The sequence below is a fragment of the Falco biarmicus genome, chromosome 2 (genome assembly GCF_023638135.1).
Source record: "Falco biarmicus isolate bFalBia1 chromosome 2, bFalBia1.pri, whole genome shotgun sequence".
Taxonomy (NCBI): domain Eukaryota; kingdom Metazoa; phylum Chordata; class Aves; order Falconiformes; family Falconidae; genus Falco; species Falco biarmicus.
In genome coordinates, this window is record NC_079289.1 from 121,690,502 (window position 1) to 122,267,217 (window position 576,716).

The 576,716-nt window shown below is 41.0% G+C and overlaps 9 protein-coding genes and 1 long non-coding RNA gene across 16 annotated transcripts; 4 read left to right on the top strand and 6 right to left on the bottom strand.

The window, feature by feature from the left end:
- Positions 1 to 1,627: 1,627 nt before the first annotated feature.
- Positions 1,628 to 12,427, bottom strand: LNP1 (leukemia NUP98 fusion partner 1). The gene is made up of 3 exons (XM_056326945.1): positions 12,013 to 12,427; positions 5,447 to 5,692; positions 1,628 to 3,365 (listed from the first exon to the last, which is right to left on the bottom strand). Exons 1-3 carry the CDS (start codon positions 12,160 to 12,162, stop codon positions 3,162 to 3,164), a joined length of 600 nt encoding a protein of 199 aa, XP_056182920.1. The 5' UTR covers positions 12,163 to 12,427; the 3' UTR covers positions 1,628 to 3,161.
- Positions 12,428 to 15,079: 2,652 nt separating this feature from the next.
- TOMM70 (translocase of outer mitochondrial membrane 70) lies at positions 15,080 to 39,072 on the top strand. The gene is made up of 12 exons (XM_056327554.1): positions 15,080 to 15,384; positions 23,655 to 23,828; positions 25,088 to 25,214; positions 28,001 to 28,110; positions 30,016 to 30,164; positions 31,318 to 31,525; positions 32,111 to 32,245; positions 33,409 to 33,516; positions 34,240 to 34,356; positions 35,227 to 35,324; positions 35,841 to 35,963; positions 36,952 to 39,072. The coding sequence occupies exons 1-12, from the start codon at positions 15,130 to 15,132 to the stop codon at positions 37,103 to 37,105; spliced, it is 1,758 nt and encodes a 585-aa protein (XP_056183529.1). The 5' UTR covers positions 15,080 to 15,129; the 3' UTR covers positions 37,106 to 39,072.
- A 2,432-nt stretch (positions 39,073 to 41,504) lies between these two features.
- Positions 41,505 to 53,098, bottom strand: NIT2 (nitrilase family member 2). Of its 2 annotated transcripts, none has more exons than XM_056327556.1 (10): positions 53,040 to 53,098; positions 50,772 to 50,890; positions 47,925 to 48,045; positions 47,716 to 47,804; positions 46,063 to 46,156; positions 45,006 to 45,080; positions 44,500 to 44,578; positions 43,758 to 43,856; positions 42,685 to 42,740; positions 41,505 to 42,303 (listed from the first exon to the last, which is right to left on the bottom strand). In XM_056327556.1, exons 1-10 carry the CDS (start codon positions 53,056 to 53,058, stop codon positions 42,215 to 42,217), a joined length of 840 nt encoding a protein of 279 aa, XP_056183531.1. In that variant the 5' UTR covers positions 53,059 to 53,098; the 3' UTR covers positions 41,505 to 42,214. The 2 variants fall into 2 exon arrangements, with proteins under 2 accessions (XP_056183531.1, XP_056183530.1); XM_056327555.1 differs by lacking the exon at positions 53,040 to 53,098 and adding an exon at positions 51,799 to 51,919.
- Positions 53,099 to 53,206: 108 nt separating this feature from the next.
- On the top strand, positions 53,207 to 55,667 carry LOC130144211 (uncharacterized). The gene is made up of 2 exons (XR_008820055.1): positions 53,207 to 53,347; positions 55,334 to 55,667. It is a non-coding gene; the product is annotated as an uncharacterized LOC130144211 (long non-coding RNA).
- Positions 55,668 to 62,516: 6,849 nt separating this feature from the next.
- On the bottom strand, positions 62,517 to 98,277 carry TBC1D23 (TBC1 domain family member 23). 6 transcript variants are annotated; one of them, XR_008820085.1, is made up of 20 exons: positions 98,140 to 98,277; positions 90,144 to 90,255; positions 89,801 to 89,906; positions 86,924 to 87,128; positions 83,762 to 83,885; positions 82,019 to 82,143; positions 81,871 to 81,914; positions 80,833 to 80,936; positions 79,951 to 80,073; positions 78,855 to 78,947; positions 76,919 to 77,089; positions 76,659 to 76,701; positions 75,861 to 75,970; positions 75,049 to 75,191; positions 73,660 to 73,704; positions 70,533 to 70,621; positions 67,569 to 67,704; positions 66,213 to 66,407; positions 64,878 to 65,012; positions 62,517 to 62,751 (listed from the first exon to the last, which is right to left on the bottom strand). XR_008820085.1 is itself a non-coding variant. In XM_056327814.1 (19 exons), the coding sequence occupies exons 1-19, from the start codon at positions 98,175 to 98,177 to the stop codon at positions 64,931 to 64,933; spliced, it is 2,088 nt and encodes a 695-aa protein (XP_056183789.1). In that variant the 5' UTR covers positions 98,178 to 98,277; the 3' UTR covers positions 63,256 to 64,930. The 6 variants fall into 6 exon arrangements, 2 of the variants coding, with proteins under 2 accessions (XP_056183789.1, XP_056183790.1); XR_008820083.1 differs by having other exon boundaries at positions 64,779 to 65,012; XR_008820084.1 differs by lacking the exon at positions 62,517 to 62,751 and adding an exon at positions 63,256 to 63,513.
- A 1,233-nt stretch (positions 98,278 to 99,510) lies between these two features.
- CMSS1 (cms1 ribosomal small subunit homolog) lies at positions 99,511 to 336,230 on the top strand. The gene is made up of 10 exons (XM_056327843.1): positions 99,511 to 99,616; positions 316,250 to 316,350; positions 321,100 to 321,171; positions 324,134 to 324,263; positions 327,175 to 327,234; positions 327,928 to 328,030; positions 329,328 to 329,388; positions 330,232 to 330,319; positions 332,120 to 332,208; positions 335,522 to 336,230. The coding sequence occupies exons 1-10, from the start codon at positions 99,556 to 99,558 to the stop codon at positions 335,603 to 335,605; spliced, it is 849 nt and encodes a 282-aa protein (XP_056183818.1). The 5' UTR covers positions 99,511 to 99,555; the 3' UTR covers positions 335,606 to 336,230.
- On the bottom strand, positions 115,560 to 135,666 carry FILIP1L (filamin A interacting protein 1 like). The gene is made up of 2 exons (XM_056327812.1): positions 135,525 to 135,666; positions 115,560 to 118,674 (listed from the first exon to the last, which is right to left on the bottom strand). Exon 2 carries the CDS (start codon positions 118,557 to 118,559, stop codon positions 115,899 to 115,901), a length of 2,661 nt encoding a protein of 886 aa, XP_056183787.1. The 5' UTR covers positions 118,560 to 118,674; positions 135,525 to 135,666; the 3' UTR covers positions 115,560 to 115,898.
- On the bottom strand, positions 171,651 to 183,264 carry LOC130144339 (filamin A-interacting protein 1-like). Its single transcript, XM_056327844.1, has 3 exons — positions 182,448 to 183,264; positions 179,091 to 179,264; positions 171,651 to 172,025 (listed from the first exon to the last, which is right to left on the bottom strand). The coding sequence occupies exons 1-3, from the start codon at positions 182,712 to 182,714 to the stop codon at positions 171,843 to 171,845; spliced, it is 624 nt and encodes a 207-aa protein (XP_056183819.1). The 5' UTR covers positions 182,715 to 183,264; the 3' UTR covers positions 171,651 to 171,842.
- Positions 336,231 to 336,367: 137 nt separating the features above from the next.
- On the top strand, positions 336,368 to 352,812 carry LOC130144341 (cell cycle control protein 50C-like). Its single transcript, XM_056327845.1, is given in 11 exon segments — positions 336,368 to 337,171; positions 337,982 to 338,092; positions 339,385 to 339,486; positions 340,889 to 340,979; positions 343,162 to 343,299; positions 344,291 to 344,444; positions 344,446 to 344,495; positions 345,547 to 345,767; positions 346,935 to 347,100; positions 349,123 to 349,258; positions 352,604 to 352,812. Coding segments are annotated over 8 exon segments (1,047 nt in total). The 5' UTR covers positions 336,368 to 336,958; the 3' UTR covers positions 345,735 to 345,767; positions 346,935 to 347,100; positions 349,123 to 349,258; positions 352,604 to 352,812.
- Positions 352,813 to 362,932: 10,120 nt separating this feature from the next.
- DCBLD2 (discoidin, CUB and LCCL domain containing 2) lies at positions 362,933 to 409,422 on the bottom strand. Its single transcript, XM_056327813.1, has 15 exons — positions 409,065 to 409,422; positions 391,228 to 391,455; positions 386,859 to 386,996; positions 385,587 to 385,638; positions 384,164 to 384,236; positions 380,498 to 380,631; positions 379,788 to 379,828; positions 376,945 to 377,160; positions 375,232 to 375,356; positions 371,131 to 371,278; positions 370,589 to 370,756; positions 369,531 to 369,624; positions 369,099 to 369,148; positions 367,248 to 367,385; positions 362,933 to 366,195 (listed from the first exon to the last, which is right to left on the bottom strand). Exons 1-15 carry the CDS (start codon positions 409,405 to 409,407, stop codon positions 365,753 to 365,755), a joined length of 2,391 nt encoding a protein of 796 aa, XP_056183788.1. The 5' UTR covers positions 409,408 to 409,422; the 3' UTR covers positions 362,933 to 365,752.
- Between the last annotated feature and the right edge of the window lie 167,294 nt (positions 409,423 to 576,716).

A 576,716-nucleotide genomic window follows, 5' to 3' on the forward strand; every position in this document is an offset into this window, starting at 1 on the left:
CTTTGGAAATGCCTACCTAAAAGATGAGGTAACCACACTTGACGGTCTCTTCTCAGCCCTCTCAGAAAACACTGGGGCATCACTGGATCATGGTCTCAAAACGCTTGTAGGTACCCGTGCCCTGAGGTCCCTCAGGAGCACCTTCTGGTCAGCCTGAAGCACTGGGAAGGATCGCAGACACCAGTGTTTTACCAGAGTGTGGGCTCCCACCTGTGAGATGCAGCAAGTTTAACATGTCCTTTATGGGCTTCTGAGTCACAGCAGCTTCTGACAGCTGGCCCGCAGTGGGAGTGCCAGCCTGCTGGTGGTGGTGGTGGTGGTGGTACTGGTGGTGGTGATTCCCCTCTCTTGTAAATCTGTCTCAAGTTTTCAACACTACCTGTTAATGTGCATTTAGGAAAAGATGGGATTTGGTCCCTTCCTCTTTGCTTCCCACTAACTGACCTCCTTCATGTCCAATTTTGACTCTGATGCAATTTGTAGCCATCCCACTCTTGAAAAAAGCAGAAAAAGCAGAGTGCTCGCCTAGGAAGGAGGGTGTGCACAGAAAATGCCCACAGCCGGCCGCACCGCTCCGGGAACTGGGGTGGGAATCATGGCAGTGACTACTTGCTGTGTCAGTCACCACCGAACTGACGATCTGCTGTGGAAATGAAATCCCTCTGGAATCTTTCTGACTGCTTGTGTGCCCCAAATCTACTTTCTGTGGAAACAGGAATATCAGCCATGCCATTGCAATCAGATTCCTCTTCAGATGATTACCTTCCTTCCGCAATCCCCAATAATAATTGCAAATTTCTGTGGAGAGTTACTTCATTCTGTCATGCAGGTTTCAGTCTCTCTAAGGAACTATTGCACCTGACTACGTGGGGCTAAATGGGAAAGGGCCATTGCTCCAATCGGGCATGACATGAAGCAAGAGAAAACCCTTTGGAGTGGACATTTGTTAGCGATTTAAGGAGGACAGTGTTGAGGACATTATTTGAATGCTTCTGTTTCCGGAGCAGGGAGCTGGCAGGCAAGTCCAGCAATGCCACGAATGGCTGCCAGCCCTGCCACTGGAGTGTGGCAGCTCTCGGCTGCACGGGGGCTGCCTGCAGGGAGACCCCTTGGGCTGGTGGCTGCCCACAGGGAGACCCCCTGGGCTGGTGGGGTAAGGCTGGCTGGCACTTTGGTGGGGTTGGTAAACAGCAAGTGAGAGCCAGGCACACGGGGTTTTCTATTTTAGCTCTTTTCAGTGTTTTCATCCCATCAGGTGTGGTGTGCAACCAGCACGTTATCACAAATACAAGCTTTTTGCAAATTCTGCCAGGATACAGCTGGGCCTGCTGAGCTGGAAAACAGGAGGAGAAGGCTCATGCTCTGAGATCCAGGCAAACCTGGTGCAGCCACGGCACTCATGAGGGCAGGCTGCCACGTGAAAGGATGTACGTGAGAGGTTTTATCTGAGGAACTCGGCACAGCTGGCCATGTTCCTTTCCACCCAGGTCTCTTGTAATGCAGTGTTCAAATTCAGGCTATAAAAGGAAAGCTGCCTGCATGGAAGTGTTAGCCGACAGAAGAACTTTGTGAAAATTCAATCTGGTTGGAGCGGGACAGGGACTATGCATAGGAACAACATTTTTCAGTCAGATTTATTAATTTAATGTATAAAGCAAGAAGCAATTTACAAGCACCAGCAAGGGTTCAGTTGCTTTCTTACATATCCCCTAAAGCCCTACTTAAAAAGAAAAACAATCCTTTAATGGAGATAAGTGTTATAAACTTTTAAGGATGCACTAAGCTTTGTAACAGGTTGAACATTCAAAATTAATGCTCTAAAATAAAACAATAAAATCTTCGTTAATTACAGAAAATCACAGGAAGAAAAATCCAGCAGACTTTGACTTTTGCTCATGACTTCATTGGTCTTTACTTGTCTCTAACTGCATTACACAAAGCAGGCTTTCTCTACGCTAGGCTTGGGGAGGTGGTTCCCAAAGAGGGCAGGGTTCTTCTCTGCAGGGAAGACTTACGTGTTGCAGAAGGGGGTGTTGTGGGGGGATGTATGTGCTTATGAGCCTCTGGAAGTGAATTTCCTCTGCAGAGAATGAAATCTTACTTACAGTTGATGAGATTTACACCTGAGTTCAGGAGATGTTCAGCCAGAGGAAACAGAGTTTTCCAAAGTTCTGCTTACCATAGACAGAGCCAGTTCCCATTCCCTTGGTTTAGCCCTAGTTCTAGAAAAAGGAAAAGGGAGAAGCATTGCGATGCCTCACGCTGAATGTGTGGCAACCCCTTGAGGAGGTTATATGGAAGATGAGAGGCAGAACATCTCAGGCTTTACTGGAGAGCTTTTGGTAAAGCTCAAATTTTGATGAGGCAAAACTGGAGGTGTAGCAAAAGAAGCTGGTAGCTATGAGGCAGGCAGGGCAATAAAGTAGTAAGAGGAGAGGGCGGGAGGCCACAAAAGAAGCAAGATGATGAGGTTAAAGTTGGGAGAAAGAACTAGTTGTGTGACTGGGGAAATGGGATGGAGGACATGGGAGAGGGCTGGGGGATGTCAGGGAAACAAGGCTAATATTTTGCAGTGACATGGCAAGGAAAGTGAAATGAGACATCAGGGAGGTGTAGAAGAGAACATGTGGGCTTCTCTTCTATTACTTCTGCAAATTTGGAGTCGGGAGATTGTCAAAGCAAAAGGACACTGGTTTCCAAGACAAATCTAAGCGACTGTCAGGGACAGGAAGCATGTGGCCCTTTATGTGTACCTTTCCTTTCCCAAACCTGCCAACAAGCCTGTTTTCAATCAAAACAGAAACGTAAGGCTTTGCATAACTTTGCACGGCTCTGTAATACATACGTGCTCTCCTCTTAAATGAATGCATCCACTACTGTCCTGCCACAATGCTAAACTTGCCTGAAACCCTCTTACAGTGGTTAATTGCTAACTGGGATCTTGCAACAGATACACTCCTCCTATGACAAGGGTCATGTTCCTAATAGCAAAAGTAAAGACAGGAAGGTAATAACATGGTGTCAACGATGCAGTTGAATTTTACTTTTATTTTACAGATTAGGGTTTATTCTAGCTAACAGGCCTCTTCTAGTCAGAACAAAACAAGAATGATCCCTCTGCTTTTCAGGGGGAGTGTTAAAACTCATTATCTCAATGCATTCTAGCTGCCTGTGCATAAATATCCTTTCTCAATGCTTGTTTGTGATGGAAACTGTTCGTTGTGTTTTGCTGGTACAGATTCTGAACCTTCATCTTCTTCCTGCTCTCTCCTTGGCTCTGATTTCTCTCCCATTCTCTTACGAGACTTGTTTTTTCCCAAATGCAATCTTTCCCTTTCTCTTCTCTCCTTCACACCTTCAGGTTGCTAAAAAGCAGGGAAAAAAATTGCAGGAGATTAAAAATTATTCCCAGGTGAACAAAAAAAAATCATTAATTTATTTCACTAGCAATGAACAATTAAATATTACAGTCACCTACCTCAGCAAGATGAGATTTAATATGATGGGCTCATATTCAAGGCCCCAGCCAGTCACCCTAAAACTCAGCAAGAGTCAGCATGCATTTGATCCCACTCTGTGTATGGCAGGAGGGTCACCCGCCCAGAGGACTTGAGGGGGAGAACAGATGGAAGAGGAAAAGGGAGGGGGTCTGAGGTCTCAGCCCAGAGTCCATCTTTCTGGGCTTTCACATGATCCCTCTTTGTGCACCTGAAGGATGTTCAGTGCTAGCTGCAAAGAGCTCACTGAAAACAAGTGCTAAAGGTCATGAAGTGTCCTTAAAGCCACGTTTATAAGAGAAAAGTAGTATGTAGGGAAGGAGAGGAAATGGGATTACCTTTCCTCCACTTTTAACCTGTGTGTTCACGGTGGTTTGAATTGCATCCACAGAGCTCTGCAAAAAACCTGCTCCATTTGGAGATACAAGCTTAAGCCCACTCCCAAATTCCCTTTCAGATCTCTAACACCTATCACTCAGTTCTCTGAGATTCTCAAATCCTTCACATCTCCCAGACTTCAGTGGTGACAACAGGAATGACAACAATTTGGTCTACTTGAAAGGTAGATTAAAATACAGCCCAGCACACCTCACACACATGGATTACAGAAGGGTACTAGGATCCACATTTTTAACTGGAACTGAAGCCGTATTTAGTGCATTATGCTCACTATACCTATCCTGCAATTATCACATGCTCACAGACTTTCTAGCCATAGGCATTTTGGAGAAATGATAAATGATACACCAGACAACCACTGGTGAGGGTTGGCACATAAGGCAGTGTGAATTTCCAAATTCTGAGTAGTTCCTAAAGGGGAAAAAGAAAATTAGAGAATGCACTTAAAACCTTAACAAAGGCATAACGGACTTGTCATCACTGTAATTCTGCATATTCTTAGAGGACTGCTCATGCAAGGACTATAATTGTGGGACTGATCATGTAATGGTGCTGCTTATTTAAAAGAGATTTTTTTTCCTTTCTTGTTGCTGCACAGAAGTTCTGCAAAGACAGCTGAAAATTACTTCTCCATACAAACTGTCAGTGTCAACAAACTAAAGAACAAAAGATACTTCCTTCTGTTGTTATTTGGTACCAATGTCAAGCATTATTCAAGCACAGCTTTTTCAATAGGGTGACTGAATTTGATAGTGTTCTGATACTTAAAGGCGAGTTAGGGTTTATTACTCTTCCTTCTGTTGTATGTTACACCAGCTATTATGTATCATAATAACAAAAATGTGCTAAAGTGTGTCACAGACAAAAGTCTGTTACTGGCTACTTCATCAACACAAACCATACAGAAAATGCTCATGCCTCAGGAAAGAATGATGGGGAGAAGAGAAGGATGAAATGGGGGAGAATCCCCTGCTGGCTGCAAGCCCTTACAGTGAAAGTATATTCAGCCACCTACAGCAATGGCTGCTGCCACAGCTGCGTGGTGACACTGAAGAAAGCAGATGGATGGAGTCCCAAGGCTAAAAGAGAAGCCTCTCAAACACCACTGTGTCTGGCAGTCTTACAGGTAACACCATATACGATTAAATATAGATAACCATACGTGGTTAAACCAGGTCAGCAGCAGTGAGAAAGCAAGCTGGGTCTTATGGAAAAAGCAAAGCAAACCTGGGTTTATATTGTTATTTTTTGTTGGCACAGCTGTAGAAACCTCTGAAAACATTGTCACAGCCAGCACAGTGCCTCATTTTGAAGATACACACCTTTTAATAAGTCTAGATGGTAACACTACATCAAGAATTCCCATGCTAATGCTACCGTGTTAACCGTGTTACTGTAAAGACCACATAATGTGAGACACTCTAATTCAAGCTTATTCCTTCTCCTCCCCCAGCAAAGCCACAGCAATTACACCAGGGATAAAGCTGGCCTGCTCATCAGTTGGTTGGGTTTTCTTCTTCTCACATGATCTTAAGTTTGTCATTACCTACCAAAGAAACTGAGCGTTTGCTTTTGAGATGCAATTGCTTTTCAAAGGACTCTGCAAATTCCTGGATGGAGTTTGATCTTGACTCTGGGCACGAGCTGTCTGCCGAAGGTGTTCTGCTTGCCTTCCTGTGGCAGTGGCATTTGACATCCTGGTCTTCTTGAAACTCCTTGGAGCCCCTGAGATGGCCTGAAGAGCAGCCTTTGGTAGAAGCATGAAGTCGTGTTGTATGGAGGGAGGAAAGCCTCGCCTGAAAAACAAGAGGTCTTTTTTGAGTACTGAATATTAAAGCAGAGCACACAGGGGAGATTTTTTCTGCCACAGAGCGCTCTCTGAACAATGGTGCAGAATGAAGGACCTTGCCCAGACTCCTGTATCTTCCCTTTCATGTGCAAGAGAATCACACTGCCAAGAGCATGCTTTCCAGAGGCAGCAGAATTTGCTTTTATTCCTGTTTTTGAGCATCTAAGTTTTGGCACCCAAATGAGTAGTTCAAAGTGTGCTGGGTCCTCTTAGAGCCTCCTGGCACTAAAAGGAACCAGAACCCTTCATAACCTCAAAAAATCATGCCTCGCATCAGGCGGCAGGTTCTAGACAGGACTCTCAAAATGCAACGACACAGCCTTCTATGGCCAGATAAGCCAGATACAGGGATTGACCCACAGGTGCTCCAGGTCTTATCAGATGTTTGAGATCATTTCAGTGTTTCAGCAACAATTTCTAGCCCATCAGTGTCAAATTTTCAGCATGGCCTACATGCAGGCAAGATGCCTTATTGTTCAGGTCTGAATTTTCTGATGGTTTTATTTGTCCTGAACCAATGAGGGAAGCACTTTCAGGGCACTAAGGGATACATTCCTACCAGAGAAATGGTAGGTAACAGGCTTCCTACAATTCCATTTGTAGGGCTGAGGCGGGGAGGGAGTAGGTAGGTGTTTAGTTCCTGTGTGGTTCAATTTTCCCAGGCCTGACATGCAGATAAAGGCTATTGATCTGCATCAGCTGTGTTTAATTGAATGCCTGTAAAGGAGATTAAACTGATAAAGGATGGCTGTGTCCTGTGGAGTCATGTGCTGGTGGGTTTAGGAATAGGCAGACCTGCAGAGGAGATGGGTGAGAAGGCACTATGTAAAGCCAGGCATGCCCAAGCCCTACCAGCTGTTGATGCTTTTCCAGGGTGAGCAGCTGAACACTGGTGAGATGCTGGCAGTGTGAGAGGGAGATGGGAGGTGCCGAGAATGAGACTTTCGCAGGTATCCAGTTAGGGCACTGCAGGCACCCAGCTGCTACACACCTGTTTGGACCTGTATATGTTTTGTGTAAGCCTGGTGCTAAGCCTTCAGCTACTGAGTAACTCTGAGGAGCTCTGCTGGCTTCAGGGGAGCTGTGATTGTAACAACTGAAGGTCTATCCCACAGATCCTGAAATGCTTTCTAAGAAAATTCAGGAGACAGCCTTACACTGAGAGTAGGGTTTATTGGGGGGTGGGGGGTGCAGTGGTGGTGTGTTTTTTGGTTGTTTTTTTTTTTTTTTTTTTTTAACAAACAGCAGTGGAAAGCTAAACCGACTTGGTGTAGTGGCCACATGAATCTACAAATCTTGGACTGGAAGAGACTTGAAATACCTCCTTTATATGTTTCCATTTACTCTTGCTCAGATGCTATTCTAAATGTATCAGCACAACAGGGACCTGTGCAGCCTTTCTCTGAATAGTGAGGCTGTGCATCCATGTGGTTATGGCTACGTCACATTAGGCAGGCTTGATGAGAGGTGCTAAAAATAACAAATCTTACACCTGACAGAAGCACCTAATACTAAAGAATTTTCAGATCATAGTGCAGTTTGGTTTCTTTTCCAGATATAAGCTTATTTTAGTAACTAGTATTATGGACTGCCTCTGAGAGTAGTGGTAATGATTTCTGCCATACTATTTTTACTTTGGTTTGAAACCAATCAATACAGCTGTAATTTCTGTAAGGTCATATTGTATTGTTACTTTGAAAAGCATCAAAGCAATCAGATTGTGCTTGAGGGACAGGAGTAAGCATGCTATGCCAAGCTCAACAAGCTAAATGCCTTCTGTGTCATTTTAATGGCATCAACATACGTTGTTTCCTAGAAATAAAAATTGCCTCACACTGAAAATCACTGGTATTCATTCTTAGAGGGTTTGGGCAAAAAAACAGGAGGACAGCTGAAATGAGGGATGGTATTCTAACAATCCTGTTTTGCAATATTTGTAAATGTTTTCTTTTACTGAAACATTGCTTTTTAATTTCCTTTCACAGATAGATTTATAGTTAAGCCCTCAACAAAAAGACTGCAGTTCACATACTGACATGGCAGCAATGGTTCAGAAAAGGGACAGGCCTTCCCCTGAAGTGCATGTCTGCCTCAGTGGACTAAGGGTAAAGCTACGCATACATACCTATGCAACCACATTACTGTGGTCATGCCTCTTTTCACAGTGCCTCGGTGCAATACCATAGCTAGGACAGCATGCTCGTGTGTGTCAGCATGTTGCTGTCTTAAGGACACAACCCTGCAGAGGACAAGAGCCTCAGCACAACTGCTCAAGCTTGAACATAGCATGGCTTATAACTACGAGAGTAAATTGGTGGTCTTTTATTTAAGATTGACTCTGTGGAGAACTGAGTCATAAAACAAAGCTCAGCGATGAAGCAGATCTAGCACTGACTTTAGATAAAATCCATGTAGCTTTCTTTCTATATCTTAGATTTAATACATGCATTTAGTATACACATTTGGTGCCAAACTGATTCCTTGGTAACATTGTAGATAAGAATGGCTGAAGGCTGCTTTAATCTATGCTTTCCCTCCTGAAGTCTCAGCAGCTGCTGGCAACAGAGATTATCTCTATACCCGCACCCTGGTGTCTGCCTGCCACTGCTGTCATCCCTTGCCAAAGGTCTCTGAGCACAGCTCCAGTATCTGTGCCCGTCCTTGCCCCAGCAGCTGCCTTGTGCCTACTTCTGGTGCCTCTTTAGCAAAGTGTCCTTGGTCTCCAGCTCCTAGGATCTGACCTTGGGTAGTTTTCAAACTGGAAAAGTGGGGAGGAGGCGAAAAAAGGGAAAAAGCATGGGAGGAAGAATGATAAATGCTCCCCCATATCAAAATGAGGAATTCTTGCCAGAACTGGAAAAGCCAGAAGCACCAAGCATGTACTCAGGGGTTGATTCTCACTCCCTTGAGTACTACTCCCTTTTTTCTGCTTGAGCATTTGTGTAAAGGATGGTCATGCTCAGTGTATCTATTTACAAAGCAGCTAATCTTTTGCTAATTGCCCATCTAAACCACACAAAAAGTACACAAACAAAGATACTTCATGAAATTGATTTGTATGTAATTTGCCTATTCTCCTTCTCACTTTCTGTTGGAGACAAATAATTGCTTCCATCTTTTGGGGTTGCACAGCTGTCACTAAGAAAACTAATCTTCAGTGCATCAGCCCCAGTGTTAGTTGTTTCCTGAAGTTTATACCATGACCCCACTGCTTTAGGGATGTTTTGGAACATTTGACATTCAGATGCTGTCCCACAGCTTCCTTTCCTTCCGAGAAACTTAAAGCCAAGTATATATTCCTTGAAAATGTTTTGGCCTAGGCTTCAACTGATCTGTAGTAACAACATTGTTGTAGATGTTCAGTCTGACTTTAGTCTAAATTAATGTTAGCAACTTCAACATCAGTCAGTTGTTCTGCTCCCACTCTCAGCTGTTTCTTAACATATTTCCTCCTGTGAGCAGCAATGTCTACTCGATACATTTCTAGAGTTGTAAAGCTCTTACCAGTTCTCCTTTGCCCCCTACCTTTTCCCCACAACAAAATGTCTGGGAGGTAAGAAACTATCCTGAACCAAAATGATGAAGAATAACTAGAATGTGTCAAGGGAAACTGTAGCTGGAGGCTGCAAAAAGGGTATCACAGCTAATGTGTCTAAAGTTTGCCAGGGGAGCAAGCTAAATAAAGGAGGTGGAAACAGATGACATAGTTCTCTCCGGGCAGTTTTCACATTCAGTGTTGGCCCACAGCAACATATACAGCTCTGAGACTTTTCAAGGGAGTGGAGTTGCCCAGTGACCCCATGAAGGATGAATAAAATTTTGTGTTCCCCTCTGTAAAATGGGAATGACAATAGCAAAAGCATTTTTGTGAAACTCATTTTGTTAATCTCTGTGAGGCATGCTAAGATATTGGGAAAAAAATAATGAAAATTGCTGCAAGTCTGGGAGTTATTCTACAAAGCTTTATCCATATTTTATGGGGCTCTACCGTGAGAGGATGCCACAGGAGCTCACCATTGTGTTTGAGGTGAGAGCAGTGGCTTGAATGTCTTTTTACAGCACTGGAAAAACTACAAAGACCAGCATACTGATTTGGAGCTGAAAGAAATTTCCAGTGTGATGCAGAACCACCTTTTGTGTCATACTGCTAGTATTTTGCTATGTAATACCAAAATGCCCCTGGTGCAGATACAGCTCACGTGGGGAGGATTGTACTACTGCTAATGCACCGCATACCAGCCCTGGGTACAGACAAAGTGTGCTGGCAGTGCTGGTTTGGCAGCACCATTGCATCTACACAAGGAACTTTTGCAAACCACTGTGTCAGTTAGGACATGCTGACTTGATTTTCACCTGGACAGCGAAGTTACCTCCATGTACGATGCTGAGACAGAGGAAAGGGTACACCGCAGTCTGCTGTGGAGGCACTAACTTGCAGAAAAGACGCAGTCTAATCTCAGTTATTATTCCTTCTGATTAATAGCACTGTTCTGATAAAATGAAGACTATTTAACTAACCTTATAAGTGTTTTGAATCTTAGAGTAGTTATAATTCATAATAATGAATCTTACAGTCATTATAATGTGTAATAACTGGGTAAAGAACACACATCCAGGTGCAATACCATGTTGTTGCTGTCAACAAGGAGATGCTCTTTCTGAAGGTATTTCTAGGGAATTATTAGTGACCATTTGTTTAACTTCTAGACTTGGTTTAAGACAACATGTTTCAGTGCTCTTTACTACCAACTAATTAGAGATTTCCAGATAGAAAGGTTTCATCTCAAAATTTATCCCCAAATCACAAAATCCCCACAAAAATCTTCCCTTTTCTCATTCTTCCAGTCAATTTCTGGCACTGAGAAATAAAGAAATTAAAATTTATATCTCTTGTATAATAGTACTGGAGCAATATAAATGGGTGTGGAGCATTAATGTAAAGGCCAGACATAATTAAGTGTACAGGGTAACTTTAACGTGTTGAACAGTAGTGTCAGAAGTCACATTCTTCCCTTTCTGTCAGCTAATTTAATCCACATTCTAGGTATGGATTCAGGGATGCAACTCCAGCAAAGTATTTGAATAGCTCCTAGCTAAGTATTTAAATACATTTTGAACAAATCTAATATAAGAACATACTTCAAATGAAAGGTATGTGTATGCACACAGATACACACAAAGATGTGTTCAGTAGCTTGCTGGATGGAAAGTGATTTAACGTACATCCTTACACTTCAGTCTATACTGGGACCTAAAGAACAGTAGCTCCAGTGGAGGAGAATTTGCAAGATGAAAACATAGCATGGCAGAAAAAAAAAGTTTGAAAAAGATTAACTATTTCTCCCCAGTATAATAGTATTTGCTTTGTTGCATCCATAATGATGTAAGGGTACAAGTGAAAAATTATCTGTAAGGAAACAGGATCTTTGGTAAGCCAACTGATGCAGTTGGCAAAAACGAGACAGGTTTGGACCACCTAAACATTTTTCTAAAGCTGAAATAAAAGCAACAGTCTTCAAGTGAACAGCTGTTCTCAGTTTAACTTCCTTTTGATAATTGGTCACACAGTTGTGAGTTTTCTTAAAAACCTGCTTCTATGTGTGAACCCTGCCCCTTTCCCAACTATTTTTTTTAAGAATGAAGAATGCACTTCTACCTTAAAATCTTACTTTACGGTATAATAAGCTTTGTTCTATGTTGCATCCTTATTTTAAGTCAGGTGTTTTAAAAAAGGAGGGTCCACATCCTCTAGCTTAAATTAGAAGTTACAGCTGCAAACAGCTGGATACCTGAGAGTAAAGCATACAACCTCCTGGAGACAGCCTAATTGCAGAATTAGGTCCAAACCCTGTGAATACATACCGGGGGGTATATCGTTTGACAGATGAGGACAGACTCATTAAGGACAATGTTTATGTATGCCAGCTGCCAAAATGTTTTGATCTCTGTCAGGTCATGCTGAGCAGACAGAACACCACTGTAATACACAGTTATGCAGTTATTACACCCTTCTCCTTACATTTCTGGTCCTACAGTGGCTCACCTTGGAGTTTGATGGGTTTCTTGTATTCCAAAAGCACCGGAGGCCTGGCCCTGGCAGGTTGCTAAGTTCAAAAAGCAACTCACTGCTGCCAGTAGGAACTGAGCTTACTTGGCAAGGTGCACTATACTCATCCTCGTACATCTCTAGGGCCATGCCCCTGGGGAGGGCACTTGTGTTTATGCATAAACCGCACACACAGAGAGAAAACTGCGCACAGGTCTTACCGGAAGGGAAGCTCTCCTTTCGCTAAAGGGTCGTGCCTGACGTTTCTTGTGGCCTCTACCCTCTTTTTCATTCTCATCGATCAAGCTGTGGCCCCAGAAGCTGCTCATCCATTTTGCAAAGGAAATATCATCATCCTCTTCATATTCCATGTACGGATGTTCCAAACTTGGGGGGGGTCTCCCAACCAGATGAGGAAAAGCAAGGTCAAATGCCGCCACCACCACCACGCCAATAGCCTCACGCGGTTCTGCCAATGAAAGGAAGCAGAGATGCAGTTTCAACCACTTTTTCTGCACTCCATCCCCCAAAACACGTCCCACTGCAGCCCTGAGCACTGTCTAAACATAAAGTCAATTCTTCCTCATCTCTTTTCAGCAAGGTTTCTTTTAACTTTTCCGTTACAGTGATGTCCAATATGACACTGCTGCAGGGGGCTGGTGGGAAGGGAAATGTGTTGGCTGCTCCCCATGTGTTGCTGTTGACTGCACCAGCTGTCAATACCAATGGAGAATTGCCCACATTTACATGCCCGGGAGGTGCGTGCTCAAACCTAAAGTAGGCTTGTGATTTAGGGAAGCGGAATTGACTTATTGATGGTGGTCAGACTCTGGAACAGCCACTTGCAGAAGCTTAACTGGCTCTGTGGGAGGTAGGACAAATGGCCCACTCTTCCCATGCTGCCCTCCCTCCTGACTTCTGTCGTCTCTGCTCTTCCTTCGGTATTCAGGAAACATGGTCTGTCTGGGTAGAGGAAATCCCCCTCATTTTCAGGTTATGACAGCCAGCATGAACTTGCATCAGCTGCTTCTCACCAGTCATTTCATCTGCCACAGCAGATTTATGGGAGGGCCTGCATCACTTGAAGGCACGCAGAGCAAAAATGCGTCTGACTCCTCCTCACCAGCCCTGGGCGTAAGCCATATAAGCTCTGTCTATAGCACAAAACAGAACAGGGCTGGGCACTGCTTTCTGGCCAGTGGCTAGATGGGTCACATCTACCTTATATGGTGCTTGTGCTGTGGGTCTCCTCAAGTCTGTACATACTGTGCTGTGGTTGTAATACCTTAGTATTGTTGTAAATTTTGTGTCTTTTTTTATTTCAAAATATCTGATATAACATGAAAACTCTGTTGTGACACATGAAACTGTTGTTTGTATGGTATGAAACTGGAAGATGTGTCACACGCTTTGGGATGGCAAAAGGATGAGGAGGAAGGAGGGCTTTGAGGATGTAGAGCCTGTTCGTTAGTGTTGGAAGACTTCACAGGAGGAAGAAACCGAAATCTTATCTTAACAATAATATAAATATTTATAATGATCATAATTTATTTATATATCTTATTGGAAGCAGCCCTTAATGCGTGCTAGGTAGCTAGGTGTTCTGGTGCCTAGGCATTGCTGCGGAGATTCTAGCTGGCCTTGGCCAGAAGTACGCTAAAAAGCCGGCCAGCAGTTTAGCATTATGGAGAATCAGTGCTCCAGCATTAAACCTTGCTCCTTGTCCCTAGCCTATTTAGCAACAGAGATGTACTAACAAAACTCCAGTTTCATTCACAGGTGTGAGGTCTAAGTACAACACTCTGACGTAGGACTTTTCATTCTGAATAATAGGGGTGAAGGGGCCAACTGGTCATGGACGCCTGTGTGCCTGTTTCACCTCGTCCAGGGCAGACAAGACATGGTTAGCACAAGGACCTGGAGTACCTGGGTGTGCCGATGGCATGGCCTAGCTGTTGCCTGTCAGAGCTTGGAGATGCAGCCAGACTGCAGCAGGCTGCTTTCTTGGCAGAGGCACGGACGGACATGAGTGAGAGGAATACCTGCAAAACTGTACAGTAAAAAGACACCTGGAGCAACAAAAAGGATGTGTAGGCTGATTCTCCAGGTGGACAAGAACACTCCTGGCCATATTCTGACAGCCTAAATTTGACTTATGTCCTTGAGGCTACCTATCTGTATAGGCAAGGCACATCTGAAGGCCTACGCTAGCTCCTAGGAAGCAGCACACGGGTGGAATTTGGGCTGTCCCAGTAGGAAGCTACTGGCCTCTTGATAATGTATTTTCTATTGTGTGGTTCATAGAATCACAGAATCAGAGAATGGTTTGGGTTGGAAGGGACCTTAATGATCATCTAGTCCCAAGCCACCTGCCAGGGACAAGGACCCCTTCCCCCAGCCCCGGCTGCTCCCAGCCCTGTCCAGCCTGGCCTTGAGCCCTGCCAGGGATGGGGCACCCACAGCTGCTCTGGGCAGCCTGGGCCAGCGCCTCATCACCCTCACAGTGGAGAATTTCTTCCTCATACCTAATCTAAAGCTACCCTCTTTCCGTCTAAAGCTGCTCCCCTTGGTCCTGTCGCTACATCTCTTAAAGGCTGTCCCCATTTTTCTTATAAGCGCTCCTTGAGCACCGAAAGGAGATTTTCTTGTTTCTCGCCTTGTGCGCCGGCCCGAGGGCCTCGGCCCGCCCCGGGCGCTGGCAATAGCGCGGTAGCCCCGTGTGAAGCCGCTCGCTGCGGGCACCGGGGGCGGCGGCTCCCGGGGCATTCGCGCTGCGCCCCGGCTGCCGCTCCCGCCCGCAGCGCCACACAGCCCCGGCGCTGCCCCGCGGCCACCGCCGAGCCCGGGCAGCGCCCGCCTCGTCACACACAGCTCATCAGGTGTAGGTACAACGTATGCGGTACTGGCACTGTAGGCATTACTTTATTTTTATGACGGATTTAATTAATAAGGAAAAGACAAAAAAGAAGGGCGTTTCTAACCAGGACAGTCCTGCTCTGAACGCTGCGGCCCCCGGCAGCCCCGCAGCGCCTCAGCAGCCCCCAGCGGCCCCGCAGCGCCACAGCGCCACTGCAGCCCCCAGCGCCCCAGCAGCCCCCAGCGGCCCTGCAGCCGCGCCGAGCGGGCCAAGCCGCCCCGCCAGCCGGAGGTACGCGGGCCCGAGGGCCGCCCCGCCCCTGCACCCGTGGCGGCGCTGCACCGCCGCTCCGGCAGGGGGTGCCGCCGCGCCGGGCCGTGCGGCGGGAGGAAGTGCTTGCGCGCCCCGCGGCCTCCCGGCGTGCCCCGGGTGTCCGGTGACCCCCTGCTTCCCCTCCCGCGGGCGGCGGTGTGAGCGCGTCATGGCCGCCTCGAAGCCCGTGGAAGCGGCGGGCGGCGGCGGCGGCGGTGCGGGGCTGTCCCGCTGGCAGCTGGCGCTGGTGCTGGGCGCGCCCATCCTGCTGGGCGCCGGCGCGCTGTACCTGTGGGGGCGGCGGGCGGCCCGCCGCGGTGGCAAGGGCGCGAGCGAGCGGAAGACCCCCGAGGGTCGGGCGAGCCCCGGGCCCTGCGGCGGCGGCAGCGGCGGGCAGCCCGATGGGCCCGGCCATGAGGACATGGTGAGCGCCCTGCGCTGGGCCCCGCCGCTGTGGCAGCGCGGGGGGGAGGGCAGGGCCGGACGGGGGGCGGTGCGGAGCCGCGCCGTGGGGGCGCCTCGGGCGGCGGCGGTACCGGGGGGGCGGCCCCTCTGGCACAGCGCTCGGGGCCGGCCCTTGGTCCTCCCCGGTTTTCCCTCATGCTTGGCCTGGTGCCGGTGCTCGGAAGCGCTCGTTACCGAAGGCGTGTCGCGGTGAGGTAGCGCTGGGCCGGCCGGGCCAGCGTGGAGGCATGCTCTGCCCCTGCGGCGCGGTGAGCCGGGTGAGCCACCTCCAGGAGCCGTGCTCTGGAAGGGGCACCCGGTGATGCTGTGCGCTGGGCGAGGTGCGGGGTACCCTGAGCAGAAGGCGAGCACAATCCAAAACTTTGATCCAGAATCCAAAAAATGTGAATAGATGTGCTTTCAAACCTTACGTTCATCTTGTTGTGAATTACGATTCTGAGAATTTTCAGTTGAAACGGTCTGTACCAAAATTGAAGGGCAACATGGAAGATCAGACTCCAGATCAGATCCATGATTCCTTGTATATCCGTAGGTGGAAAAATGCTTCATAAGATGCACTTTCTGCACATCTGCTGTCACAGATGTACTGTGACAGTGATGTTGGATGACTGATGTGAGGTTAAAGCTGACAAGCGAAAGTGGTGGATTTGACAAACTGATTGGCTTTGACAAGAAAATGTCATTAAGATATTCCTGAATTTTCTTCTTCCATTCTGCTGTACCACCCAAAATGCTGTGAACTGTCAGACCACGGTTTAAATTCCTGTCTGAAATGAGCAGGAGAGAAGGAATCAACTTTGGGAGATTGGAAGAGGTTGGCTTTAACCTTGATAGAGTCAGTGATGAAGATCAGTGTTACATGAGTGGGCAGGCAGTGGCAGGAACATATGGGAGTGGTGAGGAGGGTGGCAGCTTCCATAGCTAGTGAATCACAGGTACCCTCGGGCGTTCCCAGAAGCCTAGTGAACTGTAACAGGGATGTTGGACCTGGAGGCAGTTACTTGAATGCAGTGATTTGTTTCTTCATGGGCAACAGTACTGAGCAAGTAGTGTGTGGAGGACAAACTCAGACTTGGTTTACAGTGGTAACTTTGGCTTGTGGCTGCAAACAGCATATGGCATATTTAAGGCGGTGTGCTTGTGATGTGTGAGCTCTGGTTTGCATGTTAGTCATGACCTTTGTGTAGCTGCAGTGACTTTGCTGTTACCGTGTCAACTTTCTTGATTGTGTTGCTGAATTGCAGCGTGTACTGTCAAGTGGTTTGTAGACATTCTGTAGTTGTCCTTGAAGCAAGTACTTAAAACATTTAATACATAGCACTTGATGTAAAATACTGTGTGTCTAGCTTTGTCGGGTTGCTCCACAGATTATATTACTGGAAGACTATACATCTAAGAATAAGTACGTGATTGAGAGGTGTGATCCACAGTTCCTTGAAGAGTGTCATTGCTTATTCTGTAAGGAAATGAGAGCTATTACTTAGGAAAGCCTGTAGAAGAAGGTCTCAGATTTACCTGATTACATGAGATAATTGTCTAGCTGGTCAAAATACGGCTGCAGCAGGAAAATTAATGTGACTGCAGTTTCCATTGACAGCTTTATGTCTGGGGGGACAATTGCCTTCCTGTTCCTCATATCCACAGCGGTGATGCCATGTAGATTTCATGTTTCCACACATATTTGATTAGTTACTGATATTCTTGATAAGACCCTCGATTGAGAATAAAACCATTATGGATGCTTTACTTGTTAATTACCTGCATTGTGTTGGTCAGCCTTTCTAAAGTGGTGGTTGTTTTGTTTTTTTTTAACTCAGATTTCAAACACAAATCTGTATAGTAATAGGAGCCAGTAATTCATTTCACAGTCTAAACACAAGAGGGAAGTGTTTTAGAAAACACCTAGGTCAGTAACGAGTGGGCTGCTGACAGGTGCTTGCATGTGTGTGTCAGGTAACTGTTCTTTTACTCATGAATGTAACTTAGGACTTGGCCTTCATTGTGCATTTCATTAAGTCAGCTTTTGTACCTGTTTGATGCACTGTTCACTGTTTCTGAAGATCTTGAATTTTTTTGCTGATTCTTTGAAAATATATAGGATCTAAAATCTTCATTGTTTGGTATTCAGACTTCTTACTATTTTGCATGCAGTTCAAGCTTTTTTACCTGCTGCAGAGGCCTTACATTTTTTTTCCCCAGGCTGCATCTGCACTAGAGGATTCTCCTGGCGTAGAAGCACTGGCTGAGCGTATGATCTGTGACTGACATTGTATTGGCAGAAGCCCTTAGCATAGGTGCTATATCAGGAAAAGCTGAACTACTTTTGAGTTGCCTTCTGCTGTGAGCGTAGCTCCTCAACAATACAGTAAACTGGTGTTACTGGACTGGTTAAGTGCCATCTATGGATGACTCAAAGGTCAGGAAGTCAAATTGCATCTGTTAATTACAGAAAGTGTCATTGTTTCTTATAGCTAAGATGGAATGTGTTTTAGTTACTCAGTAACAGTGGTTGCTTTTTTACATGCTCTCTTAGTTTATACTGAATGTTGCATAACTTAAACATGTTGAGAAGTAAACTGCTCTGCAATTATTGTGTTGATTGATACCCAGTTGATTTGTGGTTTTTTTTACTTATTCCATCATAACTTCTTGGCAAGTTTATACCCTTCTTGTCTGACAGGAGCGAGCACTGGTTAGTCAGTGAGGTAATGTGTTGGTTTCTTCAGTATTTTTTCCTCCTTAAGTTGAAATCACTTCCTTTTGCAAGGCTGTGATGGTCCAAATCTCACCCGTGAACTCTTTCAGCAAGTTCATAGGTAACCTTGTGCTTTTGATACATGAGGAAGCATCGAACAGAGATTCTTGAATTGTTCAGTCAGCCGTATGACATTGTGTATTGCAGACAAAGCTGTTTGGGTCCACAGCAGTTCACTGTCTTTGCATATTTTTCTCTGAGCTGGATATAGTCCTTGAGTACAGTGGTGGGTGAACGTGACCAAACTCCTTGGCTTGTGCGGTGCCACATATTGGGATCAACAGTCGACTAGTATGGCTGCTTCTTTTCCGTATCTTGTTTTACTAGCAAGTGCTGAATGTTGCCTGTCTCACTGCTGTGCCATTAGATCAGAATACAAATGAATTAAACCCCTTTATCTAGCTATGCTTCTGTTGATACTTCTGAATTGATCTAAGCAAGATATGTGAAAAGTCATTTCTGTTGTACTGTGCACCTGTTGCCTAATAAATCTCACTGTCAACCTACCGTAAGTCTTATGTGTTTCACACCAGCTGTAGCGGACAGGTGTAGAAAACTTAAATATGTGTACAATAGCAGTAGAATAATTGTTAGACTCTTGGCAGCTCATGTGCAGTTTGCTTATTTGTGATAGGCATGAATGGCAAACTCATTTGAAAGGAAGGTGTCTGATGGAGAGCATTGCCAAATTGTACTGTAAACTTGAGCTTAATTATTTCTACACTATGCTCATGTGGACATAATTTTTCTCATAGTGTTTTTAGTGCTAAGGAGACTCTTAAAACCATTTATACTCAGTTAATACCTTTCAGTATAGGTCTGAGACAAGACTCGAGATGAACATTAGTAAAAAAAAAAATGTTATAAAAGAAGTAGTCAGAAAACAATTATTATTTTTTTTTTGGTACCTAATCTCATTAAGAGGGTCTAGACATTGGCTGCTTTTTTTTTTTTTCTTAAAGTTCTTGAGTTGAAGATGGCTGAAATAGTAGTCCCCTTCCATGTCATCTTTTCAACCAAAAGAAAATGCTGAAACTCTGCTCATTCTTCTGTTGTGAATCACTGTCACTGGCTGCCAGCAAATTTCTTGTTCTGCTTTAAAAAACAATCTTCCTCAAATAAATAAAGGTCTGAACTGCTAGTTTAACCATGTTGGCATTGCTGGGTGTTACTAAGCTTTGTTATTCTTGCAGCTGGCAGTCTGTTGCTGTTAAGTTGCTGTTTGCACACAGTTTGTGAGGAAGCACATTTGCTGAGTTTAAAGTGACAGTTAGAGATTTTTGTCAGTGCTGTCTAGTCTTTAGAGAGTTAGCAGTCTTAGCTAACAGTTAGCTTGTTTACTTGGATAGCTGAGTGCTTCTCAAATACACAAATGTCCTTTGGCTTAATATGTTTTAAGACTTGTTAGTGAACAGTTGCTGAAGGTGCTCCTAAGTACAGAGATGTTATTTTTTACGTAACTGCAGATAACTTCAGAGATATTTGTTTATACTGCCTTGGCAGATAATTCATTATGAACTTCTGTTACTTTTGTTGAGACGGTTTGCTTGTTGCACAGATTCTTTGACCAGAAGATGACAGAGTTCTTCTTGCTCTATATGGACCTTTAGGAACAAAAGATGTCCAGCACGATATAGAATGGCAATGGGTGGGGTGAGGAGAAGCACTGAAATTGGAAAATAATGTCTTAGAATTACTACATTTGCAAGAAAATGGAAGGAGGTGTGAGGGTTTTTGATTACTTGTGCATGAGGTACGTTAAGTTTGCTTCCATGTCAGTTTCTTATTTGTGTACATCTTTAGCGTAGCAATTGAGAAGGGCTGGAGACCTGAGAGCTTAAAAATTTCATCGGGGTTAAACTTGAGGTTTGACAAACTCTTTGAAAAACTGATCTTATGTTAAGAATTAATTTCTGTATTCTTACTTGTGCTGTTATGAAAAGGTATTGTAGCATGTAATGTCATGAGTTCTTTAATATCTTTGAAAAAAACCCCAAACACCCCAACAACCACAAAAAAAACCCACCCCAACCAACAACTGCAATAAACCCCCAACAACAAAAACCTACCAAAGCAGAAGAGGAGACTGATGAGATTTAGCTTTTTGGTGGGTTTGGTTTAATCGGGTTATACTGCAGTTAGTTTAGTTGAATATGTAACTTAAACAGAAATTAATTATCTTTGGTATGGAAAAAAAATTGTTATGAGTATTCTTTAAAAATTCACAAAATTAAAATAAAAGCTGCATATTTTTTTTGTTTTGTTCTCTAAATTGATCAGTTGTATACTAAAGCTGTAAATTAATCCACTAGTTTTTGCTATGTTTTCTATAGTACAAGTTTCACGATTGCTAAGAAAATAAATCTCATCCGCATAATCATTTTTTAAAAACAGTTGAGTTTAAAATTTGGCATTGTGTTTTGTCACCATTTGAGCATTGAGACATAAATACAGGGTTTTGCTATTTTTAATGCACAATTTCTATACAGTCTGTGTGGGATCCATTTTTCACAGATATGAGATGCTAAGCAACTCTGCTTTTTCATCTCAGTCCTTATGAGAATGGACTAACTGATACAGAGCTGTATCAGCCTTTGCATTTAAAATGTTGCCCATTCAACAGTGTATTGACCAGAGCAGAACAGTGTGACTAAGGTTGCAGATAAACCATCTAAGAGCTAGGAGCCTAGTTTAAAAGGCAGCATAAACAAAATAAAAAAGTTGATTTCTTTCTTGCCATGGGCATTATTGCTGACTGTATCACATGATAGTATCTTGTGCTCTAACTCTTTATACCTACCCTCACTCAAATTTCTTGCACCATGTAATGTATGAGGCAGAGTAAGCACAGAGTCAGCATCTATCTGATGATTAATTTCTGTATAGTTGGTTGTGTGGTCTGTGATCCTACTATTGTTATTCAAAGCTTACTCTGATTAACAAAGTTAGTAATTCTAATGAGTTTTCCTGTGGCACCATGCCCTTACTCTCTGAGGTTTTCGGTCCCTGTTGCACGCACTCAGGCTTCTCGGAAGACTTCATGCATCCCAGGAATGAGCAGAGCACCAGCGACTGCCCCAGAACTACAGATTTCTTGCTTCCAGTTACAATTCCTGTTGCACACCTGACACTGGAGCAGCTATTGCGTTTGAATATTATCTGGTACACCTCACCTGTAGTGCGTGTCTTCATGCAGGGGCTGCACTCCAGGGCTGCCAGAGTGGGTAGGATGGAGCGTAGACGGACTGGTCAGCCTGAGGCACATACTGGGGTAGTAGATCCCTGGGCTAAAGAAATTGGTGGTGATCATAAAGGAGTAATCTAGTTGTAGTGTAGGCTAAATCTCTGCAGTTTTAAGTAATTTCTATGCTGGGAACACGCATGTGGATGTTACAACATGGACCACATCTTGCACTTTTTTTTTTTTTTTTTTGTACCAAGTAAATTGGAACAGCACTGAATTTTGTAGATTATTTTCCAAAGACTTTTCTAGTGTGGTTTGCTGTGGAAATGCGGAAGGAAAAATTCAAGCTGACCTTCAAGCATTTAAGTTTGTCTGCTGCATATGTATAACCCTGATCTTAGTTAAAAGAGGTGTGTTGTTGTATTGGGAGCTAAATTTAGGCCATAACTTGAAGTAAATGTAACATTTTCAGACTTGGGATTAAGTTTTGAAGTTTTAACTTATCAAATACACAGTTACTTAGCTCTCAGTAAAAATATTTGCACTCTAATTCTGGTTTGTGTACCCATAGAGTTACAGTGTACAAAAAGGGGTGAAATTAATAATCTTGTATCAATTTTAATTTAAATCATTAAACCCCAAAAATTTAAAAGCCATGCAGATTATCTTGTTCTGTGAACAATGGAGATGGTGCAGACTGATTTCCTATAAGCCCAGTGCCTGGTGACCCATGAGAGAAGAGCTTTTCTGGCAGTAAGGGTATTTAAGGAATTCCCTCCCTTATATAGTTTCCCTCGTAAGTCTCTCCTCAGGAGACTGCCTGTAGGATACTTCTGTTGTACTTGGATGCCTATTTTTATGTAGGAACTAAGACTGGTACCCATTATCTGATTCTTTCATGCCATGACTGGAAACCAGGCCTTAAAAGAGAGGGTTGTACAGCAACCCCTGGGATCCCTGCAGGTTGTCAGTTTTAAAAGTAATTTAGATACTAAAAATGATCAGACTGGCATGAAATGAGCAGACATTAAGGGAAACAGGTGGATGAAACACAAAGATGCCTTCAAGTTTGTGTTACAGCAGTCTGGGTGTAGTTTGGCGCTGGCAGTAGGTCAGGGGAGAGGGGGCGGAATTGTGGTCCAAAGAGAAGCCCTGACAATTGCCAGCAAAGCCCAGCTGATCTTTTCTCAGTGCTTGTGGTTCGACAGGTGAGATGTAGTGAATCCTGCAGTATTGTGTAAGGCATGACTGTCCCCAGTTTGTACCCGTCCCATCCTCAGAGAGTTTGGTAGGATGGCATGTATGGTCATACCTCTGTTCGTTTGGGTCTGGCAGGTTAGCCTGAACTGTCCCACAGTGGTGGTCCTTGAAGCTAGGCTTCAAGTGAAAGAGGAGCTGAAATCCAGGTGATGAATGTTAGGGGTCTTTTGCAGCTCTGTATGTCTTGAACGTGGGTCATACCCCTTTGATAAAGAGAGGCTTTTTAACATTGATTCCTTATAAACCACAGCATTTGATAACTGATCTGTAAATCTAGGGGCTACAGGTAGCAACGCTGGTTTCGGCAGAAATGCAGACGGTCAGCAGGCAGGTGGTGCAGAATGTAAAGGTTCATTTAGCAGGGTCGCAGGCCAGTTAGCCAAGTTTTCCATCCTCTGCCAAGAATGGCAGATTGCGATGGTCCAGCGCTTTGTGTTAGCGGTTGGATGAGCAGGGTCTTTGAAGCTGTGGAGGAGTTGGCTGTCAAGTTAGTTAATTTGTCTAATGTATGGAAGGCAAAACAGCTTTGTTTTCTCTACATGTTTTATTAGTCTTGCTCAATAGGTCTTTCCACAACAAAATGTTTTCTGTATTTAATTCATAGTCTGATGAGTCAGATCTGGTCTAATAGGCTATATGTACTTCAGTAGGAAACTTTACCGGTTTGAATTGCTTTGAGGGCTTTTGTTATCCTTGCATTTTTAGTCTTTGGAGAAATAACTTATCTCATTGGTTCTTCTGATCACCAGTCATGTAAGATTAAAACCTGTTTAGCTTTCCAAAGAGAAATCACTGCATTGTTTAATACCATTGTAGTGAATCTTTTGAGAAGTTTGTCTCCTATCTGATACACTTTCAAAAGGAAACGATATGTTTTCCCAGGAAGTAGAAGGAGTGAGATTTTCAGAAGTCTAAGCCAGAGTTTACCACTCAGATCCCTTTTCTGTCTTTGAAGATCAGCCCTTAAGTGCATAGCTTGCATGCAGTGATACATTTCTTACTTGACCTGACCTATCACTTTCTTTTTCAGAGCCCTCTTGATAGAGCCCAAGCAGCCAAGAACAAAGGAAACAAATATTTTAAAGCAGGAAAATACGAGCAAGCTATTCAGTGTTATACTGAGGCTATCAGCCTGTGCCCTCCTGAGAAAAACCTTGATCTTTCTACCTTCTATCAAAATAGAGCTGCTGCCTATGAACAACTGGTAAGAAATTAAAGATAATTGTGTGGTTATTCTAAAAAGTTGTATTATAAATTGTGTATTTTGTCACCTTTGTCCCCTGAAAGATCCCAGGTGGTGCTGTCTGCTGTCTTCACAAAAAATGCCATTGCTGCTATTTTTCACTAGCTCATCATACTTCTCTCCACATATAAAAAAAATTATTTGCTGTCAACTATTCTCAGCCTATTTTATGTAATTTTTATATGTCCCTTTCTTGTAAGACAAGGTTTTAATGTCTTATCTTCTGGGACAATTGTCTTGTATCTAGGTTAATTTTGCTTCAGAGTTTCTTTAACTGTTACACCAAATATTTTGGAATGATGCTACTTCAAAGAATCAACAAAAAAAAAGAAATTCCAACAAAAAATTCCACAGAAATCCTACTAAAGCCCAAGACCTAAATTTTGCATATGTGGAAGTAATATTTACTTGATAGTTGAGTATATTAATACTAGTTTCAGAAGTCAACCAGTGTTGCTTATTATGGTATCAGTAGATTTGCCTGTGAGGTCAAGTTGGTGAACTGTATAAAGGAGTGGAAAAATTTACTTTGTACAGTCTGAAGTATCAAGTGAGAGACTGTGATTAGAGAAGTCTAGTCTTAAAAGTTAGAGGAGAGATAAAACAGTTCTTGTCTAGTCAAATACTACTAATAACACTAATTCATGTGTTGGATCCCACATGTATGTGATTCCTCTTTTTCAGTTATTAGAAAAGCCTGTTTTGGTAATCAATTTGGCAAATAAATGGATTTTTAGTTCTTAATAGCTCTGACTAGCTCTACTCCTACATATTCATTTATCATACCTTTGTAGTAAATTGAAATAACAATTTTTTTTTTAAAAAAAGCACTTTCTTAAACTTGTTTGTTGGTTTTCATTATGTTTTCATCTTTTTTCTTCTATTTGTTTAGTACCAGTCTTTCAGTTCCAGTGTTACCTCCTGCAAGCATCTTCACATCAACTCATTATCTTTTCCTGTATGCTTTGTACAACTGTCCGGTTTCATTTTTCTATAGGAATTCCTTTTCTGTTTTGTGGCTCTTCTGGTGCAGGTGGCTTGCAGTGGTGCCTGGCAGTTTCTTACTGAGAAACTTGCAGAAATAGGAGCAAGCAGGTACAACCAGAGCCCGGGGAACTGCAGCTACTGTTAGGTGGGCATGACCCTGGAGTTGGTAGTGGAAAGCTAATATAATGCAGCTGACTAGAGCCTGTCTCATTCTGCTGTTTTTCTGCCCACAGCAAAAGTGGACAGAAGTGGCACAAGACTGCACAAAGGCTGTTGAGCTTAATCCTAAATATGTAAAAGCTCTCTTCAGACGTGCAAAGGCTCATGAGAAGCTAGACAACAAGAAGGAATGTTTAGAAGGTGAGTGTCTCATGATATGTATATTTAAAATTGGAATTAGCTCAGGAGCCTGGGAGACGGTAACTTCTGGGATGGTTTTGTTTCTACTACTGTAACTACAGTAATACAGAATTAATTATTTAAAACCATTCATAGCTACTGCAAATACATTTTCTTCTCTTTGTCAGAAGAAACCTTTTTCCATTTTTCAAGCTCCCATTCACTTATGTCTGAAATAGTTGCTGAGAAATTGATGCTACTGTAGCCGCTGAAGGTATTCTTTTTTTCCAGGAAACTCCCTAAATTTTAAGAGTAGAAATCATTTAACACACCAAGTGGATAACCCAGATAACAGTTGTTCTGCTTCCATACAGCATACAAACCTTCTTCCCTGTTTGTTTTAGAGAAATGGTACTACTACAGAAACCAAGGTGTGTTTGCAGGTGGGGATACATGGTCAGAAACAAGAGTATTGCAGTCATTTAAATGCATTTGGCAGGTATTAAAGGGAAAACAGCTTGAGTAGAATTTCGTTCTGATGTATAACTGTTAAGAAAATTGGAACAGATTTAACCTTTTCTTTAAATATTAACACTAGAAATTTGGCAGAAACTAGTGTCAAATCCTTCCAAATACTATTCCTAACAGAATACATCTTAAACTGTTAGGAAGATGTGACTGAGAAGGCATGAAAATTGAAGAGAACCACAAGTCAGGTGTATTTTCTGAGGGCCTTTTTGAACTAAGGGGTACTGTTTGAAAGGACCCATTTAAATTTCGTCAAGTGAAATCATTCCTGCTGATGTAAGGTTAAAAGGCAAATGAAAAATATCAGCTGTGCTCATTATCAAGGAAGGACAGAAAAAAAGAAAATCAGAGCTCTGACTGGCAAATATAAGGGATAAATTAGATTAGTTTCATTATGTGTAACAGCTAAGAGTTAGGCCTGCTAAATTAGAAAATAAGTGGAAGTTTTATTTATCTATTTATTTGTCTGCTGGCAGAATGCCTGCCTCTCTGCTTCATAAGGCTGTAGTGACTGGAAGAGGACTTCTTGGGTCACTCACTGTAGTCCTTTGCAATCACTAATCGACTAACAGCTGCACTTCCAGAGTGCTGTAATAAAATCTAAACCCTGTGTGCTTGTGATAAACTGACAGATGATAAAAGCCCCAAGAAAGATCAAGTGTCCCTGCCACAGTAGGATAGCTTTTAAATGTAACTGCTTTTCAGTGTTAGTAGCAACAGTGTTTGTAGCAATTATTTTCAACCTTGATTTGTGTTTGAGCTTTAGCTTGCAGTTTTTTCAGATCTGAAAATTACTTGCCTTTTCTGAACTGCACCGGTTTTCTAATATAATACTGCTTTTACCTGCCAACCATGTGTGGCCAGTAAAATTCCAGGATGCAGGGTATGTCCATGTAGTGGAGGAAAGCAAAACCAAACTAACTCACAGAAAACCCACCACCAGCAGCAGCAAAAACCCTCTCTGATGATCCCTGGCAGTATAATTTGGCAAGATGTTGCCAATTCACCCAAGTCTGGGTACTACTTTACAGCTGCCTGCTTTGGGCAGTGTGGCTGCTGAGGTCGTATGGCACAGTATTACTGCACACTGTCTTTTCATGCTCTTTCTGGGTGTTGTATGTTTTCTCGGGGCCTGCGATGTGCTTCTTGACCATGCCAGAGTTGCAGGGAGTTTCTGTATAAATAATGGCATAGTAGTACCTTTAGCAGGGTAGAATTACAGAAAACTGTAGTAAAACTCCAGGGTAAGATACTTGCTTTTCAAGTGTATTCGAGCAATATACTGTTTGAATTTCAAGTCCAAACTCTATTCATCTTCACTGATGTTCCAAGTGAAAATGAAATAGGAAAAATCAGTGGTAGTATTGCATTAACTACAGGATCCAGAGGAATAATGTTCATGTACTGTAAGAGTGCATTTCACACTGCAAAGTGCAGTTCAGGCAGCCATGGGCTAACATTTGCAGAGGCTTCTGTGTGTGAATACAAGTGTTGTGATATGGGCTAGCACTTTTAAGTAGGACAGCAAGGTGTCTCTTAAACTTGCTCTGTTCCAAAGTCATGGAGGTGAGCAGCAAAATTTGAGGTGTAGTAAGGGAAGATGTCTTAAACTGAAGAAGCAGCGAGATGTGATGAGTCTGAATGTGAATTTTAAAAGCAGAAAATTAGGACCAGTCCCAGAAGGGAAGCTGTGTTAGCGCTTTTAATGCAAATGTAATATGAACATAATTACTGTCCTCAAAGTTTCAAAATGGTGAAAGCCCCTGTTGGAGGTATGCATTTTCACTGTTCATCTAGGTGTGTTTGTCTCTAGATAAAAACATGAAGATAAAAGTAAATGTAATTTCTTTCATTCAGTGCCATGAAGTCCTTTAATCTCAAGGAGATCGTTTTGGATACAAATTTGTATTAAATAGCTTTACATATAGGTTGAAGACACTGAGTGATATACAACCAAGTGGAAACAGATATTCTACCCTCTAACACAGGGGTCCTCAAACTTTTTAAACAGGGGGCTGGCACGCGGATGAAGTGGCAGGACGTCATCTGCGGCTGCTTGGTTTCCCCCCCCAACCCCCAGCGGGGGCGGGGCAGGGGGTGTCTGTAAATACCGGGGGGCCAGATTGGGGACCCTGGGGGGCTGTATCCGGCCTGCGGGCCGTAGTTTGAGGACCCCTGCTCTAACAGGGGTTTTGTTCGTTTTAACAGTGGCAAGTTTAGTGTACTCCAGTGGCTATCAGAATTTGTCTTTAATCTCACTTTTGTATATTGTCTCCTAGATGTCACTGCAGTCTGCATTTTAGAAGCCTTCCAAAACCAGCAAAGTATGTTACTAGCTGATAAAGTTCTTAAACTCCTTGGAAAAGAAAAGGCCAAAGAGAAATACAAGGTAGGACTTGTGATATTGCTGACAAATTCTGATTTCACCTGACTGGGTGTTGAAATGTTGATTGCTGGCATTCTGTCAGTTGTAAGCAAGTCACTGTCTTCATCTGCTGAAGTGTAACAATCCACACAAGTGGTTTTGGTACAGAGCTATGATTGTACCGGTGTTGTGTTCCTTTGGGACCTGTCCAGAGTTTTTGAAACATCAGTAGGGAGAAGAGGTTTATTTCTAACAATTGTTTCCCTTTAATAATCAAATTTATTATGACATTCAGGAGGCATGCTAAGCCGGTGTGCTGCCTTACATGGGGCTTTTCTGGACTTGCAGGCCAATGGGAGCAGGCTGTGTGGGGATAGCAGTAGCCAAATGTTCAGTTCCACATCAGGTGGTTGAGTTAGGCGTGTGTGTTGAGGTAGGAAGGTTTCTACATAGTAACTGAAAATGCATTAAAATGTTGGTTCCATATGTAATTAATAGCTTAAAATGAGAAGAATGCTGATTGAGGACTTTTTTCCCCAGGTTATTCTTGGTTGTATAAATAGAAATTTCATGTAGGAAAGGTTAAGTTGACAGTAGAATTCCTACATTTTAGAAAGTGACAAAAGAATACTGTTCTGTGGTTAGTTTGGGTTTGGGGTTTTTTGGGGGTTTTTTTTGTTTTGTTTCTGTTTTGTTTTGCTTTTAAAGAGTAAGAAAAGCAGAAAAGCATTGCTTAAGAAAAAATGATGCAGTGTGAAGTCACACCTTTTTATTAGTGGTCAGACTTCCTGTTTCTGTGTTGAAAAATACGCCTTCGTCTCCTAACTACCACAGATTACTTGGGACATTCAGCCACAGGCTTCTTTCTGTTCCATCTCTGTAAATAGGCGCTCATACTTTTACATTCCTGTTTTGGCACTTGGATGTCTTTGCGTTTAATGTGTGGAAACTGCAGAAAAGAGAATTATGAAGTAGAGGGGTAGCCGGGAGAAGTCATTCTAAGTGGTAGTAGGTTTACAGAAAAGTTGGGACAAGTGTTAAGACTTGCTTGCTTTTTGTGACAGTGGTTGAAGTACTGAAGTCCATGTTGGTTTTGAGGTGCTCAGTTTCCTTCCTGTAGAAACTCACATAAATGTGTGATGTCAAGGTAACAAAAAATGAATTGTGCTGTTAGTGTGGTGATGGTGGTAGCATCATAAAATAGGTGTGCTTCAAATGGGCAGTATTATGGTAGGACTTAATAGAGAAATTCAGAAGAGTGCATTCAGACTTTTCTTGCAGGAAAGATTGAACTGTAATTCTTGTGTGCAGTATTCATTTTGAGAAAGAATATTTTTCAGGTATAGAAAGGGTTTTGTACCTACCCAAGTGGGTTACTTCTGGGACTTACCACCCATTTTACTTGCCATCTGGGCCAAGCTCCATGTAGAATTAGCATATTGCCTCATTAGTCTTCATTGTAATGATAGACAGCAGCTTCTCTTGAGCAAGTTGAGGAAAAGGGCAAATTGCCATTCAGAATCTACTTGAGTTTAGGCTCATGCTTAAACTGTCAGCTTGCATTTTGCACCCAATTTATGTGCACACATACTGCCTTAGCCCATCTACCCAATGTCTTACGATAACCTAGGAGTCCTTGTTTCTAGGCACACATGCAGAAAGATACTATCTCCCTCTTCTCTTAAGTATCTAACTTTATTTCTACTGGTGATGGGTATTGTGTTGTGATCTGAAGCTTAAATAATCCCTAAATGTCAAATTGTCAAATCAAAAATAGCAAACTATCAAATGAGATAGTGGAAAGTCATACACTGGTTCTTTCATGAATGTTTTTGGTTTTTTTTTTATAATCACAGTTGTTTATCCATTTCCATATTTACCATCTGATCCTACCATCCAATGACTTTAAATTACGTTTCTCTGTTTCAGAATCGTGAGCCTCTGATGCCCTCACCACAGTTCATTAAATCCTACTTCAGTTCTTTCACAGATGATATAATCTCCCAACCTTTGCTTAAGGGTGAGAAATCAGATGAAGATAAGGATAAGGAGGGAGAGGCTTCTGAAGTAAAAGAAAAGTGAGTGTACAGTACAGTTGGGAATTATTTGGTATTGGAATTGAGTTTTCAGTGATTTTGACATTCTGCTCAGTGTACCTGTCTGTTGTTTTTGTACTACTTGGCATGGGAAGTCCTGTGGTAATGAAGTGAGCCTGTGAAATAAGATCAGTATTGAAAATGAAACTTCTCTGCAAGCTGACTGGCTAGTTCTAAAGAATGTCCACTGAACAGAGGAAGGACAGTGTGAGATTGGGAAGATATGCTGAATATTTACTACAGTATTATAGTAAATCTTAGGCAATGGGAGGACTGGAGAGTATGCTTCTGGAGAAGGGAATGTTTTGTACTGAAGGAGAGTTTCCAAGGAAGAGAGTAAGTTTGTCTTTGGATGTGAAGGGATAAGACAAGCTAGGAAAAGGGTGTTTGTTAATGAAAACTATGAATTTACGGCAACTGACATTGAAAGGTTGTTTTATTTTTATGGAATCAAGCTGCATGTAAATGAGAGGTTTGTTCTGACAAAGAGAAGCTTGAGCTTTTTCTTGAGCGGAGCTTGAGCACCACATGAATGGTGCTTTAACTTACTGTGCTGTTTTCCAGTTTATTTTTGGAGCATATCACTGCTGTCAGTACGGAAACCACTGCAAACAGTGTTACAATTTTTTATTTTTTAAAGTAAGATAGAATTGTCCTGATGTACAGGCAGATTCACTGAATCCAGGACACTTAGCTGAGGACAAGGCAGTGCTTACTGTAATTTTTGCTGTGAAATTCTTTCTTCCAGTTATAAAATGCACATTGCTAGGCTTAATATTTCACTTTTCTGACCTGGAATTCCATCCCAGCCCTCTTTGTTTTAAGGCAGAGCTTACTGCTGTACTTAATGTGAAAAAAAAAAATAATTCCAAGGGACAAATGAAGCTTAATTTCGGGAGCTTTCAAACATTCTTTCTTCTTTATTTTCAATGTAATTTGGCCATTCTTTGTCTAAATTGTTTTCAGTCTGTGATGGCTCTGTCCAGGAGTATTTGTAACTTTACTGATAATGCTGGTGCTGCAACTGAGTCTAGCAAAAGTTATTATTTGTTATGATTTAATGAAAAATCTGAATTGAAAAGGCAGTGTTTGGTGAATGCTTGTATGTATATAACTGTTCTTACATCATTTACAGCTCTGGCTATTTAAGAGCAAAACAATATATGGAAGAAGAGAACTATGACAAAATTATCAGTGAAAGCACAAAAGAAATTGAAGCAAAGGGAAAATACCTGGCAGAAGCTTTGCTTCTGCGAGCTACGTTCTACTTGCTTATTGGCAATGCAAATGCTGCCAAACCAGACCTAGATCAGGTCATCAGCATGGAAGGTGCAAATGTGAAGGTAAGAATCTGTCACAGCTGAATTGTAGCTTGGGTTGAGAAAAAATCTAAACTTGCTGTATAGTTCAGGAAGTTGTTTTTCCAAGTTTTCAGATACTTTAATGGGTGTGTTCTGGTTTATTTACTGTTTAGTCTTTTTATTCTTGACAAACTTTTTTCAAGGGTTTGTTGATTTTTTGAGACAGCTGTACTAAGTAGTACAAACTAAGGAAGAGGAGAAGTTGAATGAATTGGAGGCTTATCCAGTCCAAAAGAATCCATTTAATAGATAAGAGAAACCCGTTAATTGTACCTGCATATTGAACTGCTGCAAAAAATGTTGAATGTATTTGTAAGCATAGGGAACCTGTCTTATAAAGGATTTTGGCGGGGGGGTTGAGAATCCACTGAGATGGAAGCATGTGCTGACATATCTGAAATTAAGCGAAGGAGCTGATTCGTTTAGAGTCAGCATGAAATTCGTTCCTGCTTAGATCTACTGAGTGAAATGTAAGTGGGAGAAACAAGTCAAATGAAAAATTTGCTGCAATTGTAAGAAGGCCTTAAATCTGGAGGAATGTTGGAGTGGCTAATGCTTTTTTTACAGCTCCGAGCTAATGCTCTGATCAAACGAGGAAGTATGTACATGCAGCAGCAGCAACCTGTGCTGTCCACTCAAGACTTCAACATGGCTGCTGATATTGATCCTCAGAATGCAGATGTTTACCACCATCGAGGACAGGTAAGAATCATTAGAGGTTTTGTCCCAATACTCTAATATTTCAGTAGATACTAAAAGAAAAATGAAGATCAGTACATCATCAGAGACACTTTATACTGTCTGGCAGAAAAAACATGAATTCCAGATTTGGAGCTGTTGCAGAATAAACACACAGTCTAATTTGCAGGTTCAGGTCAGGCAGAAGCAGTTTATTTCTGTAGCTATAGGAAAGAACACAGAGCAACAGAGGTTCAGCCCTCTTTATCAATACAAACTGACTTAAAAGTACTAGGGCTTGCATATGTTGACAGCAGATATAAGCTGCTCTGTGAAGGGGCCCGCTATAGCAGAGCAACATCTGTGTAGAAGGAAGCTTTTGTTCAGCGGAGGTTCCTGATAACCCACCATCTGCAGCGCTGTGGCCTAGGCTTGCTTCTGCTCAGCTCATCCCTCTGGCTCATGACTCTGCTGTGTCCTTGACTAATTTCTAGCCCTAGAGAGGCCTGCTTCCACAGAGCTGTAATATAAAGGGTGCTGGAAGCAAAAAGGAAACGCTACCATATACAGATATGCTAAGTCGTATCCGTAGGAAGACTTCCATGGATGAAGTGCCTCTCTCCATGAGATCGTTAGATCTCTTTAATGCTCAGAAATAAGAATGGTGTTATGTGTTGATGGAAGGGAATGAAAGTTTTCTACAGTTTGAAAATTAGTGTTTTACAGTAGAATCACTGTAAAATAAGAGAATGATGAAGTGAGCTCCACTCTTGTGGAGGGATGAGAATGTCAAAAAAAAAAAAAAGTGCTTGAAGTGCAAGCTGGGAAAGCCAAATGTTTCAACGTCCAGATAAATGATTCACAAGCATTAACTACAGCGAGGCAAAGCGACTTGAGAAAATACGGCATAGTTTTGGAGACTGGACATAATGCGGAAGCGGTAATGGCAGCAGTCTAAATGGAAGCGTTCTCAGTCAGGGACATTGCCTTTTTCGTATGAAGGCAGAGTTTCACTGGTGGCTCTGTTGTTTGTGGCAGTGATTTTTAGTTGTGGGTTTTGTAGGTTTCTAGGCAGTTCCAGAACTGAACTGGAGATAATACGAGTAACTGACACTGATTGAATTATCACTTAAGTGTCTGAAACACAGATTAAATACAGAAATAGGATTTTCTTTCATTCTGGCTAGCTGAAAATCCTGCTTGACCAAATTGAAGAGGCTGTGGAAGACTTTGATGAATGCATCCGATTGCGACCCGATTCTGCCTTGGCTCAAGCACAGAAATGTTTCGCTTTGGTAAGTAACATGCTGGTGTTTATCTGGGTGCTCTTTCTTTTTAGCGAGTTCTGGAAAACATATTGTGTTTCTCTGTTTCATTGCAATGTAATGGAAAAGTAAGGCAATGAACATCCCAGTGTTTTTTAATAATAAGGTAAAGAAATGACACAACAGTTTCTTCAGTTGGAGTAAGGGTTTGCTGCTTTCATTTTGTTGTTCAAACAGTAGGTCATCGTTTCTGTTTTGTGGTAGAGGAAGACAAATCTTCATTCTAATTGTATCATGTAAAATTGATTTAAATAAAGCTTTAATGTTGTGGGAATGGTCATCTTCAAAAAATTGGAAACAAACTATTTCAAGCTAGTACGGTGCCTCTGTGTGCAGGGTTTTTCTGAGGACAGCTTTGCATGGTGTGAACAGGGAGGAATTCTAGGCTTGGAATTTCTAGGGTTTTGAAATAGAGGGAGACTATTAGCCACTATCAGGCCTTATGGCTTCCTTCTTTCACCCTTTCTCCTCTCCAAGTTCACTCTACCAGAGACATGGACTTATGGCAGATTCCTAAAACCAGATTTGGTAGGATCTAGAGGCACATCACCTTCTGGAACTTGCAACTGTTGTGGTGCGCGTATCTCTTGGGGAAGTGGGTAGAGGTCTGATGAGCTTTTTGTGTGTGTGTGTGGTGGGATTTCATCTTTTTCCTTTCCCCTCCCCTCCCCTCCTTTTTTCTTTCTTGAATAGTATCGCCAGGCTTATACAGGAAGTAATGCTTTGCCTGTGCAGGTAGCCATGAAAGGCTTTGAAGATGTTATAAAAAAATTTCCAAAGTGTGCTGAAGGCTATGCACTCTATGCTCAGGTACGTTTTTCTCTTCTTAAAGAAAAAGCTGCATTCTCTTGCACCTTGTGGCTTGGATAATACACATTTCTTGAAATAATGTATGATGGTTTTTTAGCATTAAGTTCTGAGATAACACATGCTGTCTTTAGTAAGCTACCTGAACTTACGGGTATGCGTATTCTGGAATGGAGGAAGTAGAGGGGAAATTGGCAGAGCTGGATATAAGCGATGAGAGTCAAGGGTGGCTTTTAGGAGACGGAGGTCTGGCATACACTTCCCCTTGAATTCCTGCATGTGTGTGGCATCTCGTTTGATGGGTGTCAGGGATTCTGTAGGCAATTCAGGAGTTAAATGTGCAGAGCGAGAGTAACAGTTTCATTCTGCTACAAACCACATGTAGTGGTCAGGCCTGGCAGAGTTCAGTAGGAAGATTCAGAGTACACTTGCAAGAGGGACTGTTATTTCTTCTCTTAAGAAAACGTACTGTTGGTTCTAGGACGCAGCATGAGATGTTCTGATTTTAAGTAGGTAGGCAACATGGATGCTTTTCCTTTTGAAAGCGGTATATTTGAAAAAGGAAGGAGTTGAGACTTGCAGGTACAGACTTGTAGAATGGCTTTTACTTGCAGTATGATACTGTGTTGCTTGTGGATCTCCCTTGGCAGGTGGTACTGTGATCAGTAATCTGTGCACTTAAAGCCTGACAGCTTTCTTCTAAAATGCCTCGGTTTTGAAACTTAACTCTGGTAACTGATGTGCCTGGCCTGCTGTACGATAGGAGAGCTATATCCAATCTCACATTGCCAGTATGGTTTTAATTAGAATTAGCCTAGCACAGAGTGAGTGCTTTGGTTGCTTATTGACATATAAGTTTCTCTTCTGATGCAGGCACTAACTGATCAACAGCAGTTTGGCAAGGCTGATGAAATGTATGATAAATGCATTGACCTTGAGCCAGACAATGCCACTACATATGTTCATAAAGGGTACGTATTGCATTGGCGATCCTTTTGGTCAACAGCAGTTGGCATATTTACATGAATCAACTGGAATTGAACATTTGTTCAGATGTTTAGCCAGGAGAAATCACTCTGCAAAAACATCTTAGTGCTGTTAAATATATTTCTACAGTTTCTTTTGACTAAACTCTAAATTAGTTGCAGGAAGGTTTCATTAGTGTTCATTCCTAATGGAGTAGCTCTTTGAAGTATCCGATTTTTACTTTAGCCGTCTTACTTTCAGCTTTGTGCTGAAGTTTTCTCTTTCACAAAACAACTTGTAACAAGTCTTCTTGGGAGGAATTTACCTGTCTTTAGAGTCATTAAACTGGTAACATGGCTTATTGGAAGTGACTTTAACATACATGTTTTTACAAGCCACTGAAGTTACTGTCTACCCTGCATTAGGAACTAAATACATTTGGGATTATTTTTTTTTCCTTGCACGATCAGGGTTTTGGGAGGGGTATGTGAAGTTTGTTCTAAACTTTATTTCTTTTTTAGTTTACTTCAGCTCCAGTGGAAGCAAGATTTAGACAAAGGGTTAGAACTCATAAGCAAGGCCATTGAAATTGATAACAAATGTGATTTTGCATATGAAACCATGGGAACGATTGAAGTGCAAAGGTAATGTTGAATTGTAGCATTAAAAGTTCTTAGTTACTTTTGAAATTACAGTGGTCCTTTAGATTTCCTTATGGATCTTTGGTCTTAAGATTTTCTCCCAGTGCTGTGCAAGGCCAGGTCTTAGCTGAAGTCCTGATGTCTGTTCTGTAACTCTTGGGTAAAGCATTCCTTTCTTTATGGCATAATTGTGCTTTATGATCTGCAAGTTCCTATGTTGACCAATTTCATACTTACTGGACAACATGCTGATGAGTCTGTGTATGTTTAAATACACCCTTCTGCATTTAAAGTGACTTCCTTAACCATTACTAGGCTTCCTGCGTATCTGATATAGTCCTTAAACATATCTTAGTGGACCATTTGTACTGAGGATCCTGAGGTATACTTTCAAGGCTGACAGTTTAATTCCAACAGGACTGCAGTTTGTAAAGGGTAAAGAGGAAAGACTTAACACACTGTTCTGTAGCAGTGCAGTGTATTACAGTTGTGCAAAAATTTGGGGTGTAGCTGAGAGTACAGTTGAGTCTTTTGTTTTTTGCATGTCTAGTCATCAAAAGGACAGTCAAGCTGTTGCTAGGAGAAATTTTGCAAGCATTTCCTATTTAAATAATGTGAGCTCTTGTCTATGCTAGTTTTCCTCTTTAAGTATACAAACTCTTTTCAAGGGAGATGAGAGTTCACTTAGTTGTCCCAGTACTATCTTTGCAGTAAACTTGGTGCCCTGTGGAGAACATTTTATCCCCCGCTGCCACCTGTGGGGGCTCTCAAGAGGAAGGCTGTTCTAACAGCTGTCCTAATTGCTTAGGCTTGGTAGCAACTGCTTTCAGTTTGCTCATTATCATCAGAAGTTCTCATGGTGGTTCCTCCTGAAGTCCTTTTAAGCTGTTAGTAGTGGAGAGTGTGAGCCCTGAAGGAAAAAAGATGCTGTAGAGATGAAAAAATTGCTTTGCTGGTCTTAATTGGAGGACTACATTTTGGTTTATTTCAGAGGTAATCTGGATAAAGCCATTGAAATGTTCAACAAAGCTATCAACCTGGCCAAATCTGAAATGGAGATGGCCCACCTCTACTCACTCTGTGATGCTGCCTATGCCCAGACAGAAGTTGCAAAGAAGTATGGATTGAAACCACCGACACTGTAAAGAAACGAGGAGGAAATGACCTTCTAAAGTGAAGTTGCCCACTTCAACCAGCCCTAAAGACACTGTTGCAGACCATGTTGAATGGTGGAACTTAGTTTTTTCCCGTTCGTGGTGTTGTCATTTGCTACATCTGTTAAATGTTTAGGTGTTGTGGGAGCGGTTGTTCAAGGAAGTATGCAGTGTTGCATCTTGTTCCTTCTGTGGCAAAAACCTTAACAAGCTGCAGCGGAACAAAAGACAGATACTTTGGCCATGCAAATAAAAACTTCACGCTGGTTCATTTTGGGTGATGATGTTGTGGGCGATTTTTGCTTTATCAAACAATATTACAGCATGTGGGTTTTTTTCTGTTGACTTTAAAAGTAATACTAGTTCGTGCTGTAAAATAGGTTTCTTTTTTATATGCAATTAATCCTCGAGGGTTGATTTCAATTTTGCAAAAAGGAAAAAAATTATTTTCAAACTGTTTAATAATAGAGGTTTTTTTAAGTCACTAGATGTGGAGCGAATCCCTGTAAATATATGCAAGCATGCACAATCTTCCCTTAAAGCCCCTCCCACCCTCTGCATAACTTACTTAGGAATAGTCCTGTGGCAGCTATTAGGGAATTAATTTGATAGCCCTTATCCTCACCCCAGAAAGCCCTCGTGTACTGTCTAGGGGAGCTAGTCAGAAGGCTGGGTGGAGAAGGAGGCTGGGTGACCCTGCTTCAGTGCAGGTTTCACTGGAAGAATGGCTGCGTTCCTGTGCAGCAGTCCATGCTCGAATGTCATGGGAAATGGGTCTGGAGAATTCAGAGGGGTGCTAAAGAATGGAAAGTACTGCTGGGAGTAGAGCTGCTAAGGTAAGGTCATGCTTGCATATAATCTTTGTAATCTCTGAGGCTTAAATGTAACAGCTGAATCAACAGTCTACATTCTCTTCAGCCTCCTAAGAGACTGCTGGGTTCTGATCTGCTCCTTGTAGCAACCCCTTTGCAGGACTACTTGAGACAAGGAACAAAGCACAGGCTAAAATTTCAAATAATGGATTTAGAGTCTGTACTGGTTTCCTTGTTCTTTGGACCCGGTCTTGTCCCAGATTACAAATACTGTAAAAAGGAAGCAACTGTTCTGCAAATAGCAGATTGTCAAATTATTAAATAGCAGTATAAACTCTCTTCCCCTAGCTAGGAACTCCAAGGGCTCTTTTGCTTTAGGTTGATCTTTCCAGTATGGAAGTCAGTCCACCTTGCCTCTCCCTGCATTGATGTGGCTGGATATATCTCATGCAAATACTTAACTGATGTAGCTTAATTTATCATATACTAATTTGGGCTTCTTTCCATCCTGAAATCATAGATTTGCTTGCGTCTAATGTATTTCCTCTTTTAAAGAAGTGAATCATGCCGTGGTCAAACTGTCTTGCTTCCTAGTTGTGCCACCACACAGCAGCAGCTTGTATTTTCAACTTGACCTTCCTTTTTCCCAGCAGCTCCAGTGGAGAATTCCAATGATGGAAAACAGATACAAAGATTTAATCATTCTATTTTAGCTAGCTCCGTAGGTGATCCGCAGGCGTAGTGTTGGTGTAGCATTGAAGGCATCGGAAGGTGCTCGCAGCCTGTGAGGGCACCGCACGTGCCAAGTTCAGATGTCTTCTGGAACTTCCGATCTCTGCATTACCTGAGAACAAAACCACGCCAGACCCATGTGTCCTGTTCTCCTGGGGAGTTTTTATTTGCATGGCCTTACTTACATTGGCATTTTCTCCTCTTCACCCTACCCGTACCCCACTCCTTACCCCACCCAAGTCAATTAAGGGAAAAAAGCATGTGCTGTCAGATACTAGCATTCCAAACCATCACAGACTTTTGCCTGTTCTTGAACTAGTTTGAAACTGCACTGAAAGGATGCATTGTCTGTAATTTTTTTTTGTAAATGATGTATCACCTGTAAACTGAAAAAATAAATATTACCTTCAAGTATCTCTCTCTGACCTGTGTAAGGACAGGCTTTGATGAAAGTGTTCTCTGCAGTGGTTGCTCTGAATCTAGGAAGAACTAAGAATGACTGACTGTCATCTTCTCTCACTTCAATCTTTAAGAAAAAATGAGGAAGAGACATAGAATTAACGAGTCTTAACTCTGATTGTTTCCATCACCCACAGGGGTTTGATCTTGAGAGCTGAAGATTACAAGGGAAAGGAAATCCAGCCAGGAAAGCTGGGAGTCTGAGTAGCTGACACCCTGTTAACGGTGGATCCCACTAGTGAAAGGTATTTCTTTTTTCTTATTTAAGTGGCTGATGTAGTGGCAGTTTTGCTTTAAGCCAGGTCTGCATGTGATCTTTGAGAAAAGCTTGCTTTAGTAGGGATTGAGAACTGAAGTAAAACAAGTGTAACTGCTATTTAAAAACCAACTCTGTTGAAATAATGTAGGAAGCCAGTACTGAAGACTTGGATAAACCTGGTGTATCTTGGAGATCTGGGAAGTTGCTTCTACACGTGGTTGTCTTTGCATCTTAATTCTGATCATGTGAAATCCCTGTTGCTCGTGTTAGAGGCAGGTTTGCCAGAGTGGGGATGAGCAGCTGTGACTTGAATTCCTGGGATCTGATGGCAGTCAGAAGGTGAGAGGGAGCTAACACTTCCTGAGGAGCTGTACCGTAACTTACTCTGGAACGATGAAGACCAGCCTAGATGTGGCTTTATCCTGGCTTCCCAGCTGTGGGGGCAATAATGCTGCCTGATAGAACAGACGTTGCTGTGTTTTCTGCCATCTCTTTAAAAAGAATTTAAAGTCTTGCAGGCTGAAATTCTGGAGCTGTTTCAGGGTTGTTACTGGCTGTTTTTTTATACTTACAGAATACTGGTGCATATGTATAATATAGATACTTAAAAGTGCCTGTTTTCTACCAATGCAGAGACCGAGTATTGACTGCTTGAAGCATTACCTAGCTGAGAACCAATTGTGTACTTTTCTCATTGAAACCCCCCAAAATTCATGGTCCCATTTAAATGTATTGCATCCGAGTGAATCACACCGGACACCCCTAAAACGTCCTGCTAAAACCAGGTGCTCGGGAGTTGTCCTGGCAGGCTGAAGAGGACTGAGCTCGTGTCACCTCCTCAGCTGAGTTCACCAAAGTAGCCCACGGCAGATTTGCGCCTGATCTCTCTCCACGTGGGTGCCGGGGGAGGGTCCGGCCGCAGATGTGGTTCTCTCTTGCAGGCTGCAGTTGGCATTTTTAAGTCAAGTGGTCAGCCTGTGAGAATCCTGCACTACTATAATTCCTCCAAAGGTGGTAGGTAGTTCTGCTCTGCTGCATGTGAAACGAGTATAGAGAGGGGAGGGAGCGCAGGGAGGAATAGTTCAGGAGAATGGATGTGCAGTAGTTGCTGTGATTTAAGCTGGAGCCCCGTGGTGGCCATCACGGATTGCTGAGTGTGCAGGAGGCACTAACCTAATGCAGGAGACTTGACTCAAATGGTAAATTGTTAATTCTTTTATATTTATTTTTCAACAAATAAATCTCATTTCACCTCATGCTCTGTGGCTTGTTTCTTAAGAGTTCCAGTACACAATGTACACCAAAATGCAGTGAAAAGTAGAGACCACAAAATGCCAGCTAAATAGATAATGCCACTGAGTGGAGTGGTGTGACCTGTCATTTCAGGGATTTGGTTTAATTTAACCATTAATTTTGCTCTGTAAAACACACACCTAGCTCATTCCAGAGAAGCCAAAAGAACAGTGGTGGTTTTTTTTTTTTTAAAAGGAGAGCATCTGTGAGAAGAGGATGACTGAACATGAATAAAAAGGTATGGTGGTTTTGAGGGAGACCAGTGGTTAGCCAGAACAGTGCAAAACCTTGCCCACCTCAGGTGTTTGTATTTTGAAACCTCCCTTTAACCCCACTGCTTTCTCTTTGCTGCAGGAAAACCAAAAGCTTAGTGGTAAAGGCTGGATAATTGCAGTTGCTTCTTTTTTTCATTCCAAGGAGGGAAAAAAAAAAGCATTTTGCAAATTCTTTTTACATTAGAAGTACCAAGGTGTCTTCTTTCCATGAAAAGAAAAGAAAAAACAAACCCAAAACTATACAGAATGCTAGGCTGCTTTTGCAAGTATTTTAAAGCTGTCTTTAATAATGAGTTTGTTAGTCTTCTCAGCAAGAGCAATAGAAATAAGGAGTGTTTCCCATGCAGCTGATGGGAGTTTGCCTTTGGCAGCAATAATGCATTTAAAAATGCAGCAATTCTAGCACCTGTCTTCTGGAAGAATGTGGGCAGGAAGACTTCATCAGTGTAACTGGTTTTCTAACTCCTTTTGCCTGACTCCCTTCAGCCTTTCCCGGTGAAACCCAGAATTCAAGCCCATTCAGATGTTGGGTTAAGGATGCAGTATATATAGAGCAAAGGTGTGGTGACATGCAATTGCTTTAATAAAACAGTAACCTGCATCACTTCAGCAATAAACAAGAATTGCAGTAAGGATAACTTTATATATTATATTTTAGGCACGACACATGAGCCAAAACCTGTTACAGATTCTTCTACAGTAGTAGTCCTGTCTGGCAGCTTCTTGCATTGTCCCAAGTCGTGCAGAGCAGAATTTGCCTTGTTTTGCTTAGTGTGTTACATTTTAAGCTTTCCACGTTAGAACTTGGGTATTCAAGGAACTCTGTTAAGGCGCACACAACTAAGGATGGAGCTGGAAGAATCATGCCTCTAGATTATTCGGTAATTCACAGGAAAACTCATAATACCAAAGCTGAATTTGCAGGATTTCCAGAGAAAACAAGGTTTGCATTTCTATGTTCTACAAAAAAGCCCCCAGAAGGTAACTAAACATTAGCATTGATTTTTATGCATCACAATTACTGTTGTGTTGAACTGATTTCACCTCCATCTTTACCCTAGCTGTAAAATGCTACAAAATACTGAAGGAGATGCAACTTCTGTATTTGAATCAATTTTATAATTACACCACCAAGGTGGTTTGGTTTCTGATTTTGTTCTTTTTAACTGGCACATTTAGCAGTAGATTGTGGAACAACTACTAAGGGAATTCTTCCGAAGACAAAAGCAGGAGCCATTATGCCAACTGAGCCTTCCCTATTCACGCAGCTTCACTTTTTCATCTCTATGCCATAGAGATCACAGCGCTTCTGGCTTAAAATAGGAATTTGCTCACGTATTTCTGCAAGTTTCTTCAGATCTGCAGGGGGTGGGGAAGAAACAGCTATTAGAAAAGCAGTCAAAAACAAAAGCTGCTGACTTGCTCTGATGTCAGGCAGGGTAGCAAGGGGCTTTCGTGGAGAAGGGGGTTTGTAGGGCACCACGACTGGCAGCCAGGGCTGAAGGAAGCTGCAGCTTTGCTCTTCCCTAAGGCGGCAGCTTCCTCAGGAGTAAGGAAACTGGAAGAGTACAGTCAAGTGCTGCTTGTTCTTGCTTTAGTCTAGCAAAGCTGAAGGTATGCGAACACTGCATCATCTGTAACTGCAGGTGCGAGCCCACACACTTAAAACTGTCTCTTCTTCATCTCATGACCTGTACTTCAGAAAGAAAGTGGGGGGGGAGGGGAATCTTTTACTCTTACCTATATCTGTGTATATAACGGTTTCCTCAGCCCCAGCTTTGGCTATGACTTCACCCCTGCAGAATTGAGCACATTTGTTCACAGCATTAACACCGAGGTCTCAAGGCATCAGTCCAGTTGCTGCTGTTTGTACAAAGGGGAGTTCCTACCCTTGATGTCTACAGCTGAAGAAACAGGACTGTCCTAAAAATAACATCATAATTTGTAACTCTGGCATGATAGACATGGCTTCCAGGCTTCATCTATGGCACGTTTTGTGGGTGACATACACATACTTAACATGTTTCTGAAGATCAAGAATGGTGGTAAGAGATACTATGAGCACCAGTACGTGAGCAATGCCTCAAGGGGAAAGAACTTCCCCAGGGAGAACCATGTTTGGCAAGGACTAACACCTTCTCGTTTCAGATCCTGCTGGCTTTTAACAGGAGCACTTTCAACACTTATACCCTGCGTCATCTACTGAACGTTATTTACTGTGTCTCCCACTAGGTGTTCTGTCACTGTTTTATTCATATAACGTTAAAAGCTGAAGACATAGATAAAGCTTTTCGTTCTTTGCCATCATCTGGAAGAGAACAATCAGTAAGTTCCTTTGAAAGAAAAGTAACTGTCTGAAGATTTGGTCACTTTTACCTCCTGTGCACCTGTGTGACTTCTGCTTAAGTCAGACTAGCCAAGATGATGTTCTTGTTCTTTCTTATGTCAAAACAGTGTTGTTCCTTAAGGAAATGAAACAGTTTTGTGTAAGCTGTTCAAGGTGATTCAGTTCTGCACACAGAATTACCACAATGCACAGGATGTACAGACCAAACTTCAGGGGCAAGCTGAAAAGATCAGTAATGCTAAATAATACATACTGTTGAACTATTCTTAGTTTCTTTCTTGTTTTTCAGTCAGTTTTAAAGGATGATTTTGAGAATGTCAACTTAAGTCTCAGGTGCTTTATACCAAGCACTTGCAACGTTTTTAAGAGTAGATGGAAATATAAAGTAAATATTTTTATAAAATAAAAAAAACATTTTTTAATCAAGAAAGCGGTCTGTGTTGGGGGTGTGTGTTTCTGAACTCACCATGGATTTACTACAGTGCTGTGTCCCCAGGCAACATAGGATGCTTTTTCATCTCTAGCAGGAGATACGGTAGCTACGTAGACTTGATTATCAACAGCTCTGTTCACAAAAAGACAAGGGAAGCAGAGGGAAAAGTGAGTACAATTTTTTTTTATACCACCAATTAACAAAGCAGAAGAGAAAGAATTCACTCAGATGGCAAGATGCATCTCCTTCTAGGGAGGAGCCAAAACTGCAAGTGGTAGCGAGGTGAGAGAAAGCAGAGCCTGGAAAGAGAAGGCTCTAGCGCCTGCTCCAGAGTCAGGGGGTAGAATGAATTACATGTTCATTCAGTATGTAGCAAAGGTGATCGGTGCTGACCAAATGAATAAATAATACTGCATTCATGAAGCTCAGGGTCTATTTCTATCTGTAATTAAAGCAGTTCTCAAATGGTTATTGGCTCTTCCCCCAAGAATTTGTGTGAAGGCTGTTTAGAGCCATGGGGAAGAGGCCCTTGAAAGGGCGTGACTGCAGAGGGGCTGGCAGGAGGGAAGGATGAGCCTTTCCTGATTTTCCCCTTGGCAGCCAAGTCACGTTGGTGTCCCATGCAAGGCCTGGGGGGAGTGGTGTGGCTCCAGTGGCAGAGGGGCCCTGCAGCACCGCTTCTGATGCACAGCATCAGCTGGATCACAAGAAGGGTTCAGTTCCGCCTGCCAGAGCTCCCTCTGAACAGGAGGGTAAGCTCTTGCTGCCTTCTTACCGTCCCCTCTGTAGCAGCTCCCAGTGAGCTGGTCCTGTTGTCAGGTTAAAAGCTCCGGGATATATCAGCAGCTGGCAACCTTTGTTAAAGGAACGTTGGGTTAGGACATCGTTAAGGGAAAGGAAAGATGGTTTACCCTAGAGCGCCCGAGGTGAGGTTTCTTTCAGCACCTCCTGACCTCTGCCCAAAATGGAACCAGATGAAGTCTGTCCATGCACAGCAACTACTTAAGTCAGCCAAGCCCTGGGGCGCGTTACCAAACGTGGGGATACACCTGTCGCATCACTCCACCTGCAGATGTGTACCGGGGAGCGACTGTGGCGTTACTCAGGGGGGACAGACACTCACTGAACACCAAAGTCACGGGCACAAGATGGGTTTAGTGTAACCGGGCAAGGACTAGCGTGCCTGATGGCACAGACTGCCCAGCATGTACTGCCCTGAAACGGCCTGGCATAGCTCAGGCCTTAGGGCTAGCCGTGCTCCGTTAGGTGACCCAGCCTCACCTTGCTGTCCGTAGATTTGAGCCATTTCAGCAAATCTGATATCATAGCAGATGCCCAGGCCCACTTTACAGTATGCTGTTCTCAAAACACAAGAGACAACAGTCATTGCTATCACAAAAGCAATCACAAGACTCCCTGTAGCCATCCTGCCATCTGCTATTTTATGTGTCTCACAGTAACAAGCAGCTATAGCTAAATGTGTACCCTTTATCTGGAACAAGCACTGGCCATCTGTGGCAGAGAATTCATGCTTCATGATGAGAGGAAGACTATGAGAAGCAGTCTTACCTGCACTTTTAAATCAGCCATTTCCACAAAAATCATGTAATATCAGGTCTTTGTGTAATGTATTCCCCTCTGAGTTAGCTGTATGGTTTTCAGTTATTTTCTTTTCAAGGAAAGAAAGCACTCACTGCTCTTCATGGACTAAAGCTACCGTCACGTACTTTCTTACAGCATGCACGCTGCAAGGAGGAAAAACTGACCATGGGAGGCGAGACCCTTCGGAGCTCAGCAAACAGCAGGTGTTAGTTTTTCAGTGCTAGGTGGGGTGGGGGGAATAGGTGTCTTGCTTTTTTATCAGATGTGGTTGATACAAGAACATTGGAATTGGATTTGCACTTAATGTCTCCATGATTATATCATCCTCACATGAAACAATGTGCTGGTGTAGCTGCTTGCTGCATATATTCTTTTCCAAGCCGTGTTTTGTAAGAACCATTTTAAAGAGGTAACTGCTATAAAAAAAAATACAGTAACTTCTCTTTAACAAATCAATAGGACCGTTATTTATTAAGGGAAGTTCTATGATGCATCTTCAACTCTTTTTACTCCTCTGTCCTCTTGCAATCACATTGCTTTTTAAAAGTTTCAGAAGTGACCCATGCACTTAGAACAAACTTAAACTACATTTGCCATGGCTGTCAAATACCTAATGTAAACCTGATCATTGTCTAAAAATCCACTGCTGGGGAGGAGGAGGGGGAAGGGAACTCCAGAATGACTGTACTGTTATTGTGGTAGAGCTCCTTAAAGAGAGGGCTTGTCTTGTACTCACGAGTATCGAATGTGGACAAACTATTCCCTGGACTCAGTGTTTCAGACTCTTTGAACTGTATCTTCCCAGGAACGTTAATGTCAAACAAATGAACCTGTAATTATAATATGATTAATAACAATTTCTCTGCTTGCTATTTGTGCCTCCTATTAGGCACGTGTTTTCTAGTTAGCGTTACTTAGATTACGCTTTTGTCAGGATCCTAACTAAACGTTGCTTAAGATTGTGAGATCATCTAAAGATAATTTAAAGCAGTTTTCTTCTTTACAGAAATATACATGTCTAAAGTTATTTGGTAAAAAAAACCCCAAAGGCCATTTTAAACATAGAAACCCTGTGACCCAAGTGATGCACATATCAAAAGCTTATGTTGCTTACCAAACAGGATGCTCTGTCCTTCTCCCATGCAGTAATAAAAAGTAATTAAGAATAGCTAAGAATATAACAATTAATTTGTAGTACAGCTCTGTATCTTCTTCTTGGAAAGAATCCCTGCAGAATTGCTAGATATCATCTAATGAGTAATTTTGCAAAAGAAAGGATACATACAAAGGGTCTTGAATTATTCAGGATGATTTTAGTGTATTAAAGCAGGTGATATTTTCCTCTCTAAGATTTGAGTCCCATTCCTGCAAAACTTCAAGCAAATACCTTCGCCAAGTCATAAAGTTCCCATGACTTCAGCTATGCAGATGCCTCTTAGCCCCTGCAGACAGTCTTTATCTCTCCCTGGCAATGGAAGATTCTGTTCCTGACCGGAGCTTCCTAATAATGCAGCAGATTTTATATTTTTCATTCCTGTTTACACAGTACAAGCCTGCACTCATTCTACAAACAACTAGTGTGCTTGCAGACTGGTGTGCTGTGATGGAAGGAAGGCAACACAGTACTTCAGAAAGTGATATAATAGTATAGCTAAGTGTAGAGTCAGTTAACAAAATAAATTAATACCCACACCCCACAGGTATTCTGCATCAACTCGCTTATTCCCAGTAACCTTGTGTTTTCTTTTTTGTTGTGGTTTTTTTTTCCCCACCATGAAAGAAATAAGCTGTTGTTCACCTAAGGAATGATACCTGTATGCACAGTCAGATGAACAGAAACTACACCTTGCAGTTATGAACAGGCAGTAGTGCCTCAGAAGGCACAGAGCAATATCTGGGTGGAAGACAACAGTGAGCAAGTGTCAGACACAGCTTAACTCTGGAACTTGGACTTGGGTTGTCTGCACTAACCATACATACAGCACACAAAGTATGTAAAGAACAGTATTTATGACAACAGAAGGGCTAAATCCCTTGGGAACCTGAGGGAAAATCCTGATCCCACTTAACTAGCACTATGTTTTAGACCTAGACCAAGGTACACAGATAAGTTGGATCAGGATTTACTCCTTACCACAGTTTTTGCAGCATCTGGGAAAAGCCAATTATATCTTCTGCATTTTATCATCCTTACCCAGAACAAATTTATGACCACCTTTGGAAGGGGTGTTTACATGTCCCAAATAAAAGTTACATGCAATTTTACTGACAGTACACAGCTTACTAGTAAAGCAAGATTGTACTAATTCACATCACCTTTAGGCACAGATTAAACCATTTGCGCACCACTGCTGAGAAGCCTTTTAATAACAATGTTCTGCCCTCTTACCTTCCTATGCTTTGCCAACATAGCACCGTCAGGCCCAAAGACAGTACACGTGTTATACAGCTTTCCACCATCCTCTTCTGGAATGGATCCTTTGTAAAGGTGAGAACAAAGATTTTGCCCACTGTTATTACATGGAATTTTGATCCGATGGCACTAAAAGACATAGCCTGTTTTTCCCTTCAATGAGACTGTCACTAAGAGTAAACTACCTCCAACAAGATATATGCTGCACTCCTTTGCAACTTCTGAGAGCTTTTGTGTTGACTCCCCAGGGATCTTCTCTGCATAATCCTTAAAGTACTGGGTTCCATATGGAGAATTAAAACATTCCTAGAATTAGAAAATAAAATTACATTAAAATCTAGCAACACCACTGCAAGGAGATGTACTTGACATTTCAAAATCCTCTCTATCAATGTTCTCATACAATCTTCAGTTACACGAGTTTAGTTTACAGGAACTCAATAAGCAAATCTGAAAATATCAAGCGGCCATAACAATTAGATAAAATGCAGCGGGTGTGTCAGTGTGAACACATGCCAAACAGAACAAGAGCTAGGAGTGCCATACAAGCTGCAAGTAACAAGGCTAGCACATTTATCAGTCTAGACTTAGCAAGATCACAAGGGATGTTCTCATTGGAACAATGAGCCAACTTCTACCCAGCTCATTTGACTAGTTACAAGCTAAATAGATCCTCTCAAAACTGAAATGTGCTCATGCTCGTCCACAGCCTATGATTTCTTCAGTTTTAAGAGGACCTTTGCAAAAGCATGCATTTTTCAAAATTGCTTTTATGCTTTTGCTAAAACAATCCTTTAAACACCATTTCCACACAACTGAACAATGTCTTCTGTCCTAGGCTCTAGTTACAGATTTGCTATCCCTCAGAACCAGGCATGTGATCGTTACACAGTAAGATTAATGGAGCAGTTTAGATGCCTGAACTAGGTGGCTAGTGCTATTTGAGATGCTCAGGATATCCAGAACTTCGACTCTGCATTATATTTGCCAGCTCTGTGAAAAGGTGAGACATGCCCCCCATACACACACACTTTTTTGTCCCCTAAAGGAATGCAGCTGAAGGTCACAAACAGGCTATCAAACTCCTCAAACTCAAGTACCAGCTCCTACTCTTCGGCAAGTGATTCCCAGCTCAAGCACCTGCCTTGACTGTTACCTTTGCTCACTGCAAGTTGTAACAAGACACCCCTCCAAAAAAAAGGAAAGAAAAAAAAATCAAGCTGTAAACAGCACAATAAACATTTATGCCTTACCTGCTCAAGCATACTTTTTAACAACTGTAGCAGATTCTGCCGAACTGGAATAACTGAATGGGTATGTTTTGCCCCACATACAGACTCTGGGCCAACAGGTGCTAGCTAACCCACAGCAGCATTTGTAGATGGAAAAAGCAGGAAGGGAAGTGTCTGCAGCCTGTCAAATGAGCTTCCTGGCCTTTGAAAGTTGGACTGAACTTCAAGGAAATGAAAACAATGCCAGCTGCCTCCACCTTCTTCTTGCCACTTGCAGTGGCAATGCAGGTGGTACTAAACCCATGGGTTCAAGAGAACAGGCAGAGCTCTGTGCGAGCTGGCAGTGGCAGTGCATGGGCCTGTTCATAAATTGATGCTGATACAAAACTACAAACCGTCTGCACAAGATCACCTAGCCCTATGCTCTCCAAAGTGGTAAGAATACAGGGACAGATCTTTGAATTGCATTCTATCGATTTCTAGATCCAAATGGAGTATGTTTTTATTCCTTTATCCATAAACATTATGAACTGTTTTGCTCACGCAAATTTTTCCTGGTTCAGAAATTAAAAAACTTTAAGACACCAGGGCTAACATGTCACAGGAAAACTGCCATATGTCTCTGCAGAGGTGTAGATCATATAGTCAGTACAAGTTCTGTTCTTTATGTAGTGCGAGTTTAAAAAAAAAAAAAAAGTGGAGGGATGAGAATATTTCATGCCCAACATCTTAAAGCCAGAACAAAATCTACCTCCCAGAAGTCTGTGAAAAAACTTGTCCTTGTTTGACAAGTTTTACTCTAAAAGCATAAATTATCATTGGCAAAGTGAGTATCTCATCTAAATAGGTCTGGAAAACCAGTGTTTGTACACATGATGAAACTAGCAAATAATAGATAATCTCAAAGTAGGCGGCCCAGCCAGAACAATCAAAGGTCACATTTGCAACCCACGAGCTGCGCTAGCACAGAGGAGCTGGGAAGGTTGCTTAATGCTCCGCCTGTGATGGTAGGAAGGAAAACATTCTGTGTGTAAAACATCCAGACCAAAAATTCACCCAGAGAAGAACTCTGCGCTCCTGAGTCAGATGCTGCAGGGCACAGGGGCAACAGATGTAACCCCAGGAAGAGGAAAAAAGCTCAAAGCTGCACTGGGAAGGTCACCACGCTGCCAGCACACTCATCCATGTGAAAATTCAGCTGAAGTCCAAAAGGAAATCAGAAATGTTCAGTAGTTTTAAGTGGCTATTTACGTTCCCACACAAGGCAGTCACCACAAAAATCCACAAAAATGTGTTTTAATCATAATCCAGCATCAAAATGACCTGCTGGGAACATCTTAAGTCTATTTTGTCTCTCATGTACTATCTAATCTTGAATGATTATAGCAAAGACAGTCACCGTATACCTGTTCTCTTTCCTCTTCATATCAATATTCTTTAGTTGAAAATCACCTTTCCCTACATTTCTAGCATAGAAGGCTCCTAGCAAAGGTTCAAACTGCAGTGTCACTTCTGTGAATTCAGAACCTAGTAGTGATGGAATGGCCTGGGACTTAAACCAGCAAAAACTTAACCAGAATCCTACACCACAAAAAAAGACAACCTGCTGCTTCTTTTTTTGCCTTTTTTTTTTTTTCCTTCTTAAGTGTGCTGCTAGATAGAATCCCTGGGTTTTTTTCTTGTCTGGAGCCTCACACAGCACCTAAGCTATCCTGAGAGAAACAACAATGTATAATACGTTAGTGACACTAAAAAGAGGTTTCCAAGAGAGGTGCTAAGTAGACCATGATCTTTACTCACAGGTAGAGCCACAACTTTTGCTCCTTTAGCTGATGCTTCTCTCACCAGTCCACAGGCTCGTTGAAGGTTATCTGATTTAACAGCAGATACATGAAGCTGAATAAGAGCCAGGCGGAAGTCTAATGCCAGAAACGAAAAAATTGGTCAGCAGAATTCCCCCAGGAAAAACTCTCCAAAATGTGAATTCACTGATAAGCATTTAACAAAATAAATATATTAACACATACACAAACTACTTCTGACTCACTTTGCAGTTTGTCTATGACTCTGGAAACAGTTTCTTAACAGAGTGAGGACATTCAAACCTAGGCTCACTGGTGGGAACCACACACCACCATCCCCCTGCCCAGGCTGAAGCTCAGAGCTCATGTGTGAGCAGCACCCAGCCCCGGCAGCACCCACCCAAGTTCTAATGTCAGGAGTTACTGCGTGACAGAAAGGCAGACCACCAGCCACCCAGGCCTGCTTCTCCCCTCCCCACTTGCCACAGGCTTTGTGAGCCTGCCTTTTGCTGCAGCCATCACCCCATGAGCACCGCACACCCTCAAACACCACTAGCAAACTCGAGCGTTGGATAATCCCCAAAGCACCACATACAGCAATAGTGTGCTTGTGTCCCTCAAATCATACCTAGCCTAAGAAACGGCTATAAACCCCAATAACGGTAACATCCTTCCTGATCATTTCTTCACAATTTGGTTTCTAGCTGAGAGCCAGTTGCAAGTGTTGCCAACACGCCTCCAGCGTGGCTGAGCAGGGTTTGTGTCTGCAGGCTCCTGGAGTACGCAAGTAGAAGGGATCAAACCAAGTTTTGTGTGGACCCCTCAGACTGCCTCCCATGAATCCCCTGCTGCCTTGGGACTAGGAAAACACATCTGCTCAGGCACAACTGTCTCCCTCTTTTTTTTTTTAATAAAAAAAATAATGATTTAAAAAAAAAAAAAAAATTAAAAAAAAAGTGCTCTAGCTTCGTAAAGAAAAGTATCCCTGCTTCAAAGCCCCTCTCTTCTCTAGGAAACTTCCGTACCGCACAGTCGAAGACCACTACAGGGTACAGAAAAAACTGCAGCACCGCCGCGGCGCTGGGGCAAAGGGAAGAGGGCTGCAGGCGAGCTCAAGGCAGGACCGAGCATCCCTCTCCTGCTGCTGCAGCGCCCGCCCCAGCGCCCCGGCACCAGCCCCCGGGGGTCGGCACACCATCAGCCCCCACCCCGGCACCAGCCCCGCGGGTCGGCACACCATGAGCCGCCCTCGCCCGCGGCTGTCCCCGCCGTCCCCAGGGGCCGGGGCCCTCAAAGAGGTCGGACACGTACAGATTTATACTCAGCATAAATTCACTGTTCAATAAACCAAACAAAACCCGGAAGACCAACTGCCTGGGCAAAGTTTAATCAACCCTCCCGCGCGCCCGCAGCCAGGAGGCCGTTAATCGCGCTTCCCCGGGCCGCAGGGCTGGAGCCGAAGGGGAACGTCACGCTCGGCCGCAGCGAACGCGCCCGCAGCTCGGTTCGGTACCGGCCCCCGCGGGGACACGGGGTGGCGCGTCACCCCCGCCCCCCCCTCCTCCGACGGCCACGGAGCGCGCGCCGGACGCCCCCGGGAGCCCAGCATGGCTGGCACGTGTCCCCGCCGCAGGCCGCCGAGGGGACCGGGGCCGCCGCAGGCCGCCGAGGGGACCGGGGCCGCCGCAGGCCGCCGAGGGGACCGGGGCCGCCGCAGGCCGCCGAGGGGACCGGGGCCGCCGCAGGCCGCCGAGGGGACCGGGGCCGCCGCAGGCCGCCGAGGGGACCGGGGCCGCCGCAGGCCGCCGAGGGGACCGGGGCCGCCGCAGGCCGCCGAGGGGACCGGGGCCGCCGCAGGCCGCCGAGGGGACCGGGGCCGCCGCAGGCCGCCGAGGGGACCGGGGCCGCCGCAGGCCGCCGAGGGGACCGGGGCCGCCGCAGGCCGAGCGCCCGGGCGGCCGCCGCAGGCACCGGCCTTATCCCGCACGCCCAGGGCTCCGGGCCGCACCCGGGCTCGGGCTTCCCCTGCGGGCCCCCCCTGAGGCCGCCTCAGAGGAGCGGGCGAGGGCCCGGCGGGGACAAGCAGGCGCACGCAGCGCCTCAGGAGGAGGCGGCAGCCCCCAGCTGCACGCAGCGGCCAAGGCCCGGGGCCCCGCCAGAGCAGCGGGCCCAGCCCCGTGCGGCGCCCTTCCCCACGCCTGCGGCCGGGGAGGGGGGGAGGGGTCCGGGAGGAAGCAGCCGCTACCCCGCGCCCGCCGGCACTCACTGCCCATGGCCGCCCGCATCTCGGCGGCTCCCGCCGGCCCGGCGCGTGCGCGGGGCGGAGCAGGGGGCGGGGCAGCCCGCGAGGCGGCGCGGTGTCGGCAGCGCACCCGAGGCCCCTCCCGCACTGGCCCGGCCCCCCAGCTCCTCAGGCCGCGCCGCTCCCGCCAGCGGGCCGCTGCCCGCGCGCCTTCCACAGCCTCGGGCCTGCCAAGAGCGTCTTTTATGGAACTTTGTGGAATTTCGGTTCCTGTTGCGTACACGGAGGAGCCTCCCCCAGGCTGACAGCGCACGGCAGCAGCGGGGGCCCAGGTAACCCGGAGGTGGCTCAAGCTAGTGGCCCGGGCTGCCCCGCCTGCCGCCCGCGGCCGGGGAGGCGCCGCTGCTGCGGTGGCCCCGCTCCCTCACGCCGCCCCAGCGCGGGCAGCGGCGGAGCAGCAGCGCTCCAGCAGCGCCCCTGCCCGGGGTGCAGGCCCTGCCCTACCCTCGGCTCGGCGCGGGAGGGACAGCGCGGTGCCGGTTTCAAACCACAGGTACCCGAAAGCGCTAAATACGCCTAGAAGGGCGAGTTACGCACGGCCGCTCCCCCCGCCCCGCCCGAAGGCGAAGCCCCTCAGCCGCTCCGCAGCCTCTGCGTGCCCTGGAAAGGTTATTTGACAGGATCAAAAGCTTTGGAGCTGCCCCCAGGATGCAGCTGGAGGCGCTACGGTGGCGGCCGCGACCTGGGCTGAGGTGTAACGGGAGCTGCACGGGGAGGCCGGGTAACCCCGACTGTGCACCCTAAGCACAACCCCACGGCGCCAGCCCGAGAGGCCCGGGGGTAAGGGGCACGGTTCCGTACACGGCCTCACACGGGGCAGCAGCCACCCCGGCACCACCGGCGAGGGTACGGCCCTGCTCAGGCTGTGGAGCACACAGGGAAGCACTTCCACGTGGCAGGAAAGGCCACCGCCAGGAAAGGCTGGCTGTCCCGCTGCCACAGACCTTCCTTCTGTCAACAAAATAAATAAAAATTAAAACCCCAGCAACACAGCAGCTGCCACCTTACATTCAACAATACAGAGGGCAGCGCATGCAAAGTAGAACAAGTGCCCGCAAACCTCTGGCAGGCAGTGCTGGAAGTCCCTGAACGAGGAGGCCAGGAAGCAGCATACTTACTGTTTCGATTTTTCCTTTCAAAAACTAGCACTCCAGTATTGTAACTGGAATTTCTGCTCAGCAACACAAGTTTTGTGATGATTTAAAGAACAAAGTCAAAATTTCTTAGTGACTAAGTATCCTTTATTGGCAGCGCTGGATGCATGGGGGATCCTTCCGCCTAACATGCATGTCTAAAGTAACTATCTTATATTTATACCATAAAACAATGAATATTTCATTAATGCCTATACATATTCATTACCTAACCCCACCTACTCTCGCTTCGTATGTTAATTAGCTTATCAGTCCTTCATGCTTGGGCAAATTCCTCCAAGAATTGTGGGCAGGGGTCTTTGAGACATGGGCAGTGGTCTCTGGGAGGAAGGCCGTAGGTCTTCCTCATGGTGTACTTTTCACCTTTTGCTAGAAAATGCTGAGCTGGCTGAGTTGGCCAGTTTCAACCAGTTCTAGCTTTATCTGTCTTTCCCCCACTGGGGTGTTTTGGCTCAAGTTTCAACATAACAGAAGGACAACAGATAACAGGATGTTAGCTTAGGTTTCAACAAAAGGTAGACGGACAACAGGATGTTGACAGGCACAGAAGGTCGACAGATAACAGGATAGCATTACAAGATGTTGACAAACACAATGCACATGAGGATGTCATATATCTTATATTCATTACATTTTAACTACAAGATTTATTCTGTCCTAAAGTGAATTCATACAATATCAGTGAGAAACGCTAACTACAGCTACATACACTATGATGCAAAAGTAGTCTTTAAATTGGGGGTGGAGATGCATAAATTGAAATTATTCAGTCTTGACTGAGCTTTATAAGATAGAGTCTGTTGATAACATGCACATTGCTTTAAAAATTACAAATAATTAGCATCTTAATGGCTTGGATTATACATTTCTACACAGAATGATTTAAGAACTGACTTACTATAACTTTACTTACGGTTGACCTAAAAGGTCTGTATTTGTTGTATTTGTTGTTGAGAATGTGGAAAACATAGGCATGATTCATGTCAAAATAGCATATGGTATGATAAGTATAATTGTTGTACCTTGTGTGAATTTAAAATAATTTGTGACCACTGTAACCTGTATCACAATTGTAATGAACAGGCGAATGTGCTTCTCCTTTAGAACAATGTAACCACTTCTTAGAAAACTCTGCCTGGAGCAGAGGCAATCGCTACTTAGGAAAGCGCGCCAAAGACCCTGAGACTCTCAAAAGCGCGCCAAAGAGCAGCCAAGAGGAGGAGGAGGTGTACCCTAGTAACACAGATGACCCAATGGAGGAAGAGCAGGACGAACATCCGGCGAGAAGAGATTGGTCAAGATGCTGCTACAAAAGACACTGTTTTCAGAACTCTGTGTGCGTGTGGTGGAGCTAAGGGAGCTCTCCGCACACCCAGCACTGTTTTGCTTATTGTTTCTCAGCCTAAATTGATTGAACCCAAATAAAATTGATTTCGTTTATAACAATTTGGTGACCCCAACGTGATCTCACTGTGCTTTCCTGGACTGTGACTTTTTGAGGGGCACCCCACAGATTGTGGCTCAAGAGTAGCAGTCTAGGTCAGTCTCCAGAGATCAATGAACAAAAGAGAAACAATAACCAAAAGGGATTGGAGCTCCTAGGGAAAAAACTGCAGTATAAAGGACCTGTAATTCTGGTGCATGAAGATTCGAACGAAGACAACGAAGTCGTGAGTATAAGGGAAACCGTTCGGTTGGGTGGGATCGGTTACTTGTATGTAAGAGTGTGACTGAGACAGAACCTAATTCTGGAAACGGACTCTAGGTTCGGAGCCAGGATTTGAGTTCCGAAGCAAGTGTGGAGGTCTTCTAACCGCGGTTCCAAACTCCCACGAGGGACTTGGCCGGTGAAGGACTGAAGCGGTTTCTATAGGATTCATGGGTGGGATCTAAATTCCTATAGGGTATGTGGGTGGGTGAAGGGTTCAACCCCCTGCAGGACACTCCTGGTAACTAAGGGCGATAGGAAGCCACTGTAAAAGTCCTAGGATTCGCGGGTGGGTGGTAGGTCCAAAACCCCCTGTAGACATTGGTATTGGCAACCAAGGGTGTAATACTCCGGAAATCGTAGGTGGGTGCAGACCCCCTACATAACACTTATTGGTTGCTAAGGGCGATAGGAATTGCCACAAAATTCCTAAAAATGGCCAACATGAGTCAAGATTTGAAGAGGAAACAAAGGAAGAAAAGGAATACCCAAAGATTATTCCCCTGGATAGTGCCTTAGGAATAATGCTCAGGCATTGGGGTCACTGGCCATCTCAAGAGGGAAGAACTAAAACAAAAATGGTCCATTACTGTATGAATGTGTGGACGAGAGAGGAAATTCTATCCAATTATGTATATTGGCCGATATTTGGATGTTTTGATGATTGGATGTGTAAGACATTGAATTTATATGTGAATAAAAAGTGAATATGCTGCACTGTGGAGAGGGTCAGAGACGAGAAGATTGGTTTCATTATTTCCTTTGAGAGAAAAGAAAGAAAGGAGGGCATGGGAGAAAGAAACTAAAACAACCACGTCATTATGGGAGCCATTAGACAATTCACCCCCGCCTTATTTAAGGCAGGACGTGGAAGGCCGTCAGGAGAGGATACAACCCCCACTGCCTCCTGACCCCTTTTCCATCGGCTCCCCCACTGCCTCCTGACCCTGTTCCTTCAACTTCCCTACTCTCTCCTCCTAGTCACACAAGGAGTAAAACAGTACAGAAAGAGAGAGATGAAATTTATGAAAAAGAAGGAGCAGTGGCTCTGGCTCCCCTCTGAGAGGTACCGATAGGAAGAGATATAGGAGGAATTGGATTTGTATCGGTACCTTTGAATACAGGAGTTGTGAGATCCTTTAAAAAGGAAATGGGTTGTCTACTAGATGATCCTTTGGGAGTCTCTGAACGATTAGACCAGTTCCTAGGTCCTAATATCTATACCTGGGAAGAAATACAGCCTATCTTAGGAATATTATTTACAGCCGAAGAAATATCTATAGTTAGACAGGCAGGAATACGGATGTGGGAAAGAAGGCACCAACAAGGTCCTCCTGGAGAACAGAAATGGCCTAACCAGAACTCGAACTGGAATAACCAAAATGCCCACGATAGACAAAATATGTCAGATTTGAGAGAATTGATTATCCAAGGTATCAGGGAGGCAGTCCCAAGGGGGCAGAATATTATTAATCAGGGAAAGGACGAGTCCCCTATGGACTGGTTAGAGAGACTGAGGAAAAATTTACAAATGTATTTTGGGGTGGACCCAGCCTCTCGAGTTGGAGAAGCATTACTAAAACCCCAATTTGTGGCCAGATCATGGGGGGATATAAGAAGGAAGCTGGAAAAGTTGGATGAGTGGCAGGATCGAGGATTACAGAAATTGTTGAGGGAAGCTCAGAAAGTGTATGTGTGGAGGGATGAGGAGAAACAAAAAGCGAAAGCAAAAATACTTGTAGCAGCATTCCGGGAAACTCAGCAAAGGGGACAGCCGAAAATGATCTCAAAAACTCCCAGATCAGAAGGTGAAAAAAGACAGCTGATGATTCCAGGGAAGAGGAACAAGGATTCCCTTGCGAAAACACCCCAATGTTATTGTGGGCAGAAGGGACATTTCAAAAAGCACTGTCGGAAGCGAATGAAGGACAGACAGATGTTTAAAGAAGAGGAATAGGGGTGTCAGGGGCTCTACAGTCTGGGGACAAAAACAACATCTGAGCCCTTGATAAATTTTAAGATTGGTCCCCAAGGGGTGGAAGTAATGTTTTTAGTTGATACAGGAGCCGAACGATCTACAGTTCGGCACATCCCTTTGGGATGTCGAGCAAGCAGAGATACAGCTTTAGTAGTAAGAGCAAAAGGGGAACCTTTCAGGGTTCATATTATTAAAAATGTAAAGATTGAATCTAAACCCAAAATTTGTGTAGGAGATTTCTAATTAGTGGGAGAAGCAGAAAATAATTTATTAGGATGAGATTTGATTATACAATTAGGAATAAAATTGGAAGTGGAAAAGGGAACAATCATGGTAAACATATCAATTAACAGTAAAAGATGAAGAATGCATAAACTCGAAGGTCTGGTATAACCAAGAAGAAATAGGAAAATTGAATATTGAACTGGTGGAAGTGCAAATAATGGATCCAAGAGAACCAATTAGAATTAGGCAATATCCTATCTCGTTAGAAGGGAGAAAAGGATTAAAACCAATAATTGAAGACTTACTCCAAAAAGGAGCTTTAGAGCCTTTTATGTCCCCACATAATACACCCATCCTTCCAGTTAGGAAAGCAGACGGTAGTTACAGACTAGTTCAGGACTTGAGAGCTGTTAACTGAAGAACCGTTATTACTAGGTTCCCGGTAGTGGCAAATCCATGCACTTTATTGAATCAGGTATCCCCTGAACATACCTGGTACAGTGTAATAGATTTAAAGGATGCCTTCTGGGCCTGCCCACTATCGGAAGCTAGTAGGGATTATTTCTCATTCGAGTGGGAGGATCTGGACAGAGACAGAAAACAACTAAGTTGGACGGTATTACCTCAAGGCTTCACTGAATCTCCAAATCTGTTTGGACAGGCACTAGAAAAATTACCCACATCCTTTAAAACTAAAGGTGAAGTGAAGCTCCTACAGTATGTAGATGATCTATTAATAGCGGGGAAATTGGAAAAAGAGGTTTGGGAAAACACAATAGGTTTATTGAATTTTCTAGGAGAAAGGGGGCTAAAAGTGTCACGGACTAAGTTGCAACTTACTGAGCCGGAGGTAAAATACTTAGGACATTGGATCACTAAAGGAAGAAAGAAATTAGACCCAGACAGGATAGCAGGGATAGTTGCCTTGCCAGCTCCAAAACCAAAAAGAGAAATACGACAACTATTAGGATTGTTGGGATACTGCCGACAATGGATAGAGGGATTCAGTGAGAAGGTAAAGTTTTTATATGAAAAACTTACCTTGGACGTGATAAAGTGGTCATCACAGGATGATGAAAAATTCCAATGCCTTAAAGATAACCTGGTAACAGCTCCTGTATTGAGCCTCCCAAATCTAAATAGACAATTTCAACTCTTTGTAAACACCAGTAATTACACTGATTATGGAGTACTCACTCAGGATTGGGCTGGAAGCAAAAAGCCCGTTGGATATTTTTTGGAACTATTAGATCCAGTAAGCAAAGGATGGCCAACATGTTTGCAAGCAGTGGTGGCTGTGGCCTTGTTAGTCGAGGAAGCTAGGAAGGTTACATCTGGGGGATCTTTGGTAGTATATGTTCCTCATGACATTAGATGAATCCTCCAACAGAATGCAGATAAATGGCTTACCGACAATATATTATTAAAATATGAAGCTATTTTAATTCATTCCTCTGATTTGGATTTAAGGACTACTACGGCACAAAACCCAGCAGTTTTTGTTTGGGGAATGGGGGAAGACTAAACATAACTGTATAGATTCAGTAGAGTTACAAACAAAAATTAGACCAGATCTAGAGGAAAAGAGTTGGAGGAAGGGGAGAAATTGTTTATATATGGATCTTCTCGGGTGATTGAAGGAAACAGAACATCAGGATATGCCATCATAGATGGGAGTAATTGGGAAATAATAGAATCTAGGCCACTGAGTGCTAGTTGGTCTGCATAAGCATGTGAATTATATGCCCTTTTAAGAGCACTGAAAAGATTACAAAACAAAAAAGGGACAATATTTACAGATTCAAAACATGCCTTTGGAATAGTTCACACATTTGGAAAAATATGGGAAGAAAGGGGTTTAGTAAATACCCAGGGAAAGGGATTAATCCATGAGGAATTAATAAAACAAATATTACAGGCTATACAAGAACCTGAGGCGATATCTATAACTCATGTCAGAGGACACCAAAAAGGGCTACAATTTAGGACTCAGGGAAATAATTTAGCAGATGAAGAAGCCAAGCAAGTGGCTCTCTTAACCTTAACAACCACCCAACAACTAAGACTGAGAGATGAACAAATGCATGAACAAAAGGCTTATTCTGAATGTGAAATACTGGAATATGAAAAACTGGGAGCTAAACAAAAAGACAACAAATGGATTTTGCCAGACGGCAGGGAAATGTTACCAAAAGGATATGCCAAAAGGATATTACAAAGGTTACATCAACAAACACATTGGGGAACTAGAGCCCTTGTGGATAAATTCCTAAAATTCTACAGGTGTATAGGAGTTTTTGAAATGGCAAAACAAGTAGTACAGGGTTGTTTTATTTGTCAGAAAATTAATAAAAAACAAATAAGACAGACACCAGAAGGAGGGAGACCTTCGGCTCACCGACCTTTTGAAAGGATACAGGTGGATTTTACTGAATTACCAACGGTGGGCCAATATAAGTATCTTTTGGTGATCATTGACCAACTAACTCACTGGGTTGAGGCATTTCCTACTACAGGGGCCACAGTTCAGACAGTAGCGAAACAATTACTTGAAAATATTATTCCCCGATACGGGATGATGAGAGTAACAGATCAGGGATCTCATTTCACATCTAAAGTTCTTAAAAATATTATATTAGCCTTGGGAATCCAGTGGGACTATCACACTCCTTAGCATCCCCAAAGTTCTGGAAGGGTGGAGAGAGTAAATCAGACCCTAAAACAACAATTATCAAAGCTCATGATTGAAACAAAAATGTCATGGATAAAGTGTCTTCCCTCGGCCCTGTTAAATACCAGAACTATGCCAAACTCAGTAACTGGAATCTCACCTTTTGAAATGTTGTATGGGATGCCTTATACCCAAGGGTTACCAATAGGTCATCCAAAATTGGAGGATGTGACCATTCAACATTATATCATAAATTGAATAAAAATATGAAGGAACTCAGGGCTAAAGGTCTATTAGCTCAGAGCACGCCTTTAGATTTCACAATACACAAAATTCAACCAGGAGATAGTGTGTTGATAAAAACCTGGAGAGAAGATAACCTTAACCTTCGAAGGGAAGGGCCATTTCTTGTTCTTTTAACTACAGAAACAGCAATAAGGGTAGCTGGAAAGGGGTGGACACATGCATCAAGGGTAAAGGGACCAATAAAGGAATGGAGAGTCGTAAATGAACCTGGGGACACCAAACTTACGTTTAAAAGGACTTGATGTAACGGCTGGGGAAATTCATAGTGACTTCTGTAAAAGGGCAAACTCTAATTGAATTTACAAAAATTCAAAGTACAAGAGAACCAATGTTATCTTTAGTAGCTGATGGAACCCACTTTCCCCCAATTTTCCCAACCTCTGTTTGCGTTGGAAGTCCTAAAAAGAAAGGCACACCTTGGTAAAAACTGGAGAGGGCAAGACCGGAGGGAATCAGTGCTGCAGCTGACAAGGTCTGCCAAGGGCTGCAACCCCTGGGGCGGTGACCGCTGAGCATTATGATCCTGACCAACCTCTCTTGATATGGGTCCTGATTGGAACCCTGTGGGAAGATGTAGACACCCTTTATACTTCCAACTTTATATTGGATAGAATTGAAAACAGGGATGGATAAAGAAAGGAAAAGATAAAGAACATCGTTATTTAACTTGTTTTATCATGAGATGGAAATAGGAGTCAAATATGAAGTTCCCACAGTTGCTAAAAATCTGTTTGTAAAACTTGTCAAAAATATAACAAAGAGTAACTAATTGTTATGTGTGTGGGGAGACACACTTGGAATTGTGGAAAATTAGCATTTGCACCTTTGCCAAAGAACTGCGTTGGCTCATGTATAGTAGGTACAATTATAAACCTAGCTTCTTCCTGTTGCCAATAAGTAGGGGAGAGTGATTGGGGTTCCAGTATAACATCAGACTACCTGTTGGCACAGGAGGGGGGAGTTTGTTGGAAATTTAATCTTATCAGTTGCTGTATACAAAACAGTATTGTAGTCCTGGGAATATTTTGGGGGGGTTGTTACTTATCCCTTGTTTAATACCATCTTTTATTTGTTTAATACTATCAGTGGTACTAAGCATGCAACTAGAAATAATGACTACAGCATGAAAAGCTGTTATCGAATTAGAAACTAAGACATGAATCAATGAGATAAAAACAAAGGGGGGAATTGTGGAAAACATAGGCATGATTCATGTCAAAATAGCATATGGTATGATAAGTATAATTGTTGTACCTTGTGTGAATTTAAAATAATTTGTGACCACTGTAACCTGTATCACAATTGTAATGAACAGGCGAATGTGCTTCTCCTTTAGAACAATGTAACCACTTCTTAGAAAACTCTGCCTGGAGCAGAGGCAATCGCTACTTAGGAAAGCGCGCCAAAGACCCTGAGACTCTCAAAAGCGCGCCAAAGAGCAGCCAAGAGGAGGAGGAGGTGTACCCTAGTAACACAGATGACCCAATGGAGGAAGAGCAGGACGAACATCCGGCGAGAAGAGATTGGTCAAGATGCTGCTACAAAAGACACTGTTTTCAGAACTCTGTGTGCGTGTGGTGGAGCTAAGGGAGCTCTCCGCACACCCAGCACTGTTTTGCTTATTGTTTCTCAGCCTAAATTGATTGAACCCAAAATAGAATTGTTTTAATTGTTATAATTTATAACAATAAGTATACACATTACCCACTTTCCCCATTTAATACCCAGATACACCTGTTCAACAACTCAACGTACTTTTCACAGTCCCCTCTCCCCCCATCAATGACTAGGAGAAATGTGCTGTCATTTTGTCAATGCTTTCATAACATGACACTGAGAAATCTGGAATTTATGTGGAGACCCTTTCTATAATGTGACCACTTGCTAGCTTGTTTTGACCTTTCTATGAATGCTCACTAAGGCTCACCCAAAAGTACTTTAATAAAATCAGTCTAAGTCTGAATTCCAAAATACGCACATTAAGATGATACTGACAGTAGCTACCTATGATCCATAATCAGCTTCTTTCACTCCAAAAATCAAATTCACTTCCATTTATAAAATATCTTTATGAAAAACTATTAATAGAATCAGAGAATTCACACAGTATGCAACTACATGCTTTCTAATAGAACAAGTTATGTTCAAATTGTACTGGTTTATTTACAGCTGTAGTTTATAAACAGTAACACAAACATCTTTACATGAAAAAAATCTCATTGCCGAAGTAGGCACAGAGTCAGAGACTCTTCAGGATATTTTCAGAAGGGAGTAGGAAGGGGAAAATGTAATACAACAGCTGCTGGGCAAAACTATAAATACATGACCATTGGCCCAGGTGCAATTTCATGCAAATATCTTCAACAGTTCAAGTTCTATTGGTGTTTACTCAGATACTAAGAAGAAAAAAAAAAAAGAAAAAGAAAAAAAAAGGAATTAGTTCCAGAATTAAGGTGCCCTAGCTTGATTCCTAGTAAAATAACTTAGAATAACTGTTTTTTATAAAGGTCAGTTTAATGTATTTTAGCTCCTGATGATGTACTAATTCACAGGTTTCTATTCAAATACTCAGAAGCCTTCAACACAGCAAAGCTAATCCCCATTATCTTTATTTCACAGTTTTTGGCAATTTCCACATCAGTCTACAAAGATGCTATGCCTCAGCCATAAGGACATTCCTGTACTGAGCTTTTTTAACAAGAGAACGATTCTTGGAACAAGTGGCAGCTGCTGATAAACAATCCAGATAGATAAACAATCCCTCAAATGTTAATTTAAAAGATGTTAATTAAAAGAATACAAAGAAATGCTTGAATTAGTGAAGGTAAAAGGTAATGAATACATTTATCACACGTACATAGGACTTGAATCTCTTCACTTTGTGTGCATTAATTGTCTTGCTGAACACATCTTCGATCAGCACATACTTTGGTGCTGAACTGAAGGTTTTTAAAGGTCTAATTATTATCTTAGACATTTTGTTTCTGAGGAGCAAGGTAACTAGCGTTCAACTGTCCTATTCTGTCATGAAGCTTTAACTTCAATTTCAATGCACACACTCAACTTCACAAGAGAAACAGCCTCAACCTATGAAATGCATAATTTTGCATAATTTTAAAAAAATCACATCCCTCAAGTAAAAGCTTATTGTGCACAGTTCATTTTGATATTTAAAAATACCCTTACCACCAATTCCAATGATTTAGCCTAGGAGTGGATAAGACTTAAAAAAGCTAATTTTACAAATTGCTTGTATTACTCCATTATCTGCAGCCCAAGCTGGACTTAACTCTTTTTAATGAGAAGGAACCAGTATTTCTAAGATTTTTACCTGCTCTGCTTATAAACCTAAACTTTTAATCAGGCCTTGATGCTACCCCAGTAGGCCAAGTCAAATTTATAGACTGTAGGCAATGGAGACATTTTATTTTCAAGGACAGTAATTTAAAAACTGTCTGGTTTCAACTGCTTTTCTGTATCTGGCAGTGCTTTATTCCTTTAACATGCTTAATGCAAACCCAGCTGCATCTTCACTTGCAAAGATGCAGATCACTCGCATTAAGATTGCACTAAAAATGAAACCAACTGGCCTTTATAATAAACATTTCTTCAAAACAAAAACAAAATTAAAAATTCTTTCCAGAAATTGGTAATAATTTACCCTATCTTAAGCCTGCTACTCAGGCACTCCCATCAGCAGACAGAAAAATTCTTTAAAGTTAGTATTCAATTGGGAAACAGTCAGCTTGTGTCCACATACAGTATCTTGGTTGCTTCTTCTTTATAAACTGTTGTCTAAAAAGTCTTTAGTTATTAACTCTCCAAGGCATCCAATACTTTCATGATCTGTTGTTTTATAGCTTTGGTAGCATCACCTGCATTTGGAATCAAATACCTAAAGAAAAAAAAATGTTTAGAAAAAGTCATCATTAGTTCACTAAAATTTTTTAGTATTAATTCTGTAGTTCTTGTTTTGATTTTTCCTCTGGCACACACTAGGAGGAAGGAGGAGAGGAATACATAAAAATGAAAAACTATTGAGAAAATAACATTTAATTCCTGGTTATACTATGAAACTCTTCCTGTCTGTGAATTTAGAACTGTTAAGGAGGACTTCACAGGCTATCTTGGAAAGGAAAAGTTCATCATTAATTAACAATGGTATGGATCAGGCAATTCAAGATCTCTGCAGCCTGCACTATCCAACTAAGCCATGGCAGTCTTTGTGGGTTTTGTTTTTTGTTTTGTTTTAATTCCTATAGACAGCTCTAGATCATTTATTTGCAATCCTTTCTCTTCTGGATTTGCTCCAGTCAACAAGGTGGTGGTGAAGTAACTCAACAAGCGGCAAAGGTCTCTGCAACATTTTCTTTGTCTGACCTACCACCAAACTAGTTTCATGCAAAGCAGCCAACAGGCATAGAACAACTTCCCCAGTTACCTAGAAAAATCATCTCCCATTTCTTGTGAAAACAGAGCACCCACTGCACACTGTTCTCCCCAAGGATGAGGACAGCAAGATGTCCAACTGATGGCAGCAACTTTGTCAAAACAGTGTCAAGAAACAACAGGCTAAGCTAGTGGAAGAAAGCTCAACAGATCCATCTCTCTTGACTTGCCCCCAAAGTCTTAACCACTCAAATGCTGAGCATGACAATAACTAACTTTCAAGAATCAGGTTTCAGGGGTTCAGAGTTTTGAGGTTAGGCTTCTGGACTCCTTGCAGAATGCACAGGAAGAGTCAGAAGGTTAGAAATTGGAAGAGATAGGAAGGTTAGAAGAAAGGCCACTCTCAAATCCCGCTCTTCACAAATCTGTACTTTAGGCTACAGATAGTAGTCCACTTCATTTTCATTTAAGACCCTACAAAAAGAAAATGCTTGCAAACATCCCATGCCCAACAACTGTTGATGCAGACCACAGAGTTCCTCTCTGCTGGCAGATCTTTCTTCTAGTTCACATCTGAATTATGTATTCCTAAATAAAAAATACTACTTTTGAATTCAATTCTGGGAATTGCAGCATGCCCCTGATTTCCTGCTGACAGCGTTCTGTATATCATTACTACTTATATCTATGCTACTAGATGGCTTACCTTTCAACTGCCAAAATTTCTATGCCTGAAGTATTGCTATTTCCATATTTAAAGGTGATCAGTTCCGGGTGTTTCTTCTTGGATGTGATCTTGACTACAGAGTTGAGTGCCTGTCGAGACTGTATGTAAGCCAGTCCCTTTCGTGACGGAATCTCTCTCAAACAGTACATATGAGTTGCTGTTACTAGGAGATGACTTGAGGGAAAAATACAAATTAGGTTTGCTCATGAGCTAAATATCAGCTATTTAGAAAGCTGAATTCTACAAATAAGCTATATAGAGAGCAGTAGATAAAACTTCCCAAATCTAAGAAACAGTTTTAATACTTATCAAATCTGTAATTTAGAAGGGTCTACAAAATACTTCAGATTTTCGAGTACTGTATCATAGCCATTTTTGAAAACAAGCACGGCATCCTCAACAGCATACAAAACACAGTGAGCAGTTAACATCATCACCTTATGACAACAGCCGTGAGTGCTATCAACAAAGATCACAACCACCAGTAGTGCTGGGCCACGCACGGAGCAAGGAAAATGCCTCCAGCTTCAATTTCACCCTTCAATCATGCCCCCAACCCCATCCCTCCACCTACAGAGCGGGAGCGCTACATGTGGAGCCTCAGACCCAAGTTAAAAGGACATGCTGGCACTCCACGACTGTCAGTCACTGTACAAGCTCTAACGTGGAGACGCTGACCTGCCAGCTCAGTTTGAGTCCCACTTTTGCCTTCTTCATGGGAGGAATGCATGCTCAACTAGTGGTGGGGACACACTAGCTGGAATCATACTATGATATATTAGTAATCACACACCATATAAAATAAATCTAATGGCAAAATAAACTTAATAAAAGACAAGAACAGACCATGATGCAAAAAGAAAGCCCATCATCATTTTCTGTTTTCCAGATTTAACAGGACTCGTACTTTTTGGGGAAGCCAAAATATAGCAAGTATCATGTTCTGCTCTTCAGGATTAATAAGGTCACTGTATCCTGGGGGCAAGATTGGTGTGTAGTACAAGGCACAGAGACAAGCAGAGAAGAAAAAGTGAGGCCACAAGTACTCAGGTCTACCTGGTCTTGAAAAATAAACCTATGTACACCGAGAATATTTTTCTTACTATCTTGTTTTCAAAGCAAAACTTCATGCTAGGTTTTTGTAGGTAATTACTATTCTATAATATTGCAAATAAAAGAATGCAAATATAGTGGTAACATTTTGTTCTAGGATGTTTCGCACTTTCATTTCCTAGTTTAATACAAAGAATAACTTAATTGCCCAATATTATTTTATTTTTTTTCAATGTGTATCAAGACAGACATTTTCATTAAACTTAACACTAATTCCTGTACCTGGGAAACATATGCCCATTTTCCTTCACTTCATTACAGGGGAAGTTATATTTCACATCAGGTTTATTTATCCATGTTTGGATGTTGACAACCTCTTTTCGATCATCATCTGACATTGAGGAGCTATCAATTTCATCTATTTTGAAGGGAGGAGATAAAAAAATAAAAAAAAGCACAACACATCAGACAACTTTTCAACTTACTTAAAACTATGGTTCAAACCAAAGTCAACCTAACCGTAAACAATCGTTCAGAGGGAAGAACAAAAAATGCATATCTGATACTGCTCTTTTAATTCTCTTTCAGCAGACAACTATTTTCAGCTCAGGGTATTTCTTAGGCTAGTCTAATTTGTCCATCATTAAGTATGATAGATCTTTTACATGGACTTGTTCAGACTTTCCTTGAAGTCGTGCAAATGTTTTGCATCTACAGCACCAACATCTGTTGGCAAGCAGTACCAAAAAGATGTCAACTACATTTCAGTAAAGTCTCCTCTTGTGGCTTCTAGTTTCTTGTACAAGAAATAAACATCTGTTGATCCCTTTCCAGGCCAGGCATTATTTTTGTGGGCCACTTTTCCTCCCTTAAATTGCCTATTTCATATAACAAAAGTTCTAATATTCAGTTATGCCTGTTGTGAAAGCCATTTCACATCTTTCCTCACCTTCTTATTCCTCTCTGAACTTTCTCCTGTTCAAACATATTTCTGAGGTACAGGATCAAGACACACAGTATTCAATGTCTGGGTGAACCACAGGTTTATACAGCAACATCATGACCTCTGTTTTATTCTCTGTTGCTTTCCTTATAATTCCTAGTGTTTGATTTGCTTTTCTGACTGCCAATGAGCACTCACTTACTTATAAACCTGTGGCTCCTGGGCACAGCCAAATCAATGTACCATTTTGTATCTGAAACTAGATTTCCCCCCCCCCCCCCCATGTCTCTCACCTCACACTAATTCATACTGAATTTCATGTGCTATTTTATCACCCAGTCACTCAAACTGGCAAAAGACTCATTCAATTCTTCAGTTTGTCCTTACTACCTCAAATAATCTTGGATCATTAGCAAGGATTGTCTTTGTGTTCACCTCCTTTTCCAAGGACTTTTAAGAACATACTCAAAACCAAAATTTTCAGCACAGACCTCTGTGAAACACCCAAAACTCCTGCGTTATCACTTAGTTGCAAAATATTTTTTACGTCTAAATATGGTGATTATGTTTACATAGTAATTTGGTGCTACATTAGATGAGTTTAAGCAATCTAGTTATCTGCAGTGAACTATATATATTAAATCCACCAAAAATTACTCCCAGAAAGGAGTAAATCCCGAAAGATACCCGTTTAAAGCATCTTTTTCAAAGCCAGTTTTCTACACTTTGTTCAACTATTTATTTCAAAACAATTCAGAATTATAGCCATACTTTTGAAAAGGCTTTCGCTGAAAAAAAAAGGCACGATGAAAGGAGTAGAACAAAATCCATCCTCATTTCACAGAATGGCTGAGGATGGAAGGGACCTCTGGAGGTCATCTGGTCCAACCCTCCTACTCAAGCAGAGCCATCTAGAGCAGACTGCAATTATTATAGCTGATCACAATTTTTTAATACAAAAAAACTCACTAAAATTTCACAAAGACTACCATACAGAAACAGGTCGATTTTTTGCATTCTTCTATACTGAACTAGGTATTTTATCTCCTGTGTGCTGGTTTTGCTTATTCAAATCATTGCAGTAATTCTGGTTACTTACAAAGTCTAATAGTGCTTTTAAAAGCAAATGTAAATAGAAATTACAGAACAACCATTACTGAAAAAAACGTTCCAGACAATCTGTCTTTGAGGACCTGGTTTTCTGAAACCACATAGACTTTGCCAAGCACTATTATGGATGTTCAAAGAACTGTGCAAAATTAATTAAGTGGCATTTTGAGGAGTATCTTATTAGTATTAAAGCTTCTGCCCAATAGTTTCATTTTGCTCCTTCCCAATTCTTATAGCACACAAGCAACGTTTGTTGTCAATCTTGTTTACACAACTCAAGATCCATGAATCTCCCTTATTAATCTTCTTAAATTATTTCTTTTGCAGGTCAAAATTCTTGTTCTAGTTATTTGTTTCTCACATGGAAGCAGAGTACGCCCTTTGGTCACAGAATGGTTGCTTGTGAGCTGATGATGGTTGGGAGTAAGCTAGCACTACTGTAACAAAACCAGGACAGCAGTAGTTCCGCACCATTCTAATGTTAGCACTGGTCTGGAAAAAAACAATCTAAACAACAAAAAAGCCAAACCAAAATAGCCCCACACCTTTGTGAAAAATGCGGTGTTCCAGTTTTGGCTGTAACTTCTTCAACTAGATTAATAATTGAATCATCTCTGGATAAGTACGCATAATGCTGTATAAAAAATGTGCAAATTTAATTTTTAACAGATTCAATGCTAAAGAGCAAAGTCCAAAACACTGGAGACTGTGCACACATCAACCACCTTAGTGTAGCTCCAGTTATATTTTCAGAAAATCAGATTGTTATACTAAGTGCCAACACTAGAGATTTAACCTGAGATCTGTCAGCCAAAAAACAGGTCCATTACATTTTGCTTACTGTTGTAACAGAGGTTACAATTGCAGGTTTACATGTACAAGACCAGCACAGAAAAACCGATTTTTACTACAAACAACAAGTGAACATGAACGATCCACTAAACCCATCTATTCCCACTTACTCCTGTTGGCTGTTTCATGCCTACCACAATCTTTTTTTATTTAGTCTGCCACTACGTATTTGAAGAGGGTGTTTCCTGGTTGGTCCTAGGCACCACAATAACAAACACAATCAATGATAATAGAAAAATGTCACATTGTAAGACAGATGTAAAATACACTCTTATGATTTAGCCAAACTTAATAATTTTATCTAAATAAGCTAATGTAGGTAAGAGGAAGATCTACTGTACCAGTATCATACTCTTCTTCATCTCCGATGCTGAATACTGGTTTCACACCACGGTAGGGTTTTCCTACTCTGTCACTGCTGCTGACATGTCTGTTGGCAATGAAAAGGACAGGAGAGGACATGGGATGTGAGAAGAAAAGTAACTTTCAAACTGATGGTACAACTCCTACAATAACCTATTAGCAAAACGCGAACATAACTGCACAACTGAGAAGGACAAGAGAATTTCATGAAGCTGCCTGTAAGGAAGCTGTGACTGACCCATCAAGCAATTTGGTTAGTGAAAGCATGTAATTCAGCTACTTGGCAAGGCTGACTGTTGTAACAAGTAAAGTGAAAAGAAATACCTTTTTGTTTTAAAAAGGACTTCTGGTCACCTCCTCAAGTGAAAAAATACATTAGAGACCTGAAAACTGACAGCATGCTATGAAGTTTCTAGCATGAAACTGAAAAATTTCTGGACAGTCAGGGCAGCTTTACAAGGATGCCAAACCAGGATGGAGGAAAAAACGAAGACTACTAACCAATATGTCTGGAAGGTAGTTTTTCTGGTTAATTCCTCAAAAGATAAAGTACCTTAAGCACTTCCAGGTGGGGCTAATAAACCACCCACTGCAGTGTGAACTCTGACTTCCTGCCTGTCACTTACTTTCTCCAGCATAAGCCAGACCCTGAAAACTTTGGTCAAGCTACTCCCACTGCTAAAGTCCCAGCATTACTGGGATTTCTGCATAGATACTGACTTAAAAAAAAAAATAATATCACATTTAAGTCTATTTCTACAGATTATACTAAATGACACAAACACACACAACTGAGTCTTGATGTCTGACACTAACAGTGGCAAATCCTGAGGTATTTTAAAGCTCCAGCTCAGAGTGCTGTGATTACATGGTCACAGCTGTCATGTTAACTGTTCTGGCCCTTAACTGCTGAGAATACCTGAAAAATGAGAAAACCTAAAAGGTTCAGAGAGCCACAAAACACACAAATGCTGAAAAAAAATTAAACAGCTCATTTAGCTTTTAGAACTGGCAACATGTAGTAGTTAAAAACCAAACAAACCAAAACACGCCTGTCCCTTTCCCCCATTTCAATTTCTATAACCTCCATCCCCATAACAGGTATTTGTATTTCCTATAAACTATAAGCCCTGATTCCTGTTTTAAGTATATTCATATATCCAGTTTACATGCTACTGTAGAAGCAAGCTGGAGCGGCAACTTCTTTAGTAATATACGAATGAATGCTTGTACTTATGCATACCTGAAAGCGCATTTGAAAGTTAAAAGAGAAACCTACATTTTCTATGGCTAAAATTTACTAATGTAGACAAAACAAGGAAGTGTTTAATAGGAAAAAAACAGAAATGCATTCTACAATGAAACTAAACATACAAAAACATGCTCATTAGTGTTTAAGACAATAAGCATCAATGACACTGACAATTCAAGAGGGCAGTGCTTCTATATGGAGGCTTTTGCAAATATGCTTTAGTAATACATAACCAATCGAGCAAGAAGCAGCGCATTTAAATAGTGTCAAATTAAATTATACAGAGAGCATTTAAGAGAAGATCCCATTAGTGTTTATAGATGGAAGTTAGTCAAGACAAAAGAAAGTAAAAAGCTGCTTTATAAAAACCTAGTAACATCTTAATCTAGAAATGGATCTCCTTTAACCTATTGGCACAGAAGGTCATCATTACATTGTTACAAATTTAATGCAATTCTCTTTAGAGGCAAACCTGCAACTGAAATGTATTTGTGATGAACACAGAAGTGGACCTAACTAAATGGATGGGAAAAGAATGCCATTCCAGGTTTTTAAGAGCTGCCATTTTAAAAGAATAGTTTTAGTGATCCACAGTGTGACCAAATTTATTATTGCATCTTCCCAATGAAAGAAGATGAGCAACAGGAGTGAAAACAGCAAGTAAAATAACGGACATAAAAATCTCAGTGTATCAAAACTTCCTGGTGACAAATTCAAGTATCTTTCAGTTATCAAACACAGTCACCACATGTTTTAAGTTGGAATTTTAACACTTTCTAACCATATTCTAAAAACTGATAAAATGTGGGGAGAAATCCCCATGATCTTTAGGATTTCTAAATTAACAAATCATTACGTGCTATTGAGATATTCCCACTTTTTTTTTTTTTTTAAGAATACTGGTTAACATTACTGTTGGTTTTGCTCACACAACACCCTTCTGTAATGCTTATGGGTAAATCTTATCTCAAATTATGTGCAAACTACTTGAAAGAAGAACTTGTCAACCCAAACAGCATTTTATATCTTCATTAATTCTTCCAGAGCCAATCTTCATGCTTTTCAGTCTGAGGGTCGAAAGTTGTAACACATGAGTTCCTAAAGTATAACCAAAGTAAGCTGTCCTTCATTTGTCACAAGTAATTTAATATAACCTCAATTCACAATTTTTATTTCTGAAATAAGGCAATAAATCCAAGACAAATGTGAAGGGTCTCCACATTTCTGTGAAACTCAATAGTTACGGGAACAAGATGAGGGGGAGTTGCAAAGCATATTTACTTACTAACTCAGCATTTTTCTTTTCCCAGTAATGAGCACCTCTGTTTCTATCAGCATGTTCTATCACCATGTGATAAGAAGCATAAAAAAAATCCAGATTGCCAGACAGAATTTCCATATAGGTTCCCTCTCATATCTAAGCTTTGACGATGCTTTATAAACAGTTTATAACAAGCCCTTTTCAGAGGTGTAGTCTCTCTTGTTAAAACCTTAAACCATAATTTGTTCAGTAATTGCTCCTAGAGTCTTTCACTAGCACAAGTCACTAATAAAATGTATATAGGAAATGACAAGTTAAAAAAAAAAAAGAATACATAAAAAAGCAATAGTAAGGGAGGGATCAGAAATGATGACGCAGAAATTAAGAAAGCACTGCCAATACATTCCTTTTCTTCCTCTAGTCCCCTGACCACTACTTGTAAAAACCAATAGCTATAATATTCCAAAGAAACCTAAATTAATACAAAAATGAGAGCAATTTTGTCAGTGTAACCAATGCTTACAAATATCATGATGCCATGCTAAATACAACAAAAGTGGTTTTAGTCAGACTGCTTAATTATCAAGCTTACCGCTCCAGGCTTGCTCTGTCTGGCCAGGGAATAGTGAAAGGTATTCTACAGTACATTGGGGCAGAGGACAGAACAAAAGAATTAAAAATAAAAGTTTAAAGGAAAAATCTAGATAAATAAATGAAATGCTGTATATTGGCAATGTGTCTTCAAGGAGGATGCTTATAAATAAAAGCTATGACAGCTAGCCACAAGGTAGAGAAGTATTTGTAAAAATTCTACTGGAAGATTAATTTTTCATGCTATGTATGGCTTACATATAAGCCTTAATACAACAAAAGATACTACTAGGTGCTCTTAAAGAGTATGTTGCCTCTAATTGTGAAATAACGACAACTTAAAAAATAATTTTCCAACACAAGAAGAAGCAACAATCTGTACCTTTTGATTACCTACAAACTACTAAAGACTACTTTTTTGGCACGTATTTTAAATCCTGCTATGAAACAAACACCAGCTCTGTTAAGATTATTGAATACCAATATTTTAGCAACATACAGCTCCAAAGGTTACATAGTTTAAAGAATTCTAAACCAGGCTATTCAATGAAAACTTTGACAGATGAAGGCTGTTATTCTGTTGGAACAGGCTGCCCTGGTAAGTGGTTTAGTCACCATCCCTGGAGGTTTTTAAAAGACATGTAGATGTGGCACTTAGAGACACGGTTTAGTGGTGGGCTTGGCAGTCCTGGCTTAACAGTTAAGACTTGACGATCTTAAAAGTCTTTTCAAAACTAAATGATTCTATAATTCTATGATCTAGTTCAGCATTTGGAATAATGACTTCCAACTTTGAAAGTGTCTTAACATGTTTGCACATTCTCGTTCCAAGCTCTACTTGAAGATGAACAAGAAAAATGAACAAGAGTGGATTCTGGGTTTGAAAAACAGCATTACATCAGGACTTGGGGAAAAAAAATATAAACCCAAGATCTTCAAAACAGTTAACCTCAACTTCACAAGATGGGGTAGTTAAAAAAACAAAACAGAAAACCAAACAAACAAAAAACCTCATCCAGAATCCTCTGTCATTCATCCATTCCATTAGAGTCAGGATGGTGGGGAACTCAATTGTACTAATTCTTGACTTTTAGACCGAATAGAGAACTGACACATTATAAGAAGTCAAACTAACCATGCAGTAACAAATTCTACATAAATATTCAAGGTAAAAGGCTGCTCACACTGGCTTTGCAATACTAAGGCAACACAGCAGGCTTACTGTGTCATGATGAAATTGTGAGGAGCGCAGGGGTAGGAAATCTAAAAGCTGAAACTGGAAGATAACATCCTTTTCCTAATTAGCACAGTCTTCACATTTACAAAATAGCCACATGAAATGGGAAGTCATTCCTCACTGCTAATTCCCAGTGAGGTATAATTGACGTACCTGTCCACTGGAGTAGATGTATTTTCAATAAAACTAATAACTTTTTCTTTTACATTCACAGATTTTGTCTTCAAAGCAACTGTCATTTTATTCACCAGAGACTTTACTCCTTTTCCATCACTTGAACCATTAGGAGAATCACCCTGTAAAAGTAACTCCTCTCAGGATTAATCATATAAAAATAATGTTGTTTCATCTCTAGTTTGTTAAGAAAGGAAACAGACTACGAAACAGTAATCTACTTTCTGGTACTCAGTAGAAGATTAATTACAGCATTAAGTACTCTTCTAGAGTTCTATCAAATTACAGCAACAATATGCATCTGAGGTAAAGATGACCCAATAAAGAAAGCTTAACAAACCTTACTACTGAGCATGATGCTATGAAAATAGGGAGGGGAAGGAATTCTGTTAAAGATAAATTGTATCCAAATTAAAAGTCAAATTCAATGTACAACATATCATCTGTAGAAAAGATACAATTTTGAGCTTTCCCATGAAACTATATAACAGTTTCATAGTAACTTATTCCCAAAGTGAAGAAGAGCCAGGAAAAGAATTGTCCATTATATATATTCTGCTGGAGAACGACTACAGCAAGTTCTCTACAAGCTCTTCCTTTCAAGAGGATAAAAACGTTTAGGATGCCTCTGATTGGACAGTAAACATAGTTTGAAATTAAACACACAACTGAAAACAATCATGACCTGCAGTAATGCATTTTATAGAACAGAATGAGGAATATGAAGAAAAAAATTCAGTACACCTGGGGCTCCCATCCCACTATACAACTTCAGCTTAAAATTCACTTACATCAACAGAAGAGTTTATGTTACTTCTTGAGCCCGAGGTACTAGCAATCCAGTGACCATATCCATTTTCTGGTCCTTCCACATTGATATCTGCTAAATGCTGCTGGAGGGCTGTTAAAAGGCCATTTAAAAACATTGGAATTAGTCTGTTGATGAAAATACCGTATATCCAAGGCTAATCAGTAACAATTCTTATTCCAAATGGTTTAATAAGACAGATAAATTCAGATACCGCTAAAATCATCCCAGGCTTTTCTTTCAGTGGTACAAAGGCATTATTAGGATAATCTTTATTTTAGTATTTTCAGTTAAAATACAGCAGCAACTAAAAATAAATCAATGCTTTGATTCTAAAGCTAGCTGTTATGACACTACACATTGACTAGAAATGCCTCTAGGCTCATACTGTGGTACAGCCTCATTGATTCCAGCAACATAAACTGCAGAATTATGAACCGATAACCTAAGAAAACACAACAACAATTAACAGTAATTATGAAGTAGCATGTTCATATGGATCTGCAATTTACAGAGGCTAAACATCAAGAATGATACATTAGAAGAAAGAGGGAATTTCCCCACTTCCTGTATTAATTTTTCACCATTCAGAAATGTGGGTAAGCCATGACAGTTAAACACAAACATGCAAGTGCAGTGTTGACTTACACAAAACAAAAACCTAGCAAATGAGACCTATTTGTTGTTCATTTAGCTAATTTCTAGCCAAACCTAATAAAAATATCAACGCCATTAAAATATCAAGTTTTCTCAAGCCAAAGATCATTATTAACAAGCTTACCCATAAATCCTCCTTTGGCAATGCTTACATACTCCTTATTTTTCTGCAACAGAAAATACATTTTTGGTTGAAGCAACAATTTGTGGAATGAGTTTTGCAAGCATTGTAATGAAACATGGGTTAATTTCATAACAACTGTAAACATGAGTAATGTAAAAGAACAGCTGTGATTTTAAGGGAAAATTTTACCATTTGGTATCAGTGATATGCGCAGATACGCTTTATTTCAGATATTAAAAACCACAACAATTTAGCTGTACCTGTAAGAAGTGTGCTAGCACCATGTTCATATACATATCTTCCTCTTCCCTGCCACTTCCCATGAAGCAGAGATGTTCCCCACCAGCTATGGAGCCAGACTCAATCGACTGTTTTTGTGCTTCTAATAGGGATTTTACAGACTGTGCAAATTCTGATGGGTTTTGAAGCATCTGTGGAATGAACAAACAAAAACACCTATTTGACACCAACATACTGTAACACAACTTGTGAAAAGATACAAACTTTGAAAATGGTTATAATTTGTTAAACGCAAACAAAGCAATATCAGCACTGTGCAAGACACACCAAAAAAATGACAACCTGACCCAGACCTCATGTTACATAAGAGAACACTGAGAACGGTCCTTTTCTCCCTCACTCCATCCTGCTCTCCCCAGGAAAGAAATGCAGCTAACGTATGTTAGTTTATTTCTGCAGACACCAAATAATGGTGGAAAAAAGTGTCTTTGCAACATTCATGTTGCATTGTTGGCAATATGGCAGAGGGACCGATTTCCACATTTATACATGCCTGAGCACAACAAATTCAAACTTTACAGCTCTGAAGTCCTTTTAAATACCTAGAATTTTTAGGTGCCAGTAAGGTCCTCCTATTTGATGATTTATAATGGTTATTTCTATTTTATTGAATATGGTGTTCGATTAAGGCTAGCAGGACACTGACATACCACAGGGGAAGTTTTTTCCTAAATAACTTTTGATCTAGGTTAAAACCCAGAACATTATATTACAGAATCATAGAATCATTTAGGTTGGAAAAGACTTTTAGATTGAGTCCAACCATAAACCTAACACTGCCAACTCTCCACCACTAAGCCACGTCCTTAAGTGCTTCATCTACAAATCTTTTGAATACCTCCAGGGATGGTGACTCAACCACTTCCCTGGGCAGCCTGTTCCAGTGCTTGATAAGTGAATAAGTTTTTCCTAATATCCAATGTAAACCTCCCTTGGTGCAACTTGAGGCCATTTCCTCTTGTCCTATTGCTTGTGACTTGGGAGGAGCGACTGACACCTACCTCTGTTCAGGTAGTCATAAAGAGTGGTAAGGTCTCCCCTTGGCCTCCTTTTCTCTCCTATATAATTATACTTGTGCAAATACTACCAAATGAATGAATACATCATTTTAATTAGAGAGGTAAAGATAATAGATGCAGGACTGAGCTTCTTAACTTTAGAAAGGTAAAAAAAAAGCTTTTAATGGTGTATATACATAGAAATCATTCCATACAGCATCCAGAGACTGGAAATGAAATAGTAGAGGGTTAATCTAGAAGTGAAGAATACACTGTAATCCAACTAAAGCCTAAGTGATTTGGGGGAAAAGTAAGATTGGCTATTCAGTTAGCAATTCATAATCAAATGGAAACTGCAGCAAAATCTTTAATAAAGTAATTAGGCTGTCGTACATCTCAGTCCCAAAATTAACGCACTTCCTCTCTCATATTGTAGTGCAAAAATTTTCAAGAAGTTATCAAATCCTTTTAATGACATAAGCCCCTTAGAAGCAGACTGCAGTAAGACTGGCTAGGGAATAAAAGAAAAATAACACTACTTGTTAAATTAATGACACCTTTCACTCGAAATGATAATACTACAAAGAGATTTCTTTCTCCAAGCCATGTCTAGTCTTTAGCCTGTATGAGTTTCCAGTTCTAACCAAAGAACAGGAAATATGGAATGCCAAAATCTAACATCATTAAGGACTAAACTTCTCAGTAAAATAATGGTTCTACCAACCTCCTTCAGAAAAGCTAACTTTTGAAACTTCATCACATAGCTAGACACTGCAGTCCACAGACTGGAGTCTAAAATAAGGATAACTTATTTTTCAAGACAGACATTTCTGTCTCCTCCTATTTAACTTAGCATTAAAAAAAAAAAAATCAGTAAAGAAACAAAAAGCATACAAACCAAATCTGAGTCTAAATGAAATGCTGTTGATAAATGCCCAGCATTGTATTGCTCTGCAGGACGACAATCCACTACAAAGAATCTTACACCTTCCTGAAAGAGAAAGATTTTGCCTGTTAGACAATTTTGAAATTGTGTAATTGTTGGTGGAAAAGTACATAATTCAATTATATTTTTATACTAATTCAAATACTATAGGAACCCCTCAAGGGAGCTAACAGCTATTGAAAAAAATCTTATTTCATTTGATTAACCCAACTTTTACAGTTAACAGACCACCAACAATATTCTAATAGTGACTTCCCATTAACATATCAGCTTGTGCATCAGAAAGGATCACCCAAGTGCAATACACACAATGTAATTGTTTCACCTCTACTGAGACACATATGGTGGGTATGAGGGCACGCATCACCAAGACATCAGAAAGGACAACTCTGAAGTCCCAACCCAACAGTCAATTACTACTCAGCACAGCACATACGGATAACAGGACCTAAACAGATGCTTAACTTTACCTGCAGTAGGGAAAAAAAGTATGCATGATGAACCTGGGGCCTGGAAACTGCTACGAAAAGCCAATAGATTACAGTTTTTCTTATTGACTATCTACACTGTTATCCATATATTTGTCTTAAATGCTCTAAGTGAAGTCCAGGCACGTAAGTATGTTTGCAATTAACTACCGAAATAGCTTTAACCAATTTTTTTTGGTTTTTTAAACCTTTCATTGACATAAGGAGATATTTCATAATGGAATTCTTCTTAAAGGTGCCAAGTAGCAAGTTTTAAATTTTCCTTTACAATAGTTACATTTGGAAAGGTATTCAAATTAGTGAGCTATTCCTTTAAGCTCCCACTCCTCAGATTCAAATCAGCTGTATTAAGCTCCCCTGGGCTGTAGATCTAGTTGTTATGCACAAATGCATTGCATCAGCAGATGATTTATAAGGGAGACAACTTCAAAACAAGAATACTTTTTCCTGAGATAGAAAATATTCATCTGCATTGTTAGCACTTAAATATATGTGATACACAAAGCAAAGCAATTCTTTTCTGTAAAATTGAGGGTGGGGAGAGTAATTCAGATACCAACTCCTTGTTGCTGATTTGCTTGAAGAATCTCAGACACAGAAACTGCTAGACAGAGAGCCTGGCTCAAATCTGTATCATCATCTTTGAGTCCCAGCAAGCTACTGCCAAAAAGACTGTGGTTGTCCTAATAAGGCAAGGAAAAGAAAAGTTAACTGAAGCCATTGTCTTTAGATGTGAAGGCTTTAAGTAAAACTATATCCATGTCACAACATTAAGCCTGATACACGCACATCTTTGTCCACATAGTCAAAATTTTGATTAATGGAAATTCTTTCTGCAAATCATGGCAAGGCCTGAACTTCCATTAGAAACATGCTTGTTTACCACTCTGAGCATGCCAACATTTTGTTTTGGCTTTTTTTTCTTCCCAAAAAATCTCACATGCCTCTCACATACCTGTCTACACACATCAGACAAAGTACACACAAGCCAAAGGCAATAACCATCAATCACACTTATTTCATGGATTCACTGAAGTCAGTTATCTTGAGTAAGGAAGAACTGCAAGAACAGTGGAGGTGATGACAACTTTATCTCTAGAAAGTGACTTTTTCCTGTTTGCTGTCACAAGTACAGCTAGGACTGCTGTGCAGTCTACTACAAAGCAATTGTGTCAGTATAGCATTTTTGCTTCATCAGTTTTTACAAGAACCTGGTTTGCAAAACAAGGTCATCAGTCATGAAATAAGAATATTGAAGGGAAGCTTCTCTCTAACATGTTTCAGTTAATCTTCTTATCTTTCAAAGATCCTAACAGTAAATACCACCAGAGTAACAACATGAAAAAAATGTTTTAAAACACATCACAATGAAATATTCAGTTACTGTCACAAGGAGCTTAAACAGTACCAAAAGTGAGAGAATATCAAGATTACTTTATTACCTTCCTGAAGGAAGCTGGAGTCTTGCTACAGTAATATTGTGCCAAAGAGAAGAGATCTTCTATATCCTCTAAATCAAGATTGGCTGGCGAAGCTTCTAAGAATTCTGAGATATACAGAAAACATGAGTGCACCATTATTTCAGACACAGAAAAGAAGGACCATACATCTTTTCACACAACAAAATATCTTATTTTTAAATAAGGCACAACACAATTGAGTTTATTAAACAAACATGAAAGTTGATTCACTCACCAGGTGGGAAAAGAAGATACAGGAAATATTCCTCATCCACAGGAAACCTATGCTATCTGCTAGAGTTCAAACTTCCCATGCTGATTCTTTTTTACCACACTTTTACCTCTGTATACTTTTAGCTTTCAGTTGTAGTACTAAGTCAGCTGCCTTTTCTAAAGAGGGCTGACCAAGAGAATCCTCTAAAACAGAGTATTTAATCAGTAGTTCTGTTATGTCCAGAATGGTACAAGGGTACAGTTCTGCAGTATATAGCAAAGACAAAATTCCAAGGACCCACCCTCATTTTTAACTACTAGAAGATTATTAATTATATTGTATTATGCCATGTAAAAAAATAGAGGCAGGTGAAATAGGCTCACAAGAAATTTAGTGTAATTTCTTTAAAAACAGAAGAGGGTAAGACAAGAACAATGAACTGGGGTCAAATCAAGTGCATACAAAGATAATAATCTGGAAAAATGCAACAAATGCAGAAGATTTGAGGAATGATTTGAAAGCTGCTGCTCTGGGTTTAGAAACATGGTGATTTGACTCCAAACTGAAATATAAACCCAAGTGTGGGCATGCTAAAAGGAAACAGAAGAAAAGAATGTTAAGGACAGAGGAAACGTGATGCAACAGAAGAGCAGTGAGAAAGTAGTTAGTAAATGAGGGAATTTATTAATGAAAAAAATCACAGGGAAATAAAGAATTCAGTTATTTAGTAATGAAAAATAATAATCAATAGGGATTACACTATATGGCAAATATTTCACTAGCAGCTATGTATGAGAAGTACTTACTTATCATTTCTTCTTTATCCGATTCTTGTGCTAAGATAACGTCTCTGAAAACAGTGAAGTTACAGGCATAGATAAAGTTAGTAAACCCAAAACAAAAGTGAATTAAAACTGTCAGCAAGGAACATCTCCAAGAATTAACTATACTTACTTTGCATTGACGAGGATGATTAACATTAAGAAATAAATGAAGAATGGATCTGCTTGTTGTAGATATCCATCCCATATTGCCTGAGTGACTTCAGCTGAACAGTAATATGAGAAGAGGCTTCCAAGCTATAAATTTGGAAAATGGTGTGAGAAAGGAATAACCAGAAACAATCTCATTGGGGTAACATGTTTAGCAGAGATATCCAAAACAAAATCAACAAAATTATGTTAAAACATACATTTGCACCATGTATTGAAGGATGGTTCTACCCTCAAAAACAATTTTTATGGAAACAGAGCAGTAATGGTACAGATTATTTGTGAATAAATACACCTACTGTGAAAGCAAACTCAGCTGTACACTGTCAGCCTTGCAAATTCAACCAGAGAGAACACAATTGGGCTGGAATACTGTTTAGCTCATAGCCACTCCTAAATACCGATTATACCAACAAGACAATAATAAGAGAATGTATTTACTCAACAAGCTTAGCAAACAGGACTTTGAAAGGATCCTGTAAACAACAATGTCTGTTTTCCACAGCTGAACAGAGCTAATTGAACATGGTTGCACATTAATTTGACTTAATGTTCCATTATGGTGCTTTATAGCTAAGTAATTAAACATTTGCAAGCACAGAAAATTTTCATTACCATTTAACAAACTGTGCCTGTTCCCATGTTCTCATTTAAAAATATATCCTCTCTGACGCGCAAAGTTCAAAGTGGATAAAAGAAAAGGTAAGAACTTGTTTTCATACATGCCAGGTAATATTTGCAGTCACATCTAACTGAAATGCATACCAGCTGGATTCACTGGGGTCCTACTGACTCGCTGATGCAAACAAATTCTTTATGAACAGAGCTATGGCTTTTGAAAGCTCACTTATCTTTTTATAAACACTATCATGGAATATTTCAACACTTCCTAGTATACTTCTGTAACAAGTGGTAAGAAGAGCTATCCAACTCTGAACCAAACACAACTGAAGACAAAATGTCCCTGAATAACAAGGCAATGACAGGTCTCTGAATGAAAGAGCCTAGAAGAGTTCATGGGTCAAAGTCTTCTTTATTAATTTACAGACTGCCTCTGCAACCACTGTATTGCATTGCATATACTAAGTAGCATTGAAACATGAGAATTCTGCTGGTTTATTTTGTAGTCTTGCTGCACAAACTCTATAAAAAAAACAGTGACAGAGGTAAGTGCCTTTATAACTACCCCCAACCTGAAGCAGTTTTGAAGTTAAGGTCAGGAGGAAGTGACCAGTTCTTGAGGAACTGTAAAATATATGCACCTATATCTCAAAGGCACAACACCACAGGAGGCAGTCCAATATATTAGCATGGAGGTTTTTAAAACTATTAGTAATTTGACTTTAAAAGACTCGTTAGGCTGATGCTTATCCGTATCTATAACCATATAGCTGCCCACTACAAAAACTAACATCACAGCTTCTTATTTTTTGAGTACATCAGTTGCTGTAATTCTTACTTATTTCAATAGTTCCTAATATAAGTGGCTCAATTAATATCCAGTACAATAAAAATGTGATGTTAACAAGATCTCATACCTTCTGTTCAACTGAAGAGAAAAAGCCCACACTACACTAAAACATGCAATTTATTTCAATACATGCAGTTCTAATCTCTTGTACTACTCTTCCATAAACTGGCAACACATACTTAAATTTTAACAGAATTTATTTTTCATGATGTTTCCCTACTTTCACTTTATTACCCAGTTGAGTGCATACGAGTCTGGAGTCATCTTCTTAGTATCAAGAAAGGAGCAGAGTTCAGGCTCATGGTACTGAAGAAGCAGTCTGAACAGATGAAATGGTCTTCCCTTCATAAAACAATCCCTAAAAAGTAGCAGTGAAAATCATAAATCCCCCCAGTACTATCCAGCTATCAGACTTACAGCAATTCTTTATTAGTTGTGATTATGCAATTTCCTATATTGTTTTTTTAATTCACAGGGACTGACCACGAAGTCAACTTACCTCAAGAGTTAAAAAAGCCCCACAAAACAACAAAAAGCCCACAAACACTGAACGCCCCACTATATTAATAAGGCAGGAGAAAGAACAAAATACTGCCAATACTTTGAGTATATAGTACAGAAGTATTTAAAAGAGATTTAAATATCTAAACAGGGCTAGCATGGCATTAGTATTGTTAACTAAAAACCGAATTAATAACATATAAATCATTCCTTCAGCCAAAGTGAAGTTAAAAGATGCTTAATTCATACATGAATAACTACAAAATGTCAATTAATCAAGCAGGAAATAAAGGAATATTTAAAATAAAGAAATAGTTGTTTAAAGACATCAGGAACAAATCTCAAGTGCTTAAAAACTTAAGTAAACTTATGTGAAACTTGACACACAGATCTCCAAACACAAATATCAGCCTAACTTTCTTAAAAAAGGGTAAGTCTATGTGGGTGAAATGTAAACATTCAGAGCAAATTATACATGGGGATTCTTTTTTGAAATTATCGCAAGAACTCTGACTTCCCATTAAGTTACCAGGACAAAAAGTGTGAAAAGAAAAGTATTAATTAATTTAGCATAAGAAGCTAGATTTGCAAATTACTCTGTTTCAATGGTTAATATGGTCAATTACTCCAGTCAGTCAAGTCATTCTTTACCACCTTTTAACATTAAGAATGGGTATATACCCAAAAATAACTTCAAAAAGAATCTTTCCACATTTCTACTGGCAATGGAACAACCTCGTTTAGATATTTTTCTTGACTGTTTTGCTCAATTTTTTTTACTTCTGGTACCTATACTAATAATCAATCCTTAACAAATACCCCGTTTAAATAAAACAAAACAAAACCCCACCCAACCATGCAAGAACAATCCCCCCCCCAAACCAACAACCCCCCCAGTTATCAGGAATTGTGAATTCCTGTGCCTATCTGTTACTTCCTAGCCAGAAGCCCCATGGAAGCAGCGGATGCAGCCACTGGAAGAACTAGTAAAAAAAAAAACAAAAAAGCAAAGCAAAAAAAATTAAAAATGTAGCTAAACAAAAGTAAATTGCCCTGGAAACCAACCTACATTTTAGTTTAGGAGAGGGTGGTTTGTCGTTGTTGTTGTCAGTATTTTTTTTTCCTGGGTAGGGTGTTTGGGTTTTGTTTGCTGTTGTTTTTGTAAAACAAAAAAAAGGAAGCTATTTTCCACCCTCCATTAGAGGTAACACTGATGTAATGTAAGCATCATCCTCAAGTAGGCCCTGCGATGAGACACACTTCCATTACCCACTTGCCACATTTTAACTAGTTTACTACCTTACAAGCTCTCACAAAAATCATCTACTCAACTGCATATCTGATTTCTTCTGCTTATGGCCCAAACAAAGAATACTGACAACCAAGGACTTCCATATCAGCTGTTTATTAGTTCACAAAACTTACCATTCTAGAGGAAGGGCAGGAGGAAAAGAAAGACAGGTATGCACAGGGCACTTTATACCAAAAGCCTTAAGAGTAACTGTTTTTCCAAGAGAAAAACAGCAAAACCTCCCTCATCTAAAATAGCTTATTATGTTGGGGGTTTCGCCCTCATTCTTCCTTTGGCTTGCTAGAGATGCTCTTTAAAAAAAAAAAAAAATTAAAAATTGAAGAAATGTGGTCCAACAGATCATGCTGTACAATTTGCTCACCTGTTGACAATATTCTGTTAGAATAAATTCCCAATAAATATTTAATGATAGTTACAAAATGTGAGAAAATGTGACCAAAAAGCATATGACTTAAAAAACAAAAATAGCAAAAAATTAAAAATGAAACTTTTATTAAATAGTAATGATGGTCCAGCACTCAAATATCAAATCAAGACCAAACTGATCTAAGCAAAGATTTGCAAGTCTACTACAAATTGTCTTTCTGTGCCTTTGCAGGGGAGGGGGGTGGGGAAGAGAAAACCGTCTACATCTCACTGAACCACCACCTAGGTTCTTACAGAGAAACTCAAATACTAGACACTCTGAAAGGCTTCTGTGGCTGAAAGTACGTGAGTTACATGACCATAATGCCACTATCCCCAAGCAGTTCAGAGCCCAACAGTATTTTAAATCAGAAACAGACACAAGCTGAGTCAAGTGACAGGATGGATAAGTATTTCCTGCCACGACACCAAATGTGCACTTTTCGTATTATGGACACACATCCAGCAGCTGGACTGCAATCTCCTCACCAGGGAATCTGACTAAGATCTTTAATTACAGACTATCCATACGTTATTTCACAAGGTCTTAATCAGAAGACCCTGTAGCCTCACTGGACTGTCATGGTGCTACTCCAATATAAATAAAAAATTGTTTTAGTAAGAGCACCTATAAAACAGCATGAAAAGCTCACCACCCCTCACCCTCTCCCAAAACCTAACAACTTAAAAAAATTATTTCAGTCCCAGCTCAGTAGAATAAACAGTGAAAATATCAATCACTTCTTTTAAAGAGATTTTGAGACTTAATTAATGCTTCCAAAGTACTTTGAAGTGACAAGGATAGAAGCATTTTAGGTACCAAAAATGCTAGGAAAGGGAAGAAAAAATGCTTTCATATAACATATGTGAATTAGATAGTTCCTAAACAATTTTTCATATAGCATGAAATTCCAGTTGTTCTTTAAAAGGCATATCAAGTCTATGTCTAACTAGTGACATGCTAACTCTTTATTAGATCTTAAACCAACTCAACCATCTCCTGGACTTCAAACCAACGCATAGTGAAAGATGATTCAATTTATTATCATACAAAGGAATCTGACAAGTTTCTGACAACAAACATTGCTACTCTACTTGAAACCAACATGCACATCATTTCAGAGAATACTTTTAATGCCGATAAAAATATCACCCAGGCAAAAGAAAGAGAGTTTTACCTTGGAATGAATTTATTCATGATAGCATAAAAGCAGTTGTACAAATCACTGCGTGGCAAACGAAGGTGCACCAGAGGTTTGAGTAGATGTATCCAGCCAAGGCAAGAACTGTACTTAACATTGCGTGATTTACAATAAAAAGTAATAACAGACTCGATATCCAAAAGTAATACTGACTTCTCCTCTTCTGGCACTGACAACTGGTCTGAAACAGGCACAGCAATATAAACTGTATTAACAGCCTTTCAAAGAAACTGACTGAGATCATTTCATAGCACAATTGCACCTATAGGGACTGCTTGGGGGAAAAAAAAAAAACCAACAAAACCAGACAAACAGAAAACTAGCAGCTTGGACTAAATGCTTACAAAAAGGCAACAAAATACAGGTGATTTTATAACCTCAGTAGGATAAGGCATTTAAATATCATATAAATATTGCAACAACAGGATGAAAGAAATCTGAGTTTTCTAGGGTCTCTATGAAACAAAGCAGATTCTTTTAATGAACAGAATGCCCCTCTTCTATTCCTATTTGATGCGTTCAGCACATAACTTATGCTGAACACATCAAAAAATTCATCTGAATTTCAACACAGAACAACCTACAACGCATACCTCCCATTCCTCAAAAAACCACTGACATGCCAATTCATGAAAATCAGTAGTTTGATATCAGCTTGGCTTACAGACTTAAGTTTTATTATTAACATATAAACCATTTTTATATAAATAAAAATCTCTACTTCGAAGTAATTTTCCTAACAGTAGTTTAAATTTGAGGTTGTTAGGGTAACTATAAAGAGAGACACTAAACTATACAACTACACCTGGCTTTTAAATTTGATTTGGTATTGTTGCTAATCAGAAGATACATTAATCAAGAACATATATAATCTTTTATATAGATGTAGTATATTGTTTCAGATTCTTACAAATGTAAGGCAATAAAAAGATTATATGTCCCCTATTTATCCTGCTGCATCCGGATGATGCACCAAAAAACCCCGTACAAAACCAGTTCTGTAATTAAGGTGGTAAGCTAAACACCTCTTAAATACCGTCCTTACTGAGTTGGATACATACAGGAAGTCTAAGTTTTCATTAGTTCCAAAGCATCTTCCTGCACAAAGAAGTACTGGCATCCACCTCACCTGAGACGACCAATCTAAGACATACTATGTCAGTACCACACCCCAAATTATGCCTTCCTCCATGTGACGAAATAACAACTTACAGTTAAATATACCAGTATTTATTATAGATTGTAGTGAAACCAGACTTTTGTGTAAGTTCATAAAATTTTCAGTTTAATATTAAGTACACCATGAATTATGTATTTTCAAAATACATTTGGTTTAATCCAATCAGATCCAATTGGTTCTATTCCACACAAATTCATTTTAATCCATACCTAAATTCTGTCCATTTTACTATAGCTAAAGTGACTTACAGTAAGAGAAGTAATAACCATGTTATGTCCAGGACAGAGGGAAGAGATGACTACACACTACATTAATGCAGTGGCATTAAATTTCTAGTGAACATTTTCCCCCTTCAATTTTAAGATCATGAGTCTCATTACTGTTAATAAATTTTTTATTACATAAGTCTCTAATACTTCCCCAAAGCCAGTCAATATTTGGCATTGCCTTTCCTCCATCTCTTGGGAAAATAAAAGAGTACATAAAATCCAAATGCCATCTGAAGATTTACTTCAAATTTGGAGACTACTTGCTTTGCTAAAGCATTGAAATGAAGAGATTTAATCCAACCCAAACCTGACATCTCTATATAGCCTTCATTCTGAACTAATATTACATGTATTGCTTTAATCAGTTTAATATTGTTTTCTGTTACAAAATATTTGCCAATAAAGACGACAGGAAAACTAACGGATATTGAAATGCTTCATTTCGTATGTTATGAAGGGATGTTTTGCCATCTTCCTGAAAAGACACTGTTATTAAATAACACAAGAGAAATTTCCTCCCAGCTTCCCCCTACAGTACAGAAATAGAAGGAAAATAAGCCCTACTAGATTCTAGAGCTAGAAAACGCAGAACTGCATTTTAAAAGTGGTAGGTTATATACCTATGCTGTAACTCCACTCTCTGCCTTAACTTTCAATTGTGCAAGAATAAATTAAAGCATGACAGGTAGCCTAACAGAAGATTCTCTTATCAATGCCATTAAGAACTACCCTAATTTACCAGTCAGCATTGACTCCATCATCTGATCACTGATACTAATGCTACTGCATGGTGTTAGTGATTTAGCCATTTTTGTGATGAGCTGCCAACCAGATCCTGTGGCAGCTCCTTACAGACATACTGGAATATTATTTCCAATGTCCTGGCAGCTTCTTGCTTTCACAAACACAACCTTTCACTTTTGCTGAAAACACTATTCAAAAAATATATTTCTTAAACATAGTCCTTTAACGTCTAAAATGTTTAACATATTTCTTCCCTTAAAGTTTGATATGCATTTTGGTGCTATATCAGCTTTCCAGATTAAGAACCAGTCAGACAAAAACCTGAAGGACACTACAGAAAGAGCGTCTCATTTAAAAGATGGAACATGAAAAAAAATGTAATTTTTTTCCAACTCCTGAAACTTTATGACCATGCAAACTATCATTTACAAGCTAAAACTTTAAAATTCCGTGATGTCACCCATCCCAGAGTTACAGTGCAGATAAAGTACTGTTTTCTTATGATTTCTTAGTGATTTTCTCTGCTCTCTCATTTTACTCCTCAAAGCTTCCTCCAAAATGTAATAATAATTTAAATTATTTAATTCAAATAACAAAGCCCTAAGACAACTGGGAATACAGTAGTTTTCACATAGGTGATCTACATGCAACTTAACTTACCAATTAGCTCTTGGCAATCCTTATGAATTATACCCTGGTCAGGTAGGTCTAAAGAGCCATCCCAGGATGCTAGGCTGTCCCCCTTTCCTACAACATTAAGTGCAATCTGAAAACAAAAACAGAAAACCCTCTAAACATTTTGGTGTCCTTTTGTAGTTACCCAATTACTGAACTCAGTAATTTAACTCAATAAAGAAGAATATTCTAAAACTAAATGAACACACATGCGCATTAAAATTCTAGTACTACATATCTTTTGTAGAGATGCCTGGTAATTAAATCATTTACCTCAAAGCAAACAGCTCCAAGTATTTCCTGCTTCTTGATTTATGCTTATACTTACCTTCCAGACTTTGGCCCTCAGATCAGCAGGCAATTGCCTTCCTTGAATGATGTTTCTCACAGTTTCAAGATCACAGCCTCCTTCTTCTAGAGCATCCGCAAGATCTTTTTCCCTACAATAATGTGTTTATTAAAAATGAATTGTAAAATATTTTCCAATGTTTATCTATTAAATAGAAGTAGACTGGAGGCTACTATCAGGCAAAACCCACACATATGTAAATGTATAATATAGACAATTTGCCAATTACTAAAAATAAATATTTGCAAAATGTTACTTATTCCTTTATTGTAAAGGCTACTTGTCCAACCTTCTAATGCCATTCAATTTACATACAAGAACAAATATGTTCAGGGCATTTTTGTTTTGTTTTCAGGAAGTGGCAATGTTGCAAAATGTATCACAAAAATGCAAATTTAGTTATAGTTTATGACTGGAGGTACACAGCAAGTTTTCACATAAAACACAATGCATTAAAAGAAAACATTACACCTAAATTAGATGGCAGAGTTCTTTGAAATAAAATTAGATGACCTAGAAAACAGAAAACTTCTTTCAAAGGTTTAGAACAGTCAGCTTTTAACCCCATCTTTCCCTGAAATGGGAAAGGACCTTTTAGTCAAACTCAGATTTACTTAACTTTAAAGTTCTAGTACTGTAAGTGCGGACATGTGCACAAGGCTAAATTAAAACATACAAAACCAGTAACAATAGTGTAGAATAGCAAAATACACAAATTTGCAAGACAGTCAAACAGTAACGACATTTAAGTTGCCATAATAAGACAATAAAAGTTCATAAGCATTATAGGTAAGAAGGTATGCATTCAGAAACTATTACTTTACAATCTCTCTGATTGCTTCTGCAGACTTTCTACAGTTTCATGCTGTCAATAGTGAGAGAAATACATCTGATGATTTCAGAAATTTCAGTATCATATAGCAGAGCAGGGGCAGAACACCAGGTTCACTGGAAAAACAGCAATGGCAGCGGTACACAGGTCCCGTAGGCAAAACTTCTCCCTTACTGTATCCTCTTAACTGTTCTCTACTAGTTCTGACATATGCCTTAAGAACGGCTTTGTTCCATGTACGCGAGGAGTTAAACACACATCCAGGAAAGGTTTATAGCCAGAGCAAAACACAGAACATGACTGTTCATACGGGACAGGTATTTAAGTATGAAGATGCATTCCTTGTGAATAACACATCTATTTATACACACGGAGTAACAGATGTTAAAGTGTTATCGGTATAATTGCTCTGTGTTACATACTACGTAGTCAATTCCAAAATGCCCATGGAAAAAGAATGTCAGCTGTTGAGTTCTTGTCTACTACTTTGATTTCCATATACCCACAATTAACTCCCTGATATAAAGGTTCTCAAGTTTGGTCTTCTGAAAGCTTAAGACACACATTTCTGAGTTTCTAAATATCATGCTTTTTAATAAATAGATTAAAATCTCAATCCTGTGAGAACATATGCATATACGTAATAAGCAACAAGCCAGCCTTACTTAAGACTTCTCAAAGTATTTACAAGTAGAAGTATCATCCTTGCATTGCATCAGTCAGTTTCTTTGCCAATACACTTTTGTAGCACTTTAAATCATTTCAAATATACAGCAGGGCACAACTAACAGCTGGTTTTCTTCAAGTAATTTCGCCGATTTGGATGAAAGCAAGCACAGTTTACAAAGAGACCGAGTTGCCATATTTTCTCAGCTTTTTAGTATTAAAAAAAGAATAAAAATCCCAAAGCCCACTTAAAGAACTACAGGATGCAGGAGTGACTATGCCTTTCCCGAGACAGAAACGGGGAGGGAAACACCCAAGTCCACTTGCACTTCCATCCCCTATCCTGTTGCTCTGCATACACAACAATCAACACTGGAAAAATTAAACCACCAAATTAGTTTACCCTGATAAAAATCAGCTCTTTCCAGAACATTTGCATAAAGAGACCCAGCACTCAGCAGAACTGCATGAACTCTGGTATGATCTAACTTCAACGGAAGCCAACCCTAAAGATCAGCTGAAGAGCTGGATGCTCTTAGATATACTGCAGGTTTCCACACACACCACATACGACAAGCAGACTAGAAAGCAACCATGGGGCCTTGAATTATAGCACACAAAACATGATTAGTTGTATTAAATTGGCACATGGAAATGAATGTTAGCAGCTGCATGCATGTTGTATTTCAGGTGGAAAGGTCTTACATTCCAATACTTAAATTTTGTTTCTAAGTCCTCCAAAGAAAGTTATTTGGAGGAAAAAAAAAAACTAATCTGTTAATCAACACTTAAAACCACATCTACACAAATTACAAGACACAGCTGGCAAAGAATGTTTCACAGACCCATGAGTACTAACTACACCAGTTACTAGTGTCTAATACAGCTTAAAAAGCTGTGCATGGGTTAACATCATGATCAATTTCAACACTGTCATCCACATCTTGTTTGGTGTAAAGATGACAGGCAAATACTAGCTTTACTACTTCACCTTAAAAAACAAGAAACTGATACGCCGATCTCCCTCATGAAGACATGTAATGCACTACTAACATTCAGTTAAATGAAATAACAGCAGGGAAAAAACTGTGTTATTTATTACAATTCAATTAGCTGCTCTTTTCCTCCATCAACTCCCAAGACTGCTCACAGGCTATTAGTAAGGACTTTTCAAAGATGAAGAAAATTATTTTCTAATAAATACTCTATTCAGGCAAACTTGCAAAGTACAAAGTATGAGAGTGATTTTGATGCTTCAACACACGTCTGCTGGCTGTGTTTTACCTTATTTCAGTTGGTGTTGTGCTGCAAATATTCCAGTAAAGTGCTAGCAATCTGGATCCTTGTCTTTCATGAGCGAAAATCAGTTAGGAAGTCTTCTGCTCATATGAATAATTATTATACTTACTGTGGAAAGAATGTGCAAATTGCTCCAGACATAAACACCCTTATTTTCTGCTCTGCCATGGCTCCACTGCCTATTCCTAGATGCTATTCAAAATTTTGGTTAGATGTGTAGAATTCCAGCCTATATGCAAGCCATGGCCTGAAAGGTTAATTCCCACCAGACATACAGTTTTAAATGTCATAATGTACGATGTTGCTATTAGTGTGTCTGAAGTAAATTTCCATACTTACAGAAGCATCTCTGAAATTCATGCCAGTCTGGTGACATACTATAATCAATAGTTAACTACCTTCACGGATAATCCACATGACTTTTTTTAAGCTAAAACACTTAAGATGTGAAAGAAAGCTGCACGCAATACAAATTTTCAACTGCTGGGAATTCTGTTTCAGCCACTTTTTTTTTTAAATGTTATTTATTTTGTTCAAATATGACTCTGAGGTACTTGGTAATAATCACTTACAAATACTAATGAAGGGATTAAAAAAAATCGCAGGTATGTGAACAGCAGAGAAAAGATGGTAGGAATTGTTTCAATAAACTACAAATACAGGGAAAAGACATACAATATTAAGGAAACTATAATCAATCAAGTAGACTACCATGCCTGGAATGTACCTGCTAAAGTCCCTTACACCTGCTCATTTCTTATTAAGACAGACAAATCCATCTGAGCTGCTTCCTCCAAGTCCAAGTGCATTTTTTGGGAAAAATGCTTCAGAAGTTTACAGCTTTGATTTCTGATGGGCACACCTCTAATACCGATTTATTATTTTCACAGCCCAACAGGTATCTTCTACATGTACCAAATCCATTAACCAAAACACACTTATCAGTCCAAAACAAGATGATCACTCTTTATCCATATACACTGAAACTACCACTGCACACCTGCCTGTTAAAGGCGAACAAATCCTCCCACTTAGATTATACAGCTCGAACTGCTTGATGGTGTAACGTTTGAAAAGCTTCTTTGGTTATTTTCTTCCACACTCCTCAAGCAACACACTCATAGGTGCTCACAATACGCTCCAGTGGGCCACCACCAGTTCCAGCGTAAGTCATCTTATTTCTTAAACATCTTCACACTTCACTCCTGTCCTCCCCATCAGGAGCCAGGCTGCTGCCAGCTGACCCCTTAGCCAAGAGCATCACCAGTCTTAGTTTCCACAAAGCTGTTGTCTCCTAGGACAAACAGTCTGCAAATTTCCATAGATTTCTGATAATTGTAGCATGCAAAGAGAAAGACAGGCACACATATAACAATTATGAAGGCTGACTGTACGTATCCACATTAGTGCCAGACTGGACTAATATAGGCTAATATATTTTTTAATTTTTTATTACTAATGTTGGCCTAAACTCCAGTTTAAGCAAAGTATTTGAAAAAGCTCACAGTAGCGTACACGTTTATAACACGCAGTAATCACAAGAAAGCTTTACTTAAAAGTGGGCAAGTGAATAGGGTTCATGAGAATTTCTGAAGTCAACAGCTAGTATCAATTTATTTTTATAATCGTCATTCTACATTCCCACAACAAAGAACACAGCTTACCACCACAGAAAATTATCTATATAAAAGCTTCTTTTTTCTCCTCCCAAAGTATGCTTTTATATAATCTAGTTACTCCAATTCCTACTTTTAATGTAGGATTCTCCTGACTAAAGGAAAAAAGCCTAAACAAGAGCTATATTAAATCACGGGTAACGAGTGTTTGTTCTCTATTGAAAAACAAACAAACAAACATCAATCCCTTACATGTACTTCAAAATATCCATTGGTTTCAGAACACCACTGAATACTTTTCTTCCCCCCATGGAATTTCAGAGAAAAACATTAATTTCCTGTTATTTTTACCTCTATTTTTCCCTCAAGTGTGTTAATTTTACACTTGACTGCAAAGCATTATTTTGTTTGTGTGCCTTCAGAAGAAATATCATGGCTCCAAATACTAAGTAGTCAGATTTTGAGCATGGGAAAAAAAAAAAAAAGTATTATTTTCTCACCCTGTTGTCTGAAGCAGTTGGGAATGTATTTTGGGACCATAAGATGAATGACTACAATGCAAAGTTAAATGTACAGGAACAACTCCATCTGTGGTTACAGTTATATTTAGTTAGTTCAGGTGTTAACTTTCGAAGTATAGAGCTTAAAAAAGCGCTACTTGATCAAGTTCCCCGAAGCTTGAGTATTAAACAAACATCTACAAAAAAGTTTTAGGAATTAATTCATAACTGTTTATATCTTTATCTGTTTGAGAACCTGAACAGGAAAAATTAAGTTCAAATCATTCATTTACTTGACAAATGAGGAGAAAATACTCTATGACTTCTAACTGCAAACACTTTAACTAATAACAGTTCATCTTGTTTGTGTCTATACATCCTATTGACTAGAAGTGTTGCATTGACTAAAATTATGGCTAAAATCAAATCAAATAAGCAGAAAAAAATGAAGGAATTAAGCTTTTACAGCACAGCTTGAAAGCAGCCTGCCTTCCTTGTGTTTCACAGCATTCTTAGCTTTGGACGCAGATATGTCTTCCAGCATCAAATACTGCCAGCAATTTCTCAAACTAATTTTTGAGAATATGCCAAAATGCTAAAAGTAAGTATTTAATAAAAAAGGTCCGACAGATTTTTCTCATTTTTGTATCAAAACTGTTGATAAACTTCCTGTATGTACTGAAGAAAAAGCTGGCAATCTCATCCTTCAATAACTCCACTCAATAACAACCTTCAATAACTCAGTAACAAGGCATTTTTTTCAGTTGTGGTTTGGTTTTAGTAGGTTTTTTTAAATTTAAGTTGTATCATACAATGCCAAATTCCCCTGCTATTTTGTTAAACAAAACAAGCAGTCAGTATGGACAATGAGGGGTTTAACTCACCATTTGTTTGTGCCATCCACCCCACCCTAAATGACTTACACCAGCACAAGTGTCAAGTTCCCAGAGGAAACATAAAAAGGGCACATTATGTTACTAAGCATGTCTAGATTCTACATATTCAAGGTGCTGTCACAGTCTCTGACCATAGAATTACATTTGCCTTTGAATCTCCCTAAGGAACTGAACAGAGGACAAGAAATCAGTGCTGCTGGTTTTGTTGCCGGCAGAGTTCAGGTGTATATACACACCATTTTATATTTTGGCTGTTTTTTTATAAATGGGAAATTTTATTGCTCAATCCTATATATGTCAAAACCATGATAATGTAGTAATTTGCAGCAAACAGCTCATTCAAAAAATAAGTTATACTTAGAAAAACAAGAACTGTTCAACAGTATTCAGGTAAGTATATAGGACAGCATTTTAAATCAATGCATGAAAAAGAAAATATTTCATTGAAACTGGCTTTAAAAAACCCCCACAACAACAAAGCCAAAAAGCCACATGAAGTTTCTAAACAAGCAGTAAAGAATACAACTTTGTTATTTGCAGGGTACAGCCCTATTCTGGCATATTAATGTAGTGTTTAAGCATAAGCCTCTTGGACTGTTTCCATAAAGATGTACAAAGTCTCTTTTTACAAATACCTTCAAGTTTGCCTTTCCTAGCAGTACCAGCTATCAAATTTACTATAGTTACATTCCGAAGCTGCCAGTCAGAACAGCACACTCTAGGCTGAGCCTTTAAATGTCTAGAAACCACATTTGTGCCTCGTTCTTCACAGAAATTTCAGCAGTTTATTGTGATCTGGGAGATTGTAATACTCTTTCAGCATTAGTCATGAAAGGGGTTTGGAGTATTTTCTTGAGATATTTCAACAGCGTTCTTATTCAATGCCCAGGGCTATACTTCAAAGCATCAAGACCGCACTGTCAATGAATCTGTCCTTACCTTTGCAATTATACATCCCAACAGTCAAGCCTGTATTTAGAAATAACACTTACTGTACCTGTAGAAAGTGCTTCATAAGTTTTGAAACTGTAACTAAAAGAAAAAAAAAACCAACTAAAACCAACATTGATTCACTTTCATTAGTTAGTAAACGATACTTAGTTGTTTTATCCAAGAGCTGTATTCATAGAACCAACCTAGACAAAGAACAGATACCGGCTACACCTGCACATCTGTCAAGTCCGGTTTCCCTACAGTGAGATAACTAAACACAAAGAAGGGTGAGCACAGTTAAGAAGAAACTTTGGATCCACCACATAAAAAAAAGCCTAGATGCAAAAACATCAGATTGGAAGTGATCATAAAAAGTGGGTCTGTGTAATTGTTTGAAAAGTGCGTACATGGGAAGGACAAAGAGCAATGCAGTGGCACAGAACAACAGGAAGGAAAGAAATTACATGCAATGCAGAGGCGCAAAGAGGAAAACAAAGTGCAGATGCACAGGAATAGAGATGTGGGGTGCAGTAAGAATAGCTTCAGTGTTTAAACACAACGTTTATTTAAGCCTCAGCAGTCTTAAGTGAATACGCATGCAACAGATACTAACGTCACTGTCACCACCAAAACGATCCTGTACACGCTCCAGAAATAGTCTCTATTCTTGTCCTACAGGTTCAATGTAAAATCCATTCTAAGTAACAGATGCACTCGAGGACAGTGGCGAACAAAACCAACCCGAAAACAAGGCAGGACCCACCGCTGCCAACTGCGCTCGGACAGGTGTGCAGGAGAAGGGGAAGCTGAACGGAACAAAGCCACCGCGCTGCAGGCAGGGGGACGTGGGCACGGCGCGGGCAGCCGCCCCGCCCCACCCCGGGCCCAGCGCGGCCGCGGGCCGCCCCGGCTCTGGCGGCGGCCCTTTCCCTCCCGGGGCCGGGGAGCCGCCGAGCGCCAGAGCCCTTTGCCCCGGGCTCGCCCCAAGCCGCCCCCGTGTCGGGGCCTGCCCGGCGGGGGGCTGGGGCCGCCGCCGCCCCGGGGACCCTCCCTGCCGCCCTCTCCCCGCCGAGCGCTCAGCGCGGCAGGACCACGGGCGGCCCACGCCCCGATCGCGGCGCGGCGGGGGGAGGGGCCTTCTCGCCTGCCTGCCCACCCCTGCCCTCCCCCAGCCCCGCTGCGGAGGGGACGGTAGGCAGCGGGAGGAAGAGCACCGACAGCGCCGTAACTCACCAGCTGCTCGGCGGCAGCGCCTCTTCCCCTTCCGCCATAGCTGTTGACGTGCCACCTCGCTCGGCCGTAAAGCGCAGTCGGGTGGTGGCTTCTCCCCTCCTTCCCACGCGCCGGCTCCCGTCGCCACCTCCCCCATGCTGCCGCGAAGTGAGGGCGCCGGCCGTAAAGCACGGACGGCTGACAGGGGGCTGGGCCGTGCCTGCGTGAGGAGAGTAGGCGTGGCCCGGGGCGGAGCGCTGAGGGCGCTCACCTGGGCGAGGCGGCGGGCGGGCCGTCGCTGGCGGCTCGGGAGACATAGCCGTCACGGGCTCCCTGCGCCGGGCCGTGCTGACAGACACAGCCTCAGGCAGCAGGGAGGCCCCAGCGCCCCGAGGGACGGCGGGGGGCGCTGAGGGGCGCGGGCAGCAGGCCTGCTGGAGCGGGGAGGCTCTGCCGTCGGCTCCCGCCCCGGCAGCTGCCTGCCTCGGCAGCGCTCAGGAATCGGTTTCTCCGGCGGGAAAGCTATTCCGTGAAACATTGAATATTTTCGGTTTTCATAAAGGTGAACCGCTTCGCTGTGTATGGGTTCGATCGTTAAAGGACTCTCCCGGTAGTCAGTGTTGTGCTAGGCTGTGCTCCGCGAGCCGGAGGAAATGGGGTTTTACGGAGCGTCCTGTGTCCGAGGGCTGGGTGTCACCGCGCCGTGTTCGTTAGCAGCCTTGGGCAAAACAACGCTAAGCTCTCGATCACCCGCGTTCCTAACTCATCTACACCCTCCAAGGAAAAATAAACGAATAAATAAATAATACAGCCGCTTGTGAAAGTTCAGAAAGAGTCAAGTAATTTCATGCATGGAATCATAGCGCCACCTCGTGATGGAGTCGTGTCCTTATGCTTGTCTGCCTGCCCCGCAGCTTGCCTCGGGACGTGCTCGGCGGCAGAGCCCAGCCTCGGGGCGGGGGAGACGCGCCTCGCCGAGCCTGCGCGGCCCCGTCCCGCCGCGGCAGGGGCGGCCCTGCCAAGGTACGGCGCAGTGCTTCCGCGTCTGTATTTGCTGCTTAGAAAAGATGGAACGAAGAGCGTTAATCAAGAAAAGTATTTTACAGTGCAGATTCGGATCCAGGCAATTAAAAAAAAATACTGTGAAGGAGAGGGCAATATTTTTAATTCCTTTCTCTTTTTCCCGCTTAATCTGTATTTTTTCACTGAAAAACAAGCCGACATCAAAACACCATGCATTTTAAACGCCTACTTTTATTGCTTAGGGGGGAAAAAATCAGTCATGCGCTCCCGAGGCGCGGTTTCCCGCCGGACAGCGATAACAGCGCGGCCCCCCGCGGCCCCGCCTCGCCGCCGGGCGGCGCCAGTGCGCAAGCGCGTCGGGGGGGCGGGGCAGGGCAGGAACGGCTCGCGCGTGGCGGCGGCGGCGGCGGCGGCATGGGGGACATGCTGGAGGAGCCGTGGTGGGAGGCTGTGTCTGCGGCAGGCAGCAGTCCAGGTACTGGTCTCCTGCAGCTCGCCCCGAAACAGCCATCCCGAGGGCCGGTCCCCTCCCCTCCTCCCCGGCCCTTCTTCCTTTTCGTGTTGTGGGTTTTTTTCCTCCCACTTGCCCCCTTCTTCCATCCCTCCACCTTTCTCTTCTCCTCCGCTCTTTTAATTTACATCTTCTGTTTTTCCTTTCTCACTTGCTTTTTCTTCCTGTGCCATCTTTTCGCTGCTTGCTACCGGTGGCGGTTTTGTTTGTAGGCAAAATCTCCTCAGACAGGCGAGATCTAATATCTAACCCTTCAGACTCGGGATAGATAGAGGATGAAACGCAGGCGAAAATACCGGTACTTAAGTAACAACAGGGGCCCACTGAGCAAAAATACATTTTAAACGAGTTCTAAAAAGCGGTGTGTCTGTGTGAGAAAACCGCCTTGAGTTCAAGCTCAGATGTCCCCTGCATTCATTTAGTTTCTACGCTGTGTTTGCTTCCAAACTTGAGTTTCTGTGATGGAAGGATATTGCATAATGTGTGTTCAATTGCCATTACGTGTGGTACTTGAGAAGCATCACCCATGTGCTCACTGGGGTGTTGCACATCACGCTTGACGTGTGTTTTGTAGAAGGGCAGGAGTTAAACTGCTTTTCTACAGCCATTGCTCTTTGGTGTGTGGTACTATGGCTGATTTGTCTCTTTTCCTGACTGTAATATCTGGCTCCTATACTTGGCCTTTGTCAATGTGTCTTAAAGCTCTTTACAGCCTGTGGTTGCATCTGTAATGCTGAGGTTTAGTGTAGAAATTTGGGTAGATATAGGTAATTAAAATGACTTTAACACTTTGTAGTGTCCTATTTTATTGATTTTGTTTTTTTCAAATTTATTTTTTTAAATATTGTATTGGTAAGATTTGGGAGTTATTGGGAGTTATCTGCACCTCTTGGAAGACTCCAGATCTTCCAGTGTCTTGACAATGGTTGCTTATTTCGTGTGAAAAGGCTCTTGGAGAATAGTTTGAGGGGGAGCAATATAAAAGTGGTAAGTATGTAATAAAGAGGGATCACAAGCCCTAATAAGGCTCCTGAGCATTCTGTTTTTATTTTTAGTTGCGTATAGGGTCCATGAGCCGTTCCAGTTTCCATGGTAAATGCTCTTCATTGGGAATTTTTCATTCAGGAGTTCTAGATGTGTTAAGAGCCTACCTGCATATTTTGCCAAGCAGAGGTTTCATCTGGGTGGGTGGTAAGCTGATTTTTATGATGTTGGCAGCTTTCCTTTAGAAACTGGATACAAAGCAGGACTTGGATGATAAACTTTTGGCATTATGGGTAAACCATTTGACTTAGAGATGAGACTGTGAATCACAACTCTTCCAGTTATGTAAAACTCATTGTGATTTTTGCAATTGCATTGTTGAACTACTACAGTCATTCAAGTGGGAAGTAACCTCTGGAGGTGTCTAATCCAGCTCTGTGCTAATAACATGATATGCACTTCACTTCAAGAACATTATTTGAATGTGTTATGTACAGTTGAGTGTTGTGCAAACCAGGTACCTGCTGTCAGTATCCCAGCATTGTAAACTTGTCGGCAGGTTCTTTATGTGGAGCCTGTTGTATTAAGTTGACATAAGCCATCAGTAAAGAACAACATCTGTTACTTTTATTTTGTGTAGCTATTTTTCGCTTACAACAGACGTAAAATCAAAGGTTAATTTGTATTGCATCTTATGGATATGGTACAATGCTTTAAAATTAGATGGCATGAAATATGAAATCAGAGTTTACGATGTACAATGTAAGCAGCAATACAAGAAAATAATTGCTTATTAGTGAGCACTTTTGACAGACTTGATCAAGTTCTTCTGTGAAACATCGTTTTGTTAAAAAAAAGGCTTATTATTCAACTTCATTTGCCGACCTATTTTAGAAAAGCATCTCTACCGCGACTGTAGTGCAAACCAGAATTAAAAACGTAATCTTTAAATATTGATCTTTTGCTAAGTCCTTTAAGTCTAGTCCTAGAATAAGTCTGACCAATGGAATACTCTCGTAATAACTCAGCCTTCAAAAGTGTCCTAGATCTTAACAACTTGTAGTTGGAAGAGGCTGGTTGTAAGATGAAGTGTGTGAAGGGTGTTTGGACTCACTTAAAGGGTATGAAATCACAAAATATGTATCCTAGTATATGGGTATATAAATAATTCTTAATTTGCCTTTGGCCACATAATTGGAAATCATTATTTTATAATCCATATTAAAGATTAAAGGTAGTTACTCTCCCTTTGAGACATGTTTACCCTGCTGCAGATTGTTTATAGATGTAAAAAAACCCCAAACCAACAAAAACCAAGAAAAAAAAAACTTGAAAGGGTTATCCATCTATTTACCTTGTCACGTGACACAAACTAAAGAAACTTGCCCAATAACTTCTTCAGCACACCTTTAACTTTGAGAATCTTGTGGAGAGTGTGGTTAGGGATCATTGTCTGTTTGTCAGTGTTATGCGTGTCCCAAGTCATTTAACTGCAGAGCTTCCTTCCCTCCCTTTGTCCAGTCTTGATTTGGTTTTTGTATTGCCTTTAGAACCCTAAGGGAGAGGGTAAGGAATACTAAGTAGTTTGTTTAGGCACCAACTTTTTCCTCTTCTCTCCCTGAACAGAAAGAGCACTGCTCACAACACTGTAAATGTCCGTATCTTGCTTGTAGCCAGCATGCCACATCTCCCAAACAGTTTGAGGGAGAGGGATGAACTTTTATTTTTCAGAATTTCTTCCAGTTTCCTCCTTTTATGTTACCACTCTTTGTCTTTCTCTGTGCTTAATTTGTCTCCCTTAATCCCATAAGAGTATCCCCATTTGTCAGTTTGCTTAGATCCTTAAGTAAGAGCCTATGTGGGCCATGTACCTCATAGGTAGAAATTAATTGTGTCATCCCAAGACAGGAGTAAAAGACGGGAAACTTTTCTATGTCAGCAGTACAAACAGGTGAGAAGCATAATATGGTACCATGGACAATGGTTTGACAGTACTTGTGGGGTCCTTTGTGAGCTCTAAAGCAAAGGATGCTATTGTGGGAATTAATTTCTTTTGCTAGAGGTTTTCTTGTCTTGCTGTAGACTGGCAATAAAGAGTGCCAAATAGCGTCAATTTGTAATACGTGGTTTGCAGTTGCCAAGAACTGGACTGTTGTAGCACATTCAGTGGGAAATTTGTTGCTTGATTGGAGCCGAGATCTGTTGGTGGACCTGTGTGTAAGAAGAGGTTTGTATCTTCCTTTTTTTTTTTTTTTTTTTTTTTTTTTTTGGCTCATCCATGAGTTGCTGTCCCTTCTGATGAAACTTGTTCTTGTACTGAAGATTTATCTGATAAGCATGCCATGTTGACAACTGCTTTTTGAAATTTGTTTCTTCACGTTTACATACATTCATTGTGCAAGTTGAAGAACATGTATTGGTATGCTTCTGTGAATGTGAACTTTATTTGGATCTGAGCATACATGACATGGAGCCTCAGAACTTTACAGTTACCTGCAGATTTAGTGAATAAAATTTGAAGGCTTTTATTTTTGATATGGAAGAGTCATTCTTTAATTTCTGTGTTTTGACACAACTGTGCCTTGTAAGATACAAGCTGAAATAATTTTTCAGTAGACTGATCTTTTTAAACTTCTTTTTTTAAATACTCCTGGAGAATTTCTTGTGGAGCTGTTGTGAGAGACATAGGTTTCTGTTGTGGATTTGTAAAAATAGTCACGCAGCAGTGCTAATGTGTTGTACTGTCTCAGTGGTTAAGTTAAACTTTTAGCTGTGAAATAAAAGGGGAAAAAATCGGGTAACTGAATGTATCAAACTCCTTGCTTCAACAAAAGGATCGCAATTCTGGCTATGGCACTGTGATCACCACCAGCTTTTGCTTTATTTAGGAATTAGGATTTGGCAGTTCTTAAAGAAAGACCTATGTGAAAGGAGTTTTTCCACACATTATCAGTTGAGCCGTTTAGACTGTTGGAATGCACTCTGTTAGGGGAAGAAGAATGAGGGAAACGTTAATATCAGGGAAATAAATTAATGTTTATATTCTACAACAGTAACTCTTATTAGTTGGTATTACAGGATTCCTGGGGTGTGTGTGGTGTGCACATTTCTTGCAATAATGGTATCTTGTTAGTTTAAACTTTCTAAAGTGGAACAGTGAGAAATTTTGGGGGTTTTTTTAGAGCAATGATTGCTATTTCACAGAAAAGTGAAAGCAACAAACCTGGAGTCTCTTCTAATGTTCTGATATTTTTGGTTTGTTTGGGGTTTTTTTTTGGTATGCCTTGGTTGAAAGGAAACTTTGAGTGACTTGTAAATCTTTTAAAGAAGGTATGTGTCAAGAAAAGCAAAAAATTCTTTCATGGGTGAACTAGAAGTACTTGTGCAAAGAGTTAGTTTGGTTAAAAAAAAGTTATGAACACGGTTATCTGTTTTACTTGAATGTCGAGCAGTTGAAGGGCAAAATTGTGGAGGAATGCAAGAACAAAATTGCACTTCTATGTAAGTTAAAACTTACTGTTAAGCTTCATGCAAATTTTGATCAGTTCCAGAATACTGATTAAGTGAACTGAAATCTAAACATTGTAGTACAAATAAAATGGTGAAAGTTCATTCAGCTAATACAAACAATATCCATCTCACTTCTTGCATCTATTTTCCTAAGATAACATCTCCACAAATGCGATAGAGGATAATCACACTACTTAACTCATTGAGACGCGAGTTGTTTATCTTCAGATCATGTTTTTAAAGTGATGCTTGGCACAAGGAGCTCTGCATGTCTAAGTTCTATGCATTATAAAATTTCTCCATACCTCTCTTCATTCTGTTTTTACTTACTACTTCATACAAACGTCTTAATCTTCATATGTATTTCTCCATACTTCTCTTCATTCTGTTTTTACTATTGAACATAAGGTATCCTGAAGCACCTCTTGACTAGCTCAACTTTGAAAACAAAACAGCACCTTCTTCAAGCTCTCTTCATTTGACTGACCATATGTTTTTATAAATCTACTAAGACAACATTAGTATAGTTATTTGTGTAACATGTCAAAACTGAATTTATAGTAAGAGCTTATTTGTGTCTCATGTACTTCTCTACTGTGAGGGCCAAATTCTGAAATTTCACCAGAGAAATGGGAACACCGCTTTATCCCTGCAGACATGCAGTTACCTTTGGCTCCTAAGAATCTGACTGTCTCTTGCTGTCCTGTGATTGGTGACCATTGAGGGTGCTGACCATGTGGATGGTTTAGACTTCTCCCCAATGGAAACAATTGCTGTTTAGATTCAGATTGCTCAATCCATTTTAATGGCATAGATCACAGAAAATTACTTACTTTCTCTCTCCGCTTTGAAGGCAGGTTTTGGACACAGTTCTTACAATGCATAGCTTTCCAGAACTGCTGTCTTGGAGTGGTTTGTTGAGATGCCCACCAGGAATTTTGACAGGTACTTTGGTTGTGCTTGTAGGCTTTAGTTTGGGAATCCGAGTTGGAATTGAACGATGGAACGCATCAGTAATCTTGAAATAAATGAGAAAATAAGTTATGCATTAGAGAGGAAAGATGCACTGTGTGTTTAGCTCGTCAGTGTCTTTTCCACTTTGTAAAACTAAACACATTGCTCTTAGAACTGTTGGTCTGAACTTCCTTTCTCTCCTTGGTAATGAGAGTGTAGATTTGTATTTATCTTACCTATTTGATTCATGAATATTGAAAAATCTGAACGGATCAAAATCCAGAGTATGAAGAGAGGCTTCCTGTCAGCCCTCTGATTAGGGCAGCAGCCCTAGGGGCTGAGCGAGCGATGCAGTGCAAATGAACTGTGTGACTTCTCTGGGTGAATAATCAGAGAACTTCCGCATGCAGAAGAAAGTCAATTTAGTCCTGAGTAGCAGGCAGTACTTAGATCATACTTTACTGTGAGGGATCATTCTTTGAAAGTGACCACAGTGTATACAAAATTAATGTATTTGTAAGAGGGAAGTCTCCTTCTGGAATCCATCATAGTCATATTTAATTTCAAAGAAGTAACTAGAAAAAAATAAAGTTAAAGTGATCACTGAAAATGAGTGAAGACTGTAAAGGCAAGGAGACTGTTTGAAATGTACCATATCTGAAACAAGGGTTAAACGTACACTACCCATCAGAAAGGCTTTTTACATCACAAGCCTTGTTATATCCCTTTTGTAGTTGAGCAACAGAGTAAAAGTTAATTGAGCTTTTTTTTTAAAAGCCATAAAATGGAAATGGTGTTCAGATGAGGACAATAGTTTGAGAACAGGGATAGAAAGAATAGTAATGATCTCACAGAACAATGGGACATTTCTTTCAAGAGTTCTGAAGGAGATTATTGTAAAAATTGCTGCATCCTTATTGGTGATGTGTGATCTGCCAGTGCAATTGCTAGTGGTGCTAGAGGGATATGATGCTACTTTTTAAGGTAAAGCTTCAGAGAAGATTCTTAAGTATAATGGCTGAACTGATCAAACTGTAGAAATTACAATAAGAAATAGCATGTTTGCTCACACGGTTACTAGTTTTGCACTGGGAAAACATTGACACTTCTTCTTGAGGATACTGTTCAATAGTCAGATAAGGTTACATAAGTATATGGTATCAGATTGTTTAGTAATGAACTAGGCAGTGTCAGTGTCCCAGGCACTGGAACTGTGAAATTGTCAATAGTGTTGAACTGTTTGAATGGTCTGTGACCTGGACCTAACCCTGGAATGATCCTGGAGCATAGCTTGGGAGTTAGCCCAGAGGAAGGTTTGTTTTGAGCATGTAGTTTGTATCTGTCAAGGCTGTTTTGGAGGCTTGGGAAGTTTCTTGTAGTTTGGGTTGACTTGTGTCTGAGGGACAGAGGCAGGTGCCTTTTAACTTACTATTATAGATGTGACCATGCTATATTATGATTAAAAAAAAAAGTCATAGTGGTCTCTAACAAAAGAATTTTGGAAGATTAAAGTTTTGTGGAAAAAGAAGAATTGTCATGGTTCAAAAGTGGCAAGTGGAGGAAGCAGAGCATGTAGCCAGTTTTTGTAATATAGTGGAGATATCATCTGAGCCTCACAGACACCTGTGATATTCAACATAGTCATAAACTGTATGGGAAGAGAGTACTGAAATAATTACCTTTGCATATGGTACACAAGGAAGGGTAATACAGAAGCAAGAGCTGGCAGTAATTCATAGTGTTGAGTAACAAGGTGATAAAAACATGTCAGTTCTGTGTTAACAAGTGAAAAAAATATATGTAGGGAAAACTAGTTCACCTACAGTAGTAAATATGACATCTGTTGCCACTGCGATACAGATCCTGGAGTCACTGTAAGGGGTCCTCATTGTTCAGCAGCTGGCAATTTTCAAACAGGTAATAGGTGGATTAGGAATTACTATGAAAAGAGTAGAAGAAAACAGACCCCATTATTTTTTAATAAGAGTGTAAATCCAAACCATGCCTACATAGTCAGTATTTTGCAGAGTTTTGTCTAAACAGCTCAGGAAAGGGTATTGCAAAATGCAGAAAAACGTGGCAAAGACAATCAGTTATGGAATGGCTTCTGCAGAAAGATTAAACAACATACAAAAAACCTTTTTCAGATTGGAAAATAGATTGTGGAGAAGAAAAAACCCAACAGACGAAATCTAGCATTATGGTGAATAGGGGAATTCTCTCTAATAACATGCTTGAGAGGGCATAAAGGTTGGGTAAAGGATAAGTAAAAAGTATTTTCCCTTGCCAGTGAGCTATGAAACTCACTGGGACAGCAGTTTTTGAGGTGATGATATAAATTGGTTTGGAGAGAGTTTAGACTGATTCATAGTATCCATCAAGGACTGCTGAACAAAAAGACATGATGTAGATTTCAGCTGTGGACAGCAGATAGCCCTAAGTTGTAGACTGCTAGAGATTGGGTTTATTACTCTCCTTGCTGGGTACTTAGTGTTTTTTTAATAAACATTTTCTGCTGGTCACTACCAAAGATGCGATACATAGATCCTGGGTCTCAATGTGTATAACTCATTTTGTGATTTTATTTTCAAAATCAGAAAGCTTCAATTTGTACCTTTTTTTTTTTTAATATTTTGAGAAATGAAAGACTTTGGCTTTGGAAGTTGAGGAAAAAGGAGATGCATTTTTCTTTGCCCTGTGTTTCTTAAAGATTTTATCTCTAGGTGGCAGCAAAGTTTTTCTTTTGTACTGCGTCACAGTTTTTCCGCTAAAACAAAAAAATTAACATGTTTTTTCATGGTAGTCTTGAATTGTAGCACTCATATTGTTAGTATGCAAGGGGAAAAAACTGCCCAAACAAAAAAACCCAAAACCCAAACCACCGCCACCAACCCACAAGCCAAAAAGCATTTTGATTCAATTAGCAAAGGCACTGTGTTAAGAAAGAGAGGGTTGGTGGTGGAGGGGGTAATTGTGTTAACGCTATATGGGTACTGAGTTGAAACAGGTTGCCTTCTGACTGTGTGGTGTGGCCTGGTAGACGAGGCACAATATTAAGAACAAAAAGTTTGGGTGGGCTGTTCCTAGCAGTGCTACTGGCTGGTGTCAATGTGGAGATGATATAAAATTTGCCTCAGTTTCCTAACTATAAAAAGAATTGGATAATCATTTGGTGAGCATATTGAGATGAATAGGTAAAAATATCTATGTAAAGTCTTGCATGCCAAAGTGTGATTGCATCTCTAAGAAAAAGTGGTGGTGGTGGTGGTTTGGTTTTGTTGGTGTGTTGGGGTTTTTTTGAGAAGTGTTCCAGTTCAGGGATTCCATAGGGTACAAAGTGGTTGGAGGATTCTGTCTGTGGTTAACTAAACAGCAGAATGAGTGCTTTAAGAAGGTATTTGTAGGCTCAGATTTCTACAGGTTTTGTGGGTCTTAGGTTCTATTTAGGTTCTAAAGTCTTATTAAATCAGTGGGAAGTTCAGTGTGAAAATACCCCGGTGCTTTGGCCTATAGTTTGTGCCACTGTCCAGCTCATTAAAATCGCTGTTTACAATATGGCCTTCTGAGCCATCAGATTTCATTTCAAGTCATCAAAAAATTCTTCCTTGAAATTATGTTCTGTTTTGCAGTTCTGAATGACAGTATTGAATACGTCTAAATTATTACCACTTAGTGCTGAGAGTTGCATTATCACTGATGACTTTGTCAAGGTTTGGTCTGATTACAGTGTTTGTATTGCACCCTCTTGTGTGTATGTTTGCTTATAGCCACGGTAACTGAATTGGTGCAACTCCTGGCATAGGCTCAAACTTGAGGATAAAAGCTGTATTATAGGGTTTTTTTCCTATGCAAATAAACTATACCAAGTTTCTGTTAAGTGAGGGAGCAGCTGTGCTTGTTTCATCTGGAGAAAACAAAACTGAGGCAAGTCATGATAACTGTCTTCTAATATGTGGGAGTCTGCTGCAGAAAAAGCAGTTTTTGAAGTCCAGTGGAGGGGTAGGATTACTGGATTACAGTGTCCAAAAAGGAGATTTAGCTTAGAAATTACCAAGATTCTTAATGGCAAGGATATTTCGGCTGTGTTATATAGATTCCTGAGGTAACTGAAATTGTCATGGCAGAAGTTTTTTAGAACAGGAGGAACCAGGCTTTTGTTTGGAAGGATTTTAAGTCAATTTCTAGTAAGGGGAAACAGGCTGGGAAACGTCCCTTCTAAGCTCTGTTTTCTGCAGTTTCTACTCTTCTGCTGATATTTGGCCTGTTACAGGACTCTTGATGTCAATAATATGACCTATTTGGCAGAAAAATCTATATTAATGCTAGAAATAATTTCTATGTATGTGTCACAATTTGCAGTCATGTAGCCAAGTGTGTCACTGTGGTCTTACTTCCTGAACACCAAGTTTAAGTTTGCTTTCTGGTGGTGGGGAAAAAAAGTATGGTTGGACAGAGCTGGAGGCAGAAGTTGTATTCCTAACTACTAAAAATATGTGCCTTTGCTTTTCTTGGGACATGTCTTCCCAAGCTGGGAAGTGTGATCATCTTTTAAACACAAGGTAGTTCTAAAGCTCATTTTTTTGTATCTATTATATCATAATAGATAAGTGACAAGACGTACCGATAAGTAAGGCTAGGTTGTGGGTCAGCTCCCCTAGGGCAAGGATTTAGCTGGGACTGGTTGATCAGCACTGCCATGCAGCTGGCTGTTCTCTGACATGAACAGTTGCTTGCTGTTAGTTCTCTTCGCTTGGCCCCTTGAAACAAGGAGGGATGGATCTCTGGCACCTTGTTAGGGCACCTAGTATGGTCCCTAGGAACAGCAGTATCATGGCCTTTAAGGAATATAAACACTCTGCAATGTTAGTTCTGTCCAGGGGAGGGTAGTGCCGGCACGTAAATGCTTCTGTTGGCGCTTAACAGAATACATTATTTTACAAATCTGTGTGAGATCATCAATTCACTTGGTTCAAAGCTGCGCTGCCATTTGTTGAATAAGGTTCTTGGTAGCAGATATTAGTCTGCACAGCTTGTGGGCAGGTAGGGATATATGTGTTAGGATATTTCCAAGTATGCGGTTTTTAAAGATATTTGGAGCTGTGCTCATACCTACACACACCTTTTAACGTGAAAACATCTCAAGTGTCTGTTCAAAAGCTTTGAATATGTTTCCCATATTAGCTTATATGTATGTTGAGGAAGTATACAGGGGTAACCAGGTTGGGCCCAAATTTGTTCTGCATGGAGAAGGAAAAAGAACCCTCGCTTTTACCACCATGGCTTTTTTTCTGTCTGGGAGCAGGCTGTTTTCCTCTGTGAAGGCCACATTTAAAGGTGTGTTAATCAGTCCTGGGTTTTTTCTTACTATGGAGATACATATCTATATATCAAAATTACATTTAAGAAAAAATCCTCTACCTTTTGTCCATCCAAGACTGGTGTTTCTGTGGGATAAAGCATGACCTATCATGGCTTGAGACAATCAAGGGTAAGAAGTTCTAGATTCTAATCACAGCTGAAGCTGCCTTGCTGTGATTTTGCACAAAGAGGAATAATTTGTTCTTACTACTGCAGAAGGATGTGAATAGGACTGGTGAATATTTGTTGTATATTTGGAGTGTTAGGTGATGTATTTGCTTGCTAGATTGTATCTGTTCAGACAACAATGCTAGCATGTAAGGTGAGGGCTTTGACAGTGATTCCAGTATAAAGTGCTCATCTTTTTTGCCTGACCCATCAGTTATGCTAATATAGCTTTTTTGTAGAGCTGTACTGTGAAGAAATGGATCCTGGGTTTTTTCTGTGGTGGTGGGTTTTTTTTGTTGTTTTTGTTGGTGTTTTTTTTGTTTGTTTTGTTTTGCGCTTTTAAAAAATATTTTTAAATAAAGATATGTGGAATATGGGGGGGGTGGGTTGGTTGGTTGGTTTGTGTGTTTTGTTTGGGTTTTGTTTGTTTTGGGTTTGGTGTTTCTTGGGTGTTTTTTTTTTAATCCAGGTTAGTTTCTTGACCTGGTTCACAGTGCTGCCTTCCTGGACAGTGATGACAGCATAACTGAAAGGGCAGTGTTGTGTGATGAGGGATGTGGTAGGGGTAAGAAAGGGAAGGAGCTTCTTTTACCCATCCCTTTATGAAGACTCTGTGATGTCAGGCCACTGCTTGACCGATGGAGAGTCATTGATTAAAACCAATTTAAATTAACTTAAATTTAAAAAACAAATGGAATTCCTTTTGTGTTCAAAATATGTTGCTACATTTTGGGGCCACTGACTGCAGATTTGTGAAAACACTTCATGCTTCATAAATTTTTAAGGTTTGTCTTTTTTTTGAGCAATTTCCCACTTACAGTACTTGGTGTTAATTTTAAAATGTCTTTATACACCCATTCGTGCTGTACTTGAACCATAAGGTCTTTTTCTGTTTCTTGGTAACATAATGTTTTGGTTGTCTTTGCTTTAGCCTGGAGATGAGGCAGTTGTCAGTTTTTGTTTTGCCTGTCTCAATATCTGTTTCCTAGGGACAAAGTCATCCCGCAGATGGTTACTCCATTTCCATCACCTAACCCTGCAGCATCCATTCAGTCTAAATCAGAAAGCAGTGCTGTACAGCTCTGTTTCTGATTATTTTTTCCCCACTGTGGGGAGCATGCCTTCTTAAGTCTTGCATACATACTTACATACAGATCTTTTTTCTTATTACAGCCTTGCATTCTGTCCCCAGACACCATATTATCTACTGTGCTTTGGATCAGGAAGAATAGCTGGCTGCTCCTGTAATTTTTTGTCAATTCTATATCTTAATTAGCTACTTGAGGGAGGTTTTTACATAACCTGAAATACTACCTCTTAGTTCATGGATGGGCACTTTGCTCTCAGAATACCATTATTGCTTCTTATTCTCTTTTTTTTTTCTTTTCCTCCTTTTCCCTCCCACCCCTCATCCATCCTCCCTGTAAGGACAAAAATTAAATATTTCAGAAGAAATAATTTGTAATCACATAAAAAGAGTTACTTAAAAATGCTGAGCACTGAACTGTTTGTATTGCCCTTGCTTGTGTTCCTTTGCTCACTCACCAAAATAAAACTGAAAAGGTGAAGGAAAGTAGGCTGGTGACTTCTGCTATTTTTTATCAGTTGATTCTCCCTTTATTTTCCCGGGGACTTAACATCCAGGGGAAAGGGTAGATTTTTAGACTTCAGAGGAGATGCTTGCTAAGGGTTTTGGAAAAGAGAAGCGTTAATATTATGGTCTGCTGAAAACTGCTTTCATGGTTTCTTTCACAGTTTATTCCCTCTGATATATGCACTTACTTTGTGACTGTATCTCCCTTTAACATTTAATTGAATCATTGCATACCTGTCAAGATTTTAGGCTTTTGGGTAAATGCTGAAAACAAAAGTCTCAGCCTCCAAACTGACAGCTATACTTACCATTTATGGAATGCTTGAAATTTCTAGAAAAGCTGCCTTACTTGGTTGAATTGAAATATGATTATGCTTGATGGGTTTTGTTCACTGTTTAAATCAATTTGCAGGCAACTCGTTTAATTTTCTCCTTGCTCTACTGTTTTCTCTTTGTCTGCCAAGGAAGTAGGTGAATACTCCCACTCAGCGAAATGGAAATAATCTGAAATGCAGAGTGATGATCTGAACAACTTGATGTTTATTTGTAAATTGGTAATTTGAGTCCTTAAGCTATGCTTCCTATTTGTTATTTTATGATAAAATTACAGCTAACTTACTTAACTGTTTGAACAGAACTAAGTTGCAGTGCTCAACAAATACATCCAGGTGTTTATTTTCTCTGCTGCGTGCTTTGAAATAGATCTTGGGAATCTGAACAGGGCAAACCTGTTTTATTCTGCAAATCTTATTTTCAGGCAAAATAATTATTTGATTTTTCATCCGTTGAAATGAATGACCAAAAATCCACTGTGCAGTCAGTTAAGATCTATGCATAGATTATTTCATTAGCAGGGGAATGTAAGCCTCCTTTAATCAAGGTGTGTTTTTTAGGAAACCTAGCAAGTTCGTTTACATGCAGTGGTGGTGCTTCTTAGGTAGGAGTTAATGGTCATGAGTAGCTCCTTCCTTTGTCTTTTGCTAATTGGGCAGTTACTGGTAAACCATCATGAGTGTAAGGATAAAGACAGGAACAGAAGTATTGTCCTGTTTAATTATTAAACGTATAAGTGGTGTGAACTCTCACATAGGTTTTGTGTTCAAAACTTCACTTTAAACTCTGAGTGTTCTTCTTCATAATAGCTTGGTAATTGTCCAAAGGACTAAGTGTCCTTATTGCTATGTCCTGATTTGTGCTTTTCTTTTATAAAATGTTTTAATAGATAGCCAGGTGGTTAATGAGCAACATGTTTCTGTGTATTTTGGAACACAGGTATGAAATACAGTGGGTTTTTCCTACGAAGTTTTTAAGTCTAACTGAAGAAAATATTAGTGCTTCTGGAGGACAACTGTTAATAGTTTAATTGCTTGGACAATCTGGTGTCTGTCAGTACACTGGCAAGTGCATACTTCAGACGGAGTTACTCAGTACCATGCTTGTAATGTGTCCCTGCAGAGATCTTGGGTAGGTATCAGCAGGATATGCAGTAACTCAAATCCTAGAAGTGCAGAGAACGTATTTTGAATGGACTGCTTTTTGATGTTGAATGAGCCCTGCAGTTAAGAATGTGTAACCTGAATGCAGTTAAGTAACTTGTTTGTATAATTAACATACTCTAAAGTTGTTATAATCTTGACTTGCCTGAGTGTTGGCTGCTCTCTTAATCAGTAAGTTTTGATGAAGCTGGTGTGAGCCAGTTTGCTTTGCAGGATAGGACTGTAATTCTTCTGACTCAGACCTTAACTTTTGCAGTCATTGAAGATAAACTGAGACAAAATAAGTAAGAAGGAGCTCTTACAAAGCCCGGTAACTTCAGGAGTTGCTGTATCAGGTTTTTTTTTTAAGCTAGGCTTGTGTAGGTCCACGTTTTTTCTTTTTAAAATTTGCCACTGCTCAACTGTAATACATTTGTTATTTCCATTTCTATCTCATATCTTATAATTTAATATCTTTTTTTCCCATTGTTAATTTTACTGAGAAAAAGTGTGTATGGGTGGTGGGCTTTGCTTTTCAATAGAATCTGTTTCTTCTAAAATCAGTTACTACCTACAGTTGTAACCATTTAGATTCCTGTCCATCAAAAGGACTTAAAATTATAAAAGTTCCCTTGTTTTGTGAAAGCATGTGCCGAAGTCCTTTGCTGAATCAGTTGCTCAGCTATAGCACAGAAATTATATTTTCTTCTCTAGATAATGTAAGCTGAATAAAGATAAGTGTTTAGTGAATAGGGACTTTCTGATTTCTTGCAAACTTCCTTGTTGATAAGGAGGGTGAATTATATAAAAAATAATCCACACACACAGACACCCCCCTGCCCCCCCCCCGAAAAAAGCGGGGGGAAAAAAAAAGCTTAAGACACATAGGCATTTAACTTTTTGGAATTCGGAACAACAGTTCCGATCTACATTTGCAGTTTAGTTTTTGAGAAAAAGAGACATTTGAAAGTGCAGTCCAGGCCTTTTGGGCTGATTCACGTTCAGCGTGAAGTTGGTCCGTTACTAGCATTATTCTCTGAGAGGTTAGGATTGACTACTTGGTACATGTAAAGGACAGAATTGCTTACATTTCTGTCCTTTTCTTAGGCACTGATACTGTATTCATTGAAATAGCTTAACCTGTTTGTCTACTCTGTATGGTACTCCTATGTATCCTAGTGCTAGAGGCTACATGTTTGGAGAGTTGGTCTAGTACTATGCTCTTAATGCTTCTGTCAGGCTTTCTCTGCCTGTTATGTGAAAACATGAAGGTATGCCACAGTTTGCTAGCCTTGTTTCTTCTTCAGTGTACCTGTGTGATGTATATTATATGTTGAACTGATGGCTAGGAGCTTAGATGAAATTTCAATATTGTGTGAATTCATTCTGAGTTATTCTTTAGGAATGTTAAGTGTTGCTGTTTATTGTTTGACAGTGTGCCTAAATGAAAGCAGTTTTTCTGTTGTATTGGGAAAAAATGGTTTCTTTGGGGAGAGTAATTTTGTGGTACAAGCTTCTGAACTCACTTAACAAGGAAGGTTTACAGAAGGGGTGTAAAAAGATTTTTAACCAAACAGTGTAAAAAAGATGGTAAGGAAAAGTGGAGATTGTGCTCTGGAACATATCATGTAAGCATCATAAACTTATAATAAGATACGCTACATAATATTTTGAGTGTTTGTGTGTGTCGTACTGGTAATTATCTGAAATGAAAGGGCTAGGAGGAGTTGGGAAATAGCAGGGAAGATAATGAATCAAGTCTTATCTGAAGTTAGCAGGCAATATTATGGCTTAATTCAAATTCTACCGTACATGCAAAAAAATACAAAATACACACAGCAAACAACTATTCTGCAAGCAATGATAAAAATAATCAATTATTTACTGTTTTTGTAATGTTAAAATATTTTACCAAGGCAAGTTGCAGTCAAAAGTAGTGTGAGTTATTTTGAAAATGGAAATACATAAAGATGCATTTATACAAGTGCAAGACTAAACATTTTACATAACTGTATTCAATGAGAAGATATACAGTAAGTGCACACTTGATAACACTAAGCAGGCAAAACTTAACGTTAGTTCCATATACTGTTGTATAGTTCATGCACAGATCTCTCCCAAAGTAAAGAGGCTGTTCCAAATAATTCTTGCTGGGATGAAAAACAGGATGGGTTGCTGGTAGGGATGTCAGCACGGATGAGGGTCAGTTATAGACATTACTTACTGTAATTTGTGATTGCCGTGGGAGAGGAGTGGCTGTTGGTGTGATAGTAATACTGCTGGTGATTTTATTGGTGGGCTTACTGGGTAGGCCATTAGCTAGTGTTGGAGTTCTGTTGTCTTGCACCTGATTACAAGGGCTGATGGGCTTGGAATTGGTGAGAGCTTGGACGTAAGGACTTCCTAAGTGGATGTGGATTTTGTTATCCTCAGTAGTTATTACACTTGATCCCGTACTGTTAGATCTCTGAAAGTGCCATGATGACTGCCTGTCTGGGGATACTCTAAAAACAGCATGCTTGGCTCCCGTTTCCAAAGGCTCTGAGGAGAGTATTTGTTCCTGAGAACTTGAGCCTGGTAAAGCCAAAGGGGACATTGTTCTTTCAGGAGTTAAAGAACCACATGATTCAGGAGTTTGAGACCTTGTAAAAGTAGCCATAGTAATAGGAGAAATTACTTGTTCTGGGCTCATATAACCTTCTGCTGCTTTTGATTTTACAGGTGTTAAGGAGGCATTTTGAATAATGGTTATTCTTTGCTTGGGAGTGCCACAGTTGGGTATAACTGCTGTGCTTGTGTAGGAGTGAGGACTTTCAGTGGTAGGACTAGTTATTTCAAGCGTTGCTGTGTTCTGTCCATGGTCTGGAGTTACTTTTATGTGAAGAGGTTGGCCAGGTGTATGGCTTAGCACTAGGTCTCCGGTCTGTGTGCAGTTACCATTTTGCTTTGTATGAATCTTTCCATTTTGAGGATGGCTGTCTTTGGACTTCATCCAAGGGATCCATAATTTTTTGTTCACGACATTTGCAATGGATGGGTTGCTTTTGAAAGACACCTTTAATTCTTCCTCGTTGTTGCCTTTGTCCTCATTATCACTGTCTTCGTACAGTTGCCCATTTATGACTGTTTGCTCTAAAGGCATGAGGGTTTTATAATCAGGTGGTTCATTGTCTGCTGGATCTGTCTGGACTTCTTTAGAAAAAACTTGCAAGTCAGAAATTCTCCTTCCATTGAGACCAGGCCTGAAGTTCTTGCTTAAGCGTCTGTATCTCTCCAGTTCTTTTGTGAGGCTTTCCATTTCTCTTGTTAACTCCCTGTTCTTGTTTTCTTGCTGGAGAAGTTTTTTCTGTAAGACACTCTGATCGCCTCGGAGGTGAGAGATCAGGTCTTCTGTTGCCATGTATTCATGAATTTTCTCTTTCAGTGCATCTACTTCTCTGGAAAGGTGACTTGATTTAGCTTCCTCTTCTCTGAGCTTCTTAAAAAGGCGCTGCTCTTCACTGTGCTCTGCCTTTTCTGTTGATTTATACCTCGCCACTTCCATTTTCACAGCTTCCAGTTCCTCTGATAGGAGCTTGGCTCTGTCCCGTTCGTTGGCATATCTTCGTTCTAAAGACTCAAATTCATCTTCAGTTTTCATAAGATCATCTTCTATGGCCTTCATTTCTTTCAGCTTCTGCTTAAGTCTCTCAACTTCTTGAGAAAGCTCTTTGATTTTGTTGTTTTCCTGCTGCAAGGAGGTGCTGGATTTAGTACTCTCCTTGATTTTATTTTTCAGAAACTCTTTTTCAACAGCTTCCAGTGACTGAAGTCTCTTTCTTAAAATATTCACTTTGGAAACAAGATCACTTCCTTTCTCCTCTTCTGCTTTGAGTTTGTTTTTCAGTTCATCTCTTTCTTTTGTAACACTGGACATTTTTTCCTCTGCATCAGATTTTGATTTCAGTGCCTTTTTACTTTCCTCAATTAGTTTTTCTGTAACGGACATCACTTTATTTTGTTCCACCTGAAGCTGAGAAGTTGCAGCTTGCAGCTTTTCTTCTGTTTGCTTTATTTTTTCACCCATAGTTTTTCTGTCATCCACAAGCATCACGGTTAGACTCTTCAGCTTTGTTAAATCTTCCTTAAGTGTAAACTCAGTTTTTTCTAACTTGCTTTCAATTGCTTCAAGCTCACCAACTCTAGCTTTTAAGCCATCCAGCTCATGGGACAACTGCTTTGTTAACATTTTTTCTCTTTCTAGGTTGCACTTCATGGAGTAACATTCCTGTTTGCTCTTGTTGAAAGCATCTTCTAATTTCTCCAGCTCCATAATTCTTTTGTTAAGTTTGTCAACTTCCCCTTTAAGGTTCGTGCTCTGTGATGCTTCTTTTTCTAACTTTCTATTAAGTTCTGTGCACTGATCTTCCATTTTTATGAGCTCTTCATCTTTTCCTTCCATCTCTAGCAGTCGTTTCCGTAGTTCTTCTACTTCGGTCATAAGCATGGTGTTCCCACACTCTCCCTTATTTATCTTATCCCTTAGGTCTTGCAGTTCTTCTTCTGCTCTTCGTAAAGACTTATTGGTCTCTTCCAGCTCATCGATTTGTCGGCTGAGAGCAGTTAATTTTAACCGAAGCTGACGATTCTGACAGTCTTCATTAGTTAGTTTGGCCATCATTGCCTCTTGGTCTTGGGAAATCTTACTGCTTTGGGCTTGAAGTTCAGCCTCCAGCCTGCTGGCTCTCTGCTTCTCTTCTTGAACTTTGGCTTCAGCGAAAGCCAGCTTCTCATGTGCTTGTTCTGCAGAAATGGTTAATTCTTGAATTTTTTGACTTTGTTGGTTCAACTGTTCAGTGAGTCTTTGCTGTTCATCCACCACCATTAAAGCAAAGGATTTCAGTTTAGTCAGTTCTTCTTTCAGTTTAGCTATTTTCTTGCTGCTTTCCTTTTCTTTTTTTGCCTGATGTGCTGTTTCTTGTTCAAGAAGCTTTTTCAGTCTGTGGGAGGAAATAATACTGTATTTTGTAGTCATTTTAATGGGCATTTAAAAACACATTTGAAATACTGTGACATCTCTACCAGGTATGCATAAACACCCACTTGTAACTATAAGCAGATCTGTCCTTGTGGCATCATGAGGAAGTGCTCACAGGCCTTACTTTCTACTCAGAAGTTCTTTTGTAATGGGCACTTAAGTATGATCATTTAGACTGAGTAACTTCCGTAATTACATATCTTAGGTTACATTTTCAGCTTTTGACAGGTATTAGTGCAATACAACTTCTTGGTATTCTGTGCTAGAACAACACTGATCTTGGCTGTTTGCTGAGGCTAGGTATGTGCATGCAAGGCTTTGGTATTTTTCTTTTTAAGAGATGTGATTATCATAGTGGTTGATAAATTAAATCAGTGCAACCCTCAAGGGCAGGTATAATTTACAGCATCGTAAACCTCCTAATAAATTTAAGTTACTTATAAAGCATCCTGATGTTTTACGATATTTTGTGATTAAACCTTGTGGATGTTAAAGTATGTGAAGGAAATGTAGCCACGCTAGGCAGTTAGTCAGGCTGCCTAATGTGAATTTCTAAGCAGCACATTAGAGCAAAATTAAACATTGTAGGTAAGTCTGTCCTCAGTGAAAATGCAGGCCTTGTGACCTTGTATGGTATGCACACAAAAAAAATGCAGTCAGCAGATAAACAGGTGTTCAGGTTGTGTCTTTTGAACTTAAGAGAGCCCAACCATCTTGCTGTCTGTTAGGCTTGGATTTGGTCTTATATCCAAAACTTGCAGGTACACCTAAGTGCAACCGTGCTTTTACATGATTCCTTGAAGGTATTCATAATGGTTTTCCAAAATTAGTATTACAAATTTATGTTAGTACTCACATTACTGAGATGCAACATACTTAATTTGATATAGACTTGGGATAAGGTTGTGCATTTGTTTATGTAAGATCCTAAAAAATCACCGAATACCTCCGATAATTGGATTTTTCTGTAGGCTTTTCTTTGTCAGGGAGAGATTTGTAGAGTTGGTCTGAGGTATGACTAGGTTTGGCCAGCACATTTTCCTCCTTTCAGTTAAATTTTTTCCCACAGCCAACCTTTAAGTATATTCTGGTATTAAATAAAAATCTGTAAAGCCTAGGTTGAAGCAATAAAGTATTAGAATTTGTATGTTTTTGCTGTTGCTGATATGTATGGTACGTATCCAGTTGTGTAAATCACGAAAAGGGTTGTGTATCAGGACTGTACTTACACAAAATGACTGCTTTAGGGCTCAGTAGCTGAGGCCCCTTGCTTTCTTTTTGTTTGTCTAGAGGGTTTTTTTTGTTTAGTTTGTTTTTTCCCCCTCTGAAATGTGACGATGACCCTCTTGAAGTTGCTGCTGAAACTTAAGATTTCTGTCCTACATTTGTCTCTGGTCACTACTGTGATGCCCTTGTCCAAGTGGTGAGTCTTTACAGCTTTCTGTGGACAAGTTCCTGTTGCAACCGTCCTTTAGTTCAGGAAGAGCTTAGATAGTGGCCTCCTTTGCACAGCTCTTTATTAGCTGTTGACTGACTGGAGACATAGATTTCTGGGCATTTAATAGGCTGCCTCAGCAGCATCCCTCTTGGCAGCATTGTAGTTTTCCTGCACAGAGAGAAGTCATCCCTGCCATTCTACAGCTATCCGTTAGACTTATCTCATTTAATGGTGATGTTATATAGAAGTCTGCGACTGAAATTTCTTGCAAAATTTCTTCACCATCCTCACTGTTTTTATTTTAGTGCGCAAGTTGCGCTATATTGAATGTAATGAAATGCTTTATATGAAGAATTGACAGAACGGGAAGTAGCAATAAACGAAGTTGATATCAAAGACTTAAAGCAGCCCCAGATTCTTTACAACAATCGATTAACATAATGGGGAAAAAAGATGAAAAGTAGGAGTAGAGAGGGAAAGGTTTGTGAAATGAGCTTGAAGGAGTGCTGCTGGTTGACAGAACAATAAATGCGGAGAAAGAAGACGGCACCATCTTCAAAGGCAGCTTTTTACTGTCGTCTTGGTGTATAAACTTTTGTCCACTTTCAGTGCTACTTTGAGATTTTTAGTGTAAAAATCTCTCTTCTTTCCCCACCCTTGTCTCTAAATGCTTTAGCAGTGAAGTTCAATTGATGATTTACTGTTGCCATAGATATAAAACCATAACAGAAGCATAACTAACAATTTCATTTGGAATGAACTCAGTTTTTGTGTGTGCATGAAGTTAAGACATCTTATATTAATACTGTTAAAATAGACTTGGGCTTACTAGCATTTGAGTAGTTTTAGCTTGCTTCACGGTAATCCATTTTTGTAAGGCAAATTTAGCTGAGGTTCTTAATACCAAAATCAATCAGTGTTTTACCCAACACTTCTGTATTAACTAGTTGATACCTGTCTGGCCAAATGAAAGTGTAATGCTACAATGAGCGATGTCCCTTAAATTGCTTTAGAAAGAAAAGTTTTACATGAAATATTAACAAACATTTGTAATTTTCACAGGGACACTATAATTTTTACAATGCAGGTAAGATAATTGTGTATAAATAGTAAATAAAATAGGTTAACAAATGTTTGAGTGAACAATCCCAGCAGTTCTTCCAGTGGTTATCATTGTATGCACTATTTGTATTTTTTCTGTCTTCTCTCTTTTTTTTTTTTTTCTTTTCCTTTTATAACTTCCTTTCTCAAGCTATCTGGAATGCTAAAGATCTGCTTCAGCAAAGCACTTGAGGTTCCAGCCTAAACTGAGTGCTTGAGTGAGGCAGTCTAACCCAATCTCTGATCAAGTTTGTGTTGCAAGGCTTATTTGAATGAAATTGCCTTAATTGCTGGCATCAGACCTGGATAATTGTATAAACTGAGAAGGATTTTCAAGAGATTCCATTTCTTTGGTTATGCCAAAAGACTTTAGGCTATTTAAAATTGTTTCCTTCATTCAAAAGATAAAATACAGTTTTAAAATCCAAACAGGAATACAAGTAAATATTTCTAACCCCTGAGATATATATCTTTTTTAAAAAATACTTCTATAAAATCATTCCATTGAACTTTAGTTACAGAGCATAGTGTAGAAGCAGTGAGTTAAAGGATTTTAATGTTTCTGAAAAGATAAAAAGGGATGTATTAGGCATGGGATCTTTATTTAATATTGTGTAGTTAAATAAGTTTTTGCACTTGTTTTTCATAACTGTATGCTTATTCATGTATTCCTATACAGAAAATGCCCTCAACAGTACTGAATAGATAATAATTTCTTGGACAGAGTTGAGATTGATATTGTAAGAAGTCAGCTGAGAGTCCATTAGTATTTGCAAAAGAATTTTTCCTTGGCTGCTGAATTCCCGTTTCATGCTTCAGTACATCACAGCAATTGTGTCTGCACACGTGCACTTTGGAATGAGAGAGGACCCAAAAATATTTGAGTTTTTTGATGTTGGTTTTTTTTTGTTTCTTTGGGTTTTTTGAAAAAAATCATTGCTTGGTTTTGGTCAGCTTTTCTTGGGGAACCTGGCTTCTGCAGGTCAGGGCTTGATTATGTATATAATTTGAATTAAGGTGAATCACACGTTCAATTGCAGAAGTGCTGTAACTGCTAAAAGCACTTTGTGATATTTTGCATACTTTTAAGTCAGAGTATCCAGAGTATTTGAGAGAGTAATTTTACCAAAAATATGCAAAGGTCAAAAAAAAGTTGGCATACTTTTTTTTTTTTTTAAATCCTGAACAGGCAGTTCCCTAGCCAATAAAATATTTTTATTGTTTTCATTTCCAGTTGAATTTCATGATCATGTAATTTCATATTAGGCAAAGGTAGGTATATCATTTAGTCAAAGCTTTCACAGATAATTCCAAGCAGTTGACTTCATAGGACTACAAGAACCCATTCTGAATCCAGGCCAGCAAAAACAGGCATTGGAAACTGTTTTAATGAACATGAATGTTAGGTAATTAAGCAGAATCAGGGCAGTGTCTTACTACTTTTTCTTCAGAGCTTCTGTTATTTATAACTGCTTAATTGTGGCTTACTATCTTAGTTGTTTGCAATACCAGTTGCCTGCTTTTTTATTTCCTTAAAGAGATAGTTTTGTGTCTGCTCTCCTCTGCTCATTGTAATCAATTTCCTCTGTATGCATACTAAAGCTTCTTGGTGTCAATACCATGCATTCAATGGGATTGTCTTGTTTTCCAGGTATTTTTTTTAATATGTATAGCTTCGGCTACACTACATTATATTAAGCAACATGATGACTATGTTTTCCCTGCTAGATGTGGGGACTCCTAAAGCAGTTCATTGTCTTGGTGTCATGTGATACCATTTTGTCCTTAAGTGGGGTTTTCTGGTGTCATGGGGGGACCTTTATGGTATAGACTTTGTTTAACTTCTATTTTTAGGATTCTAAGGGAGTGGCTTTTCCTTTGAGTTTCAGGGAAAACAAAGAAAGCATGGGACACTGAGATTGCAAGACACTTATTTTTAAAATTTTTTAGTTTATTCTGGAATGAATCATTATTCTTAAAATCATAAGAATAAAAAATATTATTTTGTTGTTGTTGTTTAAGCAATCTTGTAATGACAGCTTTAGAAAAGGCTGCATTCTGTATGGATGCAAGTGAAATAGGTGTTGGTTTGTAAAGCTGTACTTTTATCATTCCTTCCACCAAAGTATTCAGGAGATTTTAATATACACCTTAGCAATATCTTTATTTTTATCAGATCATTCTGCAGAAATGACAGAGACTTTGAATGTCTGACTTTTCTTTTTTTTTTTTTTTTTTTGTAAACTATAACATTATATATTTTAATCTAGCTCATGTTCTTTCACGATTCCCTCTGTAAAAGATGTGGCTTTCTAGAGATTCTGCAGGTTATAACATGAGGGAGACTTTCTTTGAAAGTTTTTGGACATGTGCTTGAATTTTCCCCTGTACAATGCAAATAAAAACACTAAGCTTGAAAGCTTTTAAATGTAGATGAAGTCATGCCTCTTTAGTCTCAGGCATTCTTCCCAGTTAGTAATAAGCCATGGTCTGGCCTTTAATAAGAGAAGAAACATGCTTCATCATTTCTGCTAAGTCTTACAAGTTGTTGTAATTTTTGACACCAATGCAGTTAAATACTTATTTTCAGAAGAAAGCCAGTCTGTCTGTGCCTTCCACAGTTTATTGCAAAATTTTGGATTTATTAAAATGAGTTTCTGATCTTAGGGTGGCTATGCATTTTTTTTTTTCTTTGCTTACAATTCTACTTATTGATGTGCAGTTTTTATGAAGACATATGTTATAGCTACTTTTATGGTGCTCTGTTATCTTTATTAATGTTTCTTTTTTCCCCCTGTCATAAAGTCAAAAGCCTTTGAAATTACAGCAGCAACAACATACCATAGCTGTTGTGTAATCTGTTGGCATTATCTGAATCAGTCAGCACTTCCCAACAGAATGCGAACACTTATTTTAAAATTTGTTTTCCAGTATATTATTTACATATGTATACTTTGAATCATTAATTTATAGTGGGAATGCAAACTTCCACAAATGGTGTCTCTGAACTACAAGTTATTGTGTGTAAGGCAAATTTCCTGAGAAGGAAATATATTTTATAAAATGAGGATTTTTAATGAGAGGGTGTGTGAGTTCAGCTTATTACTCCACAGACTACCACACAGTAATTATTGTTTTATCTGATGCTTAAAATGCTGACTTGCTTTACAGGTCTTAATAAAAGTTGTATGTGATGAATGGTGTTGCCAATTATGGGTTAACAGGCAAAATTTCTGATGGATAATGAAATGCGTTTAGCTTCGATGCTGAGTAAACATACACAGATAATATATTCTTTTAAAAAATAATTCATCTGGAACAGTAATATTGCTTGTGACCATGATTTCACAACTACTCTGTTGCTGAAAATTCTTCCTGGTGATACAGGGATACTGACACTTATAAATGTTACAAAATCCTGTGCAAATCTGGTGACAGTAAATGGTATGAGAAATTTTTAACGAATTTATTTTGGTTAATTTAAGATTTAAGACTGAATTAACATTCATTTCTAGTTGGACTAATTTTAATTCAGGGCTAAAATTCAGTATTTTCTCATGAAATCTCAGTTTAAGGAAATAATTTTCTGTCTTGAATTATATAGTCTTTCTGTATCTAGATGTTCTTAGAAATCACCTATCAAAACAACAGTCCTGTGTAAAAAGTATTAATGCTTTCTGGGCAGTAACTGTTCAAATGTTCAAGGTGATAGTTATTAATTGTCTGTTCACTTATAATCTTGTAATGGTAGCCATCCACAATGTCTGGGATTGATAGGAAAGTGCAGGATTTTTAGGTGGCAATGAAGAAGCTGCTATCCTGTTAAATTGTTGGCATGGTTTTGTTTTGTTTTCATTTTTTTTGTCCTTGACTGCATATCCTGAAAAACAGTTGTAAATGAGCGCTAACCTGACAAGACCACAATATGCATGTGCATTACTTTCATTTAGCCTTAAAAACTCTGGGTCCCAGAGTTCAGCTACTAGAAAACATGGCGCAATGAATTGTGAGCTGGGCTTAGTGTCACTGTTTTTGAGATGCACTCTTCTTTTTTCTTCCCTCTTTCTAGATTTAACAGCTATTTCAGGTATTCTTTAAAATCAGTATCTATTACTGTTTGTGTTTCAGTGGCATATAATTGTGCATGTAGCATGACTGTTAATCCTCTGTGTTCTGAATCGAAATGCATCAATAACTTCACTGGCTCATGGGAATAAGACTTGGGGTTTGTTAGTTGAGATTTTTTTGTATTACCACAGTGCAGATTAATTCCTTAGCCTTCTCTCTGTCTCTCTCACCCTCTCTCCACACTGCCTGTAAAGTCAGAAATAAAGCAAGTAATTTCAGATGCAACACCAGAATTTGGAACTCTTCAAATTTACGTCAGCCAGGAAATTATAGTTTTACAGATGGAAAGGTTTCAGAAGGAAATGGAAAGATGAAACACAAGAGATCTGGTATAGGGGTCAAAGCAACAAGGCTGAGGCATAACTTCTCAGTTACTAATCCAGGCCCTGCTTTTGTATTTTCTTCATCTTTAACAAGTAAAATTTTGTGCCTACACTTCAGATTTATTAAAACGGAAAAGCATTGCTGACTTGCTGTAACAGATTATTTTGAGAATTAGTATTAACCCAAAGGGGTGTTAATAGTATGGTAGCTATGCAAAATAAACCAAGACAACTACTGCTTTTTATAATTTATGATTTTTATATGACTGTGTCATTGAAATTATGGCATTTGATGATTTGATACTTGACATCACATCACAAGAAGTTAAATTGATGGGAGAAATCCTTTGTCTTTATTATGAACCTGGGTTTTGTCTTAAATGTATACTTTAAGAATTCCTGCTAGAACATTATTGCTTGACCGCAGTTATTGAGCTGTTTTTAAAATCACAGGTGTTATAAAACACTCTGTACTACGGAGGTAAACAGGACAGTGATTTTCCATTTTTTTTTTTTCCCCTCCATGGGCAGGTGGATGTGTTTGCCTTGCCCGTTCAAAGTGTTAATATTGGTAATCCTTACCATTGCAGCCTACTGCTAGGATTTAGCAAGTGAAAAATTGTAGCAGGAGTTAACTGAGCTCCTGGAAAGTGTTTTTTAGAGCCCTGGCTGCCTTCCCCCCTCATTCCTTGTGGGAAGATTAGGCAAAAACGAGGGAATGCAGCTTGGCCAAGTTCTGGAAATCTCTGGTCAGGCTGTTACTAGCACTGATTACCCCAGCCATGTCTGTTTGGTTTGTATGAGGCAAATACTACTTAGTTTCCACTGCCATGCTGTGTTTACTGTTGATGGAATAGTTGGAGGGCTGAGTTTTTGTCTTGGGTATTTAATCTGCATCCTTCAAATGACTGAGGTGTTTGCAGAAGTTCTGATTCCCTGAATGTGTCAGTTGCTTCAGTTCTGTGTAATTTTGTAACCCTTAAATCATCTTAGTTTAATAATACTTGGTTTAGATTAAGAGAACAGTCCTGAGTTTTCTATTTCTTTAAGCCATTCCCGTAGATAAATCCTGTATGTATTCTGATTGTGCTTTTTTTTTATTATTCTGTATATAACATCATAGTGTGTAGGTTCAAAGTGGATGTCTTTTATGGATGCTTTTTTTTCTGGGGGGGCATTTGGGAAAATAGGTGCTTTTCTAGTACCTGATTTACCTGGGGCAGTGCTAGTGCTGCTGTCTTGACCAGAACTGGGCATAACTGTGCAAGGATCAGATTCATACAACCTTTTTTTAACTTCATTTAGTTAATATTTTTGGTATGACAGAAAATGGCACTCAGCCAACAAAAACACATCATGTTACTCAGAGGAGACTGGTTAGTCATAAATGTCATTTTCCCATAACATTTACAGGAACTAGATGTTCTCTAAAACAATTTTAACACGCATTTTATATATAAATAAATGTCTGGGGCCACACTTTCATCCATGGGCAGAAAGGTGCTATGCCTATCTCTTATGCTAACCACGACCTTATTTGTATATTCATCACCAGCAGTGGTAAAATTTAGAACTTTCCATAATGCCACGTGCACTTCCTCTGTTGAACTGGTGGCATCCTTGTTGCTGCCAGTCCTGGATAAGCTGCTCAGGCATACAGTGTCCACTTGCTTTTAGAGGTGGAAGTTGGCTGCAAACTTCAGTGTGTTCTCCACAAGCTCAATGCACATGACAACAATTTGTGATGAAATTGTGATTAGAACCACACAGATTAAACATTTTAAGTTAAATAAAGGTACTATAGTACTGAATGGGACTATCTGGGAAGACTTGAGTTTGCCATCATTTGGAGGAATGGGGCTACTTAAAAACAATTAGACAAACATTTCTCAGGTATCATGTGGGTGGGGTCACTCCTGTGCAGAAGGATGAAGTTCTGTGGCTACGTGAGGGTCCTGTTCATACCCATAAAATCCTTACCATATATGTATATCCTAAGACAAAAAGTAAGCCCTTTTTCTGGTGTGCATACTTCCAGAAGTAGCTCTGTGTATGTGTATAATAAGGAGTGTTTGAAGACTGGGCTTGGGCAGCACCCTGTTCCTTTTTTTTGACAGAAAACATGACCCTTAATTGTTACTGCAAATTTAGCTGAGATAACTTAAATTTTCTTTGTTGCAAGGTTGTATGAAGCAGTATAGTTGGGGATTTCCAAATGGGCAAAAGACTTTAATTAGGTCTGCTGATACAGTTGCACCTTTTTCCAGTAGCCAAGACTGGAAGTAATAACAGCAGTAATAACAGTAATGTCAAACAGAGATTTCACTTTGAAGCTAAATACGCATCTTCTTCCTGTAGACCTGATAATGTGAGAGTGTCCATTTTCTCTAAGACTGACTTGGCCAGCACTTCATCTTGGAGGATGCAGGTGAGAGGCAATGCACTGCAGCATGGTTAACTAGCTAAAGATGGCTTTGAAGCGACAAATGATGAAGAATGGCGCTAGTTTCCTGTTTTGCAGTATGTGACCTTCAGAAATTGTATTAAAACTTACTTCCAGTGGTTTACAAATTGCTTCTGGGTATTGAAGCCCTGTAGTTCTGGGGACTTGCTCCCTGGGAGATAATTCACTTTCTTGCTGTCTGTCCTAATCTTGCTAAATGTCTTCTTGCAGTATGTCTCCTATATCTGAATGTGTTGAGATTTGGGGGAAGTGTGGGATGTTGGGAAGTTGCATTTTCTCTTGTCTCAGTAGGACCTGGGGCCACATCAGCCTGGGAGCACTTGGTGAATTATCTAAAGGTGCAAAGTCAATGCATGTTTGTTTAAAGTGTGTTAATCCTTAGCATAGGTGCTCTTGTTAAGGATTTAAGTTTACATGGTTTCTCCAAACTGATCCTCTTCAAAGAGGACTCACATGCTGTTTTAGACTACAGGGTATGAAGCTACAGCAGAGAGCTAAAGATCATAGTCTGAGAATGTTTTTAAAGGTTATAGTTCTAACCAAGGTTTACTTCATATATTTAATTCACATATTTAAATAATAAATAGTAATTTAAGTAGCCTCTTGATCTGTGATGAATTGTCTAACAAAAGAACATCTTTTACTCTCAGATCTGTTGATTATGATGTGCTGAAGTGAGATTTTCCTTTCTTTGCAGCCTTTGTAGTTCACTGTGTTAAAGATCAAATACCCTGCTTAAACATTAAAGAAAATTAGGTCCTTTAGTCGCATGTCCACTCAAAGTGCCATTTACAGTTTGTATCTAGAAGCATTTTATCTGGAAGGAGCTTGCTTTTTTTTTTTTTTTTTTTCTGGTAGCTTCTTGCCGTGTGCATCCAGCAGCTGGAGTAACTGTTGCTTGCTTTGGGAAATAGATGCTTCTCTATTTCTTAGGAAAAACTCCTAAACTGTCAGGATGACAAAGTGGTTTTAACTAGTTCTAGCTATTCTGTGACCAATGGTTTCTTAAACTCTTCTAAAATTGGTCTGAACAGTCTTCCTAAAGCCAAGAGAGATACTTGCTTTTTCCATCTTTAGTTGTTTTCCAGTTTCTTTCTCTGCCTTACAGAAACTGTCATAGAAAAAAGGCTTTTTTAGGAAAGAGGAGGGCTATGTGCATGTATGCTTCCCTTGCCCCTTCGTATGAAGACTTTCAGACTCCAAGAGTTCCCTGTTCTTCAAACAACTGTTAATTCAGTCAAACTTCTCTGCCTCATTATTCTACCCCAAATTGATTTATAACTCAGTATCGTTATGTGCCTGAGGGGCATTTGGCTACACACCCTATTTGATTCTCTTTTCTTGGCTGATGGTCTGTGATGTTTAGGTTATATTTTCCTATTTTCTGAGCCACTCTGGAAATGAAGGAGCTGTAGCATGCTTTCATGCCCAGTATGTTTCTGATGTAATACATCTTAGCTTTTATAATTAATTTATAACGTGGTTTCAAATGGTGAAAATAAAGACACAATTATCTCTAGACAGAACTTGCTAGTTGTTTGGTTAACTGTGGTTAGCCTAAGTATGAGAGGGTCGTTTACAGATTATAAACTGTTGCCTTGTCAAATTCTAATCGCCCCCCCCCCCCCCCCCCCCCCCCCCCCCCCCGGGGAATCCTGATTGAACAAAACCAGGGCAACCAGACAGTTTCCAAAGTGGCTGCTCATTTGTATACTATGTTACATTTTCTTCCCTCCTTTGTAGGGGTTAGCAAAATATGTAAACTTGAAGATTCTTGTCAGCTGTTGTCTGCTGCTTTCCCAAAAGGGAATCAGTATGTACACCTTCTAGCACAACCCTGAACATTGTCCTCTGGCTGGTGTCATCCCTGCAGCAACCTCATAGGCAGTCTATTTTGTCTGTCTTGAATTGACCTGTATTGAAGCTGTACTTGCTGACTTCAGAGGCTTTTTATCCTCCTGCTCTGCTTACCCATATGCAAGCAAATGCACATACCCATTTATATATTAGATAGGTTTTTTGAAATGTGTATTTTGGAAGTTTTAAGCCTGCCAAGGTTCATGGTGGCCTTTTCATTGAAGCCAATTCAGTATTTAACCTGGGAATGATACTGGCTGCTAGTGAAAAGACGTTTCTCTTTACATCAAAGAGTCTATCATACTATTTTGCAAATTATGAAAATTATTCAGCTTTGAAGTTGCATTCCCCCCCCCCCCCCCCCCCACCTTCCTACATCTAAGTTAATATGTTCAGCATTAGATTTCAGATATTTAGGACAGGAGTTGGCTACTGCAGATGTGGAGCTGTTGTAGCCCCCCGTGTTCAAGTGAGCAAAATTTGAGAAAGAAATTAGGCTCATGTAATTCACTTTCCTCTTTTCTAGGTAGCAATCTGAAACAGAATAGCTCTGCTGAGGTTGAGAACATCTTTGACTGGGGGAGCATTTTGAAGCTGAAAACAAAACTAACTGTGGTATTAGGCTACTTCTGAGAAACCTCTGTGTAGCTATGTAGAATAGAATCATGTTTGTGAATGTGATGGGTACACATTAGCTTTGGGTCAGCCAAGCTTAATGGTTGATAAAATTCCCTAAATTTCTTGATAATTTGACTTAATTACTGAGTTAAGCACATTTTACCAGAATATTGATTAAATCCTTAAAAAGCTGACAGAATTCAGTCAGCTTACACTTTCTCTAAGGTGGCTTGTTCATGTGCTGAAATCCAATATGTAGTTAAAATGCAAGTTTTATGAGTGCGTTACTATCCATTTTTAAACAGCCAGTCTTGTGTGTGTTTTTCATGGTAGCAGCAACATGCTGCTTCATTTCAGGTTTTACATTTTTTCCTCTTTCTCTTATGCTCTCATTGCAGTAGTTGCTATGCAAACACTATGTAAGCTTTGTCTCTCCAATAAAAAAGACCAAAGTTATTTAAATCCACTCTCTGAAATGAATTTGAAAGAAATTGCTTTGATGATTAGGTTTAAGTCAGATGTTTAAGAACTTTAACCTGTCTTTTAACTGCAATTGTTGTGTTGCTTCCCAGGCCTTTGAAAGCCTAGAAGGGACGATGGAAACTGGTTGGTGCAGTGATTCATATCCCTGAAATGTATTCAAGATTAATGTTTTTCTTTTCAGATGTATTTTGTTTTTTTCCATCCACGTTTTCAGTCATTCACTGGACCTTTGTGTACCCTACCTGAAGTATGCCTGTAAAGGTTTTTGAAGCTTGAGCATGAGCAGCTAGGTGGTTGTGGGCTCTGGTTGCTCAGCTGCTATGAGCATGCAGTGTGAAACAAAATGGCTCAAGTTCTGCTTGTTTACCTCAGCAGCCACTCTCTGGTGGTCGTTCATAGGTCCCATTCCCAGCTCAAGGCTAAAGTCACGCAGTTGTGTTACATCATCATGATATGCACAATGAACTGTAGCAGAAGGGGTGACTTCTGCAACAGACAGAGAATACGTGCATTTATCAACTTGAGTGACCGAGGTTGTAGGACATTGAGTTATGTTGAAATACTGCCTAGCAAGGTTGGTTTGAACTTTCACCCCCAAGCTTTCCATTATTAAATGAGGGTTATACAATGATATTGCTGGGTGTTCACTCAGCTAGCCTTCATTCATTGCGTAAACATTCACCTCTTCCTTGTCACTCAGTTCTGTTGTTCTGGTGAGGAGGCAGTGGTTTGAGAGGTGGTGGTTTTGTACTGTTTTTAACTGGAGGTTACAGACTGCCACAGAAGATCTTCAAATATATTTTTGTTGAATTTGTGAAGATGTGAGGAAAGTGAGCTGTGAATGCCTGAGCGTGCTCCATTGGTCCATCAGCATGACTGCTGTTACTGACCTTCTGAAAGTAACATGGTGCCTTGACATGCAGTCAAAGTGATTTTTTTGACTCGCTGATAGGAAACACAGCAAACTTCAACATCAGCATGACATACTGAGAGGTGTTATGACTCAAAATCTACATTACTTCACTTAAATCCCAAGACTGGGCACTAAACTTAAAAAGAGTTTTTCAAGCAATGCCTCTTACCCTCTTGGAGCTGAGTAATACAGTTTAGTGAATGGCTGAACTAACCAAGCTTTCAACCACTTCAAAAAAGCTCAACATAAACCTCAAGGATGCCATGGCAGGATCAATTCAATATGAGAAAAAAAAGCCTAAGCAATTAAAAATAATTTATTTTTATTGGTACAGCATAGTTTCTAAGTTCAAATCATCTTGATGACAGGCTAAAGTATTAAGGGTAACTAGTAATGAGTCACAACTAAGATTTTATAGGATGGTTTTAAAGGAATGCCTCCTACATTGTAAACTCCTTAGGATTCTCTGACTTAGATATTTTAATTGCTTCTTTAATGAACTGTATTCAGGTAATGTCACACCCAGGATTTGAGAGAAGCTGTTTGCAGGAGAGATTCAGAGGAGCAGTGGCTGCTCACTTGCCCATGCCAAGGGGAAAGTTGCTGAGAGTAAAACCAGGCTGGTTTTTTCTCCCATGACAATGGCACATGTGATAATTCATCACAGTATTAGGTAAATAATATGAAAGTGCTGTTACTCAGCAAAAATCAAGCAATAAATTGATTTTACTAGTACTGATGGGGAAAATAAAACAAGTGTAAGTTATATCCTGTGGTCTTCTGGATCAAATCTCTAAAAATTCTGCTGTCAGTAGTTACATGACGTTTGTCACTGGAGGGAAGGGAAATGGCGGGGAAGGAACAAAGGGTCAATGCAGTTTGATAGGAAGTTGTCTTTCATTTCTGGAGGATATATTTGTTTCTAAAATGCTTTCTTTTTACATTGGATTGTTGTAAAAAAATTACTATAAAAAATTTAAGTGAAGAAGTACAGCTGTTGAAGACTGAATTATGTGATAATTCTTTTCCTTTACTGCCTCCTTTTATTGTTAAGTGATGCAAGCTAACATTTTTATTGCTTAAAATTAGATATTCTCAATTCCCTATTAAGAAATCTGATAAAACTAAGGACTGTAATACTGGGGGGATGGGGGGAAATGACAGTGAGACATTTTAATCATTATACCCCAGTCTAGTTATTTTTTACTCTTACCAGTATAAATGAGAGCAAAATTGGTCCTGTAAGTATTAAGCAAAGAATTTTTTTCCCTTTTGATCTAAGGAAGACTGATTATGGGAAATAGCGTTCTTCTGGCTTTTGATAGATGTTATCATTCGTATTAGCCTAGCACCATTCACAGTACAGATGGTACTTTAGATATTGCTAAAGCAGTAATTAATGGTAGATGTTACCTCCCTTCTCCGCTGGATTTGGAGGAGCCGAAATAGTCTCTTACCTATGGGTAGGCTTTTTCTAGTTACTGCCTTTATCAAAAATATGTTTATTGCATGTGTAGCATTTCTACATTTTCTACATACAGAAAAAAAGAGTATTTTTTCTTCATCATACTGTAGTCCTTTGACTTCAGTTTATCCTTTCTATTCCTGCACATTTTTTGAGGTCTGTTACTTAACTTTGGTTCATAACACATCTTTTCATACTGTAGCTATTTTCCACATTATAATTTGACAATGTATTTATTAAGTGTTAAATCCACTGGATACAGCATGCATAGGAAACCAAGTTATTGTTTATCAGCGAAGAGATCTTAAAATACTAGGACACAGGTTGCGAGGCTCAAGATATGGCAGAAAAAGCAAACAGAAGGGATGGTAAAGGGCTTAGGATACTGATCTGGGGTATTGGTTTTCTACAATGAATTTAGGTATGTTCTGGTTGTTAGGATTCTTTTCATTCTATATATACACTGTACAGTGCCCTCTTCCCTGATTCTATAGCTAGGCAGACTCAAGGCATCAACAGAGGTGTAAACTTTGCTTGTTACAAGGAAGTTAGGAAGTTTATCTTGGAAACGTGGATGTGACCTTTATCTAAAATGCCAAGGTTAATAATACACAAATACCTGAATTATCTTTGGAACGAAATGTCTCTCTCTATATTTACATTTTTTAAAGCATGTGGAAAATTACTAGTTATTTTTTTTCTTATTGTTTAAAGCAAAAAAATAAAAAGTCATGAAAACGTTGACACATGGTATTTTGACTTGGTCCCTAAATCCACATATGCTTGACAGTACAGCAATGCATATGATTGTATCAGCTGTGATTTTTCTTGAAGATATACTTGAACAAGGATTTTGCGGAATTTAAAGCCTCAAATGAAGGGGACACCCCCCACCCCCCCCCACCCCTTGTCCAAAGTTTAATGCTGATTTTATTTCTTATTGAGGAAAATGAAAACATACAACAAAAAGTTTTAACTTTTAGAAAGAGTTATAGTTTGAAGGTCTTGAGCCTTACTGTTGTAACATGTTAAATTACACGTAAGACTCTTGAGAGCAAGCTTAGTAGTTCAGATTCACAAGTAGGATAGTACAATTGACTTAATTGCAGTTGTTCCTACAAACAAGGATTTGACAGGGTTTGGTCCTTAATCAAAGGAGAGGACAGTGTAATTTTGTATGCTACGCAGATGTGAACTACAAGCACACTAATCTTCCAAGGTGCTTAGCGCCTCATCAGAGCTGTTTGCCATTCTTTGTTTTTTTGAAGTTAATAATCACAATACTGTTCAGTATCTTGTGGAGTTAAGCCTCGAAGACACCCGTGGATATTCTGATTTTGAAAGCTTCATCATTTGGTGACCAGGATTTAAAGTTTTTTCATCAAAATCTGACAGTTCTATCCTCCTGTGATTTGACAGTTGCACGCAAGACACAGAAGAGGGAAGCAGTGTGTAGGAGTTGAAAAGTTTGTTAGTAAGTAAACTAGTTACAATTGTTTCTTTCAGACATAGCATAATCTTATTGCAAAGTAATGTTTGCGGCAATTTATACATCCCTCTGTAAACTACAGTAAAAGTTGTTCAAAAGTATAGTAAACGCTTAGAAACATATGTGCACACATGTCTACTAATATATAGCACATGCATATAAATGCAGCATAAAGAGAGGCAGTAGCTCTACCTAATATATTACAATACTGTTGGAGTCTTTCCACAGCTTTAAATACAGTCATGATTTTATCCGATCATTTGGAAAGTGTGTGTCATTCATAACTACCTCCGTCTTTAACATTACATTAATTCCTCATCTGTTGGCTCTGTAGGAATTGTTTAAAATACAGTTTTTAACGCTTGAAATAAGTCAGCCCGCTTCCGAGTAATCGGGCATCTTCTAGGTCTCCTGGTGCTGTTCTGGGGGGTTGAATTGTTTCTCAGCCCTCACCCCTGGATGTTGGAAGCGACTTTCCGTGGAGAAAGCCCGGAGCGCCAGTGCTTGCCCGCGGATTCCCCGCCCGCCCTTACCTGCCCGGCTGCCTGCGGCGTCCGGCTCCGCTGCCGCTCCGTGTGCGGGCGCCGAGCTGCGCGCGCGGTGCGGGATCCCGCGGCCCCGGCGGGGCGGGACCGGCCCCCGCCCGCCCCCGCCCGCCCCGCCGCGGCGTGACGTCACCGCCCCGCCACGTGAGGCGCTGCGCGGCGGCCGCCGGCACCCGGAGAGCCCGGTGACGCGCGGCGGCCCCGGCTGGCGGCAGCGTGCAGGGGTTGGGGCTGGGGCAGCTCCTTTCCCTCGCTAGTGATGAAGTCGTTAGAAGCTGCTAGCTGATTAGTTACAATGCTTTCTACTTAGCTCTCAGTCTAGAATTTGAGAAAGGAAAAATTAAATTCCAAGTCATCTTCGTTAATCAGTTCTTCTAAGGGAGCTTTTTCTTTTTTGCATTTTTTTTTTAATATGACAAAATATGTGAGTTTTGCTGAACCCCTCTGAGGGTGATATGAACTACAACCCTTCCTTTTTTTCCCTTCTGTAAAGAGTCGGGGTCCTCAGAGGATAGTGTTTTATTTCCTGATGATGTAACTACAAAACAATTCTCTAAGTGATGATGGGAAGGCCAGAAGAAATCTGATTTCTTTTTTCTCTTCGATGTTTTTCCTACAAAAACCTTTCCTTTCCATATGTTTGTGTTTCAGCTAACACAATTAAGCAGTCCAACCAACTCTTTTTAAATGTAAAAAGGTCTTAAAGAAATGAGTTGTTTGTTTTAATATTTAGGAAAGGCAGGAAGTCAAAAAGTAGGATTTAGACTGAAGAGCTTAAAATGTATCTCTTGTACTCCCTGTCCTTCTGTGTACACCCAGAATAAACACTGAGAACACATGGGAGAAATACTGGTAATAGGCACAAAACTTGTTGAAATTCCACCAAGGGTTATCAGGAGTTAATGGAATACACACACTCCTTTTGTGTTGATGGGTAAATGAGACCATCGAAAGGGGTTCTACATTATTTTGTGCAGCTCTGTTAAGGTAGGTGCATCCACAATGCAGTCATTTGAATTTTAGTTTTCAGATAGATTTTGGTGTAGCTTAAGCCGTCCTACTGTCTGCTTTTTGTGTGTTTTATTGTACTTGAGTGCAATGAATTTACTTATTTGGGGGTAACGTCTGTAGGTATGAAGATGAATGGTGATTAAAATGTTTGCATTTCATTAAAAAGACAGGCATCTCTTAGCTGCATTGCACATATTTACTCCTGAGTGTAGCCTGAAAAAGATATTTATGCTTTAGTGGGAAAATTCCAGCCAGTCCTTTTCACTGTGACTGGGTAGACTTACTCAGAGCATGGTACTTGTGTGTATGGATGATCCTGCTGTGTCCCCCTTGTAAGTTTCTGAGGAAGTTCAGATTTGGGTTCTTATTCAGAAAACTTCCAAATCTGTTTAATAGCGCAATACCTACATACCGCCCTTCCAAAATGGTTTCAGAGATAATGAGGTGTCTTGTTTGAATATACCAATGGACAGACCAGGATAATACTTTATTAAAGTTCCCTAGAATAGGAAATAATCAAATCCACACAAAAAAAATAACCTGTGCTTTAGCTAAAATCAGACTGTTCAGTTGCTTGGCCAATGCTTTTGGGAACTAAGATTTTGTATCATTTTTCTCAAAAGTGTTGTGCCAATGTGGATAATTTGAATTACATAAAAGCTCATCCAGGTGACCTTGATATGCAGAAGATGGAGTTGACTTCATCTTCAGCTACAAACTCACCATTTCTGCTGGGAGTCTTTAAAAAGACAGGACAACTGCAGGTGCAAGGTATTGTCTTAGAGCAGGCTGTGGAGGATGTTGTATCCAGGTAAGATTTGTGGGGGGGAGTCAAGGAAGTAGATCTGTGAAAGGTAGCTAGGACTTGAAATGTGCACACATTCTTTTTTACATATATGTGTGTGCGTACAAGCATACAGATGCTTAGAGTGGAACCTACTGTTTCTGTGTTTAACTTGGTTAATTTTTTTTCTCTCCTTCCCTTTGCAATTGGTTTGGGTTTTTGGGGTTTTTTTGTGGGTTTTTCCTCCTCGCACATCTTCCCCTTCACCTGCACACACCTTATTTCTCTGTTCTATCTCTGTGAAAACTGCCTGCATTTTTGTCCTCCCACATGAAACACTTGCTGTAGACTATAAACAGCAAAGGGTTTCTCAAAAGCTGGTAATCAAAAATTCATTCTTATGGTCCAGTTCTGTTCTGGAGTTGCTAGGCACACAGCTTTAGATAGTGTTGGTGCTAAGTTTATTGGCAGTCTGGGGGCAGGCTAGAGCAGTGAGTAGGGAATGCAAATCTTCCTGTTTATGTCTGTGTTTACATCTGTGGATGGCCAAAGCATGTACTTTTAGTTCCTTAATTAATTCTCTGTTATACAAAAGTGCATATCTGTGACCTTCTGCAAAACAGCTTTATCAAAGAGCATCAGCTGAGTGTGTAATGACCTGACTTCCTTCTCTTGTATTGTTACAATTTAGTGAAGGACAGGGTACAGTACTGTTCCAAGCCCTGTTAAGGAACTATATCATTAAAAATCCACGTTTTGGATTACTATACCATGAAAAGCTTCTTTATATCTGGGACAATGAATAGAGTTGCTGAGAAGCCTTCCTTTACTGTGTTTTTTACAGTGTATTTCAGTATCTGTAGGTGGAATCCTGGCACTGGTGAACTTCACTGAAGGAGGGGGGGGAAAAAAAGAAAAAGCCTTTGGGTAGGCACATATGCCTGTCTCATTCTCCATTGCTCCCTGAAAATTAATTTGGTTTCCTTAGTTACTAGACATAGTTGTTCAGAATTGGTGCATTTGCAAGTATTGTGACGGCAAAAGAAACTGTGGATTTGTAGAAATTAGAGACCAGTTGAGAACCTTATTTAGATTGTTTGATGCATCCCCTGACAATGTGGGGCTGCTCCCTGCAGCCTGCTTGCAGTGGCTTTCATCTGCTCCCTCTGCTTATATTTTTGTATTGTGATTTGTGCCCACGTTCTCTTAGGATTTTACTTGCAAAAAATAGAAGCTGGAAAGATGGAATATTGTAGCAGGCAGGGAAAAGACAGGACAAATAAGCTAAAAGACTTTGAGGCTGTTGGTTAGACTTAAACTATGTAATTCTGTCCATGACTTCCGTTGTTAAACTACTTCTCTTTCCTTTTTCTTCGGTGGCAATTCATAGCAGCAGTTCCAGTGTCCTTAAACCCATAGCCTATCCATTGCACCATTTGAACCCTTCCTTTAGCCATTTTGTATCTAAGATAAATAAAGGAAATAAGAACTTGGGCCTCAGTTCAGCAAAGCACTTTAAAACATTGTCCTGTGTATTTGTGTTGAAAAAGGAAAGTACTTCAACGTAAGCGTGATTTTAATGATATATTGAAATGCTTGCCTGAATCAGGCTCTTGGTCACATTTACTTCATTTAGGTATTGTTGAAGCTCAGGCTTTTGAAATTCTCCCTGGTGTCTAAATCTTTAGGTTACTTTAATATTCCAAAAATAGCCATCTACAGAAGTACAAATACTGTTAAAGCTTTTATTAGCATTTTACATTACTTAAAACTGTTTGGATTTTTTGGAGGTGGTCTGCTTAAGCTTTGCAAATGATACTGGAGAACTGAAACACATGCAAGATGGATAATTTGAATTTTAATGGCTTGCATGAATGTGATCTGATGTTTAATGTTTTAATAACTCATGTGACTTCAAGGATTTTTCTCCAACGTATGCTCCGCCTTGTCTCTGAAGGCTATGGGAGTTCTGACATTAACTCAGTAGAAGGCGGCTCACTGTAATTATTTCTTGGATTGATAGAATCCTTCAAAAATTTTTGGTCCAGTTTGTCTTGATTGATGTTCTCTTAGATTTCATCAGTAAAGAGTGTTTTAGTGTTTTATATCCTAATGCATAGATTAATTTCTGAATATTACAAAGAGAAATATGGAGGCTATTACTGCTAAGTGACAGTTGAAATGCACTGACAACTGATAAATTGCATGTGGAAGGCAGGGGGGAGAAGCAGAGAAAAGTTCTAAAGGAAACATTCTTTAGATTCATGTGTCTTTTACTATGTACCATGAACAGAAAGAGATTAATATCTTCATTACTGTGTTTTTTAAATTTTTTTGGCAGCAGGAAGAAATATTTTCCCAAACACTCCTATTGTTTGCAGATTCCATTATTCTTTCTTTTTTGGCAAATACAAATAAAATTCCTAGCCAAATATTAGAGATAATTAGATCCCTTTTTGTTGGGCGCCGCCTTGAGAAGTTGATGACTACATCTCTTAACTACTAATGACTTCTCTCCTAAGGAGAACTGGCAAGTGCTCCATATCAGCTTGTGAGATGGTTTCCTCTTGTATAAGAGGAATAATAAGATAATGTTTTATGAAAAAGACATTTTTCGCATGGTAGAGCTTACTATGAACAAAGGTTAATAAAATCTAATATGTATGCCTTCCCCTAGTCTATATAAACCATATATAGCCAAGTAATCTTGTCTCCATAATGAAATGAGATAATGTACTTTAGTCTATGAAAACTCTGCACAATATACTGTATTTTAAGAAGCAGGTTGGGCTTGGAGGTTTGTTTTGGTTGTGGTATTCTGCACTGAGTTTTTTTTAATTATATATACTACCACCACCAGCCCCAGTCCACCCCCAAGTATGCCTGTCTAGTTGGGCTGTTTATTTCTGGAAGCATGACAGTCATTTCAGTATTATTGGAATAGCACAAGTGAGTTGTAATCATGTGGAGACTGTTGCGGTGAGGTTCCTTGGGAGGTACTAAGTTCTGTGTCTGTGAACAGGCTTGGAAGTAGAACATATTTTAAATGTCTGTCTTTAGTCATTAGACCTCAGGAAAAAATATGTGACACTCTGATTAGTTTCCTACTTTCCTTCATCCCTCTCCTTTGAAATTCAGTAAAAGCAAGATTCTTCTTGTAGAACCTCAGTGAAATGGTGTGACTGACGCATTTTGAGCTTCAGGTCTGACTCCACATGAATCCCTCCCTATCTTAGATCTTTTGTACATGTTAACCTCAGCCATGAATCCATTTTGTTCGAAGTGATCAGACCTCTTTCTGCGCAGTTTAAGTCTTGTTTGAATAATAAACACACAGGTTTGAGTGAAGTTAACTTTTTGCATAGACGTGGATTGAACATGGTGTCAGTGGAGGATGCTCCTTTCAAAGTTTTGATGTGCATGAGGTGAAGAAGTAGATGAAGTTGTTGCTGACCGTATCACTGACCATATCTTCCCTTCTGCTTTTCCGTTCGCATCTGTTGTCTCTTCACTTGTTGCTGGGTGGTGCTGTTCCACCAATGCCTTGGAGTGCAAAGCCCAGCACGCAGGAGGAGGGATTTGATATTCGGCGCATTTCTTAGTAGGTTGCAAATTTTACAGGAGTCACTTGAGGCTATGGTGTTCTTTAGGAACGCAAGCTTGTGGCGCACACACTTAGGTGAATTCAGACTTGTATGCAGCTAAGGAACTGTTAGGAGGCTTGTTGGAGCTGTTTATACCATATGTAGAATAGTGCAAAGTTGTCATACTCTTTTTAGTGATTAAGTAGAGAGAGTCCAGGATCAAAATGTATTGTGAGTCTTACATTTCATTGTTACCACTCTCCCGAGTAGGCTTCTCTTGTTTCCTACTGCTTGACCCAGTGAAAATACAGCTGTTAAAGAGGGCTTGTCTGAAAGGTTGTAAAAGAATGACTATGGATGCTGAGGAAGGCAAACTTTGCAAGGAGAGAAAATATTTTTTTGTTGGCCTGCGTGCAGTAGCTGAGTAAAACACAAACATCCTCTTGGGCCCACAGGCCTCTAGATGCTGGCATTTATGTTATGAAACCTACATAACAAGAGACATTTTTTTCTGCATTGATAAATTTTTCCCTCTTAGGATTCCTGCTAAACCCCACATTTTTAAAAGGCTTTCCTTATTCTCTGTGATGGCAGTAGCCATACACTAGTCCCTGTTTAAAGCACAGTACTTCAGGTTATTGGTGATTTTGATACCTGTTGAAGGAATCTGTATTGAAATAATGCAGAGGCAAGTGTGTCCTATACGGGCGGGTTTATATTGTGGATTCCTAGCAATGTAATATTACTTGTAAAACTTTGATTCCTTTGGGATTCAGAATTGTTGAGCTATCTGATGGATTCATAGTTCAGAAATGTGACTGGGTTGTGTGGTTCAATTCTGTAGTCTGGAAAAGTGTTTACAGAATTTCTTGATCTCCTAATGTGTAGTCATATGTAGTTCTTTGTGTTAGTCTTGCCCACAGCAGGTACTGTTCAAGGAGTCTCTTGGGCTTGGGGAAATGTATTTAGCAGACTCGGATTCTCTGTAGCTCTAGTCTGCAACAAAAATTTCACAAAACCCTTGAGTGAGAAAGGAGAACAAATACAAAAGGGTATTAATTTGACTTTTTTATGGCAGCCTGCATGACACATGTCTGCATTAAAAACTGTTACCTTAAACTCAGCAATACTAAAGTTGTGTCGTTATCTGGGAATACTTTTATTGATCTCAGGTCTCTGGATGTTATGTCAACAGGATTTACTAAGAAAGTCTTTCAGGAGATGAATTAAATGCTCAAATAACCTACAGATTGGTTTATGCTTGAAAATTGTACTCAAGCACAAAGAAGTGATTTAAGGAAATTTTCTTGCAGCACCTAAAGGAAAGACAAAATTTCCTTTTTAGTCCCTAAAATCCTATGTTCTTCAGTCTTCCCTGCAACCTTCCCCAGTGCTCTATGGTCTGCTTTATTTTGTGGGATTTTTTTAGTTGAGTACTTTTATTTTTAATCTGTTTTGTTCAGCTACCTATTTTTAGCTGTAAGGATGAAGTTTCTGTGCCTTTTAATGTTGTTTCCCCTTGGTAACTTAGTTGAAAGCATTCTGACAGAGCATTGTTTCTGGCTTCTGTTTGCTCTGGCTAGTGAACTCAGAAGCCGATAATATGAAGATTAATATTAATTAGATGACAGTTTACAGTCCATGAAAAAAATTGTGTGTGATCATGATGAACTGTGTAGACTTCATTAAATGTGGAGATGTGGATTCTTTCTTTTAGTGATGCAATTTCGTGTAAGAGAACTCTGAAGTGGCTTCTTTTGCTACGAAATCTCATGGGATGTTTGATAAATGTTAATGATTTACCTTATAAGCAGACTGTGTTATTATTCAATAAAAAATTAAACAAGCTGATTTCTTAAATGGGGTTATAATTTCAAGTTGTTCCCTTGCATATCTTTTTAACATAGCTGTTTTTTCCTAGCAAGGATAGTACAATAAAATACAGACCTTGGTACTCTTGGGTGACTCTACAGAGTTTAAGCATGGTAAGTTTGTTAATCTTCGGGTTGCTCCCCATGTGTCCCCTCTATCCCATCCCCAATAAATATGTAACTGTATGTATAAGTAAATATTTGTGCATAACTCTAGCCAGTAGCAAGGGCAAAGGGAGAAAAGCAATTCTAGTTATTGTAATATAGTACTTGGGATGCTCCTTGCAGCCTTTTTGTGAAAAATGGCAATGCTTGTTATTGACTTTAACTTTTTAAGTGATACATAAAGAAGTGTGGCAAACGTGATGAAGTATAACAGAGTCCTAGAACTAGAAGTTGCAAAATAGTATTTTCTGAATTGCTAAGGTATGTTGTGTTGGTTAACCAAGACCCAGTTGTGTGTGACCTCTTAGAACTTGATTCAAGTTGGCTTTTCCTATTCCAAGATGTCTGTGTTTTAGGATATGTGAAGTTTTTTTTTTTGTTCTTTGATGGATTTTTGGTTTACCCTCTCTTTCTGGTTTTATTTGTTTTTATTTCAGAATCTCTATAGTAGACAAGCAGAGGCTATTCTCACATAAAACCAATCAGTCCTCCTTGATACTGCTGCTGAGTAAAGAGGAGCATACATGGATCCAACTCTACCAAAATAGGAATCATTTTGCTAGAAGCCTAAGGTGTGTCCAGAGTGACATAAGGTTGTACAGAGCTTGACAAGAATAAACACTCTGTTTGAGAGTTATAACATGTCTTTGACCTTGTGGCTTGGGAACGTAGGTGGAGCCTGAACTTGTAGCTATCTGTGTATTATCTAAATCAATGGAAGTAGAGCTCAAAAGATGTTGCTATGTATAGTTTGCTCAGTGGTCAGTGTGATTGGTGGTTACTTGGAGCATTCCTGATGGGGATAGGTATCCCTGGAGCAGAAACACTCACAGCTGAGAGGCCTGTGGAAACACATACCAGGTGATTTGCTGGAGGAGAGCAGGGTATGAGTGGGAGTGAATTCTGAAATGCCTCCAGACCTTTTGGGAATTGCTCTGAAAAGTTTGCATATGCAAATGTACACGAAGGAGTTGTGGATACTTCTGAGCTTTTTCAGATGATGGTTCCAAAGGATCTTCTCTGTTTTAGGTATTTCTCAAAAGCGGGAAAGCTGCCCATTTTGGGTAGTGAATTCCTTTCTACAGGCTTCAGGGAGTAGCATTAGTATCTGAAGCAGGCAAAAGGGAGATGGGAAATCATGTTTAGCAAGTATAGTAATTTGTTTCTTTTCAGAACCGCAGGGGAACAGGTGAAGGTGTTTTTGTTTTTTTTTTCTTGAACTACTTCACAAGGTAATTAACAAATCTTTTCTGTTCTCTTGTGTTAGTCTGTGCTAGTCTCTTGATTTTTAAGTTCATCCAGGAGCCAAAAGCAGTAACAGAGGCTAACGTTTGTCAGGTGAGGTTCCAGTTTGCCTTTGCCATGTTGAAAGAAGAAAACTTGGATTACTAAACGGTGGAGGGAGGACTGTGTGAAGATGCCAATGTCCAGTTGCCAGTGGAGTGACTGGAAAGGAATGATTAAAGTGCCATTTTTAGCATTTGTACTGGAATGCAGGGAGGCTTATGATTGCACTTCTGTTCCCTGAGGGAGGTCAATGGGAAAGGGAGGAGGTCCAGAATCAGGCAGTAGTCCACACAGTTTTGAATGCATACTTTTTACTTTGGCATTAATTTGAGTTTAGAAAGGGAAACGTCTGTGTCTTGCATTTCTGCATGGAGTTATCTTAGGACTCTTCAAATAGGGCCAATTTATTGCTGTCAGTTTCATGGCATTGAGGATGGTGAAAATGGTCACATCTTTCACAATGAAGAAAAATGCCCACTTTGTTTTCCAGTAGAGCTTTGGGCTTGATTTGTTTGTCTGTCTTAATTCTTCTGACCCTGACATTGTTCTGTCTCTCAAATATTCATAGTAACCTCTTCAGTGAGAGTGATTTTGCTGAGATGATAATCAAATTTTGTTGTTCTGTGGTGTGATTCTTCTGGTGACTATTTGAACATTTTACTTTCAGAAAGGTTTTTTTTCCTCTTTTAAAAAACACTTGGTCATTGACCTGGAATAATGCTGTATTTAAAGCCCCATGAAGTCACAGTCCTTTTAAAAACTGTGTGTGTGTGCACGTGGTCTTTGGACATTTATAGGCTATTAATGTTTCTACTTTGAACAGAATGTACTGGGTATTGTGTTCAGTTGCAGCATTTGAATGTGAATCCCCAGTTAAACATGTTCATAACTCTTAAGCTACAGGTGTATTGCTACAGGTTGGATTTCCACATACAAATTCTCTTAAGAATTGCACATATCTTGCATGTGTTGACTGCTGCCTGTTGGGTATATGCATTGCTTGAAGTTTTCTAGAATACATTTTTCATGTTGTTAGTCATAAATACAAGTTGGGAGAGGGTTTTTATTCTGTTTTTTGAGAACCTGTTAACTTCAGAAAAAGGTGGGTTGTTCTGGGTGTGTTTTTGTGTGACTAGTTTTGAAGACAGTTGGGATTCTGTTTTTCATGTCAGAAAGTTTGTAAGAGCTACAGAGCAAACAAACCAGAAAGGGGGAGACAGCTCTCCAGCAGCTGAATGGTTCAGACTGAAATGTGCTCAGGCTTTTGAATTGTGGGCATGCTCAGGTGTTTTGTTACTTCCAAAGTAACATTACATCATCTTATTTGCAAAGTCAGTACTACAGTTGTCTTTACATCTAAAAGAGCTCTCAAGTGGGATATCAAATACACACATTACATAACCAGAACAAAGTATTTATTGGTTGATTATACCCTTAGGGTGGGATGCTGAATGGTAGTTGCATATGGAAGGTGTAATCTTGCAAAATTAACCATTTCCTAACCTTCCTGTCAACAACTGCAAAGTGAAATAATAGACTGGGGATAGGATTCACTTGGGAAGGGTGTGGCCGAAGAAAATAAGATTTTAAATTGGTTAAGAGTTCACCTTCTTTCTGTAAATGTACTTGAATGCATTGAAACAAACAAAAAGAACTAGAAGAGTTTTACAGATATGTTTGTAGACTGATTTGCTAAAATTTCATGTGGTGTAATTCCTGTTAATGAATTCAAAGGAGGCAGACCAATTTCCACTAAGTCTGTGGTTTTAATTTATTGGAAAGTGATCCACTTATAAATACTGGAAAGAAACTTTTTTTGGTTATGGAATATTAAATTTGTCTTTCTAAGCTAATTTAAGCACTTACTAGAGTTATTCACTTGTTAAGGACCATATGTGCAATATTATCGTTATGTATCTGGCAACTTCAATTGTCCCAGTTCAGAACCAGTCTGATTTTAACTAAGACAAGTTTTTTTGTGAGAAATGTGATATGGGTTTTGTAGTTCTCAGGCTATATGGAAGTGATACCAAAGTATGGTCTTCTATTGATTGTCATGGTATTTTGTATGATCTCAGTCTAGTTTTAATGAATCTGGACTTCATAAACCTCACCTTAAATAAGATAAATAGGTAAGTCCCTACTTTGTGGGAAATGAGACCACATTAGAAAAAGAAAAAAAAAACCAAAGCCCACCAAAATAAAAAAACCCCAACATTTAAAAGCTAGAGCTTTATGTTATGATAATCTCAGGCAATTTACTGTGTTGTCTTAACATAGTGTTTATGTGTGGCTTCAGGGTAAAATGACACCAAACTTTCAAATTAAAACCAGTAGTCAGCCTTTGGGTTTGTGTACTTTTTTTGGACTGGAAGGTGTTTTTCAGTCAAAAGACTGACTGAACCCAAATACATGGATTTTGCTTCTCTTTTCCCTCTTGCCCTGCTCCCAGAGTTAATTAGGCACCAGTGTGTCTCATCCATCAGTATTGACTTTGCTTTAGAGATATATTTGCAGAGGAGTGGTAACTTGTTGGCAACTTTTTTGTTAATGTGCCTATCTCAGTGTATCCTCAGAAATAATAAATTTCATGTGGTCATTTCATAGAATCCCCCAGTTCTTTTCCATATTAGTTCCAGATGGTCAGTGCTCCCATCAAATCTTGAAACAAGATACTGTGGACAACTGGGGCATAAGTGCATGTAATACTGAAGATCTTCAAATGGAAAGGAAGGCAAGCACTGCAAAGACTTACTTAAAACTTCATTATATATTTATCTGTCCACAGCAGGCAGTGTGGTTCTTAGGCTTTTTTTTTTCACCTTTTTTTCCCCGCTTTCATCCACAGGACAGAGCATGGATGAGTACTCATTAGGCTTAATTAATATAGTTAGTATTAAATTTTTTGATGAAATAAAATGAATGCAAGTTCCAGCTTTTATCCATTGGATGAGCAATAGGTGGTGTTTAGTATCCTACCAACTTGCTTTACTTATCAGCAGTTCTGTTTAGAAAGGTTTGGGGTGCGTATGTGTGCCATTTTCTCCCTGACAGTTACTCATGTAGGCATCTTTCTATTTCAGTTTCCAGGTGATGTTTGCACCAGTTGTGGAGCAGGCATTGGGACAAAAAGATTATTTGTTAATTTGGAGAGCTAAATATACATGTTACTGATGTATGTTTAAGCAAATGAGATTAGGGAAATGAGATTGATTCCTCCACTCCCCCGATACTGGTAGAAGAACATCAGCTGGTGGGATTTCTGTCCTTTGGCAGTGGAGCTTGCCATGTGACTTTCCTGCCTTTTGGCCTCTCTGACTTAAGCCTGAATATTCCTTTTTCAGCAAAAGGACCAAATAACTTTTGCATCCCCTCACTAACAGTGAGTCATTTGAAACTTTATGGGACCCAGTACTTTCTGCTTTACTCTGCTGACTGTTCCTTTTCTTCATATGCTTTCTGAAGAAAGTTGCAATTGAAAAACAGCTTCGTGTGTTGTGAGGCCCTTTTTGTTCGTATTAATGATGGAAGTAAGTGGTGGAGGATTTCTACCATTTTCACTTCTGAATCAGCATAAATATGAGAGTTTGAGCTATGTTCTAATTGTTTCTGTTTATCAAGAAATGTGATAACTTCTTGTTAACTTGCAGAAAAGATGAGGTTGGTATCAGTAAGGGCGGAAATTTTTAGCACTGAAGAAGAATAAGAACAACATAGCATCACTTCACTTCGGGGCCACTACTCTGAGAATTGAGGAAAAGCATTATTCTACATGAATTTCTTGGTTTCGTAGCATACCTTGGAAGTAACAAACGTAAGACCCTAGGATGACAGTCATGTTTAAAAAACATGTAAAATTAACCAAGCATGTCCAGGAAGAGTGTCACTCAATAACAAAACACAGGGTAAAAGTAAGATGTGTTGGATAGTTTCTATTCTTAGTGTGAACCCATGCCTTTAGGTAATTAACAACATCCTTACAAAATAAAAAAAAGTAATACCAGGCTTCAGGCTGTGCATCTTTATTGGTTTTATTGTGGTATTGAGAATTTAAATGGAGGCAAAAGGTGTTTCTTTGACCTCTGATTATGCAATTTAAGTAATTTTCTGGCATTGAATATATGGTGGTTTGTGGGTTTTTTTGGCTTTGAAAGCTTCTATCTGTATGTCCTCACATTAAAAAAAACACAAACTCCACACAAACTGCCTCCCCCCCCCCCCCCGAAAAAAAAAAAAGTGGTACCCCATGGCAATTTTGATGCTGATAATCAGTGCAAGAGTGTCAGTGAAGAAAACGCTGATGGTATTAGTTTTATTTGAGTTCATTTGAGTTTAATAACACTTTTTATTTAATGAAAAATACATGTTTTGGTAATTTTTCTTGTTTTTCTTGTAACTATCCAACACATCTACTTTTGCACTGTATTTGTCATTGAGTGACTCCTGGAAATACTTGGTTATTTTTAACTTGTTTTAAGAAAATAATTCTTGATGGACTACCTTCCTGTTACCCCTGTTTAATGTTAGCAAGGTTGAAAGGTAGCTGCTGGCATCCATTTAGTTGGATAGCTTTTTTCCTACTCGGTTGTTAAGAGTAATGAAGGTATTGTATCCTAATGGACTATTACTCAGCTGGATTTTCAGGGGGCCAGAGGAACTGCCCTCAGGAGCATGGGTGCCTTGGCACCGTGGGAATTTAAGTCACCAAACTGAATTGCGTTTTGTTTGTTTGTGCATCCTGTTTTTTCCCTCCATTCACAATTTACTGATTTTTTTTTTTTTAAACATCCCCCCCCTCCCCATACACACACACACACCGTTTGAAGAATTGTATGCAGGACTTTATCTTTTCTTGGTCTTCTCTTGAGCAGCAGAAGAAGAAGAGCAAGGGTAGTGTTATAGATGTTTTTTGAGGCCCACTGCTATGGAACTGTGAAGTGTGCACCCAGGCTGACCCTGGGAAGCAGGAGTTGCAGGGAGAGAGGATGCAAACCACTGGTAAACTGATCAGTGAGTTTACAAGAAAAGAATGTTGGATCACCAGTGTTGATGCTTGGGTAAGCGATTCACAAAAGAATCCTCCATCTGGAAACTGAAAGGAGAAAAAGTTTATTTAAGGTGGCCGTTAAAAAAAAAATTTAAAAATGCTTCTTTAGTACATGGTTGCAGCTATATATTTTGCAGCATGAGTCATGGATGGCTTTATAGTTCTACATGCCCTTGCATAGGAGGAATAAACTTCGGAGAAGAGGAAGTTAAGAGAAAACAGAAGTGTGAATAACTGCTAATGGTGCTCTCTCTGGCTCCATTCAGTCTGCCATTTCATCATACATGAAGGGGGTAATTCAGAGATTCCTTTCTTGGCACATAAGTGGCAACATATGTTTGAAACAGTGAGTGGAAACTGTAGGGAAAAAAAATGACAGGCATATGGCAATAGGAAGGCAAGGGAAAATTTGTTGCCCTAACGTTAGCCACATAATTGGTACACTTAACTTCTGAGGGACTGATTTATTTAAAGACAAAAATGTATGTTCCATTTATTCAGCTTTTCTTTATGTAGCTCGTATCTTGTAGTTCCTTCTTAATGTCTGTCCAAAGAGCTCTCTGAGGGAGTGGAAGGTGATGTGCGAGGTTCAGACCCTCTCTGCCAAGGAATAGAGGGAAAAATCTGGATGCAAAAACACAGATCTGCCTTCATTCATATTCTCATTTTAAAAGAGGAAAAATTGAAAGCCTACTGTATTTTAATATTCAGTTTCGTGGATTTTTTTTTGCCCTATTAAGTTAGCAAGAATGTTTATGGCTTAATGCAACTTAAGATTTACTGCTTAATGAAAAGACTAGCTGTCCTGGAAGCAGGCATCATCCAAAATCACGTTTCCAGTGTGAAATACATGCTGAAATAACCTGCTAACTCTAGTCAAAGAAGCATTTCTACCCTGCACACACATCTGTGCATAATTGTAAGCAAAATGCAGTCTCTCAAACTGTGATGTGGAGAAAACATGGGTAGCTTTTTCTATTTCCTTGGTTTATTTTGTGCCTTGACTTAAATAATCAATTTCAAGTGAGAGTGTAGTTGGAAGGTAAAAATCAAACCTGGTCCTATTAAGTCTTCTGTTGAGATAGAAAATGTGTGTTTAGGAACTTTGGCCTGCATCCGAAAACTCCTCAGTCCAGAGGATGTGGTCTCAAAAAATGTTTAGGAGGAAACCAGTCTGTATTCCTTCTGTTGGAACATGGAGGACGTCTCCTACCATGCTTGCCTTCAGAAGTGCGGCCTGTCTTCAGAAGAGTGCTGGGCCCTTCGAGAACTGTAACTCAGCGGCTGGTGGGCCATGGTGTAGCCTGGACTTGGTGGGGATCTCAGTCCTTGCTTGGAGAAGGAAAACTGACTATACGATGTTTGAATTTTGTTTGCTTTTCTCTCTGACCTCTTCTGGCTCTGGGATTTTAGGGTCTAGTGATTTAATACTTAGGTGGTAAGTCCTATGTGAGATTATAAAGAAATACTCGTTTACAAGTTGATTGCATTATGCCAGCAAATGTAGCCTGTTTTAGGGAGAAGGAGGGCAGATGCTTTACCAATCTTACTTAAATTCAGAAAGTATGCAGTGTTATTAAACTTCTAAAAATAAATAAAAAGCCACCTTTAGGGTGTTTTTTTTTTAATACCCTCAATAATTAGTGTTCTGTGTTAACAACTAATGCTCTGAAAACTTGAGAAATCTGAGGTGGTTTCTTTACCAGAGTAAATGATATCACAAATATTGTCAGCAAAAGGAATGAAAACAAATGTTATGAAAGGAAACCTATTTATGTTATTTTGGTTGTCACCTGTGTGAGTAAAAAGCCAGGAAAATGCATCTGGAATTTGTAGGAATCTGTGAAGCTGGTTAGGGTTGTTTGGGTTTTTTCCTTCTTATAAATATGGGGTGGGGGACCTGTTTTTTTCCTTTTTGTTTTTAAAGAACATAATGTACTACTTGTTTTGGAGGAAAAAAGACATTTCAGGAAAATTATTACATATACTCTATTTGGTAGCTTCTGTGTGTCTTATTTTACTGAAGTGTAAATGCATTCATTTGTCCCATAGGTTTTTTTTATAGTAAGTTGACTGTGGTGGAATCACTTCCATGTGCACAGAATCCTGTAACTAATTATGTGTGATCTAGAGTGATGCAGGTCAGAAGGGACAAGGACTTGTATCCTTGTTGTGGGGCCCAGCCTCCTAATTATGAATCAATTTTATAGAGTGCATTTAAAGAAATTTGGTCCATCTGCTGTTCTGTTTGAGTTTCAGAGTGAGTAATCAATGAGGAGTGACTACATTTTGTATTATAAAGCTTTCTTTCAGCCAATATGATTTTTTCCTTGAATTGGCCATCACACCAGCATAAAATGCTGTGTGTTTGATTTGACAAATGTTTGTCCTGTCTGAAATAGAGCTTTTTGCTTCAGTATGTTGGTTAAAACTTAGCAACTAGTATCCACTGTCAGGTGGCAGAAGAGACTTGGTGCACCCCTCTTACACCAATGTATTCCAGCACCAGGAACCTGTAGTTACAAGATGCAACATTTTTATAGCATGAGAAACTGCAAGTGGTTTGTACAGCCTTTGTAAGCAACAGGGTTGCAGCAAGTCTGTGTGTCATGATTGGCGGGCTTCCTGCTGGGTAGGGAGCGAAGGCAGTCATTTCTTGTGTAGTGCCAACAAACTTTTCAGCACACGTAAACTACTCCTCCCCCCCCCCCCCCCCCCCCCCCCCCGTTTCTTTTGTGTCCAGCTGTAACTCTTGCTGGTCTGTGTTATTTCAATCCCCATATAGTGAAAGCTGGGTGAGGGCCAGCTGCTGCTGCTCCCTGACTGAAGGCTGAAGGCTGTGCTTTTATGCCACCAGGAATCTTACGTGTTCCTAATAAAGTGACAAATCCTTCACTAGATCAGCAGAGCTTCAGGAACTTGTTCTCACCAGGAGATCTGCCAGTTGGTTGCCCTATGAACAGTTGCTCTTTTGTGTGACCTATTGGCTGCTTAAAACATGTCTTTGGAGCTTTTAAAGAAGCTTCATGCAGGTGTGTAGCTCTGACTTCTGAAAACATGCCCAATTTCTGCCTACTTTGTAGAGAATTCAGATAGACAGTCTGTTCAAGTATCAGTGGAGTGATGCTCGTGTTCAAGTTTGTGAATACGTTGTTTTGGAGAAAATTTTGGCCAAGTGTGTCCTTAGAATGAATTCAGGAGCTGGTTTGGGTATTTGTTGCAAGAGTTGTATGTTGGGGTGGGGGAAAGAGGCTTGCTGTTTTCCGAGGCTTTCTGAATGCTGTTTTCAGCAGACTGCTTTATTTGTAAACTGAGCTAGTGGTGCTGACAAAATTGGTATCTTCTTCCTGGATTTAACTTGTATTGTCTGTTTTGCCATCAGGACATTGGGAGATCTTGGTTTACCTTTGACTTCTCAGCACTAAAATTGTGGGGCGTTGATCAGAGGTGTAGCTGTCTGCTTCACTTACAGACCTGCGGATCTGAAATCCCATTAAATTTGCTGCCCAGAATTTGAAAGGGAGCAATATCTTTATGCATCTCTCCCAACCTTCATTAACAAAACCTTAGTTTTGTTCTTAGTTCACTTGATGCATCTTTCTGCAAGACACAGGAAAATGTCTAAAGATCTAACATATTGTAAGGATGACCATCAACGATGCAGCTGGTTCTAAAAACCGTGGCATGAGTAATCAGTGTTGACCTTCCTGCTGTCTGTCATACCTGGGCTGTTACACAGCAGTGGGTATGAACCATTTTGAGGACAGTTATAAAGTGACATTGGTTTGAATATCACAGTCATGTTTGGGTTCAACCTACCTTTTCTAATGCTGAGAAGATGAGATGTTCTCTCAGCTGAGACTTCTAACAGGGGTAGATATCAAGTTCTTAACAATGTAGAATTCTTTAAATCCCATCAGCCAGAGTAATTGTAGTTGTTTTTTCAGGATTTAATATAGGTTGTGTTGATTTGCTGTACTAGGATGAATTTCTTCCCTGGGTCATGAGGATCAGTTTTCTTGTTTACTTCCCCATCCTGCCCGGATTGCTGCTGCTGTTTTAGATGCTTTTCTATGTTGAAATTTTGCCTAGACATGATTAAGAACTGCACAGTCTGAAGGGCTGTCTGGATAAACTAGAGAGACAACAAATCTAATGCTTTTGGGGCTTTACTGCAAATCATAATTTGCAGTTTGTAAATATTCTAAGAGGAGGATGCAACATGATTAGAGTAAAGGTCCTATATAAATATTAGGTTTTTAAGGTCTAGAGTGTCTTCAAATGCTAATTTATGCAGTTTCCTTTTTAGGAGAATGCTTGCATGTTTTTAAAAGATGTAAACGCCTAGGATGCTAGCTAGTTAGTGTGGAGAAATTAAAGTGCATAGAAATAGCTTTACTTGTAGACTAATGAATTAACTGTTTCAACGATGTAAATGGATGACAGTAACTGAAACCTAAACTCACCTTTCGATATTATGGTCACCAGATCAGGAATTTTACATTTCTGGTTGATTCTTTCCCCTGCCCAGGAATAGGCATTGCAAACTCCATTCCCTTTGCTCCCTTCCCGTTCCAGGAATCCAAAACATTCTAATTTCACTTTTTTATATTTGTTTATGTGTATTTAGGGCATGAATAACAGCCACTGCCATTTCATAGTGACTTGGCAGTAGAGAATAAGAAGATGGCCTAAACTAAGTTTAGTAAAGTTCACTTTAATATTTCCTAGTTTATTGCAGATAGAGATTTTTCTGGCCTTTTCAGAATGTTACTAAAGAAAATGAAGAAGGGGCTGCAAAATGTACTTTTGTTTTTGAGAGAAATTCAACACATTGCTGTGTGCAACTCATTTTATGAGGCTGCAGCTTTTCTTATTTGACAGATATCCTTGGAGGTGAATTTTTTTTTGGTTGTGCTTGAGTAAGATCTCCTGTTTATCAAACAGCCAAAGTGTAAAGGTTTCAAGTTGTGCCATTTTTTACTCACTTCAGTAACCTGCAGCAGTTCAAGGTGTTGCAGCAGGAAAAACCCCACAAACCAGTGGTGGGAAGTGTAGCATAAACTTTTCTATGTGTAATCCTTTGTGGTTTTTTGTTGATGCTGCCAAACAGAAGACAATCTATGAGCATAAAGCTTAGCCAAATCTAATCTAGTTTGCTTGGAAAAGAAGAAAAATGGCAAAATCACAGAACAGATTCTTAAAAGATATTTTTGATGAGAAACAACAGGTCAAACTTTCTTGTATTCTTTGCAAGGGATAAGCAGTTTTAGGTTTAGTGTTACTGTGTTTTTATGTTAATAGAGGCTGTCTTTCTTGATAGTGGGAGATAAACTAAAGAGCAGCTCCTGAAGAGCCTTCAGTCTCCACTTGTGATGCATTGTGCATGATGCATTTGATTGTGTCCTCTCTTAATGTATGAAACAAGAAATCCTGCAGAGAGTAGATGAGTGAATGTATAAATGTGTACAGAAATTTTACTGAATACAAACAGTTCAGTTCAAAGATGGAATGCAATAAAGAACATCAGATGTGCAAAACTTATCAAATAAAATGTATCTTAACATACATAGGTGCAAAAATATGAGCATGTATATGTGTATATATATGGACCTATGTACATCTAATACATTCATGTCAAAATCCCAAAAATATGGTGAAGAGAGAAGATCATTTTAGCTCAGGTCAAAACAATGTGCTTTAGTAATTTCTCCATCCCTGGAGAGCTTATTAAATGCTAAACAAAATGTCTCAGAATGTAACTGATGGAGTGCTTTAAATTACTCACTTTCATTTGGCTCTTGGCCAGCCGCTCATTGCAGAGGGCTATGGCAAACGAAACCTGTGATTTACACTGGCACTGATAATACAGTTTATTCTGCTAGCTTCTCAACTCGGAGTTTTTATATAGTAAACATTCAAACAAAGCTCAGTTTCTTAATGTAAACACATTTTGTAACTGTAAACATAGCCAAACAGTTAGAAATCAAATAATGATTGTATTTTCTCCCACTTCTCATGAAAATGTCGTTATATATTTTTTACCTTTCCTTTGCTGATATATAGAGGTCTCCTAACTTGAATAATAAGAAAAGACAGCAGTAATCTAAGAACTTTTCTTCTTTCTCACATTTTTTTTAACCATGTGAGTTTTGCACCAATTTTCTAACCATTTTATGTTTTACTACCAAGCATATCATTCTAAGAACTGACAAAACTTCCACCGTACATTGCCTATCTGTTCGTCATGTTCCACTTGCTCTAAACTCAAAGTGCAGAATGAAAGTTTGTGGGCTTCTATAAAATTTGTAATTTCCACCTATTTCTGGGGGTTTACTGTATGCTTCTTTGGGGGGAGAGGTGTCCATCTGCTGAATTAATTTTCTTCCAAAAGGGTGTTTCCTCAAGAACTGAAATGTAAAGTCTGATTGTGTAAACAAGTAGAATGGTGAGAAATCTCAATGGGCAGATGCAGTAGATGTGAAACAGTTAAGCTGGGTCAGAGTCATCAGCCAACAGGGGCACATGATGGAGAAGTACAAGAACCCATGCTGCAAATGGTTGTGCTGTAAGTGGTGTAAACAGCCCTGTAAAAATTTGTCTTTCAAATTGCTTATTCAAAGAGAGCTTACAGAAAGGAGCAGTGACTGTAGCTGAGTTATCTACAAGTTATCACCTTTGGAGTGGGATTTTAGTCCATGTGGAGACACCTATCTTTAGTCACTTGAGTGGAGTTGTCACGAGTCCGTTGCCACGGACAGCACTGGGAGCTTAGGTGCATGCCTCACCGTGGAGGCATCTGAGCAGTCACTTCTAATGTCTTAATCTATAAACTGAATCACACCTTCTATGTCAAACATGGAAGAAAGTTTTACCTTTTGTTTCTGAACATAACTTTACACCTACAGTTGAAAGAGAGGGGAACATGAGTGCTAGGAGGGCAAAATTTGCTCCATGTTAAGTAAGCTTACTAAAAGATTGAGGCAACATAGCTATTATAAGGTAGTTTGGATACCTTCTTTAACAATGGGGAAACAGAAACATTATCTGAAGAGAAAATGAAGGTTAGGATTCTTTTCGGCCTGCAACCAAAAGAATACATGTTTTGCCGTAATTACTGCAAAATTAAGTACTCTTTATAAAGCTAATGACGAGAACCAAAAATGTAAATGAAATTGAATTATTTTAATAACAAGGACTGAAGTATCTGAGGACAGATGGAGCAAATAGAATGAACTTCCTTTTAAAAAAAAGAAGCTAATGCATGGTGCTTTCGTAGGAATGTGTGCTTAGTATATGCTTTATGAACTGCAGCGCATAGTTGTATGTACTCGTCTTGTGTATTTGTCCTGAATGCAATGAGAGTGAGTAAGACTTGGCACCACTAATGACTTACGTTGTTTTGTCATCATTCCATTTTATGCTCGAGGTAAGTGAGGAGTTTGTGTTAAATAAGGAACTACATTCTTCAATGTTATACAGAAAATCATGAGCTTTTCACTTATCTGCTGTCATTGTAACAGCTGAACAAACAAGATAATATGAGAAGTTTCTTAAGGAGCTAAGGTAGAGGTCTGGATGCTTACAAGACAGTGGAGTGGTGTTCAAATGGTTCAGGGTGTTGGGTTTTTTTCTGCGTCTGTAGTCTCAGGGTCATCTTGTATTGGCATCTAAGTACTCCTGTGTCCTAATTCTTGAATATATTTCAGTGTCTTAAACATTAACCATATATATGTTTTGCCTTCTCTCATTTTTTTGTGGATTCAACTGAAGAGGACTTGTGATATATTCTCTCCAGCTTTTCAAAAAATAAATGTAACTGAAGATATCTTTAGTATTTTTCTTACATATAAAAAAAACCCAAAAGGCAGTCTCTCCCTCTCTTCTTGGAGGTGGGAGAGCTCTGCTTTATGAGGAATACTTTTTAAAAGCCTAACTGTTCCAGTGAGCTCAGCATCTTCATTCCTATCCCCGTTCCTGTTATGAACTGCTACATGCCTGAATGCATTGGGAACTCTGGCTGCAGTTCTCTAAGAGAGTGAAGGCTGCATGTTGAGCTCTTTTGAAACTTTGACCCCACATACTAGTACTTATTTCTTGAAAATTTGACTAAGTATTTCTTTATAGATATTTTCAGGAGACTTATGCATGGGCTCCTATAATGTCATTCTTTGATTTTTAGAAAGAAAAGAAGGAAAAAGTGAAGATTGTGATGTTCTACAACTATCCAGCTATTCAGCTTTTGCAATAGCAAATCAAGATTCTGATTTTACTTCTTCATTTGAGTGCAGTAAGGACAGGTAGCTGTTTCCGTAAGGTTTGTAAAAACAGTATTAATTGCTAAGGCAAAAAGCTGTTTTAGTGAAACAAGTTGAATTATGGATGTTTGTTTCATGTCTGGATTTTTTTTTAGTGTCTGGTGATGTGCCTGTTACTAGCCTTTCCCATTTGTTAGGATGAACACAAAGGTTTTCTGCTATGTACTTTTATTGCAGTGAAACTGGAGTCTTGCTTATTATCCTGGACACTAAAAGATACCAGTTCTCAAGAACCCTGTAGGCATTTCATGGTTTAGACATCTTTCCTACTTTCTTGCATTTCATTAGAAATTAGCTGAGGATGAGAAAATGGGATGGTGATGGATAGGCGCACAGCGATAAGAAACTCAATTAAAACTTGGCCTTTGTAAACATCTGTTTCAAACAAATGTAAGTAACTAGTTAGACCCTTGGCTTTTGTTTTTGTGCATGTCAAAGTGCATGAAAAACGTACTTATGCTGGGAAAAAGGTAAATGAACTGCTGCGAGCTCAGTTAGTCTGGCTTCAGTGCAGATACCAGGATTAACAGGAGGATAGAAGGGCAAAGCATTACTCAGTTTAAGGACAGATGGGGAAGGAGAGCAGTCTTGGCACGTGATTCTGCTTTTCTCTTAACTGTCTGGAGTATTTAGTGTTTGCCTGATATCTGCCAGTTCTTTACTATAGTTTCTTCTAATTAGTTAGTGAATCAAAATGAATTGGTCTTGAGTTCAGCTTGAGTTATTCATAGAATCTCTTGATAAAAACTAGTGCTGCCTCCCATTTCTCTGGCTTTTTTTAAGGGAAGAATTAACCACTGGCTAATAGTTAATCACCTTCTCATGCAAGTTCTTTTAGAGCACCTGAACACCATTTAGTTCTGGTAAGGTGCTAGTAAGCTTGTTGCTTTGTGTTGTACAAATTTGACTTAAAGCTTTTTCTATTATCAGTTCAACTTCAGGTGGCTTCTCAGACTCATTTTCCGTAAAGAGTGTGCAATGTGAAAACTTCCTTGACTTCTCAAACAGTGGAATCCAGTGCTGTCAGGGAAAAATACCAATGAAAAAAACCCCAAGGTTCTTGCAAATGAACTAAATTAATTTTATGCCTCAGTGTTCAGAGGAGAAGGACATCCAGAGCAATTACGTGTTCTCCACTTCGAGTAGGATGAAGGCTTCCCAATTTTGATGGGTGGATTTTAACATACTAGCATTTCTGTTTCTTGTATGTTATCTTTGCATGTTTCCCTTTTAAGATGTCTTTATACTTAATTTATTTTAATCTATTGTTAAATCCCTTAGTTGGCTTTGGGGAGAGGATTTTGGTTGCTTTCAATTTGCTGGTACACATTTACATGGAATCTGCTTTGTTGGTGGTGTTAAATCGTTTGTGGTGCCTTCAAGGGGTATACTCTTATAGATGCTCCGTTTAATTAAGTTTCCATTGCCTTTCTGTGTTTATCTCACTGAAAGCTAGATAGAATAGTTGGGTTTTGTTTTCTTCCCTCTTACCTTAAACAGGCTGAATTTGAGAACTTGCTCATCTCTGGCTTTTCAGTATTTACAGTGTGGACTAGTTCATGACTTTAGTAGGAACAAAACCAATAACTTGCTCCTACTATTGAAATTTATGTTTAGATGCTTTACAGAAAGTTGAGTATTTAAATAGCTATTCTCTGTTACACTTCAGTGTGATGTTTATTTAGCATGTAAAAATAACTGCAGATCCCCCTTTCTACCTCTCGTTGCTATGTGGGAAGTGTCATTATTTTGGATTGATGGTCATACTCTAGCATGTACATGATTATCTCTTTATGTATGAGCCTCAGCTCACAGAAAGTCTGGATATGCTTTCCAGACTGAAATACACTTCTCTTATTTCACACTCCCCACTTTCCTGCTTTCCTTCTTTTGTTACAGCTGTACAGCTCCTACATCAGCATAATTAGTTCTCTCATTCTGATTTAAATACTTTATCAATAGTGTAAGCATATTACTCTGAATGTTTTCTTCTCACACACTTTGAGAAACACATTCTGCCCATGTCCATATTTAAAACTAGACAGTCTGGTTTTTGTGCTGGATTCTTGGACTTGCATTTGTAGAGGAGCCCTTGCACCCTTGTTCTCTGGCTGTCTTTTGAAAGGCTATTTGGTTAGACAGAGCTTTGCTATTTCCTGTCAAACTTCATTAACTGCTTTAATGCTTTATTTCCAAATATACAGAATTTTAATGATTGCATCCCTAATTGACGTGTCATCCTGAACTGTGCATGCCTTTGCACCTGCCAACTTTCTGCAAAGTTAAAACAGTTTTCATCTTCATTTTAAGCTTAAGTACCAGCAGCCTGTTTTTGTTTTATTTTAGGTAGAGTCTGTGCATCCTATTCCAAAAGTCTTTCCACAGTATAATAGAACTGAACCCTTTCTTCCTGCATAGTTTTCTCAACTACTTACTGGAATGCTACTTCACTGCCTGAACCTGGGCTTTGGTACTAGGACCGTTTCAAAGATGTAGCCATGGAGAGTCTTGTAGTCAGATGGCTAAAAAACCTAATTTTGTTTCCAAGGACTTTACAGATTACTTTGTATGTTGTTGTGTTTTTGTGAACCTCTTGGTCTCAGTTTTCTCCAAGAAATGCTGTGGGTGCCTCCTGGGTATCATAAACCCAACTACCTTTGCATTTAATAATCAGGATACCCAAGGGCGAGGTTGTGTATACTGAGACTCAGATCTTTGCATACGTAAGCGTTAATGAAATGCTGGCAGTGAAATCTGAAATTACATGAAATCAGCTCCATTTTAAGATAAGTTATAGCCAAGAAATGTAGACTAGAGTAATCTTAAAATTTGAAGATGCTTATAAGCATGTATGGAAAACAGTCTGATATATAAATCATGTAAAATAAATGTTTTATTTTATGCAACTAGTAAAAGCTCTGTTTGGAATGCCTGCTTCTCTTTCTTTGCATTGGAATGCCTTCTTTTCTTTCTTTGCATCTGAAGTTAATACAGAGCTAAGGAAGATGGGGATTCATAGAGGTCAGGATCTTGAATCTGTAACGTACATTCCTTTAATAAAACTCTGTTGAGTTACACATTGTGCTGTTGGATGTTCACTGTTGCAAAAAATGATGCTTTCCAAAATGGTATTTTAAACCTCCTTACCCTTTGGTAAACTGAGGGCCTAGGAAGCTAAATCAGCTTAGTATTCGTGCCCTTCTATAGGTTCAGTACTGTATGTTTCAATCATACTTTACTGCTAGGCCAAATACTACACTCAGGGAGACCTAAAGTATGCACAGATGATAATAGTCCTCACTGTCTTTTCAAGAGAGTTGAACTGTATAAACTGGGTTTATTCATTGCTTCTTCAGTCAGAGCTACAGTGTTGGCTGTTGCATTGTGTTCAGAGACCATGAGAAAACTGGTTTTGAACCAAAGATGATCTGTATAGGGCTGATACTTCAATAAGAGTTGGGGATGATTAGCAATTAATAACGTGGATTTATGGATATGGTGCTATTACAATGGTGAAGCTTTGATGAGCATGTTTACAAGGTCCTTTGAGTTTTAATGTGGTGGTTTTCATTAAGTTTATTTATAATCTGTAGTTTTTATTGGCTATACTTAAATCTAGTCTATAAGGATTTTAAAGGTTTATAGCAAACTTAGAGATATAAAAAGTTAAGCAACTTTATCCAGTGAGTGTGTTTATCCAAATATGTCATCAAACTTCTCAGTTTCCTTTTTAGAAGGCCAGTTAGGGACAGACTGACTCATTCTCCTGTCTGACAGAACACAAAGACATCCAGAGTTTAGCTGGCAAGACCATTGAAAAAAAGGGAGAATTCTAGGATTTCAGGGAGTGTGTCCTGGTTCTCAGCTCCCCAGTTGGATGCAAGATAAAATTTTCAAATGAGAAACATGTGAAATCTTGCCTAAACATTTGAATAAACGATGTCCCAATTTCCTGATGACTTAAATGCAAATTGCAGGATCTGGGCTTTCCTAAAAGTCATTTTAGTAGTCATAATTTTGTACATCATAATAAGGTTTACAGTGCTAAAAAAATTCGATAATCCTAAAATTCTTAGCATACAAATCAAATTGAAGGGAGAGGAGGGTGCATGATCTCCATTTCTGCTAGGTTTTATTTCCTTTTCCACAGGATTGTCTGGTTTTGCTCAGGTTTTTTTCCAGATTATGAGCAGGAAGGAGGCTAGCATAGCATGTAAGGAAGTACAAGTAATGGTAAATTATAAAATAAAATTTTATAAAATATTTTATATTTTATAAAATAAAATAAAATAAAGGTAAAATTAAAGAAATGGTAACAATTATGACTGACTGGAATGGAAGGATAGTTCAAGAAAAACAGTTTTGTTACCTGTACCCTGATAATGTCTGTGGGGCATGTCTCATTCCCCAGTGACTTGAAGATACTGTGAATCAAAGTATGGAGACTAATGAATTTCCCACTACTGTGTAAGAGACAAGACTCTGGTTTTAAAACTGAAGTGCTGTGTTCAAGTTGCACATTTTTAATGAGCTTTCATAATTTCAAGCAAAATGTGTAACTCAAAAGGTATTGGCAAGTGAGGCATTGTTCCACTGAGCAGTTGTAGTCATTTTCTTTCGCAGTGCCATAACCTGCTGCTGTCTCTGCTGAAGCTGCTAAGAGGGTCTTGGGCAGAGAATTAGAGCAGACCTGTGCAAGGTGTATCTTGTCAAGCTCATATGCATATTTGAAGACAAAACCGTGTTTCTGGATTCAGTAAGTTTCACCACTTCTCCAGCACTCTTGGCAAAGGTAGAGTCTGGGAGAGGGTAACTGATGCCAGGCCAGATTTGGCAGACATAAATCAGTTAGCTGTCTGGGTATTTTCAGTGTTATTGTCTCTTTGGCACTTTTAATTTCTGGTTTTGGGGGGAATAAAACTTTTCTATGGCAAAATACTTCTCTCCCCTTTCAGTAGCCTGATTACAATGACCCCATCACAACTGTTTGAGGGTTTTTTCTGCTTGAAAATTAAGCTTTTGGTGATGAAGTGACAGTTTGAGAGCCTTTAGTGCTGTTGTCAGTATGTCTGTACAAACTCTAGCTTTTACCAGTTTGTTCCCCGGCACAAACTTTTCAGTGGGAGAGTGAGAGGACTGGTTAAGTCTGCCTGCCTGCTCAGTCTTCGGAGTTCCTTCAGATTGCATGTTGCAGGGGCTGCTGTCGGGTTTTTATAGCAAGGAGTGCACAGTGGAGACCTGCCATGGAAGGGGAGCGGGCAGTTCTCCGTTCAGAATCGTCCTTAAACAGCACACCTTGCTGCAGCCCACTCATACTTTCGTCTTAGGGTTTTATATGCTACGCATCTCAGCTGGGCCTGAGTCTGTGACCAAAGTGGGTGCCTTAGGGTTCTTTTTCAGTGTTAGCACAGTATCTAGATACTTTTCAGTAGAGTAAATATCCTATCAGGAAGGGCTATATTGAGTTTTTAAGGAGAATTAACTATTGAAAGACTAGAAAGGTATAATTTTATTTATGACAATGCAACTTTTATAGACTGGTTCTACAGGGGTTGAGACCTTTCTGTATTTTGGACATTCAAAATGGGAAGTAAAATTGGCGACAGTATGTTTGGAGAACAACCCTCTGTTGCCAGGGGTGAGAGTAGAGCATCTAATGTTTTTTTCTTCTACTTCCTATTATTCCCATTTACTACTCTGAGCCATCCATCTGTCTGGCTGCCCTCCGCCCCGAGTTGGAAACAGAAATTTATAAATGAAAGTTCACATGTCCCTTCTGACTTCTTAGTTTATGTCTGAATTTATACATATTTTGTGGCTTTTTCCCAATCTTCTTAGCAGAAAGGTTCAAATATTGAAACATTTTTTCAATGCGTTCACACTTTGGTCTTCAGACACTCAATAATGGTGTGTGTTACCTTGTCCGAGTATGTAGTGTTTTCCTGAAAGGTTATACAGTATGCTTTTCAGGATAAAGAAACAAAAACCCAATGTACTTGCATGAAAATAAGAATTATCATGCAGGAAGATTTTGGTATTTATTTTAAACATTTTTTCCATTAATCTCTGTTCTGAACAGATTTAGTGCTACTGATTTTCTTGTTTATTCTCTGTTTAAAATTACTCTCTTAGGACAGAGACTAAGGCTGTGACATTTTTCTTAAACTGCTTCAGTCTCCCATGCATCCTTCTTTCATGTGTTCTATATAATGCTGAGAGACTTTGTACCTGGGCGTAAATGCCCTGAAGCTCACAGTATGCCATGGGAAACCTGGTTGTGAGTTCAGACTGTAGGCCTTGGGAGCTGATGTATGACCTGCATGCTCAATTCTCATGGCCATTTTTTCTCTTGCCTGTTCTTAAGACATGAAACTAATTATAGCTTATATAAGTCACTTAAATTTTTATGCCATGAGAAAAATAGAGATTTCTTCTCCTCCACATGCAAACAGGAGTGTTAACTTTTCCCATAGCAATGGTTTGTTTTGGAAAATTATGGTAGTGTCAAACTTTGTATCTCAGAGAATGATTTATAGATTTGTCTGTCTGTCTGATATTTTGTGTTTTCTTTTAAAACTCCAGTTACAAAACTCTGTGCCAGTTTCTTCCTCTCTCACAGCCCCACCCTGAAACGAATCAAAGTGCACTGTGTCTTTTTTTGGTCACAGGTCTTGGTGCAGTCATCCACTTCTATTGTTGCGTATGATTAGATTAGTTATGCTGTGCTGCGCTGCTCGTTGAGTGGTGCACTCAAGTCTTATTTGGAAATGCAAATCGTTGACTAGAGTGTGTGCCCCATTACTGAGGGCAGCGCCTCACCATGAGCATATTTGGCCAGTGCTTCATCATCCGTGCTGGGCACTGGTTAGGTTCCAGGCCTAGTATATGGAGTTGGTGTTGATTTACAAGTGCCGTAAATATTCAGGGACTTGCCATCTTAGAAAGATCATCTTTCCCTTTGAGCCCTGACACTACGGTTGAAAGTGCTGGCCAAAGCTACTACCAGGGCAGTTTTCCATGATCATCTCTTTCAGCAGAATTGCTGCCCTTTTGCAAGGAGGCCGTATGGCAATGACCATCGCTTTCCCCACTCACGAGGCAAGAGAGGATAGCAGTGTAGGAGAACATCAATTGACTCTCATGGTGTCCTCCCCAGCCTCAAAATATGCAATGGTAGTATTGGTTGGTGAACATGACAGTGAGCCTAAAGCAGTGAACAGACATCTTATGTGCTCAGAACTTAAAAAAATTAAATGTGACCCTCAGTTCTGTCTTGTCGTTCCACCAACGTCAGTGGAGTTGCATGAGAAATGGTATCACCTAGATCTTGCATCTGCTTGCTGATTACAGCAGGAGGAATAGTTTAGAATTGTACCATGCGTGTAGAGAATTTCTTATTTGGATTAACACTGAGGTGAAACCCCTGTTTCTGATTTGTATTTATTCTTAATCTTATGAATGAACATAATGTGATGTTATTTAACAGGTTTAGTTTTTTTTTAATCCCTTTGTTAGCTCAGATTCTATTAATTTATTTGCTTTAAGATAAAGTATTTTAACCTTCCATCATGCACAGAAACTGTTGTGGAAACCTTTGAATCCTTGAATTTTGACAAGGGTTTGATTTTGCAACATCTGTTGAAAGTTATGTAGTGCGATGGTACATAGTTTTTCATGTATAAGCATGAGGTAACTAATCTGTGTACATCACTTCCTTGAGTCTGTCTTCGTGCCTCAGTGGTGTTATTAGTGGGACTGTTCCATCGGGCTGTAGCATAGAATAGCAATGCTGATGTTTTGCTTGTGGTGGGTCTCTCTTATTCACCTACAGAATACTAGATACCAATGAAAAAGGTCAAATGTACAGAGATCTGGTATCCATTTCACAACTTGCAAGACATAGTCTCAGGCATATATAATATATATAACTCATTGCCAGAAAGCTAAAAGGAAATGATTGCATTTGAGTACAATGCAATCTACAACAATAGTTCAGTGTGCATGAAATTAAAAACTGCTGGTAACACATGTAGAATAAAGAAGTTGACTGTTTATTTTTACTGTAGCTTTCTGTAGAGATAAGATCCTGCTTCTTATAATATTTAAATGGCTTCATTAAGAAAAACAGCAAATACTAATTATACTCACTGTTACAGAATATTGAATTTTCCAGAGCTGGGCGCGCAACTTATTGTTATTCCAATGTGTGAATGTGTCAGAATTAAAGTACAGCAATGTGAAAGCTGACAACGTTCTAGCCCAATTCACCTTTTAGTTGAGATGGTTCCTTCTCTTCTTGACTCTCTGTCCCAGTGTTGAAGCATTGCTCACTTGACCTATTGTGTAGCACTTACTTTCATCTGAAGCTTTTAAAAAAACCCTGAGAAACCGCTTAACCTGGAGTGCTCAGTTTTGTGAAATCACACTTCTTACCTACTCAATACCTGAGCAATACTATAACATAGTTTGATTTAATTCTCATACATTTTTAGTGTGGCATTTAGTTCATGTAATAACATTGCATGAGAAGGTAGGAGTGTACTATAAAGGTACACAAGAGGAAATACATAGCCCTAATGCAGTACTAAGAGCGCATCCAGTGAGGAGACGTAGAGGGGTGAAATATTAAATGTGGAAATTATAAAAAAATATGTTTTTAAGCGAGGGCCTGCAAAATTTAGTTATTTGGATGGACAAAAAATTGTTTGGTTTGTTTGTGGAGTTTTTGTTTAGTTGGTTGTTTTAATTTTTTATTTTCTTGGAGGTGCTATGAAGAAGAACTTGTGAAACTGAAATGTAGAAAGGCTCAGGTAGAAAATGGGTCTCGTTATGACAGGCTGAGTGACAAGCAGTATGACTTTGGTACCCCAGTGTTAAAAATTGAGGTCTTCGAGAACCTTAAGGATGAAGCCACAGACAGGGGGATAAAAGACTTAAGTTCCCTTCTGGTCTCATGGATTGGGGGATGATAGGAGGTTGCTTACAAATGGTGAGCTTGGCAGTGGTGGTGGTTGGAGTGACTTGAGTTATCATCATAGAGGTGATGGCTGGCTTTGAGTTTCTGTGAGGAGAAGCACAGAGAGTGAATGGATGAGGAAAAGACTATAAGAATAAGACCTGTGGGGTCTATGGATGGAGTTTGCAACTCTGAGTACACTCTGGAAACACTTAGAGAAATGAGTCCAGCTGGAGTTGCAGAAACTCTTGTGTAGGTAAGACAGCGAGGAAGCACTGAAAGCTCATGTGTGTCCAAGGCAGCCAAAAGATCAGAGACAGTGAAGATGCATTAAGTTCCGAGGTTTGCCAGAAGTGAAGTTATGGAGCCTTTAATGAGAGCAGTTTCAGCTGAGCATGCAGCAGAAGCCAGACCAGAATGATGCCTACAGTGAAACTGAGGGGAAGGGTCCCCCGTTGAGGATGGCAAAGATGGCATCAGGAGTCAGGCAGCCAGCAGAATCACTGTCCCTTGGGGATCTTGGGTAGTCATTTGGACAAGGGTCTGGGCAACCTGATCCGATGTGAAGTTAGCCCTGTACTCAGCAGATGGTGCTGAATACCTCTGGAGATCCCTTCTAACCCGTATCACTCAGCAGGTTGTCGTATTAACTGACTGATCTTGAGGGGGGCAGCAGCTGGAGCAACAGGCACGGTGTTTTGTGGTGTTCTGTTAGAAGAGAAAGACTCCAGCTGTGAGACATTTGCAGCTTCGTTTCCATTTTTTTTTTATGCTTGGTGAATGCTGTCTCCTCAGATGGGTATAATAATAACAACTTCTAGATCTTAACACTGAAAATGCCTTTTACATGGTGTTGTAAGAAGAAGTGTCTGATACTGTGGGATAGAGTTTGGTTGTCTGGCTTAGTTTATTTCACTTGCTTAAGAGCGTAAGGATTAAGTACCTTTTAGGAAATGTTAGGATTACTTTACATGTAAACAGTTGTGTTTTCTTCTTTGGACTAGGTTCTCTGTATCACCTTTGTGAGTGTGATTTCAGTGCTAAACGAAAAACTTACGATGGCCTTTCCTCCCTGTAGAAAAACACCTTGTCTTAGTAGATGATCCTTAAACTAAGATTTTATTAATTGTTGCAATACCAACATGCAAAGTTTTGTGCTAACATTTGAATTCCTGTGACCAACATTTATCATGTCTACATTTTAAAAAAATCTATTTACATTGCTTATATAAATAGCAAACTGCTATTTTTTCCTGTCCTGTTGAACACCATTCACTTATTTAACTGGTGTATCTTCATAGTAAAGCTTTATCCTTTCTATATAGTTGAGAGTCTGTATAGTATATAGAAAGTTTGAAGATGAGGACACATCTATACATTGAGAGATTTCTTCCTTTCCTCCAATTTAACTCTCATGTACCTGTGGCTGGTTTCTTCCGCTCATACCTTTATTTCCTTTCAGTATTCAGAAAATGGGGAATAACTGTGTTTACATCATATTTAAAACTCCTTGAGATTTGCAGAGGAAAAGGGCTTTGTAAATGCTAATAATTTTGCTATTTTTCTTTTTTTGGCGTGGTGGAGAGTAATGTGTAAATACTTGCATGCATATGGCATGTGTTTTCAAACTGGGATTGTGCATATCTGGAAAACCTAGTTGAATTTTTTAACTTTGTAAGATGTCTTCTAAAATAGCAGCTTTTATTATTTGTGTGGCAAAAATACAGAATGTGGATAAATATATTTGGACAAATAGGTACATCCTCTGGGAAGATACAGTGGAATCTGTATTTGAATCTAAAGTAAGTATTCTTCCTAGTCCTGCCTTCCATCCCCCAACCCTGTGAAATGCAAGAGCTTCTAAACAAGCTCCGTGTTTTTTATGCTATGCTTCTTCATCCGCACCTGGTAGTCTGTATCTAGCTTCTGAAGTTTTTTTACATTCCTCTGGGTTTGTGTGCTGCTATTTCTTTAGGCTCCAGCAGTACAATAAAATTTTCCCTTCTGGCCTCTAGCAGACTTAGTTTAGTACGCAGTCATGCACATGTAGTTTGTCTTTCATGTTTGTGTCTGACTGCATACACACAGGACACAATTCATGCTGAAGTGCAGGAAAGACGTATCCAGTCACCGCCCATGGGCCGCCTTTTCTCCACAGAACTGTTTCTTATCTGATAGGGGTTTGTCAGTGGCTCCATGCTTTAAAAGTACATATGACTAAAGATGAATAAATACCATGACAGTATCATGACTTTATCAAACTTGGACTGGTAAGTGAGTGTTGCAAAGTACTGAGACTCTTTTCAGTTCGGACAACTAATCTGTCTCTTACCTACATCAGGACTGTGGGGGATTAGTTTTGACTGGCAACAAGAAAAATACTTTAAAATGCCTAAAGGGTTAAAATTAAATGCTAATTCAGTTCTCACATCTAAAAGCTGTCACTAGTCCTGTCATAAGCTTAAACTCCTAGATCTGACAGTGTAACTGCTGAGGCCATACTTAGTCTTGTTGCCTCACTATGAAGTCAAAAGGATTCTTGATTGATTAAAGTGAGGAGTTTTCACTGAGTCAGTGAAGACTGCTAAGAATTTGAATGCTCCAAACATGTTTTTTAACTCTTCTAATGAGAAGTATCATGTATGGAGGGAGTAAGGCAGCAGAAGGGCCCTAGAGATGCGGAGAGATGCCTATTTTTTGTAGTACATGATCATCTCATTAATTAGTTCATCACTGTAATTTTCATGTAAGTATTCTTCAGCTCTGTTCTTCCTGAGTACATATGTAAGAAAGAGGAAATGCTTTTCTCTGCCTTACTTGAAATTATATTTAGTCATATGTTGTATCTGACTGATAGTTCCTTTATTCTTGCTATCAAGAGTAGTTTTCAGTGCTTCACTGTCCCATAACATCTAAGGTTTTTCATTGTGATCACATAATCATGCATTATTCATGTACCTTGGCTTGTGTGTAGTCTGTACTCTTCAAAGATATCTTTAGCATATACTGTAGCCTTGCTTTTTAATAAAAGCAAGATACTTTTTGACTAATTGCATGGAATTTCGGGATTTTGCTTTGGAAGTGAAATACTGTTAGGAATGCTATATAACCTTCCACAGTCAGAAGAGAATGCTGCTTCTGGCTGAAAAAAACGAGAAAGTTCACTGATGAATAGTTACTGTTTCTCTGAGTATTTTTTTTAATTGCATTGGAGGGGGAGGAAGCAAAAATTCATTTGCCATTGCTTTATGTATGCAAATTTCAGAGTTCTGTTTGTTCTTAATCCAAATGCAAAACTCGCATCCTGGGAGGATTTAAATTGGACTAAAGTTTTTAAAATGGAAGAAAAGGTCACTTTGCTGCATATGGGCCTGTGTTCTCAATGTCTAGTCTGGCAGGCAAATGTGGAAGGAGCTGTGCCTTAACTTGCTGAGAGGTTTGGGTTTTTTGTTGTGTGGGGTTTTGGGTTGGTTTGTGTTGTGGGTTTTGGTTTTCTTTTGGTTTTGGTTTTTTTCTTTTTTCCTTTTTTTTTTTTTTTTTTTTTTTTGTTATGGCAGGCAATTGCATGGAGATCTTGATGGCGACATTACTTGGCAAACATTTTGGCATCAGCTCAACATGTGACATCACCCCCCCTTAAGGTTTTCCACATAAAATACATCCTCCAAAGAAAATACAAAAATTGAGACTTAATCTGAAATCTATTATTACATCCTCTAAGGTCTCATTAGGCACCTCAGCATTCCCCTCCCCACCTTTTTCCAGGCAGATGGACTAAATGTTGCAGATAATAGGAGTGAGTGCTTTACAGTCTTCTTGGGGGGAATATGGAGGTGGGGCAGGGAAGAGAGTTTTAATCCCATGTCTACCCTGCTTTCATAAGAAAAAAAAAAAAAAGGTGCTTAGTCTTTCCTTCTGTGCAGCTTTTCACACTGTGTGAGCACATGTGTCTGATGTAGCACTTTTCCACATTGAGCAACTTGTAGTTGTTTAGCTCTGTCTCTGAGAGATGAGTGTCTCTTTAGTTTTTGAGAAAAAGACAGCAGAGATGAAAACTTCCCTTCATCTTAGGTTTTGGTTCCTGATATGATGGTGTTTCACAAAAACAGTTCTTAGAGGAGAAAAAAGTCAGTTCTGTGCCTTGTGGGGGGCACATCATGTGTGCTTTTCTGTGTGTGCCTGTGCTGGCCTGCATCTGTGTACGTTTTTCTGAGAAGAGGTTTCTTTTTTTCCCCACCCTCTTTAATTGCAAACCATAAATATAGCTGTGTACTTGGTGGGAAGCATATGTGCTATCTCTGATAGACCTGCAGGAGAGAGGTGAGAGGTGTAGTGCAAAGGGTGAACACTGCCAAAAATGTGGAACATGATGTTACACAGGCAAAGCAGAGGAATAATTATCTATGCATAATGTGAGTTTAGAATAGGCTTGATGTTCTCACACCCAAACATTTCCATCTGTTCCTAAGCAAAAGGAAACAGAGACAATATTCTCCTATCTTCTGGAGTAGCTATTGAGGGAATAGGAAATGTTCTTTGATATTTTCTTTTTTTTTTTTTCCCTTCCCTTAGGCTGCGTTCGGTTTTACTGCAGTTTCAGAGAAGCCACAGTTTAAACTGACTTTTTAAAAGACAGTAAATGACATCAAATTCTTCTTAATCCTTCATCTGAAAATTAGTATTGAAACCCTCACACTGTGCTTAAACAAGCTGTGGTGCTTTCAGGTTACACTTAAAAATAATGTTGGAATTATGTTTTTTATGCCAATCCTGATACATGAGCTTTATGGTGTTCTTATTTTCAAAGCTTTCTGTAAATTATCATCTGCCTTTGCTGCTTCTCTCTGTATTTCTGTGGTCTGTCCAAACACCACCTACTTTTCGTTGTGTCTTTTTCTTTGGCCATCAAAGGCTGCATGCCTGATTTCACATTGTTGCTTACATACTATAGTGTACACTGAGCACCTTAAACATGCTGAAAGGTTCACCTGTTTCATGTTGGTTGTAACTTTACATATTTCCTTGTATTCTCTGTCGTGTAACATACCTGTCATCCTGCAACAGTGATGAAGCATCTGTCAAGCATTTGTCCTACCTCACCTGCTGATGGAGTAGACACTAGTGTTATTGAGGAGTAATTACTCATGTTTTCTCAGCTGAACTCTCAAAAAACAGCTCTACAAAAATTTCTGATTTTTAGTGAATTCAGAATAGAAAGCGGACAGATCCTTAGACACAATGTTAAATTGTAAGCATTTCTTAGTACTATGGCAAGAGGTAACCTTACCTTTCACGTTCTTGTTCCAGTAAGTGTGTAAACTCATCACTTTTTTCCATGTATTTGCTGTGCTTCCTCTTCTCTTCCTCTAGTTCATGCAGTGTCTGTCTGTGTGATTTTTCTACCATTAGAAGTTGCTCCAGCATTCGTCTGTGAGTTTCTTTCTGTTTCTCTACAACTTTATCAAGCTACAAAAAGAAAGGCAAAATCTCCTGAAGTCTTTTGAAACTCTTATTTGCTCAGGCTTTCATTAATGAGAGATTTGGAGAGGCTTAATAATGTAAAATGCATTTAATAGCCTAATGGCCAGGTCTTTTATCTCTTTGGAAAAGATTATTTAGTTCTGTCAGTCTAATTACGACAAATTAGAAAAATGCAAGCTAAGGTACTGTTTTGCAAGACCCTTGGTCACCTTCTGTTCCCCCTCCTGCTATGACTGATCCTCAACAGCTACTAATTAACAGTTATGTTCACAGGCCTGTGCTTTTCTTGATCATTGATTGTTGTGGTAGAGAACCAGATGTCTTGGCAGAAGAAGCCTCTTCTTCACACCGTAGATGACAGACTTGTGGTTGAATGGAAGTAGCTGCCTTGTTAGTAGCAGCCTAGGAAATGACAACATTGAGTTATCTTTGTAAGGTAGACAGGTAGATCAAAAAGCAGTTTCCGTCTGGTTTCACAGTAAATGCATGTTAGAACCAAGAGTGGAAACCAATCCTGTCTTGTGCTTACACTGAGCATGGCTCTGGGTTTCTGGAATAAGTGTGTGCTAAATTTTGAAATAGTTGGAAGTATTTTTATTTAAAGGTGGCATTTCCTGTTTTGTCTGAAATTTCACACATTGTAAAGGGGTTTGCCTTTCAGATCGCACCTTTATAGCACACTTTGAGCACCAAATTCCCTTCCCTTCCCTGAGGATTTCTGCTGAGCTTCTAAATATTACTATATAGTCATATTTTAATTTAAATAATCTATTTTAGATTGTGGTAATAACTTCCAGTTTTTCTAACCCACAGAGGTACTGGCAAAACTGTTCACTGGAGTTACGCTGTTAAATTAAATGATTTCCATAAACTGAGAGAAAACTATAATTCTGAGGATTCTCAATTTTGAATTCAATATGTGACACAATTATGCAACTGCGTGTATGAAACCAGAAGGGGTTTTCGTGCTTAGGTATTACAGATCTAGCTGGAGGTTCAGGAAGGGATCACAGGAGGCCATCTAAAGACCTGGGAAGAGTCTGTATTTGTGAGAATCTTTGTTCCTTACTTATTCCCCTTCCTATGTGGAGACAGCCTCCCTCACCAGGTCAAGACAGGAATCCTCATGTCCTTTTTGGAAAAGAGAAATTTTGAGCTCAAAGCCCAGTGCTTCCTTTTAACCACAGTCTATTCTAGTAGGTCAAGCTGCTTTGCAGTGCTTCATTCTACTAATAGGAAAGAATTCACAAATGGGCAGTGTGGGAAGCAAGGCTGCTTCTGGTTCTCTGATGTTTCCCCCACAAGGAATTCTGTGTGCCACCAGAAACACTAGGGCTTCAGATTCTTAGGGCCACTGCTTATTTTGGACAATTTATTTCCAAGGAGTTTGATTGATTATCTTTTCCTCATGTTTATTCACATTTTGGCCAGTAGAAGCAATGACAGAAAAAGCTGGAATGCCTAAATGTGAGTTTCTTTAATGTGAGAGAGTATCATCAATTTCTACATGGGCTTCCGAGTCTCCCCCTGCTTACCTCAGCTTCTTTTTAAGCTTTATATATTCTGTTATGTTTCCTCTAAATAATTCTTAACATTTTGGTGGCACTGCTACTATAAGTAAGGAAAAAGGAACTATTGACAAGACTTTGAAGATGATTTAAGTCCAAAATCTTCCAACAGAAACGTGGACGCTCTTGAAAGTGGCCTGTTCTTCCTGCTTGTGATGTTAGTGAGCATCTTTTCTGTTGCGGCACAGCTGAGCTCATTTCATGATCAAAAAATGTAAAGAAACCTATGACTGTCCTTTTTGGCGTTGTTTTTTTTGTTGGGTTTTTTGTTTGTTTTTTTTTTTAGTGCTCTCACAGCACATTGTTAAGGTCAGTGCTTTCTGGAGTCACAACCCTGAAGTAGGACCTCTCTTGGGAAAACATTTCTTACCTAAACCCTTGCATATGCAAGCTTTCTCAGTAAGCAAATGCCGCCTTATACAGTAATCTCTTGGCTGTGTTTTCTGTATCTTTTACAGAGGTTGAAAACTGAATTGCCTTAAAAGGTAAGGTTGAAGAAAACTGGCCATTTTTAATTTCTCCAGTGTCTCCTTTCTTCCACTATAAGTGGAAATTTCAAAATTTGAAATCTTTTGTGCAGCTGCTAGCTGACCCCAGAGAGAGAGAAGTTTCAGTGTGTTGTATCAGCCTTCCTCCCCCACCAAGATTTTGGAGGCTTTTTTGGAACAGCTATTGCACAGATGCATGAAGCACCATCATCCGAGTTTCTGATCCTTGCCTTTTTAAAGGTCATGCTGTAAGGTGAATATATGCTGTTCTCAGAGAGCAACCTGCCTCCTGTTTTTTGATAAAGTTCTAATGCAGTGCTGCCTATACATATGGCCCTGTCTTGCTTGAACTGGTATGAACTTGGCATCAGCTTTGCGTGATAGTTCGCGCTGGTCTGAGCCCTCAGTGCAAGGTTGGGTGGGGAAGAAGGCAGAGGTGTGGAACTTCTGATTCTTTTGGCAGGCAGTCTGCATGGATGGGGTTGAGAAAGTAAAGTGATGCCTATGTATGGATTGGGACCACCACTGCAAAAGTATATGTAAGAATCTGAGGGGATGTGTAAATTGCTGTCATAAGAAAACACTGAGATTTCTAGCTATAAGCTGATCATAAATCAAATTACTCCTGTTTCCAAACATATACATGCCTGATGGAGGTGAGGGTTAGTCATCAACACAAACATTAACCACGTAGCAAATAGTCTTGCTTCTGCGCTGTTGGGTGTGAAGGATGTGGGGGCCTACTAGCAGTGTTCTATGGGTTCAGTATATTTTGTTTGCTCTAGAGTATTTGTTGAATGCCTACAAGAGGTGAATTCAAGCAGTTATCCAAGTAGCATGTGTGCAAGAACGGGAGTAACTCCAGGTTTTTGTTTTGCAGTTCTCAATGAGCAATGCCAGTGCCTTTCACTTCACAGTTGTGCTTTTGTCCGTGCTGAGTTTAGCAGTTTGAATTACAGACTGGCGTTTGGGATGGGTGAGGTGTGCATTCAAGGGAGAGAGGCAGGGTGGGGAATTTTAAAGTGGGTAAAAGAACAGTAGGGTCCTGGGGAGACCTGCTTGCATGAAAGGGCAAGAGAGACAAGTAAATAAGCTGCTGTGTTAAAGCTATTTTCATGTTGCAGTTTTCTCCTGTTGCTCAGATTGGAAGATGCATTTAGGTGTTCTTTTCAAGAATGCTGCATTATTGGTTCTACTATGAGCGTTTGCAGCTGGTGTATGGCTGGGGAGCAAGAGCTTGGGATTCCACTCAGGAAAGAAGGGAAGAGGTGCTGGGCCTGTCGCCTGGTACGGGTGGGTGGTGGAAAAGAGAACTGGAGAGGCAGCAGATCCTACATCACAAGTAATGCAGACACTTGGGATCTGCATGTATGCTGCTGACAGCTACGGGCATTTGGCCTTGTGACATCTGTGTCTGTTACTGTGCGGCATGCCTTTCCTTCCCTGCAGGGCCAAGCAGGGCAGAGTCTGGTACTGGGTTGTGGCACTTGTGTAGTTTGTTTGGAAGCTTTCTTGTGTCCCTTTGCAAGATAAGGGCACTTCCCTGGGGAGCAGATTTGGCTCTTGCATTTTTCCCTGTGAGATCTTGTGGCTGACTCCCACGTATCCAGCAGAGAAAAGAGAAGTGTGAACCCCTGCCAGTGGGAGATCCTTGCACAGGAGTGGTCTCCAGCAGCCCCTGGTTCCTCAAATTACTCTGTCCAAATGCTAAGTCCATGCCTGCAGAAATACCCATTTATATGTATGCATACGGGTTTACTCAGCATCTATAGTTCATAGCTAAAAACCACAGAAGACTAATAAGCAGCAGTGTAAATGTCTTCTGTTGAAAATTAAAGTGATAAAATCTTAATTAAGTGGTTTGTTGTTTTGTTCTTGCTAACCATATGGGCTTTTTGCTAGAATTAATACTTGAACGCACTATACAATACAATGGAAAGTAAGAGGCATGGTCTGAAGTTAACTGTGAATAGTTAAGCAAGCTAAAATTTCACGGAAATTTAACTGTTTAAATACATTTTGCCACCAACTCATGTCTGAAGTCAAACTAGGATGGTGTGTCTCATATCCATTACATTGGAACTGAACTTGGCATCTTCCTCTTTTTAGATTGTTTTGTGTTTGGTGCTGTGCCAGAATAAAATCCAGGTTGGTTACATTTCTTTGTCCAAAGTTCAGTGCAATATCATTCCTGTTAATCGTATCTTCATGAACACTGTATAATCCCAAGTTTAGGATTACTGTAGATTATGGGAGCAATTCCTCCCTTGTTTTTTTCAACCCTTGCTGAGCCAAATTTCTGTGGGGATATGTTTGTCTGCTTTTCTGGAATGCCACGGTGTCAGTGTTACTGTTTCAGTCTCTTCATATGACACTTAACTTATTGGTGCTCTACAGCTGTCATCGTTGGAAAGTTGTGATGAACAATTGTAAGATGTTGTGAGGATGCAATCAGATGTACTTCGTTAAAAGGCTGATGAGGATGCATCTTTCCCTGAGTTGATTGGCACTGGAATTTAAAAAATCAATTCACTTTTGATTTATCCTTGATGGATACAGAATATAGACTTCCCTCTAGTTTTCCTGCTTTTAGAGGAGTTCTCAAAGTGGTAGGCAGTATTTTTCATCACATTTCAAACAGTAAGCACCAGATTTTTTTATCTTTGACTGTGTTACTGGAAGCTGGGGAGAGTTAGAAACCAGTTGGCTTTCTAATTCCATGAAGGTTTGAAAAATGAGAAAAAGTCACCATAAATTCTGCAGTATCCTCCTCTTTATCTCTCTTTTCCTACATCACCGACTCTGATGTTTTCTTGATTCTTTTAAAAAAAGTTTGTTTATTTTTGTATCTGGGAAAATGGTTCTTATGCTATTATTCTGTATTTATTTGAATGTTGAATACCGTTTGTTTTCTATTCAAGAGAAGTGGCAATTGATCTGGAGCCAGATTTTTTCATAAATAAGTGACTCAATCTAAATTTATAAACCATGCAAAGATGGAAAACTTTTTCAGGCCTTTCTGTCAGACAGAAGCAAAACCAAAATAAAAGTCTTATTTTCTTTTCCTTTATGCCCCTTACATTTACAACAACTTACTGTATCCTGAAGTGTAAGCAATAGGAGTAAGCTTATCTGGCATTTGTTAGGTTGCAGCAAGAAATAGCTGTAGTGCAAATTTGGCTGAAAAAAACCCTCTGCTTTCAAAAAAACCCCAAATCTTCATGGCCAAGGAAGACACAGTTTTGGTGTCACACTCCTCATATGTTTTGCAAAGGAAGGTGTATTACTACTATTTTGTATTTTGCTACATTTCTTTACCGCTGAATCCTGTTCCTAGTGTGTAAAGCTGTCCAGTCACCAGATCTTCCCACTACATTCTTAACCAGATTTGCCAAGAAACTTCATAAAGTTTAGGCTAGATGAGTGAGTTGTGAGAGAACATTAAAGGATGGGTAACCTTAGAGATGCCTTCTGAAATTCACTGTATTTTCAATTGAGTTTTGGGAAGATCTTCTGTGTTCAAGGCTACAAGGCTAAATTGTCAAGGGTGAGACACACATGCTCTAGAGGAACTGGATCAGCAGAGATTTTGTAGGCAGATAACAGAAGTACATTGTCTTGGTGGCAAAGGGGGAATTTAAATGGTCCATTTCCCATACTCTGTGCCTGATTCCACCCCTTCCTTGGTTTTTGTAAATGTGGAAAAAATCTAAACAAAAACTAAATGGATCTCTGACTTAAGTTGGGGGGACTTTGAAACTGAAATTGTGGAATGCCTGATGATTACGGCATCTTTGGTTTACCAAGACATACGAAGTGCCAGGGGTCCTTCTAGCCTTTCAGTTGCTCTCAGGATGTTTACCTTTGCCTTTTGGAACTGCAAAATTCAGTGGTGTTAGAAATCCTTTCTTTGCCATTAAGAAGGAAAAAGCGTGTATAAACTTATGTAAAGTAATAGACTGAACTTATGTTTTCAAACTTTTTTGGACTTTTCTTCAAATAATTTCCATTTGTGCTCCAAGTTTCTGTGACATAATGCCACAGTGTTCTAAAACAAATTAACCTCCAGAGTTGAACTTTATCTGTTTCACATTATAGCCAGAGATTTTAACCTTTGAGCCTTTGAAATGAGTGTTGACCTTTTTGCCTGACACAATTTTCTCTGACATGAACTCTGTATCCTTAAGTACATTTATGTTCAGAAAGCTTGGAAAATGCTTTATAGAATAATTTTATTAATAATTTCTGCTTCTGTTTTTATGATGATTATCTCTACTGAGCAGCGTATTAAAAAATATTTGTCTAAATTCAAGAGGAGGCACTTGGGGAAGAAGCCCTGATATGAAGGGATTTTATTATCCAGTGATTTGCATGGCAGGGCAGACATAAAATTCAGGTAGGATTGTTGAGAAAGAAAGGCTGCTGATGCAATGACATTAAACTAAAGGTTACTTAGGTATAATGTGAGAATATTAGATTTCTACCTGGATGAAGTTTGTAGTGACAGCTCATTACAGGAACTACTTGGAGCAAGCATGTATACCTGTGACTCCCCCAGAATTAGTGGGAGATGGGCTATGTAAAGGTAGACAGCTGCGCCATTGCTGCTGCATGGGCCCTTGCCAGCCGTTGGTAAGATTGTCTCAATGAGACAAATGGGGAGGCATCTCATTGTATGGGTTGTGAATTTGGATAACAAAGGAAAATAAAAAAAGACAACAGTGTCAAAAATAGCAGGCTGATTATCAGAGTTTGAGTTTGACAAAATCATGTCTGTCGATGTTTAAAGCCCTCAGTGCGCAGTATAAATGAGCATCGTTAAATACCTGTTTTTATTAGGGACTCCACTGGACCCTGGACTTTGTTCTGCTGTCACTTTACTCGTGTTAGATTATAGATTTACAGCTCATTTGCTTTCTTCCTCTGAAGTCAGAGAGATAGTTTCTATTGAATTTGATGGGAATTACGGTTAAATATCAATTACATGTTCATACCTCTCCCATAGGCTTTTCGTAGATATCTTCTTGCCATTGCTCAGCCTTTGTTTGAATAGCATCTCGCTGGAGGGCCTCTAACACCTTCTTGGGAGTAACAAAGCCGTATTGTGCTTCAAGCAAAGCCAAGTCAATTTTTTCAGCCTTAAGTACTCCTATAACTTCATCTTGAGCCTGCAGAAACACAAAGTAAGGCTTTATTTTGTTAAACCGTGTATATGTATTTACAGGTTAGCTTTCTACTTTTGATTTTAAGAAAACCAAAAACTTTTTAAAGACTGCTATTATGTATGCAAAGCACTCCAAAATAGTCCGCAACATGAAGGCAGTATTGATCTTTGTGTTCTATTAGTTCTGCATAATCTCCAACATCCTCAGAACCCTCATCAATGCCCAAGTATTTTGTTAACAATTAGATGGTATTGTTGTTTCTGGACCAGTGTGGTGCATTCACAATACAAAATTTCAGGGCACAGTGTGACTTGTGATGGAAGCTGGTTTTAAATTGTTAGTGGAAGGTGTTAGGATGGTTCTTTAATCCTTGGAAGTGTTGTACGTTCTGTATATTCTCGATGCAAAGGTACCTTCTGTAGTTCAAACCAACCTGGGGTCACCTGCTTCTGTTGTTGCACTGAGCTTGTTTGAGCAGTGAATGTAGCGAGGTGTGCAGTGACCCTTCACAGCATACATTCCGAAGCAATGCAATAATGGCAGTTCTTTAAAACAAGATTTAATGCCTTCAAAGCTGGCAGTGGTGTCCTGTGTGCACATATATGCGTGTGTGCATGCATGTGTGAGGCCATGCTTTATCTATGTATAGACATGTAGATGTGCACACGTTTGTGTATGTGCCTTCAAATAATAAGCAGTCTTGGCAGTATGAAGTTTTTTGGAAATAACTGCTGTAAGACTATTCTCAGTTTGTTAGTGCATGCTAAAAAAAGGCATTTTAAAAGGTAATGATTAAGAGAAGGTGGTGTTTTCTGGTTTCCAAAAATCATGTAGTTTCAAGAAGTATAGTCTAAAAATGTATATTGTACTTTTCCTTTATTAATGTCACTACATTTGTTGCCTTAATCTTATGGAATATCTGATGACATCCTGTTATCAAAGAGTAGATAAAATATGTTCTCAGGTGTGTTTTCACCACGTTCTTCTATGTATGTATTTCAGAAATTCTTGCACAAGTTTGCAGGTGCATATACCTTCTTCCTATCATACAGCTTTGCTCTTTAAGTCCATGCTTCATGCTGGAGAAAGATACTGTATGTATCTGCAGTATTTGAAGTGATTTATAGATTCTCCTTGCTCTTTTAAAAAACAAAACAAAAACCCCACCAACCAAACATCCACCACACCAAACAAGAATGCTTCCTTGCTATAAAGTTACTAGCTCTTAGGCATTAAGTTGGAAGGGGCAGAATAGTTGCTGCAGATATTGTGCCAACTCTCCTGAAGTTCCGCTTCTAATGATAATGCTTTTTCATGAGAGTATCTGATTACGTGACTCTTTCCACTGCGAGGTAAACTCGTTTAGGTCATCACCTCCCCCTAGGACTGTGTCCATCTCTTCCTCCCCCAAGCCCCTGCATCCTCTGGTGGTGGAGGTTGTCCCCTGCCTCCATTACAGTGACATAACTGTTTCAAACTCCATTACAGTGACATGAACTGTTTCAGACATCTAATATCTGCAGTGATCTCGGTTAAAAAGAAACAAAGTACACGCTAAACCTAGAAGGGATGAAATCAGAAAGAGTGTATCTGGAGAGGGTCTTACTTTCAGTCTGACTGCTCTTAGCTGGACCCCTGTTTGTCACCATGCTTGGAAAAAATATAAAATAATCTATTTCTAATCCTTATCACTGTGGAAAAACCCTAGAGGAGTGGTCTTTGTGCATCTTAAACTTTCTGGAATAGGAGAGTAATGACATCTAACTTAGAAACTGAATTATGGTTGGATTGACAGCTGATCTTCAGAGATTTGACTTGGATTACAGGAGGTGGAAAATTAGGAATATGAAATGACTTCCCGCTTTTTTCATTCATAATGCTTCCTTTGGAATGTGGGACATGATTTAAAGTGTTCACGTCAGGCTCGTTGTTTTCCAGTTTCTCATTTATTCCATTCCAGTTTTAAGTCTTAAGAATTGAAATGTGTGGTTTATTTGTTTTTATATTTATATAAAATTTATATTACACAAGTGTAATGAAGTGTGTGTGTAATGTGTATGTATATAAAAATATATATACACAAACACTGTTTTTTGAGAGGAAGAGAGAAGTGTTTTGGAGGAATATGTGACACCTGAATTTTAATCTAAATTAAGAAAAGGCAAAGGAGCTGGGGAGAAATGTTTTGCAAACATGGAAATCATTCTGTTTGTATAATAAAATGTTCTGTAGCAGTTTGCCTTGGATTTACCCTCAGAGATTGGTACATCTGTCAAACATTGCATGTATGTTCTGTTAAGCATGTATGTATTGCTATGTAAGTATATATGCATATGTCAAGAATGGAACTACCCAGGTTCTGTCTAGGTAATGAGCACCGAAACCATGTGATACGCACGTTTATTCCACTTTGGCCAGTTTGCTCTTCCCTCTGCCTGTGAGCAGTTTTAAGTGGCCATCACTACTTCATAGCAATCAGTCTGCCACAGAAATATTCTCCCTGCTCACTGGAAGTCTGGTTCCCACTTCCTGAACTTACATTTGACCGGGTTAGGCATCAGTTACGACTTGGCAGCTGGCTCCTGTTCCAGATAGAAAAATGTTAGCTTTTCAAAATCCAATATCTAGTGGGCTAAGCGGCACGCAACACTTATGCTTCCTATTATGGGAAATAAAATTGCTCTTTTGGTTTTTCTAGCAAAAGGTATGAGAATACTGTTTGAGTTACTTGTGATCTGGCACATACTAATTCGTGGGGAGTAATGCTCCTGACTTCATAGGACAGGGAGGTAAGAAATAATTAACAGGTACGTTTTATGGTGACAAAACCTATGTATTCAGAGTACTTAGAATGGGGTAGCCCAACAGGAAAGTTTTGTAAGCTCTCTGCTTTGAGAGTTACGTGATCCTTCACAGTGGACCGTGGGTGGTTTTAGTGTGATAGAGGTGCATTGTGAATAAATTGTAGTTGCATTTAGGGGTGGTGTAAAGGTCACCTTTTCTGACTGATAGCTATAATAGTTATAATCTGTGTTTTTATGTACTTTGCAGTTTATGTTTGTCCTTCTGTATCAAATTATGTAGGGTGTTTCCTTAACATGAAAGCAGCATGTGTTTGCAGTAAATTGGGGGGTGGCGGGGAGGAGTGTGTTTTAATCTGGAATATAAAATAAGACAGTAAGTCACCTGTAGTTCGCCTTCGAGGACACTAAGAAGAAATAGCAAGTCATCACGAGAGAGATCCTCTCTTTTCTTGGAAGAACTTCTTTGTTTTTTCTCTGCCTTAGGGCTTCTTAGGATGGTACTGGCTTGAACTACATCATCCTCCTTCTGCCTTCTTTGCCCATTTCCTCTCCCATTGCAACCAGCCTCTTCTTTATGGTGGTCTTTTGGCCTTTGCTGGCTCAGTTTTGGTCTGGTTGGGCTTTCTGTGCTGTTACTTCTGGAACGCATGGTTTGTATTTCTGAAGCTGAAGGAAGGTGGGGAGAAAAGTAATTGTTTTAACTAATAGACACTATAAAACTATTACCATAATTTATGGTGGATATTATTCCCTCCAGACTGGTAGTTTTCCCTCCCACATAAGGCTGTTCGTCATCTGACGAAAGCTGACAACCTCATGTAAGCCAACAGGACGGGGCTGCGGTCCTTCCTGGGTGTCTGTAGCGAGGTGAGCCTTAGCTGCTCTCATGCAGTATTAACTGTTCCCTCCTCAGTATTCCCAAAGGCAGCACCTTCAGCAGCAGTGCTGTGCACATCGCCACAGACTGCTTTCCCCATTTGAGAGACAGCACCAACCTCAGGTAGATATTCATTGTGATGAAGCAAATTTAGGTTTAGAATGATTTCACTAGGAGGAACTCTCTGTTCTTTCTGTCCGAGCCCTTACTGTATAGCCGTGTTTTGTTTTTCTTTCTCTTTCCAAGGGAGAGCACAAAAGTGGTCCTCCGGTACTACAGGTTAAGCAGTTGCTGTTCCCCATGTTTGGTGAAATTAAGGGGTTAGTTAGCAGATCCAGACTGCAAGGGGTGTGCCTTGTAAACACCCCTTTTCCAGCTTCCCCCCCCCCCCAAAAAAAACCAACCAACAAACCAAAACAAACCAACCAAGAAAACAAAACCCCAAAAAACCCAAACCCAAAAAACCCCAAACCCCCAACCAAACTACCTTAGGCCCATGTGAAGTGCCACTCTTAAGTAAATGTACTCTAATGCTTTTGCAGATAAATGGCTAAGACTGTCTAAATATTGATTGACCTCAGGAACTCTGTTTTGCTTATTGCCACTCAGATTAAGGTATAAAAGGACTATAGTCCACCTCTACAGGAAAACTGTGGTCATGGATACCGTCTAGCAGACAAAAGGCCGATCACGTTATTCAAAGGTGAAATTAAACATGCTCCAAATACAAATAAGCCATAATTCTTGCTAAACTGCAAAGCTAATTGCTGAAAGGTCCAGAAAATTGTTATGGCCTACCGTAGGCTGGAGACGATTGCGCTACTGCCTTTTGATCTCACAGATCTGTGGCTGATACAGTTCTTCAAGAGCTCCCCCTTCCGCGGGGTTCTGACTCTAAACCCTAATCTTTGTGACTGTACTCCTTAACTGTGGTAGTTTTCCACTGAACACTACAAAGACTCCCTTTTCTTGTTTTCCTCCAAGAATGGAGATTTGGAAGCTTTTGGTTTGTAATGGGTGATGGCTAAGAGTGGGGAGAATTTATCAAAAACATTACAGGAAAAGCAAGTGACATTTTCTATAATGCTTAAATCTCTTCTAGTCTCACTTAAAGCACTCATAATAGCTTGTGTTTCAGAAGAAGAACTTGTTTCTCCAGGTCTCCAAAAACCAAGGTGTGTCAGATTTGCGTGGCAGTGTGCACAGGAACCTGTTTTGTGAAGTTGTGCCTCGATAGTGTTGGGTTAGGGTGGGAGCTTGTCATGCTGCATGTAGGAGTTGTTCACAGCAGGCCAGCAGTGATATTAGCTGATGATGATTATTTTAAATTGGTGCTCATACTGTCCTTTTAGTTGAACAGGGTTTCTTTTTGTTCTCTGTGGTCTGCATATTAGGTTTACTCACCTTTTGTATCTTGCTTACAAGTACTACTATTTTGGAAGAAGACTGTTGGTTTCCTCTGAACATAAAATGCTGAATGCCTGCTTGGCTTTTGTGTACAGCTAATGACTAGTGTTTATAAGATCAAATGCAGGAGCTGTGAGTTAAATCAGGTAACCTGAATGCACTCTAATCTTGTCCATATGCTTTGAACCTCTAATCACAGGATGCTATGAAATGCATAAATAGTCCAAGAAGTCCTTACATTTTTCCCCTCATGCATGCCAGGTGCAGCAGCAGTCTTGACTGGACATCAGACCACTGTCAGTCTTGTTGTCAACAAGTGGCAATGTACTATTCTTGGTGGAAGGGAAGAGGAACTAGTGCATAAGGTGTCTGTATCTTTTCAAGCTTTTTGAGTTGGCCGCACGTGGAAACAGGGTTATGAACTTGAAAGGGCAGTAGTCTCAGTGGTCCTGCCAAGAGGGACACCCTCCCTCATGTTTTCTCTTACACTGTACTAATGCTGTTGGCTTCAAGGCTGCCTGCCAGGCATAGTTCTCACAGCTGCAGGCGGCTAGCTGTTACTCCCTTTTAAGGTTGTTGTGCCTACTTCTTAATCAGGTAGATCAGTCCTTACTTTGTTTTGGCAAAAGGCACTTGGTCCCTGAGAAGGCCAGCTGACCTGCCAGATGTGTTACCCTCCCATGGAGGTGGCACCTTTGCAGCATCCCAGAGTGGATTTTTCTTTTTTTCTTGTTGAGCAGAGTTGTTACATAGACTATACATGCATTCTGTTCTGGCATTACTGAACACCAGTGCCTGCTATTGAATCTGCTAATGCAGATATTTATCAGATTTAGCAACTAACATGAATGTTTAGATGTTGAAGTTGCATCCTAAATGTATGCTTTAAGCACTTTTTTTGCTGGCACTTGAATGTAGGTGACAAGAGAGGCACAAACTACTTTGCTATTAGTATTATTAAAGTATTCTTTCTCTCTTGATTTAAGCCTTCTTATTACCTGTACATTGACTGGCATTCTTATTACTTGTCGTGTTGTCTGTTTACATTAGTGCTGATGTGGTCTTCAAAGGATGTAGGTATGAGTAAACAGAAGGGCAATTCAAAGATGAAATTACTGGAGACAGCGTACCTGCTGGTGCAGCAAGCAAAGCAGGACCTCAGAAACAGACAAAAATAAACATCTCATCCACCTACGTTGAAACTCCTCACCACCTTCAAATTGTCAGGTGACATGGATGTGGCACCATCTAAGCGACTAACGCTCGAAGTGCATCTGATGTTTTCGACAGAATATCAGCTACCGTGTCATGCCCTTATACCATGGCAGAAAGATGATGCGTTCTAGTCCAGAGGATGCTGTTTTTTCTGCAATGTTTTTAAGCCCTTGAATGGCCCTAGTATAACAGTCAAGATAGAAGCAGTGTAATTTGAAATTTGCCAACTATGTGTTTTGGTTATTTTCTACTCTGAACAACTCCTGTATTCTTGAAGGTTAATGAAGAGCTGTGCACACACACATCCCACCCCCTATCAAAGTGTTAATAGACTAATAAAATTTGTGGATATCAGTTCTCTCATGCCACCCTAAAAGGTGTCTCTCTCATCCCTCCTGAGTTCAGGCTCTCAAGATTAATGGGTGGAAAATTTGTCTTTTTACATATCTGTGTCTCCGTTGAATTTCACTTTAAATTACATGTTGATGCGGTTTGTGTACAAGAAAGCTGTTGTGCAAGAAAAGAGGTAAGGAAGAACTATTCCTTCTTGTAACAGCAACTGTAGTTCACAGAGTCTCTGTGGTTTCTCCTGGGGGACTGACTTGTGCATCTTGTGGCAAACTTCCGTATAGAAGCTAATTAAAGTCCTGTTTCTCTGTACCACCAGGAAGGACGACAAAATAAGGTAACCTTAGAAAAGAGTAAATAACTGCTAAGAAAGAAGAAAGGAGGTGAGAAGATTCAGTTGGGCGTGTGCGCCTTGTGCTTGTGATCCTTCATCTGTTTTGGATCAATTACTATACAGCAGGGATTGTAGCTATGTGAGCAGAAGAGACAACGACACTTGTCAGCATTCTCATAGGATGCTTTACATACCATCTAGGCAGTATCTGCTGGTATCAAAAATAAAAGAAGATTAAAAGGGAGCATCCAGATCATGAAGTCACAGCCCACCATGCAGTGGGTGTTTGATAGAGATTACTGTATGTTTACTCTTAAGTGTCCTAGTTAAAGAGCATAAGGCCCGAGTTCTGCACTATAGTGCCTTCCTTCATGTTATGAGTTGTCTGTTTTACTAAAGATTTTGCAGTGGTATCTTGCTTGAAGTCACAAAGTGATGGGTACCCAGGCTCATCGGATTCAGTGCAGCTTGGTAGACTTGTTCCAGATACAAAATAGAGTTAAGGGTAGGTTACACTGAAACGTTCTGGTAAATTATTGCATGTAACATACTCAGCAAAGTTTGAGTCTATTCTCAGTGTTCATGTTCTTGTTCTTTTTATAGTTTTCTGTTCTGTTTTTTAAAGAGCTTGCTCATCTCTGAACATGTATGCTGTGCTTCGCATATAAAGGAGAAAATTTTCCTCTCCTTGGTGATGAGCAAGTAATCTGAGGGATCAAAATATACTTTCCTGAAGACCCAGATGAATTAATTACCAAATGTTTCTATGATGTTAACTTGGTCTCCACCCTCTCAATCATATTCCGAAGGAGATGAAGCTGCATTCATCTCTTTGGCAGCAGTGAACAAGCAGGTGGTTCAGAAATCCCTGTGCTTTTGTGGGAAACACTGAAATATCCTTCAGAGATGACTTCACCGCACACACGATAGGGTTTTAAGAGACATACATTTTTGGTTTTCCATCTATTCTTCCCCTTAGTGTTTTCTCTGTAGTCAGTGATTGACTTATGAGCTAGCAAAATCCCTCACAGGACCAAATCTTTCCTTAATCCCCAGGGTATGGATCCTGAATAGTTGAGAATTAGCCGTATCTTCCAAAAATCCGTGACTAAGCAAGGAATTATGTCTTTCTGGTTTTTAACATACCTTAAAGAGATATGGCCATGCTTTTGATTTGCTGAAATCAGTAAGACTTCTACCAACAGACTTCTTTTAAAAGGAGTTGAGATGTGATTGCTCAGCATGCCAATGTAATGGGAGAGTGCAAAGCATATGATCTCTTTTGGAAAGAGGTCTGCAACCCTCTGCCCATCATGACATATGTGGTGTGGGGCAAGAAAAGAGGTGGCCTCACCTTTAGTTATTACAGGGCTACAGGAGATTTCTTCCTGTCCTGTGTAGCAAAAGCTACTTTGAAGCATCATGTTCAGCTTAGTGCCACACAGGCATACCATACGTTAATCTCCTGTCCCTGTTGTTCTGCTTTCTTGTGTGGCAGTGTGCCAAGTAGTGCCCAGACATGGGAAAGGGCTCTTGGCTAGGCCATGTGAAGTCTTCCACCAGAGAATGCAGCAGGTTTGTCTTGTTCTTCTGTAGCCCTGTGGGCCAGCAATTGAGCTATGCTGAACCATGGGAGAAGATGACAAAATCTCCTTAGTAGTTGGAATCCCAGGATCTGGCGGTTTCACAGTCTTTTTCTGGAACTGCTGCCTTCTAACAGTATGTGTTTTGGACTGTCATCCTTCCCCTGAGTAGGAATACATTGCTGTGTGGTAGATTTGCAATACTTCCAAAGATACAGCCCTTCCTTTTGGGTATACCGCTTTAGTGTTTTCCTGAAAACTTTGCGGTGGCTTCTGTCTATGAGGCTGTTCTGTCATACCACAGCTGACTCTCTCATTCAGGCTGTGCTGTTATTCACAGGAGACTCTTGTGCTGTTTCAATGCATAGGCTGGGCAGTAAGTGAGAAGAGACTTCTTTGCTTTAATGAATTCTTCACCCAGGGACTCTGGGATAAGTAAATGTTTCTATCCTGGCATGCAAATGGCAAGATTAAGCTGTTTATCTGGGAAAATGGGTGCAGGAGTGCATACCTGTGTAGCCTGATGCATCTGTTGGCATGTGGAGCTGCAGGAGGTCAAGCAGGAGAAAGAAAATAATTAGCAGTCTGTTTCCCCTCTCATGGGATCTTGTCAAATTTTGCTCTTTGAAGCGCTTGGGGATCCTGCAAGAATAGCAATTATGCAAACAGGAAGAAAATCTGGATTCAACAGAGGATGTAAACACTCCCAGACATGGAGTGCATGGTTGAGAACTGGATGTCATTTTTGTGCTGGTTGTGGTTTATGGTCATCTGACCACAAATCTGATTTCTCATCCCTTGGAGACAGGGAGCCTCTTCTGAGACAGTAAGATGCCTTTTGGACTGTGTTAGAGAGTTGTCATGGTACTCTGCTGGTGGTAGAGGTGCTGGAAAATTTCCACCATCTGTTGTTTCCTCTTCTTTTTTCCAATCCTGTAGTGTTTTGCACATATGCCATGATTGTGGTTGTGTAAGATCTCCCCAAGTCCATTTTGCGTATGATGCCTGTGCAGACTTAGAGTAATCTTTAGAAGGCTGTGTGCGTCTGTGTGGGAGGTTTTCATCAGGTCCCTCTGAAGGATGTCTCTGTCAGTTGTCTGTCACTTCAGTATTGATACGTGAACTTGTGATCTGGTCTTCACTCTTGTAATGTCTCTAACTACAAAAATATATGTACCGCTGGATTTTGGGCCTGGAAGTAGAGAAAAGAGCTTGTACCATGTGGTCAATTGCTGGATTTGTGGTTCTGAGCTTGTGAGGCCCCTCCTGAGATGAACTGATCTCAGGCCAGCTCCTCCTGAGGCTCAGGTGTTTGCCAGCCTGTCTGAGTTCATACTGTGCCAGTCTGAAGCACACCCATTCGCAGTGCTCTGCATGGAAGCATGAGGTGCTCACTTGGAACATACTTAAAATTTTCATATTAGGAAAATACAATTAGGAATATATACTCCTATTAAGAGATGCCAAACAAACCTCGTTCTAAGCGGAGTTCTTCAGATGTCCGTAAAACCAAGTGGTCTGGGTACTAGACCTCTTTGTGGTGATGGACGAGAAAATCATGAGTTTGGGCTCCCTGCTGTAGTGCATAACACTGCTTTGGCAAAAGTGGGTAGCTAGTGTGAAATCTGAAATGAAGACCTGGATTCCACAGAGGTTCCAGTTCAGAAATCAGTACTTGGAGAGTTTGCTGACATGGGCTGATTTTTCCCTTGTGTCTGGTCATACCTGAGAACAACTTCTGATGGCACCTAACAGTCAAAGGTACCTGCATCACTTTTTCCTCATGCTAAGCCCTTCTTTTCTCTCCTCCACAGGAATTCAGCTCTTCTAGTTTGTGGTCCAGCATTTTGCTACATTGATGGTGGTCTTAGGAAATTATACCCTATTTATTACATTATGTGTATACAGTTTATATAGCGAATAGGTTAAACACATTAGATTTGTTTGAGGTGATTTGTCTTCTCAGTGAGGAACTACACATGCCGCAAGGTTGTAGTACCTTGTACCTTGTAGTTAGTACAGGCACATGTGTAGAGCTGAGGTTTTAGTTGTAGTTGGGGAATGACTCTGAAGGTGTATGTGCACCATAGCTTTGATGTGCTGCTGCAGGGCACCAACACTAGTATAATCCCATGTTGCCATGGGTTCAAAAGGTTGAGGAGGAATCAAAATTGAAAATGTAGAATTTCTTTAACTTTCTACTTCTGGGAATTGAGAGTCATGAGGAATTTTATGCAATTACACTGAATTGCTTCTGAGAGATTAATCTGGGGAACTTTTTCTCTGCTTCCTCAGGTTTAGGGCTTTTTTCTTTTCAAAGAATGTTTCACACTTGTTTTCTCATTAGACATTAAAGAGGTTTGTTCATAAGTATTAATGCAAGGGAGAGTTTTGGGTGCATGTGAAAAAATGTTATTGTAACATCAGGTAGATCTAAGTGTTTGAAAAGGTAAACTCTGCAATGCTGTTATCTGTTTCTCTAAACAAAAAAGTGAATCTTGCAGTTGTCAGATTTTTATTGGTGAAGCACACTGAAAATTCAGCTGCTCCAATTTCAATTATATGAATTTGCTTTTCAGGTATAGAATTTTTTCTTTTCATGAGCATGAGTAACAGTTAATGTTATTTAATACAGTGGTTGTGTCTTAATACTTATTATTCAGCTGCTGTAATTTTGTCCCCAAGGTATAATTACTCTGTAATTAGGGCATCATCCAAAGCAAAACCAGGAAATAATGGTACATGTAAAGAAAATGTTCCCATCTTAAAAACTGTGTCTCTAAACACATCCTTTTTCCTGAATATCTTGAAATTAAATGGGCTGTAGACATTTACATAGCAGGATAATTCAGCTCCAGTCAACTACAGGTTAAATACTGTAGCATATACGACCAAATATATATTTATTTATTTTAAATGTAAAAATTAATATTTTTTTAATTTAAAAATTAAAAAAAGGGGGGGAGTAGCTGCCTAGAGACGAGTACTAACGTAGCCTGGTTTTCTGTAGGGCTATGTCTATAGAAAGGCAAAGGCAGCCACTACTGTGGCTGAGTTTGAATCCCACATTTTAGTTGTTTCTCAGTGTGGCTATCTCAACTTTTTGCAGGCACCAATTTCCCTGAAATCTGTAAAAAAGTCAGTGTCTTACCCCCTCTCTGACTTGTTTGAAATTGGCAGTGGTTCGGGATAGAACTGCTGGATAGATAAAGTACGCAGCCTCGTTGCCACAGAGAAACAGACTATCTTTAGGAAGAATACCCTGGAAGCTTTGGTTGGCCTTTTCCCAGAATTGTCTGTCATGGGGTTATTCATAAAGCTGAAGGGTGGCATATTGAGACTTGTGAAACAAACAGATTTTTTCATGGTGTGTACTGTGTTTCAGTAAGTCCCACAGGCAATAGCTAAAGTAGGGTATTTGAGGACCTGAGAAGGGGCTAGCTATCTGTTTGTAAAATAACAACATGAAAGATTGAAAACAGAAAGAAAAAAACCCAAGCCAAAAGTTCTTAGGTTTTGGGTTCCGGGATAGGCCAAAAATTTCTATATGGTAAGTCACATACCTTCTGTCTACTTAATGGTGCGGTTTTTTTGCAACTTTACTAAGGGTTTTACTGGCTTTTATGTTTTGCAGGTTAGTGCTCTGATCTAGTTTGTACATTCATATCTTGTTTCTGATTCTTTCACGTGAGACCTTTCCATGCACCTCTCGGGTCAATACCTATGTTTCCGGCTTCTGCTTTCCCTGTTCCTGTTAGACACTTATTAAATGAAATCTTATAGAGAGGCCCTGATCAAGTTTAGCATCTCCTCATGCCAAGACACTGTGTAAGTGTACCTGAAGGTATTGTCTTAGCAGTGGAATTGATTTTGTGCAAGTACCTGACAGTTTTAGCAGAGTTTAAAAATCCAAGGAAAGTTTCTTAGTGCACAAAGCTCTCGAAATGGTCCATGTGCTTGCTTGTCTCCCAGCTGGCAGGTACATGCCCTTCCTTCCCCAGGTTGAACATGCTTTTCGTAAATGGGGGACCTTCAAAAGCAGTTATTTTGGACTTTCTGACAATCCAGGTTATCATCCACATTTCTTCTGCTGTCCCTAGCAGACCTGATGTAGCCAAAATGCCATCACTGTGTGGAAATCTTACAAATATTTCAAAGTGAGTTTTGTGATACCAGTGGGGTTTTTATCCCATTGTGTTCCCTCCCACTTCCAAAATTTCCTCGTCACCCTCAAAATGGAAACACTTAATATTCCATTTTAACCATTTAGGCAGAATTAAAATACTGTCATGTCAATATTTTTCCTCCAATATTTTTAGTAGCTTGACAGATCTCTTCATTTTAAAACTATTTTTCAAAGTAATAAGCAAAACACAAATACAATGAAGAAAAGTCTGTAAGAATAAAAAGTTCACCCAGTCTTGTGCAACTTTTGCATCTCTGACTTCAGTGAATAACTTTCCCTACCCATACGCACGTGTGCATGCAAACACCACTTCAGTGCCCAGTGTGTCTACTATAACATGGTCCTTTCCTGATGGAAGGTAAATTTTCTCTGTCAAAGAAGTGCTTGTGACAAACAGTCTTCTTGTGTGCCGTTAAACATGCTGGTAATGTGATTTAAGGTCATTTTGAAAAGCAGCCTATAATCACGATTCCCTAAAGAGAATCTAATTGAAGGAATACAATGTTATGCTATTATTAGCTATAATAGCTGTGGAAAAAAGAGAAAGACTAAACCAATGGTATTGTATTTCAGTGTGTGTGTATAGGCATGCACACATATAACAGTTTAAATAATGTATTTGTGTATCGAGGGTGTGTCTATGTAATTCTCCTGTGCTTGGTTCTCGTGGCAGATGGAGAAGTGGTGGTCCTCTATAAGCTTTCATCAAAAGAGCAGTAGCACACAGAGTTGAAGTATCTTGCTTTTGTTTCCGATGAAAAAATGTATGATTAGTAAGCAAGGATTATCTAGTGTAAATTAATTTGTTACCCCACAGTAATTGGTCTGGGTATCCAAGAGCCAAACTTCTTAAACATTGTAGCCATCTCCCATTTCAATTTTACTGATTTTTTTTTTTTTTTTTTTTTTTTTTTTAATCTGCTTGGTGTTTGCGTGGAGTGCCATACATCCATGAGTCATGAAATCGGCAGCAGAGATCACAGTGAGGACTACAGAATAAAAATGTACACCTTCAAAGTGAATATATATTAATTTTCTTCAAGGGTATTTTTGACAAGTGTAGCTTTGTTGAGACATTTCTTTGTGTGGGAGTTTTTGCCTCTGTTGCTCTTCCCCACACATGAAAATAAACCACAGACTTTTAAATATCCTGAGAAAAGTTTCTTCAAAGAAAGATCAAAAGTCTTTACCAACATCTGAGGAAGCTGCATGGCTGCCTCTCTTGTGAACTCATGTCTTGGAGAGCTGGCTGAAACAATCAAGATCATTATTCCACCGATCTGATCATTTGCAACCTACTCTGAGAGGAGATGCCTCGTTTTGAGGTGGAGAAGTGGGGGAATCCACAGATGCTCCCTAATTTTACCAAGACAGACATGAATAAAACAACTTTTCAAAACCAGCTCTGTTGTTTTTCCCACCATGTTGTGTGGGATGCTCTACTTCAAACGATTGTCTTTAGCTGTGCATGTTCAGGAGTTCTGTGTAAGAGTGAGTTGATCGACACTTTTAAGTATGCAATTTTATCTGCTTTTGTGGCTATTGAAGTTACATGAAATGTCCAGATAGAGCTTTCAGGGCTTCACAGAAATTGTGGATTTGATTTATATTTTTGTTGTTGTTTGCTTGGTCGGCTTTGTTTTGATATGCCCCAAAATCTCTTTTCATCTGTTTTTGCATCAAAGCAACAGAGAACACATATTAGCCACGCTTTGAATGTTTGTGAGCTTCTTCCTAATCTGGAATTCCCCATCTTTAGAAGATTGCTTTCAGGAAAACAGTAGTTTTTGTTCTTCCTAAGCCCTGGGTTTCCTTTCTTATGTTTTTCTTACTGCCTGTTTGCCTTCATGAACTGCATCTTTTATACTTTAGACCAATTCTTTGTGCTGCTGATAGCAGAGAGTACTGAACTCATAGAAGCTGTTGAGAATAGACTTTCACTTGTGAAGGATTTTACTGGTTTTGTCATACTGGCACAAAGCATCTGTGAACAGTGCTAGCTTGTGTCTAAACCTAGGATTTCAGAGTTGTTGGTTTGGGGGTTTTTTTTGTTTGTTTGGGGGTTTCTGTTTGTTGTTTTAAGCCAAACTTTTTCATAGTCTCCATCAATTACTGTATTATTCTGCTGCTACCTAGAAATCAGACAGTAATCTTTCTTTGATTTATTTGATCAGAAACAAAATCACTCAAACTTACTTTTTCCTAGATCTTAGGGTTTTCACTTAGCTGTGGACTGGATTTTCCTCATATATCCTAAAGTTCAGATTTTTGTTATATTCTGTTATTATTTACTTCGTATTCCTATAGTTGGAGAAATACTGAGCTTTTCTTTTGTATTCTGTAATGCAAAACCAGTGTGATTTCATGTTATTTTCTCCTTGCTTTCTTTTCACATTAATGACAATGCTCAAGTATGTAACAACAGGCTAACATTTTTTCAGACTGTGATAATCTTTAGTTGTGTAAGAAATCTGCGGTTGCAATTTCCTCTTTCAATTGCAACTACAAAATAGCAACATGCAGACGGATGTGAAAGATTCCTTGCTCCCCACACTGACTTTCTCCATATGTAATATTAAAGAGAAAAATTCAGATTAGATAAATACCCTAAATAATTATTTCTCAGGAGTTCAATGGAAACAAAATCTCTCTCAGGTCTCCAGTTTTCTCACTGTAACCTTTCTGTGCAGATTAGACCTTGCTTCCTATGGAACAGAGGTTTTAGGTTTGGGGTTTTAGTGAAGGAAGGGATGCTGCCATCGGGGCGAATGGCATGACTTCCCTCCTCACCTTTGAGCCAGGAGTACTGACTGGCAGTCCCTGTAGCCCCCTCACCCAGCTCCACATATGCTGCCAGTGGGCTCTTGCCATGAGTCATGGTGACAAGTTGGATGATTTTGACGAGTGCCCCTAGGATACAAGATGCTGTCAAGAAATTTTGAAAACTGCAATATCTACGCCTTGGTGGAAGTGGAAGTCAGTGTTGTGTTGGTGTTCCAAGTCAAAACTTCTTGTGACAAGAATGTGGACTTCTGCATTTTTTTGTTTTGGAAGCTTTTCTTCTGTTTGCTTTGGCTTTTATAATTCTTTTGTTTTGTTCTTACTTATCTGGGTTCTACCTGTTGACTTTGTGGCAGTAGTATTTTTTTAATTATATGGTGCATGTTCACCTCCACGCAAATGAACACATTTCATTTGTGCTCACATTTCAATGTGAGCTTCCAGGCAGATTCTCAAGTTAGCTTTGTAGATCATTTTTAGGTTTTGTAGAATTTTTGTCTTTAAGATTGATTATTGCCTTAAATAAGCCATAGTAAAATGACGACTTTGAGTGGTGGCTTGTATTATTTATATTGTTCATATTAATTGGTGACTGTGGCTGTGTCTGCCAGGAAAATGTGAAATGTACAGAGTTTAAAAGTAATTGTACACGGTGAAATTAATTTTTGTATGTGTTCAGGTTACAGGTTTTACTAGCCACGACATTCATTATTTATTAAAACAGCTTACAGTTTTGGCTCTTCAGCTCCCGTAGGAATACCCTGCTCTGATGACGCAACTTTGGAAAATGCAATAAAAATGCACTGGAAACTGCAGCTTTCTAATAGGAAGTTTCTTAAAAGCAGTGAAGTTAAATTGCCTTCTCACAGAAAAAAGGAAGTGTAATGGAGGGTGGTGAGCCAGGTAGATGTACTTCCTCTGTGTCCCTTGCAGTGCTTGCTTCTTTTTTTTTTTTTTTTTTTTTCTTTTCTTCTTGCTTTCTCCCCACCCCCACCCCCCCCACCCCATATTTGAAGTTTGGTCTTGAGGCCATCATCTGTGCTTTGGCATAAGGCAGATGGAGAAAATGCATATATTCCTTTCATTGCTACATAAGGACCCTCAAGTTTTGCTACATGAGGTTCATATGCAAAGGAAAATGTTGATTTGTGGCTGCAGCTGTGACTTCACCCTGGTTTAAATTATACTGTAGCTGAGTCCTCAGTAGGGAGAGCAAGTCATGCTCAAGAGGTGGCTTAGAGCACATACAGTTGTTGGTTTCTGTCTTTGTTGTTCTGTGTTCAAGTAAAATACAGCAGTGGCCAGTTGCTAGCCCAGTAGCTAGTGGGAGTTGAGGGAAAGGGATTTTGCAGGTGTAAATGGACGCATCTATATGAATATTTCACAAGGATCTGCTGTTCATAGAGGTCCTAAGGGAACACTACAGCCCGTATGCCTTCTTCCCCATCCCCAGCCTTCTAAAGGCCTCTCTGAAAAGCCCAGTTTAAACACCTGTTTATCTTTTTGGAAGAATGGTAATTAAAATTAAAGCAGAATCTTTGTATTACCCAGCTTAGCTGCTTGGCACCAGTTGTCCTATATTTTTCTGGAGCGCTGTTAGATGTGTTGGTGCTGGAGAGACTCGCAGAAGGCTCTTCTGTCTGCCAGTGGTGGCCAGTGTCAGACAGTGAGGCAAGGTGGGACCTGAGGGATGTGGCAGGGACCTTTCTGCTGCCTGTGTTCAGCCCTGCAATTACCATGGGAAGATCTGGGAAGGAGCCACTCCCTGAGCAGCAGGTATCATAAAATGGGTTGATCTTCCAGGAGAGTCCTGTTGGAGATGCTTTTTCTTCTTTGGGCTCGGTGGTGATTATATTACATTCCTGTTGGTGCTCTCCTGGCAGCTGAGGGCAGGTCTGCAGTTTTCTAGGTGTGTTAGGGAGGGGGTGCACAGGTGACTATAAATGTTTGCATTTAACATGCAAGTCCTTCCTAGTGAAGCAATGAGTCACTTCCTGCAGGCTCAGGTCTCCTTAGAGCTGCTGCTCTGGTAAGACTTCACTGAAATTATTTTATCTGAAGCTAATACTTAGCTCCTGAGAGCACTGTGCCTCTTCTGCACATAAATAGTGCTAATTTGTATGCATTAGGTCAGTGGGTTAACACCACTTCTGAAAGTACCTGTACACCTCATCATCTGAATACATCCTCCTTATTCTGTGTTACATCGGCACAGACATCTCTCCTAGACATATCTGAAAAAGACACTTCTTTGTCAAACTTCTGACATGTAAGTTTGCTTGTGAACATTTGCTTAGCGTTAGAAAAACCAATTAATTCCAAAGTAGCCACCTGTTTGATTTCTGAGTGGTTGTGAAGGAGTCAGTTTAACACAGCAGGTATGGGTGTAGTGATTATATGTTCCCATGCGTTAGTAGTATTTACATTCTTTCTCCAAGAGAATAATTTTTCTTAATACTCTGTTCCAAACAATTCTGTTTTGAGTGAGTCAATAAGTATTTTAAAAGTGTTAACAGTACAGGGGATTTACCGTGAATAAGACTATGCACAGCCCTGAATATCTAGTTGCTCCTATATGTGCAAGCGATTCTATTTGAGGAACGATCACAGATTCTAACACTCCTCAGACCCCAAAATGTTAAATTTGCTACTCAAATAAATTTCTGGAGATAAAAGAAAAGAAAGGCTTTTAAATGAGAGGCTAGAGTATCTGTCCTGCATCATTTTATACCAAGTACCCAGTAAACATCAGAGTGCATGCAGTGGGATTCTGCAGGTAGGCCCAGTAAAGTCTTTGGGGCCATGTGTTTAAGATTGGGTTACAGGGTCGGGGACTGTATTTTTTGACTCTTATTGCTAGTATAACTCTTTGAGTACATGTATTTTCCTTTAAATACAGTCTGGCCAGTCTCAAAATGTAGCATTTTTAAAAGTCTGTTGTTAACACAAACATAATCATTAATTCAGGAATTGAAGCTAGAGACACTAAGATGTTTTCTCCTTACTGTAAAGTTTAGTCGTTTTCTTGCCCTATAGCCTTAAAAAAGAAGAAAAAGAGGACCACCACCACCCCCAACCAAAACATCAAGTTCACTGGTGTAGGAGAGGGGAAGGTATAAGTAAAGGGGAAGGTAGAAGTAAAACTGACTGTCCAGTTTGAATTCTAAGTTAGAACTGAAGGAAAAACAAGAAATGTGTATGTATTGTGCTCATAACACTGGTATTAATCATGACAGCAATGCCATCGTATCATACACGTTCATTGTTATTTTCTTACCTTGTGTGAGCCTAAGTCAAACTGTGTAGGTTTATTCTCAGAGCTTTACATAGTGAGATTGTTTTTGTCATAATTTCAACTTCAAGCAAATTAAATCTGCAGAGCTGAAACTTACCCATCACTTAAGTTTAGTTAGTGATCTCTTTAAAATGTATATGGTTCCGGGCAAATGCTTCAACAGAAAATACTAGTGCTTCTTGTTTCAGGAAGTTGAATTAAACTGGAATAGTTTTAAGTTGACCTTCTACAAACAAGTCAAAAGACTTTTTTGCTGCCCATCAGAAGAGTTAAGTAAAATCTTCAGTCTTTTTTGGATAAAATGAAAGTAGCCTTTTGCAAATGTATGCTTTAGTTTGTGTTGCTTTATTTGAAGAATAATGTGTGCAACTTCTTAATGTCCTGTTAGGTCCTAGACAGGGTTCTTAAATGCCACTGAAAAAACTGACAAATGTGATTATTCAGAAACCCGATCGTCTTTACCTTACCGTGTCTGCATTGCGCACTTCAAAATGAAGTTCTTGCTAAGAAGGTATTACAATGCACTGCATTTCTTTGGGGTCTGGAAGATGAAAAAGCTTTATGGCAAATTCTTGTTCTTGTGGTGTTCTTCATATATCTCTTAAACCAACATTATCACAATTTATGTCCCTTATGTTCTGTGATCAACAGGATTTGTCAGAGAAGTGGGGTTTTAAGGATCTGGACTAGATACAGTTCAGTTTAGCAAGTTGAACTTGATCCTAAATGATGGCTGTTGTTCAGGGCCCATAAAAATAGTTTGGAGGCTTAGTCAGAACTACAGTAATAAATGTAGTGAGCGAGCTTTGAAAAAAATATTAAGAACAGGATCTTGTGAAGTTATACAGGCCACCTGTGCAAGACGTAACCCTGTGGAGATTTAAGGCCGCCTTCCCAAAGGGCTTGTACAGTACTTGTAAGAAATAGCTTTGTCGAATTTGCAGCTGCATTGTTAAGCGTGGACACTGGTCATCTGCTCCCTGGACTGGCAGGCACAACAAAGGCAGGATTTCGGCCGTCTAACTGCCAGACTGGTGGTGCTTGCCAGCACCGCTCCTGGGGTACCATGGGCCCTTGCCGTGCCCCCCCACCCTGGGGCGGGCGGCCCTGCCTGGCTCTCAGGTTGCTGCTGTGTGCCGGAGCGCAGAGCACCTCTGCACCTGCTGACCAGTGGCCCTGGGGACAGCAGGGTGGCCTGGGACGATGAAGGGACAGGAGAAACTGCCACGAAGGAGGAAGGAAGCCCTTAGCAAAATGCATATGACAGTTTTGGGGAAGTGGCCACCAATGTTGGCATTTGATCTTTGTTTTACAGAGGCTGTGCATGCAGGGTGAACTGGAACAAGCATCTGGAAGCCTGTGAATAACACTGTGTCCTATGGTGGGACAAAAATAAGGCTCCTGTGTATTTACCTATATTAAAAATACATATATATTAAAACTTATAAGTATATCCATATGCAAACTTACTCCACTGTGGGGAAAATTGTAAGGGCTGAGACCATGTAAAAAAGGATGATTCTTTGTCCAAAATCATGTATCTTAATATAAGTGTTTGCTTTCAGCCATGCAGAGGAGTGCGTGGGAAGGTTTCCATACTAGGTGTGCATAGAAGCTTAGCCTAGCTGGCTGTAGGCGGTGAAGAGGGATGGAGCTATCAGAGGGTACTTCCATAAATCCAAGGCTCAGGAGAAGTCCTGCATTCTCCATGAGGTGTAGCAGAGGGCTGAAGAGACTGGTTGGTTAAGTGCCTAAGTGCTGAGGTGTGAAAACTCCTTCCTTCCCTGTTTTGCAGCCTTACTTCCCAAAACACTCTGTGTTGCTTCTCAGAGATGCCAAACTGCTTATTCAGTGCAACATAGGAGGATTTGTTTTGCTGAAGCCCTGCAGAATTGATGTCAGAGTTTTAGCAGAAAAATTATTAAAATAGATGACTTATCAGCCTATTTAATTAGGTGCTTCTGATGATATCTCTAAGAAGTCCAGAGGTTGTTATTAGCAACTGCTACTCAGCAAAGAGAGCTTTGTTAGGGGATCCCTCTTTGCTGTTCTGGGAGTAATTCAGCTCGGTCTCTAGCACTGGTCAGAAAACAGAGGGCTTTAGCAATGCAAATAAGCTAAACCAGAAAGCCTCATTATGCCTTCATGCAAATGTATTTTGGGTATTAGATGCAGTTGATTTCTTAATCTCCATAAAATGTAAGGTAGCACCAGATTACCTGTGCTCTATTTTCTGGGAATACTAGACCATGACAGTTCAAATGAGAAGGAAAATGTGTAAGAGGCATCTGATTTAGGACTCTGATATCCTGAGCAGCACACATGAAGTAAATGGAAATAATTATTTTCTCATTGCGTTATAACTGGGGTTTAGTCAGTGAATCAGTTTGCCTGCAAAATTGGAATAAAGTGCAGTACTTCCTCACACAGCACACAGTCAAACTGTGACTGTTAGTGCCACAGGCTGGCATCGGGGCAGAGGTGTTAGTGCATTCAGTAAGGAGAGTCATGGCTAGCCTTAGCATGGTAGTTGTGGAGGAAGAAGGCTTGCTTTTATGGAAAAGGTACACTTCAGCCTACCCTCTTGAAGGTGGCTTGGTCCTAGTCAAGAAAACCAGCTTTGTGTGCTAGGAGAGTCTCGAGGAGATGTCAGTCTTTTTCTCCGTGCTATAACTGCTGCTGGTGATGCGATTCCAATCAGTGTTTTAACTGACGAATGCACTTCTGCTGTGTTCCTTTGTCTGGTAGAAATTTGCCTTGCTTTTCTCTGATCGCTTGTGAGCGTGGTCTGTTAGAGATGCTACTTATATTGGGAAGGCTCTAGGGCAAGAGCTAACCACGCCAGCTCTGCCTTCTGTGTTACTGTAACTACATATGAAATTCTGGAAAGAAAAATCATTTGAAGAAGACTTCAGGATCTATAAATCCAACATATCACAAGTTACTTTGCACTTTGTTGTGTCTTTGTGTGAATTTTTTGGGTTTGTTTTTTTTTGCTTTAGTTGTCTTTTTAATGCTCAGTATACGAACTCAGTAGGGGAGTTGGAATGGAATTTGGAAAAATCTGAAGTCCAAATGTCACAGTTTTATGAAGAGAATAAATATGTTAATGAACATCATCTGTATAAACTTGGGGTAACATTGTGCATATTTTCAAGTATTGTATTTCTAGTGAAGAGGTGTCTTTTATAAGAATGACACTATAGAGGTTGAATCAGAGGACAGCGTTTTGAAAGGGCCTTGAAACTGCGTACTGTGACAGGATGCAAGACCTTTGCTTTACAAACTTAATTTTGGTGCTGTGTTTGTCCCAGATTCTAGTCTTCAGGAGCCAGGATGTTGACATGCTTAAAATGATTTTCACAACATAAGCCTGGTTGCTGGAGAACCTCTTTTCCTAGTGCAAAGTCCTTAGCTTTGTGCAACCACAGAAGCGATGACAGTCAGAGGAGCGCTGTGAGAATGGTTTCAATTGCCTTTATCTTTTGGTGTTTCCTGCCGCACACTATGGCTAAGGCAATAGTTGTGGTAAGAGGCAATTAAATTGATGTAAAGACCAAGTTGATTTGACATGTTTTTTTAACCAAGTGTTTATTAGTTGAAATAATCTTGGGCGTTTTTTTGGCATAATTTATGTTTGAGTGGGAACTTGACTCATTGTCAGAAGTCCGCGTGTATTTCAGCATGTTAAGCTGACGTTACCAAATGGAACCGTGGGAGGCTTTTGGCTTGTGTTTATGGAGTATAAACCAAAGCTCCTACCTTGCTGCCTCAAGAGCCACAAAAATGTTAATAGAAGTCAGAGATGCAAGAAAAGATGTATTCCGTATAGCCTGTCAACTTGCCAGTACTAGCTCTTTCCTTTGGTTACTTTCCACTGTTTTGTTCCTTCTAGTTTTAGGCATTGTGAGGATTGAGACTTTCTCTGCGTTCCTTTGGAAATTATTTTGCAGTTCTCACAAGACTTTGTGAAGCTTTTCCCTTGTCCTTAGATTTCCAGAGCAGAACCTGCACCCAAACCGTCAGGGGCTGCCTTCCTGTTAGCTTTGGCAAAATAACTCGGGCTTCCTTCTCGCTGCTGCCTGCTTTTGTTCAACTGAGTGAACCAGTGAACTCGGTTGTCTCAAACTGCAAGTGTTCTAGGGTAGGTGTTGTGATACTGTCTGCTGGAGGGTGCTGTGAACATCTGAAATCAACCCTCGTGTATTGGGTGAAGTAGCTGTAGCTGTCAGTGGTTCTGTTATTGTATTTTCTTCTGTTTCTCTCAGACTGGATTTTCTGCACAAAAAGTGTGGGTGTCTCTTAAATCTTCCTAACCAGTTTCCCTTGTTCTCCTCTCCCTGACCCCTTTCCCCTTTAACACTGAGCTACTTGTGCATAAGCCTTACAATAGTCATATGAAAAGGGCAATTACAGGCACTTAAAGCTAGATTAAGATGAAGTCAATGTTTCCTCAATAAGTAAAAGCTAAAACTAATCATTTAAACTGCTTGTAGGATTGGACAATTTTTTCCCCACTTCATTGGAGATAATTTGTCCCTAAAGAACGTGTTGCTTGTACCTCAACAGTTAGGTGCCAGTGTGTACAGAACACAAGATAAACTAATTTGAGTTGTTTGAGCCTGCAGGAATGCGGTAGCTTTTGCAATTGTTTCAAAACCCAAAATATTTCTGGTCTGCTATCATTTGATTAGTTTTCTTTTTTTTCCCTTCCTTTTTTATTTTAATAATGTGTATATATAAAACATTAAATATATATGAAATCATCATAGCTATGGAAACAGAAGGGAATTGAGGGCAACTGAAACCCAAATGTAAATGATAGTATACATGTTTTAATTTTTGGCTTTGGGAAATATTTTCTTGGTTCCTAAGATTTAGTAAGTCTTTTTTGCCCTCTAAAGTGGGGGATGTAAGCTAATACAAACTGCAAGGCATTGACTTTGTGGGTATACCCTTATGCTAAAACAACAAAGATAGAATTACTGGTAGATGTATCATTCTTAAAAGTTGGTTCTTATTTAGGTTTCTAGAGCTGGGAAGGCAGGAAGGTTTGAGCCTTGCACAGTGTTTCTGAAACAGTTTCTTCCTAAATGAATTTTTAATACCTGTTCAGAAATTCAGGCTAGAAGGTGGCATCTGACAGCTTGCAAATGCTAGGTAGAAGCTCTGGGAGCCTTGTACTGTACATTCCCTGTTAGCTGTGTGCTCTGCCAGCTTGCCAGTAGATCTTTCTCCTTCATCATCTAGTTTGCAGAAATTTATTGCCTTCAGCTTAGAACAGAAGTGGTGGTGGTGGAAAGTCTGTGAAAATGGACAATTTTGCCCATTTTTAGCTAGAGGTAATGTTTTTTGCCATGTTCTTAGTCGAGCTTTGTCAACTCAGGTACCTTCTTTTGGCAGATTGTTGTCAGATGCCAGAAACAGCTGAAGAGAGTTTTACTCCTTACTTTCTCTTTTGCTTTCCACACAACTTACCTGATTTTTGGCACAAAATTGTTCTATCTGTTAAAATATTGACTTAAAAAGTATGCAACGATTAATTAATTTGAAAATTCTTTGTTGGAAACAGCAGTTTTTCATTACTCGAGTCCATCTGTCTCTTGCCTGTGCTAAATTATGTATTTTAAAATCTAGCCAAAAATAAACAAAATAAAACCCCAGTCCTATTAATGTGATGCTACATAATGATATCAGCCTAAATGAAGCATGCCCTAACCATCTTGCTAGTTATCTGTGGCCCCTTAGGCCTTCAAATATAGTATCCTAACATGCTACATGTGCTTGATGGGTTTCTTTATGGCTTTGGGAAAAAAACCCAACTTGTTTCATCTCACCTCTGTTACACCAATTTCAGCTTTCGTGCCTTTTCCTTTAGTTGTCCATAACTACAGAATCCTGGGATTTTACAAAGGCTCTACTTGTTGTTCAGTATCGCTGGTTGTCAGGCTTCAACCCATCCAAAGAGCCAGGCTGTCCTTTGCCAGGTTCAAACAGAACTTTGAGGCACTGAGACCTGGCTAGTATAAAAGAAGGGGCAGAAGGAGATACTCTACTGACAGTGATGATGCCAGGTTGGTGTTAACAATTTCTTTAGTTTAGAGCAGCGTAATATTTATTGCGGCAGATTTTGGTACAGTGTTTTGAGGCTATAATTTGATTTTTGATTCAGGTTGGAAATTGCTTACTTTTGTGTTTGTCTTTGCGTTTTGCTTGGTTTTTACTGTAGGCAAAATTGAACTAATTTCTTATGTGTTGACTGGCGTCTGAGCTTTTAGCTTGAGTTATTGTACACAATAAGGTATACAGTGGCAGCTGCTTTTTGAAAAGTTGCCATTTGGAAAGAAACACAGAAGGCTGTTCCTCAGACCTGCACGCACATGTATAATGCATTACGTGTGGATACACCCTGCCTCAGGTGGGAACAGAAGCAGCCAAAGGCGTATGGATTTTTTGCAAGACAGAATCAGTTTTGTGAAAGATTTTTTTTCTATTCCTTTTTTTCCCAAGTTGAGTTTGTAAATGCTTTCTTAGATCTGGTGTACACTCTGAAGTGTTACTGTATGATAACAGATGAGCTAAGTTGCTTGCTGCCAAAACCCTGCAAAGTGTGAGTGGTACGCAGCCTAAGGAGGAATGCTGCTCTTTTAAAACTGTGCCAACCTTAATATTGTAACTAAATCATGGCTTAAATCACCAAATCATCACAGTATCCTTGAAACAAGATGTAAACTAGGTTCACTGTACATAAAGGGGGAGGATGTGCATGACGCTTGTGAACATATGGCAAAAAAGGCAAGTAAGGAGCCGTGGAAATCACGTCTTAACGGGGCACTCATGCCGCATGATCACAGGCTCTTCGTCTCATCAGTCTCATAACTGAGCCTTTTTAGAACATGCTCTGCACTCCCAGTTGCTATTTTCTTGCAGCCTTTTCTGGTGCCTGACTTGGAGAGATTGTGGTGTTGCGCAGAGCTGTTCTCCTTGTCCCCTCAACAACTCTTACCCAGTGTGCCAAAAACCAACAAGAAAACTGGTTTGGCGATGCAGTAAGCCTTGTATCATCTTTAAGCTTCCCAAATGGAAATGACCGTGGTCACCATGCAGTTCAGTGAACTGCTTGGGAGTGTATTTACACCAGGAGTGGAACTTTATAAAAAAAGCAAAAAATCTAACACATTAACTTTTATACAAGTAAGGCTTGTATGCCTGATATCATCAGTCTGCATCATGATGGCTCGTTCTGTCCTCCCACAGCCAGTGTAACATGGGTGCAAATTTTGGCTGGTTTAGTGGAAACATGGGCATGATTGATACAGATCAAATTTTTGCTATTGAAAGATTCATTCATACACAGATCTTGTGGTAATGATTGTGTGAATACAGCTTCATAAATGAATTGAAAAGGTTTCTGACAGTTTGCCTCACCTGAGACAGCTAGTTTTAAACTATCAGGAAGTTTTGTGAGGCTGTCAGGGATGGAAGTTTGGGTTGCGTCATGACCAGGTTCTGTGCAAATGCAGAGTAGTCTTTGCTGCTTATGCAGTTTTAGTTCTGCTTTATTGGTCCTGCTGAGCAACTGGACAGTTTTATTTGCTGAGAACCAGCCAAGTGTGTCTCTGTGGGAGCATGCTGATAAACCTTACTATTTTAAACCTGTCTGTCTCTGCTGTTTTTCAAGCACAATGTCTCTCTTTCTTCTGCATAAATGATGTTGCCTTGCCTCCCCAGCTCTCTTTGGGCCTGGCTGCTGCCAGGGTGGTAACACTGCTCAGTTCTGCATCACGGGGCCTGTTCATCATCTCTCTTACCTGAGAGAGCATCATCTTTTATTTCCCTCAGTTAAGCACTTTGAGACTGCTCAGAGGACGGCATCCTGTGCACCCTGAAAAGTCATTATCCTTCCAGTGTTCCTGCAAGGCTAGAATGTCTCTTTTGGTGAGGCAGTTAAGGAGTTAAAGGCTTGCTGAGTTTCAAAGAAATACCTGACAGCTGCAGTAAAGTATCCCTACAATCCTAGCTGACCTCATTCTTGTCAGACAAAAGTGATAATATCCAAAAAACGGGTGCAAGGCAGGAAGCGTTTCAGGAAGGTATGTGTTTCATGCAAAGACATCAGAAATGTGCTGTCTCCCAGGGTCACTTACCATAAGATCCATATTAATTTAAATGGAACACTGAAATTCCAGAATGTGTTTACAGAAACGGTCTTTCAGTCCAAAAAAACCATTACTTGTTGTTCTAGTGTGCAAATGGCAAAAGCAGGTGAGTTAACCACTGTATGTATTTAATATAATAACATTGCTGGCTATATGAACCTTCTTTTTAAACGTCTGGAGGATTCACATACTTTTTTGATAGCTTTGTTTACTATTTTTAAGGACGAGGCTTTGACTTGAGAAAGTGGTACAGGAGAAATACAAGTCTAATTACAATACATTTTCACATTTACTTTACATTCAGAGTAATCTTGATATCTGACAAGCTTTTAATTAATTTAATCAACTAAGAGAGTTCCTTAGTAAGCAGAACAAAATCCCCCTTTTTTTACCACCCACTGCATTCTATGACTTAGAATTTAAAAGAATTGGATAAATGGAGCAATGCCCGCTATATGTAGGCAGTGGGAGAAAGTCTTCCAATTTTTTTTTCAAGGAAATAGGAATTACTCTTTTTGAAAGATTTAACATTTTTTACTAGTCAGTCTCCCAAGTTATCTGCAAAAAGTGTCCTTTATATACAGGTTCCTATTATTTTAATCTCACTGAAAAATTCATAGGTGAGAAATGAGCTTATATTTTATCTATGTTTTTAGGTAGCACCCACTTAAAACCATGCAAATAAAAATAATACCTACCAGTTCAGAGCTCTTCTGCTGATAGTTAGGGATATTTTCCTTAACTTTCTACTTGATTGTGTCCAGAATTGTCTCTCTTGTAGTATGAATCTGCAGAAAAATTCAAAATTCAGATTTTTTTTTTGTAACAAGTGTAAATAAACACTGAGAGATTTCTTTTGACATCAAAGGTCCTTATTTAAGCATTAATTTGAAAAAAAATGTATAAAATAATTTATTAAGGGTTAGACTAGATCCAGTAAAGGTTCTACTATTGAAAAAGTTGCCCATGAATAATACGCTTTTCTGATTAACTGTTGCAAAGTCTAGCAGATGCCTTTAAGAATACTAAAATAAAGCACTGCTCTTTAAACTCAGGTTTTTGTTTCATTTAAAGACATGTTTCTTCTGTGCTTTTTTTCTGTATTCTCCAATAGTTTCAAAAATATTTGTTTGTATTGGTGGAGAGTGAGCAAATTCTAGCCGCTAGAAGTTACATAGAGTATTTCATCTTTGGGAATTCACTGGTCCATGAAGCTAGGTCACCTGTCTCGAAGGTTCAAAAGTGTAGCCCACGGCAGCTGCGGGACAGGGAAAGAAGGGCACAGGTTGGTGTTGGTGTTGGATGGGATACTAGCAATGGTTTGTCTGTTTGAATGAGATGTGACCAGGAGCTCAGGTGAGGTGCAAGAACAGGTGAAGGCAGGCTACTGGGAGGAAGACCTGAGTGAAACTGAACTCAGCCCTGCCACGTGCTGAGGAATGAAACTCGTTTTTGGAAGATAATCCAAGGATGTAACAGAAGAGAAAGGGAAGGAAAATGGGATTGTTTGGACACTGGAAGGCATTTTTTTTTTTTTTGTTATTTGCTGGTAGCGACTCATTAATATACACACACATAGTTGTTCCAAACTGAATTGTATTTTATATTTGCCTGCTGTTTCTGGAAGTTACTGCCAAGAGTGCAAACCACATAATGTATTTCTGGTATTAAACCATCTATTACTGATGGATAATGATAGAGTAGAGGGAAGAAGGCACCAGTTAGTCTGAGTTAGCTCGTGTTCTGGATAACTCTTTCTTGAACTCTTAGCTTCTTTTACCAGGCTATGTTGATTTCCCACTGCTTTTTGGACATGATGAATTGTCTCCTCTTCCATATCAGTGTCAGGTAATCTCAAGTACTCCCATGATAGTCTTCCTCATACTCTTTCAGGTAATGTGCCATTGGATCGCTTTTCTATTAGCTATCATTACAAGATAAGAAATATCATAATGGCTGTAATAACATCTCTTAACAAAAGAAGCATTCTGTCATTTTTTTAAAACTACAGTTGCCCTGTGTTCTCACTGAGATTTTATGTATTTTTGCTTTTTAACATTACAGGTGCTAGAGTTTGGATCTGTAGAGGCTTTCTGATTTAAGCTGCCAATTTTTGATAATGAAGCATGGGATTTATAAGATCAGAAAGGGCTAATCTGTTGAGAAACTTGCTGTAATTACTGAGCAGTTACTGATGAAGCCATGGGAGAGCAATAACACCACAATCCTGTTTTACTAATTGTTGGTTAAAACAATATGACTCTACTAGGAAAGCCTCTGTGAAGTGCTGCGTATACATACGCACCTTACAAAATCATCTAGTGATGTAATATATGGGAAAGGATGTTGATTGATGGATCAACAAAAAAAATCTTTTCCTGATTTTCGGTATAGTACTATTAGATGCTTTATGGTCCTTTTTTGTCTTCAGTCAGAGGAGTCATTTCAGCCTGTTTTTTGACCCATTAATAAAGCCATGTAACATTACTGCTATTGGCTTTTTTCATAGTCATTACACTCCTCTGAAGTCTCTGTAGCCATTGTCTGCTTTGTTTCTTTGTTTTGGGGTTTTCTCACTAGGGATAGGTTTTTAAGTTGGCAGAAGGTATCAGATACAGTTCCCACCACCAGAGAGCTATGTGCGTTTGCATGGGGCATATGTCAGCGGTGCAAGGTCTGCTGCGTGCTTGCCTGGGGAAGGCGCAGCTTCCTGGGGGAGGTGTTCATACTGCGTGTTCCTGTCCGAGGAACCTGGCTACAGTAGGTGTGCAGCATAAGTGGGTTGTGACCGTTCCTCCTCCTTGCCTTTCCGCAGCCTGTGCTGGCACACTGCACGTGCATGTTACTTACAAGGTGCGAGTAAATTTTTGAGACCCTTTTCACATGTGGTCATGGAAGGAAGCAGTGCCACAGAGCAAGGAACAGGGCAAGGCCTCTACGGACCCGGTGGGTGCTGTGGGGGGCTCCAGGACTGCAGAAAGCTCCTTTCACCCTTCTGTGTGCGTGTAGAGGTGCACGCGGTCTTGCCCCATGGGACAGATACATTATGTATTTGAAAGAATTTCTGGGAGCTTTGGTGCTCTCCTGAGTGTGCGTGGGTCATTGGGAACAGGCTTACTGGCTTTCTTGGAAGGGACAAAGGTCAGTTTAACATTCTTAGGTGTACTATGTAATGCAAGCTGTTGGCAGATTTGGAAGATATCCTCGAAGTTTTTGTCAAGGAAGAAGGCCTTTTTTCAAAAGAAAGCTTTGGATGCAGACTGGGAAGTAGAGTATTTGCCTAGAAATGTCTGAAATGTGTTTGTTTTGAAAGCAACCATTAGATTAGGTGTAAACTGTGATCCTGATTTATACTCCTTGGGGCAGGGGAAGATGGAATGTGTCACTTGATTATCAGAGTGCAGGTTTTCCCCAGGCTGCTCACATACACTATCAAGCTGATGGCATTGTATCTCTGAATCTTTTCATTGGCTTCAAAAGGTCTCAAATTAGAAAAGAACAAACCAGACACCCCCACTCCTCCCAAAATAAACCACAGTTATGAAACTGTCCTTAACACCTTTGCTGAGTGAAGCACAAACAGGTCACACTTACCAACCTACTGTTTTCGGCAAAACCCTGTTTGTCTGTGTATGGACTCTTCTGAGAGATTTTTCACCATTGCCCACGTAATCTTTAGCTGACCTTCAAAGAACTGATGAGACTGGGAATAGTAAATCAGATTACTGCCTGTTTCAAATTTGGGATTACTTGTGTTTGTGCATATGACATTGAACAACTATCAGGGACAAAACAGTTTTTTGCTTTTCTCAGGTCAGTGCTGGGTTTACAGCAAGAAGTCAGGAAAGGGGCGCGACTGTTTCATAAGTTGAGAAAATCTTCAGAGCACCTTCATTTAAATGTCAGTGAGAGATTTAGGCCTACTGTCAGGGAACGATAGAAAAACTTTCCGTATCAGTGTCAGAAGATAAATGGCATATTTTCTTTGTTATTTTGCATTCCACTGGTTTTGCTGTATTGTCTTAACATTTTAGCTATAAAATTGGTAATATTTTTATGTTACTTTTGATACTGATAAAGGCATGCCATGAATAATGAGTAAGAACAAAATTATTAGCTGTCTTTTAAGTCGGGTAACACATTTAGGTGTCAGTCACTCAGGTGCAGCCGTTGTAGTGGGCCAAAGACAAAGGAGAAAAGGAGGAGATTAAGCAGTTTTTTCTGACTTTCTTTTCAATTTCTAGAGTTTTGCTTTATGATGGAAAGTAGACTTGCAACCCTGTGGTTTAAAGCCATGAAGCTAAGAAATCAATTTGGCAGTTCACAGTATTGACGCTACGATAAAATGAAAGTGAGGGAAGAGGGAGTGTTCTTTGGAAGGAAACATAAAAAGAAAATAGGCAGCCTACTTAGGAAAACTTAGAAGCAGATGAAGTAATGAGAATCTGAACAAACCCGTAAGCGGTGGGGCTTCTGTACACCTAGAGAGACTTCAGCACACATTTGCTGTGGATGCTCTTCTGAGAATTGCTATGGTGAAATGGCTCTTGTGGACTTCTTTTAATGCAGCTACTGCTGCTACCTGCACTCGTTGCATGCTTTGGGCAGTAATTTTCTTTGCTTTGAGAAACATATGGATAATTTCGTTCTGGTTTTAAAGTAAATACAGGGTGGGTTATTTGCTTCAGAGGGAATGGAAGTGATATGCCTTTCCTTCAAATGACCATGACTTTTTTGAGGTGCTTAAGGTGAATTAGCCATATACAGTGTCTTGAAAGATAGCCGCATTTATTAAAGTGGCTGCTATCAATCCAGAGTGAGTAATAATCTAAAAAAGAAAGTCTGAAGTTTCATGTTTTTCTCTTACCCTAGTGTTTCCCCTTGTCCTTCTTAATTCAGTGGAGTAACCAAGATACCTGTCTGGGACGTCAATCTTTCTTAACAGTACACTTTGTATTCACTGTAGAATTGATTCACAACTATATGCTATAAAAGATGTTTATAAACCTCGAGACTAATGTGGAAATTACATAACTGTGGTGAAAACTTCAAAAGAAAGCTTGGGTGGTGGTGGTGGTGTCCCTCTCTGCTGTGTTTAGGTACGTGTTTGGGCTGGTTCTTTATCCATGTGTTCTTGCATATCCTTCATAATTGTACTCTCAGTAACTTGTTCATCAGGAACTTCTAAAAAAGTATGCAATCTCACGGTGGGAGCATATCTTTTTTGGGGGTTGTTTTTCCTAGTTTTCTTGTTGTTCTGGGGTGTGGTTCGAGCTAAAATGAAATTTAGGTTGGTCTTTCCTTTTTTGACTTGCCAAAGTGTTTGTTCTGTTAGCGTTGCTCTGCTCCCTGTAAATCAGACATTCTTCTTGGGCTGCGTCAGGTTACTAATGACATGATTAATGCAGGAAGGGTAGAGAAGGGTGACGTAGTGGCTCATGCAAAGTTTACCTGAGAATTATCTGTAGCTTTCTACTGTTTAGTGTCTGTATGAGTCATGGCCTGAAGCCTTGCCATTCCCTGTTCCTCAGCTGGGCAAGATCACACTTACCTCATTCTATGTATGCATTTCTCCCTTTCCTGCCAGATCTGATTAGAAACACTTTTGTTTTAAACTCTTATGTTTATGAAACATTAAATAGGCTTTTTACAGATAGCTGACCCTAATGCTAAGTGAAAAGTGCCATTAGATATCTGTGGTCCAGGCAGCTTTAGAGACTTTTGCTGTCCTTATGTGAATTCTGATTTTTATCAACTAAAGTCTGTTTCACATTCATAGGTTTAGCAATGATAGTGTTACAACATCAGTAAGCTTTGCAACAGGACGGTGAGTCAGTAGCTGTCTGTCAGTAAAGCCTCTGGTTTCTTCTGTTGTATATGCACAGAGATAAGCTTGTGAAGTACAAATGGCGAGTTTGCAATGCTGTCTTCAGCTTTTGAAACTTCTTGGGGCTGCAGGTACAACTGTTCCCATCAAATTTGGTCCACATATTGATTCCTTAATGGAATAGCTGGCGAGTTGATCTTGCTGTTCAAGAAAACATGAGCATGTTCGCCAATATACTTTGAAGCCTTGGTCATTCCCTTATTGTGGGCTGGCTGACTGGACCTCTTCTGTATCTGAAGACCAGTATTTGTTCTACTATTTGTGTATGTATGTCCTTCACCTACAAGTTCCTCGTAGAGTGTCTATTGATGTTCCACTGAACTTGCTAGGAAGCGTGCTGTCAAATGCTCTCAAGTCTCTCTTAGGAGACTGGAGTGAAGACAATGTAGAATTTGCGAGAAACGGTGATTATTTTTTCAGGATTCCTTTGTTTTCTCTGTAAAACTGTCACAAAGTCTCTGGCATCCTTCAGATCTTCAGCTTTCCTCAACTAAAACTTCAGCTTTCCTTCTGTTCTGTGTGTGTGTTGCTCAGTCTGAATTATCTTGTGCAAAAGGTGCTTAATGTTTTACAGTAGAAGGCTATGCTGAAAACAAGCTATCATTTTCCAACCAGCTCATATCTCTCAACCTGCCAAAGTCTATATTGGGAACACTATGTGTGGGAAAAACTCCTAAAATGATAGACAGAAAAATGTCTTGTGGGAAACCTAAAATGCCATGAGACTCATTGTGTTAATAAAGAACGTTTTTATGAGTACAGCATCACCCCCCTTTACTTTTTGACATTTTCAAAAATGAAAGCTTGAGAGCATAACATTTGTATAGAATGCAAACAGCCTTGTTACTTAGATTAAGTGACATTTCTTGGAAATAACATTCCCTTAAGTAAAAAGAATGGTCAAAGTGAATAATTAGCCAGGAAAAACCAAAGCAAAACACCCCAGGTTATTTCAGTAAGGCCATACCTCTTGCCTACTTCTAATACAGGTCATATTGATGCCTGAGAAAAATATTTATATGCACTTTCTGATTACATTTTTCAAATGTATCTTAAAAGAAAACAAACTCATCCTATGACCTTCTAGTCTCAAAAGGTGCACCAAATGAGTAAATCCTTAATGTAAACATACCATTAAAAAAAAATCTTAGGGGATAAAAAAAGTTCTCTAATGCAACATGCAGCACATTTTGCGTACATTGCAGTATATGCTAATGAAGTTAATGATTATAATTGCACAAATGCCTGAATGGGGGTGGCAAAAGTTCATGTCCAGCTTAATGTTGTCTTTCACTATGCTGCTTTTAAAAGAACTGCTTACGTTACAGTAATGTAGATTTTATTCAGTGAGTCAGTGTTTAAGCAAAAATCAGGCATGTTGTTTGACACGTGCCTTTATGTAAGCTGTTTATCTTGAAGCTGTCTTTCAGCTTGAGCAGTGAAATGGTATTTCTGGCTAAATAGCCAGCACTTTGGCTGTAGAACTGGTTTTTTGCTTTTTGTCTAAACCTTTCTTCTTTAGTGCATTCAATTAGGAAATGAATCAAACGAAGTTTAAAGGTTTCTTTTTCAAAACTGAAAAGGCACTGAATGAAGTAGAAAAAAGAAACTGGCTTTCAACAGCTTCTATAAATCCTGTACCTTTGCTTCTCCTCAGGTTTGTGAGGCAGGATATTGCCTGCCCTCTAGTTCATGTCAAGTCGTAGCTGCTTCTCATTGCTGAAAGCAGCAAAGAGTCTGCGGAGAGTGTGAGGGCTCCGTCCGGCTCCTCGGCTCCATCAGGCTCCGGAGTCCAGGGGCAGCTCAGGAAGGGCCCAGGAGGCAGGACAGAGGTGTCAGCAGCAGTGTCAGGGCTCAGATGGCTCTGTAACAAGTGTACAGAGCCAGAACAGCTGAGTTAAATGGCCAGAACTCCAGTTCAGAGTCTTGCTTATCAGGCTACCCAAGTCTAGATTTACCTAAGGATTAATGCGACTTTTGTGCGTGCTTTTCTTTGGTTGGTGTTTGTGGTGTGTTGTCAGTCCTCAGGCAGCTTCTTCAATAGCGCTGCAGGTTACCGTTGGTGTCTGTGTGCAGCTACCTAGTGCTTTATGTAGTCATCTGAGTATTTCAGTAGGTTTTATCTTGTATTTGGCCAAAGATCACCATGCATACGGGAATGCAAAAGGCTAATGTTAGTCCTACACGTTCAGAAAAAGCCCTGCAAAATCTCCAAAACAGTGAAGGTTTAGTATTTTATTTTTGCTGTGTATGCCTTTCTTCCTGTGACCTTTTCTGGTATAAAAGACACCTAGGTACATTAGTTGTACCAGGACCATAGGAAGACTACAGCAAACTCTTTAAAGCTGGGTGTTGACATCTTATCTTCCAGGAAGAGTGCACAGAAATACTTCTTTGAATCTCCTTTCAGATTTTGTTTGTTCTTGGTATCCATTCATGACTTGAGCGATCTCTCATTACAAGATACGAGAAGGGTATGGGGAATTTCAGGGTTTGGTTTTTTTTTTTTAAAAAAAAAAAATTGAACAAGTGGGATTTAAGAAAATTATGATCTTGTGGGGTAGGCATGATGCTCAGAGGCTGTGCTGTGAAGGTGTCTCATGCCAGGGAGAGATGATTCATGGCTGTGATGCCCGAAGAGCAGCGTGCAGTCTGCCCCGAGCCTGCCTTTCTGGCTCCCGCTGGCTTTTGAGAAGGGCTCAGACACCGGCTTTGCCTTGGGATTTCTTGCTGTTCTTTGAGAATGCCTCTGTCAGGTCTTTCGCAGAAGCAAAGTTTTTGTTCTTGGTTTGTTGGTGGTCTGCCCCTGGCAGGGTTGTTGGTGCCCTTTGAGCTTTCTGGCTTGCTGCTGGGCTGCCTGGGGAGCTCAGCTAGGCAGGTAGCTACTGCATGATGCGGGACGTTTCTGGATGCACTGTTGCCCTTTGGTTTAGCATGAGGAAAGTGTGTAATTGAACCATCAGTGATCTTCCTTCATTCCTGCTCTAAGTTTCCTCCTGGGATTGGCTTTTTTTTCTTATTTTTAGATAGGCCTGACTTTCCCTCATCTCCCATGATTGCTGCTCCCATCATTTTTCCATTTGAGAAGGTGTTTCCACAGATAATCTCTTAAGCTTCCTGAGTGCAACTGTGACATTCTCAATTTGTACATGTTATTTTCTGCCATTTGTCTAGCTGTGGAAATTTCCATTTCCCAAATCTCTTTAGGAGAGATAGGAAAAAACTCACTTTGCGAGGGTGATGAAGCACAGGTAGTATATTTGTGTTCAGATCTCCATAACAAATATTTTCCATTTCTAACTTTACTAAAATCTCCTTGTAGCTAAGTACTGGAATTTGCGACTGTGAATCTGTTCTAGCATTGTGTAAATGTTTTTCTCTTGTAGTGATCTTCCTAAATGCATGTAAAAGATAACGGGAAGTCACAAAACGTAACACTGCTATAGAGTTAAGAAGCTAGTTTGGAGAGCAAATTCTTTTTGTTAGTTAAATGCCACTTCATAACAATGAAATTAATATATTTAGAAGTACTGGATCTGGTATTTCCGTCATTGGCTTGTTCTTCTAGAGGACTTTTACCTGTCTGTCTGACAGGCATTCCTAGTGATGGGGATGGAGCAGCTGAGAAACAGATTTTGATGATAATACGTTTCAATAAACTTAATTGGAGTGGCTTCCCAGGTAGAAGAAAAAGATCTTAATGTGAGCTGGTAGACCTACTGAGGGTTTTTTTCAAATCCCCGTAGGACACAAATTCATAGGAAGGCAAACCATGTTTGTTCCACTGTTTGTAAAGCTACTTGCTCTATTCTGTGTTGGTTTTTTAAAGTCAAATTATGGTTGCCTTTGCTGAACTTTTGTTGTGTTGCTAGCTTTACTGTGTATGTTGCAGTTGCCAAAATACTAGGAACCACGAAGGGCACCAGTGTAATAAACAAGAACAAATAAGGACAGACTGAAACACTGTTACTTGCAGAGATAGTTGAAATCTAAAAATTGTTTCTGTTTTTAGTGTTTATTTTAGTTACAGCTTTCTTACACCCCTGTGACCTTTTCTCCCACTGGAGTATTGGTGAACACAAGAGGATTACCACTCACTTGCAACTATTTAAGAACTGCAAGCAGTAAAAGGAAGCAAAAATTAATAATTAAGATTTGAGAAGGAGGTTTTATGTAAAAAGTAATGAATCTAAAAATCAGGCTGGTTTTCAATTTTGTATGCATGTTTCATGAACAATTTTGAAATTGTCATCTTCTGATTAAAAAAGTTCAAGTTTCTGATTTTTCACTTTTTCTCATTTCTAATTCCCATTTAATGAAATGATCACCAGGATGCTTACTGTAACTGTAGTTACTAATATATGACAAGGGTTGGGCATCAAAAACTATGACTATAAAAGCAATTTAGCCTGCTAGATATTCTTCAAACTCCTCCTGATTATGTGTAAGTGCCAGCAGTATGAAATTATATTCAGTTTGAATTCAAGTCCTGTATTTAAATGTTACTGAATTTCTGTGGTCCAGCCTCCTCCTTGAAACCTTGAAGGTGACCTGTTTGGAGTCTGTGTGTGCGTGATCCTTACTATGGAATTGCTCCAGTTTTCTTTAGAGACCTGTCACTTCTGGCAAACTCTTTTTATATTCCCTTGTTCCACTGCTTTAATGCAGGCTTCCCTGTGGTAAAACAGCTTCCTTTATTACTTGTTTGTTTATATTGGTGGTTTCCTTCTTAAGGTTAATTATTGTTTCAAAGAAATTGCAATTTCCTGTTCTGGTGTTGCTTATTTTCTTCAGGTTTCTTCCATGGCTGTCATGATGTCTGTAAAATATTGTTTGGGAATTTCTTTGGTTTTTGAAGGTGCAATGCTCTAAGGGATGATTCTTAATCTTACTTTCCTCTCTCTTTTCTTTCAATTTAGGTAAGAACAACTTTTGTGGTGACTTTTTTTGCTTTTGAAGAACTTCTCCTTTGGTAAAAGTATTAATCTCTTTTTCTGTCTTCCTTAAAAAATGGTGGTGGGTTTTGCCTCTGCATCTAAGGGAGGTGGGGGAATCCTTGGCCAAGGCTAGTGCTGTGCCCTGTTAAATATTCTGATACGGTTGCTGGAAGAGAATTTGAAAATTTCAAGTAGGTGTTTGGGTTTTTCAGTGATTTTTCTATGTGCAGGATGATAGTACAAATGCACAAGGAAGTTATTAACTGTCACCTGCAGTAGTTTGAAGAAATGTGAAATAAGTTTTCTTTTAATGAAGCAGTGCACTACTTCACGTTTCCTGTGGAATATCTGTGCGCTCAAAGGCCCTGCTCAAGTATACACAGAAGCTAACGTAGTAGTAAGTTCTTTATCTGTCTGTACCCAGGAAGAATTCAAAGCTAGATAGCAAAAATTAGGTAAGTTAAACACATGCTGTAAATTAAGTGATGATTCAACAGAATACTTGGCACCAGTTGCAATATTCCAGTTCGCAGGATTCCAGAGTTGTTCAGTTTTAAAAAAAAACAAAGTCTGATATGTCTTTACTGTCTAATAATGATGCGGGGGCTATACTGTACTGTGCTTTCGCCTCCACAGCTATTACTAACTGCAGATTTGGAAGTTTCTGGTTAAAAGTCTGCAATCCCATGGAAAAAGGTCTTTCATTTAGCAGACTTAGAGACAACTTCTGATTATAAGAGAATTGGTATATTGTGGAGAGTAATGCAACTATAAATATGACTTCCTGTGCATTAGGCATGTTTGCCAGTTGCTGGAAGCTTGAAAAAGGAGATCTTGTCTGGTTACAATTCACAATCAACCTATGGAAAGGAGTTGAGAACAGCAGTCTGTTTCTTTTATGAGGGACACTCTTGGTTCATAGCATTGCAATTCTGCTTTTTTGTTCTTTTTTCCTATACGTATACAGTTTTAATTAATCAGTGAGAGGCCCAGGCATGAGGTAATGCTGAAAATCAACAATTCGAATCCTTAATAGAGAATTAATGGAAACAGAGGTATTACTATCTCCTTGGTCAAAGTAGTATGTCATTTGGACAGCATCTAAAGGCAGGCTGTGTGCATAATACTCCTTTGGGTTTTGTCTGTTTTTAGAACACTAAAACTAAACCAATAAACAGTGTAATTCATACTGGGTAATACTCCTGATCTTTAAAAGTCTCTGTTGTCTGTATTGTCACAACTTAGTCAGAAAGACCCTCTGTAGCCATCTAGTATGATCCTTTGTGTAATGTAAGGCAAAAAATCTCTCGCTTATTATTCAAAAGATTTTACGTAGGTTTCAGCCTCTAATATAAAGTCAATGCAAGTTGTGTGGATTTTAATTTTCTCAAGTCTTACGTATGCTTCTTCCTTGCCATTGCACCTGAAAGGCAATTAGTGATGTTCTCAAATGATTTCTGGAGTATGAGATGCTTTTTTCCAAGAGACAAAGCTTGTAATTGCCCAGAAGTGCATGCACAGTGTTCATCCTCATCTTGACTGTTCCCCACACAACTAGCTCCCAGGTGGCAATGAGGAAGAGGTGAGAGACAGTGTGATGAGGAGGGCTGGGTAGAGAGGCTGTCATACCGGTGGCATGAGGAGTAAGCAAAAGGTACAAAAAAGCTGGCATCAGTGAGTCACTGCTTCAGAGAGGTAAGAAAATACTGACCTAGGATTTAAAGGTTAGGATTCCTCCAGCTACTCTCTACCTGTTTGTCTTGGCTATGTTCTTGAGTTTGGGGTGACCAGACTTTGAAGAGATTTGAGCCCTTAGGTAGCGGTTCTCAGTTGACAGGAGAAACCTGGGAGGAGGAAAGGGGGAGGAAGCACGTGTTCTGTCTCCTCCTCATGCAGTCTTTCTCCCACATACTGTTGGTTAAAGACTTATCACGTTTGAGAGTTTGAGGCTGAGCAAATCTTTAATTACCAGTCAAAAGCATTATATTAGTTACCCTCCTCCGTAGGCTCTTCCTGATTCTGCCCAAATTGCCATGCGGAGTTATGTACTCCACAGAGGACCAGAAACCCGGACTGTGGCACCTGCTCTCAACCACAACAGGAGAGGGAATTTCGCATCAACGTGCTGTGCATGGGCATGTACCGCACACAGAACACAAGCCTGGGCCGCATGTATGGCCTCAATACAGTGCAATTTTATTGGGGTTTTTTTCTTCTTCTTTCTGAATAGAAAGTAGCTTGGGGGCAGGGAGGAAAGAAGAATTCACTGTGAAAAAAATGTGGATTTCACTTCTTTTAGATCAGCTTTTGTTCTGATTTTATAGTCACTTTATATCATTCACTTAAGAAAATATAGTCCTACATCTTGAGTACAGGTAGAAACACTGCTGCCTTGCATCTGAGTTCCGTCCTATGACTTCAGAGACATGTTCCTACAAACAATCTCTCTTTTCTGAAAGTTTTCATTGTCAGAAGGCTCATTATCTGGGGAAAAAAATGAAACATGAAGTCCAAATTACTTATTTTGAAATATAAATTTACCTATAAATAATCTGGGTAGGATTTTGTTTGTTTTACCTGTCTTTGACTTTTTTATATCCTTCCCTGAGTTTTTCTCTTGCCTTTTTTTTTTTTAAAAAAAAAAAAAAAAGTTAAATATAGGTACAGGTTACATCATTTGATGTCTAGTACTTATATTTTCTACAAGGATGCTAGTTTACTGCCAAAACATGACTCAAAAGATCAATAGCAAACAATCTGTACATGTTTACACAAGAGAACTGAAGTATTTCATTCTGTAAGCATTGTGCCTTTAAAAGCACACATTGCAAAAATAGATACTTCTTTGGGAAGGCTGCTTTCTTAATTTTCACTGTTGCTTTCAGAAGTATGTCCAATAGTTACAGGGTGGTGGCTTTTTCCTGAGCAATCTGTTGCCGCACACTGAGAATGTAAGGGGATTGAAATGGCTGTAGCTCCAAATGCTTGCAGTTACCAGAGGTCAGACATAATGTTTCTGTCCCCAAAGACAGTATTAAATGTAATAAAAGAAGAAAATCTTAATTTACAGGTTTGATGCATTTTTATGGTAAGAAAGAATTCAAATGGGGGTCTGAAAGGTGCATTCCTGCTTAAGGATATGGTGATCATGGTGGCTGTGGTTGAGGGAGGTGCATTTGCCATCTTACATGCACTGCATGATGATGTTGTGCAGTGCATATAATATTTAATGTGCCTTGATTCCTTTAAAACCCTCTGGATTATTTTATCTAAAATCTGTGTATTAAGAAGTGTGCGATACTTTCTCCATATCTGGTGCTTGGTGAACATTTATAGAAGAAAATTAATTGGACAACTTAATACTTCACTAATAGACATAGCTCTCACTTTTGTATAGTCCTTTTTTTGTTGACAGTGTCAAACGTTTTACTCCTCAGTCATTGTCTTCACAGTTCTTCTAATCCTCTGTATGTTGGTCCATTTAGCAAGTCATATGTCAGAAGGGAAAAGGGAGGAGGGCTGCTTACTTTCCTTTCTTTTTTAAATCTGAGATTAAAAAGTTGCATACAAATCTCTCAAGCTCTAGGAGGAAAAATGTGCCATTTAAGAGTGAATCCTGTTGCTTTTGTTCAGTTCACACTTTTTATTAAACTTTTTGGCTCTTGATTTGACCTTATCTACCCACTAACTGATAGTCAATGGCTCCAAAGCATTTCCAGCAATTCCAGAGGCGTCCTGACCATCTACAGATAGTAATGTTTGATAGAACTGGGTTTTTTCAGGCTGTAAATGTTTGAGCATGTCATAGCTTTTAGATTTGAGAAAAAGCATACATTTTAGAAAAACAACTGAGAAGAGAAAAATAGAAATTGGAAAATCAAAAATTGGGGTAGGTAGGAAAGAAGGGCAACTCAGGTAGTCGGGGCTTTCAGCTCTGGGTTTGTTGCAGAGTGTTCCTTAGACTTGGCACTCATCTGATGAGATTGTGAGAACAACCTTCATTATTCTTAGCAGTTTACCCACCACAAAGTTTTGTTCTCCTTTTACAGAGGACTTGTCAAAATGCTATGACAACTAGGCTGGTTTTAGACAAACAGACCCTGGCTCTGTAAAGACAGCAAGTCTGCAAGTCAAACGTGGAGGGCAGCCATTGGCACTGGAAGAACTAAGAAACCACAGATTGTTTTCTTATTAGATGAAGAGCTTAAAGCAACGTAAAGTTAATTGAAGAATTCCTTGAAAGTGAAGTCAGCCTAAAATAAAAGCTTAGGGTTCTATAATTTACTAAATGTGAAAGCTTTGTAAGCAGTAGTGAACATAAAAGTTTGAAAAGAACATATTTTAGTAAACAGATCTGTCTTCTGTTATGCATTGTCCTGTTTTAATTATTTGCCCAGATAATGTAGATTTGCAGTAGGATCTCTAATTAGGCATGGTTTGATTTATTGAGCTGGCCCCATATAAACCGTGATGTCATGCTGTACTGCTCAAAATTACAGCTCTGCTCTTGCAGTTTAAAGACAATTATTTTTAACTTTGGAATGTTTCAGTTTTGTGCATCTTGGCTTTTGGCTTTGTGAGCTTAAGATGTTCTGTGCTCCCCTCCTCCTCCCTTGCCCAGATCAAAGCAGCTTGCTATAATGTAACCAGAACAAAAAAATATTGAAACGGACTTCTGGACACTCTTCTTATATACTAACAACATTTAAACCCAAGAAAGGCAAGAATATTCACGCTTGCTGTCAGGGATATATGTACATAGGTACAGTATGTATTGAACTATGTTTTCCCAGGTGTCCAGATGCTGATGCCTTTCCAGAGCAGGAATGCTTCATTTATGTTTCTAAAGGTCTTAGTTTTCTTTCGATGCTGTAACTGAAGAAAAAGAAAAAAGGGGAAAAGGAGGGGGGAGTGGAGAGAGAGAGAGGCAGTATCTGCAGTGCCTGTTACTGCAGGTAATAATTATTTACTAAGAAAAGGAATTCTCACGCACATGAGTTTTTATTCATATGTATTGCATTTTCTGCTCATTTCCCATTTTAATAGGAAAATTTGCCTTTAGTTAAACCCAGGTCTGTTCCAAACTCAAAGGGAAGGCTTTTCACAGGAGGGTTTCTGCATTTCTGTGCAGAGGAGGTCTCACTTCTGCAGAAGTGAGCAGCAGCCCTTCCCGCCAGCGGCCTTGACCTGGACTTATGGGCAAAGGGACAAGAGACAGCAGAGTGTGGAGGAAGGGAGAACTGAAAGTTAGGTCAGAGTAGAGTCTCTGTTGCCAGCCTCTTCTAGCATGTTAGGAAGAGACCAGGCATTTCAGGGCAGGGGGAGTCTTTCTGTGGAGGTGTCAAGACTACTTTAGGCTAGGACAGAGCCTGACAGCAAACTGGGAGAACAGGAATAAAGTTATGGAGGTGTCACGCTTTATACTGGAGGCATTTAATTACCCATAGATGTCAAAAGGTGGGAATTGTGTTTGGGAGGCAGTAGCCGTGGCAGCAAAGGGCAGACTCCATTTTCTAACAAAGCAATAAGTAGAATTTCTGAGTGGGAGGGGAAGGTGAAAATGTTTTCCTGTGGATTTTGGAGGGAAGACATGGTGAGCTGCCCTTGGTAATGATTGCAGTGTTTCTGGCTCCTGTAGGTTGAGAACAATGCACACTGAGTCATTGCAAAGCTATACTTCTCATGAGGAACCTTGATTACCTAGCAGCTGACTCAGTTTCTGTGCTATAAACTGTGTATATAAACTAGATTACAGCTTAAAAGACTCATAAAAAGCCATGGGGTTTCTTAGGGTTTTAATAAGGGTATTCTCAAATGAGTATCACGTTTTTAATATAATCAGTTTTTGACTAACATACTGGGTTTAGATGTGTAACTGCTTTTAGTCATCCTGTAACTAGTTTGAGTTTAGCTAATGAAGGTTGGAGAGAATGGTGCTTGGGGGAGAAAGGGGAAGGGAGTTCATACTCTTTGCTTTGGTGCCAGTGAACATAAATGGGTGGAAAGTATGTGCGAGATTGCTGACAAATGGTGTGTATAGTGGAAAGATTTGACGTCTGAGCTCAGTTTTAAAAAAATACATATTAATTTGCTTGTTTTGACCTGGCAAAGTTGCAACTGAAACCAAATTTAACTATTTAGAATAAGATTAAATCCTTAATCCTGTGAGAATTCAAGTTTCTGGTTTGCAGTCAGTAACAGAGGGCCTGTAATGTCTTGATTGTAACTTAATATCAATAGAAATTTAATCAAGTTTAACCTTCAGTGAGTTTCCATCTCTTGTTGACTGTAACCCTCTGAGAAGCTTTTCACAGTGGCTGAAATCTCTTAAGAACAGCCAGCTTTTGGTGATGAGCAGACCACCTGTCTTGTTTTGAAATGAAAAGTGGTAGATTTCAGATACTTCCATGATGAGATGCTCATGTTTTGTCTTGTGTTAACAGCACATATATGTCTTTTGTAATATCAGTAACAAAATCTGAATATACAGTATTTTCTGGGATGGTAATGAGCAGTTAGTTGAGATGGATCTTGCCATGGCGTTTGAGTGGAGTGGCTATCGTGCACTCTGTGTGTGTCTGGGCACATGCATGCACATGCATTGGTTTTGTCCTAATTTTCTTAATGGATCTGGCAATATACTTGGTACAGAAACAGTCAGACCTTGAGGAACTTATGACTGACAGCAGTTTAATTCTTTTCTGTATACTAAATGACTGATGTAGGTTTAATTTTATTAATTTTTTGGGGGCAACTCTTTCTGACATTTATTTGCTGAAACTGATCTTGAAACTTAGAGGCTAACAGCTTGCCTCTGAGAAGCATAATAGCTTCTCCATCGCTTTTCATCTTGTCATTAAAACTGGATGTTCACCCATAAGCTGTCTTACAACTCTGAAGTTAATAGGTTTGAAATTACTCAGTGAGGATTTTTGGCCTGCCATGTATGATGTGAAGTGATGCTAATGGCCAGAACAAGATAACAGGGAGATGATGACTGTCATGAGAACATAAACAGGGAGATGGGACAGGAACATGCCTGCTGTGATACCTCTGGAATTGTCAGGAGGTCACCAGATGAAAAGTAATGGCGCTTTCCAGTTACAGTACTTCCAGTAGCTTCCTCTTCCTTTTGCTCTACTGTGTAAAGCTGTTTAGTGTCACATAAAAAACGCAGTCTCTCCAGTAACACGTGCCTGAAATTATTTTCATGATACTGATGCCAGAAAACAACTGGGATCACAGCGTACAGAAGTACTTGAACAAAGAGATGGAGGTGATCAAATCTGGTGTGCAGGGAGTCTCATGAATGTGAAGTCATGTGAAGGCTGAGAAGGCAGGTACGCATAGATTATCATCTGACTGCTGTTTCTTGGTTTGCTTACTTGAGCGTGGTTAGCAGAGAAGCCGTGATGCCACAGGCCAGGGCGCGGGCTGTGTGAAGGCTTAGCAGCCCAAGTGGCTGCACAGTTAAAAGGCAGGCTGCTGCAGCCGGCAGGGACTAAAGGTAGCGCAGCTTTGCTTGTGGTCTTTAACAAGACCACTAATGAGTGGCATAGTGGAAGGTGTTCTTTTCCTCAAATGCAGGTGCAGTTTTGCCCGAGTAAAACTTTGTCTCATTATTGGTTATATCTGGAATTCAGGAGGCAATGCTAAGGTGATTCACATTCATTAATTAAACCTCTAGCACCATCCTGGGAGGCAAGTTTAGAGAGGAGGGTATGGAGATGAGTAGCCTAAAGGTGCAGAGGGAATCTGCTTCAGAGCTGAAATTAAACTTTGGCTTGAGGCATCGTGCCTCTGGAAATTCCTAAGCTACTAGAATTTCATGTCAACACTGTCCAATTACAACACTGTAATTTAGAGTGATTTATAAATCTGTATCTGTGGTGGATAAAATTTGCATAAAGCACATCCATTAACAATAAAAGAACTGCTATTAAATAATTAAGTAATAAAAAGATCACATCATCTGTAACATGATTAAACTGTCTAAGAAAGGATATTGTTTCTTCATATCTGGCTTTTCCTGAGCACTCAGGAGCAGATGTATTGTTGGCCCAGTGTCCACCTAGCTCTGTATCTTGTCTCTAGCCATAGCTGTTAGCCACCAACAGATTACAGGAACAAGGCAAGCATACAGTCACACTGTTAATATTATTTTTTTTTTTTGCCACATCTTGTTTTCAGCAGTTCTGCTCAAATTCTGATCTGAAATCTGTTTTCAGCTTTGAATTTTGGAAATTCTGCATCGTTGTGGCAACATGTCCATAGTAATCTGTCTTGTCTTCTGAACAGTATGAGTAAGCACACCCAAGCCTCCTTCATATACATTTTATAGTCACAGTCTGCTAATGGTGTGTTGTGGTATGCGCTTGCATTTGAGAAGTTTCTTTTACAGCAGGGTAAGTTCATCTGTTCATTGTACCTAGAAGACTCCAGAAATGTGGTGAGTCCAGTTACTGTGTTTGTCTTTTATCCATTTTATAGAAGAATTAATGGTTATGGAAGCTACCCAAAGACCCTTTCCTGTAGGAATTTGAAGGGAAATAAGGAATGCCCTTATAAATGTGGGAGAAGTTACTATGCTTCGTGTTTTGTTCCCAGAGCTCTGTAGCTGCCTTCTTGCCATGGACAGGCCTATCGTTTATGTTGGCATCATGACATGCTTGCAGTGAATGGCTTTTGCATTGATCAGAGGCCATCCCATCTGCTCAGTGATCTTTAAGAAAAGCCATTTATGGCTTTGTTTGTAGTTCTTCTGTGAGCATTGTTCCTTAAGAACAACAACATCGTAAAATGGCTTTATTTATTAAAAATTACAAATACGAGTAATTAAAAATATTTTTATAAAATTTAAAAAGAGGAGTTGAGATATTTTAGTAGTATACTTTATTATGTATGGCTGCTTTTAAATGTTGATGGAACAAGGGAAATAAGAAAAACAAATTTCCTCTGGTTTTATTGTGTGGCACATGGGTCAAGCACCCAGCATGTTGTTCTCGGAAGACACAGTTTCACTTTTCCTAATGTGGACATGCAGTACTAAAGCTTGCTGGTTTATGACGGAGCGGTACTAAAATGCTGTTTATCGTTAGTCTTTTCACATCTGAATCATGTTATTTAATCCAGATTTTCTTTGAAACCACGGCCCGACATGCAGTATGGATGAATGCTTGGAGAAACCAATGGATGTTAGGCACAGTGATGCTTTTAATTGTTTAGACTAATCATGCATTTCACACGTGGAGAGAAAATACTTACTGCTGTTTTCTGTCTACTTAGATTTACATGCTGAATGAAGGGTATATCTGATTTTTTTTTTCTTTAGAGGAAAAGGTAATTATGGGAAATATGGTAGGCTTTTGCGTTGCTTGTGCTACGCATTTGGAAACAATGTCTGTTGAGGTGATTTTATGCAGTGCCTTTGTAATCCATGAATGTACTTCTTCCTTTGTTTTGTGTGATTCTTTCATGTGGAGGCAGGTGAGAAGAGGAGGACAAATAAGGGTAATGAAATGTGTATAGCTTTCCTTTATACTTCACAGTCCTATTTTCTTAGTTTTTATTGGCTTGTTTGCTTGGTTTAAAGCATAAGAATTAAAAGGAAGAATGACCTTCTGAAAATATAATCTCAGGTGGTTCCTTTAGTAAATTCTTCAAAACCTGAGTACCCCTACTTTATGTAGATGTTAAAGGCAAAATTACAACTTCTGTCTTTGCCTCTTATTTCCTGCACAGTGGCTAATCATATTCAAATTCTTTTCCACTATATGCTTGTCTTAGCTGGTGTTGTTCACAGCCATAATTGATTGCTGGCAGGTAACACTGGCCAGTGTATACTATAAAACAGAATTTTCTTTTATTAATAAGTTGTCATATGCTTACAGCTTGAGCCTCTGTACTAATGTTCTTCTTGTTCCTACTGATGCTTCTTCACTCTTGGAACTGATAAGATGGAGAAGAAGCTAACACAAACTGCTGCTACCTTCTCCATGGAGAGCAGTCATTTGCATGCAACAAGCATTTTGCTAGAAAGCAGTGGCATTTGGTTTCTTGGCATCTTAATCCAAATCTTGCCAACCTGACCAAGCAGGAGGAGAAAAAAAACTTGCTGAGTTCCTTTCAGATGGTGACATGCTCTCTTCCTGCAAATAAATGCCAACGTATCTCCATCTGTCAAACCAAGGGTGTTTGTGTGCTTCACTGCATCCTGACCTGACACAGGGTGGGGGGGATGTCCCTCTTGCATCTCACCCTTTTTTGAGAGGTGCTTCTTTTCCTTTTATCCCTTACTTTACAAAGGTGACTGAAACCTGAAGAAGGCCTTCTGGAAATTTGACTTTTAGCTATAGGAATTAGATCTAGTAATTGATAGCGCTGCTTTTCGAGAACCTGTCATGCCTGCAGTATATGAAGTATTTCAACAGCTTTCATATGGTCCTGTATGTGTGAACTTCTGATTTATTGTTTCTGTACCTAGTCTTTATCAAGTATAAGTAATGAAAAAATCAAAAAGCTATACCCAAGAAGCAGAAGCTTAATTTCTGTTTGAAACATGTGCCTAGTCATGATTGCAAAGGTTCATTTTTAATGTTTGGGGGTTTTTTTGGTTTTTTTTTTTAAACTCATGGCTAGATCATAGCATATGCTGTAATACTTTCCATTTGCAGAGCCCTCTGTTTGATGATTGCAAGCTGCTCTGTAAACATTTTTTAATCTCACAGTCATTTTTCAGAGTCTGGAGCCTTCTCTATTTTTGGTGGGAATGTGGCAAAGGGATTTGCTCGGCATCATCCAGTGTATCAGCTGGAACATAGTGGTAACATGGATCTCTACAATTTTTGCTTTTTTGATGTCTTGATTGTATTTTTCTCTGCATTACATAGACTGGTGTAGTACAACATACCTAAAAAATAACTAGAAAAAGTCTTTGGGCTGAGAGTAAAAAGTCTGGAGAACAACTTGAGAGACTCTGAAATAATTAATTCCTCATACATTTTAAGAATAATTATTATTGACAGTAATAGATTAACTGGACTACGGTAGCAGTCTTACAAAGGTACTTCCTTTTGGACTTATTTTAGATCATATACGGATACTGTATATTTGCTTATGTGTAACCTTAAGCTTAGGATAATTTTAAAATTCCAGAATAGGAAGAATTAGGAGGAGTTTTGTGTGGTCTGTTTTTTTTCCTCCTGATGGATAAAGAGTGATACTTTCACTGTTGCTACGTGTCATCAAACCCTGAATACAGCAGTGGTGGTAGGCAGAGTGGGGGTTCAGTGACTGAACAACAGAAGATCATTTCAGTACTAGGTATGTAAGGAAGGCCTCGTGGAAGGATTTTAGTGTCCCTGATAAAAAGGTGAATTTAATGATGGCTTTTCTTCCCATCATTAATTCTTGTCATTTATGTGGACCGTTATTTCTGTTTCTATTTCAGTCCTTTTTTTAAAAAAAAAAAATCTTCACTTCCAACAATACTTTTGGATAGATGATTTTAATCCCTATATCTTAAATAAGTGGAGAATTTCAGGTTACTCGATCATGTAATTACAAGGGGGGTTTCAAATTACTTTTTGAGGGTAGCATAACTCCTTAAGAAGTAGTTCTTGTAGGGTGTTGAGAATGTTTTACAAAGAGGAGTTAAATGAAACATTAGCTCAGAAGCCATGTCTCTGACGAGAGGAAAGGACAGTTTTCAGAGAGCAATTGTTAAGAAATCTGGGGTTTGGGGTTTTGGGGGTCTTGGCTTTGGTTGTAGTTTTTTTTTTAAAACTATAGACGTTTGAGGCTGATTTCTCATGGGTGTGCTTCATTGAGCAGCGAGCATCTACCATCCCCTCTTCTTAGTGTTTGGTAAGCAAGCAGGAAGCTGTTTACATTTGAGGTTAAGATACATTTTGACAACTCATCCCTTCCCTATTTATTTTTCTTTCTTGATAATACTAGTAGTATCTTAGTAGAAACACACCCTTCTTCCCTGTGTTCCCAAACCTTGCTCCTTGTCGGGGTCTGGCCATCCCCTGGCCCAGCTGCTCTGCTGGCTGCGTCCCGCTCAGGATCCCACACCCCGTTCCCCCTGCTCTCGGGGGGGAGATCCTTCCTCTCCCCCTGTCCACAAATCTCTGCTGTTAGTGGCTTTGATGCTGAGAAGAGTTGATGAGGGTGAAAACATTGTCAGCATGAATTTATTTTACAGAAACCAGAGTTCTTTCTGACATGTTTCTGCTGTTGATTTCTGATCGCTCCCGCTGCCCTGTTTTCATGGATTGCTACCTAGGTTATATCAGGTCCTTGTATGTAACGTAACCGAATCGCTGGGAAGAGGAATGCATTTCTCTCCTGTTCCCTGTACCCAAACCCTTCTCATTTTCAATATCAGGGTCCTCTGGGCCAGCTACTTATCTCCTCTTCTGTGTAATTACAGACCTCAGATATTTTGGTGATTGTGTTGATAGTAGGGTACTTCCCTAGACATGCAACATTATTTATGAGGTGGATGGAAGTACTTAAAATGCTGTCTCACACAATCAATTGGAAAATACTGCCACTGTGTAAAAATGAGGCTGTGATATTTGCTGAATTTTCCCCTGACTGAGAGGAGATTGAGGAGAACATTTATTTCCTGATCCTTTTGCATAACCTGTTACTGAGTTTAGCATGTTACACTTACTGAGCTTTTCAGTTTCTAGTAAGAGATGTGACGCTTGGCAGACTTACAAATAATATACTAAGGTTTCTCCCAGGAGCAAACTATGTATGGTTCCAGTTACTAACACTAGTATTCAGTAAGGAAAAGAGCAGACGTGATAGTGGTTTGGGAGGCAGTAACATCTAGGAACATCTGGTGGAAGTTTCCCTAGCAGCTCAAGTAACTACACAGATGCTAAATGTTTTTTACCCGTATTCTGCCCAACTTTGCTTATGATGTTTGTATGTTCATCACTAGAATGGACACCCACCTCCCCCAGTATATGACTTGTATTTGAATCAGTGAAGCTGAAGAGAATGGTTTGGAGAGTTACATCAGTCAGTGTAATAACAAAGCTTTTGGCCATTTCTCATCTGCATCAGCTAATAGCTGTATGTAAGGGAGTCTGTACTACCTTGTATTAAAATCCTCTGTATTTCATCCTTGGTCCAGGCATTATTTTACTAACCTACAGCTGCCATTAATGTATGTGGCAACAGTTTCAGCTTGGCTGTTACCTGTTCTCAGAGCTCGAGCTGTTGGGTTTTTTTCTACATGGAAATTTGAAGATTTTTTTAATTTTTTTTTTTCCACATAAGAATGGGTTTGGCAGCTGTCAATTTGGTTGCTGAGACTAGAAAGGTGAAAAACAAATTAACTGACTATCTTCTTTCTCCTTCCTCCCACCAAAATGCTGTCTTTTTCTGGGAACTCAGCTGCGTTAAGGTTACAACAAGAATGGGGAATGTGATAATGCGTTGTTTTTCAGTAGCATCTTATCACAAGCATTTTTGGAAACCTTATCAGTCAGTCATCACACCTGCAACACATCACATTAACTCATTCTGTCACTGCAGCAGAGTGAGGACAGTCATTCCTGTGTGTTCCAAAGCAGCTGCAAGGCTGCCTGGGGTGCCAGCAGCAGTCATGGCCCAGCCGATGTGATCAGAGCTGCTTTACTGCTGGGTGTGCAGTTTCCATTCAGGGTGCTACGTTGGTGGGGAATAGCAGAGACTAGTTTCAAAGTTTCAAACTGGCTGCAGCCTCCATGGTGTGAATTGGCTGTTTCAGCTGGCCAGTGTCTAATGAAGCCTGTGACGAGACTGCTGCGGGCTGCCCTATGGTTAGAGCAGCAGTGGAGCTCATTTCCAAATACTGTCTGCTTTGGTTGGCCTGAACGAAATCTGGTTGATGGTGCAAGCTAAACATGGGTGGGATAGAGTGGGATGCCCTCTGGCATCACTGTAAAGAATTACCAGAGACCATAATGGAGTTCTCATTAGGGGAATCTCGTTTAGAGTTTTTCCAAGAATGCATAATTTGAAGCTCATGTTGTCATGTCCCTTGGCTACTCCACTTCACGTTTAGAAGATAGGCATGTATGTCAATTAATTTTAAATAGGCTTAGCCTTTGTGAGTCACAAATGTGCCACTTCTTAGATTTAGCTTACTGTGATGATTATAATTGGCTGATTGTAATTCCTGGTTAGAGGCTCCAGCAGGTGCTAGCAGCCATCTGTCTGAGTGCTGTGGGGTTTTCCAGCCAGCTGAATGCAGACTGGGTGAGGGGATCAAGGAGTTTCTCTTCTCTTTATAAAATGAGGTTTTAGATAAATCAGAGTAGTTCACAAATGTGTTTGGCTTTGATTCTTGTTATAAAGATCCATCTAATTTTTCTTGTGGGACAAAGGCAGTGCAAAATTCCAAGCTCTTTGGCACGTCTTTTGAACTTGGTGTACCTGAGAAATTTGGGCTACCATGTACTTTCCACACAGCTCCCAATGGAGGAAGTATAGGGAGCTGGAAAGTCCCTCATCTTGCTGGTTACAGTCTGAAAGGTGTCATGCAATAATTTTGTCTCGTAGATGAATTATTTGGTGCTTTTGGTTTCTTTCTGCTCTGTCCTGGTTTATATTTTTCTGCTTTTTTTTTTCTGACTACTAATTGCAGTATGTTTTCAAAACTGTAATATAGGGAGTCGATAATGAAAAGGAAAAAAATGAACTTTGACATATGTCAAGTTTCACTTGCCAACAACTTTGGCCACATGATCAATTTTGGGAGGGGGAAGAGGGAAGCAAACCCCCTCCCCCCATGAATTCTTGATTATGATAAATGAGTTGTTGTATTATTAGGGACGTAACCTAATGGCTATACAGCTAAATATTTACTTGAGAGTTTTAGTACAGCTTGCTTTCTTTTTAAGCTACAGAATTTCTTCATTGCATCCTTTATTCAACTGTTTGGTCTTCCTAAACTCATAATCTCAGTATCTATGATGTTGAAGAAACCAGAGTGTGAGGTCAAAATTTCCATTACATAGCTAGAGAGTAATTTCAAGGAACAATGCCAGAATCACTTAAAAAAATAAATTTACAGGAAAGATGACTCATCAATCAACAATTGCAGTTCTAGAAAATAAAATTAGTTGTATATGTTCTGGCTACAGAGAGACAAAATGCAGCCGGCCTGACAGGTAGGGGTAAATCAGGGTGATGGTTTGTTTCCAGAGATTTATACCTTGACTTCTGCTCCTTTTTTCACCCCAAAAGGAGGACCCTTAACAGCACAAAGCTTCATGTTGCAGGAATGATCGCCTTCTCAGACCTACAACTATCTAACAACAATAAAAGGGTTTTCTGGCTTGTTCTGGCTTGCGCTAATTAGCCAAACAACTGAAGGACAAGGGGAACAGTCTCCTTCTGTGCTTAACTTCTCCTTTAACTGTAAGAAATATAACATGAGGCCGCTGAGAGACCAAAATACAACATTTTATGCATGATGGAGGTGACAGGCTTTAGTATGCAGTAACATGAGTGTGAAAAAGATGTGATAAAGGGCAGTTTCCTTCCTTCTAAAATACTGAATGAACAGGCTGGAGTGGAGGTCCAGCAAGGGAAGCCTGCTGAGCTGTGGCAGCATCCCTGGGCGAGTGGGGCAGCCCTGCTGCTTGTGGCATTGTGTGTCATGCCGGCCCCTCCGTGCAGAAGGCACTCCTAGTGTTTCTTGGCTTCTCTCCCCGTTGAGCTGCACAATCTTTTCACTATGTTAAACTTACATGTCAAGGAGGTAATGAGTGCTGGGACTTCAAGGAGATGGTACTGGAGACGAATCTGCCACATTCCAGGTTTTTTTCTTGTAACCCTGGTGTAAGTTGTAGGTCTGAGAAGGCAATCATTCCTGCAACATGAAGCTTTGTGCTGTTTTAAGTCCAGTGGCAGACTGGATAGTTTGCAGGTCTGGGAGTCTCCCCATGGCACTAGACAGAACAGAACGCTCTGTAAAGCTTTCCTGCTCATGAGACACCTCAGCAGAGTAGCATGCCAACTACAGGCGTGACTTCTCACCGTGTTGCTCTTTGGCCTTAGAATTGATTTAGTTGACATTGTTATTATTTGTAATTAAATAAAAGTAAGAAGCACAGTTTTGTACCCTCCAGTCTATATGTTGTTTTTACAGATTTTTTTTTTTTTTTCCTTTGCTCTCTCATTCTTTCCTGGAATAATAGTGTGGCAATTGGACGTGAGCAACCTTGTGGTATATACTTTTTGGAAGGGAATGTGGGATGCAAGCAAACTCCGCTATATGTGTTTTACTGCATTTCAGCTTGATGCTTCTCTGTGTTAGAATTATGAAAATGTTATAGAATATTTTGAGCTTGCTTCGCTTACTGAGGCAGGTAACGTTTACAAGTGTGCAGGCTGCCTGTTCCTTCTAGACCCTAAAGCTGGCAGAGGCACGGGGACATCGTGTCTCTCAGCATTGATGAGGGGATGCTGCAGGTAAAGGATTGCACTTTGCAAACTCAATAATTCTGAAAATACTTGTGAGAAACACATGGGACTCTTCTGGGTAGAGGAACTGTCACTGAACTGTTCCCTGGTTCCCACCATTGGTGTCAGATGCATTTACAGCGTGACACTGTTGGGGCTCGGTGAGGGCAAGTCTGTGCCATGTGCTGGTCCTGAAGCCTTTTCTGCAGGGCAGAGTTCAGTGCATGTCAGCAAACAGCTCATTTTAGGTTATTGTGAATGGGGCAACAGTGATGTGGTTGAAGAGACCTTTTGAGGGTTAAATGGGAGTGCTGAAGAAAGCTATGTATTCCTTCATCTGATTCCCCTTTGCTTAGATTTTGTCCCTTGACAGCTTATATTTCTGGTGTTTTTTATGCAAGCGCTAGTGTGGAGAATTGGGTCATGGATGACAGATTTGAGGGATGGCCACAATATTTGCAGCTTTCAAAACACAACATGAGGCCTGTCTCTTGGCTTTGCCTTGCCCTCAGGGGTGATAGGGAAACAAGACCAAAACAGTTTCTCCCACTCTTCCTCAAGAAGTATTCCCTTTTATTCTTAGAGGCTGTAGAGCCTAGCAACTATCTGTCTGTTTTATTTTCCTTAGGATGCTGTGATACCATGGTGATGAGTTATTAATAGAACTCCAGGCAGATGGAGAGGGCTTTTAACTGAGTAACTTCTTGGTTTGGGTTTGGTTGGTTTTGTTGGTTTTTTTTTTCTTTTGCATGGATCTGAGAATAACCATATATGAACAAATGTCATGATGTAGTTTGTGGGGTGGAGCAGCTGAGCATTTAGGACAAAAATACAACTTAATCTGCAAATGAATCAGAGCAGTCTTTTTGCTTAAATGTCAAAATACCACCACGTTTATGGAAAAGCAAATAATTGTAAAGCACTGTGCGTTATTTTAAGTATATGTACATAACTAATTAGATCTGAGAATTTCTCCTGATTTGTTGAGTTTCTGAGCATATTATGAGCTATTATAAGTGCAGTAACTGTTTCCTGTACAGCACAGTGCTCTGCTTCTATGCACCAACTCAGAATTCTGTAAGTCTTTATACTAATGTGCAGTAATCTCTGTAACAGTGACACTAATCCCTTCTTCTAATATGGAGCTTGAATTAAAAAAATCCATGAAATGTAGCTTTAAAGCAGGTTTAGGGAGTTATTAATTTGTAAACCCTCCATCAGTCATCCACACCGATCAAGATGTCTTTATAATAACAGAGCAAAGGGCTAGTTATGTTTAGGAAACGCAGTGAAGTCTTGGGGGTTTTGCCTTTTTTTTTTTTTTTTTTTTTTTCTTTCTTCTTTGTTAAAGTGTGAATGGCATTAATTGTATAACACAAGCAGCAAGGTATTGGTTACAAATGGTGTAAAATCGTTATGTTGTCCTACCCAGTTGATGGGTACTGACTCTCCTGGCCATTTTTAGTGTACTGCAGTCAGTTTACAGTGTGCTTAAGCTACTGTTAAAGGTTTGAGGTGATAATGTCTTCCATGGCAACATTACAAGCTTCCTGAAGTTCTGATTTGTCAGCTGCTCAGATGCTGATGGAAAAAACCCAGACATCTCCACAAATGTTGAAAGCTGGACAGAAATTTTCCTTTTTAATATTTCACTTATTAATTTCAGATGATTGTAGTTATTGAAAGAATAGGCCCTTAAGAGTCTCCAAATGCCTTGACTTCTAAAAATGTTTGGTTCCTGTTTTGTGGCCTTGAGCAGGAATTGAACTGTGGTCACGAAGAGCCCCGAGTAAACATATACAGCAAACCGTGCTGTGCATTGGTCTGTGACAGCCGGTGGCCGGGGTGACATGCTGTGTCCCCTTACGCTTCCCTGCGTGGTGGGAGGATTGTGCCCACTGTTTGCCCTGAACGAGCTGCGGCCCTGGCTGGAAGTCTGCAGCTGATGTCTTTGGGGGTGCCAGGCTCACCTAATCAGTACAGGGACAGCACCTAGGTCATATTAGGTTTCTTAATCCCATTGAAACTTCATGGGATTAAATGTGTAGCTCATGTAGGAAATTCTGAAAACATTATCCAGAACATAAATTTACTTCTCTCCTTTCCTTTTTACTTACAGTATGATAATCCATGTCTGTTAAATGGAATCCATTTTACTCCATAATCTGAAAATTGCCTTAAAAATTCTGTAGAAAGATCAAAGCACACTGAAGAATGTTTACGTGACCTTTTAACTGAGGTATTTGTAAAACATAGGTGAAGTGTCAGGAACTGCTGTGACATTTTATTCCATATGGGGATGTAAGTGATTTTATAAAGCATTCCAGCAGAGTGAAAAAAACAACAATTTTTCTGCTGTGTGCGTGAGGTACTTAACTTTCCCCCCTCTGCCAAGAAGGCTTTTTCCAAGTTGAAATATTTTTTTTTTGTCATTTTGGGGTGGTTGTTGGGTTGGATGGTTGGGTGTTTTTGTTGGGGTTTTTTTTGTGTTTCTGTTTTTTGGGGTGTTGGTTTTTTTTGTTTGGTTTGGTTGGTTTTTGTTTGTTGGGGTTGCTTTTTTTAGCAAACAAACAAGGAAGCAAAACAAGATATTCCATCTGGAAAACACATTATTATTCTCCAAAGAAGCTTTTTTAGTAGAAGGATGTAGGAAAAGGGACATTTTTGATGAAGCAATGGTCAGTGAAGCTAGGGGAAGAAGTGTATTGCATGAAAAAATTTTGCTTTCCTTTGGAGCAATGATACTTTTATGCTTTTGAGGTTTCACCAACTCACAGGATAAAATGTTTCTAACTTAATAAACCCATCTCCCTTTGAAGGAACTTTACCAATGAGAAGACTGTTTTCTAGATTTAACTTCAGCTGTGTCCTAGCTGATAGCTCTGGCTGCACTGTGGTAAGGAAATGGGAATGAGCTGTTAAAGCCTGGAGTCCTCTCGTCACTGTTCCAGGTTGGAGTTCCCATAGGTGTTGGTCAGGGCTCCATCTCCTGTGCCTGGCCTCCTGCGGAGCTGCATTCTGTTGCAACTCCTCTGTTCCTGGTTTATTGCAGAGCACCATGAAACAACTGGCATGTTGGTTTTTTATAGGAAAAAGGAAAACATTTCTCTCGGCAGCCAATTTTAGGTGTATTTTAGGAATATACAAGAGGGCTCTGTTGCTACTGTTGATTATTTTTACTTGTGCAGCACCTAGGGGCCTTACTTCTGCAAACAGCAGAAAGGTTATTTCTTCTTTAGGGAGCCTGACTCCATGGTGCAGCGCAAAGCTGCACAGAAATAACCTCACCTAGTTTTGAGTGAGCTTTCTTGGGTGCTGGAAACATAAAAGCCGCTAGCACTGTACGCTGTGCTTGTCTGTTGCATTTGTGTGGATGTGCTACAGTCTGATGCTCCATGTGGGTATTTACGGTGCTATATGGGGCTGTGCAAATACCTTCAGAGAGATGACAGAAAGATGCAGACACATGCACTGGAATTTAAAGTAGCAGCAAGAGGTAAAACAAGCTTAGATTAGGTTTGGGACAGTGGCGTTTCCTATGGATTTAGGCATAGCATTTTTCTCCCGTTTAAGTAAATGCCTTTAGGAGGAGCCATAAACCTGTCAAACCAGCGAGTAAAGAATGACTTGAGGAGGTCAGGCATCATACCCAAGAATCAAAGCACTGAGCTGTGAACAGTGTGTGGCTGAGTTCTTCCCATCAGATCTTAACAATGTGAATCTGGTATACAGGTAGAGGCAGACAACCTCTGGAAAACGTTTGTGATAGGAGTTGGAATATTTTTTCCTGCAGCTCCTTATTTCTTCAGTTTATGAATTGCTTCACCATATTTGGGTTCCTGGACACTTAACTGCCTGATAAGGATAAGTTGTTACTATTTATAAATTGGGGTTTTATTACTCAGGCTGCTGTGATGTCTAAATGCTTTTGTAAGAAGGAATGTAATATGGAAGACAATGCAAACTGTAAGGCTGATGAGGGAACTGCAATACAATGGCACTGTGTGTCTGCTTCACAGACTGTGTTTTGTACTGTTCAACTTAAATTTCTGTTCGAGGAACCAGAAGACCATTGACTGTGTGGTAGGAAGTGGCTTACTAAAGACATCCTTCAGAGGCTAGAATTGTAACGAAGCCTCAGTGCTCGTGCAGATGCACAAATGAACTTTTAAGGCAATCAAGGAAGCAGCATATTCATTAGTTTGGTAGAAACATTAGGCAGCTTTCATAAAGGTGTGGCCTGAGCTGTACTAGACTGATGTTAACTGCATGTAGGATGAGGCAAGTATGCTTTTGTCTCCTAGCCATCTCCTGCATTGCTTACTGCGAAGTTTGTAAAAGCTGCGTGCCCTTTTCCTAGGGCTGTTGATTTCTTTTACAAAGAGCAGGAGCTGTACCTTTTACGTTGTACAGCAACGTAAATTCCAAATTCAACCTTTCTTTAATTTTCACAATATGACATAAATGGACATTGCACATAAAAGAGCGAGCCATTGCATATGGCTCCTGGGCCAAAGAGTATTACAGTAACAGAAATGCCCTGGTCATAAATTTATGTGAATAGTAACCATGTGTCTCTGAATGCCTCCTGTTTCTCATTCAAGTTCAATGTTACTCTATCAGTACTTGCCAGCTATCTTGCACTCTCATGTCTCTGCAATATTTTTAAGCCTTTTGATGCCTTGCAGTTTTTGAAGTAGTTGTATTATTTTTAAGATCCTTAAATTAGGTCATAACAAAAATATTTCTGTTTATCTAATTCATTTCCATGTGTTCAGACTGCTGGGTGTACTGGAGCATGTAGTAAAGTAGAGAGATTTAAATGGCTTACTTCAGTATGAGAAGAAAATGTTATGAAAATCACAAGTTCCCTTTAAAAACTGAAGCCTTTTCAACTGATTTCAGTGTGATGGGAGTGGTTGCAAATGATTAAACTTCCGTGCAGGGGGTAGAGATTTGTAGGATACAGAGCTAGTGAGTCACTATTTCCAATTTTTGACCAAAAGGCGGGGGTGGGGGTGGGGGGTGGGGGGGAGGAAAGGGGGAAGGAAAAAGGGTCAATCTGTGATTTCTATAGTTGGTGACTACTGTTTGTCTTCAGTGGAGTATGTGTTGCGGCCTCATATCAGTTTTCCAGATACTTTTGTCCCACTTAGGTTGGAATCCTGAAGCCACCCAGCTATCACTGCTCACAAAGGGAATGGAGTTGTGCAGTTTTTTTAATGGTGATAATTTTAATGTCCTGTTTATCTCATTTCCTCTTGGCCAAAAATATGAACCCACCTCCCCGAGTGCTTGTGACTGTCCTCCTGTAGATGGTGAGGACCTGCTCAGGTGAGTGAGAGCGAACAGTAGTTCCCTGGTCGCTTTTGCTTGAGGCTCCAGTCACACAGAAGGCAGACGATACAGCTTGAAAACCAGGTACTAGCTTTTGAGACATCGCTTTGTCCTGCAGTTACTCTCCCTTTAACATCACCCATGCCCTGCTAACATGTTGCTAACAACTTTTGCTCCCACTTAGGTGGTTTTGACTGCTTTTTCAAGTTGGATTTACTTAAAACAATGTGCATATGAGAGGCTAGAGCTCCTAAGTAAAGATCTTGTTAGGAGGTAGTGAACTGATGAAGCATTTTGTCTGGATCCTGCTTATTTCAGAATAAGCAGTGCTTTCTCAAACAAAGCCTGACTGTACTCAATATCTATTAAAAGCATCCACTAGGTTTGTTGGTTAGTTGGTTGGTTTTGTTTGTTGGGATTTTTTTTTTTAAAAAAAAGGTCTGCTGGAATCACATAATCTTCTGAAATGTCTCAAAACTATTCAAATGCTGGCAACCAGCATAAAGCCTTTGCCTGATCCTAATCTCCAGAATGCAACAGGCATCATTTCCTAGCTATTTTAAGTCTGTTCTGTGTACTGCACATCTAATACTAGAATAAAACTACCACGGCTCTACTTTGCTTTCCAACCTCAGCTACTCAACAGCACTGTCTTCCTATCTTTTTTTGTCCCCTTCAGATATTTAGAACAAAATCAGACACTTCAACCCTCGGGTTCTTAAAAGTTGCAGTATCCTTCTTGCCAGAGAAGCCTGCCATTTTTGTTGGCAGGCATTTGACTCCTATCTTTCCTGATCTTTTACTTAAATAACCAGCTGCTTCAATAATATATTTATTCATATTCATAATTTTCATATACCTGTCCAGTTTTCAGAACAAACCTAGATGTGTTCTTGGAAGCCTTTGTGGAGTTTAATCCCAGAGTTGGTGATCACCCACGGGCTATACAGCTCAGTATTGCCGTGTCTCTCTGTCTCCCTTCAGCTGTGGTCCTCTATACCAAATTTTTTTTGTCACTGCTTTGCTCTTCTCACTTCTCCAGACTCTAAACTGTGCTGGTCTTTACTCTTACTTGTACTTTCATTGCCTGATGATGGGTTGTCACTGACTGACTTGACACTCCTGGTGAACTATAGCTTCTCTCTCTCTCTCTCTCTCTTAAAAGGGATTTCATTATGAACTGAAGAAGGGATTTAAATATGAACTGAGGCCTCTACAAATTCCATCTAGAGAACAAGCAAAGGTCACGATAGTTGAGCTGTTATTTATGCCAGAAGCAGAAAACCCACTACTTTAATTTTGTGTCATTTGCTCTGGCACGTAATAGGTGAAGGTACCTCTTTAGCAAGTGGGTAGAAAGAGAAAAGGAGGGAAGTCTATAGTAATTTTTTTATTTTTAAGGAAAAAAAGGAGAAGGTACGAGAACGCAGAGGAGATGTGCAAGAGTCCTTGAGCATGAAAGAAAGAAATTTCTATCTTACATAGCACAGCTTAGTGGAACTGGGCACGGAAGCACAGAAAGCATGAGGGAACACACATTAACTGAGAGATTGAGGTAAGCGGGGGAAATTCATATCAATGCATTTGAGATATATGATAATATGAGGTACATGAAATAAAGTTTAAAAAATTAAAGTCTACTATGAAGCTGCAGAAAACATAATAGCGTATGGTTGGAAGCTCCCTTCTCTAGGGTCTTTCTCATCTCTCCCTGCCCTGCTCTCATAATACATCTGTGTTTGGCAAAAAGGGGGATGGAGAAAGAAAGCAATCTCTGCTGGACAGAGTTCCCAAAAGCTGAATTTGGAGCAGTACACTGAGACAAAGTCAGTTGGCCTGTCTGCATAGTCTTCTGCACTACCACAAATTCTGCCTTTGTGTTTCTCTAAAAAAACTCTTTTGTTGAATTTAGTTGAATGTTTGATCTCATCTCTTTTTTTAATCCCTCTGCCAGCTTTTAATAAAAACCCACAGAATCAAGACATTCTAGGATTGATGTTCTGTCCGCCTGGTTCAGATTAGACTTCTTGCATCACTTAAATAGGTTTTCATGGCTTTCCTACTAGAACTGCATTTGAGTGCTTTTGAAATAATTTTTGTTTTTAATTGGACATGATAATATTTGAGGTGATAATTGGCTAATAGTTTAAATGTGCATTTAGACAATTGTTAAAAAGAATGCTATTTGTGTTATTTAGTGTTATAAACCGTACATACACTGTAGTTTCTTCTCTAATTAAGAAACAATTAAAATCGCAAAAAATCCAACAGCTTGACATCAAATTTAAAGACTTTATGCTTGAGTTGCATCACAGCAGCTCAAGAGCAAGCTATCAGGACATTTTCATCCCTTTTAACACTACAATGAATACCTTCATAGGAGTAGAGTTAGAAAGAATATTTGTTTTCATTATGGAGTTAAACTGCACGGACTGCTCCTAAATTCAGTTGTCACGTTTCTGACATGACTGCAGCCTGTAGTCCTCACAAGGTAGAACAGCTCGGAGCTTCACTGGCACTTTTTCAGCCCTCGTAACAGAAAGGTATAGAATGTCTTTTGTATGTAACTGAATAGCTCTCTAAAATATTTAGGCTTGGAGTCTGAATTCCTATGCAGACCAAGGTTTTACATGGGAAAATAAGACTCACTGATGTTTCACATTTGACTGTATACCACCTCATCCACAATATAAATTAGCTCCTTTTTTTAATTCATTTCAGTTCAACATCTTAGTTATATGTTATAATACAAACAGATACAGGCCCAAATAATTCCCTTTGTGGACTGCTGGGTTTTTTTCTCTTTAGATGATGGAAACTGCCTAAAGTATTGAGACAATGAAAAGATGCAAGACTTCATGTACAAAAGTCACTGAAGAAATACTGGCGTGTACCCTCAGGCTGATTATTTCATTCCCTGCGTTTCTCCCGCGCAGAACTTGGGTATCTCGGACTGTGGTCTGAGCATCTGTTGAAATATTGCTTACATTCTGAAACAGGTTTTCCGTTTTCCGTAAAGGTGCATAGGTTGGACAGGAGTTGTATTACACAGTCCGGTTGGGGCTGAAGTTGAGGTCATGGTTCAGCCTTCCACCAGCTCTGTGATACTGCCCATGTGGGGACATGATTCATCCTTCCGTCAGTTTAGTCTTCCAGTAGCTCTGAGGATGTCTGTGTCATCACTTAGGGCATGGGCACAGTGTTTATTAAAATGTTCGTGCACAAAAAAGCCTGTGCAGAGCCACAGGCAGCCTGACCGATCAGTTCTCTCTGGGCTTCCATGGCACAAATCGTACAAATTATATGAGTGTTGTGGGGGGGTCTTTAGCTCTCCTGTCTACAACTGCTACTCTTTTCCCCTAAAATCAACTGGATTTGATCTGTTCTCTGTCATGATGTAGGTAAATAGACTGGATTTACCTAAACTACAAGCACAGCAAAAGTCAGTACTGGCTGACCACATTGTTTTGGTTTGTAGCACAGATGATATGCAAGCTGCATTTTATACCAGGCATTGTTTACTCAGATGCCAAGTTCCATATACGCAGTTCCTGATTTTATTAAAGCACTTTAGGTATGGTAAGACATTGGTCAGGGACTTCATATAAATAGGGGTATTTCATGCCCTTTTTGGAGTTGACATCCATCCTGAATTTATCAAAGCAGTTACTGTGTGTAAAGATTTGGTCTCCTACTTGAGCTGAAGCTGGCTGGTTTGAGACAGGCTCCCACTGTGTGGCTTTCCTTGCCACCAGACCCACTGTGTTAGGCATCGGATAGTTGCTTGGAGAAGAACTGAGTGAACAAAAAGAACAAATGACGTTGAGACTAGGTATATTGATCCAGAAATTGTTATGGTACTAATCTGACTTCAAATCACAATCCTGTTTTAATGCCTGGAGAGATATAATTTCTACCCTAGGAAAAGTAGGTTGCAGAAGCTATGGTGAGGGTTTTAGATTGCAAGCCTGGGGTCTCATTTGTTCCTGACACACAGATGAAAAAAATCAGTGAATGATTTTGTAGCTCAGGGTTGCTATATCCCTTGTTTTCAGCAACTCCAGAATCCTTTGCAGCAAAAACCTTTTTTGGTCTTTGTATATGCAGAGTTCAGATATGTAGACCCCCGTTTAAAGCTTATCATTTGTGTCTGTGGTCGGACTTCATGGACTGAATTGAAGAGATGCAGTTTTCTGATTCTGCCCAACTGGGAGCTCTTTCTGCTTTCAAAAATAGATCTCACGGGGATGGAGGGGTCTCATTCATCCCCCCCAGCATTAAGTTTCCCATACTCTTACACTCAGGTTTTGCTACTGTGAGAGGGTCGCTGTTGACAGGTGAGGATTGCTAACAGGGCTGGTAGGTTATGAGCTAATGAACTGCACTGCATTCTGCAGTCAGCTGGGCTGCTCCCAGACCTGACCTTCACTGGGCTGTTGCAGCATCTCTAGCTCAGACACATCTTTGGACCCGTGTTGGTTGCCTGCATGCAACATGAGCTCTGCAGTCTCCTCCCTTATGCTTGCAACATCTTCAGCTTTTTCTTCTTTCCAACTTCTCTGATTATATTCATACGAGGACAGAATTCTGTCATTTTATCCTGTGTGCTCTCTCAATATTGGCTAAATAGCATGTGCTTCCTGTTCATTTCTTGTCTTAGACACAGAGTTTGCCGTTTTAAGGGACTTTCAAGTTTGGCAAGGCTAATATTGTAATAGCAGTTATATTCTTTCACCAAGTTATTCCTTTTAGCTTGACTGGTTTTCTGTTCCAGGGGAGACCAATAGTGAATTTTCCTTTTTTGCTTTCACTGCTCAGCTTGATGCTCATCTGCCAGCATTTCTTTCTCTGATCTCTTACTGTCTGCCCAGCCTCAGCCTTGCTTTATTCTGACAGCTGCTCCAGACTCAACTTTTTTATGTCCTTCTCTTATACTTGTTTGTGTGTCATCTTTGTTACTGCATTTGATGTTTGGGATGACCTTACTGAGATCTCTTCTTGAAGAAACTTGCCTTTCTAGTGGCCCAGAAGGCACTGAAGAGCAAACCAAGGAGAGGAATCGTCTGGAACCAATGAGTATATGGGCTTGCTGTGACCAAGTAGTTTTTCTTCTAGGTCTTATCCCTTTTCCACCGTATGGGACAATGGGCAACTTCTTAGGTCTTCAGTGTACACCTTACGCACTGTGTAAGCATCTGCACTGCCAAAGGTGACCAGGTACCAAAATAGACTGGGGTTTGTAGTTGAATGTTTTGTTTGGTTTAAGCAGCTGGTGAATTTTTATGTTTTTTCTTTCCCATTATGTGACAGACTTGTTTTTAAGGACAAACAAACCTGATCTGCCTTTCTCTCCTTTTGCGAGATGCAAATATTTTATTCCTCAAAATAGGAGGTATTAAATTTTAAAATACTGCATTTTTAAACCAATAGTGATTATAGGGGTTCCAAAATTATATTTTGCACAATGAGGTTAGAATAAGCATCTCTACTTTGTGGTAGAAGTGACAGGCAGGCTTCTACATGCAATTCAGCACTTTGTAATGATATTGTATTGAATTTAGAGTATTTGGCCAGGAAATAGGTTTATGAATAAACTGGTGGGGTAACTGTATAGCCAGCTGCTTTGTAGTAGTGCTCAGTCATTTAATTTCACATTAATTTTTAAAGATAAATCAAACTTGTTTATTATATTTAAATTCCACTTAGTGTGGATTCTTAGGCCCCTGCGGTCTTTTGGTGACAGAAGGGATTTTGAGACATTAAACTGTTTACTTTCTGAACTTTGCATTTGCATTGCGATCTACTCCTTTTAATAATTAAATGATCATTTAATATAATTCTAATATCTGAGGTTGGGAGTGGAAGCAGTTCTTTTTCATCTGTTACTCATCGTCCGTGGAGTTAAAGTTTCTCAAAAGAAATAAAATCTGAGTACCCTAAACTGTCCGAATTAGTGTACTTTTTCTTGATGACAAATAGCTCCCTGGAAGGCATCGGTTAATTCAGTCTCAAATCTTTAAGAAGTAATTTTGACAGAGTTCTGTAAATGTAGAAAGTTATACAGAGTAACGAGAGAAAGGTTCCTAATGAAATCTTGGCTTTGGTGGTGAAAAAGTCTGACCACTTTTAATAAAAGCCTGAGTAACACTGCATTCATGAGGATTTCTGCAAGTCTGCCTGGATGACATATAAATTTTAATTTAGGCGTAGTCAATAAAAGGCCACCTAATATGGTTTCATGTTTTGAGAGGTTTCCCTGTAATTACTCCAGCTAGTTAGTCTGTTCTCTAACCATTTGGGAATCTGCGTGTGCTGAAAGAAATTGTCCTGCGAAAGATGGTGCTTGTACAGCATGTAGCGATTGAAGTGACCTGGCAGAGACCTCCTCCCCCCACCCCCCTTATTTAGTGAACTTCCAAAAGTGATGAGCCTGTAGCCCTTCTCCCAGCAGCTGGTTTCTAAATTCGGTCTGACAAATGGTGTCGTAAAGGTGGCAGGTGAGGTTAGGAGATCTGATCAGAACATACCGATTTAACAGCCACCAAAAGGTACAAAAGAGTGTAAGGAAAAGCAATCAGGCGCTGTCTCTTTATCATTGTATCAGCTTTCTTTGTGCAGTCCCTTGTGAAAGCCTTTATTGATGGCTTTCAGCTATGTATCATTATAATGCCTACAATAAGCATTACATAATAGGAAAAATATGCCGCATTGAGCAATGAAACTGGTGTGAGCTAGTCCTGTGGCCCATATCAAAATGTTCTCCCTAGCATTCCCCATAACAACACTTCCTCAGATGTAATGGACTACAGCATATCATCAGCTTAAATTTCATACATCTGCCTTAATGTTTTTTGCATATCCCTGTTACAAGTAGTGGCTGTGACTACCTGAGGGGAAAAGAACCCTCTTTTTTCCTCTTTAAATGGCAGTTCAGGCATTTTTCAGGCATGTCCCCTGCCGTTGCTGTGTTTGCATGAGTAGGCAGGGAAATCCTGTGTGTTTGTGCCTCTCAGGCAGCAAGGAAAGGGGAGAAAGCCAATGAAAAGATAAAGGAAAACACAGTACTGATAAAACCACAAGAATTAACTAGAACAACTGGGTAGACAGTAGCACAGGATTGATTTTTTTGTTGTTGTTGGGTCTCTTTATAGCAATTCAGTAGATTGCGAGTTGTCTCCTATTAATGGTGCTGGTTTATAAGAAGGAATTTCCAGAGTAAGTGCATCTGAGGTGCTTCCATTGGGATGGGAAGCACTTATTTCAGAAGGAGCTCAGTGTTAGGAGCTCTGAAGCTGGTCTTCCCCCTTTACTGCAGAATGATGTATGGGTATCCAGTTGGGCTGGAAACAGAAAGACGGCGTTGGAAGCCAGCCCTGCTGTGCCTGGGTGTGCCAGACCTTTGGTCTGGGAGAAGTCGTGGGCTCATCTGCTTGCCAGAAGCAGGGCTCTTGTGCTTAACTTTGGTCATAAAATTATTCTTAAATTCCCCTAAAGTTAGAATGTTGTATTCTTTAAGGTGCTAACTGAAAAAAATGTCCCTTAGCAGGTACCTTTATTTGGATGGTTCTTTCCTGTGCTTGCTTGCCAGTGTTAAAGCATAGCAACTACTTTCTGCATGGGATTGAAATGTTGCAAGCATTCTACAGGTTACAGATTTTCACTGGTCATATTGAAGAATATCGTTCCAGTTACAGGTAGGTAGGATACACACAGGCTTAGAGACCCTTAGTCGTGTATCTTCAGTTTTAAAAGTTAAAAAACCCTGATGTGTTCCTAAGATGTTGTGCTATTAAAGGCACATGCCTTTAAATATGAGTGGCAGTTTTGCCAAATGTGACACAGACTATTAACATAATGGATGATTAGTTTTTCACATTAATGACACAGTGAATTCTAGCACACAGCATTCCTAAAGGGGAAGATGACTGTTAACTGTGGAATGGACAGATGGGCTCTTAAATGCTTGCAGTGAGAGCTGGAGAGGGGTAGGATTGAAGCTGATTATGTAAAAGCAACAAGTTAACCACTAACTGACCATTTTTGGTCACGACTTTTATTTAAGTTTTAGATAATTATCTGAGTGAGTAAATTGGGTCCATAAAGTCAGTTATGAAGCTGGTGAAAGGCATTATACTGTAGCCACAGTCAGGGTCCATCTGGCATTCAGGTCGTGAAGGGAAGCTGACAGTTGTACCTGCGGCTGTGCATGCTGATGGCATGCAGTGCGGGTGGCAGTGGTTTGCTTCAGCAGGCTGAGGAGCTCAGCATCTGCTGCGTGCACTTGGGTCATCGCCGTCTGCTAAACATAAGCGGGCAGCCATCATCCTGTCTAGGACTGCTCTGCTCCTGCCAGGCACAGCAGTGGGGAGGGCAGCCCATGGGGCACGTATGCTGCACACCAGTGACTGCTGTGAACGTTCCTGCCTACTTCAGCCTGTGCACCCATGAGCCAGACATAACAGAGACCCAGCTACAGTCCTGTTTACCCAGTCAACATGTTTTCAGATATAAATATTTTTATGCTTTTTTGGTATATTTGTCAACTGCATCTTGGGTTCAGTGGGAAATTTATACTGTAATGTTTGGCAACAGTTTTATGTTACAAGGATGGTGCTGTGAGCAGCAGGGTGCCCAGGTCCTAGCTTGTTTGAGCAGCCTGTCTAGGTTTTGCTGCCATGCTCAACACCGTGGTATGCGAGTGCTTACCGAGCCCTCCGAGCTGCAGAGGCGAGCACTGTGTAGGCACTCAGGGTTACTTTTTTTTTAAGGATGGAATTTAGAAGCCTTTTGCTCTGTACCTTGGAAGAGTTTTTCCTGATACAGCAATTCTGCCTCTTGCCTGGGGTCTGAGGTGGAATTCTTCAACTGCCTTTAAAGTTGCTGGCAAAGCGACCTTGACAACAATTGTATCAGGTATTGTACTGGGGGGTGATGCAGTGTTACTGTGTTGACCTAAAACTTCAAATCCAAAGATGGAATAAGGGTGGTGGCTCCCTAAGAAGCAAGTTAACAAAATGGTGGCAAGTGCCTTTGTCTGGGGCGTGCTGAGGGGCCACAGAAGATCTGAGTGCTGTTTGGTAAGTACAATTCAAATTTAAACAGGCCTTGTCCCACAGGGCTTGTGGACAGTGGCAATGCGGGGAAAAGAGTGGAGAATGCAAAAGTAAAATCAACTGTGCTACACATGTGAAATCAGATTAGTGTTACAATTTTTGTTGTGTTAGTGGGGAAATAAGATGCAAGAAGGAAGGACTGTTCTAGTGAAGAGGAGGAACACTAGAGAGAGTAAAGGCAGAGCAGAAAAGAGCAGAGAATATGGTTAATAGAGCTAAGATTAAGATACTGAAAGAGGGCTCAGAGATTGGAGGAGGCAGAGAAATATAATGCTTAAAATTACAAGGAAGGGTAAACCTAATGCTTCTACTACGTTTGCACATTTTGGAGAGTGCATTCTGAGTGCCATACACGTGCACTCCTACAGTAGCTTTCTCTGAAACTTTGTGTTGGAAAGGATGGGTGGTAAACTGTCCAAAGGACAAGCAGAACCTGCTGAAAGTACTTGTGCCCATTTAGTGAAAGCTTGAGCTTTTGAGTGTCTCTAGTCTTTGCATGGGTTTGGAAGCAGCTTTCCTTTTGCTTCCCGGTCTCAAATGCTTCACAATCAGAATTCCCAATGCCATGATTGCACCGTAAGAAGAAAGCTGCACACCACACCCATCGCTCCTGTGTTGGCTGCAGAAGGGATAGGGCCTTTCCGTAGGCACCAGTCTCACAGAGACTAGGAGCCGGCTGCTGTCCTAGCGTCTGCCCCAGGACTACCTGCCTCACCCCTGCATTAGAGTACATCCCTTTGGTGCTTTCTGATGCTTCTGGGTTAACTTGGATCTTCCCATAGAATAAGTCCCAGACTCTCCAGGACTTCAAACAAGTCCTAGTCCAGGCCTGCATCTCTGCCCACCATATTCCACCCTGAGATATGTCCTGAGACATGCCTAGACTGTGGGCCAGGCGTCCTCAAACTTTGTTAACAGGGGGCCGGCACGCGGATGAAGTGGCAGGACATCATCTGCGGCTGCTTGGTTTCCCCCCCCAACCCCTGGCGGAGGGGGGGAGGGGGGTGTCTGTAAATACCGGGGGGGCAGATTGAGGACCCTGGGGGGCCGTATCCGGCCCGTGGGCCATAGTTTGAGGACCCGTGCTCTAGGCTCTAGACCTTTTTGTCTCTGCTGGATGAAGGATTCACTTCAGTGGGCAAAAAGTAAAAGCCTGAGGGACAGGGAAGCAGCACTTGATGTGAACTTCTCCTGATTCAAAACCAATTGACTCTTTTTCTGTGTGTTCCCAGCTCTGTTGCCTCCTACGTAGGATGCTCAGTGATCCTTTGTTGTATGTGGGTAGCTTTGAAGTTGTGCCCATAAGTATTTGCAAGGAATATAGGGGGTAAGTGGTAATAATCTGATGACCAGCAATATTTATGATGGCAGATGAAGCTCAGGAAGACATTTAAGGCAATTTCTATCCTTTTTGTTCTGGTCCCCCCTCCCTTCTCATTTTGGTACCCAGGATATAGAAAATGAACCACATTAGAGCATTTTGGCTTCTGGTTTTTGTGCAAGTTGTGCCTCTTCTGTTAATATACTGGAGAGAGTGTCTGCACAGCCTGTGTCCAACCCTCCCATAGCTATATGTTGTTTGAGTAACACCACCATAGGCCATTTCAGCCTCCCAGTGGCTGCCCTTAACAGTCTGTTGCACAAAAGCGTGTCTTTCATACTTCATTGGAGATGGAGATGTGTGCTGCAGTACTACAGTAAATAGACCGTAGTTTTTCTTAACCTTTGTCTAGCTGTATTTCAGAACTTAACAGTTTATGTAGTAACGTCATCAGGAGGCTGGAGTATTTCTAGGCAGTGCAAGCATAGCTACCACATAGCAGAACTGGTTGAGAGAACATGACTAATGGGAATGGGAAGATCCACCATGACTGTGGTTTAAATTCCCCGATTTCCAATGTCAAACTTGTGAACTTATCCTGGAAGCTGTCGTCACCTTCCATGCTCTGTCCTTCAGCTCAGCACCTACCCTGCAACGTCCCGTCCCAGCTCTACCCAGGTTTTCCTTCCTTAGCCTTGTGCCTGCTTCAGCTCAGTTGCTTCAGCCCCGCAGTGGCTTAGCAGGAGCAGAGAGCTGCGGTGCGGGTCTGTAACTAGAGGTAGCTGCTAAATCTTTGTAAAGGAGAAAAGTGTTCACATTTAAAATACAAAAGTGGATGTTCCAGTGAGTGCGGCAACAGAATGCATGTTTGATTTTTTGCCTTTGTTAACACCCCCCCCCAATGCATTTGATAAAGTTTTCTTTCTGATTCTGTTTGAGGTTTTTTCCTACACTGTCTGTTCAAAACATTCTGTGAATATTCAAAATAGGAATATTCAGCCTGCAAAGCTGAACTTATACACAAATTAGCAGTGGGAGGGTTGGGGTTTTTTTATGCATTGGGAGTGTGTGTTGGGTTTACAGTAACCAGGCTTCTGCTCTTATAGACATTTGGGAGGGGATTCTTTTTTCCTCCATTCATATTTTGTGTCTAGCAAGTTGACAGTCTGATATTGATTAGGGCTTTTAGATGCAACAGGAACACATCTAATAAGAAAATAATGAGTTGGTGTGTGTTTGTGTGCAGTGCTGTCCCCTAAGGAACTGTCTGACTGCCGAATATGTTAAGAGGTTAACAACTCAGAGGTTTTCTCATGGAGGGGCAGTGATGGAGCCTGGTGGTTTCTCAACTGAAGAGTGAGGGGTTTAGAGCCAGCTGTGCTAGCACATGAAGTTTATCTCGCTGTCATGCCCATTATCAAGAATTAGTTATGCTAAGATGATACTCAGCAAGAGGCAGCTAGCAGTGAGACCAGAAGGGTCTTGGGATGGTTGGTGACATGGTGAAGAGGAAGGGGATTTTCCAGTTTGTGCTGCCTGTTCCAGTTACCCTTCCTGTGTATCAAATAATCCCATAGTCATGGTTAACTGTCAGTAATTTACCATATTTGGAATCCCAAAACAAAATGCAATGTTTAGTTCAGCTTTGAATGGCAAGCAGTTCCTTATGGACCTTAATTGTTTTGTTTACATGTAGCTAGTTACTTACCATACGGTAAGAACAATAGGCTGACTGGCTTGTTTAATCGTGATCAGAATGCGATAAAACTACAGAAAACAGTGAGGATGTAGTTCTTAAACAGACCACACATCAGATGCAGCCTCCTCGGCTGGTTGCAGTGTAGAAAACCTGCTGCATGGCATACCACACTGCGGGGCTGTGCCGTATGTCCTCACTATCTGATCTTCAGCTAAAAGCAAGTGCTGTTTCTTGGGCCTTTCTATTTCACCTGGACTGAGAGCGGCCTGACTCCGGGACCAGGCCCAGCAGGGAGCATATACTGAGTGTGAGACTGTCATGAGAAGGTAAGGCCACAGCCTCACACTCCCCCACAGCTTAACCTGGATCACACCCATTTTGCAACAGCAGCAGCTGCTTTTCTTCTATTCAGTAAGGAGGCAGGGCAGGTGCCTGGGGCAGTGTGGGTCTTGATTTCTCAACCAGCCGCGCCTGTCATGTGGGGTGGGGAGCAAAAAGGACATTGCTCCAATTAAGCCAGATGTCTGCCAGCCAGTCGTGCCTGCTATGGACAGGAGACCTCTTAACAAGGGTGCTCCATCTGTAGCAGAGCACTGTTCTTGTTGTCACACAGCCCTCCAACCACAGGCACTGCCCTGGGATCCAGCACGTGCTTTCCTGTCCATAAAGACTATCACTTTGTTTTGAGCTTACAAGTGTTTACAAGTACATTATAAATCGAAAGGCTAGCATGTTGGCTCTTGCCTTGTCAGTCTTCTGCTTGTGTAACACACAGCCCAGTAGTCATCACAAAAAAAGAAAACCTTCAGTAATGTGTTTTTGAGGAGGAAAAAATCCCACAAGGATCAATTATATTCCTCACAAGAATTCAGCATCTGAGTCAGGGGTTCCTAGAGGCTGACCAGGAAAGCTGCTATGTATGATCCTCAGAGGGATTTTAAAATTGCGGCTGTTCTGCACTGTCATGCAGATTTTTTGTTATACAGCCCCTAGCCTGATGTCCCACCCATTAAGCTGCCCTCCATGGACAAAACTCTGGGAACTCCTGAGTTCATCATCCAAGAAAATCTTCATTTTGGAAGACAGACTGAAAAAGATAATCTGTTTTGTCAAGAATTACCACACCTCCTCGTCTGGATGTTCTCATGTATATATTTGTCAGAGCTCTTGCTTTGCTTTGAGACAGCAATTGCAGCACAACAGTAATATATGCAATATATAGAAGGTTTTTGGGTGAGATCCAGTACAAGCATCTCATGATGAATCATTATTATTATTATTTAAGAGCTACCTGGTGTCTGGTCCAAGGGAACTGGTTGCAACTACATCTTGCTTTAGACACTTAAGCAAAAGGAACATGTGAGCTTGGATGTTGTGTGAATGTAGAACAAGGAGGACATGGATCATAATTTGTCACTCATTAAGAATTGTCAACCACATGCCTCCTCCATTTTTTGGCAGTGGATTGCTGATATAGTCATAGCTGCTAAACAGGTATGAGCTGTTCAGTGCCCCTTACCAAAGTAACCTTGTCTGGAAACTCTCACCTTGCTTACTGGGAGAAGAGGCAAGGATAAATGGAAATCTCTGGCTTAAGGAAAAGAGTTTGGCACTATAAAAGTTTGGTGAAGATCAACTAACCTGCTGGAGCATCACAGGCTGGAAACCTGAATGTTCTGGCAGATGCTGTCATTTTGGGAACTGAGCGTGTGGCAGTCCCGCAAAGTCATCATGGTGGTTCCTCATGTGGTAGGAAGTGGCATTGCTGCCCTGGATACAAACATCCTAAGAGAGAAGTGAATGAGGCAGTCGGTGACTCCACAGAAGTAAATGCTTGGACACAGGTGTTACTATGAGTCTTGGAGTGCAAGGTAGCGGTACGAGTCCTTTGGAAAGAGTAGTAGCATTGCCAGTGAAAGCAGGTCATGCCTACCTATGATTAAGTCTTAAAAACCAAACAATCAAAAAAACTATCAGTCTTACAGAGTCATTGTTTTTCAGCTTTCAAAACTCTTCTTCTGGAGAGATTTTGCTAATGAGTGGTCTAAAACCCCGGGTTGATTAAGTATCTGATCCACCTTGGAAACAGGGAATGCCTACTGTGAAAACTATCTGACCTTGGAGTATCCAGGATGGAAGTTCATGTGTACAACAGACTCTCTCTCCCTTGTTTTGTTGCTCAGAGCAATAACATGAGTTCACAGTAAGGTCCCCGTTTCCAGCCACATGCATGGTGTAACAAGTACATTGAGGTGGCTTATGGCAGGCAGCACTTGATGGTAAATGCTGCACTGGAGCTGGGATTGCCTGTGTGTCTACTGCTGAAACTCGGGAAGAACCCCCGCCTTCACACTCCATAATGCAAAGCATGCACCCACACAGGATTAACTCCTTATTTACTCCAGCCAGTTTATTGTGGGCCATGGTAACTATCTATGTTATATGTCTGTTCTTGCATGCCTGGGAGATAATGAGATTGTGCAGTGGATATACTGACATCAGGCATTTTTTCCAAATTCCGTTGCCTTTGCTCTGTTATCCTTGCAGCCCACTTAAATAAATAATCTCTTTCTGTACTGTTGAGTCTTACAACTTCTTCCAAGAGATTTTGCTTTTTTGCTAGGCCCATCCATAAAAATCAAGGAGTTCTGCCTTATAGTCCTGGGGCAGTTTTGGTCTTTCAAAACTTCGGTCTGCATCCACCCATATAAGTCATCTTAGTTTTGTCCCTAATCTGTCTTAATATCTCTAGGCAACCAGGAAACTAGCCTTTCATCTGTCTTGAACTCCTGAAAATTACTCAACAGTTGCACTAGGTTTTTTTTCTTTTCCTGCAGTGAAGATAGCGCCAAGTTCGGAGTGTGTAATGAGACGGGCTTTTCACTTTTGCCAGGGGCTGTGATATGGTGACCTGAAGATGGGGAGAGATGTTCCGCACTGCATTTGGCATGGAGGCATAAGAGTTCTTTGCTCCTTTTAGGGTTCTCATTGTCCCACAGGGATTTTGTTCCCCACCTTTCCTGACCCTCTACTATGTGGCCAGGTAGATGCTGTGAGTTATGCAGAGCCAATGAGTACAGTAGGCCCAAAGTAATGGAAACAAATGGAGCTAACACATTGTGTCCGATTTCCTTGCTCCTTTGTCAGAGGTCGTTACAGATTTTAACAGTGTGATAACTGAAAAGTTACCCTTCTAATCTCTTGGTTTTGGTTTGGTTTTTTTTCTGAATGTTTCAAGAGAGATGCCAGGATTACCACTTCTGATTTGGTTTGAGGACTGTAATCTCAACACTTGTGATTACACAGTAAGGTGGGATCCTCAACTGTAGTTCATGGCTTGATGTCATCTGATCCTGGAAATTAAGCTATGCTGAATGTAATGGTTGCATCTGTTTTCTTTCCAAGGTTCGCATCTTGGTTTTAAAGACAAATGCTTGCTATCAGGGCAGATTATGTGCTAGGCTTAAGTTCACTTAGCAAAACTTTTTCTTTATTGGAGTGGCTCACGTAGCTCGTTAACATGTAAGGAATTATTAAGCTTTCACTTCCTCCACTCCCATTTCCTGTTTGGATGTTGAAAGGAAGCCCTGATTGCTAATTTGTGATTAGCCAGCAACCCAGAGTGAACTTGAAGGTGTGGGTTTGTGCAGTGCTGGCTTGCGCAGCGGCCGCCTCTCTGAAGAATGGCTGCCGGCCCTCACATCGCATGGTGGAGCTGTGAACAGTCTGCAGCTCTTCCCATGAGGTCATGGCTGCCTCATGAGAACAGAGGTAACCCCTGGCCTGCCAGCACATGGGAAATGACACTAAAACATCAGATGCTGCAGGAGTGACGGGAGGCGTGAGGTGTTTTCCAGCCTTGCTTGCCCAGGAGATGGCACTGTGCCAAGAGTGGGATTTTTACCTGCAGCATCTTGGTGTGATGGTGTGACCAGCCGGTGCTTGGCTGAGGCATGACCGATGAGCGAGGTTCTTGAGTCAGTAAGAGCAGAGCCACTCATACTTTTAGGATGCCTCAGCACTCTTTCTGTGTAAAATGCCTCACACTGTATGTGTTGTAGGTAGGTTGGGTTTAAGTCTGCTTTGCACTCCTGTGTTAAGGAGCTGACCTTCGTGCACACTCTGGTGCAGTCGGGATCAGAACTGGGTTTTGTGGGTGAAATTAATCTGGCCATGAATGAAGTGGTGATGCCTTTGGAGCACCCTTACTTCCAAGGCTTCTGTGCAAGTCATTGTGTCCCCCTTGATAAGTCCCCGACCTGCTGACAAAGGAGACAAAACAAAGAGGTATATACATGTAGTACATACTAGAAAATTAGGTTTGGTGGAGCCTCCGTATGATCTGTCTTTCTGTTCTGCTGTGCTCCTGTTACAGTAAAAATTGGTTGGGTTTAGTTCTCGTATATAAAACAGACAGAACTTTTTTAAGGTATCTCTGACCTCTCCTGCAAATGCTTGACCTGACTTGTGCTGCCAAATGCAGGCCAACGCATCTGAGATAAATCTAGAAAATCTTCATGGTCTTCCTTTTTTTAATGTTGGTAAGTTGAGACCGTTTCCATTTCTACCTCCAATAACAGCCTGAGATTGGGAGCACATACAAATCTGCAGGGAATTCTGATCTTGGAATGGATATACTACTTTACAAAACCTTAGACAAGCTGATCAACCTTCTTATATTAATTCTCAAAAAGGTGAAGAGGGGTTGGTTGTACTTTCATAACACAGAGGTGTTACAAATACGTTCATAATGTTCCATAAAGCTAGAAATGTTATGTGAACGCTAAATACTTTTGTTGTTAGTAATCAAATCTTAAGTGGCCTATACATCTATAACAAAGGCTTCATAGCAAACACATGCCCTTTGAAATAGCCTGACCCTTTCCACTTTTTCAGAGACATTAATAGTTTCCTGGCTCAGTGTTTTAGGAAATGTCGTCATAGTCTGGAGGAACCAATAAAAACATAAGTCACCTATTTTGTCTGATTATTTTATGCCAGGATATTTGAGGCTGGAAGATGTGGAGGGGTAGGAGGGGACTGCTTCATTTGTGTGGGTGGAAGATGTAAAAGTTTTAATACCATTTTAGTATAACTTTGCATATTGAGACTCTAGAGCCACGTGAGAAATCGTATTTTTGAGTTCACAGGCAGGGGCTCTAGATAGCTTTAGCAACTAGTTAACTAGTTTCCCCCCTTCCTAAGCCATTTATTGCTTCAGTGCTTGATGAAAGGGGTGTTCTCTTTGGAGAAGAGGATTTTGTTGGGTTTAGGCTTACATTGTCCTCTAAGATTAGAGGCAAGGGACCACTTAAGAAACGGTGGTGCCTTAGAACAGATGCTGGTAAACGGTTATGGAAACATGGTTGGTTGGCCAGTGGCTTATTGGGTATGGTCAGTGCAGACCATTTCCCACTAGTACAAAATGCAGTTCCTTAACTTAAGGACCTACTGTATGAAATCTCATTACAAGGCATCGTTACCTGACATTGTGAAAAGCAGACCATGAGTGTCTGTACCGGGCATCTAGTGACACTCTGTTGTCCATTATAAAAACCAGCACTTGCAGTGGGCCAAGCCCCACCATCCTTACATGATTCTGATTCTCTCCTTTCTGAGCAAAGCCTCCAGCAAGCATGTTAGCGAGTCCCAGCCACGACCTCTTGGGTCTGTGGTGAGCAGACATGCATGGCACTTTTCCCCTTACTGTGCTGTCCCCTCCTGCAAGCTTCAAACAGCCCTTCAGAGGAGAGGAGATCTGTCTTGTTGCTAACTTACACTTGATTGCATGGAGCTGGGAAAGACTGCCAGACCCTATTTATCTTCCACCTCTTCCCACAGCATCCTCCAGAGAGAACCAAAGCTTTTGCCTGGTTTTGGGAGGTCATGTGCTGTGTTTTCTCTTCTGTATTCCATCAGCCTTGGAGACCAGTCTAATATTTGTCAGCAGTCTAGAGAAACTGAAGGATAACACTTACTTCATCCTGCACAGCTATCTTTTTGGAAATGAACTGTGGCACCAAAAGACAACCACCACCACTGCAAGCTGTACCATAATGTATTACGCAGACTCTTCCCCTCCTCACCTGCCCCCCCAAACTTGAAAAACTAAACATGGTTGCTTTTCAGCTTCTGCTAGCCTCAAACGGAGCTGATGTGCAGCTGTTGTTCACTAAGGATTCATACTGTGTTAAGGTTGCAGTTCAAGTGCTGTAGACCCCCATTAAAAACATCCTTGAAGATTATAGAAAGATGCAAAAAGGAGGCATGGGCCCTGAGTTGCCTTGATCAGAGTCCAGTCTGAAGGGGAAGTTGCTACTGATCTACTGCTTTTAGGTTTTATGAAGCCAACAAGGTGTTTCCACAGGAGTTATACAGGATGGCAACACCCCACAAACAAACTGTGATTTTAACTCTCACCAGACATCTGTCCCTTGTGGTTTTTGTAAGCTTTTCTCTCCGTTTCTCAATTTAACATGCCAAGTGGTGGTTCTGATTCTTTCTTCCACCCAAGCTGAGTGTGTATGCATCAGCGCCGCAGTGGAGGTGCTGCGCCCTGCTGCTTTCCACTCACAATCACCACTTGGAGGTGTTGCATTTAGATTAGCAACAGTGGCTTCCCCTTTATACTTGTCAGGATCTCTTATCCTTTTCTTCTTTTGCGTTTATGTTTTGTCAGGTCAGGCCTAGATTTGTTACTGTGTACTGTGCCATGAGAGACTTTCAAATTACCTCTTAAACTGGAGCTGGGTGTGCATGCAGAGGAGTCCCCTGGGTGTTGGGATTCCTGAGCGCTGGGTCACACAAGAGTTGTTGCTCTGTTCAAGAGCACAACATGTGGTCTCCAAAGCCTTTAAGTGTCTTGAGAATGGCCAAGCTGAGGCACATCTCTTTCCCAAAGTAACATCATCAGAGTCCTGAAGAAATGTGTGTTGAGCTGATTGCATAGGTGAAGGGGCGAGTACAACATTGCTGTTGTTGTTCATCCCCACAACAAACTCAGACAAAAATGCCCATGTCAGGTGCTCCTACCAACTACTCTAGGCTTCTGAGTAGGCAAGGCTCCCCTTCCCACTCTGCTGTCTGCCATGCATCTATTTCATCTCCAGCAAGGGGGTATAGGCTTCAGGGGAGAAGTCTGGCTTTTTCTCTCATCCCTGTTTCTTGATTTGTTGGGGTTTAGGGAAGGAATTGCTCTTCTCGGTTATGTAGTTTGTTTATTCATTTGCAAATGGGAGCTTTCTGATTTTTACTGATGTGTGGTTAAGCTGTCCTGAACTATGCGTATACCTGTACTTTTAAAATAAATAATCCCACTCTCTCACCCTGCAGAAGCAATGTGACCTCAACAAGAACCAGATTTAAAAACAACACTGTCATTTTAATCCTCAGCTTGTCCCCTGCTCCCCTCAGGGTTTTGTTGATGACTGGAATTTCTTCATTGACTGCATGTTTTTTTTCAAAAACAGTGAAACTCTCCCAAACCAGAAACTATCCAATCCCACCCAAAGAGATGTAATGAAATTGAAACTGTAGAGAAGACGGAGGCAAGCTATTCCTTGCCCTGTATTCATGGTCTTGTGCCCTAACATATGACTTGGCCGTAGCAGTCATGTGAAAATGCACGAGACCTGTTCTGTTAGGCAAAATACCCTCCAGGCCCAGCGTTTGCAGCAGATGTAGGGAAAAGGCCTTGTCTGTGCAGGGACCAGAACGCTTTTGGCTCTACATAAGAAATAATAATAATAAGGCCAAAACCTCTCTGTCAGCTAGTGAAATGAAAATGCTGTACTTCACAGCTATGTCATTGGAGAATTATATTTCATTAGAGCTGATATTAAACCCCCTGATGTCAGTTGTGAAATGTGGCTGACTTCAAATTTTCAAAACCCATAGGAGATTTTTTCATAATATGTTGTCACTTTAAAAGTCTGGCAATCCTTTAGGTTCACTCATAAAACTTTAAGCTCTTAGAAGGGGAAAACCCCAAGGTTATTTCCCCCAGACTTTAAAAGCTTTGCTTCTGCTAGCAAATGCCACTTTTATAAAGTATGTGCAAGTAACGTTCTGGATGCTTCAGACAGCAGCAGTTGTTAGGACTTTCAGAAATAAGGTATTCTAGACATTTAAGTGACAGCTTTTTAAAAGTCAGTGAGCAGAGTAAAGAATAGCAGTACCAGCTATTACTGGTTATTAAATGAGAAACCCCTGGTTTTCCTTTTTTCCCCTTCACCTTTGGTGGTTGACAGGCTTGTGTTACGGGGAAGAAAGTTGACAGGCTTGTGTTACGGGGAAGAAATACATGCACAGCAGTTGTGTTGAGTTGGTTCCAACAGGTCACTGAGCTGCAGAAGTTTCCATGTTAATCTTGTTTTCACAAAATCCTGAAGTACTTGTAAATTGGACTGTTGACTGTCTTAGTCACTGTAAAGACATGAGGGGTGTATGCACCAGGTTTTATTTTTGCTTGCTAGACAATATTTAAATGTCCAATGCAGTGTGTGAGTAAGCTTACTTCTGTTACAGTTAGATTTATTGTAGGAGGTGGTAAATAATAATTAATCCAGGGCAGGTTTTTCTGGTTTGGGTTTTTGCTCAGATGTGGAGAGCTCGTGAATGTACTTGTTGTCATTTGCTAATAGGAAAATACATTATGGTTAAACAAGCAAATCCAAACTGTTTGTGGCCTGAAGATGTACTAATGACTAGATGTGTGTCCTTTTCTGCTTGGGTACCTCCGACTCTGCGGTAACTTCAGTGTTGTGCTGTGCTCCGTGTTGAAACCTCTGCTAGGCAAGAGCCAGCATCTGCTACGTCCAGTCAGAAGCAGCATTGGTTTTATACTATCAAATAAAACTTACAATGGCAGAGTTCACCTGTTTCTAATTGGAGCATGTGTGGGGAAAAAAAAAATAATAAATTCTTTGCATTGATTTCTCACCAGATTTTTAGGAGCATACTGTCTTCAGGACTTCTCTCTTTTGAAATTAGCCAGCAGTGGTAAGGGACAGTGCCTGATAGACAGTTGTAAAAGATACCATGCAAGGCTTTCTTTGGGAAGGAGTCTCAAATCAACCTTGTAAAACCATTCTTATGGCTCTGTCTAATTGTACATAGCATTTATTACAAATTCACTGTGGTTAATGGAGTTAGAGTGGTGAATCTTAGTAATGTGAAGGCTGTTCAGTGTGCAGACTGGCTGAAATGCCGGTTAATCCCTGACTGGGCAGATTCAGCTGCTTCATTTTGAATTTGTCAGCTGATTTGTGTGAGCAGGTCATCATTTGGTGAGGGAAAGGAGTGGGATGCTTGTGTAATGATTCGATGAGGCTGTGGAATCAGGGTCTGGTTAAAGGAGTTTATATTTTTTAGCAGGTTCCAAGGTGGGTGGAAACATGGCGTTCTGGATTAGAAGTCCCTGAAGTGTGCATCTGTGCATCTTGCTAACTTCATGCACTCAGGGACTGTAAAATCAGGCACAGACCCACCTTTTTTGTAAAAATAGTAAAGGCATTGAAACACTGTCTGGAAACAGAAAATATTCCCAGCTTTTATGGATACATGGTCAGCCAGCTCTTGCTTGTTCCCTTATAAACGACATTCTTAACTGGACGATGTTGCTACTATTTGAGGTCAGTGTGTGTGTTCTCTTATAGTTGCCATGGCACTGGTAAGACAGGTATGTTCTGTAGTTGCGTTTGTCCTCTTATAATATGTGAATTTTTATTTTTGGCACTGTATTTGCAGAGTAACAGTGCTTGCAGTATTTTCCATCCATCGCTGAAGTTGCCCCTGTTGGAGTTACTGCACTCAATTATTTCTCATTTGTCATATAGCAGTCTGTTTTACAAGTGTCCATTAGAGTTAGTAGCTCCTAAGGCCTTTGTATTTTGGATATTTTATAGCTTAGTGGATACTTAAGGTTAGAGACATTATGTCATAGTGGCAATCTTACGTAAACATAAACCATAGAGCCTAATCTAGCAGGTTTTTATATAGCTCAAAAAACCTGGCTGAGCTACAGCTTATCTTATAAGGAGGTGCCCAATATTGATTTAAAGGCTTTGAGTGATGGAGAATCTGAACAAAGATTAACGATACAAGTTATAGCTAATAAGTTGTTACTGAGCTCTGTGACTGCTAAAAAATGTAGCTTTACTTAAAACAAAGTGCAGCAAAAGAACAGCAGCAGCACCCATCGCCAAAATCAACTGCGTTTGGGTGCCTTTTTTTTGGTGTCCGTCCCGTCCCCCCCCCCCCCCCCCCCCCGTGAGATTTTCTTCATGCTGATTGAAATCAAGTATCTCAGTTCTTTGGCTTTTACTTTTTGCTATGACAGAAATAACTTTAGGGACATCTGAAAAGTTTCCCAAGTACATTTCACAATTTGGAGCATGTTGGAATATCTAGAAATGAGCTGTCGTACTGTTACCCCTACATGCAGGATTCAGGTGGAATATTGTGTTGAAAGAAGTAAGAATTTTATAGCAAATTTTTTGCAGTAGGATTTTTGTTGCTGTTTTATGCTTAGCCAGACTAAGTAAAGCAAACCTATTTTGCTTTTGGATCTCTTTGTTTTGCTTTTTTGGTTTTGTTTGTTTGTTTGTTTGTTTTTAACGTAGCATCCCTCGGAGTTGGTGGTGGCTGATATTAAAGTCACTTGGAACACTGGAAATGTGGATCAGCTTTGGAGGAAACGGTGCCCATGGTTACCAAAACAGACTTGCCAGCTGCTGAGTCAACAGAGGGTTGTAGACCAGTTAATCAAGTTCATTAGCAGTGGATGTAATAACAATGCAGGAGCATTCTCTGCTGCTGCAGGGTGCTGATTTTGAGAATAACGAAGTCAGTTGCCCCTTTCAGTTATAGCAGTGACAGACCCTGAGGTTGAATTGAGGATGGCACTGACTGTCCTTTTTGCGGGGTCTCCAAAGTCTAGTCAGGGGAGAGAGGGACACAAACACTCCACTGCTCTGTTTAGTTTAAATTTGCTCTGTTGGACAGTGTTTAGAGGCCTATGAGTTGAAAGTATTTTTAAATGGTACTGCTGCTTTCAGCTGTTCCCTTAACCTTGCTAACATGAAGTCATCCCTAAGTAGTTGTATGGGCAGAGAAGTCTGCAATAACCCCTTCGCAACTGAAAGAAGAGGGAGCTAGTGCTTTCTGTCATGCCTGTTCACACTGGTATGCCCTCATGGGTTGTTTTCTTTTAAGGTATTGTGAGACGAACAGGAGAGACTGGTTTTCCCTAGATATGTACACAACTGTTAAGTTTCTAAACTTCAGGCAATCATTTTCTGAGCATCAATATGATCAGCTATCACTCAAGTTAGTAGAAACTTGACTAAGAGTAAGAATCAACCCGGAGTCAGGTGGATTGGCCTCCTCTTGGATGAGCCGTTTATCATTGCAGATGCAATCTGAAGACTATTGTCATTGTTTTGTTCTTAATTTTCATGCAGTTTATAAGTCAGTTCTTGTACTTGGTAAGAACAGGTGATCTTGGACCTTTTTAAGCCTTCCAGGATCTGGGGTTTATTGCTTCTGTAAAAGGTTTTTATAACAGTCTTCCTTCAGTTGTTTTTCTGCATTTGTTTCATTGTAGTTGTTTTGAAATTGATATGCATCACTGATATTTTTAGACAAATTATGAAACAGTCTTTGAAGTAATCAGTATGTTGTTTTTGTTGAGAGGGATCCTTGTTAATTGCCTCTGGTTTCTTTTCTTGGCTTGTATGCCTTCTTTAAGTGACACATGATTATATTAAGTGGTATAGGAAAACAGGAACTAAATTAACTTCTTCAAGGGTTATGCAATGAACAGACTCCGTGTGTAAAACAGTACAATTATGTGCTGTCAGTTAAGATGTTAAATAAGTTTCCAGTTTAAGAAACAAGGTAGAAAACTTGCAGATTGCCTGAAGACACTTGGGACTGCCTCTTCCCAGGAGCTGCAGGTCAGCAAGATAGCCCACTGCCATGTGGGTAAGGTTGGGCATCCCGCAGGACCTGGGGCCGGAGGGCTGCTGCTGCTGCTGGTTTGCTTACATGTAGCTCTTAGTGTAGCCATGTTCCCAGACCTTGCCTTCTGACCTGCACCCAAAACAAAACGCCTTGCTTGATCCTGATGGTATAGAGCGTGTTTAGGACCGTGATGTAACTTTTTAGCAGAATCTATAGTTAACGATGGAAGCCAGAAGAGCACCAGACTGAAAGATGTTTTGGCTCCTTAACTTTAAAAAAATACTAATGTCGGCTCAGCTGAGCTCCCAGATTCATGTTTGGCAAAAGACAAATTACATAAGCAGCAGTAATTTTCCCCACACTTGGAAAGAATCGGTTGAAATGTTTTACAGTTCCCCACAAGCACACAGGCTGCTGCATGCAGTGCTTGGTCAGAAAGAAAAAATAACTTTCAGCAAAAGCATGTTGCCAGCCTGGCCCACACGCCCATGTTTCCCAGGGAGGCTGGGCTGCTGCGCTGGCCACCCCTCCTCCTCTTCTCCCCAGGTGATGTGCTGGACCAGCAGAAACGGTCCCATGTGCCAGTGCCAGCTCATGAGCTCTGGCTTGGGCTGGGCTTGAGGGTACCCACAGTCACCGTGAATGTTAAATGAGATTGATGGACTTCTTTGCCTGATAATAAACTGAAAGTTTAGAACAACCACAGACATACACTTAATGCATCACTTTCTAAAAAGAGGGGTACTGGAATTTAGAAAATTCACCTTTGCATTTAGCTGGAATTTATTTTTGTGCTTTCTGTGAGGATGTTTGGTCTGCTCTCAGTGCCTCTGTTTGCATTTCTAATACAGATGTCTTCCATTCTTCTTCTATACCAAATGCTCAATAGGAAGAGCAGATGTTCACCAATTATAAAAAAATAAATAAACTAAAATGGAAAAGAAGGCTGGAGGCAGGGCATTTTAGTTGCCAGGTCACTCTTGCATGAGAAGATCTCCTAGGTTATGTGAGCACAAAGGCAGGCAGGGGATCCCAGCTAGCACCCTGCCCTAGGCTCCTCCCAGGCAGTCTCAGGGGCCACCAGCCCACCAAAGGCCACCTCTAGAAGCCCAGGGGAGCACCAAGGCACAACGGCAGGTAGGAACCCAGATTACGGATGGGGAGGAAGGGACGCCCAGGCTGGGTCCTTCCCAGGGCGGTCACAGGAGAGCCTCAGCCCCAGGGTCCAGACCCGAAACCCACCAAGACGAGCCAATGTCAGAGCACCCTCCGGACTGAGGGGGTTGCTGCTGGGGTGTGTGGCACACATGGTGTGATGCAGGGGAAAAGCATTTTGGGACTCACAGGACTTATTATGGGATGTTTAAGGGAAGAACCAAAGGCGGGCATGGGATGTTTAAGGGAAGAACCAATGGCAGACAAAGGGGGACACTAAGGTGATTCAGGGAGGAATGTGAGTGGGACAATAGACGGCTGATGGCATAAAAAGGACCAAAGTTTTCTAAATACTTTGCTAGTCAGTACAATTGTCTGGCCATGACCTGTGCCTGACAGGAAAGACTGTGCTGTTGTCATATATGCCTTTCTACCTCTTTCCTGGGTGGTGGACTCTGTATTTTGTCTGAATGGGGATCTGAGTACAGCAACTGTGGTGCAGCAGCTGGAACGAGTGAGGGTTTGGGCGCTTGCAGCTGGGCTGGGACTCTGGGCTGCGGGGCTCATGTGCCTTGGTGCCAGCACCTAGGGACACCAAAGTGAGTGAAACCAAGTGCCTGGGGTGGGACCAGCAGAGATCTGTGCATCCCTGGTGCAGAACGTGGAGCAAGCGCGCAGCGGGTGCACAGCTGGCCCTGGAAGCAGCAGCAGAGATGGGGCCAGTCAGTAGGTAAACTGGTCTGGGAGCCAGGCACGTGTGTGTGGAGCAGGGTAGTCCCAGGCAGCGCTGGATGTGTGTGCAGTGGTCTGTGCCAGCAGCTGGGGTGGGGCAGTGGCCCTGGGGACTTGTACATCCAGGTGCCAGCAACTGGGCAGACTGGGATCCAGGAGCAGTTACTGGGCAGACTGAGTGTCTAAGCCCAGCTGCTGAAGGGAGCTGTATTATCTGAGAGTGTGTATGTATATATGTATGTAAATACACACACACACACACAAGTGCATTGTGTATATATGTAACATATATATATTCTCAGTAGCAGCCCTCTTCCTGACCAGCCAGAGCGGGGCTGTGCATGACCCGTGTGGCAGCAGGGTCTGTGTGTGTGCAGTGTGTGCCTGTGCTCGGAGCGCGCTGGTACCTGCTCAGAATACAGCCTCAGCCTTGCTCTACGGTTGCACCTGGGAGCATGACAGCCGATCTTTTGGCTGTCAAATTGGGCCTGTTCTCCTAATAAGATCCATATAAATCCATGAACATACAAATTGAAAGATGGTGGAGACTGGTAACCATATCTGGTCTGGGGGGTTGTACAGTACCAGGTGAGCAGCTGGACCTTGAGCTAGCAGTAGTGATACAAAGGTGGTGAAGTAAGTGATATGACCAAAGTGACTTTTTTGAGCATTGACAGTTAAGCGGTGACATCCTATAGTGCCTTCTTTAAGCCTTTTCATTCCCCCTATGAAAGGACGCCCTTTGGCAACCTTTTTGTTTCCCCTGTACTTTCTCATTTTGACTGTTCCTCGTAACGCTGTAATCAGTGTCTAAAATAGTTTGATAAGAGGATTATAACGGTAGAACACAACTTTCATCTCTTGATTGATGTGATTACAACAATTCATTGCAGAAAATGCAAATAAAATCTGTGTATAAATTCCAAAGATTGTTTAAAACAAGTCTTTTTTTTAAAAAAACAGTGTTGATTTTGCAGTTGGATGCAGCCACCTCTTTCCTTGATCATTAACCAATTTGGCTTATTAGGATTTGCCTGGTGGCTAGTTTTTACTCATTGCTGGTCTTGTAAAAGCATCTATTAATTGCTGTTAATTTCATTTGAATTTTAAGATGTTGCTAGTTTGGATGACCCAGATACCACGTGTTTTGAAAAGTTAAAGCCAAAAGCAGTTCCCTTGCCCCAAAACAAGTTTCTAGCTTGACTTTTCCTCTGTTTGAAAAACTTGTGGTAGTTCAGTTAGAAAAAAGACAGGAGAAACAGATTTGTGCACAGATAATACAGCTAATTTCCCACCAAAGGGGAAATCTGGAGAGGCAGAAACAATCTTGAGATTGGGACAAGCTAGCAGTGGAGGAGGATGGAAGAGTTCTTATCTTTTAGTGAGCATAAATGACCAAGACTTAAGTTTTATGTCTTTAGCAGAAGAAGACACCCTGAAGAAATCTATGGAGGAGGGAATATGGAAGGTTTTGGTCGTTATTTGAAGAGAAAGAAGAGTTGTAAAGCACTGAACCTGCAGCATTGATTTTAATGCCATATGAGGTGAATTCACCCACGGTTGCTTGCTGAGATCAGATGAGGTGACTAAGTGTATTTTATGATCATAACACACATTTTTGCAGGGCTTTATGTAAGCTCCTATGTGAGAATGCTTTAGCGCAGGTCTGTCTGTTTAATAATATCACATCAGGTGCTGATGTCAAATTTGGCTGCTATTTTGAAGGGTTTTGATGATGGATGCTTGGAATCTGTGAGCTGTGACCTCTGGAATAGTGTCTGTTTGAAGCCTGTCTTTACAGGAATACTAAAACTATTAAATTTGGTAACTGAAGCAGCATGTGAGATCCCGTCATTCAGCTCAGTGGCTGTGTGAAGACCTCCATCTAGTCATAGTCTTTGTAGCATCTGTTGTCATTCTAGCAGTGGAAGCTGGATTTCAAACAATGTTTTCATAACAGTTGAGAAATCTCTTGGGAGGGAGGCCTACAATAGCTGGTTTAAGGGGTTAACTCCTTGTTATGTTAGTCAGCTCTCATATAACTCTGATGGCTATCTGGGCTTTGAATTACCAAGACTACAGCTTGTCCCAGCACCTTCTGGTGCATCAAGTGGTTGCGAAAGGCATGAGTGCAGCATAAAGGCTGACCTAATTATGGTGCCCACCGCTCCTTAAACCTGCATCTGCTTCTTATGGAAATCTAGCCACTACTATTATTATTTTTTTAAATAATAATATGGCAGTTGTGTGCTCTACCCTAATTTTACATATGGTTAGTATGATTTATGGTTTGGTTTTTTTCTGGTCATCTTTTCCCAGTTTGCCTGCATAACTAGGTGTTGACTTGAGGCAGTTCTTGGCTTTTGCCTATACTGACTGGTATCAAAATCAGACTATGCAGTACCTCTGATTGGGGCAAGTCCTGAACTTTTACTTTCTTCGTATTCTACCTGAAGTCTTCTGCCTTCAGTGTGTTAAAACCTGACAAATTATAAACCCAGTAGTGATCAATTGGTTTGTTTGTAGCGTAAGTTTGATGTTAGTTGTCTCTCCACAAGAGACAGACAGCTTGACTGGGCCAAGAACCAAGATAAAGTGTACCATTTTCTGCCGGAAAAGCTGTAGAAAGAAATGCAAATTAAATATTTGCTTCTTAGGGAAGCAAATAACTATTCAAAATCTATAATAATTTCATATTCATAAATTCTGGAACTATAGTTATAGGATTATCTAATTTTTGTTTATATTTTGCAGATGCATGTAAGGCCCTTTGAGGCAAGTACAGCCATATGCAGGAATTTAGAAATTTATTTAGTTTCATGTTTGGGCTTTCAGTCTTTCAATACAAGAAAGTTACCTGATCAGCAAGATGGCCACCAGTTGGTGGTTGCAAGCAGAATTTACAGTTTGTAGGTTTTATTATCAAATGAACTTCAATTTAGTCAAAGTCAGGAGAACTAACCGACCATTTGGATTTGTTGAGTGCTGCATGGAAAGTCGTATGGTTAATTTCCTCTGAAAGAACAGTGCTTTGCCCTGGAACAATAATTTAAAAAATAATAATAATTAAAAAAAAATTGAAGTCTGGTCATAATTTGAAAAGGAACTGCAAACTTAGTAGTGTTTCACTTGATATTGCTACATTTTATTAACTTCTTCAATTTGTTGACTACTTTCTTTTTACTCCCCCCTGCCCTGCAGTGTCTGGGTGAGAAGAGCTTGCTGAGCTGGCTGGTTGGGTTAACTGAGCTGAGGTGTTAGCTACCAAGGGTCACATTTAGATGCCAGGGACATCTTCAGTTTCTGTGCTCATTTGAAGACTATAGGCTTGTGGAGGTGATGAGGAAAAGGAGCCATCAAATTTGTCTGTCTTCAACTCCTTCAAGTTTGTACCTCGTGCACAGGCTAGGTGTGTTTCACAGACAGTACCAGAAGCCTGTCAGACACCACCTCCTGACTGACACGGCATTTTCCCTGGGTCAGGAAGGGCCTACTCCCTCTTCTGTCAGCTGTTTTTTTAGCTGGTAATTTGAGTGTCTGGTTTATTCCCTTCCATGTCTTACACCTTTCACCTTCCCTGTTCACCTCTGACAAATTAACAATTAGCAGAGCCAGCTGGGCTTGGCAGCAGGCACGTGAGCAGCACCTGAGCATCTCCTGGCCCGCTCTGAGCCACATTTGTGGTAGCCAGCTGGAGAGACGAGCATTATGTGTCACTGTTCAGACCAGTAGGACCTTAGGATGAAGCACGGCTCGATGTAAAACCTGTGTCCAGCAGTTACTGATGCTGATGGTTTCAGCAGAGATTTCTGTTGCTGATTTTATTTGGGTCTGGGCTGAAGAAGAAGAAAATATGCTGTGGGTTTCTCATGGTTAGCTAGCTAAGTCACATTGAAGTCAGGTTAAGTCTTTTTTGGGACATTCAGTTACAGCTCACTTTCCTGATCTCTGTTCTTTTTGGAGCTTGTTGAGGCCAGTAACCTGGTAAGGACGTGAAGGTTTACCAGCTGGGCACACCTGCACGGCAGACTGATGCAGACCGAGCTGGTGGCCAGTGGCTGGCTCTTAGCTCCGCACCGCTGCAGGCATCTACGGTGGTTGAAGGGTGTGGGAGCTGTAGAAAGATGCTGCTATCCTGTCGGCATCCTGAAACCGTGCCGTGGTTCTCCTCAGCAAGTTCCTTTTGCATCTCTCAGGATCCACTGTTGGCCTGTGCATTAAAAAAAGGCTTGTGATGCATGTCTTCCTTCAGTACCGCTCTGCGTAGTGCCTGCCCCGAGAGACCTGGGGAGTGACACCTCATGTGTGAGAGGCAGCAGCTGCTGGCAGGGGGGGGGGGGGGGGGCTTTTCCCCCTCGGGTATCACCTGCCTTTCACCTTTCACTGTGGAGGGCTTTTGTTTATAGTCTGCTTATAGTCTGCTCTGACCGTAAGGCGGCTTGGCGGCAGGGGCCTTGCTGGCCAGCTGTTACTGGGGGCGGTTATGGTATGGGCGAGGATGTGGCTGCCTCTGTCCCTGGTGGGAGAGGGGCAGTGGTGGCAGGTACTGGGCTGTGCTGAGTGGGCACTTTCTGGGCTTGAAAAGGGAAACCAGAAACCTTTCTAAGAAGTGTGTTATTCTGTTTTGTTATCCCTGTCCTTTGTGAATGCAGGTTCCAGTTTACCCCCATGTGCAGTGCTGCTGCTTCTGGTGTACCAGCTTCAGAGCTGCTGCTTCTCTTACAGTGGTACCTGAAAACCTGTCTTACACGCATGATGTGGAGTGTGCTTACCATCAGTCTTGAAAAAGGGTGCTTTGATGCTGCTTTCTCCTTCGTGGAAAGTGCATGGAGTGTTTTTGTGGTTTTGTTTGAAACATTTGATAAAATATGTTATTAAGGAATGAAAAGGTCTTTGGTGATGTCTAGGCCAGTCAAACATTTTCGCAGTTAATAAATTACTGTCTACACTTGAGATCAGTCATTTTTGTGATTAAGTTCAGACCTTTCCATGTGTATTAGAGACTTTATTTCAGGCTTTTCTTTTTGCTACATATTTCTACATTTTTGATTCATTTTAAATTGTTCTCAGAGACTTTTAAAACATGTTTAACTGTTCCTACTGGGGGCAGAGAGACACATTCATGGAGCCATCTCAGATAAGCTGGAGACTGTATAGTTTGGTAAGACGCTCATAATTCCAGCAGATGTGTAAGCACTTAAGTTTTTTTCCTTCAGCTGCAACTTTTTTTGAGAATATTTTCCTCTGTTTTCCATATGTAAGCAATTGCAGTTCTTGTTTGGGCTTTTTTTTTTTATAGAGCCTGTTTAGGTCTTTAGGTATTGGTGTTTTCTCTAAGGAGTTAAATAATATTCAAGTTATAAGTGTAGATACAAAGTGCTGGTTTACATTTTTGGGGGGAAAGACTGACTCAGTAGTTTTTCCTCTAAACAGCTAAACTGCCCAAAGAATTTGTGATTTCACCTTCTTTGAGAGAAGTCTGCTATATTTTTATTTTATATATTAATTTTGTATGTGGTGTACTGCTTTATGATGTTAAAAACTGCTTGTGGAGTACTAGCAGAGTGGGAAGGTGGAATACTTTGTAAGGAATACTAAGATGTGAAAATTTATTTTTGGAAGGATATTTTCAATGTTAGGTGCTTGTGAAAACATAGCAAAATGCTTTATCTTAGTACATGTATTAAGGAAGTCTAATGTCTGATCCCTTTGGGTTTTTTTAATGGATAAGTTTACTTAACTAGAAACTGAATTTTGGATCCTACAAAATCAATAGGAAGTTAGCCGTTGAATTCCATGTGACTCAGACTTGGCTTATGGTGTTTACGGCACTTGTGCTGGATCCTTCTCTCAGTCACACTGGTGAAGCTTCAAAACTGTTTGCTGGCCACTGGCCATAATTAATCTGCAGTGGTGGGTTACTGTACGTAAAAGTTCTCCAAAGAGATTTAGCATCTGATAAGGAAAGCTTTGGGGAGATTGTCTCTACTGGTGGCAAGTCTTAGGCCATCCCATCAGGCGAAGAAAGGCGAGGCATTCCTTATGTAGTCAGCACGGAAATACAGAGAACTTCATAGATCAAAACCAGCTTACTAAGTTTCACCCAAGAATTGCTTAAGCATAAATACAAAACATGCTTCAAATTTGTCTTCTTTCCCTTTGTGTGGACAGCAGTGAAGTATTAGTTCAGATGCTTCTAGGAAGCCACATCTTTATCTCAGATGTTTCTTGTGAGTCTGCATTGTCTGTTTGGACAGGGCTTTGTGAGCAAAATTAGGGGAAGAGTATGGCTTCTGGCATTGCTGAAATGCTAGAAGTGGGTCCAACATTCTGGCAATGTGATAGCGAAAGCAAGCAAGCGGTTAATGATTCAGCCCTTCTACTTTTGGCATTAATTAGAGTGGAATTGATAGACATGTTAATTATTCTGTTACATTTTTTTTCCAAAAGTAAAATTCCCAAATTACAGTAATTTCATGGAAGTATTGCAGCAATGCTCTTTAATCAGAGATCTTAATAGCAAAAGGATGAAAATGACTATCTATAGTGGGAATGCATGACAGACCACCAAACATCAAGAAATATCCATAAGAGGAATTTTGTTTTATAGTCTTCTTAGTTTGAAGCCAACAGATTTAACAATCCTGTTGCACAACATACTTATGCACTTTGCTAAGTTTTGATCACTAGACTCCCTGAAGAGTTTAAAAGAAGGGAAATAAAAAGCCCCTGACACTAGTTTTGTTGACCTCCTTCCAACCTGCTAGCAGTTCTTGTGATATTTTTATTGTTCAGGGGAAAAAACGTAAAAGCTGTCTGCAAGCTCATGGGATCTAGGCTATTCTGCAAAAGATGAAAAATTCTGATTATTTTGTAGAATGTGAACTGCCAGGGGTAGAGGCTGTGAAATTTGTACTTCAGGTTTTGGAATGCAGCTTCAGACAGTTGCCAGTGAAAGACTGTAAGAAATGTACTTTACCTAGAATTGTAAGCAAATCTCACAAGGCTTTAAATAACCTGTATCATAGAGTCACTCTGGTTACACATGAGAATACTTTGTAATGCTGTGTTCAATCTACTACATGACTGGCAGAGCTTCAGAAATGCTGTGCTTTGGAAAACTGCATTAAGTATTTTCCCATGCTTCGGTTGACTGTAAGTCTTTTAAAATACAAAAGAAATTCTTAGTCACTGTAAGAAATTGTAGTTGATCTAGCTGCTGTATTGGTTCAATTTGCAGATCCATTGTATTTAGCTGTAAGTATATGTACCGGCCTTACTTGAAGGCTTTGCTTAGGATTTCTTTGCACCAACAGAAAAGTTGCCGTGTAAGTCAGAGGCACGGTGGAGACCCCCAGTAGGCCAGCCGAGCTAATGGGGTTGAGCTGTGAGAGAGACGTGAATGAACACCATCAGCTAAAGGAAAAGTGTCAGATTCAGGGTGAGAGGAAAAAACCAAGAACTTTATCAGTTTTAAAATAAGTTACACAGCAGTGCAGAGGGTACAGTTACATGCTTGCGTAGACAGGCTTCCCTCTGCTACTTCTGTCAGTGTTCCTCCCATGTCTTTAGCATCCTTCTTAACAGGAGGGCAGGTTAGTTTTCTTACAGTATCACTGGTTCATCCTGGAGCCATTTAAGCCATTTAACTGGATGAACCAATTAAAATGTGACACAAGGAAAATGTTCGTGAAGTAGGATATAATTTGAGGTTTTGAAGTGTAAATGAGGTGTTTGCTTACCTGACTCTGCCTGCCCCCCTTGCCTGTCTTCATGATCTAAAAGCCCTGGCTGGCACGGTGCTACAAGATGTTGCCAGCCTGCCTAGTTCATTTCTGCAGGTGGCTGGTCCTTCCTTAGGAATGTAATTTATTGCTTTTGTGCTTGCTTTTCTGCAGCGATGTCAACCTAATGTAACATGAACTTCAGCTAAAACGAAGCAGGCAGGGCAGAGCCGTGTACTGTCTTTTGCATAATGAGCTATGTCTCTGTCACTTCTGAATACAAAATAGGAGCAAACACTACAATCAGCCATTGTCCCCCCAGTTCTTGGTTCTTCATGGCTAACCATGGTGCTGATCTCCTCAGCTGTTGCAAAGGGGGGTTCAGGGGGTGTTACTGTGAGCTAGCTGTGAAGAGCTCCTGTGTCTACATGTAAACTGTAAGTCAAGTCAGTCTGCAAAGTTTACCATCTTTTTTTTATTGCAAAGGCATCTTAAAAAACTGGGGTTCAAAAGCAGATTAAAAGTATAGTGAAACAGCCTTGTTACAGGTAAAATTGTTGTAGCCTGAATATATTTTTCCTCATTTGTAGTTTGAATGAAACAAATGTGCAAACAAGGCCCAGCCTCAAAATTAAGCAGTGAAGTGAAAACCATCAAAATATACATCTTTGGTTCATAGAAGGCAAACACCCATTTTTCTGAGGTTCTATTGACTGTCTTTTAAAGTGCTGCATTTACTTTCTTGGATTTTAATTTGTATTGGATTAAATATTTCAGATGGAGGGACCACCTTACTCCTCTGAATTAAACATAGCATAATGGAACAGTCAGTCAGTGCTGATGCACTCAGCAAAAGCTTTACTGATGTTTCAGTTTTGCTTTACCATACTCACTTCCTTTGTAAATGACTATAGAAAAGTGTAGTTCTTTTATTTTCATTTTGTCTTTGAGATGTCTCAAATTCCTGTGACTGCATGATTTGTAACTCTCACCATTCCTCACCCCCACACCAATAAAACAAGTGTCATTTCTGGTCTGGGATGAAGCAATTGCTTCATAATGGGTTTATATACATCCCCGCATATCAAAACCGCTGTAGGAATTCTTCAGAGAATCAAGGGGTAGGACCTCATGAATTTCCTTTTACTTTAAAAATGTGTGCTCACTTTGCTCACTTTACAACATTTTACTGGACTGTACATTTTTTAGCCCAAAACGGGGGGGGGGGGGGGGGGGGGGGCTGACTAATGAACTGCTCACTAGCTATGCTGAAGTTATACAGGGGATTTTTTTTTTTTTTTTTTTTATTATTTGCAGAACAGAGTATAATCCATTGTTATACTTGGGAGTGGTGTAACTGTAAACACATTATGTTGGATGAATGCTAAGGGTTCCCCCAGAAGAAAAGCTGAGGGAGTTCTGTCCCTTAGTGTCCCTGTGCATGGAGAATCCTGCTGGTGCTCTTGATCCTTGACAATATAAGATTGCTATGGCATTGGCAATGTAAGGTCAGCTCGTTACAGGAATTTGTCCTTTTAATTTGTAAGAAACAAACAGCTGCAACTCTGAATGCTGTCTGGTAGGGGAAGGTGCACTCTCCACAGGGCTGTCTGTGTTCTCCCTTGTGTTCATGCTGCCATTGGGGCTGGAGCAGCTTTGGGGCTAGCGGTGTCTGCAGAGGGGAGCCCAGCACCTCCTGCCTCCCGGCTCTGCTCTGCACCAGCCTGGATGGCCTCACCCTCACTCAGCTGCTGCTTCTGCCTCGGCCAGCCCAGCCCCTCCAGCATTTGTTGCTTTTTGCTCAAGCCTTTCTAATGATCTTCACTCATGGGAGCTGTAGCCATACAGAAGCTGCGAGAGCTCTGTTCCTCGCTGAGGAGGTGCACCTCCTCGTTCACTGGGTGAGGAGCACAGCCTGCTTACGTGTGTTGTGTCAGGGTTTAGAGCCTAGGGCCAGAGGGCTTTGCCGAGGAGCGATCCAGAGCTTCCTTCTCAGTAGGTCTTTTACCTCTGACATGCAGGTGGTCAGGCTGAGCATCTTCACTCAAAAATGAAAACGCAGGATGGTGACTAGCTGATAGTGTCTGTGTTGTGGCAGGGGATTTGCTTCACATAAAGAAATCTGTTTCATCACTGTGGTTTGGCCATTCACAGAAGAGTACCTCTGGGTCACAGTGAACCATGATGACTAATGAGGGGATCCCAGCTGAGGCCAATTAGAGCCTTGCAATGGCTCCCTCCTCAGAAGGAGCAGAGCAAAATCTGTCCTTTCCACCTTAGTGGCTCGCTGGAAGCAAGTAGGGTGGTTTTTTGAAGCAGATGTTGTGTTCCCTATAGACCGTCCCACACATCTGCATCTGCCTGCGTTCCTGATCCTTTGTGCCTTAATCTTTTTAAGGTCCATCTTATGCTTGATGGGCACAAGTCAGGGAGAGCCTGTGTTTGCTGTGACCAATCTGAAGTCTTTGGAGAGGGCTGTGTCAGTGCTGGGAACCTTGTCTTGCTGCAGGTGGGAGCCTGTCCAGCTCTGCCTCTTCCTCTGTGACCACTGGCCAGAGTGTCTGTGCCCTGCATGTTGGCTGGGCTGTTTGCAGTCCCAAAGACACTCTGTCCTTGGTCAACCACTGTCCTGCAGCCTGTTTTAAATTCCTCTTCTTGGCTGGTCTTGTTCAGTGTCCTCAGCTTGTGGGGATGGAGTGGACTTGTTCTTGGAGCGCTTTCAGGACATGGTGGTAGAGCCAAACTTAGTGGTTTTCCATGAACCTCAGAAGTAGATCCATGTCACCCAGGGGACCTAGATTCATATCTGGAACTTCGGAAGGGTGAGTCTTTGATCTGGAACAGGTTTGTTTTGAGCTCATGTCAGCCTTACATCTAAAAGGGTGTTTGTTTTTCTGAATCTGTGTTATACTGTGTGTTTCTGTGCTAATACACGTGCAGAAATGTGTCATCAACTGAGCTCTTTACATCTATAGCTGTGGGCTATATTCAAGTTTCCTAATGGTCTGGTGACACTTTCTGAAGATGAATGGGATCATTCTGCACCACTTTTATTGGGTCTTGAAAGTTCTCGTAAAAAAACAAGTGGAAGACTGCCTGCTCCTTACTGGTTCGCAGAGGGTTAGGTTTTTGATGGGGTATCCTTTCTGCTAAAAAGTAAACCTGAAGAGACTGAGACTGTAATGACTAACCAGCTCTCTCAGTGCCACATCCCTGATGCACTGACATTTTCCCAGAGGCAGCATTTCTCCTGGACTAACTTCCTTCAAGCGTGTGTCAAGGTACATGTCAGCTCAGGAAATGAAGCTGCTGTCTTTTTCTCCCTTCCCCTCTTCTCAGGTATTTCCATCCTTGCGTGAAGAATTTCCACACTGCTGGTAGAGGGGGTCTTCTCCATGCACCCTCAAGGGGTTTAAGCTGTAGGAGAATGCATTACTCTGCATTGCCATCTTAAAAAGGGCCTTACATACCACTGGCTGAGCTCAGAGGTGATCACATTGGGTGGCAGATTGTAATGTGTACGTCATTATTAGTGTCTGTGGTAGAGCTGCTGGTAGGGATTGGGCTTCATTCATTCTGTGAATGCAGGTAACCTCCAGCAGCATCTCTTAGTGAACAATCCTGCTCCCAAGGTCTGCAGAGGCACCGACGAGATCCACATGTCTGCTGAGTACTGGTGAAAAGGATGGCAGGTGGGCTTCAGGTCTTGCTGCAGCATGGCTCTGCCATCACTGCTGCCGGAGAGTTGGAGATCCTGTGCTGGGGGAGCTGGGCAGGGGAAGGACATGCTGGTGAGATTCCTCATAGCATTCCCATGCAGGTGAACAGTCATTTAGAGAAGAAAGGAACATTCTCCAGAAACTGGTGTTCGTTTTCTTTAGGCATGAACACAACTACCATTCCTGTCTGCTTGCCCCCAGGATCATGCTAGGAAAATTATGGGATTGTACATTTTAGAGAAACAAGTGTGATCTGCTAGTTCTTTTAATCACATGCCCATAGTGCAGAAGGCAATCTGAAGATGCTGATGCTGCCAGTCCTTAGAGGAACCAGGCCGGAGAACCATTCCCACATGCAGCCATGGCATGATAAGCATTAAGGTGACATGTTACAAGGAATTCTTAGTTATGGTATAGTAACGATTTCTAATTTTTTTTTTAATAATCATTAAAAAAAAGAGCTATCTTTTCTTCAATTCCTAGCACAGACAAATCAAATTGTAGTTTGGATTAACTGCCTGAGGTGAACAGTTGGCTTGACTGGTAGTGATGTTGCCGTTAAGATATGTCAGCTCCCCGTTTTTCCTCTGGCAAAACAAGCTTTAAGTAACTTTTTCATATAGCCACCTTAAAGTTACCTTTTCCCTTTTCTGTGCTTCTTTTAAGTAGGTGTGGTCTTCCTTGTTGTTTTGTTTGGGTTTTTTTTTGTTTTGGTTGGTTTTTTTTCTTTTTGAAACCTTATCTTAGGAAAAAGGGGAGGGGAAAAGAAAGAAGAACCTACATTTGCTCACAGCCCTGACCACTCTGCTGCTTGCTTTCCTCCAGTTAGTTTAGGACCAAACATATAGGAGAGCAGCACTAGGAAAGGTCAGCGATGGCATCATGCGGTGTGCTAAACCTTGCATAGCAATGCTGTAAATTATATCATGGAAAACACCAAAGAGACTTAATTGCTTGATTTTTTTTCTGTCTGAAGTGGGCATAACCATGTTTCCTTAGTCTCTAGGATTGGCTGTGTTCACTAATGCTTGGTCATTAACTTCTGTGGGGAATAGACAGTAGAGGAGCCTTTGGATCCTTCCCTGAAAATGCATGATTTTGAGCTATTTTGCATCTGGAAGGGAGAAAGTTCCAATTTTTTAGGTCAACTGTATTAAAAAACCTCTGCAGATATATTTTTAGTTCACCAAATGGAAGTTAGATTTGGCTGGTGAAGAACTGGTTTCCTTCTGCTAAGTATGTTAGCTGATACTTTATTACCAAATGATTTGTTTTGTTTCACATTTTTCTTGCAACTGGCAAAGTGTAAAACTTCCAGTTTGCACTTGGCCTTGGAGAAGGCTTCCCCCTGCTCTCCCCTCAAATTCCTGGATGTAGCTTGTCAGTAGCTTTATGGTATTGTGGAAAAGTCTCTGTTCTCATGAAGAAAATGGAAAAATTGCTAGTTTTTGTAGAGATTCAAAGTGCAGATGTTTGCTATTGTCTTCTCAAGAATGAAATTTAATTGTTACATGCTACAAAGACTTTAAGATTGTCAAGGGAACATTATCTCACCATAAAAATAATTGAAACCTCCTTTCAGGATAATGCACGTGTGACTAATACAGATGTTGGCCACAGACATTGCATCTGGGGATTTTAAGATTTAAGGTATTTTTTGAGTACCATGTTGTGATCTTATGTTAGTGGGTATAATTCCATTGGCTTCAGTTGAAATTGTTCTGTTCTCATCTGTGAGATCACAGTCCCTAAAACCTAATTGCTAATATTTTTATCATGTTTTATGCCTGTCTTTTAGGACATGGGAATATATGAATGGAACAGCTTTTTAGTACATTGAGTTTTCAGAACGCTGCTTTGAGTTAGGTTTATTTCAGTTCAGTGTAGAATTCTAAAGCCAGGGTGACAGAGCCATGGGTTGGCCTTGGGATGCCCTGGGGTACGTGTCTGTTCTCTTGCAGAACCTAATGTAGATGCTTAGGTTTTGTAGTGTGTGAGCTCAGAGCTAAGGGGTTCTCTGTGCCCTGGTGGTGTACCTGTCGCTTGAGATTTTTGTGTCCCATCAGCTTTTTGATAGAATTCCAGATGTTTATGATTCAAGTTATCCCAGCACCAGGATAATACCTGGATCTCAGTGTATTGCAGCTTGGCTACATCAAGAGAATTTTTTTCTTACTAGTTGGGACTGAGACTTTGGCTGCATGAGGTGGAATTGATCAAAAGCTGTTTTTCTTTTATCTTCCTATGGTCCTAAAAACTATGTTTTTTCAGTACTAAAAAAACAAAAGGTTTTTTTGCCAAAAGCCAGTATCTGTTGTGAAAGACCAAGTAGTTGTATGTCCAGTTTTCTGGATTTGTGGTGGATAAATGCTTTAAAAAGTATATGCATCACTTTGAGTTCTGCTGATAAAAGACACTATATAAGCACTGAATATTGTACTTTTAAAATTATTTCTTCCTTAGTAGTTAATTTACCTCTAAGGGAAGAAAACACAAAAATGTTGAGCTCAGAGTATTGAGTGAGTATTCAATCTTCCTCAGCTGTTCAGAGCAACCTGCAACTTTCTGGGGGAGAAAAAAAAAAACAAACAAAAAAACCACAACAACAACAACAAAAAAAAAACAAACCAAAAAGGTAGGGCTGGCATTGGGGTGGGGTGTCACTCTAAACCATTTAACCCATGTAAAATAAAAAAGCCCACTAAAATACTTTTCCTGAAATAGTCACTCTGTGATGTTTTCATAGTTCAGTATCATCATTCCGGTTTTACTTCATCTTAAGACCAACTGGGTGGCAGGGGACCAGTATGGGACTCATGTTGTTTCTGTTAGGAATTGTCAGTGTGCTCCATGTGAGCGCGGCATGGAGCGCACGCAACAAGAACAGTGCCAGATGCCTCCAGCTGTGGGGCCTGATGCTGCAGCTTAGGTAGCTGGGGTGTCCGTGTTTTAAGGTCTAGAGATGCTTGTCCTTGAGGTCATCACAATGGAAAAAGTGAAGAGATTGGAGTACAGGGTCATGGCTTGCTGCAGTGATAGGCATCAGATTCTAGGCTCATCATACGTATCTTCTGCATCTTTTTTCCTGTATTGTTGATGTTTCTCAAACCTTTTGTTTTCCAATTAATTTCCCCTGGAAGTCTGTGGCATGTTAGAACAGAAGGATGATCTTCAGTATTGGAGAATGTTTAAAGCACGTACTTTAAGTATATAGAGTCAATTTCTTCCAAGTGGACAGGGAGAAACTTGGAGGTGAGACTCACCTGCATGGGGTGGACCTCAAAGTGGACAAAAGCGGAAACACTTGACAGCTCACAGCACAGCTTGCTCTCAGCAGAGCGTCTTAGTAGGGTGGGGAGGATTTTCAGAAGTACTCATCAGTAGCTTGATTTTTTTTTTTTTTTCCTGCTGAAGTGGGTTGTTGTTTTGGAGGGTTTTGTTGTTTTTTCTACAAACATCTCTGGGAGTGGATCTGGACTAAGCTAAGTGCTTCTGTAATTCTTGCTTTTCTAATGTAGTGAGCATGTTTCTTGAGGAGCATTGGAGAGCTGTGTCTGTAGTTCTCCCTGTACCTTCGCAAATGTGCACATGTGCGTAGGCTGCAAGTGTGGATTTTTGCTGTGACCTGTTCCTGCTGTGTTCCCTTATGGGGTCTAAGTACCACTTTAACCCCAGTGTGATTTGTATGTGGGTTTTGTGTTTAAAATTTCTTTGAATTATAAATGTGTTTAATTCCTGCTAAACCTTGTTTACTTCCTGCCTATGAATGGTAAAACCTCAATGTCTGTTTTTCATATACTGTTTCCAGGAACCTCATGTGATCCTAATGATATGCCCTAGGGAACTGCTTACGAGGTCAGCCCTGCCGCTTACTTATCTTGGGATTCAGCCCTTCCGCTCTGTAGTAACATTCTTGGTTCAAAGCCACTATTGAAAGGTGGAGATAGCATGGAGAACCCATATGGTTCACCTGGAGCCGACAGTGTTGCAGTGGGGGGAAGGCATTATTCCAGAGGGGCAGCTATCCTGCTCAGGGGCATTTGATAACTTTTTACACTCTGTAATGAGGGTGAGGAATTTTTTTCCTTTGATGAGTATCAGATGGAATTTCAAACACGTCTGACAGGTTACATATCAACGTATATCTCGGTCCTTAATCAATAGCATCTTAACACAGCTGAAGGGTAAGACATGCAGTACTTTGAAGAGCATAATGGCTGAGCAAGCTCCAAGTGAAGAAGGCACTCAGCCACCCTTTAACATGATTGCTCATCCTTATATGCAAGATTTGCCTTGCTTTTTCTGATAGGTAACCTTTAAAAAACTTTCTCGTGGTGACTTTATTGTTCCCTATTAATTGCACAGATTAACTGTATTTTAAAAGAACTTGAGCTGATGCCAGCAACAACATGTCTGAGCAGTTTTGATGCAACTTAGGTAGCTTTAGGCTTGAGGTCATTTAAGAAATGTTGCTTTGGGGACTAAAGTCTTAAATACTATCTCAGCAGGAGTTTCCTTAGAGATTTCAAGAGCACGGTGCTAGTAACTCCCTAGAGTTGAGTGCAATAGCATTTATGTTACCTGCTTTATAAATGTAGTGTCTTTTTGGAATAAGTATATTGGGGGTGGGATAGGGGGATGAACCTAGGGTGGAGGTTAACTTTTTGCAGAACGTAGCTTCGATGTAATACTGAATATTAGACTGCTTAACTTACATTGTCACTAGGAGGATGTGTTCTGAGCCTGTTTGCAATTAACAATAGTAATAGTAATAAAAGAATTCTGTCAAATTTTCCAGTTAATCCCCGTGTTTATGCTCCCTTGTTTTTTCTCTCTTGAATACTTTTCTTACTGCTAGTAGCAACTTTCAGATACCAGTTGGAAGGAAGTAACTGACTTTGCTTTAGAAGCAACACTGTGCAGTATCTTGTCTTCAGATAACTGACGCCTTCAGTGCTGGCAGAGCTATTAGTTTGTTGGCATACCCATCAAGGTCAGTCATCCCTCCAAAAGCTTTGCTCTTAAATAGGGTGGTTAAAAAACTTGCTCTACATGATGGAGTAGGAGCCTTGCTTTGAGCAGATGTCACCCACTCCCTCGGACCAGCCAGCTGTAAGCGCCACAAGTACCTCTCAGGGGGCCTGGCCTCTTAGGATGGGGAAGTCAAATGAACTGTTTTCCTGTACCCTGTTGGCTGCACACGTTTCTGTGCCACACTGCCTCAGGGCATCGCTTTGCTCTGGACCTGAGGCCTTTGAACTTCTTCTTTCATTCCCCTCACCCACTGGAGAGCTGAGAAATTGCTCTTAGGTTTTGATCATGCAAGACTACAGCATATCCCCTGAGCAGGTGTAGTGTTACCAACCTACAATATCAACGCTTAATGCTGTAACCAAGTGCTTTGTGGTGTGTTACTGAAGTCCTGATTTGTCGGACTACCCATTTCTACTCTCATGTTTTTTAAAGCAAAGTAAGGTGCAGAGGGAATCAGAAGGTACAAGGAAAAATGCATTCTTTTTGGAGGAAAAAATATTGGAAGGGTTGTTGCCTTTTTTGTGATTATTTATTTTTTTCCTTTTTTAATATCATTTTTTACTTTATTTGAACTGATTTTTATACTTGTCATGGTTTGACCCCAGCTGGCAACTAAGCACCACCCCGCTGCTTGCTCACTCCCCTCACAGTGGGATGGGGGAGAGGATTGGAAGAGTAAAAGTGAGAAAACTCATGTGTTGAGATAAAGACAGTTTAATAGGTAAAGCAAAAGCCCCACATGCAAGCAAAGCAAAGCAAAACACGGAATTTATTCCTTGCTTCCCATTGGCAGGCAGGTGCTCAGTCATCCCCAGGAAAGCAGGGCTCCGTCATGCGCACCTTGGGAAGACAAACGCTGCAACTCCAAACATGCCCCTGCCTTTTTCTTCTTCCCCCAGCTTTATATGCTGAGCAGGACCTCATGTGGTCTGGAATATCCTTTTGGTCAGCTAGGGTCAGTTGTCCTGGCTGTGTCCCTTCCCAATTTCTCATGCACCCCCAACCTACTTGCTGGTGGGGTGGGGTGAGAAGCACAAAAAGCCTTGACTTGGTGTAAGCACTGCTCAGCGATAACGCAAAGATCCCTGTGTTATCAACACTTTTCATCATAAATCCAAAACACAGCCCCATGCTAGCTACTATGAAGAAAATTACTCTCCCAGCCGAAATCAGCACACTTGTGGAGTTCTACCTTGTTGCAAAATTAAGCCCCAGGGAGCTTGAGCACGGTTGTTAATTAAAAAAAAATAAAAAAAATCTGAAAGTCTAATGTGCCATGAAAAAATACTTCAGGGTACAGAAAATATCTCACTTGATGTTCCTGCAGTGTTCAGCATAGTCCAGTCTACTGTTGGAACGTTCTCATCATCCACACATTGCTAGCGCTCTAGCTTGTTGATGCCTGCTGCGCAGTGGTGTAAGGTGGAGGCGGCAGTGGTGTGTTTGGATTGACTGTGGACATGAAAAACATGTCCTGAACACTTCTGTTAAAGTGTCAGTGTTGTGCGGTGTTGGACTGCCAGCACATCTGCTCATCAGAGTCAGGTGACATGTAAATGACATCAGCTCCTTTGGCCTTTTCCCTGAAGGAGACAGCCAGCCCCTGAGGCAATCCCAGCCCAACAGCCCTGGCTACGCTAGCTGCGGTAAGGCACCATTCCAGGAGGTTCAAGGACTGCAGTCAGGAGCATGGTATAATTTAGGTAGGAATGATAATCTTCCTCACTCCAAAAAGTGCAAGTGCAATTGAGTCCGCTTGTTAAGCCAAAACCCGTTGCCGTCTGTGCTGGTTCACAGTGGGAGCTGACATGAAATACCAGGGAGGGGTTAGCGTGCACAGCATGCTGTTGTTAAAGTCTGTGGTTAAGTGCTTGTGCCACTTGGTCAGACCACAACGTGAAATTGCGGTGAGTGTTGAGTTGCAAATGTCTGCTCAGGTTGCTCAGCTTGGGTCTGCATGCAAGCAGAGTGAGGTGGTGATGGGCAGGCGTGTGCCATGGCCAGGGGTTCTAGAGTGTTGCTGAAGAGCGGGCCTGAAATGGCACCCCTTCCAGTGCCTCGCCAGCAGGAGCAGCTACACGGGGCCTTACCAAGGAGGGAGAACTGGTCTGGATTTAAATTGATGTTTTAAAAATATTTTGCTGGGTTTTTTTCCCATGTAGATTCCCATGTTCTCATGAGGTAGCCAGGCTGTCCTGGGCGAAGAGGAGTTTGTGTTTTGTTGAGCTTCCCACTCAGGAGTCTCACATTGGGATGCACGCGTTCATGAATGAAGGAGGGTTTCTAACAAAAAAATGTTGCAGCCTGTGCGTTTCTCTATGCCAAACTCCAGCCTTTTCAAGTTCTCAGTGTTTCTGGGGAGAAGCGTTCTGCCATCCTCTTGCCTCACACAAGTGTCTTTCTGGCCTGCTGCGCCGCACAGCAGGACTCTGGCTGGCTCAGCCGTCCCCTGCAGCCCATGTTCCCTGCCAGTGTCACAACCCAGCCCTGGCAGAAGAATCTCTGCTGGAACAGGTTGCCCATTGCTTCCACAGAAGAGGTACACGGTGCCCATTTTGGTGGTGGTGGAATGCCCAAGCCCTGGCACACCAAGAAATGCATGTTTGTCCCAAATTCCTAAAATGGGAAGTGACGATGGGCTTGGGGAGTGCAAAAGCAAGAGAAAACCAGGGCAAAAGGATTAATCTGGGGTCACTGTATGATTGCCTGTTACAGGTTTCACACAGGTATAGGGACTGTTGCATTTTGGTCCTTTTTGTAGACTTCAGACACCAGATCTGTGTCTTGGTAGCAGGTTAGCTGCAGATAATGCAGGCAAACCAAACTGCTTAAGTAATCGGATCGGAACAGTGTAGGAGACGATGCTGCTGCGAAGGATCTGCTCCTAAAGCTTTTTCTTGTACTGGAGCCTTTGAGGAGAGAAGCTTGCATTTGTGCTAGTGCATTGTCACTGAATATCTGAACTCCCTCTCCCTGCTGTTGTCTCTCAAATCCTTTGTTATTACCAATTCACTGACCTCTCCTATGGTATGGTGCAAGACCAGGTTGAAGGTCTCTCATGTCATCACCTGGGAAACTAACTAAATAAAATAAAATAAATTGAATAAATCCCATTAATGTATTGATAGAGATTGAGTCATGAGGGCTGAAGTAGATAGAGAAGTATTTAGTGCAAAGGGAAGGCTTTTTTGAAATAAAATCAAAAAGGGAGGTAAGAATTCTATCCACGTTGGTGATTTCGACTTGTGAAAAATAGCATTCAAAGTTTCACAGGGGAAAGAAAGGAAGCAATCTTGGGTGGAGAGAGTGGCGGTATTGGGTAGCAAAACTTGATGCAGTTGAGGTAGGTAGACAGAGTTGTAGGGAGTGCACAGCTTTCCTGCCGCACCCAGGTTTCAGGGAGGGTGAAGGTTCAAGAGCTGTGTGGCAAACCTCAGTTCTCACAAGCTAGTGAGACCCTCTGGGCAGTGCAGCCATGTGCCCAAGTCTCCTGCCCTCTGTAGTGTGCTGCCTGTATCCCGAGGGCAGTCTGCGTGGTTAAATACCTGGCCCTTGCAGGAGTACTGCCGTGGTGGGCAATGTGCTATGTGCCTGGCCAGGTCTGAAATCCTGGAGAGATGGAAGAGCATGCATGCTGGGGTCTGTTGCAAATGTTTAATCTGGAAGTTCATGCGTCCTTTTGTACTGACGCTGCAGCCTCATATAGTAAACTGCCAGTGGGAAATAGTCCCCTCTTGCATTATTATACCAGCGGGGAAGTTTTCTATTGCATGATAAGGTTTGTTCAAGCACTGTCTTCCTGCTGTAGTTTTTGCTGGCTGAAAAGGTCACTGCCTGCTTCCCACGAGTCGTGTAGGTCTGCCAGCTGAGTGGCTTGCACTTCTCTGTGACTGCCTTGGGTCGTCCTGAGCAAGGGTGGGGGTGAACAGCTGAGTAATGTGGCTTGTGGCAGCTGAACTGGGCATAGGCAGCCAAGGGGCAGGACTTGAACAGGGGTGGTAATGGGGGTCAGTCGTCCCCTTTCCCCCCTTACTTTAACAGCCACGGCCAGCGCTGGCTGGGAATGTGTGGTCAAAGTATTCATAATAGTTATCCCGGTAATATATCTGATTTTACAGACCCTGAGAAAATAAACTCAGCTATCCCAAAACATGTATGTTGGCTCTGTCCTGTTGCTTATTTCAGAATGGATGCTTTTCTGTATTTGAAAGTATAAGCATGCAGAGTGCTTGAAAAGGCAGGCTTAAAAACAAGCACAATTCTTTGCCACACCCTGTCATGGGGTTTTTTTCTTCTTAATTTGGAAAATACAAAATCTGCTTTTGTAAAGATCCTTTCTGTGCTAGCAAATGTGTGTATCACCCGCCAGTTTGCTCCCTCCTGTTCCAGTGCTGGGAAGAATTTCTTAGAAGAAAGAATGGAACAAATCATTCATATGACTATGTTTTACAGTGCTTACCTAGCCATACAAGTACTTTTCTGAGCACTCAGGTGTAACATGCCTACTTTCCTACAAATGTGTGTCCAGTGGCTCACAGAGTCTCAGCTGAAACTTTTCCCATGGTTGAGGAATTTACTGGGATTCTTCCCTCTCTCTCTGGGATTATGCATGCCAGCCTCCCCTTCTGCGGGGATAATTATAGAATTGCCTCCCTGTCTGGTTTCACAAAACTTGTGGGAACTTGTAAGAATTTGCTTTCTCCAGCCTGCTGTCAAACCTTGGTGTAATAGCTGTGGGCCGCAACAAAAACGCTGGGATGAGCGCACAGGCATAGACATGCATACATGGATAACGGTGGTCGTCACGTATGAGCCCCGTTTCCCCAAGAAGCGAAGACAAGTGGATGGCCAGCAGGAGCCACACTGGGGGCTCTCTGTGTGACAGGGAATCGCTGCCAGTGTCCTGAGAGGCAGGGATCTCACACGTGCAAGGCAGGGAGTGGGCATGCAACAGCGTCTCTTTCCTGCCTGTTAGAACTTCCCTGCCTGTGTGCCACTAACACTACAGGGGATGCTCGATCACTTTCTTTTTCTTTTTTTTTGAGTCTAACTTGTCACTCAAATTTATCCTTATGGAGTTCAGCACAGCGGGCACTTGGAGAGGCTACCTTCCAAGTAGTAGGGGCGGGAGGTGGCAGGAATTTGTCCTATTTAACCACAAGGCGTTTTCAGAAATAAGAGAAATACGGTAATAATTCTAGTAACTGTAAGAGAAATACAGTAACTGCAAGCATAAAGGCTTGGGGTTATAATTGAACTAAGGCTGCTCAAAAGTATGATTCCCACTCTGGTGGTAATTCACTCTTAAAATACCAAGTGGCTACCTGTAACACTTCCCAAGTGGGGGGAAAAGCATAGTTCAGTCTTGCACAATCAGCATGTGAAAAATAGGTAGATGTAGACACACATAGAATAAATAAGCAGAAAAGCCACACATGTGTTTATTGATATTTTACCACATCAGTGAGATTTGCATGCTGTTCCTGGCATTGCTGTTAGCTTGGTGTGTGATTTGAGGAAAATCATTTTACTGTTCTGTGCTCTGGCATAGCTGTTAGCATTGGAGATTATGGCTGTCCTCTGTCCTTTGTAGTATATTTTTCATTGTAAGTACAGAAGGTGCTGGGAGAAGGGCTGTAATTTGTATTTTTAAGCCATAGCTTCAGTGTCTTGTGTTTTATGAGATTTTGAATTGTCAGCCTTAAACCCAAAATGAAGTACCAAGGATTTAATATTTAACATTTTAACTTGTGGTATAGATGAGTTGGAGCACCAAACAAGCTTTTCTACTATGGAGGTAAACCTGAAAAAGGAGAAGAATCAGGAGTGGAAGTGCAGTGGCACGTCCCAGAAACAGACTGACTTCATGATGCTCCATGTCACATTGTTAAGAAACAGGATCTCAGGGTTTGGAACGGAGCTGGAGTTTACAGGAGGGCCTTAGGTGGCATTCACCTTGAGCATGGGGCCTACTTTCATGGACAACAGCATTCGGGTCTGTGGCAACTCTAGGAAGACAAATGACTGCTGTTTACTGACAGACTCACCTGCTTTTGTGCACATGGCCTTTGAAGAGGGCCCATGTAATCACATTAGCAGCTGTTCTAGCTGAGAGCAAGTACTAGTGTCCCTTCCTACATCTTCAGCTGCTCAAAAGTTCTTGTGAGAAATTCCACTGCCGAGACTAAAATTTCCCTACATTTACCAGCATTTATTTATGTTTTGCTGTTCTGAGAATAGAAGGTTTCAGCAACACTTCAATAATGAGAGAAGAATGAAAAGAGATTTTCTTTGTCCCCAGAAATGTTGGGTCTAAACATCCTTTCAGCTGAGTGGATCAAATTGGAAAATCAGGATGTGACGGTGGTGCTCCAGAATTCGCAGGGGGGAGCTTTGGGCTTGACTTCATGGTTTCATGTAGTTTTTTTATGGCTGATACGGAGCCTATGAAGCAGACTTTTCCAGTTCAGTTTTTCTGAAGCACACGACTAAGGAAAGATTTACTACAGAAGCATCTGCAACTAATTTAGCAGAGTAGCCCAATGAAGTGTATTTCTGCAAACTGCTACAGAAACCTGGCATGACTGATGGCAAAGGCTGGGGAAGAAGGTCTTTTGCCTGGCTGTTGCAATCAGAAGAGGGTACCTCAGCCTCTTGTGCTCTTCCTGAACTGAAACAGAGGGAGCGTTTTTCTAAAGAGCTGTCCTGTGGTCTGAAATGGGAGAGAATTTCTCAACAGCGAGGTGTTGTTTCTCCTTCCCCTTTTCCTTGACCCGCAGGAAGTTCTTTGATCAAGGAAAGATAGTTAGTGGAGCAGAGTATTTTGCCAACCACACTTAATGCTGGGATGACAGCTGAGCGCTCAGCGCTTTCCTCAAGCACCTTGGGGTCCAAGTGAGCAATTAAAAAGGTCTAGCAGAAGTCTTACCCAAACTAGTGAGAAGAGAGTGCAGAGAGTAGCTGATGTCTGAGAAGTGTGAGGGATGTTTTTTGTTTTAACTTCATTCTTAAGCTCTTTTCAAGAAAAATCTGGCCACCGATGCTGCTCTGACCTTGCTTATCTCATTCCTTCCCTTCTGCTGGCTCATGTTTGAGTGGTAGGATATGACGCCTCTTGCATTACCCCCCTCTCATTTCACAATTCTCAGTTCCTCATATGTCTCTTTCTTTCCTTCCTTAATTTTTGCCATGTTTAAAAAAAAAAACAAAACCAAAAAAACCAAAACCCCAAATTCTTTGATGGCACCACATGGGCAGAAAAATGTCTGGAGGATCACATCATGCAGTCTACACAATGCCTGGATCTAAGCCATTCTTTGAGTTCATTGCTTACATGACCTCTAAATATTTGTTTTTGAAATGGGTTTACAAATTGCTGTGATTGATTAAAAGACTCCTGAAAGGTATGTATTCTTCTGAACATATGCTAAATGGTGGTTGGTTTTAAGAAAACAAAACAACAAAAAAAGCAAACGACTTGTTTAATTTTACATGAAGTAACAGATCTATACAAAACTAAATGTTTTAAATCTTGTGACCAGTGTCTGAACAGCCAATACATATTCAGAGTTTCTGCTGAGATTATTGTCATCCTGAACTCATTTTATCAAGATTTCAAACATGAGATGTGACCGTAATTTTCTTTCAACAGCCAAGTTTTGGGGTTGGGGTTTTTTTAGTTTGGTTTTGAATGTATTCCCCTTGTGTTTTTTCTTGGACAGATACTGTGTCTAATGCAATTAAAATCAAACTCTCCATTAGTGTGTTTTTAAATTGTTTTCTGCCTTGTATAAACAGGCAGATCTTGGCTCCAACTCTCTACGTTAGTATGTGAGGCTTCAGACTCCTAAGAGCACGGTTAATTGGAAATGAGGTAATGGAGGAAACTGCCATTGCCTTGTGATGAAGGCTTAGTGGATGTATCTTAATTGAAATACACAGGTGACTGTAAGGGTGAAACCCAGCTACCTGGGACTTCATGCTGCAAAATTACCCGCCTGCTCTGAGATGCACGGAGCGCCCTGTCGGACAGCTCTGAGGCAGTCACAGATTTAGGACAGTTTTATTTGCTATGCCTGAAGCTGTGTGGTAAATATGGCACGGTAAAAAGCATGATGCTTGAGGAGGTAAATGGCTGAATCTACTAGTCTTGCTTTCTAAATAGTACCTGAGAGAAAAGATGACTTGCTTTGCCAAAAAACAACCTTTAGAACATAAAAAGTAACATTGTCATCTCATTTTGATGATGTAAGTGGTTGAGGGCAATAATACTCAGCCATAGTGTTTCATTATAATTACCAATTTAAAAAAATAATATTGGGAGCATGTTATTACACTAACGTGCTCCAAATTCAGCTTTCATCAGAGAGCCCAACTGTGTAAAATGAGCTGGATCTTTGAACTTAATATTAAACTTACCACACGGTGCCTCCCCCCACAAAGGCAATAACTTCTGTCTTATGGGGCATTTCTATTGCTTTAATCACCACCTACTGCACTCTTACTGGTAGTCAGTCATTAATTCTAGAGATCAGTGACACAAATCTGGATTTATTAGTGCTGTAAACCTGTGGGAAGTAGCAAGCAGAATTAGTGTATTTTCCATAATAAGAAACAATGTGGTTTTATTAGACGTGAACATGGCGTGTCGATTTCTACAGTAAAAATGTCTCTGTGTGAGCCATTAAGGTTGCTTGAATGATCTTTCATCAGTTTGGCTTTTACATGTCAAATTGTAGAACACTTTCCCACTTGCTAGCAAAGTCTTGGTCCCCGAGTCAGGGGACCAGAAACTGTTTGGAAATCATTTTACCCCAGAATAAAAGGCTTTTATTTAAAAATATTGCTGCCTCATGTAATGTTGCCACAGTGGAAACCCCTAGTTTTCTGGAGAGGATAGGATATGCAAGACATGTGTGTTTTCATGTGCATGTTCATAAACCAGCTCACTGCTGGAATGCATCCTGAATTGCAAAACTGGTCCAAGAAGCTAGTTTCTGGTACAAAGTTAGCTACAGTGTTTGGTATTCTTTGGTTTTTAAGGGCTTGATCTGCCTGTCAGGCCATGTATTTGTGTAGCACCGGTCTGTGCCATGTGTACAGCACTAGTGAAACATCTTCAGGGTTGTTAGAGGCTTTTGAAAGGTATGTACATGGGTAAAGATCTGTTCCTCCTGTTTTTTGTGTAATTTGCCATCCAGTTGATTGTGAGCACTTTTTAACAAGGGCTGATGAATACAAGTCTTACCCAGTACCCCCTACAGACCAGTTCTGAAGTTCAAGGTAAAAATTCTTCCTCAGCTTGGTTGCCTTTCAGTAGAAAGGAACTTTTATTTACAACACCAGCAACTATGTGGTGTCTGTTGGTTGCAGTGCTCCAAGGCTGATGAAGAAAAAGGACCATAGAGATTGTTGAGCCTTAGAAGCAAGCCCTTGTAGGACTTCTAAGAGTTAAAATCCAAGGAATTGTTGAGCATTGTAATTTCCTTTACAGTGCCCATTCCTGTGCTTTGGGGAATGTGTGCTGCCATATCTTCCACAGGCTGCATAATCGGGCATCTCCTTCTGTTATTCTGATAAAGACAGTCCTGCAGTAACCCATCCCCAAAATCCCCAGGTGGGCAGGTGTTGGGTCCAGGTCCTTGCCCTAGAGGCAGCGGCACAGTTCTCCTGTGAGCGGAAGGTACAGAGGAGTCTGTCGCACTGGGCTGTGCGGAGAGATGGAGTGGGCTAGGAGTCCCAGGCAGCAGCTGTGATGGCGCATAGGGAAAACGAGAGGGGAAGGATTCTGAACCCTGCAAAGGTTGAAGAAATAGTTCCTCCTGATACATGCGCCCGTTCTTCCCATTTACTGGGGCTGAGCTGGAGACAGCTGGTATTCTTCCAGACAGTGAGGAAGCTGGGTGTCAGCACTGTCTGCTTCAGATAAGATTAATAATGTATAGCTTCATGGGGAGCGGAGCCTAATCTGTTGGGATGCCATGGCAAGCACTCCTGGTGAGGAAGAGCAGCTGCCTGTTGGTGGGGCTCCTGGGAGGGATGAGATGAACCGTCCGAGACAGATCCAGATCAGCTCCTGTTCGCTTCAGCAGGCGAGGGACTCGCACTCAGAGCTGGCTGTGCTGAGTGCAGCGGACAGAGCTGTGGACTTGTGATCATGTCCAGCTGATAGCTCTGTACACTTTAAAACTCTCTTTGAAAAATGACCCTGCAGCTGAGCACAGGAGTACAGCAGAAGGAACTTTGTTTCCTACTTGTATAGCAGAGCACAGGAGTGCTGCGAGCTTCCTGAAGTGCGTGCTAACACGAGTCTTGACTGACAAACCAGAACAGGGGCTGTTTTTTGAATGGAAATCCTCTGCAGTCACTTCTCCTTCCCATTTTGAGTCTGGAGGTTAGAAAGAGAATTGTCTGGTCCCTTGAATGCCATCTGTGTTGGAGACAGGTTGGAGAGGTTTGACCTACCTCTCTTGCTCCTTATGTATTCGTGTCCTGCCATGGCTGGTCTGTGCAGCAAAGCCATGATCTTCGCCTTCCTCAAATGGGGGAGACAAAAACAGTTCTCCACAAAATTTCTGCTTAAGTGGTATTAAAATTGGTCAGAAGCTGTCTGAGCCTATCAAAAAAACGCCTTGCTTTGGCTCAGGTGTGTTCCCCCCGCAGTGTCCGGTGGTTTTGTCTGTATTTCGCTTGCTCTGAAGAGCGCCCAGAAGGGCTGACTGGGTACGTCCAGCAGCCGCAGGAGGCAGCCGCTGCGTGTGGGGCAGCTTAAAGACTCTCCTGCACATAACTTCCCCCTTATCTCTGCAGGGTTTGCTTGGGAGGCATGCTGGTGATTCAGCTGTTTCAAACGCAGAGTCTCCACTGCCAACAAGTGCATGAGCAATTTAAGGAGAAGGAGGTGTACGGATGCTCCAGTTTTAAAAAAACCAAACTGAACCCAGTAAGACCAATGCATGCGCTAAGGCAGCATTTTTCTTTGTCGCTTTCCTGCCTGGGGCAGGAGTTCTCATGATAGATGCAGTTTGGAGCCATGAGCATCTTTTTTACTGTTACACGTGTTCATAAAGCACTGGATTTTTTGTACTGGTGCACTGGTACTCTTACAGGTGCAAGAGTAAAGGCAGAATAATTTTCTGCCTAGTTTTCCCTCCGCGTTTTCAGAAGTAACGCTGCCTCTGCCCTGTGTTCAGCAACTAGTACCTGGAGGTGGGTGACTTTTAATACAACGACGGGTTTACCTACAACCTGTTTTTCTAGGGCGAGCCTCCTGCCCAGGTACATTTCCTGGGGCTTTAAGTTTCAGGGGTGCTGAGCAAACCCAACCTTCTGTCAAGGTCACCTGGGCCAGAGGGAAGCATGTTTCAGTTTCCTACCCTCCTTAAATTTATCTTCACTTTCTCAAAATGACTGCTGTTTTGAAAAATCCTGGGGCATCAGTCGCTGTTGCTACTGCCAGGGAGCTGCATTAGCAGCCGGTGTTTGGGGCTGTGGAGTGGTAAGGCATTGCAGGCTCTGGCTCTTCTGGGTTCCTTTCAGGGATCCTGGCTAGGACCTGCCCAAGCTTGCAGTTTTGGAGCTGCTTTTAGGGTCAGCCCCAGGTAAAGTGCACCGTGCTATTTACCTTTGTTCATCCTTGGATGCAGTTAAAAGACAAGGCATGAGTGAAGAATAGACAATTTGGAGGGGAATTCTAGATCACCAGAGGCTGCAGTGTGCGAGTGCTGGTGCTTTCATGCTCTCCTGGTGCTTAACCTGAAGCAGGGAGGGCAATAGCAGCTGCTCCTTTCCTCCTGGGTTAAACACAGTATAAGTGGTGTGTACCCAGCAGGTGTTAAATACATCACTCCAGCTCTTCTAGAGTCTGAACTGGGTGCTTGGTTGGTTGCTCAGTGTGGGGCGTGGGGTGGGGGTGGGGGGGGTGGGGAAGCTTCAGGTTTGCAAATCTGTGCAGAATCTGCCTCTCTGAATGAAAAAGTCAGATTTTGTGCCTTGGTCTGTAGCAGTAATTTGATGCTTTTTCCTCTTTGAGGTTTTCAGTCCGAAATCTCTAAGTGTTGGTTTCACAGTTACTGCTAGGCATGAATGACTGGTCTCCATCCTGGAATAATTTTACATGCTCCAGAGAATGCTATTGCCTTTACCCAATTCTGTGATTATTTACTGTAGCAAATCATTCTTGTAATGTTTGTGGTAATGACAGCTGTAGTACAGAGTATCTGTAGTGCTGTTAGGTTAGCAGAAATTAAAGCAAAGGAGTGATTCCTGAACTAGATGGCTTGGCAGATATGTGAGCTTAGGTCTGTACCTTTGTCAAAGGAAATCCATTATCATTCTCTTAAATTACATTTGCTTCATTGTTCCTACACAGAAGTGAGCTACCCTCTTTTTTATCCTACGCAGAACAGTTTCACCCTGGAACATTAATCTGGTCAGGATTTTATTTGACGTTAGGTTGGGGGTTTGTAGCTTTATGGATACACTGGGGTAAGGGACCACGGGAAGTTCCTTACCCTTTTTTGCCCCCAGCCTTTTCTTATGTAAGGGGAAAGTTGTAATTATGGCACCTCTCTTCTCAAAAGGTTTAGGTAACGGCAACAGCTGGCAGCGGCAGGCTGCATCTGGCCTGGTGGTGTAGCAGTGAGGGGCTCAGTATCCCTTAGCAGGGGGAGGTGCTGCTGAGAGCAAACCTGTTTCTACAGCTGTATGACAGAGAGTGCCTTGGGACAGCAGGATTCATGGAGGGACCAAGGAGCAGCTCAGGCACCTCCCGGACACCGAGCAAGCGGTGCAGCAGCTTACACTGTAGAGAAGGGGGGAAGACTGGGTTTTGTAGAAAACCACGCATGATCAGCGTGGAGAAGCGTGCTGGCTCAGAGCTGGAGCTCCACATCACTTGTCTTCATCCCTTTTCCTGCCACCACTGGCACTAGCATCAGCGGTGTGCTCTGCCCTTTGGCAGGGCAAAATCCTCTTGGATTCAGCCCTTTCTACTTGATGGCTGTCTTTGGGTTTTTTCCCCTGGTCCTTTCCTAATGTCTGGATGTTCTTCTGGTGTTTACATCCCTCTTGGAGGAAGATTCAGGGTCTGCTGCTGCATTAGGGGCAGTGTACAGCCACCTCTGCAGGTCTCCTTTATCTGATGCAGGAGACTGCACTCTCGCAGTGGGAACCATGAGAGTCCTGGGCAGTTTAACATTCTCATTTCCATGCAGTGGCAAAACACTGGTGAATTCAGGATGCAAAGAAGAATGCCAAGGAAAATTTAAGTGCTTTATGAATTTAAAGATCCAAATTGCATAGTCGCTGCTGGGTCTTATGATGCATTAGCTCAAAGCTTGCTTATTTTAAGATCTGGTTCTGTGTTTGCTGCATATTTCTATGCATGTGTTGTCAGTCCTTAGGCACAGCTCCCTTAAGCCTGGATTATACAGATAATGTAGACACTGCACTATGTGTTGAACCCTGAAGATCCTGCTTTTCTCTTGTCGTTGAAGACTTACGTGTTTATCCTATAGTAGATGATGTCTAATATTATTATGTTGGCTCACTGTTGAGCTTTTAAACCAAATGCTACCGTGGCTTCTCTGTGTTAGAAGAGACCTATTTTAAGTTAAAATGCTTTACTGATTTGAAAACTTCTTTTATAATTAGAAATTTCACTGTGCTTTTAATTAATACAAGTATGGAAGAGGTATTTGGTGTCTGAGTGTGTTTTTGGCATTCCGCAGCCACATCATTTCAGTGATTTATTGTTGAAATGTCTATTGAAAACCTCTATAATAAAAATAAAAAATAAATTAATTACCTATTAGAACAATGTTAAAATATGCCCTAAACCAAGTCATGTTAGTCTGCAGGTTGAAATGGGATACCTGGGAATTCAGAGCACTGTACTACTTCGATTAATTAAAATGTAGTCAGCTGAAACCTCCACTATAATCAAAATTGTTCCCCAGGGTTTTACCTTCATTACAGTCCTGGTGCAGCCTTCCCATCCCGACAGTTTAAAAAAATAAACAGTTCAGTTTAAAAAAATAAACAAAAGGATAAAATTACCATGACAGTACATAGGATTTATATTTTTTTTCATGGCTACGCTGTCTCTGTTTGATAGTATTAATTGTATGTGGCCATTCATTCTGCTGCCAAGGGCAAGCAGTGAGAGACAAAGTATGTCTGATTTGAGGGCTATGCTGTTTTCCATATTTTAAGACTCGGATTAATTTACATTGCTGGTTTCTGTAAGTTTGGCTAAGACGCCGATCTCTCCACTGCAGATGTGCTGCCTGTCTTGCCCCTGGTGTGCTGTGGGTGGGTCTGTGTATCAGCCATTCCGCAGCAGAGCAGGTGGGAGGAGGCTGTTTCCCAACAGGGTCTCAAACGAAGAATTCACAGCACATGAATCCATACGGGACACCGGAGGACATCTGACTTGTGAGGCTGTCTCCAGAGCTGAGACTTCAGGGCCTCAATAAAGCACAGCTTCTGTCTCTCCCATGCCGTATGTATTCTGACCCCAGCTTTACATAGTCTGTCATCAGTTTGTCCTTGAGCTGGATGCTGTAGTGAGACCCTTTGGATAGGGCTAACCCGTATCGTTCTCTTGTTTCATGTCAGGACACTCTCCCAGGAGCTGCTGAATAGCAGACATGACAAACAAGCCTTTGGTTGTGGCTGTCAGTAGTGAGACTGGAGAAGTGTAACTCCACATTAAAAGGGATCCCACTGAGCCGTGTCTCTGACAGGGTGAGCCCCGAGTTTGTTTTTCATCTTAACAATCTGAATGCAACTGGTTTGGATTCTCAAAAATATTTTTAAAACCACCGATGCTTTTTCAAGGCTTAAAGAAAGGGACTTCATGCCCTTTCTGTCTGAATATAATAAACAACTATTGTTTTATTCTGCCATAGCACTTTCTTCAAGAATCCCATAGCACATGTATGTATGTAGGTTCCAAATCACCCCATTAAGGGATATCTATGCATCTTGTTTTTTGCAGTAAAACTGAGATGGAAGAAGTGCTCATGATTTGCTAAAGGCTAAGCAGTCCCCATCAGATGTAGAAATGTGTATTCCCAAGCTCTTTAATGTAACAAAGCACATACATGCACCTGACTTCCACCCAAATAAATCCTCTAGGGTTCCCTCCTCTGACCCCGAGTAGAGGGCATGTACACAAAGTGCAAAGAAATATGCATATGTACATATACGTCAGCTTGTATATGTAGTACATCCTTGACAATTGTAAAGGATGAAGCTGCTGAGTACATACTATAGCTTTGCACTTCTAGTAATTAAAATGTCTCCAATTTAACGGCTCTTTTTAAGTGACTTGTCATGGGAAAGGACAGTAGAGAGGCAGCTACCCATGCCTTCTCCAGTGGTCACCCCATACCCTGAATTGCTTGATGAAACCTGGCATTTCTTCCATTCATTTCGCTGGCGAGGAGCAAACTTGCACATTCGTGATAGGGCAGAAGAGGGGTCTAAAATGAAAGATGATCTGTGCTCTGAAAGGGATTTGTGAGATTCTTTGCCCACGTGAGGGGAAAGTCTCTGCGAAGCCTCAAGAAAACTATAATTAGACTGCATGTCATCCACCTCAGGCAGCTGGAGGTCGGATGAAAGTTGGTGTGAGCGGGAGCAAATGCTTCTTTTTCCCCCTTCAGGAGTCTCAGGTTTCCTGTTGCAGAGGAGTTGAGAGGTCATAGTTTCAGTCTCTGGGTGTCTACTTATCTATATCGAGAAATTGTCGCAAGCCAACTGTCTCGCCTTCTCAGTGTGCCGGTGTGGGTCGGTGGGTGGATGGCCAGTGGGGAACTTGGCCACGTGAGACAAACCATGCAGCAACAGCATTTGCTGGAGCACGTGAGTCCTGATGTGTCATCCCAATCCTTCCTTCCCCTCATACACCGCTGCCCCGCTTTCATCCCAAATGGCATCTCCTTGTCTTCCCACTCTTTTGGGCGGGTATCGTGAGCGGACATACGATGGTATGCATCAAGCTGTATCACGTGGCATCTCTAACCATTATGTTAGCAGAGTGAACCATAGCAACAGGAAGAATGGCTGCCACTGATTTTCTGTTTAAATAGAGTGTTCTTAAAGGCAGGCAAGGCTTGATGTAAAAAGCCTGTTTTTTCACTACTTTGCACATGATTTGTAGTTTGTCTCTTTAGGTGAGAGTATCTAAAACATTTCACATTCGTTTGGGGATTATTTTACATTCTTTTACATCCTTTGCTCATGTATTCTTCTGCAATATTATTACTGGTTAAGAAAATAGCATGAGTACTATGCTAAATATAACTGTGTTGTAGATACTGATTTATTTATTTATTTATTTTTGCTATTTGCGCACTAGAGATTTTACACTGTTCTCCTGTTCAAGCGAATACCTGAGGAACAGATTGGTATACCAAAAAGCTGGTTATGAGTGAAAAATGGAAAAGTTCACCTCCAAGGATTTATTTTAACAGGACTATGTTTAGTCCAAATTTCATTTTACATAAAATTTTAATTTGCAGTTTTGCACCTGTGTATATGCCCTTTCCTTCTCTGATGCCTGAGACAAAATGTTGTTGGATTTCTGTCTGTGGTGTTTTAGCCCCAGTAGTGATCACTGAATCTGCTGCCACTGAAAGAATTTAGGCTTAAGTAACAGAAGATAAGAGATATGTGTTAGAGGTTTGTATAACTCCAGTTTTAACTAATTCTCCCTGTGTGCCTATGCCACATTGTATAGGTGGGATTTTTGTCGGGAATTGGTTTAATGTTAACCATCTTAATCTTCAAATGAGATGTACTGGTACAGTGCAGCCTTGCACACAACCCTTCTCCTTGGCAGGGAGCGGCAGGAGGCGGTGAGCCCGCTGCTCGTAGGGGCACTGCTCCAGCAAAGCACAGCTACTGCTGTGCTGGTGCCTTCCCAGGCCCCCAGCTCCTGCTGAGAACCCCCTGAGGGGGCAAAGGGCTTTCTGTGAGCATGCTGTGTACCTTCCTTACTGCCCTAAGAAACACATGCCCCACAGAGCACTCTGTTTTCAGCTTGCTTCTGCAGCTGTCACTAAACTTGGTGTTGGGAACAGTTCTATGAAGATGATAATGCTCCGTGCAGGTAGGTGGCCAGCTGTACACGCTCACTTTTTAAATAACTTTGAAAGCATATTTTCAGTTATAGATAACCACTGCTGCTCTGGGTATATACATGCTGTCTCATACCCATGCATACTGTTTTATAACATTCTAGGCAAAGTACTTTCAGTTGTTTAGTTTCATTATTATCATAATTTTTAGGCAAAGCTGTCATAGTTGCTCTTCATTTCATCTACCAAACTGAAAGTTCATATGAAATAAATGCATTTTGCAGAGGAGATGCTTCATCTGAGCCTAAAATACTACGTTTTGCTGTTAATGGATAGAGAGTAGGTCTCCACCCCCTGCAACTTTGTCATTTGTCTGTACACACCAGTGTATGTATGTACGGGTATTTGCATGAGTGCAAGAGAGATGCAGATGTGACCAGGGAAAAGCAGGCTGCATCTGCTGTGTCCCCAGTTGCACTGGCAGTCACTGGCTGAGGTCAGGTGGGGCCGCTCCCTCTGCTCGCCTTCCCCTGTGCTGAGAAGAGCCCTGGTTCCTGTTGTTATGTGGAGGCTGTGTGCATCAGACCTTACCTCACATGCACGAGTCATTACCAATCCTCAATAATCACTGAAGTAAAGGCTGGGACCCATAAAACTGTCCTGAGCGGGACTGTAAAGATGTCTGGGCAAGAAGGGAGGCACCGAGTGCAGCAGACAGTGCTCTGCCTGTGCTTTTCACCGCTTTGCAGCTGGCAATTGCAGCTGCAAAGCAGCGTGGCAGTGCAGGCCTGTAGAGTATCTACATCTTCAATTGGATTATTTTTTTTTCTGTGCCTTACTCCACTTAGATGTGAGCATGAAGCATTGTTGTGGTTTGGGTGCAGAAGAGTGAATTTGCCATGGTTAAAAGTAATATTTTCTAATGCAAAAATGTGAAAGCCTTTGTTGGAGCTCTCTCCCTTAGTCCCAGCACTGTATCAGGCTTGAAAGAAAATTTAGGCTGCTGAGGCTGTTTCTTACCTCAGAACAGACTGGTCCTACAACAAGGTGTCACTGTACCTCTGGTGCACAGGGAGCAAAATGCAGCAGGGGGCCCTGTGGAAAACTTCTGTTGTTTTTTTTTCCTCCTAATTTTTGGGAGATGGATTTGTGAAAGCAGGTCAGACAAAGCTTGGGGCTGTGTGGAGAGTATGAACTTTGATTTCCTTCCCCTTCCCTGTCACCAGTAAGCCTTGGGGGGAAATATTCTTTAGCAGAATCACTACAATTATTTCATTAACTGTTTGCATAACTATAGCTTTGTCGTTCTTCTGTGCCTATGAGTATCTCTGTTTCCTATACAGCATCTATTGGCACATCATCCTCTGTCCCTTCCTGGAAAGTATGTTCAGGAGTCATGGCAACAGTCACGAAAGGTTTTGAAAGAGAATTTCTGTGTAGGTATTGAGGCAGAGCTGCTTCAGCAGCTGTAGCAACTTGTTTTCATACCACAAGTTGTGTTCCGTCCTCATGCCAGCATACACAGAGAACTGTACCCAGCTACTTTCAGACTGACTCTCTAGGTGTCATCTGTACCCTTCTCGCACTCCTCCATCCCCTTTTGGGTGGCCCTGCTTGGATTTTGGCCTCAGCACCAGCTATGCAGTGATGGTGGTGGGTGAAGGTGAGTCCTGGGTTGGGCTGGCTGCCTGCAGAGCCCTGTGCCAAGGATGCTGTGGCATCTGACGGGGCCTTTTGCTAAAGACACCTGTTTCAGGATGAGCTGAGGTATGCTTTGATTCCCCTCAAAACCCCAGCTTGTTTCTGTCAGTTTGGTTTGGGAGGGAGGGAGGAAAATCCCAGCATCATTTGTTGTTCAATTGCACCAGGAGGAAGCCCATGAGCAGGAACATAAATGCAGCAAGCGTTAGTAAGGATCTGGCTGCTGGTGAGACTTACTCATCCCCCTGGCGCTGCTTGGATTTAGCCATCTGGCTCTGGCACTGCTGACACCTGTCAGCTGAGGGTGACGGTGCCAAAGCCAGGAGTTTTTTAATGTCCCCTTGGAGCTTTGCCTGGCCAGCTGGCAGAATATATTATCAGCCAAACTTCCTCCCCCTCCAAAACCTTGGAGATGTTAGTCGACACATACAGCCATGCCATCCCACCCCAGTGAGGAAGGTGGATTTCAGCCCCGTCTAAGCCCCCCTAATAAAAATGAAAGGTTTCAGCCCTTCTTTTCCACACTAGAGAAGGGAAAAAAAAGATCTTTTCCTTCTTTTTATTTGCTTTCTTATTTTCTTCTTTTAAATGTTTTCCCTTCAGTGGTGGTCTCCACTAGTACGGGCACACGATGCCCATTGGAGGTTGCAGTTTAGCAAGATGAAGCCAGCTCATTTGGTGCTGGAATTTTATGATGGAGAGAGTAGGAAGGGGATGGTCCTACCAAGCAGGATCAGCCTCAGCCAGAAAGAGGTTACAAGCAGACTGAGACTTGTCTGCGTTAGGACGTGAGGCCTGTTTGCTCAGACATGCTTCCTTCTAACTTCTTCCCATAATGCCATGCTCATATTTATCACCCAAGTGCTGTTGCCATTTTCCACGGTTGTCATTGTCTCATCCCAGTGCCAACAAACTTCCCACCGATTTGGGTCACCAAGACAGTTCAGGCTCAGCTCCTGTGGGGAAGGTGTGATGACCTTCCCCTCAAAACACACCAGTTGCTGGCTTCCACTGGGACACAGCAGCACTCCTGCCCCTCCGGCAGGAGGGTCTCTGTGCATGCTGTGTTAGCAAGCTACAGTCACAGACATGCTGCTGGCCACCACTGCAGCCCTCATGGCTTTAACGTTGATGGGAAATAACATCTTCCCACACGAACGCAGCACAGCTACCACAAAGTGTCGCAAAACCAAAGTTGATTCAGTAAGCAATAACTTTAGTTAAAACTGGAGTACTTAAAAATTTATAAAGATGTATTTGTCCTCTTTTCTGTTGGTGTGTAACAACTGTTTATAAAAGGTTGTTGCCAGTCTTTAGGCTGCACTAGTTTCTCTTATACTGAGAAGCCTGATGTACGTGCTGATGAACTTCAGTACCCCTCCTATAACAGCGTCTTCTTCGAGTTCTTGCAACATAAACCTTCCGAATCTGAATTACATGTGACACACAGCCCGAGTTGGCTCCATGGCATACTACCCTAATTACCATTTTTTAAAGAGTCTGAGGACTGCTAGGAAGTTACTTGGTATGAAAAAGATGATGTTCTCCAAATAAACATAACAGTTAAGACTCTCAGCATAAATTACTAAGCAGAAATCAGAAGCAAGAGATGATGAGATGATCTTTTACGGAGTTGAGAGTAACCAAAATCAGAAGTTTCTTCGGCAGGTAAAACTTTTGCCACCTTGTAAAATTTTACTTTTTCAGGCTGACACATGTCATTGTCTAACCAGCCAGGTATATTAAGAAAAGACAACCTGAAATACATGCAGGAATTCACCCAGTCATCATGGCTTAGATGAACACCCAGTGACTTAGTGACCTCTCTTGCCCTTTGCTTACTATTAATCCAGAATCCATATGCCTTTCTTCAGATGTTTCTGCTAAGGTTTCTACGTAGTGTTAATGTTATGAAGAACTTCTTGGTGTTGTTGCATCAGTGTTTGGACCTTTGGGTCAAGTGGACCATTTGCTACAGTCATGTTCCATCAGAGGGGTGGGTGTGCCAGTGCTAAATCCATGGCTCCAGAGTGTCTTTACATGACAACAATCTCATGTTGGAGTCTACACCACAGTAACATGATGTCTGTGTGACCTGAAATGTGCTAGGATCTCCTTACAAACAGGCATGCGATGCTGTACTCTGTCCAGGTTTTTTTCCCCCCTTAAGAATCACAACAGTTTAAAGTGGTGCTGAGGAAAACTGCACAGCGATATGTGTTTTTAAAAGGATAAGCAATGCAGGGCCAGTGTAAAGCGTACAGTGAAAAGGAGACTAAATTCAGTGTGATCTTTAATCCTGCCTGTACTCTGGTTGAAGCTGAGCCAACTATTTTGGAACTGCAAGGAGATTTGAGCATGTGTTCATCTATTAATTTATTATATTTTCTATGTCTGTGCTATTTGCAGCAAGCCCTGTATTGCAAACCTGAAGCCATACTTTCTCATATTGTACAAAGTAACGTGGATAAAACATCACTCAGCACATCTAAATGCATGCCCATATGTGTAATCATCATGCATATAGTCACATCTGTTTTTCTCTTACTTTCAGAATGATACATTCTATTGGCTTGGCTGTGTGCTTTTTACATTGATTTAAACAGGTAGAATCAGATAACATACATTCTGTTACATGTGCTGATATCCTTTTGTTTTCCCATTTCCTTTAGACAGTGATGATGAACACTGATGTTTTGGAATTGAGAATTTCATTATGCAAAAAACCCCATAATGCTGACACGCAGAACTGGTCTAGCAGAAAAAGCATATCTGATCCAAGTCATCATCAATTGCTCTCTAATTATGGTGACAATGCAAAAATGAAGCAAGCTTACCTTAGCTCAGGAGACTCTTGCTGTATCCCAGGCAGTTTCCTCTCCTTATTCGCTTGAAAAGGAAAAATCCACTTGAATAAAGAAAAATAAATACTAGAAGAGTGAGGGATTTAAGGAGCCCTCATCTGATCCACTTGTTTTTAGCAAATTGCAAAAACCTCGATCCAGCAGTAGCTCAGAGGGACTTTCCTCTCCTCGCGTATTCTGTGGGCTGAGAATCTGCAAGAATAGACCTGAGACGGTGCTGCAAGAGAGAGGCAATGGGGGGACCTTGGCACAGAGTTGGACCAAACTCTAAATATAGCCCAACCCACTTTCCATGCAGTTCTCTTCATACTCTGAAGGCAGATGACCTTGTCAGAAAACTGCCCTCCCAACATGTCACTGTCTACAAAGAGAGGATCTAAGGGAACAGGACTGCAGAGTAAAAGGACAGAAAAGCAATCAACCCTCTGCCTGCAGCAAATGAATGTGGGTACGTGCCCTGTTTTTATGGCCGTTGCAACTGATCAAGTCATAATGTGCTTTGTTTGATCATTTAGACAAATGAGCTGCATGCCAGTTCACGAAAGACCTGTCCAGATGAGAGACTGTGTTGTAATTGCTAGTCTTAAATAGAGAGCACTGACACAGATGGAAAGCCTGTCGCCTTTCCTCCTGTCAAAAACCTTAACGCAGCAGAGTGTGTAGTATTTCCCTAAAAGCTTCTGTCTAGAAGAAATTATCCTTCCTTTCACTTGCTCTTACAATAAGACTTTTTGGAAAAGTGAGTTACATCCACCAACGTATACGCTGGCACCATATAAATTTGAAAGATAGCTTGAAAGGGCAGTAGAACCTGCAATATCAGAGACCAAACTGCAGAGAAATATGCAGCATATGCAGAGGAGGAAGCAAGAGAATAAGAGGCATGGAAACATAACCTTTGTGCCTTAGATAGGGAATTGCTTTTCAACAGATGTTTCATAATCCAGGGAATTTGCCGCTCTTAACTCTGTGTGGCAACATGTCAGGGTATTTTGTTCTTAACCTGAAGGAGAGTTTAACTTGATAGGAGTCAACCTGATCCTCTGTCAGTCAGGGACCCGGTACTCCTATGTCATAGGAAGGCTTCTGAATATAAAAAAAGCTGCAGGAATCTGAGCAACTCAAAATGTCTTCTCTCGCGTTCTGTATTAAGACATGTAGGAGGGTTGGGATAGGAGGTTGCTTGCAGTATTGCTCTTGAGTGGGATATATTTGTTGGTGACGTATATCTAAGTGTATGCTACATTGTATGCATGCCTGCAGTTTTCAAAGTTCAGAGAAAGCCTGAGAAAACACCAGGACCGTGATAACCTTATGCTGTAGATGTGTGTGTGTCTGCAAAATACTTATGAGCCAAAAGGGTGTGAATGGTGTCAGTGTAAGGTAGTGATGTGTATCTATGAACAATAATTTAGGTTGTTAAGTTCTTTGCAGTGTGCTATGGGGGTTTTTTTAGTTGAAGCCTACTATTTTTGGCAAGTTCCACTGTGTAATTTTATCACGATCTATCAGCTCAAAATCCACAGAGTCAGCCAGACTCTGTGTGTTAACCTTCACACCAAGAACTACACGTGTGAGCCATAGCTGCTTCCCAAGATAGTGGGAGAACAGCAGAGAAGATTAATCTCCTACAGTATTAAGGGGGATATCACATCTGAGACCGTACTACATTCCTGGGCAAAATTTGCTCATAGTCAGACGTAGACTAGAGCCTACCCATTAAGCAGTTTTATATATTTATCCAGGTTCCTCTTTCCTCCCAATTTACCTATTTCTTCCCCATTAACAAGAATTAATGCTTGTTAGGAATGAATATTATAACAAATGAAGGATGCTGGTGTTTGAAGAGAGGAATGAGTCTGCCTCCAGACAGGCATATGTTGAGTGACTTACTAGCACTGTGTCAGTAGTAAAATTCTAAATGTAAAGGATACCAACATTGCTGAACAGGGATAGCATTGTGCTGTCTGTGCTCCAGGGTGGTACCCTGATGCGATCCAGCCCCACGGTGCCACTGCCACTTCTGCCCCTCTCTCCAGCGCTGGGGATTGGAATTGCCACAGATCCCTTCATTCAGAGCATGAAGGAGGTGGTGTGAGGGAGGGAAGGTGTACTCCTCCCCAGCAGGAGTTAGTGCTTTTCACCCTCAGCAGCACAGAGCTGGAGCAGCTTCCACACACGATGGATCAGTAGTTCTCAGAAAAAGAAGGACTCACGGTGCTGGGTGGGTCCTGAAGCATGGGAATAGTCACACCTTGCCAGGAACTGTGACGTGCACTGCTTCTATATGAACGTTGTGGAGAAGGAGTGATTTCTTGCTTACACAGATAACATGCTGAGGGGCTTTGGGGAGGGAGGATTAAGCTTTGGGGAGGTTTTTACTGAGCAGGGCTGTTTGTGTGTACAGAGCTGTAAATGTTGCCTGAACAGCCCCAGCAATGCGAACTTCCTGAAAGGAGGGGAAATGGCGTCAGGGGGGGTTATATGGGTTTGCCAAGATGGATGGAACAGTGTTTTGTTTGACAAGTGTATACACCGAAGTTTCCTTCAGGGTGGCTTTTGCATGAGTCTCCTGTCCGTACCACGAGGGCAGTGTCGCAGGGAGTCAGGCCCTGGTTCGTGCCCAGCTTTTCCTGGGCTCACAACTTGTGTTTTCTTTGTAATGCTAGGTGGTCTTTCCATTGCTTTGCAGATGTTTTTTCTCTTTGACTACCCAGCCGCCTTTGGTAGCTTTTCCTCTGGAATTGTCTGGGTCTGGCTTCCAGAGCCCAGGCTCTTTCCTCGCGCAGATGCCTCTGTTGGGATTGATGCTTATTTCAAGCCAGCCTCATGGGATTCCCCCTCTTACAGTCATACTTCTGTAACTAGAATTTGTGAACTGATTTTTTCTTTTGATTAACCCCAGATCCCTAGGCACTTGTAGCTGTTTAAATACCCCGTGGTGCATTTCACAAGGTGAGATATGTGAACCGTAATGTCTCGGCCAGTTTCCAACATGGTCAATACTGTGAACTGGCTTGGCCCATTCCTCTGCTTGTCAGAGTCGGAGAGAGCGTTCGTTCTCTTACTAGCATGAAGTGCTGCACAGCATTCCTGGTGTCCTTTTGAGTGGTTCCTAAAGTGACTGTAGCGTATGTAATGCCAGGCATCTATCAAGAAGAGAAGCCCTTTTTACAAGGTTAAGCATTTAATTTTATAACATTCTTCCAGTAAATTTTCAAGCAGGCAAAACCCATGCTACAAACAAACAAAACAGTCTCCCACTCCCCATCTCTCTAGAAAAATGCTTTTAAACTGGGTTTGGAGATTTTAAGGAGATCATCGGAAGTTTCAGCATGAAAGATGTTTTTGAGAGAACAAAAGGAGTGAGGAGATTGCAGCGACCTGTGGGTGTCATCTGAGCCTTCACTCACCGTGTCATTGGTGAAGGGCAGGAGTGCAAACTGATGTATTATTGTATATTCAGGCTCTGGTTGCTCTTCTTTGGCAGGCCCATAATGAAGAAATTAAGTTGGATGGCAAACAATGAAAGGGCCTGTCATATTCCTAAGTTGTCAAATCTTTGTGTTTGCCCTTTGCTTGCCATGGGCTTGAAGACTACAGTGACTGAATATTGAGTTCTCCCCTCTTTACCGTAGTGATGCTGTTCATTCCTTGTGCGAGGCAGTGTCAGGATGTCAAATTCAACCCTTGTCTTGCAGGAGAAATAGTTAATGTTTTAGGAGAGTGACCCACTGCTTTTACGTTGGAACAGTCACTTTCTGTGATTTTTCTAACATGTTTCTGTCTTATAAGGCAATATATAAAAATGAAAAAGTTGGATTATGAACAGGGCTGGCTCATAACTATACTACAAGCTGGCCCAAACCTTGGCCATGTAAAGTTTATTCTTCTGGGCTTACATGTGTACAACAGAGAATTTCCTCTGGTCTTATTCTCCAATATGGCCTTTATTTTGCCTTTCAATTCACTCCTAGTCAGCAAGTCGTGTCAAAAACGAGTTTGGAAGTACCTGTTTTGAATATTAAAGAGAAAGTATTAAAAATAAGGGAGAAAGGAGAAGTGGTTGTTAGAAATGTTCTGTGGAAGATCCTTTGCGTGGCAGTTACGTCTGTGTGATGAAAATTTTTTTGTCATATTAGAGTATAGTGAAAATTAATTTGATGTTATTCCATTAAGACTTGTTCTTTATTGCTTGAATGGGTAAGGTTTTAATTTAAATTGTCATTCAGTGTAAGAAAGAGGAACCTAAACTGAATATCCTGTCACCAGATTTATTGGGCAAAAAAATATTTGTGGTAGATGTGCCTTCTGCACTGCCCAGTGTCTGTCATCTCTGTAGTACCAGCTCTTGCCAATACTTGGAAACTCTTACAGGGAATTCCTGCAGAGTGTTTGCAAGCAGCTCCGGCTTGACACACGCTTAGGCAGGACGGAGTGGGAAGGAGCTTATGCTGTCTGAATGTTACTTAATGGGACAAAATAAAGGGCTTTTGATTCTTTAATAGAACTTGTGTCTTTTTCTGCTCGGTTGCATGTAGCATGCCCTTCAGGTGTCCCTCACAAATAGGCTTTACAATACCTTTTTTAAGGTACCTTGGCAGCTAAAGTCTGCAGTTAGGGCATCCTCGCAAATGCAAAAACTTACTGTTGTGCTGGAACAGACCTGTCTGGGGAAAGGGCTCCTCAGTCCATGGAGCTGGGAAGGGAGGGCAGTGCCAGGCCCTGGGGGGCCACGGCTGGGCTGGGGTGGTGGAGCTGCCACCACCTGTAATTACGGTGGAGATGCCCAGCCAGGAGGCAGCCGTGCTCTCTGGTGCAGCAGCCTGACAGGGAAAGGCCACAAAGAAACAGTGACGCGCTGGTGGTCGCCTGCAGCAACACTTTAGGTGCAGCTTCTTACTCCGTGGCAACAGTAACAGGTACTGGTTCATTCACAGTTTTGCCTTTTTAGTTACAAATGCTCAAAATAGCAAGTATTGTGAGGCCTTAGGAGTGAAGGCATTTCTATTGCTTCATGACCCCAGTGGGAAAAGTATGAAAACTTCATCAGTATTTTAAAATTGGAGTTGCAAAAGCTGAAATGAAAAAAATAAATAAAAAATCATCCTTTATTTTTGAAGCAGCACACTGCTTAGCCATGTTGTCATTCTTGTTTACATCAAAGATTTCCAATGAGCTGTAATATTATGTCCTTTGATGCAATTAAATATTCATTTTTCATTTCTTGTCAGTCCATGTGTTCTCTTACTGATTTCTAAGACTAAATCTTGTTTCATTGTACTGTTTTAAATGATTTAGCTAATCCTTATTCAAGGAGGTAAAGGGATGATTGGATTTTTTTTCTGTAATCTGTCATCTGGATTTCTCAGTGGTGCCACTGCAGATGGTGCATGCGTGCGATGGGGAGAACTGTTTATTTTTCTGGGGGTGCTAGTGAACCCTTTGGAATTTTGGTCAGAGCAGTGTGAGAAATAAAGAGAGTACTGACACTGTTGTAGCTATTTTTGATGCAATAGTTAAGTGGTGATCTTCCCCAAGGATAGATTACTTTTGTAACTTAACGTTTCATCTCACATACTGGCAGTTTCTGTAGTATTGTCATGGTCAGTAGCCACCAACTGGTCTGAAGAATTGTTTTAATAATAAAATGTCATTCTTAGCCATCCCATGTGGCTGGTCTGGAGGTCCCCAGAAGAGCTTCATAGCTATTGCTTGGCCAGTTGGCTTTACACTATGGGCTCCAGGGCATCTGAGTTGTCATTAGGCTTAATGGGAAAATTCAAAGCTGTCTATTGCCTACAGAGAGGGAACTTCAGGAGGATTGTCCTGGTAGAATGAGATCCTCCTTTCGGGCTTGGCAGTGCCGGTGACACGCAGCTGAGTAACTGGGAATCGGCCCAGGAGGCGGTTTGAGCCGCTGCTTGCCTGTTGCTGCTGTGCACCACCGGCTTCTGTGCCTGCTTCTCCACTGCGGCACGGAACCTTTCCCTTTGGTCAGGGAATCAGTGTAGCTGGGAGTGCTTTAAAATATTTAAAATGTTAATCCTTTTCTCTTCGTTAATCAGCCCCCCAGCCAGGCCTGTCTCATTGTAAAGATGTGGTCTGCTCCATTGGATCCTGGCAGGACCACCTGAGTGCCATGTTCCGCGCTGCCCGGAGGAGTGGTACCCTAGCACTGTGATAAAACACTGTCCTTATCACTTTTACCTCATCACTGTGATCGGCACAGCTGTGGTGGCAAGAGAAGGCCTCCCACCTGAGCAAGGGTGAACAGGGACCTGGGAGCCAATTTTGCTGGCAGCTGTTACATTTTACAGAAAATTAATTGACCTTGAACTGTGTGTGCCCGATGGGACGTGCAGGGGAGATGCAGTGAGAAAGATTCGAGTAGTGCAGTGGCATTAAGATTACTTAATCTGATTCACTAAAGATTTAGGCCAGTTTTTAATGGCAAAATTATGATAATAATAAGGAAGCCTCAGGCTTCAATTTTATTATTTTCCCTGACCCACCTCTCCTCTCTTCCTCCCAAAGAAAAGGAATCTAAAATTGCAATTAAGAAAAAACTTGTGAATGTGGCTAACAAATTTGGTATTTTACCCAGCATCAAATATTTTTTAATCTGTTGAATTTAAAGCTGGGAGCCCTGAGAAATAGTTTCCCTCCAGATTAATGAACTCAGATCAGTACTGTTTAATCAACCAACAAATACAAGCACAGCCTGCAAAGCAGCCTGAAGTCAGTCCATTGTAGCACACCCAAACTGAACAAACTGCACCCACCTGTAGGGTAATGACAAGCACATACTTTCCTGTAACATACCTGAAACTAGAAAGAGAGCATAACAAATACAAGATCTGTTTCCATGGTGTACAGGACTTTTTGTTAAAAATCAGAAAACACAGGCTTTATTTGAAGTCTGGTTTCAGATACGAGGCCATTTTAGATCAGTCGGAGGAGGATGGAAGTCAGGAGGGGGAAAAGCAGGGCAGGGGGTGTGGCAATAATAAATTATGTATAAACTTTGTTTTCATGTAAGTAATTATAGTTTAGTACTGATACTTAGCCCTGATGGGAGCATAAGAGAGAAAGCAGGGACTTCTGTTCAGACCCAGAGACTCTTCTGACCCAGAGTGTGTCTCTGACAGTGGGCAGTGCCAGAGACATCAAATAAAAGTTGAGGGAGTCTCCCTCATGGACGTGCAAGGCAGGTTCCCTCCCAATTCCATCACAGAGATGAGTTTAATGGTAAGAAATGAACTTCTCCTGCACCAACCTGTGTCACTGGAGGTCTTCTGGATACCAAATAGATGTCTAATTTCACTTGGCTTCCAGATAAAAAAAAAACCAAACAAAAAACCCCAACCAAAGCAGTGGAAATAATTCCTTTAGTTATCTCGGTGTGTGCACAAAATAATATTTTTCTGTTCTGAGCTTTCTTTTTGATTAATGTTCATTGTTCCTATATTATGAAGAGTTGTAAGCACCATGCCTCCTTTCTCTCTCAAAAACCCCCTTCTGTTCCCTTTGTCCTCTCTTCCTGTGAGGAGCTTCCCATAGCTGCCATCATTTCTGTGAGCTCCCTTGTCTTCATTTCAGTCATAGGCTGGCTTGAAACACAAGTTCACTTCCAAAGAATTTTAAGATTATTTTCTGTTACATTTCTGTTGGAACCTTTTCTTTATTTCAGGGCATTTGGAGGCATGCTACCTAGAATTTTCACTTTTTCAGTCAGCCTTAGTTCTTGTAACTATTAAGTATTTATGTTGTGGTCACTATAACTCCTTTATTAATCACTTTAGAAGAGAAAAGTGGCATGTTGAAGGTCAGAAGTCTCAGTAATGGTGAATCAGCCTAGCAAACACAAATTTGTGTGTACTAGCTATTTTGCATGAACAAAATTGCTTTCACATCAAAGCATGTGTCATTTCTTCCTTATATCATTACAGTCTTGTCTGCCTTTAAAAATACTAGTATAAGTAACCAAGCAAATGTGCATTTTTTGTGAGTATATCGGTTAATAAAGGTGATGATTAAAGGGAACCTGTTATATTATCTGAATATCGCTATGCTTATTTGTTTATGTGTATAAACTTGCAGACATATGTATGTATTATACGTGTGTGTATATATATAATATAGATAGTGATGTACTTAGACATGTGTCTATATCAATATTAAATTCAAAGGAAGTTACAAACCATTGCACCGAATGATTTTAAATAGTGATCAGTATCATAGAGGAGAAAGTTGTATAATTCATATATGTATATGTTAAAGCATAAATGGCTTTCTCCATTTCAGTGTGGTTCAAAATAAAATCAATCAAATATTTAATGACTGGGAAGCCTGTTAGTGTCTGCCATGCTACTGATGCAACACCAAAGGAAAAAACATGAAGAGCTGCGGAATTCACATTCATTTTTTTATATCGAGAGCATTACATGATCGTTCAGATGTCTTTGATGACCTTGTGGTTGCGTAAGGTCCACACGTTGCAGGACGGCAGACACAGAGGGCGGCTGCACTGAACAACACCGCCCCTTCAGCAGTGTGTTCTGTCAGTGCCTGCTTGCCCACTCGCTTGCACCACAAAGGAGATGAAAGTCAATGTTGTAGTAATCAATTAGGTTCTGCATTTGTGCCCACTTGTTATTAAGGGAGGATTTGCGCTCTGTCCTGTTCTGTCAGAGGGGAGTCTGCTGGGCAGCTGGCACCTGGAAGCAGGACAAGCAGTGCTGCTCTGATGCAGATGTGTTTGGGATCTGTGAGCTCAGCGCTTCTGCGTTTATTTGCATCACGTTATGATTTATTTTGTGAATAACCCCGCTGACATCAAGGTAACGGCTTGCAGAGGAAGGTACACTCTTTAACGTGAGCATGGTTGGCAGAGTCTGGCCTGTAGTACTTTGATGCCCACAGCAAAATGCTGCTGTCATCACAGGAGTTGACACGGTGTCACAGGCAATCAGGGCTCAGAGCGAATGGCTGTCTTGGCTGGGACACGAGTGCCTGGTTCTGGAACAAATGAGAAGTTCTCCTCTGGTATGAGATAAAGGTACTTGGGTACTGCGGAAAGATGCTCGAATTTGAACTCTTTTGACAGCTGTTTGCTGAGTCTGGGGCTGGACACTGGTTCCTTCTTCCCTTGTTCCTTGCTGGAAGTGGGGGACCTTGTGTCATGGAGCGCAGTCCAGCACTCAGATGGGCAGTGAGCAGGTGGTGCATTGTTTGTCAGGCTATTTCAGATCATGGAAACCGTTTGTCCAGATTTAGGTTGCTGTTGCTAGCAGTGTGTCTTTTACTTATGAGGAAGAGAAGAGGTTATTTAAAACTTAGATGACTCCTGTTTGCCTTTGGAGAATGCCAAGTGAGATTTAAGAAGGAATGCTTAAAGATCACGGGCAGCTTCCCCTGAATCTATTTTATGCAGTTCTGATTTATTTCCAGTGTGAAATATTGGAAAGAGCTGGCTCAGCAGCTCAATTCAGCGAGACATACACAGTTACACTCGAGAAGGGGTGTCTGGGGCTCAAGCACAGTGAACAAGAGGGACAAAGAGACACTTAGTTCTGATTTCGTTGATGTACTTTGTTTATATCCTCGCTCTGCAGCCTCTTGGGTGTAGTGCATCCAGGACCCTGGTGGTGCAGAGCTGATGTGTGTAAAAGCTGGTCACTCCTCCAGTACCTCCGGAGTCAGGGCAGGAGGGACAGAAGTCAGTGATGGGCTCTCAAGCACGGGAGATCCTCCTTGGCAGGGGAAAGGTGATACAGCACGTAACGAGCCCGTGGCAGTGCACGGGGGTAACCCTGAGTTACCGAGACACCTTTGAAACTTTCAGGAGTATACTGGATGATGTAATTTTCCAGCTTCTGCTCATGGAATCTCCTATCTGTGATTCCAAAGTGGCCAGAGGACACAAGTGGTCAGTGGCTTCGGAGAGGAATAGGCTGGGGAGGAGCTGTTCCTGGGCAGGGGCACTCAGCTGTCCTCAGGAGGACAGAAAGGAAGAGCCCAGTAGACTGATACAGATATAAGGAAGAAATCTGTTAGTCTCCCAAACCTTCAGCTTGCTTTCTTCCTCCTTCCCCTGCTGCCATGTGTTAGGCTGTACAGGACTATATATATATTACATTTTTTTGTGCATTAATAGTAAGTTTATAAAAAAGTAAACCCATATTGCCATTGATGATGTTAAAAAAAAAAAAAGTTGGCTGTAGAGGAATGCAGCTGGGTTAATTAGCTTTGATAGTATACAACTGTGGGTTGGCTTCAGGGGCGGCGGGTTGGCCAATGTAGATACAGTGCAGCTGTGCCTGGTTCTGTGAAGTGGTTGAGAGCCGATGAATAGAGCAGCCGAGGAAGAAGCAGAGAGAAGAGGGAGAGTGCGCCCTTAATGCGGAGAGACTGGGAGAAGGCAGTAGAGGGACCGGCATGAAGAGTATGCTGGTATGAGATGGTAAAAGACCTTCTCACAGCTGGCTAGTTTGGAGAGTGCAGTGGCAGTTGGCCTTGGAATCCTCTCTCCTTTTTACTTCTGGTGGCCGGTAAGCTTTCCCAGCAAACTCTTTTCACCTTCAGCCAATGTCTGATGAACACTGTGGAGACAGTAACAGTGATTTCTAGCAAAAGAGACAGACTGTGGATGGGGGTTCGTTCTTCTGGTTCATGAACTGTATGGCAGCTCAGAAGAAGAGTCAATCAGACTGGGCTCATCCCTTAGAAGGCAAGGAAGACAGCTTGTGAGGGTGACTCATGGAGACCAGTGCCATGTACTTCCTAGTGTACAAGTAAGCCTGGGATTCAAGCTTGTTACCTCCCTTGCCCATGCCCTTTCAGCAGAGACCCTCGAAAGGCCCGCCACCTTTCTGAGGCTGGCTTGGCACAGCTTAGGGGCAGCCTGGTGTTACAGTTGCCTGTTGTAAGGGGCTGCCAGGGGTGACATCCCTGCGCTTCCGCTGCCACCAGCCACTTGCCCTGCGTGAGGTCTGGTGCGGGCACGGCTGCAGCCTGCTCAGCTGCTGTGGTGGCCATGGCTGCGAGGAGGAGGCAGCAGGCAGGCCGGCCGGGCTGCAGTGCCCACCTGGTGCTCGTGTTTGCGCTACAGCTGGAAGTAGGGCCTTTCCTTGGGGGGTTCCCATTTAAGATTTCATAATATGTCTTCATCCTGCCTTGAGGTGCAAGTGAACCATCATCATTTCTTCCATGGTGCTTCTTATGGTCTGAACGAAGTTCCTCAATGTGTTTTTCTAACCCCTTCACGTAGGAGTCTCTTAGTTGTACTGGACAGACAAATCCTCTTCTCAGTTGCTGCTCAGTTTCTAAAGCTCTGGCAGTTTGCCAAGAATCTGAGCTATACCGAGTAAGATTTCATGACAAGTGACATCCAACCTGCTAAAACATTCACTGATTTTCTTCACTTGCTAGCTTTCAACTTCCCAAATGGTTTTGAACTCTTAAAAGCTGTCACAACCCATCTTTAGGATGCTGACTGTTTCACAAGCTTTTCAAAGTGGAAGAAGGGGTGGAATTTACAAGGTGGTATCTTTCCAGGCATAAATACGTACCTGGTTTGTTACCTGGTCTGTTGCATTAGGATTTTCAAAGCTACTACCTGACTGATGAATAATATATAATGTTGCATCTGTGGATTAATAAAGACTGCCTTTTCCCCTTCATATCCTTTTACTTATCTTTCACTTAATTTTTTTGAGGTTATCTGTCACATACCCTTTCACTTACCTTTTTTCAATAGGTACCTATTTTAACATGGAATTAGGAAATACCAGCCCTGCTTGATCCAAATACCAGCCAGATTTTCTCCCTCTCACCTTCTCTGGCCATCATTTTACTCTGCTCACAGCTATTTATTGCATGAATGTAGCTATGTCGTCCATACTCAGGGTGATGCTTAAGAAACCATACTGTTCCTCTTTATTCAAAATAAATAATCTTGAAGCTGTGAATTTACAACTTCAGAATACAGAGATTGCAACAAGGATTGAGTACCTGTTGGATGGAAATATTCCAGGTGCCGAAACTGAGTTACTCCCTTCTAATTATTCAGTTTTATGGGTGATAATGTTTCTGGCAATGATCAGGGAAGTAACTCAGTCCCCAGCAGAAACTTCTGCGTTTGAATACAATTTAAGCACTGATACAGCACTATTAGAGGGAACTGTTGCTGTGGATAATTCCAGGGCCTCCCCAAGTCTCTCTGTAGTTAGAAGACATGAAGAGGAGAACAAGTAGAAACATCTTATTGTAAATAGTTTTCTTTCAAAACATAAGTCTTTTTTAGGTCTTGCAGACAGTCTGGTTAAATTTTGGGAATGGTGCCTTTGTCTAATCATTACTGAAGAGACACAATTACTTGCAAAATATAATTGTAATTGCTTACACAAATAAGTATAGTTAATTGTTGATAGTATAAAATAATAGTATAACAATACTACAAATAACTTGCAGAAAATGGCTGCATATATTTTTATATAATCGGATATTATACCAATCTTGTAATTTTTCCTCTTCTAGGTAATGGGGTCAGTAAGGCATTTGGGGCTTTTAGATGGAAGCTGGGGTGGCATGTTTCTGTGTGTTTGGTTTTATTTTTTTCTTCCTTCATCTACAAGACTTGTTTTAGTGGGAGATGACTTATTCTGAAAGAAGCGTCAGCAAACTTAGCAAGAAATATGTATTTTTACAGTGATCCTATGGACTGTAGTGCCATTACTGTACAGTACCAGTGCTATTGCTTATTTTGAGGTCTGATGGGATAGGTCTGTAATTATACGTGGTGAATGCAGTGCTACGGATCCAAGATTATGTTTTAATTGTTCTGAAAAAATGCAGAGAGATGTCATACAACTTGAGATGTAGTTTATCAATAACATCTTCTTTCATCGTTCACTGCTTAGTTTAAGTCAAGGGAGGTTTTGGGAAGATTAGGTATTTTTACCTGTGATCCTGCAGCTGTCAATCACTGTGCAGCATTCCAGAAAGATAAAGAAATATATTGCCTGCCTGTAATACTGTGGAGAATGGGGAAGCCAGGGATTTCTCTTAGAATGAATTTCATATACCAGTGTTCTAAAATGATAAAAAAATCTGTTACAGCTGTACTTACTGCCAGTCTTGAGATTGTATTGTGACAACCTTTCAGCTGAAGATTTTATCCCTATTTTTGAATGCAAGGGTAGGAGATGGATTTGAAACACAGTAACAAAAACTTCTTTTTTCTCATTAGATCCTTCAGATGATCAAGCTCTTGAGAAAGCAAGTGGTAACAGGACAGCACCACATCAAGATTCAGGTTCCAAACCCACTGTGACAAAGAAAAGAAAGCAGGTTTGTAAATTTAGTAGTTGTGTAGAGCACAGAGATGATAATGCATAGGGAAACGTAGTCCCCCTTCATTCAGTTTTCTTCACTGTTTGTCTGATATGTTCATGTAAAAGGATTGTTTCATTACTTTATTTTGCCTTATTTGGAAGTGATCATGGTCTGGTACATTTCAGTAACAACTTCACTCTCGTTTTGTGTGAGTTGAGATTGGTAGGTCTGTCTCCTACGAAGGGACTATCCAGTGATAAAAGCCTGGGTGGTGCTACCGAATGTCCTCCCCTGTAACCTTTTCCCTTTCCCTGCACACATAAGGTCTTGAAAGCTATATTTTTGTATTGTACAGCATCCACCCAAGCGCGTCCCCAGTGCAATGTCTAAGTGAAGAAGAATTTGGGTCTACATAGATGGATGTTTTAATAGCCTTTCACCGCTAAAAGCTTCCTTTAAAACCAATACTGTCTGTGGTGTTCAGCATTACATGGAGTATGCCAGGGGAAAGGCAGCAAGGTCTTTGAGAGACAGCATCACCCCAACTTGAGCAAAAAAGAGTTATGTAGAGGTCAGCTGATTTTAAGAAGTCTCTTGTTGGAAGGTAAATTTCTTCTGTCTTTCTGATACTGTACAGCAGAATTGACCAAACGGCTGTCAAAGAGCTAAAATTATACTGGCAGCTCTCTCTCCTTGAGGTTATGGATATTAATTTTGACCCTTAGGTCGATAGTAATTCACTGGGTGATGCTTAGGCACTTGCCCAAGTGGAAAACCATTTGCAGCAGTGTTCTTTTTTTGTAACAGAGAAGTGTAAACAACACAGTAGCAATTACTACACTTTTGGGTGTCTTTCCAAGGAGACTGAAGGTGAAGTGAGCCAAATACCTGAGCTGGTTCTGTGTTTTGTTTGGGAAAGAGAGAACTGAGCAGCACAGAAAACTGTACATGCTCTTTGTACATGGTCTCCCAGGGGGTCAGATGCTGAGGACATCAACTCTGTGAGGATGCAGGTAGAGCCACTTTTTATCACCATCATCTCCACTTAAGCATTTAGGACTAAGTTAAGACGGTTTGGAGGAGCTGCTTTGCTCTTTATGTGAGACTATCAGAAAGGATGACCAACACATGTTATCCTGCCGAGGTGGACTGGGACTGCTCAGCTGTAGTAGAACACCTGCCACAGCTCTTCCTGTCATATAAGGATATCAGTGCATTTTGGAATCAAGTAATTTATTGTTTAGCCATGAAACTCCAGGAGGCAATGCTTTATGGGAGCTTCAAGTCATGGGTACGTGCCTGACTTTTAGAGCAAAACATTTGCAAAATCAGATGTGTTTACGGAAAGCTCATAGTTCTGTAGTTCTGGTACATATAACATAACCCATCTTAGTCCCTGACTTATTCACAGGCTGAAAGCTGTTCTGCAGTGGGCTTGGCACCTTAAGGCCAGTCAGGAGATAACCAAATAGTTACACGAACATTTATGTTTCTAGTCTGCAGTCTGTCCTCGGGCTTATAGTGAAATGAATAATTTGTCTCCAGTCTGAATGGTGCATTGATGTGTTTACTTTGTCACAAACTCCAAAAGTCAGACTATATGGCTGACCTAGAATGTAAGCTTTCACACACACGCAAGAATGTTTTCCCTCTACAGTTGAATTTCCAGTAACTTGGCAACACGTAAAGAAAAAAAAACGTTAGAAATATAATACAGGAAATAATTTATGTTCTGTCTATGATTAACAAACAAGGAATTTATGACATTTTAGTTCATAAATCAATTGTCTCAGCACAAATTTCCTGTTTTCTGCATTTTAAGAACTTCCATGTAAAAACAGCATAAAAACACAGAGCACAAGGGAGCTATGTCAAAAAGTGGTTGGTTGTTTGCTCTGTCTCTTGCATAAGAAAAACATGCAAATGACCTTTTCTTAAGGGTGTCATGCAAAGAGCTATTGCATAAGTAGGTAGGCAGCTAACATTTGGATAAGGGTCAGAAGTTCAGTGCAGATCAGATACCTAAATATTTTAGACTGCAGATCATCAAAGATGTGTAAGTTTACAGCCACTCACTAGCATTAAGTTTCTCTTTTTCTTAGGGCATTATTTTGAATGTCTGAATAAAGTGGATGTATTATTGCTGGACTAATAGTATACTACACCTACATATATATAAGCTGTCATAAAGGAGGTAATTTTGAGTGCTTCTCTGGGGAAGTAAGGCTTTGACTACAAGCCTGCTGCGTACTTCTGTTCCTGTTGAGAGAAAGGGGTTGTATACTGCCTCCTAAAAAGAAGCTGTGGCATTTGGTGATACTTTTAAACAGCTGAATGAAGGGTTATCAGTGAGAAAAAGTTGTTTCTCTTAGAGAAAATGTTTCAGATCTGTGGCACAGTTTTATTCTTTTCTTATGCAGATACCAGTTGCAGGGAGTCTTTTGCAGATTTACGTAAAACAGTTTGTAATGTATACAAAGGGAGAAATGGGCCTGCAGTGAACGAGTGGCATCTTTCAATAAGCTGAAAGAGTGGTAGCACTTTCTAGGATAGGGAACCATCATACCTTATCGGAGGAAAGAGGTCTAGGATGGCCCTTTTCTGGCTTTTTGATGGTTTGGTAGTTTCCCTTGACTAAATCAATCCAAAGGCTTTTTCTCTGCATAAAATATGATGCTGAACATGGAATTTGCAATTAAAACACCTGGCAAGTGGTCTTTGAGTGTCTATGGACAGCTGGGATGCATAAGGGTAGGGCAGGAACTGAAGGCAGAGGGTAGCTCTGTTTCAGTCTCAGTGTCTGGGAATGCTGATGGTAGGGATAAGAATGAAGGAATGTATGGTGGTGTTTTAAAAGCACTTGAATCAGAGTCAGGACAGAGGTTTTCACACAAGAAACAGAAGAAAAAGGAGCAGCTTTTTTTAACCCTGGAGCGATTTTGTTGGTTGAAGTGAGTTTCTGCATGCAGTCATTTCCTTGATTTCTAGTGAAGACCGTACCTCTTTATACCTGAGAAGAGCACACAGACAGATCTCTGTGGCTGAGGCAAGATACGGTCCCTGCCACGACTTCTCGTGGGTGGGTGCTGATCCAGGCTGCACTATATTCCAGCCCGAGCTGTAGGGTGCTTTGCTGGCTGTAGCTAGTCCCCAACCGACTCTTCTCTGGTAGTTCCTAGATAAAAACGTCAGACCTCAGCCAGTTTCAGGGCCACTACTGCTGCCCTATGTGCCCTATGCAAGTACATCGGCTGTGGTTGCATCACGGCACAGAAAGTAGGAGAAGCAGTAGGTTACTGGTTTGTGTTGAGCATGGTGGTGTCCTGGTTCTTATAGCTAAATGAGCCAGGGAGTGGGGAGGAAAAGGGAAATGCAGGCATAATAGGAACAATTAAACTCTATAAACAAAATTCTTCTAATAAGGATATGAGAATAAGCTTGGAAAGGTGCAAATATACTGGGGAGGATCGTGTAGTGCCAGTTGTTGTGACGAGTTCCTCTGTTAAGGGAGGGCAGTGCAAGGAAGGCTCCAAAAGACTCTGACATCCTGCACTTCTCTTAGCGTTTCGTTGGTCCCTTGGCCCTGTTGGAGCTGCCCTCACAGGGGAACAAAGGAGCAGCCTCTTTGGCTTTCAGCTGGGCTCCTTTTCGTGCTGATGCTTTTCTTCCAGGCTTTCCCTGGGGAGCAGTGCTGAATTTGTGGCTCCTGAGCTTTTAATGCCCCGTGTGATGAGACTTCTCCATGGTTTCTCACAGGAGCAGATTTTTCCAGGCAAATGCATCCTAGTATCAAGGAGCTTTTTCCTGCAGTTCAGTGTATGTTCCCATTGCTCTTCAAGTCACTTACTAAGCTCTAAAGCCTGTCTATGTAGATTAATTTGCATTTCTATGAAGTGGAAGTCCCTAGGAAGGCAAAAGAAAACGGCTATGCTCAAAACAAGGAAAGCCTGTGCCTCACTTCCTCTGTTTTGGGCAATTTTAGATGGCTCAGGACACACCCGAACTCTGGCTTATGTGAGCAGGGACTCTGGTACAAATGGACTGATTCAGCTTGCTCACTCAGGGGGTTAATGATAGCAGCACGTGTTGGATGAAGAATATTCTGAAATGCACCGTGTATTTTTCTTCTGTGTATTTGATCCTACATGCTGTGAGGACACAAAGCAAGAATGGGGTAGAACAAATTTGAAACATGTTTTCCTAAATTTTGCATTACAAATGTAAAAGGAAATCCAGAACATGATTGTTTCCAATTATTCTCGCCCAGTTCTGTAGTATCTTTTACCATCTGGATGCTCACCTTAGACCCAGTTATTTTAAAGCACTATTGGCAAAGTTTAGAAAAACAATCACATACAATAATAAAGATGAAAAATACAAAGTTTGTGAAAGTTTTGTTCATGTTTTCCTCTTGTTTGATGTTTTTCTTTAATGTATCAAAACCTGCTTTTCACCATTTTCTGGAATTGTGGTTACAACTTGCATGTTTCAACTTTCTGTTCTTTTATTGCCCTCTCGGTTACAGTAACATAGATGTCAAGTCCAAAATTACTTCATATATATATATAATTTCTAAGAATTTGATCCCTTCTACAGGTAGGGACACTTGGGTTTGTTTTTGCCTAACCCCCAGCATTATACTTTCTGTATCCACTCTTACCTCCCTTCAGTGACACTTTCCTCCCCCCCAGGGTGATCAGATATCTGATGCTGAATCTTTTTTTCTTCCTTCCTTTTTTTTTTTCTTTAATACATGCTTTGCAGCCTACAGAGTGTTTTCTAAGTCAGCCTGAAGAAAAACAAGAGAGGACTCTAAAGGCAAAGAGGAGAAAGAAGGTATGAATGTCCTAGAGCGTGTTTGGGGACTGGGCAGTGGGTACATGTGCTGTTACAAGATTCAGAATCAGGAGTACCATGTGGTGATAAGTCAATGGTCGTAATGTTACAGCCTCTTTCAGAGAAGAATGGAAATCCTTGCATTTGTGGCTTCACTGAAAATACCCACTCCCAACCTGAGCTGTGGCATTGTGTCTATACTCCACTGAAGGGTAGTATATGTCTACACCCCACCTGGAAGTGTTGCACGCCAGGAAAATGTAACCACATCAAAGGAAGGTGGAATTTCAGTTGCTGCAAAATCTGTCCCATTTCAGTGATGTGCTCAGGCTCCAGCTGCTGTGAATGTCATTTGAGCCAAGAACTGTCTTTGTTTGCTTTTCTGCTTATAGCAAAAGTATATAAATAAATACTCTGTACTGTCCCTCTGGCCGTGCTCCATCCTCACCCCCCACAGCAAACATGCTCTGCAGTTTAGATGGCCATGATATGACACCAGGCAAGTTAATTGTCTTTCAGGACAGACTGTAAATAGTTGGCTCATTCACAGGGCTGAGAGGTGGCCTCTTAATCATCCAGGGAATGGGGGGAGGGAGGAGTAGGAGTTTGCTTTAAATGCAGCTCTGGCAGAAGTGACCGTGGTCCTTGTTCCACTGCTGTCAGAGCAAAAGCATCCCACAGCAGAGACTGGTGAACCAGACCTAACAAAAAGATGCTGTTCTCGGGCAGACAATAGGCTCCTAGTTACACCTTTGATTTCAGTGGGGCTACACCACTAAGATGACATACGCAGCCCATCAAAAAAATCCATCAGGAAGTATATATTGGGTTGACCTATGGTTTCCAAACAAAGTGCTTTCTCCAAAAATGAGGAAAAGGAGGGGAAAGACCCTTTGCTTTCAAGCATCTGGAATGAATTGGAGGAAAAATAATAAAACTTCCTGCATGAGGAACATTTCCCCGCAGCTCTCCTTGAAGGAACAGAGTTTGCTCAGGTGTCCTTGCTCTTGCTCGTATGGAATTTCTTGTTAGTATCAGACTTTTCCCCTCCAGAGGGCCATAATTCTCCTGAAGGAACCAAGTGGCCCACCGAATGATGTAATGGTCCTGTGGAATGGCACCTTACGCTGAATTACCAAGTAAAAGGAGCCTGATGGTTCTGTCATGCTGTCCGCTAGAGCCGCGGTTCCCTGGGCTGTGGCGCTGGGCTGGAGCAGAGGCCTGTGGTTGACGGGGAGAAGAGGGAAGGGGAGAAGAGGGAAGCGGTGTGGCCAGGGGCCTCGGGCAAGGGCTGCCGTGGCTGCAGGTGCCTCTCGTCACACTTTGGGAAGACACTTGTTGCATGGCAGAGAAGTACGGTGGGGCCAGGTGAGGGTGGATCTTGGGAAGGAATGCTGCACATTCAGGCACTGTAAGCACCTGCCAAACAGCCAGGTGCCCGCTGGAAAGCCTCCGGGGCTGCGGGGGGCTTTGCGCCTGGGCAGAGGTGGGCTGAGAGGAAGGCGTAAGCACTGCATCTCTGTGTATCCCACTGTCGGAGATTCTGCTGGCCCTTAGCAGAGGTGAAACAGGCAGCAGCCCAGGTGGCAGATGGCTGGGAGACATGGCTGCCTGCTTTGCCTTTGCTGTGGGGTGGATGGCTTCAGCAGCCCCCGCGCAGCTCTTCCCTGTCCAGCCTTCTGCCCCTTGTGCTGCCGTTACAGGGGCGCTGGGGGTGCACTGGGCAGGAGGGGGAGGCCAAGTGTGGGGAATGGAAGAGCAGGAGGGAGTGCGTGCTGGGATAGAGCGAGGGAAAGAGGGATGGAAGCGGATCTGTCCCCTACATTCACGCTATAGCACTCTTTAAAATATCAATTCATCTTTGCCGTCCCAGACCTTGGCCAGCTGAACTTGCGCTGAAGGTACTCGGCGCTCCTCCAGAGCTGCCAGAAATGCTTCCAGGCCCACCTCATCCCTCTGTGAAATCTGTTTGCCTCACAGCTGTGTACCCTATTGCTCCATCCTAACCACGCTCTCCTGCTCCTTTTCGCTTCTAGGCTTACGCTGCCATGCATCCTCATGAGAAACCTTAATAAAGGGAATCGCTTCTCAGGGAGAACAAGGGAGGCTTCACATTCTTGCTGTTGTCTCCAGGCTGCTTCTCTCCTTGAAAATCCGCTGTTCTCTTGAATGCTGGCAGATCATTCAGGCAGTGGGAACCCTGGGTTATTCTACCCTCGTGATCTATTTAATTATGGGGAAAAACACAGCAACACTTCCACTTGAGTGAAAATTCAGACCTGTTGTCTGCTGATATTCTTCAGGTGTAACACACAATCATTACGAACTCGCATCCAGGCTTTAAAAATTATTAGTTTGGTTTAAAAGTTTATACATTTTGGAAGAACAAAGCAGCTGCTGAGCTCTTTCTGCTTGACTTCTGGTTTTTAGAGCTTTTACGTCATTTTCATCACACTTGCATGGTATTCTGTGAGTCTGGCTAGCCATCTTTCCTTCCAGAATAGATAGGTAGGTACCCTGGTTTAATCAACGCATAACCAAGACTTTTATAACTACTTGTGTCCTGCTGTTATGCTTTAAGAATAATAAATAAAAACAAATGATTAAATAAACCCTGAATTTTCAAACTGATATTTAAGTGTAACAGTAGCAAAACTCACAAAAACAGCTTTCTGTTATGTTTTTGTTAGGGAAGCATTTCAGGTGAGTGCACGTGATTTTTTGTCTTCAGGGTCACAGAGCATCTCATCAAAGTATCTGACTTGCATCTAAAATCTGCATTCCTACTAAAGACAAAGGGAATCTTGTTCCCTTGTAAAGTGTTTTTTTCTAATTAAGCTGTAATTAATCCAGTATAACTGTATAAAGTTATGAAGGAGCATTTATTTACAGTGTTGTTAGCTAGCCAAAGAGCAGAGATGATAGAAATGCCATACTTACTCATTTTACTTGGTTTTTTTAGAAGAAAATTTCTGATATTCTGGAGAAATCTGCTCTAAAACCTGGTGTGCCTGCAGATCTACAAAACCTGCTAAGTCAACATTTTGGTGAAAACCGTTCCGTGATTGAAATAGAGGAATTAAAGCTGTCAGGTAACTTATGCTATATTTAATAGGTGAATAAAAAATGCTTTTTTCATGATACTGTTGAGTACTTTTTCTACAGGAGAAAGGATTTTTGGGGCAGGTCCCGAGTTGTACTTTTTTATGATGATATTTGCTTATACTCTGTATTCATCTGCTGGTTTAAGTAGATACGTTAGTTTCCTTGGAATAAATGTGAGGATTCTTGGAGTTACAGAAATGAAAAGCAGCATTGTTTAAATCTGTCCTTTTATTGTGAAGTATTAATTTTCAGAAGCTCACTTTTCCAATAGAAAATATATGATTCCTAATAATAGCTTCCAAGATGCTAACTGAGAGAGCGAAAATGTAGTTTGTTTCTGGGATTATCTGAGTTGATCTGGGTGCATAATAAGAAGGTTGACAGGAGTAGTCAAAGAAATAATGAGGCATCAGTCTGACATGCTTATGAGATGTTGAACACAATGGTTTTTCAGGGAGTGGCATGAAATTAGACGGTGGTTTTGGTCCAAGTGTAAAGTGACCAAGTTTTAACCACGACAAGGACCCTTTTCGTTTCCCATATTCTGTCTCCAGTTAAGAGCCAGTGATAGAAAAGGCAGAGCAGGGTCAGCTTCTGCCAGTTGGAGGCTGCATTAGAGACAAAGGCAACGTTGAACTTCTACCTCTTACTCTGCAGATAAAGAGGCACTGTCATCTTATTGGCACTGTCCATTATTTGTTGGTAGAGCTTATGAAGAGCAAACGGCCTGGTAACTAACCTGCATACACCTTTGATACCTCTTGAACCCTTAGTGACCTGTGCCCAATATAGGAGCCTTCTAGCCCAGCAGTGGTTTCTCTCTTTTAATGTTTAAGTCTGTCTTTCTACATAAATATACTTCTCCTTAATATCTGTGATTCTAGGTTGACCCTTCTTTATTTCTGTGGGGCAGGTTCAGCTTTCTTGTTGAATCAAGAAAGGCTGGAGAATTCCCATACAGATTGCTTTGAAAAGCTTGTGTTAAATATTTTTAGACCTTCAGGGGTTTTAGCAAACAATAAATTGCTTTGGTTTCTTTCTTGCTAAGAGAGCCCTTTGGGCTAGTGAAGTGACCCATTTCCATATGGATTGGCTCTTGGGTTGTATTGGAGGTGGTTTCTCTTTCTTTTTGTGCTGGGAGTTGAAGGCTTAGAGTGCCAAGGAGTTTGCAAACTTCTACAGCTGTCAAGTCATTCACATCGAAGCACTGACCAAATAACAAGCAACTACTTGGAGTTGCGTGTTCTTGTTAACTGACACGGCAGAGGAGGTTGTGTTTGCAGTCAGCATGGTCTCTCGCTGCAGTCTGGAGCTGTGTGTTTCTTCCACCCTTTCTGAAACTTCCGTTTGAAATTGTTCTTAATGCTCCAGTGTTGCAGGGCTGTTGCTGAAAAGTCAGTGAGTGAAGCTCCTGTCCTTTAGAAACTCTCTTTTGAATTGTTCAGTCATTGATGAGACTTGATGTGTTCAGAAGAGCAAAACAATAACAAAGATGTTTTGCCACTGGGAGGAAAGGGCCGTGGTGGGTGTGAAGAGCTCTCCTATATGTACCAAATGCCAGTGGAAGTGCAGCCCCTGCCCATCTCCACCAGCATCGAGTGTGTCTTTTAAATGTGACGTTAAAAGTGAATCAGCTGCTGATCCTTTGGTTGTACACAGTCACTCCATTTGGAGGTCAAGTCCCAGGAAATTCCAGTCTCTGGATTTAATGAAAGAGATCAGTGCAAAATGAAAGTTTTGAGCAAGATGACACTGGTTAAATGGAAGATAGAGTGATGGAGAGTGGCTGTGCTCAAGGAGCTGCGCAGGCAGGACTTCAGCCAGGCATCAGCTACAAACCAAGTTTGTCACACCACCTCTTCGGTGGAAATGATGGATTGATGCTGCCAGCATTAGCACAATGCACCATCCATGTGAACAGGAATTATGTCTATAAGGAAGTGTCCTAAATACTTAGTTAAAATATATCAGCAGACATCCATAGACAGGCACCCTGAGGTGCTGTGCTTTGTGCAGAATGACACCAAGTATGTGGGTCCCTGAAGACAGAACTGGTAATGCTCTATGGGAGCATATTGTTCCACTGGGCAAGGGACCCTTAACAACGATGGCAGGTTTTCAGACCATCTGATTTTAATCACCTTTTTAAGAACTTACACTTTCTGTACAGACACTGGAGAAAGGACCTTCCAAAGAACCTGTTAGTACCTTGTCTTTCTTCATTGCCTCTGCATGAAGCTTAAAGTTCGATGGCCTGTCTGCCACAGAGAGCTTACAAGCCTTACTAGGTGACACAGTGACCAGGTAAAAGACAGGCAGGCAGTGGGGAGTGAAGGAGGAGGAAGGCATTAAAATGCTGTGTGCGTGTTGCTGTTAGGGTCGGTGCAGTTAGGTAGATGACCACAGTATGAAAGGCCAGAAAGAGGAACAAACTCATTGACAGGTAAATTATTGGTAGGTTCCTGCACTTAGACAGTGTGAATTGTTTGGGTGATCTGCAAATGCCTCCTGTTGTCGGCAGGCTGGAGGAACACTCTAGCAGGCTGACTGTAAGGCTTTTAGCTAAGACTTTTGATTAATTATGGCAAAGGCATACGAAAACTTCTTTTAAAGTATGTGATTGCACCTGTGCAGCCCTGTGTTCAGTGTTTCATGGTGAGAGCAAGGAAAGGAATTGCAATTGACTTGAGGGATGTGACCATCATTGACTTATCCAATGTAAAGCTTCTTGTACATGAGATGTACATTAACCTTTGTTTCACAAATGGTAATTTATTCATGATGGATTAACAAAGTTGTTGTTTCATCAATATAACCAGCAGTTATGCAGCAAACATTTATGCTCCTTTTGCTATTAAGAAGACATCAACAAAAATATTTTTTCCTTTATATTTTCAGATTCCTGTTTTTTGCCAGCCAATGATCTCACCCACAGTTTTTCTTCATACCTGAAGGAAAGTGAGTTAAAATGTTGGTATGAATGGGATGAAAGTTGTACGACAAACACTGCTAATGCAATATTATTACAGTTGTTATCTGTACCTCCAAATATTTTTAATTATGAGATATTAATAACTTTAAGGTTTGTTGGGGTTTTTTATGACAGGTCTTGGTTTTCTGGCTCTTTTTACTCTATCACTTTTTTGTATCAAAATGTTCTAGGGTTTCTTTTAATTGTTAGGGATTATTTGTCAGTAATTTATTGTGGCTTCTTAAGTAGGTGCATGTATTATCTTACAGTAAAAAACCTGCAGCTCTCTGTGGACATGAACAAAGAGAATTTTTATTCTCTTGTATGTTTCTATAGAACTTCTGGTCTGGTAAATGTTTCTCGTCAACTGATTTTCTCTGATACAAATTGTGCTATGTGGCAAGTGAAGACAATGGGCTTGTCACCTTACAAACTGTTGATTTTTAATGCTTATCTAATTTGTTCAATTATGTGATATTTCTGTATTTTAATTTGGGCATTTTATTTTACCATTTCTCAGCCATGACTTAAATGTAAAAGTGTTGCCAGAGATCCAGACCTCATAGGCGTCAGCATGTGTGTTCCTGCTGCTGGTTACCATTCATCATGTACTCTAGTAATTTGAAATTGTGACATGTAGAACTTCTACTGTGTGTGTACACAGGTTTTTTTCATTGCAGTCTGTCCTAAGTGGGCAAAACTCCGTAAAAACCACAAGGAGAAGAAGTCGGTGGTGATGCTGGTTATCTGCAGCTCGGCCCTTCGTTCCCTGGAACTCATCAAGTATGTCGATAGCAAATGTTCTGTTGACATTGGCAATCAGTCAGAGGAACCACAGACATAGAGGCAAAACTGGGACACTGTCCTCTGCTAAGCCAACAAATTCACTCACTCAAACTGATGCAATATCCCTTGCTGCTCTATACTATGGGAGTGCTGTGGTTGGTTTTAGACTGAAGTAACAGTTAGTACTTCAGTTGCATGGAATTGCTATTTTTGTTAAAAATCAGAAAGAAAGTGTAACCAATTTGGGGAAACACGCAAGGTGTTATACTTGGGAACAGAGTAAACCAGTAAAGCATCATGATCCACCACTAGAAGTGTTCCCTGCCCTCTTTTTTTTTCTTTTTCCTTTCTCTATCCTCCCCCTTCTCAGTCCAGAACTCTTGATGACTTTGATGAATTAATATGTACCTCACAAATTTCATGGTTGTCTTTTGTGTCTCAACCCCATTTCCTATGATTTTCTGGCAGTACAACATGAGATGGAGAGAGTTGGGAATTTTGAGCCCATGCCACAGATAGAAGCACAGATGCAGCAGATGTGCCAGTAGTGCTTGGCTCCTGCATGCAGATACTGCCTTCTGAGACTTAGGTGGTTTGTATGTATACTTGTATATAAACCTTTAGCTTTGCACAACAGAAAATCAAAAATGTGGCACAATGCAAAAAAAAAAAAAATGCAGAAAAAGCTGTCTTAAATGATATTCAGTAAATACTGAATATATTGTCTCCTGCTTGATTAAGACAGAACATAGAGTTGTTACTGTGTGCCATAATGGAGTGTCAGAAAAATAAGTCAGGTTTCCCAGTGAATGAGTTTTGGTTAACTGGAATTTGGGCAGTCTCTGCAGTAAAGACTGTGGCAGCCTAGGTTTTCCCAGCAGTCATGCTGCAGGAAGACTCCCTAAAATGCAGCTTGGTCTATGCACAGATCTGTCCTTTTGTGCATGCACACACATGTTCATTCATGCCTGTGTCTCAGTAACTGAGATATTTTCAAATTGGAATTTGGTGATTAGTCACTTCTGAAGTAAGTTAGCTGTGAAAGCATGCTGAAAAGCTATCTAAACAATATTACCCCCTAGTGATACCTTCTATTGTGTTGGTCCAGTTGTCGATCATTGTTGATCGAGTAGCAAACAAGAATGTACATCATATTCAAAGTACAAGCAGAGGTCACTGGGGGACTTTGTGTCTCAAGAATATTGAGAAATGCCAGTTAGTTTGCTTTCCTCCTGTGTGTTCTTAATCCCAGCCCTAATGCTTGCATTTTCTTTTTTAATTGTTTTATTGCTAGGTCAATGACAGCATTTAAGGGAGACTGCAGAGTTCTCAAGTTGTTTGCAAAGCACATAAAGGTAAGAAAGCTGAAAGGGAATTTTGGTAGAACAACTAAACAACCAATTAGTACCATTTCCTTTTTAAAGCATTTAGCAATAGTGACTTTCATTAGGTAACGCTTCCTTTGGTAACCCATTCTTGCAGTTTGAGGAGGCTACCCAGACACCACCTCCAATAGCTCTGGTGCAGTCCTATGCAGAATGTAGATGCTTATGCATGTGCTGTGTTTTAAAGATGTTCCACGTTCCTGTGAGGTGCTCATTCAAATGGCTTTTGCCTGTTTAAATAGAAGGCTTACGCACATAGGTCTGTAGAAGCAAACTGTACCAGCACCCACACTTGCATTCTGCCAGTTGGACACCTGGATACCCAATATCCATACCTGTTGGAGAGCACCAGTTGTGGGGAGGATGGAAGTAACGAGCGGACGTTTGGCCCTTGATATTAATGCTGTCAAACACACAAATGTCACTTGCTTTATTTCACCCTTCTCCAGTGTCTTTGTCTTGAAGGAGTTTAGAGCTAATTCAACTTTGTTAGTTTTCCAGATATTTCCAGAGAATTTTTTAAATGCTGAAGGAAGCAGACTGTTCTCACCTCCAAAAATAGTTGGTGCAATAGCAGATTTTCAAAGCTGGAAATGACTGAACTTCAAGAGAAGTGTGATGCCCAGCTGGCTGTTCTATTTCTTAAACTTTCTTGCAGATACATCAGTCTGACAGTTTGAAAGATGAATTTGTTACTTAATGGTATTCTAGAAAGATACTCTTTGAGATCTTGAATTTATTTCCAGCTCTTTGAGAAGAAATTCTAAAACTATCATTGTTTTACTGTGGTTTGTCTTTCTCTCATCAAATCAGATAAAAGAACAGGTGACTATGTTGGAGAAAGGTGTGTTCCACATCGGGGTTGGAACTCCTGGGAGAGTAAAAGCGCTGATGGAGCAAGGTAGGAGAACAAGGAGGGTTTTCTCCATAGATATTTTATACTTCATGTCACGAGAAGCAAGGCTTCAGTCGTTTTTGAAGTGCTTCAGTTAACATGAATCTGTAAATTTGGGTACTAAACTGTACAGTTCTGTTTCTCCACTTGTGTTGTGTTAGTCAAAATGAGGTCAAGATTCTAGTAGCTGATTTTATGATCACTTAAAGCTGGCGTAAGTCAGTATTAGCAGAGAAAGGCAGAGTAATAATCCCCCCTCCCCGCCCCAGTCCATGCCCATTTATTCCCCCTCCCTGCTTCTTGTGCTGCTCCAAGAGTCTGGCATCTCAGTGAGCTGATCCCAATTAAAACAAAACCAGTGTGCACACAGAATCAGGTAAGGAGCAGGCAGAGGTAGTGAACTTCCTCTTTTGGCAAGAGTACTGATTTACACTGACTTGGAAGTGATTGCAAAACCGTGGTGTAAGATTTAAAGCTCCAGGAAACCAAACACTGCAAGTAAATCAAAAGGGAGTAAAGGCAGAAGTCATTGTATCATATGTCACTCTGAGCTCAGTGTAAACTTTTGTGAGGGGTGGATAAAAGATCTGCTTGCTGATTTGATTTTATTTTTGATCACCCATAATGCAATTAATTATTCTATATAAATCTCCTTTTCTCTTTCCAAATTTTGAGTACTTTTACTTACTCAATAGATACTATGTACACAGAGAGAAACAAACAACAAAATGACAAGATGATGACTCTTTCTGTTCCTCTTTCTAAACACTGCCTTGCTCTAACTGTGGTTTCTTGGTCAGGGACCGGCTGTGGATTAGGACTCCGCTGCTCATTCCAAAAGGGTACAGGAGTAGCATAATTTTGTTGCTTCCTGTGCCCTCCACCAACATTAAATCATTGCTGCTCAGTACATCAGCACATTGCCATGAGGGCAGCGTGGCACTGGCCCAGGCTGCCCGGAGCAGCTGTGGGTGCCCCATCCCTGGCAGTGCCCAAGCCCAGGCTGGACAGGGCTGGGAGCAGCTGGGGCTGGGGGAAGGGGTCCCTGCCCATGGCGGGGGGCTGGGGCTCGGTGACCTTTGAGGTCCCTTCCAACCCAAACTGTTCCATGATTCTATGTTAGGTGGAGGCAGATTATGCTAGGGACACAAGGTTTATCATCTTATCCTAAGGTCTAGTCATTTTTTGCCACTTTAATGTTGCAGTCCCAGATCACTAGAGAATGGAGAAGAGTCAAAACCAACACAGAAAATTGTGGGCATTATGTAGAAGATTAGGGAAAAATAGGGGAACAGCTAGAGGGCCAGTTCAGAAAGGACCTTTGTTGTCTTTCACAACCATTTATTTGGAGGATAAAGGAATTCTTCAGCAGCATCACTGACCTGACACACATGCACACAGCACCCAGGCTGTAAATTGCTAAACGCTGCCAGTTCCCATTAACAGGGGTTCTCAGGCTAGGGTCCTTGTAACTTACCAGCTACTCATCAGCTGTGGAAATTCAACTCCTGTGGTTTAATCAAGAGGAAGCTTGAGGAATTATTTTCTGGCAGGATGTTAGCTCTTGACAAAGCTGGCAACAGTAGTTGTTCTGCTTTTGTGTTTATCTTCCAAAAAGGCATGGGATTATGTGGTTAAGGGAGTTTGCAGTGTCAGTGCATTAGTTTCTAACCAACAAACGTAGTACTTAAGTGTTCAGAGATTAGTTTCCTTGGAAACAGACAGCAAAAGATGTAAAAGCCAAAAATCATTTTGATAAGCACATGTCGTATTATCTTAGTAGTAAAATTTATGTTGCCTTTTTAGATGGCCTGTGCTTGAACTCCACAAAATACATGATTCTGGATTGGAACTGGAGAGATCAGAAACTAAGGAGAATGATGGATATCCCTGAGGTATTGTATAAGCACCTGTATGTCTTATATTCTGTGCATTCATTACTTTTGATTCAAGCTCCTAGATCGTGCTCAGTAAGGTTTCTTTTCTGTAAAGCTGATTTCAGTGGTCTAGAAACACAAAACATCAACACTGGACTGGTAAGTCTGTACTCTCACATCTCAAAATTACTGCCCGAGGAAGATGTTTTTTCCTTTTTTATTGCAAGTCACAGCTGTGACTTCTCAGTAGTACTGTGCATTTCTCCTGTGTATGCTACATGGTGGTTCTACCTGTTCTCAGGAAGTTCTCTCATTAAGATGACTGTGCAAAAGCTTCTTCAAAAACTAAAGAAACCTTATTTGTCTCCATCTGAGAGTAAGATAACTTCTTGTGACTAAATCTACAGACAGCTCTTATGTGTGTGTGTGTGTGTGTGTGTGTACAGCCACCCATCATTTGTAGACTCCTCATAAGATAGTTCCCGATTCTTCCCAATTCTGTAATCCAGCTTTCACATTTATTGCTGTGACAAGGCATGTTTACTGTATGCTGTGGGGCATCAGCCAGTATCTTGCCAGAGAGAGTGAAAGAGGCAGATTCCTCTATCAGTCGTTGTTATAAAGCTCCCAATTTCCTGCAAGTGTTTCCATTTTTTTGCACATTTAGAGCAGGCCAATATGCAGAATCTCCAGGGAAAAAGAACATTTTTGCATATAGACATTACACTGTTTCACAGGTGAAACAAATTATCAGTCGTTAATCCTTCTCTGCACTTGTCTATGTATTTGAGTGTGCTGTATTTTACAGTCCCACATACACAAAGGTACAACATTCCTAATAATCTTGGATAAAGCACCCTGCAAAAAAATACATTGCAGAAATTAAGTAGCAAAAACGCCAACTTTGCTTTTTGAGGCAAGGAGGCTCCCTCTTGTGGTAAATACGTAAGGGTTTTTGTATGGTAGTTGCACTTACCTGGAAGTTTTTTAAAGACCAGAGAACACGAATTCACAGACATAACAGTACAAGAGGTGCTGGTTGCAGTGGGATGGATGTTTTAAGTCAACTGAAGTACGTACACATACGGTAGACTATAGGTGATCCACCTCAAAAATAACGAAGATTACACTCCTGATATTTCATTTTGAGCTATTCCAAACCTGACCTATCCCTTTCAGCTCACTGTAGGTAGTATCACAGCATTTCTGCATGTCTGTCTGGGATTATAGGCCAAAAATTGTGATTCCAGAGGTATTTTATTAAGGAAAAATCTGAAGGATATCTTAGCATGAAATGTTAAGGCTTAGTTCAAGTTAAAACCAAGTAAGAAAGAATGTTATACCTTCATATATAATGTTAGCGTAAGGAATATGTGTGATCACAGAATAGTGAATATATAATTAAAGAAGTCTTCAGACCTGCACTTGGCTCAGGTAACCCAACATACACAAAGGGTTTTGACATCCTGAGCTATGTAAGTTGAGCATCTTGCCACAGACATCAGGCAGATTCCTGAAAGCTATTTATAAGGAATGTCAGCAATAAAAGATGCCCAAATAATGTTTTGGAGATAACTCATCTTAACACAGTAGAAAACAGTGAGGTGTTCTGGCAACCTGCAGTCTTGAAGTATGAAATACTGTCTTTGTGAACAGAGGCTCTTACTCTTCTGCTTGTGTAAAAATTGTCAAATATGTGCTATGAATAGTCATAAGCTTTCTCAAAGAATAGAGAAATTATATTACCAAAAACATGATTTAGAGAATTAGGAGTTTGACATACTGATTTCTTTCATCCTGTATTATCTGTGGAGGCAAAATTGTACCCTTAAAATTAGAAACAAGGCACACTGACCTACTTTCAGTGCAAACCTCAACTCGAGATAATTTCTTTGCATATTTAAGGTCCTGTGTTGCTAAATTTCATTGTAATTACACCAGAAAGCAAGAGCAGCTGGAAACGTGTCCATTCTATTTTCTGGTTTTATATTCACCTGGTGTTCAGTGGAAAATTACATACACAGTGATATATTCTGATAAATATATGAATTTAAAAACACAGGAATCTTCCCACGTGACAGTCCTGTATCCCATCATATCCACATAATGGATGGTGTCCTGATCCACTGCTCTCTTAGTTGCCTCAACATCTCATTAGTTAATGTTGTTGGATGTCTTTTTTTTTTTTTTTTTTGGTTTCTATCTCCAGCTTCATTCATCCCAAACAGTGGAGGGAAGGAAATAAAAAGAAAACTCACAAAGAAACCAGAGGAGGGGTGAATGAGTTTGTCAGACTCTGTCTTGGCACACTGGAGTTATACTAAAGCATAGACATTTAAATAAAAATTGGTTGTACACTTTCTGACCTGACCAAAGGACAAGCTTCCCGCTAGGAAAGCTTTGCATGTAGAGGTTGACGGCAATACAGAGCTGTCTCAGTTCACTACTTAAGATTCAAGTGGAGTTTTTTCAACAAAAATGAATATTGTATTGTCTGCAAACAATACGAACACTGAACCTTGAGTAAGTCTTAAAATACAGAAAGTTTTAAGTTTCAGGCTTCATGAAAGTAAAAAGGCTCTTAAGAAATGGACTTGTGATAGAAAGACAACTGGTTTTGCCCTCACATAGCACATCCAGTGTGGAATAAGGGTTGGTCAGGTTTCTCACATCATTTATTCCTGTGCAAAGTTGAGGCACAGAAGGTATGATCCTGAGAGAAAACTTGTGAATAAAGTATTTGTAAGTGGGAAGAGGGAGCTATAAGGAGACTCTGGACGAACTGTGATGATAGAGATAGATCTTGTGTTCCTGCTGAAATATGTAGTCAATATTTACTCTCAAACACATTTGTCTGTTATCTTTAGATAAGCGATAAGCTACGGCCATATCCGTGTTACAAAGTACTTTGCATGCAGCACATGTAGACCTGACCTTCATGCTCGCTTTCCTTCAAGTGTCTCAGACACAGACAGCATTGTGGCTGTTGCAGTGCAGTAGTGCCCTTGGACTCCTTGATAGCAGTCGATAGTCTGGATTTTGCAGCCCAGGGTGGACCTCTCGCTGCGGCCTGCTTTATCAGCTCCGTACCAGTGACAGCTTTTCTGTAGCCATGTTAGATGGGACTTCACAGGCCATAGTTACACTTTAGGATTGTAGAGCAAATGCTAGATGTTTTACAAGGTAGAAACGTTCTGGATGTCCAGACCTTGTATGGGAACCTCTTCTTTAATTTCTAGTCCTATAGTAAGGTGCCTGAGTAAATAAATAAAGGTATTTAGCCAAAGCCTTATCAGTAAGTTTTTATGCCTTTGATTTTTGTTTTCTTCAGATAAAGAGAGAAACAATTGACCTACTGGAGATGAGTATTATAAAGCTGTGCAGAGAGGGGTCTATGAAGCTGGGACTCTTTTAATGTACCAACAAGGAAGTAATTTGCAGCTGCATTTTACTGTTATGCTCCCTGCAACTGGCAAGTTATTAACAGGTGATGGAATCAAGAATTTTGACTTTTCAGAAGTCTTACCAATACAGAAAGAATGCACATTGCAACTTTTTCTGAGTTTCCTTTTCTTTCAGTAATGAAACAGAAGGTTTGTGTGTAGTTTTAGTATGTTTTTTGTTGCAGGAACAATGTGATACTGAAATTAGAGTTACATTGCATTTACCTGGTAGATTTACTACTATATGTCACTTTTAAGACTTTGAAGATGAGCAAACTTGGGTATGAAAGTCCTTGTACAACTCCATTTTCTGTTACCTCCCCCTGCTGTCCCAAAGGAGACATTTACTTCTGTCATGATAGTTAGCTCTCACCCTTGAGGGTCTTTGAAAAAGTTGTATGGATTTCAATAATGTGTCGAAAAGGTATTTTTCACCTATTTCATCTATTAGCTGGCTGAATGCTATTTTTTTGCTATTAGATGATAAATTATCACTGTATTATATCGAGGCTTTATTTTGATTTAAACTGTTGGAATTGTGCAAAAATTATTCTTCTGTTTGTCCATTTAAATTAAAAGGAGATGATCGCTGGGTGATTCTTTTGTTGTTGTGAATAGTAGGGAATGGATGAATTTTTTCCAGAGGACAAGATAAGTTGAGGTGAGAGCAAAGCATCAGCATTTTGGAAAGCTATTGATCCAAATCAGATGTTTTGAGAATGAGTTGCCCTTCTGTGATAAAGAAACATAACCTTTTTACAATTTTAAATTCCATCTGAATCAATAGCAATGAATGCAGTAGGTTAAGAAAACTGATTTGGTCTTCTAAAGCAATGTTTTCTGTCCAGTGCTGTCCTTGTGCATTTGCAGTCCTCCCCAGTGGCATCCCGTGCAATTGGAGTAGAGATCCTTTCATTGTACGCCATGCCTGTTAGCTGGGCAGCTATGGAAGTGAGGGGAGAAGAAATAACACATCTCCGATCACACAGAAATTCCAGTACAGCTGGCAGTATCCGTGCAAATGAATAAGATACAACAAATCCTACTGAACTGTGGGGCAGAAAAAGCATATATTTAAGCTATTCCAGAAGGCGTGAGCTGAACACCCTGACCAAAGTACGTAATCGTTTGATTGGTACAAGTTGATTGTGAGGATCCAGGCACAAATGTAGAAAATGAGGAAGAGAGAGATCTAGTTAGTAAGTAATTCCTGGCCGTAATGCAGGTTTGAACAAACAATACAGTCTCCCCACAGTAAGGACAGTATCTCAGCTTCAGCACTCTCCAGCACAAGTATATTATTCCTTCCTCTCACCAAGAAGAAAATGAAAAACAAGACTAGTTTTGTTCCGCAAGAAGGAGAGGCGCGTTCTTCCAGATGTCCGGATAACAGAGCATTCAAACAGCAAAAGCTACCAGCTTGGAAGCCCCAGCTTACCATTGCGAATGTGCTCTCCAGCTTCTTTCTCATAGGCACGTTCTGCCTTACTGTGGGAGTCTGCCTCATACTGTCCACAAACAGCATCGGAGAAATCCAGGTTTGTTTGGGGGTGGTGTTCTTGGATATTCTTAGATGATGGCTGCGTTTGGAGGGAAAAGGCTTTGATTTTTTCCTTCTGGATAAAGATGATAGCGATGGCTTCATGCTTTGGACATGTGTCCAATAGCCAGAAGTCCTGTGAAAATCCTCAGAGGTAGTTGGTCACCGGCAAAATCCAAGCACTGGATGGTTAACTGCATGCTAATGTCTGAAATACGGGTGGTAATCCCTGCCACTGGCTGGTTGTATCTGAAATGTCATTATTTCCTGGGGTTTTGAAGGGAAATAAACTAATCCCTTTGATAGTGTTTGGTGCTAGAAGAACATACATGTTTTCTGTGGCAGAATCTTAAAATGCAGGTAAGCCCTGATGTTCAAATGCCTCCTGGAGCAAGTTAGAGCTGTGGTGGTGTTGGTAGACTCCTGGTTGGAGCCAACACTCAGCACTACATCCAGGCTGGCAGGAGGGGTGGGCCGCAGCACGGGGGGATTTGCCAAGTGTTACTTGGTCAGTCAGACCAAGCTGCAGAAGTGTTCTTCACTCAGCACTCCTTTGTCACGGGGCAGGTATGGAGGTTCTGCAGCCATCATCACAAGGCTCTAAAACAGCTTTAAACTAGGGATAAAATTTGTGAATATTCATTGAGGTCAAGTCCTGATTCTCTGTCGATTTCTAACGTTTTTGTCAGTCCAGAGTCACTTAGAAGAGAACTGAACTGCTCTGAGCAGTCTTGGAGCTAAAACACTGACCTTTTCCTGTGTGCATGTCCTTTATTACAATATCTCTGCTTGTTCACTTCTCTGACAGATTGATTATTCAGATAAATGCTCAGATTGATCAAAACTCCGTGAAAATTCCTCTAGTTGGAATAAGGAATGCTACTGTTCTGTTAATTTCACACTAAAGGAAGGTATATTGGTAAGTGGACGCGAGAAACTAACTCAGGTTGCTTACTACCTCCTGTTACTTATATCTCTATATAATAAAATACACTAATTGTGTTCTGTAGAGCTCCTGACTAAATTTTCTTTTACTTTTTAAAAACATGACATACTCAAAATTTTACACTTTGACCTTTGCTATTCATTTTGGTACATGTTAAAAATAATCAAGATCAGGCTACCTCTGCCCTTGGCTGGGAGATGTCCAGGGAGGAGGTGGGGGCCGAGGAAATGGTGGTTGACTGTGGAGGCAACTTTTCTCTGGATCTCAGAGTCAGTAGCAAATCCCCTGCCTTTGGCCTGGGGCTAGTTCTTGCTGCATGGCTAGGATCTCAAATCAGAAGGAAATCTGAAGCTCTGACCACTTGTCGTAAGCAAACCCCTGTAGTCTTTTTACAAGGGTTATGCTGTTAATCCCCAAGGTCCTTGAAATAATTCAAGTCTAGCAATGTCATTCTGCAGTTTCATTTGGGAAAAGTATCCTTCATTTCCTGTCCTAAACTACTGGGTCATGTTTCTGAGACTGTTAAAATGCTTCATATTCTTCCAAAGAGATCTTGTGCTTAGTACTGCATAAATGACCCTTTAAAATTACAGTGCAATTTAAATTATAAAGTCACTTTAGGGTTCTTCAGTGTATTGAAGAGGCTGTTAAAATACTCTGTAATTCTTCAGATAAGTGATGTTTGAGATGAGAAGTTTATTCAATTGAATAATATTTTTTTTTATAGTTTACTAAACCTCTTTCTTGTTTGTGTTTGCCTGCCTAGTCTTGTAATTAAAAGGAGAATACTAAACTTTCCAAAGGGCTCAAATAACTGAGGAGAGGCAGCCTTATTTTTCAAAAAATCTGAAGGAATTAAGAGCTAATGGGTACTTTAAGTTGTTTGTCCATCTTCTTTTATGGAAAATGTGTGTCTGTCTCCACGAAGTTATTCACAATCATATTGTGAATACACTGTGAAACAATTCACAGGTTTGTGGCCAGCCATGCCATCTTGAGTAAAATAATAATCAGGCATTTTTTATTTTGGTTTCATTTGGTGATTTAAGAAGTATGTTTAATTTTGTGCCAAAATACTAAAACTTTCAGCTGGGCTAAAGACTAGATTCTTGCTAGCGTCCACTGAAGTAACTCCTTAGAGTGTGGTTACCAACATTTAAGCATTAACGGAGTATTCTCTTCCCCTCCTTTTTTTAGCAAATAATAGGGTTTCTCTTTGTCTGCATGGACTCACCTTGCTGAAGGGGCTTATCCTTGAATTCTAGGGTGAGGTTTTTATGTACTATGGCCTGCAAAACTTCTATGAAAACCACCGTCGATCCATGATATCAAGAAGTGATGCACAATTGTTGGGTCGAAATGTAAATGTAAGTTTTCTTTATATTATGAGATCATCAGTATTTCCATCAGGTGCATCTTTGACCATATGGAGAGCTAACTAGGCATAACTGTAAGTGTGTTAAAATAGCTCTAGGGAATAATAGGAAGGTACAGATTTTCAGTGTTCGGTCTCTGCTTTTATGATTGTTAGGGCCATTATGTCTAATAAGTTAATAAGAGAGGAAGACTGAGGGGATAAATAAAGATGTCAGCCCAGAGTTGTAATTCTCAAACCCGCATCTTGTAGAGATGCTGATTAAAAATATGTTGTCTTTTTGAAATACATTTACAGAAAGCTTTTCCTTCTAGTGTTTTCAAGTGCTTTAGCCAGAAATGTTTTAAGCTGTGCTTTTATTATAGGGTTAGGGAATTAAGTTATTCTAAGTCTTTCATTTTGCCATCTGGCTTTGGAAGTGGACAAGGAGCAAGAAAAAGTTAATGATGAAATAGGTGATCATGTAGCATTCTGAGTGCAACTCAGAGGTCAAAAGAGGAGGCTAGACAGCATCACTTGCAGCAGAGCTGCATAAGGAAATTGGAGAAGGCAGTCATTGTATGCAGTTTTTTCACTTACAAATCTGAAACTTATTTTCTTTGGCCTAAAAGTAGCATTGTTTAATATGCACACGGTCCACACACTTGTCTTCTCAGTACGTACAATGATTGTGCCATAATAATCTGTTGTTTCAATAAAATGCTTCTTGTAACTCTCAGGACATGTTCTCCATATACCTGATACTCCAGGGGTCCAGTCAGCTTGTTTGTGTGCATTCAGGTGCATGCGCTTTTGCCTTTTGTGCCAATCAGGTACAAAGCTTATTAATAGTTATTGGAAAATATCTCTGTGTTTAAACCTGAAGATTTCTAGTTTCTCATGAGCTGGGATAGGAGAGAAGTGATAAATTTGAGGTGGGGTTTTATTTTTCACACTGTGTCTTTATACATCAAGATTTCTCCACAAAGAACTGCAGCAGTGTGGCTAACTGCATCTGCGGTTCTCCACCGGGGAAGCAGTCCAGGCCGAAATTAAAAAGAAGGAAAAGTAAGGTGTTTTAGGGTAGGTAAGGGCTTCACGGGGACATTTTAAATTGTAGCTATGTTACAATAGCAGATCCCCAAATGAGTTCTTGTAGTCTGGAGTTTGCAAGTCCACAGCAGAATTGGGTGAAGACTTCCAGTTTACTTACTGTGATATGGAAGGTGTTCCTCAACTACAAATCCATTCATTTGGCCCAAATGTGACCAAAAGGTACTGGAGACTTAATTATCCAGTGGCTTTTGAGAAGGAGGAATGGGAGGAGAATGCTACCACCAGCAAACCAGAACAGCCTCCCCCCCGGCCCCCCGGCCCTGGTTCTGTGTCTGATTGTTCTGTGGCCTTGAATGGAGATTCAGAAGAGCTACTGCGCACCTTTCACCACCTACCGGAACGGGACGCCCATGGCTCCATGCGGTGCCATTGCCAACAGCATGTTCAATGGTAAGCAGGTACCTTCCACATCTGCCATGCTGATTTCCACTTAAAAGTTTTCTGTTCCCCCAGTCCAGCTGAGTTTTGCAATCCTGATATTGCAACATCTCTGTCTTTCTCCCACAAAAGATTTTGTTTGGCAGTGCTGCAGTGTCAATATGGGGCTCTGCTTCCTCCTGTTTAGTACCTTGGCCCCCATTTTGAAACTGGGGAAGTTTTCATTTAGCAAAGCCCTCTTCAATGTGAATATATATAACAAGACCGAGGAATTGAGTCTCTGGTGAAATAAGGAATGATGATACAACAGATTTAGTGTGCTTCCATGCTGAAAAATACATTCTTGTACAGCAGTGGGAGAGCCCAGTTTCTGCCTTCCTGCGGCAGTGTGCTTAGAAGGAGGTGACGTGTTCTTCATATTGCTTTGGACCTTTGGATCTATGTGGTTGCATTTTGTTTGTAGTAACTAGTAGATATACCCTGCCTATGAGTATGTTTAGGCTGAAACCTAGAGGGCTCCTAGCTGTGAACACCAGCAATTTTCAGAAGGGATTTCTTTGGGAGCAAAGGAGACAAAAACTTCTGCAGACTTTTGTCCCCTACCCCATCCTTTTTTCTTGCCACCCCACCCCCCACCCCACCCAGCAGTTTTCAGTAATGCAGCAGCTTTTTTTTTTTTTATTCTGCCAGTAATTCCCAGGCAGAGCCACCCACACCACAGGACTTGTGAAGGGCAGCTGCATTCAGTACCTTCTAGATCCATTTGATTTTCATTGCCTGCGTACCCACCTGCTGCCCAGGCAGTCTGATCCACTGGGCTGGGCTCAGACCTGGGCCAGCAGAGCTGCAGGCACCCTGCCCACACAGTTCTGGAGCCCTGGCTGCAGGACAGAATGCTCCTGCAGACAAATAGGTGTAGTAAGATTTTAAAGTGCTACAGGTAAACCTCCCTGTGTCTGCCTTTGCACCTGTCCTTTGTGCAGGGTGTGATGGAAGGTTCCAGCTGCTGGTGATTCATGGGAAGGGGGAGATGTCTGAATCCTTCCTATGGTAGCTCATTTCTGTCCCTCTGCTGTGACAGAGGGTGCTTCCCTTTCACTTTTGGCAGTTTAGCTGGTTGTCTAATCGCTCTTTGATCTTGTTTTGTAAGATGAGGAGGACAGCCGAGTTCCTGCCGTATGAGAGGTTTTTAACCCAAGCTTAGCAGGCAAGGGAGCTGTCAGGCAGGCAGTTAAGCAGGCAGAGCGCAGAGAATTGCAACACCTGTTAATAAACCAGTGATGGCTGTGACACAGAGGGATCACTTAGTCGGAAAAGTGTGTCTGAGCCTTAAGGAGCTCTGTGAACACAGGTTTTCTAGCAGGATTAAAAAAGTATGTTTTTACTGATGCTTATGCAGTTGAGTTGTGTTTTTCATGTTACCTAAAAAGCAGCCCCTCCCTTTCTATATCATCTACCTATCCCTGCCCATCATCTCATTGCCTACCTAGGTGTTTACACAGTTGTTAACAAGGAATGTTTTTGTCTTATGTTAAACAAATCTAAGTAGGAAAATGTAAGGGATAACAAGAGCTTTTTATACACTGAAACAGGATGGCACGTTTAACTACAATTTTAACTGAATTTTTTTTGATTGAAGGAAGTGTTCATGTCTGACTTGGTAGACAAGGTCTGATTAGAATAAAACTAAAGCAAAATTTGTTCCAAAGGATCATGGATTCCCTTGATTCTGCTTTCGCTTCTCCCCTGTTCCCTGAAAAACCACGTTATATATAGCAAAGCAATCAGTTTAGGACAACTGTCGAAGAAATACTGGGGAAAGCTGAGGCTAACTAGCAGAGTAACTTCTCTAACCAGTTAAGATTGCTCCAAAAGTGGTTTGCAAAGTTAGTCACACAGGAGTAGATGGACATGAGATACTTGCGCATATTTCTAACACACAGGAATTCAATAGCGTTATTGGTAGGAGCATGCTCAGTCCTTCAAACTTGTTGATGTTCTAAGGCTCTGGAACCTTAATTCTTCTTGTGGAATGTACAGTGCACTGTACACAGTCACAATGAAACCTTTCCCAGTATATTTTTTGGTTCTCTGTTCACCTGAAAGATGCTTCAGTGTGATGGTTTTTGTAGTCACGTTGGCATTTAGAATGGTTGTCTTTACTCATACATATTGCTTCTTGTATTCCTTGCAGATATTATTGATCTTTTTTACAGTCTTAACTCATCTGTTATTCAAGTATCGCTGCTGAAGACTGGAAACAGTTGGTGGACAGATAAAAATGTGAAATTTCGCAATCCAAAATCATACCGTCTCTCACCTGCATTTGCAGGTAAGAATGGTTCTCCTGGTACTCCTTGTTTTCCAATGGCTTCCCTCCCTCCCCCACTGTATGAGGGTCTCCCATTATGAGACAAAGTGCCTTTGGGAGAAATACCTCCCAAAACATGTTGGAGAAGCAGCTTTAGAGGGTGACTGAAAGCAGAAGACAGATTTAGCCAAAAAATGACTTTGGGGTTTTTTTTTGGATCACTGATTGTAGAAACTGGGAGAAAGTGATTAGTCCATGTCAACACCCTTCTGTATAGTTTCTTGTAATGCTTAATCTGTCCAGAGAAAGCAAGGATACAGTCACTTCATTTTTCCCTGCTGGAAACATCTGTGAAGAAGAATTGCATGTCATGTCTTTCCTTCTTCATGCCTTTGCAGATTCTTAGGCAGCAGTGAGATGAGTGAGGCTGCCTTCATCACTAGTTCTTTCAAACAGCTGTTTCCTAGGGCTGTTCCCTTGTTACGGTTACTCTGTATTGAAGTGGGACTAAAAGCTCCTTGCTCTGGATCAGGAAAGAGCCAGTGCTGTGCTGGATGCAATATGCAAGAGTTAATTGTCTAAGTAGTTTTCATATGACAGATTCTAAATGTCGTAGGCTGTGCTGTTAGATTGCAAAAAGGTGCCATTCTGATTGTACAGGAATAAATTAATGTATAAAAGTGAAAGCAAGCTCCTCCTCACGGAGAGCATGTTGCTTGCTGAAGAGCAAGAATCCAGAAGAAGTCTTTTCATTTGTGTGAGTCACTTTGGTGTTCCTGTGCTTTGAGTTCCCAATGTGTAGCAACCCCTGGGTACTGTTCACTCGTGTTTGAGGTGAGTGGAGATGCTTGAGTGAAAACTGTTATCTAGCATATATAATTTTTCAATACTGGGCAGAATCCTGTGTCTATTTCATATCTCATTTTCTGTGTTGGGTGCAAGTAGGCCCAGAAGTTAGTCACTAACCACTGGGTTTACTGACTGTCTTTCCTGGTTTCTTCTTTTTCATCAGGGACAGCAAGTCCTCCTTACTGGCAGAAGCCGGTGTATCTGTTAGACGAGGAAGATGAAAGGAACAACAGTTATGTAAACGATTACTTCATTACCTGGATGCAAGTGTCAGCCTTTGCTACATTCAGAAATCTTTACCGTCGTATCAGATGGATAATTTGCAGATGGCCTCCCAGCAGGGAATTACACTTTTCATATTTCCTATAGTATCCTTTCATATCATCCAAGACTATTAGATAGTTACAACAAGATGGAAATTGATGGGATTTGTATGGTAAAATGGCAAAGAAACCAAGCACACACACCCCAAAAAACCCTAAATCACCATGAAAAGACCTAGTTTTGAGGGGGATGAGACATTGCAAATGGATTTTCTTTAGCCCATGCAGATGGAGTTAATACGTGTTACTCAAATGGCAGCACATGACTTTGGATTTGACTTCTGAGGGGGCTGCGTTTGGCTGGAGGCAACACGTGGGAGCTTTACACAAAGGGGATAACTGAAGAGTGGGAACCTGCAGAGATGTTTTAGCTGGAATATTTAAGTGGCCTAGTCAGATGTGTAGGCGCCAGGGGAGCGGTGTAGGATGCCTGTGCCAGCAGAGCCCTCCCGCAGATTGCACCAGGTGCTGACGGGCTGCTGTGCTGGTGGAAATGCGCCCTCGCACCGAACAGCCTGCGCTTCATTGACTGGAGCGCTTGTCCTGTCAGCAGGAGTTATGTCAAGATGACTATAATTCTCTTCTCTCTCAGCTGACAGAGCTATGATTTTAAATGTTGTGGCACGGTTCTGTCCTGAAAGCTTTTGCGTGGAGAGAGAGATGAAAGGTAAAGTCATATAGCATTCCAGGTAGGTAACATGTTAGGTAGAGGTGAGCACGTCCCCTCAGTGAGAACATGTGGCATATCGTCATGATAAGCTGCCCAAAGGCTCATTTTCAACTGAGTTTTCATAGCAAATTAACACAGTAGCAGTTACATAAGTTATGACTCTGAAATCTATAATGAAAAAAAAAAAAATTCTCCATGTTCAGAGAGAGATTGTATCTAAAACAACTGGTTTTCTTACCACCAGCTGCTAGTGGGTTTTTGGACCCACAATAGCAGAGACATTGCAGATCACATAAAGGAATTTTTGCAGCAAAGGTAGATCTCCACTTTATGCCTTTGAAAGGTTTTTGAGTATTTACTACAACTTTTTTTCCTCCTGGAAATAATGTAAACTTTTTTAGTGGAACCTTAACATCCATCTATCAGATTTCCCTGTTAGCAGGTTCAAGGGGAGGAAGCATGTGATTCTTTCCACTGTGGTATGGAGCGGAGGAAGTAACCCGTTCCTGGGAATTGCCTACGTGGTTTCTGGCACAGCAGCAACCCTGATGGGTTTTGTCATAACTGCCATCCACTTAAAGCTCAGAAAAAAGAAAACATACTTTCAGAAGTAATAAGGCTCCGTGGCTTTCTGGACAAAGGCAAAGGTGTGCTGTGAATGAAGAACATGCCGTACAGACCTTTCATTCTTTTCCCTGAGCTCTGGATCTCTTTCAGTGTTAGGTTTGGCGAACGTAAGCAAATTGAGGGGCAGTGTTAATTCCACCATCCAAAACCAAACTCACATGAAGATGTGTTCTTATTAATGTAATGTCCCTAAAATTGTTTCCTAGGAAACTTGTAGCAAGATAAGCTTCAAACAGACAGCACAGTGCGTTAGAATTGCAATGGCAAAGAAATCATGTGGTCTAATATCTGGCCAGAAGTCAGGGTCCATGTTAATTTCTTACTTAGCCCTTAATTCAGACAATGTGTCTCTTGACTTACATGGAGTGGAGCTTTGGATGGGTAAAAACTGAGGTCTTGACCCAACAAAAAGTTTGAGCCAGTAGACCTTGGTGCTAAAATCTGTTTGTGGGCTGAATGGCTTGCCTTAGGTTTTATATACCCTTAGCTGTTCTGAAAAAGCAACCAGTGCAGTGCAGCATATTCATCACAGTTTGATACTCCATTTACGATTGAATACAGGGCATTTTTAGGAGTTTGGAGTTTGCTTAAACCCAGTTTATTGATTTTATCAAAGTACTGAGACTAACCGGCAAAGCTAGAGGGCATAAAAGCACTGATTTACATTTTTTAAACAATTATTTTATAGAAAGCTTGAATTAAAAACTCCTTTAATGCTAAACATTTATGCAGAAACATCTGCATAATATAACTACTAATCCACAGATGCACTCCTACCTAACCCACCCTTCCACACAGAAGTTCACTGACTCTTACATGGCCTGAAATGTCTCTTCCCCTTTCAAGCCCCCATCTCTGTGGCATGGTGAATTATTGTCAATAGAAAACAGCACCAGGAAATATGTCAACTTAATTTTCAGAAAGTAAACGCTGCATCTTGTGAATAGGCTTATCAATTTTCATGTTTCATGCTCAAAATTTTACACGTTTAGGAGTTATATCCAGTCTCTCACAATTTAGGAGAAGCATACATAAATTTAGGAATTCATTCTGCCTGGGGAATTTAGGTCAAGCATACATAAATCCAAATTTTTAAAAATAATTTTTCTGTTGCAAAAGTGCAAATGGAATAAAACACTTTAATTCCTTTGGTAAGTATTCTGTGTGCCTTACCTCCCCTAAAAAAGCCTCCACGCTACAAGAAGAAAGAAGCAAGCAGCCTGGAGCAAGAGGGCGCGTGGCCCGGGGGAGCTGCGAGGGCACCTGCCTCTGCCTTTGGAAGTGTCTCGGGCACTTAGGGGCTGTTGCCCTGTGGAAGGTGGCCTCCAGCAGATCTGCCTGCAGCCACGCAAGGTACTGTTCCCTTTCATGTCTGCCTCACAGCTGTGCCTGAGCAATGGAGGGTGGTGCTGAGCTCCCAGGTGGGCCAGTGGGCGCACGCGTGCAGTGGCCACGGCTGGTGTGAGGCTGTGGGACGCCTTCCTCTGCCTGTCCCGCTCGGTGACCGCCTCCGTTGGAGCTGGAGGAGTGGGGTGCCAGGATTCCAACCCTTGCATCCAAACCTGCCAGGAGCTCTGGGAGAACCCTGCCCATCACTGGCCAGGACAGGACAGAGCCGGAAGTGGTGCCTTTACCATTGCTTAAGTTCATTAGTCTAAATCACTTTTCACAATGAGACATGCTCCTGAACCTTAAAATCCCAATGAAAGTGTAATCCCATCCAGCCCTCTGGAAAACCCTGATGGGCGTCACTGCCAAAGCTGGACTTAAAATTTCTGGCTCCAAACAAACCACAGGCAACTCTTCTTGTTCTCTTTCTTTTTACTGTGTTTGGTTTTGTTGGGTTTTTTTTATCCCTCCAAGAAACCAACATTCAGGAGATGGTATGACATCGGGGTGGTTAGTCACAATGCAGTTGTCGCTGATTTTATTCATGAAGTAGCTGGGGAAAGCGTTAGTAAGAAGAGACAGCAGACAGCAGTGAGGCCTGTGTTCAGTGAGTGGGTGCCACAGGTGTGGCCTCTGCCCCCAGGCGCCGCCAGGGAGAGCCTGCCCTCAGGCAAATCCTCCACATTCTGCTATGCCTGAATTTGTGTAATTCCGTATTTATAGACCCAGAACCTCTTTTCCATCTTGCCACAGCTTCAGGCTGGCGCCGCAGGGTTGTGCCCGCCCTGAGCCAGGCGTTGCCTGCACCAGGCTGCGGCTGTGGGCCTGGTGGCCGGGCTGCCCCTGGGCCAGGTGGGAAGGGCCCAGTGCTGCGGCTGCTGCTGCGCTGCCCTGCTTGAGAAACTGCTGTGGGTTTTTCTGTTCGAGAAACTTCTGTGGGTGCATGCGCAGTGCCTGCGGCCGGGCGTGCTCTGGTGGCTGCTGCCACCGCCGGGCACACTTGTGCGGGGCTGGACCAGGACGGGCCCAGCAGCAGAAGGGTGTTAACTGCGCTGCCTTATGGCATGTCCCAGGGGAATGTCCCCTGCCACCAGCACCGACACCAGTGGGAAGCCTGATTCCAGATGAATATCCACTGTGACACTGAATTAATGTATCCTGGCTGTCCAGAGATGTGGAAGATGGACTGGTTGGGAAAGCAGCCCCAGGTTTGCAGAGCGGGGCCGTGGTTGCACCGGAGGTGTCGCACTTCCACAGAGCTACAGAAGGCTTCTGGAATGCCTGCAGGGCTGTGTGCAGTACTGTGCCTTTGGCCCAGCACCGCGCTTGCCTTGCACATTCGGTTTTATGAGCGGAGATTATATGTCTTGGGAACAGGAGAAAAAATAAAAAGCCACCCTTGGTAAAACTTTTCAAAATTGAATTTTAATTAGCTTATCTATCAAACATACTTCGACCAAGAGTAAGTAGGCCTTTTTCTGTGAGAGGGAAACTTCGGTAGACTTGCTGTTTGATGCAAAGATTTCCGGGATTAAGATTGCTAAATGAAATTAGGAGCTGTACCTGGGAAGTGTAAGTCAGCAGCATCACTGTGAGTTCTACATCGCTAAGCCATAAAAGACTTACTGCCATCGTTTGTAATATTTTGGCATATAAAAATTATTAATTTGTTTGAATCACTTTCCTACAGATGCCAGCACTTCAGAAATTAGCATCATGCTAAAACAAATACTTTTTGCTTTCAAAGGAGGACACTTGTTCCTTTCTTACTGCTACTTAAAGCTATATCTTGCATCAGTGCCGCATACTCAGCCCCTTTGAGCTGATGGAACTTTGCCTATTTTCTTCACTCTCAAAAAAAGAAAATGTTTGTCAGGGTTTAAGTTTGGTGAACGAAACTTAATGATATCATAGATGCTTAAGGTACTAGAAAGTGCAGTTCTTCACTCATTTCTGTCATTATTCTCTTCCTCATCTTCTTTCTAGAACAGATAAGGGAGGACATTATTTCTTGCAATTTTTTTCTTTTGGGAAGTGGATATTTAATAAGTGGGAAACTGGACAAAGGATTCCTGTTAGTGGATGTAATCTGAAGTTATGTGGTAAACATGGACCAAAACAGGTGAGCTAAATGGGATATAAGTTTCTGGGTTGTTGGGGTTTTTTCTATATATGTTTTCATCTGTAATTTTGAAGATGACAGCAGTTAACACATGGGAGCATTTTCTCTTCTGGAGTTCTGGAGTTCAGTTTTAACAGTGGCAAAAATAATCTGGAGGTGAAAAGATCACATGATTCTGGAAAAACTTAGATGCAATTTAAATCTCATTTCTCAATTACAGGGAGGTATGAGAGTGCTGTATTTTAATGTCAAAAACTGTTGGACTGCTTTTGGTTGCCATCTCCCTTTAGGATTGAATTTCATTAACAGGATATGTATCTATATCCAGAGAGAGAGACATAAAAGTGAAGGAGGAGTTACAGGATATTTCAGTAGCACTTCAGTTACATAATATTTCCAAGTCCTTTTCAGGTTTCAGAGTTCCACGCACATACATCCAGTGCCTGTCTGCCTTGTTTGGGATTTCTGTGTTCTAAACATAGACATTTGCTTAACTCATCTCATCTAAAAACATGGGATGAGTCCTTCATGTGAAACAGATTAGCAGAATCACAGACCTATAGCATCTGGAAAAACTGGCTACATGCTGCATCTATTTTTTTAAAATAGCTATGTTGCATGGAGATTATTAATAATAGTGTTTGGATGGGGTGCTGTGTGTTTTAATGATGCATTATGGTATAAAAGCTTTCTGTCGTGCTTTAGAGAAATCAAATTAATACCAGAGTAAAGTCAAAGACACCAGTTCAGGGAAGAGAGAGCTTGGAGAGTTTTGATACTGTAGAGAGAGAATGTATACCTATTTGGGTTTAAATTTAGATCTAAAGTAGGAGAAAGCAGTTGCTTGTCACATGATGAGAAGGTGCCATCTTTCTCAAGGGGGAGCAGTATGGTATGAGAGATGGAGCTGAACTGAGAAAAAAAAACCACAAGGAGGGAGAATGGTGGAAGGGGCAAAGGACTTTTTCTGCTCTTGGATATGGAGGCAAAGAAATTTGGCTGAGCTGCTTGAGATGATAGCGTGTCCTGATAGTGATCTGGAAAGCCCATATGATTTTGGGGAGCAGCCAAGTTAGGTAAAAAAATTTCTTGGTTTTCAATGGGAAATATACACTCTGAACAACAGTGCATAGTTTTTGAGCTAAGGTGTTGTGACTCAGTTCTCTCTAATTGCATTATTCCCTACAATTCCAAGAACAATTTTGTTAGGAGCTGGGAGTGCCTTGGGCAGCTGCCTTGGCTTTGGTGGCCTCTTGTTAGAAAGAGAGAGGTTAGAAAGCAGAGCAGTTTTTGTTTGGTCTGTGTCCTGCTATCTCCCCAGGCTGTGGGAAGCCAGGAAGAGGAAGAGTGGGGTTGGTTTGGCTGTTGCTTATATTCATGAACGCATGAAGAAAGTTTCCTCCCTCCCTTTCCCTGTATAGCCAACTAGGAGAGGAAAAGGACAATGGGGCTAATTCTGGTCCAGTGCAAGTAGAGGCAATATTTAAATGATATCAAATGGTAATTGCCATAGGTAAAGAAATCAAAATGGCTTATACCCTGAGAAGCTCACATTTCAGACAGCTCTAATCAAAATATCTGTGTATCTACTGAGTATGTACTAGGTACTCTGCTGAAAAACATACAGCATGAAACAAGACAAAAAAAAGCCATTTATTTGGCCTCCCACTCTGCTGCAGCCATTGTCTCTTTGCATTAAAGTGCCTAAAATGTTTCAGTTTGAAAGGGATCAATTAAAAAAACTTGCAAAACCCCTACTGTTCTACGGGGTCAGACCCAGCCACCCAAAGTCATTTCCCTTTTTCCCCTTGGTGACACCTGTGTTTAATGAAAGCTGTTTCATTAACAGCTCTGTTAACCCAGTTAATACTAGGTTGAAAGTTCTTGAGGTTTCTCAAGTAACTTCCATGAATCCCTGGGCTTTCTATGGGCTGTGTTACTAGTGACAGTGAACCTGAGAACACTGGGAAAAGAAATGTGTCAAAAAACCCGAATGGCTGAAAGAAGTTCCATCTGCATGTGAGGAAGAGCTTCCTTGCCTTGAGGGTGATGGAGCCCTGGGACAGGCTGCCCAGAGAGGCTGTGGAGTCTCCTTCTCTGGAGACATTCAGAACCCACCTGGACGTGGCTCTGTGCAGCCTGCTCGAGGAGAGCCTGCTGTAGCAGAGGCTTGGGCTGGGTGATCTCCAGGGGTCCCTTCCCACCTGACCGTTCTGTGATTCTGTGAAAAAGGGAGGGAGGTGGTATCTGCCCTCAGCTCCGGCTGTCACAGCGAGTTAACATTTGAGGGATATGTGCCGAGCCACTGTAAATGTGGCAGCTATTTGGCAGTGCAGGGAGGCTTCACGGCAGCTCAGGACAATAATAACATCTGCAGTTAATAACGCTCCTCCCCGCAGCGGGTGTGCTGGGAAATCTGTCGCGGTGGCAGAAGACAAGGGACCGTGTCCTGCAGTGCTGGGCAGAGCCGTGATTTCCCGCGGAACACCGAGGCAGTGGGCTGGTGGTGCTTCGCCCCAGTGGGTGGCAGGTGGTGCCTTGACATCCTGTAACGGGGTCACAGTGCCCGCATGGGCCAACGTTCACTGGCCTGCCTTGTGCCACCCAAGGGCGGGACACCCAGAAGGAGTTTGAGAGCCCTCAGGGGTGTCTGCAGTAAGCAGCATGCACTGCCGGGATGTCTCTCTGGCTTGTGCTTCTGTCCCTGCAGTGGTCTCCGTGACTGCGGGGTGTTGCGCGGGAGCAGCACCTGGTGCTGCCATGCAGTTTGTCCTGCAGGCTGGCAGAATGAGGCACAGCCATAAGAAAAGCAGCCCGTGCACAAACCGAGTGGTGGCGTCGGTGCTTTTGCTAATGGGTCTTGGTTCAGATCCTGGGAATTTTATTTAAAAACAGAACTTCATAATTGACTTCTGCAGTACAATCAGTTTTGTGAGAGAGGGCCCAGGCTTCATTTTTTACCTTGTCTCTGTGCTCAGTGTGTTGCTTTTGACTGCAGCAGTGTTACTTTAATTTAAAGTCACTAAAAGTGAAAATAAAAAAAGAATTATCAGTGAGTCATCAGCTGAACCATGCAGGAATTAAAGGCCTATAAAGCAGCCAGGTTCCTACATCTAAGGTCTTTCATAGTAGTATCTTCTGATGACTAACAAGCCGTGGCTGGAGATCGGCCATCAGAACCCGGGACTGACAAACATCGGCGGTGTTCAGATGTAATTTTGGTGTCAGCCATGCCTGTTTTGACAGAGCAAAACAAAGCATAGGTTTTTATTTGCCGAGTTCAGTAAAGAAAAAAAATCCAGTGCTTATAGTCAAATTTCCATGTTTTAATCTTGCTGTTGCCAGGTCTCCTGTGAGATCCAGTGATGATCGCAGCTGGTCTTTGAAGCAGCTGTCTTTCTGCGCTTGCACTTCTGGTTTTGCAGTTAATCATAAAAAAAAAAAGGACATTGATCCTGAAGCAAGTTGATGAGCTAAGAAGTAAAGCTACAGATAAGATTTTATCTGCATATTTTTGTTACTGATAAAATGAATTAAATACATGAATTGCTTAACAGATGTATAAACTGTAATTGTGCCAATGGGTTTTAGGCTGTAGCTTGAAATCCATCATTTGGATTTCTAAGCTCGTAACTTCACCTCAGGCAACCAGTGGAAAGTCAAATCTTAAATAGAAAGGTCAAGAGTTCTTTTTTAAAGGGAGGTGAGAAAATTGGAATACAGAGCACAAGCCTGTTGGGCATTTTCATAATTTTTGGCTTTTGGGGGGGTTTTGATTGAAATGGAATGTTTCACACAGCATAAGTAGGCTTAAGTTTCTTAATTTGGGATTTGCCATGAAACTTACTTTGTTTTGTAAGGAATTCTTATGCCTACCTAATAGGTGATAGTGATCATGTTGTAGAAAGAAATGAAGTATGAATGTGTCAGGTGTAATTTTAAGTGTTCTCAGCTGTTGACAGATTATTTCCCATAACGCCTTCAGTTCAATAATGCTGAGTTCTGGGGGGGGAGAAATGTTCTCTTCCTACAGAGGGAGTGTAATTTTAAAGTTCCCAGAGTGTGCCAAAGTTGGCTGAGTTGTCCCCGTTGAGGATCCTGGGCTTTACCTCGTTTGCCCGAGGCTGGCCGGTAGCTCGTCAGCACGCCAGCGTGCAGAGGCCGCCTGAGCTGTGTGGTGCAGCGGCGCCTGTGCTCTCCTTCTTGTTGATCCCACAAGGCCCCAGCCACTGGACCGTCAGCACACTGGTGTGTTTTCCTCAGCCAAGCGTCCCCCAGAAATTATTTCGGGGGGATGCAGGCAGGCAGAGCCTTAGAGCCTTCTAATTTCCTTAGAAATGAATGGAAAAGGCAAGTCTTTTTTATTCAGGCCTTTAGCATATTTGTACTTTAGACTTCACTGTGCCAAAAGTAAAACCACTTACCTTTGTTCTAGAAAAAGGTGGGGGGTTGACGCCAGCCTCATCTGAAACTTACACCTTGTTAATGGGACGGGCATAGCAGTGGGGAAGAAGCTGTGATCATCTGAGCCCCCCCGCAAGGTGGGCTTGGTCAGGTGGCAGGCAGGGAATGCTGGAGCTGTTGGCTGGCACTGCCGTGGTCCTGCGACATGGCTGGGGGCTGCGGGGTGCAGGCATCCTGCCAGTGCTGCCGATCGGGGCGAATCGCAGGTTTTCTGCTTCAGCTGGTCTGGCACAGCTAGCGCATGTTCCCAGCAGTGGAGCCCATTGCTGCCGCCCTGCTTCCCACTGGCGGATCCTTGCTTTGGTCAATTTGCAATGCCGTGCCCCCCAGCTCCTGGGGGAGGGCAGGCCATGCACTGGTGGCTGTGGGGCCCAGCTCCCTGCTGGCTTTCTCAGGGATGCCCCCCATGAGAGTGCTGCCTCACACTGGGCACGGGGAGCACTGGATGAAGCTGGTGCTTTGGGTGGTCCCTTGCCACCAGGCCTGGCAGCTGTGGGTGCCACCAGAACCTGCAGCACAGCGGTGCGGGGTGCTAAGCGCTTGGCACTGAGATGACAGGACTCCCGCCTCTCCCGTGTGGGGATCCACACTGGGCACAGCCTTGGAAGGGATCCTGGTGTTGAAACAGACCTGCCATGGTGCTGTGTCTCTGTGAACAGAGTACAGGTCCTTTCTCTGTTACTTCTTTTGGCGTTTATTATCAGACAACAGCTTTTTTGGACCTGTATAAGAACAGCTGCTGGGAAAGCAAGCCCAGCAACCCCCAGATCACAGGCAGTGCTGGGCGAAGTCAGTAACAGGTGAACAGCCGTGAGCAGGTCTGTCTGGGTTGGTACCGCCTTCATGCCAGCTGTGAGCTGGGCAGGGCTAAAGGCAAGGCAGATACAAGACGATTCGATGTGACAACTGCATCCCAGGCAATGCACCATGTCTAATCTTGTATCTGCTACGTCGAGATTTACACCACTCAATCAAATGTCTGCATCCATTTCAGCTGTTCCAGATGCCTTTATATGAAAGAGGCACATTTGGACACAATTTGTTCTTCACTAGAACGAAATCTGGGGAAGTTGGTTTGTTTGGTAAGGCTAAAAAGCCATAATCCTCCCTCTGACTTGGTTCACACGTAACTTGTGTGATCCTCACTGATCAATGAAGTGCCTGAGAGGGCAATTCTGGATTGATCCTGGCATTTGCCAGGCATTAGTCCTTTCCTTCCCTAGTAGAAAAGTAGGAATTATGTGGTTCCCTTATTTTTGAGGCCTTTTGAATACAGTTTTCATCTGAAAGTAGTTATGTTAATAAAAAGATACACAGTCATGTCTAGTAATATTACTTCATGTAAGTACAAAATGCTTTTTTGTATAAGTAATGATGTTCTGAGCTGATTAATATCTCACTTGATATGAAAGCAAAAATTTTTATCTTTCTTGTTTAAAGCTAAAATAACCTACATTCAGAATTCAGGGAATTTTCAATTTGACTCTGTAGGTTTTTTTGGTAAGTATTTACCATTGCATATTTAGATTATACCATGAAGGTCTTTGGTAATCAACCTCCAGGTAGCTGGTAGTAGAATCCACTTGGTTTGTTTCCATGGAGTTGTCAGTGCTGTGAAGATTTAATTTTCCATTCATGGCAAAACTGGCTTGCAAGTGTACTGGAGAAAACCCAGTTAAGACAGTGGTATTTTTATATAATTGGTTTGTAGAGAAAAAGTGTGGTTTCACATGCTATTTTTCCCCAAGGGCTTGTTTTTATTTTGTAAAACATTGTAATACTATCTTGAAATAGAACTACATAGAGCGTATAACTATATAAACAAGTATTGTACGTACATTCTTGGTGCAGGTGTTTATAGAGAAATGATCAGTTGAAGAAAATCAGCTTTTCTTTTTAATGTTAAATTTCTGTTTCATTATGTGTGAAGCTTCATGGTAAGAAGACATGCAAACCATCTGAAATCATACTCAAGCAAAGTCTGAAGGCATGCAAAAAGGAATAGCAGGTAAGCATTTTTTTAACTATACAAGTGAAGATCTTCTGAAAAATACTTGTGTGTGAACTGCAGAATTAAAAATAATGAATTTTTCAAATGTATCTGACAATGCAAAATTAAAGAGGGGGGAAAAAAAACAACCTTGTTGAAATAGTGTAAAGTTGTGTGTACAGCCCCTTGGAATTCTTCTGTGCTGGTGTGCTGGGTCTGATGAGTCCTGTCTCCAAGGTCCTGAAGAAGTCTGACATTTTACAACTAGTTAATTTTTCCTAAATAAAGCCCTAAATTAAAGTGTAATAGTGTGGTTCCCACAGGAAAACAGCTTCCTCATTCCCCTCGCTGTTTGTGCCAACAAAGTAATTCATCACTAGAGAGAGTTTTTAAACTGTCACTTGTGGAGGCGGATTCAGCTGGTGTATGGCTGGCCGTAGCTATTGGAAAGGTTAGGTACCTGTCCTGCTGACTGATACCTCAGAGAGGTCATTGGTGGTGGAGACTGACAGAACAATAAGCATCTCAAATGCAGGTATATGTGTTAAGGAAAAAGATCAGCTATACCAACAAAAGATGCTCTATGCCAATATATGTTAGAGTCTCTTGGTGTCCAAATTCTGGCATTAGAGAAAACAAAAAGCTGATAGCATCGACCACAGCTGAGACTATGGGAGGATCTTTTAAAAATGTATTAGAGGGCTGGTAGCATGCTTATGGAAAAAAATATTCTTGGAATTATTTAATGGTAATTCAGTCATACATGTGCCTTGTAAAAATATCCACAAGTTTTGAAAATGGTAATACAGTTGTATTTGAAGTTGTCTTTGAGGTCAGTTCAGTGGGGACTCATTTTTGCAGGCAGCTTTGTAAGTACTAGGTATCATGTGGCTGTGCGTTTCACTGTTGTATGAGTTTAAAATCTGATACAGATGAAAAACCGTTAAAACATTTGGAATAATGAAAAATGGTTTCAGTTTCTTGATAGTGACACATTTAGTATCTGCAACTGTTTGGAGTGGGAATACTGCCAGGGAGGTCTAGTTTTATGAGGAGAATTTTTGTTTAATAATCAGCATTCTTTTGCTTGCTTTATGTAGGAGACTGGGTTTTGTGTGTATAATTTCATCTTCCTGTTGTGTTGAAAAAATGCTATAAAAAACACATAAATTATTCTTCTTTTGCTGTAAAAACATAGTATTATTGGTTACAATCTGCTGGTAGGAACTGGAATTTTGTTAAAATGTTGAGGTTTTCTCCTTTACATCAAAAGTACTGGATTTTTATCCCATTTAATTTTGGGAAATGAAAGTAACTGTCAAAATAATACTGTGTTGCGGTTTGCTGTGATTACCAAAAAGCTGGGCTGGAAGACAGCTCTGAAAATTCTGGAAGTTCATGGTGCTGAAGGAGTGGTGTAAGCGTTTGGTTAACCAAGTGCCCCGTGGGTTATTACAGCTATGTAATATGTGCTTATAAACACCTTCAGGAATATAAAATAATAAGCTAGGCAGCTGGCCATCAAGGCTAGTAACGGAAGGATTGATGTTAGGTAGGCATAAAAGAAGGAGTGATAATAGAACACAACCAGGACTTCACAAGCATCAAAAAAAACCCCAAAAAAAACCAAACCCCAAACCTTTCTGGAAGTTAGGAGAGAGCTCCCCTGGAGCCTGCTGGTGTTCCGCCCCTGCCATACCTTGCCTGGGCAGGTTCTAAGACAGAACTGTTGCAGTGGCTTGCTGGCCCTTGCCCCACTGAGATCGGTAATGGCAGCTGTCCTGCATTGACCTGCTTGCAAAATTGGTACGTAAGGTTGTGTTGGGGACCTGGCTGCTGCTGGGAGAGAGCATGTCCTCATCAGAAGTGTCACTTACTTGAAGCCTGAGGAACTTCATGGATGCCAGGGGAGGGGGAGCTTTTTGCATGTGTTACACCTGAAGAGTTTGTCAGTATTTGGAAAACTGCTCTTCACCACTGATTAATGAATGGTTATTGGTGTTTGAGAAATAATTTTGTGTCTTGAACAACTTAAGGTAGTGAGATTTATCCTGTAGGATTGAGCACTGTATATTCTAAGTAGGGCAGGTTTATTGATACAGTGTGCATTGTGCCAGGTGCGACGTAAGCCAGGATGCTGAGTAATTCTTTGGGGACAGTAACATGAGGTCTTTTTGCCCACTTGTCTGAAGGAAGATGACTTTCCAGGATTATAGCTAAAGTGCCCTTATGTGGGCTGAGAACTACGAACCCTGTTCTGGCTACCTTTTCGCATCAATGAGTTTTTGACCAGTGCGATGCTTTCTTGTTGCATGAAACTGCAGCTAGAAAATCTCTTAAAGTTATGAAACCTTTATTTGGGCTTTACTGAAAAATTTAAGTTTTTGCTCCCAATGAATCAGTCATCTCGGGCAGAAGGAGACATTGGAGTAAGTTATCTTTTAATATAGAAGGCTTAGGGACTTCCTTTGGGATTTAATTTTTTTTCTCCATTTTGTTTTTTTGTTCCAAAATTGTCATCGTAAAACCTGAAGAAAAGAGCAGAAGCTTGTTTGCAGTATTTTCTCTCAGTGTCTGGAGAATATTCTGATTTTTGTTCTATAAATCCAATCCTGAATGAATCCAGAATATATTCTATCATAGCTGTTTTACATACACAAATGAGTTTACATTTTTGTGTGGTTTTCAGTTCTGTTATTTCTGATACTACTACTATGTGTTCACAGCAGGACCTAAAAACAAATCTCAGCAAGCTTCCCGTGAATCAGAAGTTTTCACTGCTGTGCCAGGAGATTGAACCATACATCAAATACCAGTTCCAGACAGGTACTGTTCCATGTCTGTGTGCACTCCCGTTTAAGATACTGTTACATGCTAGACTGCAGTGAATGTAAAACATACGTTCCTATTTCAGTTCCTGTGCAAATTATATAGCTTTGTGAAGAATCCTCTGTGGGGTAGAAATCCAGGTAGATTTCCCTGGACCTCTACTTACAGTGAGCTCCTGAAAAAACAGAAAGGCTTTTCAATTTACAAAAAAAATGGAGCCACTTTAAAAGGAGAGAATCAAAGTTAAGGTAAAACATAGACAGGCATCATAAATGCCTTGTGTTCGTGCAGTGCCGGTGTCAGCTTTGTGTCAGTGTGGTTCAGGCTTCAGTTTCGGTGTTAGGCTTCGGTTCAGTGCTGCCCGGGCTTTGCACTCTCCAGCTTGTAGGCTGCATCTCTCTGCCACTCATGCTGCAGTGGTACCTCCCAGCTCCTTCCCACAGTCTGTCGTCTTTACAACACCCTTTCTTAGTGTCAGTGGTAGAATTTGAAATGTAGATAAATGCAAACAAACTTTGTTCTTATTTTTTCTGGTCAGCTTCTTTTTGTATGACAGTTGGTGCCTGTTTTAAAGTCTTATACTGAGGAGTTTTCCGGTGGTTCGTCCAGTTTTCACCTTTCCTTTAAATTGAGTTGACTGCGGTAGAGCAGAGATGACTGTTAAAAGTAAGGTTCTGTTTTCTCTCCCTTTGAAGTGTGAAGGACTATAAAATATCACTGGTCTTTTTGGTTTCTTTGCATCAGGCTGTTAATTACTTTCTTTATTGCCTGGTAGAGGTATGTGTGAAACTTGTCTGCCTTTTGATCTTAAACTACAAAAACTACTGTTAAAGAGCCTTGTCATTTCAAATTCCCTCTGCTGTTTTCTTTGTAGCCAGTCCTCATTTGTTCCTAATAACTGCTGCGAAAAACTCTCTTTCTTGTCTCTTCAGTTCATGAAATGCAAAACAGATAGCTTTTGATGACTTTGGCAGCTAAGGAATGTCATTCAACTGTTGAAACAAGGTTTACCTTTTACATGGATACTACAACCCTCCAGTGAACACAGGACTGCAGAATTATGCCATCACTGGCAGGTCAGGGAGTGCGACCAGCTTTTCAAAGCTGTGAACATAGATACGTGTGTTGTGGCAGTTGTTCCACTGCACTTTATCCTCTGTCTGTCCCCACCTGCTTTCCTTTCCTGAGCAGACTCATGAGAAGCATTGAGAGAGGCAGCACTTTTATGCATTCCTTGCACTGATGGAAATTCTTGACCACGGAGCTTTTACAAATCCTTTTTGTTACCATTTCTTGAAGGAATTAAGGCTTTCTGCATGGTCTGTCTGCTGTGCGCTCTCCTTTGCCAAAAGTCATTTGCCTTTTTCAGCCAAACTTGAAAAAGGGCAGTCCTCAGGCTTTTTGTTTATTTATATAAAAAAAAAAAAAAAAAATTGTATCACTGGATGAAGAGAACCCTACCAAGTGCTCCCCACTGCAGAGCAGCAGACAGAACTCACCTACAAACCTCCCATTGTGCTCCAGCTGGTCAGGTATTTTGACGGAGAGCGTGCACAAGGAGACAGAAGATTGTATGTCACTTCCTTCAGTGATAACGCAGTGCAGCAAGCTGAGCTCTTCTCAGATGGAGAGGTGTTTTAGCACATTACTTTTCTTCTCCTGTGCAAGTGCTAGGCATCTTGGGTAGTAAGAGAGTTAGCTGGCGTTAATTTCTCCCTTTAGACAAAAAAACAAACCAAAACATGTATTTCTTTGTAACCAGGCTCCAGTGAAGTGTGTATAGGAAGAGTAATAAAGAATAAAATGTTACAAGTGCACAAGAGGGGATTTAGAATTTCTTCAACACATGAAAAACCATTCCCAGCGTAGATATTTTAGGTAAGCTTATTTGTACATTGTGCTAAAGAATGAGGAATGCCAGGCAATCTTTTTTTTCCTCCCCTACAAAAGATGAGCAAGATGTGAGAAAATGTTCCGTACTTCTGCACACCTCCTCCACAGAAATCAGGTTCTAATCTCGGATATCCTTTCAGCGGAGAGGCAGTTGCTCACCTGAATTGCAGGTGACTTTGCTGGATGATGCAGTCCCTTCCTACCTCACGTTCACAGCCTGGTGGTTGTAAATTGTGCAACGGGTACCTACAAAATGCAGGTTGCAGTAGGGTAGCAACTTAACGTGCCTTGACATTGTTGCTGGTAGCCTCCTGAAGGCTGTGCAGGTAGAAATGAGTTCTAAGGTGGGATTTTTTTCCTTAAACCAAGTACCATTGTGTTTGCACACTGACAAAAATAAACCTGGTAACTTTACACTTGAGAGGTAGAGGGGCTTGGCTGTGGGGGGCAAAGACACGGTGGATTAACAGCTCAAAGATATGTATATACCAGTGTAGGTAAAATAACGTGGCCTCATGACTGCTCATGCTGAGAAAAACAGCTCTGCTCTGGTGTCCACTTTACTTTCCCAGCATAGTTAGGGGTTTCTGGGGAAACAGAAAAAATCAGCTAGTTTCTAGAAAAGAATAGCGCTAATTCTCCACATGCTCAAGTTTTCATTCTTTGAGGTGTTTTTACTTACAGAATATTTTGTACATATTGGGTCTCAATGTCTTAAATGTTAACAACTGATGTGCTTTCACTTGCAAAATACTCCCTTCGCTAAACAGGAGCTTTTCCACACAAAAACTCCTTCCACAAAATGCAAGAACTTCTAGAAACGGTATGACAGTAACTCCCTGTGTGCTTTTTTCCTTAATGTGAAATGAAGTCATGATTGGTGCAAGAACTTCAAATGTTTATTAGTAGTGGGTTTTAATACTGATGAGACTTTTTGTGGGAGCAAACAAAACCTTTTCCCCGAGTCAGTGCGTGGCAGTGCCAAGGGGCTGTTCTGGTGCTGGCAGATGAGCAGGTGACGTCCCCTCTCAGCCCTGGTGTTCCCTGTGCCTGGGGACACCGCGGCAGGATTCTGGCAGCTGCCAGGCACAGAAAGCGGGGTGCTGCTAACCGTGCAAGTACCAGCGAGCCCCTGCAGCAGCCGGGACGTACTGCTTCCCAGCTGAGACACCGCAACAGTGTCAGACCACTTTTCCTTACCAGAGCTTTAGCTTAACTTCATTACCAAATCCTACTTTTTGGTAATTTCTCCTAGTAATAATTACTTACAACTTTTAAACATAAAAGGTGTAGGCTACTTACTTTAGAGGTGAGTAAAGTGACAAAGCATTGTTGTCAGTAACAAGGCTGCCTTTGGGGTTTTTGGTACAGGGAAAAAAACCAACCATGCAGTTACTTACTGAAAGTAAAGCGGTACAGGCAGTCTCTTTCAATCTACTTTTGAGAGGTTATAAAGTAAACCTACAGGGTGGCTTGAGATATACTTATTTCTGAGACTTCTGAAGGAGCATTCTAATGCCTTTGCTATATAAAGCATGAATCCTTTGTTACTAATAACATTCACCTTCTTTTGCCTTTGTTTCAGACAAACTCATGTACTAGAATAGTCCTAGTTCCCTCCATCACCCAACGTGTGGAAAACCTTACACATGAAGCTGACAGCCCATGCTGAAGCAGCAGCATTTCAGGTAAGTTGTGTTTCAGACAGAACGTATGTCTAGCAGGATGCAGAGACAGCTCAGGAAACAGCAAGTGTTCTGCCTTGCACAGATGGCATCCCACCAGAGAGCAGTCCGTCTAGGACTGGTCAACTACAGCAGGGATGCTCGCAGGCACACTGGCATTCACTTTCTGAAGACAAGTCTGCTTGTGAAGTTACAAAGATGTTACAGTTTGACAAGCACAGGACTCAGGAATTAGGCTCTTATACCAACCTTGTGCTCACAAAAGAGCAGCAATTATGATTTCCTTATTTTAGGAGCTGCAGTGCCAGAATTAAGAGAAAGAAGTGGAAAGCTTTGAAAGCTTTTCTCCAGTAACTGGAAGACACATGTGGTCTAGTTGAGGAATAAACTAGCAGCCCCTCTGCCAGTATGGAGGTGGCATGCTGCCTGGGAGATGGGGCGGGGGCTGTCTCTGCACCTGAGTGGTGGAGCCTGCCTCTCACGGCACTGACCGAGGGCAGCTGCCTCGGCCTCTCATCACCCAGGACTCCAGGGCCAGGTTCTGCCAGCTGCAGGGAAGCTACTACCAGGGAAGCTCCCTCCTGTGAGTACCAGTTGCCCCTGAGCAGCCTTCAGCCATGAGGAGTCTCTGGTGCTGGGGCAGGGACCGACCCAGCCTCTGTGGGTGGCTGCTGAACACACCCACTGCCAGGAGGAGGCAAGGTGGGCATAACCCACCCCCCACCCCCAGCTGTACCATGGTAACTCATAAATAACCCTTGCATTTCCATACAACAGAGGAACTGGATATAACATAGGTGTTAAATGCAAACATACTGAGTAATACCTATGTACAATTTATTTAAAATACTTTTAAACATACATATAAAACTCCCTCACTATTTTTACAGTCTAAGTTCTAGCAACATATACAAATACTGAGCAACTACAATACATGCTGAGGTAAGAACATACATTCTGGGAGAATACTCGAGTCAAACAAGATTGAAATACATTTTATATGCATATGTCTTCACGCATAAGACAAACCGATTATATGTACCTCTGCACCTACTGGAAACAGAAGAATGCTGATCTTAAGTGTGTCATGCAACTTACATTTGGGAATCAATATTTAAATTTGTAGCATACATTTTAAACCCCACTGTTACGTATTCAAATTTATCTTCTTAGCCCTAGCAGATAATGTGTTCAAAGCTGAACGCAGGGAGCAAAACTTCAGCCCAACTTCTTTCAGAAATGGACTTAAAAGCATCCACCCCAGTCAACAGCTTATGCTGCTCAGATAATGAAGCTGCATTATGGTTGCTTAAAAAATGACCCACTGTAGAGAAACTGTTTAATCCTTATACCATCTTAGCCTGCAGTACATCCACAGTTCTACCATACCTGGCCTACAGTAAAAATTAAATCCAGGCATGTTAATTTTACTGACTTTAATACATCCATTTATTTTTATGGCAGATTAATGTTTCTAAGCCTAAACTGGTACAGTTTCAGAATGCAGAGGTTTCTTAACTTGGCTGGAATAAGTATGCCACATCTTCATGCAAACAAATGACCTCCCACCCCTCTCAAAATCAGCTCTGATAATTTCAAATTTGTAGTTGCTGCTGATGGGTAAGAACATTTCTTACCTGTTTAAGCAAAACTACAAAGATTGCAAACTCGGTCTATCAAGCAGAAAAAGTTGCAATAACATCAAAAGTAAAACTATAGGCAGGAATTCATTTTACATGAATGGGTCTTATATACCACCCTTACTTACATTCACATTTAGTCTTAGGCACCCAATTCTAAAAAACAACAACAAAAAAATCATTCTCAATGAATGATGAAAAAAATGTAGAATTAGGTTTTAAGGTAGCACAGAGCATATAATAACATATTCTAGCAGGCCACAAGTAATTCTGGATTACTTAGTTTATCTATAGCCCCCCTGTGCAAACAAATGATCAAGTGTTAGATTAGGATACTGCTCTAGTATAAAGATACAGTGGCAGTCCTCAGTGTTTTACTTCCAATCTGGATGTTCTCCAGCTAGCTTAAGGACCCCGGGCAGTAAACAAGGCTGAGTTGAGTTACATCGCAGAAACAAAGAGTAACCACTGAAGGCCATAAAACTGGGCTAATGTGTAGGTAGGGAGTAGGTGTAATTTAATTCAGCATCTTCCCAACAGTGCTGTTGTTACAATAAAGCATTTTTATTGTGGGGTTTTTTCTACTGCTTAGGTTAAAAAGCTGTGCTTTGTTTCTAATAAGACAAAAACAGCAAATACAACATCTGAACTGTTTTCATTTTTTGATTACCGAGCTAAAACCAGTCTACATTACCCCAAATGGAAGACTGTGTTCAGTCTTCTGGCAATGTTTTCATAGTAGGGAACACACTGGAACATTCAAAGGATGCAAATTCCATTAAATGCTTCTGAAATGGACACTCTTTGGAACAGTACTGCTTCTCATGCAAAGGTTTTAGAATCTTTTGTACTTCTAATAAGAACAATAATAAGAAAAGCCTCCTAAGGCTAAGGTTTTTCAGTTGTGCTGAAACGTACCATATGTGCTAAATGTGTGTGTAACACAAACTGTGCACCATTAGAATATTTATGTGCTTCCTTAAGCACTCACAAAAGTATATACACATTCCTCTTTGCCTAAGCTCCCATTTTAACACACAACAACAGATACCGACCAGGGGGCAGGGAGGTAGGGCAAGGTAGGCAGAGAGGGAGCCTCGGTCACCTTGACCACCTGGATGCTTCTTGCACAGTGACCATCAGGGAAGTCTGAATTCAAGGCAGATACTATTCAGAGTAGCTGTCCCTTAGTACGGCAGTATGTAAAAAGCAGTTGCTACGTAGTGTGCTTAGATGACTTCATGCCTCCTGGATCCCTAGGAATGAACAAGACTGAGTGGCTTAAGGAGATGAGGCAGGAAACAGACTGTACAGGCAGCAGATTCCGGTTTTGGAAGGCTAACAGAAATGACAGGAACCCTCTAAGGAACACACAGCTGATGATTCCCTAATCCTGTGAACAAAAGCTAAAATAACATAATTAGAATCAAAGTGAGCATATGCCATGAAGTTAATGGGATTTTTGCCATCAGTCCTGACTGATAGTAGTTTTTAAAGTCCAAAGTTGTGTAGGTATTTTGTAGGGTAAAACGAATTTTAGAAGCTGTAGAGCTTACATATAGATCTTAGAAAGTTAGGAGCTTTGGGTTTTGGTGTCTGTTCCCCACCCACCCCACCCCACCGCCCTGCCCTGAAATACTATCAATAGCAAGAAATTCTTGGCTTTTGTACTTTAAATGGTTTCTCCCAATGTATCATTCACATCTATGAATTACTGAAGTTGATCTTGAAGAGTTCTTCTCCCGTGTCTGACAGACAGTTGTACAGTAGTAATAAAGAAGTCCACCATTTTGCAGGAGACAAGCTGTTAATTATATATACAGCTTAATGAAAGGCAGAATTACTGGTTTCCCTACTCCAATACCACATCTTTTGATTCACCATTGTATTAGTTAAGACTAACAATATCAAAACAATGCGAGTAAAAAATGAAACTGTCAACTTTATGGAACTGGCTTTTAAAAACAAGCCATCATTCTGCCTGACTTGTGAGCTAATTTGCTTCATCCTTGCTCCCAGTGGAATGGGCCACACTCTGTGGTACCTGGTACACCAATTCAGCAGTGACACCTGGCCCTGGCTGCCCCTTTGGTGTGTCATACAGCACCTGTGCTGATGATGTGCTGTCTGTCCTAGATAAGAGTTTATTGTAAGTTCCAACCAGCGGAGGAGCTTGATTTGCTGCAGCTTTGAATGTGGAAATTGAAGGAACGGCAAGAGGTGTGCCGGCGTGGCTGGACATGTCCATGACTATTGGAGTTGCATATTCTGGTCCAGTTACAGGTAGTGGTTCAGCATATGCATGGTAAACTTCTTGTATGGGTGAATTGTAAGGGTCCAAATCGGCGTAACTTGCTTCTTTTCCTTCCTCTGGTTTAAAAGTTGATCTCTGATGAAGTGTTCCGACAATTCCCCCTACCAGTGGTTGAGCATACTCTTGTGTTGGAAGCCCCAACAAAACAAAAGAAAAACACAGTTAATGGAGTGGTTTTTTTGCAGTGGCATCACATTAAATGCAACCTGTCAAATACAACCTGTCAATAGTGTCACAGAGATGATTATCCTAGATCAAACCAGTGGTCCACCTCTGTCCGCCAGTGCCAATTGATTTGGGAAAAGTCATTTCCACCCAACAGTTAAAGCCATGGGGATAGCCACAACATCCCAATTTCTCAGTTTTATACTTTCCTTGTGAGCTGCAATTTCCCATGCTGTAAATCTGCCTCAAAACAAAGTTTTCTGAAATGTTCTTCCCTGCAAAATTAGAATTAAATGAAATTATCCTGCCTGGCTTTGGATAAAGAGTGGCCCTTGGGGCAGAGGGTTTGTCCTTCTGAGCGGGGGTGGTCAGCTGAGATGTTTTAGTTCAACAGATAATCAGTTAAGCTGGAGGTGACAAACCTGCTTAGCTGGGTAAAAACAGAGAGGCAGCCAAAAAGAGAAAAGTAATTTTGCCTGCTGTGAAGCCATAATTCCTGCAGGTCTGTGTATTTCTGCCATCAGCAGGTAAGTACAGAACCAAAGGCACATCTTCGTCCAATGACTGGCTTACTAAGGAAAGGGCATACGCCATTAACAGTAACGCTGCCTTTTCCAGAGCAAAAGAATGACTTAATCCATAAGAGTCCATGTAGGGAACCAAGTGCCATGTTTCAGATTTGTGCACAAAGGTAATGGGGTGAAGTTATTTCCAGTGCATGAAAATATAACCAAAAAAAATCCTTCAACCCTTTATGGGGTTTAAGAACAAGTACAAGTAAAGAAACTTCAGTGACTGCATTAACTTGGGAAATTGTCTATCTACAGTACATCGAGTCAATTAATACATACTTTTATGATACTCAGGAGAACAGATTTGAAAAAACCTGCATTTTAAGAAATGCAACAGAACTATTCATTTCTCCTCTGTTCCCCAAAACAAACAGGAAATAGTTAAGTGTAGCCTATATACATGTAATTACACAGCCCACAAAAACAGTAAAATGTACCTGCAGACTCTGTTTGCAGCATTGTTGGGACCTCTCTTGGTCTTAGGTGACTAATTTCACTGCTGCTGTAGCGTACAGGAGTTTCTTCATGTTCTGCTGATTTGGTCGGGAGAAACTGCTTCATTCCTTTCCACCATCCTTTACATGGATTTAAAAAAACCCCAAACAAACAAAAAACAAAACTGCATATATACTGTGTTTTAAGCTACTAAAATATTTTTACACCACTTTCTATTTTGTAGTAGCAGGTGAACAACTCAATTACCAGTATTTGTATGACCCTGAGGTTACAAGACGCTTAACATTTTCTGGTAGACTGAAGATTCAGCGGTGACAACATCACTCTCAGCCAGTCACCTTGCCTGAACACACCCCCTTCACACACCTGCAGAACTGCTGCAGTCTAGTAAATCCATCCCCAAATGTCCACTGGCAGCAGTGCTGGGGCTACTCATGACATTAATTAGTTCATAAAATAAAACACAGAAAATACTACGAAGTCAGCCATGATTACAATTTGTAAAACAAGTATGTACATAAAATTTTAGACAAACTCAGTCAAAACCTAAAAGTACATTTAATTCATGTAGCTTCTCGCTGCCAATGCCATGTTTCTAATTCATGTTGTTGAAAAAGGCTAATCAGTGAGTATTTACAAAAAACTGAATAAAGAGGATTTTAACTTCAGTGGAAATGCAAAGGAGTGACTGTGGTCATGACCATTATCTCAAGAGAAATTAGGGAGGGCTGGCTTTGTTAGGTTCCCCCCAGTAGCCAGAGCCACTCTGGTTTTGCTGACCATTAACGTATTTCATTCCAGCTGTAAGAGACCATCCTGCAGGTAAAGCCCAAGAAACAGGAAATTCAAAACCACAGAACACTGTTTAGCAAAATCTGATATAGCCTATGGGAGGGGATGGACAGAGGTTCCACAGGAAAGCAGAGCAACATTATTTTGATACTGCGTTTTGCCAAATTTTATTCTAAAACAGGCTTGCATACTAAACATTTAAATTTAAGCAAACAGGAAAAAAATCTGTCCTCTCCATTACTGCCATCTAAATACAGGACACTTTGAGTTGAGTCTAATATTCTAAGACAGCAATGCTATGACCTACCAGAAATGGACATGTAATAAACAAAAATTGGGTCATGAAGAGGTTTCTTGTCTAAAGGATAAGGCAATACTTAAAACGCCAGTGAGCAAACACGCAGATCTGGAAATTGTCAGCATGAGGCCAGAGCCGTGGAGCACAGTCACACAGCCAGTACAAACCCGGCTGCTGCTGCAGCCCCGTACGCTGGAACAAGCGTTTTCAGGACACTTGCTAAGTGCTGCTTGGTGGAATTGTCTGATGTCAAGTTCATGGGGCACAAGACGGTAGGATGGAAAATATGCCCGAAAGGGGATCGCTGCAGGCAATCCCACGTGCTTACTAGGGCAGTGAAGAAAGACAAACCCTGACAGACTTTATACACCAAGATGAAAGGTTTTTTTCCAGGACCAAAAAAGTATCAAACAGATGATTACCAAACATATAAAGACATTCCTCAGAAATTACTTTTCCCCTCATGTTGTGTAATTAAGAGGTTCTATACTTCGTTTACTAAAACAAAAATCTGAAGCTGTAAGCTCTTAACAGGAGACAAGGCATTTTCTATTTCTGAAAAAAATAATCAGGGAATGAAGCAGCTAAGCCTGTCCAGAAAAGAAATTCAGTGTTCACTATGCCTACATCAGTTAGCACTGAAGAGGCTTCTGCTAGTGGAAGCTAACTGTGCCACTGCAATCCGAAATACGCATCAAACCAAAACCACCAAGTAAAGGATTTCATAAAAGCATTTTGTTACCTGCACGATCCCAGTAAGGCAGATCATAAGTGCCCTCAGTTTTTTTCTTGCTGTGAAAAAAAGAAACAATGGGTATTTTAGCTAGTTTGTTGGAAGATGTGTTAATTAACTACAGCAATGATCACTTTGGCTGTAACTGGTCCTCAAATTTAAAAGTATAAGCACCAGTAACCTGGCTTGCTATCACCAGTCTGCTGCTCCTGGAGAAACCAGTTTTCAGTAAAAGCATTTCTAATGAAGAGTCACAAAAAGACGTTTTCACTGTCCTTGCTATTCAAGTGAGCATTTTCTCATAGAGAATACAATTGTGAAAAAAAATCCTTCCACCAGTGTAGACCTTGTAGTTCCCATAGCAAGATACATGCAGCATTTCATTCCCACGCACCAAGCCACCAGTCATTTAAAGCACTTTTCATTCATCTGTTCATTTACCGGTTTCTCCAATGCCACGCACAAACTAAGATAAGAATCAGAGTAGTGAAGACCATCACCAGTACTGGAACCAGAACTGCTGCCAATGCCACATCTGAAAGCCATTAAATTAAGTGGTGTCAGACAGAAGAGCTTCTCATACATCAGTTTTTAATTTGAAAATTACTCAGGTAAAGCACACAGTTTTCATGTAGTGTCTTAACACCAAATCCCCCAGCTAAGCTACCCCGCTGAATGCTCCCAGTCTAAATGTCAATTAACATCCACCTCTTCTACATGTATGCACAGCTGGGATTTTTGCAAGGTTTTTCAGAGTCAACAGATTGCTTTAATAAAGGTGAGTGGTTTTTTTTTCTTTTAGAACAATGTATTTCAGTATTAACAAGGAAAATCAAGTGAGCCCAGGAATACGCAACCACTGAAGTTTTTAGTTCCTGTACGAAGTACTTGTCACAGAGTGCCTTAACAGTTAACCACAAGCAGTGTATGCTGGGTCTGCATGTGAAACAGGACCATCCCTGCCCCTGGCATCCAAAGGTCACTTCACCCATGCCTACATCTGCAGGGAGCCCGCTCCCTTTCCTGACAATTTTCTTGGCTAGACAAAATGATGATGCCAGGTGATGTTTTTTGAATTTCATGCCAACATGACTGCTCCATAAAAATTACCTATGTTGAAAGCATTTTGTCCTAAGAAATTATCAAATTAAATAACAAAGCAGCTACACCTGATTAATTCTGAAGGGAAGTCCAAGTTGCAACTTCTTCTGACAAAATTTATTCCTTCATTAAAAGCTGAACTCAGTTTGAACAGGTTTTGAAAGACGGAATTTACCATATGCATAAAACTTGGCAGATTGGTTTTGTTTCTGCACACAGTATGCAACTGTACATTTTTTACGGTATGTATATGTAATAACTGGTAAATATTAAAAAGAAGAGATTGATAATATGCTACAATATATTGTTGAGAATATTTAAATTCAGAAAGCACACTTAATATATACCAAAGTACTGTAAGGACTTCCCAAACACTTCTACTGCTTAACTGTGGATACCTTTGGTTACACTTGGAGTCACTGTGGTATTTTTTATTTCAGGTGTGAAAGTTGTTTTGTCTGTCTGCAATGAAGTCTTCACTGAATGAATAAAGTCTTCACTACAGTCATCGTTCTTGTCAATCTTGTTCGGAGGTGGCGGTGCCATGGTGATTTTAGGAGCACGCCCTTTAGAAGAAAAGACATTATTAAATAATAAGTTTATTGAAGTGGTTGTTTTCCATGTTCCTTTTCAGGAGAAGAGAGCTGGAACACTTTGCTCTAAAGCTTTTGTTCATGTTACAGAATGACAAAAAAAACCCCGTGAATCAGTAACATGGAAAGCAAGTGACTGGTGTCTTTTGAAACACTTATTACCTTGTTTACGCCTATACAGGGTTATCTTCCAGGTTAAGTGTAATAGCTTTGGAAGAAATTCAGAAGTATCAGTTACAGAAGGATTATGCAGCTAAGAAATACTTTTATCTCATTGAAAATATTCCCACAATGTAATCTTTGCCAAATTGTTTCACTGCTTGTTGAAAGGTTTTCAGTTGCCTTACCTATACTAAACTGACATCCTAGCAATTCTACTTTCATCGCAATTTTCTTGTGCCATTTTAAGGGGTTAATCCTAAAAAAGCGTGCAATAATAGGTGGAATGAAATTATTGCGAACTTCCTGGTACAATTCAGTGTTCCCTTGAAATACCTAGAAAAGGAAGGGGGAAAAAAAAAAAAAAAAAAAAAGAGAGGGACAAACATTATGTTATACAAAAGCAATAGCAACTAAGTAACTACAACCGATTTTGTTGTTTTATTTAGGGTAACTACAACCAATTTAGATATTTTATTTAGGAAAAATAAGTGGTGCAGAATGCTGAAAATTCACCCCAGAATGGTGCTGCTGCCTGCACATATCCACTCACTTTGCCCTATCAAATATATGACTAAATAAAGGGGGTGGGGGTGGGGCGGGTGTACATGTATACACGCAACTACTTCAGAATAAAGGTACCATGTAATATTCTACCGCTGCACCCCAAGCAATGCATGCTGTTAAAGACATCATGTTTATGGCACTGAGTAATTCTAACTCAGTCCTTTTTGGTATTTTGCACTTGCTTTTCAAATATATATAGCAAAACAAGCAGCTGTGACAACGTGAGAGCAGGAATTCTGTGGTGCTGGCACACAGCCTGACAGTTTAAGCACCGTCTGTCTGGGCATGGCATTTCTTGGAAAGCGCTGAGAGAGGCAGGCAGGTATGCAATGAGCCTGTCGTCTAGCAGCTGCTGGCTGCAAGGGCTGCACCACAAGTGAAACAGGGCTCGGCTCGGACTGCAGGAGCACTCGGTGTCACCAGAGCCAAGGGCACCGGCTCTGCACCAGGGATGGGTGCTGGTCTCTCACTGCTGGTCCTCACACACAAAGAACTCATAAAAACGTGACAATCTGGTGAAATGTACAACCTGTAAAAGCCTATAGTTGCAGTATGATGTGGTGTAAGCACGCTGACAAACGTACAGCCAACTACAGGTTTTGCACCACCCTGCTTAAAATAATACAGAAACTAAGCCCAGACTCCAACCCAGCAAGCCATCCCATCTCCTCTGGGAGGACTGGTTTGGTATCGTGCCTTTGGGTAGGAAGTGAACTTGTCTCTCCACGTTCGTGGGTAGCACTTGGGCTCTGGCTCCGCAGATGCAGCCCTTGGGTGTTATTGTAACACATCTCCATGGAGGTGGCAGTAAACAGTAATGTTCGGTTTTAAAGCACCAGTAGAGACATTGCAAATCATGCTGGACATAACACAGAACAGAATTAGGGCACTTGCCTGAAAAATAAATACTATGAGTTTTGAGTTTTCTGCTCACTCACACCACTTGGTGAACAGTAAAGCATCTTGCCACTCTTGAGGGCAAGCCTATTTGTGTGACAGCTGATGCGTCTGCATCAAATGGAGCAGTGGAGTTATTTAGCACCTTTCCGATCAATGCAGATCAGTGGTGTTTCAATCTTGATACCCAAAATAGAGCTTTTTGTATTGCACCCCTGTGTTTAGGTTTTTGTAACAAAATGAATACAATATCCCTACAGGTTTGAGAAAAAAAACAATAGTTCCAGGAAACTATCCATTCAAAAGCCCAAACAACTCCAAGTGACTCTTGCCTGGGCTCCCTGACATACAGAACCTGTATCCCTTCCCAGAAGATACACAAGCCTCATTACTGTTACTTACACATAAAAATTTTGGTTTGTCCTTACTCATGTTTGAAAGCACTGACTGATCAAATAGACACATAAGTCAATTTAGGCATGGAAACATAATCTGGTAATTTAAATGAAGTACCTCAAGTGTACTGGTTTTTCTACACCTTAAATTAGTAACCAGAATTTTCATTTTTATGTATCTAAGTAACACTATCAAACTCACTGCTAACCTATTCACGTACTGAACACCTCGTGTTTGCCTTCAAAGCGTATAGTCTCTGCTCGTCCCCCACTTACTGCAGTGCAGATGTACAAGCACATGGCTCTTGGTGATATTTTTCCTGCTCTGAATTTAAGTTTATTGTTCTTAAATATACTTGCTAGCAATGAATGAAGACAGATTAAATGCAGAAGTCTATGGTGTTGTTTTGGAAATAAATGAGTAATACAAAGCAGTCACAGTTTCTGTGTCTACAGAAGACAGGGTTCCAATGTACACAATGTACAGCACCTTCTCCCCTTAACTAGGGCCCTCGTTATTTTATTTTATTTTTTTAATGACAGACTTGTGGCTACATATCTCCCCAGAGAATTATTTGTTTTGGTTAAAGATGCAAACAAGAAGTAAAATACAGAGGCAACTGTTTGAGGGGATGTGGCCTGCCCAACCTGCTGCACTGTCTCCTTTTTTGTGCTGTGCCTGCTGGTGCCCACTGCTAAAGGAGGGCGGCAAGCTGCATCTGGCTACCTGAGCCACAAATGCAGAAGTTACAAATTAGAAAAACAGATGCCCAACACTAAAAATTAGTCTCAATTCAGGTTTCTGAGGCTAAGCCTGTAACAGCAAAGGCCACAGGAATCATTAACATTGACTATTATCGTCACAAAAGATTAACACTAAATTAGTTCTTTACTCCAGGCTTTTATAGTCAAGCTTTTGATGTCAAGTGTTATGATAATAACTTAACTTTACCTGCAGCTCAGTATTTTTGTTCATTTATTTTTTTGGACAAAAAAAAAAAATTGCTTCTGAGCTCAAGACAGTGCAAGTTTTCTTGTAAGAAATTACTTTCGTATTGCATTTACTATCAAACTCTCTATTTGCCTCTGTGCTGTCAATCAAAACTTTTCCAACATGCAACTTTCCCATTTTTCCCCAGTTCAAGCATTTTATCATCATCTTTTCGTATAGGAAAATTTTAAGAAAAGCTTTTCTTGAGTACTGACAGATCTCTAGAAGCAATTTGCAAAGAGGACTATAGGAAACCCTTGGAAAGGTTTCTAGTGTCCTCAACAACGTCAGGAATTTCAAATGTCTTTAAAAAAAAAAAAATGGGGAATAGCACCTCCTGGTTGGTCTGGTGGGCAATTATGTCAGGCTTCAAGAAGCCTACCTGCATATACATCCAAAAGCAAAGCTGTATCAAGTGAGATGATGTCAGACAGAGCAAAAATCTGCTGGTTTTGAAGTTCTGAAGCCCCAGAGATCAACCATGCCCAACCCTTTTTCCTGTCATTTAATGACAGCTGGCACTAACTGCATATGTACGGTTCTTCATGCATTGTACCTAATGATATAGAGAGGGCAAAAAAAGATCTGTTTCTGTAATTTCAAGCTCCGTAATTTTTTTCATTTCATGAATTTGCAAGAAAAACAATATGCTTAAATTAAAAGGCAACAGCTGCAAAGGTTTTCGAAGAAAATAAACTAAACATGAAGCCTAAATCTAGGTGGCTCGCTAGCTGAGATTTTATTTTATGGCCAGAAGAGGGCACTGAAAAACTAGCAAAAGATGCTGGATTAATTTTTTTTCCGTTTTACTACTTCATGTTAACAGTCTGTTAGCTCACGTGTAGGTCCAAAAAGATGGACAGGCCTCCTTAGGACCCATTTCTAAAAAGTCACTAGGTTATTAGTTACTATTACGTGTATGCAATACTACATGTATACATGCAATACTACATTGCGTGGCAAAGTATTTTGCCATCTGAACATACCATTTCATTTTTTAAGGAAACCCCTCTGCAAGGGCCGATCTATTACACAAGCAAGAAAATTACCAGTATTTTGTCATAAAGTAAGATTGGTAGAAACATTATAAAAGATGGAAAGTTATACAACCCCTAAGGTTTATTCTGTAACCACAAGAGGATAAGAAAGTAAACCTTAAAGAAATCTGTTTACTCTTAAAGGGACACAGTGCCAGACAGCTCACCACTACCAAGGGAAGTTTCTTGTATAGAGCATTCCCACCCACAAATAGTAATAAAAATAATCTCTGAATTTCAGGACTGTTCAAATCCTTACATATTTGCATATTTTCATGTTATCTTCTGTATAGATGCTGAAAAGGAAAGTTACTTAATGTTTCCTCACCATACCAAAACTAGTCTCATTTACAGGTGTGACACCTCCACAGAACGTACCTAGGAAGTATGCGGTACTTTTACCTTATCTTTATCCATGCCAGGTTCTCTGTATACTGTCCATTTCTGTGCATCATCACTGTACAAAATTCTGTAGGCTGAGACATAATAGTAGAACCCTGCTAAGGTCGATCCAGTAGTTATAATACCTGTGAAAATTAAGGTGCCTAATTAGACAAAATACTAGTACCAGTTTGTAAAAATTAATTGATCAGCTTTTGAATCCACAGTTACACAGCTGGAACCTCCACTGGTCCAGTTACATTTCAAAACGTTTATCCAAGGGGCCAGGGTCTGCAACTTCTACAGTGACAGAAACAGTAATAATTTTACTTTTATATTTGAATTCTCACGATACAACCTCGCTAAGCACTTTTCCCCTACTTCTTGATGGAAACAGCCTGTTCATTTGACCACGGCCCACTCCTGCCTCAGCTGCCGGGACAGCACCACTCTTCCCTGCTTTTGTACTGCCAGCCTAAAGGGACCACTGAACTTCCTACAGCTGACACCAGCGCTGCAGAACCACTCACACAGGAATTCTGTTTTGTAAAAGCTTATTAGCACAGAAATTAGAGTAATGTAAAATCCAAACAGTCCCCAGGGAGGTAATAACAAAAGGCTGCTGGCAAACCTGAGTTGCTTAATGACAGGAAGCCAAGCTGCTGATGGCAGGGTGTGCAGCTGATCTTACAGAGACCAACCACGCATGTGAGAAAGAGACAAATCTAAACTGACTGAATGAGGACATTTCACTATAGTCTTAAAGCCCAGGACTCTATGAAGCATACTTTATTTTTTAAGTCAGATTGCAAACACACCCATTAACAACAATGAATCACCTCTGAACAATTAAATCAACATAGAAAACAGAATAACATCAGCACAGAAGATACAACAGCTGCACTGCCACTAGTTAAGGCTACCCCTGAGGTTAAACCCAGAACGCAAACGCCTCAGTGCTTCACCATGGGCCACACTGTGACCAACAGGAACAGGTAACTGTGAGCTCACTCGCTCGCCCAGCTCCCAAAATGTGAAGCAAACCATCCAGAGCGGATTGGGAAACAGCACCTCCAACCAGCCGTCTCTCCAAATAAACACAGCTACTAAAATCATGATGGATGGTCCACCTCTGGGAAGGAGCAGAGCCTGACCTGGGGCCTGGCTGCATCAGTCTGCACTGTCTGGTCCATTTGCTGAGGGAAAGCACAACAGACTGCAGAGGGGCCCCCCATCCCCAACACTTGGCCCAAGCCCCACTTCAGGCAACGAGGCGAAGGGGAGGTTGCCAGCTGGTTTCCTTTGTCTGCTCCTTATCCCACATTTGCACTGCAACTGCTCCTATCTCCGCTGTTGGATTCATTGTGGCCATGACAGGCAGCAGGGAAAACCTAGACACATAAGCCAGTACACTTGCATCAGAGGTACCAGTGGACTGAGCTGACTGGATATGGATTTGTACCTCCAAGGAGACAATCAGCAGGAAACGAGAAGCATCAAGGATCCAATAAAACCACAGGAAACATTTCAACAAATACTGAGGCGTTCTCTACTATGCAACTCCACCTGTTCAACTCCAGGCTCCCCAGCATATTAGCTAGGACCTGGGACCACATTTGCTGTAATGGTAATGAAGTGTCACTTGGACTTTGTCTAAGACCAAGCACTGGAAAAAAGGAAGTCAGTAACCAAACTTTTTGAATGCCGCTTAAAAGCCACATCAGATTCACCTACCTGTTACTCTCTTTTCTTTATTCAAGTCAATCTGCAACCACTGATGTTCATCGCTGATGAAAGCAGCCCAAGGAGGACCAACCCTTTTTAGTCTGGCATTTTCGGGTTTCCACATGTCCACTTGTCCTGTTGGGTCAGACCTCTCCAGAATAGATGATGCCGTGATCTGGGAATCAGGGATTACCCCGGATTCCATCCCTAGTGTCCCATAGCAACCTGAGCAACAGAAAAGGTGAGGAATCAAAATGAAAATTCAAGTTACGCAATTATTTTACCTGCTTGGATTTTAAGACTTTACGTGCAAATATTAAACTGCCATCTAAATTTATTCCATAAAATCACTACCAACAAATCACACCATCTTCTGCTTTCTAACAGTGATGCCAGAACAACAGTGATGCTGGAACCAAACTTGTGGTCATGATTATCTCAGGATTTATGCCTGTTCAAGAGTAAGGTGGATATTCTCTCAAATTACCACCCAGAGCGAGCACTAGATGAGAAGCTTTGGAGGAGCTGTCATGGTTTAAGAGTACTTGATCATATGTTCCTTTTTTTATGTCTATATCACTTCCTGGGTTTTAAACCCACCCCAGGATCACAATGTTAATTTGGACAATACACCAAAGCACGTAGGAAGCCCTTGAGCTCAAACACATCCTAGAAATTAAGTCATGTTTTTTGCCATCATTCTTACTCAAAGTTCTTGCCGTGTCACATTCTGCTGATGGCCAAAACACATCCCCTGAATTCCTGGCTGAATTTCCTTGTGGCTAGTTGATACCCATTTGCTCTTTGCTGAAATCTGGTTCTGCAGTGCCAACAAGTATTCCCCAGATCCATCAGCTGAGAGCAACCTCTGCCTTCAGCCAGCCAGCCTGAAGAAGGCAGCCTGGCTTCCCTTTTGCTGTGAGCTCCCCCATCCCTGCAGGCACCTCTGCAGCCTCGCTCCACACTGACCCCTCAACAGGGGAGGCGCAGGTGGCAGAGCCCACATCCCACTGGATGCCAGACAAGGCTTTGCCAATGCTCTGTGCAACGGCATTAACAGTTCACTGACCCGACTGGCCATACTTCACCAGCTGCAGCACAGTATCACATTAGCACTTCACTAACCGAATCCCTTCCCTCATCTGTCCTTGCCATCTAACAAGCTACCGGTGTGCAGCAGAAATGTCTCAGTCTCTGCATACCCCCTCATACATGCTCTGTGATCCTTCAATTAATTTCTGTTACTCAAGTCTCAAAGTCAGCCAGGTCTTCCTGTACAAATAGTTCCACCTTCCTCTGCACTAACCGCACCTCTAGCATTAGTAACACACTCTTCTGTTTTGTAACAAGTCATGAAACCAACTGTTATGGCAGAGCTACACTAGTAACTTCACCACAGTGTGATAAACCTCATCTGAGCATACTATGGAGGTCCTCTTTGTCCTTCAGCTAACACCTAGGCCACCCAACTACACACATTTTAATCTAGACTTGCATCTTGGCTCCAGCTTATTCAATTTCTCAAATGTGTCACTGAAATCCGTATCTAGATCTGGATCCAGATCCAGCCTAGATCAGCATTTTCTCCTATCTCTTCATATTTCCAGGCTATTTAATTACTTTCATATACACTGTCAGATCACATTTTGAAAGACAAAAAAACCACAACAAATGCTGCCTCGATCACTGTGTTTAATATTCTCCATGCATAAGGTCACCAGACATGCAATTCCTTCTTCCAGCTCTTGTAGAGGTCCGGAGGAAAAATTATTTGAGTATTATGTGGATTATATTTTCTAATTTTCACTTGTTTGTATACATCGCCATCTCCAAACACCCCTGCCCACTGGATTCCTGACTTTATATTCCCATCCAGCATCAGTTTTATTTATATATTAGGAAAAGTACTTGTTTACTTTTGAGAAGTATGTGTATGATTTCCCCTTTTGTTTAAAAAAAACCTTTATCCTTACAGAAAACAGATGCAATGCTTTTGTTCTTGGTTGGGGTTTTTTTTACATTAATTAAAACAGTTAAAAAGAGCCTAAACAAAGGCCACTGTCTTCACAATACTTCCAACATCCACTCAAAGGATGGCATTCAAAGTGACTTACAGAAAAGTGACTCCCCTTTAGAGAACTACAGCTTATTTATTTGAAAAATAGGTAATTGATAGAAAGTAAAACTGTGCAATGCAGAAAGGTTGACAAAGGGGCAACACTTGCTCTACCAACCAGCAACCAGGTACACGTTTACAAAACGTGTCATGGCAGTCAAGCAGGAACACAACTTACACACAGAGCCAGGCCCAAGAGATGCCCTTCCAGAGCAAGAGAGAGAAGGAATTTATCACATAGCATTGTGCAAGAATATGGCAGAAAAAAAAGTAAAAGGAAGTAGAGAAAGTTGAGGCATCATTTGGGGATTTCTGCTAGCTCTCTTAGGGAGCAACAAGGGAAGTGTACCGAGTAAACCTGGAAAGAGCCTAGAATGCACAGTTGTCATAAATAAAGAGCAACTCTCAGGTGCCCAGCTCTGCTTTAGCAGTGTGTTTGAAGTATGGGAGTCAAGTCACTTTAAACCAGACTATAACAGAGGAACATAACCTGAAACAATCTCTTTCTGCAGATAAGCAAGGCTTCCTTTATACATCACTATCTATAAATAGTGATAACAATCATCAAAATGAGATAGTAAACCAATTCAAATATACATTACTGAGGAATGCAGTAAAAAAAGTCTCGCTAACTAGGAAAAAAAAAAAAAGAGAGAAATAAAATACCTGCACATGCATTTCTACGCACAAGATTTGTAAGAAAGTATCAAGATGTAATACATGTAATAATGCTTACCGCTTGTCTTAAATGTGAAGAGACTTGTAGATAATGGTCCCCTGCACAGAACAAAAGATTAAGATTTTTGTGGTAGTCAGTGAAGAAAACTGAAAGAGTCTGTCTTCAATTTCTTTTTCTTGTCTGCTTGCTACTGAAACCTATGCGCACAAATGCCTGAACAAGCACTTCCCTATTAATGTAACACTCCCTGCCATCAAGCTGCAGCGTCTTCAGCACCGACACTTTTTCAACTGACATCTAGTCCAGATATACCGAGTTACAGGCTTTCAAACAAACATCCATCCAGAAAATGGGAAGACTTCATTAAAATGCTTCCCTTTCAAATTAAGCTAATCATAATAACAAGACACGGTCTCCTCTGACTGCTCTCATTCCTGGGACTTCTGAAATAAAATGAGAGTCTTTTCCCTGCAACTAAAAAGTTGCCATTAAATTATTACTTTTCCACAAACCACTATGAATTTATGGTCATGCCACACATTTTGCAAGATAAAACCTCCTCGCAGAATTTGGAAAATTAATCTTTATAATCTAGAGGTTAAAAATATCTGGTAAAACAATCACACCACGGCAAAAGAGCATTTTGAGAATCTTACAGAAGAGAACCTATCCACAGAACAGCTCCACTAGCTGAAATTCATCCTGCAACGGGACACTACCAAGATCTAGGGTGCTAAAGAAAAAGAGAACATGGGAAGTATACTTACACTTTTGAGGTGACATTGTTAGCCAGGGAGCCTTCATAGTATGGAATGCCCTTGCTGATTACAACATTGATTTGGCCACCCAGCGTATCTGACACGACGCCTGCATGAACACCAGCCATACAAAGTGATGATGACTTGAAGAGGGGGGGAAGAAAAATTTAACACTACGTTGTAAAAAAATTAAATACTATACTGTATATTGTAAATGCTACATTGTCCAGTTAGTCTTTGTTATTCTTACATGAAGATACTGTTCTTATTTAACTGTTATCTCCATTATTTAGAAACCATTCATCTTTGATTTATTATAGAATTTATACAAACAGAAGGTCCTACATTTCACTGTGTCCTCATCCAGATATATTTGGAATGTAACTCTTGTAATTAAATAAGATCAAACAAATTACAAAGGTGAATCAGTTTGAAAAAGCCAGCCAGCCAGACTTTCAGTCTACAATAAATCTATCACGTTAGACAACAGAGTTCAATACATTAATACATAGGAAACCCTTTAATAGAAAGCACACTGAAAGGTGTTTTTTTTTCCATTTTCTCACAATTAAGGAGTGATGCACTGCAGATTTCATAGCTTTTAGCTGATGGGTTATATATTTTATTTTAATTCATGGTTAAATATGGTTTAGCCACCCAGCACTCTGATCCATATAAACCCACAGTAATACATGAATACAATATAAACCCACAGTAATACATGAATACAATTAATTCTAAAGCAGCCGATTACCTAGGTTATACAGAATCAATGGAGATCAGTTATGCAAAAAGTTTTTGCAGGACATCCTGTTCTTTCCTTCTCTCCCTGAACGAGCGTTAGCCCAGATCCACTAACAAGTGTCACAGTGGCGCTGCCATCTCGCTGGCTTGCAGGCCAGCTGCGCCACAGAGAGCAGGGCTGACTCACCACGCTGAGACCTTCGGATGCACCACAGAGGGAGCAAAGCAGGACACCTCTATCTCCTGGACAAAAGCTAGCCCAGGAGATCTTCTCCAGCTGGGAACCAAACCCTTCTGGGCTTAACCAAGAAACACCCTAGTGCTCAGGAGCAGAGAAACAGTCCAGTTCCAAAAGAAGTTTAGCAGCAGCGGCTTTGTACCATGGCTTCTGGGAGATCACTGGCTGCAGACAGTGCAACGGGCACAGAGAGCTATTCACAGGCGTTCCTGCAACGTGCAGCACTGCGATATGCACAGGCACGTTGCATTCTGCAGCCCCTTGATCATAACCGGTGAGACAGGGATCAACCTGAATTTTAGATCGAGTGGGCCCAAGCTGTCTGTGAAGGACCACCTGGGTTATCTCCCAACATACTTCCCAGAAACCATATTTAGCTTCTTATTACTAGTGTGGTATCCCAATGCAGACTTGCTCAAGTCAATAAACAATAGATGATGCCTGCAGATTTTTATTTACTGTTAACACTTGCTCCCCCAAACAAAGTCCACTGCTAGCTGTCACTACTAAACGCACTTGCTGCACTGCTCTGCCAGCCAGCCCACTGGGTGCTACAGAGCCTCACCACAATTCTTTCCGAAGGAGTCAGCAGGTCCTTTCCAGAGAAGGAAGGCTTCATAGATGATTTTTTTTTCTTTCTCACATTGTTTTAAAAACAGAACAACATTCTCCGTTGTGGCTTCTTTAGAAAGAATTACATGGTGCAGCATGCCAGGATGCCCCTGTATCTCAAGCTCACTGGCAAAAATACCTGCTGACCAGACTTCTCCAAAAATAACTCTCCACAGTATATTCACACATAAAAACTTTAACCCTACTCCCCAGCTCTCAAACATCCCAAAAGCTTTCTAAATAAATGTAATTGTGTCTTGCTCATGCACACAGCTCCCCCTTCCTTTCCTACTTTCCCCTGAAAGTAAGAGCATGGGATTCTCTCCCCTCCCTGCTCACCAGATGTCAGCAATGAGAGGTCCAAGTCAGCGGCAAGGACTTGGTCACATAGAAAAGAACCAAGACTTAGGGTATTTTTAAAAGCAGCAAGCAGCTGCTGATCATTTGAAAGAGATGCAGGAGAAATCTCTACCTGTAATTTGGTCTGCAGTGCTGGACAATTTGATTTCTTTCCACACAGCTTGACTTCTGGGAAATTATCTGCTTTTTTATTCGGAGCAATGAAGTACACAAAAAGAAAGCCACAGGACATTATTTCCTAACGTTTCCTTTTTCCTCTATAAAAAACAGTTTTTCCAGATTTTGGCAAAAAAATTCCCAGCAAACAGGACTCCTACAGATGCTGCAAATATGTTTGATAGAAAAACAACTCCATCTTGTTACTAGCTACAAAAACTATCTTGCAGCCGTTTCAATAAGAACTCACTGTGGACCAGATCATATAACACAGTTATGCTGTGGTGACATTTATACAATGGGTAATTATTTAAGCAGGTAGCCTAGGATTTACAGATATTTGAGAAAAGATCATCAGAGAGGCACACTTTGGGTTTGTATTTAATATTAAAATCTTTGCTTACTAACATTTTAAAATTGTCTTTCCTCTGTGCTAGACCTAATGGCTTATTAAAAGAATATTTTAAGATCACACAATCAGAGAATGGTTTGGGTTGGAAGGGACCTTAAACATCACTGAGCCCCAGCCCCCCCCGCCATGGGCAGGGACCCCTTCCCCCAGCCCCGGCTGCTCCCAGCCCTGTCCAGCCTGGCCTTGAGCCCTGCCAGGGATGGGGCACCCACAGCTGCTCTGGGCAGCCTCTGCTGCCAGCACCTCACCGCCCCCACACTGAACCATTTCCTCCTCACACCTGATCTAAATCTCTGCTCTTTCAGTTTAAAGCCACCACCCCTGGCCCTATTCACTACATGCCCCTGTACAAAGCCCCTCTCCATCCTTCCTGTTGGCCCCTTCAGGTACTGGCAGGCTGGTAAGGTCTCCCTGGAGCCTTGTCTTCTCCAGGCTGAACCACCCCAACTCTCTCAGCCAGTCTCACAGGAGAGGTGCTCCAGTCCTCTCATAAATACAGAGGTTTACTGTAATTTTTTACTACATTGCTGGAAAAATAATAATAACTTTAAAATAAACAAAACAAACACTATCCAGTCCTATAGCAGGTATGCTAATCCAGTTGCAAAAGCTTACATCAGAAAAATTGTGCAGGTTTTTGTAGTGTTCTACGTAAATAGTACATTATTAAAGATTTTCATTTTATAGAACTATTACAGTATGAACTCTGTTTTGCAAATAGTTTTATAGCTGCTGAGTATAAATATTATTTCATCTATCATGTTGTAATAAAAAATTAAGGTAACCATGAGATTAAACCACATCATTAAAAAACTGGTTTTCTCTTTATGAATCTGAATTTCCCAACCTGAGAAAGCCAACAAAAACAAAACAGGAAATAGAAAACAATATTTTGATCAATTCACCCTTCTCAGCAGGCCTTACAAAAACACTTGAGTCTTTACTTCACTACTTAACTCCTTGGAGATGGCAACATCTGAGGCACCAGCCATTCACCAGCTGTGCAAAAAAGTGAGCACCATGCTATTCACTTCAGGACATACAAATTCCAGAACCCAAGCAGCAGAACTAATGTGAACAACTACAATTGACTTGTAATTATACACTGCGTGTTTTATCAAAATTCATGTGAGCCCACAGTATTTTTACTTACGTCTCTGTATCCATGGGGAATAGTGCCTGAAATATCAGCAAAAGGAATCACGCATCCAGCTGGACAGTACTTACTGGAAGAGAAGAAAATATCAAGTAAATATATGCATGCAACTACAACACTTACAACATTATAGAATAGTCACTATGTTTTTGATCTACAATGCGCTGTTATCATTCGTATATCACTATTTAAGGATACATCCTAATGGAAGACGTATCAAATCAGACAAAAAAGTACTCAGGAATAGAAGTACAGAACAGACTTGAAAAAGTTGAGAAAAGTTGAAAGTTCCAGTCTCAATACAATAAATTAATAAAGCCAGCATTTTATAACATAAATACTGCATGGCTTCTTTAAACTGAAAGTCATGTAAGTACCAATATTAATTAATTATATTTTATAAATAAGAGATTTGCATATCTATTTATTCTGCATCTTTAAGTAACACATATGAAAAGTAATGCTCTTTCATAACAGCTCCTGGCAATGCTTTGATAGCAAAAAACTGGCAAAATTCAGTTAATACTACTAGCTCCTGAAAAGCAAGAGGCAAGATGTCTGCACCTCTGATGCAAGCCCATGTTCGTGTTCTTGTGCCATTTCAAATTGCACATACAAAAACTATCAGACCTTCAAGATTTAACAATGAGCTGGAGTAAACTATTAACATCTTCACTGCAGTTCAACAGCAGTTGAAGCAATGTTGCAGGTACCATGAAAATAGTGGGATTCACAGACTTCAGCACATGTTGAATAAGGCCAGAACCTACAATAAGAAGCCTATTTTGAACTTGGGGAAATGAAAGAGAAAGGCAAAGGTTGCACTTTGAAACATTTAATAATGCCGGGGCTGAAGTTCTCCAGAAAGTGTATTTATGTACTTCACAACAGTCTGCAGCTTTAAACACTGTCCCTGCTTTAGATGGAAACGGAGAAGGATAAAACATGGAAATGGCCTGTTTCCCCCACCAGAAGGTACAGCATTTTATGTCTCCACAGAATCTCATTAATTCACACCAAACTGTGAAATGGGTTTGTAATTTTTAACACATTTCACAGTTTAGTGCTCCTTAAGTAACTGTAATAGGAATTGCAGTATTTAAGGTGTATACCTGCTGTAATATAGGTTTCTAAAAGCAATATTCTTTCTATGTGAATATTGGCGCTTTTGTGTTAGTGCAAATTAACGAGGCTCTACTGTATGCTGCACATATGTAACAAAAACAGGAAAGAGAGAGAGGGAGGAAGGAGGAGCGCAAATGTCAAAGTTATTTGGCTCTAACCCTAATTAGTTTGTTTCTTAGGTTCTCTGGACAGCCAATTTTCAAGCTGCATCAGGTATAAGTAACAGAGGGAAGCAGAAACATTAAAACGACATCACTAAAGAGACTGGGGGGAAACAGGTAAAAGTCAGTCTTACTTGAATTCTGGTTCGGAAAATTGACTTGCATTGTCTAAACAGGTAATTAGGTCTGGAAAGAAAAAATGTTAGGTCAAGAGGATGATAAAGACAATAAGTTTGAATATGCTTCCTCAAGTGCACAAATATATACATTTGAGCCTCTGTGGCTTAAACAAAAGATTCAGAATGAAAAAAACTACATTCCTACTAAATTTTCTTGCAACAGATTCGGTATTACAGTAGAACCTTGATAATTTGGCTGAGTAACTGGGAAATCACTGAGAATGTGACATAGACCAGAAGAGAAACACAACAAAAAACATTTTCTGTGCAGCTTAATTTTGATTTATAGCTATAGTGCAGAGATCCTAAGATAATTCAGACACACAAACATACGATCTTTCCATAAAATTAAGTAAGTTGACTAAACAGGCCTGTGTTTTCAGCATTTAACAGTCCTACAGCACTGAAACCAGGCAGCACAGGGAATAAGCTATTAAGAGCCATGTTACTGGCACCCATGACCAATATCTCACATTTCACATTTCTCTCTGCTGTGTTTCAGCACGCACAGTCTGAAACACACATACAGAGAAAAGCATCAGGAAAACCACAAAATAAAAATTAAAAATTAAAACTCTTTATCTGCTCTTTTTAGCATTACTTCCAGAAGGGGTCTTCTCAAGCCTTTTGCCTTGTGAAGCTGTTGCTGGCAATCCTTCATTTCCTTCTGGACCACGTAAGTCACACACCTTTACAATGAGTGGAAGGAGATGCAAAACAAATACAGCAACCTCTTTCAGAGGCCAGAATAACCAAAACCACATAACAAACAAGAACTGGCAAAAAGACTAAAAAGTAGTCAGCAGATGATATAATTAAAGAGCTGAGGGATTTTTCAATACTGTTATTGAAATAAAATTTTCTGTGAGGTTGGTCTGTATACAATATATAAATCTCAGCAAGAAAACTTGTTAGTTATCTGCCAGCTTGACTAGTACCTGAAAAAATGTATTTTGTCCTTTATCTGAAGCAGTTCTTTCATTCGTAAAGATAACTATGACTCTTCTTCTGCTATCCAAGGTAAACTTCGATACCGTTTCTTTAAAACTACAGCAACTTACAGTAACTGCCGGTCTCACTTCCTATGCAGAAGTATCAGGAAGACTGCATTCAGAGTCTTCATTTTTAGAAGTTAATTTGCGAGGTCAGGGGAATAAATAAATGAGTTACGTGTTTTTATGAGACAGCTCTGATTTTACCAGCACAGAAAAATTACCAAATAAATACCTGATTTGTCAGTGGTTGAATAAGCTGCAAGAAATCCACGTCCAGAAGTGTGTGTTCCACTCATGAACTGTACTGTGACTTCATTACTTTTTGAAGTAATTAAACCATCCATTTGAAAGCCAAACCCACAGTATTTTCCTATGGAGAGAAGAGGGAGACAGACCAAAACCAACATACATAATAGGCATCTTATTTCAATTGCAGTGTAAGCTCACATTACTGGTGTATATTCAAAAACAAATCCATGTGCGTGACATGAAATGATGTCATCAGTGTCCATTTAAGGCAAATGGAAGAATATGGGTACCACATTTGTCACTGTCAGCAGGTAAGAAACTCTCATACCCTTAACACGTGCAAATAAATGTGACCTTATCCCATTCACCTCTAGCCATGCATAACTCTCACAGCCAGTTCGTCAAAGACTGTGAGAAATCTGTTAGGGAATGGGATCAAGTTAGGGCAATAAGAATCACCTATAGAAGCAAATGAGAAAAAAGCTCTTCTCCTCCCCCAGCTGTTGGGGCACTTCTTTATCGTTTACTATTTCATGGTTTCTGTCAACTGCTTTTCTTCATTTAGGACAGCAGCAGGCATGACTCACGGCACTTCAGCATTAAGTATATGCAAGTACCATCAATATAAACTGCCAGTTGGTTCACTTTCTGGTTTGCTGCACCTATAAAACCTGAGAGGTTCTGCATCTGGATACTTCTCTTGCCATCAAAAATTATACATTTTAAACTGAGATGCTGGAGTCTGCAGATGCTGACAGTATTTGCACTACGAAGTCCCACAATTACTGCCAAAAGTCTTTACCTGGATGAATGTCTGTTAAATGCACCCAAGTCAATAGGGAATTCTGCACTTCTACTAATTAGAAACTTTAATAAAACACTGACCATTTTATTAACCTGTTAAGAAAAAAAAGAAAAACCAAACCTGTTCTATAGGCTCCCTTGATCACTCAATACTGTAAACCATCTATAACACTATTTAAGATTCTGCACTGGATAATCGAAGTGGATAATCACCAGCAACAAATGACACTGCGTATGTTTCAGTCTAACATTAATTTATTTGCTTTCTTGAGCATAAGTATGTTATATCATAAAACACCAAAAAAAAGAAGCCAGGCTCCCTTCTCAACTAAAGGCAAATTACGAAACTGAACTAGAGGGAGTGGAATAACACTGTACTGCAGGAATAGTTCTTAACAAATACAATGCAACACAAATATAACATGCATGTCAAATTCCTTTAAAAAGTGAACTGCACTCTCAAATACTGATCAAATAAATTTAAAAATTAGAAATACAAATTCCTATCATTATTCAAGGCTTTGTAAATGTTGCTTATTCATATATTTTTGAACAAAGCAAGAGTATATTCTAATGAAAAAAGAGAAAATAGATTTTACAATACTTCAATGAAATTTATAATATTATACAAATATAACCTTACCTCAACTCACCACTTAAACTGGTTATCAGCAACAGATACAAAGAAATAAGTTCTCTTTTACCAAATCTCCATATTGACCCTATGTTCTGCTCCAAGTCATGTTTCAATGATTAACTGCATTTATTATGATGAACTGCGTAATTTTTTCAACTACCACTTTTATTCTCCTTTGTTTTTTAAGTTTTGTTTTGTTACACAATTGACCAGAATGAGACTCCTCTCAGGGTAGATCAGAATGTCCTCAAGAAACCATATCTCCTCTTCTTTGACAAATATACAGGGCAAGACATTTAAATCTAGCTTGCCTAAACTATCCAGTGCTGCTAGTACCATGGAGATACAGCCTTTGACAAACTGTAGACTGATGCACTTTATGATGCATGGCAAGACATACTTTTGAGACTATGAATCATTTTTCTAATTCTTCACTGGCCTCTCACCAGATTTTTAGCAATCTTTTTAAAAAGCAAGCACTAGAAATGGACAAAACATTACTGTCATGACACCTCAGTCAATGGTACGTGCAGAAGATGTAATTTCTCTATTTTGTCTGTATTTAGGCATTGAATGACCCCAAGTACTTTTGTACAACAACACTGCATCAGGAGAGGGAATTCCCACAGCAGCTTACATTCTCTGCTCCTGTAGGTCTAGCATTACACTGCATGTACTAAATAAGTAAATCTGACTGTAGACACACAGTGATTGGACTGTGATGAAAGCTAATAAAAACTACCTCTAGATCTTACTTAAACTAGAGACAAATTTCAAACCAAGGATTTGAATATTCTTTTGTTTTATTGGTAAATATCGAAAAGGCTTGGAATTAGAACTAGCCCTTAAAAGCTTCATTAGAAACCTCTGTCGGTGAACTAACCCACTAACAACTTTTTAATCTAATCAGCCAATTTTTAAGTAATTTTGCGTTAAAGTAGGTATCACTGAATTTCAGATTTTACGTAATACAAGTATTTTAACATTAGATCATGCTAGCAGTCTTGAATGAAAAAACTTAGGATAAATCCAGATTTCTTCCAAACAAATTCAGGTCACTGTTTAATCCCTCCAGTGTTTGTTGCTTCAAATATGAACATTCAAGAATCTGCATCATCTGTATCTGTCAATGTTAATATCACTGTTTGTTCTGTGATTTAATTTATTTAAAAGTAGAACAACACACATATTTGTTCAACATACCATGCTACTACACAAGCTGGGAACAGCTGAAAGTCAAGAGAAATAAATGAAGTAGAAAATTTACTTGAAACCATTAAGTCACTTTTACAAGTGAGTAATAGACTTATCAGAACTCAATGTTCCTTGCCATTTAAGGACTGCAGTGTTTCCTATTTTAGGCCAAGTGTGGCTCAACTACTCCAAGCACATACTGATTTTCACACACGCTTACCTAGGAAACAGTTGGAAAAGAGGATTAAAAAAGCTAACATTCCACTAGCCTCTTTATAAAAAGACTCAGTGTAGCAGAATTAGCATTTGAGTTGCACAAAAACAATCCTGGTGAAGTAAATCTCTCTTTCTGTCTCTCTGCAGATTAATTTTATTTTCTTTCCTAAAGCTTTAATCTGCACAGTAACAACTAATTTTGCTAAAAGAAGAATGACAATTTGTTTTGAGTTTTATGGAAAGTAACCACAGGGGTCTTAAAAGCCTACATATACCTTGATGTAGATGATAATGTCACACTGCTATTTGAAAAAAACCCTGCCGTACAGTCATGAGATTCACTTTGTCCTCTAAAGAGGAGAAAAATTAAACTATGGACATTATCAGAAAATGGGGGACACCTGAACTACACAATTTTTCAAGCCTGACATCCTTTAATCCTGGCAGTATTATTAGCTCAAATCAGAGCGATTCCATATAAAAAGAAAAGCATTTCAGTTAAGATATATATGATCCTCATAGTTTTGCATCTCCCTCTCTGCTGCTTACAAGAACTTCACAGACTACTGAAGATGTCTGAGAAAAAACAAACCTTACAGTTAAATTTCCTTTGAAAATCTGAAGAATCAAAGATTATTTTAGGATCTGTGTTGCTTTCAGCATCTAGTTGTTGTATGCACGAACTAAAGGTAGGATGTTCTGCTATCATTATTACTCATCTTTTTTTCAGCACATTTTTAGGATATAGGAATTGTGTCAAGAAGATATGTCCACATACGCTTTAGTAACAGTAAACCAAATGCAATTATTTAAGAATTACATTAAGAATACTCTGGCGTTCTAAACAAAGAGTTCATCTGCTGAGCAATAATGGTAAGCATACTTGAAATGGGCATGTCACCAGAGAAAAAGAAAACAGATTACTGTTTTCTTTACCTCTTTATTTTTATATAGTTACAGTTGCACCTGTACTCCCTCTCTGCACTGAAGACCCCTATAGCATATAAGAGAATCTTTCCTTAGCTATGCTTTCTAGAAGTACTACCAGTAGTAAATTTATTAAAACTGGTCCCTGATGGCTGTTTTTCTCATGAGGTGAGGTACAGAGAGCACTCCTCACAGTTTTGCTGTGTTTCCTTGATACAAAGTTCAGGAAAAACACAACTCTGATTACAAAATTATTAAAATCCCTTTCTTTACCTTATTTGAGATTCCTGTAAATAATGAAAATTTCCTTCTTTTCATCACTTCTCATAAGACTCACAACCCACACTGTACAAAGCAGTGCATGATGTATTCAGACAAGGTCATACCCTGCCCAATATCAAACTGAACGGTTACAGTTTTCCAGGGCTACAAAAAAAAACTTAACACCTAGTAGTTACTCTATGCTCAGAGCACGTAAACAAGGAGAAATTTAAAAAGTAAGAAAAGTAACAACAGTATATCCAAGTTCTTTACAAGGCAATAGCTTTCAAACACCAACAGTAAAAGCGCCTACCTATCTCTGCCCTTGTGGGGCCAATCCCATTGTGAACTCTTAAGTAACTGGAATGACAAGAATCCGAGTCATCAATATCAAAATCACCAAATTTGAGCTGAACTCGCTGCCCAGGCTTTACACGAATTTCCCATTCACAAACTGTGCTGTTGGGAGAGGTCTGTGGGTAGTTTATCGAAGCAAGAGTTCCACTTTCAGGGCCCAGAACGGTGTGCCCACATCCATCACCTGCAAAAGAATAAAAACAAATCAGCAACACGAGTTCATCTTCGCAGCTTCACTGGCAATTTCATCATCCTGTTTTTTAGCAGTGGTGTAAGATTTGCTGGTTTCTTAACCATACTAATCATATTGCAAGAAAACTCCAGGGTAAGTCACATGCAGATGAAACAGCTATTGTGAGAAAATAACATTCAACCAATGTTGCCTAATGTTTAGCTTCTCATCACAGGTGATCAGAGAGCTGCTACAGCTTCCTCAACCATACAAAAAATCCTCCATAATTACTTAAGAAATTGCACAGTTAGTACAGAAAGTGTCCCTGCTATCTCACGTTCCCTCAAAACCTATGTACAGAAAAAAACACGTTCTGAAAAGGAAGGAGAAACCCACTGATAAAACAAAAGCACATCAGTTGTTTTACTTCTTGCTGTACCCACAGCATAATGAAAAAGAATAAAGACAATGGAAAGCAAATACTCTACTGAAAATAACTGCCAGGCCTGACTATCATCAAACTGTTGGTGTGCTGTTTTCTAATATAGCACAATTTTAACACTGTAGTTAATTTTTTACAGTTCTTTAGAGGCCATGCTAGTTTTTTCTGGATTTGTACAACATATTGATTACAAATTATAATGAGCCCTCTACCTAACATTTGAGTATTAATTTTAAACAGTAGTAACAATGCTAAAGACAACTTATTTAACAAGTGGGAAAAAACCAGCACAAATTGTGTATTCTCAAAATCAAACTATAAAGAGCAAACCCATAAATCTATTTACTCAGCTAGACATTAATTCCCCCCAGTACGTAGTAGAAGAAGCTTAAGAGTATCTGGGCTGTTTTGGAAATCAGAATGTTCTTTACAGAACACTGGCCATCACTGGCTCTTTATAAATCAAGATGAAACAAAGTATTCCTGAGCATAAAGGCACACCCAGCAGAATTAATACCTCCAGTAACCTAAGCCCCAGAAAATAAGCCTTGTAACATTTCAGGTTTATTTTTGTAGCACCGGAGGCTAAAAAGCCTATTTATTGAATTTAGTCTCATGAAAAGAGTATGCCAGGAACAGCATCATGAAAGTCTGGAGATCTTTTGAAAAAGACCTGTACACACTATCCTAAAAGCAATGAGGACCTTTCAGGATCTTCAATAAAGTAACATAAGCAAAAATAGCAAAGTCAAAAATCAGGTTAGATATGCTGCTAAAAAATGTCTTTTACACCACTCAAAATACATGTATTAACTGTAGGTCCATTCCACCCTTCAGAATTCATGCCTGTGTATAGTACTTCCCAAGTGATTATAACCGACTTAACATTATGTCAAAATCCCGCACTCCAGAAGTTCACAATGCTCAACATAATTTGTATCAACAGATGTTTGTTTTGTCAGCTAGAAGTCAGTCAAAGTGTTTCCTACCATATACTAGCATATGTAGTTCCTCTGCTAAACATGAAAGGTAAGCTTAGCTTTAAGAACAAAAACTGTATACATATTTAAGAATTTTAACTAACCTATTCTCTTTATAATCTGAGCACACTGACAAATAGCTGCATGTTGTAAAAGCTAAGTGCTGCTTGTATATACAGAATCACAAACAGATGCAAACTGCAGCTTTTTTTTTCTTGCTAGCAGTTTTGAAGCAAAATGAGGCATCTTCTTTGGAAAGGGAACTAGAATAACTGTTTCAGTAAAATCAAAATTTCTATTTGAAAAGCTGTTGCTTAGACATGTTTTTTCTTCATCCAGTTTTAGCAATTTACTTTAAAATGCTTTGTTCCATCCCATCACAAGTATTATTTCCATTTGGGTGACAGCTGAGAAATCACTTTCTTAGATTACTGCTGTTCTAATACGTGAGGCACAATTGCCCAATGTTACAAACAAGTAGCTTAAACCACATGTCTTGAGTATCACTTTAATCCTGGTTTCTTTCCAAAGACATGTTATAAAGCTAAGAGTAAGTAAAAGATTTATCATTGAAAACCTGTAGGGGTTTGGTTTACTAGTTAGTAAACATTTAAATGTCAGATTCCTTATTAGTCACAATATGATTAACAGTCAAGAAAAATACTGATTTCTTTGCTAGTAAACTGGGGTTTTTTTGCAAGCAAGTACTCACATACATTACGAAACGCATGGAAGTTATTAACAACAATCGAAACAACAAATATATACTAGGCCTGTATTTATGGTGATATTTATGGCTAGTATTTCAAAACTCTTTATACTGCAGACATGTAAAATTAATTTTCAACATATGCAGCAGTCAGGTTTAGGTTACGTCTTAAATGCAACAAGCCAGTTAAGCAGTTCTCTGCATTTCCTAACTTGTGACAGCAGTAAGCAACCATTTACTCATGTACGGATTGAAAACATTATGCAGATACACTAATAAAGTGGCTTTTTGAACATGAAATCATAATAGCTTTCACCTGTACAGGGCAGATAAATTGTTCTGAGTGCATTTTAAGGAAATGTTTATGCTATCTAGAATACTTGATAGTTAATTATTTCTCATTTCAATGGGCCTGTTATTGCAATGCAGTAACCACACAAATGCTAGTTCTTACAGCCAGGAATACCAGTAACACACACGATTATGCATTTCTGATTCTTCCCCACACTTTTGCATCTTAAGCCTATGCCGCTGGAAGGTAAAGACAAAGGAGAGCTCAGGTATCTTCTTTGATCCAAATTGTACTTAAATTGTAAACTTCTCCAGTTAAAAGCAGAAAAGATCATGCCTAACATTCATTTAAACCTCTTATTCACTAGTTTGCTGTTCAGCTGTCTCAAGCATAAAACAATACCGGCACTACATTTGTATGACGAACAGGGTACACCCTTCTGATGAGAAAAGCGAAAGAACTCCAGAAACAACCTCACACACACATTTAGGAGATAAAATGCAAATAAAATAAGTTTTAAAAAGACACTGAGACTTTTCTTTTAAAGATGCATCACTAAGAAATGTCAAATTTCCCCTTGTAGCTTGAAACAATCAGTCATGTTCCCAGTGGCTAGATAGAAAACCTTACTAATCTGTCTCACACAATTTAATGGAAATGCAAATTTCAAATCTCCCTTTTGCTGAAGGCATTCTTGAAAACATGTGAGGAAAAATACTCCTCTAACCTATCCACATTAAAGAACCTGTTGTCAAATCATACTAGAAAGAAATGGAAAGGAAAAAAAAGTTGTGCTGAACTGCATCTGCAGCATTGTTGTACTATGAAGCCAATTTTTAAAAGTAGTTAATTCTGGCTGGACATTTGAGAACTCATTTTGTTGTGTGTTTCACTTAGGTTAGTGATAGCAGAAGTGCCAGACACATCATGCCTGAAGAATTTAAAGATTATCATTGCATGTCCAACATGCAATAACAGATAGTCTGCCAAGTGCAGCAGCAACATCATTCAGGAGCTATTTGGAAATTTCTAAAAATCACATCTCCAGTGAAACTTGCAGAAGAACGAAACCTCATGTTATTTTATTGGTACTATAAAAGGGTAGCTCTTGAGCCTCCCTATGTAAGTGGTGCTTCATCATTTCTGCCAAAGTTGCACAAATACCACTGATCAACTCCAGAGATATGTGTGTGTGTGTGTATATATATATATCTCCTGCATCAGGGGAGCAATCTGCAATACTCAGCAATTTCTACAATAAAAAGAGAAAGTACAATTTTTTGCGCTACAGCCACTTATATAGGAGCATTAGCTACTTCATTTGCAAGTCATTAAGTGCCACTGAATCTTTTGCTCCTATTAATCTGTATGCATGAGTGTGGAATATCTGAGAACACCTAGAAGAGACAGACATCAATGCCTAAATCAATTATTCCTGAATGGGTTGACAGTTTCTGTTGTCAGTACACAGCTAATGACTCTCCTGCTTTCTTTCAGCCTTCTCTGTCACACAACAGACCTAATGCACTTGCAGAACAGAGAAAGCTCTTCACAGTAGCATCACATCACTTGCACATACATTATACCTGACATGTGCTGGAAGGTCTGCAGATGTGCATTGAATTTCACATGTCCTGAGGACCGTGTTCATACCAAACATGAATAAGCTCAGCTCTTCACCAAAATGTGTGTTGGAAACATGGGTGCCTCAAGCAGGGGGCAGAGGCAAGCAGACTGCTGTTGTCAGGAGAACCATTCATCTCTTCTGCAGGCGCCGTCGAGTGCAGTCTGGATGAATTATCCTGACAGATTTCAGGTGACCCCCCGGCCTGTGGCACACTGATGTCTGATGCGATCATGCAAATGATTTAAAACCATTTCTCATACACAAGTTCTTTACATCAACAAAATACAGAACTCGAACCAGTACAAACATACCAAAGTGCACTGGGTAAGAAGAAACTGTCAAATTTAATAAAATGAGAGGATACTGCACATGCAGAAGTGGGTGCTAAGTACTCTAATAATACCCACAAAAAGATTAATTATTCTTCGTAGTTGTTGGAGTCAATTAATCAGAACTTTTCCCCCTGAAATTGGCTGCTGTTAGTGACTGCTAATCTTGTTCTCACTACCAAAACACATTGAAAAGTAATCTTTAAGACTAGAGGATGCTTTCCCATTCCTTACTTGGAGAAGAGAGAATGATAAAGACATCAGACAGTTTAAGATTACAGTCTGTAAGGCATAACCAATGCATATCAAAATGCTGATCTCAATTTTAACACATGGCACTGCCTTTTGAACAGACTCAATTTAACCAGTGGGTTTCCTGAGAAGATTGTACATATGTAAGTTAGGATTTTCTTTAAGTTTGTGACTATATACAGGATGTAATTAACTCTTTCTTAACGAAGTAAAGGTAGAATCAAATCTAAGTAAAGGTAGAATCAAATCTAAGTAAAGGTAGAATCAAATCTAAGTAAAGGTAGAATCAAATCTAAGTAAAGGTAGAATCAAATCTAAGTAAAGGTAGAATCAAATCTAAGTAAAGGTAGAATCAAATCTATTAGAGTTATGTAAGCAAGAAGATGTTTTAAGGCATTTAATTTCACTGCAAATACACAACTACCTCTGATTCAATGCACTGATGTAATTCCTCCTCTTCTGTTCAGTTCCTGTGCTCTTTCCCACTTTTTATCAGTGTGTCCCTAAGAGACACTGCATCCACTTTTTGCTTTTCTCAGTGTGGGCAAGAAAGTTTACACAACCAACATAACAATCCATGATTAAGAAGCAGGAATGAAGACCACTGAGACATCAAATTCTAAACAGCTTGTTCAGGTATTTCCAAATGTCCTTATTGGTGTCCTCCAGACCCATTGCTTTTTCTACCAAAATCCACACAACTACATTCTTCAGAAGTAATCCGCTCCTCTGTCAGAATTAATTTTCTTAACAAGCCAACAAGTACACAGGCCACCTTCATCTTTATGTCCTTTATTTGCCTCAGTAACACACTGGTTTGCACATTTCATCCCATTACAGATGTTTCACACATAAAAAATCCCACGCTTCCACAGGTGAGACCATAGCTCAATAAACACTTGAAGGCACTTTAAATTAGTGCAGCCACAGACAAAGGCAAGCCTTGTCTGCCTCTAGCTTTTGGTGGGCCACCCGGGTGGGGCGGGGCCACCCTTATCTCGGGCCCGGATTATCTGCTTGCTTCTGGTCACCCTCAGAAGGGTGAGGAAACCTCGGGCTGAGGAATAGGACAAAAGGTAAAGCACCACAGGCATTTTGCCTTTCACAACGTTGGCAGCTCAGTGCAGCGAGGGCCGGGGGCAGGACACAGCAGCCCATTCTTGCTCTTATAGCAAAAGTACACAATTTAAGATGCCGTTACAACAAAATTTTACTGTTTGCATCTACAATGCTAGCTTCATGCTAGGCTAGTGATAATTAGTACTTTACTATTTTAATCTGTACACACAGCTTTTCAATCACTATCTCTGGAAATGCAGTCTTTGCTTCCAGCCACTGAATTTTGCACAAAAGAGTAACATAGCCTTGCTAAATTTAACTTCCAAAATACAGTATAATTTTTAAAACAAATTAACTTAAATTCTTAAATCATCAGTGCAGATAAGCTTTTCTTCCTCTGCTATCATGTACTAACCTGACTACTTCAAAAAACCAGGAAAGATCAGCTGTACGAGACTGCTGCAGACCTTTTTCTTGCTGAAATCGGGAAAACGAGAGAAGTCCCCGGGGACAGCTATGACTTGCTTAAATAGTATGCAGGCAAAAGCAGCCTACAAAGACAGGCTAGCCATGGTGAAAAGTGATTTACGTGAGGACTCTCTAAGAGGGCTCTGTGTTCAATGACACATACTGCAGAAGCCCTCCTGATCTGCTGCCCATGCTGAGTCACAGTGACAACTTGTGTTGTACCTTGTCTTTTGTCTGGCACATGCAGCTTGCCCACTTCCGAAGACATATCATTTACTTAGCAATCTGCACCAACACTTTCATAAAAATAAACGCTGCTGTGCTTCAGTGCTTTAAGTGCTATGCAGCAGAAACAAAGCTGATGAAGGAAATTAAAAATAACACACAGGTGGTCACACAAAGCTCCATGAGAATAAGCAGCAGTCATGGTAAGAATAGGCTTCCAATCTCTTCTAAGGTCTTCAAACCCACCACCACACCAGGACCAAACGAAATTTCACAAGCCTTACATGTGTCAACAAAGAGGCAAAAAAATTCTCCAGATGACACCACAGTCATTTTCTTATCTCTTCTGTTACCTGTTGATAAATGGGACTACACCACCTACGCTGCAGATCCATGGTGGCATACATGAACACCAAACTCAGCAGTACCATCTTGACTTTTATAAAGAGCTGTGACTTCTCGCCCTAGCCACTGCTGGTGCTTGTCATACCTGTGTTGAGCTGCACAGCAGTTTTATACCCAGGTTACCTCCTTCTCTGCCTGTTCTTGAGTAAAGGTACAGGTATGCATCAACAGCAGTCTAACAGTCCCAGGAGCCTGTGCAATGGAGATAATGCAAGGTAGGGGCAGGGGGCAGAGGGTGAGACAGCAGCTGACAGTGGTAAAAATCATGACTGGCTACCATGGAATCAACAGAAGCCAGCAGGAAGGAAGCTGATGGGTTGGGTACCTGATCAAAAAACAGCAGGGCATCTAGATGCTTTCAAAAAGAAAAACTCAACAGCTGGAATTATTTGCATCCCGTAGTTGCACCAAGAAGTGACTTTAAATACCAGTTTCTAACCCTCTTTTAAAGTTTGTCATCCAACTGATGAAACAGTAACACTCCACATCCCTACACCAGTATCTCTGTCAGTGTAGGTGGCATACAGCATCATCTTGATTTCTAACACTGATTTTCAACTCTAATTGCAAAATTATGATGGGCACTGTCTGGAGTTTTCCCCCGTGAACAACATGGCTTCATTCTAGTGTAATGAAATATAATACAGAACCTATTCTAAAAGATAATTCATTCCTGATTTTGCCTTGTAGAGGTTCCCTTAAAAGGAAGGGTGATTTCACACTTGTGACCTTCTATAAATACAATCAATGAAACAAACAATATGTGCTACTGAAAAATAGGATGATTAGGAAGATAACAGTAAATATACACACTTCAGTCACTGGTGCCAAAATTTATCACAGAAATATAGCAAGATCATGTAGGAAGTCATCAGTGTGTGAAGCTCCAGTAAAAACGACCTGTGAACTTTAAAACTGCCCATCAGCTTTGCTGTAACTCCTTCAAGGCAAGAAAAGGGTGTCTTGTGTTACAGAACTGCAGACCCTGAAATCAGCTCTTCAAAAAATGAAGAGATAAAGTAATGAAAATGCTTTATTTGACGTTTTCAATTATACTTGAGAAAAAGATAAAAACTCATCAGCACTGGACTTCATATGTAGGTGGTCAAACTGATTAAATTTAATGTGTCTCTCTTTCCACCCTTGTGATAATAATACATATTTTGACATCTGTATATAATGGCATAAAAATATAAATTAACAGGTAACAGTGGTTCAAGCCTTCCTGGTTTCACAAAACTCACAGATTTGTAAAAGAAAAATTAAGCACCAGTGGCTTCTGTCCACCACACTGAACAAGGCAAGATGTTTTTCTCCACATCTTAAACATTCTGGAGCAAAGTTAAAACGACCAGACACAGCTTTAACTGGCTACAGTCCTGTTGAAGATGCACAAGTTGCCAACTATGAAAACCTTTGCGGATTTGCTGGCAAACATACATGCACAACATACTCCATACGCGTGTAGATCTCTTAAGCCAACTACCCTTCCACAGCCAAAATCTCCTGGCTCCTAGAAGGAACCAAGCAAAACCGTGACACTGCAATTCACCTTCTGTTTCCATTGCTCTCCTAATTAATCTTTCTACTCAAGATACTGAAGATCTTTCACCTCCTCATTCCTGTGGGGTTTCTCTATACAAAAAACATCTACATCCAAGCAGCTATACAAGTTACTTGTCTTGCCAAGTCTAATTAATATGCTACTTTAGTTCCACCTCAGTATAAAACTAGAAGTGCAAAAATAGGATGTATAAAAGAACTGTGACAAAACTGCTAAAACAGTTCAGTGTTCCTACCTCCCTTAGTATCTGAAGCTGCAACTGGGCACTGAAACAATTACTACCTGTACTCCAAGAAACATCAATTAAGAGACCTGAAAAGATTTCCTCTTCACAGTTAGGCAACGTCTGAGCTGTCAGGATTACCCAGTCTAAAGAAAACCACAAATAGATCATCGATTATGAGGAGAAAATGTTAATTATTTTTCATCCCTAAATACCCTTTTACAAATCTGGAATAATTTTATAGAATATTTATTTACAAACTTTGTTTAAATGCCAGACTAAGATCAACAGTATTAGTCTAATATGACAGACAGCATCACTCTGAGAAGCTTTTACACCATCATCTTTTTCAAAATCAAGACAGAAGAGTTATCTGCTCACAACCATTTACAGAAGCATACCAAGCTCTTCAAGTTACCCTTCCACCACTAATAATATTCCTCAAGGACATATCAAAAGGGCATCTCCCACAGCACTTCAAGTAAAGAACCAAGAAAATCAGCATATCATTTAGGAAATGGTTCTATATGAAGAACCACTGTGGGGAAGAAGCATCAAAAAAAGAGAATCCATGTGGCCTCATGCACAATACATTGAATTTCAGCAAGATTGAGGATGCAAAGATCTGTAGCCTGCAGGATTATCACTCGGATACTATTCCAATCCTGGATGACAAAACCTCTTCCTTGAACTGAAAGTAGATTTGGAAAGAACTTCAAAAATCTGAGAGGAAGGTTTAGAGGGCAGATTAACAAGGGAAGTTATAAAGCAGGGAGGCAGGTGTTTAATAAAGCATACAGATGATCTGACCACTGATTTAATTTTCATTTTTCAGTACATATATGATGCAGCATCTCTGGAATATGGTTAACAGCGTAGTCTCCTGTGATTTTGCAGGAGCTGAATTCAGTTTTCACATCACAAAGAATGCAGGAATGTTAAAATGTAATAAATTTACTTTAAACTTTTACTGCACAATTAAAAGTGTTAATACAACCAAAGATATCCACACAGAACAAAAAAACCCTCTGAAAATATCTGATTTTTTTTTTAATGATAAAATTAACAAAACTGATGTAATACAGTCTTGCTAATGAAAGACAAACTTTAGTATAAAGAAAGCACTGGAGAAACATTTCTTAAAAAAAACAACGGAAAAAAAAAACCCCACACACAGGCACACACACCCCCAACCAAAGAAAAAAACCTCCAGACTTCCCAAAAAGAAAAAACATATGTCAGGTTTGAACCTCTCTGACCCTAATTTATAGGTCATTTTACAGAAAGATAGATTCACAGTACTGAAGACCAGAAGTACCCTTTTAGGTTTGATTTTTTGTATGCCACAACTACTTACAGTTGGCTAATTATGATTCTAACCAAAGGGAATGTAGGATGTTGCATTAAATTTAACTTTCCAGAAAGTTTTCAGACTTGATTTAAAGGTATCTTGAGAGAGAGAATTTTTAACTATTTCTAAAGCTACCATGCTTTAAACGTTTAAGAGAGGAAAACAAACAAGCAACCACCACCCAAAAAAAAAAAAACCCAACAAAAAACAACCACGAAACCAACTGTTTCAAAGATATTCTCCAAAAATACGCCTACTTTATTTACGGCATATGGGCTAATTCCTTATTATTCAATACTACTATTGCCAAGAATGAGACAACAAAGTTCATAAACTTTATTCAGCTTACACAAAAACATTTACTAATGCAACAGCTATGTATGCTATTGGAACAGTTGTGCAGAACTGGAACTTTCCTAATTGTGTTACCCTTCAAAAACAAGATGCATGGAACATCTATTAATAGGGTAGAAGTTCATTCAGTCAAAAACTTGAAACTTTGTACTTTCAGTAAGATTCTAAGAACAGGGGTTCTTAATATCACCAGTCAAAAAAATTGTACGAAAATAGTAACTGACTGAGTCAAAATGCAGAACACCTATCATACACAGAGACCAGAGAACAGGCCAAAACATCCTCCTTGTGTTAGCAAAAATTAAAAGCAAGCACATCTGACAAGTATGTGTTCAGCCCCTACTTACAGATCTTCTGCTTTCAGGAACCCTTTTTCTTGAAAAGGATTTACCCGACTAGAACAATTGCCAATGCACTTAGTATTATATTTTACATAGTTACTGTAAATGTATTTCAATTGTTTTACAGCTAGGGATGTCAACTCAAATTACAGTCTTACTGCAAACTCGCAACGAAAATTCTAGAAGTATGAGTTGTCACTTACTGTCAAAGATAAACACTGATGTGCTTGATTTTCAAGGTGCAACTAGTCTCAAGTCAAAGCAATAACTAATCACTGAGATTCAGCAAGCATCGGCTGTTTGCTGGTCTAAGCCTCACAGTCTGCTAACTCATGGTAAATTTCTTTTATTCCAGTATTTGTAGAGAAAAAGGAATGTAACCCAAACAGAACTGATAACTAAAAACATGGAGATTTTGTAAGAAATGCCAACAGGAAGCGTCCAAATGCCATAAGCAGTATCAAGTGCCTGTGTATCAATCCCAAGATCCAAATGATTGAAATAACCGAGATAACGGTAGCTAAACAAGTATGAATTATCTGCCCCTTAAATCCATTTTTTAGGAGTTTAGCAACCATAAAGAAATGTTACCCTTTTACAGCTCTTCACCAAGGGAAACTAAGTGATCATGCAAGGACATAGCACAGGTTAAATGTTTCTTACTCATCCAAGGGTCGGGGTTTGTTTTCTTTTTCTAGACTAGACAAAGAATTATTCAAACAAAAGCAATATTCAAAATCAATGTTATTCTGTGGTCCAGATGTCAAATCACTACCATATTTTCAACTCTAATTTTTAATTCAAATAACATCAAATGTGTTCAAATATAAAGCAACAAGTTCAAACAGAATGTGAATAGTACAGCTCAAACTGTTTGCCTCAAACAATGGAAGGCAAAGCACAAAGCTTAACAAAATCTGGTATTTCACATTCTTACCACATTAATGAACAGGCTTCACAGAAAATAACCCACCACACTGTACAAAAAAAATGCACTGAGAACTTTATAGATCCTACTTTAATGCAAGTTTCTACACAGCCTTTTATGTTAACATTACTACTGCTCCCCCTCCCCACCTCCCCCAACCTCCGTTTAGTAACAAACCCATGTTGCTTGGACAACGGTTTCAACAATACTACTATTCTCCAAAAAAAGGACCACGGATGTTCCATAATATTTGATTAAAGAAATTAATCTAAAAGCAACTGTTAATCACAAAATGCAGGAGGAGAGGGAAATCCTTTGACTACAAAACAAATTCCAGGTAATCCTAACTGCTTTCCCAAAGCACAGGATGCAGCTACAAAAGTGGAGGTGACATGCAATTGCTTATTTTAAAAGCTTTCACAATATGGATAAAATAACCAATAGAAATATTGATTATGAAGAAAAAATAGAAACATTTGTCAATATGTTGAGCAGCAATTCCAACAAGGATTGTGTTTGTACTGATTATCTAAGCTATCAAAGTTGATGCATTCAAGGCAGCACTGAACTAGCCGATGACTGAAACTATACAGAACAGCAGCGATCACATTAAAAACCTAATGCAGGGGTCTTCAAACTACGGCCTGCAGGCCCGATGCAGCCCCCCAGGGTCCTCAATCCAGCCCCCCAGTATTTACAGACCCCCCCTGCCCTGCCCCCGCCGGGGGTTGGGGGGTGAAACCAAACAGCCGCAGATGATGTCCTGCCACTTCATCCACGCACCAGCCCCCTGTTTAAAAAGTTTGAGGACCCCTGACCTAATGCATCATTTTGCAGAGTATAAAGCAGGTGGCAGAACTGCAGAAAAGCAGATGGATTATTACTCTCTTACGTGAATAACATAAAGAAAACATTTTTCCAAATCTTGAAAGCTGAATATATCCATTCAGTAGCAGGAAAACATTTTTCCTAAAGAATGCACTAATGTGCTAGATGGTCACTGGCTTGAGATGCACACAGTAGCAGCATACAAGATTACATTACCTTTTTAACATGAGCTCAGATACTGGATTTTTATAGCCATGTACACAGAAGTGTATATATATATTTAAACCAAAGTGCATTGTATTGCTTAAATCCAAACCAAATGTAATACTCTTATGAGTTCTTATACTTGGTCCCAGAAAGTATTTACACAAAATGGCGATTCTTTCCTTTAGAGGAGCAGACTACACAAGCATGACCTCAACAGGCTCCCAAAGATGAGCTGGGTTGCACAGAATCGGTGCTATGAGGCACCCTCCCAGAAAGGATGGCTCTGCACAACACATGTACATACCTCTGCCCACCAGACCCACCTAACCACTTCAAATAAGGCTCAGTAAATGAAGGCGGAAAAAAATCTTTGCTTTTTAGGTCTATACTTCCAACACCAGCTCACTTCCCCCCCAGGAACAGCATTCCTCCACACAATTCTCTAGAGCACTGCTCCTCCTCCTCCTCACTACATCTATCTTCAAGGTGCAATGCTGGGAAGTGAAAAAGAAAACCTGGATCAGCAGACATGTCAGCTAAGCCTGGCAGCACTTTAAGCCCTGGCCTTGAAAAATTCTTCTGTACTTCTCAGCACAAGGATGAAGGGGATTTGCTTCAGCACTCCTGCCCTACGTGGTGCCAATCCCCAAATCCTCAAGAGTCTGTATTCTGCACAATTGCATCTGCAAAACACTCTGCATTCTCAAGTAAAACTGTCCTATTAGCAAAACCAAACAGTTCAATAGAGCACTGCCCTTCCCATCATAAAACACTTACTCCGATGTTAATTTGAGGGATAACAAATCTCTCATCCAAAGAGCTGGGGATCTTTTCAATCAAAATAATTCCTCAAGGGTTTGGCTGTGACTCCCTCCCAGATGAGCCCAGCCAAGGACAATGGATACAAAGGACAACGGGACACCACCCAATCTAATTTAGCAAGAGTAGAAAATGGCACTTGTATGAAGGCCAAGACATGACAATTGCTCATACAGCAGACAGTTTTGTGGTAGTGTTTTATATTCACAAGCCAGGAGCAATCTGCAGCAGGAGAGGAAGGAAAAAAAAAAAAACAAACACCTGCAATGGGCTACCTTGGCAGCTGGAACCCTTGCCAGTCACCTGTTCCAAAAGGAAATAACCTCTTCCAAGACATCTATGGAGAAGCTACAACCTCTCTCCCTCCCTCTTGCCCAGCTGATGGATACGCAGCTCAACCAACCTTCTCTTTGTCTGCTTCCTTCTACCCAAATCAAGCCACCTCTCTTGCAAATCTATAGAAGGAGGACATAGTTAGATCCTTTCAGGATTGAAGTTCACAACTGGAAGGTTATCTTAGTGAACAAAATGGACAATTATTTCCGAATCTGAAAAAAAAAGTTTAAGGAAATGAAGTTCACAAAAATCACACAGCTAGTTCTAGTCTTCCCACTTGTCTCAGGAACTCCTGAACTCAGCACACTGTAAACCAAATGCAGTACTTCAGTGACAAAGACACCCCTGCACAGTAAGTGGCCAGGAAGTCACAACAGTCGCAACAGTTGTTTCAGCCCCTAACATCTGGACAATCACGAGCCATTTCAGGTCCTACAGAAAGACAGAAGCTAAGCTGATGGATCAGCATGTGCTTAATTCTGGACTGGCCACAAGTCAAAGCCACTGCTGTCTACTGCCTTGCCGGACGGACAAGCCAAGGCAAGACCAGGAGCACTGCAGAGGGAAGGGGAGGGCACACGGCAAAACTAGAGAGGAACAGGAACACACAACAGGTCCAGGAATACTGCAGTTCAATCACAAAACACAAGACCATAGAAAATTTCATTAGGTTGAATGTGCACAGAGCCATCAGTCCTTTCACTCAGCATTTCAGATCATGGTAACTTTGCACCATACATTCAAAAATTCTTTTCCTCTGCTACATTGACACAAACATTTTTAAGCTACTGTGACAAACGACTTTCTGGTACTTTCTTCAAAAGGTTTGAGTATATAACAACATCTGTATGGTTTGGTATTTTTTTTTACAACAAAATGTGGGAATCACATTTAAAACCAAGCACCCAGAGTAAATTTCTTTTAAATAAAAGGTTGAGGGGGGAAAAAAAAAACCAATCTGCTTCAAATCACTTGGGATTCACTCGAGTTTATTTTTTAACTTAAAGCTTTATTCCAGCTTTATAAGCAAATCAGTATCCACTAGGAATCCCAACAGATGGCTACCAAACTACATGTGTGATGACAAAGTTCCTGGTCCGCAGACCCTGAGATCTTAGTACCTGCAGAATAACTAAGACATTACTCAAGTTCTACTTTGATGAAAGCTAAGCAACCATTTCTCTCTTAGCTGTGTTCTTCTAAAGCCAAAAAAAGGTTAAACTTAACTGATGAACAGGCCACACCAAATTTGTATCAATAGCTGAACATCTGTTAAGAGCACTGCTTCTCAAAATGCAGTCTACAAAGAGCAGGAAGCTTACATGGGCTGGCTTGCTTTCATTCACTCACACCTGCTTAATTACATGAAAAATAAAACACTTGAAGTATTTTTCAAATAGCAGTTTCCTTGCAGCCAGGAGCTAGTCACTATAGAATTGTTTCAAAATCACAAGAGTTGACTTGCACAGCTGCCACTGGACAGTCCCCAACGCATGAGACCATATGACAGCACCAGTTACTTTCTGTTGAGTCTTTTTCAGTGTTTCTGAAGGTGTTCAACCTCATGCAAAATGCTCATATTTTCCAAGACACTGAGATGCTCAAGTTCAAGACCTTGACCAAAGAATGTGAGATTACATACACAGAATGACTTTCAATATGATAGACCAAAAAAAAAAAAAATCCCACCCAAATCTGCCAAGGTAATACAGTGGGCTACTAAGTGAGAAGCATATTCACCACAGCAGTACCTGCACTTTTTCATCCCTCAAGTTTCCAGCTATCCAGAGAGGGAAAGAGAAAACATTTGACTCAACATTCAAAGGAAGTTTCAAATTGACCAAAATCATACGTTATTTTTACATCAGTTCATACTAGAGAGGTGCTCTACAGAAAAGCATGTCAGAAATGAAAATACTGTATCTTGAAAACAAGATTTAAATACCATGTAGTATGTGAGGCTTAGTGCTGCTGAATGCTAGAACAGAAAATTAATAGTTGCTTATTAACAGACGACCAGCCACCCTAACACAAGGAATGAGGCTAGGTTCCCATCTAGTATCACTTACCAGATTTTTTATAGAAAAGCTTAAAAGCAACTTTAACTGTGGAATTCCCTAAACCTTGGGTACTTCTATTGGCAATCTCAACACACTCTCTTAGAAGCCTGTGCATATATTTAATATATCAATTTAGTAACAGCTCTGTGCAGACCCTTCATGAGCAAGACAGCAGTTTCGTTTCCGCATGGGACTCCTTTACCCAAATTAGAACTATGCCAGCATTTAAAGATACAGGATATGCGCTCCCCAACCTTCTCTGGAATAAGATAAATGAAATATTTTGGCAAGGAAACAGTCCCTCACAAGCAGAACTTTTCTTAGAAGCTTCAACAGTTTCAATGACTGAAGGATACTTCAGTGTTTGTATTTGACAACACCAGAGACCCTAACCTTAAAACAAGCTGGGGTTTGATGCCAAATAAAATGAGATTTGTCAGTAAAGAGGTTCCCCTACTGCTCAAAAGAGAGACTTCTGTGCAAACTTTAAGCATTAACTGGAGGAACATCATAAATTGAAATTTTGGGAACAAGCTCTTCAGCGGTTTCTCAGAGTATAAAAAGATGAAGTGACCAGCACACCCAAAAGCCTGCTGTCCACACAGTCCAACCTCTTGCTGCATGTTCCCTCCCACTCTAGCACACCTCCAACCACTCTGAGACAATTCGACTCAATAATCTGGAGGAAAATTATGACTCTTCCCTCCCCACCCAGTTACTTCAGTTTTCTCCTAGAACAACAAACTCAGTCTGCTCACCAAACGGTCAGACTAGTGTCAGGTCAGCACACACATTTGGAGCACGATGCTCCTACAGCAGGAACTGACACCTTGCTGCTGCCCCACTGACCTGGCAGCAGCCTTCAGAAGGCTAAATGTTAAAACTGTCCCATTTCCCCTCAAAAGCAATTGGGTCTTCTCCACCTCCATTATAAATTAAACCAAAATAAAACAAAACCAGGTATGCCAAAGATTTATTAGTGTTAGCTTCGTGCATGTATAGGAATGTACTTAGAACTAAATGCGATCAGCTAGAAGTAAGCAGAAGAGGTAAGTCAACACGACTAGCTTGCTCTACAGACACATCTCTGACCATTCTGCATTCAAAAAATTAAGTGTACGTTTAACAGCACGGTGCACACATTCCTGATTCCCTCTGTGCATTTAAATACAGCATTTGTGACATTCAAATATATTTCCATCTGAGACATACTGAAAGTTACACAAGAAGAGCGTTTAATTTCTGAAAGGAAGCAGAGCAGTGCAAGAAGCACGCAGGACTGAGGACCATAAAATTTCTATTCTCAACCCCTGTACCCACAGAGGCGCAAGTTTCACGACGTTGTCAAAGCACTGACTGCCACCGCCTTCCCCAGGCGTGTGACCGAAGCGACAGCTCCTGCGGCGCCCCCTCAGCTCCCGCCACGCCGGGACCGAGCCGCCGCAGCCCGCCCCGCGATCCCGGGAACCCGGCCCGCTCCTCCCGGCACCAGCGGGACGGGCGCCTCCACGCGTGGGCTCCCCCACACCGCCCCGGCGCGGCGGCTGCCCCGGCCCGGCCGCCACACGCAGCCCGCGGGGGAAACGCGGCGGCCCCCCTCGGCGCCAGGCCCCGCCGCCCCGCGCCCTGAGGCGAGGGCGGACTGGGCCCTTCGGGGAGCGGGCTCTTCCTTCGCCCCTGCGGGCCGGGGGGCAGCTCCGGGGTGCGGGCCCACGCCGGGGACGGCTGGGACTCCCCTCCCAGCGGCAGCGTCCCGCAGGGCCCGTCTCCCTCGCCCCCCCCGGCGCCCTGGGCAGCGCGGCCCGCCCGCCCCCGCACCCACCTTTCTGCGCCCCGGCGCCCCGTGGCAGCACCAGCAGCAGCAGGCTGAAGCGGAGCAGCGAGGCCGCCCGCCGGGTCCCCGCAGGGAGCGGCCGCCCCGGGCTCACCATGCCCCGCGGCGTGGCCGGCGGTCCCAGGGCATCGCGGGCTGCGGGGCGGCCGGGCCGGGCCGCGTCTGTGCCCTGCGCCCCGCACCCGTCGCGCCGTGCGGGACAGCCAGCACCGCCCCTCGCCGCCCGCAGACGCCGCGGCCGCCCAACCGCTTCCGGGAGCGCGGCGCCGCGCTCGCTTCCTGCTGGCCCGCCCCGGCCCCGGCGCGGCGCCCTGGGGGTTCGGCGCCACATCTCCTCGCCGTGCCACCTCCGCGCGCCCTCACAGCTGGCCGGGAGCGTTCCGCCCCGGCTGTTCCTTCCCGCCGGGGCAGCAGGGCCCGGCCGGCAGAACCGCGGCACAAGAGCGCTACGGGCAGGGCAGGGACGGGCAGGGCAGGGCAGGGTAGGGCGGGCTGGTGGCCTGTGCCCCACAGGCGAGCGCCGGGCAGCGGGCAGCTGGCCCTGAGCTCCAAGCCATGCCGTTACAGCCCTTGTCACCCAGCTTCCCAGCGGTTACAGCGTGTGACTGGGAGGCTTGCTGCAGGAGGCTTGCATTCACCCATGGGGAATGGCACTTTTTTAAAAAGAAATGCGGTTATTGTACTGATTTACTTGTTAAGAAAGCTCATTTTGGAGAGAAAAGCACCCCAAGCACTAGTAGGATCAAAGAATCACCTTTCTATACCATCACCATCATCTTCATGGAAGGCTGCACCTCATTACATGTTTTCCAGTGGCAGGTGAAAGGAAGGTAATTTTCAGATGCTGATGAGATGGTGGCGATGTTCCCACATGCAGGGTCCCACCCCTGCCTCCCTCTAGCAGGGCTGGAAGGACCAGAGGGAGGGTGAGAGCAGCACCCACACCAGACACTGTTTCACATGTCTTTCAGATTCAGAACTGAAACCTCAGCCCCCCCACTGACCACTCTTACTCTCACCACGAAGCAGAAGACACCTGGGACTTCCACAGCTGCTCCCAATGATGAGCCTCTCAGCCAGTGCAGGGTTCCTTCTGCTGTGGCAGGGCTGATGCAGGTCAGCCCCATGTAATGCTGCTGTCCACCTCCAGCGGTTCCACTGTACAAATGTCTTAAGGAAGAAATCGTTCTCCGTTTCCTCTCCCAAATGGCTCTGTGAAACAGAGACTGCTTTCCTGGCCAGAGCTGACTCCACCGAAACAGCTGGAAAACCACCTCAGGAGCCAACCTTTCTTACCCAATCCACAGAGCTGCTTGAAGAACTACTTAGATGATGTTTACTAATTGTTTTAGCATTACCATTCCTTGTTAAGATGCTATGCTCTGGACTTATGAAGGCTTTTTTCACAAAGGAACGGGCAGAGCGTTATCTGTCCTTCCTTGAGCGTATCAGCCCTACCACTTGTGCCAAATCAGGGAGGAATCCAGAAGAGATCTGGTTGCTCAGACTAAAGAGAGAAAAAATTTGATGCACAGTTTTTACTTCTTTGGCCTGCAGTTGTTCCACAGCTGCCACGAGGTGGTTTCTCATATATTTACAGAATGTTAAACACAAGTATTTAAGTACATTTCATATTTTTCCCCTTTTGAAACCTTTTTAGCAACACGGACAGAGACCCCAATGAATGCAAAGTCAATGGAAGGTTATCTCAGCTGAGGCTGTTTTAACTCAGTTTGTGAGATGTAACGGTACCAAGACATCCTGCAACACATAATGGAAGATGAATTAAAAGTAATTTATATGCATGCCTTTGTCTTCCATTCACCAGACACAGAGGTTTGTGCCACAGGTCATGTGAAGCAGTTATCTCACAACAATAACATCCTCTCTGTACTACAGAGAGCACATTCCTAAGATCGCTAATCATTAGTGGTATTTGTTGTGTACTGGAAAAACCACTCCTTGAATAATTTGTGGCTTAGTAGCTCCATGCATTAACACGAGCACCTGAACATCCTACGTATAAATCAGTAACAGTCTCTGGCAGACCTGACAGAGGTTTCCTCCTGTGTTATTTTGTGTTGTGAAGGCTGTGTGTGGTGTTTTGTTAGCTTGATTTGACTGTTTTAAAGGTTTTTATTTGTTCATGTATAAAGGGTATCTGGATCTGTGAGAGGGTTGATTTTGAAAAGGGGTGTGAAAACTTGTAGAATTCTTAAAAGCAGCCAGAGGCCAAATTTGCTTAATCTATATTGAAAGTTTGCCCCAAAACCATATTCCCTGACCACACATGGTTTATGTGGAGCCCTAAGTTACATATTTTGCAAAGGGAACGCCATCCTGATGGAAGCAGTGACAAACTATGAAAGGTTATACACCCTAAAAGCCTTAAAGGTCTATGGGATCTGAAAAACTTAGGAATATGGTCCCATTAGCAATGCAACTGTCTGGATGGCTTGTCTTGATACATCCGTTTTATGCAACAAAAAAATCTGAAGAATTAGATAAATCCAGATGGTCTCCCTGGCTTTCAGAATTTTCCTTCTTCCAAGAAGATTTCAGCACCAAATGCGTTTTAATAGACCAGCTGCAGAGTACTGCATATTTTGGTCCGTGAGAGTTCCCAGGCATCTCCTCTGGGGGAAAACAGAACTGTACAACAAAGACTCCATTTTAGTTTGTGACTTAGAACTGTGCCTGTCATCAAATCAGAACAGATATATAACTAAAATGTTATGGGAAGCAAATACAAATATAATCTTACATCATACCAATATCAAAAGGCAAGTTGCCAACACATCTTAAATGAGCACAAGTATTTTTTTTCAAGATGGAAGACAGAGGAACAAACCAGCTTCTTACTTCTTATAGAAGAATGCTTAGCCAACCGAGCATTTCTGTAATGTTTCCTTCCCATTCTAGAGGTAACTATCATCTCCATCTGGTTCTCTCATTTTGCTTGAGAGGCTTCTGATGCATAGGGCTTCTTTCCCACTTTGGCTCTCTGGCTTTTGCATTCTTTTACCGCATTTCAGCTGGGGGGGCAGGGCTGCTATTGAGAGGGAGCTCCACAGTCCAGAGAAACAGGCTGATGCAAACTTCCTGAAGTCCAACAGGAGCAATTGCAAGGTCTTGTATCTGGCAGGGAACAGCGCAGTGCAACAGTATGGGCTGGAGGCGGCTCCTAAGCAACCCTGCAGAAAAGGACATGGCCATCCTAGTGGACAATTTGAGCATGACTCAGCAGAGTGCCCTTGCAGCAATGGCGGCCAGAAGCACCTTGAGCCGTATTAACAAGAGGACTAGGGAAGTGATCTTTCCTAAGACTTCACCTGAATGCTGTGTCCAGTTTGGAGCTCCCTCCAGTACAGAATAATACTGAAGTATGGGAGAGAGTTAATCAGGTGGCCTTCAAAACGGCCAGGGGCTGGAGAATGTGATGCACATGAAGAATCTGAGAGAGCTGGGCATCTTCAGCTTGGAGAAGAGGAGGAGACCTTGTTGCTGCATACAAATACCTGACTGCAGGAAAGGATTGGAAGATGGAACTAAGTGCCTCTTCTCAGAGGTGCACAGTGATGGCACAAGAGGCAAAGGACACAAGCTGCAACCATGTTAAATGCCACATTCCAGATAAAAGGGGAGAAAAAAACAGGGGGGTGGTCAAACACTGCAACAGGTTGCTCAGAGAAGTTGTAGAATCTCCATCTTTGGAGATGTTCAGGACTGGATGTGGCTCTGATCAACCTGATCCAATGAGTCCTGTTTTGAGCTGGGAGTTGAACTAGTTAACGCCTGAAGGTCCCTTCCAACCTGAACTATGATTGTATAATTCTAAGGCACCACATAACATACTGTGGAGAAGAGTCCTGTAGTGTAGTGACAGGGGATGTTCTAAATGTGCAAAAGAGATTTTCAACTTTCTGGTTTCTGTGGTTTCTTATTCGTATTCTCTAGTTGAAATAAGAATTTATTCTGGAAAGGTTGATTCTTCTGAACTTGAAGAAAAGGAATAATGCATTTAAAGTAGACAAATTATTAACTTCATGATATTTACACATTAGATCTTTGCTAGCACCTCCATCTTCTTATCCCTTAAATCTTTAGATGCCACATATGCACTAGATTTTTTCTGTGACGGTAAATACAAAGGCCCACCCACCCAGCTAATGCAAGTGCTGCATGTGCATCCAAGTGCCATATGTCTCCTTTTCTGATGTCAGCAGAAGGTTATTACTAGCACTGTTCCTAAATAATCACTTGTGAGAAAGTCCAGATCTGTACACAGCTTCACAGTTTCTGCCATTCATTGAATTATTAAGATCACTTTACCTCCTTTTCCAGAAAACAAATTCCACGGTTTATGGCAGAATTCCAGCCAAAAGGATTATGCTATCTACTTAATAAGCATATTCTTAGTTGCTTAGATTACAGCTACAGTGGCAGTAAAATCAATTTTGGCTGATAAATTTAGAGGTCTTAATACCAGAAAAATGAGAAACAAATGCCTCACTATTGCACATTAACTTTGTGGAAGTGCTTTCTAAAACGTCCAGTATGTAGGTTAGATCTTGCAGTCTGCTGAGACATCATACCTAAGCAAGCAAATAACTTTAAGCCTATAATACTCAAAAACTAAAGTGCACAGTTTTCTTTAGCCTGAATGTTTTCTAGCATTTGCAAGAGTTTAACAACAGTAAAGTTCACTCTGGAGTGAGGGACCTGAGTAAGGTTTTCTGCTCTATTTTAGTTCCTCCTAGTATTCTTAAGATGCCGTGTTGGACCAAACGCTCCTGGACATGGTGAACATCCAGCAGATATGCTGAAGATGCAAACTTCTTTACTGCAATACAGGGATGTCTTGGTGCCACTCTAAAAAGATCGTTTAATGTTAAAGGAAATCTTTAACTTCCATGTTCATTAGGTAAGTTGCCCTTTTACCTGAAAGTGGACAGATCCACTGTCCTGCCCATGAATAACAGGACCCAACTCAGCAGGCAGGTTTGACATATGCCATGGAAAAAACATGCCATCTCTAAAACTGTCCAGGCTTCATAGTATATAAAGGGATTATTTTTCAAAATACAGTTTATGATTCAACAGCTATAACAAAACTTGACTAAACCCCCACCCTTTTCTTATTTTTAATTGTGAAAGTATTTGAATTAAAACAGAAACTTACTAAAACAGAAAAGTTACTCTTCTCCTTTGCCATAATTCTGCTTTTTGGAAAACACATTTTAATAAGTGGTTCCATAGTACTTTAGCATAAATATCCAAAGAAAACCCTTGAAAAATTGTAACATAATCTACCATGAATTCTACAAAATGGAAACATCTCTGGAGCTTCAGGAGTTGACATGACATTTCAAATGTTATTTTACTAACTGTTGTTAATACTAACCTACAGACAAGCTGAATGGTTGGTTCCTGCCTGATCTCGCAAACACTTCCAGAATCCTGCAGCATCCTCTGTGGCATTAGGTATATGGGTGATACTAAAAGACTGCAGCATCCAGGCCTTAGGATCTAGCTTTTGATGCTCTTGGCTACTCATTTTCATCTCATTTGGGATTTCTAGTTTTTGTTACAGCTTTCAGTAAAAATCCTTCTGCTACTCTCTTTGTTTCCATTTCTTCTTGGTTCCTGTTTTAATTGCCTTTTAATTATGATGATTTTTTTTAAGAATAAAAACAAATTCCAGGTTGCAGAATGGATTTGATTTAATCCTTTTAGAAAGGAAAATGGGTATTGATCGTATATTATTCACATCAATGGATGTAATTAATCTCATCCTTAGGAACACATTGACAAAACCACCACGATATATTTACCTAAGATTAGTTTCTAATTCACTTCAGATAGGAGCCTCATGATTCTACATAAAACACATTTATTTGACACTCTAGTTATTTGGTTCTTCATTGTTTTTTGTTTTCAAAAGAGAATAAACACTGAACATTTAGTTCTGGGTTATTTTGGTAAGACACATCTGTTAATTTTACTGTGCCTAAAGTCATTATCAGGGAAAAATGGTAGCATAATTTCAAAGAATAATTTTATTTAAATTTTCACTGCATTGTATATGTGAAAATTCAGGGATGCTGAGGGAAAAAAATTAAGCTATTTTTTGCTTATTTAAACATGGTAACATAGAGAAGAAAAATATTAGGGAGGATCTCATACTGTCTCGTACCCTTGAACGAGCTCACGTTTATTGGATCAATGCCCAGTATTACGAAGATCCTTCAAGCAAACCCAGAAAAATATTAAAGACAAATCTTGTCTTGTAACCCTGGGTTTAGTACTCTTAAATAAAAGTAGTATTTTGAAGTACCGAGCAGTCTAAATTCCCTGGATGCAGTGAATCCTATGACTCACTGAAAGCTGAAGGAGGAGGCTATGATTACCACAGGATTAATCCAGCATATAAACTCAGGCAGGATTTTAATCATGGACTTCACTTCTGTGGGAAGGAAGAACACACTTAAATGGAAGTCTGTAGCTGTTTTGTTGAATTTGGAACCATGAGTCTGCTGCTTCAATTATTTCCATATATTTAATCTCTATTTTATAGTTAACGTATTGTTCTCCACATTTTTTGCAATATTTTACATTTTTGTCTCATTTGGACTCAAGTTTCCTGTTTTAGCTTCACTTCTTCTATGCAAAGCCCAGGCTGAAACAGTCTTTCATGACCTGTGCACCTCATCAAAATTCTGTATCTTCCCTATATTGTGCTAGTCCTCCTCCTCTGCCTGCATCCTTGCAGGCACTCACTGTGCCTCTGAAGTACTTTAGTCACTGTACCAGATTTAATCATAATTTGATTTTACACTGATTCCTGCTTCCAGTCTCATTGACCAGTGGTAACTAGAAACATTTTAGATGTCTGGCTCCTCAAAAGATGCATCTCTTTATTGATATGTTTATATGCTTGAGGAGAGCATTTATGAAATTAGGAAAATAATTAAGAGCACCCTTTCCTCCACCCTTGTGAAGATGAAAGACCGGAGTTGTGTCACATGTTACAGGCCTTTATAGCCAACCTAAAGAAAATACTATATACACACGTCAGTGTCAGGTAACAAGAAAATATTTAGTTGTAGTGTAATTTGTGCCTAATGCTGTTTACAGGGGTGCCTCAGGTGTAAACAGAAACTTGAGATGAAATTATAATGGCACAATCTGGGGCCTGTGAAGACAATGTCTGGAAGCTAAGATCCAAAGAAATCACAGAATCAGAGAATGGTTTGGGTTGGAAGGGACCTTAATGATCATCTAGTCCCAAGCCACCTGCCAGGGACAAGGACCCCTTCCCCCAGCCCCGGCTGCTCCCAGCCCTGTCCAGCCTGGCCTTGAGCCCTGCCAGGGATGGGGCACCCACAGCTGCTCTGGGCAGCCTCTGCTGCCAGCACCTCACCGCCCCCACACTGAACCATTTCCTCCTCACACCTGATCTAAATCTCTGCTCTTTCAGTTTAAAGCCACCACCCCTGGCCCTATTCACTACATGCCCCTGTACAAAGCCCCTCTCCATCCTTCCTGTTGGCCCCTTCAGGTACTGGCAGGCTGGTAAGGTCTCCCTGGAGCCTTGTCTTCTCCAGGCTGAACCACCCCAACTCTCTCAGCCAGTCTCACAGGAGAGGTGCTCCAGCCCTCTGACCATCTTTATGGCCCCTCCTCTGGACTCGCTGCAACAGGTCCGTGTCCTTCTTAGGCTGGGGTCCCCAGAGCTGAACGCAGCACTCCAGGTGGGGCCTCACAAGAGCCGAGTACAGGGGGAGAATCCCCTCCCTCGACCCAACCTGCTGATCACGTTTCTTTTGACGCAGCCCGGGATTTGGTTGGCTTTCTGGGCTGCAAGCACACACTGCTGGGCCATGCTGAGCTTCTCGTCCACCAGCACCCCCAAGTCTTTCTCTTCAGGGCGGCTCTCAGTTCATTCTCTGCACAGCCTGTATTTGTGCTTGGGATTGCTGCCACCCACGTGCAGGACCTGGCACTTGGCCTTGTTGAACTTCATGAGGTTCGCACGGGCCCACCTCGCCAGCCTGTCAAGGTCCCTCTGGATGGCATCCCTTCCCTCCGGCATGTTGACCGCACCACACAGCTTGGCGTCATCAGCAGACTTGCTGAGGGTGCACTCAATGGAAGGGTGCAAAAAGGAAGACCTTCAAACAAAATTTTCTGTATTGGAAATAGAGGCATTCTTCCGGTTTTTGCAGATGAGATGAGTAATCTCTGTAGCTAATACATTCAGTTTTTTCAACACTTTATACTTTGCCTGTTCTTAAAATTGTTATTCAGAGTATGAACATACTGATATCAGCTCTCTCTTCCAGGTAAAGAATTTGGAGAGCAGTCTAATTTTTTTTGTCTGATTTATTATAGTCCCACCAAAGCAAACTGAGCTTGCTGAGCTGCAACCACATCAGTACTGTGATGAGTAAAATGACTTGTAATGAAAAGAGGAGAATCAAAACATGAAAATATATTCTAGAAACACCAGATCACTGATAAAAAGCTGATTATATCTTTTGTAATGTACCTTATGTGCTGCTGACAGACAGCCCAAACTGGTGCTGCTGAAATACAGAGCCAGAACTGCACACAAAAATGACTCCGCTTCAAGAAAATTTGTGTAGCATTTAACTGAAATAGCAGAAAAATCACAATTTTTAATGGGAGGAAGCCTAAAAATATTAAAAGCTTTTAAATAAATATTGTACTATACTAATAAAGACATACATGAAAATGAGAACATATGATCAAATTTAAAGAAGAAATAGGGCTGTTATGTATGAAATCCAAGCTTTATGCACAGGGCTAATCCTTCTCCCTGGAAAACAGCTTTGCCAGTCACTACAAAACCTAGGAAATTTGTGTTGCTTTGTGTTGTTGCCAGCACTTAGATGCTGGTAAGCAATGACTGTGCAGGAGTTTCAAGAATCAAAATCCAAATTGAAGAAGAAATAATTTGTACATATATATATATATATATTTGTACATATATATATAAAACCAACAGATGTTACAGAAAAGCAAGTTTCTGGCCATTATGATTGTTGAAATAATTTTAAAAGATGGCCCAAATCAACCAGAAAGTTTGATAAAACAAAAGATAGAAGAAAAATTCATGTTCCCTGGCCCCACAACTTAAAACAGTATTGTGCTTTAGGCCCTAGTGTTTTTTGAAATTTGTGACTGCCAATACTCAGTGCCCTAGCCCCTTTCCATTTCCAGATATGAGGCAAATACAACACACACTCTTAAAGTGCAACGCCACAGCTGCTCTGCCAACACATGCCGCAAAGTGCTTCATGCAAGACTTCAGGAGGAAGATCTTAGTTCAACAAGACTGCGAGGTAGTAGTGTCAATCTTTTCTTCTGTGAATGAGATGTGACTTACACAAATGTTACTGAAAACTGATTTGGAGAGAGTCATGAAGAACTTGGACAGCCAGTTGCAGCAGATGAGAAGAAAAAGGTTCACTAAAACATCTTATGGGTGAACTTAAAGGGAAGGAGGTTACAGTACTGAGCATCAGAAGTTTAGAGCAATATGTGATAAGCCTCCTGAAAGGAGGCACAGAAACATGGAATTTTTTTTTTCCTGGGAAGTCCTGGACTGAATGTATATGTGCAGTAGTTCCATTAAGTGACAAAGGCAGCATGGCATCCCAGCCTGCTTTAGCAGAAAGGAAAGGTAAGGAATCCTGGTCAAAAAGGTTGAGTAGAAAGGAGTGTGGCCGATACTTTCTGTGTATTTCTAAATGTCAGGAATAAAAGCCTGCAGCTGTTTTTGTGTTGAGAAGGAAAACAGTGTCTTACCAGAGAAACTAGAAATATATTTTGGTGCTTAAATAAGGTCACTAAGTAAATTATATCTCAGTGTAAGCAGAAATCTCACAGAGTCCAATTCAGTCCAAGGTGGTGTCAAAGACGGAGATGTTTTGGCGGCAAGTTACATACTGAAATAAGTTCAGTCTCTTGAACAACTTTACAGCAACAGAAGGGAGAAGATGAACTAAAAGAAACACTTACTTCATCAAGACCATGAAACCTTCCTGTAGCCTCTAGTACAAGCTGTAACAATCACCTCCAGTATCCCTAGGCAGCACTAGGACCTTCATTTGTATGCCAGTGTGAAGAGAGTTTCATAGGATGCATTTACTGTTGCAGTAACTGATTTACATTCAATCCACTGTAATAAAGGCCAGGTGAACACACCTATTATGCAAATAAATGCACAGAGACAGCAAGGACGTCAGTAACTTGAAGTGGCAGGAGGAACAAGTGCCATTCTGTTCAGCGTGCCTCTCTCTATCCCTTGACCTTTCAATAGCTTTCTTGCTTGCAAATTCATATTCCAGGGGATGGGTACAGCCAACTGGAAAGTGACGAATTTGGTTAGGAAACACTTTATGTCACAGCTGAGACAGCTTGCACAGGGAAAGATACACTGGGGGTATGAATGGTGTTCAGTAAGTAAAAGCCTTATTACCTTTAGGCTTTTAATGCCTATAAGCTCTCAACAGTTTAAACGAACAGGCCTAAAATGCATTGGTTGTTAAGCCAGAGAAGGACTTACTTCAATGAAATGCAAGTAACTGGGATATCTATGGTTAGGGAAAGAAATACAAACAACTGCATGTAATTATCAGGAAAATATACTTAATACAGAAGATGGTCTAGTTACACTTATGTATCTTTGTCATTTTGTTTGTCTTCTTAAGAGGTCAATGTAATATGGAATTAAATATTAGTCATACCCTTCAAAAGCAGAAAGCAAACCACGGACCTTCAGAGGTGAATCCATTCTCTTCAGCTTAGGCTAAATAACCAAGCTCCCAGAAATCTGTGGGACAAGAACAGTTATAAAGGAAGAGTTTTTTCTGACCAGCAGAATTGCGTCAATGTAATTGTGCCATTCTATCTGAAGAAGCTTACATTCAAACATTTTACACCATAAAAATGATAATATTGTACTTCTGGTATTTAAATACCATAAACACTCAAGATTTTTTAATAAAATCTCATTTGAAGGGTGAATACTGGGTATTAAGAGAGATTCAGTCAGGAGGTAGTCCCTGAGCCTTAGAGATGGCTGTATGACCTGAGAGCATTGTGAATATTTGTATCTTGCATCCACTGAAATAGATTGTTTTACCTGTACGGGATTAATGTGTAGGTTTTCTATGTTCTTTCTTCTTTTGGCTAGAATAGGGACATAATTTGGGGATGGACGGATGGGGGGATGACACATAACACAACAAAACCAAACCACCCCACATGGGAATTAACAAGTTAATATATTAATAATTGCACACACGCATATATATATATATATATATATAAAAATATAAAAGAACTAGTATATTAGGAAGGTAAAATCAGTATTTCCATTGGATTTTCAGAAAGTAGGGAGATCATAATTCCCTTCTGTCTGGGAGAGTTGCATATTCAAAATCTTTTTCCCAGGACAACAGATAATATAGACTTACAGCCTCCATTTCGTAAATCATGTGAGAAGGGCCCAAAAGCCCTGGAGACTTCCTGAACTTTGGGAAGCTTCAGATCTGACTCAAACTTTGTGGCATAGGCCCATTTCTGAAATCTGTACCAATGTACTTGATTGTCTTCCGCAGTGTCAAACAGGTGCAGTTCTACTTCAGTGGGTTCATTTCTGAAGTTTAGCCCCTGTTGAAGGAAAATGCTTATGTACAGCTTTTCTCTTGCTAACGTTTCCTTTTATCCTAGGGATGCTTGCCCAGATTTTTTGGTAGAACTGTTTCCTTCTCACTCTGTACTGAGCTTGAAGTTCATGGTTTACACTGCAAACCTAAAGAGGGACTTGTGTGCCTGAAACATTCTTTTGTTGCCTCTCACTGGCCTGATGAAAAGACATTACTTCTTCCTACAGCCCTTGCCTGCACATCTGCTGAGAGAGAAAATGCAAGGCATAATGAGAGCAACTCACAGCGGGCTCAACCTGGAAACCCTCACAGAAAAAAATGCCTTTACAGTCAGCAGACAACTTGCCTAATCTGACACTTCAGGTTTTGGCCCGACACTTCTAATATAAAGCCCCTCCCGGAAGACCTGAACCAAAATACCCAAGATTAATAAATATCATATTTATGTATAAAACAGACTAAGGGACACTATTTGACCTTTTGGTAACTGACCTACTAACAAAAGCAAGGTCTTGCAGGATGTACTTCTTCATGCTCAGTGTGGGGCAACAAGCCGGTATAACATGTGCTTAGTATTCATTGCAAAGCAAATGTACAATGCTGATACCATGAATCAGCTTGTCCAAGTGAATAAAATGTCAAAAGCTGATGTAAGAAAGCTTGGCTTTAAAAGCAAACATTTCATATGGATCTGCATGGGTCCATCTAATGATGGATTAGTTAATTAGCTGGAAGATGGAGAATGACTCCAGCCTAACGTTTGAGGGGGGAATGCATGTGAATCTAACAACATACACAGAAAGAGTGTAAAGAAATATGGGAGCTAGTACTACAAATATCAATCACCTACCATTGGTGCCTCAAACTTCAGTATGTGATACTAAACGGAACAAATAAAAATCATTTGGTTTTGAGTCCTACCTACAGGTTGCAAGCTGTGCCTTGAAAGTAATTTTTTTTTCATTTACAGAGCTGCTAAATGGTAGGTAGCATTTCTTCCTCCTTCCCCTCCTTGGCTAAGCCACAGACAGGAACACTACCTAAAAGACAGAAATTAGCTGGAATTAATTTCAGTGGAATAGGTGCAAAGCAGTGCAGCAGTGCTTGAAATCCGGAGTTACATATGGGTTAAAACTGAGGAACAGTCAGTAAATGGTGCTTATTTAATGAGGAGTAGAACATCTGTCAGGGAAAGAGGAGGTAGGGACCACTGACACATGGAAGCTACAGATGGAAAAAAAAAATCTCTGCTAGCCAGCCTAAAAATACAGGACCTATTATATTGCTTTGTCAAATCTGCTTTTAAAAGTACAAGGCTTTTCTGCTTCCAAGATTCCCTCTGGAAGATTTCTCTGGACTGTAGTGTATTTTGGTCTCACTATATCTTTTCCTGATAACCTTTTTTTTTTTTTTTTAAACCTGAATTTCTTCCCACAGTTACTAGCACAACCCTTAGTAACAATAAAATTTAACCTCCCTCAGTAGCTTTCCCTGCCTTTCTTTTAGGGTCACATTCTCTTCTGTTTCTCAGCATATCATGCCCTAAATTTGCCCCATTGGAAATCAGCAGGACTATTCAACGGGTAGGGCTCTAGCCTTAAAGAATAAAGTGGGCATCACTGGAATAGGTACAATGTGTCTTGAAAAAAAATGAGACAAACATTTTTTGATTGGGAAGAAAAAACTATGTATTGAATTAATCAGCCTCTTTGTCACTATAAATCAGAGACTTCCAGATGACAAGGAGTTCATCCTTCTCAGAGCTAACATTAGAAGCATAGTTCAGTACAATTAGCTAAGGAACTTGAAATCTGGAAACAGGATAAATCAAGACCTGGGCATTTACTCCTATAATATGTGGATGACATATTGATTGCTACAGAAGAAAGACTTACCTGTATACAGGTGACTATTGACCTCTTGAATTTCCTGGGACTAAATGGATACAAAGTGTCCAGGAAGAAAGCCCAGATAGCCTGCCAGACTGTGATATATCTGGGCTTTGAGATTTCAAAAGGACAACGACAATTAGGAAAAGATCGCAAAGAAGCTATTTGTGGTATACCTGAGCCGAGAAATATTCATGAACTCAGAGCATTTTGGGGAATGACTGGGTGGTGTCGCCTTTGGATCATGAACTATGGGCTAATAGCTAAACCGCTGTATGAGGCCCAAAAGAATTCTCCCTTTGTATGGGGCCCACAACAACAAAAGGCTTTTGTAGAGTTGAAACGTGCCTTAATGTCTGCACCTGCTTTGGGACTGCCGGATCTAACCAAAGATTTCCAGTTGTTTGTTCATGAAAGGCAACACCTGGCACTGGGCGTGTTAACCCAGAGGATAGGAAGCTGGAAACAACCAGTCGGATACTTCTCTAAACAACTGGACACAGTGAGTAAAGGGTGGCCAAACTGCCTTTGAGCAGTGGCCGCAACAGTGATGCTCATACAAGAAGCTCGGAAATTGACTTTGGGAAGAACAGTAACAGTCTATGTTCCACACATGGTGATAACTGTCCTAGAACAGAAGGGGGGACATTGGCTGTCCCCCAGCCGAATGATGAAATACCAGGTGGTATTGACTGAACAGGATGATGTGATTCTAAAAACAACTAACCTGGTAAATCCTGCAGTATTTTTAAGTTCTATACAGGAAGAAGGACAACTGGAACATGATTGCTTGGCTGCCATCGAGTATGTTTATTCCAGTCGTGAGGATCTGAAGGATGTACCACTGGAGCGACCAGACTGGGAATTGTATACTGATGGAAGCAGCTTCATGGAACAAGGAGTCAGATACGCCGGATATGTGGTAACAACAGACACTACAGTTATAGAAGCAGGAGCACCGGCTAGTACCACATCAGCACAAAAGGCAGAACTTATTGCTTTAATCCGGGCCTTAGAGCTAAGCAAAGACAAGAAAGTAAATATCTGGACTGATTCAAAATATGCCTTTGGGGTAGTGCATGTCCATGGAGCTTTGTGGAAAGAGAGGGGGTTATTGTCCTCTCAAGGATCAAACATTAAACATCAAACAGAAATTTTACGATTATTGCAAGCAGTTCAAAAGCCGGATCAAGTAGCAATCATGCACTGTAAAGCACATCAGATTGGAAATATAAAAATAATAGTTGGAAATAATTTAGCTGATAAAACAGCAAAAAAGGTAGCAAAGAAACAAGCATTGCAAATGGCAATAATTCCTTCTAAAACAGTAACCCTTCCTAGGGAAAAACCGAGATATTTAGAGGAAGATGACAAATTAGGTCAGTTATTAAATGCTAAGAAAAACTTAGCTGGATGGTGGATAACTCCTAATGGACAGGTAGTAATTCCACCTCTTTTAATGAGAGAGATAATTCAAACAAAGCACCAAGAATGTCACTGGGGGGCAGAAGCTTTAGTAACATCCTTACGAAAACAAGTGGTATCAGTTAAGATGTTGGGAATAGCTAAAATAGTAACTGCAAAGTGTGAAGTATGTTTGAAAAATAATCCAATGATTAAGAAAAAGGTTCAAATGGGTAGACTGAAATCTGGTGTAGAACCTGGAGATTATTGGCAAGTAGATTTTTCAGAATTACCCAGACAAAATGGGTACCGGTACATCCTGGTAGGGGTTGATACTTTTACAGGATGGCCAGAAGCCCTTCCCTGTCACACTACACAAGCAAAAGAAGTGGTGAAGTGGTTATTACAAGAAATAATTCTGAGATTTGGAGTCCCTATTGGAATTTTCTCTGACAGAGGTCCACACTTTGTTGCTGAAGTAGTCCAAAGTGTTAGCAAAGTATTGGGTATTAATTGGGATTTACATGTGTCTTGGAGACCACAATCTAGTGGGAAAGTGGAAAGGATGAATCAAACTTTGAAATGACAAATAAGTAAAATTTGTCAAGAAACCAGTCTAAAGTGGCCTCAGGCGCTTACATTGGCATTATTATGAATCAGGGTACAGCCAAGGAGTGGAACCTCAGTCAGTCCTTATGAATTATTATATGGAAAAACATATGAGTCTCCAGAACCAAATCTAAACATATATGTAAAAGGAAAACAAGATGTGTATAACTATTTGCTTTTTCTAAGGAAAACTTTGGCTGCAATTTGGAGTGCAGTAATTTGGAATAGACCTTTATTCCAGGAAAATTCAGTGCATGATTTCCAACCAGGAGACTATGTCTATGTGAAGACCTGGACCTCCAAACCTTTGCAGGAGCACTGGAGAGGACCTTCCAGATACTGTTAACCACTTTTACAGCTATCAAAATTGCAGAATCGGATGCTTGGATACATTATACTTGAGTGAAGAAAGCACCGTGAAGAAAATACCTATTCCGTGGAAGATTGTCAATCGTGACCCAGAGACTTTAAAATTGACTTTCAAACATGTTTAATTTTTATATTGCATTTTATTTTGGTCTGTAGTGTTGGTGGGATCATGGGCCGGCTTGGTGGACAGGAACAAAAGACAAGTAGAAACAGAACAAGTGATTGACATTCCCAAACAAATGGCTGAGGAAAATTTGATGGTAGGATTGATTAAAGAATTTGCCAATTTACAAAATGTTATATAAATTACTGTTTGTTTATCAATACCGAGGGCAGTAGGTGAATCTATTCCATGGGGAATCTTAACCATGAATTTGACCAAATTAGAATATGGAAATGAGACTGTGGATTGTAAACAAGAACATGGAGTATATGGGTATCTCAAGGATAAATTGGACCACTGTTGTATCCACATTCCAAATGTTACTCAGGATGTGGAACATGATCTAGACCTATTGGGAAAAATTGAAAAAGAAATTGAAACAATTTAAAAGGATATGTTAGAAGATTGGCTTGGAAAAATTTTTAATAAATTAGGATGGAACTTGAGCTCATGGATATAATCCATAATCAAAACTCTGTTTTTGTTATTGATTGTCTTTTTGATGATCATGTTAGTATATGTATGTTTGAAGAAGCAGTTTACCAATAGGATTGCAGTCAATCGTATGATTATGAGAGAAGTACCTACTAGTCCACTGAGATATAGCCCACCACCACCAAAATATGTTGAAACAAATGACATGTAAATAGTGTGAAAGTATTGAAATAATGATTTTCAACACTTTCAAAGGGGGGAAATGTCGATTTGTTAAAAAGTTAAGATTGATTGATTTTATTTGTTTGATTATTTGATTTTATAGAGTTATTTTATAGAATAGAAATATAGGAGGATAAAAATATATTTTGAAGAAATTTATGATTATTTAGTAAAAGTTGTTAGGAGACCCTCTGTACATCTTGTACTAAGGCCAGAAGAATGGGCTGGAATCATTGTTGAAACTTAAGTAATAATTTAGGGTTTGAAAGGTTTTTTTGTATCTGACCAGTCTTCTGTATATAGAAAGTGTATTGAGATGTCAGAATATGAGATTAATGGAAATTGGGAAGAGTCGACTGGAACAGCTTGTAGGTGCCTGCCAAGAAACCGTGAACTTTAGTAAAAGGTAATTCCGGCAGGGGGAGATCGCGACCACCGACTCATATACCACCTACCCAAATTGTACCCCAGACCCATTTCTAGACCTTTCTAAGCTCTACTGCGCAGAATCGGATATGGGAGGGGAATATGTTAATGATTTATGGGAAATATTATGATTATGTATGAATACTTAATGAATATGTATGAATAAGTTTTATATATGGAACCTGATTTTGAAGCTTGCTGTGCGTTGATCGTGAGAGGACTCGCTCATGCACCCGGCCGTTAATAAAGAAGTGTCTGCTTATCTACATCACATTGGTGTTGATAAGTTCTTCATTCCGAGATTTCGGTAACAGTGCTGTTGTGTATTATCTAATCATCCTCTTCTCAAAACTCACCACAATAAAAATATTAGTGCTTGCTTCTCCAGGGCTAAAGGAAATCCTAAGACAAGCCTTCAGAGTTTTTTGTCTCAGAAAGTACTTTGAGGTGCCCATGGGTGAGACTCTGAGGAACCCTACATGTGGTGTGCTTCTAGAGAAAGTATGATCAGATTTCCTAATGTCTCATGCATTCTTGCAAGCCACCTAGCTTATAATTTCATCAATCCAAACATTCACCCTTAAATTACTAGAAAATGTTTGTTCCCAAGAGAGCAGAGTGTGTTCTGTGTTTATCAGGAACTGGCTGTCTTGTGGAATGGGTATTGCTGTGAGTAAGAACCCTGGAATGAAAAGCTGAATCCTTCCTCAAAAGCCTGCTTGCTTGCTTTCCTTTTGGTTTTTGGCTCAAGGAGGATATTGACACCATTTGCTCAGTGCTCCACAGAATTGCTGAGCCTGCATTACTGTGAAAAAAACCCTTCATTACAGAAAAATACGCCCCTTCAGTTAGGAGAAGGCAGTAACAGGACCAGCACACTGTTTAAAGAAATACCGCATTATAAACAGGTTGTTACAACATTTGAATCTGTAATTTTGAGAATACAGTTCTTCAGTGAAAGATTAAAAGGAAAGATTCATAGGACTATAAGAACAGGACCACAAAAAGGAAAGATTCATAGGACTATAAGAACAGGACCAGATAATTAGCATATTTACATTTGGGAAAGTTAACAGTCCTGTGTAGCAATTTAAAACATTTCCCTCAACTAAACCACAACAGAAATTCTGAGCCTAAAGAGATGTCTGCAGCATTTGTTCCAAATAATCAGCTCCCTTACAGCAAAGCAGACTTCCTAGAAACCTGTCAGTTCACATGAGACCATTTTCAACTAGGATCAATCTTCCTGGTGCTTTGTAGGCTGAGACTGTAATCTTGCTAAAAAATTACCAGGAAGCCACAGAAATGATAAAATCTTTAGAAGGAAAAATGTAGCGCAGAGTGGATGGCAAGAAGACTTAGCTCCCTGCGACTGCTCCACCTGTTCCAGGAGTTGACTCAAGCATTCCTCCTGTTGCACAACTTGACTTTCTGCTGGGCTGTTGGCCAAGGGCTAGCATTCCAATTAGTCACGAGCTGGAAGAAGGCCAAAGGCCTTTCCCTGGACACCAAATGCTCTGCTAAGATAAAATCTGCATTCTGGCCAAGATCAGACTGCAACCATCATTTACTCATTAGTCTTTCACACCGTTGCAGCTGGATTTGTACATCTGAGAGTTGGGAGATACTAACGTGTGAAGTCTGCATGAACTTCTTCATATTGGGAACAACAGGGAAGAAGCTCTGCGAGCAGAAGCAGCAAAACTGACAGTGAAAGGACTCTCATGCAGAAGATGCCTTAGTGGATGAGTTTCACATGACTGAAATAATTTCCATCTTTAGAGAACATTTCTTTGTCTATGCACTAGGAAGCATTGCAAACTTACATAACTGTAATTGGAAGCAAGAAAGCAGCATTGCTCTTGTATTGCTGATGGTAATATTGAGAGAGATACTTTAAAGCCACAGAAAACAGTGATAGAGCTGTGACTGGATAGTCAGAGTACCAGGTAATCAACACTTGTCGGCAGTTTAAAGTCATATTTTCATTGAACTGTGCCATGCAGGCACTTGCATAGACTCCATGAACTGACCCTCTGTAAAACACTAACCCACCACGATCCCTGCCTAGCAGAAAGGGGACTGAAGTGCAAGTACATGTTGTCACACAAGAAGTTTATGGAAAAGGCTGGAACTGAACCAGATGTTCAAAGATCTGGCCCAGTGCCTTAAGCACAAAATAATGCTTTTAACTCATAAAAGTGCTCTAGACAAAACTGCTCTTTCTCGCCTTTTATGATCTGGTTTAGTAAAGAGAATAGAGAAAGATCAAGTAGTATGCTGCTAACCCAAAGCCTACTCTGTGATAAGAGAACATGCTTTGATGACTGTGGAATGTTATTTTGCTTTTACTTAGATCAGAGGGGGAAAAAAAGAAGAAAGAAAAAAGTGTCTGTTTTGTGGAGACAACTTCCAGACTTGGATCTGCTCTCTTCCTTTTCCTCTGTAAACTCCTTTTTTCTTTGATACGTCTTTTCCAAAATTACGCAGGGTCGCCCTGTATGGATGGTACTGGATAAACTGCCAAAGCTGCTTTTCAAACACTGCAAATTGTTGTGAAAATTTGATACAGCAGTTACAAGGCTCCATTATCTATGCTTCCTAGCCTGCACTGGGAAGAAATCTGTTTTAAAAGCATTGTTTCTCTAGAACGTGTAAATACATTTGACTAAAGCAGCTGTGCAGAGAAATACTGTTGTACTGTCATCTCCTCACCCCTCTGTATGCAACCTGGCCCTGATAATTAGCCTTGGCTCCCGGGGGAACAGAAATGTGCTGACTAAACAATCTTTCCTGTTACCCAGGTTTCCTACTGTGCTAGGAGTTCTTTGCTTTAATTTCATTAGCTGCCTGAAAGCTCAGCCATGTGCAAACTATCATCTTTTCTCCCAACAAAACCTGTGTTAAGGTAAATGCAATTGTTTAATAGCCACATTAGTGGAGTGAAGTGAACAAAGAGCTGCACGACAGGTTCTTCATGTGAGAGTGCCAATTCAGATCTATTTTACTACTGTAAATTGATTTGAAGGCAGCACCATTTGTGCCACTAGATTTCCACTTACTCCTCACAGAAAGTCAATGAAATGCATGTCATCTGGAAATCATCCCAGGGAAGCAGATACGGTGTTTATAGAGGCTTGGACCAAAGACCAACCCTTGAAGCTTCAGGTGGGAGTTAAGGGTGCTCAGCATCTCCCAAGAGACTCCCAGCATAATGGTAGGCCAGTGTAAGTGGAATCTGCTTTGTGTAATACCACATAGATTGAAAAAGTCTTCTGAGTAATTCTGTGAATGGAAGACTGAAGTGAAATCACATCTTTACAGGATAATAATCCTTTCCTACTGAACCTGAATGAGTCTACTTTGCTTTAATGATCAACGTCGTAATTCTCCAGTTCAATTTTCTTCTCTTTTGAAAAGTTCATTTCCTGCGGTCATTTTCTAAGATCTCAGTGTTTACAGGAAACCTAACTCTCTAACACATCCCAGTTAGAGAGTTTCCACTGCTCACAGAAAGGTACTGAAAGGTACAAAAGTTCAAACATAGTCAGCTGTAGATGAGCTTACCCCCATCAGTTCTCCACAGCTGATTATAATAAAAACATCACCTCCCACGTGACCACCTCTTGCCATTGAAAAGCAATAATGTCATCTCCGGTAGGATCCTTGATGACATACAGCTAGTATTAAAACACAGATATTTCTCCAGATTTCCCTGCAGCCTGTAATTTCTTTTAGTGGAAGGACTATGTGACTGAGCAGAGTTTAAAGAGGGTAAAGGAATAACCACTCAATTAATATTAAAGGAAAAAAAGAAAAGATGACCACCTTAGTAACACAGATTATACCTTGGCAGTTGAGGTAAACATGCAGGACTGCAGAGATAATAAGAATTTATTTTTATTCTTATTTATTATATAGGAAAGTATATGGTTTTGAATAAAAAGGAGTTGCTATTAGCATTTATTCCTTCAAGCTGAAAATGTTATTATCAAGTCTGGTCAAATAATCCATGGAAGTATTAGCTTTATTGGACATTTGATCAAGCCATCAGAGCATTTAGGTGAGTGTCTGTAATACAAGAAATTTGCCTTTCTATGCAGCAATGCTATTTCCAAGAAACATCACAGACTCCTAAATTCTGCTGTGCCTGTAGCCTCAAGGAAGAGCAGACGCATTCCTATTAAATGGATAAAGGACGAAATACTTGCTGAGTAGCTGTCCTTGCTCATTATAGATAGGTTGTTACTTGCCTGCTAGCATTTAATTTGTGGCATTCTTGTCTTCCTTTCTAGGAAAAAAAAAAAAAAAAAGGACTATTATATTATGCATATCTGTCCTGAAAGAGGAGATGAAATACTGCTACTCAAAACCAAAAGAATTCAGATATCCTAAGGAACATCAGATAAGGATTACAACATACCCTGAGTTTGCTTGCAACAACCCAAGCCACGGGGAGGCTATGCAATTTCCAGATGCTCCTCTCAGCTAGATTCCATCACTGGGCAGAGAGATGTGTTGTAATAAAAATGCAATATCATCCTCATGGTTTCAAGAACCTATCTCTCCCAGTAATCAGTATTTACATAAAGCTAAGAAAGGAATCTCTTCAGAAATATCCCACCCAACCTCAAGAGTCTGAATGTAATAAACATTGTCAGTAAATAATCATATTGAATCAGATTCTTTTTGTACAGAGACAAGAGATTTTTAAAACAAAGAATACTGTTATTTTAACAGAGCAGGAAGAATTGCTAGCATTGCAGACTAATCACTGCATTGGAAACTGCCGAGTAGGTATTGCTTTATCTTCATTAAAAGCCAAACAGACCTTAGAAGCTGCTGACAGTTTCAATAACTTCCTTGAAGCCATTTATAGCTCTTCCCAGCTCTTTATTATTTCTCTGAAGAGAGATCACTGGAGTAAGTGGACCTGAGGAGATGCATATCATGATGTGTTAGGATTACTTTTTTAGAGGCTACAGAGAGTGAAAAGTGGGCCTACACTTGACACATAGCTCAAAACGTGAGGCGGAAAGATGGGGCATTTGAAAAGAAGTCTTCAAGGTATGTTACGTTTGCTCATATCATCAGTGCTGAGGCACTACTTACCAGGGTGCTTTAGAGGGACACATGGCTCTAAGAATTAGTCATCATTGTTAACAGCCTGAAAAGCAAATAAGTAACTAAGATTTGCCAGTGCCCAGAAAAGTTGGGCTAAACCCTCTGTGCTAATTCCCTACAAATCCTCAGAGGACCTCAGTAATGTGCATCCACTATAACATTATGGCTGTTATTCTTCTCCGTAGATAAAATATACTCTTATCAAACTTATTTCTTTATGCACAAATAATACTGTACTTTGTTTTAAAATTATGCTTACTGGTCATGCCAGGAACTGCTACAATGTCATGCTGGAGCATGGTTGTGCGTGCTCAATATTTGCCTTCAACTGCTGTGATATATAGTGTTTGACTTATGCTGTTGTAAGCATTGGATTGGTTGGAATACCAATAACTGACCATATGCCACTCTTACAAAGTGCATTGGCTCATGTGAAGTTGGTCTTGTTTCTGTGTTTCATTCCCCAAGAGTGTTCTGACCCAGCTAGAACTGAAACCTTGTTTGTACTTAAGGTAACTAATTCCCTAAACTGTTCTACAATAAATAATAATGTTTTTTGGTTCTGTATAGTTCTTAATTTTCCATCTGGTACTTTTTAGAAGAAAAATAACTGGCATATATGTAAGCAATCAATTTGGTGTGTTTCCAAAAAAGTTTAGCTTTGGTCTAACTCAATGCTAGTCATGTCTGAAAATCCCACCTGCCATATATTATTCTTGCTTCTTCCTCCTTGTGGAAGAAAGGAGGCACACAGGCTGAAGAGGAGGAAAGCTAGCCAAAAATGTCTGGAAACACAATGATGTTGACTGGAGCATAAAAGTTAAGATGACATATTTCTAAGCAAACAAGTTACTGGTAGGAATTTTCCATTTGTTACACTTCTCTCTTATTTTCTTAAGGAATAACTGACACCTGCCCAACCCAAAAAACAACCACCCAGAATCCACAAAAAGCCATCAATGAAAGATCAATTTCACTACAAGATGCCAGATCTAATGCTCAGTGCCCATGAAGAAGATGTTGCATGCAACAAGTTAAGAGTTCTTCATACACCTCACTAACTGAAAATAGTTTGCCAAATCCAAAATGGCAGAATGACATGGCCCAGCATTAGCAAGGAGCACAGTAAGCAACTCCAAAGGTGAATCTTTCACTAACTGGCCAGATGCATTCCCTTACCAGGTAAGAATGCAAACAGGCTGAACCTCAAAAGGCCTTCAAGCCTCAGGACAGGAAATCTATGATTACATCTCAGGAAACGCAAGGCTCTGAGCACAAAACTCAGTTGAAAAAGGTCACAAGTAAACTAACTTGTGGTTCAGGAGAGAAGTAGAGCAAAGCAGGGGAGGGATGATGTTACCTTAAGAGTTACAGTGGAAGAAATTGATTATTTTACAAACTCCCATTTTGTGGCCAGACGTGGACTCCCTGTAAGGCTTGACAAAGCTCTGCCTAGCTGCTAAAGCAGTGGTACTACAGCTTCTAAGCTAGGAAAGCCATCTTATCTATAACTACTTCTTGGCTAGAAGGTGTTGACTACAGTTTTGAACTTCTGGATATAAAAAACTGGGAGCAGACTTTTTTTCAGGTCACAGAACAGTCCATTTGACAAAAATAATTATTTTAAAAATAATCTTTTCATTAAAGCAGCCTGACTTGGAAAAAATCTTGTCACTCACTTTAAAAAACAAGCCCCAAACTCAAAGAAATAGGACTCATGTAAGCAGGGAGACAGAGTGCTGAAAACTTAAATGCTTCTGTGTATCATTTTCCTGCAGGTTCTGAGCTGATGTGAGCTGGGTGAGTGTCAGGACACAGCAAAGGCCAGCTGTTCCCTAAGGGTCGGGGATCTGGGAGCCAAGCACAACAAGGACGGCAGGGCAAGCCCCATGCCACCCAAGTGAGCCCAGCAGGGCCTGCCTGGGCATGGCAGCCAAGGACAGCCCAGAGCCTGGATCATGGATGTAGATGAGGTAGGTATGAGGAACACAAGCCAGAATTACTGCAAAAGCTGAAAAAATTAGGGGTTTAGAACAATTCACTGCATCTTATGAATCAGGCAGTAAGCTCGCTCTGCTGGTCAGTCCTTAGATAGCAAGGAAACACCAGCTGCCTCCTGTCATCCTCTATAAACAGCAGCGCAGAATTGGCAGCTCATCTCCTTGCCAGGGTTCTCTGCCTGCCTGCATGGGTCATATTTGTTTAAGGTAAGATAAAACATGTTTTAGGACAAGGACCCTGTTTTCCTGTGTGCTTTCTAAGGCTGGTGCATTTCCGTGATTCCTATCTTGGTCAGTCCATGGAGAAGCAACATCAGTTGAAAAGCAAACTGCAGGCAACACCGCATGTTCGTCTGCCTGTCAGGCTCACGTTTAACCTCTGTGCTGTGTCTGAGAAATGTTAGAGGATCTCCAGGCAATATGTACCCCGGAAGGAAGAAAACAGGCACAACAGCAGCTTTGTGAGTAAGGTGATCATTAGAGTTTTCTGCCAGTGATAAAACATATGCTTAAATTTTACTTCACTGCAAAACATTCAGTAATGAGACCAGGAAGGGAGGAAACTTCACTGACTTTAGCTGTTGGGCAAAGAAAGGAGGAGAAAGGCAGAGCAACTTTGGCACTGAGGCAATAGGCAAGCTAGCGCTGCTCTCTACTGGTGCAGAGCACACATTGACGTAGAAGTTCCTGGGTACTTGTGTAAGCGATGCCGGAATGGTATGCGAGGTATTTTAATAAACTTGGAATTAAACAAAAGCTGTAATAGATATACAAACTAATACATTGTCACTATTAAAATTAAATACTTATCACTTAACTTTTGTGTGTGTCTAAAAACTTGATTTTGTCTTCAGGCTTCAGTTGCCTCAAGTAAATTCAGCAGCTTAATGTAAACATTCTGCCATTATTGTATATGCAGGAAAATATTTCCCATTGGTAATAATGCTCCTTCTGCCTTTCTTTTTTATAGAAAATTCCACGAATTTTCACTTAAATAGGAATTTGAATGTCTGAACTGTAGCTGCAAATTCAGAGGCTATATTGAAGAACATTTGAAAATGGGCTCCCAGAGGTTTACTTTAGGAATGGCTACAATCATACCCATTTGCTCTTAAAAACGACAACAAAAAAAGTGCTGTTCTATTTATCATATGACACAGGTACTTTCAACTACTTAAAGATGGACAGTCACAGAACTGTAGAATAGTTTGGGTCAGAAGGGACCTTTAAAGGCCGTCTTAACCAACTCCCCCCACAGTGAGCAGGGCCATCTTCAACTAGAGCAAGTAGCTCAGAGCCCCGTCCAGCCTGACCTTGAATGTTTCTAGGGATGGGGCATCTATCAGCTCTCTGGGAAACCTGTGCCAGTGCTTTGCCACCCTCGTCATAAAAAAAGTCTTCCTTACATCCAGTCTGAAGCTGCCCTCTTCATAGTTGCAAATCCTAGAGGTTCAGTCTTAAGGTGAGCATAAGAAGATAAATACAATGCTCAGAATTTAATCTTGCTTAAAATAATAACCGAGTTTGTGTCTCAGACCCATGGCTGAACTAGGTGACAGGCAAAGATAAGAGCATTAGCACTTTAGATTTATGTAGCAAAGTGGCCAATTATTTCTTACTATCTTTTCCTGTAGATCTTGCAATATGTCAGATGACTGGAAACACCTTATTGGTTTCAGTCTACCCCCTGCCCTGTCTCCCCTTGAGTGGGAGGTACACAGGGAACGAGGCGCTGGGAAGAGGGTTATGGGCACACCACCCAGAGTCTTCAGCCTCTGCATCCTTTGTGGTAGCCTCATCCAGAACTGTGGAAGGACTCAGCACTTCCTGACCTTGCCCACCTCTTCCATTTTCACTCCAAGTGTTCCTGCCAGGACAACAGCCCAACAGAAACAGGGCAAGCATACCAGGATGGGGAAGCCTTGTGATACTTGCCTGGAGCCCCTGGAGCAGAAAAGCTGTCCTACCAGACTGTGGTGCTCCTCCAGTGTAGGCACGTGTGGTTCTATCAGGGCAGCACCCAGGCACGAGGCCCTTCCTGTGCCTGTTCACACTGGTTGCCTGTCTCTTGTGGCAACAGGCTCTCCATGCAGGGTTTGTTTGCTTCTGGTGCCCCCTGTCTAAAGACAAGGAGAAATTCTTGCCAAAAATGTCTTCCATGAGGATCCAAGTCCCCAGCACGTTGGTTCTCTTCTGCCCTTCCACTGTGCCCACAAGATATTAGAAGGGTACGAGAGCCTAGGGGTGGCACAGGGGCTCTCTCACCAAGCAATGTCTCCAACAGATGGGCTTCTGAGAGGACAGGAGGGTGTGGGCTGCCACACATGGATGCTCCAGGCCCTGGGAGCTCAGACTGCTGAGCAGGAAGTGGGTGCCAGTGGTTATGAGCTCTGGAGGGACTTGCTCTTCCCAGGACTTGCCCAGCTGGTAGGGGTGAGGCTCCTGCAAAAAGCAGCGGGGTGGGACCTGTCCCTTCTCCTCTTGGATAGAAGTACTTTAGACTTTCACTCCTTCCTGTAGCCTGTCACAGCCCCTGCTTGCCCCCTGTGAAGCTGCTCTGCTCCCCCGGCTCTGGCCCCCACCTCCCAGGTGATACCTTTTTATCCCCCACTGCTTTGTCTGCTTCCACATAGAGCTGCAAACACCCATCTTGCCATCTGGAAATCCAGATGTTGATCCAGTTTACACTGGTCAGACCCCTGCCCTGGTTCCTGCTCACTTCCCACAGCCCAGGCCAAGTTCCTTCTCTTCAAGGCTCCACATTTCCCCATCATGTGCATCCCTCTGGTCCCCTCTCTTTCTGGAGCCTCCCCACAGTACTTCTCCATACAGACAACAATGAGTATTCAGAACGGAGTCTGGTTACAGGAGAGCACAGCACTCTCTTTACTGCAGGTGGATCCAGTTTTGGCTGGAGGTGCTCAAGGTTTTACCATCTGGTTCACTTCACGTGTGCTCAGAAGCTTAACACCATACCTCACTTGCCTCATCACACGATACATTAGCTCTTCCAGGTGCCTTCCACATCCTTCTCTACAGCCTTTTCTCACAGTTTTACCTGTTGTAATCTGGATGCTCACGTATTCACTACTTTCATTTAAAAATTATGAAACAATCCACCTAAGCAAAATAGCAGTATAGTGCCTATACAAGCAAACACCCTTCTCTCTCAGCTTCTGTTTCAGCAGGCAGACTGATGGGCAGCATTTATTTAAAAAGAGATGCTTGAAAAGGTCTTCTAGGAAAGGCTGACCATGCTTTTTGATAGGCGTGGGTTGCATTTGTGTGGTCCTCTACCTCACTCCGCCCACATAACTAAGCAAACAGTGGAGCGCCAATTCAAGTGGTGTTTGCTGACTCCAGCACGGTCCCCCAGCTAAATGCCTCCATGGAGTAAGGTAACAGTGGTACCAGATATCCATGCAGAATGACAGACGAGTCTCCAAAATACACTAGGAAATGTCCTCAGTGCCTGGCTTAACTGCAGGAGCAAACTCAAGATGACACAGAGAGGCATGGGCACACAGGCAGCATTCATCACAAACAGACTGCTCATTGTTTTACTTGAGGTGAGATCTAGAAAGTTCAAATGTCCCCATCTCTCCTGGAAGGCTTGGGTCACAAGGTCTGTTGTGGAACTCTGCAGAGAGCTGAACAATCTACAGCTAGAGAGTCTCAAGCATAGCGCCCTTGGTGGTCCAATTGCTGAATCTATGTAACATTTTTTATTCTTATTTTTACTTTTGATGTGTGGCTGGGAAACAGTTGTAGTATTTTGTTCTACCCTTCCCTGTTTCTTGCCATCCTCAGGAATGATTCACAGTGATCATGAACAGACTTACAGCCTCTTCTGTGGCAATCACAGCAGCACACCAGGACTGATGAGAAATTGCAAGAGTTGCCCCTGCTGTGATGCAGCGTAAGACTATCAGCTTTTTTTTCCCCTGCTTATATGGAGGCTCCTGAGCTATACTGCTGCCCAGAAACAGCTGTAAACTACCACCAGAAAGAGACAATTTAGCCTCAGGGCAAGCCAGAGGGTGCATTAGATGACGTAAGGGACCTCCACATATCCCTAAACTGTGTTTGCACTGCACAGAATTACACCCTGAGGACAGAAATGGAACTGATGAAAATGTTAGCTTTGTTGTGTTTTCTTTCTGAGAAAAAAAAAAAATGTCCTAGAGGTTATCAGAGGAACAATTTTATTTTTAGAATACTCATGTTCCCATGAAACTCAAGTGAATTTTTATCTTTTACTTGAATGGGAACAAAACATTGCCCTTGGGAATGACTTCTTACATTACCAAAAAAGAAATATGATTAGGAAAACCTGTGGAGTATATTTTCTCCAGTGAACTGCTCTTGAAGAAAAGTATCTATAGAAAGAAGTGTTTCTGTTAATTACGAGAGATTATTTTGTCATGCTGTTAGTTTTATAGGGTATTGGTTTGCAATTTCTTCCAGTGTCTATTAAAATTAATAGGAATCACAAGTTTTTAGTCAGCACTAGATTAGAGTGAGTGCTCTTGGCAGAATTGTACAGATGAAAAGAGAGATTATGTTTTTATTAATTTAGTCAATGCTTTGGGAATAAATTAAAGTATCTTCCAACACATAAAAATGTAAGGAAAGATAAAGATAAAAATCCCATCCAGCAAAGCTCTACGCAGCTTAGATCTGGAAAAGCATTTGCACATTTACTGGAGACTGTATTTGTCCTTGCATAGCATTCCTTATATTGAAGAAGCCTTCAGGTTTTTTTCCTTTCTTTAGTAAACCACAAAACAAAGGCTGTCTGTTAGCCCTGGGTTTGCTAAAGTAGTGACAAGCTACACTAAAATTAAAACTCATCTCTCCAAACAAAACCACAGTTAAAACTAACAACAGATACCTTTAAAAACATGTTTTCAAGCAATGATTGGAAAAAAGAGATGTATCACTAGAAGATAATCTTCCTGTATTGGCCTTTTGCTACCCTGTAAACCTAATTTCAGAGATTGTCCATCTAGCAATGGAGAGATGATTAGTCTCCAGGTGATTAGTTCTGTGGTAGAGAGAAGCAACTGGTTGCAGTTATGGCTACAGTCATGGCTGGGATTAGGGCTGATGCTCTCGAGTGCCAGGGGTGAACTGTGTGCCTACAGTTAGGGTTACGGTTCAGGAAAGCAAGAGCTGGACAAATAGGTTTATTGCAGGATCTTGTCAGTGTGGTGGGCCTTGGATGTGGGCTGGTGATAGCAAGGGCTTAAGCCTTCTGGCTAGCTGTGATGTGATCTGGTAGCCAACGTGTTATTAAAGGCGGTATAAAGGTTGGATGCATGGTCTGGATTTAGGAAAGCAGTCTGTGGAATTGTGTTTATCGCTGCCTCACAGCAGCCCTTATTTCAGATGCTTTTTCATAGAAGTGCAGATCTGATGATGCATCCTAGAGGCAACAGGAGTGACTAACTATAGTGAAGGCGACTGTCTTGGTTGTGGTTAGGATTAGGATTCTGGAGGGCCAAGGTGGGAGATCTACTTTTAATGCGGGGTCCCGGAGGGGTGTAACGATGTCTGAAACGATGATTGGCTCTGATCTGGGAGTTGGTAAGTCTGTAATGAAGCAAATGGTTGGAGCTGTGAGGCAAGAAAGAAGAAGACAGAGAATTGGGAGTAATGAACCCTGTCCATCGGGGAAGGGCTGAGGTTGGCAAGGAAGAGTGCAGTCTGTATGCTATAGCACTGAAAAGAGGATGGGTAGGATTATTATTACAATATTAGTAAGATTAGGGTTGGGTGAAGGATCAGGCTTTAAGAAAGCAGAGGTTGTAAACAAAAATGTATTGCTGAATCCTACCAGTCTTTTGCTCTTCAGTTAGGGGTGATTTTGCAGCAATGAACTGCCAATGATTAAGCTGTGACAGGACTACAGATAAAGCATCTGGCAGTGACACAGTTCAGCGTAGAAGAGGACAAAGACCTGAATTTACTGGTAGGTCCTACAGAATTCAGAGATGCAGTTGGGGCTGATGCCAGAAAGCTACTTAGCTTAGCATTAATTTGAAAGTTTTTGGCCATTGTTAGTCTGTCCAGAAGCCTATCCTAAGGGCAGCATTCCCCTTTTTCTGCAAAAGAAAGCATAGAGAGCTAAACTGAGTGTTGGATCCTGTCAATCCTAGAAGGGATGACTGTGGAGAGGGTTGGTACATGCAGAGGTCAACAACATCTGGATAGTATTGGTTTAGGACAGGGTGAGTAAGGTTACCCGCAGGTGAAGGCTGTATTTGGCTATCTGGTTCCCATTTGGAATGTAGAGCTGCCTGTTGCTGGATCCTGCTAAGCCTCAGGTTCTGGTTTCAGGACTAGTCCTCTTAGCAATGAATAATGTAGAATTCATCCTGTGACAGAAAACAGTAACTGGGCTAAGGATGTTAGACTGTTAACTGTTAGCGTGGATTAGGATCACAGGTCTGGTAAAAGACAGTGAAGGTCTTGGTGTTACATTAGTTCCTTAAGAAGTTAAGGAAGAAGAGCAAATTTTGGTTCTGGAGAAGTCAGTTATTATGGTACGAACTCTGTAGTACAGATCACTATTGTATTTAGAAAACATCATTATCATTAATGCTTATCTTATGGATATGGAAAGGGGAGGCTAGAAGAACAAGTTAACAGGCGGACCGACTCTGGCCTGTGGCAATAGCACGTGGGCTATTATTTGTAGCAAGCTGTGTGTTTCTTTCCAAACTTGATTTTTAGGGTCCCTGAGTTGGTGGGGGGTGCGGGGGTGGGGGTGGGGTATTTTTGGGTTTTTTTTTAATTGGCTAATGTTGTGTTTAGGTTTAAGGTGAAGAAAGCTGACTTTAGATACTCGGATTCTTGCAGTATCCAACAGGCTGTGACTGGTCCTACCTGTGAGTCATGTATGATCAATGCCATGGCAGAAAAAGGGTTTGGATGTGGTGACCAACAGGATTGACTTTGGAGACAGGGGTCTGTGCAGTGGGGTGCCGAGGCCTAGAACAAAGAGTGGCTCTAACACAGGAGGTGATCTTTCAGGAATTATGAAGAAATTCAGACTTGATGTTAAGACCACAGCTCAGGAAAGCAGGGGCTGCAGAGGTCAGCTTATTACTGGAGCCTTTCCATTCTGGAGCAGGGCAGGATGGAAGCTACTGTTAGGAAAGGTGTGTGCTTTCTGCACGGGTGAGCAAGGGGCCTACTGAGAGAAGAGCAATGGTTGGTGCTATGTTTTAGGTAAACAAAGCCTGCAAAGCTTGTTCTGTTGCTGGGTTCTGTGAGACCAGTAATTCCCATCTCACTGCTGATCTTTCCAATCGTGAAGAGCAGATAGCTAGTATGTGACAAACTGGGGCAGGAGTAAGTATCAACAAGATTTTAAATTGTGATTTGCTTTAGGTCTTCAGTAATACTTCCATGTTCAGCATGGGTTTCTATAACACTGAGATGAAGACTGGCATCAAGAAAGGTGAATCACTATTCATTTCAGTACGGCTGGAAAGGAGGATCTGGAGAAATGCAATGCTGCCAGTTCTCTTGGGGTAGGATGGGGACTGGACTTCCTGATACACGTTGGATTTATGCCTTCTGGTTATTTTTGGAGGGGGGCAGGTGTTAACAGAGGTCTGGTGAAGGATAAGACAATATTTTAGTGATCCCTTTATGGATTATTTTTGATGCTGGATAGAATTATTTGCTGTAAAGATAAGAAAGAAATAAATCAGTTCTGTTTGTGGGGCTCGTAAATAGCATTGCCATTGCTTCATCTTAGTCACGCCTGTTTCATTTGAACATTTAAAGAGAAATATTTATATTCTTTCTTTTTTTAATCTAAAATGTATATATATTTCAAAATGTCAAAAAAAGTTTTTAAACCAAACACTAAATGAAATACTGATAGCTGGGAGAAAACAAATGTGTACATTAACCTTCATTTTTTATTTTATTTCTTGTGTCAGGTTTTCAAAAATAAATTTTTTCCCCAACTTTTCCATTTGGCCAACTAGGCTAAAAACTTTTTTCATAGTGCTAAATTCCTTTTGAATACCAGTTTTAACTTCATGCATGGAGGCTGAGACAGACAGATTAAAGAGAAAACCAGAATCATCCATGGTATTGGTGAAAAAGTAAACACTTCAGCTGTTTTCTGTAGCACCATAGCACACCAAGGAGCACATGAAGTGTGTTAACAGGGACTCTGCATAAGCATCGACTGTTCACCTGCATTGCTTTCCTTGTTTTGCAGATGAATACAAAGTTTCAACGTTCAGAGTTATCCTTCTGGCAAACATTATGAATATTAAATATTCATGCATGAAATCTGTTCAGATCCAATCTTGGAATCATTTTGAGTTTGTTTATGACCAATTAAAATGCCATATAAATTTCAGATTCTGCCATCTGAGTAGCCTGAATGCAGAGAATGAAGGACAATATCCTGTACTCCTAATTTAATTTTCCCATCAGTGTTTGTTTGAACTCTGTCTGTGGGTCAGGACAATGGATGTCTGTGCAAATATTTTCTGCTTAATTCCAGCCAGGACTGTGTGCATAATTCCAGCTAAAATTTCACCAACAGTTTATAGTCAGTTAAGATGACTTTTCCCACATAGAAAATAACACTTCCAGATTAAGAACTTTATTAGTGAGCTATATGTGTCACTTGCCTGTGGCAGAGCTTTGCTTTTATGCAAACTGGACCTCTCTCTGGCTCCAGCTTTCGACTGGAGTTTGAGGAATCTTACAACCTTCAGAAAATGAAATTTTATTGAACTTGGAACAGTCCCACGAGCATCAGAGATTTGGTGTGCACACAGAGAAAACAGAACAGAAGTAAATGGCAGAAGAATGTAGTGAGTCACTTAACTTGCAGAAATAAGGTAAAACATGTCGAGGAAGACACTAGCAGGTAGAGGATGCAAAGGATGCAGTTCCCTTTGGGTCAGCTGGACATGTTTTTCCATTCACGTCTAAATTTTATCTCTGTGTCCAGGCATCATCAGCCTTGAACTTGTGAGTGACAGGGTGGTGGAAAGAGGCGGAAAGGGTACTTCCATGCTTCTCAGCCTGGAAAAACAGAGTGGGAATGTCTGCCAAAGAAATCTGGACACTGGATTTTCTTGAAAGACCCAAACATTGTTATTTCCTCTGATTTTGTATGCAGTATTTGAAAGAGATTGACTTGTAAGCATTCCCATGGTCTTTGCATACACAAAGAGGAATGAGACATTTTCAATGACATTTATTTTAGACTGATGGAAGGAACAAAGAGCCAGGCAGCTTCCAGGAGGGTGTTTCCTCAGTGTGACCCTGAACATAGTCTGAGAACAGTCTGGCTGCTCCCTCTGAGCGCAGGCACAGCTCCTGGAAACTGAAGAAGTGCCTATTATGAGCAGTAGAGAGACATGGCTGTCTGCCTCTGTGGGCAAGATCATGCAGCAAAATTCAGATATTAACATGGAAATGTCCTCCAAAGAGGGGCAGCTGGAGTCAGGATTTTGGTTTGTATCATTAAGAGAAAGGCCCATTGGAAAGACAGGTCCAACTGCAAAAGTTGGATACACAGTCAAATTTCAGGAAACTTGAACACTCAAAAGACACTCAGAAACGGGCAGTGGGTTAGGTCCTTAGAAATACAGCATCAAGAATTTTTAAAAGTTTACTGCCAGTACTGTGTACAGAATAAATGTGAAACAACTTCAGATAACTCCTATTACAAAAGAGAAAACTAATTTCTTTCCCTCACTGTGTGTCTCATACCATCACCACTTAGCACTGACCACTTCAAACTTCCACCTGAGCTGCAATCATTTGTAAACACTTTCAGGCTCTATCTGTATTTGACATCACTCCAGGTGTTTTGCAGGACAGTCAGTACTACTGTAGGTAAATACTCCATCCAATCCCCTTCTAAAATTACGTTACTCTTTTGTTTCCCTCATAAATTAGACAGATATTTAATAAACGTGTTGCAGATCTCCACTTACTGCAACAGTAACATACAGAGCAACCGTCAGACTTACACAGTCCAACAGTAGGCCTGGTATGAAGATCATGGTAGTTTTACATTTTATCCATTACAGAGCAGAACATGAACAAAATGCATCACACCTAAGAGAAAACGAAGAATATGTAAAGTAACTGGTCATTGCCAAGCTTACTTCTTCCATTACAGAGAAGTTTGTTTGTGGCTAAGATCCATTTCCAAGTAATCCAGATTCTTCCAGCCCATTTCTACATCAGTTTATTGGATCTTTCATGATGATTCCACTCTTCCCACATTTCTGAACTATGGAGTTTTTCAGTCATGATTTCCATTAGGATGGAAATTGGAGAGTGATGGAATGAAGAGGAGAAAGGAAATAATACCACCTCAGAAAGAAAAACAGGAAATCTGAAGTTGGTTTTGGAAGAGAAAGTATAAAAAACCCTCACAATCTAAATGTTACATTTTGGCAGTATCAAAACAAAATTATGTTGACTGTAGACATGGAGGTGTTTGGCTCCTCTTGCCTTCTTAAACTTCTACATATATTTTTAGTCTAGGAATACTGAGCCCTGAAAGACTGAGTTCTCAAATCCTAAGAGGGAGTCTTGAAGCTATCCAGATTCTGAGTTCTATTCTAGAAAAAAAAACTGCTCAAGATCTTACTTGCTGGCACCTTTAACATTCTTGTCCCCAAAACTATCCAGACAGTGAATGTGCTCCAGAGCTGTGACTCAGGAAATGAGGGCTCCAAGGTGAGGTTGTCTCACTGAGTAAATCCAGCTAATACCGAGGTCTAGCACCAGAGCAGGCTTCTTGTGGGAGCATGTGAGTGAAATGATGGATCCCTCTGAGATGCCCTATGATGACAGCCATGATGACATTAGCTCTTCCCAGGCAGTTTTCCTCCACCTCTGTTCAGTGACCCTCAGATAAACATGAAAGCTGACAACCACATTCCACGAACATTTCTTAAGACGCATTTCAGTGACTCCTGCTACAAATATTTCCTCCCATTTTTCTCATTGTCATAATCATTGCATGACTTCAATAGCTGTAAATACTATCACAATTGTTTTCACCTACCCGCTTTATACCAGCCAACCTACCTGCTTCTCATTTCTTTTTGCTTTCAGAACAAGTTTATGTAACAGGCTAAGATGGATTTTTGTAATTTCCAACAACTCCAGACAACCAATCTAGACTTCTGTGGATTTCAGTCGCTTGTGGATGCTAATGGAATAATATCTCTAAATGAAACTTTGTCATGACAGCAGTGTGGCAGGCCAAACTGCACCAACAAAGGGGATGCAGAGCAATACTTGGCACACACAAAAAAACCCCACAACAGTATGTTGAAGACTTGTAACTGTTCAGTATAACAGGACAGAAGTTCAAACGGAAAAGAGCTGGCATTAATAGTTTTGGAATTGGAAAGGCATGCCTGACTTCAGCTCATTTCATTTGTCAGCATTTCTGATTCTGTGGCTACAAGCTCTGCAGATCTGCAGATCTGGCCTTTTAAAATGCATTAAAATCATTAAAATGCAGCTGAATGGCAGCATGTTTGCTGAGGGGAATATTTCTGCCAAGAGGAGGAAGAAGGACCTGCCATGTCATTTATAGCAGCTGTCACCTTTCTAAAGCTACCAAATTGACTTTCCACCTACAAAAGCAATTCTATTTTCTTCTCACCCCTCCAGGCATTTGAAATATTAAGAGCCAGTGCAGTTGTCTCTTCTTTCCCCTTACTCTGTTCCTCCTAGCTTCTGTCCTTTCCTGAGTACTCTGTATCAACACAGTCTCTTCTGTACCATTTTCCCAGCTACTGAATGCAGGACTTTGTAAGAAATTCTTAAAACAATTGTCATGGGTAAGCTGAATTCCAGATTAAAATCAAAACAAAACTCAAAGAGTTTTGTGTCTCTACAGTTTTCAGAAGCATTTCAGGACAACATCCAAAATATGTAATGCAATTAAGATAATAAGTTCTGGAATTGGCACAGTTGGGACTAATCCTCTTCAGTGCTCTAACTCAATGATAGATATTTCTAATGGCTGGGTTTATTGCAAATTTGGGGCTCCATGTATCTGGGTATGTTCCTATCAGACAGTTTAAAGCCTTGGATTAACTTTCAAGCAATCAAAGCATTAACTCTTTTTGACTGTGAAGAACTAACTTCCCCAGCAGTGAGTAAGCATACGGCTCTTGGCTAGTTCTCAGATAAATTTTACATTCTACAAATGAGGAAATGGAGACAAAGAAGTTTGGGTAAGGTTCATAGCCAGTAAGAAGCTGCAGTGATTGCAACTCCAGGAGAGCCTTGTTCCCCACTCATGCACTGTCTCTGGACTGGCAGGACTGAAGCTGTTTGCTTGTTCTTGTTTTGTTCTGAAACAAAAAGGCACGAAGAGATCAACTATGGGGAGCAAGAGCTTGTAGGAAATCACATGTATTCATTTACTCCACAAATATTCTGCAATTTTTGATAGTTTATGTGACTACATTTTCAAACATAAATGAAAAGCACCAACTGTGTCCAGTACTAGCTGAGACAAATACAATGCAGCATTTATTTTCCTTAAACAAAGCTTATTTTTGTCATTTTTTTCTTCCATTTTTGTATATGATCCTATACCTGTAAAAAATTAAATTATGAATGGAAACATCTTCAGGGTGTTCAGCTGCAAAGAATGCAGCATCTGACATTTGGTAATGAAAGAAGAAAACGGTTTTCAATTCTTTGCAAGCCAGATGCAAAAGTGTTTGATACTACCTCAAACAGTAGGGACAATTGCTAGGTCCTATTTTTCCCCTTTGATGCAAGATAAATTTTTAGTTAATTTTGAAATTAAACTGAACATAAAAGTCTTTGAAGTACAGCCACCAATACTCAGGCTGTCATTAAATGTATCTTGTTAGAGTTAAGAAGAGATTCCCTATAATGCAAGTACTTGGAATAACATCTTACCACTTCTGTCTGAAGCACAGAGCTGTTTACATAAGTGGGTTGATCAGAGGCAGTTTCTGGCCAAACAAATGTTCAAGAAGATTAACAATGAACACATGTTGTATTTTGTTATCTAAAACAACACCCAAAGTCTCGACTGAAATCTAGGTTATGTGATGACATAGTGTTGGTTAGGGGTATTTCCTGTCTTTGGAGCATTAACCCACTGTGTCCACTTCTGTTGCTCTTTGGAGAATGAAATTGTGGTTTTGTAGAAGGATTTCACTCCATTACTAGGGAAAGGGTGATTTTTCCTTTCTGTTGTAGGCCTGAGAGGTGGCCCAAATGTGTATGCAGAGAACGTGTCATTGTTTGGTCCACAAGACAGACAACAACCAGATTACTAGAAGCATCTCCTTCCTCCAGTTCAAGCTATTCTGCAGTTGTTGGGATGCCATTAAAGCTTATGGCATAGCAAGAGGTTTGGTATTACCCTGATTCAGCAGAAAACACAGTGAGTTGATGCTGCTTCTGTTTGCTCTAGGCAGTTAAGTATGTATCCAGTCTGCTAAACTGGTCAACAGCCTGAAGGCCTTTTTAGACCTCTCAGCGCTACTGGACAATTAAGCAGCATTGATGCAGAAACAGTTCATGCTATTCAACAAACCATGTACGCTCCTCTACGTATTAGAGAGAAATCCAAGCCACTACTTTTAGGAAGCTGAAGAAAGCTAGAGCTGGAACTAGCCATTAATATGAAACTAGCTATCAGAAGGCAGACCTGGGTGTCCTGGTAGACAATTAGCTGAATATGAACCAGCAATGTGCTTTTCAGCAAAGGCTGCCAACAGCATCTGTGGCTGCACAACGAAGAGCGTGGCCAGTAGGCCAAAGGAGGCAATTCTTCCCCTCCATTCAGCCCTGGTCGGGCCACATCTGGGGCGCTGGGTCCAGTGCTGGGCTCCCCAGTACAACAGAGACATGAACATACTGGAGCCAGTCCAGTAAAGGGCCATGAGAATGACAAATGGATTGGAGCATCTGACACAGTAGGAGAGGCTGAGAACTGGCATTGCTTACCCTTGAGAAGGGTCAGAGCAAATTCTTAATAATAGGCATGAACACCTGATACAGTGGGTGTAAAGAAAACAAAGCTAGGCTCTTCTCAGTGCTATCCAGAAGAAGAACAAGACAATTGGCACAAACTGAAATACAAGAATTTCCATTTAAACATCAGAATACTCTTTGTTTCACTGCAAGGGTGATTCAGGACTGGAGCAGATTGCCCAGAGAGGTTTCGAGTCTCTGACCCTGGAGATACTAAAAATCAGCCGTGTATGGTCCTGCGGAACCTGTTCTAGTTGGGCCTGCTTTGAACAGGGGGTTTGGATTAGACAATCTCCAGAGGTTCCTTCTCACCCTCACCATTGTGTGATTCTGTGATTGCAGGTTTAGGCTTAGCCATGCAAGTGAGTCTAACATGCTGGGGATTCACTGCCCGTACCATCTCTGCACTCAATACAGACACTGGCTTAAAAAGCACATCCCGGCTGAGTACTCAAAGTCCTATGTAAGTGAGCATCGCCTTGGTATTTACTCGCCAGTGCTGTCTTTGACACCTGCTTTATCCCTCACAGCTGTTGTTGTGTCACATCAGTCAGCAGGGGAATCAGGAAAATGGAAGAGCAAGAGATAGCAGAGGTTCTGACATGCCCATGTAACACAGACTGCAGCAGACAGTCCTGCCTGGCATGACACTCATGTTCAAACACATTGTTGTTGCGGGACCTACAGCCCAAGGTCACATCTTCTATTTGGCACTCCAAAAGCTTTGCCTCACAGGCTAGCATACCCGTGCTAAGTCATGTGCAACTTCCCTTCCCTTATCAGCCTGTCAAGCCATTTCTCCTAGAGAGAGGTTAGAAGCAGAAAGGTTTACTTCTGTTTGTGACTGTTTTGGGGCTGCTTAGAGTCTATGTCCTGGCTTTGGCTGTAGCAACAATGACAAATACAAAATGGAACAAATATCACCCAAGGCTTTAGCAGAACCTAACTTTCTGCTCTGCCAGATGTTGCACTTGTTTACCCAGGACTGCATTGCATATTTTATGTTATATTTTAGAGCTGCCAGCATTAGTATTGCTTTTCCATTTAGTGTTGCTTCTCTTCAGCAATGGCAGTGGCATCACTGCCAGTGAAGACTAAAGTAATGCTAGCCCTTGGCTCACACCAGGGACTGCAGAAAAGCCTGCTATGCACCAGTTGGTGGCCATCTCCATTTTACAGAGGGGAAAACAAAGACAAAGCACAAACCAGCACGCCTGTGGGCTCCAACTCATGACTCCAAGTGTTTCTAGGGGCGACAGCTGAAAGGGGACTTAACTTCAGCCCACAGCTTACAACCCAGTGTAAAAAAGTAAATGGTGTGATTTGGGATGACTGGGGCAAGTAGCTGCCTGCACCACTGCAGTTAGGCCTGCCTATGTCAGAGCAGCATGGGAAATGTGTGGTACAGTGGAAAGAGAACCCAGGACTCCCTGTTGCTGGATCTGATCTCCACTTGATATTTTCTCCAACAATATGTCCATTCCATGCCAACTAGTTCTAAGTGATTAATTTTGTTACTGGATAGTCATATTTTGTGGGTAGCCACTGGTCATTTTGAGTTATTCACTTTTACAAAATACTTCCTCTAGAAGGTACTGTAAACAGAATTAATTTTTGAATAATTTGAGTTGTTTGAAAGCCATAAGCAATGGTTATTAATATTGGCACAGAATAGGTCACATGCTGATGATTCAAGGGATGGAAACTGGAACATTTTGGACAGAACTGATGTTTTTATAATCACTTGCCCTATATCCAGACACTCTGGTGGTAGAAGTGTTAATTATACCCAACACAGCAAACTGTGAAAGTTATAGGTACTAATATATGTGTACATGTGGTAAAATAAATCTTTAGATGAAAAAAATCATGTATATTCAAGTAATCTAGTTTCCATTTCTTGGTTTAAACATGCAAATTTATAATGCATCTCTTCTGAAAGACACAGAAGGAGGAAAGAGTTTGTCTTATTGAAGGCAATGGAAAGTATGCTTGATATAGCATGCACAAATATGGACATGAAACTGGGAGGCTGCACAGCTAGCAGCTCTTACAGATGCAAGGAAGCATGCGCCCAGATTCCCAAACAACATAACAGTGATGTTTTGACTTGAAATTTCTTGCACTGAAGCTCATTCTTGCGATAAAAAATGGCAGGTCCCCAAACAGCTAGCTCAACGAGCCAAGAAAGCTTGCCACTGGGTGCTTGCAGCCTAGTTACCACTAGCACAACTCAACACTGCTCTGCTTCCCTGAAGAAAAAAAACAAAACAAAACCATCTCCAAAGCTTGCCACTGTTTGGAAAGAACCTATAACTTTTTTGCACATGTCTAGACCAGTTTACTGCTTTTCAATGGGACTTCTTGTCATGGTATCACAGCCAGTGTGTACTTTTTGACTGCTGCTGACCAAGGCAGACTCTAAGTAGTCTTCAAAAGCAAAAGAATTTGCCAGCAACTGAGTCAGTTTAAACTGCCTGCCAGGAATTTGCTGCATGCCATACAATACATTTTTGAGTCACCTTCTAAAAATAGCCTTGATGAATAAGTACTCAACAAGAAAAAAAGTCTGAAATTCCCACTTGGTCTGACACCAGAGTTCTGCCATGTTCCCTTCCTCTCCAAAGTCAAAGCGCTTAACCTGATCTCAGTATAAATGGCTATTCAAAATGTCACGTTCAGTAAGGAGTGTGAAGAGGGCTGCACCCCAGGCCGTAAGGAGCAGGGCCTTCTGCGGGGACGGGGAAGCACAGGAGCCGACGCGGCATGGCACAGGGCTGCAGGGCGGCAAGGCTGCGGGGCTGCGCTCACATCCCGCTCCTCACAGCCTGACCCGTAGCAATGCGCCGACGGGAAACAAGCAGTAATTCTGTAGAAAATGGAGTTACTGTGTCGCGCTCACCGCTAGGTGTCACGGCCTCTTCATCTTTAAGCAGACTGCTGCGTTTGTTGTGCCCAGGAGAAAAAAAACCAAACCAAACCTCAAGGTGAAGGCAGGAAGCCAGTATATTAGCCAAATACCCGGGCTGGCTCCAATCTAAATTCTTTTCAGTAAAGTCAGGTTGGTAGATAGCCCATTCAGAGAAAAATGAGAAATCATTTCCATCCCTTTTGCAGATACCGCCATTTCAGATCATACTGAAACACTAAAAATGTCAAAAATGTCATGAGTGCAGGTAGCTGTAAAGTTTAGCATGCTCAGTGCACCGTGGAGTTCTCCTTGCATTTGTCTGCTTTACCCTGTCAGAAATCATCCCCAGCAGAGCTACAGGTATATGAAAAAAAAAATCCCACATCTATGAAAGGACTCTACTTTGCAGTGTGTCTCAGAACAGCCAATTTTGTTAAAAGTCTGTCCCTGGTGTTACCGATAAATGCTGTACTTTTTGTAGCTTTGGAGACTGATAAATACACAGTCACAAACCTACGTATATATTTTAATATATATTCACAGGAAAAACACAGGTCAGGAAATGTTAATGCAACCACCCCTTCCTGTGCCAAGCACTTTTCCTATGCTGCCATGCTCTGCAGGAAGGTTTCACCACCTCCTGCTTTGCTGGCTTTTCCACTGAGGCTGAATGCAGCGGACACAGGCTGGTTATGTGCTCTCCACTGAACTGGGAATCTTGTTTCCTTTCTTGCAAGTAGACAAACTGTCACCAGGGTAGGACTGGAAGATCCTTGATTTTTAACCCTGTGGACTGGACGCAAACCAGCAAAGGAGTGAGGAGCTCTCTCAAGGTTTCCACAATTCCCTTCAAGCTGGGATAAAAAACAACGTAAGAGGTGCAGCCTTGTCAAGGAGAAAGGCAAGTGAATGCTTCAGGAGTGCTCTTCCCCTTCTTTCTTCATATTCCATGTCATGTTTAATGCACAAGAGTCAGGGGTCAGCATGAGCCCACCAGCCCAGGAAGAGGCAGGAGACCAGATGCATCAGACTAAGTGCTTCTGAGCACTTTTTAGGAACTTGGCAACAAGAAGAACTGAAGTGGCTGCTCAGTATGGGCAGATATTTTCTCCTCCAACCCCTTGCAGAGTACATATTTGCTGGATGGTTTGCAGTTTGTTCTCTGAGCCAAAGGAAAAATCCAAACATTGCTGGCTGCAGTCAGATTTTGCTTGACCTCTTAAGTAGTTTAACGTGGTACTGGCCACCTTTCCTGTTTTAGGTCTTTCCCTTCCAAAGAGCAGAATGGATTCAATGATGCAGCTCCTCGGGGACCTACATAATGCCCTGGGATGGAAGTAGTGGATGTGTGATAATTGCCTTTAAGGTAAGACTTCTTTTGTTCCCTTCTGGGGACATCCCTGAGAAGCATAGGGAAACCAAGAAGGGAACCTCACAGGTGACCTTTTCTCTAAGTGCAAAGGGTGTTTTTATTGTAATGAGTGCTATGAGTTTCCATCTTCCTATTCTGTAAATCAGGAATTCGAGAATCAGCATTCACATGAGAATTTAAGACTACACAGTTTCCTCCATCCTTCAAAGTAAAAGCCCTGTCACTGGGTGGTCTTGGCATTGAGCTCTCATCTGGGGCCAATAAAGGTGTTTTTTCTAAGTACAGAACCTGAGAGATCTGATTCACATTTAAAAAGTGTAATTAGTCTACTGCATAAATTAATATTGATTCATATTCCATATTCTGTGTTGAAGCAACACAGAAACATTCCACCCATTAGGATTCAGCGGACTTTTTGACATTTGCCTTAAAGGGATACCAACTTTTTACCTTTCTTGTCAGAATCCTTTCTTAATTTAATATTGTTCACTTAATATTCCCTTTGCTATTACAGAAAATTATATATAATTGTCTTAGTATTTTTCCAGTTTATTTGCCTTGGGCATTTGACAATATCTTTTGTCTAGTCTGCTTCACTTCTTTTAAAATTAAGAAATGTAATAGTTATACAACAGAAAAGCAGGGGAATTCAACAGCAAGTGCTGGGACTAAGGATATTTTCCACTCATTCTTTCAATAAATGGTGTGAATTTCAAACCATCAGAGTCTTTAATCTATAGCTGTAGTTTATTGATCACCATACTTAAACATAGGGCAACCTGAATATCAGGTATTATGTATTTACTGCTTGTTATAGGGAACTGGAATATAATGCCTCCATTTCTTTTCTGATGCCTCATTTCCATCTCCTGAAGCACCATGCAAAGCCTCGTGCCTCCTAGATCTCAAAACCTGCCATTTCCACAACTGTATGCTCATTCTCTTCCACAGTGTATTCTACCTATGTCTTCTCTGGTGCAGATGGGTGGTTTCTGGTTCCCAGTCAATACTTGTTGCCTTGCATACGGACAAATTAAACAGTAGTGGTTTTGCCCTATGGGAAGTAATGCCTGTCTGGCAAGAAGATACTGGAAACATCTTCAGGCAATCCAGATGTTTTGCTTTAGCCAAAATGGTGTCTGGACATCAACTATGAATAGAAGAAATACATGTTTTTTTCAAGAATTTCAGGTAAACTAGATGAACTGCTTGTGAGTAAACCCTGGAGATCTGGTCCTACAGTAGCATTGTTAACACTACAAATTGGCTTGACCTACAATACATAATTCCTACCAAAACCTGTTTACAAATGATACCTGAATTAGACTGTAGCAGAGGGCTGTGGCAGGAATTACCAGAGACATCAGATTAAACTCTTGAACAGCGAATCTAGGGGTGGATGAGCCTTGCTGAATCAGCTCTCCTGAGCATATGCAGAAACACAGGTTTAGCTCTTGGGAGACCCCTTCTTGGCAAAGTTAGAGAATGTGAGGGCTTAACTAAGTCAGATTCCTGGACTTGGCACCTAAACTCTATTTAAATCTCACTTCAGAGCTAAAAAAGGGCATTATGCACTTGACTTGTACTCCTTCCCTTGTTTCTTCTGAAAAACTGTTTTTTATAGTGGTCCTCCAGAGCTGCTCCCAGAAAGCACCACGTAAGAGGTAAGGAGTGTTACCTGTGAAAGAGGTATTAGCTGTTCCCTACTTTACATCAGTGCAGTGAGAGTAGTTATCCTAAGGACTATGAAGTATTTGTACACTGTGGCAAAGGGGACAATGACAAGAACCTCAGACATATGGATCTGCTCTTATTCTCATACAATAGAACCTGAAAGGTGAACTTGAAGAAGAATTGACAAATACTTGGAGGGCAAATAGTGAGGTTTCCTTGAAGCCTTGAAGAGAGACAGCTGCTGATTCTGAGTAATACTCTTGACTCCTTAGGAGCAGCTTTGCTTAAAAGTGGTAGATGCACCAGCACACACAGACTGGTTTGTTGACAGAAGCTAAATTATGGTACTATCATATTATTAGAGTGCCTCCCAGTCCTTGAAAAGTTTCATCTTAAAGCAACAGACTGTGAGATGAGGGAGGCTGTAGTATTCTCATTACACAGAAAGGGATCTGAAACACAGAGATGAAGTGACAAAGCAAGAAACATAAGAATATGGCCTTGACAAACTGTGAGTTGAACGCCAGTCCCTGGAGACTTTGAGCAGGCAGCTGGACTGCTCTTTTCTTGGAAGCTTTCTTAAGTGCTGAATGAAGATGTGTATGTCTTTTCATGAGAGATGGCTGCAAACTAGACCACTCTGGATTGTGAAAATTTGACTAACAATATTTGCTTGCTGCTGTGTATTAATTTTTGGGAGGCAGACTAACATGTAACCCATGGATATGGTTAATTATAATGCCTCTGAAAAAAAGAAAATTAGTCAGGACTGAATTGTTAGAACACTGTCCTCTGCATGCATGGTTAAGTCAGGAAGAGTCTCTTAGGAAGCAAAGGAATGTGACTGAAGGCTAAAAAACATCAGAAGGGGTGTCATTCAGGGAGCTAAAATAAAACCACTGAAATAGTTTAGTGACCCCAGCAGCAGGCAGTCAGAGCTATGTCTTGGAGGCCCCACTTAACCCTGGAACATGTCATTCCATCAGCACAAGCATCTGTTTCAAAAATGCATGTTATCAAAGAGGCCGCTAAGATGAAATTGCAACTATTAGCCAAACACATGCTTCATAAAAAATGCACTCCAAGTACAGAACCCAAACTGAAAAAAGAGTTCTCACTGTTGTTCCATAATGTTCCTTAAAGAGCAGATGGGAAAATAGTTGCATGCAAATCTTAATGAATGAAATCCAAACTGCTATCTCCAAGCTTTTGACCAAATGCCACTGGCACATCATTCACCAACAATACCATTCAGTTTATGGGCCTTTTTTTTCCAGACTTGTGTGCCTAAAGCACTCATTTATGGCAATGGCCTGGTTTTCACGGCAAGCATTCCCATATGCTCCTGCTGGAATTGTAGTTTTCAGAGTCACTAAACCAAGTCTGTTTTTATGAGGGACTAAAGATGGCTTTTAGTTGTGTAACTTTCAGGCATCCCATATGAGAGAGTTTAGGCCAAGTGGAGAAAGTTACAGCAGATCTCAGGCAGCTAGCAAATCCTGCCAGACCCCAGGGGACAGCTTATTCATCAGATTTTATAAACTGTAAATTGTGTATTTGCTATCTGGGAGTTGCATAGTCAGTCAGAAATCTCGTCAGGCGTGAACACTGCAAGCAGCACTGCAAACAGTATTTTTTTTTTTAAATGGCATGTCTCCAGCCAGCTGGACTAAACATGCTGGGCAGCCCTAGTGCAGACTAGCCTCCCTGATGACCACAAAAGCTGCTGATACCAAAGCAGAGCATGTTTTGGGCATCATACAGAAATGATCTCCTGAATGGTACCCTGCTGACCAAAGCAAGCACTGAGTAACTTGGTCTTGATTAACACTTTGTCAGTCAGTGTTAACTGATCGAACTTGAGTTCTCCTTCATTTGAAGCATACTTTTCTTGCCTTGATTTGATTTTCTCTTAACTTTGTAGAGATGTCTTGGAATGTTAATGAAATGCTGTTTCAGGAGTTCAGGTGGAATTCACATTATTTGGGCTTTCTTTTATAAGTAGGCATAAATTTGACCTGCTTATCTCGTTTCTTTACCAATGGTCCAGGATTTTTTCTTTGCACTTTATCTTCCTTCTTTTGTCAAGGAGCACAAGACATGTGCTGGTTTCTGCTTTTTAAAAATAGCCAACGGCATCTGATTGGCCTCACTAGGATCAAGCTGTCAAGGTAATGGAGTTCCTGACTGAGACCCATTCAGAAGTAATTAGTGAAGATAAGACTTAGACTGTTTTCAGACTTTTTTGGGGAGCATGTGTTTGCCAAGGTGTTAGTTACAGTTTGTGCATGCTGATCTTATTGTGCAGGGAGTATCTTCTACATGGCCTGAGGGAAAAGACATTTTTAAAATACCAAATCTAATTTATCGGGCCATCTAAGGCATACTCTCGGAGATGTCAGTTTGGTGCTGGTGTCACAGTTCTGGGACATGAGCTCCTGTTAATGCCAATTAGCCACTAACTAGATAAACCTGCTGGCCATTTTTGCTCTTGTGCCATTCCATCACAGTCAGTACAGGTGAAGACCTACTCAAGGCTGCTTCTGGGCTGAGCAAGAATAGCTCCAATCAGCCATCAAAATCTAGCACACAATCTCCCAACTTTCCAGAACAAGAAGTGAAACATGGCTAGCTCTGCTTCATGTGTTTCACAGAAATTGTGTTCTGACCGTTAAAATAACACTGTATAAGTCAATACACAGCTTTGCTCAGCTCTGGAGCTGGCCAAGCAGGCCGTTGCTTGGGTCAATGAAGAGTTGGGAGATAGTGCAGCCATGGACCTACTGCTTAGTGTGCCTAAGTCGGCCAACGAGAGGCACACACTTGCAGCTTATGCTGTGCTTTGAGGCTTACATCTGTCTAAACTGCCATCTATCTCTATCCAACTCTTTTCTATGGCAACAGTGGCAGAGAAGGAAACTATTCCAGCTCCCTCTTCTCCTGGCCTTCTCCATGGCCAGAAGCAGCCAGCCCCAGGCAGGTCCCATTCTCTGGTCCTTGGGTGGCAACATTCACATCATTGCCTGTGGAAGTAGGGGGCTCAGTTACCAGGCAGAGAGTACCTGATCTTTGTAGACATCCATGAAAATGCAAGTGTCACTCCTGCACTGGCTGGCTATCACAAGAAAGATCGGTCTTCTTTGCATTTACAAAAGGTGGCTTAGCTCCTTCCCTGGCCTTTTTCCCTTAGAGGAATACTGTTACACATACACACATCAACCAGAACAACAAATGAAACTGCCTCCTTGTCCAGGTACCTGTGGCTTTGGGGAGACAGAAATCAGATGATAGTAAACCAGGAAAAAGGTGTCTCATCTGGAAGCGGGGAAGCCAAAGGGAAAGAAAGGTTACTCTTTTCACAGAAATACAGGGACTTTACAATTTCACTTCTTTATGAAAATACAGTCAAAGAGAGATAGGGTCAGTGAAGAAGAGCAGAAGCTTTCTTGAATCCACTGGGCTAGCATTCACTGCCAGCAATTACTCAAATCACAAATATTTCACTATTTTAAGCAGACTGAGGTTCCTATAAGCCCCTGACGGTACTGTTATGGATAAATGCCTAGTGTTAAAATCTAGAGAACAATAACATGCCAGAAATGAGATGTATAGGAAGTACTACATGCTTCCCTTACAATTTACCTGCACTATCTTCCTGATGATTAGGCATCCTTGCTCTGAGTGCCAACTGGGTCATATGAGGTAAAACATCTATTGAGCAGATTTTCCTTGCCAGACATTGGCAGCAAGAATTGAATCTGACATCTTTTACTAGACATTAGTTTCTGGTTCTCTGGCTCTGGCTCACAAATGTGGTCGCCAAGAAGCTTTGGCATTCTTTTATAACTAGTATTATCCAGAGTTATAATTTATTTGAGCTCCTGTTCTCTTTCTGTCTTGACTGGAATAAAATAAAATCCAGAGATGCCACATTTCTGTTCATAACCAAGAAAAATATTGTCAATGTAAAGGGGTAGAGGGGACAGAATACCTAGAAATAAGAGGAGGAAGTTTTAGGAAATCAAATTTATGTAAGTAGCTAACACAGGGTTCTTTTTGAAAAGGTCACTTTGAAATGAGGTATCTCAAACTCCTGAAAGGGCAGGGCAAATGTGATGTTAATGCAATATATCCACTTGATAGTAATGAAGCAGCTTTACTTTTTAAATCCATGCTTGAACTTATTCTACATGCAGTCAGTTCCATTAAGGGATTGAAATGTGAGGGTTTAGTGGAAACATGTTTCTGCAAAAATTAGTTCCACACTGATAAAAAAAACTCAGGACTCTGCCCTTAACCTGTGCCCTCAGTGGAAATAGATTTAAGTTCTAGCAAATCTGTCTTTTAACTAGTTTGTCCATTGTTGTATGCTATTTTATTTTTTCTTCTGGTGGTATGATTCCAAAAAAAATTTTACATTCCTTAGTTAATCAACATCCCTAGTTATAGAACTACTTTTGGTCTCCCTCTCTGTCAATGCTCTACTTACATTTGTTCCAGGTCTTTTCAAGTATCATCGGACACAGTCACCAACAGGCAGTTCTTTGAATCCAGGTTGTGCTGCATTTCAGTCAAAATGCCTTGATTATGACAATCTTTTCTCTGTCTCTTCAAAAATGTTTTGAAGGCACAGTCTCCAAAGAGTGAGAAGTTGTTGCAAAGAGGAGGTGTGTATGCTGTTCTCCACAGTGCACCGTAGCAGGAAAAAAGGTGGAGAGTCAGAGAAGACAAAGGAAAACTTTTGAAAGCATCAAATGATTTCAGCCTGAAATTCCCGGCATGGGAAAGCAACAGAGTTTTCATGGAACATTTTTAGTTCAAGTTGGATTTTTTCCCATCAAGGACAGCTAAAAGTACAGTACAGTACAGTACAGTACAGTACAGTACAGTACAGTGCAGTTCATCCTGTCCTTGGTAAAGGGCAGACTAAGCCACCTTCTATAAAACCTCTCTTTCTGTGAGTCTAAAATTACAGGGACCAAGAATACCACACATATTGTAACTCAATCTTTTGATTTTAGCACCAGGTTTGAAAATAGTGTCACATAACTCTAGGAAGTTGGGATCACTCAGTTTCATAGACATTTCTATCTATACTCAATGATTCTTTGAACCAAGTACTACACATTGAAAACAATTCTGTTACCTTGGACAAAATAAGATAAGACATTGGCCAGACACTGTTTTTATTCCAAGGATTTAGAGTCAGCCTACCGATGAATACTCAAAAGCAAATGTTATCTATGTAACATTTCAACTACAGAATAATTTCATGCACCAACAACATGCCCAGCATGCTATTAGGGAACAGTTTTTGACAGGCCTAATCATAGAAAATTAGAGGAGTATCAGTGAAGTCACATTATCAAGATGAGAATTACGCTCAATAAAAGATTGCAGAGTAAGGCTTATAAAACTTCATCTAACATTCTTTATGTTTAGAAATATGAGAAAAAAAGAGGAGCACACAGCTCTTCACCAATGCTACTGCTAGAATTATGAGCAGGTACTGTGGTTAATACATGCCCTTTTTGTTCTACAGCTTCTGTGGCAGAGATTAACAAGTAAGCTTGTGTCATGCCTCAACACAAATCTAGAGGAACCCTGCTGAAGTTAATTGTGTGTGACAGGATTAAATTTGGTGCAAACCCAAACTTTGGCCTAGTATCTGTACTAAAAATATAGCTGCAGAGGGAAAAATAGGCATGTTTTTAACAACCTAACATTTATTGGACAAGGAGAAATCTGAAGAGTGCAGAATGGAAAATGGCAAACATCTTTCACAAAAACAAGAATTGTCCCTCCTTCACAGGCCTGGATAGTTTGCCTGTGGTACAAAAATGTGTAATGGAAACCTGGGAAACAAAGAAGGCTTTTCAGGCTGAGGATTCCAGCTGTTCACAGACTGTGGAAGAGAAAGCAGACTTTATTCAATGTCTGCAGATGTTTCCAAACTTTCATAGTTCTAAAATTTAAATTCAGTTACCTAATCAATGTTAAATATCTGAGGGAAAATGTGTTGCCCATTGGATACTGTTGAGATGGTGAGGAAAACAAAGGATTCAAACATTTTCAGGCAGAAAGAGGTGGCTCGGAGGCAGCACCAGATGAAAAAAATGACTGGAGACGGCCCGTGCCGGAATGGTAAATAAACACTTCACAGCTACAGTGATGCAGCTCCACTGGCTTACTGCAGTGCAGTGTAACTCAAGTGCAGTTTGCCTACTAGGCCTGACCATCTGTAAATAAGAATAAATTCTGTTCATGCTTACATAGTTATGCTCTTCTAAAACAAAGCTAAGTCAAAGGAGAACAGGTTTCAGCAACCTTTGCCTCACGTCCTTAAAGCACACAAAAATCCCTGCAGGAGAAAGAGCAGGAAGATGTACTCGTCGGGACCATCTGAGGTTGCACCGCAGAGGCCGAAGAAGGAGCAGGGATGGGGCAGAGCTGTATTTCTGTGGGGAGCACTACTCTCGTGCTGTCTCAGAGCCCCATTTAAGTCATGACTCACTGGTGCTGCGGCTCAGTAAATCACCAAAACTCCCCAACTCCAGCTTTAGGGGGGCCAGGATGCAATCCTGTACCTACAGGATTCACAGCTGACAAAACACCATCAGCAGTGTATTTTACAAATCTGGCAACAAATTTATGTGCAGCCTGAGACTGAAACACATGGATTTTCTGTTGTCCTCTCAAACGGGCATTAACTTTGACATTTTTCAGGCAGTACCCTCACATTTTCATATAGCATCAACAATATCCAATATTCTTTTCCTGACAACACACACGCAGGAGTGAGGCCTCTTTTCATTTGACAGATGTGTTTTCAGCTGGTGTGCACATCCCTCTGCTTCTGCACGCGATCTGCTGCAATGTCTATGCTGCAGATTGCTATCACTGTTCCCTCCAAAAGAATTTGATCCTTGAAGCACTCCATTTCATGGAAACAGATTGATCAAATCCCTTTACTAAATTATTCCCAAGGGCAGATGAACCTCCAGTGTTAAAAGGGACCTAAATACACCTCACCTCAACTCTACCATGCTAGGCTGCATTATGGGAAGGAGAAAATCCTTTCCTCACTACCATCTCACACCATGACATCAGCCCAGAGATGCTGAAAAAAAATATGGGAACAGTAGCAGACCCTCTCTGAATTTGGTAAGACAGAGAAAAGCTGGCGCCCTTTGCAATTTGTGAGTTTTTGGTTGCTACTATTATGGAAACTAAGAAAACTTCAGATTCATATGCTTCTTAAGGACTTCTGAAAAGGACAAAGCACTGTATGAGTTAAAGCCTCTGGATAAGAGCAGTTCAGATAAATAGCTGTTCTTTGGTAAATGAAATTCATACAAGAATGAATACAGAAGTTTTAGCATGATCTACATGAGGTGGTTCAGTGAACAATACAGGCTTACTTGGTTTATTGTTATATATAGTTTAATTTAAAAGTTTCTAATTTTCTTCACTTGTATGAGAAAAATGAGTTCAATTCACCTATATTTGTGTTCAGGAATCCAATCAATGCTATACTGCTGAAGACCAGGCTTTGATAAATATATTTGTTAGAAAATAATGGAGAAAAAAAATGCAATGCTGAAGTGTGCTGCCAGGGATCCAGGGGAGATTAAACGAGGAGAGAAATCAGAGCATACTGTTCTGTGTACAGTGACAGGTAGATAGTTTTACGTGCCTAGTTTTTAACAATGGTGAGAAGCATTTCTCTACCACTTCACTGCATAAGAGGAGAGTGAAGCAGGGTAAATTTACATTAACCCTCTGTCCAAGGTCTTTTTAGAAAACTCAGGCTTCTAAGCCTGTGAGAAAAAGGCTTTAGCTTGCCTAACTTCAGATGTGTTCAAAAAACTCCTATAACTGGACAAAAACCAAAGCTTTAATGATTTTTGGAGAAGCAACGGGTTTTGTGCTCTGTGTTTGTAGCAAACTCAGTGTGCCCATAAGTGGAGCATCTATTACCGATTCTACTTCTCCTAATACTGAACATGGAACATGTAACCAACGTTGCCCCCCAAAATCCTAAGTTACACCACATCAGTCCAAGACCTCTTCATATAGTCCTGCCTATGTGCATGTAAGTGTTACTCTATAAATAAAAAGTTACTCTTGATTTTGTAATGTTTTTTGAGAGTAATCAGTAAGAAAACCAACAAAATCCCTGTCCTGCTGATGTCATAAATGCCTTTGTACTGCACATGACCCACAGGTCCCTATAACTGAATAACTGCTGTCCTGCTGCCAAAAACATCTGACATGAAATTTTCTTTTGTTGTAGTGGGATCCTTATTGATGAAGGTAGCCAGGAACTGAAAATCCTGCTGTGGTTAAGACAGCAACATACTTTGCTCACTGTATGCTTCCAGGTCTTAGAAACATGTTGATTTGTTTCTAACCTCAAATGTCCTTTCTTACATCTCATCTTCTGACACAACCTCCAATTTCTATGCATTTTTTGGTCATTGTTTAATATCTTTTTATAGTGTGACTAGCTCAAACCCCTCTCTTCCTAACAAATCTAAGTTTTCTTACTGCTGCGCTGTCCAGGGTTGGCACAATTATTTCAAATGATCTACTTTTCAGATGATTCCCAGATCATTCCCAGACTGTGAGACAGCCTGTTTATGTGGTGGAAAGTACCAGAGGTAACCTTACACCGATACGTTAATTGTTTGCATGAGTGAAAAAATCAAAGTAATTTGACTTTCATACTCTGCACATACCCATGCTTCTATCTGATTGTCTTTGCAGAGTGCGATCAGCATCACTCTGTCAAGTTCACTTCTTCCCCTTCACCTCTTAACTGTGGAGTATGCTCCCTGTACAGGACAACTGACTTTCTTGAAGACCTCTGGCTTTCTAAGCAAGGAGCAAAGCAGATGGCATATTTACTATCTCAATATTCATGTGGGCAAGACAGGACAACTGTAAGGAAGTAGCAGGGCGATGACACTGAATGGAGAGTGAACAGATGCAGGCAAAAAAGAAGGCACTGAATCACGGTAGGAAGCTAAAGGATAGGACATTTATACATCTAGAAGCAAAAAGCCAGCCAGCCAAAAATCTTGTACCTGCTTATGCCCTGGTCCCTTTACTCAGTATTACAGCTTCCTTGCTTTCACCCTTTGCTTTCAAGATCTGTGGGAGAGGAACAATTCCCCTACTTGTGAAAAGCACCTTTTTACACTGTTTGGATACTTTGTCCAGAAAGTTGGGCCCTGACAATGTTGCTGTTTGAGTGAACTGGGAACCTGCCACTGCTGTCGACTGAAGCTTTTGTTACTGGGTCTCTGGAGAAAAAAAAATAATGAAAAAACACAACCAGTTTTCCTTTGTGGTCTTGGCATGCACATTTCACTCTTCACTGGGAACCATTCCCTTTCTTATTTGTCTACTTCTACTACTCTCAGAGCTAGATATAGTTTCTCCTGCTATTTCTTTTCTGAGACCAGAGTGGTTACTAATCTGTCTCCTTAGTTTGTCATTCATTGTTTATGGAGCTGTTAAGGAGCATCAAGGAAGCAAGGTACTGCAGAAGAGGATAGAAATAATAGCAGGGAAAGCCATTCTGCAGTGGGGAAAAATTAATACCAATGGAAGTTCTATATTAAATGTATGTTTCTGGGTATGTTGGGGGGGGGGGGGGGATTCCATTGACAGTACCTGAACCTGCATAAAGCAAATTAGAACATTTCAAGGAGCTTGCCCCATGAAACACTGTTGACATTCACTGGGATGTTTTGCTGGGTGGACTCAGCCATGGGAAATCTTTCTTTGGTTTGCATTTTAGCTCTTATGTTTTCAGCACTCAGATAATTTTAGAATACACCTTATAAATTCTGTGCTGAAAAGGCAGAGGAAACAAAGTTGTCTTGAGGTGGGGGAAGAACTATTTCAGATTTGATCAAAAGTTCTAGCCCAGCTGATTCAGCCCTGCAGTGCCTGCTGCATTGAACAGCTTCTCTGTGGCAAGGGGAGAGAGAAACAGAAAGGAGATAACAAACTTCAGCTGAAGTAGAATGACAGATTAATTTGTGCTTTGTTCAGTAAAACATAAAGTGTGTGATTCCATTCCATTAACTAGCACAAATATAGGCTAATACCATCCCAAAAACATATACGTACACTCTAAAGATTTAAAAGGGATGAACCCATCATTTATTTGTGACTGTCGTAGTATGAAAGAAGAAAAGAAATAGTTATGTTTGTACAGGATTACTTTGTACCTTTCAACTGACCTTGCAACCAGATTTTATTAAAATAGTCTTCATGTTTTTCCAGCTAAGAGGCAATTGAAAAGATGGTCTAAGGGTACCTGAGAGAGTAAACTAAACCATAAAATATCTTGCTCAATCAAAATAGACAAATGTGTTTGTGCCTGTATGTTTTCTGGACCACCTTTGACTATAAGCTATGCTAGCTTTTGAGAACACACAGAGTCTTCCACTGAGGAAGAAGAATGAATTTGTTCTGCACTGGGCATGTTTAGGGGACAAAGTCAAGTTATCAGTAAAGGAAATGCTTCACACCAATGCTTGGTGAACAGACTTAGCAGCTGGTGTGATGCTACATTAAGGAAAAAGCCTCAAAGCTAAAAACCAAATAAACCAGGACTCCCAAGAATTCTTTCTTCCAGTCAATTTCGCCAATTCTGTGCCATCAGCTGGGATAAAAACAGTTCATTGAATATATCTGAACTGTATGAGAGACGTGCAACAATTGAGATAGCTTTCTACACTTTCCTGACACAAATTTTACGACACAGATTTTATGACACAAAAGAAGGCCTGAAAGCAAATTTCTGCAGCACTACAAGAGACTTTTTAGTAGAGCCTGTAGCAATAGGACAAGGAGTAATGGTTTTAAAATGAAAGAGGGTAGCTTTAGATTAGATATGAGGAAGAAATTCTCCACAGTGAGGGTGATGAGGCGCTGGCCCAGGCTGCCCAGAGCAGCTGTGGGTGCCCCATCCCTGGCAGGGCTCAAGCCCAGGTTGGACAGGGCTGGGAGCAGCCGGGGCTGGGGGAAGGGGTCCCTGCCCATGGCGGGGGGCTGGGGGTGGGTGATCATTAAGGTCCCTTCCAGCCCAAACCATTCTCTGATTCCATGATTCTGTGAAAACTCTGCCCTGCCAAGGCTTGCATGAACTCGCACTGTAGACAAATGCCTGCTCAAGTGCTAATCAACAGAATTGCACCTTGTCAATATCAGCTTTCAAAGGAAAATTTTAGTTAAATGAGTTTCAGTGATCAGTTTTAATGCCCCTGGGTAAGGTCGCATTTTTGTCCCAAGCCTGGAACAGAAAGCGGTGTGTAATGACAATGCTGCAGCGGCACAACAAGGGCTATCTGGGAATGCCCTTGCTCTTTATGAGCAATAATCACAAGCTGCCCCACTGATTTAAAAGAAGCAAAAGAGAAAACTGGGCAATAAATGAGTCTGATTTTCTAATGCTCACAAGCTAACAGCAGGGCTATTTTGAATGAACCATACTTACTCATTTATTCAAATGAACCATGTTTAAGTTCCAGTTACTGCAGAGAAAGGATAATATCCTTTCCCGCCTAGAATTAAGACAATAATAAAACTTGGATTTAATTTATGGACATGATTATCCCAAACAACTTTCTTTTCATCCAGCCTAATTTTCAGAAGTGTTGCTCTGGAATGGAACCTAAAAATTAGTTTGAAGTCTGCAGGACACACAGTGCTGGGACAATATACTAGTATCTGTGAAAGCTATGACTAGGCTTGGGCATGTCTGAAGTTAGCCTCATAAAGCCATATTTAGACAGTTAAATAAGTGGCCTGATTTAAAAAAAATTCTTATGACCCAGCTTCTCCAGCTGACTTCAATAAAATGTATCTGTATGTCTGTGCGTGTGTGTGTGTGTGTTCAGTACTTCAAAAATCAAGCCACATATTTAGATGCTTAAATCTAGGCATCTAAGGCTTGAAAACGTTGCCAATAATAATTCTCCTGGCTTCACTATTGGGGTAACACACAGAGTGGATTTTAAATACAGGTGCTTCTACAGGAGAATAAGCAATGTGAGCAGAGAGACCTGATGTAACTTTTTTTTTTTTGGTTCTTTCTGAAACTGCTAGGGAATTGTGGTTTTGAGACATTAGCTCTGCCTTTCCTACACCTGAGAAAACAGCCCATAGGAAAGCTATCACAGAGAATTCCCTGGATAATCCGTCTGACCAATGTTTAATAAAAACCAATCATAGCACATTGCTTTGCATGAATAACATGTAACAACAGAAAATGTTTCGTTAAACTATTTTTCTGATAATCATGCTTGAATGAAACTCTCCTTAAAAAAACATGCACCTACAGGTATTCATACCTTCTGTAGTTTCAAGTAGAAAAAGCAGGTTGCCATTTTTAAACAGGTTACATGTTTTAATAAAGCTTCATGGACTGCAATATATACTCCTGGGGAATGGCTGACTGGTTCTTGTGGAAAATAATTCAGCTCTAAACCTAACCTTTGAGCCATCCTTGTGCTGAGAAACTTAAAATTACTCCATGACTTTTAGTTAGCATCTATACAGATCTGAGTGCTGTGGAACAATTTACAACCAAAAGGAAGAATACATTATTTAAAATGAAAATAAAAAAAGAAAGTGTCTTATTCAATGATCTTTGCATACTAGTTCTTTATGTGTAAAATGACCTGCTCATTTCTGCGAGTCACTTGAGCTTTGGGATAACACACAATGGAAAAACACTGTGCTTCAGGTTAAAAACTTGCTGTGTTCAAAGCAAACTTTGACACTTGCTTGGCCAAACTTGTCAAACGCTGACTAGCTCCCCACCACATTTCACATTTGAAGACAACTTCAGTGAAAAAAAAACAGCAGGACTGTATAGACCAATCTGTCTTCTGGTTATGTTGCAGTCAGAAAACTTTCTATAGTTCTATTATAAAGGAAAAAAATCTTCCAAGAAAAATAATAAACATTTCTAATTTTATACTTACAGAATTATTGCCCTGGAAAAAATTACGTGAAGACCAAGCACAGGTATCCAACAACAGCTGTAATCAAGCTTACCACAGAAGGCATTTAAACTAAAAGGCTAGTGTTTGCAAAACTCATGTTTCTTTGATTTCCTCTAGGGAGAATGATGCTGGTGAGAAGCAGGCCAGCATTCCCCTTACCCCCTACTTACTCCACTTGCTTCTTACACCCTCCTTCCCATGCTACATTTTCAGATTAAATCCATTGACAGCACAGGCGGGTCTGCTGGAGTGTGAAAAGCACTTGGTCCCTGCAAGGCACTGGGCACTGTGTGCTTGAGGCGATCTTTGAGACACAGTCAGAGCATTACCATGGGGCAGCTCTTACTGTTTCTACTCCTTTTACAAATGCGTAGGAGCCCTGATATGCAGTGCTACTACACAATTTGCCCACGACCACACATACCAGTGGCAAACTGTATGTGGGAACTCCTGCCATCTGTCCTTGTTCTCAAACCACTGGCCACACAACTTCTCCCAACGTAAGCAATACCTCTTAAGTGAAATGGAAAACAACGTGCAAAGCAGCCGGGAAGGTAATAAGTAATATTAAAAAGGCTGCTATTAAAATAATATTTTTGAAATCAAAGCACCTAAATGAGGACTGAAAGAATAATTGTGGGTTTGTTTCTAACGTTTTCGGCTGTTTGGAGGGCACTAGTCTTCCTGAGCTGTGGCAGCAGTAAGCCCCTAAATCCTTCACATGCACATGAACAGCCAGGCAGCCTGGCAGGGTCGCTGCGGCGCAGGGAAAACAGCACCCTCTGAAGCAGATGAATGAACCTTTGAGAAGACTGTGATTGTCCTGGGAAGGGACTTTACTCTTACTTGGCTGCTGGTGAATCCAGGAGCAAAACAGGAGAAATGTGAAGTCATTGTCAAAATAAATGGACGGGAGCGGGCCCTGCCTCAGCTTCTCATTGTTGCTCTCAGGTTGTTCTGCATGCCAGGGCTGCTGCCTGTGCTGGCCTTGGAACAGGAGGGGGGTTGAGGGAAGATGAGGCATGGGGCCCAACTGGGATGCACCGCTCAAGCTTCAGCACAGCACAGCAGCATTTCTGTCTGGGTTGAGGGCTCAGCACCCCACATGCAGCCAAGGCAGGAGACATGGTGCATGGCAAAGGACAGAACCGCAGAAGCTGAGGCTGGGGAGTGGGAGAACAGGGACGAGTGCCTCAGCCTTACACCAGCACCACAAGATCTGTCATGTCTGTACATGGCGGTCTCCCTATGTTTAGTTTCACTGTGCTGCTAAGCACAGTGCACCATAAGGTAGAAATAAAAGCCTCTTACAAATACTCAGAGGATGTTTTGGCTCCCATAGCTGCCTTGAGGTGTTAAACCACATTAACACATACATTCTCACTTCACATCTCCTCTGCCACGTGTCTCAGGAGGTGCAACAGAGAACCCAAACTGCACTGCAAACGACTTTCACTGAGAAGACATAGGGAAGATTTCCCTGTAGCCAAATGATAAGAAAGATGCATTTCACATACAGCCTAAAGCCTGAGATGAGGTCTCTAGCAGCAGGGGAACAGTGGAGTTGTCGCTGGGTTAGACAGAACCAACTCATCGTATGCCTTAGTCCCTTGGTGACTTCAGTTAACAGGACAGCAAAAGCACGAACAGGATATAGCCTTTCTGTATACACATTAGAAGAGATAGTGTTTCTTTAACATAAATGAACACATTTTCTCATTTAGGTATGCTGCAACATAAGCTCTCCTACAGCAATCCAAATCTCTTGTATAATTCTGAGCAATAAGTGCTTTCTGAGGCTCTGCGAAAAACACACTTTCATGACCTTGAAAATGTACTTCTTCAAAGCTATCCTTTCTTCTTTCATGTTCTAGAGTAACTCCCCACATACTCCTGATGCCAAGTCTTTGGTCCAGTGTCCTGTCACCTGTTTGCTTTAGACTTTCATCATTCAAGACTTAAGAGATTTTGTTCACTTTAGCATCAATGGAATTTTAATTGTTAGCACCATATAGTAATGATGCATACTGATATACTAGCCTGTTGAAGCACGTAAGAGAAAAACGTAACCTTAATGGTGCATGAGCACAATTTATTACCCAAAATCACAATAAATTAACTTGCTGAGAATCAGATTTGTAACTTCTATATTGTAAACACAGTTCCACTTCCTTCTTAACATTAAGCTTGTAAGGCACATCATCCTACAGATGTAGACTCTAGTTTTGGTCAGGTAAGTCAGGAAGTTAACAGTATAGCACATAATTAACTTTAACATACTATCCTAATTTCAGTTGATTAGTTGTTCAGGAACTTGGAGAAGCTGTTGCAGGTCTTGTTATTAAGGGAAAAAAAAGGAGGAGCCCCTGTAGCATCCCAGATTACAGCACATAATAGGCAAAATATCCAAGGGTCCTCCTGAAAAAAGCTAAACATATAAGAACTTGTAATACAGGAAGGTGCTTGTTTCTCATTAGGATTCATCCTTTTCAAGAGATGTTTGATAATGATCTAAACATGAAACATACAGAATTTGATTTTGGCATCTTTTGGAAACAGTGCTAGTAGGCAGACATGGCGAAAAGGAAAATACTTCTGAGTTAGGTGACAACAGATCAGATAAATTCTTCATGCAGCAATAAAAATTCTCTACTGTGTTCAAGTAGCAAGAATGGGCTTTTTGAAAAATAATTTACAGAGTTATGCAAACTGCAGAAAAAAATATGTGAATTAAACAGAAAGTAATATGGCATCAAAAAAATGAATGTACTAGTCATGTGACTGCACTAGACCTAGACCCAGTGTCTCCTCAACTGATGATCCCCTTTTCCTGACAGAACTTAAACACAGTATCATCTCTGCTTCAGACGGTCTCTGCATTGCAGATTGCTTGAAAACATGACTAGACTATGCTGACAGTGTATTAATGTGAAGTTGCCCCTTTCTGACACTCTTCTCTAGGCATCTGGCTTCAGTCACTTCTTGGTTGCAGTATTCTGGACAGCTAGAGTTCAACTCAACTCAATCTGATACAGCCATTCATCCTTCCCTATAAAATTAGCCCTAAAACGAAAATATCAGGACAGAGGTAATTTAAAAATTACCTCCTTCATGACTGAAAAGAAGGCTGCAGCTGTTCAAATTGCAGTAAATAGAAGGGAGGCAGATTCTTATTAGTAACAATTATTTTGCATGGAATGCTTTTGTTATCCCTAATTTTTATGGATGCAGTGGGGACTACTTTTTAGCAGAGCAGAAGGGATGTATTGGACATTGTCAGTAAGAGATAAGAAGTTTAAGAGCTTCAGAGGTCTTCCTCTCTCTAGTGTTTTGGAAACCTGCTAGCTGGTACTCCACTGAGGCGCTGGGCTTCCCATATTAGTGAAGATTCAGGCTACTTTGCAGCCAGGAGAAAAACCCAAGGCACTCTGAAGCTAATCAGCTGCCCTTTTGGAAGCAGGACAAGAACTGGGCAAACCAAATCTTGACTGATTATTTACACAAGAAAATTATGGTTCCATAAGTAAGCCCTAAGTTGCTGGTATAATAGGCTTTGGTGTATTATCTCTTAAGTGTGGAGACAATCTCAACAGCCTGCAGAGCAGCTGCTTCATCCCAAAGCAGAGTTCAGAAGAGGCTTTCAGCTGCAGAGGTGTAACCATGTGAGACTCACGGTGACTAAGGCAAATATGTACCCTAATAATAGGTGCTGCTACACGTAAGAAGAGGGTTTCTTAAAAAAACCCCTCATGATCTAAAACTCAGCTCTCTCTGGCTCCAGTAGCAGAACTGTGGCTGACTGGAGGGAGAGCAGAGTGCTTCTCCAAAACCCATCCCAAAAAAATCTCTCCTGTCAGCTGGTGCTCCCACATGGTGGTGTCAGCGCCCTTGCAGGGGCAGCATGGGTGGCATCCTGCTCCGTGCAAAGGGTAGTGCCCACAAGTCTTAAATTCTGACGCTGCTCTACTGCTAGTGTTTGGGGTGATGATTTACAGGCAGTTTACAGTCCATATCTCAGTTATTGTGTCTGCAAAATGGAGGTGAGAAACTTGGTTTGTGAAACACTTAGCAACCAAGTCAGAAAAAATGCCAAATAGGAACTAGATTTTATTACCATAAATAATACTATCTCCAGGTCTATAGGGATGCCGTATTACTGCAACACAGAGCCTCTTTATTTCCCGAACGGTACAACATAGCTCTTTCATTGTTTTCTTTAAGGATACTTTTTGGCAAACCTCTGAGGACTTAAGCTTTCCCAGGCCCCTGCTATATTGATAACACAATGAAAAAGCCTGAACAAACAGTTTTCTTTCTATTGCCCGCTACCAATTTGCTAAAAAATATAAGGGATTTGGTGAGAAAAGAAGATTACAATTGCTGTTCCAGAAAGAGAGATTTTTCTCCTTGTGCTACAGCCAGACTGTGCAAAACAGGTCATTGCTCGGCAGAAGAGACAACTTTAAACTAATTGTCTGAGTTCACAATGGAAAAATTTTCAACAGGAAGAAGAAAGAAAATGTAATTTGAGAAAGAACAAGCTCATTTCTAAGGACGGTACAAAGACTGACTGGGACAACACAGTGGGGTTTCTGTTTTATTTTAGGGCCTGACTTCTGTTTAAGTATTTGAGGCAATTGCTGTGGTAGGTGTTCAGCACAGCAAAGAGCCAGGTGCTACAACAAGCACTAAGTTGCTCATGTCACAAATGATCAATACCAAGTTCAATATCTGTGTGTGAAATCCCTGTTTCATGGCTATATGGATTGATTGTCATCCACTCTGTTGCACTAAAGAAATTATGAAGAACAAGGTGGGGCTTCTCAGCTGCAGAGTCCAGCTGACAGTCAGTTTGTCCCCCTTACAAGAGATGGTAGGAAATCAAATCCCTAATACTGATCTTACTGGTTTTATCCAAGAAAAGCTCTAATTGGGAATTCAGTGCAGAGTCTGAGAGGCAGAAAGGGCTTGCTGTACCCAAGGAGTTATGCCAAAGCTGTTAAACTGTAGTAAAGTAGAATCTTAGTATCTTCTTTATGGTCAGTTTTGAACAACCTCTATACTTTTAGCCTGACCAGATCACTCAGCCCCTCTTCTCCTCTCCTCCTCTCCCTCTGACCCCTAAGAAACCTTTTCCTTAAAAACATCTATGGAATACACAGTATTCACTATCCTTAGAATAGCATAGTCCCTGCATGTTACGTCTCTTGGTACTGCATGGAAAAGTGCTGTAGGCAATTGGAAGTCTTTCGCTGAATTTTGTCACCCCTTGAAAAAAAACATCAAGGTGGCTACCTAGCCTTAGCTCTTCTATGAATTATAATAAGCAGCCTCCACTAGAAACAGGCATCTTTGTGGTTTCCAAAAATAGTATTTTCAAATATTTATTAAGAAAGGATGTAAGCACTGTGAGAGTATCCTTTGTCCTCTAGGTTTGGCTGCCAGGGCCCAGGGCTGACTTGGTGGTAATGCAGCTGCAGGATGACCCCGTCCTTTGGTGACCAGGAGAAGGACTCAGCCAGGGCTGACCCCCCTTCTTGTGGGAGCTGCCCTGAGCTGGGGCTCCTTGGCCCCAGCCTGAGCTATGGCCCCGACCACGCTGCAGCCCACACCTGCCCATGGACCCCACTGACCTGGAGCCAGACCCTGACCACAGGCTGGTCTGGTGCCTCCCATCACAATGGATGTATCCGGTGATCACCGGGCCATGCCTGGCCCTGGTTACCCTCACCAGACCCCATCCTGACCCTAACTCACTGGCTTACATTCCCAGTTGGCCTTGAACCTGCCACACCACCACAGTGGTGCCCAATGCCCAGGGCTGGGCTGTCCCCACCTGCCCCCTGGCCTGCCCTGCTCCCTGGCTAGAGGCAGCAGGGCGAAGCAGGGCCTAGTGACACCCTGCCCCACTGCCCGAGACCCCCACCACTGCCAGCACCCCAGCCCACAGGGAGCCGCTGATCCCTGCTGCTCCCTGGCAATGGACTGCAGGCACTCCACCTTCCCTCAGCAAAAGGACAAAGACCAGTGAAAAATAAAACAGAGCATACGTCCTATGGGAAAATCCTGCTTTAATAAGGTTTTCATCTCTAGATAATGATCTTTTTGTAAAAAATTTTCCCAAGGAAATAAAAATAACTCCTTAATAAAAATCTAATTAGTATTTTCAGATTATTGTTTCACAAATAAAACGTGTTTGTTTGTATTTATGTCAATAACTAGGATGCCAACTCCCACATCACAGAGATATTAGATGTAAAGAGAGAATCACCTTTTTAAGATCTTAAGACATCAGCATCTTTTCACTTGATGTTTAGATATTATGTGTGGAAATTACACAGCTGAAGAAAAGGACTGTTAGAACAAGCTAGTAATACTGAACAGGTACAGACAAAAGACAGAAAAACAATGGTTGTTCAAAAAAATGTTTGAATGGAATTTCCTACTTTGATATACTTTTAAAGGGGACCTTTTTCAGAATCTGTATCTCCTGAAAATCAGGTTCATTTAGAGTATCTAATGGCGCCCTCCCCTCCTCCCCAGCTGCGAGACACAACATCAGCACAAGTTTTTCTAAAAGTCTTGCTAAGTGAGTTTTGTGTTGCAGAGTCCAGTAGCCTGGTTTAGAGCTCTGGAACATCTCTGTGAAATCTGTTTCTCGGTTTCATGGGCTTTTAATTTGCGAACAGCTTCCAGACAGAGTGAGAGGGCCACGGTCCATCTGCCCACCAAGGGGAAGCCATTTTGCTATCACACAGCACAAAGGACAAGCAGAGAAGCCAGTGCAAACCTTGCTGGAAAACACACAGCAGGATAGAGCCCACAGGCAGGCTAAAGTGAAAAGTGGTGCTGTTCCCAAGATGTGCCCAAACAACAGAATAAATAAAAAGAAATCATCATTGCTTTAACTTTGGAGGTGCAAACTGGAATATATTTGAAGCATCGACCAATTCGTAAGCGCTGCTTTTCTAATAACTGTGAGATGAAAATCTAACCGACTCTCTATAAAATATATTAAGATCATTCTTTGCTCAAATAGTAGATGCCAAAGAAAAACAGTCAGAGAGGCTGCATTCCAGAAACACTAGCAGAAAGATATCATATTTAGAAGCTGGTCTCTGTTAAAAAGTTGGAAATAGAAGTACTGTTTTGAACCGAGTACAGCTTTTCCCAAGGTTTTGACAGACGTGACTGGCTTGTTACTGCAGTGCAGCTATTATTTAGAGGCTTAATAAAGGCTGTTTTATCTAACAGATTCTACAGTCAAGTTTCATGATAAACAGAGGCAGATATAGACTGGGCTGTAAATGATGGACACTGGATTCAGTGTCTTGCAGGTCAGACTGTGGTAACGTCCCCTGGGGAGTGGGCTGAATATTCATCTGTTGCAAGACTGCCTGCGTGCCTCACCACAGCAAACGTGGGAATGTGGATGCACAGCGCTTTTGCCTGTGGGTGGATTACGGTCAGAGGCTGCTGAATTGCCATTTAACCCAGGGCCCCTGATTTTTTCTGACATAGTGAAGGGAGGGCTTTGCTGGCATGCTGGCCTCCCTCTCTGGGGATTCAGGCTCACATCTTCATACTGGTGGGCAAACCTCCCATGCTTCTGTTTTGAGTTTAGAGACCCATCAGACTATTTTGAATTGGTGAACTTTTTCTTCTTGCAATTTAAACACATTTGTTTGCTTTTCCCTCAAGGGAGGTTCAATGTGAAATAGAACATGTTATTTTTCTAGTTAAACAGAAACATACTCCTGGTAGTGTTGAACGAAGAAAATACCCAAACGATAAGCAGGTACAAGTGGTCCTTTTGTGCACACACACAGAGACACAGACTCAGCAGGCCTCTTTGGGGCTGGAGTGAGATGGAGTGGAGACTGGCAGGAGGAAAGGGAATGAGAGTTTGGATAGCTGTTAGTTTATCATGTGAACTTAAGAGTGGGAGACCTATATAGGGTATTTACATTGGGGAATTACCATTTATTTGGCCTGCTCCCTCCTCCTTCCCACACTGAGTTTGATTCTCTTCTTCATTTCTCTGCTTATTTGCTTCACATGCTTGAAGTATTTCTCATTTGGTCCCATGTCCATCAGATGACCTTTTTATAACACATGACATGAATTAAGTGCTGCATGAAAATCTCTGCATATAGTCTGTGCTTTCATATAGCTGCAGGTAGCATCTATTAATATTTTTAACATGTTGAAAAGAAGGCTATACTGGAGCCAGATCCCACAGCTTGGCTGGTTTCAGTACATATAGAGCATTTCACTACATTCATCCTCCATTTCTGGTTTTTTCTAATGAGAAATATGAACCCCGTAATTTTAACAACCTGTCTTAAAGGATCATCTCTGACATCCTGGAGCACACCTACGCAGCAGGACTATTCCATGGGGAGGCAGCAATGCTGAAGGAGCACTGATGGGGCACTGGATGATAAACTTCTACAGCTGCACTGTAATATAAATTCAGGAAAGCAAAGTTAAATGCACTTCTGTCCTGTTTTTGCAGAGGTACCTCATCACAGAGCAAGGGAAAAATAACCTAAATTCTTCTTGGCTCCAGTACATGTGGATATTGATGGTGCTGCATATTTCCACATGCCCACTGATCAAAAAGACGGCAAGACTTCAGAGAAGCAAAAAATGGCTGGGAAGAGCAATGCCCAGAGGAAAATGAAGGTGATAACACATAAACTACCAAAAGAATGAGAAATATTTAAACACAAGGAAAGAGACAGGTATATTAATATAGTGTGTGAGACAGAATTAAGATTAACAGGAAAAGATAAGAGGTGAAAACTTAGGTTGGGATTAGGCAAAACTTCATGAGATTGAGCTCTCTCTATTGTTCAATAATTAGATTGGCAAATGCAGTAGTGGAAACCCTACCATTTGGGAGATTTAAAATGAGACAAGGAAAAGCACTATCAGCATGCAGTAGGGAAGATTCTTCCACTGCTGGGAGACAGAATGAACCATTCATGAAGATGTCAATCTCTGTTATTTTAATTGGCAAAATGCCAGCAAAAAATCACTGGAAGTTGGAGGTCAATGCTTTATTTTCATCAAAAAGGAGTTAGGCCCATTAGCCAGGGAGAAACAGTAGTGACCTCCCTGGTACAAATGATAGTGAATTCAGTCTATGGTAACTTGGTGAAATATTTTCTGTCATTGTAAGTGATAATCAGAGGGAAAACATTACTATTACAATTTTATTGCTATCCTTAAAAAAATCAGAATTTATAAGTCTTTGTACCCTAGCACTTGCTTCACAAACTATTGACAAAAGAGCAGAATATTCTCAGAATCTGAGAATGATTTAGATTGGAAGGGACCTCTGGAAAGTCATCTAGTCCAAGTCCCCACTCAAAGCAGATCTGTCTTTGAAGTTAGAGCAGGTTGCTCAGGACCATATGCAGGCAAATCCAGAATATTTCCAAGAATGAAGATTTTAATATTTCTTTGGGCATCTTGTTCTAGTGTTTGATCTCCTTCACTGTGAGTATCTTTTTCTTGAATCAAATCAGATTATCCCTTGATATCTCTGTTCTCCTGTGCCATTAAGCTGCCCCTTGAAATGACAACATAACTATAGGAAATAGAAAGTAGTTTATAAAGTAATTATAAAGCAAGAGCTACAATACAATAAGGACAGATTAAGGTAAATTTAAGATTAGCAAGTCTTTTATGAGATTTTGCCTTCTCCCAAGATCTTCCAGCCTTACAAAGAGTGAAAACTAGACCTAAGGAAACATTTCCCTGTAATAGTGTGTGACGTGTTTCTTTTAACTGCCTTCTCTGACTCCAAGCACGTAGCAGTGAATTAAAACCCAGAGGTAACATACTAGTGAACAGATCTTTAAACAATATTGATCTAGTAATGCACACCTAAACATTAAAATGAAAATAGAAAAAATGGTGTACTTAACATTACTATGAAGGCAGAACAGTGTGGCATGGTGACATCCAGGTAATAAGCTTCATCAATTTGTAAGTTTATTTATTGATTATAATTTAAAAATTAAATGAGACAGAAAGTGTGCACTAAAGAGTGGTAATAATTATGAAATTTCCTACTGAGATGAGTCCTATTTCTTGGCAAAGATGGCTTCAGTTAAATTGGTCTGTGGACAACCAAAATAATGAGAAGCACCCAGACATATGTCAATATTTGAAGTGAGGGAACAACAGACATTTTGGACAGCAAGCACATTTTCTTTGGATCACCCACCTTTTTAGCTTAATTTTGTCCTGGAAGAAATTTCAACAATATATATATGTTTTAAGTTAATATGTACGTTTCAGGATAGGAGCACAGGTCTGTGAGAAGGATCATCCAGCAGTTTAGAACAAGTCCTGTATCCTTTCTACAGTCTGAAAACAGACATCCTAAAAATGATTTTTTTTTTTAACACTGCTTTTGTGGTTGCTTTGCCAAGTTTGTATTGAAACACTCTGTTGATTGCTTCTAAACTATCCCATGACACTTCTACGTGAGCTGTAATACAAAAGGTTTTGAATACCTTGATGTAGCCTTACTTTGGTTAAAAATACATCGAATTGTAAATTTGCCTCTATTACCCATGTCTATGCCTCAGAACTTTCCAGGGTCACAATTCATTTATTATCACTATCTTTTTCTTTACTTTAGTTTACAGTGAGACTATCCCAGGAGCTAGGACAGGTAATTGTCTCAGGGGTGCTTACAGGGGTGCTCACATGGAACAGCTTTGTGGTAAATATATGGAGATCCCACTAAGAAAGTCTTTGTCATTTGAGCAAGGAATAAAGGAGCATTTGCACACATCCCTTACTTTCCTCAAATTCAGTGACTGAATTCAATCTCTGTTGTATCAGTCTATGGATTAAATAAAACTTTCACTGCCTAATGACTTTGCATGTAGTCAAACATAGATATTGTGCTATATAGAGTTCCTTATAAATTTTCTGTTGGTTATTATTAGCATCTTTTCTGTCAGCTTGAACACCTGCTGCTTGGGGAAGCAACTGCCAGTTCTGACATCTGAATTGCAATCCGGAAAATTATAACCATGCATCACTCAAAACATCCTTTTCAAAGACACAGTCCGAGCATCATAATTTCCTTGGTTGGTCGCCTGTTAGTATCATTTGCACTAAGATCTTGGAGATAAGTAGAAAAAGTTTCCAGATGCACTGCCATGTATCCTAACTCTCAGATCATAAGGAAAACCATCACAACTGGGGGTGGGTGGGGTGCGGGGGGTGGGTAAATTTTTGGACCTCCTACATGATTGTAAAGGAAGGACTAACAAAGTCTTACTTTATAGGAAGTTTTGTCCATGTGTGGGTAGAACAAGGCAGAGAACTATCTTGATTGCTTTTGGATTAAGCATCCAGTTAAAATTTTGAATGAAAATTCACAAAACAACTTTTGTAATATTTTCCAGGCTTTTATGGAAAGAAAAAAAAATCTTAGAGTTTTTTTGATGTTAAGAAATTTTAGATTATGGTTTTCTTTCTCTTGAAGGCCACATGGAGAACCCACTGGTTTTAATAGACCTTTGACTCAATACCTAAGTAAGTACACTAAAGCAATGAAACCCATATTGACAGTAGAAGCTGGTGGCATGGATTTACTTAGTGAGGGTAACAAGAAAGGTTTTAGCAACCCCCCCTTAAACATGTGGTTTATGTCCCTCCATCATGTGACAGGACAACAGAGTTAAATAGCTTTCTCTTTCAACCCAATAGAGCAGTAACTTGCCTGTGAATTTTCCTACCGTGCCTGAAAAACACACCTTTGTCACAAAGCCTCTATGTTTGTGCAGAGTTAAGTAATGGAGATAGCTTTGTACAATGACAAGAGGAATAAAGTTTAGAGGATTACAGGTTTTGAGCAACAAGGAAGAAACATCTTATTTGCAAACATAAAAGTAAAAAGCACATGTTCATAATCCTGCCTGTTCTTATACCATGGAGAAGTTCTGGCGGACAATCACCCATCCCGATGAAAGCTTTAAAATATTTTCATGCTTGGTTTAAGACTTCATTGTTCTAAGCTGTTGCAGTTCTGCCTAATTTGTTAAATACAGACTTAACAAAAAAAACCTGCTGAAGCATTTGTTGAATCTTACCTTGCAGCAAAGTGAACTTGGATGAAAGACTATGAGTGATTCAAATTGTGGGTCTCTAGTCCCAGTGTCACTACTGAATAAATGACTTGGTGAACATCACAACAACCTATGCTGCTGAAGATCCTTTCTTTTCACTAGCACCTATAGCACTGCAATCTACTAAATGAGAAGTTTGCCCCTCTCCTTCCGATCTCTTGATAATAACATTCAAGTAAGTCTGAAAGCTCATAAGCTTTGGCACTACTGGTCACCACAACTGTAAAATACTGACATGAAGATGGAAAAATGAGGTTTGGTTCACTGGATCCCTGGTACATGGCTAGGTACTCTGATTATACCAGCATTGAGTTAATTGACTGTAAGTGAATGGAATAACCTAAAGAGCAACCCAACATCCTAACCTAGGTGACTAATATTGAATCTTCTTCTTCCTGGGCAAACTGAACATTGATGTCATTCTCCTGAAATTAAGTTATTTGGGGTGGCTTCTGGCCCAGTGATTCAGCTGGATTTGATCTGCAATGTCTGTGAAAATGAAGTTCTCAAAAAGCATTTATTTTAAGAGAGACATCATTATGTCACTTAGTAAAACTACAAAATAGCACCCACACATCTCTGCAAGAAATAACAATAAGATCTTCCTTTCAAGCCTTCTCATTGGAAGAAAACCTTCCAACCAGGAAAGGCAGTAAATACTTGACCAGAAAGAGACATCTTATGCTGGAGTCTGGGACCCTCTTTCCAAGTGGAATCAATTTCACTGCTCAAACCTTTCAGCTACTTAAGAGTGAATATGTAAGCTAAATCATCAAGAATGAGCAAAGGCAACTTAACATGTACTGTAATAAGTAGTAATCACCAACCGCTATGAAAAGTCCAATTCAGAAGGTTTTAATTTGATCTATAATGTTTCCCAGCTGCCATTACATTGAAACCTCTCCAGCATTTCAAGGAAGAATGTCTTCTCTTGTCCATACCGAATAAAATTTTCAATAATTTTTTTTTTTTAAAATCTTCTTCTGAAAAATTCTGCTTGAGAGACTCCCCCCCTCCCCCCAAATCATGGACTTCTGTGGAGTCCATAGCAATAATTTGGACAGAATTGGAGTCCATAGCAATAATTTCTCGCCCCCTTAACCTAGAGAACTTTAAAATTTTTATTCTTTTACTGAGACAAGGAGGACACCGGTTCAGCAAACTGACTTTATCATATTTTCAACCACTGCAGAAAAAAAATTAGTAAAAATCCAGGACAGGTTAAATGTTGGTTCTCAAATAGAAGAGAAACAAGATAATAAAATACCTCAGACTAAACATTTACACACTGTCTGCTTGGGCTGGAGTATATGGACATTTGATTTCTCCACTGGATTTCTGGTGGAGTCTTAAGCTATAGCGAAGCGTTTGGCTGAACTGCCAACACCACCAGTTTACCCAGGAGGCTGCAGGCATCATTCCATCATTTCAAGATTCAGATTGTCTGAACAAACAGAAAAAATGTGGAAAAGAAGCTGAAGAATGTCAATGCGGCAAAAAGAATGAAGCTGGCCTCTGTGCTAGCTGAACGCCAATACAGCATATTTCCCATCACACCTACTGAGCAACACGCTTCTCCTTTGAAATGCATGTTCCTCTGCTAAACATTCTGGTCTGACACATCTGGGTTTAGAGGTTATAACAGCTATCAGAAGGGTCTAATATGTGTCAAATGGCTAGATTCCTTCCTCACACTTCAGCTGGACTAACAGCAAAATAATTTTAATGACATGGAGTATCCATCTGATTTTCAGGCTACACACTAAACCAGTGGGGTTTTTTTCAGGAGAGCTAAACAGTATCAGGCACTTAAAAGACACATAAAGCTCTACTGCGTACTGAAAGCTAGTTCCAGACTTCCTAGCAACCCATGCAAAATCAAATCTTGTTGTCCTAATGATGGAGGGGAGGAACAAAGCCAACAATTTCTCCAGTCCTCAGCGCAGATGTGGCAAAATTCAACCCTGCATCAGCAGCAGAGCAATTCCCCCCTTCACCCTCCCTCCCCGGCCAGCCCTGCAGGAGTTCCTCCAGCTGCCAGAGAGTGCCAGTCCAGGGGACAGGAGAAGGAGAGAGATTAACCCCAGGAACTGACAATGTGGTCCCTAACAGGGTGCCTACTGGGGCTCCCCCCCGGCCCCCACAGTGCCGGCAGGTGGGCAGCGGTTGTGGGGAAGAGGGGGAAGCAGCTCTGCCCAGCCCTGGTCCCCCTGCCCTGCCTTCACGTGGGCTTAATGCCTATGGCTGTGCCAGGAAAACGGTCTGGGGTACAGGTCTGCTTCCACTGCCCAACCAGACCTAGGCTGAGATGCAAGTGTCTTACCTCAGCCGAAGCCAAAGGTTTGCTGCACATGGCATCATTTAGCTGCCATTACTTCTGCTTCCCTCGCCAGTGCAGAAAGCTTAGTGTCCTCAGCAGGGTGCCTGTGCAGGGCTGGCGCCCCGGGGTGCTGTGCCAGCAGCTGCTATGCATCGCCTCTGAAACATGAGCAGTGGATAAAGAAAGATTGTCAGGAGAAGACTAATAACACGGTTGGGTCTACGTTGTCCAAACCCCGATATTACCTTGCTGAAAATAATTAAGCCCAAGGCACTTCCATGAGGTCGGTGGGCAAATGGGAGTTTTCACAGGCTGAATACAGCATAGTTCACGTTGCCTGAGAGGTACTGCAGGGAAATCACAAGTGGATATAAGAGAATACAGACAAAGTGGGTTTACTGAAAGACACCTCAGCTCTAGGGCCTCTTACAATAATAGTTGCAAATTAAACTGTGGTTGGTTGGATATCTCATTTTACTTACAGAATACCGATATTATACATAATACAGATTTTATTTTTTATATATATATATATATATACATAAAACCATTAAGACACAGTGTGCCCTAGTGTCAGTAAGCGAGTGTCACATCCCTCTCTCTGCGGACAAGGTGCGACAGGGAGTGAGAGTGCCAACTGAACCAGAGCACTTCTTGGCTTGAACTTGATGGATCCTCTCCATGCCAATTTATCTTCCTGGGTAGCTCTTTACTTTGCATTGAACAGCTCTTACTGGTAAAAATAATAATAATTCCCTAATAATAGTTGTAATGTGAAACAAAACCCTAATGTTTCACATTTTGGACAAAGATTTCAGTTGCTTTTATCACACACTGAACACGCTTGGCAACAAGCTGAATGTAGGATCAAAAGAATATTCAGCTACTAACCTTCCCACTGCAATTCTTATTTTCAGTATGAGCTTTAGATACAGTATGTACTGACCAAATTCCTGTTTTGTAGTGTTACGTTCTCCTTGAATTTTCACTTTGTATACTATTTCTCCTTCTGTCCTCTCCTAAGCCATTTTGAAATGTTATTGTTTGCCATTTTATAGCTGCTGTGTTTCACCTTGGAACTGGCTGTATTTAGTTTGTCAGTCTCTGAATCACTATGGGAAGAAAGGTGTTAAAAGGAATAAAAACTACTATTATTCTTTTTGGTGAATAGAACTTGCAGGACATTTTAACAAGAATCATGTTATCAAAAGGACTGGGAGATTTAAAGGTTTAATGAAGTCCATTCACCATTTCTGTCCACATTGAAAAGAATGGAAGCATTAATTTTATGAGAGTGTTTGCTGCTCCTGTACATCAGGCCCAAGAGATGCACAGTTGCGGCTAAGAAAGGTGTTGGCTACTAAAAAATAACTTAGATCTTGAAAACCTGACATCCTGGATGAGTAAGTCATTAGATTTTTGCTGTGACTGTCTGAGTCTTCAGCCATAGCAGCAACTCAGGTATATGCAATACAGAGCCCCAAAACAACACTGTCAGAGAGGTCAAAACAGAAGAAAAAAAAAGCGAGTCAAATTCAGCTCAGAAAAGCCAAGAAGATTTGGCAAAAGAACCCATGCTTTCCACATCCGTCTGCTGCTAAAACACTCAGCCTGTATTCTGCTTCCTACAGCTTCCTCCAGACTGCAGCAAGCACCATTTTCAAAGGGCTGATGATAGAGCCCAAAAAGGAGATACCTGGAGATAGTTTAGATGCTAGAGAAAGTTATTAAATTAGTTGATAAATCCAAAACTACTGCCATTAGACAGCTGGTCTCCCAACAGTAGGAACTGTAATCCCTTTGCCCCACCAACTAGCTTAAACTCCTCCTGCTTTGGATGACACTCACCATTAAAAGTAATGGCGTTTTCAGAATCAACCCATGGGCTAAGTCAGCTACGCAGCTGATCCATCCCTTTTCAGCCTGTGCTGCTGACTCTTCCTTGACTGCTCCGTCTAGGGCAGGGGCAGCTGTCTCTCACCTCCTTGGCCAGGGAATTTCCTGCTGCTGTTTTCCAGCAGCATATCTACTAGCACTAGTGAATTTGGCATAGAGTTATATGAGTACTTTGGTGCTTTGAAAGCTTGCACTTTGTTAGTTAAACATAGGGAAGGTATGTGAAGTCCGATGGCCTGGATTTATCACTCAGCAAAAACTTATTTTCTGGACAGCGTTACAGGAACTACCTCCATTCAGGACAAGATAATTGCAAATTTTGTGTATGTAGTGGAATTTTTCCTAGGGGTTATTGTCAGAAGTGGTGCAAATAATGTAGGCTAAGAAATAAACACTGAGAAAGTGGATGACCCTTTTACCAGGCAGCCAACCTGGTTTTGTAATTTTCTGAAATAACATATTCTCCAGACTGCACCCATGTAAGAGGTGTATGAAAAACTGTTACAAGTATTGTGCCTGGCACACATTGCTGCTTTTTCTGCTTGAAAGGTGTTTGCAGAAAGGATGCCGTCTTCCTGAACTTACCCATTACTGAGTCTCAGTTTGTCATTTGTTTGCACTGCTGCCTGCTGCAAACATACAACATTTTATTCCTCTGGACAGTGCATTATGGTAATGGGATAAACTTAACACTCGGGTTCAGGTTTCTGGCTGAAACTTCTAAATTAATCTCCTGTAAATATTTTTTTTTTACTTTTCAAAAGAAGTTAATTTACTAAAATATTCCTGGCAAGTGGGCCTCAAGTGGACTGAACACTTTCAATTTTTTGTGAAAAGGAAATTACAATTTGCCTTAAGAACTCTAAAGGCTTTTGGAAAGGTATTTTCTAGAATCTGTCTGACTAGTGGTACTTAGGCTTACAGCTTGTGTCTATTGTCTTCCTATCTGTGTGACTAAGTTTAATTAACACGGGTATGCTTGACATGTTCCCTCGCTCTGAAGGCTTCTGAAAAAGGAAAATCTAAATTAACTGTACAAGAAGCTGAATTGTGTTTTCCCAGTAACAGATATGAAAGGCTAGGTCCGCTGTGGAAATACTAAACTGACCATGGGGATTCCCATTTAAAATACAGAAACATATGAAGGTATTGTATTTCATGCCCAGGGAGGTTGTGGGTTCTCTCTCTTTGGAGGTATTCAAACTGGACCAGATGAGGCCGTGAGCAACCTGAAATAACTCTAAAGTTGGCCCTGCTCTACAGGTCCTTTCTAACCCCAAATTATTTTGATTCTTTGATTTTACATCTTATTTCCACACACATACATAAACCTGCGACCTTCAAAGGGAAGTGAGAAACACTTCTATCAAACTAATACTTCAGGTTATGGAATTATTGAGACCTTTTCCATTTTGTGACAGAATAGCAAATTTATTTTTCTACTGTGTTCAGGATAATTCCTGTGAAAAAAAAGTAGCATAAATGCAATATATTCATGTGCATGCACAAAGGAAGTGTGCATCAGATCACCTTTCCATCCACAGCCTACAGAGCAGCTGTGCTCCACTGAGACAGTATGTGCAAAGAAAGATGTATTTGGGCTTTTAGGCAGTGTTTGGGGAGAGTGTTTTGGGGATTACAATTACTGGCTATGGAATTTTTTATGGAAGAGCAGACCAAGTCCTAGGCTCATGTAGGTCAAAGGAATAAAAAGGCCACTTCTTCACCAGGGCTTTCTTCAAAACCAAACCAAACCAAAAGAAAACAAACAAAAACAGTCATTTTGCTTCCCATATATCAATAATGGCTATCTCAGCTATCCACAGGGGGAAAAAAAGTACTGCTTACTAGTACCTCACATACTTCAAAACATTTGCTAATAACACTGGTTCTCAAACATTAGCATGCATTTATAGTGAATCCTAAACTCTGTCTTCACCTTTTTTTATAAACCAGATTTTTTCTTTGAAGTTATTACAACTTTTGTCATAATATACTTAAAATACTTTACTATTCTTATTTATTGACACATTAAAAATAAATACACAAGACAGAACTAACGAAAAATCCAACAGAAATATAAACAGGAATACGGTTTTCAGAAACTTCTTCCATTATTTATAGAAAATAATTGTACGTGCATCTGGTCAGATGAAGACAGCATTGGTGGTCTTGGACTCCCCATCGTCTACCTCAAAGTACAAATAATAAGAGAAACTGATAAGCACCTATTCACAAAGAAATGGCTCAAACCCAAACACAGTTAGTGGCAGATGGCTTGCACATTTCAGGGGAAGCACAATGTGCGATTTGGAAAGTCCTGCATGGGACTGGATGTGTGCTGATGTGTGCAAAGCAGTGAGGGGAAGGGATTCAGACAAAATCACTTATCTCCAACTTCCCTGGTGGCTGGTAGCATGTGTGTGGTATTCAGCAAAAAAGATCAGCAATCGGTCCAGGCTGCAAAGCTTTTTGATGCCCTTTAAGCAGTGCTTTGCTAACCCTGGGAAGAAGGTTTCCTCATGCATCTGTTCATGGTTCTCACAGGAATCAGTTATTTTTGCCATACCTGTGGAAAGCAGTTCTTTTCATTCTGGTTTATCTACTGTCTAAGTGGAAAGGGGATCTTTTGTTACACATTATTCAGAGCAACTTTCTAAATTTTTCCAGACAAGCGCTCTGCCTGTCTTGGTATCTGAACATTTTAGCTTCTAGTTTAGGTTACAAGCATTTCAGTATATTGCACGCGCGCACACACACACACACGCTTGCCCCTAAACAGAAGGCTTAAAATACTTTTCCCGAGGCATTATCAGGATTTGGACTTTCAAGCAAATGTTTCTGAAGACAGGCCAGCTTTTATGACTCATATTAGACATTCCTCACCATAAGCTAGAAAAGCTTCTTCTCCTCCTTTTGCCTCTTTTTGTTCTTTGCTTTTAATCTATTCTCTCCCAGTATGACTCTCTCATGAACTGCGGATCAGAGCTGTCTAGATCACAGGGTGCATAATATAGGAGAGCCAATATAGCTGAAACATGCTGGGATTTCTCCTGTTTTACATGCTCTGTAACAGAGTCTGCAAATGTTCGGCTATAGTTTCAGACCAACTTTACTTCCTTCTTCCTTCCGCCAAGTATCTCCCATGGGACAGCACATTATCTTTTATAATAATGGCATGTTTTCCTCTGTGAGCATCTTATAGTATACTGGAAGCTGGATAACACACTCAGAATGTGCTGACAATTGGTCTGTGTAAAGGATAACATCATGCAGAGAAAATCAGGAGAGTCAGCAGGTAAGAGGGGAGTCCTGTGAGCAACTACACCTTCACAAAGATTTTCTTTTGGCTTTTGAAAGGAAACATCTGACTTGTAAAATCCTGAAACAGAACTCGTTGGCTCCTTTCACAAATTGGATTCAGAATTCCAGGGTGATCGGTGGTGAATTATATAGGCTTTACCATTTTTAGGATATGGGAAGCTTTTGCATGTCACAATTATAAAACAGACATTCACACATAGAAAATAGCTGAAGCAGACCTTATATGCACTGTTCCTGATTATTTAAACCTGTCAACATGCAGGAAAGCTGCAGGCTGAGGCTTTCATGACCACATTAGAGTTTTACACTGTCTGTGGTCAGAAGACCCTGTCCTTGGTTTGATTTACAAGGACTATTCCAGTGCTAAAGTGGGGACCTATATCCACTTTAAGACTAAACAAATCTACTGCCAACTTTAAATGCTAACGAAAATTAAGGCATTCATATTTCTGTGTCCCATTTCCCCAGCAGATGCAAAATACTGTTTCCTTTGTCTCTTGTCTTACTGCTGGGACTGGTGCTTCATTATGTGTTTTGCAGCACTGAATGTGAGAAGGCCATTAGTTTGATGTGTGAGATGGTGCAATAACAAGGAAGAACATGAAACTACAAAAAAAAACAAATTCCTTTTTAAAGACTCCATTTGGATTCAGTGATCCTATTGTCTAGTCCTGAGTAGATAAAGTATTTAAAAGTTTAAAATCATAAACAGCTCCTAAGCACATTTTTGTAACTTGCGCTCTGAATCATCCCTGGATGCCAGCCAACACTGCTGAATCTCTCCACGGCTGCAAGATGCCTCCCCTTCCCTGCATCTCCTCAGGACTGACAGAGCATGGGAGCACAGTTTGAGGCCAGACCCTCTCTGCCCTCCTGCATCTTCCTTTGGAGGACGAAAATGAGGAAGCCCTCCTTTGGCTTCAGTGGAGAAAGATGGGGAGGGATTGGCCTTGAATCTACACCACCCATCACACAGCCATCTGATGTAGGAAATCAAGCTCAGCTCAGAGGAGGCTGCTAAATGCAGTGTGGTGTTTATGTCAGGGACAGAGAGTAGTATTCCTTTGGGAGAAGGCATGGAGGACACTAACAAGCATTTAAGCCAAGCTCAGGGGAAAGGGGCAAGGAGGTAATTCACAAAGAGAAGAGCAAAGGGGCAGGTGGAATATCAAGCTGGACAGCAGCAGTCTCAAGCATACTTTGTAAATCATTATCTGAATTAGATACCAATGAACATCACAGTTAATTTTTCATTATGGCTTTGCGTTGAACCAGTGGTGGTTGCATACATTGTTCCCAAGCTTATCTGGAAAATATATTGCACAATTCTTAGGGAAAAAAACAAAGGAGAAAAAAAAAAAAGGAGGAAAATGGATACAATAAATTGCCCACCAAACAGTGGGCACAAAGAAAATAAAAGTACTGTTGAAACAGCTGGAATTAAAACTTATTATATTCCTGAGTTATTTATTTTAATAAATGAACAGCTATAATTAAGGTTAAAATGATCATACAAGCAGGAAGAGAAACAATCCTGCTATTACATCTTCCAAGAACTTGTACCCTGCAACGGTGCTGGTAGAGGGCCCTGTGTTATTGGTGGTAACTTTAGATAGAAACAAAAGCATTTTTAACCACAATCACTTCAAGCATGTGAACCGCTGTCCCAGCTAGTGGGGATCAAGTGAACAGAGGGCTGAGGCTGATACAATTCTGCTTTTATATTTAGTACCTTAATACATTTTTGAAGTACAGCTTCAGTATTGAAAACAGAAAGATGACAGTCTCTGTAGTAGCCCCAGAAGTGGTAAGAAATCAACTAACAAAACTGTAGTGCAGATCTTTTTTTTCTGCTTGCCACTGTAGTTGTTGATGGGTATACAATACTTAAGTGTGGGAAAATTACTTGGGGGGTGGGGGTGGGGATTAGAGAAAACAGAGACCTAACAGAAACCTAGATTTTCAGCAATCTTTTTTTAGGGTCGCTTTCAGGATGGTTGGCATGCACGGAATCTACGTCACCACAGCTCCCTAAGCAAAACATACTGCCATCTCAACATATGCCGACAGAAGTAACGGAAGATGGAGCAGAGAATGAAGGGAGAAAATTTAGTCTTCAGTCTCTCCTTTTTTTTTTTTTTTTTTTTTTTTTTAAATACAGAAACTGGCTGCTATGAGAAGTATCCAGGTTTTTACTCCCACCCCTAAAGGAGAAAAATCAGGTCATGGTAGTGTAGCACCTTTTAAAACAGCATGATACCTTTCCAACCCGCACACACATGGGAGCCCTCACCTGTGAGGAGCAGGGAGCCATGAGGATTGCTGTGCTTGCACAGAGCCCTGTGGAGGAGGAGGGCAGAAATTCCTCAGGCAGAATCAAGCATAGGGAAAAAAACCCTCAGCATCTGTAAGATTTTGGTAGGAGGAATGCAGGCATTCACCAGGATTGCTTGAAGTACTTTCACCAATAAATACATTTGATCCAATGTAAAGTTGTCTTTGAGTTCTGGTTCCACTTTGCCAATGGGGTTGGTATGTGACAAATACAGGGAAGCTCCCCATTTTTTGAAGAAATGCTCTGGAGGTAGTAAACGTTTTTATGTGGACCTCATCCAAGAACCACTGAAGCTAGTGAGGGCAGGATTTCAACCTCAAACTCATTTTTAAAGGTCAGTGGAGTAACAAGAAAGACTGCCATTGATTTTTATGAGCTTCCAATACACTTGTTTTTCACCCTTGGGAATTTGAGTCAGATCAGAACTTTGTAAGTCTGGTTTGAGCAACAAGAAGTTGTCCTTTTGGTAGGTATTTTCCCACGCCCAAACCCCCCAAAACTTTCCTATGTTTCAGTAAGATTAGCTGTTGCTGTTCAGGATACATCCAGGTATGTGGAGAAGGTCCAACCAGAAAAAATAAATCCAGGAGAGAAAGCTATACATTTTGCAATCATATTTCATAATTTACGCTGCAATATGCATTTTTTCCTAGATATAATGTAATTGCTTTCTTCTGAGGAACTCCCTTTAAAGCAATGTTTTCCTAAATAAGCCCAGAAGTTAGTACATCTCAGATGAATGACACATCCCACATTTAGTCTGATTCCAAATAATTCCATTTGAAAACATGTTTTCTCATTTCATTATGCAGGTAAAATGAAGATAATCAGACTTGAGAAAAAGTGTTATTGTTTCCCAGTTCTTTCAGTCTAACTGCACATTTGGTTTTTTGATTCTCTGGGGGTTTTTAATACTTTTTGATAAAGCATCAAACCCATACCTTAGGGCAAGAGATGAAGGAGATGCACCATGTGCACATGCTTAATAAGGGCTCAAGAAAGTATTAACTATTCTAGAAATCCCTCTCTTTCCTGCCCACTTCATCCCTTCCACACATATGAAACAAACTCTTCAAATGGGAAAGCATGAATATGGCAAGTCTAGCAGGTACTTTGTATTGCCCACAAAAAGTAGCTGAAGACATCAGGCAATTTTAGGAACTATACCTGTAAAAAGACAGAACTTCAGAAACTTTCATGATGCAGTATTTAGTGACAACAACAAACTGGTTCATTTCAGCAGTAACAGCTAGTTGTACAGGTTGTGGTCTGTCTCTCTGACAGACTGTCATCCTAATGAGCTGTTGCCAGTCGCTCCAGAATTTCCCTGTGGAATGGATCTTCCCAGAAGTGCTGTTGTATTCTTCTTCATTCAAAACATTCACCGATGCCCTTAGTCCGAGGCTGGCTTCTTTTGTTCCATGCTACTGTCCTGCTGGGCTTCCCTTCACTATATTTAATTCAAAGTCATTGACTCCAGTGGATAGGTAAGTATTGGATCACAGTAGCTGCTGCTATCAGCCATGATGCAAAGTTCTGCCTAAGCTGAACCTGCCTACGGACCCTGTGTGCAAGGCAGCAGCTGGCCACTCCCCCACAAACACTTCTGTAGTTTCAGAGAGGCTGGTTAGATCCTTTGGGTCATCACATGGAGCAGGTCCCCCGTGTATGCAGAAATGCTGCAGATATGCTCAAAGGCAGCCAGGAGTGTAGACTAAGATGAAGCAATTTAACAACTGCTGTAGCGAATCTACATTAGTCCAGCATATAGTACCTGTATGGCAGGTTTTCAGAACATAGTGCTAAGGCAAAAGGGTTTTCCTGGCATGAATTTGGATGGGTTTGGGTTTTTTTTTTTCCTTCAGTGAGCAGTAGATGTGGCAGAAGACATGGAGCTCTGGAGGCAGTGAAACAGTCCAAAATTTGTGCCAAGATCAACTAAGAGAATTGTAAAGACTAAAAGGTTATTTCCCCAGTTCTCTTTGTATGGAATATTTGTGTAGGGAGAGCCAGAGAGGTCTGCTTTGACATTTTAACTTCTGGTTTTAAAATGTCCTTTTTCCATTAGAAACACCTACCTTATAAGTAAGGAAAGACAAAAGGCTTATTAAAAAACAAAGGTATAATGACAAATGAATCCTAATGTTTTATTTCTGAGTAAAAAAAAACATTTGGAGTGATCCAAAACCACCTGTCATTTCAATTTCCCTGAGCCCTCCAAAGCTGATCTAAATAGTATTTCTTCAACTTTTTCCACTCAGGCACAGAGTAAAAACCACATTATTCTCCCAGCTGTGTTTATACATCGTCAAAATTTACATGAGTTATATGAAATATCTTAAAACAGGTATAGCTAAAATCTAGAAATTATCAGGCCACCTATCAAGTATTCTGTATGTTTGAACAAACACTGTGCATTTTAAAGGAAAATATACAGGATGTGTGCTGAGGATTTTAAATTTTCTTATTCTCCTACCTAAAGCTACCATGGATCTCAGAGATAGAATCTGCAGTTAACACAGTTTAGAAACTTCTAAAAAAAATCAAGAAAGCATTTCTTTTTTTCAAAAACTTCTATAACTTCTTAGAGATTTCAGAGTGCCATCAAGTATCTCAGAGAGCAGTCTAGCTCTGGTGAGACACTGGATCTGAAATCTGCCATTAGTTCAGACCTGCTTATTGCCTGTCTTACACCTCAGGTCAAAGCAGCTTAGAGCAAATGAACATGTGGGAAATACCCTGGATCAGTATGACTGAAAGAAAAGGTCTGTGACTAAAAGATAATTTTGAAAATTCTTTCAGGTTTTAGAAGTTAGATGTGGTCCTTGAGGGAGACTGAGAGGACCAAGGGCAGTAAAAATACAAAATGACATTTAGCTTCAGTACACAGACATTATTTTTCAGCATCCAAAAGGTTTATTAAGTTTGCACCCTTTCAAGTGCACTGCTCTTCAGAGTCCACAATCTGAATGAGCACAGTCCCAGAGGTTAAAAGAACTTCCTCTTATTATGCGATCCTTACCAAAAGGACAGCTGTTTGCTACAGCAGGGGATGCTGGCATTTTTTGTGTACAACCCACCAGGCTCACAGCAGCTATGCCATACCTATATCATTCATGTCTGCAAGATTTTAAGATGACTTCAGGTGCTGCCACCCTGAAGACAGTATGTCAGATACTTCTCAAACACCTCTTCTGTGCCACAGGTATACTTCAACAGTAACAAAGTGCCACTACAGCTGCCAGTGAAAAAGACAACTTTAATTGCATCCCTTCTTTTCATCCCCTAATAAAGACAGTGGGGAAAATGCAGGGGCCTTGATCTCTGGACCCAACTAGCTAAGAAAATCAAGGTGTTACATGTGTATACTCAGTGTGTATGTGTGTATGCATGCATGTAGTTAGCATGCATGGTTGCAGCACTCAATACCTGTATCAGGTATGCTCTGTGGGACTCCACAGTCCTGGTACCTTGACTGCTCAGCCTCGTGTCCTGGCTCTGATTCCCTCAAATCCATGGTTCCCTGCATTTCTAACAAGGAGGAGAGATGGTGTGCATCCCTGGGAGTCAGGATGCAGTTGGAGTAGGTACCTGGAGCCCAGATCTGAGAAGTTATACTAGATCTGATTGATGAGAAAGAGCCTACACAAACAGTCCATAGTGCTAAACCTTACAGTAAAATTTATTATGTCAATTTTCCGTCAATACATTTTACTGAAGGTTATGGTAACACTCTTCTTATCTCAGTTCTACAGACAAGAAAGCCAAAGTGAGCACTGGGAGGACAACACCACTCCTGCTATCCTCCAGTAGGCAAGCAGCAGAGCTGGAGAGAACTTGCATCTCTTTAGTTCTAATCCAGTGCCCTAGTCCACCGTCAGCCTTATCATTAGACAGATTAAGACCACTACTACAGGACTCCAAGGTTGTATATTAATTACACAAAGAGACTGCAGGGCTTTTAAATGTGGCAGTACAACTCAGATTAAATTAAAAGATCATATTGGAAACACATAAAATTTTGAAAAGACTTAAATCAATATGGAGATTGAATTTCTCTGATTTTCAGTCACTTAGACCCCCTGAAAAAGGGGGGCAAGCCATCTAATTCTATGCACCTAAAATAGCAGGTGTTTCGTAAGTTCTGCCTCTGATGACAGCAGAGTGAGTAGCTCTTCCAAGAGCAATTCAGAGCATTGGTCTGGATCAACCCCTCCAGGAGCCTTTTTCTGAATACCGACAGGAAGTATTGCTGAAACTAAGGAAGTAGCTAGTTGACTTGGATGATAAAAGTGGTGAAGATAATATCTTAATACTTCCATGGCTTTTACTCAGCACTAGCTACTGACTTTATTGTTTTATTTTCTCTTTAATGTTTAGGAAACATACTGACTTCCAGTGGTCAAATGCTATAACTGCTAAGTGATGGTGGGCCAATCAACACATAACCCACCCAGTGTACAGAGAAAATGCAGACTTTTTGTACTGGTTTTGGCTGGGATAGAGTTAATGTTCTTCACAGCACCTCCTAGGGTGATATGCTTTGAATTTCTGATTAACAGTGTTGAGAACACAGGCTTGTTTTAGCTGCTGCTGAACAGTGCTTATGCAGCATCAAGGCCTTTTCTGTTTCTCACCCTGCCCTGCCAGCAAGGAGGCTGAGGGTGCACAAGCGGTTGGGAGGGCATCTGCTGATCCCAACTGACCAAAAGGACATTCCATACCATGACATCACGCTCAGCAATAAAAATTGAGGGAAGAAGGAGGAAGGGGCAACGTTCGGAGTTACGGCGTTTGTCTTCCCAAGTAACAATTACGCATGATGGAGTCCCGCTTTCCTGGAGATGGCTGAGCACCTGCCTCCCATGGGAAGTAGTGAATTAATTCCTTATTTTCCTTTGCTTACACACACAACTGACTTTATTATTAAACTGTCTTTATCTCAGCCCACAGGTTTTCTCACTTCTTCCCACTGAGGGAAAGTGAGCGAGCATCTGGGTGGGGCTGAGCTGCCTGCCAGAGCTAACCTACAGCATCTTCTAATGTGCATGTTATGGTACATGTTTCCTCTCTGGTACTGATTGTACATCCCATCTATCATGTCACAGCTCAGATGCCCTTAGGAATTGTAAGCTTGGTATTTCTGAGCTTTCCAAGCCTCTCTCCTTAAGGGCGACTTGTAGGTTAGCGCTGTTTTTTGCAGACTTAAGATACACACTCTGAGAGAAAATAAATGGAGACTCTGAAGGGCACATTTTTGCTACTGTGAGCTAGGAACGGAGGCTGTGATGTGAATTTACCAGAAGGAAAGCTCGTACACATTCTGCTGAAGATGTACCTCAGCCAATATCTGGTAAACCAAACCAACAACCTACAGAAACTGGAAGTTAAATGGGACAGGCTTTATGCTTGTACTGTACACCTATCCAGTTAATAGTCATTGTTAGAGAGACAAATGCATCAACACAAAGAATTTGTACAGCTCGTTTGCAGTATGTGGTCATTACAAAAGCTTGATGGAACCTTGGCAGAAATTAAGTTGGCAGGGCTTTGATCCAATAAGCAAAAAATCAAACACTGAATTCTGGATATTTAAATATCTGATCAATGACCAGAGAGCTCTGCCAATGTTTAGCTAACAAATGACTTGTCATATGACAATCTAAGCCATTTGCTTTCTGGTTTTGTGATGATTATGCATGGAGCGAATTATTATTCATTGTTGTTTAGTCCCACTTTCCCCCTCAAACAGGACCCCCAGCAGCAAAAGCAGATGTTAACATGCCAGTAGATGGACACTTAGAAAGCTAAGCTCAACTGCAATTTGCTGCTGTTGAAGTCTCTAAAGATAAACCTGTGCTCACCAGCTAAAGGATCCAATCTCTTAAGTTCTTGAAGAGACTACTCATGTACACTTTGATAGGGTTTCTTCTTTTGCATAAAAGAGAGTTTTCTTTAACCTTTTGGAACTGTGGCAATCCCATCCACTCCTTTTGGCTCATCTGTCTTGGTGTGACACCATTCCCTCCAGGACAGAGAAGCAAGGACTTGCTGCAATTACTACATGAAGGCATAACCTGTCTTTGGACATTGCAGACGCTAAAATCTTACATAGGTTCAAGGGATAATAGAAATTCATAGAAGAGAAATCCACTGAAGATTGCTAAATTCAACCATATGTGGCTCAGAAAGCCCCTGAGCTGCAAGTGGCTGGCAGCAGGGAGGGTATTTGGGGAAAGTACTATGTACAAAGAAATTGTACACTTCTTGGCTCGTGTTGGAGGCAGGATACAGTGCTAATAAGAACACAGGTCTGACCCAGAATGGCAGCCTGTATATGTTGTATTAGTTAAATGCTCACATCTTCATGCAGACAAACTGTCTGCAATCAAAGTCACTTTGTAGTGTCCTAGTTTCCTGGCTGGTCTAAAAACTGCAGCAAGTAGTTACAGCCTCCTCTTTCCCCTACCCTGAATGACCTGACACTACATGCTCTCAACTGGTGTCTGTGCTGCTTGAACTCATGTCCAAAGTTTGTGTACTCTCCTCTGCAGAGCTGCTTGCTCTTACCCTGGGCTGCAGCCTGCACGAAGCCAACAGACACCTTCATATTTTGTGTCTGCATGGTGAATTGGGCTTGGAAACAGATCTGGCTGTGATGGTGCGTGTCTGCCTGGCAGAGCATTTCATTAGCCAGGCTCACCCCTTGACCTGGTTCACAGTGATGTGGTTCCACAGAGGCATACTGGAGCCACGCAGAGGCTGGTGTGCAGGAGCGGAGACAACAGCTGAGAGGGAGGGCAGGATGACTACACGCACCAGCACCACAGTCAAAGCAAAACTGGTGGAACCGCAGCTGGGGCTGCTAGTGATTAACACCACTTCTCCTGCAACTTCCAACCCACTCTTTTGATCCTTTCTACAGCCCTCAAGGGGACCATGACCTTCACTTTGAAAAACACTGCTGCAGCACAACCAAGCTGAGAGGGGAAGTCCACTGACAATACGCAGCTGTAAATCTGGGTTAAATAACAAGTTATCCTGAATTGATGGCTGCTTGCTGTTCCTGATGCACAGAGGCGAATGTGACTCATTAACAGCAGATGTATATTGCTTTAAATTAGCCTGTAGAGTAAACCCCAAACATAAGTGAAACCAAAAGCAAGGCCTCAGGCTTTAGAAGGACATGAAAGAGAACGAGCATATACACATAAACTCCCCAGCAAGAAGCCATTTTTCACTTAGGCAGAAATAAACCCACAGATTAATAATCTGACCAACCGGTTCTAGAAATCAAGATAATAATTTTTGCTTATACTAAATTTACTGTGGTTTGCTTGTTCTTTTTTTAAAGTAACGGCCAGTGTCCTTTCCCCTGACTTTTTTTCCTTGCATAAAATATCCTTAGGGACATCCGCTCCTGAAATTGTAGTGATCACTAATAACGACTGTGTGCAGCCATCACTGTGTAGGCCACCTGAGACTCCTTGTAATTTTGTTGTTGTTGTTCTGCAACACAAAACACAGTAAAAGGGATACTGTTCCTCTGCCATCAAAATCAGATCAGGTTGAAAATGACACTAAAATATTTAACAGAAAATGCAGCTTTCCAGTTGAGGATGGAAAAACCCAGCACTGACGAATGCACAGTACACAGTCTTTTTTGAGAACATGTCCAATTGTAAAAAAAATAATAATCATAGTCTAAATAAATCAGCACATAATTAACTTGCCTTGGCTTGAAGATGGGTTGAAATGTATTGTGTCATGTCTGGCTAGGTCAGTAGCACATCAATCTAGTGAAAACTAAGCCATTTTTTTTGAAAGTTCTCCCTATTGATAAATACTCCTTAGAGTGTCATTGTCTCTCCCCTCAACATCTTGGATGCTAGACCATGTAGGATTCAGACGGTTCAAGCCATTTACTAGGGAGTTTCTGAAGAGATATTTACTATGTCTGCTGCCCAACTAGCAAACAATCTGGTTTTACCTTGTTCAATAAATGCACATATTTGGAAAAGCAAATCTTGGCAAGTGGGAAAATATTATGATGCATTCCACTGTTTCATGTTAAAGAGACAGTATAAAATTAAATTAAGCCTTTTGGGGGAAAGTATATTGGAGGACAAATTAAGCCCAAACCTAGAGAAATATTCTTAGGGAATTAAATATAACTACATTCCTTTCTTTGGAATATACTTTTCTACTCTTTTGTCAGAATGTTCTGCATTTGGCATACCACAAAGCTCCAGCTTTCATAAAGACTTTCAGACAGGCAATGTTGCCTAAAGGACTGTACCCTGTGTGGACTGGGACTTATTCCTTTCCATTTCCACAGAAGAAAATACAAATTTTTTCTATTGTTGTATGTTCTAACTCATTACTGCTGAAAATGCTGAAAGCTGCACCAGTACCTATTCTGAGGTCAGCTGGATTTACAGCTGCTTGCACAGAGTGGGGTTTTTTTTGTCTATTAAAATAAATCTCTAGGATCTGGGGGAAAACCCATAATACAGGATAAGGGAGAAAATACGGCTGACAGAACAGAACGGTTGGAAGGGACCAGCCCTGAGCTGATACTCCCCTATGGACACAAACAGCTCTTCCAAGAATAGGTGGAAAAGAAGGTGTACAACTGTCCCAGGTTATTTTATTCTACTCAAGAACCATCTAATGAGAGGGCCAAAGTGTCCCAGTCATACGGATGCACATTCATATGAATCATCTGCACTGCAGATAGACAAGAGGGACCAAATATCTGTGTAAAGTTACTCATGAATCCTAGATAAGAGGAAGTCCCAACAAACAGGGAAATCCAGTTGGTTTGGTAGGTTCTGGACTGACAGCCCCAGGGACTGATGACCTTTCATAAGCCACAGTGCAGGTACAGTATAGACCATGACAGTAAATGGTTACCCCATCTTTGTTGCTAACACTTTTCTTCTCAGAAGGAAAGACAACCTGTACGCTCCTAGACAAAAAACGTCACCTGGAGCCTGTTCATCTTTGTGAATTACTACTTATTTTTTCTCTGATGAAACACTCCTTTTAGAGAGAAAAGAAAGGGAATCTGTTCTTCCATGTTTCAGCAACAGAAAAGAGGATACATCCACTGTGGGTGAAATACATGGGAAAACCAAGCACAAGAGAGGGTTTCAGAAAGCTTCATCTGTGCCATGGCCCAAAGTACACTAGTAGTGCCATCCACATCTAACAAACCATACATGACAATGCATAAGAAAAATTGATTTACGGGTAGTTTTGTTTCCTGCAATGGAGAGTTTTCTTTGCCATGGATGCGAGGAATGAGATCTTATACCACTGCAACAGGAGTGGTTGCCACAGAGTTAACATACATCAGCCTGGTTTACAAAAATATCAGAGTGGAATGACACAGTCAAAAGATCACCCAAAATATTATTCCTCACCCATGAAAAGAGTTGGGATATTTAAAAGCATTCCTCACTATGTCACCACTTTGCAACATTCCAGTATGTTTTATACTTTTATTACTGTAGGAAAGATGAGGTTAAAGGTTATGAAACCTGCCACTAACATTTCTTATTATTAGAAAAGAATATGTTAAGAAAAGTGGACTCTGAAGTGCTTTCTAAACTTTTCTACAACTCCTATAGCTTGTGTGTGCTACCTATTGCTACCTACCATTCATTTATTTCCATTTATTCTTCCTGTGATGTTATTCATTCCCTAATCCACCCTCCACAGAAATACTGATTTGCTTCACCATTATTCTATTGTTATGAAGCGACTTTTTGACATTTTATGTTAAAAGACGCTGTTACAACTTAGTTAAACTTTTATAAGTTCAGCTGAAATTTTCCATGCCTGGTGTTTGCTCCAGGCTGTTGTTATTCATGTGTTTTTAAATTTCAAGAGTCATGGTTAAGTTGTTTCTGAAAAGAAAGTTAGAGGGAAATAAATTTTGCCCACATATAAAAAATTGAGACCATTTATTGTATGCAATTTGTTTAATGTTTTAAATGATGTATATAAAATTTGTCAGGGGAAGGGACACTCCTTCCAGGAGTCCTTTTTGCTGTCTTTGGGAAAGCTTTTTTTTAAAAAATGCATTTCACAGACACTTAGTAAAATCCTTGATTTTTCTAGTAGCTATAATCTCTGAGGGCTCTTGTCTCACAGAGCATCATCAGACTGCTCCCAGCTCCAGTGATTATTAGCTGGGCTGTGGTGCCAAGCACAGGGTTACTGAGGGACAGCAATAGCAACTGAAAATTATTCCAGACTACATATAGGAACTTAAAGCAGGGAGCCTCCTTTTCTCTTTGTTAATAACATGACTGCCAGTAACCAACAGCATGGAAGAGGAAACCCACTGAAGCAAATTCAGAAGTGGTATGTGCTAGACAGTATGGGATAAAAAGGAATAGTCAAGAATAATGCATCTAACGACAGAATGAACCCAGTACTGGGTGCCTGCAAAAGACTGGATGACTTGACAACCAACTGGCTGAAGGGAAAGTCAGTAGTATCAGGCAAGAAACAAAAAGGTTGCAACCTTCAAGGTTTTATCCCATGCTTTTACTGTTAAAACTGAAAAATGTTATGTCTAGCAACTGATGTCTGATTTTTATATTACTCCAGTGTAACAATTTAGCTGATTTCAGAGTTACTCTCACTTTTCAGTGGCAGTATGAAGATCAGAATTCAATCCTTCAGTTGTACTGGAAAACTTTCTGCTTTCCAAATGCATCAGTAAGAGTCAGGGCTTTGCATATAACTGTTACAAGTGTGCTTTGTTCTGGAATGCATCAGGTTGTTCTACAAACCTACAAAAGTTCTCAAATGTCATGCATTTGCAGCAAACGGGGGGGGGGGGGGGGGGGGCGGGGTAGCAAGAACAGTCAAGCAGGGCAGAACTGCGTGACCCTTCAGAAACTTTAAATCATGTTCCAAGTGAATCATGACATATTTGGTTTGCAACATTTTTCTTTATATTGAAGATGCCCTCACAGCAGATGAAGAAAAGAAGCAAACCGGTTGCTTATTGCACAGGTTAAACTATATAGGAATGTTTGAATTAGATACATCATGAAAACAGTGACTTGGAAGCTTTGTCTCATTATGGATGGCATTAGTCTATTTAATCTACTTTGATGAGTGTTTGCATTCGGAGCTACATGAATAGGGTATGTATACCTAACTGAAACAAATAAAACTGCCATGGCTGGCCATACTCTCAAGAGTATGTACAAAGCACTTCATGTGGTGCAATGTTCACTCTGGGGTGGAACGCTAGTGTAGAAGCTGAGAGAGGAGCATAAAGCCTCCAAGCCCTGCCTCACAAAGACCCCACGTTCCACTCCCTAAATGTGGCTATCAGGCAAGTCTTGCCCACCAGGCTGGAAGCTGAATGGCTTATTGAACTCAGAGAGGCTCCATCAGGCAGGTTTATGTTAACACTGCCTTCCTCGCTTGACCGCCTATAGGGGAAAATGTTACGACTACCCACAAAAGGGAGACCATAAGGCCTGGGACTTGCATCCATTTTTAGAGAAAAACATTTAGGAAAGAAAAAAACAACCCCCTTAATAAAACCAAGTTAACACAATAAAAATTTGCAAACACATGCTGGGCCAACTTCTGATCTCAGTTCAGTTGAGAAACTCTGCTAAAACAGAGGGAGCTGGAAGAGAGGGAGCAAGAGAACAGATGGGAGAAGCAGATGAAACAAAGAACACATGCAGACAAGATAATTAATTTATTTCAGAATGGACAGAACCACTTATCCATAACTGCCTGTAATGGAACACACACATTTTTCCATGTATATAATATTTTGAGTTGGTACAAAGACATTATGTGATTGTGAATGGGAGGGCAAGAGGGGATAAGACAGTTTCTCTGGCCCTGGTTCAGAAAAGGATGTGCTTTGTCTTCTGTGGGGCTTAAGAACATGCTGTAACATTTTCCTGAGCTTAAGTTTCTATCAGGAGATGCTTCATACTATGAAAATGTTCAGAAGTCTCCAGACAGTTATCTGTGGTACTTTGCACTAATACCAAATGATATTTCGGAACTTACTCTGAGTGCTGGTTTATCACTCACTAACATCAAAACAAAGATTTGTCTTTACAGTCTAGACCAGGGGTCCTCAAACTATGGCCCACAGGCCAGATACGGCCCCCCCAGGGTCCTCAATCCGGCCCCTGGTATTTACAGACCACCCCCACCACCACCCCCTGCCGGGGGTTGAGGGGGGGAAACCAAGCAGCCGCAGATGACGTCCTGCCACTTCATCCGCGCGCCGGCCCCCTGTTTAAAAAGTTTGAGGACCCCTGGTCTACACCCATTGCTCCAGTTTTATGCTGTTATAAGTCACTTGGATGGACTTAAACTAGGAAAACATGGTGCAGTAGGTATGTAGAACTTTTGATTAAAGAAAATATCCAGAAACAACACTATTAGGGCAACAAAATCAAGCACTAAAATGTGAGGCAATGTCAGAATCAAGTGCTGCTTGATAAATATGAATGCGGCCTTCTTGCAGGCACGCATTCTGCTGCAACCTTTAATCACAGGTCATCTATTGCATTTTCCACACAGAAACTGTGTCTCCTTCCAAAAGACAGAAAGGATGGCACTAACTTTATTAAAACAAAATACTGAACTGCTGTCTTCATCATCTGATGTGCTACTGCCTCACTCCTAGAACCTCCATTTCTCAGAGCAAATGACATTGACCTCTCAGCAAAGGACTACAAGGCCTGCTGATTAAAGCACTATACACAAACTAGGTATTGCTAATACATTAAGAGAAAGCTAGATGAGAAACAGAGAAAACAAACAGATTTTATGGAGAACCCATTAATGACCGATATAAACAGCTAAAGCCAGTGCAGGAAAATTCAGAATTTTAGCCACATTCTGGAATTTGGGTGGAACAGCACCAAGCCACAAGTCCTGCCCATAACACCCTTGCTTAGCTGATATGAAACTATCACTAGCATTTTATTAGACATCTGTCATACGAAAAATGCTGGCTGCATTAAAACAACTTACCAGAAAGAAAGGGCTTACGCAGATGACAGGAGTTCCTCTAAAAACAGCATTGTTTTCTGCCTCGCCTTCTGCGAAGCTGGATTTCAAGGACAGTGATTTTTGATAGCTGGTCTTTATAGCGTTGGTTATAGGTGGACATGGCTTTTTAACCAATGGATTTAAGTCAAGGTGTCAACCTTGATTTCCTCATATCCCCTTTCTAGAAGTAAAGAGATTGTACCAGCATTCTCAACATCTCTCAGTTTGGCTCTGACACAGGGCATGGACAGATGAAGTATGTGTAATGGCTGTCTTTCCAGGTTACTAACATTTAAAAGGAGAAATGAAATGCCATCTGTAACACTAAATCAATAAATAACAAATGGAGGCATCACCTGTAATAGGCTGTAAATTAGTTTTGAGAATAAAGTCTTATCAGCTGAGATGTTTAAGAGTATTACTGGTTAGAAAAAAACCCAAATGTCTAACAGCTCATTAGTATGCATCAAGGATTTAAGAAGTGACGTAGCTTTCATTGGTAAATGATCACATTTTGTCTAACACAAAAATATCCAAGGAAATTATCAGTGATTCCATGGGAGTGTCAGCAATAAACCTGATCAACCCATTTGGCAGAGGAGGTAACATCATATCTCCTCCTAGAAGGGCTCCCTCCCAGGGATTCTGAGCCTAAAACTGCCTTTGAGCTGGGGCAATTTGATCAAGAAAGTACCACCTTTTGCTCATTCAAGATTTGGATAGCCAACAGGAAAATAAGCACACGTTCCAGCTGGACCAAGATTGCTAATGCCACATACATCAGTCACTAGGGTCAACAGCCATGACTCCAAAGGCTGTCACAAGACTACTTTTTTCTTTAAGTGGTAAAATAATAATTTTTCCAAAAGACGACTTTTAGCCAATATATTTGGAGGGGGTTTTTTGGCAGGCTTCTCTCAATATACAACCCTTTTCATTGATTTTCATGTTGAGGAGAGGTGGAAGGGGGCAGAGGCACTCACAATAAGGGAGGAGTTGCAACATGTCCTAGTCAGGGCTGTCTTTCCCCAATTGCTGCAGTGTAAATGCCATGAAGAGATATGCTCAATTTTGTGGGACAAAGCAAGTTCTAGAAACGTGTTGCATTTATTTGTGATCTCTTCATAGCAACTGGAGCTTCTACCAATGTTCTAATTTAAATCAAACAACTCCTCCCATTCCATAATGTTCTTTCTGTATGTGAAAAGAATCACATTCCACTCTCAAAATTAATTTCACTAAGCCAAATTAACCCAGCTCTTCTAATCCTTCCTCCTAAAACAGATTCCTCACTTCCCATTTTATTTAGCAACTCTCCTCCCTCTACATGTCTTCCAGCATGAATTCATCTTCCTGGAGCACAGGTGACTCGAATTCTTCACTAATGCCTTGTAACAATGGCGTGCATGCAAGGAGAGATACTGTGTTGATTGGAAATGCTTGTCCTAGCTCCATTCACACACCACATTTTTAATGACTCCCCGTGAAAACTGACAGCCATCTTCAGGCTGGCAGGTCTGCCCTTCTTAAATATTCTCAACTAATGGGCTTCTTGCTCATGGCAGAAATTCCTGTCAGACCCTGGGGATGGTATATTACTGCACTTGACTTTAAACCACCCAACAATTAGGTATCTAATCCAACTTGGTCATCTAGGTTTCCTCTCACTGGTGGGAGCAATGAACCGGGGTCAATTTGCCCTTTCCAACAGAAAGCTAACTGGCCAGGATTGCCCTTAGCAGGGGCCTCACCCTCCCTCAAATGATCTCAGAGAGGATCTAGGGAAGCATTTTAGACTATGCATCTGCTTTTCAGATGGCAACAATTAGGTGTTAGGACTGCTGGTCACAGGATCTACAGGGGAATGTAGTTGCTGCCATGATTTTTAGGCACAGAGTTTTCAAGGCAGAAATTCACAGCCCCAGGTGATTTTTTTACTCAGGGAACAGTGAAAAGTTAAGCGCACAGGAATACAAGCAAGAAAAAACTGTGCTGAGGAAGAGCTGCCTAAGGCAGCTGAACTGAAATTATCAAAAGAGAGAAGCAGCTACAGTCTTGCCACATATACAATTATGTGAGGGTAGCAGAAATCTCATGGTTTTGGCTACATGATGAGACCCTTTTGGCAACTGGGGTTACTGCTATTGTTTTCTTTAGGAAAAAAAAAGATGGACAAAGTCGAGAACAGTGCTTTGTTTCCTACCACAGCACAAGAACTGGAACACAGGCTCAGAAAAGAGAACCCCCCAAGTCCAGCAGGTTTGAGCCCACTTCTGTCCTCTCCCAAGGTAGCACACTGACTCCCAAGGATCTAGCTGTGATGTGGAAACTGCAATGCTGAGGAAAGCCATACAAGACCAACAAGGCCAGAAAGTGAGCAAATAGATAGGACCTGTTTTTTGGGGGTTTTTTTTTGCTTGCTTGTTTTTGTCTTGCTCCTGAACACAGACACCCAGATTCCTGCTGTGTTTCAAAGGGCCTCAGGTTTTTTTCTGGATTTCAGCCCTCAGTTCCTTACTCAGCAAAGTTTTGAGGGATGCTCTCAGGCTTTCCTGGATTGCTGGGACTGCAGTTCCATTCCTAAACATCTGAAGAAGCTGCCAGATTTTTAGAGGAAATGAACAAATTTACAGCCTCCGGGGAATTGGGTGGAAAACCAGAGTTCTTCCATACCTCTTAAAAATCAGTTTATTCTGATGCCTAAACACGGATTTAAATGTTTAATTTCAGGCTATGCACTTGAAAGCTCTGGCTTCAGAAACCCCTTTAAGATCCTCTGCTTGGTGGTTTTGGGTCACCAACTCTCACCAGGCCTTCCCACAACGTGCAATTTCCCTCTTGACGGTTAGCGATCAGCCAAGCACCGGAATGGCCGCAGCGCAGGCGGCCGGCAGAGGGCGGACGGGGCCCGGGCAGGCCGGTGCGGGGCGGGCCGGATGGCGGGTCAGGCCGGGGCTGGGTGGCGGGGCTGGCCGGTGGCGGGGCCCGGGGCCCGCCGCCCTCGCCTGCCCTCGCCTGCCCTCGCCTGCCCTCGCCTGCCCTCGCCTGCCCGCAGTACGCAGCCGGCCCTCACCCGCGGCACGGGCCTGCGGGCGGCCCGGCCGCGTCAGCAACCACCAGGCGGCAGAGGGGACAGTCCGCATGTGCCGCCATTCGGGGGAGGAATCATCCGATTTGGATTAAATAATCCCTATTATTTTTACTTGTGAAACACCTTCGTAAAGGCGACGCCAGCCTGCTCTGACGCAGTGATGCTTACCGGCAGCTGCAGTAGGCCCGCAGCCGCCCGGCTGCACTCCCCCGCTTAGCTGCATTGGCCTGGGCGCCCGCGGTGACTGGCCAGGCTCGGCCCGGGCCCGCTGCTGCCCGGCACGGACCGCGGGGTGCAGTTGGGCAACTCAGAGCACCAGGGCCAGGGAACCGGCCAGAATGCACACCGGTGCACTGGCTGCAAAGGAGCTAGGCTGCCCGTAACCAAATACAAAATCTGCCCCACTTCCATTCTTTTGCACCTGCTCACCTTGCAGAAATTCAGGATGGCAGCAGAGAGGGAGAGCGCTGGGCATGAGATGTCCACCTTGCTGCTGCCCCGAGCACAGAACATGTGTTTTGGCAATAAAGGCTTTTAACATTTTAAAGTGATGTTTTCTTTTTCTCAGTGAAATGTGCTAGGATGGTAGTCTTTAGGACTGAAGCCCTTATTCAACACAGTGCTCGACACAAAGCACTTGCTGGGATGACACAGCCAGAAGTGACACTGTCCCCTCTGCACAAAATGAAGAGGCTGCTGTACCAACATAGACTGTATCCAATTACAAATAAAAATTCTATGTTCTCACCACTTAAGCTGCTCCTGGAACCCCTCAGGGTTCCCTTATTTTTATGACCTGTCTGTAAGCAGTTACTTTAACCCTCTGATGATATTTATAAAGCAATACACAGTACTATAAACGATAGCCTTCCTTTACAATTCTGGGTGATTGTCCATGGGCTTGCAGCCCCTCCCTCGTTAGCTAGTACTCTTTTAGCTAACAAGTATAATATTCACTATGTAAAGCTTACTATTCAGACAAAGCACATTGGATCTCACTGGAAATCACCCATACGCTCCCCATGAATTCCTGCCTGGGCTTCTCGGTGGGGCAGCAACATTACACTGAGCAAGGACTGAGAAAAAGTTTTCAGGCTTCAAGAAGAACCAGGCTGGTGCAAGAGCTCAGGAATGTCAGACTCAGCTGGGCTACTACCATCCACAAACCAGAGTCCACGCCTGACCTGAGGCACCTTTCAGCTCTAAGGGCGCTTCTAGTATCACTTCCTGCAAACTGTGGTCCCTCTGCCCTACAGGGATTTCCCTAGAAGATCCAGCTCCTGAAACTCTCACTGACTACAGTTACATGGGATTTGTAGCACCTTCAAAGTCAAAGTGTGTTTGGACAAAACTTCTCAACCAAAGTCTGAACTTACGGAACTTCTGGGCTTTGGTTACATTGTGGTCTTCTTCAAAATGGCTATGGCTTCAACCCCCAGCTCTACAAATCTGAAATTCTTCCTAAAACGGTCCCTCCTTGGCCATCTGGTCTAAGTACCCTGTAATTCTGAGCAATCATACTTGGAGTATTGGACCTGGTCTAGCTATAATCTTTACCAGCTTCCTGGAGTGCTTCTAGCAACATCAACTGGATCTTTATCCTCCAGAGTCAGATTACCATAGCGTCATATATCCCCTGGGATTCACTGCTAAAGCCACAGCTCTCTTCCATTTTCCATATTCCTTCCATCCTGAAGATTTTCTGGAAGGAAAAGAGGTGGCCTAAACACGTAGCCCCAGCTTGGAACAAGCAAGGACAAACTACTTAGCAATCATGGGCTGTGGCGGCGGATCAGCATTTGTCTTGAATAAACTGGGTGGGTGTGAGGATGATAGGTAAGGAGTTTAAGAGTTTGACCTGACTCAGAGCAGATCTTCTTGATATGAGGACTAGAAAACTGTATTTGGCATCTAGGTAAAGTTATCCCTTTCCAGAGGACAAGAGATGTTCAAGCCTCAGGCTACAGCTTTAGTGAACAAGGAACCAACTTGCAGGACCATTACACTGCCAAACTCCCTAATACCCCCTTGCAGAGCCACATTTGTGTAACAGGTCATTCAGCTGTATTTTAATGAAGTTCTGCCTAGACTTCCTGGCCTAGTGAAATAACACTGCTTAAGCTCTCACAGCACCAGTTAGAAGGAAAAAACCCAGACTGGACTATGTTATCATCTGTAATACTATAACACACATTTTTCTTTTTTGGCAGTTTCAACAGCATTTGAAATTTTGCTGTAAAGTCCAAGGAAATCAGAATACGAGACGTTTGTTGAGAACTTTTCTTCTAACATATATGTTTCCCAAAAAAACGCTGACTTGGAACTCAGAGAATTAAGAAAATTGAAAATTACACAGTGTAAAGACACCAAGAATTGCTTTGGAGACTTGGGCAGGTTCAGGAAAATGTCAGTGTTATAATGCAGTAACTTTGCTGATGAAGGTCTACTGGTAATTGTTGATCTGTACTCTGTACTTCATCAGTGGTTTAAGAGCACCAATCCCCCCCGGCCTAGCTTCTGAGTTCAAAATAATATAACCTCTTTTTTATTTTCTTTTTTTGTTTCTTTCTTTTTTTTTTTTTTTTAAGCAATCTTGTCTCATAGAGGCCAGGCATCATCTTCTTCATCTTTGTTGTTATTTTGTTCCAGTGAGTTAAGTTTGAACATTGAGCAATCAAATTGCCAGTGCTCATGAGCTGTAGTTTTCAGTTTTCTAAGGAAGATACATGACATGGAAATTGGCAAACTTGAGATTCCACTTCAGGGTGTCTGGTGAAAATATTTTGGATCAGTAACATATCTGAGAGAAAACTGGAGAATTGGCCAGACATCCTGTATATAACATGCCAGAAAAGCCAGAGCAGCATCCACTCACAATTCAAATGCTTTTTAAGGTTTTAGAAAAGTTTAATTAGAAGAGTAGTCACTCTTTATGAAGTATGGCTTATAGAAGAGGGTTGTATAGGAAAGATGAAATTATGCACTAATTGACAGCTCTATCCTGGGGATTTTTTCCCCCCTTCAACATAAACATTTGTCTTGAGCATTTTTTAAAAATTACAGTAGACTAGAAGGTTGCCAAATATTTAGTGGTTTTGTGAAGTTGTTTGGTATTCATGTCTACTACAGTTCTACAGAAAACAGTTCTAAGAACCATTTCTTTCACCATACGGCAATCTAGAGAGGGGTGCAGGATAACAAACTTTAAAAATGTGATAAAAAGGTGATTTGAGCTGCTTTTATAATTATTTTTAAAAAGAAGCCTTTGTAGAGGCTGGATTCATGTCCTGCCAATATGTATTACTTGTTTGTCATTAGGACAGTGATTTTGCACATGTTCAGTCAATTCCAAAAGACAATGCTATAATGTTTTCGGCTCTTGGGCTTCCCACCTTCCTGAGAGTAGACTGGCAGCTGACGGAAGCTCTCCCCCTTCCCCACCCTTGTTTACATCCCCACCAGTGCATGGCAGAACCAAGACGGCAAAATGCCAGAGCTCCAGCTGCCTTTTTATTCCCCTCCAGACACATCACACACAGAGCAAAGGCCAGGCCATGTCTGGCCTTTGAGGAGCGCAGGCGAGGGGAGAGGGTGCAAGAGGCCTGTCCTGCATTTTGCCCTGTGGTGTAATCAGGTGTAAACATAGATAAACACAGGTTGCTCACTTCTCATTCAGGCAACACAGAGGTTAGTAACTTCATAGCGCAGTCTCCAGCTCAGAGCTGCACTTACCCACCTTCTCTTCTAACCAAACAGGTGACTTGATCCACCTTATTCAGACCTCTAAACTCACTGCTTTTGCTCTGTAACTTGTGAGCTGGTCAGAGCTGTAGTCTTCGTGCTGGTCACAGCTACCAGCCAGCTACCATTACATCTAAAACCGCAGCCTAAATGCAATGCTGAGGACATGTTCCCCATCAGCTAGCATCTGTTGCTGGTTGGGCAGGGCAGGGTATGCTGCGCTTCCACGCTGCACACTGCTGAGCTCCAAGAAACAGTTTCCTGCTGTTCTCTGACAGCTCTTCACTACCTTTTTATTTTAATTTTTTAAGAGCCAGAAAGGTGCATGACAGCAGGCTCAGCTGGTAGACTCTAGCACTTGAGTACTCTAGTAATTTATACCATTTGAGTGTAGAAGTTAAAATTGGAAGCATCAAGGACAGGACTGAATTTATTTTAAACTGTAGCTGGGCTCTCAAATTAGCTATTCTGTAATCCCAGTTCAGTTTCAGGAATGCCTGCCTAGGAAATCCCGCAGACCATCTGAGGACAGCTTGCAGTAACCACATACTGCACGGAAGAGAGTTCGCCTGGAAAACCTGGAGAAAAGCCCCCAGAGACAGTGATCTCTCAGGAAGAAATGTCAGCCCATAGGAAGTGATACAGTCCACTACTGTCAGCACAGTTTTGAATTCCCTGAGAGACTCAAAGGAAGTTTTCCCTTATGCTAATACAAATCACCTCACTAGAGATTCCTTATGAAGTATCTTAGCGACTCATGGTCACAAGTAAGCAAGCTTGTTTCTTGCTACCTGCATTTAAAAAGTCAGGTGCTGGGTTTTTATGTTCATGCACTTTAAAGCCTGTCATATGGAAAACACCTGTAAACCATTTGTGGGAACAGGCTTTGTTTATTTTTATCACATAGTGATGATATGCAAAATCAGCTTTTCTACTTACAGGCCTGGCCTTTTGTTCTCACAGACTGTTTGGAAGGAATGTGAAAAGAGACCAGATGCAGGACAGCCAGCAACATTTCCTCCACTGTCTCTGCTGTGAGGAGGCAAAGTATCAGCTACTTACCAAAGAATCACTACTAACTAAAGAATCTCTAATTCACTTTCAGGTTTTAAGCATTTATCCTTAATTAGTATTTACTTGTACATTCAGGAACCTGGGAGCAGCCACAGACAACAACCCTTAAGTTCACAGTGACACCTGGTGCTCAGGCTAGCAGGCAAAAGAAGAAAGAAGGGGGAAAGGGGGAAAAAGGGGGGGAAAGGAACCCAGCACTGACCGACTTCAGCTTTTGATACACCATCATTCAGTTCTGCTGCATCCTCTCCTGCTCTGCCCTCCCACCTCATTGCAAGAGCTGACATGATACATGGACCTCCAGCTTGGCTTGCAGAATTTAAGGAGTCAGTCAAGGCCATCTGAGACTTCTGTGTCCAGTTCCCACGCTCTGCTAAAGAACTACCACACCTCTATGATACATACAGATTAGTAATTTAAACAACATAATTTTCCACTTGTTAGGTAGTTAGGTTACGTATTTATTTCTCACACTAGCATAAGATTGGTGGGCTTTTTGTCCTACTAACTCTACCACACTGCGATTTCAAGCACATGTAACTGACCTTCTGAAAATCCGTTTCTGCTTTGGGATCTCAGCAACTTTGTTCCACCATAAAAATATAGAACCACTGGCGGATTAACTGCATCCCAGCTAGGCCACAACCAAAGGGTTTTCATTAACACCTAAACATGTTTTGTCATTAGCTGACTAATTGCCAGTGCTTTAAGCATGTTTCGTTCTACTCCCTTCCAGGCTCCTAAGGCCTGGTGCAACTGTTTATACCTGCTGCATAATTCATACTTTGTGAGAGATGATTCTTGAAGACACAGCCACATGTACATGTAGATTCAGAAATCCTAACACCCTCTTAAGCTCTACTTCCATCCACAAACAAAAGAAATATTTTCTGTTTGTCAGATGCCCTTATTTGAGAGAACTTGTATCAGTGTTTATGTTGGTGCAATTCCACATCCTTTACTAGGAATAGGATCAGATATTCAGCAAGCTTCCTTGCTGGAGATTTTCCAGTATATGGAGCAACGTGCCAGAACGACTATAAATGTCAGTAATGATACTAGCTGTATCATATACACAGGGTAAAGAGAGTAGAAAGGGTAACATTCAGTAATTTTAGGTGTCTTTACCCCAATTGTTGCACTTCTGCTAACACAGGCTATCAAATTAAAGTAAGTAGGGGAATTAAAAGGAATAATTGGCACCATCATGAACACATGTAAGGCCAAGAAAGTAATCTAATATGGATACAATCGGACTATCATAAGTTATATTCAATTCAGGGCTTGATGACAGGCATATCCTTAAGAGTTTTCATGTAAGGAACAAAGAAAACTCATTCAGAATTCATGAAGACTTGCAAGACTTTGGAATGCAAGCCCGTTTGATATATCTCAAGATTTATCACTTTTTGTACAGTAAATCGGCTCTTTTTTACTTCCTACCTGGTGCTGAGTATTTTCTTCTGTTAATGAAGATAGTGGAAATTCAGGATACTCTTCAAGTCCAAGGGGCTTTCAGCACCTCTCAAGGGCAGTACCTCTGTCAATAGAAACAGTCTTAGATTGCACTTCAGAAAACACATATTCAGGGAGATGTTTTATCAGAAAACTTGTGTGTGTGCCTAAAGTCAGAATGCAACAGAATTCTTTTAATTACCTATGAATTTTGATCTTTTATGTCCATTAACATCTCAATACTTAAGGATCTCCCTAGTCTTGCCACAGTGTCTGACACAAATCAGAGAGAAATGCGCTTTTTTTCCCTCCCCATAAACTCTGTTCCAGGGTTCATCTTAAAAGTTATATGTTCATCTCCTTGAATTCAACAAGAGAAGAGGATCAGCATGAATGAGAGCACTCCATCTACTGTTGCACTTATTTCAGGATTTGCCACTTCCATATTATAGATGAAGTTTTAAGCAACAATCTTCTCCTGTCAGCACTCTAGAATAGCGTAGCCTGTTTCCCAGAAAAGACACTGACATTTACAAGTGAGTCCTTGTATGTGCACTTGCAGTGGTGTCAAGTTCTGGAAACGTTTCATGTATTAGACTACAGTAATGACTGCACAAAGAGCTGTACATTAGATTTTTTGGTTTTTTCTAAACATAGGCAACATTCTCCCTTTTCATAATACACTTTCTCCCTTACATACTTTTAATGCAGTTTCCTTCTCCCCTTCTTACAACATTGGTGATGGTAAATCAGTTTCCTAGGCCATGTGGAAACAAGGAAGAATCACTGTCTTTCTGAATTCTTTCAACATTATTTCATGTTTTCAGACAACCAGAATTACAAGAAATATAGTCAGATGATTTCTGACAACTGAACAATATACTGACATGCAAAAGGGAAATGGGAATATCTTCAGTCATCATCATTACTAACATGCGCAACTGGATAAACTTCAGGACCTGAATTTTCAGGGTTTTTTTGTGAACAGTTCAAAATCACATATACGTGATGAGGGGAGTTAGATCTTAAGTTAGCTAGCTGATTCTAGATTTATCAGAACTTGATATTGGCAGCTGTGTTCTGTTCTTAAAGAAATCTCAGCTGTTATATTTTACTTTTGCTATGACAAAATTAAAAAGCCAATCACAGAACTCTTATCCTTTAAGAGAAACATGGTCTTTCCAAGTTTTTCCTCAAATAAACCATTAATTATTGCTTTTAAAAAATACTTCTTGCATACTTCTAAGACAATGCCAGACATTAAATATGCATGCTACATACAGCTCACTAACATAAGTGTGAGTGATTAATAAACCCTCTTATTGCTCAAATGCACAGAAAATAAACCTCTATTCAGCAAGGCCCCAATTGCAATAGCCTTCTGAAAACTGTCTCTTAAGTTTAATTTGAACTAGATGCTACGCCTGTACTGTATTTCTTACTACAATTTACTATTCAAATTCCAGAGTTTGATTCACCTTCTCATCCAGCCCAATGCTTCTTTACCCCAGATTCTGTATTTTGAGAAGTATAATGTCTGCTATACAGAGAACCTGAAGCGACACATCTGCCAACATTACCAATTTCTGTATAAATATCCTAAGGACTCCTTAATTACTAAGGTTTTGTTACCAGCATAGTGTTTATTCTGCTAGGAGTTACAAGACAGTTTCTCTGAAATAAATCTACCTCTTGCTTGTGCATGCAAACTTTGCTGTTCTGGGGAGGTGTCAGGCTCTGAGTAACTGACACTCAAATGCAGCAGCTGGAGTTACATTACAGTCTGTTCCCATAGTTATATAGACCTATCAGTAGTATATTTCTTCAAGTAACAAATTAAAGAAAGCATGTACCAGGAAGGGGAAAAATAACAAAAATCACATCCTATCATTTCAGATAGCTATAACTGCAGCTTCCAATTCACTTGTAACAAGATCCATCCAAACATCCAGAGGCGCAGAATGCCCTTGCTGGTCCTACAGGAGAAGGGAGAGGATGGCTGCGGCTTCAGCTGGCATGGCCACGCCAGGGGCTTCTGTGCACCTTTACAGCAAAGGAGCTGCAGGTGTGTGCAGGCTCCCAAGTCAGGCGATACAAAAATAAGGGGAGCTCACCTGTGAGATGTGCTTAGCAGTCTTGGCTGAGCTCTTCTCAAATACTCCATATTCCTTTTTAAAACATTTTTTTTTAAGGGAGAGACAAGGGATTTTCATATATATATTCTTCCCTGTGTCACAAGGCATTGATGTATGTATGTAGGTTGGAAGTTATCAGACAAGGCTTGGCCAAGGCCATGCACTTTATATTTCATGCTAACTCTCCCATGCAACTGTCAGCCCTATGTTTCATTAGTCCAGCACTGAGGAAAAACAATTGCAACAGTGGCAGTGCTGCCAGACTTGCTATTTCTGTGTAATGCGGAGAGTTCCCTCTTCCGTCCACTCTGTCAGGGAACAAGAACAGTGCTTTGCTTTCTGCCCTTATAATCTTATACAACAAGAGGTGATGGCTGTGCTGCACTTGTCACCACCCTATAACAGGAGGGCTGCCATTTAAAGTGCCAGACTGAAAAGCTGAGCGTGCTGCTGCACCTGCCTTCTGCATAGTTTTGAAGAGGGAGTCCTTACAGTCTTCATTCCTCTATATAGGGCAGAAGATTTGTAGCGCGTTGGCTAAGGGAAAGGATTAAAATGAAGTGGTTTCATAATGTTACCATTGAGTTTTTTGGCTTTATGTTTCAAGTTCATGTGCTTATATTTACATGAGTAAGGGAAGACACTGAGTGTGTTCAGGTACACTTGTTTCAGTATACATGTAGAGATGAAGTTTGGTGAATTAGCAAAAATTAAAATGTTTTGGCCCTTCTGAGGGCAAGATTAGGGACACAAAGCTGTCCATTTCAGTAGGTTAAGATAAAAATCTGCTTGCACCACAGCTTCAAAATCTTCACAGTAGCAAAATAGCTTGCACCCAAAACTTAATGAAATTTCAAGCATCCATGTGGACACCAAGGAAATAACAGCTATTTGGCAACAGCTTTCTTGGCTATTCTTCCCCTAGATCACCCTTTTCTTCCCATTCATTTTCCTTTACCCACCCTAGTCAATCACTAACCAACTAATTATCTGAGATGTCCATCTAATTCTTAGATCATTACCAAAAAATCATACTTGAAATGAGATTGGTTCCTTCTGTTTCAGGGACTGAAAACTGGGCTTGAAAATTTGGTATCTAATCGACCTCAGGAAGGGACAAGTCAGGTCCTGCACTGATGGGAACAATCCTCGTCTCCTGGGAAAGGAATGTATGAGACAGAAGGGGCCTTTTATCTCATGACTGTATTTTCCTTGGACAGTGTAGAAATATACTAAATGAGTGAGGTTAAAGCATAAATACAGATTCCACAAGGCAGAAATAGAAAACAAAGTTGGTAAGAAAAAACATTATAAATGAATGGAAGTGATGAAAAGTTACTACGGACCAGAAAGAAAGAGACCAGAAAGAAAGAACAGATGAAATCAATAACTTGTAAAGGATGTAGATGTTGTGGAAAACAAACCAGTAAAATAGCAGGAGGAAAAAGCAAAAAATGAGATGCCCCTGAGAACTGCAGGCTGAGGGAAGGAAAGCTATGAACAGGGAGCTAGTCAGGAGACAGTAACAAAGATCAGAAAATGAACCATGTATTTGAATTGGCAACAACAAGAGAAAATGACTACAAATATGGCAAAAATATCTAATGCCCTATAAAATACCAGCTTTATGCATGTAACAGTCTGGCTGGTATTAAAATGGTTTTCTAGCTCCAGACTTCACTTGACATTAAGAATTCTTGGAAAGGTAGGCTACAGCTCTGCTTTTTCTGCTCCAGGCCTTCTCCAAACATGCTAGGAAGTAACACACTCTTTTTCTGAACAGTGTCATGTGGGTGCCTTACTTTGACCAGCCCATTAAGCATGTTTATTTCATACCCATGTAGACTATAGAAAAGGTATGTAATCCCAGAAGAGCAGTCTGACCAAACACAGAACGTACCAGCCCAATGCATTTGCTCCAGTAAATTACAGCATTTGTGAGTACATGATGATGAGTTTTCCATATGTACCACAATCAAAATAAAGAATCATGACCTAAGGAATACTCTCCTAGTGGGAATGCATAGCTATTTCTATGCAGTCAAAAGTATTTTAAGACCACTTTGCAATTCAACTTCGTATTAAATATGCAATCCTTAGCACATACATTTTATCCTTTTAAAAATCCCTAAGTGTTAGAATGACTCCCTTGAAAGTATGTTTCACATTTAACAGATAAGAAACTGGGTGACAAAACCAGTATGCAGTTTAAGTCAGTGAGAGGACTCAATGTCAGAGTCAAGTGCAAATATCAAAGTTCACGTCAGCCTTGACCAAAATATACTGACTTGGTTCTTCTATATGTATTCCAGTTCTCTCTGCTGGAAAACAGTCCTCTTGAAAAATGTCCTTATAATACTGTGATAAAAGCCAAGAGGTTTGGTTGTTGATTTTTTGTTTGTTTGGGTTAGGCTTTTTTTGGTTGTTACAAGGTTTTGAAAACAGTGCCTGAACTCTGACAGCTGTTTGCTTGCTACATTGGTAGAGTCAGATTCCAGAGTATGGCATGATGTGTGTTTACATGAGCTCCTCAGTGAACAGAACATGAAGCACATAGGAAAGGGGAGCTTTCCAAAACTTCACAGATGCATATGGTATTTTATGTTTTCCTGACAGGTAAACCATTATCCAGCTTTTCCCTGAGTTAGAAACCACTGAATTTTCTCAAGGCAGGCCTGAAAGATGAGGGCACTGACCTGCAGATATGCTCTCACTCACTGTACTCATGGTGAATCACTTTAAGAAATAACCTGGGTTTGGGTTGGGGTTTTTTTGATAAGCACTGTAGAAACTATGGAGAAACACCCCCCCACCTTGGTTCACAGAACTGACATGCATGTAGATACCCATTATTTTGTAAAGACAGGCTTTCACCTGTAGTACCGGAAGTTGTCCTAAACTCACCAGAATTTGCTAATAACTTGCTACCTAAAATGACCAAAGTACAAAAATTACTATGTTGTCACCACACATACAATGGGCTGCAAAGCAAAGGTCCTTTCTCACCTTTGCTACTACACCAGAAACTGTGGGACAGGGTTTGCAGAAGTGATCAGAAAGTGGCAGTTTTTACCATGGGGTAGGCACTGAACTTCCCATGGGCACAGCACTTAAGGTAGACACTGAAGTCAGATACTGAGTCAGTACTCTTGAAATACAACTGGAAATAGTGCATACTCTCAGAAAATTAGCTTCCTGGTTTCTAACCCCTTCCTCCTCCTTGGTGTTATACTACTTATCATAAGGGTACAGCACCCAAAAATCATGAGTATCTGGATAATCAGAGCTACAGTGTATCCTTTTTTGCCACCTATAATCGCTCCATGTAAAATCAACATTTTTGTTGTTTTGTGGACACGGCATGGCCCAGATAATTCTGTCTCAGTATGGAAATGCAAGAACAAAAAACAGCAGCTCCCTGGCTGCCTTACTGACGTATACTGCTGACCAACAAAATGTAAAGCAAGTCTCTGATCATTTGCCAGGGTGACATCTGGGTGCAGAGAAAGCAGCAAGATCACAGAAAGAGATTTTTCCTTGTTCCTATTACCTGAATGGATTATGACATCTGTTTTACATTCAATAGGCAAATTGATTCATATGAAATAAAAGCTTAAATGTAGTCTATTTCTTAAGCCATGCTTTCCTAAGGTTTGTTCAGATTCAGAGAGGTATGTCTTACTTTTCCTTTCAAGCCTTCCTGCTTGCTGCCTGGGCTTATCAAAATATTTTCCTAGGGGGCTGAACAGAAGAAAGTTACACTATTTTTAGCTGTTTCTGCCTCTCTAATTATCATGGGATATCATTACAAGCAAAGAAGCTCATGAGTTCTGCGACCTTACAGGTTAGAAGCAACAATGAGAAAAGAGTGTTTAAATATTAAAAATAGATTAAACCCTATTAGGAAAGGCTCATACCTCAGCTGTGGAGCCAGAAAGTCACTTAACATTCCTTACCTTTGATTTCTCTCTTTGCAAGTCAGGCTTTGGGCACATGGAATGCTGTCTAATGCAGGTTTGCCTGTGCAGATATAAACTGCTGCTATAGTATACGCTGCACAAGAAATAAGATCTTCTGCAGTTATTTCTTCATGATTAACACTTTCATGTCAAGAAGGGGTAGCCTGCATCAACAGAGTAAGAAGGGCTCCATAGGTACCCAGGCATCCTTGCACAGACACACCAGAGGGCTTACAAAACTGTTCTTTGTGCTCATACTTAAGTTTTGTTCTCTTTTTGGAACAACTCATTTTTATTAAGTTGCTCAATAAAGTTTAATGGGATTAGTTTCATGCTGTTTGAAGAGTTTACAATATACAAAATACTGCCACTGACAGAAAAAATTACAAACTCATTAAAGTATTTAGACATTGTACTGATGTAGCTGCTTTCATTCAAGAATTTCGAAAACACATCTTGATCATTAATCACTGTTCCTAGGTGCCATGTATAACAAGTATTACTGAACCAAATACAGATGAGACATAGCAAAGATGCTAATTGATTTAGCTGAGCTCATTTGGGATCTAATCCAAATATTCTGTTCAAATACAAACATATTGCTGTTGCTGTTGCCTTAACAGCAGGAACCAGAGGATTGACTACAGCTCCAGAAAAGAATTGAGGAATCCGTACCCCCTGCCAGCCTTCTCTGGTCACCATACCTGGCCTGATCCCATAATGAACAAGGGGAATAGGTACTATAGGTCTATGCTGAAAAATAGCTTTAAAGTTTTCACTGTGTGATTTCACATTTTTGATGGATCTTCCATTTCTAAGTAGATTTGCCATGTGCAGACGCATATTCTTCTGTGGTTTCCTTCTTTTTCATATATCATTCTGGTAGTAATTCCCCAAGCCAGGTACCTTGAACCTATTTGAAAGCCGATAAAAAGAGATGGCACAGGTCTGTCAGGGTGCAGTTCAACCTGGAGCCCCACTAATGGTGGAAACTGAAACAAAGAGATTCCATCTGGCTCTAAGCCTGAGCTAAGTCTGCATCTCTAATAGGGGCAGCAATCTTTCTGTAAGAAGTCCAATATAGCACCACAGAGAGGAATTAAAATGTGCAAGCCATTTTGACCACCACCCTCTAGAGAGCTGTACTGGAATGGAACAGTGAGTCAGTTGTGATAGGATGCCATTTGTTTCAGGCAGGAAGAAGGTGGAGGTAGGTTTTCTGGTAGTATAGATGACATCTAGCTGTCTTAATGATATCCCACTTCCTGGGTACCATGTTGCTGAGGTTCCTGTAGTCATCGTGTGTTGCTCCCTGTAGCTGACAGGGATGCAACAAGGTAGTAACTGACAGGTTAGATCCCGGAATATGGCTGCAGTGCTTCAGATGCATGCAGACCTCCCTGCATGGACCCACAAAAAACCTTGTTGGGAGACTATCCTTTATGTTCCTATTTCCAGAATTTGTTTACCATTCTGTCTGCAAAGTATTTTTTTTTAATTGCTGGCCCATAAGCATGAGGCACCTATACATCCAAAAGGCTTATTGTCAGACTTGTTTGTGGTAAAGCTCTTGTGGTCCAAGAAGACAGAGTCCAAGGAACACTGCAATGGCAGCTAAATGCCCTCTGGGGAAGCACACACTGCAGAGCAAGCCCTGAGGTACCATGTCACACACTGCTGTGGGTTCTTTCTGTGTCAAGCCTCCCCAAGACAAGCATACATCCTTCACATAGATACTGTGTATTTTGATTTTCGTCCTACATAAATTCTCAATATACAGTCAAGAAACCATGTATATGCATTACCCAAATTCTTATAGGCTATTTCATTTCTTGGGGGTAAAAAAAAACCAACAAAGCAACCACAATCTGAAATGGGGATTATTTGGTTTTTTAATGGTCTCTCCCTTTTCTCAGTGACTTCTGCTGGATTGAGGAAAAGGCTCGTTTTACAAGGTCAAGATTTTATGCTAACCTGTCAAACAAGGCGTAAATTATGTAAATGTTGTTCCACAGCAGCTGTGGAACTTCAGAAGCTGTTAATTCCAATAATGTCACTGTCTAAGACCTGGTCAAAACTTACAGATTGCCCACAGTGAAAGCCCATGGGAAACTCACACCAGAAGAGGGGCTGCTGGTACAGCAATGCTCTTTTCAAAACAGAATTGGGAGCCAGTAGGTTGACGGGATCTGTTCTTGACTTAAGACAAGTTTATTATTTTAAACTGCTTTTGAGAATTTCCCTGCATTTTAGATGGTAAAAATAGCAAGCTCTGCAAAGACACAATGTAAGAATTACAATAAATAACCCCTTTGTAAATCATTGGTCTTACTGTTCCTTCACAAGTCTAAAATCTGAAGAGAAATTTGCTTAGAGCTATGGTATCACTCACACTAATATCCAAAGCATTAGCAAAATAACTATGTTTGTGCGTTCATAAGTAATTTAGCCTTAGTCTGAGAAACCAGCTCTTGACTGCAAGAGGTTCAGGAAAAGGCGGTCAAAAAGTTACTGCCAAAGACTCACATGCAACAAATGCCCCTCTGTGTAAAAAGTGTACTAAGTAACAAAGCAATACTTTTCTGCTTTGGAAACTGTAATTTTCATGTAGCTATCAGTTCCTAAGAGATTATTACAGATTATCTTTGGCCCACTCAGTGAGACTAATAGTATGTGCCTGTGCCATCAGAAATGCCACTATAATAAAAGCTGTGCCTTGAACTGAAGTTACAAGCAAGCCAGGGTCTCTTCAAACTGCAAGGAAAGCACTGCTGTAGATTTCACAGTCATTGACACTGAACCTCACATAAAATATCACTGCATCCAGAAGGATTCTATAAAGAGGTTCACAAATCTCATTTGTACTGTGTATTTACAATTGCTGTATATGGTAAAGGTGTTAGGTGATGAAGATCCTGCAGTGAGATACTCTGCTGTTAGCTAAGTCAATCAGATAATGTCCTTCTAGCTCCTACACCAGAATGCACAAGTCCTTCTACAACCTTGTCAAGGCTTTTATGCAGCAGAAGTATTAGGAGCCAAGGACAGAAAAGCATTTGAAAAAAATGCTCAGGAGAAAACATAGCTGATGTGCTTCCCTGTGGTGAATCCAGTTGTATAACAACTTCTGAACACAACTGCCATGCCATTTCTGCATGCCAAGAAAGAACAGCAGAGTGGACACAGGTGGGCAAAGGAAGAGCTAATAGACCTATTACTGTGCAGGTCACACATGCAAGAGCAAGGGATGTTGTTCTTGCCTTTTAGCAGGAGGAATAAGTGCAGCTCCCACTTCTGCTTCACTGACAGCAGTTAATGGGTATTATTCTTTATAGATTGCTTTGGTGTCTAGATGAGACACCCATGCAGAGCTCCAAGGAAATTTGTGCGTTCATAAGTAATTTAGCCTTAGTCTGAGAAACCAGCTCTTGACTGCAAGAGGTTCAGGAAAAGGCGGTCAAAAAGTTACTGCCAAAGACTCTTTGCCAAGTTACTTTGCCAAGGCAAACCCCTTATGCTTTGTCCTCCCTAGTGAGGACAAAGACAGTTATCACACTGCAGCGCTGGGATTATCATATGAGGTAGGAAGGCCTAGCTCAAGATCATGCTAATTGAGCAGGACCTGGAACAGAGAGGTAAGAAGAAAAAAAGAGGACCAGGGAAAAACTGGCCAGACTCAGGATTCATTGCTTCAACTTACTGAGTCTCATGTATTTGTAACTACACAATGGTGCCAACTAGACACCAGAATCAGAAGTACGAGGGGTGCGGCTGACTGCAGCCATCTGCAGACCCACAATTAAGTGCAAGTTCTCATACTTGCTACCAAAAGCATCCTGGTATAGCTTTAGTCTACACAGCTGCACCATCTTTCTTCTTCAGGCAGAGAAAGCAGACAAGTTACTTGATTCCTAAGAGCTACGAGGCATGTGAGAATCCAGTCCTAAATATTTTGATGACGCTCAGGCAATACGAAGAACCCCTAAAGTTAATTTAACTTATGTTGATTCTCTGTGGTCCTTCACTCTACCAAAGGAGAATTAAGTCCCCTAGGTAAACTAAGAATTAAGCCCACAGTGGCTCTGAATTGCTTCTGGTGTATTGGTTTTTGAAATCTTAGGAGGGCAAAGAATGTTCATGATCACTACTGGCAGGACTATAGGGCAAAACAGACTGAACAGTCCAGTACCTAGCAATATGGTGGATGAAGCTAGCTTTTTCTCCTATATCATATATTCAAGGCAAAAGGCAAACCTCTGAATGTATCAGCTGAAAGAAGAAAGAGTTTTAGGTCTGTATTATAAACAGTAAAAATATTCACAAAATATGTGAAGGAAAGTTATGATTATGCATGATTTTATACATCACATAAAAAACTTCAGATAAGTCTACTTCTTATTCAAAGGCAGAGCACAGGTAGCAAGCAACAAGAGGTAGTCAATACTTGTATCCAGACTTCAAACATGAATTGCCAAAATAATACCTGGGGAGCTTTCTTACCTCTTTCCCACCTCTCCTCTCAGAAAAACAATACATTCTCAACCTAATGTCAATGTTACTTACATCGAGGAATTTGAATCAAGTAGAAAATAAGTATTTTTAATGTCAACATCAGTAAAGATAGGTACTTTTCCGTTAAAAAATAGGTGCCTTGCAGTTTGTAAAGACTTACCAGTCGTTGCCTGGAGGACTATACTATGATGAGTTAACTTTATCACAGCTTGAGTGAAGCAAATCTAAGTCTAGTAGTTTCATGGGATTTGTCAGCTTTGCCAATATACTACAAATGTGATGCACTAAAGTGCTGCCAGAGCTATAGCCTTTTGTGTGAACGATTCACATTAAAAGGACCTGGAAACAAAGCTGCGTTTTGCTGCTGTATCTCTGACACCATTAAAGCCAGAGAAAAAGTGAGGGAGAATTTATTCCCAGGCTAAATGAGCTGGATGATTAGCTCCTTTGACTGCTGAAATCCCAAACCAACTCTTTGACTGAAACGCAACAAATTATTTGGAAGGGATCCTGGCTTGGAATCCAATTTCCCTCCTGGAATTACATGATACTGAAGAGATATCAGGAGTGGTAAAATTCTTTATGTTATGTGAGAAATCAACCCAAACATTTAGAAAATCTAAAATACTTTTCAGTCTGAGCTTCAGAAAGAAATTGATAAGAAAAAACTTTCACAGTTGCCCAGAGTATCAGTGGTTGATTAGACACCACTTGATAAGTCTGTGATTTAAAGAAAATCACAAACCTCTATAATTAATCAACTGGAAGAGGCCACTTAGGCAAAAGCAGAGAAGGTTACGTGCCCTTCTATTAAGCAAGAAAACAAAAGAAACCATCAGGATTTGGAGATGGATTTGGCCCTAGGTGCATACTGTAAACAGCAAGGAGGAAAACAGAAAGGAGGAGACAAACAGCATGGCAGAGCACCAGCTGTTTAGATTGCAGCTTGCCAGAAAGACAGGAGTGGAGCTACAGGCCAAGTAACTGCTTTTGTTCAAATCTGGTCCAATGAACACAATTTGTGTACATCTATGTATAAGCAGGATTGCATCAAATGTGTACCCTACCATCATCAGGTTGTTTCTTCCAAGTGGAAATAACGTGTAACAACTTTTTATTGCCTAATTTCTGGCATTTAAAATGAGATACCAACTTTCCTTACAAAAGGAAGTAACTCCGTTAATTCTCATTTTCCCTACAAGAAACCAATTGTAAGATTATATGGTTAGCTATTTGGTTAAATGCCTACATTATAAAAGGGGTATGAATTCAGACAGCTAACATGCTAATATATTACAGTCTGTACTGAGCATATGTAAAAGTGAAAATCCTCCTCAAAAGCCTGCAGATTACAGTCAGAGCAAGGCTGTTGAGCTCCGCCCCCAAAACAGTTTGCAAATAGATATCCACAGAGCTAGTAAAAGCTGTTAGCAAACATACCAAATTGCACCTAATTATCCTCCTACCAGGAGCAATTAAAGTGAGAACATAATAACAAACCAAAATCAGCCACTATATTTGACTGGAATACAAGCGAAAGGCATCACATCACACGACTAACAACTCACAGTAAGGGTAAATTTTCATGCATGCCACATAAAGCAAGCATTTGGAACTTGAGCGTGGCGAACACTATAAAAACCATATTCAGTAGCCGGTCTGTTGGAGCTTTGACCTGGAAATTAATGAGATGCAATAAAGGACCCTCAGTATCATTTTGCTGTCACTTTTTGGAGCCGGAACTGGGAATTGCTAACCAAGAGAAAGCCTGCCCCTTCAGATGACCATTGGGTTGCTCAAAATATAGTGTAATTATTTATAGGATAGCTTTCTTAGATGTTTGCAAAGTTCGGTATAGACCATTAAGAAACAGAGAATGCTTTAATTGCTATAGTGGTAGCTCTACTATAAAAGGGGCCAACCACTTATCACTAACACAGTGCCAAAAGGTAAGGATAAAAGGCGGTTGTGGCCAATTTTTGTGAAACAGAGTTATTGATAATGTGGAAGTGAAATGATGGAAAAGGCTTTCCCTGCTACTTCTTCTTCCACAGTGCTTTGAGATTCAAGTCTTCTTAGTTTCCTATATCGTGCTGTGCAGATGGGTTTGGGTTTTGTTGGGGTTTTTTTTGTTTATCCTCTTTCCATGTTCCCCAGAGAGAACAGAGAGGTAGACCTTCTCACCCACTATCAATGGATTCCCTCGACAATAACATTTTAAACAGGTATAATTTCTTTCAGATGTTGACTCTTCCTCATTTTTTCAGTTACAAAAGGCATATCCTGTTATGACTACATTCTACTTATTCTATCCTTTTCAACTTTCCCTAAACCTTCCTTTCTAGGGAAATTTTTAAACGTGTGTGTGGCAGGTTCTTTAATTCATTTTTAGCTGTAGCACAATATTATATTTGGCTGCCTGATTAAGACTAACATTTACATGACATTTAGGGCTCACTGTTTTCTAGACTGTCTGTCATGAGTTGATGGACGGCAAAAAAAAAAGGATGTGAAGTCTTGTATATTCATCTGGAAGGAAGGAGTGGGGACTGCTTGGATTGGAGGGGGGAAGAATCTGGGGCTTTGACAGCCCCATTCTCCTGCATGTGAATGTGTGTAGGAAAAACATCTGAAAAAAACTCACATTACCACCCTACACCCAGAGCCTTTATCATTTTAGATGAATACATCTTTCTTTAAAACTTTGGAGTATCTTCTAACATTTACAGATTAAAACAATATATTTAAGAACTGTGGCTGGGAATCACATTGAGTTTAAGGTATTCAAATCTCACCAAAATGGGCATTGGCACCCATTTCCCTTTGCAAATTTCAGTTTTCATTCACTCACTAACAGTACCTGCACACTACAACAAATCACATAAAAATTATTCCCTATAAACAAATTATTGCAGCCTCAAATTCTTCATGTTGTTTTAACAAATTATTGTATTTGATAGATGCTAATGTTAAAACAAAAAGGCAACGATGTATTTAAACACTATATTCTATGTGGACTTGTTAATTTGCAATCTGATTTTCCCGTAAGAAGTTGAGAACTGCTTCTGAACTGACCCACAGAAAGCTCTATGTGTTTGTGAAAGGATACTGTCTGGTATTCATTTTAGCAAGTTTCAAAGAGAAAAAAGGAGACAGAAGGAAAAGGGAGGGGGGAATGGGCTGGCATTTTATCTTATTCCTTGCAACAGACCTATAGCGTTCTGTGCTGAATAGATAAATCTGATTTAAAAGCAAAACCTGCCCAATGATTTTGAACTCTATGAGGAGTTAAATTCTTAGCCCATCTAGCTAGCTAGTTAAACCAATACCGAAACAGGCAAGAGAACTGATCTGGAGATAAGCAGGAATAGTCCTTACCTCTGCCTTTTCTTGGTTACTCAACTAGAGTGAGAGCAGAACAGCAGCAGGTTATGCAGCTTTATAGGACATGTACATGACTGACTTAGTATTTTGAGACTTAAAACTAACCCTGATCCATGCCAGATTGCCAGATGGACAAGATGGAAATAGCAAACAGGGTGGCCCTAATAGCTTGTCTTCTCCTTCACTTCCAGCATATCCCCATTGTGCTTTTTACCCAGGTACATTCTCCTTCAGATGGTAAGTTACGCCTAACCATTGCACTCAGAAATCTTTCCTGCTTGCCATACTGGAAGTTTTTTTTTTAACATGGATTCAGCTTATTTTGTCCTTTTGCAGAGCACAGGGAAGAACATGCAGATGTACACAAAAAAAAAAGATACACTCCTGCTGCAGTCACAACAAATCACCTTATCTTCCACCTCTGCCACTTTATGTCTGTTCAAATCTTCCATCTGAAAATGCGTATTACAATGACTTGCATGTGCAAGTATGTCAACTCAAAGCAACATGCACCCTTCCACACACTCTATGGAAAGTTTGATTCATGTGTATATAGTTCCAAATTAAAAAAAAAAAACAAACCAAACAACAACAAACTTTAAAAAAAAGTAATAGAGTAAGACACTCAAAAACTGGGAAATGTCAAAGGCAAGGTTAAGGTAGTCTAGTTCTGCACACGCATGATGACAGCATGCTTAGATATGTGATTCAGTCTTTTTTTCTTGGGACCATTACAGGGTCTTTGCCATATCTCCTCAATCTTCCTGCCTTCTGCCTCATCTTTCTCAGTAAGATCTCTTCCCAGCCTTTTCACTTTCCTTCTTTTCAGCTTTTTCAGGCTTGTCCTTTTCATTGTATATAATATATGACCTTATTTAGGTCAGCAATAAGCCTTCATCTATGCTTAGGCTGCAAATGAGAACAGCTGCTCTACTGCCACCGTGGGACACAACTAGTTTGGGTAGCAGTGTGATGCTGTTAGCGCTGCAGGTCCAGTCTCTTGATCTGACCCAGTAAATTGTGTTCAGTGGATACGAACCCTGACTTCCATGTGTTCCTGAGCCTTCTCCAGACTCAGAGACCTTCCTCACAAGAAATACAAGTTTTACTGATCTTTGGCTATGCTTTGTGGCAATGCAGACCTGTGAAATATGCTGGACTACATGAAGGGGAAATGTTTCCTAAGCATCAGTTCTCTTCCCCACAGTCATGTAAGACTATGATAGCCAAGGATGCAGAAAGTGTTAGCAGAGGTGTGTAACAACAATAAAGTTCCTTGTTCTTAAAAAAAAAAAAAAAAAAAAAAAAAAAGGTACCCTGAGTTGTTGTTGTAGTATTGATCTGCTTAGATCTGTGAAACAATTTTCTTTTGACAAATTTTCATTACATTATCTGTCCTAAAAATTGACCTACAGAACAGGGTTGCTCCCCCCCACCTCTTACACAGTATCTTATCTGTTTCCTGGCTAATGCTTTGACATTTATTTTGGAAGGAGACTCTAATTAGCGAATGGTGCAAGACTGAACTGTGTGAGTCACTCAGAGTTGCCAGGGAAAAATACCACGCTATGCAGACAAGTGGTATTCTGTGACTAGCACATGTGATATGTTGCAAGATACAGTATCTTCCTGCAAAGGAATAATGACTATGTGTTCTGTAAAGACTGAAAACTCCATGTGACAAAATGTCCCTCATGAAAATAATACACACTGAAGTTTGTTATCATAGCATAAGTCAGCGTTAAGTCAAAGCTTAAAAAAGAATTATTTTTTTTTCAGAGATGGATGCAGGAATTATAAAGACATTACAATCTTTTATACTAGCAAGAGCATCTGAAAACCAGTTCCCATATAAGCCCTATTTTTCTTTGATTTTCCTTAGAGTCTCTAACTATGTAATAGCTTAATATTAAAAAAAACTAAAATTTTTTATGTACCTCCATTGTTTAGCTTTGTACTGCCCTTGTCTCTTGCGCTGCTATTCTTCCTATGTTGTGTCAGGCCTTGCACTAAAATATGAGCTCTCTATGGAGGTGCATTTCTTCCTTGAACTTTGCATTGCATTGCATTAACTGCATTTGGAATACCCTCATGATATAAACTACATGCATACCCACACAAAAGGAAAAAAGGTTAAAATCATGTTAGTTATAATCCAGCACATTAAAAAACCACCAAGAAATGCCAGAATGAAGACTGATCAAGTGACACCAGCATGCCCCTAAAAAAGGGTAGTAATAATTTTCCAAAACATCTAAGAACTAATTGCTGAGAGCAAAGGAAAAGAAACACTTGGGACTCATGGGTTCAGAGCAGCATTCAGGAGAGCATTGTTTAGATAGACCATTTGATTCCTTAGGGCTTGTTTCCATCTCATTTCTTCTTGCACCTCCCTTCATGGCTTTCCTCTTATTCTAATGCTTCAAATCTTTGCTCCAGAGAATGAAAGACTCTAGAGATTCATGATGAACTTATGAAAAAAATCCGCAATGGAGAAAAACAATGCAGTTTTCCCTAATCTTGTTCTTGGAAACATCTGTACCATTTAATCTGAAACATTAAAACAAAAAATTCAGGCTAAGACATACATGGAAAATATCAGTATAAACAGTTCAAATTTGGCAAAGTTAACTCAAATGAAAATAGTCTTATAAAGGGATCTCTCAGGAAACCTTGAATTTAAGAGGAGAGCATTTAACAGCTTTGCATGTAATAAAAGACTATATAAAAACCAGTATAATGACTCTACATAACACACATCACAGCAATTTACAATGCATTTTTTGCGGATGGTATAGCTTTTCTAAACTCAATTTACATGCAAGTAAAAAAATAAAAGATTCTCCAGATGCAGAAAAAAACAGATTAGTAATGAATTAGTAATATGACAATAAAAAAATAAATGAATTAGTAATAAAGACAAATCTGATTAAAACCTCAGAAAACCCAAGACAACCATTACTTTAAAAAGTAAAGGAATTCAAGGAGCGAGTTGGTTTTTAATTACTGGCAGTAATCTGCACAAGTGAAAATTTCAGTCTAGAAGAAAATAATGCCACAAACTGGCAATGCACCAGCTGTGCTTGTCAGCTTAGAAGCATTTTATTGTCATTGAAAACCTACAAGTAGGACTCGCCAGCTCAAATGCTATTTCCATCAAACATGCAACTTCAAAATTTTCAGATACACAGATGACTAAAAATCTTCACAGTGAAATCACTTAGAAATGCATTAGGTATTAGGGGGAATGCATCTGCAACAAATGCCAGTATCTGTCACAGCTAAATGTTTCCTTATCTTTTTGTTTATGCACAAAAGAAGAAAATATTTAGAGCAGACAGAAGTATGAGCCCAGAACATGTGCCATGGGAAACCTAAACCTGAACACAGCCGAAGAATCATCCAGAAGGGACCAATCCAAAGAATCCCTCCATCACACAGTAGTTGAAGGGGAAAAACAGATGTGACTTACTGACATAAAAGAAGTCTACTGAGTGACCTGGGAGACACAAAGAATAGTGACACACCTTAAGGAAACCCCTGTGTTACAGGAATATTCCAGAAAATTTCTATTTTATTTCTAACACAGCCTCTGTTCTGGTACCCAGCACATAGCCTAAGCAGTGGGACATGCTGTCAAGCTAACTAGCACTGGGGAATTAAAGCACTGCGGAGATGCTCTTCATTCTTAAGACGGTAACACACCCTGCACGTTTGGCACGGCGAGCAGGTCACCCCAGACACACCATTTCTCCCTCTGCAGTTGCATGCAGGAGGCTCATAAGGAACTTCACTCTTCCATAGGGCACCAGCAGCAACAAAACCGAAGCAGTCTCTGCCTACCATCTGCTACCCTGGAATAGCAAAACATCACTGACCTGCTCCTCTCAAGAAAACAGCAATCCCTAAATCCCATCCCTGACAATTATTAGACTGGTTTGCTCATGGGAGAGCCATTTAGCCAAGGCACTACGATTTCTCTCACTACAGCTAAAGCAGATATAAAAATCCCAGATCAATCTCGCCTGAAGCCAGTAAGAATCTACTGGCCCCAGTTTAAGTAGTTCAGAGGAGTAATTCTTTACATGAGCAGCACTTGGACAACATCAAATGCCTGTCAGCTGCATCCATGTGGAGAGAGGTCCCTGAAAAAATTCAGTGCTGACCTGCTGAACAAAACTCTGAGCCTAAATGAGGGGAAATACATCTGCCAATATAAGCCCCGTAACAAACAGGTTAAGTGCAGACCCTTAAACCTGCTAGCCAGAGTTCCCTGCTGTTCTTCAGTATTGGTTAATTTTTGCTGTTTCCATACGCTATTTGGTTGGGAAATTAAAGGAAGGTAACAAAACAAGGAAGGTAAATTAATTTTCCTGTGTAAACTGTGCTCATTTGTTTATCTGTGCTGGCATCCAGGCATTCATCCAGCTCCCATATGATTCAGATCCACTGAATCTCCCAGAATGGGATCTGTAAGTAGATTCCCCACTGGACCAGGGAAGAGTCAGTGTTCCCATTTATTCAACAAATGCTGGTCTCTGTCAGAGCATGGAAGTCCTAGGGATCCAGTGGAATATACTTCCTTCAAATGGGTTCCTGAAAGTCTGTTTTTGTCATAAGTCTCTGGCAGTGCAACTTGGAAAATCCAAATCAAATTTCCTCTCACTTAATTCCTAACAAAAGCAAAAACCAAAGCCACTGTGAAGTCCAATAGAAAGAAAGTCGTCTTAACTCTCGTCAAGTGACAGGCTTTCCCCTCACCTTATCAAGTGTGTGAAGTTTCATTTTTATGAGATTCTTTTTCATCTTCACAGAAAAAAAATATTTCTGAAGTTATTGCTCATTTAATCACAGTACTTAATTTGCAGTAAGGTCATACATAGTGTCTTTCTTACAATTCCTGGAGAACCACACAGCTTTGAAGCAGAGACTGAAAGAGTATTAGTGTCTGTTTTCACTTATCCCATTCTAAAGTTCCTTTTTACTTAAGCTGCGGCTGGCTTGCTTGGCGTAAAACTTCCTACTCACAGTGCTCATCAGTGTTTTCAGCCAAATACTGAAGGTGGGGTACAGTTAGCAGGCTTGGCATCTGAGTAAGTACTCTAGGCTAAAAAGCAAAATTTAGCTACCAGTTTGGGGTCCATCTTTTTTTTTTTCCTCTCGTATTAAGACCAGACATTAGTCACTTTGTATGAGAAACTATTCATGTCCTTAAAGCTAAGCATGGTTTTGAGGAACCTGCTGTTTGGCACGTAAAATTTTTTTGCAATATGACTTTGTAAGACACATTTACACTGTATCGCCTCTACCTTTCCCTCAGCAACTCCTCTGGTCAGACCTCACAGAACAAAATGTGGAAGTTACCCAGGCAACAAAACCAATGAATTCAACCTCATATGTTTTATATGTGAACCAAAGAACATGTACGTGTGGTTGGATCCTGTGTTTGCATGGATCTCCACTGGAAACATAGTGGATGCGTACCTCTCAAATCCTTGTGGAAAAGGGAGGTTCAGATTAAAAAAAATGGGTACATGAGACTACACTCTAGGTCATTATACCACTGTGTTAGTTGTAGCACTTTCATTACTACCTTATGAGTGCTTTCAGGGAGACTACGTAATTTTTTGTGTCAATACTAAGCATGCTAAATTGAGTACTACAATGAATATTACTCTTAGTATCTGTTTATTTTCAGACTGTGAGCTTAGGGCCACGGCTGCAAAAGGTGAAAAGGAAACTTACAGACACTTATAGACACAGTAAACTGCACCACAATCTCAATACAGACAGCTTAAAAAAAAATCAGAATGTTGAAAGCAATGGCTTGAAATTAATAAATGGTTGCAGACCACAAAAGCTAGACATCCACCCTTACCATGGTGTTTTGGAAGAAGGCTCTTCAAGTGTGGCAAATTTAACAATTTACATTCCTGTTGAGATATAAGCATTCTAACATTTTATTTTTAAAATAAAACCATAGTTTGCTATCCTAAAACTTGTATTCTTAGTTTCACTGTTTTAAAAAGTACAAACCAGATTAGATGAAATGTATTTTTCATTTTGTTCTGCAATTAGATCTTACCAAAATTAACTAATTTCTAATACACCAAGCTGCTCTTTCTTGGATATGCTGCTGTCAGTTTCCCTTTTTCTTGAAAGTATTTTGGGAAAATATTATTTTTTGCAAATATTAAACACAATTGCAAAAAAGAATTTTTTATGGTTTGCAGGAAACACAAAACAAACTGAAAAAAATAATAAAACAAGACCTGAAGCATTGTCAGCTTTGTTTGCAAGATTTTTAAAAATAATTAAGTTTTATTTCCAAATATGTTGTCACTTTGTGTTAGAAGAATATTAAACTTTTAATTTCAAAATTTAAAAATAATTATTTTATAATTATCTTATATATTATATCTTAACTTATTAATCTGGAGTACCTTAATTAGCATTTTTTGGCAATAATAATATTTTTAAAAGTGATATCCTGAACTTTTTTAATGCGCCTTTGAGTAGTGTGTGAGACTGCATGTGCATAAAGGTGCGTTCTGCATAGCTGGTGTAAAGAATTACTCTGCATGAAAGCTATGCTGTTTATAGCACAGTTCCTCAGAGGAAGGCATTAACAAGAAAGCAGTTACCAATGATTCTCACAACTAGCACAGCCCTCGGTACCACTTGCAGGATACCTCGTGCAGCATCAGAATTCAAAAGCACTTAAATTTGCTTGTGGAAACAAATGAAAGCTCTGAATTGTGATTTATTTCTGCTTCACTCCAGCTTACATTGCTGAACATTTTACAGAAAGCAGGAGAACTAAACTGAGAGAAGCCTGAAATTATCGATACACAATCTGACCAAACCACGATTAGGGTGCTAATTTTGGTCTCCTTGCAGAAGTGAACGTAGTTCTGGTCTGATGATGTGTGCTGTGTATCTGTGCAGCCACTTCTGTGCCAGCTAACAGAGTATGCGCTCAGTACAGGACATCACGAAGAGCAGCAGGATGTGGCCATCACTTTCTTAGCACTGCTCCCTGACCAGTGCGTATACCTGAAAATCCGCCACTTTAGTGGACTTACTCCTCAGGCAGCCATTGCAGCTCTTAAACAGTATGGTAAACTCAGCAAAATCACAAAAGCTCTCTTATCTTTCTTTCAAGAAGGAGGTATTGTTTGTAAAGAGCAAAGAACGTTTCTAATGCTCAGTGTTGTGTGGCCTCATTGTGCATCTAAACCTAGACAGCTAAGAGACTTCATAGCAAAAGTATTTCCCATATTCTTTGTTGTAAGGTAGGACTTTTGCAACACTGTAGTAAGTATTGCAAGCCAGTGCTCTTTAACAGGCTACATACACAGTATGAAATCTGTATATCCCCACCTGCAGTTCACACACAGTGCTAATATCAGATTTAACCAGGGCAAATTGGAAAAGCCATTAAGCAATATAAAACAGTGACTACAATTTGAAATAGAGCTTCGTAAGACCCTAAAAAAGCACATACAATTATCAGGTTGTAAAAGAGACTGAAATGCAATTGGTGTTGATATTTCTTCTGAAATGGTAGGTTTATAGAAGTGCTTAAATGTGTGTTTGCTGGAAGGATCCCAAAAGGAGACAGCAGTGGAACAGAAGTCCCCCTTCCTTCCAATTTTTTTCTTATGCTCATCTACCCAATAGTGACTGGCCCCTAGCTTGTAGATGAGATGCATACTTTTTCATTGTAAATATTAAAAATTTGATAAGAAGAAAACGCAAGTTCTTTACCATACACAAACCGATTTTCCACTTAAAACTGATGAACAGATTAGCCAAGCTTCTTGGCAGATAAATATAATGGGATGATATACAGAGAGGTCTTCGATCATCTGATGGTTTAATGAAAGGCATGAGGTCATTCACAGCTATTAGACTGTCACTTAATTTAGCTCATCTGGTACATAAATTTCCACTGTATCCCTCTCTTGTGAATGCTGAAAAGGGATACAAAAGCTGAATTAGGAGTTCCCGCTGTTAGCACATAACTTTGTGTCCTTCTATAGTATTTTTGTAAAGAGTATAAAGTCTGTATCGTGTGCTCCGACCTCTCCTGTTGCAAACGGTAACATCTATTGCTACTTCTAAGTAGTTTAATCTGGGAAAGATAACACAGCACCAGTGCCTGTTCTGTCTTTTGATTATCTTCTCTTGAATTCTTGCCAGTGAACATACATAATGTGAAATCAATCAAACATATGGAAAGAAATAAGGGAAAACATCAGAAAAGCAGAGCACTTAAGTTCTAGATCTTAGTCTTTCCATCTGAACCTTGGTTGAAACCATAACAGATTAAAGCTATGCTACTGGCCTCTGCACTCAATTTGCTGTTATGTCTGAGGATATTTGAAGCAATAACCCAGTGTGGATGAGGTGTTGGTTTGGGGTGTGTTTTTTAAGGGGACTGACTTTTCAAACAGTGGTTTCAGACCCAGATCAAACCAAAGTATATTAACTTATATGCACTTTTCTCAGGATTCCCAAACCAGAAACGCAGATGCTGCAGTAACAACATGTATTTTTATGTTTCTACACAATGAGATGTAAGGGTAGAATAGTGTGTTCAGGCATTCAGAGATAACAGCAAGCGCTAGACTTCAAATCTGTCAGTTTTTCTGGCTTCCAATATAACACTCCTACACTATACAAGTACCTCTGTCTTTCTGCTTTCTCAAAGGCTGCCCTGTTAAATTCAGCACATTCAGGTCTCTTTCTGTATACTTAACGCTGGTACTCCAGGAGTCAGTCTCTCTCTGTGCATGTGTTGTCCTACACACCTATAGCCATGCCCATCATGATGGTTTGGGTAGATTCAACTATGTTGATGCCTGTACTTGTAATCAATTGCCCGGTTTTTTATCAAGGTAAGAAGACAATAACACTTAGACACACAAACTGCACGAATACAGTCTATCCATGATTTCTCGTACAGGATCTGAATGAATTTAGTGGAGGGTTTTTTTGATGGTGACAGCAGTGTTGCAAAGACCAGACTTGCTCAGTTCTCCCTGACCTTATCCATAGCACCTTGACTACTATGTGGAGACTACCTGACATATAGTTTGTCTGTGTATCCAGCAGGCATCTTCCTGATGTCTTCACGGATGACAGACAAGAAAAAGTCGATGTGGCCTTGATAAATTCCTGAGCTATATATCCTTTTCGGCAATTCTCATTTGCAAGTGGAAAAAACCATACCCTCAATTGATATACCACCATTCTCGATATTCTTAGCAGGCCACCCAATGGAAATCAATGAGGGTGGTTGAATAATCAAGCTCATTATTCCATTTTGTTCCTATTTTATGTGTGAACTGTTCTCACATACCCCCTTCCCTGACTGTGCCCCTTCCTCAGGATGGTAACTACAGCACTACATTCCACTGAGTGGGGAGTATAATAAGATGTCAATTTTCCAAATGCTTGCAACAACTCTTGCACATGGTCCTGGGACTGACAACAAGGAAACCGATTTAGTGATTTGTCAATGCTGACACATATGATAGGGCTACACAGAGTCACACAGAGTACTGATGTGCAGTCCCCTTGGAAAGGATTTAGTTAAGAGACCAAGGCGACAATGTCACCTGACTTAACAGTCTACAAGTATTGAAAGATATTTTTCCTTAAAACAAGGATATACGAACAAAAGTCTCCAAGGCACCTATCTTCCTGCACCCTCACTTCATGCCTGGCTCCTGTGGGCCAACAGCTACAAACATCAATTGGCCATCCAAATCTAATTTTATTTGTTTGGCGCATCTCTCTGATACCAACACTTTGTGAAACAACACACTTAAAAACTCAAACCTTGACTTGTTACTGATATTTTTTTTCTGATACAGCGTGCCCTTCCGCTGTCACTATCAACAGAAAGATCAGAGATACCATGTCCCTCAAAAGCCTAGTCTTTCCTCTTACACAAGACTTTTTGCCCCAAATTATTTGAATCCACTTTCAATCTCTTTTCTTTGAAACTAGTCTCTGAGCCACCCACTGCCCTTTGGACAGTGGCACTTATCCATTAACATGCTGAGAAAACTCTTCTTTTATTCATCTATAGCCTCCCTGATGCTGTTCTTCCACCTACTAAAGCCGTTGGCAAAACTCCAGATAACTTCAATGGAAGCGTAATCAGGTTGCTGATTGATAACTCCACTTCTTCCACCAAATTCCCACAGATACAGAGCTGGTAGCTGTGTAGGCCAGTTATTTTTCTCTATTGTATTATAAGAACACTGCAAAAGTAACGTAACTGTATAATGCTGTACGCGGCCCTAACACTATTTTTTGAATCTTACATGAAGTACTTGGCTTCTTCCATTTTTTTTCTTTTGATTTCAGGTTCACATGCCAACAACCACTTACTGAAATAAAAAGGACCGACTCTCCTGGCCAAATGAAAAAGTACATTCCTGATATGGCATCCAGTTGAGAACTTGAATAGGAAGTGATATACTCAACAGGCATTCTGTGTCTTCCTCCAACCCATCATCCCACCAATTTTCTGTTCTCTCAACACTCTCAGAGACTAAGCATCAGCAGTTCCTTCACAGGATAAGCTTAGTTCAAGATATTTTATTACTTTAACCATTTGTTTGTACCGGTGGTTGCTGAACGCAATGCTACAAAGGCATGGATGAAAAGAGAGGAAAAGATTTGAATACAATAAGCTGCCCTGAATGTCAGCCTAGAATAAGGGCTGAACTGTTGGGTTTTTTATAATTAGAGATTTATGAAGTGTCTCTGCATCCTTCTTAGTGCATTGCTTGGTTGCCTTTGTTTGTTTACCTAATTCTGTGTGGTTAATATCAGGTGCTGGTCTGCCCACCAGAACTTCCTTGTTGTTGGCCTCTGAAGTAACAGCCCCTTTCTGCAATTCTTCTCACTTTTCCTGCTGCAATAACAGGCACTCCTGATGAGACCAAATACAGCACTCCTTGCAGGAACATGTGTCTGTGATACACCTACAATGTCTAAGGGTCTTGCAGGCCTTTCTGAAAATTTCAGACATTTATCTTGCTATGATTGACAAACTTTGTTGAAAAGGGAAATTTTTTAAAGAGAGTCATATAGGCTCAAGATCAATAGGATATAATCAAAATGGCCATCAAAGTAAACTCTAGAAGTGAGCATAAGCCATGATAGTTAAGACCTGTGGTGTGAGCCTCCACCAGAACACAGAGACCTTGGATCAGAGAGTTCTCCTTGATCTGTTGTGGAGCCAGCCAGTCAAACAAGGGAAGTTTGACCACTCCCATCAGAATTTTGGTATGCCTTTAATCATCCCAAAGTGCATTAATTATGGAGACAAAAACCAAGTTTACTTGCCAAAATGTCATTATGGAAAACTTAAAATATGATGAAAGGTAGACTGACATTCCTGTAGACTTGCTTAATCACATCTAAGTATTTTATTTACCACTGAATTCCAATGAACGTGTTTTGATGTCAAGGGCACATTTTAATGGGAACTATCATCCAACCAATATTTGTGAATTTGCAATGTTGCGTAATTCTCACTGTTGGTTTTTATTAGTAACATCCTGTTGCAGAAGAGGCAACAGATCAGTCTGTGCTCTACTCATTTTCAACTTGGGCCAAAACTGTTTTCATTTATTCCATGTCCAAATGAAGTGAACTCTTTAGTCAGTCAGACAAGATACCATTACCACTCCCAGCACATCTGCCACATTTAAGTATAGTTACATAAAAACAAATGTTCTTTTTAATATATTATCATAAGTCAAAGAGAATTAAAACTACTTGGGGTTTATTATTTTTATTATATTAAAACTATTATCTTATATGGCTTTTTTCTTGCAAAATAATCACTGTAGGGCACAGTTTGGAGTTTGGAAGTAACAGCTACAAATGCTATCTGGAGTTCTAATAAAGCCCAGAAGTAAACAAACCCCAAATTAAAACAAACAAACAAAAACAAAAAAGGTCTTAATGATTTTAAGAAAATTCCAGCTGTGACAGACATTTTGTGTCTGGGGTTCATTTTCATACAGGACTCCATAGGAACCTTAGCAGACCTAAAGTCAGGGATCCTAGAGATTGTACACACAAGAGCTCTGTCATGGCCCACAAAGAAATCAAAAACCCACATGTCTTTCTTCTTCAGCTTCACTGCCAGCCAGCTTGGCATCCGCAATAACTAAGCTTACCAAAAAGTCTGCAGGGATATATCTGCCAGGGATGTGGCACTGCAGTACAAGAGCAGCAAAACATTACATGTGTCTTTGTCAGACCCACAGTCTCTGTGAGACGTTCAGGTATCACATCTCAGTTTCTTTTCTTCGGAAGCCTTGATAATTCAAGCGCAAACCTCCTCAGGTTGACCGCATATCTTTTTTTGCCTGCTTAACATTAACAGAGCAAGATATGTTTTTAAAAATCTCACCATAATTCTTCTTGGCTTTTTCCATTGCACTATCCCAATCCCACAGGAGACCCAGAAAGAATCTTACCCTACAGTCATAACAGTAACAAAAATAATTACACTTTATCAGGACTTCTCCCTATGGGGAAAAATCCTTTTTTATGCATTCTTTGACACCGAAGTAAAACTTCCAGCTGCTTCAAGCAGCCCGGGAAGTCACTCCTGTTTTTGTAGAGAAAACTGGTGTTACTGAAAGGCTATAAAGAAAGCCCAAACAACAAATACAAAAGAGTGAGTGTGAGAGAAAGAGTAGTTTGACCAGTGAGAAAACATGTGATATAGCATTTGAAGCCAGAACTATTTTTCCCTCATGATAGAAGGGCACCAGCCACACTGTTACACTCAAGCAGTATCAATAGCAATGCCAAAGGATATGCGATAATGAGGAACAGGAATATGTGCTTTTCTGTGTTTCACAATGGGGCAAGAGTTTCCAAAACAAATGTTTCAAAGACAGAAATGCCCATGCAAACCACTGATGTATAACTCAGCATGCTGTGACAAATAACCATCTGGGAATTTGCTCTGCAGCGTTTATTTCTCTACAAGCTTTTTTATATTATAATCAAAACCTAAATTCAGATGCTTAAAATTTCCTTTAGAACTAGATAACTATCTTAATACAGCTGATTCCACAACACTGCACTGGGAGTGCCTTAGGAACTGTAATGGCAGCATCAGCTGAGCATCCTCACAGACTCTCACAGACTAAGTGATTTGGGACTGGAAAAGTTGTTTTGACTATAGTCCTTTGAGTCTCTCTGCTTGCTGTCTTTCTCTCCTTAACCCTAAGAAAGCCAGAAAAAATGGCAGAGATTGCTATTCAAGCAGAAAGGCAAAGATCCTGAACAGTGCAGTAATTAGTGTAGTGAAATCCCACTGTAGTATCTGCATGTTTCTAAAGCATTTTACAGCAGGGCTGCTACCTGTGAACTACAACATGGTGATTTTGCACAGCCATGGCTATGTAAGGAATCTTTTACTCATACAAATGTCACTCCATTACATCATGAAGGGAAAATTAATGGGGTATGTGAATGGCTGGGTAAGGGAAAGAAACAGCTGGACATCATGTGATGAGATGTAAAATGGCTGGACCACACTACTGTAGGCATAAAGTAGTTTCAACAGGACTACATCCTATCAACCTCTAAACCTCTGCCAGACACCACAAAGGAAATGAATCACATTTAAAAAAGTTAAAAACAAACCACACTCCTTGCAGCATTTTGATGCTCAGGAAGCTAATGACAGACTATTTCGTGTAAAATGGGGTCCCCCTGAATGATGTTAATGTGACATAAACCACTCTTAACACAGTACGATGATGGGCTTCAAGTAAAACTGAAAAACAGACATTACCACTCAGGGAAACATGGGAAAAGTACAAATACTAGCTAGTCCTGGAATGCTAAGAAATTGGCTACTCAGTTTCAGTAGTTCACAAATGTCCTGGTTTTGGCTGAGAGAGAGTTTATTTTCTTCTCAGTAGGTGGTACAATGCTGTGTTAGGATTCAGTATGAGAATAATGTTGGTAACACTTGGATGCGTTCAGTTGTTGCTAAGTAATGTTTATACTACATTAAAGACTTCTCAGTTTCTTAGGCCCTGCCAGCCAGATGGCTGGAGGGACACAAGAAATTGGGAGGAGATACAGCCAGGACAGCTGACCCAAACTAGCCAAAGGGATATTCTATACCACAGAACATCATGCTCAGTATATAAACCAGGGGGAGTTGGCCAGAGGCTGCTGATAGCTGCTTGGGGACTGGCTGGGCATTGGTCAGTGGGTGGTGAGCACTGTATTGTGCATCACTTGGGGATTTTTTCCCTTTTGGATTTTATTCCTCTCTCCCTATCTCTCCTTCTCATTACAATTATGATGATGATGATGATGTTATACTTTATTTATTGAATTGTTCTTACTTCAACCCGCGAGTTTTACTTTTCCCAAATCTCCTTCCCATCCCTCTGCACAGGGAGTGAGTGAGTGACTGGTGGTACTTAGTTACCCTCTGGGGTTAAACCATGACAACAAACTAATTGCAATGCATCATTAGAGAGGTGTGAAAGAGAGGAAAATCAAAACTACACAGAGGACCTACTATAAACAGTGAGTAAGCAGCAATGGTTTCCAGTATGATTTTATCAGCCTGCACCAATGAGGCCAAACATTGGTCTTCATTCAGATGTATTGACTATTCACAATGGACTATGAATTCAACCAAGTTAGCACTTTTCATCTGTTACAGGTTGTACAGGCCTTCACTGCCATGAAATACATTAGACAAACTAATTTTGACCTGTAATCTAGATCCAGTGTATTGAAATAACTACTGCTTTACATTTTCATTACTCCTACTGTGATGGTTGCTTGAGTCACATGGTTTCACCCTACTGCTTGAGCAGGTAACCCTTCCAAACAAACACATGTGAAAGTGGGATCTCAATGCTTCTGGTGAGAATTTTGATACACGTGTACATTCACAATTCAATATACTAATAGGGAACATTAACAGGGGGCATCATGACTTCTGTGTAAAATTTTGTGTTTTGTTTAAACAGATACTAAAAATATTTTTTGCACAGTCTGCCTGTTTCTACTTCTAATGAAATTTGGTTCCAATAGAAGTAGTAGGAATCACCAAATTAGAATCCCACTTACCAAACTATTTAAACACTCTCTAATCTTTTTCCAAATTCTTCTGTGATGTGCTTTCATCTTTCAGGAAATGAAAGAAGAAACAAAAATAGATTTATGAGCAGAGTTGCTATGTGAAAAAAATTGCTCACCTTTTTACTTAGTTAACAGAATGATCCTACATGAGCAAAACACGGTATTTTTCAAAATCATATGAAATAATTTGACTTTTTTTTAACATAGTCTGCTTAATTTCACTTTGACTACTTAATGTTGAAGCATTTTGAAAGATAAAGGAGTATAATCTTTAGCACCATGTTCTATAATAATGATATAAAACATTAATAGGAATGATGCTGAGTAATTATATAGCACAGTGTAACTTTTTTTTCAGAGAAAAAAAGAAAAAGTTAATAGGACATGGGGCATTTTATGGGAATGATGAGCTTCTTCAAATCAACCCAAAATCAAGTAGCTCTCTGTACATCATTGGGAAGTTACTACTGATTGCTGTTTCTTCGTGTATCCTCTTACTTCCACTCAAACTATAAATAGTCAGTAGGAATGAGCAAATAATTACTTCTCATTTGACAAGACATTTTAAAAATATTAGACTGAACCAATTTTTTTTTGTTTCCTTTCTTTACTTTAGAGGAAAAACTGGGGAAAATAAGTACTTTCCTGCACACAGGACATTCCATTTGAGCATTAACAGAATACTGCAACATACTGCAACAGTTGTACAAAAAGCAAAAAAAAAGCCAAAGCAAGAATACTCCTCCTTTAACTCAGAGCCTCAAAGCCCCCTCACTGGTTTTGTCCACATTCCTCAAGTCAAGTCATTCATCTCCGCTTATCTGTTCTTTATAAATGCCAAAATGTTAATTTGACCTACAAAAACCCTGTCATTTATTCATATTAGGCAGGAATAGAAAATTCAATTTCGATCTGACTTTTTAAATGTTGAGCTATTGAATGAAAAATCAGTTTTTATAAAATCAGTGCAGGAAATCTGGGTTGAAGTTAGTATTTTTATTTGACACGACCTAACTTTGTGAGGGTTTACACTGGGAATCTGTATGTACTACAAATGCATATACACTGTATTTGGAGAAGAGTGGAAAGACCATCTATCTACAAAGAATAACAAAATATTTCTACTTTCAACCATGAAGTTTTACACTTGCATCTCAATCTAAGAGAAATGTTTCCCATTTAGACAAGAAAATGCTTTTGGAATGATAAGGACAAAAGTTAGTTTCCTGAGTGACCAAAACTGAACTCGCAGTTGGACTGTTCAAAGTTTGCATTTTCTTCAATTGTAATTTTATAATCTCACAGGTTATAAATCATCATTAATGCGACAGTTTGGCTTTAGGTAAGTTTAGTTTACTATGTTGGCATGCTGTATTTGACTCAGGAGTTAAAATAAATTATAACAAAGCTCCAAATTCAAACAAGTTTCCCTCATATTATCAAATCTTAGCGTGTTTTTACAAATCTGCTTACCAGATTTAGAAGATCAGCTCTCTTGACTTCCCTTATATTATTGTCTCCTCTGGAGTTCACACTTTGTTCATGCTCCTGGCATGAGTATTAGCAGGATATGATTTAAAGGTCTCACTCCTGTGAACTTACAAAGTCTTTGGAAAGGGCAAATAACACTCATATTTTCAGACTGGAGACTAGATTGAAGAGAGAAAATGAAATGCTGAAATACGTTATAGCAATGGATGTAAAGGTAAACCTGAACTTTACAACTTAGTGTTTGACACCCTTGTTGCACCAATGTGTTCTGCACCCTGTAACGCCACTTTTAGCAAAGTTCTGTTATCAAAGCTCCCTCCGGTGTTTTTTGTCAGCATAGGAGTAATTTCTAGGATCTGGATACTATTTTCCCTGTGCTCCCCAAATGAACTTCAAATTTCTGCCTCTGTCCAGAGGGCTGCAGTAACCTGCTCTATGTAAACAACGACCCATGTCCCATACCTCTCTATCAAGAAGACGCCTGACCTTATTCCCCTCTAAGCTATTTGCCTTTCTGTCTAGAGCTCCTTTTCTCCAGAAAAGGCTTTCTTCTGGCACCACTTCCCTTTCCCCAGCTTCAAGCCAGTACTAAGCTGAATACTGAGTTCAACGGCCTGTCAGCACTGTCAGAAAAGTCCAGGAGAGAGCTCCCACCCATGCTCCCCCTGTTCCCCTCCCTGAAAAATACACTTTTGTCTTGGGGCACTTGTCTCCCAAGCACAGGCTTATGACTCCAGGTGGCCTCATCTTGTAGTCAGCCAGTACTTCTTAGGGCTTTTTCACTGCAGTGGCCCTCTCGCTGTCTTACATTTGGTATGATAACCAGCAGAGGGGAAAAAAAGAAAGAGGAGGATCTTATCAAGGGAAAGGGGGGATCTTATCTGTATATATAAATACCTGAGGGGAGGAGATGATGGATCTAGATGGAGCCAAACTTTTCTCAGAGGTACACACTGACAGAACAAGAGGGGATGCGTACAAACTGACATATGGAAAGTTCCATTTAAATGTTAAGAAAAATCTTTTTTTTTTTTTTCTTTTACTCTGTGGGTAGTCAGGCATTGGGAAAGGTGCCCAGAGATGCTGCAGAGTCTCCATACTTGGGTATATTCAAAACCCAAATGGATACAGCCCTAAGCAGCCTCTTCTAGCTCACCCACTTTGAACATACGGACCGGTCTAGAGACCTACAGAAAGGTTCAACCTCAGCTACTTGATGCCACTTCGTGATTCAGTGACAAAGATGGGCAGGAATGGATGCAGGTGCACCATCGGAAGGAGAGATGAGATCCACAATGAGAATGAATGAAAATAAAGATTTAAATTATGCAGGATGAAGGATAAAAATACACTTTAGGAAGCTGGAGAGAGAAAAAGGAGGCGATACAGAGGAAAAAAAGTGGACAGAAGCATGGCAGGAGATCCTACCAGGCAAATCTAGAACGACAAGGTACCAATATTTATTTAATCATCTATGCCAGAGTTGCTGCTGAACTGGCATCTCAACATGGGAGGACTGTAAAGTTTTGTTTGGGCATTTCTTAAGCTACCAATCAGGGGGTAACAACCCAAACATCAGCTAGGCAGATGCTAAGGTACACCGTGAACTAATTTGTTAGTGTGAAATGTCTATAAACATGGAAGAAATGCCAAATTCCAGAAAGTAAAGAGATCTGTATGAGGTCTGAAAAAGACTGCACATGTTCTCACTCTTGCTTTCATCTGCTCTAACCCGTACTTCCCCATCTTACTCCTCTCCCTGCCAACTCTGACAAGTAGGTAACACTGCCACCTCAGTGCTTTCCTGTAGGGACAACACTCCATTCAGAAGGACAGGGATGCTCTGAGCCTACACAGCCGCTCTCTGCCTGGTACAGAGATGCTGACCCTTCCCTCCCAAGTTCCTTCCCTGAACATTCATTCATTACCTTGTTGTGTTACTGAAGTTTCATCTAAGTTTTGAAGCTCTAACACAGAGTTCCTCTTAGCCATCACCAAAGAAGCCTCCACCAACTTCTCTTCCCTCCCTAGCGGTTTCTGAAGTCACCAGTTTGTGAATGCTCAGACCAATCCAAGAAAAAGGTGGCATGTAAACAGATGAGAACATGTGTTTCCAAATGGGAAACGGGGTAATGCAGACAGTGAAATTAGTACAGCTAGGCCTGAGCTAGCAGCTGTGCTAAGAGAGGAGTGGGAGGGTTGCCAAGGTATTGGAAGGAGCTGACAAGGGAGTACAAGGTAAAACTCAGATACCAGATGATCGCTTTATTTCCCAGAAGCAGGCAGGCCTGGATTTTGATTTATTTCCCTTTAATGCAGCTAATGCGGATTTTTCTGTCTTCTAGTGGGTATTTGTTTAACTAAAAAAGCAGTTGTATGGGAATGATTTCCACTCTTGTTCACAACCAGCAGGACCAGAATGGCAAGTGGTTGCAGGGATGGGCTGAGAAGCATGGGAAGAATCAAAGGCAGCACCTGCCTGGTGAAATATTGTTTCTACTTTTTTGATTTCCATCCATATTTAAACAATTTTTTAAGGGCATGCTCATGGTACGCATGCTTTAGTCATTCAAAAACTAAGCCTAAAGCATAATTAGTTTCTGAGGGACTAATATCAGTACATCTCTAAACTGCCCCTAGAAACAAACAACTTTTCCCCTCTGAGCAAGCGCAGCATGAGAGAAGCATGGAATATAATATTTTCAGATACATAGACCCTTTTAGTTATATAGCTGGTCCTAAAGGGGTGCTTACTCAGTGACTGTTTAACATCTGATTACAGCATACACCTTACAGACTGTGGTTTCTACTTAGGTGACGGCCAGATAAATTATATACCACGCAGGAGAGCAAGACTTAGCATTTGCTTCGCAGCATTTTTCCTCTCTTGATATCAGAGAGCTCTTGGAAGGAGAGTAATGTCAAAACCCCGCTTTAAAGCAAGGAAAAATGAGGCAGCAATAAACTGAGCTATTGATGCACCTGAAATCAAAGAGCAAGCCAGAGTTAGTGTAAGCAGCAGGACCCAGATCTCCTGAGTCCCAGGTTGCACCCTCCCACACTTCCTTTGGCAGCTTAAATCTACTAACTACCCTACCTATGTTGCCGAGCACCACTCAGGGTTTGTAAGATTTTGATGGGTTAATTAGCACCAAAGAATTTTTTCTTCTGTGGTCTAGACATAGAAATATCCAGATTTTGTTTCCCTTGAAAGGCAGCCCATCCTGGAAACTACTCAATCACCCATTTCCATGTTTTTCTAGGGCCAGATGGGGCTAAACATGATTTGAAGGTTTTTTTCCTTTCCTTTCTTTAATATTTCTTTTCCTTTCTTTCACTGACTAGCAGCTTGTTTGTTTTCTTTTGAGGATGATGCCAACTATAAAATAAAAAATGCAGTTTCCAAGGTGGGGAAATTAGAGAATGATGAATTTGCTGTTGCCAAGAAGTAATAATTCCTGGACCTAACGAATAAGACTGAAAATAAAGAAAGGATTATTAAATGTTATATAATTTCAATAGTATAAAAGCAGAGAGAACTTTCAAGAGACTGCCCTAATTTATTTTTTTTTTTAACACTCTGGAGACCACGGACCATACTGTTCACTTAATCATGCAGCTGTAAATACATGGTTCTGCCTACTCCACTTGAATTACCCCAGATATCTCTGGTGTAACAAAACAGGACCTCCCTTTCACCTTTCTCTCCTATGTGTACAAGCTTGCAGGCAAATACTATGTTGTAGGCCTAGGCCTCACCCGAGACTATGGAATTATATTTTAACTTTCCCAGAGGATAGGGGCTTCATGTTTGGACTTTTTTGCCTCTAAACTGAGCGATCTCCACATACTTCGAAATCGGGCTACATACCAACTCCAACCTAATTCTGAATGTTAATGTCACTGTTATTCTATTTATTTCTTAAAATTTAATTTTAAATTGCAAATACAATTTTAAAACACATTCCTGGAGTAGTTTTGCTAGTATACATACAATAAATACAAAACTGTAAGTTTGATAAAAGGTTTCACTAGCACGTATTTGCAATTATCTATGTGCAATTCTTCCCTGCTGTTCCCATTAGATGCAATGTTCCACACCCGTACTTACAAACTGTGTATGCCACACCACACAACCTCCTATTCTCTTCTTCCTACATTATAAGCCACCACCTGCCATAAACTGTTGTATTCCAGTTGTTTAAATTCTTCTACTTACAGGGACACTGTCAAATACATCCTACCCACCTATGGAGTCATTTTGCCAGTACTCAGAAAAGCACTTGGCCATCTGAACATCAAAGCTGGTTGATCAACACAATAGCATATAGCAGAGGTGCGTTGTGCTTTTTTTTTTTCTAAATCAGCGACACACTTGTTGACACAAACTGACCTCTGGATTTATTAAATTATTTTATTTTTTAAATTTTTTTAATGTCAAACTTAGGTTACTGCATAACATAATCACCTAATGTACTGTGAGAACCAAATTACTTCCAAGCATTACAATATGACTGTACAATGTCAGGATTCACTCCGGACAATAATGCCTTGGGCACTCCGCTCATATTTATTGGAGATAAACACTGTATTGTGTTTCTATTGAAAACAAGTTTGTGAATGCTGACACACAGTAGTGACATTTACATTCTTAATCAGGACTTGAAAAACCTGCTTTAATGGTAAAGTAAGTATCAATGTGATAAATTGTTATGCAAACTTACTATTTTTACCCCTAAAAAAGTAGGATAAATGTTCAGAAATGTAGTTAATTTTAGCCACATTAAGAACACTCCCTACTGATCTGCCAAGGCTTAATTCCAGTTCTTTGTTAGTATTACTGCCACAACTACAGTAGTGTAAAACTAAAGTAATGAAGTGTCAAATCAAGCCAAAGGGGTTACCCAGCAAGGAAAACCATGTAATTTTATGGTTCTGCATTCTGATTTCATTTGTCAAGACACCCCCAACCCCTTCCTTTCCAATTCCTCTCAAGACAGACTCACAGTCTGTCCTATCAAAAATACCTAATTAAAATGTAAAGGTCAAAGACCACTTGGAAATGGTGGGTATTTCAGATGATGAAATTTTTTATATCTCTGACTGTTGTCAGTGTGATCCATATATAACCTAGAAAACATGGATTACAATTTGGTTTTTCAGCTGCCTTGATGTTGATTATTTCATGTCTTTGCACCTCCCATCTTCTTCCCTCCTATCTTTTGTTTTGTTTACTGAGATTGCATTTCCACAGGCAAGAACACACAGCACTTAGCACACTGGGCTCCAACCTCATCACAGAATCACAGAACGGTCAGGTGGGAAGGGACCCCTGGAGATCACCCAGCCCAACCCCCTGCTACAGCAGGCTCTCCGCCATGTCCAGGTGGGTTCTGAATGTCTCCAGAGAAGGAGACTCCACAGCCTCTCTGGGCAGCCTGTCCCAGGGCTCCATCACCCTCAAGGCAAGGAAGCTCTTCCTCACATGCAGACGGAACTCCCTGTGCTGCAGTTTGTGCCCGTTGCCCCTTGTCCTGTTGCTGGGCTCCACTGAACAGAGCCTGGCCCCGTCCTCTTGGCACCCGCCCTTAAGATACTTGTAGACATTGATAAGATCCCCGCCCGCAGGCTAATCAGGCCCAGCCCTCTCAGTCTTCCCTCATGAGGGAGATGCTCCCATCCCCCCATCATCTTCGCAGCCCCCACTGGACCCTCCCCGCTGGACCCTGTCTCTCTTCAGCTGGGGAGCCCAGAACTGGACCCAGCACTCCAGATGCAGCCTCCCCAGGGCAGAGCAGAGGGGGAGGATCACCTCCCTCGACCTGCTGGCCACGCTCCTTCTTGTGCCCCCACCGGCCCCTTGGCCACGAGGGCACACTGCTGGCCCACAGGCAGCTTGGTGCCCACCAGCACTCCCAAGTCCTCCACAGAGCTGCCTCCCAGCAGGCCAGCCCCAGCCTGTACTGGTGCATGGGGCTGTCCCTCCCCAGGGGCAGGACCTTACGCTTGCCTCGGTTGAACTTCATGAGGTCCCTCCCTGCCCAACCCTCCAGCCTGCCCAGGTCTGGCTGAACGGCAGCGCAGCCTCTGGGGTATCCGCCGCTCCTCCCGGTTTTGCATCATCGGCAGACTTGCTGAGGGTACGCTCTGTCCCCTCACCCAGGTCATTGATGAGGAAGTTGAACAGAACCGGACCCAGCACTGACCCTGGGGAACCCCGCTAGCTACAGCCTCCAGCTCAACTCTGTGCCGCTGATCACAGCCCTCTGAGCTCTGCCATTCAGCCAGTTCTCAACCCACCTCGCTGTCCACTCATCTAACCCACCCTTCCTGAGCTTACCTGTGAGGGTGTTATGGGAGACCGTGCCAAAAGCCTTGCTGAGGTCAAGGTAGACAACACCCACCACCCTCCCCTCATCTACCCAGCCAGCCATTCCATCGCAGACGGCTGTTAGGTTGGTCAGGCATGATTTCCCCTTGGTGAATCCATGCTGACAGTTCCTGATGACCTTTTCCACCACACACTTTGAGATGACCTCGAGGATGAGCTGAACATCACCTTTCCAGGCATGGAGGTGAGGCTGACCAGCCTGTAGTTGCCTGGGTCCTCCTTCTTGCCCTTTTTGAAGGCTGGAGGGACACTGGCTTTCCTCCGGTCCTCAAGCACCTCTCCTGTCCACCGTGATGTCTCAGTGATGTTGGGAAGTGGCTTAGCAATAACATCTGCCAGCTCCCTCAGCACTGCGGGGTGCATCCCACCAGGGGCCAAGGATTTGTGGGTGTCGAGTTCCCTTAAGTGATCTCTAACCCGATCCTACTTGACCAAGGGAAAGTCTGCCTTTCTCCAGACTTCCTCTCTTGCATCCAGGGTCTGGGAAACCTGAGGGCCGGCCTTGGCAGTGAAAACTGAAGCAAAGGCAGCATTCAATAACTCTGCCTTCTCTGTGTCCTTCGTCACCAGGGCACCCACCTCATTCAGCAGCAGGCTCCCATTTTCCCTAGTCATCCTTTTCCTGCTGATGTACTTAAAGAGGCCAACGCTTCACTCATGTGTGAGCTTTGTCTGCTGGATTGGTACAAACAAGATCAAGGCTTTACTTATAGGTTCTGTTTCCTACCCTATTTAAGCTGATGTGCTTTTTGTATTTGTAGTTCAGAGGTGGTGTTCTATAGACACCTGAACAGCACCCTTCCTACCGTGAATAACTAACAAGCAGCAATAAAGTAACAGCTTATGTTACTATATATCCGCAGTGTTATAAACATTAATTCTCCAAAGGAAAAGCAGTATTTGCATTTCTGCTAGGATTTCCATTTCATGGTAAAAAAAAAAAAAAATAATCAGAAAAGTTAGTGCATTTCACGGGTAGCTGCTGACAGCAGAGGAATTTAAGCCTCCAGTATTAGTACCACCTCAGGCTCTCAAAGAGCCTATGCCTAGGCACAGCCTCTGCCTATCTTCCCTGAATGTGTTTACATAAGTCCTATTTCCTCTAATACCCTCCATGATGTCCAAAGCCATCTGAAGATTCCTCAAAACTGTCAGGAAGTAACAGGAGTGGTGCTGCTTCATAAAGGAAGGGGAGCCAGGAGCTGGAGTGGTAGAAAGGCAAGCAGGCATAGTCTCCTCACCAGGAAAGGGTGTAGTCCTATAGCATGCAAACAGGAGCAGAACAGGTCTGATGATAGCAGCCAGGTTCTGCCAAGAGCCCAGACTGCCAGACAAGTCCATTGTGATGAGGCAGGTCTGAGGTCAAGCCAGGATGTCAAGTGAGCAAGAGACATGGTCAGGCATGGGCATAGCTGTAATGCAACGCAGACAAGAACCAAGGGCAAAATCCTCAGCTTAAAAGCAGCTCCTGAGGAAAGCAGGCAAGACCTCGTCAAGGCTCTTCGATTCAAGACCAGCTGTGGACACTGCACTAGCAAAGTACGATGTACACAGATCCTGAGCCCAGGCAGACAAATGCACTGAAAAGATGAAGATGTGCTTAGGGCTCTGACCAAATCTGCCTGTTGCCACCCTAGGGATAATGCATGCTGTTGCTTGTTCAGGGCTGGCCTGGGAACAAATGGTCAGATTGTCAAAATGAATGCTTAGCCATTCCTGACCAACCAGGAGTGGGACATCCTGATCACACAGAGACTGAGAGACTAGAGATTTAGGAGAAGCACATGCTTCCTTGCATATCCCATCTCCTCCTTCAACATCAGAAGCCTGTCAACCTTTCAGGGCTTTGGCATAGGCAAAATAAGCAGCAAGTAAATGGGCTTTGCTCTCCTAAGTATTTTGCATATGTCTAGGGCCAGGTCTGCAGAGTTCCTCTTCCTTCTCTAGTCCATTCCCTGAAGCCATTCCCCAAGACTCCAAACCTAGCATCCATCTTCTGGTTCAGGAGCACACAGTTTTGTTCCTTTAGATCTTCTTTCCTTACTCCTGCCCCCTGGACTAGGCACAGATAATTACTTTATCCCAGCTCCATCTCTGAATATAATTCATATTTGCCTCCTTGTTCAGTTCCCTATCTAGTCCTTTCTGCTGTCATGGCCCCCACTTTTAAGTGTCTCTTTCCCCCTTCATCTCCATTACCCTTATTCAGTCTCTTTTTCCCAGCAATCTCAATTCATATCTCAAAGAACATCTTACTACCAAATCTGCCTCCTCATTTGCAGCAGTTCTGCTCCAGTGTCCTTCTGCACCAGTGCTAACTTCTCCCTTCACATTTCACGTAACTGTTAGATGTCAGGTCTCTGTCCACTTCCCTGTTTCTGCCCTTGACTGAGTCACAAGTTCAGCCAGTTCTGTTCTCTCTGCCCTGCTATTCTTCCCCTCTTTGCTCTGAATCTTCTTCTCTTGTCCCCATACAGGTTCAACTCTCTGGTTGCCTTGCCCTTACCTAGATCAGACATAGCACACATCTGTAGTTGCAAAGAAAGTCCTGCCAAACCCCAAGGTGCAAAGTGGCCTGTATAGAGATAGATTTTGGGAACATTAAACTGTTGTGTTCAAGCAGGTCTTTTCAGAGCCCATGCAAAATGTGCGCTCTTAGAGGTTTATAACTTGAACATATGTGTTCAGCATTGAGTGGCACAACAGAAGTTATATTACTGACATGAAGCTTTTCCTCTCTGCTTTCAGCCTCATCACCCCAGAAAATGCTACATCTGTGCCTTAAGGCACTGGAGTTCTAGAGCTTTTCAAGGAAAAGTTTGCCACAGCTTTTTAGACATGGTCAGAACCAACATATTTTCCTATAGTCTTATTTTTGGAAATGGCTGAACGGAGTTTTCCAAAATAATCAGCCCTGGGCAGACAACTGACATGGAAATGTTTAGCCCAAACTGTGTACATTTGACAAAGCTATAAAGCAAGGAAAAGCAAGGTTTTATTATGGGAAGAGTGGGGGCAGATAGACAGTGCTACCAACCACACATGTGACACCGACATGTTGACATCATTAATATCCATTTTAGCACAGGTTATCAAGTAATTTCCATGATAAACCCGTAACTTCATAAAATATTAGTCTTTTTGGCCAAAGTCTTTCATTCTTGGTATTTGACCAAAGACAAATTTTTTGAGAATGTTTGGAAAAAAAGAAAAAAAATCTACTGAGACACTTTCTGAGTTATGTGTGTGAGAAAGAAATGTACTGAACATTTTGCCCATTGTTAGAAAGTTTTTCCAGGACAGCTATTGAAGGATGGCTAAACAACAAACATGAAACTTGGTATTTGAATAGCCTGTAATGAGCAATACTTGTCTTGGATAAACTGGAAAGGAGGAGGAGGAGAGAGGGGGAAGATCACCACATATAGGTTGTCCCCCCAAAACCTGACAACTAGGGTGAGGGAATTTTCTGCAGTTTCAGAACTTCTGACCGTGTGTGAATCCACGTTTGCCTCTCCTCTGCCACTAAGTGAGAATGAACTCACACCCTCGGTTACTCTTCTGAATTCCAACTGATTCTCCACTGTTTAGGAAACTCCTGGATCCTGTATTTATAAATGGGTGATGATTATAAACGAGTTACTGTAGGTTGTGGTCCCTGAGGTGATGATTATAGCCGGAGGACAGATTCACCAGATACTCCCCAATCAGCCACCGAGAAGAGTATTTTCCATACACAAACAAACCAGTGCCTCACTCTCTGCTTGGCTGCTGTGAGTACTATGGACCTTAGCCATTCCTTCAAACTGTTGTTTTGTATTACTTTCTAACTACTTGTGGCTTTGTTAGGCCAGTGTTACTGGTTTTCCTTTATCTTTAAATCTCACCCCTGAGCCTTCTTTGGAACTGCCCACTTAACACAAATTAAAAACCAGTCTTATAAAATCTCTACTGTTTCACCCCCTTTGGGGCTCTTGCTGCTCCTGACATTATTTCAGACATAACCTGATGCCATTTTGAAGCATGAAATTTGGATTCCTAAGTCTGCCTTATTGTTTCATCTCCAGTGAGAACAAAAAAAACCCAGATAAGTCAATGCCATTTCTCTCAGTTCTGTGAGAAAAAACAAACAAACAAAAACACAAACAAAAACACAAACAAACCACACACTGCCTGCATCTTCAGTGGTTTTCTTCCGTTCTTTTAGCTAGCAGGTACTGTATAATAAATTGCTTTTTGTTCAATTTAGAAGAAATTTTGAGGGAGGTTACAAAATACAGTGGAAGAGGAATCTAGAAGACCAGGCTATATTCACTAACTATATCGGACTAACTATAGCATAGCTTGGACATCATTCTCTTAGTCAGGAGTTACACAGTTTTCATTTATCACCAAATATACAATCCAAGAAATAGCTGGGTAAAAATGCTGGAGCCTGTAGTGTGGGTAGACCTCAATGGTCCATTTCCCCTCTTCTGCATCTGTTCTTCCCTTTCCTTTTTCTTTCCTCACAGCGTAGAACATATGCCTTTACAGTATTCGGCCCTATGCAAAATCCTTGGCTTGCAGCACAAATGCAGATCAAAAAAATTGCAAGGAAAATTGCCTAGAGAGGGACTTGTAACTTTTTTTAGGTAGCAATCCCTCTGCCTGCCAGATACAGGTTATTCAACTCAGCATTTGCCACCACCTAAGTTCTTAAGGGCCACAGTCCACCATAGCTCATTTGAGTGGAATTGAGCACTTTCTTCTAGTTCTAGGACAGTCAGAGATCCAAGAAATTCAGATTATGAAATTTTATGGAGATAAGGTTAATTTTTCATCAGTTCTGGTTTGGTTCTATTTCAGAAGGAAGTTTTCCTGTACCTCAGAATCCTGTGCAACCAACTTTTTTCTGCAAAAGCAACCAGAATTTCAGCAGACTACCCAAAACAGTCTGTGGAAAACACTGTGACATTTGGAGAACATGTTTTCTGAAACAGATGCAGTGTGATCAAAGAGTAACTTAGCATGAGTTTGGGGCATGACTGGTAATATCCAAGTGTACACACAAATTTTCTGTATCACACAGCAGATGAAACAACTGTCACTGATGTGTGAGGGTGCGTATGTGGTTAAAAGTTACACTCCACTTTGGGAAGCCAGGTTCTAGGCTGCAGAAATGGGACAAATCTGGGATAAGCCACAGCTGACAGGAAGTTGTCTGTATGCTGTGTAAAACAATAAAGCTTCTAAGCCACACCACATCACACCACTTTGCATTCTCTGTGCTCTCCAAGTTTTCTGTGCTGCATATGTACGTATACTCACAGTATCAGGTGAATTTATCACAGGTAACTGTAGTCACTTAGGCATCTAGATTATGCTGATTGTATAGGCTTCCTCTGTAGTCAGTGAAGGGAGACAGACACCTCAGGGAAATTCACAGGAAAAGCAAAGATGTCAAAGGTAAGCAGAATTATTGCCTTCTGGAACTTTTGATCTTGCTGACTACACAAAAAGCCTATATAAGGAGCTAGACTAATTATCTGTATTGTAAGAGATCTCATATTAGCTGAAATAAATACTCCCCAGCATGCTGGCATGTACATAAACACACTATAGAAACCTTCTTGATAAATTTTCACTTAAATCTGTATCCTTGATGATCAGGATACATCCAGCTTTCTAATTCATTCTGAAAGACAACCATCACCCAATGATTTCTTTTTCCAGGAACATCTTTACTGTAGCTTAGAGTGGAATCAGACTAACAGTGAGCAGTAAGTGGCAGAAATATTTATTTTGGCTCCTAAATATGAAATTTAGCTCATTCAGCATTCAGAGATGTTGGCAGGAGAAATGGTATAGTGAAAGCTTTGATTTTTGAAGAGTGTCTGCCCTACCTGACACAATGGAAAATATTAAGGATTTTGCTTGTACCTACAAGCTTTGAGCAAGAATGCTGCTAAGTACAGAAATGATTTAATGGAATCTGAGCTGTGAATGTATGTAGTACCTGTATAATGACTGACATTGATAAAGAACACTACAGAGTAAGTACAAACAATTGCTTTTGCATGAAAAAATATATTGTCAATGACAGGATAGTACCTATGTCTCTGCCAGCTTAGTTCTCAGATTCACTGAGGCTTTTGCTGAAGACATTTCACTAAATATTTCTTTCTTACATCTTACCTGGCAAATACCAAAATAATATGAATACTCTCTATGAGACAAGCTCCCAGATTACAGTTGAATAATTCAGACACAAGGAAAAGATTCTGCTATGGTCACACCACCATCAGTGAAAGTCAGGTGTTCTCAATTTCATGGCTGTGCATCTTGCAGAGAGCACTCTCCCCTTCTCTGCAGTGCTCCTATCAATGCCATTCATATGCTTGATTCAAAGTCTCATGGTTTTTTTTCTCTGCTACTATCATCCCTCACTACCCACATGACAGGGCCCCTTCTAGCTTCAGCACCTTCAGTTTGTCTTTGGACCTTTCCCTGAGCCTCACTGCCACTTTGTTCTCCCTTCCTTACATAGAGCTGCTGGTGGCAGCTTTGTCCCTTCACTGGGATGACCAGGTGGACGGCTCCCTTCCTGAGATTACTTCCAGATTACTGTGGAGGGCTTAACGTTTATAATTGTGCTCAGCCTCACTTACAGAATGCCTTCAGTTCTGTGGCAACCTGAATGCCACCAGTTATGAACCTCTGCCCTTTCGGACTGTGAAGACCTCGGAGATTTCTTTTGCCTTTGATGAGTTCCTTTCTACCTTTTAAGACGTAAAACCCACCTTGCTTACAATGACATAAAGATATTTTTTCTTCAAATGTTTGCCTTTGAAAAGCATCAAGTTTCTGCTGAGTAGCAGACCACATTTTCCAAAGTAGGATATTGCTCTCAGCACTAATTTTGCACAAAAGTATACATAGTACACATTGCAATATTGTATCATACTGTTTCAGGAACAGAGACTACACCATTTGTGGAACATCACAATACAACAGGTAATTGCTTTGTGGAAGAACAGAAAACATTTTCCAACTCCTTACCTACTCTGGCCTCCTAAGGTTGATCACACAAACCTGGATCAGGCTCCAGAAACAGAAGGTATATTACCGAAAGCAGCAGAGGATCAAGTAAACTGGACTCTGGGACAGCTGAAGGGCTTAAACAGCATCTTTATAAAGTCCTAAGCTGATAATAGGCTACTTATTTTTTTGTCAGATTTTTTCATTAAATAGGAGCTACACTGAAAGCTCTGCTGAGCAGTGGGGAGGCAGGAAGCACAGTTTGTGTAACAAGGAGCAGCACATGTTTTGTATTCAGACCTTTGCCTGACTCAACAGCAGTGCTGAATGGCCCTGCTGGGACCCACATCCAGAACTTTTTGGCCAGGAAGAATCGTTAGCAGAGTGGCAAGGTCTGCAAAGGTAAAGCAAAAGGGAACAGAGGGGGCTCTCAGAGACCCAGGAGTTTGCAGAGAAATATCCTGTGAAGGGAGAGGGTGAATTACCCACTTCCAAAGAACTGTACCGAGTGTTCAGGCTGAGGAAGGCTCAGAGAAGTAATGTAAACAGAACAGTGGAACTCTTTCGTAGATGGAAAATTAAGCTAATATCTCTCACTTTGGATCAAACCACATCCTATTTTCAGGATCGTTGAGCCTAGCCACATTAGACATGCATCTGGCCTACCGTGTTTTTCTGAGCCCAGTAGTACCATAGCAGACACACAGATGCTATTACATTCCAGTTTTCTACCATTAGGGACTGAAAAATTAGCATCACAGTATAGCCTAAAGTGTCCAGAGAGGGCTTAAAAGCACAAAAACGCTTTAAGTCTCAAACAGGCTTGATCTTTAATCACCTAGATACTTTAAATCCCACCCTAAAAGATATCGGGGACGCAGATCACAGACTGAGCAACTGCAAACTGTTTCTGCAGTTTTTATGCCTTCCCCACTTTGATTTATTTTTGAGAGTGAATACCAATGATATCTCACTTGAGTGGTTTTTTGTTTTGTTTTGTTTTTTTGACTAAAAGCAAAGAAGAAGCCTCTCCTCTGTAACAGATTGGGACCCACCCATGATAATTCCTGAATCCTAAGTATTGACTTGATGTGTTGTTCACTGTACAGAGATACTGAACCAATATAACAGCAGGACAATCAGGCTGGAAAATGGAGGTGAGGCTAGAATAACACTCTTCACCATGCACCTGAAAAATAAGGCAAGAACATTTTTTCTTTTTCTTTTTGATAAGAACCTGTAATAGACAAACTGGAGGGTTTTCTAAACAATTTTAATATTCTGCTTCTCTAATGTTATGTTTTGCCTATTCTTAGAATTAAACAGCGGTTTAGCTTAAACAGATTAGCCTCTGTTCCCACTCAGTCACAAATTTGCTAGTCCAAGGCAACAATAGTTACCAGAAATACATGACAGCCTGCTGGGTAAGCCCAACTTATTGACAGGTTGCTGTTCTGTGAGAAAACAAAAAAAGATGAAGGCATGAGGCCTTGTACATGCCTAGGGGGTTACTCACAGAGATCCAGAAGGGAACAGCTATGTCCCATCTCCTTGAACTTACCAAGCTTTTTGCACTCTGTAAGAGCAAACTGATGGCAAATTAAGTAGGAAGCACAGGAAACCTGATCCTTCATCAGCAAGTTTTTGTTACATGGCCAAAGTCCAAGAAGTAAGAGGAAATAACGGGGAAATCTACATATAAATACTTAAATCCCCTCACCTGTTACCCTATAAACTGACTTCAGAAGTCACAAGAAGTTGCTTGCATGAGTGAATCATGCTTCTGCTACTGATACACCAGCTTTTCCTGTCTTACATCAGACAAGGCCCTTCACAATCTAGGACTGCAGCTTTTTAAATCAGTTATTATTGTCCTAATATAAAACCTCATCTGTGCAAATCACAGAATCAGAGAATGGTTTGGGTTGGAAGGGACCTTAATGATCATCTAGTCCCAAGCCACCTGCCAGGGACAAGGACCCCTTCCCCCAGCCCTGGCTGCTCCCAGCCCTGTCCAGCCTGGCCTTGAGCCCTGCCAGGGATGGGGCACCCACAGCTGCTCTGGGCAGCCTCTGCTGCCAGCACCTCACCACCCCCACACTGAACCATTTCCTCCTCACAGCTGATCTAAATCTCTGCTCTTTCAGTTTAAAGCCACCACCCCTGGCCCTATCACTACATGCCCCTGTACAAAGCCCCTCTCCATCCTTCCTGTTGGCCCCTTCAGGTACTGGCAGGCTGGTAAGGTCTCCCTGGAGCCTTGTCTTCTCCAGGCTGAACCACCCCAACTCTCTCAGCCAGTCTCACAGGAGAAGTGCTCCAGCCCTCTGACCATCTTTATGGCCCCTCCTCTGGACTCGCTGCAACAGGTCCGTGTCCTTCTTAGGCTGGGGTCCCCAGAGCTGAACGCAGCACTCCAGGTGGGGCCTCACAAGAGCCGAGTACAGGGGGAGAATCCCCTCCCTCGACCCAACCTGCTGATCACGTTTCTTTTGACGCAGCCCGGGATTTGGTTGGCTTTCTGGGCTGCAAGCACACACTGCTGGGCCATGCTGAGCTTCTCGTCCACCAGCACCCCCAAGTCTTTCTCTTCAGGGCGGCTCTCAGTTCATTCTCTGCACAGCCTGTATTTGTGCTTGGGATTGCTGCCACCCACGTGCAGGACCTGGCACTTGGCCTTGTTGAACTTCATGAGGTTCGCACGGGCCCACCTCGCCAGCCTGTCAAGGTCCCTCTGGATGGCAGATGTACACATCTGCAAACAGCAGTTAGTTACTGCAGTCAGTTTTGCAAAATGGCGCATGAAGCTCCCTGCTTACTGCATTCAGTGATTCAGAACTGAACATAATCATTTGCAGAGTGTGCAAACACAGCCCATGCTATTCAAATTATGTGAAGTACTTACTTTCTCATATATTGCCCACAGTACCAGAGGGACTGGGCACAGAAACCAATATTCCTAGTGTGACTCAAGTGACACTTGCTAAATCTCTAGCAGTGGGTTTGCTTCTGTATTGTAAAAGCTAAAAATTTAGTAAACAGCTTTGATGCTGCCTGTGACACAACATAACTTGAATCTGTCTTTCAGGGCAATAATAGCTCTAAACAGCAACAGAAGCAAAAGACAGTAAAAGGTTATTTTTTTCCACTGTGCCTTTGATAAACACAAGCTAAAGCTCTGTTGAATAAAATGGAGGTAATATTTTTGTGTTTCAAAGCTGAATCACAATTGAAAAGGTTTCTAAGGAAATGAAGGAAAGAGGCCAGAAGAAAACTGTGTTTTCTTTTTTCCTTTAAATGGACAAGTTTTGAAGTGGTTATATAATATTTAAGTTACTGAATATGGAACATTACTCTGTTCAAAAGTAAATGATTCACATATGCAGAATGATTCAGCCAAATTTATATTCTGTGAATAGATGTTTATTTATGAAATTATACATGCTGTACAACCAAAATGAAGCAGGGACAGGCTATGACAGCTCTCCTAGGGTACCAAATCTTTCATGGAGCTACTAAACTGGCACATACATATTCACTATGTAGCTAAATTCACAGGAAGTAGACTAACAGACCAGAAACAAGCTTCTCACTTTCCTGCTTCATCTTCTGCAGGCCATGGAAAAACAAGGTGGACCTGCAGAGATGGTATACTAAAAAAGATTTTTTGAGACATTGTAGATACAGCAGAAGGAAAACAAAGAAATAGGATAAATGTTCAAGAGAGTCACCTTCTAGCTCAGCAGTTAGCAATCTGCGGGATCTGAGAGGGCAGCCTTCTAATTCAGACCAGAAGGAAAAGCAATGATTAACAACTTTAATAATGTTAATGTCAATACAAGTGGAACCTACATAAAGAGTTTCAAAAGAATGGCTTTCTAACCTGCTGGAAAGGTTGAATAAGTTTCTCAGTGTGAAAGCTCAAAAAAAAAAAAAAAAATCTTCGAATTTGGCTTCCATGTGTGTTTCTGTGAAACTTGAAGACAGAGCCACATATGAAAAATACATGAGCTGTACTGAAACTTACTGCACTTGAACTTTGCATTATATAATGTGTTAACTTACAATTTACCACTGTGTCTGCCTTAGGCATCTTCATACAGTCAACAAATAAAAAAGCTAATAAGCAAAGGAAGAATTCTATATTAAACAACTGAGTGTTACTATCTTTCAATCATTCTTTTTTCCTTTCCGTTTTCAGGTAAGAAAGCAGAGACTGTCAAAGTAATCTGCCTAGAGACAAAGAAAGAGTTGACATAAGGAAGTTAAAAGTTTGCTTATGGTAGAGCCTCATCCTGTTTAAGATGCTGATTCCTTCCTCACCCATACCCCTGTGAACCTGTATCCTCCCCTGAACTTCAGTCCTCCCACCTGTGAAATGTTAATGGTTGTAAGAGCCAGTCCAAAGGGATGCCTATTTATCTGTGTTATGGAAATATTTGTGTGGCCAGATGACAACCAAATGGGAAACAGAACTTGAGAGCCTTCATACTAACACTTGTTCTTGTTCTTGTAAGCCTGAGTACAGCAGCAGCACCAAAACTCACAGCTTTCCTAAAGCGTTTGTGAAATCATGTCAGTTTTAAAGAACCTGTAAACTTTAACACTGCACTAAAGCTTTTCTCTGCACTCTGAAAATCAGAGCTAAATATTACAGAAGGAAGACTAACATCAAAACACATGAGAGGTGGGGGATATATTTTGAAAGCTATATTTGTTCCTTCCGTTTTGCAGTTTGCCAGCCCCACCCTGGTAAAACAAATACAGAGATGCTGCTGAAGTATAGTATTTCCTATGTCCTTGACACTACTTGCAAATAATATGGTATTTACAAATCTAGGTAAGTGGTCATAACTTTATAATCTATTCTTCAAAGTTTTGAGACTCAGTAAGAGCCACAAAAAAAGACGAGTTATAGTATATGCAGCTGTTGAGACAGGCACGTGCACATTTATGTTTTGGTAAAAGCACTAGAAGCATTCTTCACTGTGACTGTGGTTTCTAATACTTGGACCAGTGTGACTTAAAAAGGGTGGATACATTCTGTTAAAAGTTTCCTGATAATATTTTTGCTTGTCTGTAAACAAGAACATAATAATTCTGCCTGAAAGCTGTGAAAGTTCTGAGTATCTGAAAGCAGCAGCTTGACAAGTTACAACAATTGCACCTTCAAATGAAAACCATCATCACCACCTTTGTTCTCATAACAAAAATCCTGTGGAAACAACAAGAGTCTATTTAAATCTACTGCTATAGAAATTACTGTTAGCCAAATAATTTGGTCATCATCACCTATGTTCTTCACATGGAATTTTGATTAAAGGATGTTTATAGTGTGTGAGTGCTTTAATGGGAAAAATTAGCATGTACAAATAAAAGTTTTTCTTTCTTTTTGGAGTACTGAGAGGAAGGAAATAATTTTTATAAACACCATACAGTGACAATTTAATGCATGATAAACATTTTTGTGCAGGGATACAAAAAATTCAGTGTTGCCAGTGGAAGGAAAATAATAATTTTCCAAAGTGCTCTTGGAATCTTGCACATATTTAGTGAGCTTGGTCCATCTGACACTTTACAAGCTTGGATAGCCTTCGTGTAGGTTTCTGTACACGTGAAATACTTCAGTTCTATTCCAAAAGGCTTCAGAGAAACAGGATCAATCTCCACAAAAGGGTGGGGGTTTCATTCTATTTCTCTAGACAGAGTAAGGCACATTCATCTGTTCCTAAAGTCTGAACTTACAGTCACATTTTTCACCTATGAGTCCTGACCTCTCTCACAGATAAATAATGTGATTCCCATTTTACAGCTGAGCCCACCGTAAGGCACAAAGAAACAACTTTCTCACAGTCCTATGGGGAGTCATTCTGACAGGTCCCCAGGAATTTGTTCAAGCTTCTAATCTTAGAAGAAAGTAACAAGAACATATATTAATAGCGCAGAGTACTAACAAGTCTCCTACCTATGAATGGTTACAAGAAAGATAACCCCAGCAATGAAAAGAATTTTGCAAACATTCCAGAGGAATCCACTGAACTAAAGAGAGCCTATATTCGACGCTGCATTACACATTTGCATCTGTGTTTGCCATCAAGTTCAAAATCATCAAAAGTCTGCGAAACTGAGTTGTTTTGCCACTACAATACCTCAGACATTTCTGGGAAGTTCAGATTTTTCTAAGAAATACAACAGAGTGCTTATCAGTCACTGTAAAACTAGTGCAAACTGAAACACGAGCCTGCAACATTCAGCAGAGCTTCTTCTCTCCCTCGGGGCCTTAGACCCAAATAGTGAAGTGAAACATAGATGTTTTACACATACATGATAGTATTTGGTAAAAATTATGAAAAGTGCATGTAAGCAATGGTCAAGGAATCGAGCTATTTACTTCAGCTTTTATGGTGACTAGCAAATAATAAAACAGATATAGAACATACATAAATATAGCAGCCTGATAAACTAGAGGCCACTCACCATGATTAGGATAAAATGCAATCAATTGCCATGAGAGCTGACAGAAGGACAAGGTTCCATTTCATGGCAGCCTTCTAGATTACTAAGTTAAAATTTGCTTCATATATAAAGCCAAGTGACGTTTCATAAAAAACAGACGTTATCAAAATGTCTTACTGCAACTCTGACAGGATTTGAAATTTTACTGTAATTTTTAAAATTTGACGTTCAGGTTTGTGTCCCCACTCCCGATCCCGAGCAGGCTGACCTGCGGCGGCACCGGGCTGTGAACCTGGCCGCCGCCCGCAGGCCCTCACGAAGCGCCACTCTTCCCCCCCAAAGCCTTCCCGGTGGAAACATTCACGGCTCTGCAGAGCATCCCTTCCTAGCCGCAGGGACGCATTTCGTCTGGCTGAGAACGTTCCTTCCCCAGCTCCGACGGCACAGCTGCCGCGAGAGACACGCAGCCCCGCCGCTGCCGCGCCACCAGCCCCTGCGACCGTCCCACGGGCACCCAGCCAGCGCGGGTGGCCAAGAGCCGCCGCCGCGCACGCCCGCCGCGCTGAGCGGGCCGCACGGCACGGCCTGCCCCGGGCGGGCCGCCCGCCGGCCACGGAAGGCGGCGCGGGAGCAGGGTAGCAAGGCCCGCGTTCCGCCGCCGCCCTGCCCGGGTCCCGGCCGGGCGCGGAGGCTCCCCGAGGGGTCCGCACCCGCGCCCCCCCGCCGGCGGAGAGGGGCGGCGGCCGCCGAGCGCCCCGCGCCGCCTGCGGCCGGGGGAAGGCGCCACCTGGCGGGGCGGCACTGCCGCCTGGCGCGGGGCCCGGGGCCGGCGGCGTCGCAGCTCTGGGGGGGGGCGGCCCCGCGCACCGCCGCCCGGCGCGCGCAGAACGGCGCCCCGCGCTGCTCGGCTTCGCCGCACCGCCCTCTGCGGGCAGGTGCTTCCGCCCGCGGCCCCTCGGCGGGCGGCCCGGTGGCAGCGGGGCGGCCGGGTGGCGCGGCCCCGTGCCCAGCCCGGTGCGGGGCAGGGTGAGACACGCCGAGCCTGCCTCACCCGCGCGGCCCCGGCGCAGCTCGGAGGCGCGGGCAGCCGCTAACGGCGGGGCGCCCTCCTTGCGCCCCGCTGGTGACCCAGCCTGCGCGGGGGCCACCCCAGGCCGCTGGCTGCCGACCGGCCAACGACTTCCAGACCAGCCGGGCCTTCCTCCGCCTCTCTCTTGCGCCCAGCCGCTGCTGCACTGCAGCCTAACAGATGCTCCACTACTGCACGTATAGGAAAGAAGGGTTTCCATTCCAGTGCCACCGCGTTATGTATCCGTACGCCACAGCCTCCTTTTTAGAGCCCTGCGCAGCCAACTGCTGTTAATAAGCTGGCAAGCCTGTCTGCAGTTGATGTTAAGTCAAAGTTAAGTCAGCATGCTTTGATTCCCCTAAAAGTAGTTGCAAACTTTTAATGACGAGCTGCTAAGCTCCGCTGAAACGGGGAAATGTTGAGGCTATGAAAGCATCAGAGGGGATGTTTATGCACTCAGGTGCGGACAAGTGTGAATTTGCTCTGCCTCCGTTTCCAAACGCCTGGATGTGCATGGCTCTAGAAGTGGCTGGGATGCACTAGCATGGGATCAGTGCCCACGCTAAAGCACGGGCATGCATCGGAATGTCTGCGAGTCTAAGCTGTCACCAGCCCCTGTAGCTTGGGGGTTGCGTGAAGCTATAATCACTATGCAGATACACCCCAAAAACACTGTAACTTAGTTGTGGTTTTAAAACATGCACATTAGGGTTAAAATCCTGAGCCTTTTTATTTTGGTTACTGAAACAGCTACTAGCACTTGGGTGGAGGGGGGACGAGAAACAACCTTTGACCAAGTGGCTACACTTGTTTACACCATGAGAGTTCTACAGACCTTACTGATTATTCAGTTTGGACTCTTAACAAGAGGGTGGGTCCCCAAGTTCTCATTTTACAGAAACCTGCAGGTAAGTGCATGGATCACTGCTTTATCTCCCCTCTTCTTCCCCATGTTCAACTTTGACTGGAATGAGTAATGTTTTAGTCTTTTTAACATTACTTTTGTCTGTCATGAAGCAAAAATTGTTGCTTACCGTGCAACAAGAATACCTAAACTGCCAGGACAGGTAACCTTCTTTAATGAATTTGTTTATCAGGATCAATTAAGGAAAGCCTTTCAGTTTTCTTCATTGGGTCTGGGAACCAGGCCCTAAACCATTAATCCAGCCAGAAATGAGTACATTTTAAAGTTAATTCTCACCGTGGTTAGGCCTTTGAGGGGTGGGTAAGGAAAGGTTAGAAATTATGAATATGAATTTGACCCCTCAACACCTCCCTCAAGTTTTGGTTTGGTTTTATCCCCCTTTTTATCTCTCAGAGAGCACAGTTCTAAGGGAGAAGAAATAGGAGACTACAAGAAGACGCACTTTGCTTATGCCATCCTGATAATGGCGTAAACCCATACGTAAACAATGAGGGTAGAAATTTTCTGTTCTCAGAGTTCAGGTTTTGCTGCTCTAAGGACAATGCATCCTCTCGTTTTACACAACAGCTTACACATTTGCAGGCTAAAGGAGCTGTATGTGCCAGAAGATGGCATTCTTTGGGAAACATGGTGCACAGGACAGCATGGGAACCAGGCTTTTCTTTCTCTGAGGATTCAGAACAGTTCTAGCTTTGTTGCTGATGGAAGAACAAAATAATTTCTCCCTTTAATACACACAAGGTAAATTTTGCCACATCCCAAGTGGCATGTATAAACTGTAATTATACAATAATCTGTTTTATTGTCTAAGTGAGACCATCACTTTAAAACAAAAACAACTGAAGTAGTTTTAAAATTTACAGTAGCCCCTAGGTCTACAAAACATAACGCCATCTGGGCCATAAGGTTTCCAAGAATACAGTTCAGAAAGCATATCTTAAAAAAGCATACGGTATAAGAATTAAGGGGAAGATTAATTAAGAGCAGGATATTCAGTACCTCTTTGCAACTATACATTTAATTCAAAGTTATGGGTTCAGTTAATCCACTACCTAGTAAGTATCAAATTTTCCCACTGTAGCATCAGCTTTGGACAGAGGAGCTTTCTGCCTGCCTGCCTTGCCATTCCCAGTGACATAGCAGCTTGTAAAATTCCAGGAACTTCTCACTCGCTCTCTGTGCTTTTATTTTTTTTTCGTCTCCCCAGTCTGAACATGTGCGCCAGATGCAATGATAGTTAAACAAAACCACCACATACACACAAAAAACCCCAAAAACAAACAAACAAAAAAACCCACCAAAGATAGGTCTAGCTAGATACAGTATTTCCCAGTGGCTTGTTTTCTAGTGGGTTATCCTTGCTGAAGTGAGTATGTAACAAACTGCTCACCAGTGGAAATTCCAGGGATAAATTCATACTGGAGATACTCAGCTCAATGTAGTTTGGGGCAACTATTGTGCAACAGTCAATCTAAACATTCACTTGAATGAAGAACTACTAAATTTACTTAATGGCTTTTTTTGTGTCTCATTTTCTTGTTATTCATGACAGTTCATAGGAACAAATGTGTGTGCAAGAGAACATTTGCAATAGTAAGGTTTTGTAGATGTTTACAATAAGGTCTACCTGCAATGGAAACATTCACATACCCACACTGAAAATTAATTTTAAGTTTGAGAGTTATCCAGTCAAGACCAAGAACCCATATTGTCTGGCAATGAACCTAATAGGAGACTAAAGAAACAAACTTTCACAGCTCTCTGAAGAAATGATTCAGAAGCAACTTAGAGGCTGGAAGGTACATACCCACCTGAACCACTCACTGAACCCTTCAGAATAACCAGTTCATCCTGAACCACATTTCTGTACTGCTAAGTTTGAGCAGTGGGTTGAGCGAAGTGACCAACCAGGGTTGAGTTGTGAAGGATATCTATCTGCCTGGAGATAATGTACATGATGGGAGGATGAAGCTGAAGGATGCCCCCAGCCTCCCCATTCATTGAAAAATTTAAGTAGGGGCATTGTCAGCAACCATGCTCCCCTAAAGGAAGTCGCTGAGGTGAGAAACAGACTGGAGACCACAACAGAAACAAAAGCTGGACTACAAAAGGGGAACAGGTAGGAACTGTCATGTAACTACTTTTCTGTGAGACCTGTCACTCATCCAAGGCTCAGAAGTATTTCTGTCAGATTCCTATGTGATGTATTTAACATCAGCTCTGCAGAATTGCCAAATCATATGATGAAACCATGGAAAACACAAGCTAAGGGAATAATCTCACATCAGTCCAAGCTGCATTTCAGGCTATTTCCATGCTCCGCTCCTCTTCTAGCATGCTTTTTTTTTGAACAGTTGTTTCTCAGTCTAAACCCATACGACCTTGATATGCTGGCCAGGAACTGATACGTTGTGTATCTGTAAGACGCATGCCTTGTAGCCCCTTATTCAAAGGGTGGTGTTTCATTAGCAACAGCTTAAAAATTGATTTAAACATTATGTTCATTGCCCACAAAACAAACACTTCTCACAAAGCCTTCTGTTCCCATTGAGGCTAAAAAATTCCATTGTATGCGTAATCTTTTACGAGTGCATTCTTTGAATACTTTATTTCTTAGAACTGTAACAGTTCTGTTTATAAAAAAGGAATGATACTGATAGCAATGTTAGGAACTTTCAGAAGGGACTATTTAGATCTTTAAATTTCCATATTAGTCCTGTTTCAAGAAAAATACAAAACAAAACAAAGAGCCTCAACTACATAGTTTAAATTCTTTAAGAAACAGTTTCACATGCCAAGCTAAGAGGACAGAAAAACCACTCTTTACCCCCTTGATCAGATCTTACAGCCCTCTGAGGACAGCTTTACATTGGAGCTTTTAATTGGGCACAGTTGCAAACTGGTCTATCACTACCAAATCAGATGTCCCAGGTTATCATGTTGGACTGGGATATTTGGAGAAGATAGCAAGGTGAGTGATGAGAGACCTGAGGAAGCACAGAGCTGACTGCTTTCTGAGTTGCACAGGGAGTGGGGGGGAAAAAGCCAAGGATCTTGTCTATGTCAGGATCTGTGTCCAAGAGACAGGTGAATGGGATGCCCATTGTCCTCCTCTTAATATCCAGGCACCTTTTAACATGGGTTGCTGCTACTGAAACAACTGCAGTGCAGTACTTCAGGACAAGACCTTGGAGACTATTCTGACCACATGAGTGCTGTTCAAAAACCCTTCCCACTGAATCCCCTCACTTCCAGCACTGTAGGAGTCCAGCAGGTGAGCAGCTGGTCTGATTTACAATTTCTTTTAACTTAGAAGAAACATTCCTCTTTTTAATCAACCTCCTGTCTCTCAGTTTAATGAAGAATAATGTTAAACGCATATAGGTTTAACTGTTACAGTTACCAACTAATCAATCTCAAGTAAATATTCCTTTAGGGTATTATTCACACTGCCACGATGTCACGTGTTCCAAACAGGGCAGTGAGCCATGCCATGGGTGACCCATTTTAGTGGGCTTCGCTGTACTCCTAGTAACAGCTTTAGTCTTCCACAAATCTGCTGAAAAACAAGGACACATGGGAGCACAGGGATAATGTTCTGCTATGCTTTTTCTGCAGAGGTCATTATCCAGTGACTGAAAAGTATCATATCACTGGACACGTAGACATCTAATTTCAGAATTCAGTAATTCAATAACCAGGGCAGAGAAACAGATCTGTCTTAACATCCTTCTTTACAAAAATCTCTTCAATGCCTCAGTACAACTTGTCAGAATTAAGTGCAGATTTAAGAGTTCACTTCCCACAGAGGCATTGCACCAGATTAGAAAGAAGGAGGGGCATTAAAAGTTTTCAGTGCTCAAAGCCTCAGTTGTTACAGATCAGCACTTTGTGGCCATATTAAGAGATTTCTCTACTCTACCTGAGTTCCTTCTACAGCCTTGCTTTTTTAATACTTTCTTCATACTTGCTGAGACACTGTTTTAAAGTCAAGCAGCAAAATATGCTGCCTTAAACCCTTGGAAAGAGCATGCTAGACAAGTACCCACGGTGACCTTGTAGCATAACATTTGAAGAGCTTTGCTAAAGTTGCAGCTTGGAAAATACAGGGGCCCCTTTTTGGCTAAAATGCAAATGTGTAAGTAATGGCAAAGTGAATACACCTTCCATAACAGAAAAGAAAAATAAGTCTTATGACCACTTGGTTCCCTTGATCTTCTTCAGCTCCGTCTCTAATCCTCACTCTACCTTCTGCTTCTTTCCACATCAAGCTAGCCAAAACAAGTTTATTCCAAGTTAGAAAAAAACACATCTGAATTAACAGCTGTATGACGCATATTGGTCTCATGTTAGAGGAAACAACTGAATTGTAGATCTAACAGCAAGGCACAGCCTTTTAATCTAAAGTTGCTTGATCTTTCTGTTTCCTTTAGCTGAGAGAATCTCACTTTGATGGTCTTTCTCTTGTCATTTTCCTGGTTCTCCTCTTATACTGCTTCTGTGGGAGGAAATCACTCCTTATTCCCAGCTCCTGTTAAGCTCAGTAGCAGCCCAGGTCTAGCCTATTTTCCCCCCTTTCACTTTGGTTCTTAGTCTGAATTTGAATGAGTAAGTTTGGTTTATTTGCAAAAGCACTTGCTTCTCTTTCCTCACATAAAACTAGTGCAAACAAAAACCATACCAGAATACATAAAGTACTTGGAATACATGAAGTAGCCCTTCAGACTCTAGGTGAGGTGCAGCTAAAGCCTCAAGTGCAGTGTATGAATGAGAGAGGAACTTGTAGAAACAGTCTGGAAGACAGCAACAAGAACAAGTGGAGATCTACGCAGCAAGACCTATCAGGAAAGACTGAGTAAGCCGAAACTGTTTTCTTCAGTGAAGACAAAAAAAACCAAAGGGAGAAGCAATATTTCAATATGTAAAGGACTGCTGCAGAGTGGAGAGGATTCCACTGATTTTTATGTTCATGGGAAACAGCACAGGTAGAGGGACAGGCTATTTGTTGAGGGAAGGGAAAGGAACCATCTGGTTTAGCTGGTTTTCTGTGATTCCACCAGAACTTCATTCAACCTTGGCAAATTCTGCCCTTTTAACTACAGACACTCTCACTAGATTTAATGCAGGTTCTTTGATTCTATACTAGCAGTCGTCACTATTTTGAAACATCCATGTTGCTAATGCTCTGAACAGTGAGCCAGCTAACCCCATTTTACTGGATTAATTTTGATTTTAACTGTAGTTAAACTTCTCCTTCACTTTCAGGCATCTTCTCCACTCACTCTTTCCTTCCGAATACACTGGCTACGACTACTCTCCTGCAAGCTGGAAACCCAATTAAAAGGTTCAGTGAGGGTGACTATTCCAAATCTCTTGCAATCCTCACCTAGGAACCTTTGTATTCAATGTCTACACTGTATATTCTGGCCTGCTGTGCCAGCACTCCTAGAGGTAGCCAGGTTACTGTGCAGCATAAGTGACTATGTTAGGACAGTGCTACATCTTGGAAAAACAGGCATATGAACTTGGACTCATCTCTACGGCAATGCAACCACCTAACTTTGAACTGGCTTGAAGAACTGGAAGAGTAGTCTCATTACTGCCCACAACATATAACAGAGAGGTTATCAGAGTTTCAGCACCTTTGCTCCCATTCTTGAGCCATTTTCCTTAATGATTGCTTTAAGAACTTGCACGTTTAGCAATAAAAAGTAACATTTAGCACTTGCAGGGGCATGGCACCTGTTACCTGATGGTTTCAACTGTGAGACATGCTTTATAGCATGTCTATGTGCATAGAGAGAGCAAATGGTGACACATTAGTGATTCCACTAAGGCTGCATACTGGTTCCTTTACAGAACAGCTTGCACAAAACTGCAAAAAACCTAAATTCCTTAGGATTTCTGAAGAGTCTCAAAGAGTATTTTGTAACTGCAGGTTTTATGGGAGAAGTTACAGTTTCACTTTTATTTGGCATCTCTGGGTTTTCTTCCAGCCATTTGAAAATCAGGCAGCTATCAGCAATGTTTGAGATATATTTTAGAAAACAAAGAGAATGTGGTATCAGCAAACAGCTCCTTGCCCTTACAGGGGACAAAAACAACCAAAAGACCAGAAATCCTGCGTCTCTTTTAGTGGTACAGGCTGACCATATAGTGACCAGGGTGAACAGATCTTTCAAGAAGGTATTCTTTAACTCAGATGTAATGACAGGCATGAAGGAAGGGTCAGGGAACACAGTAAGAAAAAATAAAAAGCTTATTTTTCACCCAGTAATTATATGTCCAAAAGTAAATTAAATTTAGAAAGGGGAGGGGGGGGGGGGGGGGGAAGGGCAGGGGGGCAACACATAACAAAGCTGTATTTTATATTAAATTTATTGAGTTACTTGGAGAATGCTATGAAAGCAAAATTGCTGCAATTTCCCAGAGCACTCCGGAAACTACAAATCTTTGTATAGGACAAACAGCTAACACCAGCAACCCTTCATTGACGAGAGCAGAGCTGACTAACTACTGCATTTTTACCCTTGTAAGTCTTGTGCCAACCTTGCACAGGGGATTCCTATCCAGTGAACTTAATCAGCTACACTGTAACTATTCTGTTATAGCTATTTCTGCATAACTCCCTCCTGTGGACACTTTATTCTGGAACAATTAGTAAGAGTAATTATTTCAAAATGAAGTCAGTTTTATTCCACAGCACAATGTCCACATGGGGGAGTTACACTGAAGTAAAGTTCTGCTATAGTGATGCTGGTCGATTTCCCCAGGTCAACAAGCCCTATGACTCTGATATAAAATTAATACAGGTGTCTCTTGAGATTAAAGTTCTGGAGTCCAAGAGAATAAAACTTCCAAACATAAGAGTATGGCTTCAAAAAACTGACCCTAGAAGGACCTATAACACACTAATTCACTGGTTTATTCATCATAACTCAAATTCTAATTGTGTGAAATGTAATAGAAGTAACTCTGGTAATAAGCAGTCATGGTCCCTGTCCCTGTCCCCCCACACACACTTTGGAATGTCTTTGCTAGGTACTAGAAAGCTCAGAGCAGCACCACCATAAATGTTCCTCTGGAAGATTTAATGTCAGTCTAAATGGGTGACAGGAGGGAAGGCTAACAGAGGATAGATAAATACTACATGAAGATGTATTAAAGCTTCAACAGCTGGTATGCCGTGCTACAGAAGTGCAGTGGCAGAAATTTAATGTCATAACATGTTGTAGTCAATTCATGATTGTCATAAAATCCTTAGAAGAATCTCAGAAGGAAGTATTAATCCTTGTTTCTACATTCCTACTCGTTCTGTATGATGAGCATGGGGATAAAGTAAGAAGAAGCATCTCTTCTAGGGCTTGGCCAAAGCATAAAAAGCATTCTTCTCTCTAAACTCAGAAGAGTAGAACAGCAGTATCCTAATTCTTTTAACTGAAACTTGCTGTAAAACAAAAAGGGCAGAGAGCAGGCTCTGGACTGTGTGCAAGTGCCATGTGCAACAATGGGGTGCAGGAGTTTCTGTGGCGCTCTCTTCATGTGTTAGACGACTCCTGAAGGCATCAGGAGTCCAGAAAGAGAACAGCCTCTGTTGTTCCCTCAAAGGCAGGTTGACTTTGCACTGTTCACAGACCTGAATCAAGCCAAAGGATTTACCTTATGAGGAAAAAAACCTATTCAGAATATTCTTCTTTAGTCACCACTCCACCCCCACAAAAAATATAAGTAATTCAGAGCTGTTTTTTTCTAAGCACATTCCAACTCACAAAGCCCTTTCTGGCAACTTTCCCACCAGACTTCGACATTCTACCCACACCCACCTCAGCAGTACAGCTGTTCAAAAAGACTGCAAACTTTTTCTTTAATAATGGAAAAATTACTTTCTTTCATTCTCAAAAGTTATTTGTTACTTGAGCTGAACCTTATTAAACGGGTTCATAGACAAGCAGAGACAAGAAGAAGTTTTCCTCCTCCACCTAGCCACAAACAGAAGTTTGGGGAAATCTGAGGCCCTATGATATGACGCTACAGCAGAGAGGTTTTAACCAACATACATACAGCTGTCTGCAGTTTTGTATCTATAAAATAACTTTAAATGACAGCTGCAACAAACTCACACATGCAAGAAAATGGCATTCAGTTTAAAATCGCATACAGCAAAAACATCTGATGTAGTGATACAACATATGCAGGTTTCCTTTGTAAGATTCATTTCATCAAATTCCTGCAGTTTTTCTCTGGTTTGAAAAAAAGATGCACCTTAGCCTTAGAAACAGTGTGATGGTGTAAAGGATACTTCATTTGCAGAAGCTGCAGTAGTGATGCCAGTAAGTCTTACTGCTGTTTTGTAACACTGAAGACAAGTTACGTCTACAGACACTGAGTGAAACTTTCACTAGAGCCAAATGGCTTCATAAGAGATTATCGTAAACAGGTTGTGAAATTGAAGAGATTTCTATGAAAACATTTGAAAAGTGTTCAAGGACTGTATATATGAAGTCAATCTTGATCAATTCAACAAAGCTGTCAAAATAATTTATACAGTGGAAGATGCATACAAGAATATTTGCCATGACTTTCATCCTTACATAACACAAACTTACAGGCACTTAAAAGCACCACACAGAATGTGTCTACCCAATAGGTGCGGATTGACCCAACCTCATTGTGCTCATGCTCTGTCCCAGTCCCTGTCTGAAATCCAAATACCCTTCAAAAATTGTGCTGTATACCATAATTTGGGGTGGGGTGGGAGGGTTGCCCCATAAAAATAAAATACAAAACAGTATAAAGCAAGTCATCTAAAAAAGAAGAATATTCTTCTGTAGAGGAATGAAGGCAATGGGTTCAATACTATTGATAATATGCAGATGTGGCCTTGCCTCGAGGCAGTGGGTTGATTGACATGGACGATGCGCAGCCTGCAAAGTGGTTAAATAGCTCTGAGGAGTGTAGGAGAGGGAGGCTGGATGGAGGAGAAGCCCTGAAAAGGAAGAACCCCAAAGTGGCAGAGAGAAGCAGCAGTGTGACCTGGCCTCTGGAGGATGGAAAAACAGCATGGACAGTAGAATCTGACCAACAGCAAAGCTTTTGTTGCAGCTTGCTAGTTTTGCTTGTGCTGCAGCAATTGGTGCCCTGTGTGAGGCAAACTGATTTGGACTCAAAGTGTGACATTCTTCCTTCCATCATTTCCTACAGAAGCCTACCACCTCAAACCTACATTTCTTGCTCATGAATGCATCTACAGAAATACTAAGTAAAGCAACATTTTATTGGTAATTCTTATAAATCTTTGAGCGGTTGTGCGGTGCTCTGCCGTTTTCTGGTACTACTATCTGATAGACCATTTCCTACCTTATCTCCCAGTAGGGATGGTATAATGGCTGCAAAGCAAAATAGATCAACAGCTGAAAGTTTATTCTTATGTGGGTCTGGCTTCTTCTTATTTGACTCTAAGTACAGAATTCTGATTTTGTTTAGCACCATTATTTCTTCTGACATATCTAACCTGAAGAATATTGCCAGCATGTTTTGGATCATACAGAGAAAGCAGATCAGACAACACATTTCTGACATACTTTAACACATGCTATCAGCCTTAGATGCAAAACATGTACCTATGAAAGCCTTTGCTGACAGAGATTCTATTTGGCTCCATGTGGGGAAAGGAATTACAGCAATCACAATAAAATCTGCTGATTTGCTATCTTATTAATATGTTTGCAAGCTGCTTAAATAACTCACAGATTAAATGTATAGGCTTTTTCCCAAAAAGGAAATAAAACAGGCAGAGAACACCCTTGATTTTCTCCTTTACCTTCAATTTGACACTCAAGAGGGTTCTACGTGGATTTTCTGACTCTTAACCTCTATAATGTTGAGCCCCTGTGTAAGAATGTAAGGATGCTGAAGTAGAGTTCTTGATTACTGAGGACTTTGTAATCAAAGTTACTAATCTCCTCAAAGTGTTTTAAATAGTTGAACATCCATCAAGCAATACAATGAAAGTCCAGACGACACAGAGAAAGCAAAAAGAGCAGGGTAGCAATTTCATCCCTTAGGGATGTAAACCTAAGACTGTTTAGGGTGCCAACCTAAGAGATGAAAATGTAGCTAATGATTTTCACTGCTTCTTTCAAATTGTCCAAATCCAAATATGATCATGGAGTTCAAGAGCCTTAGGGCAGCAAGGAGGGTGCACAGCAAGATCACTACTCTAGACTTCAGGAGAGCTGACTTTGGCCTCTTCAGGGATCTGCTTAGCAGAGCACCATGCAATAAAGCCCTGGAGGGAAGAGGCACCCCAGAAAGCTGGTCAATATTCAAGGATCACCTCCTTCAAGCTCAGGAGTGATGTATCCCAACAAAGAGGAAGTCAGATAAAAACACTAGGAGACTCACATGGGTTAACAAGGAGTTCCTGGACAAAATCAAACCAAAAAGGAAGCCTACAGTGGGTCGAAGCAAGGACAGGTAGCCTGGGAAGAGTACACAGAAAGTGAGCAGCCAGGGACCAGGTTAGGAAAGCTAAAGCCCTGATAGAATTAAATATAGTCAGGGACATCAAGGTCAACAAAAAAAGTTTCTATAGGTACGTCAGTGTGGAAGAGAAGACAGGGGAAAACATGGGCCGTTTCCAGAAGGAAATGGGAAACCTGGCTACCTGGGACACAGAGACGGCTGAGGTACTCAATGACTTTTCTGCTTCAGTCTTCATTGGCAAAGGCTCCAGCCATACCACCCAGGCGGCAGAAGGCAAAGGTAGGGAGTGGAGAATGAAGAACTACCAACTGTAGGAGAAGATGAGATTTGAGACCAGCTAAGGAACCTGAAGGTGGGCAAGTCCATGGAACCTGGCAAGGTGCGTCTGTAGTTCCTGAGGGAACTGGTGGGCTAAGTGGCTAAGGCACCATCTATCATAATTGAGAAGTCATGGCAATCTGGCAAAGTTCCCACTGACTGGAAAGGGGGAAATGTAACCCCCATTTTTTAAAAGGGATAAAAAAGGAAATAAGGAAGACCCAGGAAACTACAGGCTGGTCAGTCTCACCTCTGTGCCCAGCAAGATCATGGTGCAGATCCTCCTCAAAACTATGCTGAGGGACATGGAAGATAAGGAGGTGATTGGGGACAGCAAATATGGCTTCACTACAGGCAAGTCATGCCTGACAAATTTGGTGGCCTTCTACATCTGGTGTTACAGCACTGGCATGTGAGGGAAGAGCAACTGATGTAATCTCCCTGGACTTGCGCAAAGCATTTGACACAGTCCCACATGACATCCTTGTCTCTAAAATGAGGAGACACGGAATGGATGGGCTACTCAGTGGATAAGTAATTGGCTGAATGCTTGCACTCAAAGAGTTACAGTCAGTGGCTCAATGTCCAAGTGGAGACCAGTGATGAGTGGCATACTTCAGGGGTCAGTACTGGAACCAGCGCTGTTTAACATCTTTTGTCAGCAAGATGGACAGCGGGATTGAGTGCACCCTCAGCAAGTCTGCTGATGATGCCAAGCTGTGTGGTGCGGTCAACATGCCAGAGGGAAGGGATGCCATCCAGAGGGACCTTGACAGGCTGGCGAGGTGGGCCTGTGCGAACCTCATGAAGTTCAACAAGGCCAAGTGCCAGGTCCTGCACGTGGGTGGCAGCAATCCCAAGCACAAATACAGGCTGTGCAGAGAATGAACTGAGAGCCGCCCTGAAGAGAAAGACTTGGGGGTGCTGGTGGACGAGAAGCTCAGCGTGGCCCAGCAGTGTGCGCTTGCAGCCCAGAAAGCCAACCAAATCCCGGGCTGCGTCAAAAGAAACGTGATCAGCAGGTTGGGTCGAGGGAGGGGATTCTCCCCCTGTACTCGGCTCTTGTGAGGCCCCACCTGGAGTGCTGCGTTCAGCTCTGGGGACCCCAGCCTAAGAAGGACACGGACCTGTTGCAGCAAGTCCAGAGGAGGGGCCATAAAGATGGTCAGAGGGCTGGAGCACCTCTCCTGTGAGACTGGCTGAGAGAGTTGGGGTGGTTCAGCCTGGAGAAGACAAGGCTCCAGGGAGACCTTACCAGCCTGCCAGTACCTGAAGGGGCCAACAGGAAGGATGGAGAGGGGCTTTGTACAGGGGCATGTAGTGATAGGGCCAGGGGTGGTGGCTTTAAACTGAAAGAGCAGAGATTTAGATCAGGTGTGAGGAGGAAATGGTTCAGTGTGGGGGCGGTGAGGTGCTGGCAGCAGAGGCTGCCCAGAGCAGCTGTGGGTGCCCCATCCCTGGCAGGGCTCAAGGCCAGGCTGGACAGGGCTGGGAGCAGCCGGGTCTGGGGGAAGGGGTCCTTGTCCCTGGCAGGTGGCTTGGGACTAGATGATCATTAAGGTCCCTTCCAACCCAAACCATTCTCTGATTCTGTGGTATCTCAGAATCACCAATTTCATCAAATAATAAAGATTTGTGACCTCTGCAAGAAGAAAACTTTAAGGCCAAAAGAGGTGAAATCAAAGTTCCTTCCATGACAACAGATTTGATTTCTTTCACAAATGGTTACACTTCATATGTTTCCATTATCGCTTTGCATGCATTTCCTTAAATAGGCAGATTTTAATTCCTCCAAAACTTCACTTCAGTGAATATATCCTTCAAAATAAAGAGAAAAAGCGCCAGCAAGTTTTGGAATCTAGGATTCCCACAGACACAAAACACTTGCTACCTTAAATGTGAAGAAAAAAAAGGAGAAAATTGTTAAGTGAAATTCAAAATGACTTGCACTGGCAAAGGGACCATGGCAGATCCAGTATATAGTTATAAAGACAAAATTAAAGAAAATAAAGTTGCCCAGAATATTCACTGAAATTCCCTCCAGAGCAAATGACAGTATTCAAACATATACTATGTTTTCTATTTCCCTATGCTGTTAATTCCTTATCCCTGACAGTCCTGTGAAGATAAATAAACAGCAGTACAGATTACTGAGCATTTTTAAATGGTAAATAAGAGCATGAACAGCATAAAGCAAGGAGGCTGTCCTGCCACCTCTCACAGGTAGACAGTCTTGCCTTTGCCCATATTCTCTGCACAAACAAAGCTGATCTGATATTCATGAATTCAGTTCTACTTACTAGAAGATCAAGACAATCTGCATTTCTAAAACGTTTCACCACCTGAATTTAAGTCACTTGCAGGTTGTCATCTGTACAGACAAAATTGAGAAGAATTCAAGTAAAAGAGCTGCATGTCAGGTGCCGCATGATAATGAAAGACACTTCAGCTTCCACGTGACAGCTAAAGGGCAGCAGGAGTTCCAAACTTGCTTTGGGTAAAATTT

Bases quoted from the DNA above. Each gene is read 5' to 3' on its own strand.
- LNP1 (XM_056326945.1), bottom strand. From the start codon at position 12,162: ATGGAATATGAAGAGGATGATGATATTTCCTTTGCAAAATGGATGAGC. The intron at 5,693-12,012 runs GTAAGACCTGTG...CTTGTTTTTCAG, and splicing joins AAAGGAGAGCTTCCCTTCCG to GCGAGGCTTTCCTCCCTCCA. The intron at 3,366-5,446 runs GTAGGTAATGAC...CCTGCTTTTTAG, and splicing joins GCAAACGCTCAGTTTCTTTG to CAACCTGAAGGTGTGAAGGA.
- TOMM70 (XM_056327554.1), top strand. From the start codon at position 15,130: ATGGCCGCCTCGAAGCCCGTGGAAGCGGCGGGCGGCGGCGGCGGCGGT. The intron at 31,526-32,110 runs GTAAGAATCTGT...CTTTTTTTACAG, and splicing joins TGGAAGGTGCAAATGTGAAG to CTCCGAGCTAATGCTCTGAT. The intron at 32,246-33,408 runs GTAAGAATCATT...CATTCTGGCTAG, and splicing joins TTTACCACCATCGAGGACAG to CTGAAAATCCTGCTTGACCA.
- NIT2 (XM_056327555.1), bottom strand. From the start codon at position 51,904: ATGCTCGGTCCTGCCTTGAGCTCGCCTGCAGCCCTCTTCCCTTTGCCC. The intron at 45,081-46,062 runs GTGAGTACAAGA...TTTTGAGAACAG, and splicing joins TTTGTCCACATTCGATACTC to CATACTGTAAAGTGGGCCTG. The intron at 42,741-43,757 runs GTGAGTTCAGAA...TCAATTCTGCAG, and splicing joins AGCACTGTAGTAAATCCATG to GGGTGAAGTCATAGCCAAAG.
- TBC1D23 (XM_056327814.1), bottom strand. From the start codon at position 98,177: ATGGCGGAAGGGGAAGAGGCGCTGCCGCCGAGCAGCTG. The intron at 87,129-89,800 runs GTAAGTTAAGTT...TGCCTGTTTCAG, and splicing joins GGATTGCCAAGAGCTAATTG to ACCAGTTGTCAGTGCCAGAA. The intron at 73,705-75,048 runs GTACGTCAATTA...AATGTACTGTAG, and splicing joins ACATCTACTCCAGTGGACAG to AATACCTTTCACTATTCCCT.
- CMSS1 (XM_056327843.1), top strand. From the start codon at position 99,556: ATGGGGGACATGCTGGAGGAGCCGTGGTGGGAGGCTGTGTCTGCGGCA. The intron at 99,617-316,249 runs GTACTGGTCTCC...TTTTCTCATTAG, and splicing joins TGCGGCAGGCAGCAGTCCAG to ATCCTTCAGATGATCAAGCT. The intron at 332,209-335,521 runs GTATTGTATAAG...TGTTTTCTTCAG, and splicing joins GAATGATGGATATCCCTGAG to ATAAAGAGAGAAACAATTGA.
- FILIP1L (XM_056327812.1), bottom strand. From the start codon at position 118,559: ATGGTGGTGGATGAACAGCAAAGACTCACTGAACAGTTGAACCAACAA.
- LOC130144339 (XM_056327844.1), bottom strand. From the start codon at position 182,714: ATGCGTTCCAGAAGTAACAGCACAGAAAGCCCAACCAGACCAAAACTG. The intron at 179,265-182,447 runs GTGACTTACTGT...GTGTTTCTGCAG, and splicing joins TCCTCGAAGGCGAACTACAG to GCTCAAGATGAAGTTATAGG. The intron at 172,026-179,090 runs GTATGAACATGT...TTCTTTTTGTAG, and splicing joins ACGAAAAGCCTATGGGAGAG to CTTGATAAAGTTGTAGAGAA.
- DCBLD2 (XM_056327813.1), bottom strand. From the start codon at position 409,407: ATGTGGCGCCGAACCCCCAGGGCGCCGCGCCGGGGCCGGGGCGGGCCA. The intron at 375,357-376,944 runs GTAGGTGAATCT...TAATTTTCACAG, and splicing joins TAAAGAAAAGAGAGTAACAG to GTATTATAACTACTGGATCG. The intron at 369,149-369,530 runs GTAAATGAACAG...TTTTTTTCACAG, and splicing joins GCGTGGCATTGGAGAAACCG to CAAGAAAAAAACTGAGGGCA.